The following is a 576,716-nucleotide window of genomic DNA, read 5'->3' as shown; positions in this document are numbered from 1 at the left end:
GTTGGTGTTCTTTCCGGAATGTTTTGTAGAATTCACCTGTGAAGCCGTTTGGCCCAGGGCCCTTTTTAGTCGGGAGGTTTTTAATGACTGAATCTATCTCTTTACTTGTGATTGGTTTGTTGAGATCATCAACTTCTTCTTTTGTCAATATAGGCTGCTTATGTGTTTCTAGAAATTTGTCCATTTTCTCTAAATTTTTATTTTTGTTGGAATATAGTTTTTCAAAGTATCCTCTTATGATAGTCTTAATTTCTGTGGGATCAGTGGTGATAGCTCCTTTCTCATTTCTTATTTTGTGTATTTGCATCTTCTCTCTTTTTTCCTTTGTTAATCTAGCTAAGGGTTTGTCAATTTTATTGATTTTCTCAAAGAACCAGCTCTTGGTTTTGTTTATTTTTTCAAGTGCTTTCTTATTTTCTATTTCATTTAATTCTGCTCTAATCTTTGTTATTTCTTTCTTTATTCTTCCTTTGGGATTAGTTTTTGTTTTTTTAACTAATTTCTCCAAGTGTGCATTTAGTTCTTCAACTTTAACTCTTTCTTCTTTTTTGATGTATGAATTTATGACTATAAATTTCCCTCAGTACTGCTTTTGCTGCCTCCCATAAGTTTGGATATGTTGTGTTATCATTTTCATTAGTTTCAAGGTAGTTATTAATTTTTTTTGAGATTTCCTCCTTGACCCACTGTTTTTCTAAGAGTGTATTGTTTAACTTCAAATCACTGTACCTGATTGGTGCCAAATCTGGGTCTCTGGCCCTTGCAGATTTCCAGCTTCATTCCACTGTGGTCAGAGAAATTATTTTGTATGATCGCTATCTTTCTGAATTCACTGAGGCTTTTTCTGTGGCCTATATTGTGTTCTATCTTGGAGAATGATCCATGTGCACTTCAGAAGAATGTATATACTGCTGTATTTGGGTGTAATGTTCTGTATATGTCTATTAGGTCCAGCTCCTTTAATAGAGTGTTCAAAGTCTTTGTTTCTTTATTAATTCTCTTTTGAGATGTTCTGTCCAAAGTCGATAGTGGTGTATTAAAGTCCCCCACTATAATTGTAGAGGCATCTATTCCTTCATTTAGTTTTTCCAGTGTTTGCCTCACGTATTTGGAGGCACTCTTGTTAGGAGCATAAATGTTTATGATTGTTCTTTCTTCTTGAAAGATTATCCCTTTCACTAATATGTAGTGTCCATTTTTGTCTCTCACAATTGTTTTACATTTAAAGTCTATTTTGTCTGATATTAGTATAGCTACTCCTGCCCTTTTTTTGTTATTGTTTGCTTGTAAGATTGTCTTCCAGCCATTCACTTTCAACCTCCATGAATCCCTGGGTCTAAGATGTGTTTCTCTCAGACAGCATGTAGATGGGTCATATTTCCTTATCCAATCTTCCAGTCGGAGTCTCTGGACAGATGAGTTTAATCCATTGACATTCAGTGTTATTACTTTCAAGGAATTACTTATATTAGCCATAATTTCTTTGGATTTGTGTTTGTCATATTATGTTGGATTTTCTTTTTCTGCTTTTGTCTTTTTAGTTACTCTTACACTCTCCTCCACCTCTGTCTCTCTTGTTTTTTTCTTTCTTCCTGCAGAACTCCCTTTAGTATTTCTTGACGGGCAGGATTCTTGTTGGCATACTATCTGTTTCTGTTTATCTGTGAATATTTGAACTCTCCATTTTTGAATGCTAACTTTGCTGACCTGCAATCCCCCAAGACAGCCCACTTTGGCAAGACTCCAACCCCACTTGGCCGCCTTTCCACAGGAGAGACCATAAGGTGCACTCACTCAGACACCATCTTCTCTTTACCGTATTTTATCAGCCTCTTTCTCCCACTCTTTCCTGTATGCTGTACAGTGCACTTCTGGCCTAGTTTCAAACTAGTTGTTTCAAACAGTTCCTTTGTGAAATAGTTGCTTTTGCTAGGACTGAGTCCTGGAGTGCCCTACTCCGTCATCTTCCCACAGCCCTCTCTGTTAATCTCGTGCCCTGCAGCATTACCAAATTTGTTCATTAGTTCTCATAGCTTTCTTATTGATTGCCTGTCTGTAGGATCATGTCATCTGCAAGTAGAGATCGTTTTACTTCTTTCCAATTAATTTATTTTTATTCTCTAACTGCTCTGGCTAGAACTTCAGGTACAGTGATTTGAATAGCAGTAGAAAATCAGGCATCCTTATCTCATTCCTGATATTAGGGAGAAAGCTTTCACTCCTTCACCATTGAGTATGATACTATTTGTGGGCCCTATATCATGTTAAGAAAGTTAACTTCTATGTTTAGTTTAAGTGTTTAAATTAAGGAAAGGTGCTGGATTTTGTGTCTTTTCTCTGTTAATTGAAGTGATCATGTGAGTCTTTTTCATTTTTCTGTTAATGTGGTGTGCCACATTGATTTTCTTACATTAAACAACTTTGTATTCTTCACATGTGTCCCACTTGGTCATGGTGTAAAGTTCCTTTAAAATGCTGTTGGATTCATTTTCTGCTGTTCAGCTGGGTAGTTTCATAGATGTATTCATAAGGGATATTAGTCTATAGTTTTCTTTTTTTATGATGTCTTTATATGGCTTTATTATAAGAGTAATGCTAGCCTCAAAGAATAAGTTTGGAAATATATGCTTATCTTCAATTTTGGGGGAGAGTTTGAAAAGGATTGATGTTGGTTCATTTATAAATGTTTGGTAGAATTCTCCAGTGAAGCCATCTGATCCTGACTTTTCTTTGGGGGGTGTTTTCTTTTTCTTTTCTTTTCCTTTTTTATTGATTCAATCTCTTCATCTATTACAAATCTTTTTTGAGATTTTCATTTTTTTCTTGAGTAATTTTGGGTAACTTGTATGATTCTATGAGTTTGTTCATTTCACCTAGGTTATCTAATTTATTGCTCAGATAATTGTTGATGCTATTTTCTTTTTTATTTTTTTAACTGTCTTTTCTTAAAGATACATAGATCACAAAAAAATGTTACATTAAAAAATATAAGAGGTTTCCATATACCCCACACTGCACAACACCCCCCACTCCTCCCACGTAAGCAACCTCTTTCATCATTGTGAATTTGGTGAATACATTTTGGAGCACTGCTGTACCATGTGGATTATAGTTTATGTTGTGGTTTACACTCTCCCCCAGTCCATTCAGTGGGTTATTGCAGGATATATAATGCCCAGCATCTGTCCCTGCAATATCATTTAGGACAACTCCAAGTCCTGAAAATGCCCCAGTATCACATCTCTTCTTCCCTCTCCCTACCCTCAGCAGCTATCATGGTGACTGTTTTCTTGTAATCCTTTTTATTGCTATAATATCAGTGGTAATACCACAACTTTTATGTCTGATTTAGTTACTTATATCTTCTCTCTTTTTTCTTTGACACATTAGCTAAAGTTTTGTCAATTTCATTGCTATTTCAAAGAACCCAACTTTGTTTCATTGATTCTCTCTAATGATCTTCATTTATATTCACTCTAATCCATATTATTTCATCCATCTGCTACATTTGGGTTTAATTTGCATTTATTGGTTAGTTTCCATATATTTGTGAATTTTCCAGTTTTCCGTGTGTTATTAATTTTTCATTTCATTTCTTTCTGGTCTGACAAGAGACTTTGTATGATTTTTGAAAATTTATTGAGACTTGTTTTGTGACCAGGAGCACTTGAAGGAAATGTGTATTCTGCTGTTGTTGTATATATATGTGTGTGTGTGTGTGCGTATTAGATCTACTTGGTTTATAGTGTTATTCGGATCCTTTATTTCCTATTGATCTTTTCTCTGGTTGTCCTATACATTATTGAATAGGGTGTACTAACGTCCACAACATTTATTGTAGAACTGTCTCCTCTCCTTTCAGTTTTATCAATCTCTGCTTTATATATATTGTGTTGTTAGGTGCATCTATGTTTATATCTTTATATAGCTTATTGATGAATTAACCCTTTTATCAATATACCCTGTCTTTTGTTGTTTTTTACAACAGCTTTTGACTTAGTCTATTTGTCTAATCTTAGTATGACCACCCAAGCTCTTGTTTACTATGTGAATTTTTTTTTTACAGCCTTTTCATTTTCAAGCTATTTGGTTCTTTCCATCTAAGGTGTCTTTCATACATATAGAAGAAATCATACTTTTTTGTCCATTCTCACAAACACTACCTTTTATTTGGATAGTTTAACCCATTTACATTTGAAGTTATTACTGATGAGGCAGTATTTAGTTCTTTCTTTTAGTTATTTGGTTTTTTATTTATCTTGGGCTTTTTTTTTTTTTTTTTTTTTGCCCCTAATTTCCTCATTTCTGACCATTTTTTTTTTGTTTAGTTGATCTTTTCTAGTGAACCATTTTGATTCCCATTTCTTCTTTGTTTATGTTTTAGATATATTCTTTGTGGTTACCATAGAGATTATATTTAACATCCTAAATCTATAACATTATTGTTTGTATTGCTCTCAACTTAACTTTACCATAGGAGACTTCTGCTCCTACACCAATCCTGCACCAATCTAACATCTTCATGTTATTTTTGTCACAATTACACATTTATATATTTTGTGCCCAATAACACAGATTTATAATTAACTTTAATTATTCCTGATTTGAACATATGAGAAAAAAATGTTGAGTTACAAATCAAAAGCATTAACTTTATATTTACCCATGTTGTTGTCTTTACTGAAAATCTTTCTTTCTCATACTGCTTCAAGATACTGCCTACTGCTCTTTCTTTTCAACCTGAAGGACTGTGTATAATATTACTTGAAGGGTAGGTCTAGGCATGATGAGCTCTCTCAACTTTGTGTATCTGGAAATGTCTTGTTTTCTATGTCATTTTTAAAATCCAATTTGACCATGTATAGATTCTTAACTAATTTTTTTTTCTATCAGCACTTTAAATATGCATCCCCCTGCCTTTTTACGTCTGTGGTTTCTAGTGAGAAATCAGCTGTTCTTCTTACTGATAATTCCTTTTACATGACAAATCGCTTCTCTCCTTGCTTCTCTGTCTTTGGGCTAGCAACAGTTTGATTATATGTATTTGGCATGGATCTCTTTGCATTTGGCCATTTTGGAATTCATTGAGATTCTTGGATGTATATATTCATGTCTTTTATCAAATTTGGGGAATTTTCAGCTTCCAATATTCTTTCTTCTCCCTTTTTATTCTTGTCTCCTTCTGAGACTCTCATATTCCTATTCTGGTCCTTTTGATGGTGTCCCATGGGTCTTTTCACTTCACTCTCTGCTCCTCTGACTGGACAATTTCAATTGTTGTTTCTTCACAGTCACTGATTCTTTCACCTGCTCAAAACTTCTCTTGAACTCCTTTGGTACATATTTTATTTCCATTATTGTACTTTTCAGCTCCAAATTTTGTTTTGCTCCTTATTTCCATTTGTTCTTTTCTGCATTTTCCTTCAGCTCTTTGAGATGTCCCGTATCTGTGATTCTGCACTTATAGTTTCTATGATTTTATTTTGTTTCTTTAAATAGCCCTTTCTTTCCTGTTTATTTGTATCCCTTGTGATATTTGTTGAAATCTGTACCCTTTCATATTATATTGTAGTAACTCTGGATATCAGATTCTTCCTCTCCCCCAGGGACTGCCATTTATTGATTTTTTTGAGGTACCAGGGGCCAGGGATAGAACTTGGGACCTCGTATGTGGGAAGCTGGCACTTAACCTATGAGCCACATGGACTCCCCTGAGTTGGTTTTTTCGTTTGTCTTGCTTAATTGTTTTTTTGTTTTTTTTAAAGAGGTACCAGGAACCAAACCCAGGACCTTCCATATGGGAAGCAGGCGTTCACCCACTTGAGCCACATCTGCTCCCTATTGATTTTTGAAGATTGCACTAGTCTTTTTTTCTAGTGCTTTTACCAAAGTTTTTTTCCACAGGCTGTAATCCTTATCATGTGTGATCTCTGCAGTCTTTGTTCTTTAGCTTGTATTCAAATAGTATTTTGACAGAGATTTCCTTGACTTCCAGGAATTGAAACAAACTATTGTGCTTTTGATTTATTGTGCTTTGCAAATATTGTGGGTTTTTTGTTTTTGTTTTTACAAATTGAAGGTTTGTGGCAACCCCGTGTTGAGTAAGTCTGTTAGTGCCATTTTTCCAAAACCATTGGCTCACTTCATGTCTATGTGTCATATTTTGGTAATTCTCCCTATATTTCAAACTCTTTCATTATTATTAAATCTGTGGTTATCTGTGATTAGTAATCTTTGATATTACTATTGAAATTTTTTGGCTTACCATGAACCATGCCCATGTAAAAGAAGGAACATAATCAATAAGTGTTGTGTGTGTTCTGATTGTTCCTCTTCGACTGGACATTCCCTCATTTCTCTCCTTCTCCTCAGGCATCCCTATTCCCTGAAACACAACAATATTGAAATTAGGCCAAGAAATAACCTTTAAGTGAAAGGAAGAGTTGCACACCTCTCACTTTAAATCAAGAGTTAGAAATGACTAAGCTTATTGAGGAAGACATGCTGAAAGCCAAGATAGGCTGGAAGCTAGGTCTCTTGCACTAGTTAGCCAAGTTGTGAATGCAGAGGAAAAGTTTGTGAAGGAAATTACAAGTGCTGCTTTATGAAAATATGATTGCTCTCTCTAATTCTATGAATGCTGAGAGGAAAGGAAACTGCAGAAGAAAAGTTTGAGGTTTAAAGAAAGGCACTATCTCCAGAACATAAAAGTACAAGATGAAGCAGCAAGTGCTGATGTATAAGTTGCAGCAAGTTATCCAGGAGATCTAGCTAAGGTAACTGATGAAGGTGGCTACACTAATCAGCAGATTTTCAGTGTAGATGGAACAGCCTTCTGCTGGGCAAAAATGCCATCTATGGCTTTCACAGCCAGAGAGAAGTCAGTGCCTACCTTCAGTACTTTAAAGGACAGGCTGACTCTTATGTTATGGACCAATACAGCTGGTGACTTTAAGTTGAAGCCAATGCTCATTTATCATTCCAAAATACTAGGGCCCTTAAGAATTATACTAAATGTATCCTACCTGTACTCTATAAATGGAACAACAAATTCTGAGTGACAGCACATCTTACAACATGGTTTACTGACCATTTTAAGCCCAATATTGAGATATATGGCTCAGAAAAAAAAGATTCCTTTCAAAATATTACTTATTGTTGACAATTCACCTATTCACATAAAACCTCTGATGGAGATGTACAATGAGATTAATGTTATTTTCATGCCTGCTAACACAACATCCATTCTGCAACCCATGGACCAAGGAGTAATTTTGACTTTCAAGTCTTATTTATTTTTGAAATATAGTCTGTAAGGCTATAGCTGCCATAGTGATTCCTCTGATGGATCTGGGCAAAATATTGAAAACCTGCTGGAAAGGACTGATCATTGTAGAAGCTATTAAGAACATTTATGATTCATGGGAGGAGGTCAAAATATCAACATTGACAGGTGTTTGGAACTTGATTCCAACCCTCATGGATGAGTTTGAGGGATTCAAGAATTCAGTGGAGGATGTAACTCCAGATGTGGTAGAAATAACAAAAGAACTAGAATTAGAACTAGAGCCTGAAGATATGACTGAATTGCTGCAATCTCATGATAAAACTTTAATGCATGTGGAGTTGCTTCTTACGGATGAATACAGAAAGTTTCATTAGATGGAACCTACTCCTGGTGAAGAGCCTGTGAACTCTGTTGAATTGACAGCAAAGGATTTAGAGTATTACATACACTAAAGCAGTGCAGGATTTGGGAGAATTGACTCCAGTTTTGAAAGAAGTTCTCTGGGTAAAATGTTATCAAACAACACTGCGTGCTACAGAGAAATCTTTCATGAAAGGACAAGCCAATTGATGGGACCAACTTTATTGCTGTCTTATTTTAAGAAATTGTCACAACCACTTCAACTTTAGCAACCACTACCCTGATCAGTCAGCAGCTATTAACATCAAGGCAAGACCCTCCATCAGGAAAAATATTATGATTCATTAAAAGCTCAGGTGATGGTTAGCATTTTTAGGAACAAATTATTTTTTAATTAAGGTATGTACATTGTTTTTTAGACATAATGCTATTGCACCTTACTAGACTACAATATAGTATAAACATAACTTTTATATGCACCAGGAAACCAAAACATTTATGACTCACTTTATTGTAGTAGTCACTTTATTGCAATGGTCTGGAACCAAACCCACAATATCTCTGCAGTATACTTAACTAACTAAAAAAAAAAAGCAAACATACCAATAAAGATAAACAAACAAAAAGGCATCTCTTCCAGTCTTTGCAGAATAGAGTCTCCTCAAGACTTTTCTGCGCATATATCTAGCCCAGGATTTCCACTGTGTCTAAATTCCTCCATATACACAGGTGCTCCTGAATGCTCTAATTTCCCAGTGAAAACACTTACCAGCTTTTTCTGGTCCCCAGGCTCTGTTTTGTATGTCTCAACTATAATCTTTCACCCCAGATAACTTCCATTTGATATTTCCCTTAGTGTTTTTGAGCAATGCCTGACACTTCTCCATCCCAAGTGAGTTCAAGAATAGAAGAGGGATTACTACCAAACACCAGCTGATGATGCAATTAGAAAAAGACCTTGAATAAAAGGGTCAACTCAGACAGGCAGAATATTTCAGCCTTCATTTAATATCAGATGTTAAAAACTGCTTTTTGACCTAGGATAAAAGGGGGAAATGGAAAGGACAAATGAATTCGTATGGCTTTGAGTCTCCAAAAAAGAGTCAGGAGGTCATCAGAGTGGTCACACTTACGCATGCCTCAGCAGGGTCCCAGAGACAGCCAAAGTAGATAGAACCCCAGGTACTGGTTCCCCTGAGAGCTACAGAAACCCACAGGTTCTGTGGTCATGGCAGATGGCTCTGGAGTTCAGTGTCATGTCAGTGGGCCCTCTTTGGAGTTTGTGTTCCTGAGTGTGATGGAGTTAGACTCAGATGTGATCTTTCTACATATGCCTCTTCTGTCACTTTTACTGGGCCAGTGGTTGGCACTGGGGTTGGTATATACTCAGGAGACCTGCATCTTTGGACTGTCCATGTGACAGCCAGGCCCTGAGCCTTAGCAGACTTGCAGCTCCTACCCTCTGGTTTATTGGACTTACCCTGGCCAAGAAACAGGGAGGTGAAGAAGGTCAACCACCACACCAGGGAACCAAGAATGCCTACAACTGCAAGTAGGAGAATTGCATCCACCATCCATGTGGAATCTAAGCCCCCTCTCTATATAGAGGTGGACATAATCATAATCAGGGTCCACAGGATGGAGGAATAGAGTATGGGTTAGAGTGGACTTACTGATATTCTACTATGGAACTATTGTAATTAGTAATGGAAGAAATTGTAGCATTGATGTGGAGAAAGAGACCACAGTAGCTGGCTGAGGGTAGGGAGAGGGAAGAAGAGATATGATGTGGGGGCATTTTCAAGAGTTGAAGTTGTCCTGGGTGGTACTGCAGGGACTGATGCTGGACATTGTATGTCCTGCCATGGCCCACTGGGTAGACTGGGGAAGAGTGTAAACTACAATGAAAACCATTATCCATGTGCAGCAGTGCTCCAAAATGTATTCACCAAAAGCAATGAATGTCCCATGACATTGGTTGTTGTCCCATGAAAGAGGTTGTTGATATGGGAGGAGAGGGGTGAAGGGGGTGGGGATTATGTTATATTTTTTGAATGCAATATTTTTTAAAAATAAAGAGATTTTTTTAAAAAGAATAGAAGAAAGAGAGGAGCACCTTGGGTCAGTCTTTTAGGTAGACACTAGATGAGTTAGAACAAACATACATACATACCAATTTATTAATGAAGTATACTTTTCTCCTTCTAGAACCAGGGATCCAGGTCACACACAGGGAAAGTAAGGTGATGCCATACCCTGAAGAGTGAGTGGAGCAGGGGCTAGTAAAAGTACCACAGAATTTTCCTCCCTTGCCTTTTTCTTCATTTAACATTTTATTGCTGTAAAAAAAAAATTTATTATTTTCCAGAGTTTTGAGAGAGTTACTTCTTGAGATGTTTCTGTGGGAGGATGGGGATTTAGGGATGCCTATTCTGCTATCTTGCTCTATACTTGGGAGCTTTTAAAAATACCAATTCTAAGACTCCTCCTACTTCCCCATCCACAGGGTTACTGATTATTTGGTTTGGGTTGGGGCCTAGGCATCCATAATGAAAATATAAACATTATATATACATACACACCAAGTGAGAGTTTGCATAGCCAGAAGTGAAACCACTGTTTCTAACCTTTTAGTCTGTGCTTTGCTGTTAATAATTTAGAACATATGATCTAGCAAGGGCTAGCTCTTAGTGCTATGCATTGGTCTTAAAGCCATTCCTGAGCCAGCCTGGGTAGAAGGGACATGCTACAGGTGAGTAGTTTTGTGTGTGGAAGGGCTCTTCAACAGGGCCTAAGCCCAAGGCTTACAGTAAGGGACACAGGTCTAATATCCAAGGATGGAGGATGTCTTGAAGCATGGGTTCAAGCTATGGATTTCATATCTGAGCTCTATTGGATTCCTTGACTCATTCTAGCCTGAGGAAGTCCTGCAGACATGCAAGTCCTATGTGGTCAGATCTGTGGTCTTTCCATGAAACCCAGGACTTGGGATATTCATGTGAAATCTGAAGTTTTAAAGTTTGGTAAGTGTGGGACTGACAAGGTTCCCAGGAGTCACCAGACTCTCTTGAGCTTTGCACCCTCTCTCTGCCAAGACAATTCACCTAAACCTTCTACCTTCCAAAGATTTTATGGAGCCCAACAGTCCAGAGTACAGGTTTCTAGGTGGCACAGGCTTCTCTTTGAGATTTTTTTCAGTCAGATAATTACTACCACATATTCATATTTGATTGACTATTACGCACAGTCTGTATTCTGTGTGCTGGGAAAGCAGCATGAGAACATGGAATTTCTATTCTGTTGGAGGAGACAGATAAAGAATAAAGAAGAATGCAGTACAGAATGCTAAGGATGTGCAAAGTAAAACAGGGGTGACTTTTACAGAGGCCATGATGGTTGTTCCTGAGCAGCAATGGCATGTGCAGGCAGCAGCCCAAGTTATCTCAGGGGTTCCCGACAAGGTGAGCTATGGGTTCATCCCCATTTCACAGCTGAGAACCCTGAGGGATAGAGAGTGCAGTCAACCTGTGCCAAATTTACACTGCTTAGAGCAGATATGGGCTCTAATGCAAGCCACTCCAATCCCTTTTCTTCAGCCTCTTTAGCCTCTCAGGCCCAAGAAAGGAAAGAGCCCCAGGGGAGGGGTGAAAGTCAGCCATCTATGGGAGATTAGGGATGAGTTGGCTATAGGTTATCCACTCCTGTGACATATGACTGACCCAGGCATTTCCGCTAGTGCTTCAATTCTAAAAAAATGTAAGAGACTAGGGTATTTCTAAATTTCTGTAGCCTTTAAACTCTGTTCTATACTGTTGTATAATTTTCTAGTTTCTTCTCCCTGCCTAGATTCAGAGCTTCACAAGGGTTGGAATTCTATTTTTTCCATGGAAATCCCATAAAAGCCTGCCTAGGCCCTGAGTGCAGGAGGTTCATAAATAGGGGGACTGAAAAAAAATAAATAAAATAAAATAAATAAGTAAATAGGGGGACTGTTTAGAGATGAGCATCTTGGGATACATGGCATCAGGACTGAGGACCTGCCATCTTTCTGCCTCTCCAAGCACAAGACTGGATTGTTTTCTTGTTGCAGGCTCTCGTGGGCTTTGGGGATGTGGCTGTGGATTTCACCCAGAAGAGTGGAGGCTATTGAGCCCTGGTCAGGGGACCCTATACAGAGAGGTGATGCTGGGGAACTACAGCACACTGGTCTCACTGGTATGGTATGTATTCCTTTTCCAAGGTGACATGTTCCTTCCTTCTAATATTTGCTTAGGGCTGATCACCCCTAGGGAAGGTCTGGACCTGGGAAAGTTCATACTGGTCAATACTCCTCATTTGCAGGCCTCTCCCCAGTTTTCTGCTCTAAACGTGACAGATATTTATCTGCCCAGCACAGATGAAGCCAACATGCTGCCTTTCTCACCCAAGAGCCCCTTCAACAGACAAAAACTCACCCTCTGAAGTCCAAGGTCCACCCTCTAGTCCCCACTCAATCTAGCTCCAGCTAATGGCCCTTGAGCCTATAACCAAAAGTCACCTCATTTGTTTTCCCCTGCAAGCAGGCATTCCCTTTTCCAAACCAGAACTCATAACCCAGCTGGAGCAAGGGGATGAGCCTCGGAGACAAGAGAGGAGACGTCAGCTGGACCCCTATTCAGGTAAGAGGAGGACAGGGCAAACAGGGCACAGGCCCTCCTCAGCCTTTCACAGAAGAGGAGGCTTCTGTAAGGTGCAGAGGAAGAAACTGTTCTCTTGCCTCCTTGGCTGCAGTTAAGACTGCCTGACATTGTCTCCTTACAGCTCTCTGACTTTGCCTGTAGAGGAATTGTATTGGGTTCCTGTCAGGTCTCAGTTCAGTGAGGCTCCGAGACAGACCAAAGATTCAAGCAGAAAGTTTTATTAGATCACCAGCATGGCAGGGTTCTGGAGTGAGACTTCAGCCCAGTTGACTAAGCTAGGTAGTTCCTTTTGAACTGGTGAAGTTGGGTGGGGTTGGAGAGGGGTGTGAAGCTGTGGCTCAAAGATATGGGGTGGAAAATTACTGAGCTTGCTGCTTCCAGGGTAGGGAGTGATGTTTTGAGAACTGTCTTATCATTTGGGGAAAGAGCGTTGGGCAGTTAGGTGGGGGTAGGTCCGGAATGGAGCATAGCTTGAGCTCAGGGTCCGTGGTTATAATCTAAGAGTTCCTTGATTCATTCTTCTCCCAGGAAGCCTCAGTTTCTCTCATTTAGCTGACTTCTCTCTTTCATTCATTCTATTCTATGCATCTGGGGCCCTCTCTATGATTGCCTGATTCTATGAGCCTCACTGTTTGGCGCTTCTAGATACTACCCAGTTTCTCCTATTCATAACTTCATAAGTATTCCTCTGTCCATTATCTTTTCTTCTTCTATTCCCTTAACTTTTTAAACTTAAACTATTATTTTGCAATAATTTCAAACTTACAAGACAGTTGCAAAAATAATATAAAACCCATACAGAAAACTTCAAATAACCCACTACACATCTGTCTATTTATCTAACAGTTTTCTAAGCATTTGAGAGTAGGTTGCAAATGTCATTCTCCTTAAACACATAATACTTCCATGTACATTTCCTAATAATAAGGATATTTCCTTACATAACCACCTGAAATACAGATACCAAGTTCACGAACTTTAACATTGCTATAAAGCTTTCAGTCTTTAGTTCCATTTTTAAAAATGTCCTTTTGGGCCTTTTCTCCTCCATTATTAGATCCAGTCCAGGGTCATGTATTGCTTTAATTGACATTGTCTGTTTTGTTCCTTTTTTTGTTTTTTGTTCCTTTTGTGTGTGTGTGTGGAATTATACATAAAACATGAACTTTCCATTTGATGCAAAAATTAATAAAATATTTCCAGTCCAATCCAGTAGCATATTAAAAGAATTATATCCTATGACTAAGTGGGATTAATCCAAGGAATGTAAGGGTGATTCAATATAAGAAAATCAATGTACAATACCACTTTTAGAGAATGAAGGGGGAGAAATGATATTAAGTGATGCAGAAATAAAATTTGGCAAAATGTCTGGGCCTATTAGATTGTATTAGGTTCAGAGATTTCACTTTCACCTGATTAAATTAAGATTGGGATTTTGATTCTGCCACCTCAGTAGGATGTTGAGTTCCCATCCCCTTGGTGGGCTGGGACTCTCAGAGAAAATGACATGGCCGAGGAGAGAGTTGGAGTTTTGATGCTGGAGCCCCAGCATCAGATACATGAGGAAAGAGAGAAGGCTCCATCAGACACAGCAGAGGCCCTGGAAAGAGAATGAGCCTGAAAGTCTACAGCTGACATTGTGAAGAGAGCAGTGCAGAAATGAGCCTCAGGGAGAGAGACAAGCTTTATACCAAGAAAGGAAGGTGCTGGGACCACAGAGCCTTAGGAGAAAGAGAAAGGCTGAATCCTCACAGAGACCGACAGCCATCTTGCTCCAGTATGTGGCAACAGACTGATGAAGGAAATAATTTACTCTTTATGACCTTGTGACTCTAAGCTCCTACCCCACATAAATACCCTTTATAAAAACCAGCTAATTTTTGGTATTTTGCATCAGGACCCCTTTGGCTAATATAGGGTTTGTCCATTTTATTGATCTTTTCAAAGATCCAGCTTTTGGTTTTGTTAATGCTCTCTGTTGTTTACTTATTCTCTTATTTCATTTATTTCTGTTCTGATCTTTGCTATTTCTTTCCTTCTGCTTCCTTTGGGTTTTGTTTGCTGTTCTTTTTCTACTTCCTCTTGTATACAGTGACATCTTGCTTTTAGCTTTTCTTTTTTTTATTGTTTTTTTTAAGATAAATAGATCACAAAAACTTACATTAAAAAATATAAGAGATTCCCATATACCCCACACCCCACCACCTCAACTTCTCCCTCCTTTTTTATTCTTTTGCCAATCTGTGTCTTTTGATTGGGAGGTTTAATCCATTAACATTCAGTATTATTATTGTAAAGGCAGTCCTTCTTTCAGCCATTTTCCTTTGTTTTTTAAATGCCATGGTTTTTTTTTCTCTTTTCCTTTATTGCACCCTCTTTTACAGTATAGTTGATCTTTTGTGACATATCTTAATAATTGCTCTCTCATTTTTGTTTCTGCATGATTTTAACTTTGTTGTTACCCTGTGGGTTTTTTTAATTAAAATTTTTATTGTAGTTTTTTGAAGATACATAGATCACAAAGAATGTTACATTAAAAAATATAAGAGGTTCCCATATACCCCACACCCCACAGCTCCATTCCTCCCACAACAACGTGTTTCATAATTGTGGCACATTCATTGCATTTGGTGAATACATTTTGGAGCATTACTGCACTGCATGGATTATAGTTTACATTGTAGTTTACACTCTCCCCCAGTACATTCAGTGGGTTATGGCAGGATGTGGTTTTTTATTATACAACCTACATCTATAAGCAACTAATCTGAAAAGAATCCAACTTAATTTCAATAGCATACATGTTCTTTTCTCCTGTGTCACTCTTTCTCCTCTTTATGTTGTTGTTTTTTCCCACATTACCTTTCTATGTTTTTCCATGTCTTTTATAAGGAAATATGCCTTTTTCTTGCTCAATTGTATTCTGACTCATAGATATTAAAGAGTATAATTGTATCTTGAGGATACAGTCCTACTGGATTTTACATTTACCCTTTTTTAACTTTACTGAAGATCTTCACATTTTCACACTACTGCAAACCATTCCCTCTTATTTTTTCCTGCAGACTTCCCCTTAGTAATTCTTATAGGATGGTTCTTTTGTTGAAAAACTCTGTTTCTGTTTATCTATGAATATTTTAATCTTTCTTTCTTTTTTGAAGTACAGTTTCTCCAGATAAAGAATTTTTGGCTGGAAGTTTTTCTTTTTCAGTACCTTAAATATAACATATGACTGCCTCTTTGCCTCCATGGTTTCTGATGAAAAATCTTCACTTAATCTTATTGAGGATCCTTTGTATGTGATAAACTGCTTTCCTCTTGCTGCTTTCAGAATTCTCTCATTATCTTTGGTATTTGACATTTTTTAAATTTTATTTTATTTCCTAATTATCTTTTTTAAAATTAATAGATCACACAAAATGTTACATTAAAAAACATAAGATGTTCCTGTATACCCCACTCCTACCCACACCCCCATCATTATTTTAATTGTATTTTTTTGAAGATACATAGATAACAAAAAATGTTACATTAAAAAATATAACAGGTTCCCACATACCCCACACACCTCCCACCCCACTCATCCCACATCAGCAACCTCTTTCTAGTATGGCACATTAATTGCATTTGGTGAATACATTTTGGAGCACTACTGCACCACATGGATAATAGTTTACATTGTAGTTTACACTCTCCCCCAGTATATTCAGTGGGTTATGGCAGAATATATAATGTCCAGCATCAGTCCCTGCAATATCATTTAAGACAACTCCAAGTCCCAAAAATGCCCCCATCACATCTCTTTTTCCCTCTTCCTGCCCTCAGCAACTACCGTGGCCACTTTCTCCACGTCAATGCTAGAGTTTCTTCAATTACTAGTCACAATAGTTCTATAGTAGAACACCAGTAAGTCTACTCTAATCCATATTTTATTCCTCCATCCTGTGAACCGTGGGATAGTGATGTCCACTCCAGCTCTATATCCAGAGGGGGCTTAGATCCCACATGGATAATGGATGTAGTTCTCCTACTTATTTGACATTCTGATTATTGTGTTTCTCAGAGTGGTTCTATTATTCTGTTTTTGTAGTACATTGTGCTTCTTGGACATGTATATTTACATCTTTCAAAAAAGTTGGAGGGGAGCAGGTATAGCTCAGTGGTTGAGCACCTGCTTCCCAACTATGAGGTCCCAGTTTCAATCACTAGTACCTCCTATAAAAAAAAAAGAAAGAAAAGAAAAAACTTGGGATGTTTTCAGCTGTTATTTCCTCAAATATAGTTTCTGGCCCTGTATTAGTCACCCAAAAGGGGTGCTTATGCAAAGTACCAGAAATCTGTTGGCTTTTATAAAGGGAATTTATTTGGGGTAGAAGCTTACAATTACAAGGCCCTAAAGAGTCCAACTCAAAGTTACTTCCTTACCAAACTCTGTTGCCATGTGTTGAAGCAAGATGGCAGGCAACATCTGCGAGGGTTCAGCCTTCTTCTTCCCTCTGTGGCTCTGTGGGTCTAGCTTCTTCTAGTCTCAGCATAGGGTTCATCTCTTTTCTGGGGACTCATTTCTTTCCAGGCTTAACTACTCTTTTCTCTTCACAAGGTCAGCTCTAAACTATCAGATAAATAGCTCATCTCTCTCTGAGCTCCAACATCAAAACTAAACTTGCTGTGTCTTTTCCTGTATTCTCCTGTATATCTCCTTCTGTGTGTCTCCTTGATTGACTGTCCATTTATATAGCCCACAAAGGGGACGGGGACTCAAACCAATTCACCCTAATTACATGGCTGAATCAAAGCGCTAATCTTAACATAATTTAATCAAAGCCATCTCAGCTGAATCTAATACAGTTAAGGGTATCATGCCCAGAGGAACAGACCAGATTACAAATATAATCAATATCTTTTTAAAAATTCATAAATAATATCAAACTGTCACAGCTCCTTTTCCTTTTCTTTTTCTGGGACATTCATGATGTGTATGTTTGTATAAATTTGTATGTTATCAAACAGATCTCCACAACACTGTTCAATTTTTTCTGTTCTTTTTCTATCTCTTCTTCTGACTGATTTCTATTGTCCTGTCTTCTAATTCACTGATCTTTCTTCCACCTGTTCAAATCTGTGGTTGTATGCCTCTAGTGTATTTTTAATATCCATTACTGTGGCTTTGTTATTATTGTCCCCATTATTTATGTTTCTTTTTAATCTATTTATTTATGCTCACACATTGTCTTTTTAATATCCTCTAGCTCTAATTCCTTATTTTCCTTCATCTTCTTGAATTTATTTAGGATATTTGTTTAAACGTATTTATTGTTCCAAATTCTGTGTCTCTCTCCAAACTCAATGAAACTGCTGCATGTATAAAACATATACATTCATTCACAGTAATTTATTTGACTGTTGTATGACAAGCACTGTTCTCAGACCTGGGAATACAGCACTAAAGGAGATAGTCAAATCTTTTTCTCCTGAAGCTTACACATCATTGAGGTAGACAAGCTCTTAACAAGTACAACAAATACACACACACACACTACATATATCAAAGAGTGGTAAGGAGGATTGTGGGAAGATGACAACATTCTAACAGAACTGAGTGCTCTCACAAAAAGAATGGAGAAAGAGGCAAAAGTAGTCTGAGGGGCCTGCTTGGGGGTCAACAGACCAGGACACTGCTATACAATTCCCAGGAAGGTGAGGGACAAAGAGACAAATAAGTTAAAATGACAAATATGAGTTACCACGCCCCTCCCCCACTCCCAAGATACTAAGTTGGGGTAAAACCCCTGGCTTGCTGCAGCCAGCTGAGGGGAACAGGCATCTTCCTTCCTGTCAGCTGTTTCAAGAGAAAAGGGAGCGGTAGTCAGGGTGCTTTTCTTCAGTGAATTTGGCCAGCAGAGCCCACTTTGAATCTCGCTTTGGAGATTCAATACAGGAACACAGGAAAGCCAAGACTGAAACACCTCAGTGGAAAGGTGTGCTAGCTAGCACCATCTGTTGGCCAGTCTGGAAAATGCATGGGCAAAACCACTTGATGCTCTCTGTATCCAATCCCTGGGAGAAAACCTGCACCTGAGTAGTAAGTTCCTGGCCCAATTTTGAAAACATAAGCTGGGCAATTGTAAAGACTGAAAATAAGTTGAACTAAATATCAAAGAAAAGCTGTGGGGGGAAAAAACAAAAGACAAGAGAGAGAAATTTGCCATGAGACTAAATTCACCAACATATTCAGATGCCTAGAAATCAGCAAATTACAAGCCGTAGGAAACAGGAAGAGATGGCCCACCCAAAAGAATAAACCAAATATCCTGAAGAGATACAGGATTTAATACAATTAATCAGTGATAATCACACATGCTCCTAAATCACTTCAAAGAATTTATAGAAAATATGTCTAAAGAAGTAAAGGATATTAAGAAGACACTAGGAGAATATAAAGAACAATTTGAAAGACTGCAGAGAAAAGTAACAAAACTTATGGAAATGAAAGATATGATAGATAAGATAAAAAATGCACTAGAGGCACATAGCAAATTTGAATTGCTTCAAGACAGAATTAGGAGGCGAGGCAAGATAGCATCTGAGTGAGTGCACCTCATAATCTCTCCTGCAAAGAAGTGGCTGACTAGGGTGGGAATCCTGCTGGACTAGACTGTTTTGGGTGTTTGCAGGGCAGGAGGTGTCTGGACGTCGATTTGATGGGACGGTGACAGAGGAGGTTCTTGCAAGAGGTAGAATTTTGGGTCTTTTGCATGGAGGTCGGAGGTTGTGGGTGGCCCCCTGAGGCTGGCAGCCCGGCTGTGGTGATTCCTGAAGGCTTTGGTTTTGGCTGGGGTTTCCCAAACCCTGAGTGGGCTGTTTCGGGGGCTTGCAGGGCAGGAGATGTCTGGATGTCGATTTGGTGAGATAGTGATGGAGGAGATTCTTGCGAGAGGTGAAATTTTGGGTTTCTGACATGGAGGTCAGAGGTTGTGGGTGGAGCCCCTCCCCCTAGGGCTGGCAGCATGGCTGCAGCGATGCCTGGGATCTTTGTTGTGCTGGGGTGTTCCCAAATCCTGAGCAGGTTGTTTCAGGGGCTTGCAGGGCAGGAGGTGTCTGGATGTCAATTTGGTGAGACAGTGACAGAAGAGATTCTTATGACAGGTGCAATTTGGGGTTTCTGACATGGAGGTCAGAAGTTGTGGGCAGGACCCCTCCTCCTAGGGCTGGTGGGCTGGCCATGGTGATTCCTGAAGGCTTTGTTGTGCTGTGATGTTCCCAGGTCCTGTGTTAACTGGATGTGTGGTTCCCAGGTCTGTGTCCCCTAAACCCTGGTGGCCCACACTCCAGAGACTCACACACCTTGAGTCTGCAATATCACAGACTGCCCATCCCCAAATCCACCATGCCCTGAGGTCCATCTGAGGTCCTTGATTACCCTACCCCTCCGCATTTAGTGTTTCTCTCTCTCTCTCTCTCTCTCTCTCTCTCTCTCTCTCTCTCTCTCTCTCTCTCTCTCTCTCTCTCTCTCTCTCTCTCTCTCTCTCTCTCCCCCCTTGAGCTTGGAGGAGTGTATCAGCTGACTTGGGGAGAGTCTGAGAAGAAAGGAGAGGCAGGTCTGCTGAGGACGCCCAATTTACCTAAATGTCCTGGGGTAGGAAACTTGGTCTGGGAGAAGATGGAGTCAGAACATCAATTAGACCTCCCCTAGCACACCTAAGGGGGAGGGACTGTAGGACATGCTATCCAAGCTTCCAAAAGCATATTTGGGGTTTCTAGTGAGGTGTAGGTGATCTGGCACTGGAAATAAAGAGTCATAGTCTTCTGTGTTAAGTTGGTTCAATAAGGACCTACTTGAATCTCCCACTGGACCTCTCAGCCAGCTTTCCTGCTGCCCTGGGAGAGAGAGAAGTGAGGAAGGGAACAAGGGGGAAGGTCAGATCCCTAAGCATATTATTTAACTGCAAAGAGGATTCCTACCTTGAAACATTGGTTCTTTTGTTTGTTTGCTTTTGTTGTGGTTGCTAATATTGCATTGTCTCCTGGACTTCTCTCACCTTTTATCCCTCAAGGTTCTTTTTCAATTATTTAGGGTTTTTTTTTTCTCTTTTTCTTTTTCTTCCTCATTTCCCCCCCCCCCCCACCACCACCACTTTTTTCTTTGCCCCCCCTTTTTCTCTTCTCTTTTTACTCTTTTTTATTTTCTTTTCTTTATATAATAGGTGCTGCAGGGAGCACTTCACATTTGCTGTGTTTCCTCATCCTCCATTTCCTCTCTTCTGTGTGTATTGATTTTGGCCACCTACACTATCCCCTTTACCCTACATCTTTCTATCCTCCATCATCTACTGTTTCTCTTACATTCCACCTCCCTTTCTTTGGCCCCCAAATTGTCTGACTTTTTATTTCTAATACCTTTGTTCTGTTTTTTATCTTTTATCCACTCTTGATATTATTATCTTACTTTGCTTTTCCCTCTCTCATGAAAACACTGGCCTTTTAATTCATACTATAATCCTCCCCATATTCAGTTGACTGTCTAATTATAGGTACTCTACTTACTGCTATAACTCTACATAACTTACATGAGTCTAATATACATTCTCCTAGATCTCACATTGTTGCTCTGTTAACATTTATTAACAATACTACTTTATACATTTTATTTTCTTACACATTTTGCTCTCCCTGGCCCTAATATTCTCCTTCAAACTGAAATTAGCCAGCAACAACAAAACAGAGTAAGAAGAAAAAAAGTAACAAAGAGTAGACATAACACTTATGCATGAACAACAACTAATTAATCCCCAAGACTACACAAACAGCTAAGGAACTGATTAAACCCATCAAGATAAAATGATGACCAGACAGCAACAAAAACTACAAACCAAACCAATAACCAGGAAAACATGGCCGAATCCAATGAACAAACTAAAAACCAGGAAGAGGAGCAGAACATCGGGCAAGTAATGAAAGATCTCAAAACATATATTAGAGAACAATTTAATGAAGTAAAGGAATAGATTAACAATAAGAAGAAAACACTTGGAGAGGAAATTGCATACATATGCAAAAAGATAATAGATATGATGATGATGAATACCACAGTCCAAGAAATCAAAAATACACTCTCAGCAAATAGCCACAGATTAGAACAGGCAGAGGAGAGAATTAGTGAAATGGAAGACAGTACATTTGAAATCAAACAGATAGTAGAACCAATCAATAAAAAGATAGAAAAAATCCAGCTGGGACTTAGGGATCTGAATGACAATGCAAAATCACAAACATATGTATTATAGGCATCCCAGAAGGAGAAGAGAAGGTAAAGGAGACAGAAGGGGTGTTGGAAGAAATAATGGCTGAAAACTTCCCAAATCTACTGAGAGAGACGGATGTACATGTCCAGGAAGCACAACGCACCCCAAACACCATAAATCCCAACAGGCCTAACCCAAGACATATACTTGTCAAATTATCCAATGCTCATGACAGAAAATTCTAAAAGCAGCAAGAGAAAAGAGAACCATCACATACAAGGGAGGCTCCATAAGATTAAGTGCTGATTTCTCATCTGAAACCATGAGGCAAGAAGGCAGTGGTATGATATAGTCAAGGTACTAAAAGAAAAAAATTTCCACCCAAGAATACTCCACCCAGCTAAGCTAGCTTCAAAAATGATGGAGAGTTCAAAATATTCACAGATAAACAGAAACCCTGCCCTTCAAGAAATACTAAAGGGAGTTCTGAAGGAAGGAAGAAAGAAAGAAAAAAAAAACAAAACAGGAGAGGCAGAGTTGGAGGAGATGGTAAGAGCAACTAAAAAGACAAAAAGAGAAGGAAAAAACAAAATATGACAAGCACAAGTCCAAACAAAATATGGCTAACATAAATAATTCCTTGAAAGTAATAACACTGAATATCAATGGATTAAACTCACCTGTCAAAATATTCAGACTGGAAGATTAGATAAGGAAATATGACGCATCTATATGCTGTCTACAAGAAACACATCTTAGACCCAGGGATTCATGGAAGTTGAAAGTGAATGGCTGGAAAACAATCCTACAAGCAAAAAATAACCAAAAAAAGGCAGGAGTACCTATATTAATATCAGACAAAGTAGGCTTTAAATGCAAAACAATTGTGAGAGACAAAGAAGGATACTACATATTAGTGAAAGGGACAATCTCTCAAGAAGAATAAACAATCATAAATAGTTATGCTACTAACAAGGGTGCCTCCAAATATATGAGGCAAACACTGAAAAAACTAAGTGAAAGAATAGATGCCTCTACAACTATTGTGGGAGAGTTTAATACACCACTATCAACTCTGGACAGAATATCTCAAAAGAGAATCAATAAAGAAACAAAAACTTTGAACAGTATATTAGAGGAGCTGGAGCCAATAGACATATACAGATCATTACACCTGAATACAGCAGGATATACATTTTTCTCAACTGCACATAGATCATTCTCCAAGATGGACCATATGCTAGGCCACAAAGAAAGACTCAATGAATTCAGAAAGATTGAAATCATACAAAATAATATCTCTGGCCACAGTGGAGTGAAGCTGGAAATCTGCAAGGGCCAGAGGCCCAGATTTCACACCAAGATATGGAAATTAAACAGCACACTCTTAGAAAAACTTTGGATGAAAGAGGAAATCTCAAAAGAAATCAAACTAATGAAAATGATAACATACCAAAACTTATGGGATGCAGCAAAAGCAGTACTGAGAGGGAAATTTATAGCCATAAATTCACACATCAAAAAAGAAGAATGGGCCAAAATTGAAGAACTAACTGCACATTTGGAGGAATTAGTAAAAAACAACAAAGTAACCCCACAGGAAGAAGAAAGAAAGAAACAACAAAGATAAGAGCAGAACTAAATGAAATAGAAAATAAGAAAGCACTTGAAAGGATAAACAAAGCCAAGAGCTGGTTCTTTGAGAAGATCAATAGAATTGACAAACCCTTAGCTAGACTAAAAAAGAAAAAAGGAAGATGCAAATACACAAAATAAGAAAGGAGAAAGGAGATATCACCACTGACCCCACAGAAATAAAGACTATCATAAGAGGATACTTTGAAAAACTATTTTACAACAAAAATGACAATTCGGAAGAAATGGACAAATTCCTAGAAACACATAAGCAGCCTATATTGATAAAAGAAGATTGATGATCTCAACAAACCAATCACAAGTAAAGAGACAGAATCAGTCATTAAAAACCTCCCAACTAAGAAGAGCCCAGGGCCAGCCACTTTCACTGGTGAATTCTACAAAACATTCTGGAAAGAACTAACATCAATCTTCCTTAAACTCTTCCAAAAAATTGAAACAGAAGGAACACTACCTAACTCATTCTATCATGCTAATATAACCCTAGTACCAAAGCCAAACAAAGACACCACAAGAAAGGAAAATTATAGACCAATTTCTCTAATGAACCTAGACACAAAAAGCCTCATCAAAATACTTGCTAATTGTATCCAACAACACATTAAACAAATTATACACCATGACCAAGTGGGATTCATTCCGGGTATGCAAGGATGTTTCAACATAAGAAAATCAATCAATGTAATACACCATATAAACAGATTGAAGGAAAAAAAGCACAAGATTCTATCTATAGAGGCAGAAAAAGCATTTGACAAAATACAGCACCCTTTCTTTATAAAAACACTCCAAAAGATCGGAATACAAGGAAACTTTCTGGACATGATAAAGAGTATATATGAAAAACCCACAGCCAACATCATTTACAATGGAGAAATCCTAAAATCCTTGCCTTTAAGATCAGGAACAAGACAAGGATGCCCACTATCACCTCTTCTATTTAACATTGTTTCAGAAGTACTTGCTCGAGCACTGAGGCAAGAACCAGATATAAAAGGCATTCAAATTGGAAAGGAAGAAGTCAAAATTTCATTATTTGCAGATGACATGATCCTATACATAGAAAACCCTGAGAGGTCTACAATATAGCTTCTAGAACTCATAAATGAGTTTAGTAAAGTCTCAGTTTATAAGATCAATGTGCAAAAATCAGTAGCATTTCTGTACACCAATAATGAGCAAGCTCAGGAGGAAATCAAGAAACAAATACCATTTACAATAGTCAATAAAATCAAATACCTAGGAATAAATTTTAAAAATTTGTAAAAAAAAAACTTATGCACAGAGAACTGCACAACACTGTTCAAGGAAATCAAAGAAGACCTAAATAAATGGAAGAGCATTCCCTGTTCATGGATAGGAAGATTAAATATCATTAAGATGTCTATCCTACCAAAACTGATTTACACATTCAATGCAATCCCAATAAAAATCAACACAGCATTCTTTAAGGAACTAGAAAAACTAGCTATGAAATTTATTTGGAAAGGAAAGAGGCCCTTAATAGCGAGACATATTGAAAAAGAAAAACGAAATTGGAGAAATCACACTACATGACTTCAAAACATACTACAAAGCTACAGTAGTGAAAACAGCATGGTACTGGCACAAGGAGAAACACACAGACCAATGGAACTGAATTGAGAGTTCTGATATAGATCCTCATATATATAGTCATATAATATTCGATAAAGCCACCAAACCCTCTCAACTGGGAGAGAATGGCCTATTCAATAAATGGTGCCTGGAGAACTGGATATCCATATGTAAAAGAATGAAAGAGGATTACCATCTTACACCTTATACAAAAATCAACTCAAGATGGATCAAAGGCCTAAATATAAGAGCCTAGACCATAACAACTTTGGAAAGCAGTGTAGGGAAGCATCTACAGGACCTTGTAATTGGAAATGGCTTCATGAACTTCATGAAAAGCACGAGGAGCAAAAGAACAAATAGATTAATGGGACTTCCTCAAAAGTAAAGCCTTCTGCACCTCAGAGGAGTTTGTCAAGAAAGTGAAAAGAGCCTATGCAATGGAAGAAAATATTTGGTAACCATATATCTGATAGGAGACTTATAACCTGCATACATAAAGAACTCCTATATCTTGAAAATAAAAAGACAAACAACCCATTTAAAAATTGGGAAAAAGATTTAAACAGACACTTCTCCAAAGAAGAAATACAAATGGCTAAAAAGCACACGAAAAAATGCTCCAAATCTCTAGCCATCAAGGAAATGTAAATCAAAACTACAATGAGATACCATCTTCCTCCCATAAGATTGGCAACTATGAAAAAACAGGACTACAAGTGCTGGAGAGGATGTGGAGGAATGGGAACACTCATCCACTGCTGGTATTAATGCAGAAGGATCCAGCCATTCTGGAGGACAGTCTGGCGGTTTCTCAAAAACCTAGCTATAGATTTGCCATATGACCCAGCAATTCCACTACTTGGTATATACCCAGTAGAACTGAAAACAAGGACACAACCTGACATACACACACCAATGTTCATAGCAGCATTGTTCACTATTGCCAAAAGTTGAAATCAACCCAAATGCCCATCAACAGATGAATGGGATAAATAAAATGTGGTGTATACATACAATGGAATACTACTCAGCTTTAAAAACAAATACAATACAAACACACGTGATAACATGGATGAATCTTGAGAAATTTGTGTTGAGTGAAGCAACCCAGTCATTGAAAGACAAATAGTACATGACCTCAATGATATGAAATAAGTAAACCAAGCTGCCTCACAGAACCAGAGACTGGATGATAGGCTTAAAGGAAATTGGGGGGTAGAGGAAGAATATAAGCTGACACCTACATGGGTGAAATCTATGATAAGCTGGAGGTAAGTATTTGTATAAGGAAGGGATAAAATGGGATAAGGTTACCTTTGGGTGGGGCTTTGCAGGATTGAGTGTGGCTAGGGATGGGAGGATGTGTAATATTGTCCAAGAAATTGGGGGGAGGGTGGGGCAACATATGAACTTAGGAGATTGTCAGGTATTTGGTTGAGAGTATAATGCTGAGAAATATTTTTCAAAAATATAATAAGGAAGGGTACCTGTTTAAGATTCTTAAAGGGGAGAATCTGGCACAGGATAGGCTCCTAGGGAGTATGTGAATGCTCATTTTGCCACAGTGTGTTATATCATCAGATAGAGACCTATATAATCAGAGTGAAGTTACACCCACATCCTGGGGAGGACTGATGTTCTCAAATAGAGGTAATTGTATCTCTCAAGAGAAATGGTGGCTCCCAGTGCATTAGGGTAGTTGAGCATGTCAAGCTCTCAACACTGTTGCAAGTATCTCTGAATATGGCCCTTCCATCAGTGAAGATTGACTGTCACTGTGGGCCCTAAGGGGAGGGGGGAAGAGGTATTGACTAGATGGAATCAATGTAACTGTGTGGGCAATAGAAGTGTTCCACAAGATTACACAGGGATGGATATAAGACATGTTAAATTACACCAAAAATATATAGGGGCTGATAGGGTAAAATGTAAATCATAACATGAAACATAATATAACTAAAAATTTAGAAAATTGTATAGTTTAAAATATAAGCCACAATGTACACCCAAATGTTACCTTGTTTGAAAGCTATTGTCTCAAATATCTGTACATCAGTTTCAGTAAATATAGTATGAATATGTAAAAAGATTATTGCTGTGGAAGAGAAAAGGGTTTTATGTTGAATATGTGGGAGTACTGTATATTGTATATATGAATTACTGTGATCTAAAACTTTTGTGAAGATAAGCTTAATAATTAGGAAAAAAGAAAAATAAATAGATAGGACATAGACACTGAGGAAAAGACAGAAGTAGTTGCCTTGCCAATTTGCAAACAGGGTAACACTTATTGCAGTGGTGGAAGCCAAAATATCAAAAACAAAACTTTTGCATTTTTAAATTTTTGATAGCCCAATTTATTTTTACCTTAATTTTTCTAATTTAATTTGTATTCTATATCTAACCTTTAAACTCATCATTATATTCCATTTCACAAATAAGGGAACCTGGCAATATATTGGGCTTCACTTTCCAAGAAGTTTTGGATCTCAGAGAGGTTCAACAATGGCAGTGGAGGAATACTGGGGTGGGATGTTATTGACAGGGGACACATGGTTGGCAGAGGTTCTCCAGGGCATATATCCAGGGTATATAAAATTGTTGGGATATTTTCATAGTGGTTACAATTAAAAACAACAACTGAGGGAGTGCTGAGTTCCTAGCCAGGGGAGCTCTATCACAGTCCCTAAAGGAACAGCAACAATCCCCCAAGTGCAATGGCAAAGACCAAAAAAGAAGGAAGGTCCAACAATGAACCCTTGATACTAATGACTATGCTTGTGAACCTGTGCACCTGAAATAATAACAAGGCCTAGAGCTGCAGGGTGCCTAAAAGTTACCTCCTGATTGACCTAAAGTAAGGGGGAAATGGAAAGGAGAAATGAGTTTATATGGCTACGAGTTTCTAAAAAAGAGTCTGGAGGCTGGCAGAAGGTTTGCCCTCATGCACAACTGAGCAGAGTCAGAGAGACAGATAAAGCAGATACAACCCCCAGATATTGGTTCCTTTGAGGGCTAAAGAGACCCATGGGAGTTATGGTCATGGCCGATGGGGTTAACTACCAGGGCAGATGGCCCCTCTTTGGAAATGGTGTTTATGTGTGATGAATCTGGACTCAGATGGGATCTCCCTTCATAAGACTTTCATGCCAATGTGCTGGAGGTGCAGTTAATGTTGGGGTTTAAGATATATTTAGGGGATTTGAATCTCTGGACTGACAATGTGATAGCCAGATCCTGAGCCTCAACAGACTCCAGCACCTACAATCTGATTTATTGGACTTACCACACTCAGCTAAGATGGAGTTGAAGAAGGACAACCACCACACCATGGAGCCTAGAGTGATTACAACTGAAAATGGGAGGATTGCATCCAGCATCCAGGTGGAATCTGAGCCTCCTCTTGACATAGAGGTGCAATGGACACAACCAATCCAGTGTCCACATAGAAGAGGTGGCATTGGATTGGGAAAAGTGGACATAATGGACAAAGGGTATGGGGAAAGGCAGGAAGAGATGAGAGGTGGAGGCGTCTTCGGGACATGGAGCTGCCCTGGATGGTGCTTCAGAGGTAATCACCGGACATTGTAAATCCTCACAGGGCCTACTTGATGGAATAGAGGAGAGTATGGGCCATGATGTGAACCAATGTATATGAGGTGCAGAGGTGCCCAAAGATGTACTTACCAAATCCAATGGATGTGTCATGATGATGGGAACGAGTGTTGTTGGGGGGGGGGAAAGGGGGGGTGGGGGGGTGGGGTTGAATGGGACCTCACATATATATTTTTAATGTAATATTATTACAAAGTCAATAAAAAATAAAAAAATTAAAAAAAAAAGAAAAAAAAATAAAAATAAGATTTCAGAAAAATAAAATAAAATAAAATAAAAAATAAAAATAATTTAAAAAAAAAAAAAAAGTTACCTCCTGAGAGCCTCCATATTGCTCAAATGTGGCCAGTCTCGGAGCCAAACTCAGCATATAAACGTGTTGCCTTCCCCCCAGTGTGGGACATGACTCCCAGGGATGAGCCTCCCTGGCACCGAGGGATTACTACCAAGTACCAGCTGATGATGTAACTAGGAAATGACCTTGAATAAAATGGTCAACTCGGACCAGCAGAATATCTCTGTCTATATGTAATACCAGGAGTTAAGAATGCTTTTTGACCTGAATAAAAGGGGAAAATGGAAAGGACAAATGAGTTTATATGGCTATGAGTCTCCAAAAAGAGCTGGGAGGTTATCAGAGGGGTTGCCCTTATGCACACCTCAGCAGAGTCCCAGAGACAGATAAAGTAGATACAACCCCAGGTATTGGTTCTTCTGAGGGCTACAGAGACCAACAGGTTCTATGGTCATTGCAGATGGAGTTCAGTGCAATGTCAGTTGGCCCTACTTTGGAGTTTGTGTTTCTGTGTGATGCAGCTGGACTCAGATGTGATCTTTGTCCACAAGTCTCTCCTGTTACTTTTACTGGAACTGTAGTTGGTGCTGGGGTTTAATGTATACCCAGGGGACCTGAATCTCTGGACTGACCATGTGTTAGCCAGGCCCTGAGCCTCAAGAGATTTGCAACTCCTACACTCTGGTTTATTGGACTTGACCCACTCAGCTAACATGGAGGTGAAGAAGTTCAACCACCACACCAGGTAGCCAAGAGTGCCTACAACTGTAAGCAGGAGAATTACATCCATCATCCATGTGGAATCTAAGGCCCCTCTTGATGTAGAGGGGGACTGGACATAACCATCCCAGGTCCACAGGTTGGCGGAATAGAGTATGGATTAGAGTGGACTTATTGGTGTTCTGCAGGGGAACTATGTGATTAGTAAGGGAAGAAATTGTAATAGTGATGTGAAGAGGGTGACCACAGTGGCTGCTGATGGTAGGGAGACAGAAGAAGAGATATGGTGTGGGGGCATTTTTCAGGATGTGGAGTTGTCCTGGGTGGTGCTTCAGGGACAGATGCTGGACATTGTGTGTCCTGCCATGGCCCACTGGGTGGACTGGGGGAGAGTGTAGACTGGACCACTATCTATGTGGTGCAGCAGTGCTCCAAAATGTATTCGCCAGGTGCAGTGGATGTGCCACAATGATGGAAGAGGTTGTTGATGTGGGAGGGCTGAGGTGGGTGTGGTGGGGGGTATATGGGGACCTCATATTTTTTTAAAGTAACATTTAAAAGAAAATAAAGAAAAAAATTAAATTATTTTTTAAAAACTGCCTCTTGAATCTAAAAATTCTATTTTATAACATCAGGAAGGAAATGAGTAATTGGGGTGGATTTTAATAGGTTCTTTCATTAATAAACACTAAGAGGCTGAACTAGGAGAGGGTTGGTTATCAACCAGGGGTGAGTTACAAAAGCAAAACCATTATCAGAGAGCAAAGGCATCAGGGAAAGGGGGATACTGAAAACAACGGTCAACTACAAAGCTTTTCCACATACCAAACAGAGGAAGGTGGAGAAGTCACCCTTTCAGTAAAAAGGTCCATATACCAAGGTTAGTTCTATTTGGAGTAATCATTACAATGGCAAGATTTTAGTTGAAAAAGGCCACATACAAAGAGTGAAGTCAGTCTAGCCAGTTTCAGTAATTTCAGATATTAACTTTTGCTATTTTAAAATATAAAGGCTTCTATATAATGATTTGGCAAACAGTCATTTATTAATTCTTAACCCTTGGTTACAACTCCTCTGTTTTGTAAAATTCTCAATCTTGGGAATAATCTGGATGTTGGATCTCTCTGATTTTTTCATATTTCCAAGGGACATCAACATTCTGGGGAAAGGAGTATAGCTGGTTGACCTTCAGAGGTTCCAGGGTTTTCCTGGCATAGGAATAATTCAGACACTTCCTGGAAAATAAACTTAAAATTAATTGAAATTTATATGTTTAAATAACTATTTTATATTGGAGAAATAATTTTATTTCTTATTTTCTTAGAGCCCAAAATATTCTTTGAGCTTTGCCTGCTGGCTGGGACCTGCATAAGAGTGACTTCCAAAATGATCTCTCAACTCTATTTGAAATCTCTTAGCCATTAAAACTTTATTTGTTCTATTGCTTTTCTCTCTTTTCATCTAATCCCATGTTGCTATGGAGGCCCATTCCTAGGAGTTAAGTCCTGCATTGCCAGGGAAGATTTTATCCCTGGATATCCTGCCTCAAGTAGGAGGGAAGGTAGTGAGAATTTAACTTAGAAAGGCAGGCCAATTTCCTAGTAAGGGACCCTGACATTATATTGGGCTTCAAATTCCAGGGAGTTCTCGATCACAGAGTTGTTCAACAATGGCAATGGAGGGATACTGGTATAGGATACCATTGACAGGTGATATATGGCTGACAGGGAGCTGTACAGAACATATGTCCAGGGTGCATGGTAATGTTTGGATATACTCATAGTGGCAACAATTAAAAACCACAGCAGGGGGGGCACTGGGTTCCTGGCCAGTGGTGCTCTGTCGTGGTCCCTAGGGGAGCAGTGACAGTCTCCCAGGTGCAGCAGCGGGGACCGGGAGGGAGTGAGGGTTCAACAGTGAGCCCCTGATGCTAATGACTATGCTTGTGAGCTGATAAGCCTAAAATAAGAACAAGGCCTAGAGCAGCATTGTGCCTGGGAATTTCCTCCTGTCAGCCTTCATGTTACTCAAATGTGGCCAGTCTCGAAGCCAAACTCAGCATGTAAATGCAATGCCTTCCCCCCAGCGTGGGACATGACCCCTGGGGATGAGCCTCCGTGGCACCGAGGGACCACTATCAACTACCAACTGATGATGCAACTGGAAAATGACCTTATACGGAAGGTTCAATGCGGATCAGCAGAATATCCCTGTCTACATAAAATAACATGACTTTAAAATGCTGTTTGACCTAATGTAAGGGGGAAATGGAAAGGAGAAATGAGTTTATATGGCTACGAGTCTCCAAAAAAGAGTCTGGAGGCTGTCAGAAGGATTGCCCTTATGCACAGCTGAGCAGAGTCTGAGAGACAGATAAAGCAGATACAACCCCCAGGTATTGGTTCCTTTGAGGGCTAAAGAGACCCATGGGAGTTATGGTCATGGCCGATGGGATTAACTACCAGGTCAGATGGCCCCTCTTTGGAAATGGTGTTTATGTGTGATGAATCTGGACTCAGATAGGATCTCTCTTCATAAGACTTTCATGCTAATGTGCTGGAGTTGCAGTTAGTGTTGGGGTTTAAGATATATTTAGGGGATTTGAATCTCTGGACTGACAATGTGATAGCCAGGTCCTGAGCCTCAACAGACTCCAGCATCTACAATCTGATTCATTGGACTCACCACACTCAGCTAAGATGGAGTTGAAGAAGGACAACCTCCACACCATGGAGCCTAGAGTGATTACAACTGAAAGTGGGAGGATTGCATCCAGCATCCATGTGGAATCTGAGCCTCCTCTTGACATAGAGGTGCAATGGACACAACCAATCCAATGTCCACATAGAAAAGGTGGCATTGGATTGGGAAAAGTGGACATGGTGGCTGATGGGTATGGGGAAAGGCAGGAAGAGATGACAGGTGGAGGCGTCTTTGGGACATGGAGCTGCCCTGGATGGTGCTTTAGGGGCAATCCCCGGACATTGTAAATCCTCACAGGGCCCACTGGATGGAATGGGGGAGAGTATGGGCCATAATGTGGACCATTGACCATGAGGTGCAGAAGTGCCCAAAGATGTACTTACCAAATGCAATGGATGTGTCATGATGATGGGAATGAGTGTTGCTGGGGGGGGGAGAGGTGAGGTGGGGGTGGTGGGGTTGAATGGGACCTCATATATATATATATATTTTTTTTTAATGTAATATTATTACAAAGTCAATAAAAAAATGTAAAAAAAAAAAAGAAAGGCAGGTCACATTTGAGTAACAAAGAGGTTCTCTAGAGAGGACTTTTAGGCATTAGACAGGTTTAGGTTCGTAATTACATAAATTTCTTGAATATAAACTGCAGCTTAGTAGCATGTTTGCTTTACACAGTTTTATCTTGCAGAGTTCTACTGTTTCAAAAAATTCGGAGCTCCTATTGTTTGACAGAGAAGAAGGAATTTCCCAGGTGAAGAAGTTTAATATATCTATGTTTTCCCAGTCCTTAAGGAACTTCGCAAATACCTTTCTGTTTTATGACCAAAAACACTTTGAAATGCATCAGGGTAATACAATAATTCTGTGCAGACTATTACAACCTAATTCACTATTTTAGCTTCCATGTTAGTTATGCTGTTTAAGTTTAGTCAAGCTAAATTAAAGTGTTCTACAGAAATTTAAAAAATTTTCTTGAAAAAAATATACTTCTTCTTGTCCCCATAGTAAAGTTTTAAAATACCTATAATACTACATTGTTTTTCTTGTATCCTGATTCTCCTTAGTCTTTAGATTGGTCCCATTTACTTTTTATTCTAGGTGTTATACAGTCCCTTAAAATTCTAGGTAGCTATTAGGTCATACATAAAGAGTAAAGCATCTTAGGACTTAGAAATAACAACTAGAGATCAGATCTCAGGAAGAAATGTGACTGCTGCAAGAGCTTACAATCTAGAACCAAATTTCTGAGGATTTTGAATAAAGTTTCTAATTAACAGCAAATTGTAACTTATAAACTCTTACCTTGCTTTTCCTTTAAAGTCACTTTTGTTGATGATGGGGTGACTGCATGCTCATTTACAGAAGTATCAGAGCAAACAGTATAAATGATAAGGGATTTTGGTTGTTTTCATAATACCATACTTTTCTAAGACTAAAATTATAACCTACAATATTGTCATGCATATCAGTTATTAGGATACAATAGTGAAAACTTTAAAAGTCTTTAAGAATTTTTATACAGTCCCTAAATATATAAGTAAATTTCATATTTAATTTCTCCTTCATGCTTTCTCTTTTAGAAAGATACTGTTTATCTCAAAGAAACTTCAGTAATACCAGAAGAAAACTAATTTTCTAGTAAATTTTATGATAACCTAAGATTCCCTATGGAATCAAGATTATCACCCTATTATGGCTTTATAAATAGTATTTCCCTTAATAGTAATGGAAATAATACTTTAAAGGGACTCAAACTGCCAAACTAACTTCTCAATTCACTTTTACCTTGGTGACCTGCTCACCCAGATGGGTGTCTGAACTCAAGACAGGAACTGTTTCTATCTTTGAAGGATAAATTGCTTTTAGGACCTGGAGTACCAGTGAGATAGGAAAAACAGACCAACCATTTAAGAAAACTGTTACTTTAACAGAGAGAGAAAGTCAAATTTTAGTTTTGCATCAGTATACACAATTTGGTAAACAAATCTTAGCATAGATCATGATAGGTTAGGTGTCTGACAGTATTTTTAAAAAACTGTAATTTTTTTAAAATTCACTTTTATTAATTAATACATATTAGTAAAGCACACAATACATCCAAAGTGTACAATCAATATTATTTGGTATAATCACATAGTTGTGCATTTATCAATTCCATCATTATTGGAGCATTTTAATAATAATAATAATAAACACTCATCACCTTATTTTTAAGGATACATAGGTCATACAAAATGTTACATTAAAAACTATGAGGTTCCCATATACTCCACTCCTCACATCCCCCACTCCTCCCACATTGACAATTTCTTTCATTAGTGTGGTACATTCATTGCATTTGATGAGTACATTTTGGAGCATTGCTACACAGCATGGATTATAGTTTATGTTGTAGTTCACACTCAGTCCATTCAGTGGGTTATGGCAGGATATATAATGTTCTGCATCTGTCCCTGCAATATCATTGAGGACAACTCCAAATTTGGAAAATGCCCCAGTATCACATGTCTTTTTCCCACTCCCTGCCTTCAGCAACTCCCATGGTCACTGTCTCCACATCAATGATATAATTTCTTCTATTGCTAGAGTCACAATTATTCTATAGTAGAATAATAGTAAGTCCACTCTAATCCATATTTTATTCTTCCTTCCTGAGAACCCTGGCATGGTGATGTCCACTCCACCTCTAAATTGAGAGGGGGCTTAGATCCCATATGGCTGATGGATGGAATTCTCCTGCTTGAAGCTGTAGACTCTCAGTTCCCTGGTGTGGTGGTTGACCATCCTCACCTCCCTGTTAGCTGGCTCTGGGTAAGCCCTATGAACCAGAGTAGGTGTTACAAATCTGCTAAGGCTCAGGACCCAGCTAGCACAAAGTCAGTCCAGAGATTCAAGTCTCCTAAGCATATACCAAACCCAGTGCCAACCACTGGTTCAGGAAAAGTGACAGAAGAGGCATGCATAGCGGTTATATCTGAGTCCAACTCCATCACACTCAAGAGCACAAGTTCCAAAGTAGGGCCCACTGGTAAGGGACTGAACTCCAGAGCCATCTGTCATGGTGGTACAACCTGGGTGTCTCTGCAGCCCTCGGGAGCACCACTACCTGGAGTTGTATCTGCTTTGACTGTCTCTGAGATCCTGCTGAGATGTGCATAATTGTGACCCCTCTGATAACCTCCCAATTCATTTTGAAGTCTCTTAATCATATAAACTCATTTGTCTTTACCATTTCCTCCTTTTATTCAAGGTCTTTTTTAGTTGCATCACTAGCTGGTGCTTGGTAGTAAGCTCTTGGTGCCAGGGAGGTTCATCCCCAGGAGTCATGTCCTAGTTTGGGGGAAGGTAATGCATTTACATGCTGATTTTGGCTTACAGAGTGGCCACATTTGAGCATCATGGAAGCTTTCAGGAGGTAACCCTTAGACACCCTTCAGCTCTAGGCCTTGTGGAAATTTCAAGCACACAGGCTCATAAGCATAGTCATCAGAATCAAGGACTCATCTCTGGGCCATCTTTCTTAACTGGTCTTTGCCCTTATACTTGGGAGATTGTTGCCTGTCTACTGGGAGTGTGACAGAGTTTCCTGGAATGGAACTCAGCACTTCTTCAGTTGTGTGTAACTTTACCTACTATGACAATACCAAACAAATACCTGAACATATCTATATACCCTATATGCATGCCCTGGAGAACTCCCTCCCATCCATGCATCTCCCATCAATGACACCCCACATCAGTACTCCTCCACTGCCATAGTTGAACCCCTCTGTGATCCAAAACTTCTTCAGAACTGAAGTCTAATATATTGGCGAATTTAATTAATAGGAAAATGATATAGTAATGATAGATTTAAAGATGAAATAGAATAATGTAGAAAAAGTGAAATAAAAAATAAATTGGGTATTAAAAATGAAAAATATAAAATTTTTTATTTTTCTCTTTCATCACTGGAATAGGTATTGGCCTGTATGTATGGTGGCAAGACAATCTTTTCCATTTCTTCCTCAGCATCTTCATCCTTTTTTTTTTTAGTGGGAAGGTGTTATGCCCCCATCCTGGGGAGATCTGATGTTCTCCAACAAAGAGGAGGGTGTCTCAAGAGCATGGGTGGCTCCCAAAGGGGAAGGACAGACTAGTGTGTCAAGCACTGAGCATTGTTGCAAGTATCTATGAATCTTTTCCTTCAAGCAGTGAAGCTTCATTGTCACTGTGAGCCCTGAAGGGAGAAGGAGAGAGGAATAGAATAGTTGGAAGAGGGGATAACTGGGGGGCAATGGAAGTGCTCTTCATGATCCTCCTTGATGGACACAGTACATGTTAAATATCACCAAAAATTTAAAATGGTGTACAGTCTAAAATGTAAACCATAATGTAAACCATAATGGGACCACAGTTAATAGCTATGTTTCAATATCTGTACATCAGTTGCAGCAAATGTAACATCCACATGTAAAAAGATCATTGTTGGGAAAAGGGGGAAAGGGTTTGATGTTGGGTATATGGGAGTTCCCTATATTCCATATATGACTTTACTGTATTTGTATTTTTTTATTGTATTTGTATTTATATTTTGTATAGATGGAGTCAAGCAATATGTAATACCTTCTGTCCAGTATCTAACCCTTAGCATGTTTCCTTATTTATTTTTTTTTTTACTTTACTGGAAGACTATTAATATATTACTATATACTACTGTTCATACTTTGCTTTGGTTATATATTTTTAAAGATTTATTTTACTTATTTATCTCTCCCCATCTCCTCATTCTTTATACTTGCTGTGTCTGTTCATCTTCATTTCTTTAGGAGGCACAAGGAACTGAATCTGAGACCTCCAATGTGGGAGGGAGGTGCCTAATCTCTTAAGTCACCTCCATTCCCTTCCTTTGTTGTGTCACTCATGTTTTTCTTCTCATGTCTCTTGTTGCATCATCTTGTTGTGTCAGCTTGCCACACCTGCTCATCATGTCAGCTTGCTGTCTTCTTTAGGAGGCACCAGGAACTGAACCACAGACCTCCCTTGTGGTAGGTAGGAACTCAATCACTTGAGCCACATCTGCTTCCCATTCTTTGATTATATTTTTGCTTGATGTTAACATCTTGTAACATTAAGACACTGTGATGGTTAGGCTACTGTGTCAACTCAGCCAGGTAATTGTGCCCAGTTGTTTGACCAAGGCAAGCACTGGGCTAATTGTAATACAAGGACAATTATGGACTCTAGTCATCAGTGAGTTTACTGCATAGATGGCTGATTACATCTACATTGAGAGGTGTTTGCCATCAGCAATGAGTGATATTTTATCCAATCAGTTGAATGCCTTAAAAGGGGAAGTGACTTCAGCATTCAGAGAGAATTTTCCAGTTCATCTTTGGACAGCCAGTGTCTCCTGGAAACTCATCAAGGATATTCATTGGCCTTTCATTGGAGCCCCTGGTTTGCAGTCTCTTTATGGATCCTGGACTTGTGTACCCCCAGAGTCATGTAAGAGAGTCTTATAATCTCGAACTATTTACAGATATCTGCTGTTGGTTCTGTTTCCCAAAAGAACCCTGACTAATACAGCTTAGTACTGGGAGTGCTTCTTGAGGAACAGAATCTTAAACATGGGAAGTCTGAGATGGTTCTGGTAGATTTGAAATTGGCTTTCTACTCTAATTAGACTCAAGGGTACTAATGGCTTCCTTTCCAATAATGAAGAGGCCACCTACAGTCCATGGTGTGGAGATACACAAAGTATAATCACTGGATTCCCCTACTTTCATGCTTATAAGAAGCAAGGATCTTGGTGAGAGTGTTTTCAACACCTTAACAGTTTTGTGGAGTCAAGAGGTATAATGATGTTGGTTGGTTCTTCCTAGATACTCTGGATACAGTTAAAAAAGAAAGATGAATTAAAAGCTTCATATTTAAAACTTAAATGCTGCATAAATGATGTGAAAGTTTCGATGTGTGCTCTGAAAGAAAATCTTGTCTCCTGCAGCCACAATCTTGAGATATCTGAGAACCAAACTCAGTCTCTCATTGCATGAGTAGCAGTTACAAAGGTAACTGAAATCTCAACCCCACATAGTATCTGTGGTTTAAGTGAAGGCATTGACTGGAAAGGAGTAAAACCCAGAGGATTGGGATGGAGACATATGGGATGATGCTAATATTGGAGGGGACACTGCAACCCTAAATTCTATTTGGACTTTACCATATAAACTTGCAATGGTCTGCCCTGCGGAGACCACTCTTTGTCAACCTGGTATCACTGAACCTCCAGCCTTCTCCAGGGAGTCTGGGCCTCCTTCCTGCCCTGAGGTGGGTACTAGCCAAAGTGAAGCCTGCTCTGTCCAGCCTCTGGCCTGCCCCAGGGAGTCTTGACCTCTTCCCAGTCTGCAGGGAGGCAGGTACTAGCCTGACTCCAGCATAGACTGCCCAACCTCCACCCTGGCTGAGGAATCTGCTTTCCAACCCATACCTGAAGAGATTAATTCTGTCTCACCAGGAGAAAATGCAAAGGAATGCCCTGATATCAGTAGCTTGCAAGAAATTTCTAATGCTTCTACTTACCCATGTCCACCACACCTCTTCTTTGAGATCTATTACTAGACTAAAATCACAAACCCCTAAAGGTTAAATACACAGTGTGACTCATGAGGAAGTACACTATACCCTGAAAGAACTGTGTGAGTTTTCTAACTTACATAGACAGAAATCAGGGGAATATGTGTGGGAATGGACACTAAGGGTATGGGATGAAGGTGGAAGGAATATAAAGTTGGATCATTCTGAATTTATTGGCATGGGCCCACTAAGCAGAAATTCTGAATTCAATGCTGTAGTGTAAGGAGCTAGACAAGGCTCTAGCATTTTGTTTGGGTGGATAACTGAAATATGGACCAAAAGATGGCTTAGCATTTCTGAGGTGGAGATGCCAATTTGCCCTGGTATACAGTAGAAAAGGGAATTCAAAGACTTTTAAAGAGACTGGAATGCTAGAATGCACTTACTATTTAAGACCTGCCCACCCACCTTAGGAATGTCCAGAGGACACACCTTTAACCAGGACTGTGAGGAATAAATTTGTAAGATTAACTCCATCTTTCCCAAAAAGCTCTGCAGTTGCTCTTCTCTGTAGTCCAGATATTACTGGAGGGAGAGCAGTAATGGAATCCGAATCCTTAAACATTATGGGGTTGATCAGATCTGGGACTGGTAAAGGTCAAGTATCAACAGTTAATCAGCAAACACAAGGTGAGTGCTGCTACTGCCATGAAAGGCAGCTTCAAAGCAGCACTTAAAATAGTCTGAGTTGCATAGACTTATGGTGTTGGCTAATAGATCATGGAAAACCTAGAAGTGAAATAGATGGCCATTCTACTCAATTTCCTCTGAATCTGTATAAGCAGAACAATTCTAGGTTGAGTGAACAAAACCCTAACTCAAATTACAGATGCAGAGAATCATGACCCCTTAATTCCCAGACTTGAGACAGTTTACAGACCCAGAGCCCCTTGAATGAGAAGGCCAGTTCCCTTTGGGAAAGGATCCCCTAAACTGCCAAAAATGTATACTGTTAATCTTCCTCCCACCTTTCCCCAAGGAGACCTATGGTCTTTTATCAGAATAACTGCGCATTGGGGAAATGGAAATGATCAAATATTTGGGGGATTATTAGACACTGGCTCAGGAGTGACATTAATTCCAGGAGGCCCAAAATGTCACTGTGATCCACTAGTCAGAGCAGGGGCTTAGGGAGGTCAGATGATTGATGGAGTTTTAGCTCAGGTCCATCTCACAGTGTGTCCACTGGGTCCCTGGACCCATTCTGTGGTTATTTCGCCAGTTCCAGAATGCACAATTGGAATAGACATACTCAGGAACTGGCAGAATCCCCATATTGGATCCCTGACTTGTGGGGTGAGGGCTATTATTGTTGGAAAGGCCAAGTGGAAGCCACTAAAACAGTCACTACCCAGCAAAGTAGTAAATCAAAAGCAAACTGGATTCCTGGAGGGATTGCAGAGATTAGTGCAATTAGGATTTTAAGGACACAGGGTGGTAACTTCTACCACATCCCCATTCAACTCTCCTATTTGGCCTGTACAGAAAACAGATCTTGGAGGATGAAAGTAGATTATTGTAAACTTAGCCAGGTGGTGACTCCAATTGCAGCTGCTGTCCCAGATGTGGTATCATTGCTTAAGCAAATCAACACATCCTCTGGTAACTGGTATGCAACTGTTGATTTGGCAAATGCTTTTTTCTCGATAGCTGATAGTAAGGATCACCAGAAACAGTCTGCTTTCAGCTGGCAAGGCCAGAAGTATACTTTCACTCTCCTGCCTCAGAGATAAATAAACTCCTCAGCCCTATATCATAAAATTGTCCACAGGGAACATGATCATTTCTCCCTCTCACAAGACATCACATTGGTCCATTATATTGATGATATCAAGTTGATAGGACCTAGTGAGCAAGAAGTAGCAAAGACTCTAGACTTATTGATAAGGCATTTGCATGAGGATGGGAGATAAATCCAACAAAAATACAGGGACCTTCCACCTCAGTGAAATTTGCAGGTGTCTAGTGGTGTGTGGCATGTCAATATATACCCTTTAAAGTGAAGGATAAGCTATTGCAACTGGCCAATCTTACAACAAAAAAGATACACACTAAGTTGTATCTTCAGATTTTGGAAACAACACATTCCTCATTTGGGTGAGCTACTCCAGCCCATTTACTTAGTGACCAGAAAATCTGCTAGTTATGATTGGGGACATGAACAAGAGGAGGCTCTATGACAAGTCCAGGCTGTTGTGCATTATCACCTGGACCATATGATCCAGCAGATCCAATGGTGCCAGAAGTGTCAGGAGCAAATAGAGATGCTGTCTGGAGCCTTTGGCAGGCCCCTACAGGAAAATCACAATGCAGACACTTAGGATTTTGGAGCAAAGCCCTGCCACCCTCTGCAGAAAACTAATCTCCTTTTGAGAAACAGCTTTTGGTCTGCTACTGGGCCATATTAGAGACTGAACACTTAACCGGGGCCATCAAGTTACCATGATACCTGAGTTGCCTATCATGAGCTGGGTATTGTCAGGCCCAATAAACCATAAAGTTGGGCATGCACAGCAGCACTCCATAATAAAGTGGAAGTGGTATATATGAGATAGGACTCAAGCAGGTCCTTAAGGCACCAGTAAGTTACATGGGAAGTAGCCCAAATACCTGTGGTCACCACCCCTTCCATGTTACCTTCTCTTTCTCAGCCCACAGTTTTGGACTCTTGGGGAGTTCCTTAAAATCAATTGACTGAAGAAAAGAAAATGTGGGTCTATTTTACAGATGTTCTGCATTATATACAGGTCCCACCTGAAAGTGGACAGCTTCAATGCTGCAGTCCTCTTCTGGCACATCCCTGAAGGATAGTAGTAAGGGAAAATTCTCTCAGCGGGCAGAACTTTGAGCAGTGCACCTGGTTATTCATTTTGCTTGGAAAAAGAAATGGCCAGAGGTGCATTTGTACATCAATTCATGCGCTGTTGCCAATGGTTTGGCTGGATGGTCAGGGACTTGGAAGGAAAAGATTGGAAAATTGGGGACAAAGAGGACTGGGGCAGAGGTATGTGGGTAGACCTTTTTGAATGGGCAAAAATATGAAAATATTTGTGTCCCATGTGAATTCTCATCATAGGGTGACCTCAGCACAGGAAGACTTTAATAATCAAGATGATAAGTTTACCCACTCTGGCTAATGCTCAGCCTCTTTCTCCAGTCACTTCTGTCATTGCCCAAAGGGCTCATGAACAAAGTGGCCTTGGAGGTTATGCATGGGCTCAGCAAATGGACTTCCCCTCACCAAGGATGACTTGAGTACAGCCACTGCTGAGTGCCCAATCTGCCAGCAGGAGAGACACTCACCCCCTATATGGCAACATTTCCCCAAGGTGTCAGCCTGCTACCTGGTGGCAGGTTGACTACATTGGACCAATTCTACCATGGAAGAAGAAATGATTTGTTTTAACTGGAATAGAAACATACTCCAGATATGGATTTGCATTTCCTGCATGCAATGTTTCTTCCAAAACTACCATCCGTGGACCTACTGAATGTCTTATCTACCACCGTGGCATTCCACACAGCATTGCTTCTTATCAAGGAACCCATTTCACAGCAAATGATGTGCAGGAAGGGCATATGCCCATGGAATTCACTGGTCTTACCTCCTTGAAGCAGCTGGATTTATAGAACAGTGAAATGGGCTTTAAGACTCAATTATGGCACCAACTAGGTGGCAATACCTTGTGGGCTGGGCAATGTTCTCCAGGAGGCTGTGTATGCTCTAAATCAGTGTCCACTCTATGGTGCTTTTTCTCCCAAAACCAGGATTCATGGGTCCAGGAATCAAGGGGTGGAATTGGGAGTGGCACCCCTTACTATTGCTCCCACTAGGAGCAATAGTGACCCACTAGGAGAATTTTTGCTTCCTGTCCCTGCAACCTTAAACTCTGCTGGTCTACAGGTCTTAGTTCCAAAAGAGAAGTGCTACCACCAGGGAACAAAACAATGATTCTATTGAACTGGAAGTTAAGACTGCTACCTGGCCACTTTGGGCTCCTCTTACCTCTGAATCAATAGGCAAAGAAGGGAATTCCTAGAGGAGGAGCAAGATGGCATCTGAGTGCACCCTCATCATCTCTCCTTCAAAAAGTCACCTGAAAGGGGGCAGAATTCTGCCTGAATGGGAAGTTTGGGGAACCTACAAAGCAGGAGGTGTCTGGACGTCCATCTGGAGAGACTGCGACAAAGGTAATGCTTTTTTTTTTTTTAATTTTTTTTATTATTGATTCTGTAAAAATATTACATTAAAAAATATATGAGGACCCATTCAACCCCACCACCCCCACCCCACCACTCCCCCCCCAGCAACACTCATTCCCATGATCATGACACATCCATTGCATTTGGTAAGTACATCTCTGGGCACTTCTGCACCTCATGGTAATGCTTGTTCAAGGTAAAACCAGGGGGATTGAACCTGTAGGAAGGCAAAAAAAAAAAAAACCCTTCCCCTGAGAGCCACAGGACTCCCTGAACACTACTGACTGCATGGCAGTGTTTCCAAGCCCTGTATTCCCCAAACACATGATCCCCAAACCTGTGTTCCCTGAACCTCACATTCCTCGTAACCCACATTCCCCAAACCCATGTACCCCAAGCCCGCATTTTCTCAGGCCCACATTCCCTGAACCCAGCACTCCTCGAACTCTGACATTCCCCTAGACCTCTGGTCTTGGACAAACTCTGGGAGTGGGAGGGTTTTGGTGAGGGGTGCAGAGGGACCTGAGGAGTGCAGGTTCAATTTTCTGGTCCCCTCCCCCCTTTTTTGAGCTTGGAAGAGCATACCAGCTGGCTTGGGGAGAGGCTCTGAAGAGAGGAGAGGTGAATCTGCTGAGAGAGCCTGATATTCCTAAACAACCTGGGATGGGGAAACTTAGTCTGGGAGAAGGTGTAGTCAGAAAGTTAACTAGCCCCCCATAGTAAACCTAAGGGAGAGGGACAGTAGGACATGCTTTGTAGGCTTTCAATAGCATATTTAGGGTTCCTGGCAAGGTGTGGGTACTTTCTCTCAAGAAACTAAGAGTCATTATTTTCTGTGGTGAATTGGTTCACCAGGGTCCCATTTGAATCTCTGAGGGGAGCCCTCACACCACCTTCCTGCTGCCCTGGGAGAGAGGGAAGTGAGAAAGTGAGAAAGAGGAAAGCAATTTAGAATAAACTCCCAAGCAATTTATTCAATTTTAAGAGGATTCCTTGCTTGAGGACTTGTCTGGTATCTGTGTGCACTGATTTTGGCTACCAATGGTATCCCCCTTCCTTTACAACTTTCTATCCTCTATCATCTATTGTTTTTCTTACATTCCACCTCTCTTTGTTTAGCCCCCAATTTTTCTGACTTTTTATTTCTAATACCTCTATTCTGCTTTCTAACTTTTATTCACTCTTTATGTTATTGTCCTTTCTTTTCTCTTTTCCACTCTCCTGACCACACTGACCTTTTAATTCATACTATATTCTTCCCCATAATCAGTTTACCATCTCATTGTAGGTATGCCACTTTTTTTTGGTGTTATAACTCTACACAGCTTACATGAGTTAAATATCCATTCTCCTAGATCTCACAAGGTTCTTCTGCTAACATTTACTATCAATACTAATATTATACTTTTTCTTTTCTTACCCTTTGTACTTTCCCTGGCCCTAATACTTTCCTTCAAGGGAACTTAGAGAAAAACAAGGAAATAGAATAAGAGAATAAAGTGTCAAAGAGAAGACTTAACATGCACACAAAAACAACACCTAAATAAATGCCAAGACTAGATGGAGAAGCTAAGCAACTGAATAAACCAACAAGATAAAATGATGACCAGACAGCAATAAAAAATTACAAACCATTCCAATAATCAGGAAAACAAGGACCAATCTAATGAAAAAAACTAAAAACCAGGAAGGGAAGCATTTGGCTCAATAGATAGAGTATCTGACTACCACATGGGAGGTTCAATGTTCAAACCCAGGGTCTCCTGCCCCATGTGATGAGTTGGCCCAAACTCAGTGTTGATGCATGCAAGGAGTGCTGTGCCACACAGGGATGTCCACCACATAGGAAAGCACCACACACAGGAGTGCACCCTATAAGGAGAGCCGCTCAGCACAAAAAAAGTGCTGCCTGCCCAGGAGTGGCACCACACACATAGAGAGCTGATGCAGCAAGATGAAAAAACAAAAAGAGACACAGATTCCTGGTGCAGCTGACAAGAATACAGGTGGACATTGAAGAACACACAGTGAAGGACACAGCAGCAGACAGCTGGGTGGGGGGCGGTGAGTGGGGAAGGAGAGAGAAATAAATAAAAAATAAATCTTTAAAAAATTTTAAAAAATAAAAACCAGGAAGAGGAGCAGTTTCCAAACCACTAATCAAAACTCTCAAAACATATATCATAGACCAATTTAAGGAAGTGAAGAAAGAGATTAAGGATATTAAAAAAACACTTGGAGAGCATACAGAAGAAATGGTAAACATACACAAAAAGATAATAGACATGATGCTGATGAACAGTGCAATAAAAGAAATCAAAAATACACTCTCAGCAAACAACAGCAGATTTGAAGAGGCAGAGGAAAGAATTAGTGATGTGGAAGACAGTATACCTGAAATCAAACAAATAGCAGAATTGATAGGAAAAAAAAAATCCAGCAGGGACTTAGGTACCTGAATGACAACACAAAATGCACAAACATATGCATTTTAGGAATCCCAGAAGGAGAAGAGAAGGGAAAGGTGACAGAAGGGGTGTTGGAGGAAATAATGGCTGAGAACTTCTCAAACCTATTGACAGAGATGGATGTACATGTCCAGGAAGCATAACACACCCCAAACAGCATAAATCCCAACATACCTACCCCAAAACATACACTTGTAAAATTATCCAATGCTCAAGACAAAAATAAAATATTGAAAGCAGCAAGAGAAAAGAAAACTATCGTATATACAAGGGAGGCTCCATAAGATTAAGTGCTGATTTCTTATCTGAAACCTTGGAGGCAAGAAGGTAGTGGTATGACATAGTCAAGGCATTAAAAGAAAAAAATTTCTAACAAAAAATACTCTATCCAGCAAAGCTAGCATTCAAAAATGACAGAAAGTTCAAAATATTCACAGATCAACAGAATTTAAGAGAGTATGCCAACAAGAAACTTGCATTTCAGGAAATATGAAAGGGAGTTCTGTGGGAGGAAAGAAAAAAACAGGAGAGACAGTGGGAGAAGAGTGATAAGAACAACTAAAAAGACAAAAAGAGAATATATATATAACAAACACAAATTCAGATAAAATATGGTTAATATAAGTAATTCCTTGAAAGTAGTAACACTGAATGTCAATGGATTAAAGTCACCTGTTAAGAGATACGGGTTGAAAGAATGGATAAGGAAGAGGGGGAGAGGGGCAAGATGGCGGCTGAGTGAACATCCCTGTTAGGGTCTTCTGCAGGGAATCGGCTGGGCGGCGTTGGAGACTCTTTGGGACCGGATTGTTTCGGGATTTTTGCTGGTCCGGAGGTGTCTGGACATCGATTTGGAGGGAAGGTAACAGAGAGGATTCGTCTGTGAAAGATACACGGAGATCCCAGCTACCTGTAGAGGATTCCCTCCTTGGGTAGGCGGAAACGAGGCATCTAGCCCCGCTCGGTGGGGCTGAGCCAGGTCGGGCCGCAGCGGTGGACGCCAGAGCCGGGCCGGGCTGCGCCGGCGGTGAGCGGGGCCGGGCGGGGCCGGGCGGGGCCGAGCCGGGCCGCGGTGGTGTGCGGGCCGGGCCGCGGCGGCATACGGAGCCGGGCGGGGCCGGTGCAGGCCGCGGTGGCGAGAGGCGGACGCCGGAGCTGGGCCGGGCCGCTGTAGCGAGCGGAGCCAGGTGGAGCCGGGTCAGGCCGCGGCGGGTACGGAGCCGGGCGGGGCCGGTCCAGGCCGCGGTGGCGAGAGGCGGACGCCGGAGCTGGGCCGGGCTGCTGTAGCGAGCGGAGCCAGGCGGAGCCGAGTCAGGCCGCGGCCGGTACGGAGCCGGGCGGGGCCGGTCCAGGCCGCGGTGGCGGGAGGTGGACGTGGGAGCCGGCTGGGCGGCTGTAGCGAGCGGAGCCGGGCGGAGCCAGGCCAGGCCGAGGCGGCGTAAGGAGCCAGGCAGAGCCGGTCCAAGCCTCCGCGGCGGGCAGAGCCGGGCCTGTGGAGGGGTTTCTGTTCTTTTTTTTTTTTTTTTTTAATTTATTTTACTTTATTTTATTGTTTTATTTATTTATTTATTTTTTGGAGCATCTGCAGTACTGGGGAGTTCGTGGGCCCTGGGCGGCCTATTGGGGGTTTGTGGGAAGGGAGGTGCTTGCAGACCCATTTGGGCAGACAGACGGGGGGATTTAGGGCAAAGCGGGGGGAAGTTGTTGTTTTAGATAGTGTTGCAATTGTGACACATGTATACCTGTATCTCTCTTCTCCCTATCCGTTCCCCACCGTTTGCCCATCCTCTTTTTCTTTCTTCCTTTCTTCTTGTCTTTCTTTTTTCTTTATTATAATTAGTGTTTTTTTTTTTTCGGTTTTCTCTTTCCCTCTTGTCCCTCATCTTCCACTTATTTTTATTTTAATTCAAGTATACAATAGGTGCTACAGGGAACACCTCACATTTGCTGGGTTTTCCGATCCTCCACTGCCTCATTTCTGTGTGAACTGATTTAGGCTACCTACACTATCCCCCTTCCCCTGCATCTTGATATCCACTATCATCTACTGTCTCTCCTATATTCCACCCCCAACCTCCCGTTCTTTGATCCACAAAGTGTCTAACTCTTAATTTCTAATACCTTTGTTCTGTTTTCTGTCTATTATCCACTCTTGAAACTATTACGTCTCCTTTCTTTCTCCCTCTCTCATGAAAACAATAGCTTTGTAGTTCATACCATATTCCTCCCAAATTCAGTCATCTACTTCATAAAAGGTACTCTACCTACAGCTATAACTCTATACAATCTACATGAATCTAACCTCCATCCTTCCAGATCTCATATTCTTGCTTTGTTAACATACATCACCAACACAACTTTACACTTTTCCCTTGCTTACACAATTGCCTTTCCCCAACACTAATACTTTCCTCTAAAGTGAACTTAACCAACAACAAGTAACTAGAATAAGAAGAAAAATCTGACAAAGAGAAGATATAACACCTATGCAAAAATAACAACTAATTAACCTCCAAGAGCAGACAAAGAAGCTAAGGAACTGATTAAATTCGTCAAAATAAAGAGATGACCAGAAAGCAACAAAAATCTACAAACCAAACCAATAATCAGGAAAACATGGCTGAATCCAATCAACAAACCAATAATCACGAAGGGGAGCAAAACTTGGCACAAGCAATGAAAGATCTTAGAACATTTATCACCGACAAATTTGATGCAGTAATGAAAGAGGTTAACAACATGAAGATATCACTTGGAGGGGAAATTGCAGACATACGCAAAAACATAACAGATATGATGGGAATGAACACCACAGTTCAAGAAATCAAAAATACATTTGCAGCAAATATCAGCAGACTAGAAGAGACAGAGCAGAGAATTAGTGATGTGGAAGACAGTACATCAGAAATCAAACAGATAGTAGAAGGGGTCAATAAGAAGATAGAAAAAATCCAATTAGGATTTAGGGACCTGAATGACAATGCAAAACGCTCAAACATACGTATTATAGGCATTCCAGAAGGTGAAGAGAAGGGAAAGGGGTCAGAAAGAGTGTTGCAGAAAATAATGGCTGAAAACTTCCAAAATATACTGAAAGAGACAGATGTACATATCCAAGAAGCACAGCGCACTCCACAAGTCATAAACCCCAACAGGCCCACCCCAAGACATATACTTGTCAAATTATCCAATGCTCAAGACAAAGAGAAAATCCTAAAAGCAGCAAGAGAAAAGAAAACCATCACATACAAGGGAAGCTCAATTAGATTAAGTGCTGATTTCTCTTCTGAAACCATGGAGGCAAGAAGACAGTGGTATGATATAGTCAAGGTACTAAAGGAAAGAAATTTCCAACCAAGAATACTTTATCGAGCTAAACTAGCATTCAAATATGATGGAGAGTTCAAAATATTCGCAGACAAACAGAAACTGAAAGAGTATACCAACAAGAAACCTCCCCTTCAAGAAATTCTAAAGGGAGTGCTGCAGGAAGAAAGGAAAAAACAGGAAAGGCAAAGTTGGAGGAGAGTATAAGACCAACAACAACAACAAAAAAGACAAAAAAATATATACAAACAAAATATGACAAACACAAATCCAATCAAAGTATGGCTAACACAAATAATTCCTTGATAGTAATAACACTGAATGTCAATGGATTAAACTCACCTATCAAAAGATTCAGACTGGGACATTGGATAAGGAAATATGACCCATCCATATGCTGTCTACAAGAGACACATCTTAGACCCAGAGACGCATGGAGATTGAAAGTGAAAGGCTGGAAAACAATCATACAAGCTAACAATAACCAAAAAAAGGCAGGAGTAGCTATATTAATATCAGACAAAATAGACTTTAAATGTGAAACAATTGTGAGAGACAAAGAAGGATACTACATTTTAGTCCAAGGGAAAATCTGTCAAGAAGATCGAACAATCATAAATATCTATGCCCCTAACAAGGGTGCCTCTAAATACGTCAGGCAAACGCTGGAAAAACTAAGTGAAAGAATAGATACATCTACAATTATAGTGGGGGATTTTAATACAACTCTGGACAGAACATCTCAAAAGAGAATCACCAAAGAAACAAAACATCTGAATAGTATATTAGAGGAGCTCGATCTAATAGACATATATAGATCGCTACACCCAAACACAGCAGGATATACATTTTTCTCAAGCGCACATGGATCATTCTCCAAGATAGATCATATGCTAGGCCACAAAGAAAGGCTGAACGAATTCAGAAAGATTGAAATCATACAAAACATTATCTCTGACCACAGTGGAGTCAAGCTGGAGATTTGCAAGGGACAGAAGCCCAGATTTCACACCACGATTTGGAAATTAAACAGCACACTCTTAGAAAAACAGTGGGTCAAAGAGGAAATCTCAAAAGAAATCAATGACTACCTTGAAACAAATGATAATGATAACACAACATACCAAAATTTATGGGATGCAGCAAAAGCAGTACTGAGAGGGAAGTTTATAGCCATAAATTCATATATCAAAAAAGAAGAAAGAGCAAAAACTGAAGAACTAACTGCACATTTGAAGGAATTAGAAAAACAACAACAAAGCAACCCAACAGGAAGAAGAAGGAAGGAAATAACAAAGATAAGAGCAGAACTAAATGAAATAGAAAATAAGAAAGCACTTGAACAGATAAACAAGACCAAGAGCTGGTTTTTTGAGAAGATTAACAAAATTGACAAACCTTTAGCAACACTAACAAAGAAAAAAAGAGAGAAGATGCAAATACACAAAATAAGAAATGAGAAAGGCGATATCACCACTGACCCCACAGAAATAAAGACTATCATAAGAGGATATTTTGAAAAACTATATTCCAACAAAAATGACAATCTAGAGGAAATGGACAAATTCCTAGAAACACATAAACAGCCCATATTGACAAAAGAAGAAATTGATGATCTTAACAAACCAATCACAAGCAGAGAGATAGAATCAGTTATTAAAAATCTCCCAACTAAGAAGAGCCCAGGGCCAGATGGCTTCACAGGTGAATTCTACAAAACATTCCGGAAAGAACTGACACCAATCCTGCTGAAACTATTCCAAAACATCGAAACAGAAAGAACGTTACCCAACTCCTTCTATGATGCCAACATTACCCTAGTACCAAAGCCAAACAAAGACATCACAAGAAAGGAAAATTACAGACCAATTTCTCTAATGAACCTAGATGCAAAAATACTTAACAAAATACTTGCTAATCGTATTCAACAACACATTAAATGTATTATACACCACGACCAAGTGGGATTCATCCCAGGTATGCAAGGATGGTTCAACATAAGAAAATGAATCAACGTAATACACCATATAAACAGATTGAAGGAAAAAAATCACATGATTATATCTATTGATGCAGAAAAAGCATTTGACAAAATACAGCACCCTTTCTTGATAAAAACACTCCAAAAGGTTGGAATACAAGGGAATTTTTTGAACATGATAAAGAGTATATATGAAAAACCTAAAGCCAATATTGTTTACAATGGAGAAATCCTAGACTCCTTCCCTCTAAACTCAGGAACAAGACAAGGATGCCCACTGTCTCTGCTCCTATTTAACATTGTCTTAGAAGTACTTGCTCGAGCACTGAGGCAAGAACCAGAAATAAAAGGCATTCAAATTGGAAAGGAAGAAGTCAAAATTTCATTATTTGCAGACGACATGATCCTATACATAGAAAACCTGAGAGATCTACAACGAAGATTCTAGAACTCATAAATGAGTTTAGTAAAGTCGCAGGTTATAAGATCAATGCGCAAAAATCAGTAGCATTTCTGTACACCAATAATGAGCAAGATCAGGAGGAAATCAAGAAACAAATACCATTCACAATAGTAAATAAAAAAATCAAATACTTAGGAATAAATTTAACTAAAGAGGTAAAGAACTTATACACCGAGAACTATACAAGATTGTTCAAGGAAATCAAAGAAGACCTAAATAAATGGAAGACTATTCCTTGTTCATGGATAGGAAGACTGAACATTATTAAGATGTCTATCCTACCAAAACTGATCTACACATTCAATGCAATCCCAATAAAAATCAATGCAGCCTTCTTTAAGGAACTAGAAAAACTAACTATGAAATTTATTTGGAAAGGAAAGAGACCCCGAATAGCCAAAGACATACTGAAAAAGAAAAACGAAATTGGAGGAATCACACTACCTGACTTCAAAACATACTATAAAGCCACGGTGGTGAAAACAGCATGGTATTGGCATAAGGAGAGACACATAGACCAATGGAATCGAATTGAAAGCTCTGATATAGTACCTCACATATACAACCACATAATATTCGATAAAGCCACCAAACCCTCTCAACTTGGAGAGAGAGTGGCCTATTCAACAAATGGTGTCTGGAGAACTGGATAGCCATATGTAGAAGAATGAAAGAGGATTACCATCTCACACCTTATACAAAGATCAACTCAAGATGGATCAAAGACCTAAATATAAGAGCCAAGACCATAAAAACCTTAGAAAGCAGTGTAGGGAAACGTCTACAGGACCTTGTAATAGGAAATGGATTTATGAATATCTCACCAAAAGCACGAGCAGCAAAAGAACTAATAGATAAATGGGACTTCCTCAAAATTAAAGCCTTCTGCACCTCAAAGGAGTTTGTCAAGAAAGTAAAAAGGGAGCCCACACAGTGGGAGAAAATATTTGGCAACCATATATCTGATAAGAAACTTATAACTTGCATATATAAAGAACTCCTATATCTTGAAAATAAAAAGATAAACAACCCATTTAAAAAATGGGAAAAAGACTTAAACAGACACTTCTCCGAAGAAGAAATACAAATGGCAAGAAAGCACATGAAAAAATGTTCCAAATCTCTAGCTATCAGGGAAATGCAAATCAAAACTACAATGACATACCATCTTACACCCATAAGATTGGCAGCTATGAAAAAAACAGAAGAATACAAGTGCTGGAGAGGATGTGAAGGAAGGGGAACACTCATCCACTGCTGGTGGGAATGCAGAAGGATCCAACCATTCTGGAGGACAGTATGGCGGTTTCTCAAAAAACTAGCCATAGATTTGCCATATGACCCAGCAATACCACTGCTGGGTATATACCCAGCAGAAATGAAAACAAGAACACAAACCGATATATGTACACCAATGTTCATAGCAGCATTGTTCACTATTGCCAAAAGTTGGAATCAACCCAAATGCCCATCAACAGATGAGTGGATCAATAAAATGTGGTATATACACACAATGGAATACTACTCGGCTGTAAGAACAAACACACTACAAACACATGTGATAACATGGATGAATCTTGAGAACCTTATGTTGAGTGAAGCAACCCAGACATTGAAGGACAAATACTACATGACCTCAATGATATGAAATAAACAAGCTGCCCTAGATAGCAAGAGACTGAACGATAGGCTTACAGGAAATCGGAGGGTGGAGGAAGGATATGAGCCGATGTCTGCAGGGGTCGAATTTAAGATGAGATGGTGGTAAGTATGAACACAAAGAAGAGATAAAAGGGGGGCAAGGGGTTGCCTTTGCTTGGGGCTTTGCGGGTTTGAGGGTGGCTGGGGAGGGACGGATGGGTAACGTTGCCCAAAAGTGGGGGGAGGGAGGGGTAGCATACGAACCAGGAGAGGGTCAGGTGTTGGTGGAGAGTAAAATGCCGAGAAAATCATATCAAAATATAATAAAGAGGGTTACCTGTTTAGAATGCTCGGAGGGGAGGGTCTGATGCAGGACGGACTCCTGGAGAATGTCTAAATGCTCATTCTGCCAGAGTGGGTGACACCATGGGGTAGAAACCCAAGTAGTGAGAGTGGGGGTGGACCCACATCCTGGGGAGGACTAATGCCATCCAATAGAGGGAACTGTATCCCTCGAGAGAAAGGGTGGCTCCCAGGGCATTGGGGCAGTTGAGCAAGTTAGGCCCTGAACACTATTCCATCTATCTCTGGAAGTGGCTCCTCAGGAAACGGAGGTTGGCTATCACTGAGGGCACCAAGGTGGAAGGGAAAATGGACGTTAAATGTGTGGAACCAAAGTAAATGGGGGGTAAGAGAGGAGCTTCTTGAGAGTACACAAGGATGGATATAAAACATGTAATATTACACTATAACATATAGGAGATGACAGACTGATAATGTAAACCATAATGTAAAACATAGGATAACTAAAAATGTAAAGAACTGTGTATCCTAAAGTATGCACCACAATGTAAGCACAGATGTCACCTTGTTAGAAAGCTAATGTCTCAGACTCTGTACATCACTTTAAGTAAATATGATATGAATAGGGCGTAAGAGTATCACTGTGGAAGGGAAAAGGTTTTCTGGTGGATGTGTGGGAGTGCTGTATATTATATATATACATTGCTGTGGTCTAGGACTCCTGTGAAGAAAAGCTGAATAATTAGGGGGGGGGGGGAAGAAAAAGATAGGATGTGGAATTTTTTCAAGTCAACATTCTTTATCTAAGTTCTTTATCTAACTTTATCCAAGTTCTTTATCTATCCTTTAAGCTCATCGCTATATGCCATTCCCTAGTAAGGGACCATGAAATTATATTGGGCTTCAAATTTCAGGGAGTTCTGGATCACAGAGTGTTTCAACAATGGCAATGGAGGGATACTGGTATGGGGTACCAATGACAGGTGATATATGGCTGACAGGGAGCTGTACAGAACATATGTCCAGGGTGCATGGTAATGTTTGGATATACTCATAGTGGCAACAATTAAAAACCACAGTAGGGGGGGTACTGGGTTCCTGGCCAGTGGTGCTCTGTCGTGGTCCCTAGGGAAGCAGCGACAGTCTCCCAGGTACAGTGGCGGGGACCGGGAGGGAGTGAGGGTTCAACAGTGAGCCCCTGATGCTAATGACTATGCTTGTGAGCTGATAAACCCAAAATAAGAACAAGGCCTAGAACAACTTTGTGCCTGGGAATTTCCTCCTGTCAGCCTTCATGTTACTCAAATGTGGCCAGTCTCGAAGCCAAACTCAGCATGTAAATGCAATGCCTTCCCCCAGCGTGGGACATGACACCCGGGGATGAGCCTCCCTGGCAACGAGGGACCACTATCAACTACCAACTGATGATGCAACTGGAAAATGACCTTATACGGAAGGTTCAATGCGGATCAGCAGAATATCCATGTCTACATAAAATACCATGACTTTAAAATGCTGTTTGACCTAAAGTAAGGGGGAAATGGAAAGGAGAAATGAGTTTATATGGCTACGAGTTTCTAAAAAAGAGTCTGGAGGCTGGCAGAAGGTTTGCCCTCATGCACAACTGAGCAGAGTCAGAGAGACAGATAAAGCAGATACAACCCCCAGATATTGGTTTCCTTTGAGGGCTAAAGAGACCCACGGGAGTTATGGTCATGGCCGATGGGGTTAACTACTAGGGCAGATGGCCCCTCTTTGGAAATGGTGTTTATGTGTGATGAATCTGGACTCAGATGGGATCTCCCTTCATAAGACTTTCATGCCAATGTGCTGGAGGTGCAGTTAATGTTGGGGTTTAAGATATATTTAGGGGATTTGAATCTCTGGACTGACAATGTGATAGCCAGATCCTGAGCCTCAACAGACTCCAGCACCTACAATCTGATTTATTGGACTTACCACACTCAGCTAAGATGGAGTTGAAGAAGGACAACCACCACACCATGGAGCCTAGAGTGATTACAACTGAAAATGGGAGGATTGCATCCAGCATCCAGGTGGAATCTGACCCTCCTCTTGACATAGAGGTGCAATGGACACAACCAATCCAATGTCCACATAGAAGAGGTGGCATTGGAATGGGAAAAGTGGACATAGTGGACGAAGGGTATGGGGAAAGGCAGGAAGAGATGAGAGGTGGAGGCGTCTTTGGGACATGGAGCGGCCCTGGATGGTACTTCAGAGGGAATCACGGACATTGTAAATCCTCACAGGGCCCACTGGATGGAATGGAGGAGAGTATGGGCTATGATGTGAACCAATGTATATGAGGTGCAGAGGTGCCCAAAGATGTACTTACAAAATCCAATGGATGTGTCATGATGATGGGAACGAGTGTTGTTGGGGGGGGGGAGAGGGGGGGTGGGGGGATGGGGTTGAATGGGACCTCACATATATATTTTTAAGGTAATATTATTACAAAGTCAATAAAAAATAAAAAAATTAAAAAAAAAAAAAGAAAGAATGGATAAGGAAATATGACCCATCTATATGCTGTCCACAAGAAACACAACTTAGACTGAGGGATTCAAGGAGATTGAAAGAGAATGGCTGGAAAACAATCTTACAAGCAAACAATACCCAAAAAAAAGGCAGGATTACCTATATTAATATTGGACAAAATAGACTTTAAATGCAAAACTATTGTGAGAAAAAAAGATGGACACTACATATTAGTGAAAAGGATAATCTTTCAAGAAGAAAGAACAGGGAAGTGGACTTGGCCCAATGGATAGGGCATCTACCTTCACATGGGAGATCCGTGGTTCAAACCTGGGCCTCCTTGACCCATGTGGAGCTGGCCCGTGTGCAGTGCTGTTGCATGCAAGGAGTGCCCTGCCATGCAGGGGTGTCCCCCACATAGGGGAGCCCCCCACACAAGGAGTGCACCCCATAAGGAGAGCCACCCACCATGAAAAAAAGTGCAGCCTGCCCAAGAATGGCGCCACACACAAGGAGACCTGACACAACAAGATGATGCAACAAAAAGAAACACAGATTCCTGGTGCTGCTAATAAGGATAGAAGCAGTTGCAGAAGAACACACAACAAATGGACACAGAGAGCAGACAATGGGGGGAGGGGAGAGAAATAAATTAAAAATAAATCTTTAAAATAAAAAAATTTAAAAAGGAAGAAAGAACAATCATAAACATTTAGGCCCCTAACAAGGGTGCCTCCAAATACATAAGGCAAACACTAGAAAAACTAAGTGAAGGAATAAATGCCTCTACAATTATAGTGGGGGACTTTAATACACCACTATCACCGTTGGACAGAAAATCTCAGAAGAGAATCAATAAAGAAACAAAGACATTGAACAATATATTAAAGGACCTGAGCCTAATAGACATATAGAGAACATTACACCAAAATACAGGAGGATATACATTCTTCCCAAGAGCACATGGATCATTCTCCAGCAAAAACCACATGCTAGGCCACAGAGAAAGTCCAAATGAATTCAGAAAGATTGAAATCATACAAAATAATTTCTCTGACCACAGTGGAATGAAGCTGGAAATCTGCAAGGGCCAGAGACCCAGATTTGGCACCAAGATAGGGAAATTAAGCAACACACTCTTAGACAAACAGTGGGTCAAAGAGGAAATCTGAAAAAAATCAATAACTACCTTGAAACTAAGGAAAATGATAAAACGATATATCAAAACTTATAGGATGCAGCAAAAACTGTACTGACAGGGAAATTCAGAGCGATAAATACATACATCAAAAAAGAAGAGCTAAAATTGAAGACCTAACTACACACTTGGAGGAATTAGTAAAACAACAACAAACTAACCCCAAAGGAAGAAGAAAGAAAGAAATAACAAAGATCAGAGAAGAACTGAATGAAATATAAAATATGAGAAAACTAGGAAAAACAAACAAAACCAAGAGCTGGTTCTTTGAGAAGATCAATAAAATTGACAAACCCTTAGACTAACAAAGAAAAAAAGAGAGAAGATGCAAATACACAAAATAAGAAATGAGAAGGGATATCACCACTGACCCCACAGAAATAAAGACTATCATAAGAGGATATTTTGAAAAATATAAGCCAACAAGAAGGACAATTTAGAGGAAATAGACAAATTCATAGAAACACATAAGCAGCCTACATTGATGAAAGAAAAAATTGATGATCTCAACAAACCAATCACAAGTAAAGAGATAGAATCAATCATTAAAAACCTCCCAACTAAGAAAAGCCCTGGGCCAGATGGCTTCAAGGGTGAATTCTACCAAACATTCCAGAAAGAACTAACACCAATCTTGCTTAAACTCTTCTGAAAAATCAAAATAAAAGGAACATTGCCTAACTCATTCTATGATGCCAAATTTACCCTAATACCAAAGACCACAAGAAAGAAAAATTACAGGCCAATCTCTCTAATGAAACTAGATGTGAAAATCCTAACAAAATACTTGCTAATCATATTCAACAGTACATTAAATGAATTATACACCATGACCAAGTGGGTTTCATTCTTAGTATGCAAGGATGGTTCAACATAAGAAAATCAATTAATGTAATACATTGCATAAACAATTGAAAGGAAAAAATCACATGACCATATATATAGATACAGAAAAAGCATTTGACAAAATACAATACCCTTTTTTTTATAAAAACACTAGCAAAAGATAGGAATAGAAGGAAACTTTCTGAAAACAATAGAGGGTATATATGAAAAATGCATGGCTAATATCATTTACAATAGTGAAATTCTAAAATCTTTCCCTCTAAGATCAGGAACAAACAAGGATGCCCAGTATCACCCCTTCTATTTAACATTGTGTTAGAAGTACTTGCTCAAGCACTGTGGCAAGAAACAGATATAGAAGGCATCCAAACTGGAAAGGAAGAAGTATATTTGTAGACAACATGATCCTATGCATAGAAAGTCTGGAGAAGACTACAACAAAGCTTCTACAATTTATAAATAAGTTCAGTAAAGGCATGGGCTATGAGATCCATGAGCAAAAAACGGTAGCATTTCTATACACCAATAATGAGCAATCTGAGGAGGAAATCAAGAAACAAATACCATTTACAATAGTAAATTTAAAAAATCAAATACCTAGGAATTAATTTAACCAAAGATGTAAAAGACACAGAAAGCTACACAAGGAACTGTTCAAGGAAATCCAAGAAGACTTAAATAAATGGAAGAATCTTTCCTGTTCATGGATAAGAAGACTAAATATCATTAAGATGTCTATCCTACCAAAACTGGTCTACAGATTCAATGCAATCCCAATAAAAATCAACACAGCATTTTTTAATGAGCTAGAAAAACTAATTATGAAATTTATTCAGAAAGGAAAGAAGCCGCAAATAGCCAAAGACATACTGAAAAAGAAAAATGAAATTGGAGGAATCACACTACCTGACTTCAAATCATACTTCAAAGTCACAGTAGTGAAAACAGCATGATATTGGCACAAGGTTAGACACACTGACAAATGGAAGCAAAATGAGAGTTTGGATATAGATCCTCATATATACAGTAATCTGATATTTGACAAGGCCACCAAACCCACTCAACTGGGAGAGAATGGCCCCTTCAACAAATGGTGCCTGGAGAATTGGATATCCATATGCAAAAGAATAAAAGAGGATTATCTCACACCTTATACAAAAATCAACTCAAGATGGATCAAAGACCTAAATATAAGAAGCAAGGCCATAAAGACCTTGGAAAATAATGAAGGGAAGCATCTACAGGAACTTGTAATAGTAAATGGCTTCATGAACGTCACACCCAAAATACGAGCAGCAAAAGAACAAATAGTTAAATGAGACCGCCTCAAAATTAAAGCCTTTTGCACCTCAAAGGAGTTTGTCAAGAAAGTGAAAAGAGAGCCTACTCAATGGGAGAAAATATTTGATAACCATACATCTATAGGAGACTATTATCCTGCATATATAAAGAACTCCTATATCTTGAAAATAAAAAGACAATGCATTTTAAAAATGGGCAAGAGATTTGAACAGATGCTTCTCCAAAGAAGAAATACAAATGACTAAAAAGTACATAAAAAGATGCTTGAAATCACTAGCTATCAGTGAAACTACAGTGAGATACCACCCTACTACTATAAAACTGATGGGTATAAAAAAAACAGAAGACTGCAAGTGTTGGAGAGGATGTGGAGGAATGGGAACACTCATCCACTGCTGGTGGGAATGCAGAAGGATCCAACCTTTCTGGAGAACAGTTGGGTGGTTTCTCAAAAAACTAGCTATAGATTTGCCATATGACTCAGCAATTCCACTGCTGGGTAATATACTCAGAAGAACTGTAAACAATTACACAAACTGATATATGCACACCAATGTTCATAGTGACATTATTCATGATTGCCAAAATTTGGAATCAGTCCAAATGCCCATCAACAGACAAATGGATAAACAAAATGTGGTGTATACATACAATGAAATACTACTCAGCTATAAGAAGGAATACAGTAAAAACCTATGGGATAACACAGATGAATCTTGAGGACCTTATGTTGAGTGAAGCAAGCCAGGCATTGAAGGACAAATAATACTGACCTCTCTGATATGAAATAAGCAAACCAACCTATCTCAGAAAACTAGAGACTGTATGATAGGCTTAGAGGAAATGGGCGGGGAGGGGCAGAGAGGAACGTTGTGCGCTCATACCTAGATTGGTGAAGTCTATGATAAAGTGGAGGTAAGTATTTGCACAGGGAAGGAATAAAATGGGGGCATAAGGATACCTATGGGTGGGGCTTTGCAGGATTGAGAGGGCTAGGGTTCAGAGGATGGGTCAGATGGCCCAAGGAATTGGGCAAAGGCTGGCGAGAACAGTTGAACATGGGAGATTGTCGGGTATGTGGTTGAAACTATAATGTTGAGAAAATTCTTTAGGAAATATTATAAGGAAGGATTACCAGTTGACGATGCTTAAGGGGGGGCATCTGGCACAGGGGCAGGCTTCTAAAGAGTGTGTGAGTGCTCATCTTGTCATAGTGTAATATGTCAATGGCTGGAGACCCATACAATGAGTGTGAAGGTGTACTCACATCCTGGGGAAGCCTGATGTTCTGAAATAGAGGGAATTGTGTCTTTCAAAAGAATTAGTGGTTCCCAATGGGGGAGGACAGCCTAGTATGTCAAGCTCTCAGCATTATTGCAAGTATCTGTGTTTCTGGCCCTTCAAGTAGTGAAGATTGATTGTCACTGCAGGCCTTGAGGGGAGGGGGAGAGAGGAGCAGGATAGAAGCAGGGTAACTGGGGGGCAATGGAAGTGTTCCATAAGATCATGCAATGATGGATATAGGACATGTTAAATTACACCAAAAATGTATGTAGCCTAAAATATAAACCATAATGTAAAACATAAGGTAACTAAAAATTTAGGAAATTGTACAGTCTAAAATATAAACCATAATGTAAACGAAAATGGAGCCATGTTTGATAGCTATGTTTCAATATCTGTACATCAGCTGCAGCAAATATAGCATGAACATGTAAAAAGATCATTGCTGGGGAAGGGAGAAAAGGGTTTGATGTTGGTTATATGGGAGTCCCCTGTATTGTATATGTGAATTTATTGTGGTCTAAAATTTTTTTGAAGATAAAATTTTAAAATAGAATAAAAAAGAAAGGATATAGACACTGAGGAAAAAATGAAATTGCCTTGCAACTGTACATACAGTTAGATGCAATAGGTGTACAACAACTATTACAATGATGAAAGGCAAAACATCAAAAACAAAGTTTTAAGATATTTTTCATTTTTAATACCCCAATTTATTTTTACTTTATTTTAGTTTTTCTAAATTAGTATGTGTTCTATTTCTAATCTTTCAATGTACCACTACTACTTCATTTTCCTATTAATTGAATTTGGCAATATATTAGGCTTCACTTTTGAAGAAGTTTTGGACCACAGAGGGGTTCAACTATGGCAGAGGAGAAACACTAGTGTGGGGTGTTATTGATGGGGGACACATGGTTGGGAGGGATTTCTCCAGGGTATGTATATAGGATACGTAAAAAAGTTCAGATATATGATGGTTATTTTCATAGTTGTTAGTTACAAATGACAACTGAGGGAGGGCTGAGTTCCTAGCCAGGGGAGCTCTGTCATATTCCTCAATGGAACAGCAACAATCCCCCAAGTGTAACAGCAAAGACCAGTAAAGAAGAATGGTCCAATGATGAGCCCTTGACACTGATAACTATGCTTATGAGCCTGTGTGCCTGAAGTTTGAACTAGGCTTAGAGCTGCAGGGTGCCTAAGAGTTATGTCCTAAAAGCCTCCAAGTTGCTCAAATGTGGCCACTCTCTAAGCCAAACTCAGCATGTAAATGCATTACCTTCCCTCCACCATGGGACATGACTCCTGGGGATGAGCTTTCCTGGCACTGAGGGATTTCTACGAATCACTAACTGGTGATGCAACTAGAAAAAGACCTAGAATAAAAGGGAGAAATGGTAAAGACAAATGAGTATATAGGGCTATGAGTCTTTAAAAAAGAGTCAGGAGGTCATCAGAGGGGTCATGCTTATGCATACCTTAGCAGGGTCCCAGAGACAGCCAAAGTAGATACAAGCCCACGTACTGGTTCTCCTGAGGGCTTCAGAGACCCACAAGTTCTATGGTCATGGCAGATGGCTCTGAAGTTCAGTGCCATGTCAGTTGGCCCTACTTTGGAGTTTTTGTTCCTGAGTGTGATGGAGTTGGACTTAGATGTGGCCTTTCTACACATCCCTCTTCTGTCACTTTTACTGGACCTGTGCTTGGTGCTGGGGTTGGTGTATACACAGGAGACCTGAATCTCTGAACTGTCCATGTGACAGTCAGGCCCTGAGCCTCAGCAGACTTGCAACTCCTACCCTCTGGATTATTGGACTTACCTCGGCCAGCTAACAGGAAGGTTAAGATCAACAACCTCACCAGGGAGATGAGTGCCTACAACTGCAAGCAGGAGAATTGCATCCATCATCCATGTGAAATCTAAGCCCCCTCTCTATATAGAGGTGGAGTGGACATCACCATCCCAGAGTCTACAAGATGGAGGAATAGAGTATGGATTACCATGGACTTACTGATATTCTACCACGGAACTTGTGATTAGTAATGGAAGAAATTGTAGCATTGATGTGGAGAAAGTGGCCACGGTTGCTGCTGAGGGTAGGGAGAGGGAAGAAGAGATATGGTGTGGGGGCATTTTCAGGACTTAGAGTTGTCCTGGGTTGTACTGCAGGGACAGATGCTGGACATTGTATGTTCTGCCATGGCCTACTGTCTGGACTGGGGGAGAGTGTAAACTACAATGTAAACTATTATCCATGCAGTGCAGCAGTGCTCCAAAATGTATTCACCAAATGCAATGATGTCCCACAATGATGGAAGAGGTTGGTGATGTGGGAGGAGTGGGGGTATGGGGTGTGGGATATGTGGGAACCTCTTAAATTTTTTAATGTAACAATTTTTTTTTATCTATGTACCTTATAAAAAAGACAATTTAATAAAAAAAATAAAAGTAAAGAAGGGAATTACTGTACTGCCTGGGATTAATTGATCCTATCAAGGGGAAATAGGACTGTATCGACATAATGAGGGTAAAGAAGAGTTTGCCTGGAATACAGGAGATTCTTGGGGAGTCTCCTACTACTCCCATGCCCTGTGGTTAAAGTCAATTGAAAATTGCAACAACCCAATCCAAGCAGGACCAACAATGGCCCAGAAACTTCAGGAATGAAAGTTTGGGTCACCCCACCAGGCAAAGTACTACAGCCACTGAAGTGCTTGCTGAGGGTAAAGGGAACATGGAATGGATAGTGGAAGAAGGTAGTGATAAATATGAATTTCAACCCCATGACCATTTACAGAAATGAGGAATAGTCATGAATCTTTCTTCCTTGTCTCATTATAAATATGACTGTATATGTACACAAAAAAAATTTGTTTTCTTCCCCTTTTTCCCTTATCATATGACAAGTTGTATTAGTTTCATGTCATAAGATTTAAGGATGTCAAGTTTAAGAGTGAATATTACCCAAGGACTTGCACCTTATTCTGTAAGAAATTAATGCATTTCTGGTTGTATGCAGGAGAGTTGAACATTGTTAGGTGGAAATATATATATGCATGTCTATTATTGGTATTATTTAGAGACTAAGTATGGTTTAAGGTAATGTGTATGGTTGCCAAGTTGAGAAGGGGTGAACTGTGATGGTTAGGCTAATGTGTAAATTCTGCCAGGTAATTTGCCCAGTAGTTTGGTCAAGCAATCACTGGGCTAATTGTAAAAAAGAACAATTATGGGCTTTAGTCATCAGTGAGTTTACCGCATAGATGGCTGATTACATCTACATTGACCACGGAAATTGCTGTCAGCAATGACTGACACTTCATCCAATCAAAAGAAGAAGTGATTTCAGCATTCAGAGAGAATTTCCCAGCTCATTTTTGGACAGCCAACATCTCCCAGAAACTCATCCAGGATATTCAGTGGCCTTTCATCAGAACCCCTGGTTTGCAGCTTTGCTGTGGAACCTGGACTTCTTCATCCCCACAGTCATGTAAGAGAATCTTATAAATCTCATACTATTTACAGATATCTACTGTTGATTCTGTCTCCCAAAAGAACCCTGACTAATACAGATATATTTGTCACTTCCAAAGAAAACCAGATTTACATATTCAATATTACTCATATTCCTATTTTACATAACATTTCACTACGCTATACAGCCCCACGTTACATTTTTTAGCTTTCTTTCTAGTAATATATGACATTAGACTTTCCCTTTCAACCACTGTCATATCCTTTTAATAGCACTGCTAGTTACAAACACTGTGATGTGCTTTCACCACTTCTATTCATTTCCAAAGATTAATGAACAAGCTTTTTAACCAATTCAACACAGATTAACACTCAGCTTTCCATTCTCTAACCTCATTCTATTTTCTGGTGACCTATATTCTAATTATTAATTCTATGAATTTACACAATATATTTTTCATAATAGCACAATTATACAGTATTTCTCCTTTGTGTCTTGCTTGTTTCACTCAGCATACTGTCCTTCACATTCATCCATGTTGTCATATGCTTCATGACTACATTCCTTCTTACAGCTGCATAATATTCCATCATGTGTATATACCAAGGTTTTGTTTATCCATTCATCAGTTGATGGACACCTGGGTTGTTTCCACCTTTTGGCAATTATGCATAACATCACTATGAACTTCAACATGCAGATGTCTGTTCGTGTCACTGCTCTTGGTACTTCTGGTTATATACCTAATAATGGTATTCCCAGGTCACATGGCAAGTTTATATTCAACTTCCTTAGGAACTGCCAAACAGTCCTCCACAGTGGCTATACCATTCTACATTCCCATCAACAGTGAATAATAATTCCTATGTCTCCACACCTTCTCCAACACTTGTTGCTTTGTGTCTTTTGTAATAATCGCCATTCTGATAGGTGTGAAATGATATCTCATTGCAATTTTGGCTTGCATTTCCCTAATCACTAGTGATGCTGAATGTTTTTTCATGATTTTTACCAGTTGCATTTCTTCTTTGGACAAATGTCTATTCAAAAATTTTTTTTTTTAAGATTTATTTTTTATTTATTTATTTCTCTCCCTTCCCCCCCCCCCCCAAGTTGTCTGCTCTGTGTCCATTTGCTGTGTGTTCTTCTGTGTCCACTTGTATTCCTGTCAGTGGCATCCAGAATCTGTGTCACGTTTTGTTGCGTCATCTTGCTGCATCAGCTCTCCATGTGTGTGGTGCCATTCCTGGGCAGGCTGCATTTTTTTTGTGCTAGGCAGCTCTCCTTATGGGCGCACTCCTTGCACATGGGGCTCCCCTATGCAGGGGACACCCCTGCGTAGCACGGCACTCCTTGTGCGCATCAGCACTGCACATGGGTCAGCTCATCATATGGGTCAGGAGACCCTGGGTTTGAACCCTGGACCCCCCATGTGGTAGGTGGACACTCTATCCAATTGAGCCAAATCCATTTCCCTATTCAAGTCTTTTGCCCATTTTTTTTTCATGCATGTAAAATAAGACTTATTAACTAAAGAACAAATTTTATTTTTCATTTTCCCAAAACATTAAAATAACACACAGCATAGTAATTAAGCACACAATATAAACTGATATATGAAATCAATAATCCCAAAAATGTTTTATTAAGTCTTACTTTGGGATTCCTTAAAAACTTACACACAAAGATGACTGTTAAATGACCTTTATCAAAATGATCATCAAGAGGAGTTACCACACACAAAAAATCTTAGTGTAAAAGATATCTCAATCCCCAAAAAGTGAGAACTTTCTGTAATGGAAATACTTGAGCTGTCCCTTTGTAAGTGAGCAATATCAAATATTTTCAAGCTCATTTTTATTTACAGTAACAATTCCAGGGTTCCTAATTGGAGAAAGGATCATTCTAAAGTTTAATATTGCAACTTTCACCATCAGGCCTACTTTTAAATTTCTCTTCAAGTGGAAGGAAAGAGATATGAGAAAATAAATCACAAATATTCCTACATACCAAAGTTATTTTATAAAATGCAGAAAAGTTAAGCTTGCCATGAACTCTAAGTAGCTGCAGAAGCTGTGTTTCTTAGTGATTCTCTCAAACACAGCAGCACTTTGCTGCCACGGAGAAGTCAATCTCAAATCATTTTTCATTTCCAATGATAACACCTCATTTCCTGAATTTCCTTTTCCATCTACCACAACTTCATCCAGGGAGGCATATATCTGAAGGCATTGGGCTCTCCTTCTATGTTCTTTGACTAGGCCCACAGAAGCCTTAAGTGGGCGTCATCTCCTTCCCCTGCGGTAGCTGTGGTCGCTGTGGCCAGGCGGCTAACGAGGGCCCCTCTTCCACGCCTCCTGTTTTGTATTCTTTGATGCAGGGACCCTGAGGACACATCTCTGTCACAACTGGAGGAGGGCATTCAATGGATCTCAATACGAACCTGCAGGCGGACGTTGAGCATCCTGGAAGACACGATGTAGAGGTAGGGAAAGTTGATGCGCAGGCGCCAGGACAGGTCGAAGAAGATGAGCAGTGAGAGGGTCAGCCCCCTGCAGAAGACCCCATAGGAACGGGCAGCGGCAGAGCATAAGGGCCGGACAGCCAGGTCCTACAGAGCAGCTGCCAAATAGAGACCGGCACCAGACGCCCACCCGCCGCGCCTTCAGATTGCCCGCCTGCTGGCCAGCACCCTCTGCATGCCCCGTCGCTTCAGGCCTCCGCCCAGGGTGTTGACCCAGCTCTGCGTGCTCAGGGAGCAAGGGAGCAGCAGTGAGGCCGGAGCGCAGGTGGCAGGTGGGGGACTGGGCAGCTCCACCAATCACGGTCAGGAAGCATCTTGGAGCCGCCCTTTTTACCCATTTTTTAATCAGGTCGCTTGTCTCTGTTGCTGAGGTGTAGCTTCTTTTTATATCATGGATATTAAACCTTTATCAGGGATGTGATTGCTAAATGTTTTCTCCCATCAAATCCACTGCCTTTTCACCCTTTTGACAAAGTCCTTTGAGGTGGAAAACTTTAATTTTAAGGAAATTCCATTTATCTATTTTCTCTTTTGTTGCTCATGCCTCGGGCCTAAGATTCAAGAAACACCACCTACAAAATCTTGAAGATGTTTCCCTACATTTTCTTCTAGTACTTTTTTGGTGTTGGCTTTTATATTTAAGTGTTTGATTCATTTTGAGTTGATTCTTGTATAGGAAGTAAGATAGGGACACTTTCGTTCTTTCGGTTGTGGACATCCAGTTCATCCAACACCATTTGTTGAAGAGACTGTTTTGTCCTGTTACATGAACTTGGTAGGTTTGTCAAAAACCAGTTGGTCATCGAGATGAGGATTTATTTCTGGACTCTTAGTTCTATTCCACTGACCAATGTATCTTTCTTTATGCCAATATTGTGCTGTTTTAACCACTGTAGCTTTTTTTTTTAATGGTCTAGAGTCACTGTACTTTATTGTATTTTTTTTAAGATTTATTTTATTTATTCCCGCTCCTATCCCCCATTGTCTGCTCTCTGTGTCCATTCCCTATGTGTCCTTCTGTGTCTGCTTGTGTTCTCATTAGGCAGCTCTGGGAACCAATCCTGGGACCTTCCAGAATGGGAGAGAGGCAATTACTCTCTTACAGCACCTCAGCTCCCCTGTTCTGCTATGTTTTCCTATTTTCTCTCCTCTGTGTCTGTTGTTGTGTCATCTTGCTGCACCAGCTCTCCATGGCAGCTGGCACTCCTGCACAGGGCAGCTTTCCTGCATGGGCGAGCACTCTGCGAGGGCCAGCTTGCCACATGGGCCAGCTTGCCCTCACCAGGAGGCCCTAGGTATCAAACCCTGGACTTCCTATATGGTAGATGGGAGCCCAATTGGTTGTAGCTTTGTAATATGTTTCTTTTTTTTTTAAGATTTTTTATTTATTTCTCTCCTCCCACCCCATTGTCACTCTGTGTCCATTCGCTGTGTGTTCTGTGTCTGCTTGGATTCTTGTCAGTAGCACAGAGAACCTGTGTCTCTTTTTGTTGCATCATCTTGCTGCATCAGCTCTCCATGTGTGTGGCGCCATTCCTGGGCAAGCTGTGCTTTCTTCATGGGCAGCTCTCCTTACAGGGCATACTCCTTCTGCATGGGGCTCCCCTATGTGAGGGACACCCCTGCGTGGCACGGCACTCCTTGCGCTCATCAGCACAGTGAGTGGGCCAGCTCACCACACAGGTCAGGAGGCCCTGAGTTTGAACCCTGGACCTCCCATGTGGTAGGCAGATGCTCTATCTGTTGAGCCAAATCCACTTCCCTGTAATATGTTTCAAGCTCAGGCAGTGAAAGTCTTCCCATGTTGCTCTTCTTTTTCAGTATGCTTTTGGCTATTTGGATGCAGTTTCCCTTCCAAATAAATTTGGTAAATTGCCTTTTCTTTTTCTGTAAAGTAGACTGTTAGAATTTTTGTTGTATTGCATTGAATCTATAAATCAGTTTGGATAAGATTGACATCTTCACGATATTTACTCTTCCATTCCATGAACATGGAATGTCTTTCTGTTTGCATAGGTCTTCATTGATTTCTTTTAGCATTGTTTTGTAGTTTTCTAAATATAGGTCCTGTACTTCTTTGGTTAAATTGATTCCTAGGTATTTGAATCTTTTCGTTGCTATTGTAAATAGATTTTCCCCCTGATTTTCTCCACAGATTTTTCAATATTAGTGTACAGGAACAGTACTGAGTTTTGTATGTTGATCTTATACCTGCCGCATGGCTGAACTCATTTATTAGCTCAAGTAGCTTGGGGTAGAATTTTCTAAATATAAGATCATGTTATCTGTAAATTGTGAGAATTTAACTTCCTCTTCTCCTATTTGGATCCCTTTCATTTATGCTTTGTTTTTTTAATTGCCTGTTGGTTTAGTTAGAATTTCTAGCACAATATTTAATAACATTGGTGACAGTGGCCATTCTTGTCTTTTCCCAATCTTAGAGGGAAAGCTTTCGACCTTTTCCTATTCGCTGTGATGATGGCTGTGGGTTTTTCTTATATGTCCTTTATCATATTGAGGAATTTTCCTTTTATTCCTATCTTGTAAAGTGTTTTGATCAAGAAAGGATGCTGGATTTTGTTGAAAGCCGTTTCTGCATTGATTGAGATACTTGTGTGATTTTTTTTCCCTTCGATTTCTAATGTGGCATATTATAGTAATTGATTTGTGTTGAAACAACCTTGAATACCAGGAATAAATCCCACTTGGTCATGGTGTATAACTCTTCTGATATGCTAGTGGATTCTATTCATAAGCCTTTGTTGAGAATTTTTCATCTGTATTCACTAGAGGGATTGGAATGTAACTTTCTTTTCTTGTATCTTTATCTCATTTTGGTATTAGGGTGATGTTGGCTTCATGAAGCGTGTTGAGCAATTTTCCCTCCTCTACTATTTTTTTGCAAGAGTTTAGACAGGATTGATGTTAATTCTTCTCAAAATGCTTAGTAGAATTCACCTGTGTAGCCATCAGATCCTCTGCATAACTTTGCTGGAAGATTTTTGATAACTGATTCAATATCTTTAAATGTGATTATTTTGTTTAGTTCTTGTATTTCTTGTAGAGTCAATGTAAGTTGTGTGTGTGTTTTTTACGAATTTGTCCATTTCATGTAGCTTGTCTTGTTTTATGGCATGCAGTTTCTCAGAATATCCTCTTATGATGATTTTTTTTTTCTGTTGGGTCAGTCAACTATCCCCCTTTCATTTCTGATTTTATTTATTTGCATCTTCTCTCTTTTTTTCTGTGTTAGTCTACCTAAGGGTTTGTCAATTTTATTGATCCTCTCAAAGAACTAGCTTCTGGTTTTGTTGATTTTCTCTATTGTTTTTTTGTTCTCAATTTCATTTATTTCTGCTCTAATCTTTATTATTTCTTTCCTTCTGCTTTGGGGATGGTTTGCTGATCTTTCTCTAGTTCCTCCATGTGTTCAGTTAGATATTTTTTTTAATTTTAAAAAATATTTTTATTTATCCCCCCCCCATTGTTGTTTGCACTCACTGTCTGCTCTTAGTGTCCACTCTCTGTGTGCTCTTTCCATGTCCACTTGTCTTTTCTTCTCATCTTTCTCTCTAGGAGGCACTGGGAACCAATCCCAGGACCTCTGGTGTAGGAGAGAGGCACTCAGTTGCTTAAGCCTCCTTTCTCCCTAGTCTGCTGCATCTCTCACTGTCTCTCCTCTGCATCTTCTTGTTGCATCATCTTGCTGCACCAGTTCTCCACGGCACAGGCTGTCAACTGTCCATGCGGCAGGCCAGCTTGCCTCCACCAGGAAGCCACAGGAATAGAACCCAGGGCCTCCCAAATAGTAGATAGGAACCCAATTGCTTGAGCTACATCCACTTCCTAGTTATATCTTTGAGTTTTGAGCATTTTCTTCTTTTTTTAGTATATGTGTTTAGGACTATAAATTTCCCTCGGAGCACTGCATTTGCTGTATCCCATAAGTTTTTTTGTTTTTTGTTTTTTTGAAATTGTCAATACTGCTTTATTAATGTACATTAAAATGAACACAAACATTTGCATTTCATTAGTCTTCTCAGTGTTAGCATTAGGATTTCAAACTATGGATCCAGGCATCCCTGCCAATATCAGCTACCAGGGAACTTACCACTAGTTCATGTGGGCTCTCTTTGAAGGTCTTCACTGCATCGATTATGCCAGGCTCCTGGACAGGTAATTCAATTGTTATGGATGATGTAGTCTCCTTGGTTCTTCTCTTGACAGGCTTCTTTCAGGTCCTTTTCTAATCTGTCTCTCTCCTGCTGCAAGTCACTTGGCTCCTGGGTGGTCTTCTTCATTTTTCTATACAGTCTGTGATTCTCTGTACTCTTTGTAAGGTTTTCTGAGCACAGCTCAGCCAAAAGGGCTTCCTTTTCTGATACAGCAGTCTCATAATCTTCAGACCTCTAATTTTTTTGCTTTATGGAGTACCTCTCTGGCTTTAGGAAAGGCAACACTGAACTCTTCTACTTCATTGTTAAGCTCTTCAATCTCTTTTTCCTTTGATTTTAATACCATGGTTAGACCCTGAATGGCTCTTTAAGCTATTTTTCATTTCTGTAGCAATTTCTCTTTAGTTCTCTCTCAGGTACTCCTGAAGTGCCTGGATCTTCTCTTCTAAATGATTTCTTTTCTTCTGACATTCCATTTCTGCAGCCTCCTGGAACATCAGTTTCTTTCTCCTTTTCTTCTCTCAGAGCAGCAGAAAGTCTTTAGAGCTCTCCAGATGATAAATTCTCATCAGAAGATGCCACCTGAGCTTTTTCCTCTTTAAGGTATTGAATTAAAACTTCTTTGCTCTTCTAAGACAGCTTCAACTCTTCAATCAGTCCTGTGACCTTGATTTAGCTTCCTAGGCATGCCTGCCTTCAGGAAAGGTACACAATGAACGCAGTTCCAATTGAGTTCCATAACAAAAAGGGTCACGCCTTCAGCAAATCTGAAGTTGGCAACCAGCTACTGCATCATTCTCTGGTAGTGTGGCTGACACATTCATAGTACTTACAAATTATGTTCCTGAGCCTATCCAGCTATGGTAGTCCTCATCTCCTCTCTTCCTTTCCAGAACACAACACTTGAAACATCTTCTACTTCTTTCAATTTCTTGATCATGGTGTGTTCCCTCTTTCCCCTGGACTTTTTCACATATGGTTCCCTATGCCTGGAACATCACTTTTTTCCTTTCTTTGTCCAAGTAATTCCTCCTCATTTTAGTGCTTCTTCCAGGAAGACTTCCCATTAGTTTTGATAAGCATCCCATTAGTTTTGATAAGTTGTTTTCTCATTTTCATACATCTCAATATATTTACTAATTTTGCTTACAAATTCTCCTTTGACCCAGTGATTGTTGTTTAGTCTCCACACCTTTGCAAATTTTACTCTTTCCATGTACTAATGGTTTCCAGTTTCATTCCATTTTGATCTGAGAAGGTGCTTTGTATAATTTTAATCTTTTTATGTTTACTGAGACCTGCCTTGTAACCCAACATGTGGTCTATCCTGGAGTAAGTCCATAAGCACTTGAGAAGAGTGTTTATCCTGCTGAGTTGAGATGCAATGTTCTCTATGTCTGTTAGGTCTAGTTCATTTATCATATTGCTAAGGTCTCTGTTTCCTTGTTGATCATCTGTTCTATCTAATGCTATGAGTGTTGTGTTGAAATCTCCAATGATTATAGTAAAAATGTCTATTTCTCCCTTCAGTTTTGTCAGAATTTGCCTCAGATATTTGGGGGGATCCTGGTTAACTGCATAGATATTAATCATTATTATTTCTTTCTGGTGGATTGTCTCATTTATTAATATATAATGGCCTTCTGTATCTCTTATAACTTTTTTGCACTTAAAGACTACTTGTCTGATATTAGTATAGCTTCCATTGCTTTTTGTTTACTGTTTGCTTGGAGTATCACTTTCCAGCTTTTCACTTTCAGCTTCTTTGTATTCCTGGGTCTCAGGTGAGTCTCTTGTAGGCATCATATGGATGGCTCATATTTTTTATCCATTCTGTCAACCTATACCTTTGATTGAGGAGTTTAAGCCATTCACATTCAATGATATTACTATAAATGCATTATTTACTTCCAACATTTTATTATTTAGCTTTCATATGTCATATCTTATTTTCATCTGTATTTTTAATCTTCTGGTTATACTTTATGTTAGTCATGTCTTCTACACTCACCTCAAAGTCTCTCTCTCTCTCCTGTCTTTTTCTTTCAGGCTGTAAAGTTCTCTTTAAAATTTCCTGCAAAGGCAGATCCTTTATATGAACTCTCTCAGGTTCTATTTGTGAATAGTTTAAACTCACCTTCATATTTGAAGGACAATTTTGTTGGATAAAGAATTCTTGTTTGGCAATTTTTCTCCTTTAGGATCCTAATTATATCAAACCACTGTCTTCTCACTTCCAGGGTTACTGATGAGAAATCTGCACTGTCTTACTGGGTATCCCTTTTATGTGATGGTTTGTTTCTCCTTTGCTGCTCTCAGAGTTTTCTCCTTATCTTTGATGTTTGACATTCTGAGTAGTATGTGGCTTGGAGTAGGTCTATTCAGATGTATTCTGATTGGGGTACACTGCACTTCTTAGACATGTAAGTTCATTTCTTTCATGACAGTTGAAAAATGTTCAGCCATTATTTCCTCAAATATGCTTTCTGCCCCTTTTCCCATCTCTTCTCTTTCTGGAACTCCCATGACACATATGTTATTGTGCTTTGAATTATCATTCAACTCCCCATGCTCCTGATCAACTTCTTCCATTTTCTCTTTTCTCCTCTTTCTTCAGTTTCAGCTGTTCTGTCTTCTGCATTACTTATTCTTTCTTCTATCCTTTCAAGGCTGATGTTGTATGCCTCTAATGCATGTGTGTGTATGTGTGTTTTCAGGATTTACCAGGGATTGAACCCAGGACATCATATTTATGAAGAATGTGCTCAACCACTAAGGTACACCTAGTCCACTCTAATGTGATTTTTTTGTCTCATCTATTGTGTCATCCATTCCCATAAGATCTGTTATTTTTCTATTCAGGTTTTCAAATTCTTCCTTGTGCTCACTGAGTGACTTCTTAATGTCCTTTATGTCTTTAACCATACTGTCTTTCAATTCATTGATTTGAATTAAGAGATCTATATGAACCTCTTTGATTAGTTGTCTCAAAATCTCTGTCTCATCTGGGGCTTTGATATATTCCATTACTTGAGCCATTTCTTCCATTTTCTTAGTATGGCTTGTAATTTTTTGGTGATGTCTATGCATCTGATTATGATGGAAAGTTTACTCTGATTCTCAATTTCTTTCTCTTGTGTAGGGATTTAGTGACAGAAGCCTGTGCATTACTGCCATTCTTTGATTCATGGTTCAACTTGTTCTAGGTCTTTAGGATTGTCCCTGGTATTTGTTCAAATCTGGGTTATGAACCCAGTGATGAGTTGCAGACCTGCTTACAAGAGCCTTGGGTAGGAAGGTGGTAAAAGCCAGAAAAGACCTCTTATTTTCTTTTAATTTCCTCACATGCACTTCCCTTATCCACCATCAGGTGGCACTCTTTGGCAGCCCTCAGCTCAAACCCTGGTCAAAGTGGTGTTTGATGCAACACCAACTGCAACCATGTGACAGAGGATCCTGCCTTGGGGCTAGTCAGAACCTTGCAAATCAAACTTTCTCAGAGGTTGTTCTCCCAACTTTGCCAGCAGCATCCTCCATTTTCTTGGGTAAGAAATAACTCCACTCCTCCCTGTATCCTCAACAACCAGTTCACATCAATAGGGAAAGTGATTGAGAGGGTCAGATCTCTTTAGTCCCATGCCAGCTGCCAAAGCAAAAAATGACACAGTTACACCCAGCCTGGAAGGGCTTGTGGGACACAACAGAGCAAGTTTGTTGGCCAAAAGCTGAAAGAGACTTAGGCTACATCTCTCTCTCCCCCATTTCCTGGGGAGGTGGATGCCTGTAGCCCCCTCAGTCTGTAGCCATCAGCCAAAGACTGGAGAATTCAAAGGTGTCTGCTCCAAGGGTGGGGGAAGAGCACTGATAGCTGCACCTGCAGCTTTTACTCATAATCTTCCCATCAAGATTCTTTTCCTGTGCCTGTCTCTCTTCTGGGTGGTGTCCAGCCTTCCCCTGATGTCCTAAACCCTATAATAGTTTTTTTTCCCACATCATTTCTGCCTGTCCTTCAGCTATTTTTCTGGGAGAGAAGTGAGTCCTGTGATTCTCTTATCCACCATCTTCTATAAAGTTCCTTTTTATCATTATCAACTTACAGATTTTTACTTAATAATGGCTCCTTGGAATAGGTCTTTACATTGAAATCTCCCAGTTTAGAAAATGCTTTTACAGACTTCCCCCAACTTTATAATGATTTATAACCATATAGACTAGTTACATTAACTTAAGACTAATTTCACCTTTAAATAAGCTAAATGAATTAAAGTAAGCAACAAGCAAAATTTACTTCCGCTAACCATTCTACAACTTTCCATATCCATTCAAGTCTTGTCCTATATATGTCCACCCATATTTTATGAAAACTAGCCAAAGATCTTAGGACAAAACATACTCCCTGTGGCAGTTTGATATTATTTATGAATTACAAAAAGAGAGATTATGTTTATAAAATGGTCTCTTCCTCTGGGTGTGGTCCCCTCTGATTGTATTAGAGTCAGCTGAGATGTCTTTGATTAAATTATGTTAAGATGAGGGCTTTGATTTGACCATGTCAGTAGGATGTAACTCTTGTAAAGACCCCATTCCCTTGATGGGCTGATATAAACAGGCACTCACTCAGGAAGACAGAAGATACACAGAGGAAGGGAGCGAGAGCTCCAAAGACATGGCAGAGGAGAGAACTTTGATCATGTTGCCCCAGGAAGAGAGATGAGCCATTCACCTGATATATAGTTTGTAGTACTGACAAAGCCCAGAAAGAAACAAGCGCTATGCCGTCTGTAGCTGAGAGAGACAGGAAGGTTGAACCCTTACAGAGATCAGCAGCCATCTTGCTTCAACACATGGCAACAGACTTTGGGGAAAAAGTATTTCTTATGGTACCTTGAGTTGGACTTTTTAGGGCCTTGTAACTGTGTGCTTTTACTGCAAATAAATACCCTTTATAAAAGCCAACAGATTTCTGGTACTTTGCATCAACACCACTTTAGCTAGCTAATACACTCCCCTAAACAAGCTTTCACAAACCTTCTACTTCTTTTCATATCCATTTATATCTTATCTTATATCCCTCATTCTGTTCTGTGAAAAACTAGTCATTTCACTTTAGGCAAAACAATTATTTTAAGACATCTGTAAAAAAAATAATTTCATCAATTAAAACTTACAATTTTGTGCCTGGTTAACAGCATATATACTAAAATTGAAACAATACAGAGATTAGCACGGCCCTGCACAAAGAAGACATGCAAATTTGTGAAGCATTCCATATTTTTTTTTAGAAACTTACAATTTTGTCATCTTAAAAATTTTACACATTGTTAGCTCACTAGTATCTAAATAAACTTAGGGAGATTACACCCAAGTAGAATAAAATTAAAATAATGATAGTTTACATAAGAAATGTTTTTCTTTTATTCCATAGGTTAAAACCTGTTTTCATAATACCTTTAAATTATAAATTACCTCAAAACATACTGTCAGACTCTAGAGAATATATTATAATTATTTTATTTGTTTTAATTATAATTTAGAAAAACCTTAATAGCTTTCAAGGACTTTCTTACTTGCTGAAATATGGCCATTGGATTTTTTTTTTTAAGATTTATTTATTTATTTCTCTTCCCTTCCCTGTCCCCCCACCCCAGTTGTCTGTTCTCTGTGTCTATTTGCTGCATCTTCTTTGTCTGCTTCTGTCATCAGCAGCACAGGAATCTGTGTTTCTTTTTGTTGCATCATCTTGTTGTGTCAGCTTTCCGTGTGGGCAGCACCATTCCTGGGCAGGCTGCACTTTCTTTCATGCTGGGCAGCTCTCCTTATGGGGCGCACTCCTTGCACGTGGGGTTCCCCTACGCAGTGGATACCCCTGCATGGCACAGAACTCCTTGTGTGCATCAGCACTGCGCATGGGCCAGCTCCACACGGGTCGAGGCCCAGGGTTTGAACCACGGACCTCCCATGTGGTAGACAGATGCCCTAGCCACTGGGCCAAATCCGCCACCTGGATTATTAATTACTATCATCTGAAGGCTATTAAAATATTTTAATCAGGGAATTACAGGACAAACTATGCAAACCAAGGTTTATACCATAATATCCCTTTTGTCCCTATCATTTTTTAATTCTGGTAGACAGAATTCTAAACTAAACTCACATCTCCCTTATCTTTCCATACCCAGATAATCTCCCATAGTTTCTTAGACCAGTTTTAGTGAGTCACTCAAATTCAGTCGAGGTTAGAAGAGCCTGGGAGTAGGATAGACTAAGAAAGATTGTAGAGGAATTCAGGACAATTTTTTAGTTTTTTTTTTTTCTTTTAAATAGTTTCTTTAATCAGATATTTTATGACTTTTTCATCCTTTTTGGCTTTTCTAATTAGGGCTCCAGGAGTATTCATTTACATATGTATAAGCACTTATATATATATAATTTTTAGTAATTTTAATGGAGCTCTTCTAAGAATATTTGTTAATTTGATAGTACCATCCAGAGGTATGAAAATATACATTAAACAAACAGACACAAATAGACACACACATAAACAGAAACATAACTCATTAATTTGGCTCATGAATCTCACTCTTCTGGTATGGTTGTCTTCGGGTTTTCCATCATTCTATGCCTTTGGTTTTTTATGGCTTTTAAGATCTCTGGAATCAGTGTTGCCTGTAATATGCAGACTTGTTCTTAGAAACACTTTTTTATATATATAAATTGGTGAAAAAGTTATCTGAGTATTATTTGGTTAATAGGTTTTTAGCAAGGGAGGTATATTTAGGAAGATATGCTTTAAATATCTGGTTTCTGTCTGTCACTATCCAGTTGTCCTTGAGGATTTCTCATTTCTTTTTCTTTTTCTTCTTTTTTTTTTTATTTTTTACTTTTAGGAAGTACTGGGGATTGAACCCAGGACCTCATACTTGAGAAACAATGTATTCAACCATTAATCTACACCCACTTCCTCTAATTTCTTAAGAATGCCTCCTATCCCTTGAGGGGTGAGTGAGTTTTATCTTTTGTTCTAACCCTGCTCTAATTGTCCTTGTTCAATAGAGTACCATCTGGCTTTTCTCAAGTTGGTCTTTAAAGAAAGCAAAGGAACTTTTCCTCAGTTTATTCACTACTTCACTAAAATTTCAATTATACCTTGGGACAATTAAACTTTTTATCCTGGAGGTATTTCCCAGAGAAGTAGAGTTTTTGACAGTTCAGTGGCTGATTTTAGAGCACTTTCTTGGCCAAACTGAGATACAGGATTCTTTTCTAATGAGCCATCTTCCTCCTGATTCTGATTTATATTGAGACTTACTTTTGCTACAGGGAAAACTATTTCCTGCCTTTTCATAGGCTTGTGGCTATGATTTTCCCATCTTTCAAAATATAGCCTAAAGGGTTACATTTAGGAATACTAGTAAAATTAGAATTTCCAATTTTAAAGGATTTCAGTGACCAATAATGAAATAGGAATACTTGAGTAGTATAAATGCTATTATTTAGCAGTTTAGACAGGCACTGAATATTTACTATACCTAAGTAACACACATCATTTAATGAATAGTCACTTAGTACTTCCTATATTCTGGACTACTTTTCATGAGTATACTTGACAGATTCAAGGTTCAGAAGTTGCTCTAACCCAACTCCTGAAGGGCATGAGTTCGGGTAGCTGTAAGACCAAAGAATACACCAGGCATTAAGTCAGACATAAGCTCTATTTGGACTTATGAACAGGAGAGAGTCTCCAGTGGTGGCAGTCTGGAGAATGGAATTAGTGCTCCACAAAGAGACAGAAAAATGAGGGGAAATATAAGGGTTTCAGAACAAAGACATTCCATAGGGTATGAAAACAGAATTTCTGCTAGGATCCCATGACATGCATATGTAGGGTCTGGTGATGGTAACAATAAGTATGTAGGAATGAAGTTTTACTGCTCTGAGGAGATTATGGTTCACGATGCCATCTATAACTCTTTCCCCTCTGGGGAGGGTTGTTAACCTTTAACTTATGCCTGGGTCACATTGGCAACTATGTGTTGTGGGCTTAGGGGGGGGCCTGAGCCCAGGGGCCCCACAATCTACCCTCATGCAACAACCTATATTGACCATAGGACAAACATTGCATCCACATTCCACAGCAACAGTATAAAAGACAACAAAATAATAGGAGTCCTCCACCAAAAATCAGTAGACCTACAAAAATATGTCACCAGAGCCAAGAAAGGGAATTAAACCAGTTAGGTAGGGAGTGAACAGCTAATTTATCAACATGCTCTATATGCTCTTGCATATGATTTAGATCTTGTGAAATATCAATGGGAGTGATCCAGAACAGATACACCACATTGAACATATTATAATGAGGGCACAGGTTCCACATTGTGCCACTGTAAGAATATCTAAAGCCATCCTATTTGTAAACTACTTTTTGTACTTGGGTAGTTTCTTCATTTAATAAAGAAATTGCTACTTTGGAGTCATTAAGGGCTTGAGTAGTATGATTGGTTAAAGCAGTTATGTGTTTTCAGTGACAACTGCAGCACCACCTGGCCTAAAAATGACCAAAGGTAGAACCACTGGGGGTGTACTTTACTCTATATCTAGCCTTGACCATTTCCTAATTACTAGGAGTATGGGGTAATGAGTCATATAGTGTAGTAGGAACATATGGCTATCCCCACGTGCATTGTCTGGTCCAGTTAAAGGGCAAATATAGGCACCTGTTCTGCCCACAAGTCCATAGTCATCCTTTAGGAAAATGGGTAGGCCCCAGCAAATGAATGGTAAGAGGCCTGCCACTGAAAAAGACTATTTTCTGGTTTAATAATGAAATTACATAACTCAGGGGCTAACCACCCCACATCATGGATTCCCTCTTATACAAGACAGGGGCAAGGTGATCTAGTGTGACAGCCTCAGCCATTAATGCTAAACTATTATATACAGCATATCCTAGTAAAAGCATGGGCTTATTCACCTGTTTTATTATCAGAGAAAAATATAATTATGAGTCTCATTAAAAGATAGCATCTGGGGAAGCAGACCTGGCCCAGTGGATAGGGCGTCCGTCTACCACATGGGAGGTCTGTGGTTCAAACCCTGGGCCTCCTTGACCCATGTGGAGCTGGCCCATGCACAGTGCTGATGTGCCAAGGAACGCCATGCCATGCAGGGGTGCCCCCCACATAGGCAAGCCCCACGCGCAAGGAGTGCGCCCCATAAGGAGAGCTGCCCAGCGTGAAAGAAATTTCAGCCTGCCCAGGAATGGTGCCGCACACATGGAGAACTGACACAGCAAGATGACACAACAAAAAGAGACACAGATTCCCATGCCGCTGACAACAGCAGAAGAGGACAAAAAGAAGAACACACAGCAAATGGACACAGAGAACAGACAACTGGGGTGGAAGGGAAGGGAAGAATAATTAATTAAAATTTAAAAATAAAAGATAGCATCTGTATTTCAGTTGTGAGGTCTTGTTCCAAACATGTCGATAGGTCATATTCTGCTATGCCAGCAGGGTGTTCCACACTGTCCAATTTGCAGATGTTATGGTCCAAGGAAAGCCAGTAGTAACCAAGGATGGTAAGTCTGTGCAAACTCAACATTGTGTTCAATGTGGGTATGGGTTAAGCCCACTGTGGAAAGGTATTGGCTAGGGCACTACAGGTGGGAAAAAAAAAAGATGTTTATAGGGAACAATAAGGAGCAGATAATGCTGTTCTAACAATATACAAGCAACTTCCCTTAGTAGATAACAAAGTACCAGGTAAAAGATCTTATGAGGACACTTCCAATATCATATATTTTCCCTTTCTAAATTCCCTGAATTTTCTACAATGGCATCAAAAACTGGTTTAGGCATAAGAAGAGTCCATATAGACACACAAAGGGCACAAGTGGGAATAGAAGACCCCAGATTATTCATAAAGATTTTTACTGGCTTTTTAAAAATAAACTGTGGTCTTATAACAATGTTTTGGTTGATTCCTATTCCCCATGGGCTTAAGATTCTCAACCAGCAAGGCTGCAAGGCCAGTGCCATGGCCAAAGGACCTCATTTTCCCCAGTCTGTACAGTTTGAGGCATAGGCAACAGCAGATTATTATTACTTCCCCTTTTGAGCTGCAGGATAGCTGGCCCTTTAACTTGTATTCTCAATGTCTGCATTGGCCCTGGTGTTAGCATTTCGACTGGAGCAGGAGCTGCAGCCCATGGTGCTGAATTTAAACAGGTCAGGACTGGATACAGCCTTTTAGTCCATTTTTGTAAAGATCCATTTAATTTGTTCCTTTAAAAGGCCATTTATCCTTTCTATAAAACCTGCACTGGTGGAGTTATAGGGTAAATGAAAAGTCCAAGCAATATCTTGGTCTATTGCCCAAGACTGTGTGATGTGACAGGTAAATGCAGTTCTTTGATCACTGTCAGTTTGGGCTGGCACCCTGTATAGGGCACATTACTTCTCTAAGCAGTGAATAGCAGCCTATTGGTTAGCCTTTCCTACTGGGAAGGCCAAGAGTCCTGTGGCAGTGCCCCATGGCAGTGAAAGCATATCTTGCCACTTCTGAGAGTGGTAGGGGACCAATGTAATCCACTTGCCATCATGTAACTGGGATCTGAGCTTGGCTGATATGTCCCATCCAGTGAGGTAGCCGCCATGGTTACTGGAGCATGAGGGACACTCATAAGTGATATTCATGAACTGCTGGCAAGTGACAGGGATCTGGAACTGCTGGGCTACCTGCCACAAGATCTGGTAACCATGATGTCCACTTTTCCTGTGGAACACTCTGCCACTTCTATGGCTCTGGACCTTCATGAGAGTATCTACCTCAGCATTTCTTATGGGAGAATTACAGGAGTGGGCAGGGATATAAGACAGTTACTTGTCATCACTGGCAGGCATTCCATATGTCTTCCCATAGGGCTATTGGGGGGCTAACAGGGCAGGAGGCCTTCAGACTGATCTTGGGAGACAAATGGGAGTTTTATTGCGAGGCAGGGAATTTTTTATTGCGGACACAAATAATAGCGCTTCCGGCTAGAGTCCCACCCCCCAAGGCTGGCTGCCAATCTGCAGCGGCCTTAAATTGCTCCCAAAAAAGAGACATCACCAGGAGGCTGTTTCAGGAACTGACAGGGTGGGAGCCATCTGGAAGCCAATTAGAGGAATATTTTGCGAAGCATGGGAATTTCGATTTTGGACTCTGATATTGGCGTTTCCGGCTGGAGCCCCTCCCCCTGGACCTGGCTACTGATCTGCAGCATCATTAAATTGGCTGCAGTGTAGAGGTGCCCCCAGGTGGCTGTTTCGGGGGCTTACAGGGCAGGAGGTGTCCTAAAGTCGAATTGGTGATACAGCCACAGAAGAGACCCGGAGGGTGAATTACAGGGTTCTGACACATAGGTCAGTTTGCGTATGTGACCTCCCTCATAGGGCTGGCACCTAGCTGCGGGGATCCCTGGAGGCTGGGCTGCACTGTGGTGCTCCCAGGCTCCCTGTTAACCAGATTTGAGGTTGCCAGGTCTGAGTCCCCTTAACCCTGGTGGCCCACACCCCAGAGACTCACACCTCTTGAGTCTGCAATATCACAGACTTTCCATCCCTGAATCCATCACACCCTGAGGTCCATTTGAGGTCCTTGAATATTCTAGCCCTCAACATTTGCATTTTTTCTTTTTTGTTTTGTTTTGTTTTTATTTTTATTTTATTTTTTATTGTCCTGATTGCTAACATGCATCATCTCCTAGTCTTCTCTCCCATCGTAACCCCAAAGTCTTTTTTTTTTCTCTCTCTCTCTCTGGTCCCTCATTTTCTTCTTATTTTATTTTATCTTAACTATACATTAGGTGCTACAGGGAACACCTCACATTTGCTGGGTTTCCTCATCCTCCGTTGCCTCATTTCTGTGTGAATTGATTTTGGCTACCTACACTATCCCATTTCCCCTTCATCTTGATATCCTCCATCAACTACTGTCTCTCATATACTCCACCTCCCTTTCTTTGATCCCCAAAATGTCTAACTCTTAATTTGTAATACCTTTGTTTTGTTTTCTTTTATCCACTCTTGAAACTATTGCCTTTCTTTTCTCTTTCCCTCTCTCATGAAAACACTAGCATTTTAATGCATACCATAATCCTCCCATATTCAGTCGACTACCTCATTATAGGTACTCTAACTACTGCTATAACTCTACACAACTTACATGAATCTAATATCCATCCTCCCAGATCTCATATTGTTGCACTGTTAACATTTATTACCAATACTACTTTACACATTTTCCTTGCTTACACAACTGCCTTTCCCTGGCCCTAATACTTTCCTTCAAAGTGAACTCAGCCAGCAATAAGAAATTAGAATAAGAAGAACAAAGTGACAAAGAGAAGATATAACACTTATGCAAAAACAACAGCTAATTAATCCCCAAGACTAGACAAAGAATCTAAGGAACTGATTAAACCCATCAAGATAAAATGATGACCAGACAGCAACAAAAATCTACAAACCAAACCAGTAATCAGGAAAACATGGCTGAATCCAATGAACAAACTAAAAACCAAGAAGGGGAGCAGAACTTCGCACAAGTAATTAAAGATCTCAGAACATATATCACAGACAAATTTAATGAAGTAAAGGAAGAGGTTAACAATATGAAGACAACACATGGAGGGAAAATTGAAGACATATGCAAAAAGATAACAGATATGATAGGAATGAACACCACAGTTTAAGAAATCAAAAATACACTTGCAGCAAGTAACAGCAGATTAGAAGAGGCAGAGCAGAGAATTAGTGATGTGGAAGACAGTACATCGGAAATCAAACAGATAGTAGAACTGATCGATAAAAAGATAGAAAAAATCCAGCTAGGACTTAGGGACCTGAATGATAATGCAAAATGAACAAATGTACATACTATAGGCATCCCAGAAGAAGAAGAGAAGGAAAAGAGATCAGAAGGAGTGTTGCGGGAAATAATGGCTGAAAACTAACCAAATCTACTGAAAGAGACAGATGTACATATCCAAGAAGCACAGCACACCCCAATCATCATAAACCCCAACAGGCCCACCCCAAGACATATACTTGTCAAATTATCCAACGCCCAAGACAAAGAGAAAATTCTAAAAGCAGCAAGAGAAAAGAAAACCATCACATACAAGGGAGGCTGCATAAGATTAATTGTGCTGATTTCTCATTGAAACCGTGGAGGCAAGAAGGCAGTGGTATGATATAGTCAAGGTACTAAAAGAAAAAAATTTCCAATGAAGAATACTCTATCCAGCTAAACTAGCATTCAAAAATGATGGAGAGTTCAAAATATTCACAAATAAACAGAAATTGAAAGAGTATGCCAACAAGAAACCTCCCCTTCAAGAAATTCTAAAGGGAGTTCTGCAGGAAGAAAGGAAAAAAACAGGACAGGCAGAGTTGGAGGAGAGTGTAAGAGCAACAAAAAAGACAGAGAAGAAAAACAAACAAACAAAATATGACAAACACAAGTCCAATCAAAATATGGCTAACATAAATAATTCCTTGAAAGTAACAACACTGAATGTCAACCAATTAAACTCACCTATCAAAAGATTCAGACCGGGACATTGGATAAGGAAATATGACCCATCTATATGTTGTCTACAAGAGACACATATTAGACATAGAGACTCATGGGGGCTTAAAGTGAATGGTTGGAAAACAATCTTACAAGCAAACAATAACCACAAAAAGGCAGGAGTAGCTATATTAATATCAGACAAAATAGGCTTTAAACATGAAACAATTGTGAGAGACAAAGAAGGATAGTACATATTAGTGAAAGGGACAATCTGTCAAGAAGAATGAATAATCATAAATATTTATGCTCCTAACAAGGGCACCTCTAAATACGTGAGGCAAACGCTGGAAAAACTAAGTGAAAGAATAGATGCATCTACAATTATAGTGGGGGATTTTAATACACCACTATCAACTCTGGACAGAACATCTCAAAAGAGAATCACGAAAGGAACGAAATATTTGAACAGTATATTAGAGGAGTTGGATCTAATAGACATATACAGATCATTACACCCAAACACAGCAGGATATACATTTTTCTCAAGTGCACATGGATCATTCTCCAAGATAGACCATATCCTAGGCCACAAAAAAAGGCTTAATGAATTCAGAAAGATTGAAATCATACAAAATAATATCTCTGACCACAGTGGAGTGAAGCTGGAACTCTGCAAGGGCCAGAGGCCCAGATTTCACACCAAGATATGGAAATTAAACAGCACACTCTAAGAAAAACAGTGGGTCCAAGAGGAAATCTCAAAAGAAATTAGTAACTACCTTGAAACAAATGATAATGATAACACAACATACCAAAATTTATGGGATGCAGCAAAAGCAGTACTGAGAGGGAAATTTAAAGCCATAAATTCATACATCAAAAAAGAAGAAAGAGCAAAAATTGAAGAACTAACTGCACATTTGAAGGAATTAGAAAAAAAAAACAACAAAGTAATCCCATAGGAAGAAGGAAGGAAATAACAAAGATAAGAGCAGAACTAAATGAAATAGAAAATAAGAAAGCACTTGAAAAGATAAACAAGACCAAGAGCTGCTTTTTGGGAAGATCAATAAAATTGACAGACCTTTAGTGAGACTAACAAAGAAAAAAAGAGAGAAGATGCAAATACACAAAATAAGAAATGAGAAAGGAGATAGCACCACTGATCCCAGGAAATAAAGACTATCATAAGAGGATACTTTGAAAAACTATATTACAACAAAAATGACAATTCAGAGGAAATGGACAAATCCTAGAAACACATAAGCAGCCTATATTGATGAAAGAAGAAATTGATGATCTCCACAAACCAATCACAAGTAAAGAGATAGAATCAGTCATTAAAAACCTCCCAACTAAGAAGTGCCCAGGGCCAGACGGCTTCACAGCTGAATTCTACAAAACATTCCGGAAAGAACTACAACCAATCCTGCTGAAACTCTTCCAAAAAATCGAAACAGAAGGAACATTGCCTAACTCCTTCTATGATGCCAACATTACCCTAGTACCAAAGCCAAACAAAGACACCACAAGAAAGGAAAATTACAGACCAATTTCTCTAATGAACCTAGATGCAAAAATACTTAACAAAATACTTGCTAATCGTATTCAACAACACATTAAACAAATTATACACCACAACCAAGTAGGAGTCATTCCAGGTATACAAGATGGTTCAACATAAGAAAATCAATCAATGTAATACAGCATATAAACAGATTGAAGGAAAAAAATCACATGATTATATCTATAGATGCAGAAAAAGCATTTGACAAAATACAGCACCCTTTCTTAATGAAAACATTCCAAAGGATCAGAATACAAGGAAATTTTTTGAACATGATAAAGAGTATATATGAAAAACCTACAGCCAACATCATTTACAATGGAGAAATCCTAAAATCCTTCCCTCTAAAGTCAGGAACAAGACAAGGATGCCCACTGTCTCCCCTTCCATATAACATTGTCTTAGAGTACTTGCTTGAGCACTGAGGCAAGAACCAGATATAAAAAGCATTCAAATTGGAAAGGAAGAAGTCAAAATTTCATCATTTGCAGATGACACAATGCTATACATAGAAAACCCTGAGAGGTCTACAACAAAACTTCTAGAACTCATAAATGAGTTTAGTAAAGTCGAAGGTTATAAGATCAAGGCACAAAAATCAGTAGCATTTCTGTACACCAATAATGAGCAAGCTCAGGAGGAAATCAAGAAACAAATACCATTCACAATAGTAAATTAAAAAATCAAATATTTAGGAATAAATTTAACTAAAGATGTAAAAAACTTATACACTGAGAACTATACAAGACTATTCAAGGAAATCAAAGAAGACCTAAATAAATGGAAGAATATTCCCTGTTCATGGATAGGAAGAATAAATATTATTAAGATGTCTATCCTGCCAAAACTGATCTACACATTCAATGCAATCCCAATAAAAATCAACACGGCCTTCTTTAAGAACTAGAAAAACTAACTATGAAATTTATTTGGAAAGGAAAGAGGCCCGAATAGCCAAAGACACATGGAAAAAGAAAAACGAAATTGGAGAAATCACACTACATGACTTCAAAACATACTACAAAGCTACAGTAGTGAAAACAGCATAGTATTGGCATAAGGAGAGACACACAGACCAATGGAATCGAATTGAAAGTTCAGATATAGAACCTCATATATATAGCCATATAATATTCAATAAAGCCACCAAACCCTCTCAACTGGGAGAGAATGGCCTATTCAACAAATGGTGCCTGGAGAACTGGATATCCATATGTAGAAGAATGAAAGAGGATTACCATCTCACACCTTATACAAAAATCAACTCAAGATGGATCAAAGACCTAAATATAAGAGCCAAGACCATAAAGACCTTGGAAATCAGTGTAGGGAAACATCTACGAGAACTTGTAATAGGAAATGGCTTCATGAACATCACACCAAAAGCACGAGCAGCAAAAGAACAAATAGATAAATGGGACTTCCTCAAAATTAAAGCCTTCTGCACCTCAAAGGAGTTTGTCAAGAAAGTAAAAAGGGAACCCACACAATGGGAGAAAATATTTGGCAACCATATATCTGATAAGAGACTTATAACTTGCATATATGAAGAACTCCTATATCTTGAAAATAAAAAGATAAACAACCCATTTAAAAAATGGGAAAAAGATTTAAACAGACACTTCTCCATAGAAGAAATACAAATGGCTAAAAAGCACATGAAAAAATGCTCCAAATCTCTGGCAATCAGGGAAATGCAAATCAAAACTACAATGAGATACCGTCTTACTCCCATAAGATTGGCAGCTATGAAAAAAACAGAATACAAATGCTGGAGAGGATGTGAAGAAAGGGGAGCACTCATCCACTGCTGGTGGGAATGCAGAAGGATCCAACCATTCTGGAGGACAGTTTGGCAGTTTCTAAAAAAACTAACCATAGATTTGCCATATGGCCCAGCAATACCACTGCTGGGTATGTACCCAGCAGAACTGAAAACAAGGACACAAACTGATATACGCACACCAATGTGCATAGCAGCATTGTTCACTATCGCCAAAAGTTGGAATCAGAAGAGGCACTGGGGGGAGGAGGCAAGATGGTGGCTGAGTGAACTTCCCGGTTACTAGCTCCTGGAGGGAATCGGCTGGGAGGCGTCGGAGACTCCTTGGGACCAGGCTGTTTCAGGATTTTCCCTGGTCCCAAGGTGTTTAGACATCGATTTGGAGGGAAGGTAACAGAGAGGATCCATCCGTGAAATATACACGGAGATCCCAGCTACGTGTGGAGGATTCCCTCCTTGGGTAGGCAGAGCCGAGGCAGCTAGCACCGCGCCGAGCCCCGGCGGGCAGCGGCCAGGGTAGCCTAGCTGGGCTGCAGTGGGCAGCGGGCGGGGGATCCGAGCCACACCGCGGTGGGTGGCGGGCGGGAGAGCCGAGTCGCGCTGCGCCGCGGCGGGCGGCAGGCAAGGGAGCCGAGCCCAGCCTAGCTGGGCCACGGTGGGCGGCAGGCGGGAGAGCCGAGCCACGCTGTGCCACGGCGGGCAAGGGAGCCGAGCCCAGCCTAGCTGGGCCACGGTGGGCGGCGGGCGGGAGAGCCGAGCCGCGCTGTGCCGCGGCGGGCGGCGGGCAAGGGAGCCGAGCCCAGCCGAGCCTAGCCACGCCGCGGCGGGCGGCGGGTGGCAGGCGGGGAAGCTGAGCCGGGCCGAGCCCAGCTGAGCCGCGGAGGGCGAGGGGGCCGAGCCCAGCCGAGCTCAGTCGAGCCCAGCCGCGCCGCGGTGGGCGGCGAGCAGGAGTGCCGAGTCGCGCTGCGCCGCGGAGGGTGGCGGGCAGGGAAGCCGAACCCAGCCGGGCCCAGCTGAACCCAGCCGAGCCGCGGCGGGCGAGGGAGCCGAGCCCAGACGAGCTCGGCCGAGCCCAGCCGCGCCACACCGGGTGGGAGAGCCGAGCCGCGCTGCGCCGCTGCGGGCGGCGGGCGGGAAAGCCGAGCCCAGCCGAGCCCAGCCGAGCCGCGACGGGCAGGGGACCTGAGCCCAGCCGAGCCTAGCCAAGCCCAGGCAAGCCCAGCCGAGCTGCGGAGGGCAGGGGACTGGAGCCCAGCCGAGCCTGGCGGCGGGGTTTCTGTTCTTTGTTTTTTGTTTTTTTTGTTTTCTTTTTGTTTTTTTTTTATTTTTTATTTTATTTTATTTTTGTTGTTGTTGTTTTTTTTAATCCTCTCTTTCCTGTCCCCAATATCCTTCTTATACTATTTTATCTTAACAATACAATAGGCCCTACAGTAAATACCTCACATTTGCTGGGTTTCCTCACCCTCCACTGCCTCATTTTTCTGGGAATAGATTTAGCCTATCTACACTATCCCCTTTCCCCTACAACTTGATATCCTCCACCATCTGCTATCTCTCCTATATTCCATCTCCCTTTCTTTGATTCACAAAGTGTCTAACTCTTAATTTCTAATACCTTTGTTTAGTTTTCCATCTGGTATTCGTCCCTGAAACTATTACCTTTCTTTTCTCTTTCCCTCTCTCACGGAAACAATAGCCTCTTAGTACGTACCACATTCCTCCCATATTCAGTCGTCTACCTCATTATAGGTACTTTCCTACTACTATAACTCTACACAATTTACATGATCTAACCTCCATCCTCCCAGAACTCATATTGTTGCTTTGTTAACATATATCACCAATACTACTTCACACTTTTTCCTCCCTTACACAATTGCCTTTCCCCAGCACTAATACTTTCCTTTAAAGTGAGCTTAACTAGCAATAAGAAATTGGAATAAGAAGAACAAAGTGACAAAGAGAAGATATAACACTTATGCAAAAACAACAGCTAATTAATCTCCAAGACTAGACAAAGAAGCTAAGGAACTGATTAAACCCGTCAAGAAAAAATGTTGACAAGACAGCAACAAAAATCTACAAACCAAACCAGTAATCAGGAAAACATGCCTAAATCCAATCAGGAAGGGGGGCAGGACTTCGCACAAGCAATGAAAGATCTCAGATCATTTATCACCGACAAATTTGATGAAGTAATGAAAGAGGTTAACAGCATAAAGACAACACTTGGAGGGGAAATTGCAGACATGCGCAAAAAAATAACAGATATGATGGAAATGAACACCACAATTCAAGAAATCAAAAATACACTTGCAGCAAATATCAGCAGACTAGAAGAGGCAGAGCAGAGAATTAGTGATGTGGAAGACAGTGCATTGGAAATCAAACAGATAGTAGAAGTGGTCAATAAAAAGGTAGAAAAAATCCAGATAGGACTTAGGGAACTGAATGATAACGCAAAATGCTCAAACATACATATTATAGGCATTCCAGAAGGAGAAGAGAAGGGAAAGGGGTCAGAAGGAGTGTTGCAGGAAATAATGAATGAAAACTTCCCAAATCTACTGAAAGAGACAGATGTACATATCCAAGAAGCACAGCGCACTCCACTGGTCATAAACCCCAACAGGCCCACCCCAAGACATATACTTGTCAAATTATCCAATGCTCAAGACAAAGAAAAAATTCTAAAAGCAGCAAGAGAAAAGAAAACCATCACATACAAGGGAAACTCCATAAGATTAAGTGCTGATTTCTCATCTGAAACGATGGAGGCAAGAAGGCAGTGGTATGATATAGTCAAGGTACTAAAGGAAAAAAATTTCCAACCAAGAATACTCTATCCAGCTAAACTAGCATTCAAAAATGATGGAGAGTTCAAAATATTCACAGATAAACAGAAACTGAAAGAGTATATCAACAAGAAACCTCCCCTTCAAGAAATTCTTAAGGGAGTTCTGCAGGAAGAAAGGAAAAAACAGGACAGTCAGAGATGGAGGAGAGTGTAAAAGCAACAAGAAAGACAAAAATAGAAGGGGAAAATAAAATAATACAAACAAAATATAACAAACACAAATCCAACCAAAATATGGCTACCATAAATAACTCTCTAAACGTAATAACACTGAATGTCAACGGACTAAACTCACCTATCAAAAGATTCAGACTGGGACACTGGATAAGGAAATACGACCCATCTATATGCTGTCTACAAGAGACACATCTTAGACCCAGAGACTCATGGAGGTTGAAAGTGAATGGCTGGAAAACAATCAAACAAGCAAACAACAACCAAAAAAAGGCAGGAGTAGCTATATTAATATCAGACAAAATAGACTTTAAATGTGAAACAATTGTGAAGACAAAGAAGGATACTATATTTTAGTGAAAGGGACAATCTGTCAAGAAGATTGAACAATCATAAATATTTATGCTCCTAACAAGGGCGCCTCTAAATATGTGAGGCAAACGCTGGAAAAACTAAGTGAAAGAATAGATGCATCTACAATTATAGTGGGGGATTTTAATACACCACTATCAACTCTGGACAGAACATCTCAAAAGAGAATCACTAAAGAAACAAAACATTTGAACGGTATATTAGAAGAGCTGGATCTAATAGACATATATAGATCATTACACCCAAACACAGCAGGATATACATTTTTCTCAAGCGCACATGGAACATTCTCCAAGATTGACCATATGTTAGGCCACAAAGAAAGGCTTAATGAATTCAGAAAGATCGAAATCATACAAAACAATATCTCTGACCACAGTGGAGTGAAGCTGGAAATTTGCAAGGGACAGAGACCCAGACTCCACATGACAATTTGGAAATTAAACAGCACACTCTTAGAAAAACAGTGGGTCAAAGAGGAAATCTCAAAAGAAATCAATGACTACCTTGAAACAAATGATAATGATAACACAACATACCAAAATTTATGGGATGCAGCAAAAGCGGTACTGAGAGGGAAATTTATAGCCATAAATTCATATATCAAAAAAGAAGAAAGAGCAAAAATTGGAGAACTAACTGCACTTTTGATGGAATTAGAAAAACAACAACAAAGTAACCCAACAGGAAGAAGAAGGAAGGAAATAACAAAGATAAGAGCAGAACTAAATGAAATAGAAAATAAGAAAGCACTTGAAAAAATAAACAAGACCAAGAGCTGGTTTTTTGAGAAGATCAACAAAATTGACAAACCTTTAGCGAGACTAACAAAGAAAAAAAGAGAAAAGATGCAAATACACAAAATAAGAAATGAGAAAGGTGATATCACCACTGACCCCACAGAAATAAAGACTATCATAAGAGGATACTTTGAAAAACTATATTCCAACAAAAATGACAATTTAGAGGAAATGGACAAATTCCTAGAAACACATAAGCAGCCCATACTGACGAAAGAAGAAATTGATGATCTTAACAAACCAATCACAAGCAAAGAGATAGAATCAGTCATTAAAAATCTCCCAACTAAGAAGAGCCCAGGGCCAGATGGCTTCACAGGTGAATTCTACAAAACATTCCGGAAAGAAGTAACACCAATCCTGTTGAAACTATTCCAAAAAATCGAAACAGAAGGAACACTGCCTAATTCCTTCTATGATGCCAACATTACCCTAGTACCAAAGCCAAACAAAGACACCACAAGAAAGGAAAATTACAGACCAATTTCTCTAATGAACCTAGACGCAAAAATACTTAACAAAATACTTGCTAATCGTATTCAACAACACATTAAACAAATTATACACCATGACCAAGTGGGATTTATTCCAGGTATGCAAGGATGGTTCAACATAAGAAAATCAATCAACGTAATACACCATATAAACAGATTGAGAGAAAAAAACCACATGATTATATCTATAGATGCAGAAAAGGCATTTGACAAAATACAGCACCCCTTCCTGATAAAAACACTCCAAAAGATCGGAATACAAGGAAACTTTTTGAACATGATAAAGAGTATATATGAAAAACCGAAAGCCAACATTGTTTATAATGGCGAAATCCTGAAATCCTTCCCTCTAAACTCAGGAACAAGACAAGGATGCCCATTGTCTCCGCTCCTATTTAACATTGTCTTGGAAGTACTTGCTCGAGCACTGAGACAAGAACCAGATATAAAAGGCATTCAAATTGGAAGGGAAGAAGTCAAAATTTCATTATTTGCAGATGACATGATCCTATATATAGAAAACCCTGAGAGATCTACAACAAAGCTCCTAGAACTCATAAATGAGTTTAGCAAAGTCGCAGGTTATAAGATCAATGCGCAAAAATCAGTAGCATTTCTATATACCAATAATGAGCAAGATCAGGAGGAAATCAAGAAACAAATACCATTCACAATAGTAAATAAAAAAATCAAATACTTAGGAATAAATTTAACTAAAGAGGTAAAAAACTTATACATCGAGAACTATACAAGATTGTTCAAGGAAATCAAAGAAGACCTAAATACATGGAAGAATATTCCCTGTTCATGGATAGGAAGACTGAATATTATTAAGATGTCTATCCTACCAAAACTGATCTACACATTCAATGCAATCCCAATAAAAATCAACACAGCCTTCTTTAAGGAACTAGAAAAACTAACTATGAAACTTATTTGGAATAGAAAGAGGCCCCGAATAGCCAAAGACATATTGAAAAAGAAAAACGAAATAGGAGGAATCACACTTCCTGACTTCAAAACATACTACAAAGCTACAGTAGTGAAAACAGCATGGTACTGGCATAAGGAGAGACACACAGACCAATGGAATCGAATTGAAAGTTCAGATATAGAACCTCATGTATATAGCCATATAATATTCGATAAAGCCACCAAACCCTCTCAACTGGGAGAGAATGGCCTATTCAACAAATGGTGCCTGGAGAACTGGATAGCCATGTGTAGAAGAATGAAAGAGGATTACCATCTCACACCTTATACAAAGATCAACTCAAGATGGATCAAAGACCTAAATATAAGAGCCAAGACCATAAAGACCTTAGAAAGCAGTGTAGGGAAACATCTACAGGACCTTGTAATAGGAAATGGCTTCATGAATATCACACCAAAAGCACGAGCAGCAAAAGAACAAATACATAAATGGGACTACCTCAAAATTAAAGCCTTCTGCACCTCAAAGAAGTTTGTCAAGAAAGTAAAAAGGGAACCCACACAATGGGAGAAAATATTTGGCAACCATATATCTGATAAGAGACTTATAACTTGCATATATAAAGAACTCATATATTTTGAAAACAAAAAGATAAACAACCCATTTAAAAAATGGGAAAAAGACTTAAACAGACACTTCTCCAAAGAAGAAATACAAATGGCTAGAAAGCACATGAAAAAATGCTCCAAATCTCTAGCAATCAGGGAAAAGCAAATCAAAACTACAATGAGATACCATCTTACTCCCATAAGATTGGCAGCCATGAAAAAAACAGTAGAATACAAATGCTGGAGAGGATGTGAAGAAAGGGGAACACTCATCCATTGCTGGTGGGAATGCAGAAGGATCCAACCATTCTGGAGGACAGTTTGGCGGTTTCTCAAAAAATTATCCATAGATTTGCCATATGACCCAGCAATACCACTGCTGGGTATATACCCATCAGATCTGAAAACAAGGACACAAACCGATATATGTACACCAATGTTCATAGCAGCATTGTTCACTATCGCCAAAAGTTGGAATCAATCCAAATGTCCATCAACAAATGAGTGGATCAATAAAATGTGGTATATACACACAATGGAATACTACTCAGCTGTAAGAACCAATACACTACAATCGCACGTGATAACATGGATGAACCTTGAGAATCTTATGTTGAGTGAAGCAACTCAGGCACTGAAGGACAAATACTATATGACCTCAATGATATGAAATAAGTTAACTGCCTCAGAGAGCTAGAGTCTGGAAAAGTGGCTTACAGGAAAGGCCACTTTCCTGTAAGGAAAGGATGTGAGTTAGGATGTGAGGAAGGATGTGAGTTAATGTCTGCAGGGGTGGAATCTGTGATGAGCTGGGGGTAAGTATGAGCACAAAGAAGGGACAAAATGGGGGCAAGGGGTTACCTTCGGGTGGGGTTTTCTGGGTTTGAGGGGGGCTGGGGATGGGAAGAGGGGTAATATGGTCCAAGAAATAGGTGGGAGGGAGGGGCAACATACAAACATGGGAGAGTGCCAGAAGTTCGTTGAGAACTAAATGTTGAGTAAAACGTATCAAAGTATAAGTAGGAGGGTTACCTGGTTAGGACGCTCAGGGGGTATGGTCTGATGCGGGATGGACTCCGGAGGGAATAGCTGAAGGCTCATTTTGCCAAGGTGGGTTCTACCATTGGGTGGGGTGGACCCATATCCTGGGGAAGACTAATGCCGTCGAATAGAGAGAACTGTATCTCTCGTGAGAAAGGACGGCTCCCAGGGCATTAGATTGGCAGGCGTTGTGGGCCCTAAGGGGAGGGGAAAATGGACGTGCAATGGATGGAACAAAGGTAAATAAGGGGGCAAAAGAGGAGTTATGTGAGAGTACACGAGGATGAATATAAAACAGCTAATATTACACCAAAAACATATAGGGGACGACAGACTAATAATGAAAACCATAAGACAAAACATAGGATAACTAAAAAATTTAGAAAACTGTACAGCCTAAAATATGGACCACATAGTAAGCACAAATGTCACCTTATTTGAAAACTATAGTGTTGGAATCTGTACATCAGTTTCAGGAAATATGATATGAATAAGTTAAAAGATTATTGCTGTGCAAGGGAAAAGGTTTTATGGTGGATCTGGGGAAACACTGTATATTGTATATATGAATTTCGGTGATCTAAGACTCTTCTGAAGCTGACATTATGTTGGGATTCACTTTACGGGAAGTTTTGGATCACAGAGTGGTTCAACAATGGCAGCGGAGGAATACTGATATGGGATGTTATTGACAGGATATATATGGTTGACAGGGAGTTATACAGGGCATATGCCCAGGGTATATGGTAATGTCTATATATACTCATAGTGGAAACAAAAACAACAGCTGGGGGGGTACTGGGCTCCTGGCCGGGGGGTCACTGTTGTGGGCCCTGGGAGAGCAGCGGCAATCCTCCAGGTGCAACGGCAAGAACCAGGAAGGAAGGAGGGCCCAAGAGTGGGCTCGTGATACTAATGGTTACACTTTTGAGCCTATACACCTGCAATAAGAACAAGGCCTAGAGTAGCATTGTGCCTGGTGGTTTCCTCCTGACAGCCTGCATGTTACTCAAATGTGGCCACTCTCACAGCCAAACTCAGCGTGTAGATGCGATGCATTCCCCCCAGCGTGGGACATGACACCCGGGGATGAGCCTCCCTGGCACCGAGGGATCACTACCACATACCAGCTGAAGAAGCAACTAGAAAATGACCTTGAATTAAAGATTCAATGCGGAACAGCAGAATATACCTGTCTACATATAATGACATGACTTCGGGAAGCTGTTTGACCTAATGTAAGGGGGAAATGGAAAGGAGAAATGAGATTATAAGGCTGTGAGTCTCTAAAAAAGAGTCTGGAGGTTGTCAGAAGGAATACCCCTATGTACAACTGAACAGAGTCTAAGAGACAGATAAGGTAGATACAACCCCAGCTATTGGTTCTTTTGAGGGATAAAGAGACCCATGGGTTCTATGGTCATGGCAGAAGGGGTTCACTGCCATGACAGATAGCCCTTCTTTGGAGCTGGTGTTTCTGCATGATGGAATTGGACTCAGAGGGGATCTCTTTTCACAAGACTTGCATGCTACTTTATTGGAATTGTAGTCAGTGCTGGGTTTAAGATATATGTAGGGGATTCGAATCTCTGGACTGATAATATGATACCCAGGCCCAGAGCCTCAACAGACTTCAGCTCCTACACTTTGATTTATTGGACTTACTCCACTCAGCTAACATGGAGTTGAAGAAGGTCAACCACCACAACATGGAGCCTAGAGTGTCTACAACTGGAAGCGGGAGGAGTGCATCCAGTACCCATATGGAATCTAAGCCCCCACTTGACATAGATGTGCAATGGACACAACCAATCCAATGTCCACAGAGAAAATGTGGAATGGGTGTGGGAACGGTAGCCATGGTGGCTGCTGGGTGTGGGGAACGGGAGGAAGAGATGAGATGTGGAGGCGTTTTCGGGACGTGGAGTTGTCCTGGATAGTGCTTCACGGACAATTACGGGACATTATAGATCCCCCCAGGGCCCACTGGATGGAACGTGAGAGAGTCTGGGCTATGATGTGGACCATTGACTATGGGGTGCAGTGATGCTCAGAGATGAACTTACCAGGTGCAATGGATGTGTCATGATGATGGGAGAGAGTGTTGCTGTGGGGGGAGTGGGGGGCGGGGGCGGTGGGGTTGAATGGGACCTCATATTTTTCATAATGTAATTTAAAAAAATAAATAAATAATTTTTTTAAAAAAAGTTGGAATCAATCCAAATGCCCATCAACAGATGAGTGGATCAATAAAATGTGGTATATACATGCAATGGAATACTACTCGGCTTTAAGAACAAATACACTACAAACACACGTGATAACATGGATGAATCTTAAGAACCTTATGTTTAGTGAAGCAACCCAGGCATTGAAGGACAAATACTACATGACCTCAATGATATGAAATAAGCAAGCTGCCTCAGAGAGCTAGAGACTGGAAGATAGGCTTACAGGAAATCGGGAAGTAGAGGAAGGATGTAAGCTGACACCTACATGAGTGAAATCTATGATAAGCTGGCGGTAAGTATGTGCACAAGGAAGAGATAAAATGGGGGCATAGGGTTACCTTTGGGTGGGGCTCTGCGGGTTTGAGGGGGGCTAAGGATGGGCGGATGGGTAATATTGCCCAAGAAATTGGGGGGAGGGAGGGGCAACATATGAACATAGGAGATTGTCAGGTGTTGGTTGAAAGTAAAATGCTGAGAAAACCTTTTCAAAATATAATTAGGAAAGTTACCTGTTTAAGATACTCAAAGGGGATAATCTGACGCAGGACGGACTCCTAGGGAATATCTGAATGTCCATTTTGCCAGAGTGGGTTATACCATTGGGTAGAGACCCATATAATGAGAGTGAAGGTAGACCCACATCCTGGGGAGGTCTAATGCCATCAAATAGAGGGAACCTTATCTCTCAAGAGAAAGGGTGGCTTCCAGGGCATTTAGGGCAGTTGACCAAGTCAAGCCCTCAACACTGTTGCAAGTATCGCTGAATATGGCTCCTCAAGAAATGAAGATTGACTGTCACTGTGGGGCCCAAGGGGAGGGGGAAATAGATATTGAATAGATGGAACCAAAGTAAATGTGAGGGCAAAAGAAGTGTTTCACAAGAGTACACAAGGATGGATATAAAACATGTAATATTACACCAAAAACATATCGGGGACGACAGACTAATAATGTAAACCATAATGTAAAACATAGGATAACTAAAAAACTTAGAAAACTGTATAGCCTAAAGTATGAACCACAATGTAAACACAAATGTTACCTTGTTTGAAAGCTATTGTCTCATTATCTGTACATCAGTTTCAGTAAATATGATATGAATAAGTTAAAAGATTATCGCTGTGGAAGGGAAAAGGTTTTATAATGGATATGTGGGAATACTGTATATTGTATAGATGAATTACTGTGATCTAGGGCTCTTGTGAAGAGAAGCTCAATAATTAGGAACAAAGAAAAGAAAAAGATCGGATGTAGAATTTTTCCAAATCAATATGTATTCTATATCTAACCTTTAAACTCATCGCTATATTCCATTTTACTAGTAAGGGAACCTGACATTATATTGGGCTTCACTTTTCAGGAAGTTTTGGATCACAGAGTGGTTCAACAATGGCAGCGGAGGAATACTGGTATGGGATGTTATTGACAGGGGACATATGGTTGACAGGGAGTTATACAGGGCATGTGTCCAGGGTGCATGGAAATGTTTGGATATACTCATAGTGGAAACAATTAAAAACAACAGCTGCAGGGGTACTGGGTTCCTGGCCGGGGGGGGGGGGGGGGGCTCTGTCGTGGTCCCTAGGGGAGCAGCGGCAGTCCCCCAGGTGCAACCGTAAGGACCAGGAAGGAATGAGGGTCCAAAAGTGAGCCCCTGATACTAATGACTATGCTTGTGAGCCTATACACCTGAAATAAGAACAAGGCCTAGAGCAGCACTGTGCCTAAGAGTTACCTCCTGACAGCCTCTGTGTTAACCAAATCTGCCAGTCTCAAAGCCAAACTCAGCATGTAAATGCAATGCCTTCCCCCCAGCGTGGGACATGATACCTGGAGATGAGCCTCCCTGGCACCGAAGGATCACTACCAAGTACCAGCTGATGACGTAACTAGAAAACGACCTTGAATTAAAGGTTCAACACGGACCAGCACAATATCCCTGTCTACGTATAATAACAGGAGTTAAAAATGCTGTTTGACCTAAAGTAAGGGGGAAATGGAAAGAACAAATGAGTTCATATGGCTATGAGTTTCTAAAAAAGAGTCTGGAGGTTGTCAGAAGGATTGCCCTTATGCACACCTGAACAGAGTCTCAGAGACAGATAAAGTAGATAGAACCCCAGGTATTGGTCCTTTTGAGGGCTAAAAGGACCCACAGGTTCTATGGTCATGGCAGATGGGGTTCACTACCATGTCAGTTGGCCCTTCTTTGGAGCTGGTGTTTCTGCGTGATGGAGCTGGACTCAGATGTGATCTCTTTTCACAAGCCTTTCATGCTACTTTACTGGAATTGTAGTTGGTGCTGGGGTTTAAGATATATCTAGGGGATTTGAATCTCTGGACTGACAATATGATAGCCAGGACCTGAGCCTCAACAGACTTCAGCTCCTACACTCTGATTTATTGGACTTACCCCACTCAGCTAACATGGAGTTGAAGAATGTCAACCACCACACCATGGAGCCTAGAGTGCCTACAACTGAAAGCAGGATTGCATCCAGTATCCATGTGGAATCTAAGCCCCCTCTTGACATAGATGTGGAATGGACACAACCAACCCAAGGTCCACAGGAAGGAGGAATACAGTAAGGATTAGAGTGGACTTAATGATATCCTATTCATGAACTATTGTGGTTAATAATCAAGAAAATGTGGCATTGGTGTGAAAAAAGTGGCCATGGTGACTGCTGGGTGCGGGGAATGGGAGGAAGAGATGAGATGTAGAGGCATTTTTGGGACTTGGAGTTGTCCTGGGTGGTGCTCCAGGGACAATTACCAGACATTGTATGTCCTCCCATGGCCCACTGGATGGAATGTGGGAGAGTGGGCTATGGTGTAGATCACAGGACATGGGGTGCAGCGATGCCCAGAGATGTACTCACCAGATGCAATGGATGTCATGATGATGGGGGAGAGTGTTACTGTGGGGGGAGTGGTGGGGTGGGGGCGGTGGGGGTGAATGGGAACCTCATATTATTTTAATGTAATATTTTTTAAAAAATGAATAAATTGAGTAGAATTTGGAAAAATAAATAAATAAAGAGAATTACTCTCAATTGAGAGGTGGAGTGGGCATCACCATCTCAGGGTCTTCAGGATGGGGAATAAAATATGGACTAGAGTGGACTTACATGGTATTCTACTATAGAATTATTGTGACTCTAGCAATGGAAGGAATTATATCATTGATGTGGAGGCAGTAGCCACTGGATTTGCTGAAGGCAGGGAAAGGGAAAAGGAGGCGTGATGGGGGGCATTTTGGGGACTTAGAGTTGTCCTGAATGATATTGCAGGGACAGATGCTGGGCATTATATATCCTGCCATAACCCACTGAATGGACTGGGAGAGAGTGTAAACTACAATGTAAAGTATAATCCATACTGTGTAGCAGTGTTCCAAAATGTGTTCTTCAAATGCAATGCATGTTTCACACTAATGAAAGAAGTTGTTGATGTGGGAAAAGTGGGGGATGTGGGAATTGGGGCATATGGGAATCTTCTATATTTTTTAATGTAACATTTTGTGTGATCTATTTATCTTTTAAAAATAAATTAAAAATAAATTTTAAGAAAGAAAGAGAATTACTGGTTAACATAATCATCAATATAATGAAATAGAGTTACAGCCACAGGTTTCTTCCACTCAGCCAGATCCTTTGCCTCGAGGCCATGATAGATGGTGGGCTATGTATATGGCCTTGGGGAAGCGCTGTAAAAGCTCATTGTTTGCCTTCCCAAGTGAAGGTGAACGAAGGCTGGCTTGACTCTTCTAAGGAGATACTACAAAAAGCATTAGCTGATAACCTGAATTTGGGAAGATGAGTACAGCTGGCCAGTTTGGTCTGGCCTGCTTTTGGGGATCCAGGTGGTGTTAGCCCACTTGTCCATCTCATGCTTTGGTGGATTCTAGCCCCACAAACACCTTCAGCAGAGCCTTAATTAAAAGGAAACCTGAGGAAGCGGCTGTGGTTCAGTTGGGCTCCCGTCTACCATATGGGAGGCTCTGGGTTCATGTCCCAGGGCCTCCCTGTGAAGGCAAAGCTGGTCCATGCACCATGGAAAGCTGACGGCCTGTGCGCCACGGAGAGCTGAAAAGGGAGACGAGCAGATATAGAAAAAACGCACAGTGAATGGACACAGAGAAGAGACAGCAAAAGAAAAGGAACAAACCGCAAGGGGGGGAATAAACAAACAAATCTTCAAAAATAAAATAAAAAAGGAAACCTGCAGGGGAAAAAGAAAAAGCATTAGCAAGATCTAAAACAAAGTGATAAGAAACAAAACTAGGTACCAATTTCTTGCAATAAGCCAGCAATGTTTGGGACCACTGTATACAGTGGTGGTGTTACTTTATTTAATTCACTATAATCTACTGTCATGCTCCATGTTCCATTAGGCTTTCTTACTGACCACACAGGACTACTGAAGGGACTATGGGTAGTTATCATTATCCCTACCCTTTCTAATTCCTTAATGGTAGTGGTAATCTCTTGGCGCCCTCCCTGGAGTTTGTGCTGTTTGGTCGTCACAATTATTTGGGGTGAGGTCACCTTCACTGGTGACCATTTAGCTTGTCCCTTTAGTCCCTTTATTACTCGGATTCAGAGGTGGAATTCTCCTATAATTTGGAGAATGTCAATTTCTAAAATAAATTCAGGTATAGGGGAAATACACACCCTATACTGTTGGGGAGGTAATTGTCCAATTTGTAAAACAAAATTTTGTTGCTTTGCCTAAATTGTTTTCCCTCCATAGCCATCTATAAACAGCACTGACCCATGAAATAGTGCTACAGTGCCATGAGTTAAAGTACATTCAGCTCCCATGTCTACTAAGGCTAATACTCTTTTTCGATTAGTAGGGGAACAACAAATAGTTAACTCTGCATGTGGCCTACATCCATAGGTCCCCAGTTATTGTTCTCACCTGGGGATCTTGACCCCTCCCCTATGGTAGGGAAAGGGTACCTGCCAGACTTCCTCCAGGGAGAAGATTCCTAGAGTTGGGGCAATAGCTTTTCTCCTATTTTCCCTTCTCCCTCACAATACTGAGGGGACAGTTTCAAAAATCTCTTATCCTGAGGGAACTTGCTCCAAAGTTGGGCTGCCTATTTATTATTTCTAGCTCAGTACCCTCAGCAATAAGATCTACTCACATTTGCTTGAGCAACACGATTAGGACCATCATGCTATCCCTGATGCCTACAGCCCAGCCCTCTTTCTCCACAGCCTTTCCTAGTCCCCTAAGTTTGCTAAAACCTGCATAGCTCATGGCATAGGTTACCCCACTAGGGGAATCAGGATTGACACTAGAAGGTCATAATAATGGTTAGGAGCAGTATGTAGCACAGGAGCTTTCATTCCTGAGTAAATGCTTCAGTGTCCAGCCCCATGAAATTGGTGGCATAAATAGCATGTCTTATCCTCATCCCCACAAAATATCCTGTAACTCTTCCACAGATTGCCAGTGAGAAGTGGCATAGGGTCTATCCCCTTCACTAGGCCATGAGGCCCTGCACCCATCAATCAGCTATGCCAAGAATGATGCTGTTTTTGTTTCACTAAAGGTGGTATATAAGTGCTGACATAAAGAAGGGTGAGTGGTAATGGATATCAATTTACTCATTTAACCTCAGAGAGTACAACTCCTTCCACTCCAGTGTCCCATAATCTTAGAAACCAGTTAGGCAGGGACTCTAGATTTCGGCCTGTACCTGTGACCCAAATCACCCAACTCATCAGTGCTACTGTCCCTCACGATTACATGTAACTTTTGCTTGGGGGGGTTGGTCATGTAATGCCTTCCACTTCTGTCTTATTATACAGTGCACATTTGAGGGCTCCTCATCTTCTTCCACTTCCCATTCCTCCTCATTCTTCTCATCTGAGTAGTCATCCGTAAGATCCCATGCCTTAGGGTCGCACCCAGGAGTGGTTAGATCCTCCAGAGCTGGACTCACGGCAGCCTGTGGTCCCTAGCTTGAGCATACCTACAAGCCATGGTTTCTAACTCATCATCAAGTCGGTACAGGTGAGCAGTTAAGGAATCTTTCATTTCTGCCTGTGATAGGCACATATTCCTTTCTAACTTCAACTCTTCTTCTAAGCAGCACACAGAGGCTTTTTGCCACTTGTTCTTCCTCAGTAATCACCCACAAGGTTCCTAACAGAGGCCATGCTATAGCCATCACTATCTGAAGGTCTCCCTTTTTCTTATTTAAGTGCAATTGCTCTGCTACCTGTTGTAGCACAGTTGGTGTACCTGCCAGAGTTTATAGGGTGTCCCCGTACTCTCTTGGTGGTCCCCACTCATCCAGAATGCAGCCACCCCTGCCGACATGGGCATTACAGGCCAACCCAGAATTTCCCCTGAGTTCATGCCTGCTACTGCGAGCAGCCCTTCAGTTTCCTGGTTGGCTTGCCAGTTGTTCCAACCCAATTCCTGAAGGGCCTGAGTTGGAGCAGCTACAAGACCAAAGAATGCACCAGATACTGAGTAAAATAATAAGCTTTATTTGGACTTAGGAACAGAAGAGAGTGTCTGATAGTGGCAGTCTGGAGAATGGAATTAGTGCTCCACAAAGAAGCAGAAAAATGAGAGGACAGAGACATTCCATAGCATATGAGAATAGCGTTTCTGCTAGGGTACCATGACGTGCATATGTGGGGTCTGGTGATGTTATCACTATGTATACAGGAATGACGTTTTATTGCTCTATGAAGAATATGGTTTACAATACCATCTATATATTCATTCCCCTCCATGGAGGGTTGTTAACCGTTAACTTATGTCTGGGTCACATAAGCGGCTATGTGCTATGGGCTTAGGGAGAACCCAGGCTCTAGATCCCCACAGGAGTATATTCAGCAGACAGACTCAAGGTTCTGGAATATACTGAACTGACAGACTTAAGGTGGCACCTTCAACCCCAGAAAATCTCTCATAGAGAAACTGAGAGGTGGAGAATTTTCTTGTTTGTCTGTTTTTCTTTATTATTATTGAAATAATGAAAATGCTTTAATAATGATTGAAGTGATGAATGCACAACTATGTGATTGTACACTTTGGATGAATTATGTGCTATATTAATGTGTATCAATAAAACGGATTTGTTTAAAAAAAATGTTTTTAAAGAATGGTTCCCCCACCCCCACCCAAAAAAAAATAAAACAGGAAAGGGGTGGTAGGATCAGAGCAAGGGGAATCATTCTGGAAGTTCAAGGGGACTCAAACTGCCCAACTTCCTAATTCAATTCTATCTTGGTGATCCATTCATCCACTCAAACGTATGGACTCTGGGCTGGACTTGTTTCTCTTTGAAGCTTTAAAGTGCCTTTAGGGCCTGGAGTGAGGTAGGAAAAACCTGACTGTCTAGCTGTCAGACAAAGAGAGTCTAGTGGCTGCAGAAAGTGCAATTGCCATGCTTACCTCATTCACTGGGGTCCCAGAACCTCTGGCAGTTGGACTCCTTCAGGAGTCCCTTTGTCCTTCGTCCCTGCTGGGTCGCCAAACTGATACCAAGCAAAAGCAGGTTCTTTTCTCCCAATACATCTAATTCCTGATAGACATAGTGGTATCAAAGAGAGAAAAAGTTTATTTGATTGCACAAGCAAAGAAGTACAGTAAGCCTCATGTCAATACTGCCTCCTAGATCTGCAGAAATTCTAGTATTTTACAACACCAGGGTGCAAATGAGTGATTAGGGTAGCGTTTGCACAGGTTCTTTCATTAATAAACATTAAGGTACTGAACTAGGATAGGAGTGGGTACTCTAGGGGTGAGTTACAATGGTACAACCATTATCAGAGAGCAAGGCATCAGGGAGAGGGGGCGCAGAAAACAAAGGTCAGCCACAAAGTTTTTCATATGAATATCAAACAGAAGAAGGTGGAGTGGTCACCCTTTCAATAGAAATGTTCATATATAAAGACAAGATCCATCTGAAGAAATCGTTACAATGGCAAGTTTTTAGATGGAAATGGCCACATACAAAGGATGAAGTCCGTCTAGTCAGTTTCAGTAATCTCAGGTATTAACCTTTGTTATTTTACAATATAAAAGTATCTATATAATGACTTAGCAATCAAAATTATTTGCTCATTCTTAACCCTCAGTGGTTTACAGATTCAATGCTATTCCGATCAAAATTCTAAGTCTTCTTTGCAGAAATGAAAAAACCAATCATAAAATTCATATGGAAGGTTAAGAGGCCCCAAATAACCAAAACCATCTTGAAAAAGAATAAAAGTGGTCTTTTTCACACATCCTGATTTTAAAACTTATTCTAAAGCTACAGTAAACAAAACAGCCATAGTACTTGCACAAGGACAGACACAGAGACCAATGGAATAAAACTTAAAGAGTTCAGAAATAAACCATGATAAACACTTACAATTAATCTCTGACAAGGGTGCCAAGTCCACTCAGTGAAGAATGAATGGTCTCTACAAAAAATGGTACTGAGAGAAATGATAGCCATATAAAAAAAGAATGAGGGAAGTGGATGTGGCTCAAGCAGTTGGGCACTGGCCTACCACATGGGAGAGTTCAGTTCAGTTCCTGGTACCTCCTAAAGAAGACAAGCAAGATGGCGAGCTGCAACAATAAGATGACACAACAAGGAGACACAATGAGAAACACAACAAGCAGGGAGCACATGTGCCCAAATAATTGGGCACCTCCCTCCCACATGGGAGGTCCCAGGTTCAGTTCTCATGTCTCCTAAAAAAAAAGAAGACAAGCAGACACAGAGAACATACAATGAACAGACACAGAGAGCAGACAGCAACTGCAAATAACAAGGTGGGGAGCAATAAATAAATGAATCTTTTAAAAAAGCAAGTCAGCACCTAACTCACCCTTTAAATAATTGTGACAGTTTGAAGCTGTTTTTTTTAGGAGGTACCAGGAATTGAACCCAGGACCTTGTGAAGCACATGCTCAACCACTGAGCTATACCTGCTCCTTGAAGTTATATGGAGCTCAGAAAAGGTTATGTTCTTGAAGCTAATCCATTCCTTTGATTGGATTAGATTCAGTTGGGGCCTTTGATTGGATTACTCTAATGAGGCCTGTCCTAGGGCAGGTCTTGGTCCTCTTACTGAGATCTCTTATAAATGGGAGGGAAAAAAAGCCACAGACTCAGAGACACACAGAAAACGTGGCAGAGATACAGAAATCCTGAGAGGCTGAGAGAGAGAGATACCAGAGGTCAGAGGCACAGACAGAGGTCTCAGACAGGCTGACAGAGAGGCCTGGAGGAGAGGGGAGAGATAAGCCATATGCATGATCACCTACAGCTAAGCTTAGGGACAAAGTAAGTCCCGAGGAGAAAGCAGAGACCCAGACAAGCAGATGCCTCCATGTGCCCTGCCACCTGGTAGGGTTCCAAGATCACCAGCAGCTGAACTTCAGTGAAACATCTCTGACGATGCCTTGATTTGGACATTTTCACAGCCTTAAAACTGTAAGCGTTAAACTAATAAATTCCCATTATAAAAGCCAGCCCATTTCTGGTATATTGCTCCCAGCAGCTTTTGGAAAACTAAACAAAAAATTAACACAAAATGGACCAAAGATCTAAATATAGGAACCAAAACTATAAAATTCCTAGGAGAAAACATAGGGTAATATCTTCAAGAACTTGTGTTAGGCAATGGTTTCTTAAATTTTACACCAAAAGCATGAACAACAAAAGAATAAACAGATAACTTGGACTTCATGAAAATAAAACACCTTTGTGCATTAAAGGACTTTATCAAGAAATAAATAGTATGATTATAATATTGTTTAAATTAATTTTAAGTACCACCTTATGGCAAAATGTTAATTATAAGGAAAACTGAGTAAGAAGGGGGTATATGGGATTAATATATTCAGCTGATTTTTCTGTAAACCCACAAATGCTCTAATTAAAAAAAAAAAAATCCACTGGTGATGCACTGCCCCAATCAAGGTGGCAGAGTGAGTAGCTTCAGATCTCCATCCCTTCATAGAAACTTTGAAAAACTAGCCTGAGCTAGCAGAAATTTCTTTTTCAAAGATCTGGAAAACATTTAAAGGGTTGCAGAAAAAGGCAGGTCCTGAATCGAAAAAAAACAACTTAAAATTGATAGGAGGGGAGAAGATGTGGCTCAGTGGGTGAGCACCAGCATCCCACATATGAGGTCCCGGGATCAATCTCTGGGACCGGTACCTTAAAAAAAAAAAAAAAACCTGATATGAAAATTTCCCCATGGCACCATATCTGGCCTCTACCCCATCTTCTGGCCTGCTCCATACAGAGCTAGCCCATGCTCCCAGTGTGGGTCCCTGGTGTCAGTTCCAGAGGGGGTGAGGAGTAGCCCTTATGCACATACTGGAGCATTTTTGTATGTCCCAATATATCTGGTCATGGCCTGAGAAACTGAAGCGGGACACTTTTAGGTTAGTATAGGCAAAAGGCAAGACAAGTCATAAAAGCTAAGACCCAGCAGAAAACAGGGCCATGAAACCCCACCTGGAAACCCCCAGAGGGAAAGGCTAAGCATAAAGGTGGAAAGACCCCACAGAGACCCTAGTCACAAGGTCCCACTTGGAACTCCTTCCAGGTGAAGCCCCAAATAACACCAAACAGGCCTCCCCATTGGTCCTGGGTAACCTCACAAAAAAAGGCCCCATAATAGAGCTAAAAAGTGGGGTAACCATTCAGAACAGCAAACAGCTGGGGCTCCTCCCCCAGCATTAGGAAAGAGGAGGAGTGAATAATGACTTTAATAGTTACCTCCTGACCCCGAATGCTCTCTCCTGCCTAGAGGAGCCCACATCCACATGTTGGGTGCTTATTTCCGTGCTTTTCTCCCATTTCTCAATAAACTATTTTTACTAGTCTAACTAAACCAGTATGCCCTTAAATTCTTTTAAGTAACATAGCCAAGAACCTAGAGGAATCCAGCATCCCCCAACTTCAAAAGTATACCACGGGAGCAGATGTGGCTCAAGCAGTTGAGCACCAGCTTCCTACATTGGAGGTCCTGGGTTTGAGCCGCAGTACCTCCTAAAAATTTTTTAAAATAAAATTAAAAATAAACAAGTAAACAAATGAAAAAAAACAACTCAGGGGAACTGATGTGACTCAGTGGTTGAGCACTGGCTTCCCACATACAAGGTCCCGGGTTCAGTCCCCAGCCCCAGTACCTAAAAAAAGAAAAGTGTATCACAACATGGTGAATGTGATTAATCCCAATGAATATCTGGAAGTGGTTGAAATGGGAGTTTATGCTGTATGTTCTACAATGAATGAAAGAAAAGAAGGAAAGGAAGAAAGACGGGAAGGAGGGAGGGAAGGAGGAAAACTAAAGAGACAATGACAATTAATTTAATTGGAATATGTGCTCCTGGACAGGATCTAAACAAGGAGGAAAAAAGGTTCAAAAGGACATTATTGGAACATATTTAAAAATTGGACTATGAATTATAAGTTTTATATGAATGTTAAATTTAACTTGATAACTGCAAGATGGTTACGTAAGTCAATATCCTTATTCTTAGGAAATACACAAAGCAGTATTTAGTGTTGAGGGAGCATGGTGTATACAACCTACACGCAAATGTTCAGAAAAGGGGGTAGATGAGATAGATGGATAGTGAAACAAGCTGGTAAGATAGGTAATCAATAGATCTGGAACCTGGCAAGAAGTCCACGTGTCATTCAGTAAACCCAAGATGGCTGCTATAAGACTCTCACAAGATTCCGCAATTCAAAATGAGATTTCTCTGGAAACCAGCAGCATTGGATATTCCTCAGGGCCTTATTACTGGGCACTCCAGGGGGATTGATGGGTGGGGTAATCAATCAAAACAGCAAACAGAACTCCTCCCATGCCATAAGCAAAGGGGCGGAATAATTAATGGTTTTAAAAGCAAGTACCAGGGTCTCTTGCACTCTCTTGCCTTTGCCCTGTCCTGTTGCCAATCCGTGTGCCTGTTCCTGCCTTCTGCATCCTGCTCTCACCATTTCCCCCCTGCCCTGGCCGCCTCGCAAGTAAAACCTGGGCATTTATCATCTATAATGGGAAACCATAGTCTGTAAATCAGCCCACTTTACCACTTTTCAGCCCCTTCCTTTCTACCTGGGACCCATGACCTGTTATTTTCTCCCATTTTTCTTCCCTCCCTACCTTAATAAATACTAGCCTAAGTCTTAAAATTCACTTCTGCAGCATAGTTAAGAACCAGACAAAATTCAGTTACAAATAGATTGATGGATAGAGTGATCTCACTAATGTAACAATGTTGAAATTGGTGGACCTGGATAGTCAGAGGGATGAGGATATGTTGGAATTCTCTAGGTGGGGTTTGTATTATTTTTGTAACCGTGTTTCAGGTTTGAAAGTATTTCAAATTTTAAAAGTTAAAAACAAAACAAGATTAAAAAAAAAAAACTGACCCGCATGCCTTTGTCCCTCCTCTAGTGCTCCTGCCACCAGTAGTGACCCACCCCTTCACCACACATTTGGGACATTGGGCACACAACCTCAACAGCAACTCAGGGCAAGCAAAAGATGTCTCCACCGACAGTTGCTCCCCAAGATATACCCATAGCCCGACCAGAAGGCGGCTTCTTCTCAGCTTCCCTCCCCAGGCAGTTATATTGTCCTTCCGGCACATGGAGTGCAAAAGGTAAAAGCGTTAGGGGGCACAGGATATACGAAAGAAAATAGCCTGCCTTCAGATACAGCCACCGATCCCCAGAAAGCCACGCACTGCTTGCAAATTGCACAGACCATTGATTCCAGAATCTCGCGGGAACTCGCCGTTCTCAGGCGCTGACGTATATCGCGGGAGTTCCGGGGAAGCTTGGGCTGGGGAAGCCTGAGCGCGCGCGCGGCCCGGGAGGCTCAGATGGCCCTGGGGCCCCGCCCTCAGGCCTGTCCGGCGCTTGCGTGGAGAGAGTCAGCGCCTGGCGGGTACAGCCGGCGGGATGGGGCTGAGCAGGTTGAGGGCGGTTTTTTTTGACCTGGACAACACGCTCATCGACACCGCCGGGGCGAGTCGGAAGGGCATGTTGGAGGTAACGTCGCGTCCTGGGCACCTTGCCCACCCGTCCCCACTGTACCGCCCCGGGTCACTCCGGAGGGCCAAAGGCACCAGTCTCTCTCGTGCTTTGAGACCGGGGAAGGCGGTGGAGGCCCACACCTGTCCCGGCGCTGGAAGGAGTGGGAGGGAGGAACCAGAGGCGGGTGCTTCCCCCAAGCCCACACCAGAGCACCACAAATTGGGTCGCTTTAAACAACAGAACCTTATACTGTCAGGAGGTCAGAAGTCCGAACGAAGTCCAGGGGTCTGCAGAACCATGCTCCCTCAGAAGGCTTAGGGAAGGCTTAGCCCTGCTCCCTCAGAAGGCTTGCCTCATTCCAGCTTCCGGGGGCTGTAGGCATTTCTTGACTTGTGGCAGCATCACTTAGTTTCTTCCCTTATCTTCTCCTGGGCATTTTCCCTCAGTAATTGTGTCTCTGTGTCCCATTCTCCCTCTTTTTATAAGTTCTTATATAAGTTCTTTTTTTATAAGTTCTTAAAGTTAGCTCCTGTGCTTAGGGACCCAGGAAGATTTCATTAAAACCGCCATGTTGGGAGTGGATGTAGCTCAAGTGTTTGAGCGCCTGCTTCCCATGTAGGAGGTCCTGAGTTCAATCCCCGGTACCTCAAAAAAAAAAACAACATCCAAAACAAAACTGCCATGCTGGCAGAGTTGCTGACTAGCATAGAAAGACGGTCACACCATGTCCCAAGATCTACCAGTCTGGCTCTTTATCAGGACCAGTTTGGATCACCCAGGAGGAGCACCCAGGTTCTGTGTGATTGAGCCAGCAAAGGGTCTCCCCCCACAACATTCTTTTTGGTGGATCTATGAGGACACTCAGATAAGGCAGCTCACTTTAAACTATCAGTGGCAAATCTGGACTTATTCCCTGCATCAGAATCAACTCCACAGAATTTTCTTAACAGAAATCCCCTACTGTCCTCCCTGCTGTAGATGAAGCCATCAGTTGATTTCTGAGATGACACTCAAAAGTCCATGCTGCTCAGGGCAGTCCTTCCATGAAGCATTGCCCGGCAACATCCTCTCCTGTCTATACCCACAGATGCCTTCAAACCTTTCCCATACTTCTCAAGCCCTCCTACTCTGCTCCTGCTTTCCTTCTGATGTCTCTTAAAAGAAGAAAACTGAGTATTATAAGATACAGGAAAAAAACAATTTTTAAGTGATAATCCTTCTAACCCCAGGTCTGTGTCCCAACCTCTTCATGCTTTACCAGTTAGTTTATGTCACCCTGGATATCTTCATCCTCTCCCTTGTTACACGCCCACGCCCCCCCCCCACGCCCCCCCGGGCTACATCTTCAGGTCTGTCCCACGCTTTTAAAATTAAAGAATAAAAAGAAAGCTTCCCTTCAACCCATCTTCCTCCATTAGATGTTGTTTTCTCTGGACAGCCTTCCTCCCCACCCCCAGGAGAAACTGCCTGTTATCTCCAAATCTCTACCTCCTTTTTACTACTAAGTCCATTGCAATTTATTCTTTGCCACTAAAATCAAATGGACTTGTCAAATCATTTGGTACCTCCTGAATTGACAAAATCAGTGGACATTTTCCAATTTAATTAATTTAATGGCATTTGACCCTTTTGACTGCCCTTTCTATCTTGACCTTGATCCCAGGTCCTAGTCTATATTGCCTCCGATATCTCTAGCTGCCAATAATACTTGTCCTGGGCAGGCCAAGACCAATGTCTTGCAATTAAATTCTTGTTTTCTTTATGTTGTAGGCCAAGAGCTCAGACTTTAAAAGATAAATCAGATAGATTTCCATTCAAAACCCAGCTTTCCCAATACTTAACTGAAAGTGCCAGCAAGTTCACTGCTCAAATCCTTATTATAAAGTTTGAATAATGATATTAGTCCTTATAAACCCTATCATTTAGGTTTGATATAATGCATGGGAAGCACCCAGTGTTCACTCCGTGAGTTGCACCACCAATTCATTCTGTTTTCCTATACAGCTGTCATATTGGTCCCTCCTTGCACATACCCACTGCCTTTGTCTTAGTTAAAGCTGGCCTCATCTCTCATCTGGATTATTACTATGGTCTTGTCTCCAGGCTTAGCACTTCCAGGTCATCCTCTGCATTCCTGCCACAATGATGTTTCTAAAACAAAAATCAGATTGTATTTCTTCCTGATATTTACTCTCACTTGTATCAGCACTGTTTTGTCAAATGACTTAATGCACCTGTCAAACTATTTTGTGCATCCAGATGCCTACAACTAGTGAGCTTCTTGAGAGGGAACAAACTGTCTTACCTTATTTGACATGTAGTAAAAGGTGTCAGAATGCTGGATAGAAATGCTGGCTTCCAGAGTTCCAGTATGATATTGATTCTGCTGTTACCCCTTTTTTAGATATCCTAGCATATGGGCAGGAAGTTTATCACAGAAGAATACAACACTCCTAGATAATGGACGGTTCTGAAGTGACTTGCCAGTTTTCCTAAATCATTCCGAAGGGAGTGTGAGAGAAGGAAGAAAGGAACAGCCATTGCCCTGTTCTTGGAGAAAAGGCATCATATACTGACCAGCTTTAATTTTTTTTTTTTTAACCATCTGGGAAAGTTATTTCTGTCCTTCCTTGTCAGGCCTGTCTTTAAGAGTCATTACTTAAGAGGAAGGCTCTGTAGAAATGTAAGGTTTCTCAGTGAGCAAAGTAGAAAAGATGTCTGCATTTGTGAGTTTACCTTCTAGTGATAATGACTGGAACATAAATGTATTTATAAATATGGTAGAAAAAGTGGAGGGAACAAATTACAGATTTAAATAGGTTGGTCAGGCTAGGTCTCCTTAAGAAGGTGATAACAGGAGGGCTGCTTGAATTGTTAGATTGAATGTAGGCAGTCCTCATTTTTTGAGCATGTATTTTTTTTTTTTCTTTTTTTAGAGATGAGATGGTTTTACAGAACAATCATGCATAAAATACAGGATTCTTATACACCACCCTACCAACAACATATTGCATTGGTGTGGAACATTTGTTACTATTGATAATAGCACGTTTTTAAAATTATACTATTAAAGTTCATGGTTTAACTAGGATTCACTGTTTGCGTAGTGAATTTGCATGGATTTTTTTTAACTTCTATTACCATATATACAGTCTAACATTTCCCCTTTTAGTCACATTCAGATATTTTAGTGCCATTAATTGAGTTCACAATGTTTTGCTATCATCACTGTCATCCATTACCAAAACATTTTTATCATTCCAAATAGGAACTCTGTGTTTTAAGCCTTAACTTCCCATTCCTTATCCCCACTCTGTTCCCTGATAATTTATATTCTAATTCTGACTCTGAGTTTGCCTATTCTAATTGTTTCAAATCTGTGAGATTAGACAGTATTTGTCCTTTACCATCAGGTTTATTTCACTCAACATAATATCTTCAGGGTTAATCCATGTTGTCACATGTATCAGGACTTTATTCCTTTTTATGGTTGAAAAATATTCCATTGTATGTATATACCTCATTTTACTTATCCATTCATCAGTGATAGACACTTGGGTTACTTCTATTAATATCTTGGCAGTTGTGAATCATGCTGCTCTGAACATAGGTTTGCAGATATCTGTTTGAGCCTCTGCTTTTAGTTCTCTACTCTAATGTTTCCTTCCTTCTGTTTTCTTTAGGTTTGGTTTGCTTTTCTTATTCTGGTTCTTCCAGTTTTGAGGTTAGGTTTCTGGTTTTGTTGTAGAAGTTGAGAGAGGTTTAATTATTTGCATATAGCCTATATTAGTTTGAGGTTTTCTTTTTTAATGTAAGCATTTAGAGTTATAAGTTTCCGTCTCAGAATTACTTTTGCTGCATCCCATTAGTTTTGGTATGTTTTATTTTCATTTTCACTCACCTCAGAATATCCTAATTTTGCTTCAGATTTCCTCTTTCACCCATTCGTTGTTTAAGAGTATGTTATTTAATTTCCACATATTAACTTGGCATTTCTCCCTCTTCTTACTGATTTCCGAATTCATTCTATTGTGGTCAGAATATACATTGTATGGTTCCAGTGTTTTTTTAATTTATTGAGATTTGTTTTGTGACCCAACATATGGTCTATCCTGGAGAATGATACATGTGCACTCAAGAATCCTAAATATATAACATATAGCATATAGTTGGGTCATGCTTTTTTATCCATTCTGTCAGTTTCTGCCTATTGACTGGAGAATTTAATCCATTTACATTTAAAGTCACTACTGATAATACAGTTCTTCTGCCATTTTGCTGGTTAGCCTTTTAAGTCTTAAGCCATTTTTGTCCCTCCCTCTTTCATTAAAGCCTACTTTTATATTTATTTGCCTCCTTGTATTGTATCATATTGAGTGCCTTCTCATTTCTGTCTGGATATAGTTTTCATCTGTTTTCCTTGCGATTACCTTGTGTTAAAATTTAACATCCTATGTATAGAACAATTATATTTGGTTTGATACCAACTTAACTTCAATATCATGCAAACATATTTTTCCTATACTTCTCTGTCCCCCCACCATTTTTTTTGGACTTGTTACCACTTATATTTTTGTACATTTTATGTCCCAGAACCAAGGTTTATCATTACTTTTATGTGTTTTTATTTTATCACCTGTAGGAAATAAGAAGTGCAGTTACATACCAACAATATAATACAATAATATTGGTATTTATATCTTTATGCTGCTTTAAAACTTTCTTACCCTATGGAATGACTCCTTCCATTTTATTTCTACAGTCCTTCTTTTTTTAAAGATTTATTTATTTATTTAATTCCTCCCCATCCCCCGGTTGTCTTGTTCTCTGTGTCTGTTTGCTGCGTCTTGTTGTCTTTGTTTCTTTGTCCGCTTCTGTTGTCGTCAGTGGCACGTCAAGTGTGGGCGGCGCCATTCCTGGGCAGGCTGCACTTTCTTTCACGCTGGGGGCTCTCCTTAGGGGTGCACTCCTTGCGCGTGGGGCTCCCCTACGCAGGAGACAACTCTGCGTGGCAGGGCACTCCTTGCATGCATCAGCACTGGGCATGGGCCAGCTCCACACGGGTCAAGGAGGCCCAGGGTTTGAACCGTGGACCTCCCATGTGGTAGACAGACGCCCTAACCACTGGGCCAAGTCCGTTTCCCTCTACAGTCCTTGTTAACACAATTGTCAGGGCAGTCAATCCAACATTTTCTGGTGATTGCATACCTACTTCTTTGCCCTAAGAACAAGGAATTGAAATCTCCAGCACCTAATACAGTAATGTAAAGTCACGCATGTGAGCTTTGGAAGTAGGCAGGCATGTGAGCTTTGGAAGTAGGCAGGTATGAAGTCAAATCCAACACTTAGGTAGTTTTTATCTGGCTTTGGGCAAGTTACTTAACAATTCTGAATTTCTCTTTCCTCATCTCTGAAAGGGAACTCCCTTGCAGAGTTGCAGAAAAGGTTAGAGAAAAAATGTTTGGGAGCTTTTGACACAATATTGGCCTAATTGGGATCCCTTGTTTGTTGATGGGTCAAATGGATAAAAGTAATGTTAGGGAAAAAAAAAAAAAAAGCCAAGATAAAGAGCTGTGGGAACTTGAGAGAGGAAGTGCCTTATTCTGATGAGGGATTCAGAATCCATATAACAAAGATTACTGGAAACTACTGGCAATTTTTTATCAGAAAAATCAGGTTTGGAAGAAGCACTAGATCATTGAACCTCTGAAACTCACAATACATGCTTGATTCTGTACATAATTGGGTCCCATTTTATATAGTGGTCAATTTAGACCTTCAATTTATAAAATGATGGTAGATGAAAAAGGGTTCGATCAACTAGTATAATTTTTTTTTTTCTGGAAAGAATCTAAATAATGGTTGTCAGAAATTGAAACTGTTTTACAAAATATAAGTTTTATTTTCACATCTTCATGGCCAGAATGAAAGATAGTGGACTTAAAACAGCCACAAGAAGGATTTTTATTAGGTATATACAAAGAATCTTCTGAACTAGGAATTGATAAAACAAGCTGTCTAGAGAGATGGGGGGAATCTTCACTCTGCTATTCTTTAAAAACAAGGCTAGTCCTTCCAGAAAAACTGGAATAATAGATCAGCCTTAAAGCAGAGGAATTAAGTCAGAATCTCTCAACAACCTTCTGCTCTAGGTTTATAGGATCACAGTTTCTCAAGGTGTGACTATTAAAGACTAAAGTGTGTTAATGGAATTATTGTCCTTTATTTAGGTGATAAAGCTCTTACAGTCAAAATACCATTACAAAGAAGAGGCTGAAGTTATCTGTGATAAAGTTCAAGTTAAACTCAGCAGTGAATGCTTTGATCCCTCCAAGACATGCATTACTGACCTAAGGATTTCACATTGGGAAGAAACGATCCAGGAAACAAAAGGTGGTTCAGCCAATAGGAAATTGGCTGAAGAATGTTATTTCTTATGGAAATCTACACGCTTACAGCATATGACACTAGCAGAAGATGTCAAAGCAATGCTCACTGACCTTCGAAAGGAGGTCCGCCTACTTTTGTTAACGAATGGAGACAGACAGACCCAGAGGGAGAAGATTGAGGCTTGTGCCTGTCAGTCCTATTTTGATGCTATTGTTGTAGGTGGGGAACAGAAAGAGGAGAAACCAGCACCTTCCATATTTTATTACTGCTGTGATCTCCTCAGAGTTCAGCCTGATGACTGTGTGATGGTTGGTGACACTCTGGAAACTGATATACAAGGAGGCCTCAACGCAGGGCTGAGAGCAACAGTCTGGATAAACAAAATTGGAATAGCACCACAGAACTCATCCCCTGTGCCCCATTATATAGTTTCTTCTGTGTTAGAGTTACCTGCTGTCTTACAAAGTATAGATTCCAAAGTCAATATGTCAGCCTAAAGTACCTAAAAGAATTTTGGAGTAGAATTACAAGATTCGAACTAAGAAAAATTAAGGTATTCCATATACTATGGCCCAATTCTGAGATACATATTATGATTTGATGGCCATTATTGTGAGGGTCCTCTAAACCCCCTTGCTTTTAACTTTTGACAACCAACCATTGAATGATATTTATATTTGCAAATCCAGATTGTATTAATGTAAATTGCTTTTATTAATGTAGTTCAGAAAACTTGAATATTCTGTTTCTCTGTGACTTGAGATTTTTTTAAATAATTTCATTAAAATGTTTAGTATTTTGGTTCCATTCCATAAAAATACCAAGCAGGATAGCTTGCAGATGGCTGCACAAATATAGGCTTTAATGCTTTAATATTCTGTCTTAAAAATAGTTTGTTTTTAAAATAGATATTCTAAAACACATTTAATAGTTGTTAAAGCAACTGATTCAGTTAATATGAAGTAAGTCCTAAGTTAAATGCAAGTAAAGATATTTCATAGTTAAATTTGTATATTTTTCTTTTTAACATGTAAACAATATTTTTGTCTACTTTGTATTCTACCCCATTATGACTGTATTTTTCTACGTATGTGTGTCCCCCTGTTTTTGTGGTGTGTACATGACAAATAGATTTCTCCAGTAAAATAAGCTGTTAATAATAGCTTATTCATTTTGGAAAACTTAACAGCTATTCCATGATATTTTGATATCTTTTCAGAGTGAGCCTCCTGATGGTCTTAAACTCTTATGGAAGTAATTTTACTTTCTTTTCCCAGGGACACAATATGGTTGAAAAAGACTAGACTGTCTTGCTGGCATAAGTATAAGCCATTTGACACCAGAAGTTATTTTCTTTCTGTCAGTCCCTAATTAGCAGACTTGCCCAGTCTGTTCTCTATTGACTGAATATATTCACCCATATGATGAAAACTAATAGAAAATTATGAAGCGTTTCCTGGCTGCCATTTTAATACTTGAGTGAGTCTTCTTAGATTTCCCATTTGAATTAAATCTCATGTTTCTCACATTTTTAGAAATACATCAGTGTTTCACAAATTGCTCTATCAAATTCAGGTTTCACATCGAGCTTAACAGTGGCTCCATAACAGGGCTTTTTTTTTTTAATTATTTATTTTTAAAAATTACATTCAAAAAATATGAGGTCCCCACTGCCCCCACCCCCCCCACCCCCCACAGCAACACTCTCTCCCATCATCGTGACACATCCATTGCACCTGGTAAGTACATCTCTGAGCATCACTGCACCCCATAGTCAATGGTCCACATCATAGCCCACACTTTCCCACGTTCCATCCAGTGGGCCCTGGGGGGATCTACAATGTCCCATAATTGTCCATGAAGCACCACCCAGGACAACTCCACGTCCCGAAAACGCCTCTACATCTCATCTCTTCCTCCCATTCCCCAAACCCAGCAGCCACCATGGCTACCCTTCCCATACCCATTCCACATTTTTTCTGTGGACATTGGATTGGTTGTGTCCATTGCACATCTATGTCAAGTGGGGGCTTAGATTCCACATGGATACTGGATGCACTCCTCCTGCTTTCAGTTGTAGACACTCTAGGCTCTATGGTGTGGTGGTTGACCTTCTTCAACTCCATGTTAGCTGAGTGGGATAAGTCCAATAAATCAAAGTGTAGGAGCTGAAGTCTTGTTGAGGCTCTGGGCCTGGGTGTCATATTATCAGTCCAGAGATTCAAATCCCCTAAATATATCTTAAACCCCAGCACCAACTACAATTCCAATAAAGTAGCATGCAAGTCTTGTGAAAAGAGATCCCCTCTGAGTCCAATTCCATCACGCAGAAACACCAGCTCCAAAGAAGGGCCATCTGCCAAGGCAATGAACCCTATCTGCCATGACCATAGAACCCGTGGGTCTCTTTATTCCTCAAAAGAACCAATACCTGGGGTTGTATCCACTTTATCTGTCTCTTAGACTGCTCAGTTGTGCATAAGGGCATTCCTTCTGACAACCTCCAGACTCTTTTTTTAGAGACTCATAGCCTTATAATCTCATTTCTCCTTTCCATTTCCCCCTTACATTAGGTCAAACAGCATTTTTAACTCCTGTTATTATATGTAGACAGGGATATTCTGCTGGTCCATGTTGAACCTTTAAGGTCATTTTCTAGTTGCATCTTCAGCTGGTATGTGGTAGTGATCCCTTGGTGCCAGGGAGGCTCATCCCCGGGTGTCATGTCCCACGCTGGGGGGAATGCACTGCATCTACATGCTGAGTTTGGCTGTGAGAGTGGCCACATTTGAGTAACATGAAGGCTATCAGGAGGAAACTCCCAGGCACAGTGCTACTCTAGGCCTTATTCTTATTGCAGGTGTATAGGCTCAAAAGCATAGCCATAACAGGGCATTTTGTAACCAGAAAGTGTTCCTTTCTCTCCAGATCATCAGGGTAGACAGTCTCCTGATTCTTTAGCCATAGTTGGAGTAAAACGGTTAATTAAGGAAAAAAACTATAATTTGGGTGGGTATTTTGATTTTTAAAATCTTTGTATAAGAAACTATTAATACTAGTGTAAAATATTTAACTGTATGTTGGAATATGTAATAGCTGTGATTCCTTTAAGATAGATACTCAGAGAATGAAATTAGATTATTCCAATCTGTGATCCTATCTGTTTAGCCAGTCATTTTCTGTCTGTCACCCAGAATTGGTTTCTCTGCCATTGTGTGAATGACCTGTTAGGTTTATTTCTCACTCTTGATTTTTCAAAATGTGATTGTGTGCTTGATTATTCCAGAATGCTGTTGCTGTGAAGCTGAACATTTGCACAGGATACAGGTGTGCCCACATGACCTTGATTATAATTTAGCTATTTAAAATGTCCAATTGGAGGGTTTTGGAAAAAAAAAATTATGGACATAGTTTCTCTAATAGATTGATGTTTAATGCTGAGCGGTTGTCGTTTTAGCAGACCCACAGGATGGGTGTAAGAGGCTTCATATTTATTACACTAAATGGTAAAGGTTCAGAACTTCTAGATCATGATGGAAATCTCAACAAGATAGCGCCAGCATATCATGTAAGTAGTTCTTTAGCAAAAGTGATCTAGGGAAAAAAATGAAATAATTAAATGGCCTTGTCTTTGCAGTTTGTATTCTGTATACTGCAGTAATGCAGTATTACATTCCATTTGCATCCTTTCTTAAGGAAAAATTTTATGGCTTTCTACCGTCTGAGTGGGATGTTACAGAAGATAATGGTTTTATTAATATAATTTATTTTAGAACCTTTACAAGTAAAAAAATGCTATAGCAATAATACCTTGTCATCTTTTCTCGTAGTTTCCCCACTGAAGCATAGTCATACAAAGCCCTAAATTCTGAATTGACCAGTGGCTATCCCAAACCTATAGTCACATTGGTAAGTCTAAAGGAGATTTGAGGGGAAGCCTCACTTAAAATACTGACAAAGGATTCACGTGGTCCAGTGCCATGTCCACATCCACTCACTGTCACACAAACAGTTCTCATGGTGCCTAGGACCCAGTGGATGCTCAGTAAGCAATATAAGAAAGTTTACACTTAAAGACGTACTTGGTTTAGCACTTCAAAATTTCTTTGCAGCCCACAATAAGAATTATTTCTCATCACAACCCAGTAAAAATTTTTTTTCTTTTTCTTGTTTCTTCTTTTTTTATTCTTTTTTTTTAAAGATACATAGATCACACAAAAAGTTACATTAAAAATTATAAGTGGTTCCCATATACCCCACTCCCGGCCCCTCCCCGCTCCTCCCACTTCAACGTCTTTCATCAGTGGGGCACATTCATTGCATTTGATGAATACATTATGGGGCACTGCTATACCGCATGGATTATAGTTTACACTGTCCCCCAGTACATTCAGTGGGTTATGGCAGGATATATAATGTCCTGCTTCTGTCCGTGCAGTATCATTCAGGACAAATCCAAGTCCCAAAAATGCCCCCATATCACACCTCTTCCCTCTCCCTGCCCTCAGCAACTCCCACGGCCACTGTCTCCTCATCAGTGATACAATTTCTTCCATTGCTAGAGTTGCAGTAGTGCTATAGTGAGCTGATGCCTACATGGGCAAAATCTATGATAAAGTGGAGGCAAGTAGTTGAGTACTGAAGGAACATCTTTTATAGTAAATATACTAATTAATACATGTGTATTAAATACATTTTAACATGTATATTTGAAACTAGTTTTATAAAACTATTTACCTTTGCTATATATGATGCTCTGATAATTTCCTTCCATTCTTTTTTGAAAATGAAACATAATTTCATTTTGATACACAAGTCAAAAAAAAAAAAAAGGTGAATAGTAAAAAGCCTTATTTTCCCCAGAGACCCACAACCTCCCCTAAAAGCCACTGCTGTTAAAAAGTTTCCTGGGTATCTGTGCATATAAATATGTATGCCTACATAGAACCCTCAAATTCAGGCAGATTTTGTATTTCTGCATTGCAGTATATAGAAAACCAAAACTCTAGCTCAGATGATTTAAGAATCTTGAAGCTTCTGTTTAATCCATCTGATACTAAGCAAAAGCAGGTTCTTTTTTCCCAGTGGGTCTTTAAAACCAACTCCTGAGACTCCGGGGTTTCAAAGACAGAAAAAGTTTGATTGTGCAGCCCAAAAACTGCCTCCCTGATCTGTAGAAATTCTAGTATTTTATAACAAGGTGCTAACGAATAATTGGTGTGGAGCTGGACATAGGTTCCTTCATTAATAAGTTGAACAAGCTGGGTGTGGACCCCAAACCAGGGGACGTTACAAAGTTACAATCATTTTCAGGGATCAAGGTTCTGGGATAGGAAAGTACAAAGTAGAGATAATCACAAGGTTTTCCATATGGATATTAAACAGGAGGGTGGGGTGATTACCATCCTAACTAAATATACACAAGGGTGAGGTTAAGTCTAGAGTAACCATAAACAGGTGGGACCACTCTTGCCAGCTTCAGTAATTTCAGATATTAACCTTTGCTATTTTACAGCATAAAGGCATTTATATAATGATTTATAATCATAATTATTTAATTCTTAACCTTTAGTCAAGGAACATACATGTTACATTCTTATTAGGAACATAGATCTTTATGGTCTCATTCAATCTCAACCAGACATCATCCTTGTAGGTCTCTCCTTAATAAAGGTGATTGTTCTGTTGACTTTATTCCTGTGTGGAAGGTTAGTCCAGTGACAGAGCCCTGGTCTGCTTGTGATTAAAAGGAAACTGGGGAAACAGACTTGGCCCAGGTGGTTAGGGCGTCCGTCTACCACATGGGAGTTCCGCGGTTCAAACCCCGGGCCTCCTTGACCCGTGTGGAGCTGGCCCATGTGCAGTGCTGATGCGCGCAAGGAGTGCCTTGCCTTGCCACGCAGGGGTGTCCCCTGCGTGGGCCCCTGTGTAGGGGAGCCCCACGCGCAAGGAGTGCGCCCCGTAAGGAGAGCCGCCCAGCGCGAAAGAAAGTGCAGCCTGCCCAGGAATGGCGCCGCCCATACTTCCGGTGCTGCTGAGGACAACAGAAGTGGACAAAGAAACAAGGCACAGCAAATAGACAGAAAACAGACAAGGGGGGGGGGGGGGGGAGTGTGGATTAAAATAAATAAATAAATCTTAAAAAAAAAAAAAAAGAGGAAACTGCACAAGTGGATGGGGCATGTCAACCCACAGATTACTTCTCTGTAGGGTGATCTGGGTGGGCTGTTAATTGGGGAACCCCTGAGTTCAGTGTCTGAAGTCTTTTGTCTAGGTTGGTCCAGTTTCCTAGAGAAGAATTAGTCTCCTGACTGGAGGGTAGAGGTGTTTTAGTTGACCAAGGGTGCTTTGACAAATACCACAAACTGGTTGTCTTAAACAACAGGAGTGTACTATCTCACAGTTTGGGGTGCTAGAAGTTCAATATCAAGGTAATGGTAGGGCTTGCTTTCTCTCAAAGTCTATAGCATCCCAGCAATCCTCCATCACATGGCAATCTCAGTCTTCTTGTGTCTGCTGCTCTGATTTCTGCTGTATTCTGGGTTCTACATCCATTTCTGATTTTCTTTGTTTATAAGAACTTGAGCTCTCCCTTTAGGGCTACATTGAGTACCATTGTCCGGTTAAAGTATCTTTTAAAGACTAAATATAGGGAAGCGGATATGGCTCAAGTGATTGGGCTCCCATCTGTGTCAGCCTAGGTATAGGCGGTCCAGGGTTCGATTCCTGGGGCCTCCTGGTGAAGGCGAGCTGGCTCATGTGGAGAGCTGGCACAGCAAGATGATGCAACAATAAGAGATGCAGTAGACCAGGGAGCTGAGGTGGCGCAGGAAATTGAGCCCCTCTCTCCTACTCTGGAAGTTACCAGGATCGGTTCCTGGTGCTGCCTGGAGAGAAGACAAGTAGACACGAGAACACACAGCAAATGAACATAGAAAGCAGACAGCGAGTGCGAAACAATGAGAGGGGTGGGTAGGAAGAAATAAATCTTAAAAATAATCAGATTTTCAAAAATTATTTTTATTGTGTTTTAATGTAAAATTGTCATCCTTAAAAGAATGAATGATGCTTGTAAGAACTTGGGCCTTAGATACTTCTCATGAGTCAAGCAAAAGCAGATTTGCAGCTTTTTGAAAAAATAAAAATGGGAATTACAATGGGTAGCACTGGCTTAAAGTTCAATGTTACTAAAAATTTCTACATTTAGATTATATATCTAATTCATGTTAAAATACCTCTAACAACAGATAAAGCAGATACAACCCCCAGATATTGGTTCCTTTGAGGGCTAAAGAGACCCATGGGAGTTATGGTCATGGCCGATGGGGTTAACTACCAGGTCAGATGGCCCCTCTTTGGAAATGGTGTTTATGTGTGATGAATCTGGACTCAGATGGGATCTCCCTTCATAAGACTTTCATGCTAATGTGCTGGAGGTGCAGTTAATGTTGGGGTTTAAGATATATTTAGGGGATTTGAATCTCTGGACTGACAATGTGATAGCCAGGTCCTGAGCCTCAACAGACTCCAGCACCTACAATCTGTTTTATTGGACTTACCACACTCAGCTAAGATGGAGTTGAAGAAGGACAACCACCACACCATGGAGCCTAGAGTGATTACAACTGAAAGTGGGAGGATTGCATCCAGCATCCATGTGGAATCTGAGCCTCCTCTTGACATAGAGGTGCAATGGACACAACCAATCCAATGTCCACATAGAAGAGGTGGCATTGGATTGGGAAAAGTGGACATGGTGGCTGATGGGTATGGGGAAAGGCAGGAAGAGATGAGAGGTGGAGGCATCTTTGGGACATGGAGCTGCCCTGGATGGTGCTTCAGAGGCAATCACCGGACATTGTATATCCTCACAGGGCCCACTGGATGGAATGGGGGAGAGTATGGGCCATGATGTGGACCATTCACTATGAGGTGCAGAGGTGCCCAAAGATGTACTTACCAAATCCAATGGATGTGTCATGATGATGGGAGGAGTGTTGCTGGGGGGGGGGGGGGGGGGAAGAGGTGGGGTGGGGGGGTGGAGTTGAATGGGACCTCACATATATATTTTTAATGTAATATTATTACAAAGTCAATAAAATAAAAAAAATACCTCTAACTGAAAAATTTTGTATTTTCCTTGGGCCAGGTTATATACAGCAATTTACATTATAATTTCTTATAACCATGTGTTCTTTGTACCTTTTGAGATTTTATTTGTTCTACTAGGTTTATATCTTGACAGTAACACTGATTTGTTTTTTTGTTTTGTTTTGTTTTATGTGCTAGCATTTGTATAAAGAAATTGGTCCATGTAAGTACTTTCCATGTGGTTTTTTTCCTCAAATGTTTAAACCCCTGGTTGCTGTATATTACACTTTAGATATTTGCCTGTCAACATATTGCTTTAAAAAAAAAACTTTAGAAAAGTCAACCCATTTCAGATACTTTTCATCGGCAAACTAAAACAACTCCTCTGAAAACAGCTAGATTGCATTTAATGTCTTGGAATGACCACATTTCGTGGGAATTCAATGGGTTGACTCCTCTTTCTAATAAGCAACATGGAACCAAAGGTAATAATAGAAGTTGTACTCAGTGCAAACTGAGGCTGGTATCAGTCTAGGGATTTTTTATTGACTACAAATGTCAATGTTCAAAGGATTTTTAGAGATTGGCCAACACCTTCATTGTAGAAATGAGACACAAAGCCCATCTTGGTAAAATAACTTGTTCAAGTTCACACTGTGGCAGAATTTGGGTTATACCCCATCCTATTTTTCCCAGATGTACCAAATTTCAAATTCTGTGCTTGCCCCAGTATGTGTTAACCCCCCTGACATGTTCGCTATTGCGCTAAATGAAAAAAATCTGAGGATCACGTTTGGAACACAAGGCAGTCAGATATAAAAATCTAGAGAATGAATGAACAGGAAGCACAAGTTTTGATCAATGTGTTGAGCAAGGGTGACACCTGGATATGATCAGAATGAAACATCTTTGTCACCTATTTTCCTTTCACATCTACTCAGTGGGGGGGGGGGGGGTACGTTTTCCTTGCCAAGGGATGAAAACCAGGCAGCCCTCTAGCCTTTACTGCTCCTTCCTCAGATATAATTGTGATGGTTTAGAGCTATGTACCTCCAAAAAATATGTTCATAAACTTAACCCATTCCTGTAAGTGGAAACCAATATAAGTAGAACATTTTGATGAAGTTAGTTCAGTTAGGATGTGGCCCAACCCAATCAGGATGGGTCTTGATTCTATTTCTGGAGTCATTTATAAGCAGAATAAAACTTATACAAAGGAGATCAGATGTAGTTCTGTGGTTGAGTGCCTGCTTCCCATGTATGAGGTCCCAGGTTTAATTCCCAGTACCTCCTAAAAAAAAATAAAATAATAAAAAAAATAAAAAAAACTCAGAGAAAGAAAGCCACAGGAAGCAAGAAGCTGAAGGTCAACAGAATCCAGGAGAGGAAAGAGAGGCGAGAAGAGGCTACCATGTGATTTTCTATGTGACAGAGGGACCAGGATCAAGGATCACCTCCAGTCAGCCCTAGGACACCAGTCTAGGAAGAAAGCAATGCCTTGATGACACCTTGATTTGGACTTTTTCCTAGCCTCAAAACTGTGAGCTAATAAATTCCCATTATAAAAGCCAACCCAGTTGCATGGTATTTGGCAGCCAATGAAACTAAAGCAAAAGCCCTATGATTATTTTAAGTAACAAATATAATCTTGACTCAGACATGTAAAGTGTCTGGCCAAGGTATTAGTCCACTTTTCAGTCTTTGTTCAAGAGTAGGCCTCCCCAGCACTCTGCCTGTGCCCCCATGTATTAGTCAGCCAAAGGGATACTGATGCAAAGTACCAGAAATCTGTTTGCTTTTATAAAGGGTATTTGGGTTTAAATGCTTACAGTTACAAGGCCCTAAAGAATCCAACTCAAAGTTACTTCCTTACCAACTCTGTTGCCACATGTTGAAGCAAGGTGGCAGATGATGTCTGCAAGGGTTCAGCATTCCTCTTTCCTCTTAGGGCTCTGTGGGTCCAGCTTCTTCCAATCTCAGTTCTAAGTTGGCATAGGGCTGGTCTCTCTTCCTGGGGCTTATTTCTTTCTGAGCTCAGCTACTCTGTTCTCTTCACAAGGTCAGCTGTAAACTATCAGGTGAATAGCTCATCTCTCTTCCTTGGGCCTCTGCCATGTCTATGGAGCTGTCTCTCTTCCTCTGTATATCTTCTCTGTGTATCTACTACTGTGTAAGAGTTCTGTTTTATTGGCCCACCGAGGGGCAGGGACTCAACCCTGCATGCCCTAATAACATGGTTAAATCAAACCCTAATCTTGATTTAATCAAGTAAACACAAAGCCTTTGAATTTAAATCAGTCAAAGGGTATCGTGCCCAGAGAAACAGACCAGTTTACAAACATAATCACTATCTCTTTTTGGAATTCATAAATAAAATCAAACTGCTACACCTGGTATGAAGTATAGTTGGCTTCTTATACATTCATCTCTTTGCAAGTTGGGAAGAGGGAATGGGAGTAGACAGGTAAGTTCATACTTGGCTGGAATCTGGTATTGTCATGTGCTAACTACACAGCCTCCAGGCTTGGTGGTTTGCACACCAGACTATCTTTTAGGCACTTTCAGAGGTCCTGCTGGATTCCCCCATTTGCTGCTGTACCTTTTCCCCAGTGGGCTGACCCCTGCCCCCAGTTCTCTGGCAGGCCTCTCCCCTATTGACTTTAATCAGTGGAATACCCTTTTTCTCAAAAAACAACACCCGCCTCCACCCCACCACCCTTCACCAGGAAGGACTCTAAATGGTTACAGGTCAGCCACGCTTCAGGATCTTTGCCCCATCATCAATGGGAATTGAGTTTCATGCCACCTACAGTCCCCCACTGCCCTTCACTCTCCTGCCATAGGCCCCTTTAACTTTCTCAAACTTTCTGCAGAAAGCATATTTCAATCTCTCAGAGGCTTCCCATTGTGGCAGTTTGAAATTATTTAATAAATCCCCAAAAGAGAAAGATAATGTTTTCAAACTAATCTGTTCCTCCAGGTTTGATACCCTTTGATTGTATCAAATTCAGCTGAGGGTCATTTGATTAGATTATTTGACAAGCTCGCTATAGGGCTTTTCATTGGACTACATCAGTGAAGTGGGATTCAGGTTAAGTCCCCACCCCCTTGCTGGGTCTGATATAAACAGACACTCACTGAGGAAGACACAGAAAGAGAGAACTCTGTCATTTTTTATCCTGCCATGTGACAGAAACAGCTGAGGCCCCAGGGAGAGATGAGCCATTTGCCTGATAGATGAAACTGGGAAGAAAGCAAACAGCTGAGACTGATACAGGAGGCCTGGAAAGAAGCCCTAAAGCCAGGGGTTATACACTTTGAATAGATTGTATGGTATGGGAATACACCTCACTAAAACTGTTTTTTAAAAAAAGAAAGAAACAAGCCCCATGCCAGGAGAGACAAGACTATAGCATCACTTAAACATGAACGCTTGAGAAGAAGTTGGGTCCACAAAGCTCAAGAGGAAAGGGTGAGCCTGAAGGGGAATGCTGAAACCTGGGCAGAGATTGGTGGCCATCTTTCTTCAACACTGGCAGATGATTTTGGCAAGAAATCACTTCTTATGGTTGGAGCTTACACAGCCTTGGAACTGTTAGGTTTTACCCCAAATAAACCCCTTTTATAGAGCCTACATATCTCTGGTACTTTGCATCAACATCTCTTTGGCAAACTAATATGCCATTGGATCCCACTCTCTAGATTTGAGGTCAAGGCAGTGGTTTTTACAAAGAATCCCATAAATTCCCTTCCATGTCCCTTTCTACTATCTCAACTCTTCTGTATTCTTTAAATGAGTAAGGGAATCCAAATGTCAGGAAACAAGTTCTTGACTAATTTTGAAAACTCCTCCAGAGAATATCACACTCACTTTGGTTTGGATTTTTACATTCTGGTACACATGTCAGAAGGAATATGATGCAATGTAGATGAACACTTCCTAAAAGAACATCTATAATAAGGGAGCTACTGTGCAAAGGCTTGATTGAAGTTGCAAATCTTAGAAAGGGTATAGAAAGAAGTGAAACATTTGATTGGGGCAAAGAAGAAAGAGAAGACATTGCCATAGAGAATCAATTCAGCTCAACACGAACTTATTGGACCCGACTGAGTGCCAGACATTGAAGGCTAAGCAAGCAGAAGGAGTTTACAATCTCCAAAGAAGGAAAGTGAATTAGTCAGGGTTCTCTAGGGAAACAGGACTGACAGGAGATATCAATAAATATGAGATTTTATAAAATTGTCTCACGTGACTGTGGAGGGTGCACAAGTCCAAATTCCATAGGGCAGGCTGTAAGCCAGGATCCCCAGTGAAGGTCCTGGTGAATTCCGCGGAGAAACTGGCTCTCTCAAGTAAAGATGGGAATTCTCTCTTCTGACTACTGAGATCATCACTTCTCCTTTTAAGGCCTTCAACCGAATGGGTTAGGTGTCTCTCCTTCCTGAAGGCAATCTTCTTAGTTGATTGTAGATATAATCAGCCTTAGATGCAACCAACTTACTGATGATTTAAGTCCATGAAATGTCCTCACAGTAAAAATTAGTCCAGTGCTTGCTTGACCAAAACACTGGGCACCATTACCTGGCCAAGCTGACGTATGAGCCTAACCACCACTATCCAACCCTTGTCAAATTGGCAGTCATTCATGTCACATTAAACGAAACTTAATATGACATCCCTTGGCAAACATAAAAACAATGACAGACGTATTTTTCCTAACAATACTCAGCTGTATTGCATACAACCAGAAACACAATAAATCCCTCGGGAACAGGATGCAAGTGTTTGGGTAATATTCACTCTTAAACTTGATATCCTGTAATTTAAATATTATGACATGGGACTTTTAGGAAGTTGGCAGATTAGAAAGTCATGGTATTCCCTCCTCTCAGAAAAACAGCTAGAGGACAGACTGAAATGGCCTGGGAAAAAAATATTCTAGGGTTTAGGACACCAGGGAAAGACTGATACCACCTAGAAGAGATGACACAGGACAAGGCAGCAGAAAGACTGTGAATGGAAGCTGCAGCTTCAGCTGCCAATGCTTACCACCCTGCAAGCAGACAATCTGAAATTCTGGCAGCTACAGACAAAGGGGACCTGCAGGGATCCACACGACCAAGGAAAGGGGAGATAGAGGGACACAGGCTAAGGCTGATTTAGCTTTCAGCCCACAAATTTGTCTGCTGTGTCCCATGAGCCCTTCAAGGCAGGGCAGAGCCACACCATTGTTTTCCCTGGGAGCCATCATTGGACTAAAGAGACCCAACCCTGATTGTTGAGGATACAGAAGCTAGTGAAATTATTTCCTACCCAGGAAAAGGAAGGGGAACTGTGAGCAAAGGCCAGAAAACAGACTGAGTAAGTTTGAATTGCAAGGCTCTTAGCCTCCAGGCCAGATCCCCTGTCACATTGACCTAGTCCGTGTTCCAGCTAACACACCCTGACCAGGCTTTGTACTTGTTGAAGGGCATCATCAGCTGGTGGACCAAGGAAGTACTGGTGAGAAAATTGAAAACAAATAAGAAGGCTTTTTCCAGTCTCACAGCCTCCCTCACCAAGGCCATTGGAAGTGAGCCTGCAAGCCATTACAGATTTCAGGGCCCAGATGTGAGCAACTAACAAAGACAATCCTAAAGACACAGAACAGGTTCAACCAAGAATCAAAAGATGGAAGCAACACAACCTCCTGCCACTAAATCCCTACAAAAGAGAGAGAAATTGAACACCAGAGTAAATTCAAAAATCAAAAAAATTACAAACCATACTAAGAAAATGGAAAAACTGGTACAAACAAAGGAATATAGCAATAGGATTTGAGACAACTGTTCAATGAGATCCACAAATTTCCAAAATCAAATTAATGAGTTGAAAGACAATATGGCTAAAGAGATAAAGGATATAAAGAAGACACTGGCAAGCACAAAGAATAATATGAAAATCTAAATAGAAAAATAACTGTGCTTATGGGAATGAAAGACACAATAGGTGAGATCAAAAAGACAGTAGATAGGGGAGTTGATGTGGCTCATTCACTTGAGCCTCCCACATGGGAAGTCCCAGTTCAGTTCCTAGTGCCTCCTAAGGAAAAAAACAGATGAGGAGGCAAAGAGAAAAAAAAAAAAAACAAGAAGCAGACAACAAGTGCAAACACAAGCAAAAATAATGAGTTAACAGATGAGGGAGATATCTCAGGGGGAAAATGTGGTATCAAAAAAAAAAAAAACCAGTAGGAGCATACAACAGCAGACTTGATATGATAGAAGAAAGAATAAGTAATACAAAGAACAGATTAGCTGAAATTGAAATTGCAGAGAGTGAAATGGGAAAAAAATTGATCCAGGGCTCAGGGAGTCGAATGATAACATGAAAAGCAACAATATACATGTCATGGGAGTTCCAGAGGAGAAGAAAAGGGGAAAAGGGCAGAAAGAGTATTTAAGGAAATAATAACTGAAAATTTCCCAACACTCATAAAAGAAAGGAACTTATATATCCAAGAGGTGCAGCATTCCCCAATCAGAATGAATCTGAATAACCTACTCCAAGACACATATTACTCAGAATGTCAATCAAAGATAAAGAGAAAATTCTGAGCAGCACAGAAGAAAATCATCACATTCAAGGGATGCACAGTAAGACTTTGTGCAGATTTTTCATCAGTAACCATGGAGGCGAGAAGACAGTGGTATGATATAATTAGGATACTGAAAGAGAAAAACTGCCAGATGAGAATCTTTATCCAGAAAAATTGTTCTTCAAATATGAAGTTTAAAATATTCAAAAGCAAACAGAAACTAAGAGAGTTTGTAAAAAAAGAATCCACCTTGCCAGGAAATATTGAAGGAAGCCTTGCAGCCTGAAAAAAAGACAGATGAGAATGGCTTAGAGGAGAATATAGAAGAAAAAATAGCAGAAAGGATAACCAAATGAGTAAAAAGAAAGATGAAAAATAAGATATGAGGGAAGCAGACATGGCTCAATGTATAGAGCTTCTGCCTACCATATAGGAGGTCCAGGATTTGATACCCAGGGCCTCCTGGCCCATGTGGTAAGCTGGCCCATATGGAGTGCTGCCATACACAAGGAATGTCACCCCACACAGGGGTGCCCCTCACTCAAGGAATGGCCCCCACACAAAGGAGTGCAGACCTGTGCAGGAGGACAGACCACCCAGGAGTGGTGCAGCCTACACAGAGAGCTGATTCAGCAAGATGATGCAATAAAAAAGAGACACAGAGAAGAGACAATATGAGATGCAGCAAACAGGGAGCTGAGGTGGAGCAAGAGAATGATCACCTCTCTCCCACTCCAGAAGGTCCCAGGATGGGTTCCCAGAGCCGTCTAATGATAATTCAACAGACACAGAAGAACACACAGTGAATGGACACAGAAAGCAGACAATGGAGGGTGGGAAGAGGGGGAAGAAATAAGAAAAAAGAATGTTAAAAAGAAAAATAAGACATGACATATGAAAACCACAGAATAAAATGGCAGAGGTAAATAATGCATTTACAGTAATATCATTGAATGTGAATGGATTAAACTCATCAATTAAAGGTATAGGCTGACAGAATGGATTAAAAAACTGAATCATCCATATTATGCCCACAAGAGACTCACCTTAGACCCAAGGATACAAACTGACTGAAAGTGAAAGGTTGGAAAAAGATACTCCACCAAACAGTAAACAAAAAAGAGCAGCAATAGCTATACTAATACCAGACAAAACAGATTTTAAATGCAAAAAAGTTATAAGAGATACAGAAGACCATTATACATTAATAAAAGGGAAAATGCACAAGGAGGAAATAACAGTCATAAATATGCACCTGACCAGGGTGCCCCAGAATACATGAGGTAAACTGGCAAAACTGAAGGGAGAAATAGACATATCTACAAGAATAGTTGGAGACTTCAACACACCATTCAGATCTTTAGATGTAACAACTAGGCAGAAGATCAATAAGGAAACAGAGAACTTGAACAATACAGTAAATGAGCTAGACCTAATACATATATACAGAACGTTTCACCCAAACTCAGCAGGTTTTACATTATTTTCAAATGCTCATGAACCTTTCTCCAGGATACATCACCTGTTAGGTCAAAAATATAAAATGATTGAATTATACAAAGCACCTTCTCAGATCATAATGGAATGGAACTGGAAATCAATAATAGACAGGGAAGAGGTAAATTTGTGAATGTGTGGAGGTTAAACAACATATTCCTAAATAATTGGTGTGTCAAAGAAGGAATTGCAAGTAAATCAGTAAATATATTGAGACAAGTGAAAATGAGAACACAACTTATCAAAACTTATGAGATACAGCAAAGGCAGTCCTATATTTTTAAAAGGCCTATATTGAAAAAAAAGAAGAACTAAAACCAAAGTCTAATTGAACAACTGGAGAAATTAAAAGAACAGCAAACTATCCCCTAAGCAAGCAGAAGGAAAGAAATAATAAAGATTATAACAGAAATAAACGAAATTGAGAACTATATTAGTCAGGGTTCTCTAGGGAAACAGAATCAGCAGGAGATATCTGTCAATAGTATCAGATTTTATAAGAGTCTCTCACATGACCATGGGGATGCACAAGTCCAGGTTCTCAGGCAGGCTGCAAACCAGGAGCTCTGAAGAAAGTCCAATGAAGGTCCTTGATGAGTTTCCAGGAGACATTGGTGGTCCAAAGACAAGATGGGAAATTCTCTCTGAATGCTGAAATCACTTCCCCTTTTAAGGCATTCGACTGATTGGATAAAGCATCACTCATTACTGACAGCAATCTTCCTGATTATAAGGATATAATCAGCTTTCTGTGACATAAACTCATGGGTGACTGAAGTCCATAAGTGTCATTGTGTTAAAATTAGACCAGTACTTGCTTGACCAAACACTGGGCACAGTTACCTGGCCAAGTTGACACATTAGCCTAACCATCACAAAAAAAGAACAAAAAAAAAAAAAAGAGAGAGAGAGAGAGAAAATCAACAAAACCAAAAGCTGGTTCTTTGAAATCAATAAAATTGACAAACCCCAAGCTAGACTAATAAAGAAAAAGAGAGAGAAGATGCAAATAAATAAAATCAGAAATGAAAGTGGTCATGTTAAGACTGAATCCACAAAATAAAAAGGATCATAAGAGTATATTATGAGATCCAGTGTCCACATAGAAGAGGTGGCATTGGATTGGGAAAAGTGGACATGGTGGACGATGGGTATGGGGAAAGGCAGGAAGAGATGAGAGGTGGAGGCGTCTTTGGGACATGGAGCTGCCCTGGATGGTGCTTCAGAGGTAATCACCAGACACTGTAAATCCTCACAGGGCCCACTGGATGGAATGGGGGAGAGTATGGGCCATGATGTGGACCATTGTCTATGAGGTGCAGAGGTGCCCAAAGATGTACTTACCAAATCCAATGGATGTGTCATGATGATGGGAACGAGTGTTGTTGGGGGGGGGGGGGTGGGGTTGAATGGGACCTCACATATATATTTTTAATGTAATATTATTACAAAGTCAATAAAAAAACAATATACATAAAGTAATAAAATGATTATGATACATAAAAAAAAAGAGTATATTATGAGAAACTGTGTGCCGACATATTAGAGAACCTAGATGAAATGGACAAATTCCTAGAAATGCACAAATAACATACACTGACGCTACAAGAAATACAAGAACTTAACAAACATTTAAAGACAATTGAATCAGTCATCAAAGATCTCTCAGCAAAGAAAAGTCCAGTACCAGATGGATTCACAGGGGAATTCTATCCACATTTCAAGAAGAATTAGCACCAATCCTGTTTAAACACTTACAAATATTTGAAGAGGAGGGGAAATTACTCAACACATTTTATGAATCCTACAGCATTACCCTAATACCAAAACCTGAAAGATACTACAGGAAAAGAAAATTGCAGGTCAAACTGTAATGAACACAGATGCAAAAACTCTCAACAAAATACTTGCAAATAGAAACCAATAACATATTAAAAGAATGATACATCATGACCTAGTGGGATTTATTCCTGGTATGCAAGAGTGGAGCAACATGGGAAAATCAGTTAACACAATCCATCACATTAACAAATTGAGAGGGAAAAAAACACATGATCATCTTGATCGATGCAGAAAAAGCATTTGACAAAATCCAGCATACTTTCTTGATCAAAACACTTCAAAAGATAAGAATAGAAGGAAAATTCCTCAATATGATAAAAGGTATATATGGAAAACCCACTGCGAACATCACACTCAATGGAGAAAGGTTGAAACCTTCCCCTCTAATACTGGGAAGAAGAACAAGGATGCCCACTGTCACCATTCTTATTCAACATTGTGCTAGAGGTTCTAGCTAGGGCAATTAGACAAGAAAAAAAAAATGCATCCAAATAGCAAAAAAGAGGGAGTAAAACTCACTATTTGTGGATGACATGATCTTTTATTTAGAACATTCTGAAATGTCTACAAAAAAGCTACTTGAGGTAATAAACAAGTTCAGGATTGTGACAGGATAAAAGATTAACACGCAAAATTCAGTAGTATTTCTCTACACTAGTATTGAACAATCTGAGGAGGAAATCAGGGGGAAAATTCCATTTATAGTAGCAATAAAAAAGACTCAAATACCTAGAAATAAATGTAATCAAAGAAGTACAGGACCTATATGCAGAAAACTATAAAACAATGCTAAAAGAAATCAAAGAAGACCTAAATAAATGATAAGACATTTTGTGTTCACTGACTGGAAGACTAAATATTGTGAAGATGTCAATCCTACCCAAAATGATTTATAGATTCAGTGCAATACCAATTAAAATTCCAACAGCCTACTTTACAGAAAGAAAAAAGGAAATTACCAAATTTGTTTGGAAGGAGAAGAGCATCCAAATAGCCAAAAGCATGCTAAAAAAGAAGGGCGATGTGGGCAGGCTCTTACTGCCTGATGTGACGTGTACAAACCTACAGTGGTAAAAGCAACATGGTATTGGCATAAAGGCAGACATACTGATTAGTGGGAAAAAATTAAGAGTGCAGAAATGGACTCCCCCTTCTAAGGCAAACTGGTTTTTGACAAACTTACCAGAGCCATGTTAACAGGATAAAACAACTCTCCAACAAATGGTGCTAGGACAACTGGATAGCCATAACTGAAAAAATTGAAAGAGGATCCCTATGTCACTCCCTATACAAGAATCAACTCAAAATGGATCAAAGGCCTAAATATAAAAGCCAAGACCAAAAAGTACTAGAATAAAATATAGGGAAATATCTTCAAGAGCTTGTCGGTGGCTGTTTCTTGGACCATACATCGAAAGCACAAGCAGCAAAGGGAAAAAGAGATAAATGGGACCTCCTCAAAATTAAGCAATTTTGCACTTCAAAGGATGTTGTCAAAAGGGTGAGAAAGGAGTCCAACCTCCTATCCGTTTAGTAAAAAGGCGCCTGTGTCTGGCAGAACCAGTGTGAGACTAAGATAGAATCCTTCCCTGCCGCCCTGATAATCAAGCGTTTTGGCTGTTTTGGCTGGACCTTTGAGTGCACACCAAGAGAGTGCGGAGCCAGATGAAAAGCACAGACTATGGCGTGGAAACGGATTAATAAAGAATTTAGTGATTTGGCCTGTGACCCCCCAGCACAATGTTCTGCAGGTCCAGTTGGGGATGATATGTTTCATTGGCAAGCCACAATTATGGGACTTAATGACAGCCCATACCAAGTCGGTGTATTCTTTTTGACAATTCATTTTCCTACAGACTACCCCTTCAAACCACCTAAGGTTGCATTTACAACAAGAATTTATCATCCAAATATTAACAGTAATGGCAGCAATTTGTCTCGATATTCTAAGATCACAGTGGTCTCCTGCTTAACTATTTCTAAACTTCTTTTATCCATTTGTTCACTGCTATGTGATCCGAACCCAGATGACCCCTTAGTGCCAGAGATTGCACGGATTTATACAACAGACAGAGATAAGTACAACAGAATATCTTGGGAATGGACTCAGAAGCATGCCATGTGATGCTACCTTAAAGTCAGAATAACCTGCATTATAGCTGGAATAAACTTTAAATTACTGTTCCTTTTTTGATTTTCTTATCCGGCTGCTCCCCTATCAGACCTCATCTTTTTTAATTAATTTTTTTGTTTACCTCCCTCCATTCATTCACATGCTCATCTGAGAAGACTTAAGTTCTTCCAGCTTTGGACAATAACTGCTTTTAGAAACTGTAAAGTAGTTACAAGAGAACAGTTGCCCAAGATTCAGAATTTTTTTAAAAAATGGGGCATGTGTATTATGTGGCTAATATCTTCACTCTAACTTGGTTATGAGACTAAAACCATTCCTCACTGCTCTAATATGCTGAAGAAGTCATCTGAGGGGGAGGGAGATGGATGTTCAGTTGTCACATCAAAGGAAGCAGCATTACTCTATAGCAGCATCCATTCTTTAAGTCTTCCACTTTTAGAGATTTGAGGTTACATGATATACTTTATGCTCATAACTGATGTGGCTGGAGAATTGGTATTGAATTTATAGCATCAACAGAACAGAAAATGTGATGTATTTTGTGCATGTCAATAAAGGAATGACCTGTTCTTTTTCTACAGAGAATGGAAATTGAAAGTCAAACACCCTTTGTTTTCCAAAATAGGGTCTCAAACATTTTGTAATTTCCATTTAAACTGTTAGGAAGCTTGGAGCTGTTAGTTAATCTAGCTTAAAATACACTGTTTACTATAGCACTGAATAAATGAAGCAGGTTGTCAATGGATGAGTGATCAACTAATAGCTCTGCTAGTAATTGATTTATTTTTCTTCAATAAAGTTGCATAAACCAAAAAAAAAAAAAAAGAGTGAGAAAGCAGTCGACTCAATGGAACAAAATATTTGGCAATCAAATATCTGATAAGGATTTAATATCCATGGTATATAATGAGATGCTACAACACAAGAATAAAATGACAAACTGCGGTCACCCCTTGGGCTGAAGTGTGGCCCGGCGGGGGAGCGGCCACGGCAGGCCAAGCCGCTGCCCCCATAATAGGGTGGCTGGTCGGACTCACCGCCACCCCTGAAGGAAGCTCGGCATGGGCGCAGAGTGCCCTCGGGTCTCCCCTTCTCTGCAGCCATGCTTCCGCGGCCGCCCCTCCTCCCGGGTGGTGCCACACGATGCCTGTGGGACAGTACCCTTCTTCTTCTTTCTCCCTGCGCAGGCGCAGGGCGCAAAAGTCCAGTCTGCCCTTTTCCCCTCCCCCGACAGCAGCAACAGCCAGGCGTGGGCGGGAAACTCAAGTCTGCCCTCCACCCCAGCAACAGCAGCCACCAATCCCTAAACCCTGCCCCTTCCCCCAGCAACAGCGACAGCCAATCCCTAACCACCACCCCTCCCCCGGCCAGTACCGCCCACTGACCTTTCACCGGCAACCAATCAGAACAGGGCGTGGCTTCGACCAATCAGCCTTCCCCAGCCCCTATAAAACTGTTGCCTCTCCCTCAGTAAAGTGGACTTGCGTGTTTACCTTGTCTCCGCGGTAGTTCTTCTGCCGTGCGCCCTCCAGTCCTGAGAGCCCCCGACAAGGGCCTGGCCTCCCTTGTCCCCAGTTCGTCGCCTGCTTCTCCGGGCGACCCCTTCGTCGCCTGCTTCTCCGGGCGACCCCTTCGTCGCCTGCTTCTCCGGGCAACCCCTTCGTCGCTGGCTTCGCCGGGCGACCCCGTCAGCCGAACCGCGCAACCCCTTGTGAGACCGATCCCTCGTCTGCTGCCGGACCGACCCCTCGTCCAGAGCTGGACCGACCCCTCATCCGCAGCCAGACTCCACCTCTACCGACCGAGCAAACCGTCGCAACAAACAACCCAATTTTAAAAATGGGTAAAAGACTTGAATAGACATTTGTCTAAAGAATAAATACAGAGTCAGAGGCGGGGCAAGATGGCATCTGAGTGAGTGCACCTCATAATCTCTCCTGCAAAAAAGAGGCTGAGTAGGGTCGGAGTCCTGCTGGAACGGGCTGTTTCAGTTGTTTGCAGGGCAGGAGGTGTCTGGACATCGATTTGGTGGGATGGTGACAGAGGAGATTCTTGCAAGAAGTAGAATTTTGGATCTTTTGCATGGAGGTTGGAGGTTGTGGGTGGTACCCTTCCCCCTAGGGCTGGCAGCCTGACTGCGGTGATTCCTGAAGGCTTTGTTGTGCTGGAGTGTTCCCAAGCCCTGAGCGGGCTGTTTCAGGGGCTTGCAGGGTGGAAGGTGTCCGGATGTAGATTTGGTGAGACAGTGACAGGAGAGATTCTTGTGAGAGGTGGAATTTTGGGTTTCTGACATGGAGGGCAGAAGTTGTGGGTGGGATGCTTCCCCCTAGGACTGGCAGCCCAGCCGTGGCAATCCCTGAAGGCTTTGTTGTGCTGTGGTGTTCCCAGGCCCCATGTTAACCAGAAGTGTGATTCCCAGGTCTGTGTCCTCTAAACCCTAGTGGCCCATGCTCCAGAGCTTCACATACCTTGAGTCTGCAATATCACGGACTTCCCATCCCCGAATCCACTGCGCCCTGAGGTCCATCTGAGGTCCTTGATTACCCTAGCCCTCTGTGTTTTTTGTCGTTTTTTATTTTTTCTCTCTCCTTGAGCTTGGAGGAGTGTACCAGCTGACTTGGGGAGAATATGGGAAGAAAGAAGAGGCAACTTTGCTGAGAAAGCCCAATTTACCTAAATGTCCTGGGATAGAAAACTTGGTCTGGGAGAAGGTGGAGTCAGAAAATCAATTAGACCTCCCCTAGCACACCTAAGGGGGAAGGACTGTAGGACATGCTACCTTAGCTTCCAATAGCATATTTGGGATTTCTCGTGAGGTATAGGTGCTCTCACGCTGGAAATAAAGAGTCATAATCTTCTGTGTTGAGTTGGTTCAACAAGGACCTACTTGAATCTCCTACCAGACCTCTCAGGCAGCTTTCCTGCTGCCCTGGGAGAGAGAAAAGTGAGGAAGGGAGAAAAAGGGAAGGTCATGTCCCTAAGCATATTATTTAACTGCAAAGAAGATTCCTAGCTTGAAATGTTGGTTCTTTATTTTATTTATTTATTTATTTATTTTGTTATGGTTGCTAATATTGCATTGTCTCCTGGTTTTCTCTCCCATTTTATCCCCCAAGGTCCTATTTCATTTATTTATTTATTTTTCTCTTTTTGTTTTGCTTGCTTATTCCTCCCCCCCTTTTCTTTGCCCCCTTTTTCTCTTCTCTCTTTTTTTCTTTTCTCTCTTTCTCTTCTTTTTTATTTCATTTTCTTTATATAATAGGTGCTTCAGGGAGTGCTTCACATTTGCTGTGTTTCCTCGTCCTCCATTTCCTTTTTTCTATATGTATTGATTTAGGCCACCTACACTATTCCCTTTACCCTACATCTTTCTATCCTCCATCATCTACTGTTTCTTTTACATTCCACCTCCCTTTCTTTGGCCCCCAAATTGTCTGACTTTTTATTTCTAATACCTTTTTCTGTTTTCTGTCTTTTATACACTCTTGATATTATTGTCTTTCTTTTCTCTTTCCCTCTCTCATTAAAACATTGGCCTTTTAATACATACTATATTCCTCCCCATATTCAGTTGAATGTCTCATTATAGGTACTCTACTTACTGCTATAACTCTACACAACTTACATGTGTCTAGTATTCATTCTCCTAGATCTCACATTTTTGCTCTGTTAACATTTATTACCAATACTACTTTATAGATTTTCTTTTCTTACTCATTTTGCTTTACCTGGCCCTAATATTTTCCTTCAAAGTGAACTTAGCCAGCAACAAGAAAATAGAATAAGAAGAACAAAGTGACAAGAGAAGACATAACACTTATGCACAAACAAAAACTAATTAATCTCCAAGACTAGACAAAGAAGCTAAGGAACTGATTAAACCCATCAAGATAAAATGATGACCAGACAGCAACAAAAAACTACAAACCAAACCAATAATCAGGAAAACATGGCCGAATCCAATGAACAAACTAAAAACCAGGAAGGGAATGAGAACATCGGACAAGTAATGAAAGATCTCAAAACATATATTAGAGACCAACTTAATGAAGTAAAGGAAAAAATTAACAACATGAAGAAAACACTTGGAGAGGAAATTGCAGACATATGCAAAAAGATAACAGATATGATGGTGATGAATACCACAGTTCAAGAAATCAAAAATACACACTCAGCAAATAGCAGCAGATTAGAAGAGGCAGAGAGGAGAGAATTAGCGAAATGAAAGACAGTACATCTGAAATCAAACAGACAGTAGAGCTGATCGATAAAAAGATAGAAAAAATCCAGCTGGGTGTTATGGACCTGAATGACAATGCAAAATGCACAAACATACGTATTATAGGCATCCCAGAAGGAGAAGAGAAGGGAAAGGGGACAGAAGGGGTGTTGGAGGAAATAATGGCTGAAAGCTACCCAAATCTACTGAGAGAGATGAATGTACATGTCCAGGAAGCACAACACACCCCAAACACTATAAATCCCAACAGGCCTACCCCAAGACATGTACTTGTCAAATTATCCAATGCTCAAAACAAAGAGAAAATGCTAAAAGCAGCAAGAGAAAAGAAAACCATCACATACAAGGGAGGCTCCATAAGATTAAGTGCTGATTTCTCATCTGAAACTATGGAGGCAAGAAGGCAGTGGTATGATATAGTCAAGGTACTAAAAAAAAAAAATTTCCAACCAAGAATACTCTACCCAGCTAAACTAGCATACAAAAATGATGGAGAGTTCAAAGTATTCACAGATAAACAGAAACTAAGAGAGTATGCCAAAAGAATCCTGCCCTTCAAGAAATACTAAAGGGAGTTCTGCAGGAAGAAAGAAAAAAACAGGAGAGACAGAGTTGGAGAAGAGTGTAAGAGCAACAAAAAAGACAAAAAGAGAAGGAAAACAAACAAAGAAAATACGACAAACACAAGTCCAAACAAAATATGGCTAACATAAATAATTCCTTAAAAGTAATAAAACTGAATGTCAATGGATTAAACTCATCTGTCAAAAGATTCAGACTGGAAGACTGGATAAGTAAATATGACCCATCTATATGCCGTCTACAAGAAACACATCTTAGACCCAGGGATTCAAGGAGGTTGAATGTGAATGGCTGGAAGACAATCTTACAAGCAAACAATAACCAAAAAAGGGCAGGCGTAGCTATATTAATATCAGACAAAATAGACTTTAAATGCAAAACAACTGTGAGAGACAAAGATGGGCACTACATATTAGTAAAAGGGATAATCTTTCAAGAAGAAAGAAGAATCATAAACATTTATGCTCCTAACAAGGGTGACTCTGAATATGTGAGGCAAACACTGGAAAAACTAAATGAAGGAATAGATGCCTCTACAATTATAGTGGGAGAGTTTGATATACCACTATCAACTTTGGACAGAACATCTTAGAAGAGAATCAATAAAGAAACAAAAACTTTGAACAGTATATTAGAGGAGCTTGACCTAATAGACATATACAGATCATTACACACAAATACAGCAGGATATACATTTTTCTCTAGTGCACATGGATCATTCTCCAAGATAGACCATATGCTAGGCCACAAGAATGGCTCAATGAATTCAGAAAGATCGAAATCATACAAAATAATATCGCTGACTACAGTGGAGTGAAGCTGGAACTCTGCAAGGGCCAGAGGCCCAGATTTCACACCAAGATATGGAAATTAAATAGCACACTCTTAGAAAAACAGTGGGTCAATGAGGAAATCTAAAAAGAAGGCAATAGCTACCTTGAACTAATGAAAATGATAACAGAACATACCTAAACTTATGGGACACAGCAAAAGGAGTACTGAGAGGGAAATTTATAGCCACAAATTCATACATCAAAAAAGAAGAAAGAGCCAAATTGAAGAACTGCACATTTGGAAGAATTAGTAAAAAAACAATAAAGTAACCCCACAGGAAGAAGAAAGAAAGAAATAACAAAGATCAGAGCAGAACTAAATGAAATAGAAAATAAGAAAGCACTTGAAAAGATAAACAAAGCCAAGAGCTGGTTCTTTGAGAAGATCAATAGAATTGACAAACCCTTAGCTAGACTAAAAAAGAATAAAAGAGAGAAGATGCAAATACATAAAATAAGAAATGAGAAAGGAGATATCACCACTGACTCCACAGGAAAAAAGACTATCATAAGAGGATACTTTGAAAAACTACATTCCAACAAAAATGACAATTCAGAGGAAACGGACAAATTCCTAGAAACACATAAGCAGCCTATATTGATGAAAGAAGAAATTGAAAATCTCAAAAAACCTATCACAAGTAAAGAGATAGAATCAGTCATTAAAAACCTCCCAACTAAGAAGAGCCCAGGGCCAGATGGCTTCACAGGTGAATTCTACAAAACATTCCAGAAAGAACCAATGCCAATCTTGCTGAAACTCTTCCAAAAATCAAAACAGAAGTAACATTACCTAACTTGTTTTATGATGCCAACATTACCCTAGTACCAAAGCCAAACAAAGACACCACAAGAAAAGAAAATTACAGATCAATTTTTCAAATGAACCTAGACGCAAAAATCCTCAACAAAATACTTGCTAACCATATTCAACGACACTTTAAATGAATTGTACACCATGACCAAGTGGGATTCATTCCAGGTATGCAAGGATGGTTCAACATAAGAAAATCAATGAATGTAATATGCCATATGAACAGACTGAAGGAAAAAAAAATCACATGATTATATCTATAGATGCAGAAAAAGCATTTGACAAAACACAGCACCTTTCTTGATAAAAACACTGCCAAAGATCAGAATACAAGGAAATTTTCTGAACATGATAAAGAGTATATATGAAAAACCCACAGCCAACATCATTTACAATGGTGAAATCCTAAAATCTTTCCCTCTAAGATAAGGAACAAGACAAGGATGCCCACCATCACCTCTTCTATTTAACATTGTCTTAGAAGTACTTACTTGAGCACTGAGGCAAGAACCAGATATAAAAGGTATTCAGATTTGAAAGGAAGAAATCAAAATTTCATTATTTGCAGATGACATGATCCTATACATAGAAAACCCTGAGGAGTGTACAACAAAGCTTCTAGAACTCATAAATGAATTTAGTAAAATCACAGGTTATAAGATTAATGCACAAAATTCAGTAGCATTTCTGTACACCAATAATGAGCGAGTTCAGGAGGAAATCAAGAAACAAATACCATTTATAATAGTCAATAAAAAAATCAAGTACCTAGGAATTTAACTAAAGATATAAAAAAGTTATACACAGAGAACTACACAACGCTGTTCAAGGAAATCAAAGACGACCTAAATAAATGGAGGAATATTCCCTGTCCATGGATAGGAAGAATAAATATTATTAAGATGTCTATCCTACCAAAACTGATCTACATATTCAATGCAATCCCAACAAAAATCAGCACAGCATTCTTTAATGAACAAGATAAACTAGCTATGAAATTTATTTGGAAAAGAAAGAGGTCCTGAATACCCAAAGACATATTGAAAAAGAAAAACGAAATTGGAGAAATCACACTACCTGACTTCAAAACATACTACAAAACTACAGTAGTGAAAACAGCATGGTATTGGCACAAGTAGAGACACACAGACCAATGGAACTGAATTGCGCATTCTGACATAGATCCTCATATACATAGTTATATAATATTCGATAAAACCACGAAACCCTCTCAACTGAGAGAGAATGGCCTATTCAACAAATGGTACCTGGAGAACTGGATATCCATATGTAAAAGAATGAAAGAGGATTACCAACTCACACCTTATACAAAAATCCACTCAAGATGGATAAAAGACCTAAATATAAGAGCCCAGACCATAAAGACTTTAGAAAGCAGTGTAGGGAAGCATCTACAGGACTTTGTAATAGGAAATGGCTTCATGAACTTCACACCAAAAGCATGAGCAGCAAAAGAACAAATAGATATGAAGTGGACTTGGCTCAGTGGTTAGGGCATCTGTCTACCACATGGGAGGGCCACAGTTCAAACCCCAGGCCTCCTTAACCTGTGTGGAGCTGGCCCATGTTCAGTGCTGATGCACGCAATGAGTGCCGTACAATGCAGGGGTGTCCCCCGCATAGGGGAGCCCCATGCGCAAGGAGTGCGCCCTGTAAGGAGAGCCACCCAGCGCGAAAGAAAGTGCAGCCTCCCTAAGAATGGCGCCGCCCACACTGAGAGCTGACAAAACAAGATGACACAACAAAAAAGAAATACAGATTCCCATGCCGCTGACAACAACAGGAGCAGACAAAGAAGAGAAAGCAGCAAATAGACACAGAGAACAGACAACCAGGGTGGGAGGGGAGTGGGGGTGGGAGGGGAGTGGGGGTGGAAGGGGAGAGAAATAAATAAAAAATAAAATAAAAAATAAAAATAAAAAAAGAACAAATAGATAAATGGGACTTCCTCAAAATTAAAGCCTTCTGTACCTCTAAGGAGTTTGTCAGGAAAGTGAAAAGAGAGCCTACACAATGGGAGAAAATATTTGGTAACCATATATCTGATAGGAGACTTATAACCTGCATATATAAAGAATTCCTATATCTCGAAAATAAAAAGACAAACAACACATTTTAAAAATGGGGAAAAGATTTAAACAGACACTTCTCCAAAGAAGAAAAGCAAATGACTAAAAAGCAGATGAAAAAATACTCCAAATCTCTAGCTATTAGGGAAATGCAAATCAAAACTACAATGAGTTACCATCTTTTTTTTTGAACAATAACTGTTTAATAGAACAAATTTAAGAATGTTCTTTCATGAACTAGAACAATTGTACATCACTATTACAAGGGGTTAATAATAGGGTGGTATATGGTAAAATACAACTAATGCAAACGATGAACTGTAAGCAATATCTTAATATTCTCTCATCAGTTTTACCAAAGGCACCATTCCAATGCTAAATGTCAATAATGGGGTATAGGGGTTAGCGGTTTTTCTATTTCGGGTAATGAATGTTTTCTGAAATAAATTGTGATGAATGCGCAACTTTGTGATTATAATGAGAGCCATTGATTGTACACTATTGATAGATTGTATGGTGTACGAATATATTGCAATAAAACTAAAAATATATTAAAATATAAAAAATTTTAAAAAAATTCTGTGTATACCTGCACTTTTCAAACTTTAAGGTGCATAAAAATCAGCTGGGGATCTTGTTAAGATACAGATTCAGAATCAGTGGCTATGGCATGGTGTCCCCTGCACCCACCCTGTTTTATTCTTCCTTATACATTTCTTAACTGTTCTTTGTAACCTCTTTGTATTATGACCCTTCTCAGCAACAGCTTAAGCTGCTGTCATCCTCCACCCCTCCCTCCAGCCGTTATCTTCCTCCTGCAGCCGTCGCTGTTCTTCCCGCCAGTCCCGCCCACGTTGCCAGCATATAATCTGCCTTCTTCCTTAGCCACTGCCTACCTCATAGCCATCCGCCCAATCCCACCTATCCACTATCACCCCGTAGCTAGCCCTCCCTGGCCCCAACCCCTCCCCTACCCAGCACTATATAACTAAGTGCACTTCCTCAATAAAGTAGACCTGTGCATAGACCTCATCTCCGTGGTTTCTTCCATCAAACCGCGCGTCCCCACCAAGCCTTGAGCTGCCCGCTGCCGCCCCGGTCCAGCCGTGGGCTCGGCCCGACCCCCGGCAGCGACCCGCCCGCAGTGGCAGCCACAGCATGGGGCCAGAGATTCTACATTTCTACCATGCTCCCAGGGGATGCCTGTTGTGCTTCTCTGTGGACCACACTTTGAGAAGTGAGGCTATATCTGTCACCAAGCCAAATTATTAGTTTAGCCAAACTATTCATTTCAATAGGAAACACCAGAATCCCTAAGGAATGGGTTGAAGTGATGGCCTATTTGAAGTTTGAATTCATTAGACAAGTCCATTTTAGTTGAAATTCTTAATACTTATATTTGTTTGCTTATTTAACATGCCTGCCTTATTAAAAAAAGATTTGCGGCAAATTCCAATCAGTTAAAATGACTCATGTATACATCATTAAAACATTTAAACTGTTTCTAAGAAAATGTACTATTTTGCCAGATGGCTGCCTATTGGATGTCACGAATAGTCTTTTTTTTTTTTTTTCCAAATACCATCTTACTCCCATAAGATTGGGAAATATGAAAAAAAACAGAAGACTACAAATGCTGGAGAAGATGTGGAGGAATGGGAACACTCATCCACTTCTGGTGGGAGTGCAGAAGGATCCAGCCATTCTGGAGGACAGTTTGGTGGTTTCTCAAAAAACTAGCTATAGATTTGCCATATGACCCAGCAATTCCGCTACTGGGTATATACCCAGTAGAACTGAAAACAAGGACACAAACCGATATATGCACACCAATGTTCTTAGCAGCATGGTTCACTATTGCCAAAAGTTGGAATCAACCCAAATGCCCATCCACAGATGAGTGGATCAATAAAATGTGGTATATACATACAATGGAATACTACTCAGCTTTAAGAACAAATACACTACAAACACACGTGATAACATGGATGAATCTTGAGAACCTTATGTTGAGTGAAGCAACCCAGGCATTGAAGGACAAATACTACATGACCTCAATGATATGAAATAAGTAAACCAAGCTGCCTCAGAGAGCTAGAGACTGGATAATAGGCTTACAGGAAATTGGGGGGTAGAGGAAGGATGTAAACTGACACCTACATGGGTGAAATCTATGATAAGTGGGAGGTAAGTATTTGTACAAGGAAGGAATAAAGTGGGGGAATAGGGTTACTTTTGGGTGGGGCTTTGTGGGTTTGAGGGGCACTAGGGATGGGAGGATGGGTCAGATTGCCCAAGAAATTAGGGGAAGGGTGGGGGAACATATGAACATAGGAGATTGTCAGGTGTTTGGTTGAGAGTATAATGCTGAGAAAACTTTTTCAAAAATATAATAAGGAAGGTTACCTGTTTAAGATACTTAAAGGGGAAAATATGATGCAGGGCAGGCTCCTAGGGAGTGTGTGAGTGCTCATTTTGCCATAGTGGGTTATATCATTGGATAGAGACCCATATAATGAGAGTGAAGGTATAACCACATACTGGGGAGACTGACATTCTCAAATAGAGAGAATTGTATCTCTCGAGAGAAATGGTAGCTCCCAAGTCATTAGGGCAGTTGAGCATGTCAAGCCCTCAGCACTGTTGCAAGTATCTCTGAACATGGCCCTTCAAGCAATGAAGATTGAGTGTCACTGTGGGCCCTAATGGGAGGGGGAAAGAGGTATTGAATAGATGGAACCAATGTAACTGTGTGGGCAATAGAAGTGTTCCACAAGATTACACAAGGATGGATATAAGACATGTTAAATTATACCAAAAATATATAGGGGCTGATGGCTAAAATGTAGATCATAATGTGAAACATAAGATAACTAAAAATTTAGTAAATTGTATAGTCTAAAATATAAACCACACTGTAAACCCAAATGTTACCTTATTTGAAAGCTATTGTCTCAATATCTGTACATCAGTTTCAGTAAATATAGTATGAATATGTAAAAAAATTATTGCTGTGGAAGGGAAAAGGTTTTTATGTTGGATATGTGGAAGTACTGTATATTGTATATATAAATTACTGTGATCTAAAACTTTTGTGAAGATAAGCTTAATAATTAAGGAAAAAAAGAAAAAGAAAGGATGTAGACACTGAGGAAAAGACAAAAGAAGTTGCCTTGCCAATTTGCATACAGGGCAACACTTACTGCAGTGATAGAAGGCAAAACATCAAAAACAAAGCTTTTGCATTTTTTAATTTTTTGATACCCCAATACATTTTTACCTAAAATTTTCTAAATTAATATGTATTCTATATCTAAACTTTAAACTCATCACTATATTCCATTTTACTATTAATGGAACCTGGCAATATATTGGGCTTCATTTTTCAAGAAGTTTTGGATCACAGAGAGGTTCAACAATGGCAGGGGAGGAATACTGGGGTGCAATGTTATTGACAGGGGACACATGGTTGACAGGGAGTTCTCCAGGGCATATATCCAGGGTATATAAAATTGTTGGGATATTTTCATAGTGGTTACAATTAAAAACAACAACTGAGGGAGTGCTGAGTTCTTAGCCAGGGGAGCTCTATCACAGTCCCTAAAGGAAAAGCAACAATCCCCCAAGTGCAATGGCAAAGATCAAAAAAGAAGGAAGGTCCAACAATGAGCCCTTGATACTAATAACTATGCTTGTAAGCCTGTGCACCTGAAATAAGAACAAGGCCTAGATCTGCAGGGTGCCTAAGAGTTACCTCCTGAGAGCCTCTGTGTTGCTCAAATATGGCCAGTCTCAAAGCCAAACTCAGCATGTAAATGTGTTGCCTTCCCCCCAGCATGGGACATGACTCCTGGGTATGAGCCTCTCTGGCACCGAGGGATTACTACCAAGTACCAGCTGATGATGTAACTAGAAAATGATCTTGAATAAAAGGGTCAACTTGGACCAGCAGAATATCTCAGTCTGCATATAATACCAGGAGTTAAAAATGCTTTTTGACTTGAATAAAAGGGGGAAATGGAAATTTGTTTATATGGCTATGAGTCTCCAAATATAGCCAGGAGGTTATCAGAGGGGTTGCCCTTATGCACATCTGAGCAGAGTCCCAGAGACAGATAAAGTAGATACTAGTATTGGTTCTTCTGAGGGCTACAGAGACCAACAGGTTCTATGGTCAGGGCAAATGGAGTTCAGTGCCATGTCAGTTGGCCCTACTTTGGAGTTTGTGTTTCTGTGTAATGGATCTGGACTCAGATATGATCTTTGTCCACAAGCCTCTCCTGTTACTTTTACCAGAACTGTAGTTGGTGCTGGGTTTTAATGTATACCCAGGGGACCTGAATCTCTGGACTGATCATGTGTTAGCCAGGCCCTGAGCCGCAACAAACTTGTAACTCCTACACTGTGGTTTATTGATCTTACCCCACTCAGCTAACATGGAGGTGAAGAAGGTCAACCACCATACCAGGGAGCCAAGAGTGCCTACAACTGAAAGCAGGAGAATTGCATCCAGCAACCATGTGGAATCTAAGCCCCCTCTAGATATAGATGTGGAGTGGACACAACCATTCCAAGGTCCACAGGATGGAGGAATAGAGTATGGATTAGAGTGGACATACTGATATTCTATTCATGAACTACTGTGATTAGTAATTGAAGAAAATGTGGCATTGGTGTGGAGAAAGTGGCCATGGTGGCTGCTGGGGGTAAGGAGTGGGTAGAAGAGATGTGATGTGGGGGCATTTTCGGGACTTGGAGTTGTCCTGGGTGGTGTTGCAGGGACAGTTACCGGTTATTGTATGTCCTCCCATGGCCCACTGGGTGGACTGTGGGAGAGTGTGGGCTATGGTGTGGACCATTGATCATGGGTGTAGCAGTGCTCAGGGATGTATTCACCAAATGCAATGAATGTCTCATGATGATGGAGGAGGTTATTATTATGGGGGGAGAAGTGGGGTGAGGGGGGTGGGGTGTATATGGGGACCTTATAGTTTTTGAATGTAACATTAAAAAAACAAACAAAGACCATAAAAGAATAAATACAAGTGGCAAAAAAAATGAAAAAAATATTCAACTTTACTAGTGATTAGGGAAATGCAATTCAGAACTACAATGAGATATCATTTCATACTTATTAGAATGACCACTATTAAAAAGACAGAGAATTACAAGTGTTTGAAAGGATGCAGACAGATAGTAATGCTTATTCATTGTTAGTAGGGTTGTAGAATGGTACGGCCACTGTGGAGAACTGTTTGGCAATTCCTAAAAAAATTGAATATGGATTTGCCACATGACCTGGCAATACCACTGCTGCGTATATAGCCAGAAGAACTGAGAGCAGTGACATAAACAGACATCTGCACACTGGTGTTCAAAATGGCGTTATTCACAATTGCCAAAAGTTGGAAATAATCCAGGTGTTTCTCAACCAATGAAAGGATAAATTATGGTGTATACAGACAGTGGAATATTATGCAGCTATAAGAAGAAATGAAGTAAAGCATATGACAACATGGATGAACCTCTAGGACACTATGTTCAGTGAAGCAAGCCAGATACAAAATGACAAATACTGTATGATTGTGCTACTATGAACAAAATACAGTGTGTAATCTCATGGAGTTAATAAGTTGAATATGAGTCACCAGAAAGTAGAATGAGGGTAGAGAATAGAAAGTTGAAGGTTAACTTGTGCAGAATTGATAAAAAGGATGTGTTAATCTTTGGAAATGAATAGAAAAGTGTAAAAGCCCAACATAATGTTAGTAACTAACAGTACTATTATATGGGTATGAAAGTGGTTTAAAAGGAAAAATTAAGGTCATGTACATTAATACTAAAAGGAAAGCTAAAAAATGTAACACGGGACTGTAAAGCATCGTAAAACTTCATGTGAAATATGAATATGAGTAAAATTGCACATATAAGACTGTCTTTCTGTGAAACAGAATCAATGTATGTTAATACTAGAAGGTGTTAATATCAGACCCCAAAAAAGCCATTATCTAAGTGAAAGAAACCAGACACAAAGTACTGCATATTGTATGGTTCCACTTATATAAATGTAAATATACATCAATTTGTACAGATGAAATTAGAGTAGTGGTTATGTAGGCCTGAGGAAAGACTGTGAAGTCATACGGAGTATTTCTTTTGGAGTAATGAAATTGTTCAAACATTTTTTGTGGTGATGAATGCACAACATTGTGATTATACTAATAGCCATTGATTATACACTTTGGGTAGAATGTATTGTATGTTAATATATCTCAATAAAACTGCTTAATAAATAAATAAATGTGCAAGAATAGCCAGAAATAGCAGCTCTATACAGTAGGGGAAACAGAGAGAGATTGAAAGGAAAAGAATTTTCATTTTGCTTGTCTGTTTTTTGTTTATTATTATATTATTGAAATAATGAAAATGCTCTAATAATGATTGAAGGGATGAATGCACAACTATGGAATTATACCAAATACCTTTGATTGTACACTTTGGATGAATTGCATGCTTTATTAATATTTATCAATAAATCTTATTGGTTTTAAAAAAGAACATTAAAAAAGAACTTATGGGATGCAGCAAAGAGTGGGCTGAGAGGGGAATTTATAGCCCTAAATGTTAATATTAAAAAAGAAAAAGGAGCTAAAATCAAATATTTAACTGGGACAACTGGAGAAACTAGAAAAAGAACAGGAAACCTTTTCCCAACACAATCAGAAGGAAAGAAATAATAAAGGTTAGAGGGAAGCAGTCGTGGCTCAACTTATAGAGCATCTGCCTACCACATGGAGGGCCCAGGGTTCGATATCCAGGGCCTCCTGACCCATGTGGTGAGCTGGCCCACATGCAGTATTGCTGCACACAAGGAGTACCATGCCATGCAGGGGTGGCCCTTGAGTAGGGATGTCCCATGCACAAGGAGTGCATCCTGCAAGGAGAGCTGCCCCACATGAAAAAAGTGCAGCCTGCTCAGGAGTGGCACCACACGCATGGAGAGCTGACACAGCAAGACGATGCAAAAACAACAAAAAAAATACAACACAGTTTCCCAGTGCTGCATGACAAGAATGCAAGCAGACACAGAAGAACACAGTGAATGGACACAGAGAACAGACAATGGGGGGGGGGGGGGAGAAATAAATAAATAAATAAAGAGTAATCCAGTAAACAAAAAATGTTCCTGCTTTAAAATAAAAAAGATTAGAGCAGGAAAAATTGCAATTGAGAACAAAAAGACAGCAGAGAAAATCAACACAATCAAAAGCTGGTTCTTCAAGAAGATCAATAAAATTGACAAACCATTAGCTAGACTTAACAAAGATAAAAAAAGCAGATGCAAATAAATAAAATCAGAAATTAGATGGGGGATTTTACCACTGACCATATACAAATGAGAGATCTTAGGAGGATACTATGGGTAACTAATAGTATGCGAAAAAAAAATTGACAACCTAGATAAAATGGACAAATTCCTAGAAATGTGCAAACAACCTACACTGGCTGTACAAGAAATACAAGAACTTAACAAACCAATCATATTTAAGGAGATTGAATCAGTCATCAAAAATCTCCCAACAAGGAAAATCTCATGATCAAATGGCTTTATACATGGATTCTAACAAGCATTTTCAGAATAACACCAATCCTGTTCAAATGCTTCCAAACAAGTAAAGAGGAGGGAAAATTACCCAACATTTTATGAAGCCAACATAATCACCCTCATACCAAACCTGAAAAAGATACTGCAAGAAAAGAAAATTACAGATCAAACTCTGTAATGAACACAGATGCAAGATTTCTCAACAAAATACTAGCAAATAGAATCCAACAGCATATCTAAAGAATTATACACCACAACCAAGTGGGATATATTCCTGGTATGGAAGGGTGTTTCAATGCAAGAAAATCAATCAATGCAATATATCACATTAACAAATTGAAGGAAAAATAACACATGATCATCTTAGCTGATACAGAAAAGACATTTGACAAAATTCAGCATCCTTTCTTGATCAAAACACTTCAAAATATAGGAAACGAAGGAAAATTCCTCAATATGATAAAGGGCATGTATGAAAAACCCACAGCCAACATCATACTCAATAGGGAAAGGTTGAAAGCTTTCCCTCTAAGATCAGGAACAAGACAAGGAGGCCCAGTTTCACCACTGTTATTCAATATTGTGCCATAAGTACTAGCTAGAAAATTAGACAAGTAAAAAAGACATTCAAATAGAAAAAGAAGTAAAACTCCCCCTATTCACAGATGACATCTTATATTTAGAAAAATCTGAAAAGTCTGTGACAAAACTACTTGAACTAATAAATGAGTTTAGCAAAGTGGCAGGATATAAGACCAACATGCAAAAATCATTAATGTCTCTGTACACTAGTATTGAACAATCTGAGAAGGATATCAGGTAAAACCTGACAGCACATTAAAAGAATTGTACATCATGATCATCTGGGATTAATTCCAGATATGTATGAGTGGTTCAACATAAGAAAATCAATTAATATGACACCCACATGACACAGAAAAGGCATTTGACAAAATTCAGCAGCCCTTCCTGATAAAAATACTCAGGACAATGGAAATGAAAGGAAGCATCCTTAATATGATATATGAAAACTCATAGCTAACATCAAATTCCAGGGTGAAAAACTGAAAGTTTTCCCCTAAGACCATGAACAAGACAAAGATGGCCACTATCAATTCTGTTATTCATCATACTGGAAATTCTAGCCAGAATGGGTAGGCAAGAAAAACAAATAAAAGGCATCCAAACAGGAAAGGAGGAAGTTAAACTCTCCCTATTTGCTGATGACATGATCCTACGCATAAAGAATCCTGAAGGAAAAAAAACCCACAAGAGCACTACTAAAGCTAATAAACAAATTCAGCAAAGTGGAAGGGTGCAGTATCAACATGAAAAAATCAGTAGAGTTTGTATATACCAGCAATAAAAAATTCAAAGAGGAAATCAAGAAAAAAAATCTCATTTATAATAACAACTAAAGAATCTAATATCTAGGCATAAATTTAGCCATGGATATAAAGGATTTGTATGTAAAAAAACTACAAAATAATACTGAAAGGAGTTAAAGATGAACTAAATAAATGAAAGGATATCCTGTGTTCATGGATTGGAAGAATAAATCTTTTTAAGACATCATGTCTACCCAAGGTGATATACAGATTCAATACAATTTAAAAAAATTCCAATAATCTCCTTCCCAGAACTGGAAAAACTAAGCACAAAATTAATATGGAAAGATAATTGGTACCGAATTGTCAAATCCCATCTTTAAAAGGATGTAAAAATTTGGAGGAATCACACGTCCTGATTTTAAAATGTAATATAGGGCAGGACACTTGCCCCTGGGACTGGTGGCTGTGGTGTTTCCTGAGAACTGTTGGTTGTATGGTGGCATTCCTGGGCCCCATGGTCCCCAGATGCGTGATCCTGAGTGAACTTAGCCAACAAGGAAATAGAATAAGAACAAAATGAAAAAAAGAAGACTTAACACACACGCAAAAACAACAACTAATTAAACTCCAAATTAGACAAAGAAGCTAAGCAACTGACTGAATTCGTCAAGATAAAATGATGACCAGACGGCAACAAAAAACTACAAACCAAACCAATAATCAGGAAAACATGGCCGAATCCAATGAACAAACTAAAAACCAGGAACATGGAACAAGTAATTAAAGATCTCAAAACATATATTAGGGACCACTTTGATGAGGTGAAGGAAGAGATTAAGAATATGAAGAAAACAATTGGAGAGAATACAGAAGAAATTGCAATCATATGCAAAAATATAACAGATATGATGGTGATGAACAGCACAATTCAAGAAATCAAAAATACACTCTCAGCAAATAACATCAGACTCGAAGAGGGAGAGGAGAGATTAAGTGATGTGGAAGACAGTACATCTGAAATCAAACAGATAGTAGAACTGGTCAATAAGAAGATAGAAAAAATCCAACAGGGGCTTAGGGACCTGAATGATGATGCAAAATGTGCAAACATACATATAATAGGCATCCCAGAAGGAGAAGAGAAGGGAAAGGGGACAGAAGGGGTGTTGGAGGAAATAATGGCTGAAAACTTCCCAAACCAATTGAGGGAGATGAATGTACATGTCCAGGAAGCACAATGCACCCCAAACAGCATAAATTCCAACAGGCCTACCCCAAGATATATACTTGTCAAAATATCCAATGCTCAAGACAAAGAGAAAATACTAAAAGCAGCAATAGAACTATCACATATAGAGGAGGCCCCATAGATAAAGTGCTGATTTCTCATCTCAAACCATGGAAACAAGAAGATAGTGGTATGACATAGTCAAGGTACTAAAAGATAAAAATGTCCAACCAAGAATACTCTGTCCAGCAAAGTTAGCATTCAGAAATGATGGAAAGTTCAAAATATTCACAGATAAACAGAAACTAAGAGAGTATGCCAACAAGAAACCTGCCCTTCAAGAAATACTAAAGGGAGTTCTGCAGGAAGAAAGGGAAAAAAAAAAACAAGAGAGACAGAGTTGGAGGAGAGTGTAAGAGCAACTAAAAAGACAAAAAGAAAAAAAAAATCAAACAGAATATGACAAACACAAATCCAAAGAAAATATGGCTAATATAAGTAATTCCTTAACAGTAACAACCCTGAATGTCAATGGATTAAACTAACCTGTCAAGAGACTCAGACTGGAATGTTGGAAAAGGAAACATGACCCATCTATATGCTGCCTGCAAGAAACACATCTTAGACCCAGGGATTCAAGGAGGTTGAAAGTGAATGGCTGGAAAACAATCTTACAAGCAAACAATAACCAAAAAAAAGGCAGGAGTAGCTATATTAATAACAGATGAAATAGATTTTAAATGCAAAACAATTGTGAGAGACAAAGATGGACACTACATATTAGTGAAAGGGATAATCTTTCAAGAAGAAAGAACAATCATAAACATTTATGTTCCTAACAAGGGTGCCTCCAAACACTGGAAAAACTAAATGAAGGAATAGATGCCTCTACAATTACAGTGGGGGACTTTAATACACCACTATCAACTTTGGACAGAACATCTCAAAAGAGAATCAATAAAGAAACAAAGACTTTGAACAATATATTAGAGGAGCTGGACCTAATAGACATATACAGAACACTACACCCAAATACACCAGGATATACATTCTTCTCAAGTGTACATGGATCATTCTCCAAGATAGACCACATGCTATGTCACAGAAAAAGTCTCAATGAATTCAGAAAGATAGAAATCATACAAAGTAATTTCTCTGACCACAGTGGAATGAAACTGGAAATCTGCAAGGGCCAGAGACCCAGATATGCCACCAAGATTTGGAAGTTAAACAACACACTCTTAGAAAAACAGTGGGTCAAGGAGGAAATCTCAAAAGAAATTAATTACTACCTTGAAACTAATGAAAATGATAACACAACATATCCAAACTTATGGGATGCAGCAAAAGCAGTACTGAGAGGGAAATTTATAGCCATAAATTGATACATCAACAATGAAGAAAGAGCTAAAGTTGAAGAACTAAAGGCACACTTGGAGGAATTAGTTAAAAAACAACAAACTAACCCCAAAGAAAGAAGAAAGAAATAACAAAGATCAGAGCTGAACTAAATGAAATAGAAAATAAGAAAGCACTTGAAAAAATAAACAAAATCAAGAGTGGTTCTTTGAGAAAATCAATAAAATAGACAAACCCTTAGCCAGATTAACAAAGAAAAAAAGAGAGAAGATGCAAATACACAATATAAGAAATAAGAAAGGCGGTATCTCCACTGATCCCACAGAAAAAAAGACTATCATAAGAGGATACTTTGAAAAACTATATTCCAACAAAAACAGCAATTTAGAGGAAATGGACAAATTCCTAGAAACACATAAGCAGCCTACAGTGACAAAAGAAGAAGTTGACGATCTCAACAAACCAATCACAAGTAAAGAGATAGAATCAGTCATTAAAATCCTCTAAACTAAAAAGAGCCCTGGGCCAGATGGCTTCACAGATGAATTCTACAAAACATTCCGGAAAGAATTAACACCAATCTTCCTTAAACTCTTCCAAAAAATCGAAACAGAAGGAACATTGCCTAACTCATTCTATGATGCCAACATTACGCTACTACCAAAGCCAATCAAAGACACCATGAGAAAGAAAAAGTACAGACTAATCTCTCTAATGAACCTTGACCTGAAAATCCTCAACAAAATACTTGCTAATCATATTCAACAATACATTAAACAAATTATACACCATGACCAAGTGGGGTTCATTCCTGGTATGCAAGGATGGTTCAACATAAGAAAATCAATTACTGTAATACACCACATAAAGAAATTGAAGGAAAAAAATCACATGATCATATCTATAGATGGAGAAAAAGCATTTGACAAAATACGGCACATTTTCTTGATAAAAACACACAAAAGATTGGAATAGAAGGAAACTTTCTGAACATGATAAAGAGTATATATGAAAAGCCCACAGCTAACATCATTTACAATGGTGAAATCCTAAAATCTTTCCCTCTAAGATCAGAAACAAGAAAAGGATGCCCTCTATCACCCCTCCTATTTAACATAGTCTTAGAAGTACTTGCTCAAGCACTGAGACAAGAACCAGACATAAAAGGCATTCAAATTGGAAAGGAAGAAGTCAAAATTGCACTATTTGCAGATGATATAATCCTGTACATAGAAAACCCTAAGAAGTCTACAACAAAGCTTCTAGAACTTATAAATGAGTTCAGTAAAGACAGAGGTTAAAAGATAAATGCACAAAAATCAGTAGCATTTCTGTACACCAATAATGAGCAATCTGAGGAGGAAATCAGGAATCAAATATCATTCACAATAGTAAATTAAAAAATCAAATACCTAGGAATAAATTTAACTAAAGAGGTAAAAGACTTATACACAGAAAACTACACAACACTGTTCAAGGAAATCAAAGAAGACCTAAATAAATGGAAGCATATTGCCTGTTCATGGATAGGAAGACTAAATATTCTTAAGATGTTTATCCTACCAAAACTGATCTACAGATTCAACGCAATCCCAATAAAAATCAACACATCATTCTTTAACGAACTAGAGAAACTAACTACGAAATTTATTTGGAAAGGAAAGAGGCCCTGAATAGTCAAAGACATATTGAAAAAGAAAAATGAAATTGGAGGAATCACAATCCCTGACTCAAAACATACTGCAAAGCTACAGGAGTGAAAACAGCATGGTATTGGCACAAGGATAGATACATTGACCAATGGAACCGAATTGAGAGTTCTGATATAGATCCTCATATATACAGGTATATGGTATTTGACAAGGCCACCAAACCCTCTCAACTGGGAGAGAATGACCTCTTCAACAAATGGTGCCTGGAGAACTGGATATCCATATGGAAAAAAATGAAAGAGGATTACCAACTGACACCTTATATTAAAAATCAACTCAAGATGGATCAAAGACCTAAATATAAGAAGCAAGACCATAAAGACCTGGAAAGCAAAATAGGTAAGCATCTACAGGACTTTGTAATAGGAAATGGCTTCATGAACTTCACACCAAAAGCACGAGCAGCCAAAGAACAAATAGATAAATGGGACTTCCTAAAAATCAAAGCCTTCTGCACCTCAAAGGAGTTTGTCAGGAAAGTGAAAAGAGAACCTACACAATGGGAGAAAATATTTGGTAACCAAACATCTGATAGGAGACTTATATCTTGCATATATAAAGAACTCTTATGTCTTGAAAATAAAAAGACAAGCTGCCCATTTAAAAAAGATTTGAACAGACTCTTCTCCAAAGATGGTATTACAAATGGCTAAAAAACACATGAAAAAATGCTCAAAATCTCTAGCTATTAGGGAAATGCAAATCAAAACAACAATGAGATACCATCTTACTCCCATGAGATTGGCAGCTATCAAAAAATCAGAAGACTACAATTGTTGGAGAGGATGTGGAGGAACGGGAACACTCATCCACTGCTGGTGGTAATACAGAAGGATCCAGCCATTCTGGAGCACATTTTGGCAGTTTCTCAAAAAACTAGCCATAGATTTGCCATATGACCCAGCAATTCCACTGCTGGGTATATACCCAGTAGAACTGAAAACAAGGACACAAACCGATATGTGCACACCAATGTTCATAGTAGCATTGTTCACTATTGCCAAAAGCTGGAATCAACCCAAATGCCCATCAACAGATGAATGGATAAATAAAATGTGGTATATACATACAATGGAATACTACTCAGCTTTAAGAACAGATACACTACAAACACATGTGATAACATGGTTGAATCTTGAGAACCTTAAGTTGAGTGAAGCAACCCAGACATTGAGGGACAAATACTACATGACCTCAATGATATGAAATAAGTAAACCAAGCTGCCTCAGAGAGCTAGAGACTGGATCATAGGCTTAAAGGAAATTGGGGGGTAGAGGAAGGATGTAAGCTGACACCTACATGGGTGAAATCTATGATAAGCTGGAGGTAAGTATTTGTACAGGGAAGGGATAAAATGGGGGCATAGGGATACCATTGGATGGGGCTGCATGGGCTTTAGGGGCACTAGGGATGGGAGGATGGGTCAGATTGCCCAAGAAATTGGGGAGAGGGTGAGGGGAGCATTTGATCATGGGAGATTGTTAGGTATGTGGTTGAAATTGTGGTGCAGAAAAACTGTTTAGAGAATGTAATATGGAAGGTTGCCTGTTTGGATGCTTAAAGGGGGGCATCTGACACAGCGCAAGCTCTGGGGAGTGTGCGAGTCATAGTGGATTATTTCATTGGGTGGAGACCCATACAATGAAAGTGAAGGTATACCCACATCCTGGGGAGGACTGATGTTCTCAAACAGAGGGAATTGTATCTCTTGAGAGAATCGGTGGTTCCCAATGGGTTAGGGGAGTCAAGTATGTCAAGCCCTCAACATTTTTGCAATTATCTCTGATTATGATCCCTCTAGTAATGAAGATTGATGGTCATGGTGGGCCCCGAGAGGAAGGGGAAAGAGGTGTTGAATATATGGAATCAGGGTAACTGTGGGGCAATGGAAGTGTTCCACAAGATCATGCCATGATGGGTATTGGTCATGTTAAATTATGCCAAAAATGTATAAAAGTCTATAGGCTAAAATGTAAATCATAATGTAAAACATAAGATAACTAAATATTTAGAAAATTGTATTATCTAAAATATAAACCATAATGTAAACCCAAATGGAACCATGTTTGAAAGCTATCTTTTCAATATCTGTACATTAGCTGCAACAAATATAATATGAACATGTAAAAAGATCACTGTTGGGGAAGGGACAAAGGATTTGATGCTGGATATGTGGGAGTACCATGTATTGTATATGTGAATTACTGTGACCTTAAACTTATGCCAAGAGAAACTTATCAGGAAAAAAAAAAGAAAGAAAGGAGGTAGACACTGAGGAAGAAATGGAAGAAATTGCCTTGCCACTGTACATACAGGGCAACACCTGTAGCAGTGATGAAAGGCAAAATGTCAAAAACAAAGATTTTTCATTTTTTCATTTCTTTGATACCCCAATTTATTTTTCCTTTATTTAATTTTTCTAAATTTCCATGTATTCTATATCTAACTTTTAAACCCATCACTATATTCCATTCTTCTATTAATGGAACCTGGCAATATATTGGGCTTCCTTTTTGAAGAAGTTTTGGACTACAGAGAGGTTCAACTATGGCGGGGGAGGAGCATTTGTGTAGGGTGTCATTAGTGGGGGGCACACGGTTGGGAGGGAGTTCTCTCGGGCATGTATTCAGGGTATATAGAAAGGTTTGGATATTTTCATAGTGGTTTCAGTTGGAAACTACAGATGAGATGAATTCCTGACCAGGGGAGCTCTATCACATTCCCCAATGGAACAACAATCCCCCAAGTGCAATGGCTATGACCAATAAAGATGGACGGTCCAGTGATGAGCCCTTGATACTGATGGCTCCGATTATGAGCCTGAGTGCCTGAAATATGAACTAGGCCTAGAGCTGTGGGGTGCCTAAGAGTTACCTCCTGACAGCCTCCATGTTGCTCAAATGTGGCCACTCTGTAAGCCAAATGTAGCATGTAGATACATTGCCTTCCCCCCAGTGTGGGGCATGACTCCTGGGGATGAACTTCCCTGGCACCGAGGGATTAGTACCAAGCACCAGCTGATGATATAACTACAAAAAGTCCATGAACAAAGAGGTCATCTCAGACCGGCAGAATATCTCAGCCTACATGTAATATCAGGTGTTAAAAACTGCTTTTTGACTTCAGATAAAAAGGGGGAAATGGAAAGGACAAGTGAGTTTATATGGCTAAGAGTCTCCAAAAAAGATTCGGGAGGTCATCAGGGGGTGATGCTTATGCATGCCTCAGCAGGGTACCAGCGACAGCCAAGGTAGATGGAAACCCAGGTGCTGGTTCTCCTGAGGGCTGCAGCGACCCACAGGTTCTATGGTCAAGGCAGATGGCTCTCGAGTTCAGGGCCATGTCAGTTGGCCCTATTTTGGAGTTTGTGTTCCTGAGTGTGATGGAGTTGAACTCAGATATAACCTTTGTACACATGCCTCTTCTGTTACTTTTACCGGACCTGTGGTTAGTGTTTGGGCTCTTGTATACTCAGGAGACCTGAATCTCTGAACTGTCCATGTGATGAAGCCCTGGGCCTCAGAAGATTTGCAGCTCTTACCCTCTGGTTTTTTGGACTTACCTGGCCAGCTGACAGTGAGGTGAAGAGAGTCAACCACCACACCAGGGAGCCAAGAGTGCCTACAGCTGCAAGCAAGAGAATTGCATCCATCATCCATGTGGAATCTAAACCCCCTCTTGATGTAGAGGGGGACTGTACCTAGACATCTCAGGTAACAGATGGAGGAATAGAGTATGGATTAGAGTGGACTTACTGGTGTTCCGTTGGGGAACTATTGTGATTAGTAAGGAAAGAAATTGTAGTAGTGATGTGGAGAGGGTGGCCACGGTGGCTGCTGATCATCAGGAGAGGGAAGAAGAGATATGGTATAGGAGCACTTTCAGGATTTGGAGTTGTCCTAGGTGGTGCTGCAGGGATGGGTGCTGGACATTGTGTGTCCTGTCGTGGCCCACTGGGTGGACTGGGGCAGAGTGTGGACTACAATGTGGACCACTGTCCATGTGCTGCAGCGGTTCTCCAGAATGTATTCGCTGGGTGCAGTGGATGTGCCACAATGATAGAAGAGTTTGTTGATGTGTTAGAGGTGGCCTGGGTGGGGTGGGAGCTTTATGGGGACCTCATATTTTTTTAATGTAACATATAAAAGAAAATAAAGAAGAAAAAAATAAAATGTATTACAAAGCTATAATAATCAAAACATGGTACTGGCACATAGATAGACATATAGACCAATAGATTTGAATTGAGAACAGAGATAAACCCTCACACCTCTTACCAACTGATCTTTGACAAAAGTGGCAAGTCCACTTAGTGGAGAAAGAATAGTCTTTTCAACAAATAGTTCAAGGGAAGCAGTTGTGGCTCAACTGATAGAGCATCCACCTACCACATGGAGGGTCTAGGGTTCTGACCCATGTGGTGAGCTGGCTTATGTACAGTGCTGCCGCACGCAAGGAGCGCCATGCCACTCAGGAGTATCCCCCATGTAGGAGTGTCCCACACAGAAGAAGTGCACCCTGCAAGGAGAGTTGCCCTGCACAAAAAAAGTGCAGGCCACCCAGCAGTGGCACCACACACACGGAGAGCTGACACAGCAAGATGATGCAACAAAAATAAAGCAACAGTTTCCCAGTGCTGCATGACAAGAATGCAAGCAGACACAGAAGAACACACAGTGAATAGATGCAGAGAGCAAACAAGAGGGGAGAAGGGGAGAGAAAAAAATAAAATAAATCTTAAAAAAAACAAATAGTGCTGGGAGAACTGGATAGCTATATGCAAAAGATTAAAGTGGACCCTTACCTCACCCATATACAAAAATTAAGTCAAAATATAACAAAGACCTGAACATAAGAACTAAAAACATAAATCTCCTAGAAGAAAACATAAGAAAAATCTTCACGATGTTGTGTTAAGCAATGGCTTCTTAGACTTTACATCAAGCAACAAAAGAAAAGTAGGTAAATGGGACTACATCTACATTTAAAACTTTTGTGAATAAAAGGACTTTATCAAAAAAGTAAAGGACAACCCACAGATTGGGATAAAATTTGTGGAGACCATATATCTGATAATGGCTTAATATCCAGAATTTATAGTGAACGCCTGCAACTGAAGAACAAAAAGAGACAGGACCCTATTTTAAAATGGGGAAAAGACTTGAATAGACATTTCTCCAAAGAAGATATACAAATGGTTAAGAAGCACATGAAAAGATGATAAAATTCATTAGCTATCACGGAAAAGTAAGTCAAAACCACAGATATACCATCTTGCATCCACAAGAGTTGCTACTATCCAAAAACAGAAAATAATGAGTACTGGAGAGGATGTGAAGAAATAGGAACACTTGTACCCCAAAGAATTGAAAGCAGGGACTCAAACAGACATTTGCACCCTGATGTTCACAGCAACATTATTCATATGTTTCAAAAGGTAGAAGCAACCTAAATGTCCATCAACAGATGAGTGGATAAACAAAATATGGTACACACATGAAATGGAATATTATTCTACTATAAAAAGGAATGAAGTACTAATACATGCTATAACATGGATGAATCATGACATCATGTTAAGTGAAATAAACTAGACACAAAGGGGCAAACACTGTATGATCTCACTTGTATGAATTAGGCAGCATCAGCATATTCATGACATCAGAAACTAGAATACAGGTCACCAGGGGCAAAGTGGGGAAGGGAAATGGGGAATAAATGGAGTTTTGGTGTGGGATGATGCAAAAGTTTTGGCAATGGACGGTAGTGATAGAGGCACAACTTATGTGCATGTAATTAAACACTACTGAATTGTATATTTGAAAAGGGATGAACAGTTGTATATAAGTTACTGCACACACACAAAATTTGTACAACTGCACAACATAATGTAAACAGTGTGCTAAATTTAATAGCATAATTATAATTATATAATAATATTGTTTCATGAATTGTAACAAAGATGCCACACTAATGTGAAATGTTAATAATAGAGAAAACTGTATGTATGAGAGGGGGTTATATGGGAATGCTGACTTTCTGCATGATGTTTCTGTAAATTTACAACTGCTCTAAAAAGAAAAAGAAAGTGGTCCATACACACAATGGAATATTATTCTGCCGTAAGAAGGTATGAATTTCTGAGACATGGTGCAACATGGATGAACCTTGAAAACATTATCCTGAGTGAAATAAGTAAGACAAATAAGGATAACTATTGTAATATTTCATGTATTTGAATTATCTAGAAATTGAAATTCATAGAGAGAGAAAGTTAAATTAGAAGTTACCAAGGAATAGGGGCATGGGGGACCAGGGAGTTGTTACTTTGTAGGTTTAAAGCATTGGTAAATTTTGGAAATTTTTAAAGAAAAAAAATTTTAAAAGTAGTCTACCCCAAAAAAATATTTCTTCAATCTTTCCAAAGTTGCTTTTGGGGACCAATATTCTTATATCACACGATTCTTCTCAAAGAAGACTATTAATGCAATGAGTACCCTCCAGCCTTCAGGGCCCTTATCCTTGCACCAACATTTCACCTACAAAATCTCTAGGCGGTAAAAAGCTGGATAAAGGAAAAAACTCACAATGTGATATCAGTTTACACCCAGTAGGTTGAGTATATTAACAAATAAAATTATTATTAATTTTATTAATTAAACAGAAAATAACAAGTGTCGGCAAGGATACAGAGCAATAGGAGCACTTGTACATTGGGGGTGGGCATGTATAGTGGTGCAGCCACTATGGAAAACAATTGGCATTTCCTCAAATAATTAACATAAAATTACCACATTACCTGGCAAATGCAATTCTAAGTATATACCCCAAAGAGTTAAAAATGGGTACACGAATGTTTATGGCAGCATTGTTCACATTAGCCAAAAGGTGGAAACCATCTATGCACCCATCAACAGAAGAATGGATAAACAAAATGTGGTCTGTATAAACACAATAGAATATTATTCAGCCATTAAAAGTAATGAAGTTCTGAAACACTCTACAACATAAATGAGCCTTGAAAAGTCAGATACAAAGAGACAAATATTATATATTATTCCACTTACATGAAATAAAATTCATAGAGATCAAAGTAGATTAGAGATTACCAGGGACTGTGGGGGAGAGGGAAATGGGTCGTTACTACCACATGGGTACAGAGTTCCTGTTTTGGGAGATGAAAAAGTTTTGGTAACAGATGGTAGTGAAGGGTAGCAAAACATGAATATAATCAATATCACTGAATTGTGCACTTTAAAATAATTGAAATGGGAAAATTTATGATATATACATCTGTTGCTACAATAACTTTTTTTAAAAAGTTAACTACAAGGGTACACAACTTTTTAAAAATTTTTATATTTTTTAAATAATGTTTTTGACATATAGTTCTCAAACCTTATAATTCAAACATTTTAAGTGTACAATTCAAAGTTTTTTAGTATTTTTTTTGCTTGTTGTCTGCTTATTGTTTTTGCTCTTTGTCTGTTTGTTTTTCTTTAGAAGGCACCAGGACTTCCTAAAGACCTCCCATGTGGGAGGCAGGCACTCAACTGCTTGAGCCATATCTGCTCCCTGCCACAAGAACATTTTTAAAAATAAAATTAAAGGTAAACAACCAGGATATCAAGGACCCAATACGGAAAGCAGACTGTGCCAAATGAATCTAACTGTACAATAAATGTGTGATATGACCTCATTGAAGGGGATGGGCAAAAGGAACTGAGCTCAGTAACTTTAACAACTAGTAATTTGACTGGAATCTGTAAGGCTAAAAAACCATACATAAATTATCTACTCTAGACTGTAAATTTGCTTCTCATAGGGGCATGGATTAATAATTTTGAAAATAGTTTACATTTATAATAGGGTTGAACAAATGTATAAATAAAGGGTGGATAACAGGGTAGGTTTTTCAAAGAAAAATGTCACAAAGAAGAAAGGGGAAGAATGCTAGAATGAACCGTGTGGTGCTGCATTTAAGTTGGCGACATTAGTATGAACTATATTTAGTTTAATAGGTTGATAGGTGTGACAATTTGAAGCTTTAGGTGGATCCCAGAAAAGATCATGTTCTTAAAGTTAATTCATTCCTGTTGGTGTGGGACCCTTTGATTGGAATGGATGCAACTGGGGGAACTTTGATTAGATTGCTTCAGTGAGGCATGACCCAGGGTGGATCTTGGTCCTCTTGCTGGAGTATTTTATAAACAGAGGACTGAAAGAAACAAACACATAGGAAAAAGCAGCAGAGACAGAGAAACTCTAAGAGGCTAAAAGAGATGTCCTGGAGGTCAGAGGCTGGAATCAATGGAGCATGGAAGCATGGAAAGTGGGCCCTGAGAAGCTAAGAGAGGGGCTTGAGAAGAGGGGAGAGATGAGCCATATGCCTTATCACCCACAGCTAAGGTAAGGGAGAGAGTACATCTGGAGGAGAATGCAGAAACCCAGACTGGCAGAACTGCCATGGTGTCTTGCCTTATGGCAGGTGTCCATGATCACCAGAGATAACATCTCTGATGATACCTTGATTTGGACCTTTTCACAGCCTCAGAACTATAAGTTTTAACCTAATAAATTCCCATTATAATAGCCAAATCACTTCTGATATATTTCTTCCAGAATCTTTTAGCAAATGAAAACAATCGGCAAGTAGGCAGGCATAAAGACAGATAGGTAGTTAGATAAATAGTTGATTGGTGGGCAGGTAGATAAATGGATGGATAGATAGATAATAATTATTAAGATCAATGTATGTATGCATAGGTTAATGTACATACATATACTTCCTGAGTCTGTCCACTGTGAGGGCCTAGAAGCAGTGACACCCCAATAGCAATGAGCACAACCTCACCCAGCGCTTTGTCTTTAAATACATTTTTCCAATGAAAGGAACCAGGAGGGTTCCTTGAAGACATGGCTGATTCTAGGACAGGAGCAGGAAAAATACAAGATGAGCCTGGAATATCTTGAAGTGGCAGAAAGTAAGGAAGTGTTCCAAAAACAAAGGAAGGGGCATGTCAAATGGTCACAGAAGCCAGTCTGAGAAAGCTTCCAATGGTCAAAGCTGGAACAATTTGAGCAATACAATAACATAGCATTGTATTATAACCCAAAGTATAAGATAAATAAACATGAATTCCATACTGATATAAGTGATTGAATAAATAAACAAATGTGAGAAAAGAGACAAATATTTCTTATAAAGATTTCTAAATAATAATTGTAGGCACACACACCCCAGGAAGTAGAAATTAATCCTCCCCATTGTGTATATGGGCTAGATATATTAAATTTCTTCCAAAGAACAGAGTTTTGAAAGGGAAGATTGTAACTTCATAGTGAGGAAATTTGGCAGACATAACCTCATCCAAGTAATTGAGGTTAATATCACCCATGATGTCATGTAGATATCAGGTACCTGCCCCCGCCAATATGTTGTGATGAGAATGGTACTTTACATCTGTTCATTCTTTCCAAAAACCCATAACCCTAGTCTAATCATGAAGAAAACATGATATACCCTAAATTAGAGACATTCTATGGAATATATGACCACTGTGCTGCAAAACTGTCGAGGTAGTAAAAAAACAAAAAACAAAAAAACCCCCGAGAAATTGCCACAGACCATAGAAAACAATGTGAAATTCTGGGTGGGATCTGGGAAGAGAAAAGGACTTTAATGGAAAAAGCTGGTAAAATCCAAATGAAGTGGTTAATTTTCTGTTCTGATCATTGTACTATGGTGTCTAGTTATTTGGTCAAGCAAGCACTGGCCTGATTGTTACCATGAGAGATTTTGTAGACTTAAATCATTTGTCAGTTGATTGCATCTATGGCTCATTATATCAACTAAGGAGGTTGCCTTCAACAATGAGAAGTCTCATCCAGTCTGTTGAAGGCTTTAAAAGATGTGATGGTATCAGCCAGCCAGAAGGAAAAATTTCCATCTCTCTATCAGCTAGCCAGCTTCTCCTGGAGAATTCATTGAAAACCTTCTAAAGAGTTCCCAGCTTGCAGTCTGCCTTATGGAATTTGGACTTGCCTATTCACACAGTCACATAGTCACATGAGCCAATTCCTATTTTTAAAATTTCATTATATATCTATCTATCTTATCAATTGTTTCCTTAAATAACCCTGACTAATATAGATCGTGGTGCTGTTCTTGAGAAACAGAATCTTAAGAATGAGATTTTTTAGTGGGTTCTGGGTTTTGGGAATTAGTTCTCTAATTTTAGATTCAAAGGCACTAATAACTGTATTTCCAACAATTAAAATGGCACTGATAGTCTATGGTGTGATTTGGCAATAGAGATATGAAAATATCACCACTGGATACTCAAATGCTTATAAGAGGCAAGGCCCTGGATGAGAGTTTTTTGACACCTTAAAAGAGTTTTTTTTGAGTTATAAAGTATAATTATGTTGTCTGATTATTCCTAAATAGGTTGGATACAGTTGTAAGAGAAAGGGATGAACTCAAAACTTCAAATTCCAACTTAAAGCACCACATGAAGGGCATGAAAGTTTCTATGTGTGCCCTGAAAGAAAATCTTATTTCATGTAGCTGCAGTCTTGCAATTTCTCAAAACCAGACCCAGAGTTTCATTGTGTAAGTGACTGAATTATGACATAAATTGAATTCCCTGTGCTGTTAAAGTGAGGACATTGATTGGAAAGTAATGCGTTCCTGGAAAATTGGAATGGGCACATTTGGGTTGATAATAATAATGGTGGGGACAAGGAAACTCTAGATTCTGATGAGTCTTTGCCAGATAAGCCTGTAACCGTCTGCCCTGAGGAATCAGCCATCCAACATCCACCTGAAGAGATTAACCCTGCTCTGTCTGATCAACCTGTAAATACCTGCCCTGAGGAAACAGCCTTCAGGTCTCCTTCTGAAGAGATTAATCCTGTTTCGCCAGATGAAAACTGCAATGAAATATCCTGAAGTAGTTGGCTTGTAAGACACTTCTAATTCTTCTCATGAACCACCCATTCCCCACCCCCCACCCCCCCCACACACACACTCACACCTCTCCTTTCTTCAAGACCTGTAATAAACTGAAGTCCTAACAGGCCCTAAAAGGTGATATTCAAGTAATGACCCATGAAGAGGTATGCTACACTCCAAAAGTACTGCATGATTTTTCCAAATTTATACAGAAATCAAGGGAATATGTGTGGGAATAGATACTAAGGGTATGGGATAATTGTGGAAGGCACATAAAGTTGGATCTGCTGATTTTATTGATATGAGCCCACTAAGCAGAGATTCCGGACACACTGTTGAAGCTTGATGGGTTAGAAAGGGCTATAACAAAATGTGGGAGGTGTGGGGAGCAGAGCATATGAGAATCTCCTACATTTTATATGTGGCATGTGCATAATCTAAGTAACTTTTAAAAAATACAATAAATAACATTTTAAAAAGGCTATAACCCTTATTCAGGTGGTTAGCTGAAGCATGGAACAAAAGGTGGCCTACATTGCCTGACTTGAAATGCCAGAACTGCCCTGGTATAATGTAGATGAGGGGATCCAAAGGTTTAGAGAGATTAGAATTGTTAGCACAACACCCTGCATCTGGGCTTCTAGGTTCTTGGCTGTGATGCATTAAAGAATTTAAGAACATGCCAAAGGGTAGGCGAAAGAGTAAAAACTTTATTAAGGAACAGAAAAACTAGAAATGAGGTAAGTACACAACCCGAGACATGGGTTGTGGGCACGATACGGGATGAGACACACACATGGGGCCCCAGGTTGGGCCTTTTCAAAGCCTTTCCTCCTCCCGATCCTAATGTTGGGGAAGGGCCCCAGCTGTTTGCTGTTCTGATTGGTTGCTCCACCTGCTAGCTCTCAGGGGGCCAATGGGGAGGCCTGTTGTTTGGAGTCATCTGGGGCTTCCCCTTGACCACAGAAAGAGTTCCAAATGGGATTGCATGGCCAGGGTCTAGGTGGGCTCTTTCTGGCTTTATTCTTTGTAGCAGAGGGTTTCTGGGTGGGGTCTCAAGGCCATGTTCTCTGCCTGGTTCCATTTGTGACTTGTTTTCCCTTTTCCCTAAACTAATCTTCCTCAGACTGTTAGAGTGGATTTATCACATAAGGCCTGCTCACCCACCCCAGGAATGTCAGAGAACGCATCTTTCACCAGGACTGTGAGGAAAACACTTGTGACACTAACTCCATCATCCCAGAAGAGCTCTGTGACTGCTCTCCTCTGTAGGTCAGCTATTACTGTGGAACCTGCTGTCACTGAACTGGTATCCTTAAATATGCTGAGGATGATCAGGTCCAAGTTGGCAGAAACCCATGGTGGTAGGAATTGGAGGGCATGGCTCAACAACATAGACTGCACTTACCAAGGTTGGCCTGGCTATAGCCATTCATGAGTGCCCAAGCTACCAGCAACAGCCCAATATGGCAGTATTTCCCCAAGAAAATCTGGTGGCAGGTTGGTTACATTGAACCACTTCCGTCATGGAAGGGGCAGCATTTTGTTCTAACTGGACTGGACACATACTCTGTATATGGGTTTGCTTTCCCTGCACACAATGCTTCTGCCAAAACTACCATCTGTGGCCTTACAAAATGCCTTATCCACCATCATGGTATTCCATACAGCAATCAAGGAACCCACTTCACAGCGTGGGCACACACTGGTTTTACCATGTTCCCATAATCCTGAAGCAGTTGGACTGATAGAAAGACGGAATGACCTTTTGAAGACCAATTATGGTGTCAATTGGGCTACAGTACCTTGTAGGGTTGGGACAATGTTCTCCAGGAGGATGTGTAAGCTCTAAACCAGCATCCATTCTATAGTGCTGTTTCTTCCATAGCCAGGATTTGCCACCCTGGTTCAGTTTGGTCACCTTAACTAATACCATCTTCCAACATCCTAGTTTCTAATGTGTTCACTTCCAGAGGATTTTGGGTTAGGACTTGAACATGTCTTCATGGGGGACACAATTGAATCCATAGCACCTAGTAGGGCAAAACTTTTTTTTTTTTTTAAGATTTTTATTATTTATTTATTCCCACCCCCTCCCCACCCATTGTTTGCACTTGCTGTGTCTATTCATTGTCTGCTCGTTTTCTTTTTTGGAGGCACCAGATCCAAACCTGGTACCTTCCATGTGAAAGGGAGGCACCTAATCGCTTGAGCCACCTCCACTCCCTGCTTTGTTGTGTCTTATTGTATTTTCCTCCTTGTGTCTCTCTGTTGCATCATCTTGTTGCATCAGCTCACTGCACCAGCCCACCACATCAGCTCATTGTCACGCTAAGTCTTCTTTAAGAGGCACCAAGAACCAAACTGGGACCTCCCTTGTGGTAGGTGGGAGCTCAATTGCTTGAGTTACATCCGCTTCTCTTACCCTCATTTTTGAAGGACAGTTTTGCCAGATACAGAATTCTTGGTTGGCAGTTTTTCTCTTTCAGTACCTCATCCAAATGTGTCTTTCATTCCCATAAGGTCTGTTACTTTTCTTTGCATTCTTTCAAATTGTTCTTTATGCTTTCCCAGTGTATTCCTTTGTTTATTTATTTATTTATAAAGATTTATTTATTTATCTCCTCCCCTCCTCCATTGTCTGCTCTCTGTCTGTTCACTGTGTGTTCTTCTGTGTCTGCTTGTATTCTTATTAGGTGGCTCCAGGAACCGATCCTGAGACCTTCCAGAGTGGGAAAGAGGCAATCATTCTCTTGCACTGCCTCAGCTCCCTGGTCTGCTGTATCTTATACTATCTCTCCTGTCTGTCTCTTTTTGTTGTGTCATCTTGTTGCACCAGCTCTCTGCATGGGCCAGCACTCCTGCACAGGGCAGCACTTCTGCGTGGGGCAGTACTCCATGCAGGCCAGCTCTCTGCATGGGCCAGCTCACCACACAGGTCAGCTTGCCTTCACCTGGAGGTCCTGGGTATTGAACCCTACCTCCTATATGGTAGATGGGAGCCCAATTGCTTGAGCCACATCTGCTTCCCTCCCAGTATATTCTTAATATTCTTTATTTCTTTAGTCATATTTTTCTTTAAATTCATTGAAGTAATTTAGGAGAGTTTTGTGATTATCAATCATTAATTGTCTTAAATCCTGTATCTCCTCAGGATATTTGATCTGTTCTTTTGGTTGAGCCATCTCTTCCTGTTTCCTAGTATGGCTTGTAAGTTTTTGCTGGTGTCTAGGCATCTGAATATGTTGGTGAATTTACTCTGATGACTAGTTTCTCTATCTTGCCTATTGTTTTTTGTTTTCACAGCTCTTCTTTGATATTTGGTCAACTTATTCTGTCTTTAAAATTACGCAACTTAAGTTTTCAAAATCAGGCTAGGAACTTACTAGTGGGGCACAGATGTTCTCCCACAGATTGGATACAGAGAGAGCAGTTTTTGTTCATGCAGTTTCTAGACCCACCAACAGACAGCACTAGTCAATGCACCTTTCCACGGAGGTGTTTCAGTCTTGGCTCTTCTGTGTTCTTGTGTTGAATTTCCAGATTGGAGATTTGAAGCAGGCTTTGCTGACCAAACTCACTGAAGAAAAGCACCCTGACTTCCCTTCCCTTTCCCCTTGAAACATAAGATGTCTAATCCCCCCTCACTTAGCTACAGTGAGCGAGGTGTTTTACCCAGCTTAATATTTTGAGGGTGGGGCAGGGGAGCCCTTCTCCACTGCATCAGAGCTTGGTAACTACGTTGGTCATTTGGGCTTGTCTCTCTGTCCCTCACCATCCTGAGAGCTGTATAGCTCTGTCCTGGTCTGCAGACCCCCAATTCAGATCCTTCAGTCAGCATTTGGCTCTTTCTCCGTTGTTTTTGTGAGAATATTCAGCTCTGCCTGCTGGTTCATCGCCATCTTCCCACAATCCTCCTCATTTCTCAATAAACTCTTTACTCCTTTGCATACCTTATGATGTATGCTTAAAATTCCTTTATGTGGGAAACGGACTTTGGCCCAGTGGTTAGGGCGTCCATCTACCATATGGGAGGTCCGCGGTTCAGACCCCGGGCTTCCTTGACCCGTGTGGAGCTGGCCCATGCGCAGTGCTGATGCGCGCAAGGAGGGCCGTGCCACGCAGGGGTGTCCCCCGCGTGGGGGGGCCCCACGCGCAGGGAGTGCGCCCGTGAGGAAAGCCGCCCAGCGTGAAGGGAAGGTGCAGCCTGCCCAGGAATGGCGCCGCCCACACTTCCCGAGCCGCTGACAACAACAGAAGCGGACAAAGAAACAAGACGCAGCAAAAAGACACAGAGGACAGACAACCAGGGGAGGGGGGGAATTAAATAAATAGATAAAATCTTTAAAAAAAAAAAAAAATTCCTTTATGTGACATAGCTAGGAACCTAGATACCAGCTCCAATAACAAGGTGATGTTTCAGTTTGAGACGTAACTGGCTGAGTATGAGCTATTTGTGGGACATAGAACTGGAATATCCAGTTGGCAGCTGAATGTTTGGACTTGAAGAGAGACAGAGTGAGACCTAGACTGGAAATACTGATGTCTTTGAAATCGGCACATGGTGGGTAGTTTTGACAGGGCACAGGAGGGATGGAATTGCCCAGAAGACAGGGAAAGCCAGTGGAGGGTCAGGTCTAGAACCATGGAAATGAAAATACTTGAAGAAGGGGAAAGAAAGGGAGCCTTGAGGACTAGTCAGAGAAGCCAGGAGTGGCAAGAGGATGGGGTCAAGGGCCACAAGTGGAGCCGTGAATGAGGCAGAGGTCAGCAGTGGTGACTGGAGCTGGGAGCCAAGAAGGTAATGAATGGACATAGGGCCCTGGGTCTGGTGCCTGGGAGGTCAGGGGAGTCAGTGAAGGGAGTGGCTTTCCTGAAGCATGAGGAGGCCGGAGATGAGCAGATGGGGCATGATGAAGAATGAGCCAGAGAGAAATGAGACTTGGGGAGCAGACGTGATGTTTTTGGAAGTAAGGACCAGGGTCCTTACTAGGGGAGGACTAGAGCTGCTCATGCCTGTCAATGTGTGGAGCAGAAGGGATGATGTGACAGGGTTTTGATGGATTTGAAGGAATTAGAGGCCCTGAGTGTGGAGGGGAGATGGAAGGGGGTGTTGCTCTGAGTCTAGGCTCAGTGGCCAGGCAGCTTGGGGTCCAGCATGGGGTGTAGGTTCTGGGGCAGAGCCCAGGTGGGGCTCTGTCTGGCATTTGGGAGCTGTGGGATGTCAGTATGTTCATTTTTCTCCTCCATAAAACGAGGATGGTCAAATAGGCCCAGGGTTGTGGTGTGGGTTAAAGTGAGGCAATGTGTAGAAAGAACACAGCCCAGTTAGTAATTATGGTTGGTCAGCCATAAAACTTGGAGCCATCCTTGACTTCATTCTCTCTCCCCCACAACCCGCATCCAATCTAGAAGCACATCCAGCTTGCTCGACCCCCCCTCCCCCAATATCACATCGCATGTCCCAAATCTGCCCACTCTTAGCACCGCCTTCATCCTGGTCCAAGCCACGGGCCTCTCAGCCTGGCTGTTTTGGTCGGTTGCTTCTAATGCTCTCCACACGCCTCCCTTTGCTCTCCCCGTTTTACTCTCAACCCAGGGCTGAGAGATTTTGTAAAACAAAGCAAAACACAACACAACACTGTTCCTTTTGCGAGAAGCCGAGACCTTACAAAGCTCAGTTAGACACTTCCTCCCCCCTTCCCTACCCTACGCTTATCTCTCACTTCTTTCCAATCTCACCACTCACCACCCTTCTCTCCCCTGTTCACCTTTCTGGCCACAGTGGAACTCACCAGGCATCCTCCAGTCTCGGAGTCTTTGTCCTGGCTGTTCCCTCCTCTGGAATACTCTTGCCTAAATTGTCACCTTCTCTGGTGACCCCGCCTCTGACCAAAGTCCCACATTCCCCATCCCCTCTCCTGCTTTGTTTCTTTCTGCTTAGCATTGATCACTATCTACCCTTTCTGTGTATTTATATAAGTTTTTAAACTGTCATCCGGCGTGTAACTCCACGACGGCAGGAACTTCTTGCACCCTATTGTCACAGCTGTACTTCCAGCTTCCGGGCCAAAGCCTCGCCCCAGTAGGTGCTCAATAAACATTTGATTGAATATATGATGGAAAAGTGGAGTAACCGGAAGGTGTAGGTGTCCCGATTTCCTCAACAGAAGTCTGGGGGATTCGCCCTGCCTGGCCCACCTCCCGACGTTTTCCGAAGAGGACGCTGGGCCGAGACTGTACGGCCCAATCCCAACGCGCTTCACGGAGTTTACCAGCACCAGCGAGGCCAGCGCCTGCGGCCGCCAGGGGGAGGCAGGTAAACATCAGAAGCCCCCAGTACCCGCCCCTCTCATCTTAGCCCAAACCTCAGAGCCTGCTTCCCTCCGCCCCCACCCTGAGCCTGCCAGCTCCCGGGGCTCGGCCCGCCCATCCCGGGCCCGCCCCCTCGGCCCCAGGCCCGCCCCCTCGGCCCCGGACACGCCCTCCCCCCTCGGGGTCTGCCCGCCCGCCGGGCGTCGGGAGGGCGGAGGGGGCGGTGCCTGGGTGCCGGGGAGAGCCCAGCGGCGCGGCCGCAGACACAAAGAGCGGCGGGCGAGAGGCAGGGTGGGAGCCCCGAGCCCACCTGGCGACCCCGGCCCCGGCCCCGGCCCCGAGTGCGCTACAAAGAACGGAGCCGCCCATTCCGCAGGTGAGTCGGGCGGGGCGGGGCGAGGCTGCGGGGTGGGGGGCCCGGGCCGTCCCTCCCGCGCACACGCGGAGGGCCGGGTACCCAGCCTTGGCTACGCGCCCCTGTGGAGGAGAGGGCGCACATCCCCCTGCATCTGTGTCCCAGGGAGTCGGCCTGTGGGGCAAAGTGTCCGGGACACAGGGCCTTGGAGCCGGGCTCGTTGGGGGTGGCACTCAGCGGCGCCCCTAGACTCCCTCTCCCTGGTCCCTTCTTCGTTCACCTCCACCCCTCCGTGCCCCAGCGACCCTGGAGGTGTCCGCACGTTCCATTCCCCACCGCGCGGCGAAGGGGACTTTGCGTCTGGGGGCCAGAGTTTTGACAAGTCTGACGTAGTGTCACCTTCCAGGGCTGGGAGATCTTTTTAAAAGTCCCCCCTCCCCCGTACGGGACTGCAGCTGGTGGGCCAAACATTGAAGCATCTTAAGGTAGCGGCCGCTTGAGTGTCCCCTTGGACTAGAGCTTGCGGTTTTACAGACCGTTTTGCTAAGGTGGACGTTAAATAACTGGCGTGCCTCCGGCAGTAGGGTCGGGGCCAGTCGTTTCTTTTAAATGGTGGCGAACCTTTGTGACTGCGGTGCCCACTTCCTCCCAGATGCGCTGGCTCTTTGGCTGTTTGTCCCACATCTGCCCAGCACATTCTACTTTGTCACCTATAAAAGGTGAGGATTCATTCCTCTGAGAAGGTGCTAATGTTGTTACTCCACAGAATTATCTCCTAAACACTTGAGGTATAGGATTTATCCACTTCCTTTCGTTGTGTTCGAATTTTGCATTTGGGAATGTTATTTGAAATGAGGACACTGAGCTGTGGGATGGAGAAGTTTGTTGCGAATTGTATCTGCTCTACTAACTGTTCTCCAGAGCTGCCCTTCCCTCCCATCAACCTGTTCAGTCGCAAATCACAGGAGGGAAACAAAACAAAACTATTTTTCATTGGGGTGCGTCTAACCTCCTTGGGTATTTCAACTCACAAATCCTGCCCTGGTATTAATGCCACATTGTTACAAACTCAGTGGAGGGCTGTGTGTTGGCACAGGTTGGAGATAAAGAAGGCTTTCTGCACTGCCAGACTTAGGTCAAGCTATAGAAGGAGGGAGGGGGTCCAGAGAAAAAACCCTGAAGCCAGAGGGGCGTTGGAGAAGAACTCATCCTCTCCTCTCTGTCCTCTAGGGGGAGGACAGTCAAATGACACATTCAAGGTCAGCGCTGTCCATAGGAGGAGGGGCGACCAGTGATTGCAGTTTTCTTCTTTGAGGGCTTTTGCTGTGGTTCATTGAACTTGCAATGCTTTTAAAGGCAGGGGTTAAAAATAATATTAAAACTACCTGTTAGTCAGAACAAAACATTTGTTGAACTTAGCTCCTGATTTTTATACTCCCAGACCCATTAATATTGAAGCTAGTTCCATCCAGGTGTTCACATCATAATTGCCTCCCCCATCCCCAAAGAAAAGCCTTGGTGACTTTTCTTTTTATTCACTAAGTCAGCAACCTAGCAGTTTTCTGCACTGTGTGCAAAAGAGAGGATGTCCATATAGAAAAATGCTAGAGCTTTTTGAGAAGCAGTTTCCTTTCCCAAACTGTCCCTGTTCTGTTTGACTTGCACCTCTTTAGTGGCTTAAACTATTACAGATTGAATTGGGCTATGTTGGCAGATAAAAGTGGGAAGTGTGTATGTGTTTTTCTTTTATTTTTTTAAAGATTTATTTATTTATTTCCGCTCCCCGCCCCAGTTGTCTGTTCTGTGTGTCTATTTGCTGTGTGTTCTTCTTTGTTCGCTTCTGTTGTTGTCAGCGGCACGGGAATCTGTGTTTCTTTTTGTTGTGCCATCTTGTTGTGTCAGCTCTCCGTGTGGGCGGGGCCATTCCTGGGTAGGCTGAACTTTCTTTCGTGCTGGGCAGCTCTCCTTATGGGGCGCACTCCTTGTGCGTGGGGCTCCCCTACATGGGGACACCCCTATGTGTCACGGCACTCCTTGCGCGCGTCAGCACTGCACGTGGGCCAGCTCCACACGGGTCAAGGAGGCCTGGGGTTTGAACCGTGGACCTCCCATGTCGTAGATGGACGCCCTAACCACTGGGCCAAGTCCACTTCCCATGTATGTGTTTTTATATAGTTCAGAATTTTAAGAAGTTAAAAGGGTAATAGCTTTTTTTTTTTTTTTTGAGAATGAGAAGATAGCAAGTCTTCTCCAAAGAACTTGAATGTCGGATAACATTTAGCACTGTCTTGAGAGAATGAGAAGATCCTCACCTTTTATGGCAAATAACTTTAGATGCTGGTAGGTAGATGCTGCTTCTTTTCTTTGAAAATGGCACTTGTAGCATTTGAGATTTGGGAGAATGAGTATATATTCTTTCTACCTTGGACATTTGCCTTTGGATCTTTCCACAAGCCCTTGCTGCTAGATATCTTTCCTTCCCTGACTAAAGAAAGATCTGGAAGCAGAAGGCTAAAATAGGAATAGTGTCCTGGTCTCACACCTTCTGGAAGTTTCAAAGAAGGAGTCAGGGGTGTGATCTGGGCTGCTGATTGGAAGGGCCTTTGCCCACTATCCTGGAAGGGTGTCTCCAGCTCCACGTTCACTTGACTTCCCAGCTTCTTGGTCATTCATTTGAGAGGCAGCAGCTGGGACTGACCAGACTTTAGGTTTGGGCTTAGGTTAGTTCGTGGCCTCAAGCACAAATTAGAAATTCAGGCTCATAGCCAGAGATTTAGTTAATCACAAGCAGGAGGCCCAAACTCTGGTTAGACTCTACCTGGAGTTCTTTGGAGGGTGGTGATAGCAGGCAGCTTTCCTTTCCTCATCCTTGAATAACCTTGAGCCTCCCGGTAAGCATTCTTCAACAAATAATTGACAGTCCTGTTATTTGTGACTGTGGGATGGAGAGTCTTTTGGAATCTGTCTCGTGTTGTTACCCTGTTTCTTATTTTTTATTTTTGTCCTGTTACTCTCTTTTGACTGAAGTCAGACCTGCATCCGGTGCCACTAGGCTGCACTTTTCTTTCAGACTTGATTTTTCTTCCTTGAGGACTTTTGGAGGGATAATGGTGAATCCTACCATGTGATCCTTCTCCTTTCTTAAAGATTGGTGATCATCTCCCTTGAGTTAAAAATCATTTGTTGGGTTCTCATATAAACCATATGAACTGTATCCAGTATATACCATGGACCAGGGCAGAATTTGTTAGAATGCACATTCTCAGGCCTCCACAGACCTGCTCAGTCAGAAAGCTTGGGGGTGGGACAGGCCCTCTGCATGTTAATAAGCCTCTAGAGGCTTCTGATGTGCCCAGATTTGAGAAGCACTGGTATATGCCAGTTTTTGTGCACTGACTTATTTCGTACCTCAGGAGAGGAAGCTGGCAACCCCTTTTGTGATATGACAAGTCCTTTATAAGTAGTACCTTATTTGGGGATCATCTTTGGTTAATAAGTTAAGATTGTGGTGTGTTGAGTTTCTCAAAATAGTCATTATCACCTCTATTGTTATTTTTATTTTAGTTTTGTTATTGTTATTTTACTGGTAAAGATCTGAGGGAACTCATTCTTCAAAATCTCTAGGGGTTTCAGGTTCCAGTGAAGAATTTTACCTTTGTAGATGTGCATCAGGTAGGATGTTTCTAGCTGCCAGTGATGGAAAACCCAGCTCCGTGTGGCCTAAACAGATAGGAAGGTCTGTCTGTCTTCAGAGGATCCATCTCATCCACTGTGCTGAAGTCTGTCAGCGTGTGAGTTTTCCACCATATTTTACTGCCTCAGAGTGACCAGGTCATTTCTTTTCTTTTTTTTTAAATACCATTTTATTGTAGTATATCATTCATACAATTATACAATTGTAAACAATAATTGTATAGTAAAAGTTGTAAACTTACAAAACTAACATGAATATCATCATATAGTACTCCCATACATCACCCCACCACCACCACCATACATTGTTGTAAAACATTTGCTACAAACTATGAAATAGCAACATCAGAATATTACCAGTAACTATAGCCCATATCTTACATTTGGTGTATTTTTCCCCTGACCAGGTCATTTCTTTACCTTAAAAAGAAATTTGAGTTTTTAGCATTGATAAAAAGCTGTGACTTGGGTAATCCTGCCTGGACATTCTAAGTGAGAGGGCAATATGGTCACTGTTAAGTCAAATTCCATTTTTAAGCAGGAGTATCCATGCCAGTGTATTGTGCTTTGCTTCTTTTGGGCTTTGTGTGTCTGATGCTGGGATTGAGAATGTGACAAACACAGGAACAGGTAGCTCGTCCCTGTGGGGGGTGGACTCCCTTTGAGCTCCATTCACCCTGGACACTTCTATAGTCTCCTGAAGAAGGCTTTAAACAATAAACGTAAGAACTGACCTTAAACAACACAGTAAAATGTTCACTGATTTAGAGTTTTAGTTAAAAGAGCACAGGCTTTTTAGTAAAAAGTTATAAGTAATTTTTAAAAAACAGCCAAGGTGGTGTGCTCAATCTAGACTTTCAGGTATAGGTTGTCACAACCCCAGGACCAGTTCAGTGGAGCTAGCTAGAGCATCTTTACCTGCCCTGAACTCAGGTGGCCTGAGGAGGAGGTGGTGGGACTGTCTACCCACATGGCCTCCCGAATTCCAGCTACATTGATGAAAGGGAACAAAAGTTTGCTGCCTCACCAGTCCACCAGTCTCTTAGAAGAGCACAAAGAACCTTGAGGCAAGGAGACAACTCCTACACAGTCCGGGAATGTGTATCTATGTGGACTGGACAATAAAATGGAAAACTCTCTGTCCCTTTGATAACAGCTTTGTCCATGAGAAGAACGCGGGGAGGGAGGTGGCTCTGCGTTTTCCCCTAGGGTGGTTCCTAAGGGCAGACTGCCACAGCCCTCTGAGGCACCCATTCCCTAAGGATGAAGCAAAGGTGAGTGCTGGGCATAAGGGCTCCCCTGAACCAGGCCTGGAGAGAGGCAGTGTACCCCATGTCTAAGCCATTGATAGCCTGTTCTTAGTTCTGGTAGCACTTATACAGAAACTTTCTCAAAAAAGATGTTTGGGGGGATGGGGGGAAAGGTGTCCTAACTAAAACCGCAAAGACCTTCCCCTGTGTAATTCAAGACTTGTCCTGGCCCCACCCTGTGGCAGAGGGATAAGAAATAGATTATAGTTTATGCTGCTTTGGCATCTTTGAAATTGAACAATTCTTTTTCAATTAAAAATTTACTTTTTTAATATCAATCTTATTTGTTACTCAGTTAACACAATCACTACAATAACAATAATGTGCTTTAGTCAGTTGTTATGCTCCCTCCTTATTTTGTTCGTTCCACAGTCTTGATGGATTTGGAACAATATCTCCTCTGCTTCACGCTGAAAAGGGATATAGATATGGGACAGAGGAATGGAATTGTTTTGGAAATTGAGCAATTCTTGATACATTTTCTATTCTTTTTGAATTTCTATTTTTTTCAAATTGTACACAAAATTATTTTTGGGTTTTACTATGTCACAGTCTCATAATTCACATTCACATACAATGTGACTGCTGTGCTATGGACTCCATCTTAACCCAGTGATCAAAGTCAGTGTCACTGGTAAGGAGATGTGGCGGTCCTTCTGATAAGATGCACCCAGAAGGATACAAACTCACTCTGGGGGTATTCCTGCCATAGCCTGAATCTAATCGTGCAGGAACATCTAGCTCCATTTGCGAGACAGTCTACAGAACAACAGTCTTGGCATCAGTGGCTTCTTGGATTGGGTGAAATGTGGTATTTCCCCTGGCTTTGTTCTCTGCAAATGTGGGAAAAGAAGCTGGACTTTGGTGGCTTAGAATGATGGTACCATCTTTCAGTTCCTCATGCTCTGCCTCCTGCTCATTTCCACCTCTGTGCCTCATAGACATATTCCTGGCTGGCTTCCTATCTTCACCCGTACCCCACCCCAAACTGCTCTTCCCCTGTGCCCCTGGCTCAGGGAGCAGAAACCTGTGTCTTAGCCACTACTGGCTGCTGATTGGCCACATGGAGAGCTTAAGGAGCTCTCAGGAAGGGGAGACCCAGAGTTCCCCTAACACTGGATTTGCCTAAAGGATCTGGTGCTGGGTATCCGGCCCTCACCCAGTCGTCACTCCTTGGTACAGATACTAGTTTTAGTTCTGCCTATTTCTTGCTGTATCTTTGGGATCCAAAGGCCTGTGCCTCATTTTTCCTGTCTGTCAAATGAGACTAGTTTTCCTAGTCAGTTAAGGTAACAGACGAGGCAATTTAATAAAAATCTGAGACTTAAAATAGCAGGAACTTCTGAAGTCTTTTATACTAGAATCCTTAAGATCAGGGATTTGCATTATGCAGACAATGTTCTGATCTCAGGTCCTGAATGCAGACACGTATGTTGCAGGACTTAGCTTTCTTATACTGGAACCGTTTCCAGAGTGGGTCAGGGTAGGGTTAATTTTACTGGATGCTGGCAGGGACTTTTTTCTTGACTACCAGGACTAGGCAGTGGAATTTCTAGAATTCCTAGTGGCCTGATGCAATGATTCCTCTCCACCCTGGTCTCTGCAGCTTTGGAAAGTTGTGGCAGTATGTCAAGGCTCGTTAGAATTTGAGCCCCATTTGTGTCAGATTTAGATAAAGTGAGATCTTAAGTCCTTTTAGTTTACAGTAATCCTATTTGAGGAGAAACTTTGCTTCAGTCCAGGATTTTAACAGTTTTAGTTTATTTTGCTTGGCATGGACTTTAAGTATAATCACAATAACAAAATACAGTGATTTCCCCACCACCTGGCTCCTTTCCTTGGCTCGCCACATTTTAACTGCCTTTAAGACATTAGCTCCTACACTCTGGTTTATTGGACTTACCCCACTCAGCTAACATGGAGGTGGAGAAGGTCAACCACCACACTAGGGAGCCAAGAGTGCCTACAATTGTAAGCAGGAGAATTGCATCCATCATCCATGTGGAATCTAAGCCCCCTCTAGATATAGATGTGGAGTGGACACAACTATTCCAGGGTCCACAGGATGGGGAAATAGAGTATGGATTAGAGTAGACTTACTGATATTCTATTCATGAGCTGTTGTGATTAGTAATCAAAGAAAATGTAGCATTGATGTGGAGAAAGTGGCCATGGTAGCTGCTGAGGGTAGGGAGTGGGAAGAAGAGATGTGATGTGGGGGCATTTTCAGGACTTGGAGTTGTCCTGGGTGGTACTGCAGGAACAGTTACTGGACATTGTATGTCCTCCCATGGACCACTGGGTGGACTGGGGGAGAGTGTAAACTATAATGTGGAGCATTGACCATGTGGTGCAGCAGTGCTCAGAGATGTATTCACCAAGTGCAATGAATGTCCCGTGATGATAGAGGAGGTTGTTGTTATGGGGGGAGAAGTGGGGTGAGGGGGGTGGGGGGTATATGGGGACCTCATATTTTTTTAATGTAACATTAAAAAAAAAAAAGACACACACAAAGACATTAGCTCTTGGCTATTTTGAATCTGCTTTTAGAACCATTGTTGTTGGTGTTGATGCTGACCTTCACAGCAGACTCATTCTTTTAAAAAAAATAGCAACCTGCAGTTTTAGTCCTCTCTTCAATTCTGTGAACTTCTACATATGCATAGAGAGCAAAGATCAACAGTGTTTGTGTGGTGTGCCTTCTTTAGGCTCCTAATGGTATAGCTGGATTTCAGAAATGAACATTGGAATAATTATGAGAAGGAAGTGGATTGGTCTTCAGATTTTCTAGCATAGCTTTTATAGTCTGCCTTATTTTATTCTCTCATTTTCTTTATAGTCAGACGAGAAAAAAAAAGATTACGCCTTGGTTCTGGTGAAGAAAAAGTGTCTCACTGTTTTATGACAGATGTGTAGAATGGATTAGGAAATAGAATGTTTGGTTGACATACTGCTTTTTAATTTGGGGTCTTTTACGTTAATGCTCTTTCCTTTATAATTTAGATTTACTAATATGGATTCTTGGATGACTTTAGGACTTTCCAGTTTGGTTTAGAGCTGGAAGAGATGTTTTGCCATATATTCTGCATATCAGACTCCAGCACTTAGTTCATGGAAAAAAAAGTTGTTTTTTTTTAATATTCAAAACTACTTTATGTTTGTGTGCTGTTAGGGCACAGTGTTTGTAGTCAGGAGGCCATATGAAAAGGTTGGTCATTCCAGTTCCAGAGCTAGACCTCAATATGAGCCTTAAGTTCACTTACCAGCTCTGTGACCTCTGACAAATTATTTAACCTCTCTGTGCCTCAGTTTCCTCACCTGTAAAATGGGGATACTAATGGCACCTGCCTCCCAGGGCTAAATGAGATAATTATATACAGCGCTTAGAAATGTCTCCAGGGTAGGTCATTAGCTCTGTATTATCAAGGTTTATTTAGGGAAAGCAGAGTCCCTATTGAGTGGTCAGATATAGATGCATATCTCCAGTAGCTCTGACTGTCCACACAAGTCCTTGCTGGTCCCAGGCCTGAGTGTTGTAAATGACTTACAGAGTCCTTTTTATTATTCTACCTTAACCTTTAAGATCACTTCACTGAAATAAAATAAATCACAATTATCACACAAAAAGAAACCACTCAAAACAGCAAAGTATGCAAACATGTTGAAAAATTGTAAACGTAGATGACTTCACAGCCGAGAACGTATTAACGGAGCTCATACTATCTCCCTCCAGGTTCTGTCATTTCCTCCAGGGTGCACGTGTGTGTTTTGTGGAGTTGAAACCTGTTTGTGTGCTAGGTCCTGTTTGAAAAAAATGGGAAGCCATTCCTAAGTTGTTTTCCTTAATGATTGCCACGACTATACCAATTAAACATTTGCTTAATTTTATGTTGAAAAACAAAATTATCCCCTTAGGTAATGCTTAAGTTATGTGGGGCATCTCTCAGCCTTTTTTTCTAGATATCCTGACAACATTTTTCTTCTTGTAGGGAGACCTCCCTTCCCTCCCCCTTCCCCCACCCAGGCAAGCAGCAGCATCCACATTAGACTGCCTTTCTTGTCTGTACTTGCTAATAATGCATGAATGAGGAACTTTCACAGAAACACATACTTGTTTTAAGAGCAGTTTTCATTTTTTTTCAGGATAGTAACATTCAGTCATCCAGAATCACCACACATTTTGGAAAAGAAGCACATTAGTGTTTATGTGGAATTCCTTCTAGAATTTTCTACCTTTGATAGAAAACCAAGTGCTTCAGCTAGCTGCCAAAGGTTAGGTGGTTCTGTGAGCAATCACAATATTTATATAAAGATGAGGGTACTGGAGGCTCATTTGTGCGGAGCCTAACTTGTTATCCAGCAGCGTTCAGGCCAGGGGTACTTTTCAAGTCTTTGCTTGTCCTGCCTCCCTGCTTGCTCTCAGCATGAACTCTTGCTGCCTTCTTCAAAGAGAAGAATCTAGGTTACTAGTCCTCGACTTCTTCGTCATCTCGCGAAACGTTATCTGCACCACGGCCTCCCAGGAGGAGGTGACCCAGCCGTCTTCCTTTACTAGAGGCTGGTCCTGTCCTCACGGTCCCGTCCTCGTGTTCTGAGTTTGTATTGTGGTGCTTGGAGAGGAGCCCTAACACCACTGCTTCTCAGATGGAGTATAATGGAGATGCCCCTTGAGAAAACAATGATCACAGATCCTCAGAGGTAAACTTAAATTGTTTTCTTTAATACAACTAGGTGAAAACTCATTTAGCTTTAATAAAACTGTACAGGATAATTTATTGAAATTTAAAATGCATTTATTCTGTTTATTCCCATTCCAAGAAGGCAGCCTGGCCTATGTGTTCCCTTGCCTTCAGGAGGATTTATGTTACAAGACTGAAGGCAGAAGCTTCTGGAAGATGACCTCCCTCTCCTAAAAAAAAAATTGCTTTCATTACAGTTAACTTGGATGTGCATATGTATGTGCAATTAACATAAGAGTTTCAGCACACATATAGATTTGTGTAATTACCACCACAATCAGAATACAGAACAGTTCCAATGTATAAATAACTCTCCCCTGCTGCTTTTTTGTCATCAAACTAACCCCTAACTCCTGACCACTACTGATCTGTTCTCTGTCCGGGTAATTTTACCTTTTCTAGTATGCTATATAAGTAGAATTTTTTTTTTTCCTCTTTAAAAAATATTTTTTTCAGAACATATATGTATATATATAATATAAAATTTCCCATTTTAACCACTTCCTTTTTTTTTCAAAGATTTTCATCTTTATTTTTTTCAATTTCTCTTCTCTTGCTTCCCCCCGTCCCCCCAGTTGTCTGCTCTCTGTGTCCATTCGCTGTATGTTCTTCTGTGTCTGCTTGTATTCTTGTCAACAGCACTAGGAATCTGTATCTCTTTTTTGTTGCTCCATCTTGCTGCATCAGCTTTCCATGTGTGTGGCACCACTCCTGGGCAGGCTGCACTTTTTTCACGTGGGGTGGCTCTCTTTACATGGCTTACTCCTTGTGCGTGGGACTCCCCTACGCAGGGTCACTCTTATGTGACACGGCACTCCTTGCACGTGGGACTCCCCATGCGGGGGACACCCCTGCATGGCACGGTACTCCTTGCACGCATCAGCATTGTGCATGGGCCAGCTCACCACATGGGTCCAGAGGCCCTGGGTTTGAACCCTGGACCTCCCATGTGGTAGGCGGACACTCTTATCAGTTGAGCCAAATCTGCTTCCCTTAACCACTTTCAAGTATGCAATTCATTGGTGTTAATTATATTCACGATATTGTGTTACCATCACCACCATCCATTATCAAAACTTTCATATCACCTGAATCCATATAAATGGAATCTTACAATATGTTACCTTTCCAAATGGGCCACTTTGACTCAGTATTCGTCCATATTGTTGTGTGTATTAATATTTAGTTCACTTTTTTTTTAAAGCATTTTATTGAGATGTATTCACACACCATGCAATCCATGCAAAGTGTATAATCATTGGCTTTTAGTATATTCACAGTGTTGTGCATTCATCACCAGAAAATTTAGGACAATTTCATTACCTCAAGAAGAAAAATTTCACAACCCATAGCAGTCACTTCTCAATCCTTCTATCTTCCCCAGTCTTACATAACTACTAATCTAATTCTATCAATATAAATTAATTTATATTAACATATTATATAAATGGAATCATATGTCATACTTTGTGTCTGGTTTCTTCCACTTTTTTGTTTTTGTTTTTCTTTGCCTGATATTAACATACGTTTGTTCAGTTTCAGAGAAAATCAGTCTTATATATGTAATGTTACCCATATTCATATTTTACAAGAAGTTTTACTATGCTATACATCTCATGTTACATATTTAGGATTTCCTTGTAGTAATATACATAACCTTAGACTTTATCTTTCAACCACTGTCATACCCATATGAAAGCACTGCTAGTTACAAACACTATTCATTTCCAAAGAGTACCAATCAACTTTTTACCAATTCTGTATGGGTTAACCCTCAGCTTTCCATTTTCCAACCTCATTCTATTTTCTGGTGACCTATATTCAAGTTATTAACTCCCTCATTTTATACAGTATATTTAGTTCCTAAGAATGCAATCATACAGTATTTGTTCTTTTGGGTCTGGCTTGCTTCACTCGACAAAATGTCCTCCATTTTGGAATGCATAATACTCCATCGTGTGTATATATCATAGTTTGTTTATCCCTTCATCAGTTGATGGACACCTACGTTGTTTCCATCTTTTAGCAATCATGAATCATGCCTCTATGAACTTCAGTGTGCAGATGTCTGTTCATGTCACTGTTCTCAGTTCTGCCGGGTATATACTGAGTAATGATATTGCCAGGTCACATGGCAAGTTTATATTCAACTTCTTTAGGAACTGCCAAACAGTCCTCCACAGTGGCTGTACAATTCTACATTTCCACCAACAGAGAATAAGTGTTCCTGTCTCTCCACATTCTCTCCAACACTTGTAGTTCTTTGTCTTTTTAATAGTGGCCATTCTGATAGGTATGAAATGATATCTCATTGTAGTTTTGATTTGCATTTCCCTAATAACTATTGATATTGAATGTTTTTTCATGTGTTTTTTTGCCATTGGTATTTCTTCTTTGGACAAATGTCTATTCTAGTTTTTGCTGATTTTTTAATTGGTTTGTTTGTCTTTTTATTGTTGAGTTGTTGCATATCTTTACAGATCATGGATATTAAATCCTTATTGGATATGTGATTTCCAAATATTTTCTCCCATTGAGTTGACTCCCTTTCACCCTTTTGACAAAGTCATGTGAGGTGCAAGTGTTTTTAATTTTGAGGAGGTCCCATTTATCTATTTTTTTCTTTTGCTTGTGCTTTGATGTAAGGTCCAAGAAAGCACCATCTACCACAAGGTCTTTAAGATGCTTCCCTACATTTTTTTTCTGGTGGCTTTTATGGTCCTGGCTTTTATATTTACATCTTTGATCCCTTTTGAGTTGATTCTTGTATAGAGAGATATGGGTCCTCTTTCATTCTTTCGGTTATGGCTATCCAGTTTTCCCAGCACCATTTGTTGAAGAGACTGTTTAGTTCTAGTATTGTGGACTTGGTAGATTTGTCAAAAACCAGTTGGCCATGGAGGTGGGGGTCTATTTCTGGATTCTCAACTCTATTCCACTGATTAACGTGGCTATCTGTATGCCAACAGCATGCTGCTTTGACCACTGTAGTTTTATAATATGTTTCAATGTCAGGAAGTAAGAGCCCTGCTATATTGCTCTTCTTTTTTTTAGTATTTTTTTGGCTATTTGGGTGCCCTTTCCCTTCCAAATAAATTTGGTGATTTCCTTTTCTCTTTCTGTAAAGTAGGCTGTTGAAATTTTGATTGTTGTTGCATTGAATCTATAAATCAGTTTGGGTAGGATTGACATCTTCGTCATATTTAGTCTTCCAATCCGTGAACATGAAATATCTTTCCATTTGTTTAGGTCTTTTTTGATTTCTTTTAGCTGAGTTTTGTAGTTTTCTGAATATAGGTCCTTACCTCTTTGGTTAAATTGATTCTTAGGTATTTGAGTCTTTTTGTTGCTATTGTAAATAGAATTTTCCCCCGATTTCTCCTCAGATTGTTCAGTACTAGTGTACAGAAACATTACTTATTTTTCAGTGTTTATCTTGTATCCTGCCAGCTTGCTAAACTCATTTATCAGCTCAAGTAGCTTTGTTGTAGACATTTTGGAATTTTCTAAATATAGGTTCATATCATCTGTGAAGAGTGAGTTTTACTTCCTCATTTCCTATGTGGATGACTTTTATTTTAATTTTTCTTGTCTAATTGTGCTAGCACAATGCTGAATAACAGTGGTTACAGTGGGCATTCTTATCTTGTTCCCAATCTTAGAGAGAAACCGTTCAACCTTTCCCCATCGAATATGATGTTGGCTGTCAGTTTTTCATATATGCCTTTTATCATGTTGAGGAATTTTCCTTCTATTTCTATCTTTCAAAGTGTTTTTTATCAAAAAGGATGCTGGATTTTGTCAAATGCCATTTCTACATCAATTGAGATGATCTTGTGGGTTTTTTTCCCTTTAATTTGTGAAAGTGGTGTATTGTGTTCATTGATTTTCTTGTTTTGAACCACCCTTGCATACCAGGAGTAAATCCCAATTGGTTGTGATATATAATTCTTTTATATGTTATTGGAATCTATTTGCAAATGTTTTGTTGAGAATTTTTGCATCTATGCTCATTAAAGAGCATAATTTTCTTATATTATCTTTATATGGCTTTGGTATTAGGGTGCTGTTGGCTTCATAAAATGTGTTTAAATTTTTTTGGTAGAGTTTAAACAGGATTGATGTTAATTCTTCTTTAAATGCTTGGTAAGATTCACCTGTGAAGCCATCTGATCCTGGACTTTTCTTTGTTGGGAGATTTTTGATGACTGGTCCAATTTCTTTAAATGTGATTAGTTTCTTGAGTTCCTGTGTTTTTTGAAGACCCAATGTAGATTGTGAATTTCTAGATATTTGCCTATTTCATCTATGTTGTCTACTCTTTTGACATACAGCTTCTCTTAATATCTTTTTAAAAAAATATTTATTTATTTATTTATTTATTTCCCCTTCCCCACCACCCTGATTGACTGTTCTCTGTATCTGTTTGCTGCATCTTCTTTGTCCGTTTCTGTTGTTGTCAGCGGCACGGGAATCTGTGTTTCTTTCTTTGTTGCATCATCTTGTTGTGTCAGCTCTCCGTGTGTGCGGCACTATTCCTGGGCAGGCTGCACTTTCTTTCACGCTGGGCAGCTCTCCTTATGGGGTGCAATCCTTGCGTGTGCCTGCATGGCACGGCACTCCTTGCGCGCATGAGCACTGTGCATAGGCCAGCTCCACACCAGTCAAGGAGGTCGGGGTTTGAACCACAGACCTCCCATGTGGTAGACAGATGCCCTAATCACTGGGCCAAGTCCACCGCCTTAATATCCTCTTATGATCCTTTTTATTTCTGTGGGGTCAGCCATAACATCCCTCCTTTCATTTTTTATTTATTTGCATCTTCTCTCCCTCTCTCTCTCTCTCTCTCTCTCTCTCTCATCTAGCTAGGGGTCTGCCAATTTTATTTATCTTCTCAAAGAACCAACTTTTCTCTATTGCTTTATTGTTCTCAGTTTAATTTATTTCTCTCTGATCTTTATTATTTCTTTCCTCCTCCTAGCTTTGGGATTATTGTTCTTCTTTTTTTTAGTTCCTCCAGATGTTCACTTAGGTCTCTGATTTTAGCTCTTTCTTCTTTTTATATGGGCATTTAGGGCCGTACATTTCCCTCTCAGAATTCTCTTTGCTGTATCCCATAAATTTTGATAAGTTGTGATTCTCATTTTCTTTCATCTTGATATACTAATTTCACTTAAAATTTCTTTGACCCACTGATTGTTTAGGACTGTGTTGTTTAGCCTCCACACATTCGCAAAAATTTCCCTTTCCCATCTATTATTATTTCTTATAATTAATTATTTTTTTTTAAAGACGCTTTAGATTACACAAATGGTACGTAAAAATATAAGGGAAGGTATTCCCATATGCCCCACTCCCTTGATTTCCAGTTTCATTCTATTATGATCTGAGAAAATACTTTGTATAACTTCAGTCTTGTTATATTTATTGAGACCTGCTTTTTGACCCCACATGTGGTCTGTTCTGGAGAAAGATCCATGAACACTTGAGAAGAATGTATAAATTGCTGATTTGGGATGCAGTGTTCTGTATGTATCAGTTAAGTCTAGCTTGTATACCATATTGTTAAAGTTCTCTGTTTCCTTGTTGATCTATCTAGTTGTTCTATCTAATGATGTGCGTGGTGTGTTGAAGCCTCCAATTATTATTTTACAGAAGTCTGTTTCTCCCTTCAGTTTTGCAAGAGTTTGCCTCATGTATTTTGGGGCACCTTGATTAGGTGCATAGACATTTATGACTGTTACTTCTTCCTGGTGGATTTTCCCTTTCATTAATATATAATGGACTTCTGTATCTCTTAATAACTTTTTTGCATTTAAAATGTTTTTTTCTGATATTTGTATAGCTACCCATGCTCTTTTTTGGTTACTGTTTGCGTGGAATATCTTTTTTCCAACCTTTTACTTTCAGCCTATTTGTATCCCTGGATCTAAGGTGAGTCTCTTATGGATAGCGTATGGATGGCTTATGTTTTTCATCCATTCTGTCAACCTATATCTTTTGATTGGGGAGTTTAATCCATTCACATTCAGTGATATTACTGTAAACACATTATTTTCTTCCACCATTTTCTTCTTTGGCCTTTATTTGTCATATCTCATTTTCACTCACATTTTTATCCTTTTGGTTATCCTTTCTGATAGTCTTCCCTTCTACATTCTCCTCCAGGTCTTTCTCTCCTGTCCTGTAAGGGTCCCTTTAATACTTTCTGCTAAGCCAGATTCTTTATCTTTGGCGTTTGACATTCTTAGTAGTATGTGTCTTGGAGTAGGTCTGTTCAGATGAACTGATTTGAGTATATTGTACTTCTTGGACATACAAATTCATGTCTTTCATGAGAGTTGGGAAATTTTCAGCCATTATTTCTTTCCTCAAACACTCTTTCTGCCCCTTGACTCTTCTCTTCTCCTTCTGGAACTCCCCTTTGACATGTATGTCATTGCGTTTCATGTAATCATTCAACTCCCTGAGCCCCTGCTCAATTTTTACATTATTTTCTCTTCCTGTTCTCTCTCTTCAATTTCATCTGTTCTGTCTTGTGCATCATTTATTCTTTCTTCTATCATTTCAAGTCTGCTGTTGTACACCTCTAATGTGGTTTTGTTTGTTTATTTGTTCATTTTTTGGTATTGGGACCTGGGGATTGAACCCAGGACCTCGTGTGTGGGAAGCTGGTGCTCAGCATCAGCTTCCCTGAGTTGGTTTTTTGTTTTCTTTGCTTATTGTTTTTTTTCTTTTTTTTTTTTTTTTTTTAGGAGGCTCCAGGAACCAAACCCGGGACCTCCTGTGTGGGAAGTGGGTGCTCAACCACTTGAGCCATGTACACTCCCAGTCTAATGTGTTTTGTTTTGTTTTTAACAAATTACTTTTATTGATACATACTACTAAAGCATAAAATTTATTCAAAGTGTACAATAAAAAGCATTTGATATAATCACATACTTTGTTAATCACTTTAATCATTATTAAAGAATTTTCATTATTTCAATAATAATAATAAACAAAAAACAGACAAAATAATTCCTCACCTCTCAGTCTCTCTGTTTCCCCTGCTGTACATAGCTGCTATTGCTGGCTATTTTTGCACAATTATTTATTTGTTTATTAAGCAGTTTTATTTGGATATATTCATGTACCATATGATCTATACAAAGTGTATAGTCAGTGGCATTTTATTTTAGCTGTAAAAAAGCCCTTTATTGTAAAATTTTGGAATAAATAGAAAAGTAGATTTAAAGAAATTACAGATTTTAATTGGTGGTGGAAGACCAGATTATATTTACATAATAAATTATTTTAAAATAGGTAGCTCAACAACAAACATTTATAACTATAAATAATAATTCAAATATAATAGAAATAATAGAATTATATAATTCTAATTTTTATATTACAGCTCTAACTATTGGATATAATTATCTCTAAGAATGAAATAAATAATTGCTTTAGTTATTTAATTTCCATTTAGGCCATAATTCTTTCTAGATAATCATTTTTCTATTTGGGAATACTTCACATCTTTTTGGAATGAATTACAGCAGATAATTTGCCAGCTCATAATTTTACAAGGCAGAAAAACTCAAAATCTTGTTCAACAGTAGTCATGCTAAATCATTATTGCTACAGATAGATTATTTTAATGAAAGAGTATGAATAAGAGTTAAAGAAAAATGAAGTATTCAAAAATGTAACTCTTCTTCAGCACTCCTCTATTAAAAGCAAGTGTTTATTTTGTATGAAAAATATTTACAGAATACTGAACAATTTGTTAGGTGCACTGAGTAATTATTGTTCATATACTATAATGTTATTTAGATTTATCTGTTCTACCCCAGCTCTTCTTTTGGTTACTATTTTCATGGAATACCTTTGTCCAACCTTTCACTTTTAACCTGGTTGTGTCCTTACATCTGAAGTGGGTCTCTTGTAGACAACATATAGGTGGCTCATTTTTTTTAATCCATTCTGTCAGTCTGTGTCTTTTGATTGGGGAGTTCAATCCATTAACATTCAGTATTATTGTAAAGGGATTACTTACTTCATCCATTTTGTCCTTCGGCTTTCTGTCGTCATATTGTTCTTTTGTCTGTCTTCTTATCCTTTAGTTTACCCTTCCTAATAATCTTTATTTCTAAATTCTTTTCTAAATCTCTTGCCCTTGTTTTTACCTTTTAGGCTGCAGCATCCACTCTCCCTTTAGTATCTCTTGCAAATCTAGTCTTTTGGTAACATATTCTATCAGTTTTTGTTTCTCCATGAAGACTTTGAACTCACTCTCATTTTTGAAGAACAGCTTTGCTGGATACAGAATTCTTGGCTGGCAGTTTTTCTCTTTCAGTATCTAAAATACATCATACCACTTTCTTCTCTTCTTCATGGTTTCTGATGAGAGGTCTGTGCTTAATCTTACCATGTTTCCCTTGTATGTGATGCTTTGCTTTTCTCTTGCTGCTTTCAGAATCCTCTCTTTATCTCTGATATTTGTCATTCTGAGTAGTAGCTGTCTCTGGGTAGGTCTATTCAGATTTATTCTGTTTGGGGTGTGTTGTCTTTCTTGGATATTGATATTTATGTCCTTCATAAGAGTTAGGAAGTTTTTTGGTCATTATTTCCTCAAACATTCTTTCTGCCCCTTTTCTATTCTCTTCTCCTTCTGGGATACCAATTATGCAAATATTTTTGCATTTCACATTGTCATTCAATTCCCCGAGACTCTGTTCCATTTTTTGCATTCTCTTCTCTCCCTGTTCTCCTGTCTTTTTCAGTTCAGATGTTCTGTCTTTGAAATCACTAATTCTGTCTTCAAGCAGTTCAGATCTCCAGTTATGTCCCTCTAATATATCTTTAATCTCATCGATCATGTCTATCATTCCCATAAGGTCTATTACTTTTCTTTGCAGTCTTTCAAATTGTAATTTATGCTCTCCCAGTGTCTTCCTAATATCCTTTATTTCTTTAGTTGTATTTTCTTTAAATTCTTTGAAGTAATTTAGGAGCGTTGCATTTTTATCACTGATTAATTGTATTAAATCCTCTATCTCTTCAGGATATATGGTTTATTCTTTTGTTGGACCATCTCTTCCTCTTTCCTAGTTCGGCTTGTAATTTTTTGCTGATGTCTAGGCATCTGAATATGTTGGTGAATTTGCTCTGATGGCAAATTCTCTCTCTTGCCTGTTGTTCTTTTTTTAACAACTTTCTTTGATATTTGGTTCAGCTTATTTTCAGTCTTTAAAATTGCCCATCTTAAGTTCAAAATGTGGCCAGGGACTCACTAGTAGGGCACAGATTTTCTCCCAGGGATTGGATACAGAGAACATGAACTGTTTTTGTCGATGCAACTTCCAGACCATCCAGTGTTTTAGTCTTGGCTTTCCTGTGTTCCTGTGTTGAATCTCCAGATGGGAGACACAAAGCAGCTCTGCTGCTGAATTCACTGAAGAAAAGCACCCTGAATTCTCCTACCTTTTCCCTTGAAACTGTTGGCAGGGAAGAAGATGTCTCTTTTCCTCTAACCTGCAGTGAGCCAGGTGTTTTACCCAGTTTAATATCTCAGAGGTACAGTGAGCCAGGTGTTTTACCCATTTTAATATCTCAGCTTCCATGAAGGCTTGGTAACTCACATTTGTTGTTTCAGCTTCTTTGTCTCTGCCTCTCGCCCTCCTGGGAGTTATGTGTCACTGTCTTGGTCTGCTGACCTCCAAAGCAGGTCCTGCAGGCAGCTTTTGGCTCTTTCTCTATTGTTTTTGTTAGAGCATTCAGCTCTGCCTGTTAATCCATTGCCATCTTCCCACCCTAATAAGTTTTTTATTTCACCTATTGTCTTTCATTCCCATAAGCACTATTGTTTTTCTGTTTAGGTTTTCAAATTCTTCTTTGTGCTCTCCCAGTGTTCTCTTGATGTCCTTTATCCCTTTATCCATATTGTCTCTCAACTTGTTGATTTGATTGAGGAGATCTATATGACCCTCATTGATTGTCTCAAATCCTGTGTCTCATCTGTCTTTGATATATTCCTTTTAATATATTCCTTTCTGTGGGCCCATTTTTAATATGGGTTGTAATTTTTGCTGATGTCTAGGCATCTGATCATGATGGTTACTTTACTCTGATGCTCTATTTCTTTCTCTTTTTTAGAGGTTTAATGGCAGGAGACTGTGTGTTACTGCCATTCTTTGATTCTTAGTTCATCCTGTTCTGGTTCTTTAAGATTCTCCCTGTTAGTTGCTCTAATCTGGGCCCTGTTCCCAGTAATAGGTTATATATCCACTTTCTTTTTTTTTTTTTAAGTTCTTTTTAAGATTTATTTATTTATTTAATTCCCCCCCGCCCCCTCTCCCCCCCCCCCATTGTCTGTTCTCTGTGTCTATTTGCTGTGTCTTGTTTCTTTGTCCGCTTCTGTTGTCGTCAGCGGCACAGGAAGTGTGGGTGGCGCCATTCCTGGGCAGGCTGCACTTTCTTTCGCACTGGGCGGCTCTCCTTACAGGGCGTACTCCTTTGCGTGTGGAGCTCCACTACACGTACACTTTCTTTCGCGCTGGGCGGCTCTCCTTACAGGGCGTACTCCTTTGCGTGTGGGGCTCCACTACACGGGGGACACACCTGTGTGGCACGGCACTCCTTGCGCACATCAGCACTGCGCGTGGGCCAGCTCCACATGGGTCAAGGAGGCCCGGGGTTTGAACCGCGGACCTCCCATGTGGTAGACGGACGCCCTAACCACTGCACCAAGTCCGTTTCCCTATATCCACTTTCAAGGGCCTTGGGAAGGGAGGCTGTTAAGGCCAGAAAAAGCTTCTCTTCACTTTCAGCTTCCTCTCATGCACTTCCTTGGTCCACCAGCAGATGGTGCGTTTTGGCAGCCTTCTCAGTTCAAAGCCTCTTTGAAGTGTGTTTGCTGAAACTCCAGTAGCAACAGTATTTTAGAGGATCCTGCCTCGCTGCTATGCCTTGCAATTCAAGCTTTCCAGAGGCAGTTCTTCAACTTTTGCTACCACCCCCTCCCTTTTCCCAGGTAGGAAATCATTCCACTCTCTTATGTATCAGCAACTTATCCTGGTCAGTACTGAGGGTGATTGAGAGGGTTGGATCTTTATATAGTATGCTGGTTCCCAGGGCCAATTGTGGCATGGCCTCACCTGTCTTTGAAGGGCTTTTGGAACACAGCATATCAAATTTGTTGACATTAACTGAATTAACCTTAGGCTGCATCCCTGTCTCTTCCATTTCCTCGGGGAGGTGGGGGCCACTGGCCCAACGAGGGAGAATTCAAAATTGTCTGCTCATAAGGTAGGGAAGGGCACCAGTGGCTGCAGCTGCATCTTCTACTCATGGTCTTTCTATCGAGATTGTTTTCCTGTGTCCCTATCTCTTCTGGGTAGTATCCAGTATCCTAAATGCTTGAACATTTTTTTTCCAGGCCATTTCTTCCTATCCTCTAGCTATTTTTCTGGGAGAGAATGACTCTCTAATCTGCCATTATCCTGGAAGTCTGCTTAGTTCACTTTTTTTTTTTTTTTAAGATTTATATGTTTATTTCTCCCCACCCCCTCATTGTTTGCATTTGCTGTGTTTGTTCATTGTTTGCTTGTCTTCCTTTTAGGAGGCACTGGGAACTGCAACTCGGACCTCCCATGAGAGAGGGAGCACCTAATCGCTTGAGCCAACCCCACTCCCTGCTTCGTTGTGTCTCTCATTATATTTTCTTCCCTGTATCCCTTGTGGCATCATCTTGTTGCATCAACTTACTATGCCAGCATACCGCATCAGCTCGCTGTCTTGCTTGTCTTCTTTAGGAGGCACCAGGAACTGAACCCTGTACTTCCCATGTGGTAGGCAGGCGCTCAATCACTTGAACCACATCTGCGTTCCAGTTCACTGTTTTTGGTGAGGAGTAGTCTAGGTAAGAGTGTACCACACTATGTTTATCTGTTCACCCATTCAAAGACACTAGGATTGTTTCCAGTTTTTTAAGGTTATACATAAAGCATAAACATTGTTATACAGGTTTTTGTGTGAACATAAGTTTTCATTTCTCTAGGGTAAATACTTAGAAGTGATATTACTGGGTCATATAGGTAAGTGTTATGTTTAATTTTATAAGAAACTCTTTCTTTTAAGCTGCATATCTTCTTTCATGAAGTGTGGCTGCTCAAGTCTTTCACCAGTTGTTAAAATTGGGTTATTTCTCTAACTTTACATTAAAGTGTTTCTGAGCAGTTTCTTTAAGAACGACTTTTTTTTAAGTCTAGAACTTTTAACTATTAGAAGTTCAATTTACATATTTTCTCTGAATTAAAATTTTTTTAATTGCCTTTTTTTTTTAAAGATACATAGGTCACAAAAAAATATTACATTAAAAAAATATAAGAGTTTCCCATATACCCCACACCCCACCCCACTCCTCCCACATCAACAAACTCTTTCATCATTGTGGCACATTCATTGGATTTGGTGAATACATTTTGAAGCACTGCTGCACCACATGGATTATAGTTTACCATTGTAGTTTACACTGTCCCCAAGTACATTCAGTGGGTTATGGCAGTATATATAATGTCCAGCATCTCTCCCTGCAATATCGTTTTGGACAACTCCAAGTCCCAAAAATGCCCCCACATCGCATCTCTTCTTCCCTCTCCCTGCCCTCAGCAACTACTGTGGCCACTGTCTCCACATCAGTGACACCGTTTCTTCAATTGCTAGAGTCACAATAGTTCTATAGTAGAATACCAGTAAGTCCACTCTAATCCATATTTTATTCTTCCATTCTGTGGACCCTGGGATAGTGATGTCCACTCCACCTCTAAATTGAGAGAGGGCTTAGGTCCCACATAGTTGGTGGATGCGATTCTCCTGCATGTAGTTGTAGGCACTCTTGTTTCCCTGGTGTGGTGGTTGATCATCTTCACCTCCTTGTTAGCTGACCTGGGTAAGTCCAACGAACCAGAGAGTAGGTGTTCCAATTCTGCTGAGGCTTAGGGCTCAGCTGGCACATGGCCAGTCCAGAGATTCAAATCTCCCAAGTACACACCAACCCTTGTGTCAACCACAGGTTCAGTAAAAGTGACAGAAGAGTCAGGTATAGAAAGGTCACACTCAAGAACACAAATTCAAAAGTAGGGCCCACTGGCAAGGCACTGAACTACAGAGTCAATTGCCATGCCTGCAGAACCTGTGTGTCTCCATAGCCCTCAGGAGCACCAGTACCTGGGGTTGTATCTACTTTGGCTGTCTCTTGGATCCTGCTGAGACGTGAGTAAGCGCGACTCCTCTGATGACCTCCTGACTCTTTTTTGAAGACTCTTAGCTATATAAACTCATTTGTCTTTACCATTATCCCCCTTTTATTCAAAGTCTTTTTCTTTTTCTTTTTTTTTTAAACCAGAGGGGGTGAGAGGGCAGCAACTATGCAGCCCTCTTTTTTGTTTTTTAATGAGATTTATTTCCCCCGCTGCCCTTGTCTGCTCTCTGTATCCATTTGCTGTGTGTTCTTCTGTGACTGCTTGTATTCTCATCAGGCGGCACTGGGGGTCTGTGTCTTTGTTGTGTCATTTTGCCGCGTCAGCTCTCCATGTGTGCTGCACCACTCCTGGGCTGGCTGTGGTTTCACACGGGGTGGCTCTCCTTGTGCAGGGTCCACTCCTTGAGTGGGGGGCACCCTTGTGCAGGAACACCCCTGCGTGGGCTGGCACTCCTTGTGTGCAGCAGTACTGCATGTGGGCCAGCTTACTACACAGGTCAGGAGGCCCTGGGGATCGAACCCTTGGACCTCCTATATGGTAGGCGGACGCTCTATCTGCTGAGCCATGTCCGCTTCCCTCAAGGTCTTTTTCTAGTTGCATCATAAACTAGTGATTGGTGGAAATCCCTTGGCACCAGGGAGGCTCATCCCCGGGAGTCATGCTTCATGCTGGGGGAAAAGTAATGCATTTACATGCTGGGTTTGGCTTAGAGAGTGGCCACATTTGAGCAACATGGAGACTCTCAGGAGGTAACTCTGAGATACCCTGCAGCTCAAGACCTAGTTGAAATTTCAGATACACAGGCTCATAAGCATAGTCATCAGTATCAAGGACTCATCATTGGAGCATCCTTCTTCACTGGTCTTTGCCCTTGCATTTGGGGGATTTTTGCTGTTCCATTGGGGAATGTGACAGAGCTCCCCTGCCTAGGAACTCACCACTCCCTCAGTTGTTGTTTGTAACTCTAACTACTATGAAAATAACCAAAGAATATACAAACATTTTTATATACCCTATATACATGACTTGGAGAACGCCCTCCCAACCATGTGTCTCCCATCAATAACACTCCACACCAGTGTTTTTCCCCTGCCATAGTTGAACCCCTCTGTGGTCCAAAACTTCTTCAAAAATGAAGCCTAATATATTGACAAATTCAATTAGTAGGAAAATGAAATAGTAATGATAGTTTTAAAGATTAGAAATAGAATACATACTGTATTAGTCAGCCAAAGGAGTGATGATGCAAAATACCAGAAATTGGTTGGTTTTTATAAAGGGTATTTATTCGAGATAGGAGCTTACAGATACCAGGCCATGAAGTCTAAGTTACTTCCCTCACCAAAGTCTATTTGGAGCAAGATGGCTGCTGACATCTGCAAGGGTTCAGGCTTCCTGGGTTCCTACGTTCCTGGGGCTTGCTTTCTCTGGGCTCAAGGTTCCTTTCTTCTTGGGGCTGGCTTCTCTTTCCTCTGCGTGCTGACTTCCTGGGCCTCCAGCTTAAGTCTTCAACATCAAACTCCAACATCAGAAATTCTCAAATCTGTTAGGTACAGATCAGATTACAAGCATAATCCAATATCTATTATTGGAATGCATAACCATATCAAACTGCTATACTCCACCCTCTGAATTCCGAAAGACATTACAATATTTGAAAAAACCTTAAATTAGGAACAGTGCAAGTACTAAATCATATCACAATCAATTTAAAGAAATACAGTTTGTCTTGGGGCAAAGTCCTGTCTGCTGTAGTCCTCTGAAACTTACAGAACAATTTATCTGTTTCTAGTACACAAATGGACAGACAGGACAAACGTTTTCATTACAATAAAGAGAAATTGGGAGGGAAACATGAGTCATGGGTACTTCACAGTTCAGTAAGCCTGCAGGGCATCCCCCATTCTATTTGAAAGTCTGAGAGTCATTCTTAAGAGGATGGTTTCCTCTCCTTGGGGCCATATGGGGACCCACTCTTTCCACAGTCTTGCCCAACACCGTTTTCTTGGTTCCACTCTCATCAAGCATCTGGGTGTTGATGCTCCAGACCTGCCCCCAAAAGTGGGTTAGTGTCTTAACCTCCCTAGTACAGTGATGTGAAGACAACATTCCCCCTAACCTTTGGCATACAGGCTCAACCCTCTCAGAGCAATGAGTTGACCAGCTAACCTTCCCTAACCTCTGGGGGACAGGTCCACCCCTCTCAGACCTGTGGGGTGTTGACCTGAACTGCCCTAATCCTTGGGGGATGTACTCCACCCTCTCTGTGCCCTGGGGCAGCAAAACTGTACCAAAACATTGGATAGGAACATCCACCTTCTTCAATTGCTTGGGCAAATTCACCCTCTCTGAACCCATGGATGGGGTTCCTCCCTTGGCCTAAGGTGATATCCTAATTCCAGATCTCAGCTTCCATGGAAAGCTTTTAAAGCTGTTTCTCCTTCAGTCTCTCTTTTCCATGCCTTTTGTATTCCAGGTTGACAATGGTTTTGTTCATACAGCTCTCTCAAAAACCTTGTTGGTTTAGCATGCAGGAAACAGGGGTCCAAGCCATCAGACAGTAGGACTTTCCACAAGTCTTTCTGACAAAACTGCATCTTCCATCCTCATTTACAGGTTCCAAGTTTAGTTAAGTCCTCCAGTGACGCACTTTCATCTAGGACCCTAATTTCCAGAGGTTTGGAATTTTCAGATTCAGTTTCTGTTTTCTTTGTGCCCAGCAATTCAGTTCTCAGTTTATCTCTCTTGTTTAGCATTTTGTTATATGCTGTAAGAAGAAGCCAAGCTGAATTCTGAGTTTACTTTGGAAATTTCTTCAGCTAAATGCCCAGGCTCATCATTTTCAAATTCTGCCTTCCATAAAACACCAGGAGTTAATCTTGCTAAGTTCTCTGCAACTTTAAAACATGAATCGCTTTTCCCCCAGTTTCCGATAATAGTTTCATCATTTATTTCTAAGGCATCATAAAAAGTCTCTTTAGCATCCATATTGCTATCAACAGTCTCGTCAAAGCGCTGTAGGTCTTTTCTTCCAGGCATCTCACAGTTCCTCCAAAAAATACCCCTTACCCATTTATAAAACCATTCCAGCATTTTGGTAATTGCAAAAGCACTTCCCCACCCCTTGGTACCAAATTCTGTATTAGTCAGCCAAAGGAGTGCTGATGCAAAATACCAGAAACTGGTTGGTTTTTATAAAGGGTATCTATTTGGGGTAAGAGCTTACAGACACCAGGCCGTAAAGCCTAAGTTACTTCCCTCACCAAAGTCTATTTGGAGCAAGATGGCTGCTGACATCTACAAGGGTTCAGGCTTCCTAGGTTCCTATGTTCCTGGGGCTTGCTTTTCTCTGGGTTCAAGGTTCCTTTCTTCCTGGGACTGGCTTCTCTTTCCTCTGCATGCTGACTTCCCAGGGCTCCAGCTTAAGTCTTCAGCATCTAACTCTGACATCAGAAACCCTGAAATCTATTCTTTGCCATGCCTTTTATCTGTGAGTCACCACCCACCAAGGTGTGGGGACTCAACACCCTAATCTTAACTCAATCATGCCCAGGTACAGATCAGATTACAAGCATAATCAAATATCTATTTTTGGAATTCATAAGCATATCAAACTGCTACACATACTAATTTAGAAAAACTAAAATAAAGTAAAAAGTAAATTGGAGTATTAAAAAATGAAAAATATCATAAAACTTTGTTGCGATGTATTGCCTTTGGTCACTGTAATAGGTGTTACCCTGTATGTACAGTGGCAAGACAGTTTTTTTCTTTCATTCCTCAGCGTCTACAACCTTTTTTTTAATTTTTACTTTTGTCTTCAAAAAAGTTTTAGATCACAGTAAAGTCTCCTATACAATATAGGGGACTCCCATATATCCAACATAAAACCCTTATCCCCCTTCCCCAGCAGTGATCTTTTTACATATTCATGTTATATTTGCTGCAGCTGATATACAGATATTGAAACATAGCTACCAAACATGGTTCCATTTTGGTTTACATTATGGTTTATATTTTTGACTACAGTTTTCTAAATTTTTAGTTACATTGTGGTTTACATTATGGTTCACATTTTAGCCTATAGACTTTGATACATTTTTGGTGAAATTTAACATGTCCTATATCCATCAGTCTTGTGGAACTCACTGAGTCTTGTGGAACTCTTCCATTGCCCCCCAGTTACCCTGCTTCATCTATTCTATTCCTTTCTCCCCCTCCCCTCATGGCCCATGGTGGCAACCAAGCATCACTGCTTGAAGGACCAGATTCACAGATACTTGCAACAATGCTGAGGGCTTGACATACTAGACTGTCCTCCCCCATTGGGAGCCACCAGTTCTTTCAAGAGACACAATTCACTATGTTTGAGAACATCAGACTTCCTCAGGATGGGGGGTACACCTTCACACTCATCGTGTGGGTCTCCATCCAATGATATAACACACTATTACAAGATAAGCACTCACACACTCCCTAGAAGCCTGCCCCTGTGCCAGATGCCCTCCATTTAGCACCTTTAACAAGTAACCCATCCTTTTTTTTTTTCACTTTTTCTTTATTTATTTTTTTAATGCTACATTCAAAAAACATGAGGTCCCCATATACCCCCCACCACTGCACCCCACTCCTCCCCCCACAACAACAACCCCCTCCATCATCATGAGACACCCACTGCACTTGGTGAATACATCTCTGAGCACCCCCGCACCTCATGGTCAATGGTCCACACCACAGCCCACATTCTCCCACAGTCCACCCAGTGGGCCATGGGAGGACACACAACGTCCAGCAACTGTCCCTGCAGCACCACCCAGGACAACTCCAAGTCCCAAAAATGCCCCCACATCACATCTCATCCTTATTATATTTTCTAAAGAGTTTTCTAATCATTATAGCTTCAACCACATACCCGACAATCTCCCATATTCATCTGTTCTCCCCAACCCTCCCCTAATTCCTTGGGCCATCTGACCCATCCTCCCAACTCTGGCACCCCTCAAGCCGGCAAAACTAGGTCTTTGATCCATCCTGAGTTGATTTTTGTATAAGGTGTGAGATGGTAATCCTTTTTCATTCTTTTGCCTATGGATATCCAGTTCTCCAAGCACCATTTGTTGAAGAGGCCACTCTCTCCCAGTTTAGTGGGGTTGGTGGCCTTGTCGAATATCAGATGACTGTATATGTGAGGATCGATAGCTGAACTCTCTATTTGGTTCCATTGGTCAGTATGACTATCCATGTGCCAATACCATGCCATTTTCACCACTGTTGCTTTTTAGTATATTTTGAAGTCAGGTACTATGATTCCTCCAATTTCATTTTTCTTTTTCAATATGTCTTTGGCTATTCAGCACCTCTTTCCTTTCCAAATGAATTTCATAGTTAGTTTTTCTAGTTCTTTAAAAAATGCTGTGTTGATTTTTATTGGGATTGCATTGAATCTATAGATCAGTTTTGGTAGGATAGACATCTTAATGATATTTAGTCTTCCTATCCATGAAAAGGGAATATTTTTCCTTTTACTGAATTCTTCTTTGGTTTCCTTGAACAGAGTTGTGTAATTTTCTGTGTATAAGTCTTTTACATCTTTAGTTAAATTTATTCATGGGTATTTGATTTTTTTATTTACTTTTATAAATGGTATTTATTTCTTGATTGCCTGCTTAGATTGCTCATTATTGGTGTACAGAAATGCTACCAATTTTTGCGCATTCATCTTATAACCTGAGATCTACTGAACTCACAAGTTCTAGAAGCTTTGTTGTAGATTTCACAGGGCTTTCTATGTATAAGATCATGTCATCTGCAAATAGTGCAATTTTGACTTCTTCCTTTCCAATTTGGATGCCTTTTATAACTGGTTCTTGCCTCAGTGTTTGAGCAAGTACTTCTAACACAATGTTAAATAGGAGGGGTGGTCGTGGGCATCCTTGTCTTGTTCCTGATCTTAGAGGGAAGGATTTTAGGATTTCACCATTGTAAATGAAGTTAGCTGTGGGTTTTCATATATACCCTTTATGATGTTCAGAAAGTTTCCTTCTATTCCTATCTTTTGCAGTGTTTTTATCAAGAAAGGGTGCTGCTATATTTTGTCAAATCCTTTTTCTGCATTTATACATATGATCATGTGATTTTTTCCCCTTCAATCTGTTTATGTGATATATTACATTAATTGATTTTCTTATGTTGAACCATCCTTGCATACCAGAAACAAAATCCACTTGGTCATGCTATATAATTTGTTGAAAATGATTAGCAAGTATTTTGTTGAGGATTTTTGCATCTAGGTTCATTAGAGAGATTAATCTGTAATTTTCCTTTCTTGTGGTGTCTTTGTTTGACTTTGGTATTAGGGTAATGTAGGCATCATAGAATGAGTAGGCAATGTTCCTTCTGTTTTGATTTTTTTAAAGAATTTAAACAAGATTGGTGTTAGTTCTTTCTGGAATGTTTTGTAGAATTCACCTGTGAAGCCATCTGGCCCAGGGCTCTTTTTAGTTGATAGGTTTTTAATGACTGATTCTATCTCTTTACTTGTGATTGGTTTGTTGAGATCGTCAACTTCTTCTTTTGTCAATGTAGGCTGCTTGTGTGTTTCTAGGAATTTGTCCATTTCCTCTAAATTGTCATTTTTGTTGGAATATAGTTTTTCAAAGTATCCTCTTATGATAGTCTTTATTTCTGTGGGGTCAGTGGTGATATCCCCTTTCTCATTTCTTATTTTGTGTATTTGCATCTTCTCTCTTTTTCTCTTTGTTATTCTAGCTAAGGGTTTGACAATTTTATTGATCTTCTCAAAAACCAGCTCTTTGTTTTATTTTTTCTAATACTTTCTTATTTTCTCTCTCATTTAATTCTACTCTGATCTTTGTTATTTCTTTCTTTCTTCTTCCTTTGGGGTTAGTTTGTTGTTTTTTTACTAATCCTCCAATTGTGCAGTTAGGTCTTCAATTTTAGGTCTTCTTTTTTGATGTATGAATTTATGGTTATGAATTTCCCTCTCAGTACAGCTTTTGCTGCATCCTATAAGTTTGGATATGTTGTGTTGTCATTTTCATTAGTTTCAAGATAGTTGCTGATTTCTCTTGAGATTTCATCCTTGACCCACTGTTTATCTAAGAGCATGTGGTTTAACTTCCATATCTTGGTGCCTAATCTGGGTCACTGGCCTTTCAGATTTCAAGCTTCATTCCAGTGTTGTCAGAGAAATTCTTTTGTATGATTTCAATCTTTCTGAATTAATTGGGACACTCTCTGTGGCCTAGCATGTGATCTATCTTGGAGAATGATCCATGTGCACTTGAGAAGAGTGTATATCCTGCAATATTTGAGTGTAATGTTCTGTATATATCTGTTAGGTCCAGCTTCTCTAATATATTGTTCAAAGTCTTTGTTTCTTTATCGATTCTTTTTTTGAGATGCTCTGTCCATTGGTGACAGTGGTGTATTAAAGTCCCCCACTATAATTGTAGAGGCATCTCTTCCTTTGCTTAGTTTTTCCAGTGTTTGCATCACATACTTGGAGGTGCCCCTGGTTAGGAGCATAAATGTTTATGATTGTTATTTCTTCTTGAAAGATTACCCCTTTTACTAATATGTAGTGTCCATCTTTTTCTCTCACAGTAGTTTTACATATAAAGTCTATTTTGTCTGATACTAATATAGCTACTCCTGCCCTTTTTTGGTTCTTGTTTGCTTGTTAGATTGTTTCCAACCATTGACTTTCAACCTCCTTGGATCCCTGGGTCTAAGATGGGTTTCTTTTAGACAGCATATACATGGGTCATATTTCCTTATCCATTCTTCCAATCTGTGTCTCTTGAGAAGTGAGTTTAATATATTGGCATTCAGTGTTATTAATCTCAATGAATTACTTACATTAGCTAATTTTCTTAGGATTTCTGTTTGTCATATGTTGTTGTTGTTGGGTTTTTTTTTTTTGCTGTTATTGTCTTTTTAATTGTTCTTACACTCTCCTCCAATTCTGTGTCTCCTTTTTTTTCTTTCCTCCTGCAGAACTCCCTTTAATATTTCCTGTAAGGGCAGGTTTCTTATTGGCATACTCTCTTACTTTCTGTTTGTCTGTGAATATTTTGAACTCTCCATCATTTTTGAATGTCAGCTTTGCTGGATAGAGTATTTCTCTATGGAAATTTTTTTTCTTTTAGTACCTTGTCTATGTCATACCACTGCCTTCTTGCCTCCCTGGTTTCTGATAAGAAATCAGCATTTAATCATATTGAGCTTCCCTTGTATGTGATGGTTTTCTTTTCTCTTGCTGCCTTCAGTATTTTCTCTTTGTCTTGCACATTGGATACTTTTACAAGTATATGTCTTGAGGTTCGCCTGTTGGGATTTATGCTTTTGGGGTGCAGTGTGCTTCCTGGACATGTACATCTATCTCCCTCAATGGGTTTGGGAACTTTTCAGCCATTATATCCTCCAACACCTCTTCTGTCCCCTTTCCCATCTCTTCTCCTTCCGGAATGCCTATAATACGTCTGTTTGTGTGTTTTATGTTTTCATTCTGGTCCCTAAATTTTTTCTATCTTTTTATCGATCAATTCTACTATCTGATTTCAAATGTTCTGTCTTCCACATCACTAATTCTTTCCTCTGCCTGTTCAAATCTGCTGTTATTTGCTGAGAGTGTATTTTTCATTTCTTGGATTGTACTGTTCATCACCATCATATCCATTATCTTTTTGAGTATGTTTACAATTTCTTTTATATGCTTTCCAAGTGTTTTCTTAATATCCTTAATCTCTTCCTTCACTTCATTAAATTGGTCCATTGTATATATTTTGAGAGGTTTGATTAATTTTTTGATGTTCCACTCCTCTTCCTGGTTTTTTGTTTGTTCATTGGATTGGACTATGTTTTTCTGATTATTGGTGTGGCTTGTAATTTTTTGTTGCTGTCTGGTCATCATTTTATCTTGATGGTTTGTTCAGTTGATTAGCTTCCCCATCTTGTCTCGCGGTTTATTTAGGTGCTGTTTTTGCATGTGTGTTAAGTCTTCTCTTTGACACTTTGTTCTTTTTCTTCTATTTCCTTGTTGTTGTCTAAGTTCCTTTAAGGAAAATATTAGGGCTAGGGAAAGCAAAAGAGGAAAGAAATGAAAAATATAATAGTAGTATGGATAATAAATGTTAGCAGAAGAACCATGTGAGACCTAGGAGAATGGTTATTAAACTCATGTCAGCTGTGTAGAGTTATAACAGGAAAAAAGTGGAGTACCTACAATGATATGATAAACTGAAAATGGAGAACAATATAGTATGAATTAAAAGGCCAGTGTTGTCAGGAGAGAGGGAAAGAGAAAAGAAAGGACAATAACATAATGAGTGAATAAAAGATAGGAAAAAGAATAGAGGTGTTAAAAACAAAAAGTCAGAAAAACTGGTGACTAAACAAAGAAAGGTGGAGTGTAAGAGAAACAAGAGACAATGGAAGATAGAATGATGTGAAGGAAAGGGGATAGCTTTGGTAACCAAAATCAGTACGCACAAGAAAGAGAAAATTGAGCATGAGGACGCACAGCAAACAAGAAATCCTGCCTGCAGCACTAATAGAAAAAAAGGAAATAAAAATGGAAAAAAAGACAATAAAAGGAAAAAGAGGGAAAATAAAAAAGGGCTGTGGGAGGATAAAGAGGAAGGAAAGACAAGAAAACAAACAAACAAAAAAGATGAGACAAGGCCTCAAGCAAGGAATCCTCTTTACAATTGAATAAACTGCTTAAGAATCTATTCTTCCTCCCTTGTCCCTTCCTCACTTCCCTCTCTCTCAGGGCAGCAGGATGGCTGTGTGAGAATTCCCCCCTGAGATTCAAATGGGACCCTGGTGAACCAATTACCACATAAAATAATGACTCCTAGTTTCTTTGAGAGAGAGTGCCCACACCTTGCCAGGAACCCTAAATATGCTATTGGAAGCTACCAAACACGTCCTGCTGTCCCCATCCCTTGGGTGTGCTGTGCAGGACTAGTTAATTGCCTAACTCTACCTTCTCGCAGACCAAGTTTCCCTATCCCACATCGTTTAGGTAAATTGGACTATCTCAGCAGTTTCACCTCTTCTCTCTTCCTAGCCTCTCCCTAAACCATCTGGCATACTCCTCCAAGCTCAAAAAAAATGGGCACTAGACAATTGAACCTGCGTTCCTCAGGCCCCTCTGTACCCCTCACCAAAACTCTCCCACTCTCGGAGTTTGTCCAAGACCGGAGGGCTAGGGGAATGCCAGGGTCTGGGGAGTGCTGAGTTTGGGGAACATGGGCTTGAGAGAATGCAGGCTTGGGGAACATGAGGTTCAGGGAACTTGGGTTCAGGGATCATGTGTTTGGGGAACACAGGGCTTGGGAACACCACTGTGCGGCCAGCAGTGTTCAGGGAATGCTGCAGCTATCAGCCCTAGGGGAAGCGTTTAGCCTTCCCACAGCTTCCAGGTCTCAGAAACCCATGGTTTTACTTGAGCAAGTACTCCTTTTGTCCCATTCTTTCCAGGTCAATGTCCAGAAACTTCCTGCTTTGTAGGTTCCCAAAACTGATCACTTTGGCAGGATTCTGTCCTCACTAAGCCAGTTTTTTGCAGGAGAGATGATGAGGGTGCACTCACTGAGACTCCATCTTGCCATGCCTCTCTCTTTATGTATTCTTGATACAAGTCATTTGTGGTTATCTGTTTTACATAGATTTTCTTCCAGGTTGTGGCTTGTCTTTTCATTCTCTTAAAAGTTCCTTCATACAGCAAAAATTTGAAATCCAATTTATTTGTTTTTTATGGATCATACTTTTTGTCTATTTTAGAACTGGTTGCCTAACCCCAGTGATGAAGAATTTCTCCCATGTTTTCCTTTTTAATTTTATTTTCTTTTTGTCTCCTATATTTTTTGATAAGAGTGTTTTATGTTTTATGTTTAGTCTGATAATCAACTTAGAGTTAATTTTTGTATAAGTTCATGAGGGTTCGGTAGAGGTTTTTTTTCCTTTCATGTGGCTATATGATTATTCCAATACCATTTATTAAAAAGATTATTCTTATTACATTGAATTGCTTTTCCAACTTTGTCAAAGTCTAAATGGCCATATTTATGAGTCTGTTTCTAGATTCTCTGTATTCTGTTCCATTGAGCTATATAAGTCTATTCCTTCATCAATACCACACTGTTTTTTTTTTGTTTTTTTTTTTTTTAAAGTTGGGTTTATTAAGCAATAATTTTCATACAGTAAAAGCCACACTTTTTGATTGTACAATTAACGATTTTGGGCAAATACCTATAGTCATGTAACCACCACCATAATCAAAATAAAGAACAATTCTATCACCCCAAAATGTGTCTTTGTATTCCTTTCCTTTCTATACCCTATCCCTTTTCCCACTCCCTGACAGCCATTGATCTGCATTTCTTTTTTTTTTTTTTTTTTTTTTTTTTTTTAATTTTTTAATTTTTTATTGACTTTGTAATAATATTACATTAAAAATATATATGTGAGGTCCCATTCAACCCCACCCCCCCACCCCCCCTCTTCCCCCCCCCCCAACAACACTCGTTCCCATCATCATGACACATCCATTGGATTTGGTAAGTACATCTTTGGGCACCTCTGCACCTCATATACATTGGTTCACATCATGGCCCATACTCTCCTCTATTCCATCATGTAGGCCCTGTGAGGATTTACAATGTCCGGTGATTACCTCTGAAGCACCATCCAGGGCAGCTCCATGTCCCGAAGACGCCTCCACCTCTCATCTCTTCCTGCCTTTCCCCATACCCTTTGTCCATTATGTCCACTTTTCCCAATCCAATGCCACCTCTTCTATGTGGACACTGGATTGGTTGTGTCCATTGCACCTTTATGTCAAGAGGAGGCTCAGATTCCACCTGGATGCTGGATGCAATCCTCCCATTTTCAGTTGTAATCACTCTAGGCTCCATGGTGTGGTGGTTGTCCTTCTTCACCTCCATCTTAGCTGAGTGTGGTAAGTCCAATAAATCAGATTGTAGGTGCTGGAGTCTGTTGAGGCTCAGGATCTGGCTATCACATTGTCAGTCCAGAGATTCAAATCCCCTAAATATATCTTAAACCCCAACATTAACTGCACCTCCAGCACATTAGCATGAAAGTCTTATGAAGGGAGATCCCATCTGAGTCCAGATTCATCACACATAAACACCATTTCCAAAGAGGGGCCATCTGCCCTGGTAGTTAACCCCATCGGCCATGACCATAACTCCCATGGGTCTCTTTAGCCCTCAAAGGAACCAATATCTGGGGGTTGTATCTGCTTTATCTGTCTCTCTGACTCTGCTCAGTTGTGCATGAGGGCAAACCTTCTGCCAGCCTCCAGACTCTTTTTTAGAAACTCGTAGCCATATAAACTCATTTCTCCTTTCCATTTCCCCCTTACTTTAGGTCAAACAGCATTTTAAAGTCATGGTATTTTATGTAGACATGGATATTCTGCTGATCCGCATTGAACCTTCCGTATAAGGTCATTTTCCAGTTGCATCATCAGTTGGTAGTTGATAGTGGTCCCTCGTTGCCAGGGAGGCTCATCCCCGGGTGTCATGTCCCACGCTGGGGGGAAGGCATTGCATTTACATGCTGAGTTTGGCTTCGAGACTGGCCACATTTGAGTAACATGAAGGCTGACAGAAGGAAATTCCCAGGCACAAAGTTGCTCTAGGCCTTGTTATTATTTTGGGTTTATCAGCTCACAAGCATAGTCATTAGTATCAGGGGCTCACTGTTGAACCCTCACTCCCTCCCGGTCCCCACCACTGTACCTGGGAGACTGTCGCTGCTCCCCTAGGGACCACGACAGAGCACCACTGGCCAGGAACCCAGTACCCCCCCTACTGTGGTTTTTAATTGTTGCCACTATGAGTATATCCAAACATTGCCATGCACCCTGGACATATGTTCTGTACCGCTCCCTGTCAGTCATATATCACCTGTCATTGGTATCCCATACCAGTATCCCTCCATTGCCATTGTTGAAACACTCTGTGATCCAGAACTCCCCGAAATTTGAAGCCCAATATAATGTCATGGTCCCTTACTAGGGAATACCACACTGTTTTGATTGCTGTAGTTTAAAGTAGTTCTTAAAATCATGTAATATGAATTGTCCAACTTCATTCCTTTTATCAAAATAGATTTGGCTGTTCTAATTCTTTTGCTTTTCTATATGCATATTAGAATAAGTTTGTCTATATCTCAAAAATATTTTACTGTGATTTTTTATTGGAATTAAGTTAAATCAGTAGCATGGTTTGTGGAGAATTGATCTCTTAACTATACTGAGTTTTCCAATCTATGAACATGGTGTGTCTCTCCATTTATTTAGATTTCCTTAGATTTTTTTTTATTAGTATTTTGTAGTTTTCAACATACAGATCTGTTCATGTTTTATTAGATTTATACCCAAGTATTCACTTTTGGGAGGAACTATTATAACTGATATTGTTTTATAAATTTTAGTTTCCAGTTGTGTATTGCTAGTACACATTAATATTATTGATTTCTGTGTTGACCTTGTGTTTTAGTTTCCCACAGGGCTGCTGATGCAAAGTACCAGAAACATATTTGATTTTATAATGGGGATTTTTTGGGGGTAAAAGCTTATAGTTCCAAGGCCACAAAATGTCCAAATCAAGGTACCATCAGAGATGCTTTCTCAGGGTCTTGCCACATGGTAAAACAAGATGGCCACCGATCTCTGCCTTTATATCTCCAGAATCTACCATTTCCCGGAGCTCAGCTGTGAGCAGCCAGGCATAAGACTTGTCTCTTTTTAGATCTCTTCTATCAGTCTTGGCAGCTCTACTTGCTTCATCTGTGAGCTATCAGGCATATGGCTCATCTCTCCCCGGGCCTTGGGTCCTTGAGCCTCTCAGGGCTTCTGTTTTCCTGCAGGGCTCTCTTTCACATAGCAGGATCAATATAATGTGGTGGCTCCCTTTTCCTGTGTGTCTCCATTTTTGCCTATTTTTAAATTGCATTATTTGTCTTTTTGGTACATCAAAGGACATTTTATTAAGAAAGTGAAAGAAACAAACTCCAGAATGAGAGAAAATATTTTGAAATCATTTCTCTGATCAGGGTTTAATATCCAGAATATATAAAGAAATCCTATGACCCAGCAATCATGATGAGATACCACATCATACCCATTAGAATGGCTTTTATAGCTTCTATTACTCTGATGAGACTCTGCATTTTCCTTTTTTTTTTCCAAGAGCATTTACCCTTACTTCTTGAAGAATGTGTGTGATAGCTGCTTTAAAAAGTCTTTGTCTGATAATTCCAACATCTGTGTCATCTCAGTGTTAGTGGCTGTTAGTTATCTTCTCCCTTATGATAGATAGTGTTGAGATTTTTCTGGTTGTTCATACACCAAGTACTTTTTTATTGTATCCTATGTGCATTTATGTGCAGTCTGGAGTGAGCCCAGGAGTTCCTTCAACTTGATGGTATTGCTTTCTTGAGCTCTCTTCTCTCCATGATCTCTCTAATACTTTCTGACTTTCAGGGGTCACCCTTCCAGGTCCTTTGGTGAAAAAGTTGGGTTTTAGTTTCCTGTCTCTGCTATACATCTCTGTTGTAATGGCTACCCCTCTGGAGCAAGTGGCGAGAAGATTGAGAGAGGAAAAAAGCAACTGGAATTTTCCCTATGCTCTTGGGTCCACACTTCTGGTCAGAGAGGAGTTCCACTTGGGATTGTCTGAGAGCTAGGCTAAGAGAATAGAAAAAAAAAATCAGATGATTTTCCTCACTTTCTCTGCTCCATAAGGTCTTCTTTTCCCAGCCCTTGGACCAGACACAGAGAGCCTTCCTTGGAGCTCGTTCTTTCTGTACCCAGTGTACAATTCTGTGCTTTAGTCTGCCTTTGAATCCAGGCTGGGAAATATCTGAGTTAAGAAAACAGAAAACTCACTGTTGGTTCAATGGAACTTCTAGTTCGGGTTTCCATCCTCAGTCTGCCTGCTACCATTTACTTTTCAAGTCCTTGGGTAGATGCTCCCTTCCTTGTCTTTTACTTTAGGACTCCAAGTCCCTCGAAAGGGTGATGCTAGAGGAGAAGAGGCAGTGAGTGCCTTAGAAAGGAGCATTCAACTTCATGAGACAGACCCCCAAGACTAGGAAAAATACAGGGGACTGTAGGTTCCTGGAGAAATAGAGATCTTTAGCCTACTTCCTTGAAGATCTTGGGAAGGGACAAGAACTCAGGGCAGGAAGGTGAATGGCTGCATGGAACACCCAATGATGGTAGGCTCTAGTTCTTGGCCTCAGTGAAAATTCCTATGTCCTGTCTAGGCACGTGTACTTTAGAGTCACCTGCCTTAAAGGGCCATGAGTGGCCTACTGATCATTTATAAATTTTAGGTTCCTGTTTTAGTTTCCTGGGTGCTAAAACAAATACCATGTGTTTTAGTTTGCTAAAGGCTACCAATGTAATACACCAGAAATTGATTGACTTTTTTTTTTTAAGATTAATTTAATTTACTTACTCTCCCCAGCCTCTTGTTGTTTGTGCTTGATGTCTGATCTCTGTTCGTCTTCTTTTTAGGAGGCACTGGGAGCCAAACCCATGAGTTCCCACGTGGAAGGGAGATACCCAATCTCTTAAGTCACCTCTGCTCCCTGTTTGTTGTGTCTCTCATTGTGTTTCCTTGCTGTGTCCCTTTGTTGCATCAGTTCACTGCACCAGCCCACTGCATCAGCTCACTGTCCTGCTCATCTTCTTTAAGAGGCACTGGGAACCAAATCCAGGACCTCCTGTGTGGTAGGCAGGTGCCCAGCTGCTTGAGCCACATCCGCTTCCCTGGATTGGCATTTACAATGGGAGTTTATTAGGTTAAAAGCTTAAAATTCTGAGACAATGAAAATGTCCAAATCAAGGCATCATCAGAGATGCAGGCTTACTAAATGTTAACAGCTGGCAATCCTGGACTCCTGCCACATGGCAAGGCAAAATGGTGGCTCTGCCAGTCTCTGCATTCTCCTCCAGGCTCACTTTCTCCCCAGGCTTAGCTGTGGGCAATCAGGCACATGGCTTCTGGGGTCTTTCCTCATAGCTTCTGGGTTCTTCTCTCTCTGCAGTTTTTGTGTGTGTCTGAGGCTTTTTAGTTTTCCAATTTAAAGGACTCCAGTATGAGGATTAAAATCCACTATGAGTCGTGCCCTACTGAAGTTATCTAATCAAAAAGAAGGTCCCTTAACTGAATCTAATCAAAAGGTCCCATCCACAGAAGGTTTACATACACAGGAGTGGATTAGCTTTAAGAACAGGATTTTCTGGGATCCACCCAACTTTAGACTGTCAGACCATGCAAAAGATTGGCTTAAACAAAGGGAAATAATTGGCTCAGGGTTTTGAAGTTAGGAGAACTCCAAAATTAGGTGTCAGCACGGCAGTGCTTTTTTCCCAAAGATTCTGGGGCTGGGCTGCTGGCAGTCCTTCGTCCATGGCTTTTCTGTTACATGGCAGTGCACCTGGCAGTGTTTTCTCCTTCCTCTTCTAGGTTCTGTTGATTTCCAGCTTCTGGCTGTTTCCCTATGACTTTCCCCTTTGTCTGACTTGCACTCCCTGTATCTGGATTAAAATTCAGCCTTTTTCAGTTGGGCCACCCCTTAAGTGAAGTAACATCTTGAAGAGATCTTATTTAGTGGGCCCACACCCCCCAGAGTGTAGACCAAGACTAAGAACGTGTCCAAACTGCAGTACACAATTCATTTCTCCACACTCTGCCACATTATAACCTTATAACACTCAGATTATAATGAAAAGGAATCTCAGACCAAATTCTGCCAATTATACAAAACTTAGTAGCAATCAGGCACAACACTGTATATGCACCCTGTTTCATGATCTCAGTGGAGTTCAAACTTTCATCTTTTTATGTGGTCTGGCCATCACTTTGCATGAAAGTTTCATTTGGGGAATTTGTTACACCATTCCTGCAGCTAGGTTATTTTATAATTGTCACCAAATAGCCAGATATTCTTCTAACCTGGGCGCAGAACCATTTCCACATATCTTGAAACTCTTAATTTCACCAATGAGAATTCTTTTATAACATCAGCCAATCAACAACCTGCTAATTTCACAAATAAAAACTCATTTCTGGCTTTCACTGTGTTATTGAGATATGGTAATATCAAGAGCTTGTAGCATCTGCCTTCAGAAAATGGGTTTCCTGATTAAAACCCGTATCAGTCACCCTGTAGTGTCCTTTTCTCATTAGAACTGTGCTTTTATCTGGTTTGTAGGTGAATTATGGGCTTCATAATATCATACAGACTGGACAGAGAATGGGCCAATGGCAATCAAATAGACTGAAGATGAGAGGAGCCTCCCCAAATATTCTAACCTTTGTACAACCTGCAGTAAGGGTTAGGGAATCCTAGTAACACAAAAGATCAACTCTCCTGCCATTCTAGGATCAGGATCATGCTTTACTTAAATTTTTAAAAACAACTGGCATGTTTCACATACTCAAATTTGTAGAGTACATTTCCTATCTGTTACACAAGTATGCAATCAAAAGCCAAGGACCGAAAAGCTAAAAAATATTAGAATTCAAAATCAAAGCACTAAGTTAATATAATAGTGTTTTCTGCCAGAACAGGAATTCCATTGTACAAGAGAACATATCCTGACAGCTGTGGTTTTGGGACTGTGGGTTTGAGACTACTTGACATCATGCGCCTGACCTCTGTGCACCTCAGCACTGTGCATCTGAACCTTCACATGCCTTGACCTACACAAGTCTCAACATTGTAGGCCTGAACCACTGCGCACCATGTGATGGCTCAATTCTTCTACTTTTCTCTTTGAACGATGGCAAAATTCGCCCAGTGGGTCATGGCGTCACTTGGTGTTCAGAGTGCGTCATTTTGAATTGTTGGCATTTGGTCTTTCCTTGTTAGTCCTGACAAATAAAATGGATCTGCTTGGCATTAACTCATTGATAAACTCAAATGCAAACATGAGCACTGTACTTCTGAGGTAAGGCTCTGTTGAAAGGTGATTATAGACATACTATCACATAAAACCGTCTGTTCCCTGAGAATGTGGGAAACCCCAGTTTGAGACACCCTGTTTCATAGCTGTGCCTCCCCTTCCTCTGTCTGAATAGTCCAGAGAGCAAGAATTCAGCATAGCGGGGAGCAGATGTAGCTCAACTGGCTGAGTACCTTCCCATATACGAGGTCTGGATTTAATCCCAGTACCTTCTAAAAAACAGAATAAACCAAAACACCAACTCTCATTGGGGAGCAGACGTAACTCAGTGGTTGAATGCTTGCTTCCTATGTACGAGGTCCTGGGTTCAATCCCTGGTGCCTTCTGAAAAATAAAAAAATTTAAAAAAGAATTCAGCACAGTGTTGCCACAGCTGATGAATCTCCAGGTAGTTATAGGTAACTGAGCCTGGACAAAGTGAAGTCTGAGAAATTTGCCTGCCATCCCTATTCCCCTTTGCCCCTCTGAGATATTTCTCCTAACGAGCAAACCCATATCCCATATGTTTATATATAATTTTATAATGATATATGTATATATATAATTAGTGATGTAGATTTACAGAAAAATCAGGCAGAAAATATGGAGAGCCCATACCCCACCCCCTCTTAATTAACACCTAGCATTAATGTGGTACCTTTGTTACAGTTGATGAAAGAATGTTGGAAACTGAGGCACAGTGGCCTCACAAGGAGAGACGTGCTGTCTCCATGGCTACGCTTGCAACCTAAGGAATGCAGTAATTAAGAGTTCCCAGCAAATGAGATGAAGCTGTTAAAGACTGAAAGAAAAGATGAGCACATACTTTTGTAGTAAATAGAACACTTAGACTTTGTACCTTGAGATAAGATTTTAAAAAATTCATTAGACTATGGGTAATGCTGATAGTTAATACATGTTGCTGCTTGATGTCACGTACGCTATGTGTTTATGCTTATTAGCACGTAGGCTATGTATGCCTGCTTCTTGTCACATAAATTGGGGTATTGTAAACAATAAAGTTGTCTGAAGAGTTATTACTTGCAGACCCCCTGATCCCAGCTCTCTCGCTCATTCTTGCTCTTTGTTTCTTTTCCCCTCTTCTCTTTCTTTCATTCCCGATACCCTTTGGGTCCAAATCTCCAACAAAATAATATTATTATAATTGTATTATTAGCTATAGTCCATAGATTGTATTAGGGTTCACTATTTGTGTAATACAGTCCTATAGTATAATTTTTAAAAAAGATTTATTTATTTTCCCCACCTTGTTTGTGCTTGCTGTCTGCACCATGTCTGTTCATTGTGTGCTGTCTGTGTCTGCTCTTCTTTTTAGGAGGCACCAGGTACTGAACCCAGAACCTCCCATGTGGGAGGGAGGCACCCAGTCACTTGAGCCACATCTGCTCCCTGCTTGTTGTATCTCTCATTGTGTTTCCTTGTTGTGTCTCCTCATTGCATCATCTTGTTGCATCAGCTTGCCATGCTGGTGATTTAGATTTCTCTAATGGAAAATGATATTGAACATCTTTTCATGTGCTTTTTGGCCATTTGTATATCTTCTTTGCAGAAATATCTTTTCGGGTTTTTTACCCATTTTTAAATTGGGTTATTTGTCTTTGCTTTTGACTTGTAGGATTTTATTATATAATCTGAATATTAAAACCTTGTCAGATAAGTGGTTTCCAAATATTTTCTCCCATTCTATATTTTGTCTTTTAACTTTCATGATGAAGTCTTTGATGCACAAAAGTTTTAACTTTTGTTGAGATCTCATTTCTCTGTTTTTTCTTTTGTTTCTTGTGGTTTTCATGTGGAGTCTAACACAGAGAGTGACCCTATGTCTTCCCAACTGGCTGTCCCTCCTTTCCTGTTATGAACCAGACCCCCTCAGCAGCCAACATACTTTAATGATTGGCTGATGACCTTGATGTACTTCATGCTTCTTTTCCCCATCAGACATTTCTCTTGGATAGTGTGGAATTATTGTTTTCACCTACTAAGGGAATTTCAGGCTTCAGGAAGCAGGTAGAGTGCTATTTGGGGGGATTCCAGGACCTCCTGAAATCAGTTGAGGTCAACTTGCTGGTTCCGAAGGTCACCTTGTTTAGGACAAGAGGGATACATTCTTCCAGAGTTTTTTTCTGCACACCCAAGTACAGGCATGCATACAAGAGTAGGCGGCACTCAGTATAAATATTTGGGGAGCAGATGTGGCTCGAGTGGTTGAGCTCCTGCCTCCCATATGGGAGGTCCCAGGTTTGGTTCCCGGAGCCTCCTAAAAAAACATAAATGAACAACCAGCAAAACAAACAAAAACCAACTCAGGGACGCCAATGTGACTCAGTGATTGATCACTGGCTTTCCACATACAAGGTCCCAGGTTCAATCTCTGGTCCCTAGTACCTTTAATTTTTTTTTAACACAAAAATAGCACCTTCTTAGTAATGTCCTTATGGTCCACTTATTTATTAAAACCCTTTCTGGCTTTATATCTCTGCATATTACTTAATACCATCTAAAATATAATTCACTTACTATATTTACTGTTTGTTGGATTTTGTCTGATTTTTTATTGTTGTTGCAGTATTCCAAGGACATAGAATGGTGCACAGCATAAAGTGGGTACTCAGTAAATGTTGGTTAAGTGAATGAAGACTCTTGCAAATTTTCTTTCTTCTTTTTAAAAAATAAAATGTTCCTGACATCTTCCTATGGCATACATATATGCATACAGTTACCTCCTTTTTTCACTTACTCCCTTTGGCCTTAACCTAATCATGATCTTCCTTCTCCAGCAGACAAGCAGTGTACTTCATGTTGCTTGTTGGCTGTTTGACAGGCATTTGTGTGGTCAGTAGCCCTGGATCATTGGGTTGGGAGACACAGCCACTGACTTAGATTTTAGTCACATGAATGAGGCTCATTGTATATACAGAGTTTACCTTACACTCCTTTGTCCTTTCACGTTTTATGCAACATCATTATAATCACTTACGTTGAACAAGGTTGTACAAGCCTCCTGGGGCAGACAGAACCTTGCAGGTAATTGCTGAAAAGTAAAAATATTACAAAACATGTAAAACCCTGGAGAATATCATAAGGCCTTTAGAAGCAAAATAACCTCACTGGGTAAAGCGAAAGATAGAAGCCTGTGTCCTCTCTATGCTGCTTGATGTTAGGAAACAAACAAGTGACTTTCCAGGTGTCTGTTTTGTGTGTGACATGGGAACACAGAGTCTTCATATTTTAATGCTTTGTGTTTGCAGTTGTCAAAAAAACACTGGTGGTTGGCCCTAAATACATGCATCTTTCTTTCTCCCTTCCTCCCTTCTTTCCTTCCTCTCTCTCTCTCTCTTTCTTTCTTTTTTAGATGAATTGTATGCTTTATTAATATGTATCAATAAAGTTGATTGTTTTTAAAGCCAACCCATTTCTGGTACTTTGCCTCAGTAGCCCTTTGGCAAACTAAGACACACATCATCAGGAACTATAGCATGTCCTCATTTTCCACACATTAACTGCATTTCAAGTTTAACTTGCCTCCTAGCCAGAAGGGAGGATGTGCAGATAGAACTTTTCTCCTATTATGAGGTCATTTATAGTTTGTGGATTGCCCCGATTGCTGAGGAAATGATGATTGCAGGGAGGAGGTCATATGTGTCATGAAATTGCTTTTATTTATCAAGCAATCAGCAACTGTGTCCACTGCCAGGTGTCCATAGTGCCTCCAGAGGTAGGGTGCAGCTTCAAAACAATCGTTTACTCAATGAAGTGAATAGAGAAGGTAAGCATTGCCTACAGCAGGGTATAAGTCTGCATTTGGGTTACAAGTGAATTATCCTTCTTTGTGTGTTAGTCTTGCTTCAGAACATGGTGTCTTCCATGTTCAACATTGTTTCAATTCCATGATTCTGCATCAAAGGAAAGGAGGCCTGGACTAGGATGGTGAGGCCAACATCTTCCTCCTCTTGAAGATGAGGTCCTGGTGAGCTTCACAGCATGTGGAACAGAAACTGAAAATCTTCCTTGCTCGGGGGGTGGTTTGGGTAGTGGAGAGCCCTGCTCCTGTGGATCTAGATTTAGAAAAGGTTGTGCCTTTTACTGTAAATCTGCGGTTGGCAGATGCTGATTTAAAGACTTGATGTTTCTAGATTTTGCTGGTGCTGTTGGTAAAGAGATGACTCTTCAGCTGACTGTGCCAGATGTTGACTGTGCCAGATGTTGCTGCAGGTCTTTCTCAGTGGGTCGTGAATGTCCAAGTGTCCCTTCAGGAGGTTCCTGTTCTACAATCAGAGCTTGATGCCACTCATCCCACCACTGCATTAAGAAAGTATGTCTTGTTGAGCTAGATCCTTCAATTATTTTTTTTTATTATCAGGTGTGTGCTGCAAATAGCTCTTTGTAGTACACCCAGGCCAGTGTATTCATTGTGATCCTGACATTTTCCTTGGTATTGGGACCAGAAAGAAGTCTGAATATCTAAGAGCCCCCTTCCAGGATGCTGTACTATTGGCACGTGATTCATTAGCATCACAGGTGAGTGAGAGTTTTCTCCTGCCTGTACAGTCTGGGTGCCTAACTCGCACTACCCCCAAAGGGATTCCAAGGAATAAAGGATGTGTGGAATAGAAGGTGAGAATTCTGCTTAATGCTGAAAGAATTAGAGGGAGGAAAATTATGGGATCTGCTTGAGACAGTAAAATGTTCATTTTGGTGCTGCTGAACAGGCACCTCTTCCTCAGATTTGCAGCATCTGCCAAGGAATTCAGAGGTCCCCTGCTGTTCTGCCTTTGGTGCCAAGATCTTCGGTTCTGAAACCATATCTGAATTTTTGATTCCAGAATGCCTGTTTCTTTAATCAATTCTTCCCTAATAGCAATATCAGGGAATTGGTTCTTCTCAAAGGCTTGAACTAGTATATGGATTTCAGATCTTCTCATGTGGACACAGTTTCTTCTGTGTCCTGCTCCTAAATATTCTGGATTCTAGATTTCAGAATACCAATTTCTTGACTAGCTGCTCCCTGGTAGACATACCAGGGTAAGGGTTCCCCTTAAACCATACTTCAAGGTATCCCTTTGACTTTAGTCAAAACAGTCCTCTTTTGCAGGAATTCTCTTTGGAGCTCATCTTTAAAGCTTGCAGTAGACCAACCGTTTATAGGACTTCTTAATTTTGAACTAAATTTGACCTAAATGCATTTCTAAGGTGATGTGTTTTAGTTTCCTAAGCTGCTCATGCAAATACCGTGAAATGGGTCAGATTAAACAATTGGGAATTTCTTAGCTCATGATTTTGAGGCTAAAAGAAAGTCTAAATCAGGATGTCATCAAGGCAATGCTTTCTTCCAAAGACTCACATTCTGGGGTTAGCTGCCAATGATCCTTGGCTCCTCTGTCACATGGCAAGGCACATGGCAGCATCTCCTGATCTCTCCGTTCTCTTCCAGGATGTGTTGATGTTCAGTGCCTTATTGCCTGTGGCTTTCTCTCTCTCTCTTTTTTGTCTGCTTGTAAAGGACTCCAGTAATCAGATTAAGACCCATTCTGATTGAGGTAGGACTCACCTTAACTGAAGTAACCTCATCAAAAGGTCCTACTTGTAGTGAGTTCACAGCCACAGGAATGGAATAACTTTTTTTTTCAACCAATCAATTTTATTGATACATATTAATAAAGCATACAATTCATCCAAAGTGTACACTTAATGGTATTTGATATAATCACATAGTTGTGCATTCATCACTTCAATCATTTTTAAAGTGTTTCCAGTATTTCAATTATAATAATACCCCCCAGCATGGGACATGACTCCCAGGGATAAGCTTCCCTGGCACTGAGAGATTACTACCAAGCACCAACTAACAGCACAGCTGGAAAAAGACCTTGACCAAAAGGGGGAAAGGATAAAGACAAATGAATTTTTATGGCTAAGAGACTTCAGACTGAGTTGGGAGGTCATTTCAGAGGTTACACTTATGCACATCTCAGCAGGATCTCATTGACTGCTACAGTAAACATTACCTCAAATAGCAGGACTCTGGAGACATTTAGACACTATAGGCAGGGCTGACACCTCAGAATTTTGGTGCCCTGTCAGTGGGCCCTACTTTGAAATTTATGCTCCCCAGTGTGATAGAGTTTGACTCAGTTGTGATTCCCCTACATATAACTCTTCTGCCCCTTCTATTTGAACCTATAGTTAGTACTGGAGTTGAAAGGTGCATGTCTTAAGAGACTTAAATCTTTGGGCTGTCCTTTTGCTAAGTCAGCTCTGAAACTCAACAGAGTTGCAACACCTAGTCTCTGGTTCTTTGGATTTATCTAGGACAACTAACAAGGAGATGATGATGGACAACACCCATCCCAAGAAACAGAGAGAATCTGCAACTGCAAGCAAGTTGGTCCCATCCATTAGCCCTATGGAATCTAAACTCCCTCTCAACTAGAGGCAGTGTGGTCATCACCATCTCAGCATCCTCAGGACTGAGGAATGAACGATGGACTAGAGTAGACGTACTGTTATTCTACTATAGACTTGTTATTCTAGCAATGGAAGAGCTTTTATCAATGATGTGGAGGCAGTGGCCACCAGAGCTTCTAAGGGAAGGGAGAGAGAAAAACAGGTGTCGCATGGGAGCATGTTCAGGACATTGGAATTGTCCTGAATGATGTTGCAATGATGGATACAGACCATTATATATTTTGTCATAAATTACAAAGTTATGCAGAACAGAGTGTGAACTGTAATATAAACTCTAAACCACACTTGGTGACAATGCTTCAATGTGTGTTCATCGATTGTAACAAATGTACCACACTAATGAAGGATGCTCTTAATATGGGAAAGTGTGGAAGGGGTAGGGAATGGGGCGTATAGGAATCCCCTATATTTTTTATGTTACATTTATGGAATCTAAAATATTTTTTAAAAAATAAAATGTATAAATATAATGATAAGAAATGAAAAACAAACAAACAAGAAAATTCTTCACCTCTCAATTTCTGTTTCCCCTGCTGTGCATAGCTGCTATTTCTGGCTGTTCTTTCGTAATTATGTATTTATTAAGCAGTTTTGAGATGTATTCACATACCATACAATCTATCCAAAGGGTATAATCAGTGACTTTTAGTATAGTCACAATGTTGTGCATTCATCACCACAAAAAAGTTTTGACCATATTCATTACTCCAAAGAAACTTCCACACCCTTTAACATTCCTTCCCCTAATTTAATTTCTTCCTTATTTATAAATTGATTTAAATTCACATTTTACATGTATAGAATCATACAATATGTAGTATATACTTTGTGTAGAATCATACAATATGTAGTATATACTTTGTGTCTGGTTTCTTTCACTTAGCAAAATGTGTTTTCTGTCTGTTGTTAACATCTTGCAGTATTAACATGCATTTGTTCAGCTTCAAACAAAAATGGTCTTATATATGCAGTTTTATCCATATTCATATTTCACATGCAGTTTTACTATGCTATACACTTCCATGTTACTTTTTTAAGTTTTCCTTTTAGTAATGTACATGACCTTAGACTTTCCCTTTAAACCACTTTCATACTCACATAATAGTATTGCTAGTTACCAGCATTATGTTGTGCTTTCATCTTTTCTGTTCATTTCCAGAGATTAACATGTCCTTTTTACCAATTCGCATAAGTTAACCCTCAGCTTTCCATTCTCTAAATTCAGTCTATTTTCTAGGGACCCATATTCAAGTTAGTAACTCCATGACATTACACAATATATTTAGTTCATAGTAGCACAGTCATAGAGTATTTGTTCTTTTGTGTTTGGCTTGCTTCACTCAAGTCCTCCAGATTCATCCATGTTGTCATATGCTTTTTGACTTAATTTCTTCTTGCAGCCTCATAATATTCCATTGCGTGTATATACCAATTTGTTTATCCATTCATTGGTTGTTGGACATCTGGGTTGTTTTCAACTTTTGGCAATCATGAATAATGCTGCTATGGACAGCAATGTGCAGATGTCTGCGTCTCTGCTCTCAGTTCTTCTGGGTATATACCCAGTAGTGGTATTGTTGGATCACATGGCAAATCTATACTCAACTTTAGGAACTGCCAAATAGTCCTCCACAGTGGCTGTACCATTCTACATTTCCAACAGTGAATAACTGTTCCTCTCTCTCTACATCCTCTCCAACTCTTATAGTTCTCTCTTGCTCTCTTTTTTTTTAGATGGTACCAGGATTGAACTCAGGACCTTGTACATGGGAAGCAGACACTCTAGCGCTGAGCTATATCTGCTCCCCAATGAGAGTTGTTTTTTTGTTTTGAGGAGGTACCAGGGATGGTCTCAAGACCTTGTACATGGGAAGCAGATGTTCAGTCACTTGTGCTACATTGCTCCCTCTGTCTTTTTAATAGTACCCATTCTGGTAAGTGTGAAATGATATCTCATTGTAGTTTTGATTTGCATTTCCCTAATAGCTGGTGGTGATGATAATTTTTTCATGTGGTTTTTTTTTTTTTTGCCATTTATATTTCTTCTGTGGACAAATGCCTATTGAAGTCTTTTGACCAATTTTTAACTGGGTCATTTGTCTTTTTATTGCTGATTTGTAACATGTCTTTATATATCATGGATATTAACCCCTTGTCGCACATGTTATCACCCCCAAAATAATCCTATACCTATTAGCAGTCAATCCCAATTGCCCCTAACGCTCCTCAGCCCTAGGCAACCACTAATGTACTTTTGGTCTTCAGATTTGCCTCCTCTGGACATTTCATATAAATGGAATCATACAGTATATGGTCTCTTGTGACTGACTTCTTTTACTTAGCATGTTTTCAAGATTCATCCATGTTGCAAAATGTATTTATACTTCATACAACATTTAATTTTAATCTGAATCTTTGTATTAAAGTGCCTCTCGTTGACATCTTATAGCTAGGTTTTGCTTCTGTAAAACCCATTCTGATTACCTCTGCCTTTTAACTGGAGTTTGAGTCCATTGACAGTGTGGTTATCAGTATGGTAAGACTTTGGTCCACCATTATACTATTTGCTTTCTATTTATACCCTCTCTTTTTTGTCCTGTATTCCTACTTTCTGTCCTTCTTTTGGATAATTTGGATATCTTTCAGAATTCTACTTTAACTTATCTGCTGGCTTTACGTTATACTTCCTTGCATTATTTTAAAATACTTGTTCTAGGGATAAAAATATGTATTCCTAACTCTTCATAAACTACATATAGCTGTAGATATAGTGAATGTAATACAGATATTTTACAACTGCATATGTCCGTCCATTCTTCCCTTTATCCAATAGGTGGCATATGTATTATACCTCCCTATCTTATAAAATTTACAATGTCATAATTTTTACTTTAAACGGTTTATGTATTTTTTCCAAAATTAAAACATTTTTTCTCTTAATTTATTTAGATGCTCTTTATTTCTTCCTGAAAATCTAAGTTTCCATCTGGTATAATTTCACTTCAGTCTGAAGATCTTCATTTACTTTTAGCACAGTTCTGCTGGTGATTCTTATTTTCCCTCAATCTGAAAATGTATTTTCCCTTCATTTTAAAATATTCTTGCTCTATGTAGAATTATAGTTCAGTGAGTTTCTTTTCCCTTCACATTTTAAAGATGGTGTTTGAGTATTCTTGATTCCATTATTTTTGGTAAGAAGTCAAAAATAATTTGGATTGTATCCAAATTATGCATGTGTTGTTTTTCTCTGGCTGCTTTGGAGAATTTGTCTTTATGTTTAGTTTTCAGCAGTTTGGGTCTGATGTGCCTACATTTGACTTTATTCTTATTTATCCTAGTTCGAGTTTAGTGAGCTTAAATGTGTAAAATTTTTTGTTTTCACCAAATTTGGGTAAGCTTCTGCCATTCTTTCTTCCATTTTTTTTCTGCCCAGTTCTCTTTCTGTTCTCCTCTAGTGTGTATGCTGGATCTTTGGATATTGTTCCATCAGTCCCTGGGCTCTGTTCATTTTTTAAAAATCCACTTCTTTCTCAGTTCATAAGATCAAATGAGATCTATTAATCTGTCTTTAAGTTCATTGACTCTTTCCTTTGTCATCTTTGTCTGCTGATAAGCCCTTTATGTGAAGTTTTTTTTTTTATCAGATATTGTATTATTTGTTTGATTTTTTTTTTCTCTTTTGACTCTTGGGGCTTTTTTTTCTTTTTGGAATTTTATTCACTCCACAAGGTGTGGGATAGGGCTTAATGTCAACTTAGAACCTGTGAAAATGGTTACCTTATCCAGTACAGAGAGATTTCTTCAAGTGTTGGTCCTCTTCCAGATTCTACTTGCTTTGGGTTGTTCTCCAGTATCATCATGTTGACATTTTGTTTTTTGTATTTTGTCCAGAGATTATAGTTACTATCTGCAGAAAAATCAGTTTCTTAGAAGCTTTTTGTCCCCTATGGATTTTTTTAAAAGATTTATTTTTCCCTCCCCCACCCTGCTGTTTTTGCTGGCTGTATCTATTTCTTTTGTTTGTTTGTTTTTGTTTTTGTTTTTATTTATTTTAATTGTATTTTTCTGAAGATGCATAGATCACAAAAAATGTTTAGTTGGTGCTGGTGTTTAAAGTATACCCAGGGGACCTGAATCTCTGGACTGACCATGTGATAGCCAGGCCCTGAGCCTCAACAGACTTGCAACCCCTACACTCTGGTTTATTGGACTTACCCCACTCGGCTAACATGGAGGTGAAAAAGTTCAACCACCGCACCAGGAAGCCAAGAGTGCCTACAACTGAAAGCAGGAGAATTGCATCCAGCATCCATGTGGAATCTAAGCCCCCTCTTGATATAGATGTGGAGTGGTCACAACCATTCTAAGGTCCACAGGATGGAGGAATAGAGTATGGATTAGAGTGGACATACTGATATTCTATTCATGAACTACTGTGATTAGTAATTGAAGAAAATGTGGCATTGGTGTGGAGAAAGTGGCCATGGTGGCTGCAGGGGGTAGGGAGTGGGAGGAAGAGATGAGATGTGGGGGCATTTTCGGGGGCTGGAGTTGTCCTGGGTGGTGCTGTGGGGACAGTTACCAGACAGTGTATGTCCTCCCATGGCCCACTGGGTGGACTGTGGGAGAGTGTGGGCTATGGTGTGGACATTGACCATGAGGTACAGTGGTGCTCAGAGATGTATTCACCAAATGCAATGAATGTCTCATGCTGATGGAGGAGATTGTTGTTATGGGGGGAGGAGTGGGGTGAGGGGGACGGGAGGTATATGGGGACCTCATATTTTTTTAATGTAACATTAAAAAAACAAATAAAGACAAAAATAAAAAAATATATATATAAGAGGTTCCCATATATCCCACACCCCACACACCCCCACTCCTCCCACATCAACAACCTCTTTCATCATTGTGGCACATTTATTGCATTTGGTGAATGCATTTTGGAGCACTGCTGCACTGCATGGACAATAATTTACATTGTAATTTACACTCTCCCCCAGTCCATTCAGTGGGTTATGGCAGGATATGTAATGTCCATCATCTCTCCCTGCAATATCATTTAGGACAACTCCATGTCCCAAAAATGCCCCTCATCACATTTCTTTTTTTTTTTTTTTTTAATATTTATTTATTATTATTTTTTTTAATTACATTAAAAAAAATATATGAGGTCCCATTGAACCCCACCGCCCCCGCCCCCCACTCCCCCCACAGCAACACTCTCTCCCATCATCGTGATACATCCATTGCACCTGGTAAGTTCATCTCTGAGCATCACTGCACCCCATAGTCAATGGTCCACATCATAGCCCAGACTCTCTCACGTTCCATCCAGTGGGCCCTGGGGGGGTCTACAGTGTCCCGTAATTGTCCGTGAAGCACTATCCAGGACAACTCCACATCCTGAAAACGCCTCCACATCTCATCTCTTCCTCCCGTTCCCCACACCCAGCAGCCCCCATGGCTACTGTTCCCACACCCATTCCACATTTTCTCTGTGGACATTGGATTGGTTGTGTCCATTGCACACCTATGTCAAGTGAGGGCTTAGATTCCACATGGGTACTGGATGCACTCTCCCCGCTTCTAGTTGTAGACACTCTAGGCTCCATGTTGTGGTGGTTGACCTTCTTCAACTCCATGTTAGCTGAGTGGAGTAAGTCCAATAAGTCAAAGTGTAGGAGCTGAAGTCTGTTGAGGCTCTGGGCCTGGGTGTCATATTATCAGTCCAGAGATTCAAATCCCCTACATATATCTTAAACCCAGCACCAACTACAATTCCAATAAAGTAGCATGCAAGTCTTGTGAAAAGAGATCCCCTCTGAGTCCATTTGCATCACGCAGAAACACCAGCTCCAAAGAAGGGCCATCTGTCATGGCAGTGAACCCCTTCTGCCATGACCATAGAACCCGTGGGTCTCTTTATCCCTTAAAAGAACCAATACCTGGGGTTGTATCTACCTTATCTGTCTCTTAGACTCTGTTCAGTTGTACCTAGGGCTATTCCTTCTGACAACCTCCAGACTCTTTTTTAGAGACTCACAGCCTTATAATCTCATTTCTCCTTTCCATTTCCCCCTTACATTAGGTCAAACCGCTTCCCGAAGTCATGTTATTATATGTAGACAGGTATATTCTGCTGTTCCGCATTGAATCTTTAATTCAAGGTCATTTTCTAGTTGCTTCTTCAGCTGGTATGTGGTAGTGATCCCTCGGTGCCAGGGAGGCTCATCCCCGGGTGTCGTGTGATGCTGGGGGGAATGCATCACATCTACACGCTGAGTTTGGCTGTGAGAGTGGCCACATTTGAGTAACATGAAGGCTGTCAGGAGGAAACCCCCAGGCACAATGCTACTCTAGGCCTTGTTCTTATTGCAGGTGCATAGGCTCAAAAGTGTAGCCATTAGTATCAAGAGCCCACTGTTGGGCCCTCCTTCCTTCCTGGTTCTTGCCGTTGCACCTGGAGGATTGCCGCTGCTCTCCCAGGGCCCACAACAGTGACCCCCCGGCCAGGAGCCCAGTACCCCCCCAGCTGTTGTTTTTAATTGTTTCCAGTATGAGTATATATAGACATTACCATATACCCTGGGCATATGCCCTGTATAACTCCCTGTCAACCATATATATCCTGTCAATAACATCCCATATCAGTATTCCTCCGCTGCCATTGTTGAACCACTCTGTGATCCAGTCATCACATTTCTTCTTCCCTCTCCCTGCCCTCAGCAACTACCATGGCCACTGTCTCCACATCAGTGCTACATTTTCTTCCATTACTAGTCACATTATTAACTATTTCTCTTTTTAGTCTTCTCTTCTCGGATTCAGAGGGATTCAATCCTGGGAACCTCTGATGTGAAGAGAGGTTCCCTGTCAATTGCACCCCCTCAGTTCCTGATCTCTGCTGTGCTTCACTTTGATTCTCCCCTTCATCTCTCCCTTGTTACGTCATCATCTTGCTACATAACTCATTTGTGTGTGGGCACTGGCTAACTGTGCAGGCACTCTTTCTCTTCTTCTTTTTCACCAGGAGGTTCTCAGGGATCAAACCTAGGTCATCCCATATGACAGGTTGAGGCCTTACCACTTGAGCTACATCTGCTTCCCTGTCCCCTATTGATGTTTTTTTCTTTTATTTCTCCCCCCTCCCCCATCCCTCCATTGTCTGCTCTCTGTGTCCATTCGCTGTGTGTTCTTTTTTTTTTAAATTAATTAATTTATTTATTTTTAATGTTACATTAAAAAATATGGGTCACCATATACCCCCCCACCCCCCGGCTGTGTGTTCTTCTGTGTCTGTTATCTCATTAGGCGGCTCCAGGAACCCATCCTGGGACCTTCCAGAGTAGGAGTGAGGAGATAATTCTCGTGCTCCACCTCAGCTCCCTAGTTCACTGCATCTCATATTATCTCTTCTCTTTGTCTGTTTTTTGTTGCGTGATTTTGCTGCTCCAGCTCTCCATGTGGGTGGCACCACTCCTGGGTGGTCTGTACTCCTGCACAGGGCTGTACTCCTTGCACAGGGGCCACTCCTGGTATGGGAGGCACCCCTGTGCGGAGCAACACTCCTTGTGTGTGACAGCACTCCACATGGGCCAGCTAACCACATGGGCCAGGAGGCCCTGGGTATAGAACTCTGGACCTCCTATATGGTAGGCGGAAACTTTATCCATTGAACCATATCTGCTTCCCCCTATTGATTTTAAGTACATAAATTTTTGTATGTGTTTTATGAAACTTCATAGTATATCAAAGGCTCTTCTAAGTCAGGCATTGCTTTATGTTTATAATATTTGTAGAATATAATTTTTTTTTTAGGAGGTACAGGGGATTGAGCCCAGGACCTCATATATGAGAAGCAGGCACTAAACCACTGAACTACATCCACTCCCCAAGTAGAGTTGGTTGTTTTATTTGTTTGTTTTGTTTTGTTTTGTTTTTAGGAGATACTGGGCATTGAAACCAGAACCTCATACTTGGGAAGCAGGCTTGCAACCACTTGAGCTACAATCTGCTCCCCTAATTTTAATATTGTAAATCTAGTCATTATTTCTTTTGATGATATTTTATGGATTTTTATGGAACCGAAGTTCTTTATGAAACTGAAGAACTTTTAGCCTGAAGAATACTTTTAATCTGAAAACATGGTTCACTTCATGGCAGTCCACTTTGTGATTTCCAGGAGAAATGTTACTTTCCAGAAAATTCCATCAGGATATTGGAAAAAAAATTAAAACATCTGCAAAAAAAAATCATTTTATGGTATGTAAATTTTGCCTCACTAAAGCTGTTATTAAAAAAAAAAACCTGTATAATGTCAGAATAATTGTTACTTTTGTTGGGCACAAGGGGGCCTTCTGGTGTGTTGACAATATATTTTCCTTGTCTTGATGATAGTTATATGAGTGAATTTCTTTGGAAGTGTTCTTTGATCTGTACTCTTATGATTTGTGTACTTTTATCTTTGAATATTTATACTTTAATGTAAATTTTAGTTAGAAAAAAATTGTTACATCTATATTTACTTACATGGAAAGTTATCTATGATATATTGTTAATTTTTTTTTAAAAGGTGCCAAGCAGTATATGTTATATAGGTCTGCTTTGTCATTTTAAAAATCCTAAAACAAAAATGAAAGTATAAATTAAAACAACTATACCATGTTGATGATGGTGTGGGGAAACAAATTGCTGGTGAACATGTAAATGGAAGTGTGGGGGAACATATGAACATAGGAGATTGTCAGGTATTTGGTTGAGAGTATAATGCTGAGAAAAATTTTTCAAAAATATAATAAGAAAGGGTACCTGTTTAAGATGCTTAAAGGGGATAATCCGACACAGGACAGGCTCCTAGGGAGTGTGTGAGTGCTCATTTTGCCATAGTGGGTTATATCATTGGATAGAAACCTATATAATGAGAGTGAAGATATACCCACATCCTGGGGAGGACTGATGTTCTCAAATAGAGGGAATTGTATCTCTCGAGAGAAATGGTGGCTCCCAATGCATTAGGGCAGTTGAGCATGTCAAGCCCTCAACACTGTTGCAAGTATCTCTGAACATGGCCCTTCAAGCAATAAAGATTGACTGTCACTGTGGGCCCTAAGGGGAGGGGGAAAGAGGTATTGAATAGATGGAATCAATGTAACTGTGTGGGCAATAGAATTGTTCCACAAGAGTACTCAAGGATGGATAGAAGACATGTAAAATTACACCAAAAATATATAGGGGCTGATAGGCTAAAATGTAAATCATAATGTAAAACATAAGATAACTAAAAATTTAGAAAATTGTATAGTCTAAAATATAAACCACAGTGTAAACACAAATGTTACCTTGTTTGAAAGCTATTGTCTCAATATCTGTACATCAGTTTCAGTAAATATACTATGAATATGTAAAAAGATTATTGCTGTGGAAGGGAAAAGGGTTTATGTTGGATATGTGGGAGTACTGTATATTGTACATATGAATTACTGTGATCTAAAACTTTTGTGAAGATAAGCTTAATAATTCGAAAAAAAAAGAAAAAGAAAGGACGTAGACACTGAGGAAAAGATGGAAGAAGTTGCCTTGCCAGTTTGCATACAGGGCAACACTTATTGCAGTGATGGAAGGCAAAACATCAAAAACAAAGCTTTTGCATTTTTTAATATTTTGATACCCCAATATATTTTTACCTAAATTTTTCTAAATTAATATGTATTCTATATCTAATCTTTAAAAACTTATCACTATATTCCATTTTACTATTAATGGAACCTGGCAATATATTGGGCTTCATTTTTCAAGAAGTTTTGGATCACAGAGAGGTTCAACAGTGGCAGGGGAGGAATACTGGTGTGGAATGTTATTGACAGGGGACACATGGTAGGTAGGGAGTTCTCCAGGGCATATATCCAGGGTACATAAAAATGTTTGGATATTTTCATAGTGGTTACAATTAAAAAACAACAACTGAGGGAGTGCTGAGTTCCTAGCCAGGGGAGCTCTCTCACAGTCCCTAAAGGAACAGCAACCATCCTCCAAGTGCAACGGCAAAGACCAAAAAAGAAGGAAGGTCCAACAATGAGCCGTTCATACTAATGACTATGCTTGTAAGCCTGTGCACCTGAAATAAGAACATGGCATAGAGCTGCAGGGTGCCTAAGAGTTATCTCATGAGAGCCTCCATGTTGCTCAAATGTGGCCAGTCTTGAAGCCAAACTCAGCATGTAAATGTGTTGCCTTCCCAGTGTGGGAAATAACTCCCGGGGATGAGCCTCCCTGGCGCCGAGGGATTACTACCAAGTACCAGCTGATGATGTAACTAGAAAATGACCTTGAATAAAAGGGTCAACTCGGACCAGCAGAATATCTCAGTCTACATATAATACCAAAGTTAAAAATGCTTTTTGACCTGAATAAAAGGGGGAAATGGAAAGGACAAATGAGTTTATATTGCTATGAGTCTCCAGAAAGAGCCAAGAGGTTATCAGAGGGGTTGCTCTTATGCACACCTCAGCAGAGTCCCAAAGACAGATAAAGTAGATACAACCCCAGGTATTGGTTCTTCTGAGGGCTACAGAGATCCACAGGTTCTATGGTTATGCCAGATGGAGTTCAGTGCTGTGTCAGTTGGCCCCACTTTGGAGTTTGTGTTTCTGTGTGATGGAGCTCGATCAGATCTGATCTTTGCCCACAAGCCTATCCTGTTACCTTTACCAGAACTGTAGTTGGTGCTGGGGTTTAATGTATACCCAGGGGACCTGAATCTCTGGACTGACCATGTGATAGCCAGGCCCTGAGCCTCAACAGACTTGCAACCCCTACACTCTGGTTTATTGGACTTACTCCACTCTGCGAACACGGAGGTGAAGAAGGTCAACCACCACACCAGGGAGCCAAGAGTGCCTACAATTGAAAGCAGGAGAATTGCATCCAGCATCCATGTGGAATCTAAGCCCCCTCTTGATTTAGATGTGGAGTGGTCACAACCATTCTAAGGTCCACAGGATAGAGGAATAGAGTATGGATTAGAGTGGACTTACTGATATTCTATTCATGAACTACTGTGATTAGTAGTTGAAGAAAATGTGGCATTGGTGTGGAGAAAGTGGCCATGGTGGCTGCTGGGGATAGGGAGTGGGAGGAAGAAATGTGATGTGGAGGTATTTTCAGGGGTTGGAGTTGTCCTGGGTGGTGCTGCAGGGACAGTTACTGGACATTGTATGTCCTCCCATGGCCCACTGGGTGGACTGTGGGAGAGTGTGGGGTATAGTGTGGACCATTGACCATGAGGTACAGTGGTGCTCAGAGATGTATTCACCAAATGCAATGAATGTCTCATGATGATGGAGGAGGTTGTTGTTATGGGGGAAGGAGTGGGGTGAGGGTGGTGGGGGGGTATATGGGGACCTCATATTTTTTGAATGTAACATTTAAAAAATAAAGACAAAGAAGGAAGGAGGGAAAGAGGGAAAGAGGGAAGGGAGGGAGGGAATGGAGGGAGGGAGGCAGGAAGGAAGGAAGGAAGGAAGGACATGTATATGGGTACAACCGCACTGGAGGACAATTTGACCATATCTATCAAAATTGTAAATATAGGGATCCTTTGTCCTAACATTTCTGTTACTTCTGGGAGTACAGCTTTTGGATATGCTAGTACATGTAGTATTGTTTATAATAGCAAAAGATTAGGAATAACCTACATTTCCATCAATAGGAATTGGTTAAGCAAATTATGGTATATACAAGTGTAGAAAAGGATGAGAAAGTTCTTTATACACTAGAATGACATTTATTTTGCAAATTTATATATTTGCGTATATGCATATTGAATAATATCCAAAATATATTATTCTTTGAAAGAAGTTTAGGTAAGACTTCTTTCTAGGTAATTTGGAACAAATTGTTTCCCATTTTGAACCAGGGAGTGGACTGGAACTTTTCCGTTACCCTGCAAGATCTTTTAGAATTACTTGCTGTTGTTTCTAAGAACTTGACATCTTGAATGTAGATTAAGATGGTTTTAGATTGCTGTGGCACCCAGACAGCTATTGGCAGAAGCAAATGGAAGAATCCTTTTCAGAGGAAGATTTCGTTATCCTAGGCATCAAAGTAATACTTAAAGAAATTTTTCATGTGCAATGTCTCAGATATTAAAAACTAACCAAATACACAAAGAAAGAAGACACTATGAATCAGAACCTGTAGAAACAAAAAACAGTAGCAGATGTACAAAGATATTAGATACTAGAATTATCAGACAGAGGCTTTTTAAAAAACTACCCTAATTATGATTACAGAAATAAAGCCAACCTTGAACATTTCAATAAAAGTGAAAAGATTTGTATTGAAAAATAATTCAGGGACATGGATGTGGCTCAAATGACTGGTTGCCTGCATACCACATGGGAGGTCGCTGGTGTGGATCCCAGTGCCTCCTAAAGAAGACACGGGCTGGTGTGACAGGCAGGCGCAGCAAGCTGACATGACAAGATGACACCACAAGAGACACAGGAAACACAATGAGAGACACAAAAAAGCAGGGAGCAGAGGTGGCTCAAGCAATTAGACACCTCCCTCCACATCAGAGGTCCCAGTTCAGCTCCCAGTGCCTCCTAAAAAGAAACGAGGAAGATGAATGATACAGCAAGTGCAAACAACAAGGGGGGTGGGGAATAAATAAAAATAAATCTTTAAAAAAAAATTCAATAAAAAGTTAACATAGCAAATTAGAAGAACTCAATTGAAATCTTAGAACTGAAATGTAAAGTGACCAAAATTAAGAAGTCAGTGGACATGCTTAACAGCTGATTAGACAAAGCTGAAAGAAGGTGGGTAAAAATAACACAGTATGGAGGAATCAAAAAGATGAAAGAGAAGTTACGAGATACAGAGGTTAGAGTTGAGATAGTCTAACAATTTAATTTGAATATCAGAAGAAAGACATGGGGAAGGCACAGTAAGTGTAATGATTAAATATTTTTCAGAACTAATGGTACTGGCTCTTAGAGTCAAGAAACTTCGTGAATCCCTGGTGGAATAAAATAATAATAATAATGGTATAATGATAGAAAACAAATGAAAAATATAGAAATTGTTAAAGGCAGTCAGAAAACAGACAAATTTTAGAAGGACAGCAGATAATCTAAGAGTTTAACTGTTACAATAGAAGCATGATCTTCAACATGATACAAGAAATCTATACCCATCTGAGGGTCTGACTCCTTCTGGTCCCTAGTTGGCCTCCCTATAGCAGGCGAAGTGACTAGGTTCAGTGGAGCCTGAGCTAGGAATGGGTCCATCCCAAAACAGGAGGGCACAAGGAACATGACATCGCAGAGATGGTTTCACCCAAATATCACTGGTGTAGAGGCAGAAAACCTCCTATTGACAAGAGTTAATAGCAGTTTTTTTGGCAAGGCCCGGTAAAAGTAACCCCAGAGACTTCACACATTCTGTAAGAAGAAATGGAGCTGTCACACACATCAAGATTCAGAACACTGGTGATTACTGTGACCCATATGGAGGGGAGAAGTTTGCCACTTTGGTTGAATTGGTCCGGTATTATACAGAACCTCATGGAAAAGAGAAGAATGGAGATGCTATTGAGCTCAAGTACCCTCTGAACTGAATCCTAACTCTGAAAGGTGGTTTCAGGGACACCTTTCTGGGAAAGAAGTAGAGAAATTATTAACTGAGGAAGGAAAACATGGTAGCACAGTACTATAGCTCAAGCATCCCCTCAACACACCTTGTATCAGTGCTACTGAAATAGAAAGTTGGGTTCAAGAACTAAGCAAATTAGCTGAGAGCACAGAAAAAGTCAAATAAGGCTTTTGGGAAGAATTTGAGATACTACCACAACAGGAGTACAAACTTCTCTACAGCTGAAAAGAGAGTCAGAGGCAAGAAAATAAAAATATATGTAAAAACATTCTGCCCTTTGTTCATACCTTCATGATGGTGATATCAATGAGCCTGTTTCAGATTATATCAATGCAAATATTATAATGCCTGAATTTGAAACCAAGTGCAACAATTCAGAGCCCAAAAAGAGTTACATTGCCACATAAGGCTGTCTGCAAAACATGGTAAATGACTTCTGCCTGATGGTATTCCCGGAGAACTCACGAGTGATTGTCATGACAACAAAAGAAGTAGAGAGAGGAAAGAGTAAATGTGCCAAATACTGGCCTGATGAATATGCTCTAAGAGAATATAGGGTGATGCATGTTAGGAACGTCAAAGAAAGTGCCACGAGTGACTACATGTTAAGTGGACTTAAACTTTCAAAGACTGGACAAGGGGATACAAAGAGAAAGGTCTGGCAATACCATTTTCAGACCTGGCCAGATCATGGAATACCCAGTGACCCTGGGGGCATGCTGGATTTCTTGGAGGAAGTGCACCATTCGCAGGAGACCCTTGTGGAAACTGGGCGTGCAGTGGTTCGCTACAGTGCTGGAATTGGCCACATAGGAACATTCATTGTGACTGATACCTTTATTGGTTTCATCAGAGAAAAGGTGATGACTGTGACACTGATGTGCCCAAAACCATTCAGATGCAGTCTCAGAGGGCAGGGATGGTCCAAACAGAAGCACAGTACTGATTTATCTATATGATCATCCAGCATCATATCAAACACTCCAGTGCATGATTGAGGAAGAGCAGAAAAACAAGAAGGGACACAGATATGCAAATATTAAATATTCCTTAGCAGATCAGACACGTGGAGATCAGATCCTGCTCCTGCCCTGTACTCCAACACCATCCTGTGCAGAAATGAGAGAAGATAATGCTAGAGTCTATGAAAATGGGGGCTGATGGAGCAACAGAAAAGTTTCAAATGAGAAGACCTGCCAAAATTTCAGCACAGAAATTGATATGGACTTTCACCTTGTCCCTGAAAAGATGCAAGAAAGTTTATGTGAAGAATGAATTTGAATATGGAACTTTTGAGTTGTGCTTGACTACCTTTTGAGAAGCGAAAGTTGAAACCAATTTAAGACCATTGTATACTAACTCAACAATACCTGATTTCTAGTTACCTACTTTCTCAGATAAGAAGACAACACTTTCAATGTTATATTTTAGAGAAGTTTGTTTTATATTGAGGGAGCAGTTAAATTGTCCTCTATGTTTTGCAAATGGTGACTCAAATTCTAGTTATCAGCATTTATTTTTGTTTTTTCTTTTTAAAACCTTAACAAATCAAAGGGTTTTTTTTTTCTCTTTGTAGAGGATGACAGGGCACTTTCAAGAAAAGAAATGATTTGGGAAAATTAAGTAACAGCATCTATAGAAGTGGTAACAATTTCATTTGCCATCACTTATCCAGCAGTGGATAATTCATCTAGAATTTTAGCTAAATGACTTTTTAAAGCTAAATGGTAATTTAGCTAAATGATAATTAAGCCAGTGCCCCAAGACTGCCAGAAGCGTTGTAAAAATCATGGAAACTTAGGCATTAAATAAGAGGTGCTTTTTTCATCTTGGCAGATGACTAATTACTATTTAGCATTTTGACTGAAAAGGTTGTGGGGAAACGTTTGTCATATTTTCTTTGCAATGGAGTAATTGTCTTATACTTAGAAAAAAGGCATCTATGGATGACCAGTACTTTGGTAATCAGTTGTTGCTGGCAAACCACCGCAAAACTTAGTGGGTTAAAACAACATCTTTTTTTTTTTTTCCTCACTATTCTTCAGGCTGGGCTGAAGAAAATCCTCAACCCTTATTTCTTTGTTCTTCTGCTAGTCCTGCTGCTGGTCACTCATGGAGTTGGCAGGTTGACTGTGACACTGGGATGGTAAGCCTTGTCTCTTTCTGCATGTGGTCCTTAGAGTCTCTCCTTCTCCTTGTGCCCTGTCCAGCGAGGCAACTGGACCTCTTAACATGGCAGCTCAGAGCTCCCAAGAGCACAAAAGCAGGCCTTCTTAGGACTTAGCCCCAGAACTGTCACAACATCACTTTTACTGCATTCTGCTGATGAAAGCAAGTCACAGGCCCTGCTCAGGTACTAGAAGGGCACCCCACACCACAAGCACATGAGTATTGGGAAGCATGGTTCATTGGGGGACACTAGTGGAACAGACGACCACAACTAGTGCCATGGAAAAACGACTGTTTTTAGCAAAAGTAGAAGTTTGCTACTTTTGGGTTGGAAAGCTGAAGCCACTTAAGCTGGTGTAAGCTGAAAGTAAGACTGAGAATTTGAGGGCTTTTAAGAAGCTTCCTGAACCAGTTCTGCCAGCTCTGACCATATGTTGTGTACCTTCCATTGGGAAAACTGGTCTCTTAAGGATGGATGTGTTAGGGGACAGAATATTTGACCGTAGAACTTCCCCACTGCGCTGGCATCTGTAGAGTGAGTGAATGTGATGGCTCCTTGATACCAGATTTGCAGTCAGCTGGAGTGAAAAGGAGCAGTCCTAGCAAGGCCCCTAACTTTTAACTAGCAGTAGCTCATTTCTGTTTTAACCAAGCAATAATATCTGCTGACATTCTACCTTAAGTGTCTTTCCCAAAGTCTCTCTGTGTCCTGTGTGTTGAGTCATCATTCAGTGAGTGTATTTCAATTAAAGTGTTATTGATTGTCTTTGTAAAGATAATAAAATGCTATGGCAAGTTTGCCCTTAAAAAAAAAAGAAAAAGTATGAAGGCAAAATAAATTTGAAAAGACAGAAACTGAGAGTTTGTCACTAGAAGTCCCAAAATAAAGGAAGGTCTAAATGTTATTCTCTAGGCAAAAGGAAAATAATCTAAAATGGAAAGTCAGAAATGCAAGGAAGAATGAAAACTAAAAAAAGTGGTAAATATGCAGGTAAAGGCAAATGGCAGTGAATGTAAAAACCAATAATAATATTGTCTTCTGGGTCAAAAAACACTTAGAATTGTAGTAATGTAGGTCTGGGTAGTTTAGACCACTTCTCTTGCTGAGGACAAGTAGAAAAACCTCGGCAAGTATTTTTCAATATGTTCTTGAAGAACTCAGACGGCAGTAAAGAATTAACACATCAAGCTTTGGAGGAGGTAGAAACCTAGAAAGATGAGTCTGGCATTTTGGGCTGCATTGTGGAAATCAACTGCATGTTCTGAAAGAGACTGAGAGGCTGAAGAGTACTTTTGATGGCCTTATAGGGTTAGGTGAGCAAAAACTAGTGTCCATGTCCACTCACCAAGGAAGAGTGCCTGATAAACTGCCTGCATTGTGGGTTAGGACATTAAAAAATTATTCCCCAGTAGTAGGAGTGTACTCTAAGAAGACCAGTCTTCTCGAGAACCAAGCCCAGTTTTATTCATCTTAGCCCATGATCTTGACTTAGGACATTATTAGATTGCTGATAATCCTAGGTATTTGCCATAAACAAATGTAGAATCTCTGTAGAGAAAAAAAAAATCACACTAGGACTCATATTTATTATACATGTTTTCAAATATCAATCAAAATAGGCCCTTGAGGAGTTATGAAAACATTAATGAAAAACATTAACAAAAACAATAGAAGACCTTCACGAGTGTTGGAGTTCTCAAACACCGATGTTTTATTCTTTCTATCTCTCTATCTATATATTTTTAAAGGAGGTACTGAGATTGAACACAGGACCTTGTACATGGGAAGCAGGTGCACAACCACTAAGCTACATCTACTCCTCAAGGAGAGTTGGTTTTTTATTTATTTGCCTTTGTTTTTAGGAGGTACCAGGCATTGAACCTAGGACTTTGGACATGGAAATCAGTGCTCAACTACTTGAACTACATCTGATCCCCATCTTTATCTATTTTTAATTGTAGAAACAATATATATCACATAAACTTACCCAACTCAACCACATACACAATTTTGTGCTACCCTCACCACTAACCATTATCAGAAAGACATATATTTTAGGGCAATTAAACTTATTATGTTGAAGGAGATAAACGACAACAATGAACGATTTGACAGAAAACTGTAGATTAGTAAAAAGAACCAATTCTAGTAAGGAAAAATAAAATACAATAATATTAAGAACTTAGTGGATAGGTTTAGCAGTGTATTAGGAACAGCTGAAGAGAATATTAAGTACTAGAGGAAAATATCCATAATGAAGCATGGAGAGACAAAATAATGGAAAATAGAGAAAATATAGAGTTAGCAACACAGAGAATACCACAAAAAAGGTCAACTATTTCTGTGATTGGAGTCCTGGAAGGAGAGTAGAGAGAATAGCTAAAAGCAATATTTGAAGAAATAAAGGCTGAGGATTTTCCAAAGCTGATATAAGACATCAAATCACATATTTGATAAGTCCTGTGAGCCTCAAAAGAAATGAAGAAATATGCACCTTCTAATATTATTGTAAAACCTGTTATTTCTCCCCGGCAAAGTGGAATAATTCTAGTACATACCTAACAGGGTTGCTTGAGTATTTGAAGAGTTTTGAACAGTTTAACACTATAGAGACCTTAAACATTGAAATAACATGACATTAAATCCACTTGCTATAAAACAAAGGAGGACTGTTTCTCCCCTGTGTTCATCTAATTGGTTATCAGTATATAAACACCCTTACTCTCTCCTCCTCTTGTCCCCCTACCCCCAGGCTGCTGCAAAGTTGAGCCAAGTGGTTTGTATTGTGCAGGCATTGCAAACAGTAATCTCAGGTGGGCAAGGAATATAATTTTGTTTCTCTACAGTGCACTTTCATTTCTCTTTTGAGCCCACATTCTGCTGAGTGGCAGAAATTTAATCTTAATAAAGAAATCACCCTTGGAATGTGTCTCAGCTTCCCAGGGCCTGAAGTGGTATTGAGTTGTGAATTTTGTTCTGCCCACTTTGGCAACAATGGGAATATTTTCCTTCTCATTTGTCTTTGGTGCATGGTTTCCTAAGGTCCCTGGCTTGGCCCTCCTTCATGAACATATGCACTCTTGAGTCAGCTTTCCATGACCCACAGGTCATGGTTGAGCTCCTCTCACTTTCTGTGCTAGATGAACCTCGCAGCCCTAACCTCGGCTCCTGCTGCCATCCTGGACTCTACCTAGAGTTCACACCCAGATCCCCCAGGCCCACCTGCAGAGAGACAATTAGTCATCTGTGCCCAGACCCACATCTTCCTACTGAATGGGAGATTATGAGTGGTTGCTCTCCAGGGACTAGGAATTGGAGTCTCAAATACCAAGAAGAATCTTGTGTTTGCCTTGTTCTGCTGTGCCATTTCTTCCTTGAGGCAGTGAACGCAGAATTTCCCCTTGCCTGGGGTGGGTGGTGGTGTTGTCACAACCTTGGGGACATTGACATTGGTTCCTATTCCAGAATCTCACTCCATCACGAGTGTGTATCACTCTGGAACATTATTTCCTTCTTCATTATCTTCTCCATAGGAAAGATGTATGAATGCCCGTTTTAGATCCAGGCTCATGTTATCAGTGGTCCTTGACTGGGTACTTTTTCTTGAAAAGAACAAGGTATTGTTTGGGTTATTCCCATGGTGTATGTGTTAATGCTATCCTGGTTATATTTATTTCAGGTCAGTTCACATCTCAGTTGAATCTTTGCTGTGGAAATGATGACTGTTTTTCTCAGAATTGCTTTTAACCGAAAGGAAAGTCACAAACTGCCTTTTTCAGACTGCCCACAAGCCATTGGTGAGAGGCACAGATGCATAGAGCCATTTCCTGTGCATACCACCAGCATTGGCAGGAACCACTTCCCAACCAATGAGTGGTTCCACTGAAATGCGATTTTTCCAATGTTTGTCTTTGATGACATGCTTCAGTTCCCGAAGTGCTTCTGAGACCAGTTAGAATGGGTTCCAATATAAAACAAGGATTAGGATGGATTCCAGTATAAAGCAAAGATGGGGAAAGCTTTTAGGCCTTGTGGGATAGCGGAAACAGTGCACAGTCTGGACTGGAAAGAACCACGAGCAAGGCCTAGCTCAGCCAGGGCTGGCCTGCAGGTTCCCCTTGGGCCCTGCAAAAAAGTGAGCTAATGAGTTGGTATGAGTTTACCTGAGATCAGGCTTGTATAAGGTGGCCAGTTCAGGGTAAGCTCTCCCTAGAGGCTAAATCACTACTTACCTCTAGAGGACCTGGATTATCTATCCTAATGGTGGGCCAGGATAGCATGGATTATCGGCTTTGACAGAGAAGCCCCAGACTTCCGAAATGTGTCACCAGTTCTTTAACAGCCAACCAGAGAGCGAGTGTGAGTCCGTTTTCTGAATCTCCTCTCTCCCTGTATCCAGCAGTGATGGTTAGGCTAATGTGTCAACTCAGCCAGGTAATTGTGCCCAGTTGTTTGGTCAAGCAAGCACTGGGGTAATTTTAATACAAGGACAATTATGGGCTTTAGTAATCAGTGAGTTTACTGCATAGATGGCTGATTATATCTACATTGACCAGGAAGATTGCCATCAGTGATGAGTGATGCTTTATCCAATTAGTTGAATGCCTTAAAAGGGTAAGTGACTTCAGCATTCAGAGAATTTCCCAGCTCGTCTTTGGACAGCCAGTGTCTCCTGGAAACTCATCAAGGACCTTCATTGGCCTTTCATCGGAACCCTGGTTTGCAGACCCTGGACTCATGTATCCCCACGGTCATGTGAAAGAATCATATAAATTTCACACTATTTACAGATATCTCCTTTTGATTCTGTTTCTTGAAAGAGCCCTGACTAATACACCAGCCTAACACCTCCCTGGTTTCATTTCTCCCAGAGTGTGGCTCTCTCTGGGGAGGTTGCGCCCACCTGCCTCGGGAAGGCCCTAATCAGGGCAGGGAACATTTCCAAGCTTGCCTGAACGTCCTGTCAGTCTGAAGGCCCTTGCCATACATGGCCTCCTCATGGCCCCATCGTGAGTTGGACAGAAGGGCATATGTCTGTCTTGTGCCAGTATGGTTGGGAGCAAAAGCTCTGGAATCTACTCTTGGTGCCTAGTTAATGGGTTAAAAGTGCAGCCGGGCTTACAACCCAGAGGATCATGTTTCTTTTAGTAGATTTTTAACTTGAGTGGTGGAAGGAGAACATGCATGTGTTAGGGGCACTAACCTGTTTTCTTGAGGTAAACATGATGTGGTCAAGGTGTTTGGAAAAGAAAGACTAATGTCTTCTCTTATGTACATCAGATATTTTATATGTTCGTTTTCACTGTCTTACCAGCACTGAATTCATTTCTGATCCACTTTTATTCTTTTAGCGCTATAATGTTTTAGAATCTTTTAGAAGCCTCTTTGCTGATGGGGCATGTATATAAAAAGCTTAGCAGAGCCTTGTAAATATTATCCTTCAACTTCTGAAATTGACCTGACTTTTCCCATGTGGAAATATTTTTAAGAAACATTTCAGTGTGTTTAGGATGTTGAGAAGTTAGTTGGAAAAAATGACACAAACCAAGTTGAATAAGAATGTTTAGTCTGGAAGGTGGTTTTTCCCACTGACATTTAAGATGGAGCTGTTTGGCCACTGTGTTATGCTCCAATACCTCTGGTTACATAATTAATTTGTTTCTAATGGTTCATAAGTTACTGCCAGCCTTTGTTTGGATGTAAAAGAAAATATCTCCATTTTCTCAAACACAGAGTAGGAGCTAGAGAGAGATTGAGACTCGACAGATATAGACTGATAACCCATTAGTAGCCAGGCATTTGCTGAGCTGAGGTCACAGCCTGGATGCTGGTCTCAGCCAGTCCCAGCATGGAGGATGTCTTGATGAGGGAACCAAGTGGCTCCACATTCCCCTCACCTCATCTTCTTGACTCTTAAACAGAGCTAAACATAGAGTGGAACCAAGCCCAAACCCAGAGAGTTTAGTGACTTGACAGAGGTCACACAGCTACTCACTGGCCAGCCCCGCCAGCCCAGCCTTCCCAGCTCGGAGGGAGTGCCTTGTCCACAGTAGTTGTAGCCAGAGTCCCATGACTAAGTCTCACTGGCCTGGCTCCTGTTGACACCATCCTGATGCCAGCCCTGTGCTGGGGAGGTGCAATGGGCTGCCAGGCAAGCTGGGTCAGCTTTGGGATGCAGAGGGCAGTGGGGGCAGCTCCCAAAAGGAAGGGGCCTGCTGGGATGGCCTCCACAAAAGAAGTCCACTCCCAGGCAGGGTTGGGGGGTAGTCAGCAAGGGAGGGTGAGAAAAAGAAAGAGAAAGTAGGAAAGCAGTGAGAAAGAGGCAGGGAAGGGCAAGAGAACAGACATTCATTAATAGCTGCCCCTGGGTCCCATGGTGGAAAAGTTGAAGGGCACCTGTATGCCCTGAGCTGCACTTTCAGAGGCCCACAGATGGGCCTTCACAGTTAGGATTCCTCACTCTGAAGCAGAGAGGCGTTATCAAGAGGCAACAAGAAACAACGTTCAGGCTTCCTGTCTCTCCGTTCAGAGGAAGGTCAGGCATTTGGGAGATGGGGGAGAGGAGAGAGTTTGGGTCAGCCATGGAATCTAAGATTTGTGGAAACTTTTCTTCAAAAGGGGGAGGAGTATTATTGGGAAGGAATTGAAATTTGAGGACAAAGAAAAAGAATGGTGATTCTTGGAAGCACTGTTTTCAAACCTTAAATCACTTTCTACTTTAGAATATGGAGGAGTGAGCATGCAAGTTTTCATGGGTATTTACCACATGAAGGGCTTAGCTGGAGGAACTGAAAATGGGAAGATGAATAAATGCATAGTTCCTGCTCTGAGGGAGACAAAAACCCATCGGGTGGAGCGGATTAGCTCAGTGGTTGAGTGCCTGCCTCCCATGTACAAGGTCCTGGATTCAATCTTTAGTACCTCCTTAACAAAATAAAACAAGAAACCCTTCAGGAAGAGAGACCTATAAATAAAGAATTTTCAGTCACACTGGTGTATGCAGGGTGCTGTGGGATCATTAGAAAGGAGCAGATTATCAGAGGGCCCATCATTGGTGATGTGTTGAGCTTATCTTCATGTGTGTTTTGGCCACTGGTATTCTTTTTAAAATGGTTTGTCATCCTTTGCCTTTTTTAAAAATGTCGGTTTTTTTTTTTTTTTAGTGGTTTATAAGAACTCCTTACATATTAATAAGTTGTTTTGTCTTTTGGCCCATATATTTTACAAATTATTTGCCTTTTATTTTTAAAACTGAACAGCTTTGTTGAGGTATAATTTTTATACCATGAAATTTACCTGTTAAAATATAGAATTCAATGTAAATTAAATTTATAGGGTTTTATAACTATCTCCTAATCTAATTGTAGGTCTTTTTTCATCATCCCAAAAGGATACCTGTCCCCATTTCCCTTGTCCCAACTCCCTCTCTCTCCCAGCCCTAGGCAATCACTAATCTATAGACTTGCCTATTCTGTACATTTCATGTGAATGGAACCGCACAATATGTGGTATTTGTGGCTGACTTCCTTCACTTGGCATAATGATTTTGAGGTTCACGTATTTTGTAGCATGTACTTCATTCATTTTTATTGCTGAATAATAATCCCTATCCACTTATCAGTTGATGGATATTTTGGCTGGTTCCATTCATGTACAAGTTTTTGTTAGATGTATATTTTAATTTCTTTTGGGTAAATACCTAGGAGTAGAATTGGAGGTCATATGGTAACTCTATGTTTAACTTTCTGAGGAATTGCCAAACTGTTTTCTGCAGTGGCTACACCATTTTACATTCCCACCAACAATGTATGAGGGTTTCTATTTCTTTTTATCCTTGCCAACACCTAGTATATTCTGTTTGTTTTAATGGCCATCCTAGTGGGTGTGAAGTGGTATCTCATTGTGCTTTTGATTTGCATTCCCCTAATGGCTAATGATGTTGAGCATCTATTCATGTGCCTTTTTGGTCATTTGTATATTTTCTTTGGAAAAATGTCTATTCAAGTCATTAATCGGTTGTCTTTTTGTTTTGTGTTTTAGGATTTCTTTATACATTCTGGATATTAAACTTTTGTCAGTTATGCGCTTTCAAATATTTTCTCCCATTCTGTAGGTTGTCTTTTCACTTTCCTTATAATATCCTTTGTTGCACAAAAGTTTTTAATTTTGATGAACTCCCACTTATCTATTTATTCTTTTGTTGCTCATACTTTTGGCATAAAGTCTAAGAATCTGTTGTCAAAGACAAGGTCTTGAAGATACTTCCCTATGTTTTCTTCTAAGAGTTTTATACTTTTAGCTCATATTTAGGTCACTGATCCATTTGAGTTAATTTCTCTATATGGTGTAAGGTAGGGATCCACTTTCATCCTTTCTCATCCAGCACCACTGTTTGAAGAGACTGTTCTTTTCACCATTGAGTGGACTTGGCACCTTTGTCAAAAATCAGTTAGCCATAGATATGTTGGCTTATTTCTTTGCTATCATGTATATTTGATTGAGCTAAGTATTAGTGAGTATTCTCTAGGGAAACAGAACACACAGGAGGTATCTCTAAATAGTTGTGAGATTTTATAAAATTCTCTCATGCAACAATGGGAATGCACAAGTCTGAATTCCGCAGGGCAGGCTGCAAACCAGGGGCTCCCATGAAGCAAACCAGGGACCTCCCATGTGGAAAGTGGGAGCCCAGTCACTTCAGCCACATCCGCTTCCCCAATATTGCTTTTGATTTACAGTTTTGCTAGGTAGGAGCAGTTCTAGTGGTTTCCACTTGGCCTTTCCTACCATAATAGCCCTTACTCCACAAGTCAAGGATTGAATGTGGGGATTCTGCCAGTTCCTGAGTGTGTTTATTCAAATTATATATCCTGAAACTGAGGAAATAACAACCAAGTAGCTCCAGGGACCCACTGGAACCACTGTGAGAGGGACCTTAGTTAAAACGCCATCAATCACCTGACCTCCATAAGCCCTTACTCTGACCAGAGGATCACAGAGAAGTCCCCTGGAATTAATGTCACTTCTAAGCCAGTGGCTCATAATCCCCAAAATGTCTGATCATTTCCTTTTCCCAATGCAGTTGCACTGGTAAAAGATCATAAGTCTCTTTGGGGAAAGCTGGGAGGCAGATAAAGAGTGTAAATTTTTTGGCAGTGTAACAGGATCTTTCCCCAAGGGAACTTGACCTCATTCAAGGGGTTCTGGGTCTGAAAACTGTCTCAAGTCTGGGAGTTGACTAAGGGACCATGATCCTTTGTTTCTGTAATTCAAGTTACGGTTTTGTTTACTCAATCTAGAACTCTTCTGCTTATACAGATATTGTAGGAATTTTTTTTTCATTGTAGTACATTCATTGCATTTGGTGAATACATTTTGGAGCACACCTGTACCACGTGGATAAGTTTACATTGTAGTTTACACTCTTTCCCAGTACATTAGGTGGGTTATGGCAGGATATATAATGTCCTGCATCTGTCCCTGCAATATCAGTTAGGGGAAACGGATTTGACTCAACTGATAGAGCATCCGCCTACCACATGGGAGGTCCAAGGTTCAAACCCAGGGCCTCCTGACCCGTGTGGTGAGCTGGCCCACATGCAGTGCTGATGCGTGCAAGGAATGCCGTGCCACGCAGGGGTGTCTCCTGTGTAGGGGAGCCCCACACGCAAGGAGTGCACCCTGCAAGGGTGAAAAAAGCACAGCCTGCCCAAGAGTGGCACCACACACACGGAGACCTGATGCAGCAATATGATGCAACAAAAAGAGACACAGATTCCCAGTGCTGCTGACAAGAATACAAGCAGTCACAGAAGAACACACAGCGAATGGACACAGAGAGCAGACAACTGGTGGGGGGGGGGGGCGGGGGGGGGGGTGGAAGGGGAGAGAAATAAGTAAAAAATAAATCTAAAAAAATATATAATTTAGGACAACTCCAAGTACCAAAAATGCCCCCACATCACATCATTTCTTCCTCCCTCTCCCTGCCCTCAGCAACTACCGAGGCCACTTTCTCTACATCAGTGCTATAATTTCTTCTATTACTGGTCACAATAGTTCCATATCAATAAGTCCACTCTAATCCTGGGGATCCTGGGATGGTGATGTCCACTCTACCTCCATATCGAAAGGGGACTTAGATTACACATGGATAATAGATGCAATTCTCCTACTTGTAGTTGTAGACACTCTCAGTTCCCTGCTGTGGTAGTGGACCATCTTCACCTCCCTGTTAGCTGACCTGGGTAAGTCCAGTGAAGCAGAGGGTAGGAGTTACAACTCTGCTGAGGCTCAGGACCCAGCTGGTACATGAACAGTCCAGATTCAAGTCTCCTGAGTATACACCAACCTGAGCGCCAACCACAGGTTCAATAAAAGTGACAGAAGAGAAATGTGTAGAAAGGTCACATATGAGTCCAACTCCATCACACTCAGGAACACAAATTCCAAAGTAGGTCCCACTGACATGGCACTGAACTTCAGAGCCATCTGCCATGACCATAGACCTTGTGGGTCTCCATAGCCCTCAGGAGCACCAGTACCTGGGGTTGTATCTACTTTGGCTGTCTCTGGGATCCTGCTGAGAAGGGTGTAAGTGTGACACCTCTGATGACCTCCTGACTCTTTTTTGAAGACTCTTAGCCATATAAACTCATTTGTCTTTTCCATTTCCCCCTTTTATTCAAAGTCAAAAAGCAGTTTTAACACATGATCCTACATGTAGGCAGAGATATTCTGCTGGTCTGAGTTGATCCTTTTTTCAAGGTCTCTTTCTATTTTCATCACCAGTTAGTGATTGATAGTAATCCCTCAGCACCAGGGAGCTCATCCCCAGGAGTCATGTCCCACACTGGGTGGAAGGTAAATTATTTACATGATGAATTTGGCTTAGAGAGTGACCGCATTTGAGCAACATGGAGGCTCTCAGGAGGTAACTCTTAGACACCCTGCAACTCTAGGCCCAGTTCATATTTCAGGCACACAGGCTCATAAGCATAGTCATCAGTATCAAGGGCTCATTATTGGACCATCCTTCATTGTTGGTCTTTGCCATTACACTTGGGAGATTATTGGTGTTCCATTGGGGAATGTGACAGAGCTACCCTGGGTAGGAACTTAGCACTCCATGTGAACTTGGGGAACAGTTGAACATGGTAGATTGTTAGGAATGTGGTTGAAACTATAATGATGAGAAAACTCTTTAGAAAATATAATAAGGAAGCATAACCTGTTTAAGGTGCTTAAGGGGGGGGCATCTGACACAGGGAAAGGCTAGGGAGTATGTGAGTACTCATTTTGTCAGAGTGTGTTATATCATTGGGTGGAGACCCATACAATGAGTGTGAAGGTGTAACCACATCCTGGGAAAGCCTCATGATCTCAAACAGAGGGAATTGTGTCTCTTGAGAGAATTGGTGGCTCTCCGTGGGTTAGGCCAGTCTAGTATGTCAAGCCCTCAGCATTGTTGCGAGTATCTGTGAATCTGGTTCTTCAAAGTAGTGGAGACTGATTGTCACTGTGGGCCCTGAGGGGAGGGGGAGAGAGGTATAGAATAGATGAAATCACGGTTACTAGGGGGCAATGGAAGTGTTCCACAAGATAATGCAATGATAGATATAGGATGTGATAAATTACACCTAAATGTATAAAAGTCTATAGGCTAAAATGTAAACCATAATGTAAAACATAGGATAACTAAAAATTTAGAAAATTGTACAGTCTAAAATATAAACCATAATGTAGACCAAAATGGAACCATGTTTGAAAGCTGTTTCAATATCTGTACATCAGCTGCAGCAAATATAACATGAACATGTAAAATCATTGCTGGGGAAGGGGGAAAAGGGTTTGGTATTGGATATATGGAAGTCCCCTATATTGTATATGTGAATTATTGTGATCTAGAACTTTTGTGAAGACAAAATTAAAAATTAAAAAAAGAAAAGAAAAGATGTAGACACAGGAAGAAATGAAAGAAATTGCCTTGCCACTGTACATACAGGGCAAAACCTACTGCAGTGGTGAAAGGCAAACCATCAAAAACAAAATTTTATGATATTTTTCATTTTTTAATACCCCAATTTACTTTTATTTTATTTTAGACTCTCTAAAGTAGTATGTATTCTATTTCTAATCTTTAAACCCACCTCTATATTTCATTTTCCTATTAATTGAACCTGGCCATGTATTAGGCTTCATTTTTGAAGAAGTTTTGGACCACAGAGAGGTTCAACTATGGCAGGGGAGGAACACTGATGTGGGGTGTTATTGATGGGGGGCACGCGGTTGGGAGGGAGTTCTTCAGGGCATGTATATAGGGTACATAAAAATGTTCGTATATATGTTGGGTATTTTCATAGTAGTTAGAGTTACAAATGCAACTAAAGGAGTGCTGAGGCCTACCCAGGGGAGCTCTGTCACATTCCCCAATGGAACAGCAACAATCCCCCAAGTGCAATGGCAAAGACCATTGAAGAAGGATGGTACAATAATGAGTCCTTTATACTGATGACCATGCTTATGAGCCTCTGTGCCTGAAATATGAACTAGGCCTGCAGCTGCAGGGTGTCAAAGAGTTATCTCCTGAGAGCCTCCATGTTGCTCAAATGTGGCCTCTCTTTAAGCCAAACTCATGTAAATGCATTACCTTCTCCCCAGCGTGGGACATGACTCCCAGGGATGAACCTCCCTGGTGCCGAGGGATTACTACCAATCACTTGTAGTCTTTTGTTTCTTTGATAGCTGCCAGTCTTATGGGAGTAAAATGGTATCTCATTGTAGTTTTGATTTGCATTTCCCTAATAGTATTTTTTCATGTGCTTTTTAGCCATTTTTATTTATTCTTTGGAGAAGCATCTGTTCAAATCATTTTCCCATTTTCTAAATGGGTTGTTTGTCTTTTTATTTTTGAGATATAGGAGTTCTTTATATATGTAGGATATTAGTCTCCTATCAGATATATGGTTACCAAATATTTCCTCCCATTGGGTAGGCTGTCTTTTCACTTTCCTGACAAACTCCTTTGAGGTGCAAAAGGCTTTTATTTTGAAATTATCTATTTGTTATTTTGCTGCTTATGCTTTGGGTGTGAGGTTCATGAAGCCATTTCCTATTAGAAGGTCCTGTAGATGCTTCCCTACATTGTTTTCCAAGGTCTTTATGGCCTTGGGTCTTATATTTAGGTCTTTGATCCATCTTGAGTTGATTTTTATATAAGGTGTGAGATGGTAATCCTCTTTCATTCTTTTACATATAGATATCCAGTTCTCCAGGCACCATTTTTGGAAGAGGCCATTCTCTCCAAGCTGAGTGGGTTTGGTGGCCTTGTTGAATATCTTATGACTGTATATATGAAGATCTATATCAGAACTCTCAATTTGGGTCCATTGGTCAGTGTGTCTTTCCATGTGTCAATACCATGCCATTTTCACTGCTGTAACTTTGTAGTATGTTTTCAAGTCAGGTAGTGTGATTCCTCCAATTTCATTTTTATTTTTCAATATGCCTTAAGCTATTTGGGGCCCTTTTGCTTTCCAAATAAGTTTCATAGTTAATTTTTCTATTCATTAAAAAATGCTGTGTTGATTTTTATTGGGATTCCATTGAATCTGTGTATCTATTTTGGTAGGATAGACATCTTAATAATATTTAGTCTCCCTAATCATGAACAGGGAATATTCTTCCATTTATTTAAGTCTTCTTTGATTTCCTTGAACAGTGTTGTGTAGTTCTCTGTGTATACGTCTTTTACCTCTTTGGTTAAATTTATTCCTAGCTATTTGATTTTTCATTTACTATTGTAAATGGTATTTTTTAAAAAGATTTATTTATTTGATTTATTTCTCTCCCCTTCCCACTCCCCACCCCAGTTGTCTGTTCTCTGTGTCTATTTGCTACATCTTCTTTGTCCGCTTCTGTTGTTGTCAGTGGCATGGGAATCTGTGTTTCTTTTAGTTGCATCATCTTGTTGTGTCAGCTCTCCGTGTGTGCGGCACCATTCTTAGGCAGACTGCACTTTCTTTCGCACTGGGCGACTCTCCTTATAGGGTGCACACCTTGCGCATGGGGTTCCCCTATGCGGGGACACCCCTGCATGGCAGGGCACTCCTTGCACTCATCAGCACTGCTCATGGGCCAGCTCCACATGGGTCAAGGAGGCCTGGGGTTTGAACCGCAGACCTCCCATGTGGTAGACAGATGCCCTAACCACTGGGCCAAGTCCACCCCCTGTAAATGGTATTTGTTTCTTGATTTCCTCCTCAGATTACTCAGTATTGGTGTACAGATATACTACTGATTTTTGCACATTGATCTTATAACCTGCAACTTTACTGAACTCATTTATAAGTTCTAGAAGCTTTGTTGTAGACTTCTAAGGACTTGTAGATTTCACAGGGCTTTCTATGTATAGGATCATGTCATCTGCAAATAGTGCAATTTTGACTTCTTCCTTTCCAAATTGGGTGCCTTTTATGTCTGAATCTTGCCTCAGTGCTTGAGCAAGTACTTCTAACACGATGTTAAATAGAAGAAGTGATAGTTGGCATCCTTGTCTTGTTCCTGGTCTTAGAGGGAAAGATTTTAGGATTTCACCATTGTAAATGATGTTAGCTGTGGGTTATATATACGTTTTAATATTTTCAGAAATTTTCCTTCTATTCCAATCTTTTTTGCCATGTTTTAATAAAGAAAGGGTGATGTCTTTTCTCAAATGCTTTTTCTACATCTATAGATACAATCGTGATTTTTTTCCTTCAATCTGTTTATGTGGTGTATTATACTGATTGATTTTATGTTGAACCATCCTTGCATACCAGTAATGAAACCTACTTGATCATGATGTATAATTCGTTTAATGTGTTGTTTAATGCAATTAGCAAGTATTTTGTTGAGGATTTTCACATCTAGGTTCATTAGAGAGATTGGTCTGTAATTATCCTTTCTTGTGGTGTCTTTGTTTGACTTTGGCATTAGGGTAATGTTGGCATCATGGAATGAGTTACACAACGTTCCTTCTATTTCGATTTTTTGTAAAAGTTTAAGCAAGATTGGTGTTAGTTCTTTTCAGTGTGTTTTGGTAGAATTCACCTGTGAAGTCATCTGGCCCAGGGAGTTTTTTAATGACTGATTCTATCTCTTTACTTGTGATCGGTTTGTTGAGATCATCGATTTCTTCTTTTGTCAATGTAGGCTGCTTATGTGTTTCTAGGAATTTGTCCATTTCCTGTAAATTGTCCTTTTTGGAATATAGTTTTTCAAAGTATCCTCATATGATAGTGTTTCTTTTTGTGGGTTCAGTGGTGATATCCACTTTCTTATTTCTTATTTTGTGTATTTTTTTAAATTAATTAATTTATTTATTTCTCTCCCCTTTCCCCCCCACCCCGGTTGTCTGTTCTCTGTGTCTATTTGCTGTGTCTTCTTTGTCCACTTCTATTGTTGTCAGCAGCATGGGAATCTGTGTTCTTTTTGTTGTGTCATCTTGTTGTGTCAGCTCTCCATGTGTGGCACAATTCCTGGGCAGGCTGCACTTTCTTTAGCGCTGGGCAGCTGTCCTTACAGGGTGCACTCCTTGCTCATGGGGCTCCCCCATGGAGGGACACCCCTGTGTGGCACGGCACTCCTTGTGCACATCAGCACTGCGCATGGGCCAGCTCCACATGGGTCAAGGAGGTCCAGGGTTTGAACCATGGACCTCCCATGTTGTAGATGGGTACCCTAACCACTGGGCCAAGTCTGCCACCTTATTTTGTATATTTACATCTTCTCTCTTTTTTTGTTAGTCTAGGTAAGGGTTTATCAATTTATTGATCTTCTCAAAGAGCCAGCTCTTTGTTTTATTTTTTTGAGCACTTTCTTGTTTTCTATTTCATTTAGTTCTGCTATGATCTTTGTTATTTCTTCCTTTCTTATTCCTTTGGGGTTAGTTTGTTGTTTTTTTACTAATTCCTCCAAGTGTGCGGTTCTTCAATTTTAGCTTTTTCTTCTTTTTTGATGTATGAATTTATGGCTATGAATTTCCCTGTCAGTACAACTTTTGCTGCATCCCATAAGTTTTGATATGTTGTGTTATCATTTTCATTAGTTTCAAGGTAGTTATTGATTTCAGTTGAGGTTTCCTCCTTGACACACTGTTTTTCTAAGAGTGTGTTGTTTAACTTCCCTATCTTGGTGCCAAATCTGGGTCTCTAACACTTGCAGATTTTCAGTTTCATTCCACTGTGGTCAGAGAAATTCTTTTGCAGGATTTCAATCTTTCCCAATTCATTTAGACTTTCTTTATGTCCTACCATCTGTTCTATCTTGGAGAATGATCCATATGAACTTGAGAAGAATGTGCATCCTGCTGTTTTTGGGTTTAATGTTCTGTATATGTCTGTTAGGTCCAACTCCTCTAATATATTGTTCAAAGTCTTTCTTTCTTTATTGATTTTCTTTTGAGATGTTCTGTCCAATGGTGATAGTAGTGTTTTAAAGTCCCCCACTATAATTGTAGAGGCATTTTTTCCTTCACTTCACAAGGGAGGTGCCCTTGTTAGGGGCATAAATGTTTATGATTGTTCTTTCTTCTTGAAAGATTATCCCTTCCACTAATATGTAGTGTCCATCTTTGTCTCTCACAATTGTTTTACATTTAAAGTCTATTTGTCTGATATTAATATAGCTACTCCTGACCTTTTTTGGTTATTGTTTGCCTGTAAGATTGTTTTCCAGCCATTCACTCTCAATGTCCTTAAATCACTGGGTCTATGATGTGTTTCTTGTAGACAGCATATAGATGGGTCATATTTCCTATCCATTCTTCCAATCTGTGTCTCTTAACAGGTGAGTTTAATCCATTCACATTCAGTGTTATTACTTTCAAGGAAATACTTATATTAGCCATATTTTCTTTGGATTTCTGTTTGTCATATATTGTTTTATTTTTTTTCTCTTTTTGTCTTTTTAGTTGTCCTTACACTCTCCTCCAACTCTGTCTCTCTTGTTTTTTTTTTCTTTCCTCCTGTGGAACTTCCTTTAGTATTTCTTGAAGGGCAGGTTTCTTGTTGGCATACTCTCTTAGTTTCTGTTTATCTGTCAATATTTTGAACTCTCCATCATTTTTGAATGCTAGTTTTGCTGGATAGAGTATTCTTGGTTGGAAACTTTTTCTTTTAGTACCTTGACTATGTCATTCCACTGCCTTCTTGCCTCCATGGTTTCAGATGAGAAATCAGCATTTAATCTTATGGAGCCTCCCTTCCATGTGATGTTTCTCTTTTCTCTTACTGCTTCTAATATTTTCTCAATGTCTTGAGCATTGGAGAATTTGACAAGTATATGTCTTAGGGTAGGCCTTTTGGGATTTGTGCTGTTTGTAGTGCTTGTGCTTCCTGGACATGTACATCCATCTCCCTTAATAGGTTTCAGAAGTTTTCAGCCATTATTTCCTCCAACACCCCTTTTATCCCCTTTCCCTTCTCTTCTTCTGGGATGCCTGTAATGCGTATGTTTGTGCATTTCACATTGTCATTCAGGTACCTAAGTCCCAGCTGGGTTTTTTCTTTTTATTGATCAAATCTACTATCTGTTCGATTTCAGATGTACTGTCTTCTGTCTTCCACATCACTAAATCTTTCCGCTGCCTCTTCAAATCTGCTGTTATTTGCTGAGAGTGTACTTTTGATTTCTTGAATTGTGCTGTTCATCCCCATCATATCTGTTATCTTTTTGTGTATGATTACAATTTCTTTCATATGCTCTCCATGTGTTTTCTTAATATCCTTAATCTCTTCTTTCACTTCATTAAATTGGTCCATGATATATGTTTTGAGAGCTTTGATTAGTTGTTCAATGTTCCACTCCTCTTCCTGGTCTTTAGAGTGTTCATTGGATTGGGCCATGTTTTCCTAGTTATTGGTATGGTTTGTAGTTTTTTGTTGCTGTCTTGTCGTCATTTTATCTTGATGGGTTGTTCAGTTGATTAGCTTCCCTGTCTAGGCTCGGGGTTTATTTATGTGCTGTTTTTGTATGCCTCTTAAGTCTTCTCTTTGTCACTTTGTTATTCTTTTTCTGTTTCCTTGTTGTTGGCTAAGTTCCCTTGAAGGAAATTATTAGGACCAGAGAAAGCAAAAGAGTTAGAAAAGAAAAAGTATAATAGTAGTATTGATAGTAAATGTTAGGAGAAGAACCATGTGAGATCTAGGAGAATGGATATTAAACTCATGTAAGCTGTATAGAGTTATAACAGTAAGAAAAGTGGAGTACCTATAATGAGATGGTAAACAGAATATGAGGAGAAATATATTATGATTTACAAGACCAGAATGATCAGGAGAGAGGGAAAGAGAAAAGAAAGGACAATTATATAAAGAGTGAATAAAAGAAAACAGAATAGAAGTATTAGAAATAAAAAGTCACAAAAATTGGGCTCTAAAAAAAGAGAGGCAGAATGTAAGAGAAGCAATAAATGATAGAGGATAGAAAGATGTAAAGGAAAGGGGATAGCATTGGTAGCCAAAATCAGTACATACAGAAAAAAGGAAATCTAGGATAAGGAAATACAGCAAGTAAGAAATGCTGCCTGCAGCACCTGATGTAAAAAAGAAAAAGAAAAAGAAAAAAAAAGGGGGGTGGGGAACAGCAAGTAAGAAAAAGGAAAAGAAAAGAAAAAAGGGCTGTGAGGGGGGAGGGATAAAGAGGAAGGAAAAACATGAAAACAAACCAACAAAAACTATCAAACAAGGCCTTAAGTAAGGAATCCTCTTTTCATTTGAATAAACTGCTTAGGAATCTGACCTTTCCCATTCTCCCTTCCTACTTCCTTCTCTCCCAGGGCAGCAGGAAGGCTGTGTGAGGGGTCTTGTAGGAGATTCAAATGGGTCTCTGGTGAACCAACTCACCACAGAAAATAACGACTCTTAATTTCATGAGAGAGAGCACCCACACCCTGCCAGGAACCCTAAATAAGTTATTGGAAGCCTGTAAAGCACATTCTACTGTCCCTCTCCCTTAGGTGTGCTACAGGAGGGCTAGTTAATTTTCTGACTCCACCTTCTCCCACACCAAGTTTCCTGTCCCAGTGTGTTTAGGTGAATCGGGCTCTCTCAGCAAATTCACCTTTCCTCTCTCCTAGGCTCTCCCCAAGCCAGCTGGTATACTCCTCCAAGCTCAAAAAAAAACTGGGAGGGGGGACCAGGAAATTGAACCTGTACTCCTCAGGCCCCTCTGTACCTCCCACCAAATCCCTCCCACTCCAAGAGTTAGTCCGAGACCTGAGGCCTAAGGAAATGCTGGATTTCAGGGAGTACTGGGTTCAGGTAACAGAGGCCTGTAGACTCGGGGTACGTGGGTCTGTGGAATTGGGTCATGCCATTCAGGGAACACAGTCTTGGGGTTTACATGTTTGGGGAACACGGGGCTTGGCAACGCTGCTGCAAGACTGGAAGTTTTCAGGGAATGCTGCAGCCCTCAGCCCTAGGGGGAAAGGTTTTGCTTTCCACAGCCTCCAACTTCATTGTTATACAGACCCACATTGTTACCTTGAGCAAGCTCTACTTTTGTCACAGTCTCTCCAGATCGATGTCCAGACACCTCCTTCTTGTAGGTTCTGAAACAGCCTGCTCTGGCAAGATTCCGTCCCCACTCAGCCAGTCCTTAGCAGGAGAGATGACAAGGGTGTACTCGCTCGAACGCCATCTTGCCCTGCCCCTCTTGTAGGAATTTAGTAGACTGTCCACCTGCTTAACTTCTAGGTACCCCATAATCTTTTTTTTTTAATTTATTGAAATATATCACTCATACATAAACATACATAATAAGCGTATAATAGTTGTGAACTTACAAAACAAACATGTATAACATCAAACAAACATATATAACATCTCACCCTACCTCCAATAACCTGCACTGTTTCTAAACCTTTTTAATTAATGATTAAAGAGCATTGTCAAAATATTACTACTAAACAAAGTATTTTCCCCTAACCAATCTGATTATTATCTTTATATCATGTATATATGAACATACATAAACAATTAAGTATATAGTAAAAGTTGTGAACTACAAAGCAAACATGCACAACATCACACAGGGTCCCACACATCCACCCTCCACCAACACCCTGCACCACCATGAGACATTTGCTACAAACCATGAAAGAACACTGTCAAAATCTTACTACTTATCATAGTTCTTATCTTACACCTTGTCTGTTTTTCCCCCAACCCACCCTATTATTATTTTTTAAATAAATATTTTTTATGACAAAAGTTGTAAACTTACAAAACAATCATGTACATGTACAGAATTTCCAAACAACACCCCTCCATCAACACACCACAATGTGGTATGTCATTTGCTACAGATAAAACAGTATCATCTGATGATTACCATGTCCATAGTGTACATTTGGCTGACATTTTCCATACTGCCTCCATATCAGCATAGTACATCTTTTGCATAGATGCAAGAATATTATATCATTACTACTATCCAAAGTCCATAGGTCACTCCAGCTGTATTTTTCTCATGCTTCTCCACATTCCCAACACCCTGCAGTAGTGATATACATTTGTTCTAGCTAACAAAGGACACTCTTGCATCTGTACCATCAACCACAATTCTCACCCACCTCTTAGTTCACCATGCCATCCAGTTCCTAGATTATTCTCAAGCATTCTGTCAATTGGCATTTACATAACTAAACTACCATTTTCAGTCACCTCCCCATTTATAAACTAGCTGTTACTCACTGTGTTACCATCTACTCTATACATCTCCACAATTTTACAGTAAAGCTAATTAAGACTTCACTGGGGAGACCTCTGCCTTCCCACCCCCACAAACGTACAAGTCCTCTTAGATTAGGTTTCTCTTCATCCAAACCGACTATTTGTTTTACCTGTTTTGATCTCTCGCTCATTTTCCACCGGCCAACTGTCTGTTTCCCATCTTAACCCTGCAAAAACACCTGAGAGAGTCCTTACTTACTAAGGACTTAGAAGGCCTCTCAGTCCACTATTCTTTCAATCATCCAATTCTATTCAACAAGTACAGACTGGAGACTTCCAGGTAAGCAAAATTTCTAGCTATACCAAATGTGAATATTTTGTTGCTCACCCTGTCTGAAACTAGGAAGGGAAGGGAAATTCCAGCTTAGCTAATTTGGTACAGTAGAAGCTGCTATATTCCACACCTTGTCAATTCGCCATCCATACACACTTCAATTAGCCATCCTTGTAAAGGAAATTTTGTGGTTGAAGGCAGAAACCCTATGGGGATGATATAGGAACTGAACTAAATATAAACTGACTGTTCATGATTAAATCATGGAGGCATATTTATGTATGGTGAGATTCCACTCCTGGAGATGGCCATCAGAGTCTTTCTTTCTGGCAGAACAGTTTATTGTAAAATTCAGAAAGATCTAAAGGAAACCCTTGTTTACCAAAAAAAAAAAAAAAAAAAAATTGAGTTTAGCTACGCTCTAAGAGACTTTGGACAGGAGAGGGATGAAATCCAGAGTGACCTCTTGACCCATATCTGTGGGTGGTCAGCCCAAAGTCCCTAAGATTTTGTCTAAAAGGACAGTGAAGAAGAGGAAGTGAAAGACATTCCTACATTAAACATCAGTAGTCCACTCAGTCATTTTCTTCCTTTAAGAATCCACCACCTATCACCAGGTCTTGAAGATATTTTCCAATAATTTCTTCTAGAAGTTTTATGGTTCTTGCCTTTATCTTTAGTTTTTTGATCCATTTTGAGTTAGTTTTTGGATAAGGTGTGAGATAGGGATCCTCTTTCCTTCTTTCAGCTATGGATGTCCAATTTTTTTAGCACCATTTGTTGAATGGATTGTTCTGCCTGAGCTGTGTGAGTTTGACAGGTTAGTCAAAAATCACTTGACCATAGCTGTGAGGGTCTGTTTCTGAACCATAAATTTGATTCCATTGGTCTACTGTGTCTGTCTTTAGGCTAGTATCATCCTGTTTTTACCACTATAGGTAGGTATTATGATTTAAAGTCTGGAAATGAGGGTTTACTTTTCCTTTTTATGATGTTTGTGGATATTCAGGACTCCTTACCCTTCCAAATACATTTAGTGATCATGTTTCAATTTTTTCTTTAATGCTGGTGTTATTTGTATCAGGATTGCATTAAATCTGTATATCAATTTGAGTAGAATTGACATCTTAATGATGTTTAGTCTTCCATTCCATGAGCATGGAATGTTCTTCCAGTTATTTAGGGTTTTTAAAAAATTTGTTTTAACATTGAGTTGCCGTTTTCTGAATACAAGTGCTTTCCATCATTGGTTAAGTTTATTCCTGACAATTTGAGTTTTATCTGTCATATTTTTTCCACCACTCTTTTGACACTTTTAGTTAATTTTATTGATATAATCTTCATTTCTAGACTCTCTTCCAGGCCTCTCTTTCCTGTCTTTTCTTTCCAGGCTCTAGCACACCCTTTAGTATTTCCTGAAATTCTGGTCTCTTACTTAGAAATTCTCTCAGTTTCTGTTTATTTGTGAATATTCTAATTTTGCCCTCATTTTTGAAAGACAGTCTTGCTGGATATAAGATTCTTGGCTGGAAGTTTCTCTCTTGTAGTATCTTAAATATATCAGACCACTGTCTTTTTGCCTCCATGGTTTCTGGTGAGAAATTAGCACTTAATCTTATTGGATATCCCTTATATATTATGCATTGCTTTTCTCTTGCTGCTCTCAGAATTCTCTCTTTGTCTTTGGCATTTGACATTCTGATGAGTATGTGTCTTGCAGTTGGTCTATTTGGATTTTTTCAGATGGGAGTACATTGTGCTTCTTGAACAGGGATATCTATGTCCTTCAATAGGGTTGGGAAATTTTCTACCATTATTTTTTCAGATGTTCCATCTGCCCCATTTTCCCTTCTCTTCTCCTTCTGGGACACCCATGACATGTATGTTTGCATGCCTTTTGCTGTCATTTAGTTCCCTGAGAGCTTGTTCAATTTTTTCCATTCTTTTCTTTATCTGTTCTTTTATATGTTCACTTTTCAGAGGCCATTTCTTCAAGCTCACCAGTCCTTTCTTCTTCCTCCTCAAATCTGCTATTATATGATTCCAGTGTTTTTTAAATTTCATTAATTTCACCTTTCATTCCCATAAGATCTGCTATTTTTCTATGCATGCTTTCAAATTCTTCTTTGTGCTCATCCAATGTTTTCTTAATATCCCTAATCTCTTTAGCCACCTCACTGAATTTATTAAGGAGATTTGTTTGAACATCTATAATTAGTTGTCTCAACTCCTTTATGTCATCTGGAGGCTTATCTTGTTCCTTTAACTGGGTCATATCTTCCTGTTTCTTGCTGTGGATTGTAATTTTTTGTTGGTGTCTTGGCATCTGGCTTACTAGGGTACTTATTCTGGGTGCAGTTTTTCTCTTTAGTTTAGGGCTTCCTGCCCTTTCTCCCTTGCTGGTTGTGCATTAGGAGCCAAGGATGTAGGTGATGCTATAAGTTGTGGAGGCTCAAGCTGCCTTCATTGCCCTGGGACTGATGAAGCTTCTCCCAACTTTCTCCTTTGCCAGGGTTAAAACCAAGTCATAGCTATGTGTAATAATCCAAGTCATGCAGGCCTAGACTGTAGTTACCCAGAGAGACTGATGAGGTTCACACTCCTTTCTCCCCTTCCTGGTGCAGGGATGGAGTGGCAGGCATGGACAGCAATCCTATGCAGTGTGAGTCCAAGATGCTCGCAGTAGCCCTGGTAGTTTTCTGATTATTCAGTCTGTGCCAGCCAAATGTACCTACAGTTACCTGGATAGGCTGGTACAGGTCCCACTAGCATCCTCCCTGCCAATGGTGGGGCTGAAGCTTAGGCTAGAGCTGCAGGCCTACCTGGATGAAAGAAACCAGTTCTTACATCACTGTGATTTTTGGTCCTGGCTTCCCCTAAGTCTGGGGGTGGAGTCATAACGGTGGCTGCAGTCCTCATTCTGTCTTGGACAGACTCACACCCTGGTCGTTCCCAGGGTTACATCCCAGCCAGCTGAGTCTACAATCAGCAGCCAGAATCAGTGACCAGCTCTCTCCTCCTCTCTCATTCTTGGAAAATAGAACTTCCATTTCTGGCCACAGAATAACTCCTGGGGCAGCTTGCACTGCCAGAGTAGGATAATCACTGGCCTCTGTGGCTTGGCCGGTAATTTTCAGGAGATGCTGGCACAGGTCCCTGCAGCTTCCTCCCTGCTTTAGGTGGCACTGGGCCTTAGGCTAGACCTATAGTCCGACCTGGATGGAAAGAAGCCGGTCCCCACCAGCACTGTGATTTTCAGTCAACCCCATTTTCCCTTGTGCCAGGCATGGAATTAAGATGGTGACTACCGGCCTCTTTCTGACTTGGACAGGCTCAAACTTTAGCTGTTCTCAGGATTATACTTTAGCCTGCTGAATTTGCTCACCAGCAGCTGAAGTTGGTGCCCAACCATTTCTTCCTCCCCTGTTTTTGGGAAGTGGAGCTTTCAATTCCAGCCATAGAGCAGCTCCCGAGGCAGCTTGTGCCTCCAGCGGAGGATGGACACTGGCCTTGTGACATGGAGCACTCTACTTAGGAATCTTCTCTCCAGATGGGCAATCTCCTCCTTCCATTCCTTCAAGGATGTAGCAGGATGCTCTTCTTGATGGTTTCCTGCAGCCCCCAAACAGAAGTTCAGCTAGCTTCAGATAGTTCTGGGTGTTAACTAATTACCCAGTAGCAGGCACTGACTCTAGGAGCTCCTTACTCTGCTGTCATCTTGCTGATTGTCCCCTTTTTCATTATTTTTTATTCTTCCTAGTTTTTAAATTTTTTATATATTTTAAAAATTGTTATATATTTTAATTCTTATTTTTAAAACTATGTTTATTTCATTTTCTTATTAATTTTATTTGGCTCTTTTGATGGCTTAATTTTTGAAGTTTTAGATCACCAAAGGGTTATTACAGCTATGACAGGGGAGGATCATTGGTCGGGGTGTCAGCGATGGGGGGTACACAGGAGGAGGTTCACCTGGGGCATACATATAAGGCATAAAAATGCATTGAAGTGTTTATGGGGCATTGTCACAGTGGATGGAGATTCACATAATAACCAAAAGAATATTGAATTCCCATCCTGGGGAGCTCTGCCACATTCTCTAATGGAACAGCAAGAATCCCCTGAGTACAGGGACAGTGACTAGTGAAGGAGGATGGTCCATTGACAGGCCCTTGATATTGATGGCTGTACTTATCAACTTTTTCTTTTCAAATTGAAACTTAGCCAAATATTATAGGGTGCCTAATAGTTGCCTCCTGAGAGCCTCCTTGTTGCTCAAATGTGGGCTCTCTCTAAGCCAAACTCAGCATATAAATGCATTACCTTTCCCCCAGCATGGGACAAGACTCCTGGAGATGAGGCTCTGTGGCACAGAAGGATTACTACCAAGCACCAACTAGCAATGCAACTGGAGAAAGACCTTGACTAAAGGGGGAAAAGGTAAAGACAAATGAATTTTTATGTCTAAGATACTTCAAAGTGAGTCGAGTGGTCATTCCAGATGTTACACTTATGCAAGATCTCATCTCAGCAGGAGCTCATCAACTGCCAAAGTAAATACGACCTCAAATAAGCAGGGCATCCTGAGGCCTATCAGGAGTTTGGTGCCTTGCCGGTGGGCCCAACTTTGGAATTTATGTTCCCCAGTGTGACAGAGTTGGATTGAGTTGTGGTTTCCCTACACAAGGCTCTTCTGACCTTTCTATTTCAACCTGTAATTAGTACTAGAGTTGATAGGTGTGTGTCCAAGAGGCTTAAATCTTTGGGCTGTTCATGTACCAGCTGGGCCCTCAATCTCAATGGAGTTGCAACACCTACTCTGCAGTTCATTGGACTCACCTAGGAAAACTAACAAGGAGATTATGAAGGACAATGACTATCCTAAAGAACCGAGAGAGTCTACAACTGCAAGCAAGAGAGTCCCAATCATCTACCCTATGGGATCAAAGCCCCATCTCAATTAGAGGTGGAGTGGGCATCACCATCTCAGAACCCTCAGGATTGGGGAATGAACTATGGACCAAAGTAGACTTATTGGTATTCTACTATAGACTTATTGTGATTCTACCAATGCATGAACTTACATCACTGATGTGGAGACAGTGGCCCCTGGATATTCTGAGGGCAGGGAGAAGGAAAAACAGGTGTAATATGGGGCATTTTCGGGACTTGGAAATTGTCCTGAATAACATTGCAAGGAAAGTTACAGGACATTATATATCTTGCCATAACCTACCAAATGGTGTGTGAGAGAGTGTAAACTACAATGTAAACTATAATCCGCACTTAGTGGCAATGCTTTATAATGTGTTTTTCAATTGTAATGAATGTACCACGTTAGTGAAGGATGTTAATGTGGGAAAAAGTGGGAGGTGTAGGGAGTGGAGCATATGGGAATCCCCTGTGTTTTTTATGTAACATTTATGTAAGGATATTTTTTTAAAATAATAAAATATATATATTTTTAAAATTTCATTTGGAAGAGAAAGTACACCCGAATAGCCAAAAACATTCCAAAAAAGAAGGGCAACATGGACAGAATTTCACTGCCTGGCCTTGAAACATATTACAAAGCTACAGTCATCAAAACAGCATGGTTATGGCATAAAGATAGACACACTGAAACAGAATTGAAAGTCCAGAAATAAACCCTCACCTCTACAGCCAACTCTACAGCCAACTGTTTTTTGTCAAACCTACCTAAGCCGTGTTAATGGGACTAAACAATCTCTTCAACAAATGATGTTGGGAGAACTGAATATCCATAACAAAAAGAATAAAAGAGGACCCCATTCTCACTCCCTATACAAGAATCAACTCAAATGGATCAAAGACCTAAATATTAAAAGCCAGGTCCATAAAACTACTAGAAGAAAATACAGGGAAGCATCTTAAAAATCTTGTGGTAGGTGGTAGTTTCTTGGACCTTACACCCAAAACCTGAGCAACAAAGAAAAAATAGATAAATGGGACCTCCTCAAAATTAAACACCTTTGCACCTCAAACGACTTTGTCAAAAGGGTGAAGAGGCTGTGGACTGAATGGGAGAAAATACTTGGAAACGTCATATCCGACAAGGATTTAATATCTGTAGCAGTTTGATATTTTTTGTGAATTCCATAAATAAATATTGGATTATGTTTGTAAATTGGTCTGTTCCTCTGGGCATATTAGATTGTATTGGATTCAGAGGTTTCACTTTTTTTTTAGATTTATTTTATTTATTTCTCCCCACCCCCTTGTTGTTTTTCACTTGCTGTGTCTGTTCTTCTTCCTTGTTTCTTAAGGAGGCCCTGGGAGCCAAACCCAGGACCTCTCATGTGGGTTTGCTCTCTGTGGTTGCTCTCGTGTGGGTTTGCACCTCTGCTCTGCTCTCTGCTTTGTTGTACCTCTCATTATGTTTTTCCTCCCTGCATCTCTTGTTGCATCATCTTATTGCCAGCTTGCCACACCTGCCCATCACATCAGCTCACTGTCTTCTTTAGGAGGCACTGGGAACCTCTGCTCCCTGCTCTGTTGTATCTCTCATTATGTTTTTTCTTCTCATGTCTCTTATTGTGTCAGCTCGTCATGCCTGCCCATCATGCCAACTTGCTATCTTCTCTAGGAAGCACCAGGATCCGAACCAGCAACCTCTCATGTGGTAGGCAGGAGCACATTTGCCTGAACCACATCCCCTTCCCCAAACGTTTCACTTTTACTTAATTAAATAATGATTAGGGTTTTTATGTGGGCCAAGGGGGCAGGGACTCACAGAGAAAATGACATGGCAGAGGAGATGTTTGGAGTTTTGCATGCTGGAACCCAGGAAGCAAACACACAGGAGAAGTGATAGAGATAGCTCCATAGACACAGCAGAGGCCCCAGAGAGAGAACCTGATAATCTACAGCTGTCCCTTTGATACAGAGAACAGAGCCAAGAGAGGAACAATCTCTGAGAGAGAGGCAAGATTTATCCCAGCCTGCAGCTGATATTGGAAGAAGCTGGGACCACAGAGCCTTAAGAGGAAGTGGGAGGCTGAACCTTTGCAGATGTTGGCAGCCATCTTGCTTCAACATGTGGCAACAGACTTTGGTGAGGGAAGTGACTTAGGCTTTATGACTTGGTAACTGTAAGCTTCTACCCCAAATAGATACCCTTTATAAAAGCCAACAGATTTCTGATGTTTTGCATCAGCATCCTTCTGGCTGACTAATGCAATATCCATGAAATATTGGGAGATGTTACAACTCAACAATAAAAAGACAAATGATCCGATTTTTAAAATGGGTAAAAGATGAATAGACATTTGTACAAAGTAATACAAATGGCAAAAAAAAAAAAAACATGAAAAAATGTTCAGTATCATTAGTGATTAGGGAATTGCAAATCAAAGCTATGATGAGATATCATTTCAACCCTATTAAAATGGCAACTGTTAAAAAGACAGAGAAATACAAGTGTTGGAGAGGATGTGGAGAGATAGGAACACTTATTCACTGTTGATGGGAATGTAGAATGATACAGCCACTGTGGAGGACTGTTAGGCAGTTCCTAAAGTTGAATACAGATTTGCCATGTGACCTGGCAGTACCACTACTGGGCATATACCCAGCAGAACTAAGAGCAGTGACATGAACAGATATCTGCACACCAGTGTTCATAGCAGTGTTGTTCACGATTGCCAAAAGATGGAAACAACCCAGGTATCCATCAACCGATGAATGGATAAACAAACTGAAATGTACACATGATGGAATATTATGCAGCTGTGAGAAGAAATGAAGTCATAAAACATATGACAACACAGATGACCCTGGAGGACATTTTGTTTAGTGAAGCAAGCCAGACAGAAAAGGACAAATACTGTATGACTGTGCTATTATAAACTAAAATATATTGTGTGATCTCAGGGAGGTAATAACTAGAATATAGGTCACTAAAAAATAGAATGAAGTTGAAGAATGGAAAGCTGAGGGTTAACTAGTGCAGAATTGGCAAAAATGATGTATGTTAATCTTTGGAAATGAATAGAAAAGATGAAAGTACATCATAGTATTGGTTACTAGCAGGGCTATTATTTGGGTATGACAGTGGTGGAAGGGGAAAATGTAAGGTCATGTAAATTACTAAAAGGAAAGCTAAAAAATGTAACAGGATTGTATAGCATAGTAAAACCTCATGTCAAATATGAATATTGCATATATAAGACTGTTTTTCTTTGACTCTGACCAAAGGGATGTTATTGTTATAAGGTGTTAGTATCAAGAAAAAAAAATGCTAAGTGAAAGAAACCAGACATAGAGTACTACATATTGTATAATTCCATTTATATAAAATGTTAATATAAATTAATTTGTGATGATGGAATTAGATTAGAGGTTATTTAAGACTAGGGATCGATAGAAGGATTGAGAGGTGACTGTTAAGGGTTTGGAGTTTTTCTTTTTGGAGTAATTTTTCACAAATTGTTTTTGTTTTGAGTGCACAGCATTGTAATTATACTAAAGCCAGTGATTATACATTTTGGACAGAGTGTATGGTATGCAAATATATCTCAACAAAACTGCTTCAAAATAGATAAATAAATATGCAAGACTAGCCAGAAATAAGAGCTTTGTACAGCAGAGGATGCATAGAGGGATTATGAGGTGATGAATTTTTTGTTTGTCTCTTTTTTGTTTTATTATTATTATTGAAATAATGAACATGCTCTAATAATGATTGAAATGATGAATGCACAAAATGTGATTATGCCAAATACCATTGATTTTATACTTCGGATGGGTTGTATGCTTTACTAATATGTATTAATAAAATTGATCTGTTTTAAAAAAAGAAATCAATAAAAATAAGATATCATTTAAAAAATCAAATTGCAGAATAGTCTGCCTTTTCATCTGCCTGCATCTGACTATTTCCTTGAAAGTTCATCCATTAGTTCTGCTACAAATTAGGCAGTAGTAGATGCAGAACAGAACTAACAAAAGATGCATTCCCTTATCTCCAAAGTTTGTGGTCTAAAAAGAGATGAAATGTTGGACCTCTTTGCCCTCAGGTACCTAATTTATGCTATGTGGATGCTTATCGGGCCAGAGCCAGAGATTTGGTTAGCTTCACTATTTTTCTTGCCCAAATTCCATATGTCCAATCCTGGCCAGCCTACTAGAGGTAAGAATATTTTGTGAGATAGAGGAGCAGTTTTGTTATCACTGGTGGAAAATTGCAAGGTGTACGTCAGGGAACGTGACGAGGTTTCTTCTTAAATCTCTGTGTGAGCCCTTGCCAGGAGTGACTGCTTGGGGCACTGTGTTAAAAATTATGAGGTCTGGGCTTAGCGCAGAAGAGTGTTTGAATTATGCCATCAGGCACAAGGCAAAGCAGGGGAGGTGGTGATGTCTGAGTGTACCTTACATTTCTGCACCAGGTGTCAAGACAATTGGAGCATGTTGCCATGGTGACATGGAGCTAGACTGACCAGGTTTATTTGAAAAGTGTCCTCTACCCACTTTTTAAATAAGTTTGAGTTAACCATTGACTCAAATATAGAATTTCCGAAGTGAAAGGAATCTTTGGAATTATCTGACTTAATGCCTCATTATACAACAGCAGGAAACCTGACCCAGTTTGCTGACACCCACCCAATCAGCCCGTGATGGAATCAGGCTGAAGTGTTTGGCGCCTCTTCGTGTGCTTTTTTGACCATTCCATGCTGCCTCTGACAGGTTGGTTGGTTCATGTTCTTAAATGATGTCTTGTGTTTATTCCATCTGTCTTACCTGATTTCAGATTTGGAAATATAGAACATTTTATGCCTTTTGTGTTCCACCAGATTCTCTAGATTTGTATAGAGTAGGTATTAATTGCTTATCCTTTTAGAAGCTGTTTGTCAATGAAACCTGTAGTAAGATATTGTTTTCCAATCTATCAGATTGGGAAAAATTCTTAAAAAGTGTGATAACCTGTGTTGGCAAGGGATGGAAAAACACTCTCATGCATTGCTGGTAAGACCGTATGTTGGCATAATTTCTGTGGAAAGCAAGGTAAGCCATGTCAGTCAAAACGAAAAAGTACACACATGACCCAGAGGTTCCACTTCTAGGAATTTATTTCTCAGATGTTATTCATTGAAGCATTGTTTATAGTACCAAGTGATTGGGAACAATCTAAGTGTCCATTGCAAGAGGACTGGTTAAATAAATTCTCACACGTTCATAAAATGGGATGATATGTGCATCCAGAGAGGATGAGGCAGAATTGGGGCTAATCAAGGCTGGGACTCACAGATGAGCAAAAGGATGGAAGGCCTTCAACCTGAGGGCAGGTGGCTGCTCACCAGACAACTCTATGCCATACCTGTCATGTCAGTGGACTTCTTAAATTCAAATACAGAGCCTGGCAGGGCAGTGTGAACCAGAATAAAGATGAAAAACTTCAGATCAGGCAAACTTAACACTTGACTTCAGGTCCACTATTGCCTGTGTGACCTTAGGTCCATGATCTAACTTTTCTGTGTCTCAGTTTCCTTATCTGTACATCATAACACATATGGCATTATTAAAGCACTGTATGTTTGTTCCAGGCACAAAGCTGGTGCTCTGTAAATAGTAGTTTTCCAGTAGTTCTAAATATCCCCTTTCATTCCTAATTTTAGTAATTTGAGTCTTCTTTCATTTTTTCTGTCATTCTAGCTAAATGCTTGTTCATTTTGTTAATCTTTTCATAGAAACAACTTTTAGTTTCATTGATTTTTCTCTATTGTTTTTCTACTCTCTATTCTTGTAATTCTGCCATAATTTTTATTATTTCCTTCTGCTTGCTTGGGTTTAGTTTGCTCTTCTTTTTCTCATTTTTTAAGGTGGATGGTTAGATATTACTGATTTGAGATTTTTCTTGTTTTTTAATGTAGGCATTTAAATTTCCCTCTGAGCAGCATAGCTTTCACTGCATTCCAAAAGTTTTGGTGTATTTTGTTTTCATTTTAATTTGTCTCAGAAGTATTTTTTAATTTCCCCTGCTATTTCTTCTTTAACCCATTGGTAATTTAGAAATGTGCTGTTTAATTTCCACATATTTGTAAATTCCCTGAATTTTCCTTCTGTTTTTGATTTCTAATTTCATTTCATTGTGGTCAGAAAACATACTTTGTCTAATTTGTCTTTTTGAACTTCTTGTGACTCTTGTTTTTCTGCCGAACATACATTCTATCCTGGAGAGTGTCCTATGAGCACTTGAGACAATGGGTCATTATGTTCTTGTTAGGTAGAGTGTTCCATAGATGTTTGCTAGGTCTACTTGGTTTTATACTGTTGTGCAAATTTGCTCTTTGTTCTAGTCTAGTTGGTCTTTACAGTATTGAAAGTTGGGTATTATTAACGTGTCCAACACTTACCGTAGAAATGTCTATTTCTTCTTCAAATTCTGTTTTGTTTCTTGTATTTCAAAACTCTTTTGTTAAATGCGTATATGTTTATACCTTATATCTTTGTAACAGAGTCTAACCCTTTTATCATTATAAAATGTCCTTTTCTGTTTTTGTACAGTTTTTCCTTGACATTTGTTTTGCTCATAGTATTATTACAGCTCCAGGTCTCTATGGTTTATCATTTGCATGGTATATCTTTTTTCATTCTTTTACCTTTAGCTTATTTGTATCTTTGAATCTAAAGCATGTCTCCTTAGAGGATATAAATGAATAGAGTTTTGTTTTGTTTTTTATCCATTCTGCCAATCTCTGGATTGGAGAGTTTAATCCATTTACATTTAATTTAATTACTGATAAGGTGGGCTTCACATCTGCCTTTTTGCTATTTGTTTTCCATATGTTTATGTATTTTGTGTTCCTCCATTCCTTCCTTATTGGTTTCTTTTGTGTTAAATATATATATTTTTAGTGTGCCATTTAAATTACCTTGTCATTTCTTTTCTTTTCTTTTTTCTTGTAGTTAAAAAACTTTTTTTTAATTTCCACTATATTTTTTTATTTAGCAAACTGTTTAATTGTCTTTTTTTTTTTTTTAAAGATACATAGATCACAAAAAATGCTACATTAAAAAATATAAGAGGGGAACAGATTTGGCTCAACTGATAGAGTGTCCGCCTACCATATAGGACGTCCAGGGTTTGAACCCAGGGTCTTCTGGCCCATGTGGTGAGCTGGCCCATGTGCAGTGCTGATACACACAAGGAGCGCCATGCCATGCAGGCATGTTCCCCGCACCAGGAGTGCACCCCGCAAGAAGAGCTGCCCCACATAAAAAAAACACATCCTGCCCAGGAGTGGCGCCGCATACATGGAGAGCTGACACAGCAAGATGACACAACAAAAAGAGACACAGATTCCTGGTGCTGCTGACAAGAATGCAAGAGAATACAGAAGAACACACAACAAATTGACACAAAGTGCAGCCAGGTGTGGGAGGAGAGGGGAGATAAATAAATAAAAATAAATAAATAAATCTTTTAAAAAGAAGAGCGAGACTCCCAATACCCCACACCTCACCCAACCCCACTCCTCCCACATCAACAACCTCCCCCATCATTGTGGCACATTCATTGCATTTGATGAACACATTTTGGAGCACTGCTACACTACATGGATTATAGTTTACTTTGTAATTTACACTCTCCCCAAGTCCATTCAGTGGGTTATGGCAGGATATATAATGTCCTGCATCTGTCCCTGCAGTATTATTCAGGACAACTCCAAGTCCTGAAAATGCCCCCATATCTCATCTCTTCTTCCCTCTCCCTGCCCTCAGCAACTCCTGTGGCCGCTGTCTCCACATCATTTCTTTTATTATATATATTTTTAGTTATATTCCTAGTGGCTGCCCTGGAGATTACTACTTTACAAAATAGTATACAAAAATTTCGCTCTTATATAGCTATGTTCCTCTCCCCCTTATGTTGTTATGTCACGAATTACATCTTTATATATAATATACTCATCAACTTTGATTTATAATTATTGCATTATGCAATTAAATCAGATCAGAAATAAAAAAAGTTGCAGAGAAGCGGACTTGGCCCAGTGGTTAGGGCATCCGTCTACCACATGGGAGGTCCGCCATTCAAACCTTGGGCCTCCTTGACCCGTGTGGAGCTGGCCCATGCACAGTGCCAATGCGTGCAAGGAGTGCTGTGCCACGCAGGGGTGTCCCCCGCATAGGGGAGCCCCACGCGCAGGGAGTGCACCCCGTAAGGAGAGCTGCCCAGCGTGAAAGAAAGTGCAGTGTGCCCAGGAACAGCGCCACACACATGGAGAGCTGACACAACAAGATGAAGCAACAATAAGAAACACAGATTCTCGTGCTGCTGACAACAGAAGCAAACAAAGAAGACGTAGCAAATAGACACAGAGAACAGACAACGGGGTGGGGGGTGTGGGGGGAAGGGGAGAAAAATAAATAAATAAATAAATAAATAAATCTTTAAAAAAAAAGAAGTTGCAAACAAAAATACATTTACTTTGGTTTTTTATATTTATGTAGATATCATTAACAGTATTCTTTTTTTCTTCATGTGGTAAAATAGTACCATCATGGAAGACAGTCTGGCAGTTCCTCAGAAATTTAAATATAGAATTACCAAATGACCTGGCAATCTCACTATTAGGTATATACCCAAAATAATTGAAAGCAGATACACAAATAGATATTTACATGCAAACATTCATAGTGGTGTTATTCACAATTGCCAAAAGATGGAAGCAAGCCAAGTATCTGTCAACTGATAAACAAAATGTGGTATGTATACACAGTGGAATGTTATTCAGCCATAAAAAGAAATGAAGTTCTGATACATGCAGCAACATGAATTACCTAGAAGACATCATGTTGAGTGAAATTACCAGGAATAAAGGACAAATATTCCATGATCTCACAGATTTGAAACAATTAGAATAAGCAAATTCAGAGTCAGAATCCAGAATATAGGTTACCAAGAGTGGGGTGGGAATAGGGAATAGGACATTAAAGCTTAAAATGTGCAGAGTTTCAATTTGAAATGAAGGAGATGTTTTGGTGTAATGGATGGTGTCGATGATAGCACAATGTAATTATCAGCTATAATTAACAGCTCTGAAATATATATCTGAAAGTGGTTAAAAGGGGAAATGTTATTTTATATGTGGTATTAGAATAAAAATTTTTTTAAATCCATGGAACCGTATAACACAAACAGTGAGCCCTAAGTTAAACCATGGACTATAGTTAATAGTACAATTATAAAAGTATGCTTTCATCTATTGTAACAAATGTTTCACACCAATGCAAGGTGTTAATAATGGGGTGATATGTGGAAAGCCTGTATGTTACACATGATTGTTCTGTAAACCCAAAATTTCTCTACTGAAAAAAACAAAACAACTGAGACTGCTGTGGGGTGTAAAAATTCCCCTGTACTAGTAATTGGAGAGATGAGGACTGTCAGGTGATACATACAGGTAAACACAGCCTTGTAGAACAGCTCAAAGAGAGTCCAGGGTCAGCAAGGGGTTTGTATCCAATGAAGCAGCCTACCCTGACCTCAGAGAGAAGTGTTTGAGGTCTTGGACATGTGAAGTGTCTTCCTGGAAACATTTCATTAGCTCTTTCACTTGTAGCTTCATACACATCTTCTCTACCCTGTAACTTTTTTTTCCCCAAAACTATTTATTTTGCTTTAATCATACACTCACCAGAAATTGCAAAAATTACACCTATATTCCCATTTGTCCTCACTCAGCTTTCTCCAGTGGTGAAGTCTTATATAGTTGCAGTAAAATCAAAATTAGGGGAGCAGATATAGCTCAAGTGGTTGAGCGCCTGCTTCCTATATATGAGGTCCCAGGTCAGTCCCTGGTACCTCCTAAACAAAACAAACAGAAAATCTAACTCTCATTGAGGAGTAGATGTGGCTCATTGGTTGAGTCCTGCTTCCCATGTACAAGGTGCTGGGTTCGTTCCCCAATATCCCTAAAAAAATAAAAAATAAAAATAAGGAAATTTTCATTAGTACAATTTGCTAGACAACAAACCTTATCAGTTTGCATCATGTTTTACATGCGTTCTGTGCACGTGCGTGTGTATGTGTGTTTCCTTCAATGCGACGTTATCCCTCTTGTATACATTTGGTAACCACTGCCATGATTGGGTTGCAGAACTACTCCATCACCACAAAGAGCTGTTGAAGTTTGCCACTTTATATTTGAGCCCTTTGCCCTTCTCACCCGATAACTCTTTTCCAATAATAGCTTTGTCAAGATGTTATTCATATGTTATGCAATTTACCATTTCAAGTTTATATTCTCAGAGTTGTTCAACCATCACCACAATCAATTTTAGAACATTCTCCTTACCACAGGAAGAAACCCCATACCCATTAGCAGTTATTCTTCCTTTCTTCCCTATCCGTCCAGCCCTGGGCAACCACCAATCTTTATGGATTCGCCTGTTCTGGGCTTTGTGATTGGTTTCTTTCACCTAACAGTGTTTTCAAGGTTCATCCATGTTGTAACATGTATCAGTGCTTCATTTCTTTTTATTGTTAAATTATACCTCATTGTGTATATATACACCACAGTTTATTTGTCCATTTGGTTAAAGGACATTTGGGTTTTTTCCCTTCAGGGATTAAAATGAATATGTTGTTATGAACATTTGTGTACAAATTTTTGTATGGACATGTGTTTTCATTTCTCTTACGTATATACTTTTGAGTGGAATTACTGGGTCATGTGGTAATTCTGGTTAACCTTTTGAGGAACTGCCAAACTGTTTTCCACAGAGACTGCACTATTTTACATTCTCATCAGTAATGTTCTGAGGGTTCCAACTTATCCACATCCTCTCCAACTCTTGTTATTATCTGATTTTTTTTATTATAGCCTTCCTAGTGGGTGTGAAGTGGTATTTCATTATTGTTTTAGTTTCCATTTTCCTGAGGGCCATTGGCATATCTTCTTTGGAGAAATTTCCATTCATTTCCTTTGCCCATTTTTAAATTGGTTTGTGTGTATTTTAATTATTGAGTTTTAAGTGTTCTTTAAAAAAAACAAACCAGTTTTATTGATACATATTAATAAAGCATACAGTTTGTCCAGGGTGTACAACTGATGACATTTGGCATAATCATATAGCTGTGCATTCATCTTATTCAATTGTTATTAGAGCATTTTCATTATTTCAATAATAGTATATGAGTTCTTTGTATATTCTAGAAACAAGTCTCTCATCAAATACATAATTTGCAAATGTTTTCTGCCATTCTTTTCACTTTCTTGATTGTGTCCTTCTAACAGAAGCCAGTTTGTTTTTTTGTTTTGTTACTTGGTTTTTGGTGTCATGTCTGAGAGATCATTGCCTAATCCAAGGTCACAAAGTTTTACTCCTGTGTTTTCTTCTAAGAGTTTTATAGTTTTGGCTCTGCCATTTTGAGTTAGTTTTTGTGTACAGTTTGAGATAGGAGTCAGCTTTGTTTTTTTGCATGTGGCTGTCCAGTTGTACCAGCACAATTTGTTGGAAAGACTTTTCTTTCCCCCTTGATTTGTTTTGTCACTTGTGGAAACAATTACCATTAATGTGAGGATTTTATTTCTGGACTCTCAATACTGTTCCATTGATCTACGTATTTATCTTTATGCCAGTCCACACTATCTTGGTTCCCTCCCATAGCTGTGTACTAAGTTAAAAAATGGGAAGTGTGAGGCCTCTAACTCTTTTCTTCTTTATTAAGCTTTGTTTTGTCTATTCTGTGATCTTTGAATTTCCATGTGAATTTTAGGATCAGCTTGTCAATTCTGTAAAGAAGTCAGCTGGGGTTTTGATAGGGATTGCGTCAATTCTGTAGGTCAATTTTGGGAGTATTGCCATCTCAACAATATTAAGACGTGGAATCTGTATTATTTAGCTTCCTCATGCCGCTGCAACCACTTTCCATAAACAGGGTCCCTTAAAGCAACAGGAATGTATTCTCTCACAGTTCAGAGGCCAGAAGTCTAAATTCAAGGTGTCAGTAGGATGATGCTTTCTCAAGGTTCTAGGAGAGAATCCATTCCTTTCCTCCTCTAACTTTTGGCAGCTGCAGATGCTCCTTGACTCGTGGCCACATCACTTCAGCCTCTGCCTCTGTGGTCACATGCCTCCTCTTCCCTCAAACTTCAGTTTGCCTCTCTCTTATAAAGATATATTTGATTATCTTTAGGGCCCATGTGGATAATCTAAGAGGACAATCTTCCTTTCAAGGTCATTAAACTACTCACATCTTTGCCATACGAGATTTTTCAGCCTACCACAGGTCTTTCCATTTATTTAGGCCTTTACTTTCTTTAAATAATGTTTGTTTTCAGAGTATACATTTTGTACTTCTTTTGTAAAATTTATACCTAAATATTTTATGCTTTTTTATGTTATTGTACATAGAATTGTTTTCTTAATTTCTTTTTCAGATTGCTCTGTTGGTATAGAAAAATACAATTGATATTTGTATGTTGATCTTTGATCTTGCAATCTTGCTGAATTCATTAGTTCTTGTAACTGTTTGAAGCTTTTTCTGGATCCCAGAAAAATCATGTTCTTGAAGATAATCCAATCCTGTGGGTGTGGGGTCCTTTGATTGGATTAGATTACATTGGGGCCTCTGATTAGATTGCTTCATTGAGGCATGACCCAGGGTGGGTCTTGCTCCTCTTACTGGAGTCCTTTATAAATGGAGGACTGAAAGCAGTAAACGCACAGAGATAAAGCCACATTGAGCCCTGCCATGTGCCTGATCACCTACTTCGGGAGACAGCATCTCTGATGATGGCTTGATTTGGACACTTTCACAGCCTCAGAACTGTAAGCCTTTTTTCTTTCTCTTTATAACTGTAAGCTTTTAACCTAGTAAATTCCTATTATAAAAGCCAGCCCATTTCTGGTATATTGCTCCCAGCAGCTTTAACAAACTGAAATGGTTCTAAATAGTTTTTCAGCAGGTTTCTTTGGATTTTTTTGCATGCATGATCGTGTCATATACAAAGAGAGATAATTTTACTACTTTCTTTCCAGTCTGGTTGCCACTTATTATCTTTTTCTTGCCTACTTGCCCTGTCTAGAACCTCTGGTATAATGTTGAATAGAAGTTGTGAGAGTAGACATTGTTGTCTTGTTCCTCATCTTAGGGGCATCTTTCACCATTTAGTATGATGTTAGCTTGGGTTGACCAAAGTCCCTTCTGTCCATAGTTTGTTCAGTGTTTTTTATTTATATTTTATCGTAAATGGGTGTTGAATTTTGTTAAATGATTTTTCTCTGCCTATTTAGATAACTATGCAGTTTTTGCCCTTGTTTTACTTATATGGTATATTAAATTTACTTATTTTCCAATATTAAACTAACTTTGCATTTCTGGGATAAATCCCACTTGATCGTGGTGTGTAATTTTTTATATATATTGCTGGATTCAATGTGCTAGTATTTTGTTGAGGGTTTTTACATCTCTATTTAGAAGAGATGTTGGTTTGTAGTTTTCTTGTGAGGTCTTTGTCTGGATTTGGTATCAAGCCTCACAGAATAAGTTGGAAAGTATTTTAGATGGGGGTCATTTGTAATGCAGTGAATTTTTAGCATATATTTATATCCTGGAAATATGGAGAGAGAGAATGGCATTAGTTGGAATGACCAGCAAAGGAAATCCATGTTGACCCTTTAAAATACTTAATAACATCCTTCTCCCTAAGAATAAGGGCAATCTCTTATTTAATTACAGTAACATCTCCCTCGAGAAAATTAACATGATTTGGTAACATCATTCAATCTAAAGTCTATATATAAGTGTCTCCTGCTACCCCCAATTGTTCTGTATAGCTGTTTTCCCCCTTTTAATTCAGGATCTAAATACAGTTCACACATTGCATTTGGTCATTGTGTTTCTTTAACTTTGAATTTAGACTCTATCCCTACCTTCACTTTTTTCATGACATTGACCTTTTTGCAGAGTCCAGGCCAGTTGTCTTTTGAGGAATTGTGAGATGTTTCTTCATGATTAGATTCAAGTTAAAGATTTTTGTCAAGTACACTACATGAGTAACGTTGTGAGCTGCTTCTTTTTATTTTATTTTTTTTGAGGTACCACGGGGTTGGGTACGGGATGTTCTGTGTGGGAAGCCAGTGCTCCTCCACTGAGTCATATCAGCTCCCCTGAATTGATTTTTACACTTGTTTTTCCTTGTTTGTTTCTGGTTTCCTTAGGAGCCACCGGGAACCAAACCCGGGATCTCCCATGTGCGAAGCAGATGCTCAACCACTTGAGCCACATCTGCTCCCCCATGTGCTTCTTAATATATGACATCAAAATGTCAGGTGGTCCCAATAGTGATGCTAGGTGTGATCATTTGGACAAGGTACTGGCGCTGGTTCTTTCCTTTTTAAGGATATGTTTTTCTTTGTAGTTAGAAGGGAATCTGTGGGGTGATACTCTGAAGCTATATGCATATCCTGTTCTCCATTTTCCCTAATGTTTTAATCATAAATTGATGATCCTTGCCCTATCAATGCTTATATTGAGGGTTGCAAATAACATGACTGTTCTGTCATTTCTTCTACATTGTTAGTGGGCATTCTCTAGTAAAGAAGAGAAACTATTGCTTTCTTTACAATACAGTTTTCTAACTGAATTTAAGTTAGGTATTGATATTGATGCTGAGAGTAAATTTTCTATATTTCTGTATGTATAAAGACATATAAATTGATAAACAGTGGGCCTTATTACAAATGATGGGCTATAGTTAATAGTACAATTATAGTACAATTATAAAAATGTTATTTTATGACTTTAAAGCAAGGTGCTAATAATAGGGAGGTATATATGGACTCTGTATTTTATGCATGATTTTTCTGTAAACATACAACTTCTCTAATAAAAAAATGAAAAAAGAAATAAAGAGGGAGCTCACTTGAAATATATAGAATTGTAGGTGGATAACCTTGTGCATCTGTATGTAAATATTTTTATAGATATTTCATAACCACATGTATAGACAAAGTTTGGGTCTATGGCTATAGTTCTAGTATAAATATAAGTATACGTGAATGTGAAAGTCTTTATTTACATATATTGATGTATATTGTCAATGGACAAGATTATCTGTATATGCTTGTTTATCTAGAAAGATATACGTGTCTACCTTGCATGTTACATTGCTGTATGTTTGTAATACCAGACCTTAGTGATCAGAGATACATATTCAGACCCAGAAACAGCTGACCATGTGATGCTGCCATTTATTCAGCATTACTGTGCCGAATTCAGGACTTAGCATTATGTTCAGATGCTTAACATTGACTTCTAATCCTTACATCCTTATGAGGTTGTACAGACAAAAAAACCAAGGCACAGAGAGGTTATGTAACTTGTCCAGGGTCTTAGAGCCCATTTTAAATCTGGCATCAGACTGAAAGTCCAAATGTCTGTGTCACTGGGGCTATCCTTCCTTTGAAGACTGTAGTGTCCTGGCTGCCAGCCCTCCATACCTCAGTCTGCCTCACTCGGCTGTCTGTCTCTTTTGGTCTCCTACTTCAATGTCACAAAAACAGTTAATGCAGAAATTAATCCTAGTAGCCTAGAAATGCTGACATTTAAGGTCAACTGCTATGTTCCAAAGCCATTTAAAATGGGGCTAAGGCTGCTCTGGTGGAACCCAAAGGCTGGCCTAAATATATTATTTTAACATCCTTCTAGATAGGGAGCAAACTAATCTAGAATGGCCTCCCTTGGCCCCATACTTGTCTGGAATTGTTTCCAGTTCCAGAGGTTACTCTGGGTGCCCAGAAGACGAACACTCCCGAATGTCTCAAGAGCAGTCCCAATTCTTATCCCCTGTGCTCAATACCAAATGGTTTTCTAAGGTGCACAGATTAAATTCCCTCATTACTGCATAAGTTAAGTGCAAACACACACCTCACCCTGTTGGCCTCCAGAGGGCCACATTTTCCTGCTCAGCAACGTCTAGCCAGCCGGTCTGTTTGCCATAGGTTTTTCTCCCCAGGAAGAAAAAAGTGTTTTGCTTCAGCTGGGAGAAAATTTTTAATGTTACTTTATAGCATTAGAATGATTGAGAGTCTGCTCATTTGAATTTCAGGAGATAAAGCTAAGTGAAACCAAGGGCTGCTCTTTATCTAGAATGTCGTCCTTGACTCTGAAGTCAGTCAGTGAATGCTGGTAGGTTGCCAGGTGGTTTTTATGAGTGGATATTTGTGCATCTGTGGAATTCTGAGGAGGATTAAATAATTCAGTTTGGAGGAAGAGGAAACTGAAGAGGCCCTTCAACTGCACAGGTATCCAGTTGCGTTTATTATTGATGTTGTGACGCTTCCACCTCAGCATGTGAGTAGGCCTGGGACCCTGACAAGGTGGGGGAGGGACATCCCAATGACGGGAACCCAAATGAGGGGAAGGGGGACCCCAAGATGATGGAGGGAGGACCCTAAAGGGAGGGTGCTGCCCAGGAGTTCAGGGAACGTGCTCCCTGGGTTTCTTCTCTTCTTCCCATGAGTCTGTGGGAGGGGTATGGGGAAAGGGTCCAGAACCCTCATGCATGGGCCTTGGGGGAGTCAGAGGACATGCTGACACATGCTTTAAAACTAGTGAGAATAGGAGATTCCTGGGATTAATGAGCTGTGGGCTCCCTGGCAGGAAAGGGGCGTGGTTTCAGTAGCCTGTTTTGCTCACCTTAGTGTTATGTAATTTGAGTAGATTGCTTTTCCACTGAGGACAGGCCAGTGGGAGGGAGGAGGGAAAGGCAGTTTTGTGGTGAGATACTTTTTTTTTTCTTTTTCTGGTTTACCAAAATTTTACTTAAAAGCAAAAATCACATGTAATTCTTTTTTAAAAAATTTTTAGAGAGCTTTATTGTGGTAGAATTTATATATCACAGAATTTCCCACTTAAACTACTTTCATGTATGCAATTCAGTGTTATTCAGTACATTTGCAATATTGTGCTACCATCATCACCACCCACCCATTACTAAAACTTCTTCATCACTCCAAACAGAAACTCTGAACCCATTAAACAATAATGCCCCATCTTCCCTAACCCCAGCCCCGCCCCAGTAACCTCTAATCTACTTTCTGCCTTTATGAATTTGCTTTTTCCAGTTATTTCATATAAGAGGAATCATAGTATTTGTCTTTTTGTACTGGTTTATTTCAGTCAGCATGATGTCTTCAGGCTTCATTGGTTTACAAATATCTGTTTGAGTCCCTGTTTTCAGTTCTTTTGGACATATACCTAGAAGTGGGATTGCCAGGTCATGTGAAAAATGCCATGCTTAACATTGAGAAACACCATACTATTTCCCACAGTGTCTGCACCAGTTTACATTTCCACCAACAATGCATGAGGGTTCTTCTTTCTGTTTTTGTTGTTGTTGTTGTCCTAGTGAATGTGAAGTAGCACATGAGGCATTTTTGAAAATAGGATTTCAGTGGCATGAAGACTCTGCATCTGGGAACCTATAAGTGGAACAGCAATCCTGGTTTTATTAGTGGTAGTACTGCAATGAGTGATAAGGATAAATGGCAGTTCCTGTGCTTTGAGTACTTGGCATTCCGTAACCCTCCCCTCAGCAGGCCAGGAAAGGAGGCATTTTAGACCCAAGTCGACAGCCAGGAAGCTAAGTTGCAGAAGCTGAGGCTTGCCTGGATCCTGGCAGCAGGACGTGGCAGGGCTGGGGATTCTGTGGCCTCATCACCACCTTCTCTGTTCTTGGGGTTGTCTTTGGTTGGGTCAGAAAGATTCTGGTACTTTAAAAAAAACTCTGTCCTGATTCCTTGGCTGCTCTCCATTTACCTTGGGGGCACAAACATGACCTTCCCAGGACCAGCCAGAGAATCAATCCTTGGCCAAATCCAAACGGCAAAGCCCACAGCCTTGATCAAATTCTGAAAATCAGCGTGGAGGGATTGGTTGGTGACAGGCTGACACGCTTCACCACCCTACCAGCAAGCACCTCAGTTCCCCACTCTTGTCTCTGAGCCTGCAGCCCCCCCTGCTGCGCTCACCACCCTCACAGAGCTGCCTGCTCCGTGTCCACTAGGAGGCAGGCCTGTCCACTAGGGGGCAGGCCGCACCCATGCGGGGAGCAGTCCACTGCGTCCAGACGAGGATGGAGGCATCAGGAAACCCTGACTTTTCCAGATACCTAGAGTCACTGGCGGTCCCTCTCCAGAGGAAGCTGACGCAAGCTGAGAGAACCCTGGAAAAGCAAATTTGGTTGAAGTGCTTTTGTGAGGAAATGGATCTATACTACATTGCATTTTTATTTATAAGAGATGGATCTATGTCACTGGAAAATCAGGCAGACAGCAGAAGTAGACACAATCAGGATAAATAAGACTACTCCCATTTGGAGGGTTGTCTTCTCTGCTGGGGTGATGCTTTGCAGAATGTCTGATGGCAAGAGTGGACATGGGGGAGAACCCCCCAGCTTTTTGCTGTGTTTATCAGGAAGAACACACACGAAAACACCACACCAAGTCCCCCTAGTTGAGTGACCTTAAGAATCTTCCCCGCCCAGAGGACAGTGTCCCCAAGTGGTGAGGCCACACTTACCCTGCCCCACCCTTGCCCCCTCCATTTGAGGTGTGAGGGTTGATCTCTCAGTAGATGTCACAGTATTCCGTGTACCAGAGCCTGCCCACACACAGGCAAGTCACAGGGTCATAGGCAGGACGTCAGTGCCTCAGCTCCCCTGATACCTGACCCAGATACACATTCTGCCCAGTGCAGTGAGCTGGTCTCTACACTCGCTCTCACAGGGGAGAGGCAGAGGCCCTGAGAGAGCGGCCCGTCAAGGTACAGCTGGTGAGCCAGCTCCTTCCCATCCCTACCTAGAACTCCCTTTTACGGAGGTCCTTGAAATGCCGTCCGAGGTCACAAAAGGGACAGAGTGTCCTGAGTCACCTGTATCTGAAGGAGTAAAGCATGTTGCTTTACTGTCCCTGGGTTGGGGTTCACCACCCCTCAGCCAGAACTGCCCTCCCACTTGCAAAAGCCCATTGTTGCTCCCATCCAAAGTCTTCTTGGCTCTGGTGGTACCTCTGCCATGTTGCATCCCTTGCTTCCACAGAGGTGAGCCACCCCAGTGCCATACCCATGTGTGTTTAGAGCACTACATCCTTGGAATTTAACATTTTACTACATCGTATCCTATGCTATTTTCTGATTTTTGTGTGTGTGTCTAAGACTGGCTCTATAATAAACTTCTTCTACAACGTTCAAGAGCACTGACTGTGGTGCATTAGACATAAAACTAAGATGCTTGCTTCTCTGATCCATCAGATGTCAATGAATTTTTATTTTGTTAAAGTAACACACAAATAATTTAGAAAGGAGTGCCTTGAAAACAGTAAGCGTCTGCCTCCATTCCCTTAACCTCTACTCCCTCACTCTCCCTAGAGATGTTTCTCCTAATGTTTATGGCCATATTTCTAAGTAATAATGCTTACACTGTTTTTTCTTGTAATCCATGGTCTTATGAGGCAGAAGTTTAACTCTCTTATAACCCTTCTTTGTTTTCTCATATCACATTTTAATAAAAGTTAATAGTCATCAGTGGCATTTGGTATAATCACAAAGTTTGCAATTTTACTTTTTAGATAAATTATATAGTTCATGAACAAAAAATAATAGGATGAGTTGGGGAAAATATACTAAATTTAAGGTGTGGACTTTAGTTAGTAGTAATATTTTGACTATGCTCTTTCATAATAAATGTGAAATGTTTGTTAATGTTTCACAACAATGTGAGGTGTAGGTAGTGGGGTGTTGTATGGGAGTCCTGTATGATGTTATGCACATTTGTTTTGTAAGTTCCCAACTTTTACTATACCCTTAGTATTTATATATGTTCATGAATGAATGATATACTTCAATAAATTGTTTCTAAAATGAAAACAAAATCAACACTGTCATTCACTTCTTTTACACCTGGCTTCTGTTCTAACCACTCAACCAAATTTTTAAAAAAGTTAATTGTCAGTGTGTAGTTTCACTGTTATGACTACTAAATATTTACTACAGACCAAGAAGTATTCCATGATTACACTTTCATTTTTGTGCTGAATTTGGCTTTTTAGGGATTAATGTTTTCTTGCTTTTTTCCCACTTATTTACGTCTTAACCTCACTGTCATTATTTTTTCCTGTGCTTTATCAACTCTGTCAAAAATCTATCAGTATTATTTCCCAAGTGGTCAAATGTGAAATCAATCTGTTGGTTCCACAGTTTTCTAGTTTGGATGGGTTGTTCTTCAGAGCTGCCCTTCTAGAATAAATTCTCCACTCTTTGTACGGAACCCATGGACCTAGGTACTGTGTCTTTCTCTTTATTGGTTAATCTCTCATTTTGGTGAAGTGCATGTTGCAGTAGCTTTCAGGTTAGGTTGAAAATCATCTTCCCTCAGAATTTTGAAGGCCTTGTTTCAAACTGTTAAATATTAATCTTGCTGCTCAAAGGATGATGCCGTTTTGATGCCCAAACCTTTGAGTTGATAACTTCTCTTTTTCTCTTTGAAAGTTTTTAGGATTTGTTTTTTTCTCTGGTTTTCTGAAATTTCATGAGGATGTACTTGGAACTGGTGTTTTTCTTCCTTTATTGTCCCACTTTGTGGGACTTGACCATCTGTCTGCTTGAAAAAGTCTTATATTATTCCATCAGTCATTTCCAACCATCCCTCTTCTTGGTTCCCTTTTCCAGGGTTTCTAGAAGATGCCTGGACCTTTTGGATTGATTTTTAAAACTTCCTTATCTTTTCTCTCCTTATTGTTTAAAAATACTTTATGGACGATTTCCTTGTCACTGTCTTCTAATGCTTCCATTGAGCTTTTTTTTTTTTAACAAAAAATTATCGCAGTATATGTATCATTCATACATGAATATACATAAACATTAAATGTATAGTAAAAGTTGGGAACTTACAAAACAAACATGCATATCATCACACAGGACTCCCATGCATCACCCACCACCAATATACCTTGCATTGTTGTGAAACATTTGTTACAAAACTATGAAAGAACATTGTCAAAATATTACTACTAACTGTAGCCCATAACATTTGGTGTATTTGCCCCCCACCCAATTATTAGCACCTTGTATTAGTATTGTATTTGTTATTGTTTATGAGAGAACTTTCCAATATTTGTCCTGTTAACCACAATCCATCTTCTACCGCTGGATTCCCTGTGTTATACTGTCCCATGCTTTGTACAATCCATTCAAAGCATACATTTCATGCTCTCATTTTCATCACAAGAGTTGTACTGCATAATCTCAGTCAATATTAGAATGTTTTTATTATTCCAAAAGGAAAAGTTCCATACCCTCATATACCTCCCTATTGTCTCTTAAAATTGATATATCTTCTTTGCCATTTCTGCAAAAATATTACAATATTACTGTTAACTATTGTCCATAAGTTATATTAGTTGTCATTTTCCTGTGTATCACCATATTCTTTTTTTTTTAAAGATTTATTTTTATTTTATGTATTTCTCTCCCCTTCCCCCCCCCCCATTGTCTCCTCTCTGTATCCATTCACTGTGCATTCTTCTGTGTCTGCTTGCATTCTTGTCAGGTGGTACCAGGAATCTGTGTCTGTTTTTGTTGCCTCATCTTGCTGCATCAGCTCTCTGTGTGTGCAGTGCCACTCCTGGGCAGGCTGCGTTTTTTGCACAAGGCAACTCTATTTGCAAGGCGCACTCCTTGCACATGGGGTACCCCTATGTGGAGGGAATCCCTGCATGGCACAGCACTCCTTGCACACATCAGCACTGCAGGTTTCTAACCCTGGACCTCCTATATGGTAGGCGGATGCTCTATCAGTTGAGCCATGTCCACTTCCCTCACTGTATTCTTAAGACTGTAAACATTCTTATAATTTATACCATTAACCACAATCTTCATCTGCCACCAAAATCACTGTTATACAATCCCTAGATTATTCTCTAGCTTCTTTTCAATTGGCATTGACGTTCACAGACTACCCCTTTCAGCAGTGATCACATTTATAAATCAGTGTTAGTTATACACGCTATAATGTAATACCATCAACTCTATTCATTTCCACACTTTTACAATAAACCTTATTAAAAATTCTACATACATTAAATATCAGCTCCCATTTTCAACCTATGTTCTATTTCCTAGTAACATATATTCTAGAATTTACCTCCATGAGCTTATTCATCATATTTAGTTCATATTACTGAGAAAATACAAGATTTGTCCTTTTGTGTCTGGCTTATTTCACTCAACATAATGTCCTCAAGGTTCATCCATGTTATCACACACATCCAATTTTATTTCATCTTAAAGCTGGATAGTATTCTATTTAAGTACATATCACATTTTATTTATCCATTCATCGGTGGATGGACACTTGGGCTGTTTCCATATTTTAGCAATTGCAAATAATGTTGCTATGAACATTGGTGTGCAAATGTCAGCTCACATCCTTGCTTCTTGAAGTACTTTCTAACATCCACAGTGGCTGCACCATCCTACATTTCCACCAACAGTGAAGAAGGGTTCGTATTTCTCCATATCCTCTCCAGCATTTGAAGATTCCAGGTGTTTTTTTGTTTTGTTTTGTTTTGTTTTTTTGTTTGTTTTTGATGTTAGCCATTCTATAAGGTGAGAAATGTTCTCATGATAGTTGGGTTTTTTTTTTTTTTTTTTTTTTGAGGTATTGGGGCCAGGGACTGAACCCCAGACTTCATATGTGGGAAGCCAGCACTCAACCACTGAACCACATCAGCTCCCCTAAGTAGGTTTTTTCTTTGCTTGTTGTTTGTTTGTTTTGTTTCTAGGAGGCACCAGGGGTTGAACCCAGGACCTCCCATGTGAGAAGCAGGCACTCAACCCCTTGAGCCTCATCCACTCCCCTCTTACTAATAGTTATGTTAAGCGTTTTTTCATGTGCTTTTGGGCCATTTCTATTTCCTCTTTGGAAAAATGTCTATTCAGGTCTTTTGCCTATTTTTTAATTGGGTTGCTTGTCTTTTTATAACCAAGTTGTATGATCTCTTTATATAACATGGATATCAAATTCTTATCAGATATGTGGTTTCCAAAAATTTTCTTCTTCCATTGAGTAGTCTGCTTTGTTTTTTTTGAGGAGGTACTTGCTTTGAGTAGTCTGCTTTGTTTTTTTTGAGGAGGTACTTGCTATTGAACTCAGGACCTTGTACATGGGAAGCAGGCACCCAACCACTAAGCTATACCTGCTCCCCTGCATTTTTACTTTCTTGACAAAACCTTTGAAGAACACATGTTTAATTTTGAGAAGATCCCATTTATCTATTTTTTCTTTTGTTGCTCATGCTTTGGTTGTAAGGTTTAAGAAACTACTGCCTACCACAAGATCTTGAAGATGTTTCCCTACATTTTGTTCTAGGAGTTTTATAGTTATAGGTTTTATGTTTTATATTTAAGTCCTTGGTCCATTTTTGTGTAAGATGTGAGACAGGGGTCCTCTTTCTTTCTTTTGGATATGGATATTCAGTTATCCCAGCACCATTTGTTGAAGAGACTGTTCTGGCCCAGCTGGGTGGGCTTGACAAACTTGTGAAAAATCACTTGACTGCAGATGTGAGGGCCTACTTCTCAGTTCTCTGTCTGGTTCCGTTTGTCAATATGTCTCTCTTTATGGCAGTATTGTACTGTTTTTACCACTGTAGTAGCTAAGTGTTATACTTCAAAATCAGGAAGTTAGAGTCCTGCAAGTTCGTTCTTCTTTTTAAAGACTTTTTTGGCTAATCATGATGTCTTACCATTCCAAATAAATTTGATAATTGGCTTTTCCATTTCTGCAAAAATGGCTTTTGGGATTCTTATTGAGATTCTGTTGACTCTGTAAATCAGTTTAGGTAGAATTGACATCTTAACACCATTTGGTCTTCTAATCGATGATCACTGAATGCCCCTCCATTTATTTAGGTCTTCTTTGGCTTATTTTAGCAATGTTTTACAGTTTTATGAATATAGTTCCTTTATGTCCTTAGATAAGTTTATTCCTAAATATTCGATTCTTTTAGTTGCTTTTATAAGTGGAATTTTTTTTCTTCCTCCTCAGACTGCTTATCAGTAGTGTATAGAAACACTACTGATTTTTGTGTCTTAATCTTGTATCCTGCCACTTTGCTGAATTTGGAGTAGCTTTGTTGTGGATTTTTCAGAATTTTCTAGGTATATGATCATATGAACAGTGAACAGCGAAAGTTTTACTTTTTCCTTTCCTATTTGGTTGACTTTTATTTCTTTGTCTTGCCTAACTACTCTAGCTAGAACTTCCAGCACTATACTAACAGAGATGACAATAGGCATCCTTATCTTATTCCCTATCTCAGAGGGAAAACTTTCAGTCTTTCACCATTAAGCACAATGTTAGCTGTGGGTTTTTCATATACGTACTTTACCGTGTTGAGAAAGCTTCCTTCTATTCCTACATTTTGGAATGCTTTTATCAAGAAAGGATGCTGTGTTTTGTTAGTTGCCTTTTCTGCATCAATCACGGTAATGTGATTTTTCTTCTTCAATTTAATAATATGATTTATTACATTAACTGATTTTCTTGTATTGAACCACCCTTGCATACATGGTAAAACTCTCTTGATCATGGTGTATTATTCTTTTAATGTGCCTGTGGATTTGCTTTGCAAGTATTTTGTTGAGGATTTTTGCATCCATATTCATTAGGGAAAATGTTTTGTGATTTTCTTTTTTCATGGTATTTTTATCTGGTTTTGGTATTAGAGTGATGTTGGCTACATAGAATGAGTTTGGTAGTGTTCCTTTTCAATATTTTGGAAGATCTTGAGCAAGGTTGGTATTAGATCATCTTTGAATGATTGGTAGAATTCACATGTAAAATCATCTGTAAGTCATTTGGTCCTTGGCTTTTCCTCTTTAAGAGGTTTTTAAAATATTTTATTTTATTTTATTTATTTTATATTTTGTTTTTTAGAAAAGTTTGAGATTCCATAAATGATACATTGAAAATATAAGGGGATTCCCCCTTCCCACCCCCACTTTTTCCCATTAACAACATCTTTCATTAGTGTGGTACATTTGTTACAATTTATGACCACATGGAGAAGTATTGCTACAAACAATGGTCAATAGTTTACATTATAGTTTACAATTTTGACAAAATGTATAATGACCTGTATCTGTCATTGCAGTGCCATTCAGAACAATTCCAATGTCTCAAAAATGCCCCATGTTTCTCCTATTCTTCCCTCTCTTCCCTCAGAAACTCTGGTGACCACTGCCTTTATATCAATGTTACAAGTTCTTCCATTATTAGAATAATAATAAGTCTACCTTAGTCCATAGTTGCAGTCTCCCCTTATGCTTGTTCATTCCTCAATTTTCAGGATTTTGGGATGGTGATGCCCACTCTGTTTCTGTTTGAGAGGGGCCTTAGAACCCATGGGACAGATGGATGGAACTGTCTTGCTTGCAGTTGTAGATACTCTCTGTTTTAGGGGGTGGGTGCTATCCATCATCCTCATTTTGTTAGTTGTTCTGGGTGAATGTGATAAACTGGAGAGTAGGTGCTGTAATACTAGTGAGATTCAGGGTTCAACTTTCATATGAACAGACTGAAGATTTAAATCTCTGGAATATATATTTAAGGAGTATAGTGCTAATTATAGGTTCAAATAAAAGGGGCTGAAGAGCCATATAGGGAAATTATAAGTTAGTTTAACTCTGTTACATTGGGGAACATATATTCTAAGGTAAGGCCCACTGACAGGGTGCCAAATTCCTGAGATTGTCTGCCCTGCCTATGGTGTCTAGATGTCTCTAGAGCTCTCAGGAGCACTTCCTCTTGAGGCACTGTTTACTGTGGCAGTCAATGAGATCCTCCTAAGATGTGCGTAAGTGTAACCTCTGGAATGACCTCCAACTTGCTTTGAAATATCTTAGCCATAAAAACTCAACCTGTATTTAATATTTCCTCCTTTTGGTCAAGGTCTTTTTCAAAATGCATTGCTAGTTGGTGCTTGGTAATAATCCCTCAGTGAGGTTTTTGATGACTGTTTCAATCTCTTTACTTATGATTGCTTTATTGAGGTCTTCTATTTCTTCTGGGGGTCAGTGTAGGTTGTTCTTGTGTTTCTAAGAATTTGTTCTTTTTGTCTACAGTGTCCAATTTGTTGGTGTACAGTTATTCACATGTCCTTTTATCTCTTGTTTCATCATGGTCAATGGTAATGTCCTTCTCTTATTTCTGATTTTATTTATTTGCATCTTCTATCTCTTTTTCTTTGTCAGCTAAAGATTGCCAATTTTTTTAAATCATCTTGAAGAACAAACTTTTGCTTTTATTATTCTCTCAATTGTTTTTTTGTTTTTCTTTTTCTCAATTTCATTTATTTCTGCTCTGAATTTTATTGTTTCTTTCCTTAGGCTTGGTTTGGGATTAGTTTGCTGTTATTTTTCTAGTTCCTCCAGGCATGCAGTTGAGTCCTTTATTTTAGCTCTTTCTTCTTTTTTACTGTAAGCTTTGAGTGCTATGAATTTTCCTCTCAGCACTGCCTTTGCTGTCTCCATAGGTTTTGATATGTTTTTGTTTTCATTAATCTCAAGATATTTACTGACTTCTTGCAATTTCTTCTTTGACTCACTGTTTATTTAAGAGTATGTGGTTTCATCTTCATGTATCTGTGAATTTTCCATTTCTCCATCCATTATTGATTTCCAGTTTCATTGCATTATGATCAGAAATAGTGCCTTGTATAATTTCAGTCTTCTAAAATGTATTGAGGAAAACGAACTTGGCCCAGTGGTTAGGGCGTCTGTCTACCACATGGGAGGTATGCGGTTCAAACCCCGGGCCTCCTTGATGTGTGGAGCTGGCCCATGCACAGTGCTGATGCATGGAAGGAGTGCCCTGCCACGCAGGGGTGTCCCCCGCGTAGGGGAACCCCACGCACAAGGAGTGCACCCCGTAAGGAGAGCCGCCCAGCGTGAAAGAAAGTGCAGCCTGCCCAGGAATGGCGCCGCACACACGGAGAGCTGACACAACAAGATGACTCAACAAAAAAAGAGACACAGATTCCCGCACAGCTGACAACAGGAGTGGACAAAGAAACAAGATGCAGCAAATAGACACAGAGAACAGACAACCGGGGTGGGGAGGGGGAGAGAAGAGAAATAAATAAATAAATAAAATCTTTAAAAAAATAAAATGTATTGAGCGGCGGACCTGGCCCAGTGGTTAGGGTGTCCGTCTACCACATGGGAGGTCCGTGGTTCAAAGCCCGGGCCTCCTTGACCCATGTGGAGCTGGCGCATGCACAGTGCTGATGTGCGCAAGAAGTGCCTTGCCACGCAGGGGTGTCCCCCGCGTAGGGGAGCCCCACGCACAAGGAGTGTGCCCCGTAAGGAGAGCCGCCCAGCGTGAAATAAAGTGCAGCCTGCCCAGGAATGGTGCCGCACACACAGAGAGCTGACACAAGATGACACAACCAAAAGAAACACAGATTCCTGTGCCGCTGACAACAACAGAAGCGGACAAAGAAGATGCAGCAAATAGACACAGAGAACAGACAACCAGGGTGGGGGGGGGGAGGAGAGAAATAAATAAATAAATAAATCTTTTTGAAAAATAAAAATAAATAAAATAAAATGTACTGAGACCTGTCTTGTGACCCAACATATGATCTACCCTGGAGAAGGATCCATGAGTACTTAAAAAGCATATATATTGAGTGTTGCTGGGGGGGGGGGGGGAATGGTGGGGTGGGGGTGGTAGTGTTGAATGGGACCTCATATTGTTTTTTTAATGTAATATTTTTACAAAATCAATTTAAAAAAAAAAGACAATTTTACCTTTAGTAATATTTTAGTAGTAACAATGGAGTCCAGAATATATTGGAATAAAATTAATGTGCTAAAATAAAATTATTTATAATCACTAAAAAATAAAAAATAAAAAAATAAAATAAAAAGCATATATATCTGCTGTTTTGGGGAATGCTCTATAAATACCTGTTAGGTCTAGTTCTTTTATCATATTAATCAAACTTTTTGTTTACTTATTTATCCTCTGTCCAGATATCCTATCCATTGCCGAGAGTGGTGTATTAAAGTCTTCAACTATTATTTTAGAGATGTCTATTTTTCCCTTCAGATTTGCCAGTGGATGCCTCATGTATCTTGGGGCACACAGTTAGGTGCATAAATATTTATTATAGTTATTTCTTCTTAAAGAATTGCCCCCTTTTTAATATATATTAATGACCATCTTCATCCCTTGTAACAGTTTTGCATTTAAAATCTATTTTGTCTGGTATTAGTTTCACTATTCCAGATCTTTTTTGGTTACTATTTGCATGGACTATCTTTTTCCTATCTTTCACTTTCAGTCTGATTGTGTCCTTATGTCTGAGGTGAGTCTCTTGTAAATAACATATAGATGGCTCATATTTTTTTATCCATTCTTAATCCATGTCTTTTGATTGGGGATTTCAATCCATTAGCATTTAATGTTTTTACTGTAAAGGCATTACTTCATCTATTTTATCTTTTGGTTTTCCTTTGTCATATCTTACTATTGTATATCATTTTACCCTTTAATTTACCCTTCTTTTTTTTTTTTAATTTACTCTTCTTAATAGTCTTCATTTCTACACTTTTCTTCAAGTCTGTTACACTTGTTTTTTCCTTTCAGGCTGCAGCACTCCCTTTAGTATCTCTTGTACACTTGGTATTTTTGTAACAAACTCTCTCAGTTTTTTTTTTTTTTGTCTGTGAAGACTTTAAACTCACCCTCATCTTTGAAGAACAGCTTCGCTGAATAAAAAATTCTTGCCTGGCAATTTTTCAGTACCTTGAATACATCATACCACTTTCTTCTCACCTCCATGATTTTTCATAAGAGATAGACGATTGGTCTTATTGAGCTTCCCTTATATGTGATGCATTGCTTAGCAGAGGATTGCTGCTTTCAGAGTCCTCTCTTTTTCTCTGATATTTGTCATTCTGAATAGTGTGTCTTGGAGTAAGTCTATTTGGATTTATTCTGTTTGGGGTGTGTTTTCCTTCTTGGAAGTTAATATTTATGTCTTTCAAAAGGGTTAAGAAGTTTTGGGTCATTATTTCCTCAAATAGTCTTTCTGTCCCTTTTCCATTCTCTTCTCCTTTTGGGACACCAATACTGTATATGTTTGTGTGGTTTGCAATGTCATTCAATTACCTGAGACTCTATTCCATTTTTTTCCATTGTTTTCTCTTTCTGGTCTCCTGACATTTCAAGTTCAGATGCTCGGTCCTCCAGTTCACTAATTCTGTCCTTCATCAACTCAGATTTCCTGTTATATGTCTCTAATATATTTTTAACCTCAGCCATTGGGTCTTTCATTCCCATAAACTCTGATACTTTTCAGGCTTTCAAATTGTCCTTTGTGCTTATCCAGTGTCTTCTTAATATTTTTTATCTCTTTATACATATTTTCCTTGTATTGATCTAGATTTGTGTGATTCCCATTGATTAGTTCTGTTAAATCATGCTTTGTTTTGTTTTTTTTTCAGAATTTTTGGTCTGTTCCTTTGGCTGAGCCATCTCTTCCTTCTGAGTATCACTTGTAATTTTTTGCTGATGTCTAGGCATCTGCATTTGTTGGTGAATGATCAATTTCTGATGATTAGTTTCTCTATTGCCTATTGATTTTGTTTCATGGCTCTTGTTAAAGACTTATTAAGTCTTTAAAATTTCCCAACTTACGTTTTAAAATAGGATCAGGGACTCACTAATGGGGCAAAGATACCATCTAGGCGGTCTGGGATGAGAGTCTCCAAAAAGCAGTTTTTCTCATTGTAGTTTCCCGGCTAGCCAACAGGTGACACTCATTGGCATATCTTTCCATGGAAGTGTCTCTTTCATCCTCCACTTGCCCATGATTCTGATCTGGTCACAGCTGAGTTCAAAGCTGGCTCTGTTGCCCAAACTCCCTGGAGAGAAACCACTCTGCACCTTCCCCACATCCTCCTTCTTCCTAGGGAGGAAGATGTCTGTTCCCTTCCCAGCTGGCTGTCATGAGCCATGGGTTTTATCCAGGCTGTTTACCTTGAGGATGGGGGAATGGGTGCTCTTCCCCACCATGGGGGCTAGTAACTCATGGTTTTTGTTTCAGCTTCTTCATTTCTCTGTCCCTCCATTTCCTCGAGGATGTACAGCACTCTTCTGATCCACATATTACCAAAGCAGCTCCCTTGGACAGCTTTTTGCCCATTCTCCTTTGTTTTTGTGAGATAGTGAAGCCCTGCCTACCTACTCCAATGCCATCTTCCCAGAGGTCCCATTCCATTGAATTTTTAATTGCAGCCTTAGATGTTAGTGTCCAAGAATCCTCTCCTAGTCCACAATCATTCCTTTTGTCCAGCAATCTATTTTGTTTCATGAATATGATTTTCTTTTATCCCTCTGTGATTATGAACTATAAATTTTATATGTGTGTGAAGGAGAGATCCTCAATATGTAGTGAATCCTACAACGTTATGTCTTGGGAGCACAGTTTCAGGGCACAACAGAAACTTTCAGCAATGACTTCTTTATTATTTGCACAGCATTAAGAGTCCAGAAGGGGAAATAACTTCTTTCTTACTTACAAAGCAAAAAGAGCCTAAAAGAACAGGGGAAGAAATCCCATCATGGTGGTTTCCTAGGGTGGACAAAACTGTTCAGGTTGGAGTTGGTAGATGGCAGCTCTGCATGGCCCACTTCACATCAGAGAAGAAAGACAAATCTATACTATTTGAGTGTGGCTTTTATCAGGAATTCCACAGAGAATTCCTGACTTGATTAGCTACTGGGGCCGGTTGTTTCTGGTTTCTAGTTTTAAGATCTGGCCAGGCCTTTTCATTAGAGTTAACATCTCCACTAGCTGTGGAACGGGAGACCAGAGAATGTCTCCTTAGCGTTAATCCATGACTTCCCCAGAAAAGGAGGTAAGGGGTAGTTGAGGTCTGGGTGATAACCGCATAATAGGTGTCTGTGACTTTCCTAACACTTAATCTTGGTTGAAGCTTTATTTTGCTCCGTTCTCTTCTCCATATACTCCCCACCTCCCTCCGTTCTCCAAACACAAGCCTTTGGCTCCAGAGTCCAGTGCCTGGTGTATGTGTGTATGAACATTTGAACTCTGAACCCATCAGTCAAGGTCCTTTGCCCTTTCCCTGATCTTCCACACTTCTGTGGTGCTTAGAGTTTTTTTCAGGGGTCTTGTCACTGAGCCATGCCCCAGGACCCCTGGTTCTCCCAGGGAAACCATTTGAAGTGTGTGTGACCCTCCATGGCACCCCTGCATGTCTTCTAGGTAAAAGACCACCTTTGCTGTGGCTTCCCCAGTCTAGTGGATTTTCCCATTCTCTACCACCAAGGTTGGTCATGTAGTATTTGAGAGGCTACAGAAAGACACCCACCCCCAACATACACATGTACACACACACTTGGAGTGGAGATTTATTCTTTTGTGTTTGCATGAATGGATGCAGTGCCTTCTCTTTTCCATTATTTTGAAAACATGGCTGGATCTTGTCTGGGGTGGTGGTTAGGAAAGTCTTTGACTCATAGACTTGCTGCCCCAGCATCACCCTGCTGGCTTGTGTAGAGTTAGATGGCCAGCCATGAGGCACCTATTCTCTTGGACAGTGTGTCAGATCCACAGGGAGAGGAAAGGAGGGTTTCCAAATGGCCCTTAACTCAATGTGTGAGGTTGATGACAAGGCTGGATATAACTGAGGCAATCGATTTGGTGGTATGCAGGCCCTCCCCAGGCTTTGCTTCCTGTACTACTGTCCAGGTGGTTTCCTGCATGATCCCGGAGATGGTGTATGAGGCCCTCTGCGGGGGAAGGCAAATAGCAAGGTGTCTGAAGAGATGGCTGCAGCATCAGCTGGGAGGGCTTGCATTGATGACTGGGTGCTTGCTGTGTTGCCCTTCCCAGGGCCCTTTAACCTCCAGCCTCCACACCCAGAGCCCAGCCCAGTTATGGAATCCTAGAGCAAGAGTTCAGGGGGGTTTGTCCTCATACCAGCCAGTCCTGAGGGGACCCTGAGCACTGAGGAAATTTGCTGAGCCTCAACATTCCCCATCTCTTCCCATCTGTCCCCTGTGACACTTGAGGCATTTGGAAAGTTCATGAGCTTACCTGACCTCAGGGACCACTCCACCTCCTGGGTGAATATGCCATAGAATGCCACTCTCACCCCCTATGCAGACCTATATCCAGGAGCATTTTTGGAACTGCAGTCCTGCTCCTAACAGCCCTGAGGTTCTCCAAGTACTAGTGCGCTGTCCTTTCCCCTAGCGAGTTTGCAGCATTGGGTATGGTTCACTTTGCCAAGGGTCCATCATAGAATGTGAGTCCTGGCAGTGAAAACCCAAAGCACCCTGCAGTGGTGCCCGGCAAGCCTGCCACACTGCAGTTGGCTGAGGACATAGGGTGGTGCTGGCAGACCTGCACTCTCGCCCCATCCCATGTTTCGCAAAGAGCATGTAAAGACTGGCAGATTGCACCATGGTAGTTGTTAAAGGCAGTGAGGGGAAGAAGAGATGAGATATGGGGGCATTTTTGGGACTTGGAGTTGTCCTAAATGATATTGCAGGGTCAGATGTTGGACATTATATATCCTGTCATAACCCACTGAATGTACTGAGGGAAAGTGTGAACTACAGGGTAAACTACTATCCACATGGTGCAGCAGTGCTCTAAAATGTGTTTGCCAAGTGCGATGAGTATGCCACAATGATGGGGGAGGTTGTTGGTGTGGGAGGAGTGGGGTGGAGGGATGGGGGGGTATATGGGAACCTCTTGTGTTTTTTATAATGTAACCTTTTTTGTGATGTATGTATCTTCAAAAAAATACAATTTACAAAAGTGATGGGGGTGGGTTATGTGGGAACCTCATGTTTTTTTTAATGTAATGTTCTATGTGATCTATTAACTTGAATAAAAAAAAGTATTATTAAAAAAAAAATCAAGGCACAAAAAAAAGTCTCTAGTAAGAGAGTAGAAACCCACCTATGTAGTCCAATCAAAATAGAGCTGATTAAGTGATCTAATCAAGGTTCCTTAACAGAATATAATGCAATCAAAGGGTCTCATACCCACAGGAATGAATTTTTAAAAATCTTTTTTTTTCTTTTGATTCTCCAAATTCAAACTGTCACAGCTTTCCTTACAGCCGTGCCTCCAGGCTGCGCATTATCCTGTGAGCTGACTCAGGCCTGAACTGACCGTGGGCTTGGCCCTGTGGGCACAGTGCCGTTCCTCTACATCATGCTTCATGCTTCTCTTCCCAAGACCAGGCCCCCCTGGCAAAGTCTGCCTTTGGTCTTTTTACTTATAGAATGAGAATGGAAACTCCTTCTGGTCTCTGGAATTCCCAGCCTAGCCTCTAATATGTGAATCTGGGGTCCCAGGAGGAAATGATGTAGGAATGATTGTGCCCTCAGGATATAGGCCCAAATCCTGTAGGGATCAGCAGGAACTGGAAGATAAGCTTCGAAAATGAGGAAGGTGGCGTCCCTTAGGTACAGCTTTTCATTTTAAGAAATTGCCTTGGCAAGTTATTGATTTCTTTATGCCTCTTCTTGTTCCAAAAAGGAGTTGAGGTGCTGCCATCTCAGGACTTGCTTTCTCACTTGTGAAGAGCTCATTATCAGCAGGCCCTGGCACAAACAGACCCTGCCTTTCTCATGAAGAACCTTAAGATTTTTTCCCCTTCTTCTACTTGGAAAGAAGTATCTGAATGAGAACCTTGGATCTCCATTTTCTGCCATTCATTGTGTAGATGAAAGAACTTATAGCGTAGGGAGATCTGAGGGTAAAAGCTGGGGCCCCCTAAACTGTCTCTGACTTGGGACTCATTCACATCTGGGAGATTAATACATTTCTTGCCTTCAAGCCTGGCCTTGGGAAAATGGGCCTGCCACTTAATTCTTCCCCAAACCCATCTTCTCTAGGGAATAATCCAGAAACATCCCAAAGGCACGCTGCTTCTGGTTTAGCAGTGTTACTGGATTTTCTCTAGGCTCTTGGCTAAGCTATAAAAAATGAATTTTAAGTGCAAGCCTGTTTACTTAGGCCAGTAATTTATTAAGGAAGTGGGGGAAGAGAAATGGGAGAAAATACCAGGTCATGGGTCCCAGGTAGAGAGGAAAGGGGCTGAAGGGGGATAGAGAGGGCTGATTTACAGACTGCAATTCCCTTTACACATTACAAAGTGCCCAGGTTTACTTGCGTGCTGTTCCAGGCAGGGGTAAAAGACAAGAATGGGGCATTTGACTTTGGCGCTTGCCTTTTAAACCATTAATTATTCCACCTCTTTGCTAATGATAGGGGTGGAGTCCCAGTTATTTGCTGTTTTGATTGATTGCCCCACCCATCAATCCCCCAGAGGCCCCAATGGTAAGGCCCCCTAGAGAATATCCAGGGCTTCTCCTTGATTCTGGAGGAAATCTCATTCCAAATGGGAGTTCTCAAAAGGATCTTCCTATAGCCATCTTGTGGGGTATCCATGGCCATGTGGATTTCCTGCCAGGTTCCAGATCCTCCTATTGATTCCTAATCTACTAGCCTGCCTCAACAGGAGACCTTAATCAGGTCACCGTTTTCAGGACTCATGAGGAAGTATGAATATGTGTGTTTGCTGCAGAATGTGTTGGAAGAGAAAATACTGGAAACCACATAATGCCCTTCTCAAACAGAACATTTAGATATAATTGTTTCTTCATGTAATGGAATATTATGTAACCGTTTTTCAGCTATAGTGCAGTTTAAAAAATGTGGCAAAATAATATATGCATTGTTACATGTATGTGAAAATACCTGTGTATATATATGCATTAGGTATGCATGTGTGTATTGGCTAGATTGGGAAATAGCCTGAAAGCCTTCACCTGGAGCAATGATTACCTCTGGGTTGGGGCAGAGGAATGAGATTTTTTTTTTCATTTTATATACTTCTAATCACTTGATTTGATTACAACTAAAGATTAAACTGGAAGGAAAGAAAGAGAATGTTTCAGACAGGATTTGTTCATGGTTCTTGGAGGGGACACAGAGGCCCAGTTAGCCCTGCTAGGGCAGGAAGAATTGCAGTCAGGGAAACCCCTTTGTTAACTCAGTCATGTTAGTGGTTAATCAGTCTGTCTGCATCAGTTTCTCCTGGTCACTTTACCTTCCATTTCCTAATTCCCTGCCTTTTGTATATAGAAACATACCTCTTGTCTGTCCTACTGTTACCTTCTCTTGTGTACTTACTTTTGGCTTATCAAAAATTAGCATTGCAAGATGACTCTTGTCTACAAAAGACATGGAGTTAACAGATGTTAACAGATGTTAACTGAGAAAGGCTATTGTTTGCTTTCTGATTTGTCTTTTCTATTTTTCTGCCCATTTTCATTCTGGATGTTTCTTGTAGGTGCCTTGTCCAAACAATCTGAAAGAGGGGCCAATGTTCATGGCTTCCTCCCTCTTTGCTCTTTCTTAATTTCTTAAGTGCTCATGTCTGGGAAAGGAATTAATACTTTGATTAGCAAATAGGGCTTGTTAAGCAGGTTCCTTGTCATTTGACACCCGCAGAAGACGAGATTATGAACCAGTTTGTGCAGCCTCAGCTGTAAATACTCATTGCTGTTATGTTTTCTTGACAGGTGTTTAATCAAGAGATCAGATGAGGTGCTTCACCTTCTTAAATCACAATGAAATGTCACTATTAAAATTCTACTGCGTGTTAACAATTTTTTATCTCATTGACTAATTTATTTTCCTAAGAACAGTTTAGGGTGGGGATGGGGACTTGATCCAGAAAGATTACAGAGACTCATTCAGTTCAGCAGCCATTTAAAACTTCTCTGTTTAATTGGCATTCATCATGCGTCACGTTATTAGTAAAGGATGCAGCTTCATTGTCTCATGTTTATGAATTTGACTGTTAAATGAGCTTGATGACCTTTCCATGTTGCTTATTTATCATAGTTTCTCTTTTCTCAATTGTCCCTTAGATCCTGTACCTACGTAATAGGCTGAATCACAAAATTGCCTTTTTTGTAGATCAACATGGTCAAATATTGGCAATTTCATATGGTCCATTCTAATACTTTAAGAGCTTAATATTTCTCATATTTTGATAACATTTTTCTGACTATAAAACTGTTCTATATGTTAAAAAATTTTTGAGAAATAAAAAAATATATCAAGTAGGAAATGTAAGTAAATATGTAATACCCAGGAAACATTTCTTGTTGTTTTGGTGTATTCATTTTTTCCTTTAAAAATAAATTATCCCCCAGAAAGTTGCAGATTGTCACAGTAGGTGGAGATTCACACAATAACCAAAAGAATATTGAATTCCCATCCTAGGGAGCTCTACCACATTCTTTAATGGGACAGCAAGATTCCCTGAGTACAGAGGCAGTGACTAGTGAAGGAGGATGGCCCACTGACAGGCCCTTGATAATGATGACTGTACTTATGAACCTTTACTTTTGAAATTGAAACTTAGCCTAGTATTATAAGGTGCCTGAGAATTTCCTCCTGAGAGCTTCCTTGTTGCTCCAGTGTAGCCTCTCTCTAAGCCAAACTCAGCTTATAAATGCATTACCTTCCCCGCATTGTGGGACATGACTCCTGGAATTGCACCTCCCTGGCACAGAAGGATTACTACCAAGCATCAACTAGCAATGCAACTGGAAAAAGATGTTGACCAAAAGGGGAAAGGGGAAAGACAAATGAGTTTATATGGCTAAGAGACTTCAAAGTGAGTCAGGAGGTTATCCCAGAGGTTGCGTTTATGCACATCTCTGCAGGATCCCATTGACTGCCAAAGTAAATATTGCCTCAACATCAAGATACTATAGGCAGGGCTGACAGCTCAGGAGTTAAGAGCCCTGCCAGTGGGCCCTACTTTGGAATTTATACTCCCCAGTGTGACAGAGCCAGACTCAGTCATGGTTTCCCTACACATGGCTCTTCTGCCCCTTCTATTGGAACCTATAGTTTGCACTAGAGTTGATAGGTTTATATCCAAGAGACTTAAATCTTTGGACTTTCCATTTGCCAGTTGGGCCCTAAATCTCAACAGAGTTGCAACACCTACTCTCTAGTTCATTGGACTCACCCAAGACAACTAACAAGGAGATTATGATGGACAGTGACCATCCCAGGAAACAGAGAGAGTCTGCAGCTGCAAGCAAGATAGTCCCATCCATCTGCCCCATGGGATCTAAGCCCCCTATCAGTTAGAGGCAGGTGGGCATCACCATCCCAGAACCCTCAGGATTGGAGAATGAATGATGGACTAGAGTAGACACACTGTTATTCTACTAGACTTATTGTGATTTTAATATTGGAAGAACTTTTATCATTGATATGGAGATAGTGGCCACCAGAGGTTCTAGGGGGAGGAAGAGGGAAAAATACGTGTGATATGGGGTCATTTTTGGAACTTTAAAATTGTCCTGAATGGCATTACAATGACAGATATAAGCTATTATGTATCTTGTCATAAATTACATAATTGTGCAGGAGGAAGGATAAACTATAATGTAAACTATAATCCACTCTTACTGGCAATGCTCCAAAATGTGTTCATCAATTATAACAAATGTGTGGTATATACATACAATGGAATACTACTCGGCTTTAAGAATGAATACACTACAAACACACGTGATAACATGGATGAATCTTGAGAACCTTATGTTGAGTGAAGCAACCCAGGCATTGAAGGACAAATACTACATGACCTCAATGATATGAAATAGGTAAACCAAGCTGTCTCAGAGAGCTAGAGACTGATGATAGTCTTACAGGAAATTGGGAGGTAGAGGAAGGATGTAAGTTGACACCTACATGGGTGAAATCTATGATAAGCTGGAGGTAAGTATCTGTACAAGGAAGGGATAAAATGGGGGCATAGGGTTACCTTTGGGTGGGGCTTTACGGGCTTGAGGGCAGCTAGGGATGGGAGGATGGGTAATATTGCCCAAGAAATTGGGGGGAGGGTGGGGCAACATACGAACACAGGAGATTGTCAAGTATTTGGTTGAGAACATAATGCTGAGAAAACTTTTTCAAAAATATAATAAGGAAGGTTACCTGTTTACTATGCTTAAAGGGGATAATCTGACGCAGGACAGGCTCCTAGGGAATATGTGAATGCTCATTTTGCCAAAGTGAGTTATATCATTGGATAGAGACCCATATAATGAAAGTGAAGGTATACCCACATCCTGGGGAGGACTGATGCCCCCAAATAGAGGGAATTCTATCTCTCAAGAGAAATGGTGGCTTCCAGTGCATTAGGGCAGGTTATCAGAGGGGTTGCCCTAATGCACACCTCAGCAGAGTCCCAGAGACAGATAAAGTAGACACAACCCCAGGTATTGGTTCTTCTGAGGGCTACAGAGACCCACAGGTTCTATGGTCATGGCAGATGGAGTTCAGTGCCATGTCAGTTGGCCCTACTTTGGAGTTTGTGTTTCTGTGTGATGGAGCTGGACTCAGATGTGATCTTTGTTCACAAGCCTCTCCTGTTACTTTTATCGGAACTGTAGTTGGTGCTGGGGTTAATCTATATCCAGGGGACCTGAATCTCTGGGCTAACCATGTGATAGCCAGGCCCTGAGTCAATAGACTTCAGTTCCTACACTCTGGATTATTGGACTTACCCCACTCAGCTAACATGGAGTTGAAGAAGGTCAACCACCACACCGTGGAGCCAAGAGTGCCTACAACTGAAAGCAGGAGGATTGCATCCAGCATCTATGTGGAATCTAAGCCCCTTCTTGAAATAGATGTGGAGTGTACATAACCATTCCAAGGTCCACAGGATGGAGGAATAGAGTATGGATTAGAGTGGACTTACTGATATTCTATTCATGAACTATTGTGATTAGTAATCAAAGAAAATGTAGCATTGGTGTGGACAAAGTGGCCATGGTGGCTGCTGGGGGTAGGGAATGGGAGGAAGAGATGAGATGTGGAGTCGTTTTCAGGACTTGGAGTTGTTCTGGGTGATGCTGCAGGGATAGTTACCGGACATTGTATGTCCTTCCATGGCCCACTGGGTGGAATGTGGGAGAGTGTGGACTATGATGTGGACCATTGACCATTGACCATGAGGGGCAGCGGTGCTCAGATGTATTCACCAAATGCAATGAATGTCTCATGATGATGGAGGAGATTGATGTTATGGGAGGAGGAGGGGGGTGGAGGGTATATGGGGACTTCATATTTTTTTAATGTAATATTTTTAAAAAATAAAGACAAAAAAAAAAGAAGACACAGCAAATAGACACAGAGAACAGACAACTGGGGCGGGGGCAGGGGGGGTGGGGAAGGGGAGAGAAAAAAAAATGGTACCTGAGTGCACAGTGAGTGGGTGCACTACAGGAGAGGAGCCCTGGCCTAGAACCTGAATCTTTACAGAGGACACGAAGCCTGCCTGACTTTTGTCCCAAAGGGCCATCATATTTTATTACTCTCTAGACAGTAAACAACCTGCCCTTTGCTCTGGAAAGGAATACTGTCTCATCTTCCAAGGCTGACCTCTATATATACATACTTGAAAAGATAGTCCAAAACAAAGGGCAGACAGTGTCTCTGCTTATGAGATGTACAGAAATCCAAGAGGCCTGTGAAGAATTGTCTCCCAACAGTAGGTAATTCTCAAATATTCCCAATTATTAACATTTTGGCAACAAATAAGAATCACCAGTTGTCTCCTTGGCACTCTTACCAATAAATCATCATTGGGATATAAAGTGACTGGTTTTTAAAGTATGGCCTACGAATATTTTCATTTCTCCTGGACTGATCCTTGAGGGGGGAAAAGCACTGTTCATGATGGCTTTAAAGCATCTATTTTCCCACGTTAATTTTCGCTTTTGCCCAACTATTGTTTCTGAGATTTGTGTATTTGAGGGCTTTTGATTTTCTTTGGGTCAGCCACTCCATGGCTATTGATAGAATACCAATTCCACTGCACTGAATACAAAGTCCTTCAGGATCTGACCTCAGCCTAGTCCAATTTCATCCACCCATCTATGCTCTGCACCCGTGTGGCACACTGAGCTATGTACCCCAGAAAAAAATATGGTCTTAATTTTATTCCCCTTCCTGTGAGTGTGAGCCCACTGTCAGTAGGACCTTTGGAAGATATTATTTTTAGTTAAGGTGTGGCCAACTGAATCAGAGTGTCTCTTCATCTTGTTTCTGCAGGCCTTATAAAGAGAAGTGGGATGTCAGTAGGAACCTAGAAGAGAAAGGAGAAAGTGTTGCCAAGAGAGAGAAAAGTCAAGGAACATCAATGATTGCCAGCAAACCTTAACAGAATGCCATAGTCTTTGGAGAGAAAGCAAGCGCTATTGCCTATGAAACCATGAGAAAATAAATTTCCATTGTTTAAGCCAAAAAAAAAAAATTTATAACAAATGTGCCACACTAATGAAGGATGTTAATGTGGGAAAATGTGGGAGAAGTAGGGAGCAGGGCATATGGAAATCCTCTATATTTTTGTGTAACATTTATATAATCTAACTATCTTTAAAGAAATAAAAGTTTATTTAAAAAAATAAAAAATAAATACAATATGAGATCTTAGACTGGATCCTAGAACAGAAAAGGACACTAATGAAAAAACATGAAATCTAAATAAAATCTGCGGCTGGCTTAATAACAGTGTACCAATGTAAATTTCCTGGTTTTGATTATTGTGCCATGTTTATGTAATATATTAACATTAAGAGAAGGTGGGTCAGGGGTATGCAGGGATTTTTTTTGTATTATTTTTGCAAAATTTTCTGTGAATCACATTATTTCAAAATTTTTAAAAAGTACATGCTTGCAATTGAAAAAGGGGAAAAAAAGAAAGTTGCAGAACCTTTTTGATGGAATTGTCATAGGCATAAATGAATTACTACACATTAAGTGACCAATAAGTGTTAGCTATTATTATTACGAGGTATTTTTATCCTGCCTCAATATTTTAGCAATCATATTTCCCATACTATTAAATAGTCTCCCAAAATGTGACTTGAAGACTCTTTAATAGTCTGTCATATAAATATACCATAATTTAGTGAACTGTTTTTCTTTTGTTGGATATTTTAGGTTGTTTTCTTTTCTAATATAAATAATGCTCTGGTGAACTCATATCTTTGTCTGCAGCTCTGTTCCTTTTAATTTCCATAAGTGAAATTAATAGGTCAGGCAATAAAAGTACTTTTTAAAAAGTGTTTTGATATATAGATACCATACTCTCCAGAAATGTTTACCAATTGACACTGCTCTAGCAGTGTATGTGATTTCCCTTCTTGTGATAGCCTCAGTTAATATTGAAAGTTTTTAAGAAATTCTGAGAATTTGGCAGTCATAAGTAGTATCTCTTTGTTCCTTGTTGGACATTTTAGATGGTTATTATATAGTATATTTTGCTTCTTTTGTGGTTTATTTATTAACATCCTCTGTAGTATATTCTTATTAAAGTTTCCATTTTTTCTTAGTATAAGAGCTTTTTATTTAGTAGAATTTAGTAAAATTTTTACTACTTATTTTAGAATACAAGATGAAGGTTAGGGTATCTGTAAGGGAAAAGCCATACTTGTATATGCATAGAGAAAAATTGGAATATATTTTCATCAAAATATTAATATTTATTTTCTTTAGATGGTGGAATTTGGGGTAATAATTTTTATTTGTTCTCTGAAGAGAACAAACAAAATTTTGGTTCCTATGAACCAAACTTTGTATTCTGAATCCTGGGGACAAATTTCTGGTCTCTCCTGCAAAGGTGGGGCTGACTCCTCGTACCCTCGGTAAACCCTGGAGAGCCTTTGCTGCCCTTTTCCCACACGGCCAGCCCCTGCCCTACACCACTGCGCTGACTCATTGGGACAAGAAGGAATGAGGTGTGGCAATAAAAAGTATACTGTTTTTCTTTTTGCCCCTGATGTGCCCAGCTTGCTATGGGATGGACAAAGAAGAAGAGAATCACTATGTGTCTCAGCTCAAAGAAGTCTACCAAAGTTGTGATACCACAGGGACAGGCTTCCTGGATCGAGAGGAGCTGACCCAGCTTGGCCGTAAACTCCACCTGGAAAAGCAGCTACCCGTCCTTCTGCAAACACTTCTTGGGAATGACCACTTTGCCAGGGTGGGTATTTGATTTCATTATCATAAAGAAAAACAGTGAGGACAATAGTTGACTTATAGTGGACATTGGATAAATGTCAGTTGAACAAAGATATTTGCCAAGGAAAGGTGATTGGAAAGTGGAATGGTATTTTTTCCATCTATGGAAATCCTATATTATACGGTAAGTTTCCATAAAGAACACTTTTCTTTTTAGTGTTGTAACTTCCAGAGAACTTCCTTTTGTTTTTCCAGAAAATTTTTTTTAATAATTTATCTGAGAGACGAGGGAATGGGTGGTATGTGGGAAACAAAAACACCAGGTTAGATCTGCAAACAAGTAACATACCCATAAATCATTCTAAGAAAGACAGCTTCAGAGCACCACAAGGGCAGGTTGACTTATAAAATTTCAGAACTTGAAATTCATCAACTACCAGACTGAATAATTGCAATAATAAAGCGATATTCATGTGGAGAAGCATCCTAGGCCAGGTAGAAAATGTTTGAACTCAGTTCTTTTCTTAGGAATTCAAGGTCCTCTCCAATGGGGATCTGGAACCTAGATCACAACCTACTTTCATGATGGAAACACTAAAAAGCCCTCTCCTCCTTGTTCTTACTTCTTAAATGTGCCCAGATGTTAACATGTTTGCCCAAAACGGCCTCTTATCTCAATTACCATCTCCAAATCCAGGAAGTTAACTTAAAAGGAAGCTTATTTGGGGGAGCAAGTGTTGTCCAGTGGTTGAGCACCTGCTTCCCATGTACCAGGTCCCAGGTTTAATCCCTGGTACATCCTTTAAAAAAAGGGAAGCTCATTCTCATTTTTCCACCTGATTCAATAAAACCATTTTCATTTTGAATGGAAAAAAGCCCAGGCTTTAGAATTTCCTAAATTGGTAGTTGGGAAAAAAATAAATGATGAGATAACAAAACAAAAACCTCCTTACTGGCCTGGGGAGTCAGTCCAGGTGAATCCTACCTCTTGTTATTTTTCAAAATAACTGACTCACCAGTGCTTCACCAGTACCACCTTTGCAGCACAACCGCAACTGGAATAGGTAGGTACTGTTACTTGTTTTTAATGAATTCTGCCTCAACTTGACCACCTCCTTTTCCCATCTCTATTCCATTCCTGCACACACACACCCTTTTTATGGACTTTGGAATCAGATGTGGGTTTGTTTTTTGTTTTGTTTTGTTTTCTTTTCTTTTTGAAGTACTAGGGGCCAGGGAATGAACTCAGACCTTGTATGGGGAAAGCCGGCTCTCAGCCACTGAGCCACACCGGCTTCTCTGAGTTGGTTTATTCCAGTTGTTTTGCTCGTTGTTTGTTTTTGTTTTTTCAGGAGGCTCTGGGAACCAAACCCTGGGAGATGGGTGTTCAACTGCTTAAGCTACATCCACTCCCCAGATTTTTTTTTTTTTTTAAGATTTATTTATTTCTCCCCCACCCTATCTGTGTCCATTTGCAATGTGTTCTTCTGTGTCTGCTTGTCCTCTCTTTAGGCGGCACCTGGAATTAATCCTGGGACCTTCCGGAGTCAGAGAGAGGCACTCAATCTATTGCGCCACCTCAACTCCCTGGGCTGCTGCATCTCTTATTGTCTCTCCTCTGTGTCTCTTTTTGTTGCATCATCTTGCTGCACCAGCTCTCCATACAGGACAGCACTCCCTCCGTGTGTGCCAGCACGCTTGCGTGGGCCAGCACTCCATGCAGACCAGCACTCTACATGGGCCATTTCCCCACATGGGCCAGCTTGCTTTGACCAGGAAGTCCCAGGAATCAAACTCTGGATCTCCTCTATGGGAGACAGGAGCCCAGTCGCTTGAGCCACATCCACTTCCCCCAGATGTGGTTTTTTTGTTTGTTTGTTTGTTTGTTTTTATTTCTCTCCCCTCCCACCCCGGTTGTCTGTTCTCTGTGTCTATTTACTGCGTCTTGTTTCTTTGTCCGCTTGTGTTATTGTCAGCGGCACGAGAATCTGTGTCTCTTTTTGTTGTGTCATCTTGTTGTGTCAGCTCTCCGTGTGGGTGGCGCCATTCTTAGGCAGGCTGCACTTTCTTTCATGCTGGGGGAGTCTCCTTACGGGGTGCACTCCTTGCACGTGGGGCTCCCCTATGCGGGAGACACCCCTGCATGGCACGGCACTCCTTGTGCGCATCAGCACTGCGCATGGGCCAGCTCCACACGGGTCAAGGAGGCCCAGGGTTTGAACCATGGACCTCCCATGTGGTAGACGGATGCCCTAACCACTGGGCCAAGTCCATTTCCCCAGATGTGTTTTTGATAGATAATGATATAGCCTCTCTTGGGATCACCAGGAATTCCATTTAGGGCTTGGATGAGCAAAAGACTCACTTGTGGAAAACTGACAGTATGTATTTAGGCTTTATAAACAAATGTTCTATTTTACAGTTTTGAAATTCAAAACCAAAAGAATAATTTTTGTGCCCAGATTCAGATTGTGGATTTTGTTACTCATACATGCCATGTCATCCCTTAGACTGTCTTCCCTTTTTTATATTCCTAAGTGCAGAAATAGTATAATATTTAAAAACACTAAATCTGATAGGAAAAAAATGATCAGTATTCAAAATTAGCAAGGAAAAAAAATAACTTTGATAACTTGAAATTTCTGACTTTTCCACTATGTCACATGCAACCTGAAAAGCAGTTATGATTAGTGATACAAATGTGGCAGCCTGGAATTTTCTTCTAACGTATTTGGGAAGAGGAATGTTAGAATGAGAAAGAGACGCCTACAAGCAGAGATGCGAGTATAACTGTTCTAATTAACACTCCCTCTTGGCAGAGCTGTGTGTTTGTGTGTGTGTGTGCCAATCCTTTTTTGTCGTATAGTGATAAATTTGTCCCCAGAAGGCAAGTCAGGTTCTAGAATAAACTAAGATTCTTGAGAAATGGAGCTGGGAAAACCAGGGAAGGGCATGCAGATGTGCTGGGGAATTACATAGTCTACATCCGAACAGACAAAGGAGTGATGGCACCTGGGAGACTTTTTCTGTGGGTAGAACCACCTCTCAGAAAGGGCTTGGGAGAAGGAGTAGGTGAGGAGTCCCAGTGTTGTATAGAATCAGGGCTGTGTTTGATCCATTTACAGCTTTGCTTTCCATTAGTGCTCTTGAATCTTAACTGAAGTTATCCTGTCTTTCCTCTCCATATTTCAGAACAGCATCCACACCAGTCTACGTCTCTAGAGGCTCTGCATTTGATTCTATCACGTTATACTGTCTCCTCTGTCATGATGGGGTTGGCTTACTATTTCTGTTTTCAGAGTTCTTGCTGTTCCTCTGCTTCATCCCATAGACAGGACAGGGCTCCCATAGCCCTAAATAAATTTAAGTGGTACATTCTATAGACGTTTTAGGGGAGGCACCTATCAAGCTAGAAATATCCAGATAGTTGTCTCCATTTTCTACAACAGAAAGCAAATGGTGGAGATTTCCAGAAGTTTCAGAGAAAATAAGGATAAATCCTTTATCACAGAGAATGGATTGGCTTTTTGGTTCAAATAGCAAATATCAAGGTTCCTTGTAATAACTAATTTATATGACAGTATATAAATATTAGTCATTAGTAATTCAATTTTAAAAATGAAGAAATAATATTATAAATTTTTATTTTTTATTTATTTATTTATTTTTTAAAGATTTATTTTTTATTTATTTAATTCCCCTCCCCTCCCCCGGTTGTCTGTTTTCTGTGTCTTTTTGCTGCGTCTTGTTTCTTTGTCCGCTTCTGTTGTCGTCAGCAGCACGGGAAGTGTGGGCGGCGCCATTCCTCCGCAGGCTGCACTTTCTTTCGCGCTGAGCGGCTCTCCTTACGGGTGCATTCCTTGCGCGTGGGGCTTCCCTACGCGGGGGACACCCCTGCCGTGTTGCGGCACTCCTTTCGCGCATCAGCACTGTGCGTGGGCCAGCTCCACACGGGTCAAGGAGGCCCGGGATTTGAACCGCGGACCTCCCATGTGGTAGACTGACGCCCTAACCACTGGGCCAAAGTCCGTTTCCCTAATATTATAAATTTTTAATTAATTTTGTGGAGCGGCTGTAGCTCAGTGGTTGAGCACCTGCTTCACATGCATGAGGTCCCAGGTTCAATCCCAATGCCTCCTAAAAATACAAAATAAATAAATAAATGAAAAGATAAGGGAAGTGGATGTGGCTCAAGCAGTTGGGCACCCACCTACCACATGGGTGGGATCCTGGATTTGGTTCCTGGTGCCTCCAAAAGAAGACAAGCAAGACAGCAAGCTGATGCGACAGGCTGTTACAGTGAGCTGATGCAACAAGATGACAAAACTAGATGATGTATTGAGGAGATACAACAAGGAAGCACAATGAGAGCTACAACAAGCAGGAAGCAGAGGTTGCTCAAGCAATTGGGCACCTCCTTCCCACATGGGAGTTCCTGGGTTCAGGTCCCGATAACCTCCTAAAAAAGAACAGACACAGAGAGCAGACAGTCAGTGCTAAACAACAGGGGGGAGGGGGGCAGTGTAAATAAATAAAATAAATCTTTAAAAAAAATAGAAAGGTAATGCCATGAAAGCATGCTTGTGTTTTTTTGCTTGTTTGTGTGTTTTAAGGAGGTACTTGAGATTGAACCCAGGACATCATGCATGGGAAGCAGGCACTAAATCACTGAACTACACCCACTCCCCAGAATGCTTGTTTTTAATTCCTATTTCCTGTTAAAGAAACATTATTAAGTTTGGTTCAAGCCAGGAAGTTAATGTCTGAAATTCTTGTGACTCACATGAGGAATTTCCATTCCCACTTTATGTTACGTCCTCTTGTTTCTTAACCATTGGCAAGAAACATGGAATGTTGCAAATTTGGTCAGAGAGAGAATTTTCCTCTTGAGAAATGATTCTTAACATAGTGTTATTGAAAATAGGTTTAAAGGCGAAAATGACTCTAGAAATCATAGGGACCTGAGAGATCATATGATCCATCACCTTCATTTTGTGATGTACAAGTCTACAATCATTCAGAGATGCAAGAGTATGTTTTATTAGCTCAAACACCTAAATGTCAGATGTTGCTTTTCTCTTTCTTTTATGAGAGTTGAAGGGCATAAGGACAAAAGGAAATATACATACATAGTCAAAATAAGCCAAGTTGGTACCAAACTTGTTCATCAAGTTTCACTGTTGTTTGATGGAAGAAGGCCAACTAATAATTATTATCAAAGACACAAAAGAAACCTGTGATTAGCTCAAGAAAATTGTCCTTTATTTATGCATCCATTTATTCAACAAGTACTTTTTGAGCACTTATTACATGCTAGGTAACATCCAGATGCTAGGGATGCATAGATGAAAGAAACATTTTCTCTTCATTTGAAATGAAATGTTTGTAAGGTTATTCACTGCAGCATTGTGTGAAGCAACAGATTGAAACACTTTTCAATGTGGGATTAATTAAATAAATATTGGTAGATTCATATGCTGATATCTTATACGGCCCTCAAAAACCTGAAGAGGCTTCACATAATCTCATATGTCAAATGAGCAAAACTCAGGGCAACTGTCCACCAAGGACTACTAAAAAAGTGAAAGTAGTAAAGACAAAAATTTTTTAAACATTAAAGAACAAATAAAAGTGAGAAATTACCAGTCTGAAAATCTGTGCTAAGAATGCAGGAAGATAAGCCTAGCACACAAAGCTGCATTTGGCCTGAGAATATTTTCTGATCTTTAAATAAGCAGCTATGAAATTGATCTGTGGTTGTTGGGAGCCTCACAGGACATGGGAGATATTTTTCAAAACCCAGGCTCCTCAAGGGATAAACCAATCCCAAATTAAAGGGATTATAAACCAATCCCAAATTTAAGGGAGAAACCTAAAGGGTAATACTTTTTATGAGAAGGATGAATCAGCCATTCATTGTGCCTTTTTGCTTCTAGGCTGTGTGTCCTTGGTAGTCTAGAGTACTTCAAGACTTACAGTTAAGTCTGGTACAGTTAAGGTGGTATTTTAGAGATAGTGCCTTCTGATGCCTGACAAAAGAAGAAAAAAAATCCTCTCTTGAGGAGAATGTCATCACTTGAGTGTGAAATTATTTCCAGGTTATAGTCAAACAATGACCACTGCACAATCAATAATAACAAGGTACACAAACAAGATAGGATGAGCAAGAAGAATTACTGGGCACAAGATTTTTTTTTTTTAACTGTGATTACTATGTTAGACGAAATAAAAGACAAACTTGAAAGTACAGGGAAGTGGGAACTCTTAACAAGTAATATAATAAATCTGAACAAAGAACCAAATAGAGCTTCTAGAACTAAAAAGTATGATGACCAATATTACAACTAAGTGGAAGAGTTTAACAGCAGATGAGACACAGATGAAAAGAGGATTCACAAACTGGAATCATCCAGAATGTAGCATGAATATATTTTTAAAAGAGAAAGTAAAGATAGAGTAAGAAGTTTCCAACATCCCTTTAATCAGAGTCCTAGGGGGAAAGCAGAATATGGGGCATAATTCAAAGAAATAATAGCTGAAAAAAAATTTAGAACTGATGAAGCATAATTCTTGAATTCCAAAAGCCTATAGTATACTAAGCAGAACAAAGAGAAAGAAATCCATACCTGGCCATATTATTGTGAAAATAAGAGAAAACAAAAACATCGTAAAAACAGGTAGAGATGGGTACACAGGATCTCTCTGTATTTTATCTTACAACTGTATGTGAATCTATATCTCAAAATGAAAAGTTTAATAATAAAAATAATAAAGCAACCAGGTTAAAAAGACATATCACAGTGAAATTGACAACTGACTTCTCAAATACAACAATGGAAGCCAGTAGAGTGATAACTTCAGTGTGCCAGAAAACAGTAGCTACCAACCTGAATTTCATACAAAGGAAAAATATCCCTCAAGAGTAAAAGTGAAATAAAAATATTTCAGACAGACTTTAAGAGAGGTTAGCATCAGCATATCCAACATAAAGAAAATTCTAAAGGATGGAAAATTACCCCAGGTTGAAGATCAGAGATGCAAGAAGAAATGAAAACTATGAATAATTCTAAATGAACATTGACTATATTAAAAAAAAATTGTGGGAGGGCTAGAATATATAGAATTAAAATATATGATAACAAAGGCATAAAAGTTAAGAGTGTGGTAAATGGAGGTAAAGTGTACACAGACTTTGTACTGTCATGGAAGAGGGTAAAACTACTGATTAATAGTAAACTTGGATAAACTTAATTTATCTATTTCTAGGGTAAACAGTAAAAGAATAGAAATAGATTTATAGCTTATAACTCCTAAATTAATAAAGAGAAAAATGAAATCATAAAAAGTATTCAGTGAATTCAAAGGGAGGAAAGAAAACAGAAACTAAAATAGAAAGCAGAAACTAAAATAGAAGATACAGATATAAATCTAAAATATCAGGATTTACATGAAATACAAAGAAACTAAATGTTCTAGTCAAAAGATAAAGATTATTAGATTAGGGGAGAAAATTCAACTGTATAAGATAAATCTAAACCATAAGGATATAAAAAATTGAAAAATTTAGGGAAAAAGATATTTCACATAAATACTAACCAAAAGAAAGCTGGTGTCATTTTTTGATATTAGAGAAAGTAGACATTAAGGTATAAAGCATGGCTGGAGTAAAGAAGGTTATTTTATAATGATAAAAGGTTCAAGTCACCAAGAGGATGTAAATGAATATCCTATGGCCTAGCAATTCCATTCTTAGGTATAAACTCTAGAGAAACCTCTTCCAGCCACATTTGCAATAATGCTCAAGGCAATCTTGTTTTTAATAGCTAAAAAACAGAAACAGTTTGAATGTCTAGAGCATGTATTAATAAATTACTGCAGAGTAATGGAATACTATACAGCAGAGAAAATGAAAGGATTAGAGATTGCAATTCAGATGAAACTTACAGAAGTAATATTGAGCCAAAGAAGACAAACGAATGTATACATATGATTGCATTTAAATCAATTCAAAAAGAAGCACAACTAAAGCATATAATACATACAAATGTGGTATAGTAAAGCAAGGACATTATAATCATAAAATCAGAATGAGACAGGGCAGAAGATATAATCAAGACAATAACGTGGGCGGAGGGGACCTTCTGATGTGTTGGCAGTGTTCTATTTCTCAATGGGCTGGGATGGCATGAATGTTTTCTTTATGTACATTAATGTTTTATGGTCATCAAGCTTCTCTTTTTTTTAAAAGACTATTTATTTAGCCTCCGCACCCCCCCTCCCCACCACTTGTGCTCACTGTCTGCTCTCTGTGTCCATTTGCTGCACGTTCTTCTGTGTCTGCTTGTCTTCTCATCTTCTCTTTAGGAGGCACCGGTAACTGATCCTCAGACCTTCCAGCATGGGAGAGAGGCACTCAATCACTTGGTTTGTTGTGTCTTTCACTGTCTCTCCTCTGCATCTCTTTTTGTTGAGTCATCTTGTTGCACCAGCTCTCCGCGTCACGCAGGCCAGCTTGCTTTTCACCAGGAGGCCCCAGAAATAGAACCTAGCACCTTCCATATGGTAGATGGGAGCCCAATCACTTGAGCCACATCTGCTTCCTGCTTCTCTTTTCTGTAGTTTTTTTTTCTAGTTATGTTCTATTTATTTATTTTTTTTTTAAATATTTATTATTTTTTTTAATTACATTAAAAAAAATATATGAGGTCCCATTGAACCCCACCGCCCCTGCCCCCCACTCCCCCCACAGCAACACTCTCTCCCATCATCATGATACATCCATTGCACCTGGTAAGTTCATCTCTGAGCATCACTGCACCCCATAGTCAATGGTCCACATCATAGCCCAGACTCTCTCACGTTCCATCCAGTGGGCCCTGGGGGGATCTACAGTGTCCCGTAATTGTCCATGAAGCACTATCCAGGACAACTCCACGTCCCGAAAACGCCTCCACATCTCATCTCTTCCTCCCGTTCCCCACACCCAGCAGCCCCCATGGCTACCGTTCCCACACCCATTCCACATTTTCTCTGTGGACATTGGATTGGTTGTGTCCATTGCACACCTATGTCAAGTGAGGGCTAGATTCCACATGGGTACTGGATGCACTCTTCCCGCTTCTAGTTGTAGACACTCTAGGCTCCATGTTGTGGTGGTTGACCTTCTTCAACTCCATGTTAGCTGAGTGGAGTAAGTCCAATAAGTCAAAGTGTAGGAGCTGAAGTCTGTTGAGGCTCTGGGCCTGGGTGTCATATTATCAGTCCAGAGATTCAAATCCCCTACATATATCTTAAACCCAGCACCAACTACAATTCCAATAAAGTAGCATGCAAGTCTTGTGAAAAGAGATCCCCTCTGAGTCCATTTGCATCACGCAGAAACACCAGCTCCAAAGAAGGGCCATCTGTCATGGCAGTGAACCCCTTCTGCCATGACCATAGAACCCGTGGGTCTCTTTATCCCTTAAAAGAACCAATACCTGGGGTTGTATCTACCTTATCTGTCTCTTAGACTCTGTTCAGTTGTACATAGGGCTATTCCTTCTGACAACCTCCAGACTCTTTTTTAGAAACTCACAGCCTTATAATCTCATTTCTCCTTTCCATTTCCCCCTTACATTAGGTCAAACCGCTTCCCGAAGTCATGTTATTATATGTAGACAGGTATATTCTGCTGTTCCGCATTGAATCTTTAATTCAAGGTCATTTTCTAGTTGCTTCTTCAGCTGGTATGTGGTAGTGATCCCTCGGTGCCAGGGAGGCTCATCCCCGGGTGTCGTGTCCCACGCTGGGGGGAATGCATCACATCTACACGCTGAGTTTGGCTGTGAGAGTGGCCACATTTGAGTAACATGAAGGCTGTCAGGAGGAAACCCCCAGGCACAATGCTACTCTAGGCCTTGTTCTTATTGCAGGTGCATAGGCTCAAAAGTGTAGCCATTAGTATCAAGAGCCCACTGTTGGGCCCTCCTTCCTTCCTGGTTCTTGCAGTTGCACCTGGAGGATTGCCGCTGCTCTCCCAGGGCCCACAACAGTGACCCCCCCGGCCAGGAGCCCAGTACCCCCCCCAGCTGTTGTTTTTAATTGTTTCCACTATGAGTATATATAGACATTACCATATACCCTGGGCATATGCCCTGTATAACTCCATGTCAACCATATATATCCTGTCAATAACATCCCATATCAGTATTCCTCCTCTGCCATTGTTGAACCACTCTGTGATCCAAAACTTCCCGTAAAGTGAATCCCAACATAATGTCAGCTTCAGAAGAGTCTTAGATCACCAAAATTCATATATACAATATACAGTATTTCCCCAGATCCACCATAAAACCTTTTCCCTTCCACAGCAATAATCTTTTAACTTATTCATATCATATTTCCTGAAACTGATGTACAGATTCCGAAACCATAGTTTTCAAACAAGGTAACATTTGTGCTTACTATGTGGTCCATACTTTAGGTTGTACAGTTTTCTAAATTTTTTAGTTATCCTATGTTTTGTCTTATGGTTTTCATTATTAGTCTGTCGTCCCCTATATGTTTTTGGTGTAATATTAGCTGTTTTATATTCATCCTCGTGTACTCTCACATAACTCCTCTTTTGCCCCCTTATTTACCTTTGTTCCATCCATTGCACGTCCATTTTCCCCTCCCCTTAGGGCCCACAACGCCTGCCAATCTAATGCCCTGGGAGCCGTCCTTTCTCACGAGAGATACAGTTCTCTCTATTCGACGGCATTAGTCTTCCCAAGGATATGGGTCCACCCCACCCAATGGTAGAACCCACCTTGGCAAAATGAGCCTTCAGCTATTCCCTCCGGAGTCCATCCCGCATCAGACCATACCCCCTGAGCGTCCTAACCAGGTAACCCTCCTACTTATACTTTGATACGTTTTACTCAACATTTAGTTCTCAACGAACTTCTGGCACTCTCCCATGTTTGTATGTTGCCCCTCCCTCCCACCTATTTCTTGGACCATATTACCCCTCTTCCCATCCCCAGCCCCCCTCAAACCCAGAAAACCCCACCCGAAGGTAACCCCTTGCCCCCATTTTGTCCCTTCTTTGTGCTCATACTTACCCCCAGCTCATCACAGATTCCACCCCTACAGACATTAACTCACATCCTTCCTCCACCCCCCGATTTCCAGTAAGCCACTTTTCCAGACTCTAGCTCTCTGAGGCAGTTAACTTATTTCATATCATTGAGGTCATATAGTATTTGTCCTTCAATGCCTGGGTTGCTTCACTCAACATAAGATTCTCAAGGTTCATCCATGTTATCACGTGCGATTGTAGTGTATTGGTTCTTACAGCTGAGTAGTATTCCATTGTGTGTATATACCACATTTTATTGATCCACTCATCTGTTGATGGACTTTTGGGTTGATTCCAACTTTTGGCGATGGTGAACAATGCTGCTATGAACATTGGTGTACATATATCGGTTTGTGTCCTTGTTTTCAGATCTGATGGGTATATACCCAGCAGTGGTATTGCTGGGTCATATGGCAAATCTATGGATAATTTTTTGAGAAACCGCCAAACTGTCCTCCAGAATGGTTGGATCCTTCTGCATTCCCACCAGCAATGGATGAGTGTTCCCCTTTCTTCACATCCTCTCCAGCATTTGTATTCTACTGTTTTTTTCATGGCTGCCAATCTTATGGGAGTAAGATGGTATCTCATTGTAGTTTTGATTTGCATTTCCCTGATAGCTAGGGATTTGGAGCATTTTTTCATGTGCTTTTTAGCCATTTGTATTTCTTCTTTGGAGAAGTGTCTGTTTAAATCTTTTTCCCATTTTTTAAATGGGTTGTTTATCTTTTTGTTTTCGAGATATATGAGTTCTTTATATATGCAAGTTATAAGTCTCTTATCAGATATATGGTTGCCAAATATTTTCTCCCATTGTGTGGGTTCCCTTTTTACTTTCTTGACAAACTCCTTTGAGGTGCAGAAGGCTTTAATTTTGAGGTAGTCCCATTTATCTATTTGTTCTTTTGCTGCTCGTGCTTTTGGTGTGATATTCATGAAGCCATTTCCTATTACAAGGTCCTGTAGATGTTTCCCTACACTGCTTTCTAAGGTCTTTATGGTCTTGGCTCTTATATTTAGGTCTTTGATCCATCTTGAGTTGATCTTTGTATAAGGTGTGAGATGGTAATCCTCTTTCATTCTTCTACATATGGCTATCCAGTTCTCCAGGCACCATTTGTTGAATAGGCCATTCTCTCCCAGTTGAGAGGGTTTGGTGGCTTTATCGAATATTATATGGCTATATACATGAGGTTCTATATCTGAACTTTCAATTCGATTCCATTGGTCTGTGTGTCTCTCCTTATGCCAGTACCATGCTGTTTTCACTACTGTAGCTTTGTAGTATGTTTTGAAGTCAGGAAGTGTGATTCCTCCTATTTCGTTTTTCTTTTTCAATATGTCTTTGGCTATTCGGGGCCTCTTTTTATTCCAAATAAATTTCATAGTTAGTTTTTCTAGTTCCTTAAAGAAGGCTGTGTTGATTTTTATTGGGATTGCATTGAATGTGTAGATCAGTTTTGGTAGGATAGACATCTTAATAATATTCAGTCTTCCTATCCATGAACAGGGAATATTCTTCCATTTATTTAGGTCTTCTTTGATTTCCTTGAACAATCTTGTATAGTTCTCGATGTATAAGTTTTTTACCTCTTTAGTTAAATTTATTCCTAAGTATTTGATTTTTTTATTTACTATTGTGAATGGTGTTTGTTTCTTGATTTCCTCCTGATCTTGCTCATTATTGGTGTATAGAAATGCTACTGATTTTTGCGCATTGATCTTATAACCTGCGACTTTGCTAAACTCATTTATGAGTTCTAGGAGCTTTGTTGTAGATCTCTCAGGGTTTTCTATATATAGGATCATGTCATCTGCAAATAATGAAATTTTGACTTCTTCCCTTCCAATTTGAATGCCTTTTATATCTGGTTCTTGTCTCAGTGCTCGAGCCAGTACTTCCAAGACAATGTTAAATAGGAGCGGAGACAATGGGCATCCTTGTCTTGTTCCTGAGTTTAGAGGGAAGGCTTTCAGGACTTCGCCATTGTAAACAATGTTGGCTTTCGGTTTTTCATATATACTCTTTATCATGTTCAAAAAGTTTCCTTTTATTCCGATCTTTTGGAGTGTTTTTATCAGGAAGGGGTGCTGTATTTTGTCAAATGCCTTTTCTGCATCTATAGATATAATCATGTGGTTTTTTTCTCTCAATCTGTTTATATGGTGTATTACATTGATTGATTTTCTTATGTTGAACCATCCTTGCATACCTGGAATAAATCCCACTTGGTCATGGTGTATAATTCGTTTAATGTGTTGTTGAATACGATTAGCAAGTATTTTTTTAAGTATTTTTGCATCTAGGTTCATTAGAGAAATTGGTCTGTAATTTTCCTATCTTGTGGTGTCTTTGTTTGGCTTTGGTACTAGGGTAATGTTGGCATCATAGAAGGAATTAGGCAGTGTTCTTTCTGTTTCGATTTTTTGGAATAGTTTCAACAGGATTGGTGTTAGTTCTTTCCGGAATGTTTTGTAGAATTCACCTGTGAAGCCGTCTGGCCCTGGGCTCTTCTTAGTTGGGAGATTTTTAATAACTGATTCTATCTCTCTGCTTGTGATTGGTTTGTTAAGATCATCAATTTCTTCTTTCGTCAGTATGGGCTGCTTATGTATTTCTAGGAATTTGTCCATTTCCTCTAAATTGTCGTTTTTGTTGAAATATAGTTTTTCAAAGTATCCTCTTATGATAGTCTTTATTTCTGTGGGGTCAGTGGTGATATCACCTTTCTCATTTCTTATTTTGTGTATTTGCATCTTTTCTCTTTTTTTCTTTGTTAGTCTCGCTAAAGGTTTGTCAATTTTGTTGATCTTCTCAAAAAACCAGCTCTTGGTCTTGTTTATTTTTTCAAGTGCTTTCTTATTTTCTATTTCATTTAGTTCTGCTCTTATCTTTGTTATTTCCTTCCTTCTTCTTCCTGTTGGGTTACTTTGTTGTTGTTTTTCTAATTCCTTCAAATGTGCAGTTAATTCTTCAATTTCTGCTCTTTCTTCTTTTTTGATATATGAATTTATGGCTATAAACTTCCCTCTCAGTACCGCTTTTGCTGCATCCCATAAATTTTGTATGTTGTGTTATCATTATCATTTGTTTCAAGGTAGTCATTGATTTCTTTTGAGATTTCCTCTTTGACCCACTGTTTTTCTAAGAGTGTGCTGTTTAATTTCCAAATTGTCGTGTGAAGTCTGGGTCTCTGTCCCTTGCAAATTTCCAGCTTGACTCCACTGTGGTCAGAGATATTGTTTTGTATGATTTCGATCTTTCTGAATTCATTAAGCCTTTCTTTGTGGCCTAGCTTATGGTCAATCTTGGAGAATGTTCCATGTGCGCTTGAGAAAAATGTATATCCTGCTGTGTTTGGGTGTAATGATCTATATATGTCTATTAGATCCAGCTCTTCTAATATACTGTTCAAATGTTTTGTTTCTTTAGTGATTCTCTTTTGAGATGTTCTGTCCAGAGTTGATAGTGGTGTATTAAAATCCCCCACTATAATTGTAGATGCATCTATTCTTTCACTTAGTTTTTCCAGCGTTTGCCTCACATATTTAGAGGCGCCCTTGTTAGGAGCATAAATATTTATGATTGTTCGATCTTCTTGACAAATTGTCCCTTTCACTAAAATATAGTATCCTTCTTTGTCTCTCACAATTGTTTTGCATTTAAAGTCTATTTTGTCTGATATTAATATAGCTACTCCTGCCTTTTTTTGGTTGTTGTTTGCTTGTATGATTGTTTTCCAGCCATTCACTTTCAACCTCCATGAGTCTCTGGGTCTAAGATGTGTCTCTTGTAGGCAGCATATAGATGGGTCGTATTTCCTTATCCAGTGTCCCAGTCTGAATCTTTTGATAGGTGAGTTTAATCCGTTGACATTCAGTGTTATTACGTTTAGAGAGTTATTTGTGGTAGCCATATTTTGGTTGGATTTGTGTTTGTTATATTTTGTTTGTATTATTTTATTTTCCCCTTCTATTTTTGTCTTTCTTGTTGCTTTTACACTCTCCTCCATCTCTGACTGTCCTGTTTTTTCCTTTCTTCCTGCAGAATTCCCTTAAGAATTTCTTGAAGGGGAGGTTTCTTGTTGATATACTCTTTCAGTTTCTGTTTATCTGTGAATATTTTGAACTCTCCATCATTTTTGAATGCTAGTTTAGCTGGATAGAGTATTCTTGGTTGGAAATTTTTTTCCTTTAGTACCTTGACTATATCATACCACTGCCTTCTTGCCTCCATTGTTTCAGATGAGAAATCAGCACTTAATCTTATGGAGTTTCCCTTGTATGTGATGGTTTTCTTTTCTCTTGCTGCTTTTAGAATTTTTTCTTTGTCTTGAGCATTGGATAATTTGACAAGTATATGTCTTGGGGTGGGCCTGTTGGGGTTTATGACCAGTGGAGTGCGCTGTGCTTCTTGGATATGTACATCTGTCTCTTTCAGTAGATTTGGGAAGTTTTCATTCATTATTTCCTGCAACACTCCTTCTGACCCCTTTCCCTTCTCTTCTCCTTCTGGAATGCCTATAATACGTATGTTTGAGCGTTTTGCGTTATCATTCAGGTCCCTAAGTCCTATCTGGATTTTTTCTACCTTTTTATTGACCACTTCTACTATCTGTTTGATTTCCAATGCACTGTCTTCCACATCACTAATTCTCTGCTCTGCCTCTTCTAGTCTGCTGATATTTGCTGCAAGTGTATTTTTGATTTCTTGAATTGTGGTGTTCATTTCCATCATATCTGTTATTTTTTTGCGCATGTCTGCAATTTCTCCTCCAAGTGTTGTCTTCACGCTGTTAACCTCTTTCATTACTTCATCAAATTTGTCGGTGATAAGTGTTCTGAGATCTTTCATTGCTTGTGCGAAGTCCTGCCCCCCTTCCTGATTTTCAGTTCGTTGATTGGATTCAGCCATGTTTTCCTGATTACTGGTTTGGTTTGTAGATTTTTGTTGCTGTCTTGTCAACATTTTTTCTTGACAGGTTTAATCAGTTCCTTAGCTTCTTTGTCTAGTCTTGGAGATTAATTAGCTGTTGTTTTTGCATAAGTGTTATATCTTCTCTTTGTCACTTTGTTCTTCTTATTCCAATTTCTTATTGCTAGTTAAGCTCACTTTAAAGGAAAGTATTAGTGCTGGGGAAAGTCAATTGTGTAAGGAAGGAAAAAATGTGAAGTAGTATTGGTGATATATGTTTACAAAGCAACAATATGAGTTCTGGGAGGATGGAGGTTAGATCATGTAAATTGTGTAGAGTTATAGTAGTAGGAAAGTACCTATAATGAGGTGGACGACTGAATATGGGAGGAATGTGGTACGTACTAAGAGGCTATTGTTTTCGTGAGAGAGGGAAAGAGAAAAGAAAGGTAATAGTTTCAGGGACGAATACCAGATGGAAAACTAAACAAAGGTATTAGAAATTAAGAGTTAGACACTTTGTGGATCAAAGAAAGGGAGATGGAATATAGGAGAGATAGCAGATGGTGGAGGGTATCAAGTTGTAGGGGAAAGGAGATAGTGTAGATAAGCTAAATCTATTCACAGAGAAATGAGGCAGTGGAGGGTGAGGAAACCCAGCAAATGTGAGGTATTTCCTGTAGGACCTATTGTATTGTTAAGGTAAAATAGTATAAGAAGAATATTGGGGACAAAAAAGAGAGGATTGAAAAAAAAAAAAAGAACAACAACAACAACAACAACAAAAAAAAATAAAAAACAAAAAAAATATATAAAAAAATAAAAAACAAAGAACAGAAACCCCGCCACCAGGCTCGGCTGGGCTCAGCTGGGCTCCGGTCCCCCGCCCGCCGCCCGCCGTGGCTCGGCTGGGCTCGGCTGGGCTCGGCTGGGCTCGGGTCCCCCGCCTGCCGCCCACCGCGGCTCGGCTGGGCTCGGCTGGGCTCGGCTTCCCCTCCCGCCGCGGCTCGGCTGGGCTCGGCTGGGCTCGGCTTTCCCGCCCGCCGCCCGGCGCGGCACAGCACGGCTCGGCTCTCCCGCTCGCCGCCCGGCGTGGCGCGGCTGGGCTCGGCCGAGCTCAGCTGGGCCCGGCCCCCCTGCCCGCCGCGGCTCAGCCGGGCTTGGCCGGACTCGGCTTCCCCGCCCACCGCCCGCCGCCGCGGCGCAGCGCGGCTCGGCTCTCCCGCCCGCCGCCCGCCGCAGCGCGGCTAGGCTCGGCTGGGCTCGGCTCCTTCGCCCGCCGCCCGCCGCGGTGCAGCTAGGCTCGGCTGGGCTCGGCTCCCTCGCCCGCTGCCCGGGCGGCTCAGCGCGGCTCGGCTCTCCCACCCACCGCCCACCACGGCACAGCGCGGCTTGGCTCTCCCACCCGCCGCCCACCGCAGCGCGGCTGGGCTCAGCTGGGCTCGGCTGGGCTCGGCTTCCTGTCCTGCCGCGGCTCGGCTGGGTTCGACTGGGCTCGGCTGGGCTCGGTTCCCCCGCCCGCCGCCCGCTGCGGCGCAACGCTGCTCGGCTTGGCTCTCACGCTCGCTGCCCGCTGCGGCGTGGCTCGTATCCCCCGCCCGCTGCCCACCTCGGCCCAGCTAGGCTACCCTGGCCGCCGCCCGCCGGGGCTCCGCGCGGTGCTAGCTGCCTCGGCTCCGCCTACCCAAGGAGGGAGTCCTCCACACATAGCTGGGATCTCCGTGTATATTTCACAGATGGATCCTCTCTGTTACCTTCCCTCCAAATCGATGTCCAGACACCTCCGGACCAGGAAAAATCCCGAAACAGCCGGTCCCAAAGAGTCTCCGACGCCTCCCAGCCGATTCCCCCCAGGAGCTAGTAACCGGGAAGTTCACTCAGCCGCCATCTTGCCTCCCCCTCCTGAAAAGTCCCAAATTATATCTTATAGACCAGTCCTTTCCATTACCTTCTCACCAAATCGATGTCCAGACACTTCCTGCCCTGAAAAAATCCTGAAAAAGCCTGGTCCCGGAGAACCTCCAGCGGTGCCCAGCTGCCTCTTCCCAGGAGAGATGGCAAGGCAAGCTCACTCAGCCACCATCTTGCCGGAAGTCCTATTTATTTTTTAAAAATTGTTAATTTTATTTGGTGGTTGAATCGTGGTCCGCTTTTACTTTCATTATTCTATTTTCCCATTTTAAAAATCTTGATAAGCAAATATTTGAAAAAATGGAATGAATATTCTTAATGCAAAAGGCAACAATAAGATGTTTACAACAGAGGAAAAAAGTCAAAAGGCTAATGGATTAAATATGTGATCCATTGAAAGTAAAATACGTTCTCTTTTCTTAAATTCACCCAGGTTAACTTTGAGGAATTTAAGGAAGGCTTTGTGGCAGTGTTGTCATCAGATGCTGGGGTTGAGCCCTCTGATGAAGAGAGCAGTTCTGTGGAACCAGGTAAGAGGATTTCTACTTCTTGACTTTAGTTTCATTTCTTTATTTTTTCCTTTTTGGAGTATAATTGAATATTCTAATTGAAGAACCTGGCAGTTCTGAAAACTAAATTCTTCACCCCACTGTCTATCACTACTTAGCCATGTGATCTTGGACAAAACATTTAGGTTTTTTCTTCTTTAAGTTCCTTATTCATAAAATAGTGTCAAGTGATAATATATGCTGTACCTACCTGTTAGGGTCATGGACAGGATAAAATTACCTAAAGGATGTGGAGGAGTTAAAGATTTTAAGAATTAAGAGGGTTGTCAAAGCAGGTAGGATTGCCACCAGCCCAGGGACAGACTTAAATGTACATTTTGTCTTAGACTATAGTATTGTACTGTGCTAATATGACTTATTAGAATACTGTTACAGGAATGAGGTTGGTGGGACCAAGATGGCACTTAAAAGTAGAAGCAGTGTCCCCAGGGGCGAAGACATCTTCAGGGAGAAAGCCACCTAGCTTTGGTTCCATTCAGGAGGTTGAGGGAGATGAACAGAGGACTCAGTGGAAGAGTTCTGGAGGAGGCTCCCATATGGGAAGGGTAAAGTGGGGAGTATGTGTGTAGGTTTGTGGGGTGGGAGTTGGGAAATGAGGACTGATGCACTCATTGGTTGTGACTGCTCGGTTGGGCAGCCACCCAACATGCTTCATAACCCTATGCTGGGCTACTTCTGATGAGTGTCAGGAGGATGAATGAAATGGGACTGGGTGCTTTACCTCCTACATGAGGGGCAGGCGTGTTGAAGATGGAGGAGGTGTGTCTTAGTTTGCCAGAGGCTGCCAATGCAAAGTACAAGAAATGAGTTGGCTTTTATAATAGGAATTTTATTAGAGGAAAATCTTACAGTTCCAAGGCTGTGAAAATGTCCAAATCAAGGCACCAGCAGAGATTTCTCACCAAAGTCAGCTACTGGTGATCCTGGCCTCCTGCTACATGGTGAGGAAGATGGTAACCAATCTCTACTGAGGTCCCTGCCTTCCCCTCTGGGCCCACCATCTCCTGGAACCCAGCTATGGGTGATCAGACATAGGGCTTGTCTCCTTCTGGGCCTCCTTTCTCAGCCTCAGCTACTCCATTTTCTTTCTGAGCCCAGCTGTGGGCTATCAGGCATATGGCTCATCATGTCTTCAGCCTTGAGCTGCTCCGTGGGCCCAGCCCTTCAAGCTGTCTTTTTCCATGCTTCTGTACTGTGCTGATTCCAGACTCTGGAACATCTCTTAGTCTCTCGGAATATAGGGCTTCCCTGTATTCCTGCAGTCCTCTTTCTCACATGGCAGGATCAAGATGGCACCTTCCTTTCTCTGTGTCTCCTTTCTCTGTGTTCTCAGTTTATATAAGACCCAGCAAGAGGGCAGAGACCTAACCTGCATCACTCCTCACTCCAGTCAAATGCCCTAAGGCAATCTAATTGAAAGTGATCTAATCAAAGTGAATCTAAAGCAATCAAAGGGTACCACACCCATAGAATGGATTAGTGTAAGAATATAGGGAAGCAGACTTGGCCCAGTGGATAGGGCGTCCGTTTACCACATGGGAGGTCCGCGGTTCAAACCCCGGGCCTCCTTGACCCGTGTGGAGCTGGCCCATGCTCAGTGCTGATGCACGCAAGGAGTGCCATGCCACACAGGGGTGTCCCTGCTTAGGGGAGGCCCACATGCAAGGAGTGTGCCCCTTAAGGCGAACTGCCCAGCGCGATAGAAAGTGCAGCCTGCCCAAGAATGGCGCCACACACACGGAGAGCTGACACAACAAGATGACAACAAAAAGAAACACAGATTCCCGTGCCGCTGACAACAACAGAAGCAGACAAAAACAAGAACACGCAGCAAACGGACACAGAGAACAGATGACTGGGGGTGGGGGAGGGGAGAGAAAGAAAAAGAATATAATCTTTTGGATTCAAAAACAAACTTCAAACTGTAACAAGGTGCTGTTGATTAGCATGGGGCAGAGGCAAGAGCTCTTTCCCTTCATGCTAGTGCCTGGGAGATCTTTAGGTAAAAGGAGGTGAGCATGGGCTGCCAGCACTGGAGGAGCTTGGGGCAGAGGAGTGGAAAGTGAAAGGGAAGAGAACTTAAATTGTCTTCTGTGTGTCAGGCATTGGGCTTTACATACATTGTATATCTTTTCCACTTAAGGCTCACAAATTACCTGTGACATTATTGTGCACACTAGTCAGATGAGGAAACTGAGGCCCAGATTTATTCTATTTATTTCTCTCCCCTTCCCCCACCTCCCCCATTGTCTGCTCTCTTTGTCCGTTCATTGTTTGTTCTTCTATGTGCTCTTCTGTGTCCGCTTGCATTCCTCACACGGCACCAGGAATCTGTGTCTCTTTTTGTTGTGTCATCTTGCTGCATCAGCTCTCCATGTGTGTGGCGCCACTCCTGGGTGGGCTGCATTTTTCACGCAGGGCGGCTCTCCTTGCGGGGCACACTCCTTGTGCACAGCAGGCTCACCAAATGAGCCAGGAGGCCCTGGGTCCCGAACCCTGGACCTCCTATATGGTGGGTAGACACTATCAATTGAGCCCTGTCCGCTTCCCAGCATGTGCTTTAACTCTTACAATCAAGATAGCAGCCTCTTTTTGTTTGTTCAAAGCTGCCAATGCAAAATACCAGAAATGGGTTGATTTTTATAATGGAAATTAATTAGGGTAGAAACTTACAGTTCCAAGGCTGTGAAAATGTCCAAATCAAGGCATCATCAAGAGATGCTGTCTCACCAAGTTGCAGCTGTGGGAGATCTGGTGTGCCTGTAGCTTGTTCTGCTTTAGGCTGCTCTGTCTGTCAGTGGCTTCTCTCTGTCACTGCAGGTTTTCCTTTGCCTTTCTATGGCCACAGGCAATCCTGGAAGCCTCTCTTACATGGCAGCTTTTCCTCTCCTCTCCCTCTTCCTCCATTTATATAGGATTCCATAAAAGATTAAGACCCACCCTGTGTTTCGCTTAACTGAAGCAATCTAATCAAAAATGATTTAATCAAAAGTCCCTTAACTGAATCTGTTGAAAAGGCCCCATCCACAATGGGTTTACAGACACAGGGGTGGGTTCACTTTAAGAATAGGATTTTGGGAGTCTACAAAAGACTCAAATCAGGACACAACTCTTTGTCTTCCAGATGTCCTGGTTGTGGGTTTGGATGGCGTGCAGTGTGCTCTGTGCCCTCTCTGGGCATGTGGTACTGGGTGAAAAGACACTGTAAAGGAACTTGAGCCTACTCTGATACTTGGCCTGGTGCTGTAGGTGGTCCCAACCCCCAGAGCATACAATACCTGTGATTTTGTGAATACCTAACACCACCTCATACACTCTTACCCACTACTTGTTCTTCCATCTTTCTTGTTTCTGTCCCAGCTTTCTGCATGGACACTCATTCCTGTAGTAGCATTTCTCCCAGTCTGAGGGAGGTGATATGCTTTGGGACTGTTTTTTTGTACGACTGTGAATTTTTTAAATCCACAGAAATCCTTAAAGAGTTACAGAAAACATTGATAAAATCCTTACAGAGTTACAGAAAACATTGATAAAAATTGATAAAAAAGTCGGCCCTCTTTCCATTTCTCTGGAGAGAAAGAGATACTATTGAATTTCCTGGCTCTTAATTGGAACATGCTTTTCAGCGTTCTTTCTCATTTCTATTTTGTGTCTGAATTTTCTATTAATAAATCTTTGGGCAATTTTAATTTTCAAAAATGGTAATACTCTTTTTTTCCCCCAGACAAACATCCTCCCTTCCCCACTCCTCCCTGGTAACGTCTAATCTACATTTCATCTCTGTGAATTAGCTATTTCTAGACTTCTCTTACAAGTGATTTCACACAATATTTGTCCTTATGTGCCTTGCTTATTTCACTGAGCATAATGTTTTCATGGTTCTTCCATGATGCAGCATGCCTCATACCTTTAATCTTTCTTAAGTCCAAATAATATTCCATTGTGCATAGGTACTCCATTTTGTTTATCCATTCATTTGTTCCTAGACACTTGGGTGTTTCCCAGCCTTTGGCTGTGAATAATGCTCCTGTACAAGTATCTGTTTGGACTGTTCTTATGAGGACATTGGGGGATATTGTGAAAGAAGCATGTGTTTTTCTGGGCAGTTCATTATTCTAAGGGAAGTGCTGACTTGCTAGAATTGTGGAGCAATAGCTTAACAGAGCCAAGCATTCATTCAGGAGAATGATGGAGGTTTTAAACAGACCTGGGGATAAGCTACAAGGAGAAATGAAAGGAAGAAGAATTAGGCTTAGGAAGCAGAAAAACTCACATTTTACCTGAGCTACATGCATGGCGCTGAGCAAATCAAGCTCCAGGAAGTGGCCATGGTAGGATGGAGAGGGCTGGCACGGGAATCCATCCATAGCATGTCTGAGGACTTAGGGGCCGTGTGGAGAATTCACTTCTGAGTGCTCCACCAAGTGATTTCCCAAATGAACTGTAGCGTCTCACTTCCCACCTGACAAGAATGTCCCTTTTCTTACTTCACGTCAAGGGGCTTTCTCAAGTAAATAGGAAAGAGGAGGAGCCTTCCTCCACCCACAGATAACCTACAAGCAGCCTGTGTTAACTTGCTGCTCACTCACTTTCTTGACAGCTCTTCATTGAAAGTCTTTCTCTATGCCAGGCATTCTTCTCTCTCCAATTTTCCTCTTCAGAGCTACTGGTAGATTTTCTCACCCATTCTCTTATCTCATCTCTGCCAACTTGGAGTTGTTCTTCTCCTCTCTGACAATTTCCACAAGCACTAGGTCCATATTAGAATCTGTGGGCTAGTCCTCATTTATACCTGTGGTCCCAGGGTGGTTACTAGTAGTAACCTGATGACTCTCAAAAGTGCCAACACGGAAGCGGATGTGGCTCAAGTGATAGGGCTTCTGCCTACCGTATGGGAGGACCTGGGTTCGATCCCTAGGGCCTTTTGGTGAAAAAGAAGAGAAAGCTTGTGTACGCAGCAAGCCAGTGCCCACATGGTGAGCTGAGTGCCCGTGTGGTGAGCCAAGTGCCCGCAGTGAGCCAGTGCCCACTCAGGTGAGTCACGCAGCAAGATGATGACACAACAAAAGATAGACAAGGGGGGAGACAAGGTGAAGTGCAGCAGAAACCAGGAACTGAGGTGGCACAGCTAACAGGGAACATCTCTCCACATCAGAGGTCTCCAGGATCAAATCCCAGTGAATCCTAGAGGAGAAAAAATTAGAAGAGAAGATAAAAAGAGAAATAGGTACAGAAGATCACTCAGCGAATGGACACAGACAGCAAAAACATCAGAGCAGGGGGAGGGGAAATAAATCTTTTTTTTTAAGTGTGGCAACAGGAGCGGATGTAGGTCAGGTGGTTGAGCACCTGCTTCCCATGTACAAGGTTCCAGGTTCAATCCACAGTACCTCCTAAAAACAATCAAGGGAAGCGGACTTGGCCCAGTGGTTAAGGCGTCCGTCTACCACATGGGAGGTCCATGGTTCAAACCCCGGGCCCCCGTGACCTGTGTGGAGCTGGCCCATGTGCAGTGCTGATGCACACAAGGAGTGCCGTGCCACGCAGGGGTGTCCCCCACGTAGGGGAGCCCCATGCGCAAGGAATGCGCCCGGTAAGGAGAGCCGCCCAGCACGAAAGAAAGTGCAGCCTGCCCAGGAATGGTGCTGCCCACACTGAGAGCTGACACAAGATGACGCAGTAAAAAGAAACACAGGTTCCCGTGCCACTGACAACAACAGAAGCAGACAAAGAAGAAAGACGCAGCAAATAGACACAGAGAACAGACAACCAGGGTGAGGGGCAGTGTGGGGAGAGAAATAAATAAGTAAATAAATCTTTTTAAAAAATAAAAATAAAAACAATAAAAAAACCAACTCTCATTGGGAAACAGATGTAGCTCAATGGCTGAGCACCTGCTTCCCATGTATGAGGTCCCGGGTTCGTGCCCCAGTACATCCTTTAAAAAAGTAGTGTGCCAGTAGGGTAATGAATTATCTAGTCACCCTACATGTTGTCACTTCACATTCAGCATGGCCCATGCAGAACTGGGCATCTTCCCCCCTAAAACTTGCCTCTCACCCCAGATTCCCTGTTCTGTCCCTGGCATCACCACCCTCCTGGTTGGCTTAGTTCAACCCAGCTTTTTCATTTGAGTGATCCCAAGGTCAGCAGCCATAGACCAGCCTTTTGGGCTCAGAAGAACTAAACGAGGTGACACTTGGCCTTATGGAGCTTGACTTCTGTTTGGGGGAGACAAAACACATCTGTAGGGAAATGCTTCTCCATTCTTTCTGGCCTGGTCTTATCTTGTTGGTGTGCCCTTTCTCTCATATCATCCCATTCTAGTTGTTTCCTCCCTGAAATCTGGGTCCCACCATGACTGCCATGCCGCTCATTCAACCCTAACCTCTCTTTCTTGCCTTGTCCACCATGCACACTTATGCTAGAATTTGGCTTAGAGTCAGCATCAGTTTCTTCTCAGATTGAGAGGTCCTGGCTGCTCTGTCCAAGCATGGGGAAGAAAGAAGCACCAGGAGTCATTTAGAGTTTCAGAGATTACCATGCACCCAAAACTTTAGGTTTGCCTGTTTCTGCTCAAGACATGCAAGATTTGCTGCTGAGTTTCAGAGGCATTTTCCCAGCTGGCTCTTTGGTCCCGTGTCCCTCCTACAGGTCACATTCTGCTTCTCCCTCCTTTGAGCTGGAGCCTGAAGCAAGTCCCCGTGGGAAATGAGCTGCAGTTCTCTAATAAATACTGTTTGAACATGGGAAAGTTTTCCCTTTGCCAAGAGAGCTAGATTTTTATTCATCTCTTATTACATAGACAATAGCAAAATATGCTTGAAAACATTTAAGCAGTACACAGAGTTTATAGTGTAAAGTCTCTCTCTCACCAGCCTCAACTTTCTTGACCTCCCACAGAGGTAACATAGTCACCACAGTTTGATTTTCTCGTGTTCTTCCCAACATTGTCCATGTGCATTCAAAGGCACTCATCCATGAGAGCCTGTATCTCACCAAGTCTCTGTTCTCATTTCCAGCTGCTCCACATGGCGTCCCACCAAAGTACGTGAACGGCTCTAAGAGGTACGGTCGGCGGACCTGGCCTGAGCGCCGTGATTCTGAGACCGAACCCAAATACTCAGACCAGCTTGCAAAGACCAGCCTGAAAGGCCAGCTCAGGCGATCTGCGTCTCTGGAGAGTGTGGAGGTGGGTCCCAGGTTGCCGAGCACTGGGCTCATAACATTCCACCAAGTCCCGGTTCATATCTGCACCTACAGAGGCTGGGCAAGGGAGACAGTCTTCTCAGGAATTCAAGGCTCAAAAGAGGGATTCACAGGTTTCATTCTGAATTGTCTTTGGTTCTGATTGTCTTCCTTAGGCTTCTGGCCACACAGCCTTCTCCCTCAGATACTGGGACGGTGGAGAATTTTCATATAAATTATTTCTTTCTAAACCGTTACTCCTTCCCTTTCCCTAGCTCACACTCCACTTTTCTTCTAGCAATACAAAAAAGATCCTCACATGGCTTTCCAGGAATGAAATATTTATCTGCCAAGGATTTTTGATGGCAGCCTTAAGGTTAAGAATTTGGAAGTACCACACTCATAATCTCACCTGCTCGAACACTAGAATATGCCAAGGCCCATACTCTTATTCACCTTTGCAGATAAGTACCAGGCCCTCCCCCCTCCCTCCTCCCCTGCCCAATCCATGGATTGGTTCAGTCAAGTGGCTGGCTACCAGGTTCTCCCTGTACTTCATATCAGGAATTACATCCACCTAGATTTTTTTAGAACCATTTTCAAGGATTCCAGAAGGTTCCTGGTTTCTCTTCTTTGTGATGTTAACCTCTGAAAGATAGGCCTGTATCAGGAGCTTATTTTTAATAAGACAGCTTTGGGACCCCAAATTAATTTGTTTATATTTTCAACATTTGTTGAGGCAAAGAGGAAAAACTAACATATATTTAAATCCTAAAGTCTCTTCTCCCAAGCAAGTGCTATACCTGGGCAAGGCCAACAAATCCAGGATATTTGCTTTTTCATTCTCCTTTTTAAATTTGGATCTCGATACAAAGGGTCATGTTAATCTACTCCTTGGATTATAGTGCTCTATCTTCATTGTGGCTGTTCTGCTTTTTAAATCATCTTTGATCCTCGAAAAGTAAAGATGGGAAAAGTTGCTTTTAGGACTTACATAATGAATGCATTGTGTAAGTGGGTTGAATATATTAACTTTTCCCTTAACTTCAAGAGTGTGAGAGCTGTGAAGATTGATTCCACAGATCTCTACTGGACTTAATCCACTGGAGCACTTTGGGCCTCAGTTTCCCCAAGAAACTGAGGCCCAAAGGTCATCTCAGATCTCTTCTTATGCCTACATGCTGGATTCCACCACTTTCTTGCTTTCTTTGACCTATTCTCATATTCTGCTCCTCAGTGCTTTGAAGAATCCTGAGTCTTGATCAGCCAAACATTTATCCTATACTCAATCACAGAAGGTCACAGCAAATGGTCTAAAACGCACTCTGAATTTGTGGTTGACTGACTCAGTCACCAGACCATGAGATTTTTTTTCAAGTCATACATTTCTTGATATCCCCACCTCCTGTCTGTGGGGCAAGTTTGCAAAGGTCCTGGTGAGCCTGGTGTTTGCTAAGCATTGCATTGCTCAGAGGGCACTTTACAGGTACACAAGGACCCTCTCTACCCTCCTGACTGTTTGCTGAACTGACATGGGTGATAAAAGGCAGGACATGAAAGGCAACACTGTCGCAAGTCTTGTCTTTGAGACTGTGGCTGAAATAAATGTTCAAGGCCCCTCTCGTTGCTGCTCTCTGAAGCTTATACCACAAGGAGGTGCTACCTTAGGGAGTATTTTCCTTTGTATTAGAATAAAGGTGTTTGATTTTAATTTTGAACTACAGGTGGTTTTGTTTTATATTGAGGAGCCCGAACTATGCAAAATGTTCCAGTCTGCAGTTTCTAGCCCTCCCACTTGTGAGAGGTGGTTTAGTACTTGCTCGCATGGTAAACACACGTCTGTGCCTTGGCTATCAGTACTCGCTCCCTCCATGGCCACATGGGGAGCCAGCTCAGGCATGGTGGTATTTGCTTGGTGTCCTATAGCCACCTATCAAAGGGCAAAGAGAAGGCTTTTCAGGGTTTGACTCCAGACTGTCCTGTCTTTCATACCCAGCTCTTGGTCCTCTTCCTCAGTCGTCCCAACCCCACCCCCCAAAAAACACTGTTCTATCTTTGTTTTTTCATACCCCATCAACCTCCACATTTCCTGGGAGCTCTACATCCTTCTCTTTACATTTCTCTGCAGAGTCTCAAGTCAGAGGAAGAAGCTGAAAGCGCTAAAGAACCTCAGAATGAATTATTTGAAGCTCAAGGTAAACGACAGCCTCCTCTTTGGTGCTTTCTACCTTCGCTCAGTGCCAAGTCTGAGGCAGCCTCAACTCCTCCTCAGGCTGGGCGCCAGCCAGCCCCAGCCACCCCCAACATGCTGGGCAGGACGTTGGGCTGGGCACATTCCTTCAGCCTGTCTGCAGCTTCTCCGATGAGCAACAGATGCGTTAAAGATGATTATTCACAGAGGGCAGGAAGGGATGGAAATTCAGCTTGGAGAGAGGGGACCAGAGTCACCCTTGGGTTTCTGCTGGAACAGGAAATTACAGTTGGAATTAAGCACCCTGTTGGCTGAGGCTGAGTGCTAGGGCCATTTTTTGTTCAACTTTTACCTCAGTAAACATCAGAGAATGGCCTGAGTTTGCATCTGTGCTGCTGGACAAAGCAAATAGACCCTTTTGTGTGGGAAAGAGCAGATCAAGCTACCATGTTTTAATCTAATTAACTTGAAATTTTAAATCTAGGCTAGCAGAAGAAAGGTTTAATGGGAGAAGGTCCTTCATTACTCGTCCATCTGGAGAACAGGATTTGGTTGGTTTTCATAATTAGGGTTCTTCCCAGCCTCAAATAAAAACCTTTCAATTTCTGGGGTAGAACTCACAGAGCGTTCAAACACTCTCATGCTAAACTACCACTTATTTATTTGACTTCTACTGACAACTGTGAGGAATATAAATCCCAGTATCAGGATTACTTTCACATTTATTTTGAAATTTCAAATATTTTAAGCTAGAAAGGATCCCAGAGGTGGCCTTTTCCTGCCTGGCCCTTTCCGTGCATTTTCCCAACCCAATCCAAGCACCGTTCAAGAGCCTGCAAACCTGGTCCTCATTGTGTGAAGGTGACTTTTTCACTACTAGTTGAATGCCAAGGTGATTCTTCTACCTGAAAGTTCCAGACTACTGAACAAGAACTTGGGTGTGCCCCAAGTCTGAGTTACATGGAAAGCAGCCTCCCGTCAGTATTTTTCTTGATGGTATGGCTCGGGTGTGGGGGGAATTGTCTGTTTAGAAACACACCTCAGTCATATGTAATTCCTCACAGATAACACCCACTACTGTTCCTCTTGTACAAGTTTTTCCTCTAAGTTTCAACACCACCAGTCAGCCGACCAGCTGAAGAACTCACAGATGAGTCTTAGCATCTCAAGGAGATCTGTACTCCTGTGTGATGTGACACGGCAAACCACCTGTGAAGTGTTCTTGCCAAAAAAGTAAACAAAAAGGTCCAGCCTGAGTCCTAACCTGCCTGTAATCCTAACTTCAAATTTGCAGGAAATGTTAGGGATAGGGGAACAAGTTAAATGACTTCATGAGGAGGCAAACAGAAATCCATGTTGTGGGACATTCTACTGAACAGCTGGTACAATTTCTTAAACAAGTCAAGTGGGGAATTTTTCAGGAGAGGTGTTTGCAATTAAAGGATCTAAGAGAAATAAAACCAGATGTACTCTGGGAATTTTGTTTGGATACCAATTCAAACAAAGACATTTTTGAATAGTTTGGGAAATTATTATTGATTTTGTTAAGTGAGGTAATGGCATTGTTGTTCAATAAGAAGCAGCCCGTTTTTTTAGAAACACATATTAAATATGTAGGGGTGATAACATGAGATCTGGGATTCGCTTTGACATACTTCAGCAACAGAAGAAGGGGGATTAGAGGGCAGGGAGGAAGCTGGCACAATGACCTTGGCCTTCACTGAGCCCAAGTGGCCAGTGCCTCGGGGTTCACTACACTGTTCTCTTTACTTCAGGGAGGTTTGGAGAGTTTCTAAAATTTTTTTTTAGTTGGCCTTTTTATTGTGGACTCTTTTTTGTCTCCCACAGTGGCCTGACTTGAGCAGATTTGGTTGTGCTGCCCTCTAGAGAAAGTTTGCCTTGTATGTGGAAGTATTTCCCCCAACAATTTATTATCAAAATTTGCATAAAAGAAATTTACAGAGACCATCCATCTATACCCATCACCAAGATTCCACCTTGGACACTTTCCTTTTCATGTCTGATTGTGCATCTGTCCATCCATCAGTCCATCTTATTTCAAAGTGAATTACCAGCACTGGAATGCTCCCACCAATGCTTCCCCCTAAATTCACACTGTGTATGCGTTGTTCCCCCTTTCAGGTCAGCTGCAAGCCTGGCGCCCTGAGGTCTTCGGGAGTCCCCACAAGTCCTGCAGCCCTGCCTTTGACACCCCCGAGAGCCAGGTCCGGGGCATCTGGGATGAGCTAGGCGTAGGGAGCAGCAGCCACCTCAGCAAGCAGCAGCTGGCTTTAGTCTGCCAGAACATTGGGCTGCAAGGACTTAAGAAAGAGGTAAGAGCAGAGCTGTGACAGACAGCCTGATTTGGTGGTTCAGAAATCCCTTCACCCTTCAACCTCCTCACCTTCCCATCTAAAACCCCGGTGCTTTGCTGAAAGCCAAACTCCCAGCACCTTCCCTGGCCTGCCTCTCACCATGCATCGACCTCCGTTTCCCCAAACTCCAGGCACCTTCCCCAGGCTGCCTCACCATGGCCCTGCCTCACCAGTTCCCTGTAGCTCCCGAGAATGCTGGGTACTCTTGAGCTTCTCTCCCTATAGCACCCCACCCCATCCCTGCTCTTCTGTCTGGTTAATCTGTCCTCTCAGTGGGCTTGCCTGTGCTCCCCAACAGATGCTCCCCTCCTGCTTTATTCCCAGGACTGCAAAGGAGCAGAGAGGACAGAGATAAAACAGCATTTCTCTCTTGCATTAATGTCGTTCTCAGTCATGCTGCCCTTGCCTGACTGTGAATGTGGCAAGTGTCTCTTCCTTGGCATCAGCAGGTCCTGGCCCCTGTAGATGCTGCACAAGTATTTGTGGAATTTAGGAAGCTCTCAAGGCTGTGTCAAAGCTAATGAGGCCACGTAGCACTCACATGGCAGAGAGGGGAGGCCAGTGGGAAATACAGCCAGTTCTGACCTAGATGGTTTTGAGTTTGGATAAGGACAAACTGCCCTTGTTGGGTACCTGGAGATGGAGGGAGGAGCTGGGCCACTGCTGTCAGTGGGCAGAGTCCTTGAGTTAAATGAAGTGCCTCATCCTGATCCAGAGGTGTGGTGGCTTTTGTTTAGGAACTTGAAGACCTGTTCAACAAACTGGACCAAGATGGAGATGGCAGAGTCAGTCTTCAGGAATTCCAGCTCAGCCTGTTCAGTCATGGACCAACTTCCCTTCTGGAATCTTCCATTCTGGCCAAACCTTGCCAGCCATGGTCTCATTACCAGGTGAAATGTGACACACCCCCAAACACAGCAGCCAGTGCTGTCACACTTTCATGACTGAAGTTGGTGACCTTTGGCATCTTTCACCAACTCAGCCCCTCTACCCCTGTCTCCAAAGTAGTTTGTCCACTTGTGTGCCACAGAAAGGCCATGGAACAAGATTCTAGAATCACACAGACCTCTGCCAACCTGGCACTGCTGCCCCTTGCTGGGTGTCAATTGGCGAGTGACTCACCTTCTCAGAGCCTCAGGTGCTTCACCTGTAAGGTGTGGTCAGCCAGGGTCCCTGCCTCATGGGGTACTGTGAGATTGTGGAAGGCAATGCCCAGCATCTGGAACATGGCAGTTCCCCCAGCATGTTCCCAGGTGTGGGATACACCACGTCCAGTGAGAAGTCTCCCTCCGTCCCGTCCCAGTGTGATGTGGTGAGCAAGCCATGTCACTGAAGGAGTCTGCTGTTTATCTCTAGAGTTAGTCCTCAAAGTCCCTTCTAGCCTGTCTTCTCCCATCCTGTCCTGAATTTTACTGCTTGCAGCCTTCATGTAGTTGGAGGAGAGCAGATTTTCGGCAGCTCTCTACGTTGTGGTTTTGTTCGGGGCTGTTGGCACAGCCCTTGTCCTCAACACAACTTCCCTCCCCATGGCAGAGAGGGCTGCTCTGAGGAGGTCCTGCTGGCGGGTCTTTGCCGATGTGGTCAACTGCACATTCTGTGGGAAGTAGTAGGAATGATTGGTGGCATTGTTCTCTACCAGGTGGAGGTGTGTGTGCCTCAAAATCAGTGTTTCTAGATCTCAGTCAATGAGAATGGAGGAGGAGGAAACTCAGGCACTGAGGAAAGGCGTCGACCATGTGAGGTCCAAGAAACCATAGCAAAGTCCCACCTGAGTCCTGTGCTTAGTGTTCCTTGAGGGGAGTTGCCTCCGACGTTGAAGCAACTGGTGAGGTCAAGGGGCCTGAGCTCAGAGACACCTCCCAGTGCAGCTTGGGCACACGGGAAACAAGCTGGGCCTGGTGTCTCCAGGCGCTCCCAGACCCCCTGGGAACGACACCCTGGGGTGCCTCACCTCCCAGGAGCAGTGCGGCAAGCCTGAAAGCCTGTTCTCCAACCCAGCTTTCCTCTGCAGGGGAGGCGGCTGGCACAGAGTCCTACGGCCCGAGGGTGCCCTCAGCACCATCCTGCCTGGCCCCCTCGGCCCTTTGTCCTTTCCAGCCACAGCAGCCCCTCTCCCCTCATACCTGGCACTGCTGGCAGGGCACACCGCCCTCCCTGACCATCTGTACTCACTGTGCACATGTGCTCGCACACTGAACACATACACTGTTCACACTGTCACTGGACAATTCTACATACCCAGAATACACACTGTATGCATACACCCACTGTGTACACATGCTGTACAACTATTCATACATGCTAAACACAACACACTGTATACACACACCTGTCAGGACTCTCCGGAGAAACAAAACCAACAGGATATATGTGTGTGTACATGTGCATGTGAAAAAAGATTTATTTTAAGTAATTGGCTCATGTGATTGTGGGGGCAGGCAAGTCCATATTCTGTAGGGCAGGCTGCAGGCTGGATATCCTGGTGAGAGCTGATGTGGATGTCTTTAGGAAGAATTCCTTCTCATCTCAGGAAACCTCAGTTCTTGCTGTCCCCAAAGCCCTGAGATAAGGACTGCAACTGACTAGATGAGGCCCACCCACATCATGGAGGGTCATCTCCTTTACTTAAGGTCAATTGATTGTAGGTGCCGATCCAAACTGCAGAATACCTCCACAGCAACAATCAGGCGGTGTGTGACCTCACAGCTGGGCGCCATAACCCAGTCAGGTTGACTTGTACCCACACACTGTATGCACACACACACCTCCACTGCACCCACAGCCATGTACACCACTGCACCCACTCTAGATACACACCTACTGTATAAAACACACTACACACAAAACCACCATATGCGCTCATAGACACACTGTATACAACCGTCTACATACTATGCACAAAATGCCTACCAGTACATATCCACACCTACTGTATACACACATTCACTATATATACACACAACCATACTCATTATACATATATAGACTCCTTATGCACATCCACTGTATACACATCCCTACTATAGACACTACACACATTCATACCTACTATACACCCACATACCCAGTGAATGAGCAAGCCATAAAAAGGTAACCCTGGGAAGTGAGGAGGGATGTAGAGGAAACTTCACCAGAGAAAGGAGAGGAGGGATGATAGGTGATGCCTGGAGAAGGTGGTCAGGGCAGGCCTCTTAGGGGTGTCTTTTGAACAGAGACCTGAGTAAGTGTAGGACACGCCAAGGAAGGGTCAGGGGGCAAGTGTTTCAGGCAGCAGGGATGGACTTGGAATGTTTAAGGTATCACCAGAAGACCCCAGATCTGCAGCCTGCTGGGTGAGGGGAGGGAGGGCCATGTCAGGCCAGGGAGGATTTTCCCCTGAGCATGGTGGGAGCCACTGCCTGTCTTGAGCTCTTTTTCTTGGATGAGGGAGGACACTCATCTTTGATCCCTGAATGTCCAGACACCTCAGATTTATTGTGAAGCACCATGGGTGGGACAGCAAAAGTGTGAAGGAAAACCCTTCTCGCCCTTGTGGCTTAGCACCTGAGCCTCACAAATCTGCTTCCTGGCTGAGAGGTTTTTTGCCTCCATCTTAAAACCCTCTAATGTTCAGCTGTGAGCTGCATGTTTCTGAGGTAGAAAGAACATGCATTTGCTCAATCCTTCAGTCTTCAGGAGCCAGGCAGGTTTTGGATGTTCTTTTTAAGCCCTTCTTTTCCTCAGAACAAACTTTCCTAAGGCTGTCCACTTCGGGCCCTGAAATGTTACAACGTCTCGTCATCATCCACCAGGGAGCCCATGCTGACCAGCCCAGGATTGGGAGGGACAGACAGAATCATGTGGTCAGATTGGGAGCTTGGCCAACAGGCTGTGCAGGGGATGGGCTTCCCTGTGGAGGCCATGTGGGTGGGTCTGACATCTGCAATAAGAGCAGGCACAAGAGGGGCCCTCGGTAAGTCCTGGGCTCACATCCCCAATACGCCCTGGTGTGATCTTTGGCTAATCATTTAACTGTGCTGAGCCTTTGTTTCCTCACTTAGGAAGATGGAGATATATGATAATTTTGTGAGGTTGTTATTGCTAGGCCTTAATGAGCTAACAGAGTGCCTGGCACAAGTCTGTGGGGCTAAAAATGTGTTACAAATAGGAAGTTAAGGATTAAGATGTGCAGAGTTTCTGTTTGGGATAATGGAAATGTTCTGGTAGTGGATGTTGTTAAAATACATATCTGGATATGGGTGAAAGGGGAAATGTTAGGTTGTATATATGTCACTAGAATTTTTTTAAAAATCAATGGCACTTCAATACACAAACAATGAGCCCCAAGTTAAATCATGGACTATAGTTAATTGTACAATTATAAAAATGTGCTTGCATGAATTGTACAAATGTAACACACCAATGCAGGATGTTAATAATAGGGTGTTATGTGGGGATCCTGTAATTTATCATGATTGTTCTGTAAACCCACAACTTCTCTCATAAAAAGTAAATAAATAAGTAAATAAACCCACAGACTGAGAAGACATCCTGCTGTATGAAATACGCCAGACACAAAAGAACAAATACTGTATGATTCCACTTATGTGAAATATCTAGAGTAGGCAAATCCAGAGAAACAAAGTAGAATGAAGGGTCCCAGTGGTTGGGGGGTAGGTATATGGGAAGTTATTGCTTTATGGGTGCAGAGTTTCTGTGTGGGGTAATGGGAAAGTTTTGGTAATGGATGGTGGTACTGGTTTCACAATATCGTGACTATAATTAACACTCCTGAATTGTATGCTTAAAAATGGTTAACATGGGACGTTTTATGTTAGGTATGTGCTACCACAATAAATTGTAACAATGAGCAGACCAACATGATAGCCTCGTCTTATTCCCACTCTGCAGGTCATGGAGGAGAGTGGTGGCCGGACCACCACGACCTCGTCCCTCGTGTCCATTTGCTCAGATCTGCACGTCTTCTCCAGCATCGATGATGGCACTGGCTTTGCATTTCCCGAGCAGGTCATCGCGGTGTGGGCACAGGAAGGGATTCAGAATGGCAAGGAGATCTTGCAGGTTTGGATTTGGTTGGTCATCCCTGCCCCAGTGGGAAATATATAGGCAGGGTTGGGTCAGGCCAGGGATCCATGAGGTTCTGGGGTGTCATCTGCCCATGGTAAAGGGAGGGGAAACGTGCTCCCTGACACACACAGGAAGGGTGCTCTCTGTGCTTGATCTCAGCTATCTTGCTTCTCCTATTATATTAGAGCAGAGTCTGTGCATAAGACACGTTTCTTTTTTATATATATATTAAAATACAGGGAAACGGACTTTGGCCCAGTGGTTAGGGCGTCCGTCTACCACATGGGAGGCCCGTGGTTCAAGCCCCGGGCCTCCTTGACCCGTGTGGAGCTGGCCCATGCGCAGTGCTGATGCGCGCAAGGAGTGCCGCGCCATGCAGGGTGTCCCCCGCGTAGGGGAGCCCCACGCGCAAGGAGTGCACCCATAAGGAGAGCCACCCAGCGCGAAGGAGGGAGCAGCCTGCCGAGGAATGGTGCCGCCCACACTTCCAGTGCCACTGACGACAACAGAAGCGGACAAAGAAACAAGAAACAAGACGCAGCAAAAAGACACAGAAAACAGACAACCGGGGGAGGGGAGGGGAATTAAATAAATAAATAATATTTAAAAAATAAAAATAAAAATAAAATACAGGAATGTTTATTTTAAAAAGATAAAAAACAACTATCTGGAAAAAATGTATCTGACAGTAAATTTTAGTATCTAAAGCCATTGCCCACCCCACCCTCTGCCAACATCATTATTAACCTGATTCCTGAGATGAGGATGATAAATCCTAAAGAGATATGTAGAGAGTAATCTTGATCTTTGAGGTGAAGGTGTCTTTGTGGTTGGGCATCACAGTCAGGGAAGTGTATGCATCTACATTTTGTTCATCTGAGTTCCAGAGTGAACCAAAATTCCAGAAGGAGACCCCAGCCCACCAAGACTCATGTGCTACTGAACTGTTTCCCGACAGGCTCCACTCCCCTCAGTCCCTTCCTCCCCTGAGTTGGGATTGGAGGGCTCACTACCATTTTGGCCTCTTCTCCTCATTCCTCCATTTCCTTCTGGATGCTGGCCTATGAGGTCGTCCTCAGATGAGACCAGTTCTCCTCATGAAGTTGTATTTCTCCCAGGGACAGAGGGATTCAAAAGGAACTCTTCTCTGGGTGGCAAAGTCAGATGGTACTAGGGCAGGCATGAGTGAGGGAAAGACTGGGTGGGAAATGCAGCCCTCTAGTGCCCGGCTGGTAGCCAGTTTTTCCCTTTTAGAAATGTTTATTATTGCCCACCCCAATTAAGATGGCAGAGTGAGATACTCAAGAGTTCTTCCTCTATACACACACACACCCCACCCCTCAAAACTTTGAAAAACTAGCAAGAACTGGCAGAAACATCTTTATCAATGCCCCAGAAAACAGTTAAAGGACTGCTGTAACAGGATATTTTTGTTTCCTTGGTTCCTCAAGCAGATATCAGACAGTGGTTTGTCTTCAGCAGGGGAATTTATTTGATCACATTATCAAAGTTAGGGAAAAAGTCCAAATTGAGGTATCATCAAGGATAGGCCTCAATCTTAGGATCTAAAAACTGTGCATTCTGGGGCTGGCTTGTCACATGGCAAGGCACATGGTGGCCTCTTCTGACCTCTCTCTTCTCTCCCAGTTTCTGTTGATTTCAGCTTCTGGCTGCTCCCTCTGTGGCTTTTTCTCTCAATTTCATTCTGCTTATAAAGGACTCCAGTAATGGGATTAAGACCCATCCTGATTGGGCTGGGCCATACCTCAACTGAAGTAGCTGTATCCAGAAGTCCTACTTACTGTGGATTCACGCCCACAGGGATGGATTAAGTTTAAGAACATGTTTTACTGGGATACATATCTCCAAACTACCATCCAGGACAAATGCCAAATCAAGAAAAAGGCTACTTAAAAGTAGTATATGGGAAAGAATACAATTAATGCAAATTATCAACTATAGTTAAGAATAATATTGTAGTAGTTTTTCATCAGTTATAACAAAGGTACTATACAAAGGGTCAATGCTAAGGAAGGTATAAGGGGTATGGGCAATGAAAATGTCCTAAAATTCATTGTGGTGATGAATGCACAACTCTGATTATACTGAGAGGCATTGATTATATACTTTGGATGGATTGTATGGTGTGTGAATAAAAGTGTTAAAAAAAAAAAAAAATGAGCTTGACACAGCCTGTCATACCAGACAGCAGTGATGCAGCATTCAACTTAGTGGGGCCCCACCAGCCAAAGATGAAACAATTTGAACTTTAAAAAGAATAATAACTATAATGACTTGAAATAAATCAATTAAGCTTTAAAAAAAAAAGTGATAGAATCTGCTGGCGCCCTGGGTAGCTCTTCGCCACTGGCCAGCACTTCCAGGGTGGGTACTTCATCCCAGTTCTGGAGGGATCAGAACTACGCATACTGGGAGTATGTATGTCCGGGCCAGCCTTTCTGGTGGTGGCCTGAGGTACTGAACCAAGACACTTATTGCAGGTTCTCCATCCCAGAACTTGCCCAACATGTAGAAGGTGGTTCACAGAGCTCTCCAACAGAATACAGTAGGAGAGCAGGCAAGTCATGGCTGCCTGGTGCAAGGGATTGCTGGCTATAGGACATACAATGCAGTGTCCAGGACTGAGAGAGGAAACTGGGGAAAAGAGGACATTCCTATCTGTGTACACAGGGGAATTCCTAGGGCCTTCCTCCCTCCCTCCCTCCCTCCCTCCCTGGGCATTCAAAAGAAAGCTCTGTCATAACTCTAGCTGGATAGAAGCTTAAGCAGACAGGCACCTCTGAGTCTAAATTCCAGCAATAACACATTGAAATATCAAAATGTCCAGGTTTCAACAAAAGATTACAAAACAGACAAAGAAACAGGAAGCGATGGCCAAGGTAAAAGGGAAGATGAAAGCATTAGAAACCATCAGTGAGGTGGATCAGACCTGGGACATTCCAGACCAAGACTTAGAAAAAAGTGATCCTAAATATGCTCAAAGAGCTAAAGAAACAGAATCAAAGGAAATCAGGGAAATGATAGATAAACACAAAAAGTATATCAATAGAGAGATGGACATTAGGAAAAGAACCAAACAGAACTGAAGATTACAGTGACAGAAATGAAAAATTCTCTAGGCGTGTTCAACAGTAGATTAGAGCTGATAGAAGAATCAGTGAACTTTGAAGATAAGACAATTGAAACTACTCTGTGTGAGGAACGGAAAGAAGAAAGAATGGAGAAAAGTGCACAGAGTCTGAGGAATTTGTGGGACACCATCAAGTGTCCCAATATATACATTGTGGGAGTCCCAGAAGGGAAGAAAGAGAATATTTAAAGAAATAATGGCTGAAAACTTCCCAAGTTTAATGGATGACATGAATATAAACATCCAAGATGCTCGAAGAACTCCAAACAGGATAAATCCAAATAGATCCACACCATGCCATGTTATAATCAAACCATTGGATAACAGAGATACAGAGGAAATTCTGAAAGCAACATGTCACATACAAGGGAGCTTCAAATTGGCAACTATGGAGGCGAGAAGGCAGTAGAAAGACATTTCAATTTGGAAAGCCAAAAATTTCTAACCAAGAATTGTGTATCCAGCAAGACTATCTTCGAAAACGAGGGAAGGATTTGGGACATTCTTAGGTAAATAAAAACTGAGGAACTTTGTCGCTGTTAGACCTGCACTAGAAGAAATGATAAAGGGAGTTCTGCAGGTTGAAAGGAAAAGGACACTAGACAATTGACTGAGAACACATGAAGAAATTAACATCTCTGGTAAGATAACGGGTAAATATAAATACAAGTACTAATGTATTTTTGATTTGTAACTCCACTTTTTACTTCCTAAAGGATCTAAAAGACAAATGAATAAAATTTAACAGTAAATCAATGGTTTTGGACTCATAATATATAAATATGTATTTTTGGATCAAGAACTACATAGAGATGGAGAAACAGGTATAGGAACATAGTTTTATGTTTGCTATTGAAGTTAAGTTAGTATCAAAGCAAACAAGATTGTTACAGATTTAAGATATTAATATTTTAGCCTCATGGTAACCACAAAGAAAATATCAGAGAATATGCAAAGTCATAGAGACAGAAAGTAGAGTGCAGGTTACCAGGGGTGGGGTCAGGTGCAATGCAGGGTTTAATGCAAGTTGAATGTGAGGATTCTGGGGTGAGCGGGAAGTTCTAGTAATGCATGGTAATGAGAGTACCACAACAATGTGAATGTGATTAATCTCACTGAATGGTATGCTTAGGAAGAATTATGTTGTTTGAATTTCTACAATTTAATAAAAAGATAGAAAACTGAAGAGATGATAATTAAATGCAATACATGATACTGGGTGATAGGGAAGCGCACTTGGCCCAGTAGTTAGGGCGTCCGTCTACTACATGGGAGGTCCATGGTTCAAACCCCGGGCCTCCTTGACCTGTGTGGAGCTCACCCATGCGCAGTGCTGATGTGCTCAAGGAGTGCCCTGCCATGCAGGGGTGTCCCCCAGCGCAAGGAGTACGCCCCGTAAGGAGAGCCGCCCAGCGCCAGAGAAAGTGCAGCCTGCCTAAGAATGGCACCACCCACACGGAGAACTGACACAGCAAGATGACGCAACAAAAAGAAACGCAGATTCCCATGCCGCTGACAACAACAGAAGCAGACAAAGAAGACAACGCAGCAAATAGACACAGAGAACAGACAACTGGGGTGGGTGGGGTGGGGGAGAAGGGGAGAGAAGTAAATAAATAAATCTTAAAAAAAAAAAGATACTGGGTGGGATCTAGGAATGGAGGGGGAAAGCTCAAAAGAACACTAGTAGTACATACCAAAAAATTGGAATATAGACTAAGTTTTATATCAATGTTAAGTTTCTTGAACTTGATAACAGCACTTAAGATGATTGCATCAGTAGGTATCCTTGTTCATAGAAAATATGTGTGGAGGGAAGAGGATGTCGCACAAGTGATAGAGCTTCCACCTACTATATGGGAGGACCTGGGTTCAACCCCTGGGGCCTCCTGATGAAAAAGAAAAGAAAGCATGCCTGTGTGGCAAGCCAGTGCCTGCACAAGTGCCCATGTGGTGAGCCAGTGCCCCGTGCAAGTGAGTCACACAGCAAGATGATGACGCATCAAAAGAGAGACAAGGGGAGAATCAAGGTGGAGTGCGACAGAAACCAGGAACTGTGGTGGCACAATTGACAGGGAAACTCTCTCCCCATCAGAGGTCCTCAGGATCAAATCCTAGTGAATACTAGAGGAGAGAAAATGAGAAAAGAAGACAACACAGACAGCAAAAACAGCAGTGTGGGAGGAGGGGAAGGGGGGAAATAAATAAATCTTTTTAAAAAAATATGCATGAAGGTATTATGTATTCAAGGAGTGTGTGTGTGACCTACTTTCAGGTATTCATAAGGTAGAAGGATGGATGGTGAATGGATGGATAGATAGGTATGAGGATAGATGGAATGGTGAAACAAGGGTATCTGGTAGGTGGGTGGTTTGGAGTTCTTTGTGGGCTTTGTATTACTCCTGTAAGTTTGAAATTATTTCAAAATAAAAGTTTGAAAATGTTTACTATTTTCTTTTTGAATCCCCCTTACTTTTGTAAAACATTTATTTTAAAATATAACTGACAGAAATATATAAATATATAAGCAAAATATAGTCTACCAATCTTGAGTCCCCCAACTGCGAAGTTAACAGTTTCATTGGCATCCTGCAGAACTTTCTCCTTGCACATAAAATACATGTATATTTATACATACAATGTTAAAAAGCATTTTGCTTTGTTTTGTTTTTGGCAAAATTGCTAACATACTATATATCTTGTTAATTTATGTGACCTTTTCCCTTTCATTGGGCATGTAGGTTTTCTCCAGGTTTTTTTCCTATCAAAAATCCCCATACTTGTAAGGCACGTATATCCTCATGAAGTTGTGCTGATATTTCTGGAGGACAGGTTTCTAGAAATGATAGACATTTTAACTCTTGAAAGTGTCTGCCAAATTGCCTCCAAAAATGTCTCTGTTTGCCCAAAACAACAGTACATGAAGGAACCCAGCGAAAGACTTTAAAAACACAATACCAAGCCCCATTGGCAGAGATCCTCCTGGGCCAAAACTCAACCACTGCAGAGTCCCAGACATCCAGCAGCCTGGGCAGAGCTGGACAGCACAGCCAGACCAAGGGGCAAAGGCTGCTCCCCTCCCCGAGATGCTTTTGGCTGTGGCTCACTCCCTCTTGATCTATCATTTTTTTACCAATAGACCATCATTGGGTACATGTTTTTCATAAAGATGTATTAGTCAGGATTCTTTGTGTGTGAAATGTCAAAAATCCAACTCAGAGTGACTTCACAAGGAGAATGTTAGAGGCTCACAAAGTGGACGGTGAGGGGGTGGTTGGAGGCCAGGGCACCGCTTGATGTAAGCACTCCGGGGGTGTTGTCAGGACTCTTCCTTCAGGACTTCCTCCTCTCCCGCCTCTGCTTTCCCCTCTGGGGGCCTCTGGTCCAATCTCCTCGTGTGCTGCCTGTGTTAGGTTCACATGGTCCATAACAACAGTTGACTCCAGAGGGGGAGAAAGACTCTTCCCAGCCCACATGTCACCTCCCGTGAAGGATCTGCTTGGGATATGCTCCTTCTGTGTCTGTCACTGTGACCAGGGAAGGGGGTCTGTGCCCTTGCTGGGCCACACTCCCCTGAGGGGGGCTGGTGGGATCTCATCGTCATCATCAACAGCCCAGCTGAGGTCCTGGGAGTGGGGGAGGGGGCATGTGCCAGAGGAAGAGACGTGGACAGACAGAGCAGTGACAGGTGTACTCTACACCTGAGAGCATGGATCTGGGCCCCTGGACTGCTCTCATTTAAAAAAGTAAACTCATCTTGTCCTGCCCCTTGGGCTTGTTATTTCCAGAGCCTCGACTTCAGTGTGGATGAGAAGGTAAACCTTTTGGAGCTGACTTGGGCTTTTGACAATGAGCTCATGGTGCTCAACGGTGTGATTCAGCAAGCAGCAGTGGCGTCCTACCGCCAGGAGCTGAGCTACCTCCAGTAAGACCCTAAAGGGATGTGGGGTGGGCGCTGGGGTGTGCAGTGGCCAGGTCGGCCTTGAGGGGAGTCAGGACAGATGGGGTACTGGGAGCCCACGCTCAGCACACCAAATGGTCAGTCCTGGAACAGATGCTCTTGCACCCTCTGTTTGCTTTCCAGCCCCTTAGAGGGCACTCTTGGTGGGACAAAGAGAGAGAACAGAGCTGAGATTTGGTGACACAGGTCATGATGCATGAGAGAGGCCATTTGTCTGGTCTGAGCAAGGCCCAAGGAGCCAGTGAACAAACAGTTCATTGGCACCTCCTCTTGTTTCATTTCTGCAAAACTTAAGTGTTGACCTGCCTTCCCTCATACTTTGTGAGCTTGGGAATCTGTATTTCAAGATCCTCACTGAAAACCCATTTTAGCAAGATTCCAAAGAGAAGGATTTAAACTTGAATCCCTTCCTGCTGATGCTGGAGCTCACCAGGCAGAGATGGAAAACCCTCTGGTCAGTCAGGGAAATGTTTTCAGGGCCCACCAGGGGCCTCCTATGCTAGAGCCAACTGGCAAAAGAGAAAGAACCAACATTCTTCAAACATCGTCACAAAGCGTGCAGTGAACATTGGCCAAGTGCTGTGCCCATCGAAGCCATTCTGTGTTAACTCAGTTCTGCTTTGATTTAGGTGACCATTCAGGCCACTGTCTGCTAAGCAGAGTACCATAAAGATTGCTTTTGTGTTTTTGTTGATTGTTCCAAAGCTGTGGAAAAGACTGGCCATGAGTCAATAATTGTTGAATCTGAGTGATGGGTACATGGCGGTTCATTGTACTCTCATGTCTGCCTTTGTGCATGCTTGAGATTCTTCATAAAAATACCAACAGCAAAGCTTTAGGGTTCATTGCCCAAGATGCCTCTTGTTTCCTAGGCAGTAAACAGGTAAGAAAAGTTTATCATGTTTACTGAAAAAGAACTCTACTTTTGAAAAATACATTTGGTCTTAACAAGAAGTGTCAGCAGGTGAATATACTATTACTTATAACAACTGTCATTTATTGATCACCTCCTGTGCTCCAGGCATTGAGCCACACATGTCTTGGCTAAACATAACAATGACCCTTAAGTGGGAAACTGAGGCACAGAGAGATTGAGTAACTTGACCAAGACACACCTTCAATCACTGTTTTGTATTACATCAAGGCCAAAGTCAATTAGAATAATATTATATGCAGTAAAGAAGTAAGGAAGGAAGTGACTCTTCAGAATCTCATCTGATGTAGCAGGTGTCACCGATCCTTCAGAAGCGCTGTCATTGCCCTAAGTTTGTTGAAGCTAAGTTATTCAGACAAACAGAAATAGCATTCTCATTAAGTAAAGGCAGCTGGACAGATAGAACAGGAGAAAGATGGAGCCCAAGTCTCTCCCTTGACCTTGGGAGGGGAGAGGGGGAAAAAGCAAAGTGCTCTTTCAGTGGGAGAAACATTTCCCAGAACAATGGGTGCCAGTAAGCAGGTCACCCAGATCCTCTGCTGGGTGCTAAGGGAACAGACAGAGCCAAGGCCACATGCAGGAGTTGGCTTTTGACCTGGGTGACTCGTCCTGCACTTGCTCGGACACCAGATTACCTCATAGCAGCACTATGACCAGGCAGGGGTCAAGGGGGCCAGCCTTCTCCTCCCTTCATGCATCCAATCCCTGATTAGTTGCTGTGGTCCAGGGTCCTGCAGCAGAGCAGGAAACAAGGTGCACAGGTCAGTTCATCTGTGATCTGGGGCTATCTGGAGATGTGGCTCATTCCAGGGTCAAACTTCCTAGGTTCAGGAACTTTCAAGCAGTGTCCTTGGCAAATCATTGAACTTCTCTCCCATTCTACACATCTGTAAAATGGGCATGATAATTGTAGACAGTGCCTTGCAGGTCGCCACATGGTTTGAGTGCAGCGCTGGCCCATCCCTGCACCTACTTGGCATCGACTGTTTTTGTAATTTATGCAAACTCAGGGCACAGAGCAGGGCGGGTCAGGCCCAGAAGGGCAGGCTGGCGGTAGCTTCTCCATTTGACAGTGTCTCCTTCCCATGGGCAGAGGACAGGTGGAACAGGCAACAAAGGAGCGCAACAGAGCAAGGCAGGATCTGGACAGAGCTGAGAAGAGGAACCTGGATTTCGTGAAGGAGATGGACGAGTGCCAGTCTGCCATGGAGCAGCTCACTGAGAAGAAGATCAAGTAGGTTCTGCTGTGGGGGCAGCCTCCCCCATAATTAGGCCTAGAGGCGTAGCATCCTCTGTACCTTGGCCTGGTTGGCGGATTCTCCATCCTGGTACCTCCAGCCTGTTGCTTCCCCTCCTCAAAACCCTGAGCCCTTACTCCAGGGTGAGTGGTGGACATGGGGCTCCTTCTGGTCAAGGCTAAGGTCATAAAGGAGCTGGCGTGGAGCCCAGACAGAGCTGAGACCCACTTATTTCACCTGCACCAGTAAAAATCTAGAAAATGCAACCTGGGGTTGGTCTTTTCTTAAAAGGAGAAGGATGCATATACAACAGGGTCTTTTTTTTTTTTTTTCCCCTGTATAAACAAACATTTATTTCAGGTTTAATATGAAATCATACAAGTAAAATTTGTATAAACACAAGTCCTCACCGAGGCCTCACACAGATAACAAAAGACAAAGTAAAAACAAAGAAAACTAATTGGCATCTAGATACAGTTGGACACAATTGTGTCTTGAACACTAGAAAGTCTTTTACAAAATAATCACCTTAGATCAACCAAGGACCAGTCTTCAACATTGTCCTGCAAGGTGGGTTACTTTATCATTTGATCCTCTTTTTTCTTCAATGTCCTCCTTGGGTATGGCTGGTAGTTGTTTTGGTAATTGCCATCCCCTTGAGATATCTTGCCATATGGGCTCTGTTGGCCTCATCCATGCCCCCTAGAACCACCTCATCCACTAGCCGCAGCCCCTCTTCCTCTCACAACAGGGTCTTGATCTTTGAGGTGACGTTGGTGTACACACTGGCTCCCAGCCATGTGTACTTGTTGACTGCAGGGACGCCCTTCTCTCTGCTGCCATCACTGTCCTCTGCCCTGTTGTCACCCAAATATGTGGTTGTGATGAGGGAGACAGATGGACATTTTGAGAGAGGGCTAGGGAATGGATTCAGAACTCTGTGTCTCTGCAGGAAGGAGGCTAGAGACCCAAATCTGACTCCTCTCCCATCTCTCTGATTGTGCACTGAGCAGTCCCTAGAGGGCAATGGGGTGGGGGTGGGGTTCTTCAGGATGGGTGCCCAGATAGACCAGAGAAAAGGATTTTTTTTTTTTTTTTTTTTTATGAATACAGAGCCATCTCTCTGGTCAAATAAAACCATTATGGAGACCCAGCCCTTGTGGATTTCCCAGGGTGCAGCAGGAAGAAGGGCTTTTTCAGCCCCACTGTGGGAAACAGCCTTTGCTAGACGCTCTACTGGCCTATCCTTTGCTAGAGGCACAGCTGGCCATTTACTTTCTAGAAGTTTTTGCTCACCCAGGGCACTTCCTGTAGAAAGATGAGTTTCTGGCCCCCACCACTGTCCTTGCTGGTGCCCTGCCCCCTTGCCCGATTGTGGAGTATACAGGTCTGCCTTAGCCTGGCTCTGAGCTCCCTCACTGCCATTTGGGTGAGCCAAACCTTTCCAGTTCCCCATCTGTAAAATGGGAGCAATGACACTCCCCTCCAGAGTGGAGGAGCAAGGCTATGGGCATTAAAGTGGTTAGGCTAGAGCCTTGTGAGTCCACCATGGCATATCAAAGATGGTGAGTCCAGCTGTGAGCTCAGCCAAATGAGTAGACAGGGGAAGAGAAATAACCACTAACGTGATGCGGGCAGTTCCCTCATGTGTCTTCTCAGTGAGCAAATGTCTGCAAGAGCTTGGGATGTGGGCTAGGACCCCACAGTCCCTCAGCACCCTTGTCCCTACACCTCAGGCCCATCTGCCCTCCCATGTTGTATGTGATTGTCTTTGTTTGCCACAGGGCTGCTGATGCAAAATACAAGAAATGGGTTGGCTTTATAACGGGAATTTTATTAGGGGAAGACCTTACAGTTCCGAGGCCATGAAATGTCCAAATCAAGGCACCGTCAGAGATGCTTTCTCACCAAAGTCAGCTACTGGTGACCCTGGTGATGAAGCAAGATGGCAGCTGATCCCTGCCAAGGTCCCTGCCTTCCCCTCTGAGCTCACTGTCTCCTGAAGCCCAGCTATAGGTGGCTTACTCTTCAGCCTTGAGCTGCTCCGTAGGCCCAGCCTTTTGAGGGCTTTGTGCTTCAGCTTTGGCTGCTAGCAATCCTCAAGTCCTCCCCCACATGGGAGTATCAAAATGACAGGTCATTTTCTGTGTGTCTTGTCCTCTGTGTCTCCATTTATATAAGGCCCAGCAAGAGGACAGAGACCCAACCTGAGTACACCTCATTGACATAGCCCAAGCGGACTTGGCCCAGTGATTAGGGCGTCCGTCTACCACATGGGAGGTCCGCGGTTCAAACCCCGGGCCTCCTTGACCCGTGTGCAGCTGGCCCATGCGCAGCAGTGCTGATGCGAGCAAGGAGTGCCGTGCCACACAGGGGTGCCCCCCATGTAGGGGAGCCCCACGCGCAAGGAGTGCACCCGTAAGGAGAGCTGCCCAGCGCGAAAGAAAGTGCAGCCTGCCCAGGAATGGCACTGCCCACACTTCCCATGCTGCTGACAACAGAAGCGGACAAAGAAACAAGACGCATCAAATAGACACAGAGAACAGACAACTGGGGGAGGATTAAATAAATAAATAAATCTTTAAAAAAAAAAAAAAGAAAGAAAGAAAGCGAACCAAGTGATCTAATCAAGGTCCTTCAACAGAGTCTAATGCAAAGGGTCTCCACCTGCAGGGATGGATTTGTTCAAAAACATAATTTCTTTTTAGGATCCCAACTGTCACAGTGATTGTGGCACTTAAGGACAACACCTGTTTACAACCATCTCGTAGCAACACTTCCCAGCACCATGAATATCATCTAAATCCCCAAGCCAGTCCTAGATGGGCATCGACAGGGATTTTCACTCTCCCCCATTCCAAGCTCCATCCTGAGAAAGGCGCGCTCCACCCAGCATGGCGACTAGTCTAACTGACACATCTGCCCAACCCCTTGCCCCCAGTCTCTTAGCTCAAAGAGAAGAGCTGACAGATTGGACAGAGGTCCTGCCCGCTTTGTGAGGACTTTGAGGCAAACTGGGAATTTGATGTGAGGGACACAGGGAGAAGAAGGGTGGGTGTCTCCCATGGGGATGGGCATGGAGGCCACAGTAGGCAGGGGGTTAACAGCCAGCCCCCTGCTGCACAGCTCCATTTGGGTTTTTACAGCTAAACTGAGCCCCCATTCCTTTCTTCACCAAAGAGGCACTGAGAGCCTGAGGCCTGAGTTGGAGGAGCCATGGTCTTAGCCCTCAAGGAAGGGGCTTCCAGTGTGTGACAGGTGTGTACAGAGCTGCTGCTGTGCACCAGGTGTTTCCATACACCTGTGGCCCTGCTTAGCTATCGCCACACCCCTGTGCAATAGATGGCTGTGTTCCCATGTATCAGCCAAGAACCTGAGATGTAGAGCAGCTGAGTGACTGTCCCACGACCACACAACCATGTGGCCCCGAGTATCAGCTCAAGACCTCCTTCTTACTGTCTCAAGGAGAGCAGCAGTCCACTGGGAGTGTAAGAAAATGAAACCATCAAGCAGAAGAAACAATGAGGAGGTAGAGAGCTCAGTCACTGTCTCAGTGTGGGGGCAAGCAAGGCCGTGCCAATGGGCCCAGAAACCAAACATGGTCCGGGCAGCTCAGAAAGGGTTTGCATGGTACCCTCTCATCTGTGTCCCTTATCCTTGGGGTCACCTCAGATCCACATGTGGCACAGTCAGGGGCCTCCACTGCCTCTCCTCATGCTACCTTCTTCGTTTACAGAGGGAGCTCTGGGAAGGGCAGGACCTTCACCTGCTTGCCCTGTGCACCCCCCATTCCCTTTCCTCCCTCGGGGTGGAGGGGCAGGCCAAATGCAGCGGCCTGAGGTCTGATCTGGCCACCAGTCAGAGTCCACACACTCCTCTGCATGGTGCGTACTGGAGGAGGACTGCTGTGAATGGCAAGGGGTGGAGGAGGACTGCTGTGAATGGCAAGGGGTGGTGGTGTGTGCATGCAACTGTGTGTTCACACCCATGTGTGAGTGCAAGTGCACACACCCATGTCAGGATGTACACATGTGTATGAGTACACATGTGTGTGTAAATGGATGCCAGCTCCCTATGAGTAATTTTCAGGAAAGCCAAAAAAGTATGCTTTCACCAAACTATAAAAATGTTTTCAGTCAAACCTGAGATTATGAATAAACATGGTATTACTATAAAGAGGTGGCTTGGTAAGGCTGGAAAAGCAAGGCTTTGCGCCCTGTCCCCAGTCCTCAACTTCCTGTCTGAAAGAGCAGGCAGGGCCAGAGAGTCTGAGGCTTCCTGAACCCCCGAATGCACAGTGTGTCATGAGTACACTGATAGCAAAGCTTCATTTAGGTAAGAAATAACTTGCATTTGTTTCAGTTCTTGTCAGTAATTGATAGTCCTTATTCAGCTGATTCCTTTAGAATTCCCAGCCTCCAAGCTTTCCCATTTACCACTTAGTACTACGGGTTGAATTAGAAAATTTAAACTGAAGGCTGACTGCAGCTACTGTGCTTGACTCCCCTCATTTGAGAATCCTCCTTGGCCCCCTCCTCAGTCACAGGGCTTGTGCTTCTATAGAACAAAACCATTTTACAAATTCAGAACTGTTAGGCTCTTGGAAGAAAGGAAGAGCTAGAATATCATTTCCTCATTCTGGAATCCGTGTCCCATTCCCATCCCCCCCCCCCCCCCCGGCAGTTTTAACAATGCATTATTGTTGGCCTCATCACTGCTATTTCTGAGGTGTTAGGCTCCCACCTGAGGGAGTGCTAGACTCATTCTTTGTTGGCATCACTGGGATTTTAAATTGCTGCTTTTTCAAACCCCTGGGAAGGGCAGAGAGCAGTTGGGGGAACCATCTCCAGATTTTCTTTCATGGGCTACTCACAGCAAAGTGTAACTTCCATAGGACCTCCTCTCACCATCCACCACTGGCCAGCTTCTCAGCCCTCAGTTACTGGCTGTTCAAGGAAAAAAACTCTTGTATGTTTGTTTATTAAACAGTTGTATTCAAAAACTAATAGCAACCATTCCAAGGTCCACAGGATGGAGGAATAGAGTATGGATTAGAGTGGACTTACTGATATTCTATTCATGAACTATTGTGATTAGTAATCGAAGAAAATGTGGCATTAGTGTGGAGAAAGTGGCCATGGTGGCTGCTGGGGGTAAGGAGTGGGAGGAAGAGATGCAATGTGGGGGTGGTTTCAGGACTTGGAGTTGTCCTGGGTGGTGCTGCAGGGACAGTTTCCAGACATTGTATGTCCTCCCGTGGCCCATTGGGTGAACTGTCGGGGAGTGTGGGCTATGGTGTGGACCATTGACCATGAGGTGCAGTGGTGCTCAGAGATGTATTCACCAAATGCAATGAATGTCTCATGATGATGGAGGAGATTGTTGTTATGGGGGAGGAGTGGGGTGAAGGCGGTGGGGGGTATATGGGGACCTCATATTTTTTTAATGCAATATTAAAAAATAAATAGACAAAAAAACTAATAGCTAAATATGAGTTGATTTTGGTGAATCCGTTTGAGTAGCTGTTTTAGTTTCTTTCTTGCTAAAGCAAATGCTATGCAATGGGTTGGCTTAAAAAATGGGAATTTTTTGGTTCATGGTTTTGAGGGTAAAAGAAAGTCCAAATCAAAGAAGATGCTTTCTTCCCAAAGACTGGCATTCTGGGTCTGGCTGTCCCTGGTCCTTGTTCCTTGGCTCCTGCTAGGCTCATGGCGGCCTCGACTGTCTCTTCCTTATCTTCTATATTCCTTTGACTTTCAGCTTCTGGCTGCACCCTCTGTGGCTTTTTTCTCTTTCTCCCTGAAAGACCTTCAATAATAGGATTAAGAGCCATCCTGGGCCACACCTCATCTGAAGTAACCTCCTCAAAAGTTCTTATTTACAAGGGTTCACACGCCACAGTAATGGATTAAGTTTAATTATATGTGTTTCTGAGGTGCCTAGCTCCAAAACACCACAGTAACTGAGAATTGATTTGCTTCAGTAAAGGCATGTTATGCTTATTCTCTCCCAGCCATCTAGGAAGAATTTTGTGATGTGTCTTTCCTGGGGCTTAGAAAATCGTAAAATCTAAGGTGATATCTCAGTCTGGGACATCTCAGGCACTAAGGGTGAGGCTGAGCCAAAGCTTAAAAGGCTTCTTGGGCCATGTTGGTGTCTCGGGGCTTTAACCCATTAAGCAAAGGGGAACTTATCAGTAGGTTTCTAAAAATAACTTTTATGATTGCACTAGTAAAAGGTAATATGTGTTCATTATAGAAAATCTGGGAAATACAAATAAAAGGAAAAGTAAAACAAGAAATGTCACTGCCCAGTGGGTATTACTCCTAACATTTTAATGCCCTTCATGTCTTTTTTCTATGCATATAATTTTTTCAAAATAATTATAGCATACTGTATCTACTCTTTATAACCCAGGTTTTTTTGTTTTGTTTTGTTTTTGTTTTTGTTTTTGTTTTTGTTTTTGTTTTTGTTTTTGTTTTGAGGTACCTACTGGTGCCAGGGATTGAACCCTGGACCTCCTAAGTGGGAAGCCAGCACTCAACCACAGAGACACATCAGCTCTCCTGAGATGTTTTTTTCATTTGTTTGCTTGTTTGTTTGGGTTTTTGTTGTTGTTTTAGGAGGAACAAGGGTCTGAACCTGGGACCTGCCATGTGGGAATCAGACACTCAACTGCTTGAGCCATATCGGCTCCCCTAACCCAGTTTTGTTTTGTTTTTTTATTAGCACAACACATTGTGATTAGTTCTGCTCCACAAATACTTTTCCAACCAGCAGTTCTGGTGGCCACTGAGCATCCTATTAGATGGATCTGCCTTATTTTTTTTTAACAACATCCATTTTGTGGGGTATTTCAAAGGTTCTTAAAGGAGGGATACGATCAAATATGAATTTTTCAAACTACCCCAAAGATTTGTGGAGTGTTGAATTAGTCAAATGTATCAAGCTATTTTTCTCTAAGTGACAATTGCCCTTTCTGCATCTTCTTCCCTTTGGGCATTCTTTCTTTAAAGTTCTGAGATTAAAAGTCCAGACCCTGTCAGCTGGGTAATGATCCTCATGTATTCTCATATACTGAATTATTAAAAGCGCCTAGCCTTCTGCTGAAGAAAGTCTCGCGCGTGTTTAGTCTAGGTTAGAGCAATCCTGCTAAGCGGCTGCTTCAGTGACAGGATCACGATTCGGCCCCGATTTTCCTTCTACACAGAAATGGTTGTTACAGAAGATAAATGCAGAATCTGAGAAGGAAAAGGCCTCCTGTTTCCTGGTAGTCTCTGGGTGAGGGAGGTTGCTTTCAGGTGATTTGGCTGTCAAAAGAGTTCACGTGCGTGTGCGTGGAGGCTGTAGGGGCGCCCATAGGACGTACCCCTGGAGCTCTGTGCTCTCTGCGGAATGCCGCAGGGGTGCAGCCCACTGGCATTTGCGTGGTGAGCCCACTTAGCTCCTGTTGCCCTGTGGGGGTCACCTTCGCGTCTGATAGATAACCATCGCTCAGCCTATGGAGCATTTCCTTTGCTAAGGAAAGGTGGCTCCCATCTGGCAAGTAGAGATCTATCCAGTCCAGGATGGTGTGTCCCAAATGCTCAGGGCACTGGGGCTACAGAGCAGGCAGGGGCAGTGGCACCAGGAAGGTGCACCAGGGGGTAGGGGAGTGGGGTCAGGGATTGGGGGCTATCCTGTGAGAGCTCAATGTGTGTATGTGTGTGCACACGTGCACTTTGCAGACACCTGGAGCAGGGGTACCGAGGACGACTGGCCCTTCTTCGGTCTGAGGCTGAGACAGAGAGAGACCTGATCCAGCAGCAGAACGCCAGGCAGAGGGCTGAGCTGGAGCGAGACGTTGAGCGGCTGCAAGCAGAGGAGACGCAGCTCCGGGACAGGCTGACGCTGGCCTGGAAGGTAGGTGGGGGCTACCCCCGGGCATCCTGCCCAAAAGGCACCATAGTGGGCACTTAGAGATGAGTGATGACTTAGGGTCCACCCTCTCCCACCCCACATCTTCCTAATTGAGGCCACAATCGGACTCATTGTCTCCCTGTTGCCTTAAAAAGCCCACATTTCAGTGGTCAGGAAGCACCTGTGATTTTCAAACTAAGGACCATCTGCCATGGATAGGGAGTATCCCCTTTCCCAGTGCACCTCTAGCCAAGACGAGTTATATAACTGGCAGTACCCACAGATTCAGTCACACACCTGGCGTGGCCACGGAAGGGCAGATGGGGTGAGACTCAGCCCAGCTCTGAGGAGGTGCTTGGCCAGGACAGTGTGGGACCCTTTGTGGCTACAGGGTGGGGGGACAGTGGTCAGGGAAGCTTTGTCGCAGCAGCTACACCCCTCCAGAGGCCATGAGCATAGTATGGAATTAGCCCCACCCTGCAGGAGCCCTGAGCTTGTGCCTTTGGTGGGGTCCCAGGACTGTGCCCTGTGCCCGCATCTGGCTCAGGTGGCTCAGGCATGAGCGTGGGCCAGTTGTTCCAGGAAGAGGGGATGGAGCAAGGCATGAGGAGCAGGCCAAGCCCATCTGGGTGGTGGGATGCAGAGCCACCATTGTCCCAGACCCCCGGACCCCACCAGCCTTCTTTCTAGGCTCTGCTCTATGCATTCCTTTCCCTTCTAAGCCCTGTGGTGTCTTTTTTTTTCTTTTTTAACTTTTAATTTGAAATAATTTTAACCTTACAGGTCAGCTACAAAAATAATATAAAACCCATATAAAGAACTCCAGCATACTCCACCTAGACCCACCAACTTTTCATGTTTTGCCACATTTGCCGAGTCGTCATATTTTTTCCCAATCTATCATCCTTCTATCATCTATCATCTCTCCATCATCTGTCATCATTATCATGTATCTCTATGTATCTAATCATATATTTATCATCACCTGTCTACATCTGTGTATCTACATGTGTCTATCTGTCTAATCATCTGTCTGTCTGTCTACCTTGGTACCTGTCTATCTGGTACCTATCTGACCATTGGTCTGTTTTCTTAACATTTGAGTGGATGATATATTAGTACATCATGCTCCTTGTGCCCTGTAGGTTCTTGTACGCCCACTCTTCCCTCTCTCTTAGTGTCATCTCCTGCAGTGCCTGGCAGAGCCTCCGACGAGCGGCCAGGCTGGCCCTGCCTGCTCCCACCCCCTCCTGCTGCAGCTCCCCAGGTGCACCTCCGAGCTGTGCTGGTGCAGTTTCTAGTCCCTTGTGTAGAAAATGCCCAGACACAACGTGTCATCAGCCCCTCTTAGGTTACTCATGACCGTGACCTTCTCAAGCATTTGGGGCAGGAGGACTACAGACAGCCGGAAATGCGGGGAGCATCGGGGGCACCCAGGGGGTCAGTGGTTGTGGGGCATCCCTGCACCGCCCCTCACCTGGCATAGAGGGCAGTGAGCCCCGACTCCCCGCCTTGCAGGGCTCTTCCTGGCCATGACTGCCACGGTGAATAAGCCTCTCGCTGAGAGGAGGTGATGGGAGCACTGCCGCGGCCCCGCTTCTTCTCACGCTGGCCCAGGCGAACCCCTGGCCTGTCACTTGTAGGAAAACAGCCGCTTACAGAAGGAGATTCTTGAAGTCGTGGAGAAGCTTTCAGAATCAGAGAAGCTGGTCTTGAAACTGCAGAGCGACCTCGAGTTTGTGTTGAAGGACAAGGCAAGTCCTCTCCCTAGTTATTAGCGTTGCAGGGTGGGGGGCCCATGGGTGGTGGGTGACAGTGGCCAATGTCTGTGAAAAGACACGGGTAGCTGAATCAGAGTTTGTCTCTGGAAATTCTGGAATGGAGAGAAAATTGACTTTCCTCTGCTTTCCTCCCTTCCATGGCCGTGCAGGGGTGCCCCTGTTACCTAGAAATGCCAGCACACTTAGGCCTTGTTAGTGATAAGATCGTGCCCAGCTGGTGCCATCCAGACCCTTAAAGCAGTGCCTCTCTGGGTGTCTTAGGGCACTGGAAGAGGTTAGAACTTGGGGCCCACACATGTGAGCCCCCCAGCCTGTCCCTGCCCCTGCCCCTGCCCCTGGTGGGAGAACAAGGCAAAGGGAAGAGGCTACACGGGAGGCAGGGGCCTGGCAGAGGGCGTCTAGGATGAGAGCCTCAGGGCTGGACCGCAGGCAGCAGGGGGGTAAGTGGCGGCCACTCTGCTAAATCCAGAAAACCTTTCTGCCACGGAGACCTTTTGAACAAGGTGAGGGGACTGAAGATGCTGGAGATGCTGGTCCTGGAGAGGGGTGGAAGCCCAGTAGGTTCCCAGACCCGAAGTGCTGGAGGCGAGGGAGGGAGGCGCGGAGGTCTCCCCTGGCCAGAGGCCTGAGGTCCGGGACCCCGAGGGCCCCTGTCACCATCGTTTTCCTCCCTGCTCTGACTTCCAGCTGGAGCCTCAGAACACAGAGTTGCTCACGCAGGAAGAGCGGTTCGCAGGCATTCTGAAGGAATATGAGCTCAAGTGCAGGGTACGTGCCAGGGAGCCGTGCTGGTGAGCTGGGGGGCTCGCCCCACCTAGTCCCCACCCCCCGAGCCCTGCCCTCTCCCCTGTGAGCCGTCAGCGTCGTCATCAGGCCCGGGGCACCAAGGGCCCTGGGAATCCCCGGGAGCAGGGGTGGCGGGTTTTCTTCTCGGCTGGTCCTTGGACCTCGAGGCTTTCCCGGGTCTCAGGCAGGGAGGTCAAGCCCCGGCGCCTGGTGGCGGGTGGTTCCGTGCTCTGCTCAGGTCACACTTTATTTTTTTTTTTTTTTTTTTTTTTTAAAGATTTATTTATTTATTTAATTTCCCCCCCTCCCCGGTTGTCTGTTCTTGGTGTCTATTTGCTGCGTCTTGTTTCTTTGTCCGCTTCTGTTGTCGTCAGCGGCACCGGAAGTGTGGGCGGCGCCATTCCTGGGCAGGCTGCACTTTCTTTTCACGCTGGGCGGCTTTCCTCACGGGCGCACTCCTTGCGCGTGGGGCTCCCCCACGCGGGGGACACCCTTGCGTGGCAAGGCACTCCTTGCGCGCATCAGCACTGCGCACGGCCAGCTCCACACGGGTCGAGGAGGCCCGGGGTTTGAACCGCGGACCTCCCATATGGTAGACGGACGCCCTAACCACTGGGCCAAAGTCCGTTTCCCTAGGTCACACTTTAAATGCACCCTCTGTGCTCCAGACATGATCTAGGGCCTTTTCTTGTTCTCCGTTCTATTTAGTTTTCAGATTTCTTAGGCCAAACCCAGCAATGCTTATCCGTCTCATTAGGTTGGACAGTGGGTTGATTGCTGTAATGTCTCCTGGGTCGTGATCAAATGTCTAAACTAAGGAGAACAATCCTAGCAGTGAAGATCTTAGCAGACAAAATGCCAAAACCTACCTGAGGGCAGAGAAGGGTGGCAGCGAATGGCATTGACCTTTCAGAAACTTTTATCTCACAATCCCATATACCCCTAAAATGATCAAGGACCCCAAAGATGTTTTTTTTTTCAATATAGGTTATATGGGTTATGTTAATATTTGCTGTACTAAAAATTAAAGGGGAAACTTTTTGAAAAAATTATTGATCAGTTCATTTTTAAAATGAACATAATGACACAACATTTTTTTAATGGAAAATAACTGTTTTCCTAATGAAAAACAACTTAATGAGAAGTATGCCATTGCTGTACATTTTTGCTCATCTTTTTAGTGGCCGGCTTCATAGAAGACAGATGAATTTTCACATCTAGTTCTGCATGCAGACATGCTGCTGCAGGAAAGTGAGAGAATAAGAGTGCAAAGGGCAGATAGCCTCTTCGTGTGTCCGGAGTTCTTCTGAGTGAGTCCGCTCCCCATGCTGTTGGATGCGGGCACTGAATAACTGATCACTCAGGTCTCTTCTAGGGCTGAAATGTTCAGGTTCAGTTGACTGACAAGGCCCCCCGCCCTCCCTGGCCCATGTTTAATGTGTATGCACAGTTGGGGGTCTTTTTCTCCCTCCCTCCTCACCAAAGTACTCAAAGACTGGGGAATGTTTTTTAAAAGTCAGGTGTTCTCTAGAGCTGCAAGAATAACACTTGTGTAAAATGCCGATGGAGCATGGCAGGCAAGCCACCGGGCAGATCAACAGACGGCGGCCAGCGTGGCATCCTCTCCCTTGTTTCTTGCCACCCTGCTGCAGCCCATAGGTTCAGACTCATTGAGAAATTTCAGTATACAAAAAAAAAAATTGAGAAAAACTAACAAATCACATGTGAGTTGGGTTGATTATTAATAATAGAGAACAATTCTTTCATATACAAAATAACGTACCATATGGTTCCTTAATGATAAACTCCCTGTTAGGATTTAATTTACCAAAATTTAATTTTTGCCGAACTTAAACAGAAACAGTTTGTTTTTTTAAATAACATTATTTCAACTTCAAAAAATAAAATAACAGACAAAAGGCAGCCTAACAAATTATGGTAGCATTACTTTAAAAAATCCTGTCCAGGCACATTTATCTTATTTAGTCCTAAAAACAAACTCAGTTGTTTCTCCAGTGTTCCAAAAGATGAATAAATGAGCACAGATTAAGTGACATGACCAAGGTCTCCTTGTTAATGAAGAAAATTTAAGAAAAAAAATACTTGATCATATTCACGTCTCATAAAACTAAATCCCATATTTTTTAATTACTTTTAGCATTGATATTGCACCTTCTTTGCCTTTACTACAAAAATAGTACAATGTTATTGTAAGCTATAGTCTTTAAGTTGCATTAGTTTGTATTTTTCCCATGATTTTATAAAGAGAGGGGGGTATTCGTTTGGTTAAAAGCAGCCACCATCCTCGTCCTCAGCCCTTGACCTACTGTACCAAATGGTTACGGCCAGCTGGGCCCTAACAGTCCAGACAGAAGCAACCAGATGCTGTGCCAGAATAATGAGGGATATGATGACTTTTCTTTTAAATGATTCCTGGATAGCTTTGAAAATAACATGGAAATGGATGATTCTAAACATGGCACCATATTTGGAAAGCATTGCCAAATGAGCAGAGATAAATAGCATGAATCCTCAGATTACAACCATTTAAAACCATACATAAACCTGCTGGCAGAGATGAGAAGCAAAATCTAAGAATAATAGAGTTTACTGTTTGCTCATTTATTGGTCCTGTTGATTTGCTTTAATAATAAATCATTATAATACACTTTTCAAAGTTGAGCATAATCAGTTACAACCATCTGAAGATGTCCTTATCTGAAATTGGCTTAATCTTACCAGGTCAGAAATATTTTGTTACCTTGTGGGGTGATGCAGTAGATGCAGTTGACTCTATCTCCCACAGATCATTGGTCTTAGGTACATCTCATTCTTTCCACTTGTAAGTCTGCTTGTAAGTTTTTGCTCTAAGTCCCCTCATGCTAAAAATCCATGATTATTTCTGGGGATATTACAGTGGATCAATAGTCACAAAATAGTTTGACATGATTTAAAAGTTGAGCAGACATAGGGGTGGGGGTGGAAGGGAGAACATCTATCCTGGAATCTGGTAATTAATTCATGGGGTGCCTTAAGGTCAGAGAAACAAGATGAATGGTTTAGAGGCTTGGTTTTAAAGGTCTATTGTCAATTCACTTCTTCTTGATTTCCCTCCAATTTAAAGTAAGAGTTGATCTTTGTTCCCGGTGCATGTTGCTTTGGCAACCCTAGAGGATAAAGGTGAGCCTATGGTGGTAGTCTCTGGTGTGCAGTGAGCCCACAGCTCCCCATCCTGTGGGTCTCCCCCAGACTCCAGCCCCTGGGTCTTGAGGGCGCTCCATCATATTTCCCTGCACTCTTTGATCCTGCCTTTTGAACATGCTGTGTGTAGTGAGCTACATCTCCTTCTGAAGGTGTGTTTTGAGTTGGGGCAAGAGGAGTACTGTCATGCCAGCAGAACATGCTAGACAGCTTTCTGCTAGGGATTGCAGTTATGTGCTACATTTTATCTTTCTATTTAAGCTTGTCCCAGAGACCCAGACCTATTTTTTTTTAATCTTAACATGTTACCTTAATGCACTGGATTTGTCAAACAAATGTAAATTCCGCCTTTCTTTAACATGACTCTATTAGTGAAAGAGCTGGTATTCATTTCACTTCTGGTTCTTGAAATTTTAGATTTTGAAACATCTGTGGAAGTATTTTATGCGTTTTTAGTGCCAACCTATTTTTAGGAAAATTTTCCCCTGTTGGTTCTTTTGGATATTTTTTTACTGTTTCTAACGAACGTTCAGAGCATTTTGGAAGCTTTTTGTTTCAAAACCATTTCAAACTTACAGAAAGTTACAAAACTAAAAATAGTGCAAGGAACACCTGTGTACTCTTTATCTGGATTCACCTGTTGTTAGCATTTCATCCCATTTGCTTTGTCATTGGCACACTGGCTCTCTGTGTGTTACAGTTGTGAATATATATATACATAATTTTTTACTGAGCCATCTGAGGGTAAGTTGTCCACATCCTGGCCCTGTACCTCTAAATACTCTGTTGTATATTTCCTCACAGTCGTGTGTCATGCCAACTCCTTCAGGTGCACAAAAAAGTGACGCAGGGCATCAGGAAGTCAAGGAAATGGCTTTGCTTAACTCACCACATAGTTAAGAACTTAAAGTCCAGTTGCAGTTGAAGCTCAGTTGCCTCGTGCAACCTTAGCATGTGGTGGATGCTCGCTGACCACCTGTTGAGAAGTCCTGGGCATAGACACAGGCACCACGGGCCCTGTGGCCACAGCCAGCCAGGACAAAGTCTCTGGCTCTGCCCCGATAGGACCTGCAGGACCGCAATGATGAGCTACAGGTTGAGCTGGAAGGCCTGCGGGTCCGGCAGCACCAGCAGCAGCATGGCTCCCCCTGGGGCCTGGGCCAGGGAGGCCGGCCGAACACACTGCCCAAGGGACGATGGCTCCCAGGAGATGGACCTGAAGGTAGGACCTTTCCGCAGAGGTGATCAGGTCTTGTTTGGGGATGGGGTGGGTATGGTGGGTAAGAGGAGCCCACCTGCTGCCCCTCAGTGAGCTTCCTCCTGGGTCCAGGAGCTCAGCTACAGGGGTCACAAGACTAACCTGAACCCCGCACAGAGGTCAGGTCCGTAACCACAGCTGGAGGTTCACCCAACACCCTAGAGCAGTGATAGTGGAGAGTTGATAACGTAACATTTAGATAAAATTGCTCAAAGTTATTAGGACCTTATAATGCCCTCAAGGGAGGCATGTCTACACTGCAAGGAATGTTTCCAAATAACTCTCAAGGGATTGTGGTGAGGATTAAATGAGATACTATTAATACATGATGAGTTCACTGTACAAGCTGGACACGAAGGATTCAGTAGTCATCTCAGTAAAGTGGGGAGAGAGTGATGGATGAGAACAAGACCATCTTTTCCACGGAGAGAGGAGGGGAGCTTGGGGACCACCTTCTCCCAGCCCACATCATAACTCATGGTCTGGCACAGATTGTTCTTGGATCTGTGAATTGGCTTAGGTGACAACTCTTACAGCAGAAGGGGAATAAATCCCATTAAAATACACTGAAGAGTTTATGCTGGTGTTCTGAAAGGATTGAAGGAGGGAGGTCCTAAGGGTCACTGGATGGGGCGGTGTTGGGAGATGACCCCTTGGGGGTCTGAGCCCCATGTGGGGAGGCTGAGGATGAGTCTGTGATGTGGGGAAGGGCTGTGCCTTGGGCACCGAGGAGAGATGAGCCTTTCCTAGCAGCCCAGGCAGCCAAGTGCTGGCCCCCCGGGTCATGCACAGAGCAGTGTGTCTAGGGTTGGAAGAGGGTCTTGTACTCCTTCACTCTCTTGGCCATTGAAGTTCTGGATGAGCTCCAGTCCTGCCTTTACCACACCAAGAGGCACTGAGGACCCTTGTCAGTGGGTTCTTAGTTGCTCTAGGGACCAGAATAAGGGGGTTGAAATGGCCCAGATGCCCTTGAAGGTTGCTGTGGTCTCTTTGGAAGACAGAAGTAGGTGTTTGCTGGTGGCTGCATTCCTGGCCGTGGATCCAAGGCGGGCACTGTTGCAGTCTCACAGCCCTGCTTCCTGGCTTGGCAGCTCACAGTACAGTCAGCTCCAAGCCCACTGCTGCCTCTACCTCTGTCCTCCAAAGGGACCACAGCAACCTCAATGGCAGCTGTGCCATCTCAACCCCTTGGAGACCATCTGAAAAGACCCTGTGGCCTCTAGGCATCATAAGTCATGATAGCCTCAAAGAACACCGTCCTTCCTTCTGTAGCCCAAGAGCTCTTGGAGCTCCTGTGTTGCCCTAAAGCTATTTATTTAATAAAATGAGAAAATTTGTACCCAAAAGAGCCAACATGGGTCTGCTCAGAGTTAGGCCAAACGGCAGAGTCTGAGGGCACAGTTGCCACAAAACTTCCCTCCCTTCTGACACCAGCAGCAAGGTTGGGGGGTGTCCCTCAAACTACCCTTAGGTTCAGTAAAGACTAGAAGGACTCTCAGAACTCAATGGAAGCTGCTACACTCATAGTTGCGGTTCATTAGAGGGAAAGGAAACAGATTAAATTCAGGCAAGGAAAGGGACATGTGAGACAGATTGAGGGGACCTCCATGCACCCAGTTTCCAGGCATCCTCTCCCCATGGAGTCAGGGCACATTACTCTCCCAGCATCCATCTGATGACAACACACAGAGAGTATTGCCAACCAGCAAAGCTCAGCCAAGCCTCAGTGTCCAGAGTTTTTACTGGGGCTCCATCATGTAAGCATGATTGATTGGTGGGCCATATGGTCAGTTTCAGTCTCCAGGTGGACCAACCCTGCATGACTCAAAGCCCATTGTTGGCCTTTCTGACCTGGCCAGGCCCTGCCCTAAGACTATATATGTGTGACCAGTTCAAGATCCACAGGCAAGCAAAGATCACCTCTCAGGAGCCCAGGGCAAAGGCCAGACCCTCTCTTTGAGCAAGGCCATATTCTTTAGCTCATGGGAACCTCCAAGGGGAGCCTGGTGGGGTTCTCTGCATACATGGGTCCAGCTTTCTTGGACCCCTAAAATAACCCCCATGCACTGCGGGTTTCATCATTAGAGTCCAAAGGCTCCTCAGACCCTCAATCCTAACTGCCATCAGATTCACTGGGAGGCCTCAGAAAGGAGCAAGGCACTGATCCAGCCACATCCCAGATCTATGGAGGAAGAAGGTGTTGAGGTGCAGCTGGGCATCAGGTTTTTTCCACATTCCCTAGAGGAGTCTAACACACAGCGGGGTGCACAGCCCACGGGATAGAGGCCGGTTGCTGTCTCCCTTAGTTTAGGGGCCTGGGTTGTACAGACCTCATCCTCCTTCTCAGGAACCACTCACCCTGTCCCCGGGAGAGAACAAGCTGAGTTCTAAAATCTCAGTGTTTACCCTGACTTCAGGGGTGAGGGTTGTATCATTACCAATAAAACCAAACGATTTCACAGTTGTGACATTGTCTCTTCCCTCTTTTCCTCCCTCTACCCAATGGGGTGACCATTTCTAGAAGCACCGCAGAAGTTCATTTGGCCTCTGGAGGTGAGGAGGGGGCTGTCTGCTGCCAGAAGGAACGGTAAGAGCAGTGTCGGGAGTGAGCAGTACTGGCTGCGGCCCTCTGGGCTGTGATGTGCACCCGGTCAGGGCCGCCTGCCTGAAGGGCACCCAGCTAGGCCAAACTGGGATGGCTGGCTCTGGTTTCTAGGGCATCAAGATGCTTTATTTCCTGAGCTTCCTTGACCCCAAAATCTACTGCCTTTACTCATGGAAAATAATTTGGGAAATGGAAGATGATGAGAGTCAGAAGGGGTGTCTTTTCCCTTCCCTTTCCCTGCACACATGAAACCCTAGCAGTAACAGAAATGCAAATTCTGAGTCCTCAGTCCAATCCTGTCGCTTGCCCCCTCACCATGTATATGACACAAGGAATTGCCCAGCACATGGGGACATAAGAAAGCTCACGCTCTCAGGTGAGCTGGTGCTGCAGTGCTGCATTGGAATGGCATGCCTGGACATCTGCTGTAACTCTCATTCCACGGGTATTTCATAGGCCTTAGTTAATGAAACCCGACATTGTCATTATGATGTTATAACAAATAATGCAGAGTCGCCCTGAAAGGGCAGGAGCTGAAATGAAAAGAATCAATCAGTAAGCAACACATATGTATCCTTGATCACCCAACATGCCTGAAAACCTTGTATAAAACCCTGCACCGGGAAGCAGCTGTGGCTCAGTCAGTTGGGCTCCTGTCTACTATACGGGAGGCCCTGGGTTTACATCCCGGGGCCTCCTTGTGAAGGCAGGCTTACCCGCACAGTGTGGAGAGCCACTGGCCCGGGCACCGTGGAGAGTCAATTCAGCAAGGTGACACAACAAAAAAAGGGAGACTAGCAGAAAAACGCAGAAGAACGCACAGCAAATGGACACAGAGCAGAAAGCAAGCAAGCCGCAAGGCAGGGGAGGCAATTAAATAGATAGATAGATAGATAGATAGATAGATAGATAGATAGATAGATAGATAGATAGATAGATAGATAGCAGGGGAGGCAATTAAATAGATAGATAGATAGATAGATAGATAGATAGATAGATAGATAGATAGATAGATAGATAGATAGATAGATAGATAGATAGATAGATAGATAGATAGATAAATAAAAGACCCTGCACTGCACTCGTATCTCCTCTGCCTTCTCATTTCCTGTGCATCACCAGGGAGCAGAATCCCAGGTGCATCCTTCCAGAAATTAAAGGGCACTGAGGGATCTTGCAGGGAGCCTTCTAGTTCCATGTGTGAGTGGTCTGTGTTCTGGCAAAGACAAGAAACCCTGATTTCTAAGGGCTTCAATATTTTGAACACAGCCTAGTGGCACAGTCTGTGGGGCTCCCACCCCTGGGTCACAGCAACAGGGTGTTGATCCTGTGAGGGCCGCCCCTCCTCATGGTGCTGGTTCCTCTTGCAGAAGGTACCTGTGCAGTTTGGAGCTTTGTTGCTGGGCATTGAGAGAAAAGTTGGGGACGAATACCAATGACATCCAAGTGTCCCTCAGATTGGAGGGTTGGGAACAGACCCCCTGGTGCCCTTGGCCTGAGGCAAACGTAACATCCCCTCTTCGCAGGCATCATTTCGTGTGTGGGTGAACCCCCTCCGGTAAGCATAGAAACAGAGATCATGTTGGAGCAGGTGAAGGAGCATTACCAAGCTATCCAGGTCCAGCTGGAGACTAAGGTGAGGGCCACAGGTTGCTGTGAGGGGAACGGGGCCACCTCCTCTGCCATGTTGGCATTTCCAAGTGTACCTGTCTGGTTCATAACAGGGCAGCCCTGGGGAGGACAGTTTGTGAGGAATGCAAATAGAAATGGCTCCAGGCCCTCATTGGAAGGACACAAGACAGAAGGAATAATTGGTAACAGGGAGGAGATAGGAGCACATGTTCCCAGTGTCACCAAGAGCCATGCTGAGTGAAGGCAGCTAACCCATCACCCAGTCTGTCTGTCCTTCCTGGGGCTCAGTGGCTTCAGGGCCAGGATTACCCTGCTATGCCTTTGGGAATGAACTTATCTCCTTGTTCTATCATTAGATGGTAGCAGATGTTTTTTAACTTCTGTAGCTGCAATGAGGTGTGCCTAGCTCTGCCTTGGGATCCCCAAATGAAGTCATTCGAAGCTCCCAGATGTGACCCTACCAGCCTGGGGCAGATGAATAGTCCTACCTGTTGGGCCTCAGAGGTGTCACCCAAATCTCTTGGTAATTGCCACAGGCTCTGCTCTGGTTGCCTACTTGGGCAGGCACCTGGTCCAGCCTGGTCCCTGGCCCCTTTCCCCACCTGCAGGGCCTGCCTCTGGGGACTCTTCAAGGAAGGCTAGGGGCATAACTGAGACCTTGGGGGGCATCGGCCATGTCAGCATCACCACTGCCTATACAGGCCCTGGAACTCCATGGGGTCTATGCCTTTGACTCTTTGCCTGTCACACCTGATACCCTCACATTCCCATGTCGTACAGCCAAGTAAGTGATTTTTAGGGCCCCCGATTCATGTTACTGTATTTTGCTTTCTAGGTAAATTATTATGAGAGGGAACTCGAGCTGCTGAAGAGGAGCTTTGAGAAGGAGAGAAAGGAGCTGGAACAGGCTTTCCAGCTGGAGGTCAGTGTGCTTGAAGGACAGAAAGCAGATCTGGAGGTGCGTCATGTGAAATCACAAGAGGTCATCCAAGGCCTGCAGGAGCAGCTCCAGAACACATCCCATGGCCGAGAACTGGAGAGGGCAGAAATGGAGCAGTACTATGCCCGGGAGCTCTCCAGCCTGGCCCAGCGGCTGGCACAGGAGAAGGAGCAGCTGAAAGAGGAGCTACAGCTGAGAAGGTCCAGTGTCTGTTTGCATTGGGACATGAAGTCTAGGGTTTCTTGCCAAGAATCAAAATTTGAAATTGAGTTTAGAGAAACAACTCAGAATTGCAGTGCCTTCCAAAGGGTGGTTTTCCTCTGGGCAGAGGGATGAGAGCTAAAAGAACAGGTCATTAAGGGTTTTTACTTTAAATTAAAATATGTATTAGATGATGCTTAGGCTGTGAAGTGATTTGCTTTGTAATATCACATTCAATTTTCCAGGATATGTAGCGAGACAGAAAGAAGGTCTAAAAGCACCAAAACAATTGGGGAGAAAGTTAATTGGGGTCAGTGAGGTTCTCGAAAAGGCTAAAATGTGTTAAAGGGTTTATTAGGAAAAACTGTACGTGATATTTTGTGTAGTACTGTATCAAATTCATGAGAAATAACCACACACCCGTTCTTTGCTGAGTGAGTCTCGCTGAGCAGAGGAAGTAACTGGCTGCAAACAGAGCTGGGTGACCAGGGCCACAAGCTCTCCTGGAGAGTCCCGGGCCCTCCTGGCTGCCAACAATGAGGAGTGCCTACCTCTGCCTTGGGATCCCCAAATGGAGTCACTTGAAGCTCCCACCTACCCACGGTTGGACCTGGGGTCTCTTGAAGAGTCCTTTTGGATCCTCTTGGGTCAAGGATGTGGGGTTGGGGTTGGGACTCCACTGATTACAGGGTGTCCTCAGCGTGGAGGGTCACCTGGGTGAGGTGGGCTGTCCCCAGTCTCCGTTTCTGCCCATCTTCAGCACAAGAAAATGGGGGGTGGGGGAGCTTGATGCATGGTGTATGATATAAGTAATGTGACCACCCATCTGAGCCTGTGCTCCCTGCCCCCCTCCCCTCCAGCTGACCCCAGCATGGTGGCCACAATCGCCAGTGGCCCACCCCTCACCCAGAGGGAAGTCTTTAAATTATGTGCCCCTGAGCTTTAATTAGGCGCTTTCCAAAAACTGTTTCCTCTTACACCTATTGCCACCAACCCAAAGCCCCTTTCAGACCCCCCAAGCGGCCTCTGGCAGAGAACTGATGAAAGGGAAGCCCTCCTCCCACTCAGAATCCAGACTTGTGGGTGTTCCCAGACCTCCTGGAGGCAGCCTGGCCTCAGTGCCTCAGAAACTGCTCTTGCTGCTTAGAAGGAATCACCTCATCCCCAAATCTAATTTACTTGAAATCCCCAGCCAGGAGCAGAAAGCAGACCCTCCCCAGGCCTTGTGAACAAAAGACCCTGACTTTTTTTTCCTGGGGCTTCCTAAGTCCCCAGTTCTAGCAACTTAGGGGATTGTCGAGGGTCATCTTGACTATGGACGAGTTTCACCCACCTCACCAAAACTACAGACCTGCGCTCACTGGTAGAACTTCCTGCAGCAGTGGATGTGGCCCATGTCCTCACCATCCACTGTGCCGCCACCAGCCCTATAGTTCTTGAGCTTTTGAAACGTGGCTCAGGTGACTGAGGGACTGAATTTTAATTGTATTTAGTTTTAATCAATTCAAACTTAAAATAATCCCATGTGGCGAATGGCTTTCACATTGGCCTCTGTATTTGAAACCTAGTCCCTTACCAGGGCATACCTTCTATTCACATCCTCTAAAGACTTTCCCAAGGAAAGGATGAGGCAAGAAAGCAGAGAGAGGAGTGTAGGACAAAAGCACAGGTAGCCTGTTATCCCTCAGAGGAAGGGGTGAGGCTCAGAATGGGCTGAGCCCATGGCACATGAGACAGGTTCTGAGTCAGGATCTGTGTGAAATTGTCTCTGTAGGAAAGAGGCTGAAGCTGAACTGAGCCAGAGGCTCTCGTGGCTCGAAACCCAGCAGGCCGCCCACTGTGAGAACTTATCGCTGCAGCATCAGCGTGAGAGAGAAGCGATGCTACGGAAGCACTGGCTACAAGTGAGGGCGATGACCGAGCAGCTGGACCTGGAGAAGGCACAGAGGGAAGAGAGCGAGAGGGAAATCCTGATGCGCTGTAAAAAGCAGCAACTGAAGCAAGAGGAGTTGATGAGCGAGGAGCAAGCTCGGATTTGCAAAGCGTTCGCCCTTGAAAAGGAAAGGCTCGAATGCATGTATAGAGAGCAAGTAGAAATGCTTGCCCAGGAAGCAGGAAGGCTAAGGACTCTCTTAGAGGAAGGTGCAGTGTCAGGCAGCAAACCAAACAGTGCAGGTGGCTCCAGGCCCCTGTGTCCAGGTGAGAAGGAAGGGCAGTGGTCACCAGCCCAGCTGGAACCCGGGGAAGCCAGAGAGGAGGAAGTGGCAGGAGACAGACCTGGCCAAGAACCCACAAAGGGCAGGAGTGTTCCAGGCCACCAACGCCGCTGTGCAGACCCTTTGTGGGTCCCAGCCTCTGTGTCCACGGGGCTGCCTGAGAGCCATCTGGGTTTGCTAAACACCAAGGAGTCAGCTTCCATTCCTTCAGTGCCGCAGACATCTGGGGAGGCCAGGAAGGGGGTCCTGGAGAAACCAGTGCCTCCTGCCAGTGACCCGGCGAGCCCGAGCCAGACTTCATCTGAGCAGCTCCAGCCCAAAGCCCAGGAGCTGCTGAGTTTGGGAACAAAGGGAAATGGTTCCCCAGGCACATCAGGGCAGGAAGGGACAGAGAGAACCATTGTCCAGGGACAAGCAGAGAGCCTGGCCAAAGAGTCGGCCCTTGGGGGATGCACTCTGGAGAGCCAGCCCCACTGTAGGGCGGAGGCTGGGAGGAAGGGGGCTAAGCCTCTAGACAGGGTTGGCCAGTCCAACCATGAGGATCTCACAGCCCTGCGGGGGCAGGAGGAGGCAATTCTTGGTCAAAGGATGTGGAAGGGGAAGGAAGTGGCTGAGCAGACGCAGGAGGCCGACACGGTGCTGGAGAAAGAGCAGAATGAAATGAAAACCAAACTTCTGCACCTGGAAGACATCGTTCGGGCTCTTGAGAAAGAAACAGATTCCAGAGAGAACAGCAGGTTTGGCTTCTCCCTGTTCTTAAAAATACAAAAACACCACCCACTAACCCCTCTCACTAAAGACTCTTTGCATGCATCCTTTTCCTACTGACCAGCTCGTGGACTGTGACTTGAGGGATGGCTCTGTAGCCTTTTTCCCAGCCCCGACCCCCACACTCGTGCCATGTGGGAGACTTTCCATGCAGAGGCAGGTCTGCCCTGGGCCTCCCAGCTGCTCTGGATTCTTGCTGACCCCCAGACCTGGACGTGGTAAACTCATGTCTGAGAAATAGGTGTGTCCACGCCCTTGTCCTTAGGGAGCTCCTGCTGGTCTCAAGGACAAAGGCAGACTGTTTTCAGAGGACCCACTTTGTACCTGGGATGTCTCTGAAGCCCTCTTCCTCCTGACCTTGGGAAAGGCAGGCGGGTAAAGGGGCTGCTCCCACGCAACTTTATGGAGTCCTTGGCCTCAGGGGCTTGCATTGAAAGAGTGGCAGCCACAGAGGTGGCCCATCCATGGAGAGGGCCACTCTGCTGCCTGTGGCTTGGAGCAGGGACCACTATGTGTCCATATGGTCTCAAGATACCATCATGGCAGACAGGGTCCCAAGGCTTTCCATGGCTCAGGCGAGGAGCCAGCTTTCCTTCTCCCCTGGGCTCACCTGGAGGACTCATCTAGCAAGCGCTCTGTCTCTGAAGCCAGGGATTCAGGAAGGTTTTCCCAATGCTGCAGAGCTTGGACACAAGACCCCTGTCCTGGCCCCTCTTTGGGTAAATGGAGGACCACCCCAAAAGGACGGGCACCAGATGTAATGGCGATTGTTTTGCATAGTGTTGCTTCACTCCCATTAGTTTCTCCATACAACACATCCATGAGCTATCAGCTTCCTGTGAAAAGGAAGGCTCCATGAGGTAATCAATACCACTTTGCCAAGTTCACACCCTTGTACAAGGATGAAGTTGGGCTCACACCAGTCAGCGTGACGTCACAGAAGTATGAAGGGACCTCGCTCCAACTCAGGCACCGGCACTAGCTTGCGTGACTGCAGGCAGGTTAAAAGGGATGGGGAGCAGATATGACTCAAGCTGTTGAGCTCCCCTCCTCCTACATGGGGGGGGGTCCCAGGTTTGGTTCCCAGTGCCTCCTGAAAAAACAAAAAACAAACAATAAGCAAAACAAACAAACAAACAAAACAACTCGGGAGCCAATATGGCTCAGTGGTTGAGCTCCAGCTTCCCACATATATGGCCCTGGGTTCAATCCCTGGGCCCTGGTACCTCATGAAAAAAAAAGTAATGATGGATGGTGTGGGATATAATTTAAACCCAAAGAATTGACATTGGTAAACCACCTAGCTTAAGAAAGAAAAGTCATCTAGAGCTCCAAAGGGGCCTAGTTCTATTGGTGTTTGTTTCTGCCAACTGTCCTGGGTGGCTTGTTTCTGTGTATGTTTTGACGATCTTTGATCGTGAGCTCATGTTTGCTTGATGTTCATTGTCTTAATTTGCCAAAGGCTGCCAATGCAAAGTCCTAGAAATGGGTTAGCTTTTAGAAAGGTAATTTTATGTCTGGTAAAAGCTTACAGGTCCAAGGTCGTGAAATGTCCAAACCAAGGCACCATCAGAGATGCTTCCTCAACAGAGTCAGCTACTGGTGATCCTGGTGTCCTGCCACCTGACAATCAGGCATATGGCTGGGCTTGTCTCCTCAGCCTTGAGCTGCTCCTTGGGCCCAGCCCTTAAGGGGCCTGTTTTAGTTTGCCAAAGCAGTGCCGATGCAAAGTACCAGAAATCTGTTGGCTTATATAATGGGGATTTATTTGGGGGTAAAAGCGTATAGTTTCAAGGTCGTGAAGTGCCCAGATCAAGGCATCAGCAGAGATTCCTTCTCACCAAAGTCAGCTACTGTTGATTCCTTTGTGTTGCCATGCAGGGAAGCAAGATGGCCGCTGATGTCTGTGAGGTTTCAGCCTTCCCCTCCGAGCTCACTATCTCCTCTTGAGTTGCTCCATGGGCCCAGCCTCTTGGGGGGCTTTTTGCTTAAGTGATCCTGTAGTCCTCTCTCTTCTAGCATAGGGTTTGTCCCTTAGAGCTTCTGTTCTTGCAGCTCAGCTGTGAGCAAAACTGGAGTGTTTTCTGTCACATGGCAGTTCCTGAGGACTCACACCCACCGTTTGGTACTTAATCAGGGAGAGCTTCTAGATGTAGGAGCAGGCAAGCCATCAACACAAAGTAAACACCAAGGTTGGACAGTGTGTGAACTGTTAATGGTATGACAGCATTAGAAGCTAAGAAAGCTTTGTTTTCTGTGAACTGTACTCTTGGGAGTCACATCAGAGCATGTTACCCTCAAGGAAAGGAAACACAAATGGAGAAAAAGGACAAGTATACCCTGGACCATCATGGGGCAAAAGGGAGACACAGAAGCAGAATTGTTAAGATGTCAACCATAGGACCTGACTCAAATGTGGGCCACAAGTGGCAGCCAGTTCCTAGGATTCCCACCCTTCTTTCTTTTTTGCTTGCAGAATTGAGCTGTGTAGGCTTTCTGAAGAAAACAGTTTATTGAGAAGTGAGCTGGGAAGGAATCAGCAAGAACTTGAAGAGGTAGAAAAGACAAACAGTGCCCAGAGGTGAGGGCCCCACCCAGACCATCAAGCCAGTGACTCTTTTCCTCTTAGTAGAATACACTTTGAAGGTGTTGCTATAGAAAGTGGGATGGATTCAGTCTTCACAAATCAGTGTGCATTCTTGAAAACCATGGGTAAGCCTTGTAGCCCTTTGAACAAGGCATGACGGGCAGGGGGTAGGCTCTGGCATCCTCCCAGATGTTGGCACCGCCTTAATTTCTGAGCTCCTTTGTCTCAGAATTAAGAGGCAGAGAGCATGTGCATGTGGCAGTGTCTCTGAAATCAATATATAAGCACTTCTTACCACTGCAAAAATACTGCTTTTCACCTTTGTGGGTGGGGGAGGCAGGGAGTATTTTCACTGGGATGAATAAAACAAGTTCGTTCACATCCTGGAAGCGTTTCCGCTGTGTTTTTCTCCAGGGTTTCTTGCCAATGGGTAGATTCCACTGAGGGGCCTGGGAAGGACAAGGGCCTGGAGCACTGGGGGAAAATGGGAATGGGAGGTGGGAGGGGGCGGGTCTGGGGAGGATGGGGGTGGAAAATCTGCCTACAAACTTATGCTTTCACTACCAATTATGGATAGCCATAACCAAGGACACTATTTTTGGATGTGTTTTTGTTGTTGTTTTTAAAAGATATTTAGATTACATAAATGTTACGTAAAAAATATAGGGGATTCCCATATGCCCCACTTCCCACACTGCCCACATTTATGCACATTAACAACATCCTTCATTAGTGTGGTACATTCATTGCAATTGATGAACACACTTTGGAACATTGCCACGTAAGCATGGATTATAGTTTACACTGTAGTTTACACTCTCTCCCACACAATTCTATAGGTTATGGCAAGATATATAATGACCTGTATCTGTCACTGCAGTGTCATTCAGGACAATTCCCAAGTCCTGAAAATACCCCCATATTATGCCTGTTTTCCCTCTCCCTGACCTCAGAACTTCCAGTGGCCCCTGCCTCCACATCAATGATACGAGTTCTTCCATTGCTAGAATCACAGTAAGTCTATAGTAGAATAACAGTAAGTCTACTCTACTCATGGACTGTTTTTTTTTTTTTGGCCTTTTTTCTTTTCTTTTCAAATTTGAAGTACCGGATGACCTCAGCTCTAAAATGCAGAGAATCTGGTTCTGGCTTGTTAGAATTGCCATGATGATTAAAGTATAGACTCTAAAGCAAGCAGTCTAGAAGCGTTTGTCTTCATCATAGGCCCATATCCACAATTCAGAAATCCCCTCAAAGTGTTTTTTTTCCCTCTGGAAACTATTTTTCCCCCTAAGTTTGCTGCCAAAACCCTTTTGCCAGATTGTGTTGGTTGTTATTTATGCTGTTGGGTATGAACATTCCCGTTTTGCTTAAAGAAATTAATGTGTGTATGTGCTAGAGGAACATGGCATCATGGCAACTGGCAACATATTACCTCTCTGAAAATCTGAAAGGTTTCACATTCCTGAAAGTGCCTTGCTTCCGAGGGTTTGGAATCAGGTCATGTTTTGAGCAGTGGGTGTTAGCCGCACAATGGCCAGAGAAAGCCAGGATCCTGTTATATGGTTCATGTCCAAGCCATTCTTCTGGGCTGTGACCAGAAGAAAGAAACGTTGATAGGCAGTGATATTGTTAATTTTGCTTCTTCAACAGGAAGGAAATTGAGGTTTTAAAGAGAGACAAGGAACAGGCCTGCTCTGAAATGGAAGAGCTCAACAAACAGGTATTGGCACCTGGGGGGACACTGACACCACGCTGCCTTTTTCTACTATTTTGAAATAACTTCAAATTTACAGAAAGGAAGTATAGAATGTTTTTCTCACAGATTTGAGAGTGAGTGTCCATCCTGTCAGTCGCCTCCCCTCCCCAGCCGGAAACTGACATGGCCATGGCACTGCCACCACCACTTCAGACACCATCCTGGTTTTGCTAGTTACCCCACAGGTGTTCAGAACCATAGGTGGCATTTACTGGCATACCTTTTTTTTTTTAAGATTTATTTTATTTATTTCTCTCCCTTCACCCCCATTGTCTGCTCTCTGTGTCTATTCACTGTATTTTCTTCTGCATCTGCTTGCATTATCCAGCAGCACTGAGAAACTGCATCTCGTTTTTGTTACATCATCTTGCTGCGTCAGCTCTCTGTGTGTGAGGCGCCACTCCTGGGCGGGCTGTGCTTTTTTCACATCAGGCAGCTCTCCTTAAGGGGCGCTCTCCTTGCACATGGGGCACCCCTACGCAGGGGCACCCCTGCGTGGCACGGCACTCCTTGCGCGCACAGCCCTGCGTGTGGGACTGGCATATCTTTTTAGTCTCCTTCAATCAGCTCTGTCCTTGATGTTTAGGATCTTGATACTTTTGAAGATTATAGGCAGTTATTTTGAAGAAAGTCCCTCAATTTGGTTGTGTCTGGTATTTCCTTGTGATTAGCTTCAGATTCTCCAGCTTTGGCCAACATACCACAGAAGCAGTGCTGGGCTTCTCATTTTGCTGTATCATGGGATACAGTAATTGGTCCCATTACTGGTTGCTTGGGTAAGGTGGTGGTAGCTAGATTTCTCCACAGTAAAGTTACTTTATTCCTTTGTAATTAGTGAGTATTTTATGGGAAGATACTTTGAGATTTATTCACTAATGTGGTATTCTTTGGGTTCTTGGCTGAATCAGTTATTACTGTAATAGTGGCCAAATAGCAACCAGCTAACACCATCATTGCTTTGACATTTATTAGTTGGCATTCTATTGTAAGGAAGAATTTACTCTTCTCCCCATTTATTTATTCATATCATTATGGCTATCATGAATTCCTGTTTTATTCAGTGAGTTAGATGTTGCCATAATTATTAATTCTGATGCTCAGTTTGTCCCAGATTTGGCCAATGAGAGTCCCTTCAAGATGACTTTCATGTCCTTTGAACTTGTCCCAATCATTCTTTGAGCATGTCCTCACTTTCTGGGATCTTGAGATGATCCAAATTCATCTAAAACTTACCCTACCACAGCCCTGGATTCAGCCATGTCACCAAGGAGCCCTTGATTACTTTTGATGAAGAATGGTATTTAGAAGCCACAATTTGGGTTTCAAGGTGTGCTTATCACTCCTAAGTGTGTCACTGCTTCCAGACCCTTTTGGTGCATAGAGCTAGGGATTATATATAGGGGCCCATACACACTCATGTACATAGTTTCAAGTGTATTCATTTATACATCTCTCTTTCTATAGTCATTCCATACCTGCAATTCCCACCCAACATCACAGAGATAGTTCTTGTTTTCTCTCTTCCACGTTTGTAGCTCTTTTCTCCAACAGTGAGAAGCCTGGCTCCCTCATCCTTAACATATTTGGTTGCTATTGGATCAATATCCCTTGACCCCCACCTCCATACATCAATGCCTTTCTCACTCTGTTCCACATTACTGGCCCCACTGCACTGGTCCACTGTCTCCTTTACCTCCCACCCACTCATCCAGAGGCCTTCCTTACTTAGTCTTGCTGAATGGCTTTTGGACTGAATTAATAAGAAGTTAGGATGTGTCATCCTTGATTTATTTTATTATTCTTTTTTTAAATCAAAATTGTTGTGATAATATAGACTCATATAAGAGTAAGAAACAATACCCAAAATAGTAACATTTTGCAAATCTGTAATATAATATCAAAACCAGGATATTGGCATCGATGCATCCATGGGTCTTTTTCATATTTCCCACATTTTGCATATACTCAAGTGTGTGTGTGTATGTGTGTTTGTAGTTCTATACACGTTGATCATGTACATAAGATTGTGTGTCCACCACCACAGTCAAGGTAGTGAACAGTTCCGACACCACCAGGATCCCTTGCATTGCCCCTTTATAACCACACCCACCTTCCTCCTGCCCACCCCACCCCCAATCCCTAACCCATGACAAGTACTAATTTGTCCTCCTTTCTGATATTTGTCATTTCAAAAACATTATGTAGCCCTCCCGCCATCTTGTTGATGTGGAGAGCCCAAGGGGGCCACAGCTCACTTCCAAGCCCCATGGGAGTGGTCCCTGGTGAGTGCACACCTGGTGTGTGGCAGGGGTTTGTTTTTTAATTAAATAAAAATCACGAATAATCCAACCACCTCAGAGAAAAGCGCTCTATTAACATTATGCATCTTTTAGATAGTTTAATCCGTGGATAAACCGAGGCTAATATAGATGTAAAGGGATGGATGGGCTGACACAATCGTCCACCAATAGCACTGTCCTCAACTGGTTCTAAGAAATGAGTGCAAGTGTTTTTAGGCCATTGTCTTTGGCCAGGTCCAGAATTGCAGATAATGTATACTTATTGAAGGTGACGCTCTATACTTAAAAGGCTAGAGGAGTAGGTTGGCAACTTGGCTGGCCTCTTGAAAATTGAGGTTCTTATGAAAAACAAAACCATGACCAGGTGGAAGTTCATCCACTTTGCATGGGGACCCCCCGAGAGCTGTGAGACAAACTGGGGAGTTCCTGCTTTGTTTTATGAGTGTTGAGTGCTAGACACACAAAGAGGATCCTTCTAAAACTCTACCACAGAAATAGGTCATTCAAAGTAGAAATGCAGAAGCCAGGTAGCCTGATGAGGGAAAGGTCAGGAGCAGGGCTATGGATCCATCCTTGATCTCCTTCCTGAAAGTCTAGCCTGTAGTTCAATACTGTCTAAGTTTTTACTAGAGACAGGTCAGGAGCATTTAATTGTGAATCCTTTGTTCCTTGTTAGGCAAACAACAGTATTTATTGGCTGCCTATTAAATGAACCAGGCTTTATGCCACACTGATTTTGCTGAGTGTTTCTGACCTTCTCACTTTGTTATCGGGCTTGCTCAATAATATAGAGATAATGTTTTCAGAGTTCATGTACATATAACTCCCAATAAAGTGACTAGATGATGTGACTTAAGAAAATAACACAAGAAGGATTAAGAAGTGACTGCTAAGGAGTATGGAGTTTTCCTTTTTTCTCTCTTTTTTTTTTTCATTCTTTTTGGAGTAATGAAATTGTTCTAAACAATTTTTTTTGGTCATGAATGCACAGCATTTTGATTATACTAAAAGCCGTTGATTATACACTAGATAGATGATATGGTATGTGCATATATCTCAATAAATCTGCTTTGAAATAAAATTTTTTAAAAAGGAAAAGAAAATAACACAAGAGGATGCATGCTCTGAGAAGCATTTTTAGCCAAGTTCCCAAGGTCCAGATAATTAGAAGCTCTAATGTCAGAGAGGATAGGGGTTCTGCCCTGGTAATCTGGCTGAACAGCTGGGGGTAAAGCCTCTAGCCTCCCCCAGTTTTGGAAAATTCTCATGCCTCAGCTATTCCTACAGGGCCAGGCTTCCTATCTGTGGTCCTAAAGTCAAAAACTGAGATGTCCAGAGAGATCAGAAAGGTTCCAATTGAAGTTAATGCCAGAAAAGAGAAAGGTGAAATTTATGAACTTCTGAAGTAACTTACTCCTCAAAGATTAGAAATGTATAAACGGAAACACTAAAAAAAACAAGATTCAAATGAAAAATAAGCCTTTGTCGAGATTCATATCTAAAAGGATAAAAGTAATAATAAAGTTGTTTCTCACACCGCCTGGTGCTTTCTGTGCTATTGACACATAATAACAACTCACAAAATCCACACAGCTCCATGGTAGGTGCTGCTCTCTCTCCACAGGTGAGGAGACCGAGGCAGAGAGAGGTCAAGTTAAGTGACCAAGGATGTGACAGAGCCAGAATTTGAACCCAGGTAGCCTAGATCCAGAATCTCCACTACTACTGATCAAGGAAAGGTGATGAAAGAATAAAAGGGAATGTGAAAGTTGATCAAATTAATAAATCTACATTTATGAAGAGATGCTTACCCTTACAGGACATTCTGTGTAAAATCTCTTGAGTTTTACTCTTTCATACCCATTAGGTTGACACACATTAAAATATCAAACGTTTGAGAGGGCATGGAACAAAGGAAACTTCCATCCTCGGCTGGAGAGTGTCAATTGGTACGGCCACTCTGGAGAACAGTTTGGCAAGGCTTATTTCTGAGCTCATAGCCTCTGGATGTTCAAATGTGCCCCTAAGAAGAGATGAACCAGTCTTGATACTTAAAGAGTAAAGAAATGGAAACAGTCCACATGTCCCTCAGCAGGGAACAGGATAAATAAATGATGAGCTATTCTTGCAATGGAATTCTGTACAACAGTTAAAAGTAATCCAAAGTTGATTGAAAAGAAGCAAGTTGCAGAGAAATAGGTACAGCTTAATGTTTAAAACCATGAAAATGATATGCATATCCATACTTAATACATAGAATGTACCAAAATTATTTTTTAAATGCATGAACATGTTAAACACCAAGGGAGTGACTGAAGAGGGAAAAGGGATTGGAGATAGTGGGGCAGGCAGAGGACCAGAGAATGTCACCTGTAACAAACTTCTTTTGAATTAAGATCTGAGGTAAATATGGCAAATGTTAAGCTGTTGCTAAGTTGGTATGCATTTGGTACAGGGGTGCAAGTTCTGTAACCTTTTAGGATTGACCTATTTTCACTCCATGCAATTCCTGGGAGATGCATCCAAATTGTTGCATGTATCAATAGTTCATTCCTTTTTTTTCATACTGACTGGTATTCCATGGTATGGACATACCATGATTTGCTCGTTTAACCATTCACATGTTGAAGGACATCTGGGCTGATTCCAATTTTTGGCTATTACAATAAAGCTTCTATGAATATTTTAGTACAGGCTTTTGTGTGAACATAGGTTTTCATTTCTGTGGGATAAATGCCTAAGAGTACCAGTGGCTGAGTTGTGTGGTAGTTACATGACTAGGTTTGTAAGAAACAGCCAAATTATTTCCCAGAGCAGCTGCACCATTTTCCATTTCCACTCTGAGTGATCCAATTTCTCTGAATTGTTGCCATCATTTAATGTTGTCACTATTATTTTATCTTGGCCCTTCTGGCGGGTGTGTACTAATATCTTGTGGTTTCAATTTGCAATTCCTTGATGACTGATAACACTGAGCATTTTTTCCATAAGTGTATTTGTTGTTTGTGTATTTTGCCCATGTTCTAATTAGTTGTTTGCTTTTTTTTTTACTGTTGAGTTTTGAGAGTTCTTTATATAGCCTAGTTATAAGTCTTTTGTCAGATAGGTGGTTTGCAAATATTTCTTCCCAGTCTATATAGCTTGTCTTTTCATCCTCTTCATATGGGCAATAGTTTTTCATTTTGGTGAAGTTCAGTCTATCTATATTTTGTTTTGTGCATCATGCTTTTGGTATTGAATTCTAAGAAATCCCTTGATCCTAAACATTTTCTTCTATTTTTTTCTACAAGTTTTAATGTGTTATATTTAAGCCTGTTACCCACTTTTTGTTAGTTTTTGTAAAAGGTGTGCTATGTTGGACACAATTCCCAATGGTCCCACCCCTCCTCTTTCCAGCTGATTTCTATGACGTACTTGTTAATCGATTATAGGTATCCATGAGTTTCCTTTCCTGCATTTTGAAAACCTTTAAACACAAAAAAGTTGAAAGAGTGTGCAGTAAACACTCACATGCCACAACTTTAATTCAACAATTTTAACTTGCCATATGTGCTTAATTTCTCTGCTTATAACTATTTCTCTGTGTGTATATTTTTCTGAACCATTTCCAAGTAAGTTATGGATAGAATGATACTCTACTCCTAAATATTTCAGCAGGCATCCACCTCTATAACACCCTATCACACAAAGAAAAATGAACAGTAATTACCTATTATCATCCAATATTTATACCATCTTCACTTATCTCCACTTATTCCAAATATCTTATATAGTAGGCTCTTTTCCTGGAATTAGGATCCAATTGAGGTTGATGCCTTATATTCAACTATTAATTCTGTCCTAGATTTAATAGAATAAAACAGTCACTTTATCGTGCTTGCAAAGCATGCCCTTCAGCAATTCAGACAGGGAACAGTGGGATAGCTTGTCTCTGCTCCATCATATCTGGGACCTCAACTGGAAGCCTTGATGCCTCAGGGTAACAGGGGGGCTTGGACTGCTCACATGTGGGGGTGTGGCCCCTGGAGGGAACAGCTTACAAAGAGCATCAGAAAGGCAGTATCCCCCAAGGCCTGGGAAGATGCGAGGCTTCTCCTGATGCAGCCTCAGGGGTCACCACATCACTTCTATCACATTCTGTTGGGTACAGGCACATCACTGAGACCCCATGGAGTCCGACCTCCTTTCCTTCTGGGCGAGCATCAAGTTCATAGTGCAAAAGAGAATTGGGGCTGGGAGATATTGTAGATGTTGGATGTCTTTGGCAAATAGACTACTTTTGCTAAGTATTTATAGTCTTCTTTAATCCAGAGTGCCTTTTTCTTCCCCAAGACACTGTCTTTTTGAAGAGACCAGGATAGTCTGTGGTCTGAGTCTGTCCAGTGATTTCCTGATAGTGTAGCCTAATTTGGACCTCTGCTCTATTGTTTTTCCTGTGAACTGGAAATTAGGCCTAAAGGCTTGATGAGATTCAGAGTAAGCACATTTGTTGGGAGTATCTATTTGTGTTTTAAAATGTGCCCAGGAGACAGTGGCTGACATAGCATATTGCATTCTGCAGTAAAGCCCAGATGAATGCAAGTTAAAAATTAAAGAGTTGACCAGAATGAACATCTCCAGTAGGCAGAGGACATCTCGTGCTCTTGCAGTGGCGGCCTGAGAAGGACGTCACCACCACCTCTGCAGCCTGGTGTATAGTGCCTGCATCTCATTACAGGGAAGCGCCTAACGAACCCAAAATGAGAAGCAAGCTATTAAAAATGTCAGTGTCACAAAAGACAGCAGGTCTGAGAACGTTCCCCATTCAGGGAGGCTAAAGAGACATGACAGCTGAAGGCAGTACCTGAGCCTGAGGGGACCATGTTACAGGGACCATGGTTGCTACAAAGGCCATTACTGGGTCACTGGACAAAACTGGGTTGTATGGGGCACATCGAGGTTACATTTCCCAAAGCCACGGTGCTACAGCTGTCTAAGAGCTATCTTAGGCTCATGCACTGAAGGGTCAGAAAGTTCCAGAAAGTTACCATAGACAGTGCAGATAGCAAAGCAAAAGGGAAAGGGGTGTGGGGTGCTCTTTGTAAAGGTCCTGTTCTTACAACTCTTCTGTGACTTCAAAATTATTTCCAAATAAAGAGTTTAAATATTATAGATGAATAGATGAAAATCAATGATAGGCTTACCACAGGAGTTGAAAGGAGATGGCATTTCTGTCTACTGATGAAACCAAGGCTGCCATCAGATGACAAGATGAATTTGTTACTCATCCTGAGGGAAGAAATTTAATTTTCACAATAAAATGTAATAAACACGAAAGAGATCTATCCCAGATGTAATTGATATGAGCTAGTGATATGTTTTATTTTTTATTTTTTTTTTAGATCTTTAAAATTTATTTCTCTCCCTCCCCCATTGTCTGCTGTCTGTGTCCATTCCTTGTGTATTCTTCTGTGTCCACTTGTATTCTTGTCAGCAGCACCGGGAATCTGTGTTTCTTTTTGTTGCATCATCTTGCTGCATCAGCTCTCCGTGTGTGCGGTGCCATTTCTGGGCGGGCTGCACTTTTTTCGTGCAGGGCGGCTCTCCTTACAGGGTGCACTCCTTGCTCATAGGGCTCCCCTACACGGGGACACCCCTGCGTGGCACGGCACTCCTTGCGCGCATCAACACTGAACGTGGGCCAGCTTATCACATGTGTCAGGAGGCCCTGGGTTTGAACATTGGACCTCCCATGTGGTAGGCAGGTGCTCTATCCATTGAGCCAAATCCACTTCCCGTGTTATGTTGGAAACACCTCTTTTCCCTCGGTTCTGAGGTTCTGGGTGAAGGGCAAGGTGAAAATCTATTTTAGAGAAGAAAACTTGACAAATGATCACAGGATAAATGTGTACACTCACTAGCTTTGAAATCCAAATAGAAAGAGCTCTAATACCATTATATGCTTATTTAAAAATAAAAATAAAATTGTTGTTTGCAAGGTTGTAGGGAAATAGTGGTATTTCCATTGCTAGTGACATGGAAAGTCAGTTCAGAGGTGTTGGACAGTGATATGAAAATACTCTAGAACTGCCAACACTCTCTATGCCCAAAAACTAACTGTTGTAGGAAAAAAACAAATAATAATGTAGTTTGCATGAAGCTGTTTCTGACAAATAAGTGAAACTAACTGACAGGTCCTTGGTGAAATAATGTAGGCCCACTTTCTAGCTGCTGTTTTTTTTGTCTTTTTGTCTTTCTTTCTTTCTTTCTAAAGTTTTTTACTTTATTTTTTTAAATTGCTCTTATTCATTTTCTTTTTTTTAAGATTTATTTATTTTTATTTAAATCTCCACACACACCCCCTCGTTGTTTTTGCACTCACTCTCTGCTCTCTGTGTAATCTTCTGTGTCTGCTTGTCTTCTCTATAGGCTGTACCAGGAACCGATCCTGAGACCTTCCAGAGTGGGAGAGAGGCACTCAGTCTCTTGTGCCACCTCAGCTCCCTGGTCTGCTGCATCTCTTATTGTCTCTCCTCTGTGTCTCTTTTTGTTGGATCATCTTGTTGCATGAACTCTCCGTGTGGGCCAGCACTCCATGTGGGCCAGCTTTCCTTTCACCAGGAGGACCCAGATTGAACCCTGGACCTCCCATATGGTAGACAGGAGCCCAATCACTTGAGTCTCATCCATTTCCCAAAGATTTATTTATTTTTTTCTCCCCACCACCCACCCTTGTTGTTTGCACTTGCTGTGTCTGTCTTCCTTGTTTTTTTTTTTAGAAGGCACCAGGAGCCAAACCTGGGACCTCTGAGGCAGGAGGGAGGTGTCTATTCGCTTGAGCCACCCCTGCTCCCTTAAGCTTTTTATTTTAAAATAATTTCAAGGAAACAGAGGTGGCTCAAGTGATTGGGTTTCCACCTACCATACAAGAGGATCTGTTTTCAATCCCTGGGACCTCCCAGTAAAATAATAAAAATAAAAAAAGCATGCCCACGCAGCAAGCTGAGTACCTGCACAGCAAGTCGAGTCCATGCATGAGTGCCTGCGCAGCGAGCAGTGCCCGCACAAGTGAGTCATACAGCAAGATGATAATACAACAAAAGAGAGATGAATGAGAAAGTCAAGGAGAGGTGCAACAGAAACCAGGAACTAAGGTGACACAAATGACAGGGTACTTCTCTCCACATCAGAGGTCCCCAGGATTGAATCCTAAAGGCGAAAAATGAGAAGACGAAAAGAGAAATAGATACAGAAGATCACACAGCGAATGGACACAGAGAGCAAAAAACAGCAGGGCAAGGGGGGAGAAGGAGGAAAAAATAATAATAATTTCAAACTTAGTAGATAGTTGCAAAAATAATACAAAATCCCTACAGAGAGCTCTAACATACCCCTGCCCGGATTCCCAGATCCACTGATTTTGTGGATTTTTGCTTGCTTTCTTCCCTTCCCTTTCCATCTATCTCTCTATCTGTCTATCCTTCTATCTATTTCATCCATCCATCTATCCATCTGTCTGTCCATCCATCTATATATCCATCCATCTATCTTGTCTGTTTATCTAGCTTCTGTTTTGACACTTGGCATATTCATCCATTTATCAAGTGAACACTTAGTGAGCATTCATTGTCTGCTAGGCAATAGGGATTGATTTTAAAAGCAAAAAATATATAATTAATGAACACCCACACCCTGCAGAAAGCTAGGTTTTGTATATCATCAACAAAGGTCAGAGGAACTTTTGAAGAGATTCATATACTTCAAGTGTAATTAGATTGTTTCCTTAAAGTTGCTTAAAATAATATTAGAAAGCACCATGGATGAGCTGAGAGGAGCTGTGGTTTGGATGTCCTCTCTGTCCCCAGTGGGATAGGTGTGTCTTGTTTCTTCCAGATAGTAGAGCCGGGTGCTCAGCAGAAGCACTGTCGACATTTAGGCCAGACGATTCTCAGTGATGGGGGGGTCATCCTGTGCTTTGTAGGGTGTTTGCACCATCCTTGGTCTCTACCCACTAAATGTCATTAGCACTCCTGTCCATGCGGTGAGGACTAAAATTGCCTCTGGTTGAGAACCAATGGAATAATCTGAATTGAGCTGCTCATTAAAAAAAAAAATTTTTTTTCCATCTGTATTTTGATGTTTTTTGCTCTAGAGTCAAAAATATAAGGATGAACTGTCCCAGCTCAACCACAGAGTCCTTCAGCTGGGAGGAGAGGCTTCTGCCTACCAGGCCCAAAACGAGAAGAATCAAGTTACCATTCAGTTGTTGACTCAGAGCCTGGAGCATGCCAGTCACAAGGAGGAGGAGCAGGTGAGTGGGCAGCCTCTCAGTACACCAATCAGAGGAGAGTTGGCCATGAGAGAAGCAGCTGAAAACAGACCAGGATAAGTAGATAGCTATATGGCAGATAGATGATGGATTGATAGGTGGGTAGTTAGAATGATCTGGCTAATGTGGCAAAATGTTAAAATCAGTGGATCTGGGCATTTTAGGTGGCAGAGGGCATTATGGGAGAGTTTTCTGTATGATTTTGTGTTTTGGGGGTGGGGGGTACTGGGGATTGAACCCTGAACTTCATACATGGGAAGCAGGTGCTCAACCACTGAACTACATCTGCTCCCCTTGTATTATTTTTGCAACTATCTTGTAAGTTGCAAAACAAAAATGATTTCAAAACAAAAAATTCAGAGAAAAGAAAAATCACATCAGGAAAATCCGTAACATACCTGGAGCTATGTACCACCCAGCAAGTAAACTTAAGGACTTAACAAGTAAGCCTTGGTAAATTACATTTGCAAATCCCACACATCTAGATAAAGTGGCAGAAATGAATTAAATCCTGATGATAGAGTAAATTGGTGCAACTGTTTGGGCAGTTAGATAAAATGTATATCAAGAGCATCAAGGATGTTAGTAAGTTTGACTAGATAAGCCTACTTGGGGAAATGTATCTCAGAGCATTTCTGTGATATTTATAATAGCAAAACAGAATTGGGATCATTTTGAATCATCAACAATAGGTGAATGAATCTGAAAAGTATGGAGCAGCTATTACAAAACATGTTAAATAATATTTAACATTGTGGGGGAAAGCTCAGGCTCTAACATGGAAAGCACAGCATCAGCCCTCCCTGTGGTTCTGGTACCAGTTTTATCAGTGTAGATGTGTATATGTGTGTGTGTGTGTGTTGTAGAAGGGCTAAGGAATGACAACACAATGTTAATGGTTGACCTCTGGATGGTAGGATCATGGGTGATTTAAATTTTGTAATTTGTGCTTTTCTATAATTTTCTGAAGTTTCTGCATGAAACATGAACCACTATGCTAAGATATTGCTTGTATTTGTGAAATTGATTTCTTATAAACAGGGCAAGCAAATCAAAAAACTTGAAGTTGAACTTGAACGCATGAATCAGGAATGTCAGAGCTTAAGACTGTTGGAGGCACAGCTGCAGGAGACACTTGCAGAAAAGCAAGACCAGGTAGGTGTGCAGTGCCCAGGGCAGCTAGATCCAGCCCAGCCTCAAGATGAGAGTCAGAGAAGTTCAGAGGCACCGGCGCTTCTGGTACTAATCTGGGCCAGAGTTGCGATGGAGCAGCTGAGGTCCCACTGCTAGGCAGGCCTCTCATCCAGGGATTTACTTTGACCTTGAGCACATCTCTTCAAGGGTTGTGATTGGTTTACCCATGAGAGAAGGGCAGAGAGCAGGGCTTTGGGGCCCCTACTGAATGGAGGAGCTGAGGGTTGCCTCTGAGACAGATGAGGGGGCCTCAGAACAAGGTCATGGGGTTGGGGGGGGATACAATTTCCATGTTCTCAAAAGCACCGAAGTGCTCCCGTCTTTCTGCTCCTGACTTAGGAGCCCCCCAGAATTGGGTGGTGTTTTTTTTCCTGGCATGCCAGGAGGCCAAGCAGCCCTCACACACTGGGTTCATGAGCCCCTGGCTGGCTCCACCTTCTCTCCTGCTCCCGTTTCTCAAGCATTTGTGGGGCTCTGGAGGTGGGAAGATGGGGCTCACTTTGGCGAGGTGCTCACGCTGAGAGAAAGCAGCCCCAGGGCAAGGATAGATGGGGTGCTGAGAGAGATGGGTTGCAGAACCGAGAGGGAAGCTCAGACCTTCCTGGAGGAGACAGCGGGGGGTGGGGCGGGGGGGTGGCATGTGTTTGCAGGTGGAAGGTGGTGCTGTAGGCCTCGGGCCGTGTGAATGCAGACAGACACTGGGCCACATTCGGAGGATCCGGGAGCTGCCTTGGTCGCTGTGGGTGGCCAGTGCAGGTGGAAGGAGAGAGGGACCTGAAGCAGAGGAAGGCCAGGCCGAGCCGTTTCCTTGGAGTGTTCAGACCCAGTTCCTCCTCTGAGCCTCTTTGTCCTGACCCCTGACCCCAGGCTGAGGGCTGGATATGGCCCTGGTCACCCATGGGTCGCTCTCCCCAAGGGTCACTCCCCTGAGAACCAGGGCTCTCCAGGCCTCAGCCGCGGCTCGGGACACCTCAGGGCCCAGTGTGCTGATGGGAGGCTCCCTATCCTCGACTTTCCCACCACAAGCCCTCCAGAGGGACCTCTGCCTGTTCCTGTACTCTGCTCTCACAGTTTTCTTTCTCTGTTTGTATGTCTGAAGGGAGCCTTGACCCCTGGGCTGGTCAGTGCAAGTCCTTGGAGGCTGAGGAGTAAGACTGGCTGAGGAAGCATACCCTGGCCGGGCACCTCCTGCATGGATGGTGCAGGTCCATCTGCATGGGTCCCACTCCCCAGGCTGGCATCCAGCACCCACCATCAGAAAAGCATCTTCTTGAGGGCCTCTGCCACGACAGGAGCTATGTTCCCCTTTTTCTTCTGTGATTTAGCAAAGCACCCCCCAACACTGCAGTGAGGAAATTTGGTGATGGCCCTCAAGTTAAACGCAAGAAGTCTAGAAGCTGCCTGGAGAGCCAGGAGATGCTTTGAGAAAAGCAGACTCTCCTCTCTGGGGCATGGTGTGGTGCAGGTTGGTGCACCACCAAGCATGGTGGCCACACAGGAGGGAACCAGCACAGCTGTAGACATCTGTGCAAGGTTCAGAGAACGGGAATGCCCAAGACACCCCAGAGCAGAGCAGGTTAGACAGGTGCTCACAAGGGAGCAGAGCCAGGAGGGGTGGGGCTTGGGCATCCCCAGGAAAGAAGGTAATCCCAGCAGGAGGCCTGTGAAAGCTGGGTGCAAGCCTGGTGTGGGGAAACCCCCTGTTCTGGTTCTGTGGTATCCATCCCAAGGTTTCATGGCATACGCCATTGTTTATCATTCTAGCTCTTGGTTCTGGGGTGGGCCAGACTCAGCTGCCAACATCTTTTCACTTGGGGTCCCCTGCATTCACAGTCAGATGGGAAACACCAATGGGCCAGCATTCCAGGCAGCTGGCTCATGGGGCAAGCAGGGGGTGCTGGCGGATGGCAGAGAACCAGCACTGCTGTCCGTGGGGACATGTGGCCTCTGTCTATGGTCTGGGAGGAGCAGGGAGCAGCTGCAGGCCTCCTTAGGACCCAGCTCACAGTCCCAGAATGGCACTCCACCCCGTACTGTGGGTCACACAGATCTCTACAGCTAGCCTAATTCAAAGAATAAGCAGGAGTTGATGGCTGCCAGCTTAGAGGCTTACTGCCAGGTCCCCAGGGCCAGAAAGCAAAAGCCCCTCCCTTTCCTGGCACCCCTGTTCTGAGGATTTCTTTTCCTTCTCATTTGACAGTTAAGCCAGCTTCTCTGGAGCTGGCTTAGCCTTCATCCAGTTCCTACTTCTGGCTAGGAAAGAAATGAGAAGGACTCAGATGAAATTGATACAGTGGAAGTTGCTGGAATATCTACCTGTGAAAAGAACCACAGTAGGACCTGCAGAGACCATTGGACCAGATGTGGCCTTGCCCCAAGAAGCTGGATGGGGGTGACCAACCCAGGGGGGCTGTCTAGAGGTAGCAGCAGGGACTGTGGGCAGGGTGCCATACCACAGAGGAGCAGCCACACCTGGCTGGGTGCTTGGGTGAGAGTATCAAAGATATCAGCAAATAAGTTAGAGGACAGGCGCACTTCTTGGCCAGGTGCTCTTTTTTTTTTTTTTTTTTAAGATTTATTTATTTATTTATTTATTTCCCCTTCCTCCCCCACCCCGGTTGTCTGTTTTCTGTGTCTATTTGCTGTGTCTTCTTTGTCCACTTCTGTTGTTGTCAGTGGCATGGGAATCTGTATTTCTTTTTGTTGCATCATCTTGTTGTGTCAGCTCTCTGTGTGTGCAGCACCATTCCTGGGCAGGCTGCACTTTCTTTCGCTCTGGGTGGCTCTCCTTACAGGGTGCACTCCTTGCGCGTGGGGCTCCCCTATGCAGGGGACTCCCCTGTGTGGCACGGCACTCCTTGCACGCATCAGCACTGTACATGGGCCAGTTCCACGAGGGTCAAGGAGGACCAGAGTTTGAACCACGGATCTCCCATGTGGTAGACAGATGCCCTAACCACTGGGCCAAGTCTGCCACTCCAGGTGCTCTTTGAAATGTGGGAGTCAGGTGGCTGTGGGGCAGCAGGAGGCCACTGGATTGCAAACTGGAGTGCCCAACACTCGGAATCTGAGATGAGAATCCAAGTGGAGGCCAAGGTCAGTGGAGACAGGCTCTTGAAGTGGTTCTCCCTGTCTGTCTACTGCCAAAGGGCCCTGTGAGCTGCCTGCCAGGGGCTGGAGACTGAGTGTGTGTGCTAGTGTCTGATGTGCATATGTGCATGCACACGTATTTGCATGTGTACACTTACGTATGCACCTCTGGCATAACGATTGCCCTAAGGAACAGTGACACTTGACAGTGATGATCTGATACTCCTAAAATGCTCTGCCCTCCTAGGATATTTACATCTTCAGGGTCCTTGAAGGGGAGCTGGGACCAGAAGGCCTGGGGTCTCAGAGCTGCTGTCACAGCTGGGGCTGGCTGCTGAGACCCCCTCTTGTGTTCCTTGTGTGACAGTAGCCAGTGCCCCACTTTCTCCCCACCACAAGGTCATGTCTGACCCACCTTTAGAGGTGATGCTTGAGGGAGCCTTGTTCCCGCACAGGCGCCATGAGGAGGACCTGTTAGTGGAGTCTCCCAGGGCGTGGTGGTGAGTGAGGGGTCCACAGACCAGCTCTCTTAGGGTTGCCAAGGAAATTCTGGGCATTGTAAGTGAAGCCTCCAGAATCAAAATAATTTAAACAGTGTTTAGATTTAACCTTGTTTCATTGAAGTTCCTCCGAATTGCTTAATAAAAGGAGTTGGCTGATATAGGTGTAGTTCAATAATAATTATTATTTATAACATCAGTAAAGTCTTGTCATCCGTATGGTTGCAGAACTAGGTCACCACATCACTGGCCCCAATTCCACTTCAACATTCACTCTATGTTTAATTACCTTCAATGAAGGGGAAGCCGGTTCTTACCTATGTTTCAAGAGTGTAAAGCCTCCACTCTAAGGAGTGAAAAGCCTCCTCTGCAAGGAAAATTACCATACCCATCTATATAGGTACATATTTTACTACAATAATATATATATATTTATTTATTTATTTATTTAAAAATTTTGTCATTTTAACCATTTTTAAGAATATGATTCAGTGGCATTTAATACATTACAATGTTGTACTATCATCACCTCAATCCATTATCAAAATGTTTTTGTATCACCGATGTGGAGACGGTGGCCACAGGAGTTGTTGAGAGCAGGGAGAGGGAGGAAGAGGTGTGATATGGGGCATTTTCGGATTCTCATCTGCAGGGACAGATGCAGGACATTGTTTATCCTGCCATAACCCACTGGTTGGACGGTATTCACCAAAAGCAATTAATGTGCCTTACTGATGAAAGGGGATGTTGATGTGGGAGGAGCGAGGGACGGGGGTAGTGGGGTATATGGGAAGCTCTTATGCTTTTTAACATAGCATTTTGTGTCATCTATTTCTCTATTTTAAAAAAAAGACAAAATAAATAAAACCATTTATACACACACATACACACACACACACACAAATAATTAGGGATGGTGATGCCCAGTGTAAACTATAATATAAACTATAGTCCATTGTTAGTAGCAGTGCTTCAATTCAGTTCAACTGTAACAAATGTACCACACTAATGAAAGATGTTAGTGGGAAAGGGGGGGGGAGGAGGGGGCGCATATGGGAATCCCCTATATCTGTTATGTAACATTTTGTAATCTAAATCTTCTTTAAAAGTTTTTTTTTTTTCATTAAAAGGAACAGTGAGGGGAAAAAAAAGATTTGGGGAGCATTCATTCAGGTAACAACCAAAAAAAAAAAAGTTTCATCACCCCAAACAGGATCTCTATACCCATGAAATCCATGAAGTAATAACTCCCCATTTCCCCTCCCTGCAGCTCCTGTTAACCTGTACTCTACTTTCTGTCTCTAGGAATTTGCCAGTTCTAGATATTTAATGCGAGGAATCTTACAGTATTGGTTCTTTCTGAGTTATTTCACTCAGCATAACGTTTTCAAGGTTCATCCATGTTGTATCAGGTGTCAGAAATTTTTTTTTTAATAAGGTACCAGGGCTGGGGATTGAACCCCGGACCTCATATGTGCTTAGCTGGCACTCAACCACTGAGCTACACCAGCTCCCCCGAGTTGGGTTTTTTTTTTTTTCATTTGTTTGCTTGCTTGTTTTGTGGGTTTTATTGGTGTTTTTTAATGTGGTTGTGTCATTGTGCTTCCACGCTGTGCAGGTCTTAGATGCCTTTTTTCTTTTTTTACCAGGATGTTCCAGGGATCAAACCCTGGTCCTCCATATGGTAAACGGAAGCTCAATTGCTTGAGCCACAGCCGCTTCTCCAAAATATATTTCTTTTTACAGTTGAATAATATTCCATTAGTTGATGGAAAGACTATCTTTCTGTCTTTTGGCAATTGATAATGCCATTCTGAACATCAGTGTGTTAAGTATTTGTTGAAGTCCCTGTCTTCATTTCTTTGGGGTATATACATTAGAGTGGAATTGCTGAGTCATGTAATAATTCTATCTCTAACTTTTTGAGGAACCACCAAACTTTTCCACAGTGGCTGTACCATTTTACATTCCTGTCAGTAATTCATGAGGGTTACGATTTTTCCACATCCTCACCAAAAACTTATTTTCTCTTTTGTTTTTTTTCATGGCCATTCTAGTGGATGTGAAGTGGTATTTCGTTGTGGTTTTGATTTGCATTTCCTTAATGACTAATAATGTTGAGCATCTTTTCATGTGCTTTTGGGCCACTTGTATATCTTTGGAGAAAAGTGTATTCAATCCTTTGCCCATTTTTTAATTGGTGGTTTGTCTTTTTGTTGTTGAATTGTAGGGTGTATATATAAATATATGCTGGATATAGAGGGATTAAGAGGTGACTGCTAAGGGTTATGGAGCTTTTCTTTTTGGAGTAATGAAATTGTTCTAAAATATTTTGTGGTGATGAATGCACAACACTGTAATTATACTAAAAGCCATTGATTGTACACTTTGGGTAGATTGTTTGGTATGTGAGTATATCTCAGTAAAACAGATTTTTAAGAAAAATTTTTAACAAACCTTTATCAGTATATGGTTTCCAAATATTTTCTTCTATTATGTAAGTTGTTTCTTCACTTTCTTGAAAATATCCTTAATGCACAAAAGTTTTCATTTTGATCAAGTCCATTTATTTACATTTTTGTTGTTGCCAGTGCTCTTGGTGTCATAGCTAGGAATCCATTGCCCAATCTGAGGTCATGAAGATTTACCCCTATGTTTTCTTCTAAGAGTTCTATGATTTTAGCTCTTAAATTCAGGTCTTTGATCCATTTTAAGTTAATTTTTGTAAATGGGGTGAGATTGGTGTACATGTTCATGCTTTTGCATGTGGATATATAGTTTTCCTAGCAGCACCATTTGTTGAAAAGATGATTTTTTCCCCAGACAGTGGATTTGACACCCTTTTGAAAATCATTTGGCCATAGATGTACAGGTTTATTTCTGGGCTCTCAAGTCTATTCCATTGGTCTATATGTCTATCCTTATGAAAGTACCACATTGTTCTGATTACTGTAACTTCATGGTAAGGTTTGGAAGTCGGGAGGTGTGAACCCTCCAAATGTATTTTTCTTTTTCAAGATGTTTTGGCCATTGGGGCCCCTTGAAATCCATATGAATTTGTGGACTGGCTTTTCCATATCCGTGAAAAAGGCTGCTGGAATTTTTTATAGCAATTTTTAGGTCACTTTGGGTAGTACAAAATCTTAACAATATTAAGTCTTCCAATCCATAAGCATGGATGCCCTTCCTTGCTTCTTTCAAGAATGCTTTTTATTTTTAATGTGTATGTCTTTTATTTCCATGTTAAATGTATTCCTGGGTATTTTGTTGTTTTACATGCTATTGTAAATGGAGTTGTTTTCTTACTTTCCTTTTCAGATTGCTTGTTACTGGTGTATGGAAACACAACTAATTTCTATGTGTTGATTTTGTAACCTGAAACTTGCTAAAATCATTTGTTAGTTCCATTAGCTTTTTATTTTTTTAAGATTTATTTTTATTTCTCGCCCCTCCCCCACCATTGTCTGCTCTCTTGTGTCCATTAGCTGTGTGTTCTGTGTCTGCTTGCATTCTCAGCAGCACCAGGAAACTGTGTCTTTTTTGTTGCGTCATCTTGCTGCATCAGCTCTGTGTGTGTGTGGTGCCACTCCTGGGCGGGCTGTGCTTTTCGCACGGGGTAGCTCTCCTTGCGGGGTGCACTCCTTGCACATGGGGCTCCCCTATGTGGGGGACAGCCTGAGTGGCACGGCACTCCTTGCATGTGGCAGCACTGTGCTGGGTCAGTTTACCACACGGGTCAGGAGGCCCTTGATTTGAACCCTGGGCCTCCTGTATAATAGGCGGACACTCTGTCAGTTGAGCCACATCTGCTTCCCTCCTTTAGCTTTTTAGTAGATTCTTCAAGCTTTTTTATATAAAGAAAGTGTCATCTGCAAATAGGGATAGCTTTATTTCTTTATTTCTACTTAGATGCCTATTTTCTTCCTTGCCTAATTGCTCTTGCTAGAACTTACAGGATAATATTGAAAGCACTGGTGAAAGTCGACATCCTTGTCTTGTTCCTGATCTCAGGGGGAAAGTTTCCAGTCTTTCACCACTGAGTATGATTTTAGCTTTGTATTTCCTTTCTAATTCTAGTTTTCTGCATGTTTTTATCATAAAACTGTGTTGGATTTTGTTGGATGTCTTTTTGCATCAGTTGAGATTATCATGTGGATTTTTCATTTGCTCTATTCATATAGTGTATTATGTTGATTGATTTTCTTCAGTTAAGCCACCCTTGAATTACTGGGTTAAATCCCACTTGGATCATGGTATATAATCCTTTTAATATATTTTTTATTTGATTTGTAGAAATTAACAAACCTTTATCTACACAGACTAAGAGAAAGAAAACTCAAATTACTAAAATTGGTAATGAGTGATTGTATTACTGGCTTTACAAAAATTATAAGGGTTATAAGAGAATATATGAACAACTGTATACCAACAAATTGAATAACTTAGATGAAATGGACAAATTTCTAGAAACACATAAACTCTCAAAGCTGTCTCAAGAAGAAATAAAAAATCTGAATAGTCTATAAAAAGCAAGGGGGCTGAATCGGTAATCAAAACCTTGCAACAAAGAAAAGTCCAGGACCAGATGGCTTTACTACTGAATTCTACCAAACATTTAAAGATGATTCTCAAATTCTTCCAAAATTTGAAGAGAAAACCATCTGGTCCTGGATTTTTTCTTAGTCTGTATAGATACAAGTTTGTTAGTTTGATCTTTTCAAAGAACCAAATTTTGGATTCATTGATTTTTCTCTGTTGTTTTTCTATTCTCTATTTTCCTTATCTCCACACTAATCATTATTTTTTCATTCCTTCTGCTAGCTCTGGATTTAGTTTGTTCTTTTTCTATTTCCTCAAGTTGTGAAGTTTTTTTTAATGTAGGTATTTACAGCTATAAATTTCCCTCTGAGGACAGCTTTCACTGCATCCCATAAGGTTTGGTATGTTGTATTTTCATTTATCTCAAGATATTTTCTAATTTCACTTTTTATTTCTTCTTTGACCAATTGACTCTTTAAAGATATGTTGTTTAATTTCCACTTAAATGTGAATTTTCCTACTTTCTTTCTGTTAATGATTTCTAGTTTCATTCCATTGTGCTTGAAATCAAAAGATAATTTGTATAATTTCAATCTTTTTAAAGATTGAAAACATTTATTTTGTGTTCTATCATATGGTCTAGCCTGGAGAGTGTCCCATGTGTACTTGAAAATAATGTGTATTCTTCTCTTGTTGGGTGGGATGTTCTGTATGTCTGTTAGGCCTAATTGTTTCATAGTGTTATTCAAGTCTTCTGTTTCCTTATTGATCTTCTCTCTGGTTATTTTATCCATTTCAAATGTGCTGTTTTGAAGTCTCCAGCTGTTATTGTAGAACTGTCTATTTTTCCCTTCAATTCTCTCAGTGTTTGCTTCATATATTTTGGTGTCTTGTTGTTAGGTGCATATATCTTTAAATATTTATTTATTTATTTCTCTACCCTCCTCCCTCCCCGTCTTGATTGTCAGTTCTCTGTGTCTAATCACTGCTTGTTCTTCTTTGTCTGCTTCTGTTGTTGTCAGAAGCACAGGAATCTGTGTTTCTTTTTGTTGTGTCATCTTGTTGTGTCAGCTCTCCGTGTGGGTGGCGCCATTCCTAGGCAGGCTGTACTTTCTTTCGCGCTGGGTAGCTCTCCTTATGGGGTGCACTCCTCGCGCATGGGGCTCCCCTACGCGGGGGCACCCCTGTGTGGCACGGCACTCCTTGCGCGCATCAGCACTGTACATGGGCCAGCTCCACTTGGATCAAGGAGTCCCGGGGTTTGAACCGCAGACCTCCCATGTGGTAGAAGGGTGTCCTAACCACTGGGCCAAGTCCGCTTCCCCATATATCTTTATAATTGTATCTTTTCCATGGACTGAAACTTTTATCAATATATGATATCACAGCTTTATAGCTTTAAAAGAATTAGGACTCTAGTGAAATATTCTGGTAGATTAGACTGGATAGAATATAACTTAAACCTTCCACAGATCTACTTTCATTTTGAGAATAGTGAAACTCAGTTTTCCTGAATCTGTCACTATGTACAAGCTCTGCCTAAATGGGAGTTTGGCTGTCAGGACTTCAAATAAATGAGCTGTTTGTGAAATAATGTGTTTTACTGCACACTCAAGGTCCACAAAAAAGTAAACATGACTTACCTGTTTTTTCCTTTGTAGGGTGCCCTTAAATTTAGAAAAATAGTCACTGGGCCCTCTATGTCTGTGTCTAGTAATACTCTTTAGCACTCAATAATCACGCCAAAACCTGTTCTCGTTTTCTTGTGGGGTGCAGTTACACGGAGCCAGCATGAAGCTGAGCCTGGCTGAATCACAGCATTCAGAGGAGGTGCATCAGCTGCAGGAGCAGATTGAGCAGCTGGTTCCTCAGGACCACGTGAATGAGCTACAGCTCTTGCTAGCGGAAGAGAGGCAGCAGGTTCAGCAACTCCGCAGAAAGCACAGCTTCCTGGCCAAGGAGGCTCAGGAGCGACTGGAAACACAGAAGGTGAGTCCTGGCTGTTTGGGAGAGGGGCCCCCAGAGGCCAGTTTGATAGCATTGGAGTCTAAGGTTCTATTACTGGTCACTCAGCCAAAAACTGCCAAGTGTACAGCCAAAAGCAGAGGGAGGCAGGTCCCATAGCTGCTTCCAGATGCAGCTATAACTCCACAGGACTAGTTGTACAGAAATGAAGGGAATGAGGGGGACTTCCTAACAGCTGTGGAGGATGGATCAGGGAAGAGGACGTGAGCCCTTTGTGGAAGGTATTTTCCACCTACTTGGAGGAGGGTGGGGCCAGCTGGCCTTGAAGGTCCCCCAGCCTGTAGCCCACAGGTCCAAAGTATCTGCCCAGAAGTAGTTTGTCTCTGGGGGCTACAGGTCTCCACACAGGGCCTTTCATGTTTGTCTGCCACACGGAGGCTTCATGACTGAGTTTTAGGGGCTTCCAGCTCAAATTGCAAACAAGACCCTAGAGATATAGAATGAGCAGGCAAGGCCATGTGCCCTGTCCAGAGGGCCAGTGCCTTCTCAGCTCCACCACTGCAGCAGCATGGAGTCCAGGCCCCAGAGGGCCAGTTCCTCTGATTTGAAAGAAAAGCCAGTAGTGAATGTAATTAATACCACTGAATTGTATACCTGATAAGAGGTTCAACTGGGAAATTTTATGTTGTATATATGTTACCATAAAAAATATATATATTTAAAACAAAAGAGAGAGAGAGAAAGAGGAGGAGAAGAGAAGGGGAAAAGAAAGAAGGGAGAGAGGGAGAGGGAGAGGAAGAGAAAGGAAGGAAAGGGAAGGGAAAGAGGAAGTAGGGGAAGGAAAGGGAAGAAGTCCAGAATCTAGATTTCTACATCAACTCCCCCAGGTTTCAAATGATGCATCTGAATAAATTATGAAGAGTGAATAAAATACACCCATAGGTGCCTTTCACGCATGCAGTCAGTAGGTTATTCACCGAGGACGCAAGGCTCTAGGTTTTGGAGGTGAACAAACAAGGCAAAAACTTGTGCCCTAGTGGAGCTTACAGTCTAGCTTTGGAGGGAGACAAAGGAATGAAAACAAACAAGTGAGTAATGCATTTAGTGTATCAGGTGGTGGTGAGTACTGTGCAGAGGGAGAGAGGGAGCAAGTGGTGGTAGGGGGGAGCAGGTGGATGGCATGTTTAAGTAAAGTGGCTGGAGGTGGCCTGAAGGAGGTGAGGGAGCAAGTCCTCCAGTAACCTGGGGGAGAGCGGGAGGGGGATGAACAGCACATACAAAGACCCTGAGCTCGGGGCTTAGTTGGCAAGGAACAGGGGCAAGTTGGACGGCAGCAGGGCACAGTGCTGGCGAGGTGACAGAACAGGCAAGGGTTTCACATGTGGCACAGACTTGTGGGCTTCTGACAGTGTGCCAGGTGTGCTGGGCTTGGCATCTGAATTGATAAAAACTAGTCTATACTCTAATAGGACAGCGGGACGTAGAGGCTCAGAGCATGGAGACACTGCAGAGGTTCAGATCCCAGCTCTACCACTTGGCAGCTGTGTGAACTTGGGCCTGTTATATAACCTTTCTGTGCCTCAGTTTCCTCATCTGTAATACTCCCTTCAAAGTATTATTGTGAGGCATCTATGAGTTAGCACTTTTTAAAAATATATTTATTTATTTTTAAAAGATACATAGATCACACAAAATGTTACATTAAAAAAATATAGAGGATTCCCTTATGCCCCACTCCCAACACCCTCCACTTTTCCCACATCAACAACTTCTTTCATTAGTGTGGTACATTCATTGCAATTATGAATACATTTTGGAGCACTTCTACACAGCATGGATTATATTTATATTGTAGTTTACAGTCTCTCCCAGCCCATTCAGTAGGTTATGGCAGGATATATTATGTCCTGCATCTGTCCCTGCAATATCACTCAGGACAACTCCAGGTCCCCAAAATGCCCCCATAGTACACCTCTTTTTCCCTCTCCCTGCCTTCAGCAACAAATGTGGCCACTATCTCCACATCAATGATATAATTTCTTCCATTGCTAGAATCACATAATTCTATTGTAGAATACCAGTAAGTCCACTCTAGTCTATATTTTATTCCCTAATTCTGAGGACTCTGGGATAGTGATGCCCACTCCCCCTCTAATTGAGAGGGGGCTTTGATCCCATATGGCTGAGGATGGTACTTCTTGCTTCAGTTGTAGACTCTCTTGGTTCCTTGGTGTGGTGGTTGACCATCCTCACCTCCTTGTTAGCTGTCCTGGGTGAGTCCAACGAACTGGAGAGTAGGAGTTGCAACTCTGCTGATGCTCAGGGCCCAGCTGGCACATGGGCAGCCTAGAGATTCAAGTCTCTTAGACATACACCCACTAGCCCCAGTGCCAACCACAGGTTCAATAAAAAGGACAAAAGAGGCTCATGTAAAGAAGTCACATCTGAGTCTAACTCTGTCACAAACTCCAAAGTAGTGTGAGTTAGCACTTTTAAAGTGCTTAAATAATCCCTGGCATGTTACACCCTGTATAAGTATTTGTTTAATAAAAATGACTGAGAGAACAGTTTGCTTCTATAGTATCACAATAGAGATGGACTTTAGAGGCAGATCAGGGACCAGGGAACAGGGGGCGCCTTCATGAGGGAGAATTTGGAGCTGGACTTGAAAGGTGGATGAATGTTTACATTTGGAAGATATATAAATGGCCAAAGAACATATGAAAAAACACTCAACAGCACTAGCCATGAAGTAAATGCAGATCAAAACCACAATGAGATACCATTTCACTCCCACTACAATAGCTGCTATTTAAAAAATGGAAAATTACAAGTGTTGGAGAGGATGTGGAAAAATAGGAACACACTTTCATTGTTGGTGGAAATGTAAAATGTTGCAACTTCTGTGGAAGACAGTTTGGGGGTTAAAGTTAAGTATAGCATTACCATATGACCCAGCTGCCCCACTTCTAGGTACATACCCAAAAGAATTGAAAGCAGGGACTAGAAAGAATATTTGTACATCAATGTTAATAGCAGCATTATTTATCACAGTTGTCAAAACTTGGAAGCAACCCAAGTCTCCATCAATTGATAACTGGATAAACAAAATGTGATATATACATACAATGGAATAGATGGGGGCCACATGGTTGGGAGGGAGTTCTCCAGAGCATGTATATAGGGTACATAAAAATGTTTGGATATATGTTGGGTATTTTCATAACAGTTTCAGTTACAAAAGACAAATGAGGGAGTGCTGAGTTCCTAGCCAGGGGAACTCTATCACATTCCCCAGTGGAACAGCAACAAACCCCCAAGTACAATGGCAAAGACCAACAAAGAAGAGTGGTCCAACAATGAGCCCTTGATGCTGGAGACTATGCTTATGAGCCTGTGTGCCTGAAATATGAACTAGGCCTAGAGCTGCAGGATGCCTAAGAGTTACCTCCTGAGAGCCTCCATGTTACTCAAATGTGGCCACTCTCTAAGCCAAACTCAGCAAGTAAATGCATTACCTTCCCCTCAGTGTGGGACATGACTCCCAGGGATGAGCCTCCCTGGCACCAAGGAATTGCTATCAAGCACTGGCTGGTAATGTAACTAGAAAGAGATCTTGAATAAAAGGGTCAACTCAGACCAGCAGAATATCCCAGCCTACATGTATGATCATGGGTTAAAAATGGCTTTTTGACCTTGAATAAAAGGGGGAAATGGCAAAGACAAATGAGTTTATATGGCTAAGAGTCTTCAAAAAAGAGTCAGGAGGTCATCAAAGGGGTTGTGCTTGTGCACACTTCAGCAGGACCCCAGAGACAGCAAAAGTAGATACAACCCCAGGTATTGGTTTTCCTGAGGGCTATGGAGACCCACAGGTTCTATGGTCATGGCAAATGGCTCTGGAATTCAGTGCCGTGTCAGTTGGCCCTACTTTGGAATTTGTGTTCCTGAGTATGATGGAGTTGGACTCAGAGGTGACCTTTTTACACATGCCTCTTCTGTCACTTTTACTGAACCCGTACTTAGTGCTAGGGTTGGTATTTACTCAGGAGACTTGAATCTCTGAACTGTCTGTGTGCCAGCTGGGCCCTGAGCCTCAGCGGTCTTGCAACTCCTGCCATCTGGTTCATTGGACTTGCCCAGGCCAGGTATCAGGGAGATGAGGATGGTCAGCCACCACACCAGGGAACTGAGAGTGCCTACAACTGCACTCCTGCAAGCAGGAGAATTGCATCTGTCATCCATGTGGAATCTAAGCCCTCTCTTGATATAAAGGTGGAGTGGACATCACCATCCCACGGTCCACAGGATGGAAGAATGGAATATGAATTAGAGTGGACTTGGTAATGTTCTACTGTGGAACTGTTGTGACTGGTAATGGAAGAAATTTTAGCACTGATGTGGAGAAAGTGACCATGGTGGTTGCTGGGGGCAGGGAGAGGAAAAAAGAGATGTGATGTGAGGGCATTTTCAGGACCTGGAGTTGTCCTGAATGATGTTGCAGGGACAGATGCTGGACATTGTATATCCTTCCATGGCCTACTGGATGGACTGGGGGAGAGTGTGGACTGTTATCCATGTGGTGCAGGGTTGCTCCAGGGTGTGTTCGCCAAATACGATGAGTGTGCTGTGGTGATATTGGGGGGGGGGTTGCTGATGTGGGAGGACTGGGGTGAGGGGGGTTGGGGAGGTATATGGGAACCTCTTGTATTTTTTTAATGTAACATTTAAAAAAAAGGAATGAAGTTCTGGTATATGCAACAACATGAATGAATCTTAAATACACCATGTTGAGGGAAATAAGCCAGATACAAAAGGACCAATATTGTATGATCTCACTGATATGAAATAATTAGAATAAGCAAATTCATAGAGTTAGAAACCAGAATACAGGTTACAAGGGGCTGGATTGTAGGTAGGTAATGGTGGGGGGCGGGGTTCATTCTTGAATTATGCCCAGTTTCTGTTTGGAGTGATGAAAAAGTTTTGGTAATGGATGGTAGTGATGGTAGAACAACTTTGTGAATATACATCGTTTAATTGTATATTTGAATATGGTTAAAGGGGGAAATTTCAGATTCTATATATATTGCTAGAATAAAAATAAAGAAAAAAACAACATGACTATACAACACAGTGACCGCTAATGTAAACCATGGACTATAGATAATAGTACAGCTATAAAAATATTCTTTCATCAATTGTAATGAATATACCACACTATGGCAAGGTGTTAATAATAGTGGAGGTAGAGGGGTAGATGGTAACCCTGTATTTTCTGCATGATTTTTCTATAAACCTGTAGCTTCTTTTCCTATGAAAACATTTTATGTAAAGCATATATTCTTAGGAAGAATCTCTTGGCATCATTTAAAAATCTTAAGCTAGAGATGAAGTTAAAGGCTGATATATGATTGACAAAACAAAGAAATTAAACGAGAAATCCTTTAGAAATATATATAACACATCTGGAGAAACTCACTTTGCAGTCATTTGTGATTAAAATCCTAGAACCAGACAAGGCAGTCTGCTGATTCTCCTTGAACTACAAAAAAGAAATATCAGCTTCTTGGCTTGAGAGAATCTTTTTGACTATTACTGAATACAAATGGAGGGTTCATATCTACAGCCACTCTCAGATTGGTACCTTTCCCCTAAATTCTATTTTATAGAAAATAAGTCTTGAAAAGATTCCTTTTGAAATGTAAACTATTGACTTTTAACCTTCTTTTCTGGCAGGAAGAACATGAAAAACACCTTAAAGCCACAGAAGAGCGGGTAGAGGAAGTAGAAATGTTTTTGAAGAATACAGAAATGCTCCTACAAGAAAAAGTAAATGAGCTGAAAGAACAAGTGAGTAGTAGTTTCGTTATTTCATTATTCACATGCTCTTTCCAAACATGTTTTCCTTTGGTCATTGTTACCAGAGCTAGCTGATGCAGCAAGAGGCCATGTTGTCACCATTCTGAAGAAAACCCCAGGCTTGTTTAGGAACCACTGAATCTGGGACTTTGTCTACACTTCATTCTGAGAATGTAAAGCTTTTTTTCAGAGGGTCAACAATTAGAAACAGTCAATAGACAAAGAACTGATGTACTAGATGTGTACCCTTCACCCTATGTGTACATTGTATTTTATTTTGAGAATTGTTTTAAGGTATATTTTTTGATATGTTAACATAATCTCAGGAAGGACATTCATTAATTCATTCATTTATTCATTTGTTCAGTCACTCAGCAAGTATTTACTGAGCATCTACTGCATATCAAGTTATCATTCTAGGCAGACCCTGAGATGTAAACTAAGTCTCTGCTCTCATGGAACTTACCTTCTAAAGGTGGAGACAGATGACAGAAAGGTGGATAACCTCAGGTCATGATAAATGTTCTGGTAAAACTAAAACAGGAATGGACTAGAGAGTTGGGGGCAGAATGGTGGTCAGGGTGGCCACTTTGAAGAGAGGGTGTTGGAGTAGAGAGAGATGAGGGACATGACCCAGCCATGTGAATGTTTAACCATCTTCTCACAAAGTCAGATTGGTGATTTGGGCAGGACCTTTGTCCCCCAGCGAGACAGTCCTGGGCATGGTAGGACAGTTGTCATACCTGACCACCAGATGCTACATGCCAGTAAGGGTGCCCTAAAAGGGGAGCCACATACCTCTGCCTGTACTAGAGGACAGGTAGGGATGCCAGGGAGGCAGAGAGGGCAGAGTAGGCCGACGGGCAAGTGTCCTTCAGACAGGAATAAATGAGGCACGTGGGAAAGACATCAGGAGGTTGCTGCCGGTGATGTGAACTCTGGCCAGGAGACACGGGTATGGGAGGCAGGGCCCAGGCAGGCAGTGTCTTACAGGCCAAGGTCAGGAGTTTGGATTTCATTTTAATTGCAGTTAGAAACCATTGGGAGATTTTTTAAGTAAAATTTTAGGGTGATTGCACTCCCCGGAGAGAAAAAAATAACTTGGGCTGCTATAGAAAGCAAAGATAAAGTGGGGAGAGTGGGGGGAGAGGTTGCATAGCTCTGTTCATCTATAGACCTCTACAGTCTAATTCAGCCAACAAGTTAGCCTAAGAAGAACTGATGCAGGGAGCCAGTGTGGCCCAATGGTTGAGCTCCAGCTTCCCACATACGAGGTCCCGGGTTCAATCCCCAGCCCTGGCACTGCCAAAAAAAAGAGAAAGAAAGAAAGAAAGAACTGATATAGCAACAGCACAGCCAGGTGACCAAGTTGCTGGCCACCTGGGGTTGGGAGCAGGGCCCAGGCAGGAATGGAAAGAACACACAAGAAGCATCTAGCCAAGGCCAGCCACTCGAGAGAGCTGCGTTCAGTGTAGAAGGAATGAAGAGAAAGGTGACCACCTGGAGAAAGGTCCTTATCGTATGCTGCTTCCCATCTTAAAGAACTCTTGGCTTTGCCTGTCCCTGGCTGCCCCTCCCCAACCACCACCTCTCCCACTTCCCTGCTTCTCTTTACAGGAAAGGCCCTCGAGAAATGGGTATATGCCTACTCTTTCTCAACCCCTCGCCTCACATTCTCTCTGGCCAGTGACGCAGCCCCAGTTTGGTGGAGTTGTGTCCGTGGAGTTGTGTAGTGGCTACCCACTCCCAACCACCAATCCATGCTGAGCCCATCAGCTCTGCCTGCCTAATGGATGCAGAATTCAAATACTCTTCCCTTCCCGCTCTCACCCTAGTCTAAGCCACCCTCAACTGTGCCTCCTAACAGGTAGTTTCCACCCTTGCCTTCTCCCTTAATCTCTTTTCAATGCAGGAATAGCAACATCCCTTCTAAAACATGATTGAGATCACATCCCTCCTCTGCTTAGACCCTCCAATGGCTTCCCAATGCCCTTAGAATGGCCTCCAGGGTTCTCAGGCTCTAGTTTTCCTCCCCATCTCACAGAGCTGACTTCCTGTCTACCTCCCTGAACCACACCCCTCCAGCCACGCTGCCTAGCAGTTCCTATTGCCCCAAGCACACACCAGCCTCAGGGCCTTTGCACTAATCCCTCCCTCCAACATTCTCTTGACTGGCCCCCTTGCTTTGTTCAAGGCTCTGTTCAAATGTCTGCTCTCCCACCTATAATAGCAGCCGCCTCCTCTGCTGTCTGTCTCCCCGACCCTGCTCAGACTTCTCACCACTCAACATACTCCTTGCTTCTGGTTTATCTCTTCTATAGAAAATGTGCTCTATGACAGCAGACATTTTCTGTTTCCACTGCTGGTGTGGCACTTGGCACCTGGTGGGCACTCGGTAACTGTTGAATGAATGAACAAAGTTGGTGCTGACTTACAAAGCCTGGCAGGCTTTGGTGGTGATGTGCGGCTGTCAACATGTGGACACACTGCCACCTGCCCAAGCCTCGCCACTTACCTTGTTCGAGGTATGAAAGCAAGGGTCCCAGCATTGGTGACAAAAACTGTCATTACAGCCAACATTTGCCCCAGATCTGTCAGAGCCCAAGCTGGTCGCATGGCGAGCGTCTCCGCACTAGATTCACAGTGACTATGACCTTCTCTCTCTCTAGTTTGAAAAGAACACAAAATCCCACCTGCTGCTGAAGGACCTCTACGTGGAGAACGCTCACCTCATGAAAGAACTGCAGGTCACTGAAGAGAAGCAAAAAAGTGTAGAGAAGAAAAACCTCATCTTGGAAGAAAAAATTCGAGCTCTCAACAAGTTAATTAATAAGATAGCTTCAGCATCCCTCTCTGTGTAAGGGCTGCATGGTTTCTTGGAATGTGTTTTCAAAGAACAGTTCTTAAAATTTAGCCACAAGGGTGGGGAATAGATGTGGCTCAAGCAGCTGAGCACCCACCTCTTACATAGGAGGCCCCGAATCTGGTTTCCGGTGCCTTCTGAAAAAGCAAAAACAAACAAGCAAAACTAACGAGAAATAAAAAACAACTCAGGTAAGCCAATGTGGCTCAGTGTTTGAGCACTGGCTTCCTACATACAAGGTCCTGGGTTCAATCCTCAGTACCTCAAAAAAAAATTTAAGCCACAGGGATGCCATCCTTTCTATGGCTCTTTGGCCATATCTGAGGACTGTGACTCTTTGTTCAACCCCAGAGACTTAATGAATGTCTACTATGTGCCAGATGCTGGGAGAAAATGTCAGTGTTTGTATTAGAGGTCCTGGGTAATTTTCCTGTATAATATTCCCAATGTTGCCCCTCCGCAGTGAACAGATTATGGGGGGCTCTCGGCAAAGAATGACGGAAAGACAATAGGTTAAAATAAACTTGAAATCTTGTCCTTTTAACTTTGCCTGCAAAGATTCAGTGCAAATACAAAATCAGGGGTCTGTACAGTTTTACCATTTCACTGTTACTGATTTGGGCTTAGGTCATTGTTGATGGTGTGTCTTGATAGTAGTCTATTCCAGACTGTCAATTCAGCCATAAGGGGAGGATCCCCTTCCTTGGGGACTGCTGTGCCACATGTGGTTGTAGGATGGTGCTGAGGTCTCTGGACTCTGGTACAGTGATATTTATTGCAAATGCATTCTTCTCCTCAATGGAAAGTCATCACACTGGAAATTGTATTATATATCTATATGTATAAAGAAAGTATACTTTTATATCCAAAATATACATAAATTATGACCATTGGATTTATCCAAACATCTGAATGTACTACTGTAATACAAAAGTCACTGTATTTGCAATAAATTTTTTCCTATTAAACTTGATTTAAGTTTAACATTTTAATCTTTTAATAAAATATTTCAAATCTATAGAAAAATGCAGAGTTTTGTAAGAAACACCTCTGTGGTCATCAGGTAAATGTATTAAAAATAACTTTTTTAATTACAGTTTTATTGATGCATATTAATAAAGCATACAATCCATCCAAAGTGTACAATCATTGGTATTTGGTATAATCACATAGTTTTGCATTTATCATTTCAATCATTATTAGAGCATTTTCATTTTCAAAGAAAAATAATGGTAATAAAAAATAGAAAATGAAAACCTCTACTCCTTAATAATCACCTCTCAATCTCTCTATGCATTCCCTGTCATTCATTGCTGCTATTCTGTTTCCATCTCTCTAATTTATTTCTATTTATATTTTTTATAGATAGACTCAATATGTAATATCTTTTCTCTAGTTTCTTTCACTTAGTAGATTTCTTTTTTTTTCACCCTTAATAGAAGATTATTAATATATATCACTATATACTACTGTCCATATTTTGCTTTGGTTGTAGTTTTGTCTGATATTAACATCTTATAACATTAACATACATTTGTTCACTTTCAAAGAAATACATTCTTATATATGCAATATTGCCCATTTTCATATTTCACGAGGTTTTGCTATGCTATACAGTCCCATGTCATATTTTTCAGCTTTCCTTTTAGTAATAGACATGTCCTTAGACTTTGCCTTTAAACCACTTTCATACCTACATAATAGTATGGCTAGTCACAAACATTATGTTGTGCTTTCACCATTTCTATTCATTTCCAAAGATTTATGAACAACTTTTACCAGTTTGTCACAGATTAACCTTCAACTTTCCCTTCTATTTTCTGATGACCTATCATCTAGTTATTAACTCCATGAGTTTATATAATTTATTAGGTTCATAATAACACAGTCATAAAGTATTTCTCCTATTGCATCCGGCTTGCTTCATTCAACATAATGTCCTCCAGGTTCATCCATGTTGTCATATGCTTCACAACTTAATATCTTCTTACAACTGCATAATATTCCATCATATGTATATACCACAATTTGTTTATTCATTTATCGGTCAATAGGCACCTGGGTTGTTTCCAGCTTTTGGCAATTGTGAATAACACTGCTATGAACATCAGTGTGCAGATACCTCTTTGTCTCTGCTCTCAGTTCTTCTGGGTATATACTTAGCAGTGGGTATTGCTGGATCACATGGCAAGTCTATATTCAACCTCTTTAGAAACTGCCAAATTGTCCTCCACAGTGGCTATACCATTCTACATTCCTACCAACAGTGAATAAGTGTTCTTATCTCTCCACATCCTCTCCAACATTTGTAGTTTTCTGTCTCTTTAATATAGTGGCTATTCTACTAGGTGTGAAATGATATCTCATTATGGCTTTGATTTGCATTTTTCCCTAATCATTAGTGATGGTGAACATTTTTTCTTGTGTTTTTTTAGCCATTTGTATTTCTTTGGACAAATGTCTATTCAAGTCTTGCCCATTTATTAATCAGGTTATTTGTCTTTATATTGTTGCGTTGTAACATCTCTTTATATATCATGGAAATTAAACCCTTATCAGATATGTGATTTCCAAATAATCTCTCCCATTGAGTCAGTTGCTTTTTCACCATTTTGAAAAAGTCCTTTGAGGTGCAAAAGTGTTTAATTTTGAGGAGGTGCCATTTATTTTTTTAAACAAGTCAATTTTATTGATAAATTATTAATAAAGCATACACTTCATCCAAAGTGTACAATCAGTGGTATTTGATATAATCACATAGTTGTGCATTCATCACTTCATTATTAGAACATTTTCATTATTTCAATAATAATAATAATAATAAACAGACAAGAAAATTCTTCACCTTTCAATCTATGTTTCCCCTGCTGTATGTAGCTGCTATTTCTGGCTATTCTTGATCAATTATTTATTTAATCAGCAGTTTTATTGAGATATATTCACATACCATACAATCTATCCAAAATGTATAATCAATGGCTTTTAGTATAATCACAATGTTGTGCATTCATTATCACAAAAATTTTTAGAACCATTTCATTACTCCAAAATGAAAAACTCCACACACTTAACAGGCCTTTCCTAGCCCTACATAACCACTAATCTCATCTTTATAAATTGATTTATATTTACATTTTATATACATTGAATGGAATCACACAATATGTTACACAATATATTTAATTCATAGTGGTGAAATCATACAGTATTTGTCCTTTTGTGTCTGGCTTGCTTTATTCAACATAATGTCTTCCAAGTTCATCTAAGTTGTCATACTATCCAGTGAATACACCACAGTTTGCTTATCCGTTCTTAGTTGATAGACACCTGGGTTGTTTTCCAGCGTTTGGCAATCGTGAATAACACCACTATGAACATCGGTGTGCAGATGTCTGTTCATGTTACTGCTCAGTTCTTCTGGGTAGTATTGGTATTGCCCAGGAATGGTATTGCCGGGTCACATGGCAAATCTATATTAAACCTCCTTAGGAACTGCCAAACAGTCCACCACAGTGTCTGTACCATTCTACATTTCCACCAACAGTGAATTAGTGTTCCTATCTCTCCACATCCTCTCCAATATTTGTAGTTCTCTTTATAATAGTGGCCATCTGATAGGTGTGAAATGATATTTCATTGTAGTTTTGATTTGGATTTCCCTTATAATTAGTGATGTTGAACATTGTTTCATGTTTTGTTTGGGGGTGTGTTTTTTTTGCCCTTTATATTTCTTCTTTTGACAAATGTTCAAATCTTTTGCCCATTTTAAAATTGGATTGTTGGTCTTTAAATTGTTCAGTTGTTACATTTTCTTTGCATATCATAGATATTAAACCCTTATCAGACATGTAATTTCCAAATATTTTCTCCCATTGAGTTGGCTGCCTTTTCACCCTTTTGATAAAGTCCTTTGAGGTGCAGAAGTGTTTAATTTCGAGGAGGTCCCATTTATCTATTTTTTCTTTTGTTGCATGTGCACTGGGTATAAGGTCCAAGAACCACAAAGTCTTTTTTTTTTTAAGATTTATTTTATTTATTTCTCTCCCCTTTCCCCCAATTGTCTGCTCTGTATTCACTCGCTGTGTGTTCTGTGTCTGCTTACACACTTGGTGGCACCAGGAAACTGCATCTTTTTTTGTTATGTCATCTTGCTGCATCAGCTCTCTATGTGTGCGGCGCCACTCCTGGGCAGGGTGCACTTTTTTTCACGCAGGGCGACTCTCCTTGCAGGGCACACTCCTTACGCATGGTGGGGGTGCCCCTGCGTGGCATACCACTTCTTGCGCACAGCTGCTCTGCACATGGGCCAGCTCACTACACAGGTCAGGAGGCCCTGGGTATCAAATCCTGGACCCTCCCATATGGTAGGCAGACACTTATCCATTGAGCCATGTCTGCTTCCCCACAAAGTCATTGAGATATTTCCCTTCATTTTCTTCTAGTAGTTATGTGGACCTGGCTTTTATATGTAGGTCTTTGATCCATTTTGAGTTCATTCTTGTATAGGGAGTGAGATAGGTCTTTTTCTTTTTCTTTTTCTTTTTGTTTGTTTGTTTGTTTATGGCTATCCAGTTCTCCCTGCACTGTTAGTTGAGGAGACTCTTTTGTTCTGTTAACATGGACTTACCAGGTATCAAAAACCAGTTGGCCATAGAGGTGAGGGTCTGTTTCTGGACTCTCAATTCTAATCCACTGATCAATGTGTCTATCTTTATACCAATACCATGCTGTTTTGACCACTGTACCTTTGTAATATATTTCAAGATCAGGTGGTAAGAGTACTCCCACATTGTTCTTTTTAGGATGCTTTTGACTATTTGGGTGCCCCTTCCCTTCCAAATACATTCGGTAATTGCCTTTTTTATGTCTGTAAAGTAAGCTGATGGAATCTATAAATCAGTTTGGGAACACTGACATCTTCATGATAGTTAGTCTACTAATCTATGAACATGGAATGTCTTTCCATTTGTTTAGGTCTCCTTTAATTTCTTTTAGCAGTGTTTTATAGTTTTCTGAATAAAGGACCTGTAGATCTTTGGGTAAATTGAGTCATAGGTATTTGAGTCTTTTTGTTGCTATTGTAAATGGAACTTTTTTTCCTGATTTCCTCCTCAGATTTTTCAATATTAGTGTACAGACATTACTGATTTTTGCACATTGATCTTGTATCCTGACAGTTTGCTGAACTCATTTATTAGTTCAAGTAACTTTGTCATGAACATTTCAGAATTTTCTAAGTATAGGATTCTATCATCTGCCAATAGCAAGAGTTTTACTTTCTCTTTTCCTATTGAATGACTTTTTAAATTTCTTGTCTAACTGTTATAGCTGGAACTTCTAGCACATTGGTGACAGGTCATCCTTATCTTGTTCCTGATCTTAGGGGGAAAGCTTTCAACTTTTCCCCATTGAGCATGATGTTGTGGGCTGTGGGTTTTTCATATTTGCCCTTTATCATATTAAAGAATTTTCCTTCTATTCCTAACTTTTGAAATGTTTTTATCAAGAAAGGATGCTAGATTTTGTCAAATACCTTTCCTGCATCGAGTTATTAGTGTGTTTATGTTAATTGATTTTCTTATGTTGAACCACCCTTGCATACCAGGAATAAATCCCACTTGGTTGTGGTATATAATTCTTTTATTCTATTTTTCAGAGAATATTTTTATTGTCTTTTTAAAAAAAAAAAAGATAAATAAATCACACAAAATGTTACATTAAAATACATAAGAGGTTCCTATATACCCCACTCCCCAACACCTCTAATTCTTTTAATATGCTGTTGGATTCTATTTGTAAATATTTTGTTGACAATTTTTGCATCTATGTTCCTTAGAGAGATTGGCTTGGGTTTTTGTTTTTTTTTCTTTTCATATCTTTATCTAGCTTTAGTATTAGGATGATGTTGGTTTCATAATATGTATTGGGTAATGTTTCCGCCTCTTCCATTTTTTGGAAGAGTTTTAACAGGGTTGGTGTTAATTCTTCCCAAAATGCTTGGTAGAATTCACTTGGGTAGCCATGTGGTCCTGGACTTTTCTTTGCTGGGAGATTTTTTATGACAGATTCAATTTCCTTAAATGTAATTAGTTAGTTTGTTGAGTTCTTGTATTTCTTGTAGGGTCAGTGTAGGTTGTTTGTATGTTTCTAGGAATTTGTCAATTTCATCTAGGCTGCCTAGTTTTTTAGCATACAGTTTCTCATAAATCCTTTTATGATACTTCTTATTTCTGTGGTGTCAGTCATAACATTCCCTTTTTCATTTCTGATTTTATTTGCATCTCCTTTCTTTTTTAATTTGTTAGTCCTGCTAAGGTTTTGTCAGCCGATTTGTATCCCTGGATCTCAATTGAGTTTCTTATAAATAGTATATGGATGGGTCTTGTTTTTGATCCATTCTTTCAGTCTATAACTTTTGATTAGGGAGGCTAATCCATTCACATTCACTGATTATTACTGAAAATGCATTATTTACTTTCACCATTTTATTCTTTGATTTTCATATGTCATATCTTATTTTCATCTGTCTTTTTACTCTTTGGGTTATCCTTTCTGCTAATCTTGGTTCTACATTCTCCTCCAAGCCTTTCTCTCCTTTCTTTTTCTTTTGGGGTTTAAGGCTCCCTTTATTTTATTTTATTTATTTATTTATTTATTTATTTATTTATTTATTAATGTTACATTCAAAAAATATGAGGCCCCAATATACCCCCCAACCCTCTCACTCCACTCCTCCCCCCATAACAACAACCTCCTCTATCATCATGAGACATTCATTGCACTTGGTGAATACATCTCTGAGCACCACCGCACCTCATGTTCAATGGTCCGCACCATAGCCCACACTCTCCCTCAGTCCACCCAGTGGGCCATGGGAGGACATACAATGTCCAGTAACTGACCCTGCAGCACCACCCAGGACAACTCCAACACCTGAAAATGCCCCCACATCACATCTCTTCCTCCCACTCCCTACCCCCAGCAGCCACCATGGCCACTTTCTCCACACCAATGCCACATTTTCTTCGATTACTAATCACAATAGTTCATGAATAGAATCTCAGTAAGGCAAAGACCAAAAATAGAATGAAGGTCCAACAATGAGCCCTTGATACTAATGACTATGCTTGTGAGCCTGTGTACCTGAAATAAGAACAAGGCCTAGAGCTGCAGTGTGCCTAAGAGTCACCTCCTGAGAGCCTCCATGTTGCTCAAATGTGGCCAGTCTCAAAGCCAAACTTAGCATGTAAATGCATTGCCTTCCCCACAGCATGGGACATGACTCCCGGGGATGAGCCTCCCTGGTGCCGAGGGATTACTACCAAGTACCAGCTGATGATGTGACTAGAAAACGGCCTTGAATAAAAGGTTCAACTTGGACCAGCAGAATATCTCAGTCTACATATAATAACAGGAGTTAAAAATGCTTTTTGACCTGAATCAAGGGAGAAATGGAAAGGAAAAATGAGTTTATATGGCTATGAATCTCCAAAAAAGAGCTGGGAAATTATCAGAGGGGTCACCTTTATGCACACCTCAGCAGAGTCCCAGAGACAGATAAAGTAGATAAAACCCCAGGTATTTGTTCTTCTGAGGGCTACAGAGACCCACAGGTTCTATGGTCATGGCAGATGGAGTTCAGTGCCATGTCAGTTGGCCCTTCCTTGGAGTTTGTGTTTCTGTGTGATGGAGCTGGACTCAGATGTGATCTAATAACCTTCCAGCTCTTTTTGGAGACTCATAGCTATATAAACTCATTTGTCCTTTCCATTTCCCCCTTTTATTCAGGTAAAAAGCATTTTTAACTCCTGGTATTATATGTAGACTGAGATATTCTGCTGGTCCAAGTTGACCCTTTTATTCAAGGTCATTTTCTAGTTACATCATCAGCTGGTTTTGGTAGTAATCCCTTGGGGCCAGGTAGGCTCATCTCCAAGAGTCATGTCCCACGCTGGGGGGAAGGCAACATATTTACATGCTGAGTTTGGCTTTGAGACTGGCCACATTTGAGCAACACGGAGGCTCTCAGGAGGTGACTCTTAGGCACACTGCAGCTCTAGGCCTTGTTCTTATTTCAGGTGCACAGGCTTACAAGCATAGTCATTAGTATCAAGAGCTCATTGTTGGACCTTCCTTCTTTTTTGGTCTTTGCTGTTATTTATTTGTGAATATTTTATTCTCACCTTCATATTTGAAGGATAATTTTGCAGGATAGAGAATTTTTGGTTGGCAATTTTTCTCTTTCACTTTATATTTGTATCATACCAGTCTTCTCACCTCCATGGTTTCTGCTGAAATATCCACACTTAAGTCCCTTGTTTGGGACAGTTTCCTTTTCCCTTCCCTGCTCTCAGAATTTTCTCTTGATATTTGTGATATTTGGCATTTGACATTGAGTATTATGTGTCTTGGAGTTGGTTTATTTGGATTATTTGGATTTTCCAAATACATGGAAACCAATATATGACAAACATGAATAGAGGAACTTAGATGAATGAAAATGAAAACATACCAGAATTTGTGGGATGAAGTTAATCAGTACTTAGAGGAAAATTAATATCACTAAACACCTGTATTAGAAAAGGAGAAAGTTTCTAATCAATGAACTCAGCTTCCACCTTGAATAACTAGGAAAACAAGAGCAAATTAAACCCAAAGTTTGCAGAAGAGAAATAATGAAGAGCAAAGCTGAATCAAGAAAGTAGAACAGGGGTTGGCAAACTACATGCTTCGAGCTAAACCCAGTCCATGGCCTGTTTTGGTGAACGAAGTTTGGCACAGGTCCACACCCATTCTGTTACATATTGCCTGTGATTGCTTTTATGCTACAATAGAGACTGCATACACTACAATTCTTAAACTACAGAAAAAGTTTGCTATTCCCTGAAACAGGAAACAAAAATTGAGAAAAACCCAAAGGCTGGTTCTTTGAGGAGACTAATAAAAATTGATAAATGTTTAGCCAGATATTTTTAAATAAAAGAGAGGGAGAACAAAAGTTACCAATATCAAGAATAAGAGCAGTGACATCACTACACAATCTACAGATATAAATGCATAAGGGAATATTATGAATAACTTTATACAAATAAATCCAAGAGCTTGGAAGAAATAGGTAAGACAGAAATTATCTAAGCTCATTCAAGCAGAAATAGGTAAACTGAATGGCCCTGTTAAAAAATTGACATTGTGGTTAACTCTCCCATAAAGAAAATCCAGGTCCAGGTGTCCTAAATGGTGTATTCTACTAAACATTTAAGGAAGAAATAATACTGGTTCTACAAAAACTCTTCCAAAAAATTGAAGGGAAAGAGATATTTCCCAACTCATTTTTTTTAAAAGGAGGTACCTAGGATTGAACCACTGAGCTACATCCGTTCTCCTTCCTAACTCATTTTATGAGGCCAGAAATATCCTAATACCAAGACCAAATATATGACAAGAAAAGAACTCTACAAATCAATATCCTTCATAAGCATCAATGCAAAAATTCTAAACAAAATTTTAACAAATCAAATTCAACAAAAATTATAATACATCGTGATCAAGGACATATGGGGTTTATGCCAGGAATGCAGGGATAGTTTCACATTGGAAAACCAATTAATCACTGTACTTCACCATCTTAACAATCTAAAAAATTTTAACAGAAGATTTGTCTCAATAAATGCAGGAAAAAAATATGCAAAAAATTCAACATCCTTGCTGATGAAAATTCTCAGTAAACTAGGAATAGGGGGAACATCTCAATCTAATAAAGGGCATCTACTAAAAATCCATACTTAATGGTGAAAATCTGGATGCTTTTATTCTAAAATCAGAAACAAGACAAGGTTTTCTGTTCTGACTACTTTTATTCAACACTTGTTCTAACCAGTGCAGACAAGAAAAAGAAATAGACATCCAGATCAGAAAGGAAGGAGTAAAATTTTTTTTCACAGAAAACATGATCAATGAAGAAAACCTGATGGAATCTACAAAAAAAATCTAGCTACAAGTGAGTTTAGCAAAGTTGCAGTATACAAGATCAATCCACAAAAATCAATATATTTCTATTTACTAGCAACATATAATCAGAATTCTTAATTTGAGAATACCATTTATAATAGCATCAAAAATATATGTGCAGGGATAAATCTGACCAAAAATTGTGACAGATCTGTGCACTGAAAGCTACAAAATGTTTCTGAGATAAATGAAAGAAGATAAAAATAAATGGGGAAATATAGATTGTTTATGGGTTGGAAGACTCAATATTATTAATATGGTCAATTCTTCCCAAATTGATATATAGATTTAATACAATCCCTGCAGGTATTTTTTGTAGGTTTAATTCTAAAAGCTGATCCAAAACTTCCTATGAAAATTAAGGACCTAAGATAGCCAAAACAACACAACTCTGATACAAAACAAATTTGGTATATTAACATTAGCTTTTCCAAGAATTATTATAAAGTTAAACTAATCAAAATGGCATGGTATTGACATCAAGGCAGAAAAAATAAATTAATGGAATAAACAAGAGAATTCAGAAATAAACCCATAGATATAGACACCTAATTTTTGACAAAGGTAAAAAGTGATGAAGTGGAGAAAGTTGTTGGACTATTTCAACAATGGTGCTGGAACAATATTATATTCATATGCAAAAAAAGTGAATGTGAATCCATGGCTTGTACTATGTACAAAAATTAACTCAAATTGGATCAGAGACCTAAGTATGAAATCTAAAATTATAGAACTTCTAGAAGAAAACAGGAAAATAAATCTTTGTGACCTTGAATTGAGAAAAGGTTTCTTAGAACACCAAAAAAATAACAAAACAAATGAATAAACTGAATTTCATCTAAATGAAAAATGTGTGCTCTTCCAAAAACAGTTGAGATGATCAATAAACAAGCTAAAGACTGGGAGAAAAACTTGATACAAGTCTCATAAAGGACTTGTATCCAGAATATATGATCTCTCAAATAAGAAAATGAGCAATTGAGTTTTTTTATGGGCAAATTATTTGAACAGATATTTCATCAAAGAAGATATGCAGATGCTAAATGAGCGCACATGAAAATATTTAAACATTGTTAGTAATTAGGGAAATGCAAACTAAAACTATAAGATGCCACTACATACCTTTTTTTTTAATTTTGAAAAAAATGTTAATTTTCTTGTGACACATAACAATGGGGCACATCTGTAGAATAATTAACTTATCTTTCATTCTTTACAAATATATATATCCAATATCTTTCCATTTAATTTCCCTTGGTTTTGCTTTGTTGACTCAAACTTTATGACAAGAAAGTCTTTTAATTTAACGGACTTTGCAATACAATTCATTTTTAACTAGTCAGTTTTAAAGTCTTCTTAGGATTATGGAATGTTGTTGTGTAACACCAGAATTTTCCTGGCAAGATTTACAGACTGCGTAAGTCACACGTCCATCAGGACAACTGCTGAAAATTATGTGGATAAATTTACACAGCGGGCAGGAACTTCCGATATAATGCAGAAAAGTGAATTGCATAAAATCAACACTAGGGAGAGGATGTGGCTGAAGCAATTGGGTGCCCACCTCCCACATGAAAGGTCCTGGGTTTGGTTCCCAGTGCCTCCTAAAGAAGATGAGCAGATTCTTCAATGAGCAGATGCTGTAGACACTGCAACCAGCATATGCCGCAACCCAGCAGACGCCACAACAGGCAACATAACCAAGCACACACCACAACCAACAGACGCTACAAACAAGGAGAGGCAGGGACAAGTAGACACCATAATCAAGCAGATGCCACATGAGCAAACAGTACATAAGCAGTCGCCACAACCATCGCAACCAGCAGGGAGAAGTAGCTCAAGTGGTTGGGCCCTTGCCTCTCATATGGGAAGTCCTGGGTTCAGTTCCTGGTGCCTCCTAAAAAGATGAGCAGACAGTGAGCAGACAGATGAGGGAGTCATCTGGGGGCGGGATTTAAAAAATAAAATAGCAATGCTGATTTTAAATAATACACATGATTCTGTCAACAGATATTGCATTGGTGCAATTAATTAAAGTCAATTTTGACAATACAGCTGAAAGCACTGTTTTTACCCCACTAGGACTTCAGCTTTGTTTCTTTTGAGATTTCTGTATCAATTCCCACTGCTGCCCGGTGGACTTGGCCTAGTGGTTAGGGCATCCGTCTACCACATGGGAGGTCTACAGTTCAAACCCCGGGCCTCCTTGACTCGTGTGCAGCTGGTCCATGCGCAGTGCTGATGCCCGCAAGGAGTGCCCTGCCACGCAGGGGTGTCCCCCACGTCAAGCAAGGAGTGCACCCCGTAAGGAGAGCCACCCAGCGTGAAAGAAAGTGCAGTCTGCTCAGGAATGGTGCCGCGCACACACACGGAGAGCTGACACAACAAGATGACACAATGAAAAGAAACAGATTCCCATGCCGCTGATGTCAACAGAAGCGGACAAAAGAAGACGCAGCAAATAGAACAGACAACCGGGGTGGGAGGAGGGGAGAGAAATAAATAAATAAATAAATCTTTAAAAAATAATTTCCACTGCCGTCAAAGCAGACACAGTTAACGGTGGAAGGACTTTCTAGTCCCACTAGAACAGCAACCTGTGGAGGTTCTGCAGCACCAGAATAGGAATATGGACAAACTCAAAATGTACTGCTGAGAGAGTAGAGAATGGCATTCTAGGGCTTCAGTTCTCCCTCTTAAATGAGATTTTTATATATGGCCAATTTATGTGCAAAAGTCACGTTTTTAGTCACCATGAAGGCAAACTCAAGATCTGACTTATTTCAATTACATTCTGTTCCTATCATCAGCAAGAAGAGAAGTCTCAGAATTTAACAGCAAATGTTGGCTGCTCAACTTCTCATTAAAATAAGTCTACACAGCTCTGCTAATGGGAGAAACAGTTATTTGTTAGAAAGGAAAGGAGATGGCCTTCACTTTACATTTTGGGAATCAGAACCAGTTTAATACAAACCTGTGCAGTCTGTTCAAGGAATTATCAATGATCACCCTTGGATACCAAGTTGGAATTGAGATCAATAGGCAGACACTGACTGTAGGGTACCAGGAAAGAATGTAATTCCTAAACAGTGTTGAGAAACATTCCATTAATTTATTCAGATGTTCATGAAGAGATAGTCTAATATCTTTTATTTATTTTTACTTTCAGGCTACCCCTTTTTATCTTTTTTAAAAGGAGAGCAGATCTAATGTGAATATAATTTAGGATAGAACCCAACTCCCCAATTTATGCAAAAGTATAAAACTCACAAATCTGCCAGGTCTACTTTTATATTTAAATAAGGGGCTGTTTGTGGCAGAAAATAAAAAATAGCAGAAGTGAAAAGTGAATGGATCATAAAGGACAACTATGTTGTTTTCATCAGATCATCTTCTAGTCCTTTCTCACTCAGCTCATCTAAACTGTAGTATCGACCAATGATTTTCTCAGTGGTGACCACAACGGCTCAGAGCCCATGGGTGACTTTACCCAGCTGGCATCTGGTGGCAGATGACACCACCACGTGGAGGTTCTGGAAGGGGCCACCAGCATTCCTGAGGTAGTGACCTGAGAACACAGCTTTGATAACTACTTTGGTAAACTTGTCTGCCAGCTCCTGCCAAATGGACTTGCTGACGTTGAAGTAGTCATCTTCCTTGACGTTCTGGAGGAACATTGGGATGTGCTGGAAGACGATGGCATACTGGCACTTCCACTCCCCCATTTGCTCTGCTGCTTGTCCAGCCACTGGTCTTAGACCTGTTTCAAGGCAGGGCACATGGAGGTATTGCAGAAGAACTGGGAATTGAGGATGAGGAACAAGAGAACCCCCAACCCAGAAGCTGAAATAGTCGTCTCCCCAAATCTGGCAGAACTCAATGGACTGAGCTGTGGGGACATTGCTGTGATGGTTGCCACTGACAAAGACCAGTGGGATTTCCCCATCGACGCCTCTGAGCACTCGCTGCAGGTCCTCTGTCAGCTCCTTCCACCAGGGTGTTCCTGGTACGGCATGGATAAGGTCACCGCACAGAATGAAGAATTTTGGCTTATAGGGTTTAGCTTGTTGATGGCTAGAATGGCTTGTTCAATTAGATGGATCTCCTAGCCCCATCGTTGCTACCTCTGTCCCAGGCCCCAGTGGACCAGGCCTTCATCAGATCAGACTGAGTCTGCACCTTGGATGAAGTAGCATGCACCCTTCCATTCCCTTTCCTTTTCTTCTGGAAATGCATCCAGGGTCCTGCAGACTCTGTGGAAAACACTCCCGCCTCGGGAGTTGAATGGCGAGCAGGCCTCTGGCAACATCTCGGTACCCCTCGACCACTACACACCTTTTAGAATGATTAAAAGTAAGAAAGACTGATCATAGCAAGTTTGTCAAGGATGTAGAAAAATGGGAACTTTTATATAACACGGGTGGGAATACAAAATGCACAACCAACCACTTTGCCAATTTGGCAGTTACCTAAAAAGTTAAATAAACACCTACCATATGATCCAAACATTCCACTCCTAGGTATTTATGCAAAAGAAAAAGACTTGTACACAAATGTTCCTGACATCTTTATTTGTAACAGCCCAAACTGCAAACAACACTCTATCACCAAGGATTGGGTAGTGTAAATTATATTTCCTACATATTTTGACAAGAACCATCAAAATTATAAATGCATATACCCTTTGAACCAGCAATCCTTTTGGGGGGAGTTTATCTACAGATAAAACTGTATATGTATGAAACTACCTATGTACAAGGTTACTCACATTAGCTTTATTTGTGATAGGAAAAGTTTGGAAGTGTCCACCAATAGGAAAATAGATTTCTTTTAAAAATCATGGAACACTCATAAAAAGAATATTGCATGTTTAGAAAATGATGAGGAAGTTCTCTAAGTATATAGTATGGTATCTTTGTGGAAAGGGGATGTGATCCTTAATTTCATCTCAGGTTGGTGTGGTGTCCAGTTATTTGTCACACAAAACCCTGGCCTGATTGTTACTACGGAAGTATTTTAAAAATTAGTTGATTGCATCCATTGTAATTAAATCTGCATTCAACAAAGGAGATTGCCTTTAGCAATGAGAGGAGTCTCCTCATCCAATCAGTTGGAGACTTCAAAGTGAGAAATAAGGGTGTCAGTAGATTGAAAGATTTCTCTACTTCAGCCAGCCAGCTTCTCTTGGGAGCTTCCAACTTGGAGCTCCTGATGAATTCAACTTCCCCTTCATCAGAGTTTCCAATGTGAAGCCTGCTCTATGGAATTTGGATTTTCCAATCCCCATGGTTGTGAGAAACAATTCCTATAATAAATCTCCTGATATGTTTATATACATATACATATACACATGTGTGTGTATATATATCCTGTTGGTTCTATTTCTCTGGAGAACACAGACTAATAGAGATTTTGGTATCATAAGTGGCTCTTGAGAAACAATAAGATTTCTGAGTTGGTTCTGATGTTTTTAGAATTGGTTCTGTAATCTGATCAGATTAAAAAGGGTCTAATGGGGGAAGCAGATGTGGCTCAAATGATTGAGCTCCTGCCTTCCACGTGGGAGGTCCTGGGTTCTGTTCCTGGGGCCTCTTAAAGAAGATGAGCAAGACAGCAAGTTGACATGATGGGCTGGTGCAGCAAGATGACACAACAAGATGACATAAAAAGATGATGCAACAAGAGGTATAAGGAGGAAAACATAATGAGAGGCACAGCAAAGCAGGGAATGGAGGTGGCTCAAGCGATTAAGCACCTCCTTTCCACATGGGAGGTCCAGGTTTGGTTCCCAGTGCCTCCTAAAAGGAAGGCAAGCACACAACACACAGACACAGCAAGTGCAAGCAACAAGGGGGTGGAGAGAAAAAAATCTTTCAAAAAAACCACTAATGACCATTTCCAATGATCAAGAAGACTCTGACAGTTGATGGCATGAATTGACAATAGAAATATGCAAAATATTACCTTTGGATTCTCCTACTCAAATGTGTATAAGAGACAAGGCTCTAGGTGACAGTTTATTTCATATCTTAGCAGTTTTGTGATGATGTGAATTTTGGGTGGTTGTTTACTCAATATGTGGGATAAAGTTGTTAAAGGAATGAGCTCAAGCCTTCAAACTCCCAGCTCAAGCATCGCATGAAGGACATGAAAGTTTCTATGTGTGCCCTAAAAGAAACTCTTATTTCTTATACCCACAGAATTAAGCAAGTGGCTGAATTATAGTGTAAATTGAATTCCCAGCCTTGCAGGGTGACTTCTGTTAAAATGAAGGCATTGATTGGAAAGGAATGGGATCCTAAAAATTGGAATGGGGACATATGGGTGATAATGATGATAGTGGGGACATTGAAATCCTAAATGCTGCTGAGTCTTCTTTGCCAGATAAATTATAATGCTCTGCCCTGAGGAATCAACCACCCTGCCTTTACCTGAAAAGATTAACCCTGCTGTGCCTGATAAACCTGTAACCCCTTCCCTGAGGAAACAGCCCTCAGACCTCCATCTGAAGAGAGCTATACTGTTACACCAAGTGAAACTGTAATGGAAAGCCCTGAGGTAGTTGGCTTGCAAGACACTAATTCATTTCATGACCTGCCCCATTGTTCCTCTTTTCTCCCAGGTCTATAACTAGACTGAAGTCCCAACAGGCCTCAAAAGGTGAGGTATAAAGTGTGACCCATGAGAAGATGTACTATACTCCAAAAGGCCAGTATGAATTTCCAATTTATGCAGATAGAAATCAGGGGAATATGTGTGGAAATGGCTATTATAGGTGTGGAATAATGGTGGCAGGAAAATAAAGTTGGAATGAGCTAAATTTATTGATAAGGGTCCACTAAGCAGAGATTCTGGATTCATTTTTGTGTCATAAGGGATTAGAAAGGGCTATGACAGTTTGTTAGGTTGATTGGCTGAAACATGGACCAAAAGATGGCCTATATTAAATGAAACTGAAATGCCAGTACTGTCCCAATATAAGGTAGATTAAGGAATCCACAAGCTTGGAGATTGGAATGCTAGAGTTGATGTAAGACCTGCTCACCCACCCCAGGAATGTCCAGAGAAAATATCTTTTCACCATGACTGTGATGAATAAATTTGTGAGACTAACTCCATCATCCCTGAAGAGCTCTGTGGTTATTCTCTGTAAATCAGATATTACCATGGGAACAGCTGCCAATGAACTTTGATTTTTAAATACAATAAAGATGATTAGGGAATCAGATGTGGCTCAAGGGATTGGGCTCCCACCTACCATATAGGAAGTCCAGGGTTCAATTCCCGGGACCTCCTGGTAAAGGCAAGCTGGCCTGCACATCAAGTTGGCCTGAGCAGAAAGCTGACCCACATGGAATGCTGACCCTCACAGCATGCTGGCCAATGTGGAGAGGTGGCACAGCAAGATGATGCAAGAAAAACAGACACAGAGGAGAGACAGTGAGACACAGCAGACCAGGGAGCTGAGGAGGCACAAGAGATTGAGTGCCTCGCTCCTACTCTGGAAGGTCCCAAGATCGGTTCCTGGTGCCACCTAAAGAGAAGACAAACAGACATAGAAGAACACACAGTGAACGGTCACAGAAAAGTAGACAGTGAGCACAAAAACAGCAAGGGAGGGGAATAATCTTTTTTTTTTTTTTAAAGATGATTGGATCCTGGGTTGTCAGAAGCCAAGTGGCAGCACTTAAAACGCCAAGGACAAGATGGATGTGGCTACCATAATGGACAAAGGACTCAAATCAGTAATCAGAATAGTTTGACCCACAAGGACCTATGGCCTTGGCTAGTTAATCTTGGTGTACCTAGAAGTGAAATAGGTGGGCAGTCTACTAACTTCTTACTTGATCTGTATAAGCAAAAGAGTAAGTCAAGTGAATGAAAGTCTAACTTGGATCACAAAAATAGAGTCATGGACCAATGTATATGAGGTGCAGAGGTGCCCAAAGATGTACTTACCAAATCCAATGGATGTGTCATGATGATGGGAACGAGTGTTGTTGGGGGGGGGAGAGGGGGGGTGGGGGGATGGGGTTGAATGGGACCTCACATATATATTTTTAATGTAATATTATTACAAAGTCAATAAAAAATAAAAAAATTAAAAAAAAAAAAAAATAGAGTCATGGCCCTTCAAACAAATCCTAGATGAGACAGTTTACAGACCCAGAACCCACTGAATGAAGGGAAGGTCAGGTCCCCTTGAGGAGGGACCCTGCTACATTGTCAAAATTTATAGTTAACCTTCCTCTCAGCCTTCCCCAAAGGGATGCATAACCTTTTACCAGGGAGACTGTGTAAAAGAGAAAAGAAATAGTCAAACATTTCAGGGATTACTGGACATTGCTCTGACTTGACATTAATTCCAGGAAACCCAGAACATCACTATGGCCTGCAAATAAGAGTAGGGAAAACGGACTTGGCCCAGTGGTTAGGGTGTCCGTCTACCACATGGGAGGTCCACGGTTCAAACCCCGGGCCTCCTTGACCCGTGTGGAGCTGGCCCATGCGCAGTGCTGATGCGCACAAGGAGTGCCCTGCCACGCAGGGGTGTCCCCCGCGTAGGGGAGCCCCACGCGCAAGGAGTGCACCCCGTAAGGAGAGCCGCCCAGCGCGAAAGGAAGTGCAGCTTGCCCAGGAATGGCCCCACCCACACTTCGCGTGCTGCTGACGACAACAGAAGCGGACAAAGAAACAAGATGCAGCAAATAGACACAGAGAACAGACAACAGGGGGAGGGGGGGAATTAAATAAATAAATAAATCTAAAAAAAACAAATAAGAGTAGGGCCTTAGAGAGATCAGGTGATAAATGGAGATTTAGCTCAGGTCCATCTCCCAGTGGGTCTAGTGGGAACCTGAGTCCACTCTGTGGTTATTTCCCCAGTTCTGGGATAAATAATTGGAATAGGCATACTCAGCAACTGGCAGAATCTATAACGGTTCCTTATACCTGTGGAATGAGGGCTATTATGGTAGGAAAGGCCAAGCAGAAGTCACTAGAACGGTCTCTACTTAGCAAAATAGTAAATCAAAAGCAATACCAAATCCCTGAAGGGACTGCAGAGATTAGTGCCACTGTCAAGGACTTGGAGGATGCCAGGGGGTAATTCCCACCATATCTCCATTCAAGTCTCCTATTGGAATGTGCAGAAAACAGATGGGTATTAGAAGATGATTGTGGATTATTGTAAACTTAATCAGGTGGTGACTTCAATTGCAGCTGCTGTTCCAGATGTGATACCATTGGTTGAGCTAATTAAGAATTCTCTGGTTGCTTGTATGCAGCTATTGATCTGGCAAATGAGTTTTTCTAGGAACCTGTTAATAAAGACCACCAGAAACAGTGTTTTCAGCAGGTAATACACCTTTACTATCCTACCTCAGGGGTTTGCCAATCCTCCAGTCCTATATCATAATCTAGTCCTTCCTTGATCATCTCTCTCCCACAAGAAGTCCATTATATCGATGATTGGACCCAGTAAGGAAGAGTAGCAACTACTCTAGCCTTATTGATATGGTATTTGTATGTCAGCAATTGGAGATAAATCCAACAAAAATACAGGGACCTTCCACCTCAGTGAAATTTCTAGGTGTCCAGTGGTGTGGGGCATGTGTGGGGTAAAAGTCAAGCTGTTGCATCTGGCCCCTCCTACAACCAGAAAAGAGGCACAACATCTAGTTGGTCATTTTGGATTTGTAAGCAACATATTTCTCATTTGGATGTGCTACTCTGACCCATTTACCTAGTGACCAAAAAAGCTGCTGTTGAGTGGGGAACAGAACAAGAGAAGGTTCTATGACAGGTCCAGGCTGCTGTGCAAGCTGCTGTACCACTTAGGCCATATGATCCAGCAGATCCAATGGTGCTGAAGTGTCAATGACAAAAAGAGATGCTAATTGAGAGCCTTTGGCAGGCCCCTTTTGGAGAATCACAGCACAAACCTTTAGGATTTTGGAGCAAAGCCCTGCCTTTGTCTGCAGATAATTACTTTTGAGGAACAGCTTTTGGTCTGCTACTGGTTCTTGAAACCAAACACTTAATCATGGGCCACAAAGTTACTCATGAGACCTGAGTTACCCATCATGAGTTGCATGTTGTCTGACCTGCCCAGCCATAAAGTAGGGTGTGCACAGCAGCCCTCCATCAAGTGGTATCTGCAAGATTGGGCTCAACACAGAACCTGAAGGCATAAGTAAGTTACACAAGGAAATGACCCAAATGCTTAAGGGCTCTCCTCCTGCTACATTACCTACTCTCCCAGTCCACAGCTCCTGTTAACTGAGGAAGAGAAAACAGGATAGTTTTGCACAATACCACCAGAAGTGGACAGCAGTCCCTTTCTGGGTCATCCCTTTAGGACAGTGATGAAGGGAGACCCTTCCAGTGGGCAGAACTTTGAGCACTGCACTTGGCTGTTCATTTTGTTTGGAAAGAGTAATGACTATAAGTGTGTTTGTATATCAATTCATGGTTTTTTATCCAATGGTTTGGTTGGATAGTCAGGGAATTGGAAGGATCACGATTGGAAAATAGGTGGCAAAGAAGTCTGGAGGAGAGTTATATAGCTAGATCATTCTGAATGGGCAAAAACATGATGATATGTGTGTCCCATGTGTATGCTCATCAGAGGGAGACTTCAGGAGAGACAGATTTTAATAATCAGGTGGATAGGATGACCTGTTCTGTGGGAAGCTAAATAGTTAGCTTTGCATAGACATACCTGCCATTGCCCAATAGACTCATGAACAAAGTGGCCACGGTAGTAAGTATGGAGATTACACATGAGCTCAGGAAAATGGACTTCCACTAACCAGGGCTGATATGGCTAAAGCCACTGCTGAGTGCTTAGTCTGCCAGTAGCAGAGACAAGTACTCAGTCCCTGATGTGGTACCATCTCCTGAGGTGATCAGTCTGCTACCTAGTGGCAGGTTGATGATACTGGACCACTTCCATTATGGAAAAGGCAATATTTTGTTCTTAGTAGACACCTACTTTGGATTCAAACCTGCTTCCCTGCATGCAATGCCTCTGCCACCTTACTATCTGTGGATTTACAGACTACCTTATCCACCATTAGCTATTCCACACAGCATGGATTCTGATCAAGGACCACTTAACAGTAAATTAAGTGTGGGAATGTGCACATGCTCATGGAATTCACTGGTCTCATCATGTTCCACATCACCCTGAAGCAGCGGGATTGATAGAAGAGTGGAATGGCCTTTTGAAGATAATTATGGTACCAAATGCGTGGCAATACCTTACGGGGTTGGAGGAGTGTTCTCTAGGAGGCTGTATATGCTCTAAATCAGCAACAAATCTATGGTTCTATTTCTCCCATAGCTAGAATGCATTGGTCTACTACCCCTAGCGATCCACTAGAAAAAACTTTTCTCCTTCTCCCCTCAACTTTATGTCAAAAAGGAGGAGTACTTCTACCAGGAGACACAAAAATTCCATTGAACTAGAAGTTAAGTCTGCTGCCTGGCCATTTTGGACTTCTCATGCCTGTAAATCAACAGGCAAAGAAGGGAGTTACTGTACTGGCTGCTGTGATTGATCCTGAATATCAAGGGGACACAAAACTGCAACTACACAATGGAAGTAAAGAATAATATGCTTGGAATATAAGAGAACCTTTGGGGTGTCTCTTAATACTACCATGTCCTGTGATTAAAGACAATTGAAAATTAAAACAATTCAATCCAGGCAGGACTACTAATAGCCCAGATCTTTCAGGAATGAACGTTTGGCCCACCAGGCAAAGAACCATGACCAGCTGAGGTGTTTGCTGAGAGTAAAGGGACTATGGAATGGGTAGTGGAAGGAGGTAGTTATGAGTTACAACCACACAGACAGTTGCAAAAATGAGTCTAATGGTTATGAGTATGTATTAGCCAAAAGGGGTGCTGATAAAAAATATCAGAAATCTGTTGTCTGTTATAAAGGGTATTTATTTGGGGTAGAAGCTTACAGTTACCAGGCCATGAAATACAAGTTACTTCCCTCACTAAAGTCTGTTGCCACATGTTGGAGCTAGATGGCTGCTGATGTCTGCCAAGAGTTCAGGCTTACTGAGTTCCTCTCTTCCTGGGGTTCTCTTTGGGCTCAGCTGCCCTGCTCTCTCCACAAGGCCAGCTGTCAACTCTCAGGTGACCAGTTCTGTCTCTCTCCCCAGGGCTTCTCTCTGGGCTCAGCTACTCTGCTCCTCTGTGTGCTTATTTCCCAGGCTCCAGCTCAAAACTCCAAACACCTACACTGCAGTGTGGTTTCCCTGAGTCCCCGCCCACCAAGGGGGCAGGGAGTCAATATCCTACTGACGTGGCCCAATCAAACCCACAGTCATTATTTAATCAAATAAAAGTGAAACCTTTGAATCCAATATAATCTAATATGTCCAGAAGAACAAACCACTTTACAAACAATCCAACATCTATTTTTGGAATTCATAACTAATATCAAACTGCTACAGGTATTGCTTCCTCATTTTGTTAAATGTTTATATGTATACATAATGCAAATATCTATGCTTTCTTTCCTCTCTTATCCCGTTATCATATAAGTTCTGTTAACTTTATACCATAGTATTTAAGCTACAGTATACCCAGTATAAGAGTGAACATTCATTCACCCAAGAACATTCATCTTCTTCTGGGGAAATGTTAGTGCAGTTTGGGCTATACTCAGGGCAGCTGAATTATGCTGGATGAAAGTACAATTATTTAGAGATTAGGTATGGAGTAAGGAGATGTGTATGGGTGCCAGGTTGACAAGAGGTGGTCTATGATAGTTAATTTCTAGTGTCAAATCGGTAGGTTATGGTGTCATTGTTTGGTCAAGCAAGCACTGGACTGATTGTTACTATGAAGGTATTTAAATCATTAGTCATGGGAAGCGGATGTGGCTCAAGTCAATGAACTCCCACCTACTACATGGGAGGTCCCCGGTTCGGTTGCCAGTGACTCCTGGAGCTGGTTGGTGCAACAGGCAGGCGTGGCAAGCTGAAGCAACAAGAGACACAAGAAAAACATAATGAGAGACACAACAAAGCAGGGAGCAGAGGTTCCCAGTACCTCCTGAAGAAGACGAGCAAGGCAGTGAGCTGATGCGATGGGCAGGTGCAGCACGCTGACACAAAATGACACAACAAGAGACCCAAGAATAAGAACACAATGAGAGATACAACAAAGCAGGGAATGGAGGTGGCTCCAGCAATTAGGTGCCTCCCTCCCACATTGGAGGTCCCAGTTTCAGATCCTGGTGCCTCATAAAGAAACAAGAAAGATGAACAGACACAACAAGCACAAACAATGAGGGGTGGGGAGAAATAAATAAATAAATGTTTTTAAAAAATCATTAGTCAATTGATTGCATCCACGGTGACTATATCTACAGTTAACAAAGAAGATCGATTTCAGCAATGAGAAGAGTCTCCTCATCCAGGCAGTTGGAGGCCTTAAAAAAAGAATTGAGGATTTTTTAAAAAATTTAATCTTTTTTTTTTTAAAGATACATAGATCACAAAAAAAATGGTACATTAAAAAATATAAAAGGTTCCCATATACCCTACACACCTACCCCCAGTCAAAGAATTTCCATCTCTACTTTGGCCCGTCAGCTTCTGGTGAATCTGTCACCTTCATCAGCATTTTCAATTTGCAGTGTCTCCTGGTGAATTCAACTTCATCTTCAGAGTTTCCAACTTGCAGCCTGCCCTTCAGGGGGATTTGGACTTGCCAATTCCCACGGTCACACAAGCTAATTCCTATAATAAACTTCATATTTATAAACACATACACATCCTGTTGGCCTTGTTTCTCTGGAGAACCTTAATACGGGAAAAGAGAATTCATATTCATATTTTATTTGTATAAAGACATTCAGAGTATACCCATTCAAAGTAAACTAATAAAAGTGTTTAGCTGCAGGTAAAGAACAGGATAGATGAAGAAAGAGGTGGAAGCAAGATTTTTTTTTTTTAAGATTTATTTTTTATTTATTTCTCTCCCCTTCCCCACCCCCACCCCAGTTGTCTGTTCTCTGTGTCTATTTGCTGCGTGTTCTTCTTTTGTCTGCTTCTGTTGTTGTCAGGGGCATGAGAATCTGTGTCTCTTTTTGTTGCATCATCTTGCCGTACCAGCTCTCTGTGTTTGCAGCGCCATTCCTGGGCAGGCTGAACTTTCTTTTGCACTGGGCGGCTCTCTTTATGGGGAGCACTCCTCGCACATGGGGCTCCCCTATGAGGGGGACACCCCTGTATGGCACGGCACTCCTTGCGCGCATCAGCACTGCGCGTGGGCTAGCTCCACATGGGTCAGGGAGGCCCGGGGTTTGAACCGTGGACCTCCCATGTGGTAGGCAGACGCCCTATGCATTGGGCCAAGTCCGCTTCCCAAGATTTTTTGTTGAATAACTTATATTACAATATTAATTTTGTACCATGTGACTATATTGACTGTTTTTAAAAAGTTATAAAATAAATTCAATTCATCCTAATTTATCACTTATAAAAAGAAATAAATGTGAAATCTTCATCTCCTGCCTCCATGTTCTAAAAGATAGATGCATTATCATTTATTCAAAGTTATATATGCAAGGAAAAAGAGGAAAAACCAATACCTAACAATAAGAATGACCATATGACAGAAAAAGAAAAAAAAATTGTCTCTGCATTTCAAAATACAGATTAAAATAGATTTTTAAAGAAAAACATAAATAACAAAATTAACTTAAAGGTAAGTAGAAAGCTTGATTAGATCAAAACTAAAAGAAACTAAAAAGTTCCACATTTGTCCCCAAAAGGCTCCAAACCAGATGGTTCTATAGGTATTGAAGCTATTTTGAAAGGTTACATTTTTTATTAGAAATAGGCAAAGAAATGAGTACTAACTCATTTTAGACTACCAACATGTCAATACCTCCATTTGACTGTGGTACTCACACTGTCCCCGTGATGTGGTTGTTCAGCCCCCTCGTTGAATCTGGGACAGCCTGTGATTGCATTTACTGACACAATAGGGTGGAAGTGGTGCTAGTCCATTACCAGGCCAAATCTTTCGAAAACTAGCAGCTCCCTCTTCCACCGTCTGACACTTTGGGAGCCCTGAGCTGCAATATAAGAAGTCTAGCCTCCCTGCAGGAGAGAACCATAGGGAGACCACATGATGAGAAAGGCTGAGCCACGCCAACCAAGCCTCCAGATGATTATAGCCCCAACCACTATCCGAATGCAACTAAGAGCATTCCACAACCCACAGAATCCTGGGAGATAATAAAATGATGTGATTTAAAGCCACCATGTTTTTGGTGTTTGAGTGGCTGATAATTGAAAACACAAAGCACTTATGCACAATCACGACACAGCTGTTCTAAAACACTAAATCAGCATCACTTATTATGTGCAAACTTCCCTGATAAAATAACAAATCTTGCAGTTCATTGAAATGGTTCGCACAATGAACAAGGAAAACTTAGTCAAGCAATGAAAGATATTTTAACAGTATAATTCCATTGCTATAATTCATAACATTAGGGTGTTAAACGAAAAACCATATGATTATCCTCAAATTCCAGAAACACACACTGGTTTAATTTTTTTAAATTAGGTTATTTATTCTGTGGTTTGTTTTTGGGTTTTTTTTTGGATATACCAGGGCCAGGGATTGTGGGACTTTGTATGTGGGAAGTTGGCCCTCAAACCCTGAGCTACACCAGCTCACATTTATTTGGCTTTGAGATTTCAAGTTACACAGGGGAAAGATGCAAATTTTGTTATTTTCCTGGAGATCTGTGTGACAGAAAGACCAAGAAAGAAGACAGTGGTATGCCAATCATGTCAGGAAAAGAAAAAGATAGCCAGCTACTAAGACCCAGTAGTCAATATTATTCTGAAAGTTCTAGGCAATAAAATCAATGTGAAAAATGAATAAGAACTAATAAATATCAGAATGTGGCCAGGGAAGTGGATGTGGCTTAAGCGATTGGGCTCCCATCTACCACATGGGAGGTCCATGGTTCAGTTCCTGGTGCCTCCTAAAGAAGGCAGTGAGCTGGTGCGATGGGCAGGGACAACAAGCCTATGCAACAAGATGACATGACAAGAGACATAAGAAGAACTTAATGAGAGACACAACAAAGCAGGGAGCACAGGCTCCCAGTGCTCCTAAAGAGGATGAGCAGGATGGTGAGCTGGCATGATGGGGGGGGGGGTGTAGCAAGCTGATGCGACAAGACAGAACAAGAGACACAAGAGGGAAAAAATATAAGAAGAGACACAACAAAGCAGGGAATGGAGGTGGCTTAAGCAATTAGGTGCCTCCCTCCCACAACAGAGGTTCCAGGTTCAGTTCCTGGTGCCCCCTGAAAAAAAAACAAAGACAAACAGACACAGCAAGTACAAACAATGAGGAGGTGAGGAGAGATAAATAAAATAAATCTTAAAAAAAAAAAGGATGTGGCCAAATCATAATAAAAACAAAATTTTCAACTTTTGTATATGTACCCACAAATACCAGTTAGTAAATGTAATAGAAAATCTAAGTTTCATTCACATTAGGAACAAAAATTGAAAATAATTAGGAAAATTTTTAAGAAATGGGATTGTACTATATATATGTAACCAGTTAATGGGGGAAATACTGGGATGGTGGCATTTGGTAGGTGAAGGGAAAACTTATCTTCATTTTCTCTTTTTAACAAATCAATTTTATTGATACATATTAATAAAGCATACAAATTTGTCCAAAGTGTACAATCAGTGGTATCTGGTATAATTACATAGTTGTACATTCATCACTTCAAGTATTACTAGAGCATTTTCATTATTCCAATAATAAAAAAAAAGCAGAGGAAAAAACTCATCATCTCTAAACCTCTCTATGCTTCCCCTGCCATAAGTAGTTGCTACTGTTTCCATCTTTGTAGTTTATTTGTATTTATATTTTGTAAAAGCAGTTGTATATATGCAAAATACCCATATCCATATTTCATAATGAGGCTTCATTGTTATGCAGTCCCACATTACATTTTAGCTTCTAGTAATATACATGTCCTAAGACTTTCCCTTTCAACTACTGTCATTCCCTTTCAACCACTATATAGCTCTGCTAGTTACAAACACTATGATGTGCTTTCACCATTTCTATTCATTCCCAACCATTTACTAACCTTCTTAACAATTTTGTACAGATTAAACCTCAGCTTTCCATTCTCTACCTTCATTCTATTTTCTGGTGACCTCTATTCTAGTTATTAACTCCATGAGTTTACACAATATATTTAGTTCATAACAGCACAATCATACAGTCTTTTTGTCTACTTTGCTTCACTCAACATAATGTCCTCTAGGTTCAGCCATGTTGTCATATGCTTCATGACTTCATTTCTTCTGAGAGCTGCATAATATTCTATCATGTGTATGCATCATAATTTGTTTATCCATTCATCAACTGATGGACACCTCATTGTAGCTTTGATTTGCATTTCCCTAATCACTAGCGATGTTGAACAATTTTTCATTGTTTTCTGCCATTTTTATTTTTTCTTTGGACAAATGTCTATTCAAGACTTTTGCCCAATTTTTAATTGGGTTGTCTTTTTATTGTTGAGTTGTAATATCACTTTATATATCATGGAAATTAAACTCTTACCAGATATGTGATTTCCAAATATTTTCCCCCTTTGAGTTGGCTGCCTTTTTACTCTTTTGACAAAGTCCTTTGAGGTGCAAAAATTTTTAATTTTTAGGAAAAGCCACTTATATTTTCTATTGTTGCTTGTGCTTTGGGTATAAGATTTAAGAAACTACCACCTACCACAAGATCTTGAAGATGTTTTTGTACATTTCCTTCTAGTTTTACAGTTGTCACTTTTATATTTAGGTCTTTGATCAATTTTAAGTTTTGTATAAGGTGTGAGATAGGGGTCTTTTTTTTTTTTCTTTTGGATATGAATATCTAATTCTCCCAGCACCATTTGTTGAATAGACTGTTCTGGTCCAGCTGGGTGGGCTTGTCAAAAATTACTTGCCCATAGATGTGACAGTCTATTTCTGAGTTCTCGAGTTGGTTTCATTGGTCAATTTGCCTGTTTTTACCACTATAGCTAAGTAATATGCTTTAAAGTCAGGAAGTGAGAGTCCTCCAACTTCGTTTTTCTTTTTAAAGACATTTTTGGCTATTCGGGACCCCTTATTCTTCTAAAAAGTTTGATAATTGGCTTTTCCATTTCTGCAAAAAATGCTGTTGGGAGGAGCAGTTGTGGCTCAAGCAATTGGGTGCCTGCCTCTTACATAGGATGTCCTGGGTTCAGTTCCCAGTGCCTCCTAAAGAAGACAAGCAGGCACCACAATGAGCGGACACCACAACCAGCAAGATCCCGCAACAAGCAGATACCATAGGCACTGCAATGAGTAGACATGCAACAAGCAGATGCCACAATACACAGTCACCACAAGCAGACACCACAGATGCTGAAACTAGCAGATGACAGAATCAGCAGAGGATGCAACCAGCAGAGAGGAGAAATGGCTCAAGTGGTTGGGCACTTGCACCCCACATGGGAGGCCCCAGGATCGGTTCCTGGTGCCTCCTAAAGAGTAGACAATGAGCATACAGACAAGGGAGCCATCTTGGGGATGGGAGTGGGAATAAAAATAATAAACAAAAAAAATTACTTAAAAAAATGCTGTTAGGAATTTTATTGGGATTGCACTGAATCTGAAAATCAGTTTAGGGAGAACTGACATCTTAATGATATTTAGTCTTCCCATCCATGATCACATTCATTTAAAGCTCTCTACGTTTCTTTTAGCAATGTGCCGTAGTTCTCTGAATACAGGTCCTTTAGGTCCTTGGTTAAGTTTATTCCTAAACATTTGATTCTTTTAGTTGCTATTATAAATGGAATTGTTTTTATTTTTTGCTTCTTCCTCAGATTGTGATCAGTAATGTTTAAAAATACTATTGATTTTGTTTACCAATCTTATATCCTGCCACCTTGCGGAACTAGTCTATTAGGTCTAGTAGCTTTGTTGTGGATTTTTCAGGATTTTCTAGATATAGTATTGTATCCTCAGTGAATAGTAAAAATTTTATTTCTGCCTGTCCTATTTGCACGCTTTTTATTTCTTTATCTAGCCTAATTGCTCTAGCTAGATACTTCTGGCACGATATTGGTTGACATACTGGTGACAGTGGCATCCTTGTCTTGTTCCTGATCTTTTAGGGAAAGCTTTCAGTCTTTCACAGTTGAGTACAATGCGAGCTGTAGCTTTTTCATATATGCACTTTACCATATTAAGATTCATTCTATTCCTATCTTTTGAAGAATTGTTATCAAGAAAGGTTGCTATATTTTGTCAACTGTCTTTTCTGCATGGAGAGGATCATGCAATTTTTCTTATAAAATTTGTCAATGTGTTTTGTTATACTGATTTTTTGTTTAGCCACACTTGCACACCTGGGATAAAACCCACTTGATCATGGTATATAGTTTATTTTTTAAACAAATTAATTCTATTGATAAATATTAATAAAGTATTCAAATTTGTCCAAAGTGCACAATCTGTGGTATTTGGTATAATCACATAGTTGTGCATTCATCACTTCTATTATTTCTTTATGAGCATTAATTTTTTTATTGTATTTTTTTGAAGATACATAGATCACAAAAATGTTACATTAAAAAACATAAGAGGGAAGCAGTTTTGGCCCAACAGATAGGGCATCCATCTACCATATGGGAGGTCCAAGGTTCAAACCCAGGGCCTCCTGACCCATGTAGTGAGTTGGCCCACACGCAGTGCTGATGGGTGTAAGGAGTCCGTGCCACGCAGGGGTGTCCCTCACGTAGGGGAGCACCACGCACAAGGAGTGCGCCCCTTAAGGAGAGCCGCCCAGTGTGAATAAAGTGCAGCCTGCCCAGGAATGGCGCCGCACACACAGAGAACTAACGCAGCAGGATGACGCAACAAAAAGAGACACAGATTCCAAGTGCCGCTAACAAGAATACAAGTGGACACAGAAGAACACACAGCAAATAGACACAGAGAGCAGACAATTGGGTGGGGGGAGGGGAAGGGGAGAGAAATAAAGAAAAATCTTTAGAGAAAAGGAAAAAAAAAAATATATATATATATGAGGTTCCCACATATCCCCCACTCCCACCCCTCCCACATCAACAACCTCCTTCATCACTGCGGCACATCCATTTCACTTGGTGACTACATCTTGGAGCACTGTTGTATCACATGGATTATAGTTCACATTGTAGTTTACACATAACACAGTTAGTGTGTTATGGCAGGATATATAATGTCCAGCATCTGTCCCTGCAATATCATTTAGGACAATTCCAAGTCCCCAAAATGCCCCCATATCACATCTCTTCTTCCCTCTCTCTGCCCTCAGCAACTACCGTGGCCACTTTCTTCACATCAGTGCTACAGTTTCTTCCATTACTAGTCACAATAGTTCTACAGTAGAATATCAGTAAGTCCACTCTAATCCATATTCTATTCCTCCATTTCAATTATTAGAGCATTTTCATTATTTCAGTAATAAAGAAAAACAGGCAAACAAAATTCTTTATCTTTCAATCCCTCTATGCCTCCCTGCTGTACATTGCTGCTATTTTTGGCTATTCTTGCACAATTATTTATTTATTAAGCAGTTTTGTTGAGATATGATCTATCTATCATTCTTTAAATGTGCTTTTGGATTTGGTTTCAAGTATTTTGCTGAGGAGTTTTGCATCTATATTCATTAATTATATTGGTCTGTACTTTTCTTTTTTTGTAGTACCTTTATCTGGTTTGAATGAGTTTGGTAGCATTCTTTCCTGTTCAATTTTTTATAAGAGCTTCAGTAAGACTGGCATTAAATAGTCTTTGAATGAATGGAAGAATTCATCTGTGACTGGCCCTGGGCTTTTCATCTTTGGGATGTTTTTGATTACTGTTTCAATCTCTTCACTTGTGATTGGTTTGTTGAGGTCTTCTGTTTCTTCTAGAGTCAGTGTAGGTGGTTTCTGTGATTCTGGGAATTTGTCCATTTCATCTACATTGCCTATTTTTTAGGCATACGGTTGTTTATAATATCTTCTTATGATCTCTCATTTCTTCAGGGTCAGTGGTAATGCCTCCCTTTTATTTCTGATTTTGTCAGTCTAGAAGGGTTTGTTGATTTTGTTAATTTTTTCAAATAACCAAATTTTGCTTTTGATTCTAATTTTTGTTCTCAATTTCATTTAATTCTTCTTTGATCTTTACTATTTCATTCCTTCAGCTTGTTTTGGGATTGGTTTGCTCTTCTTTTTCTTATCAGCTGTGCAGTTAGATCTTCAATTTTAGCAGTTTCTTCTTTTTTACTGTAAGCATTGAAGACTATAAATTTCCCTTTCAGTACTGCCCTTGTGTTGTCTCATAGGTTTTGATATGTTGTGTTCTCATTTTCATTCGTCTCAAGATACTCAATTACCTTGCAAATTCATCTTTGACCCACTGATTATTTGAGTGTGTTATTTCATCTCCATGTATTTATGAATTTTCCCTTTCCATGCTTTCCAGTTTCATTCTATTATCAGGGAAAGTGTTTTGTATAATTTTGAGTTTTAAAAAATTTATTGAGCCCTGTCTTGTGACCCAGCAGGTCCCTTGGACAGCTTTTACCCTTTTCTCCATTGTTTTTATGAGAGTTGAGCCCTGCCTATCTACTCTGACACCATCTTCCTGCAACTCTACCTTCAATTTCTACATTGCATCTTTTTAACCATTTTTTTTGCCTGTACTACTATTACCTTTATAATAAAAAACTGATACATGTTTCAAAGAGGGAATTTATTTATATTTTACTAGGGGAATTAGAAACAAAAGTACATTGTAATTCAAGATCAGGCATGATGCTGGGTTGATTTCATGACTGTTTCTAATATGCTTCACAGATGCTTATTTTCACATTGAGTGCACTAGTGAATATTCCTTGGTGCATAGTTCTCTGTGATCTAGGACACACACTCACAGCTGCTCTGGAGTGAGCTTCTGATAACTGTGCTTGTGGTCCTTAGGTCATCCTGCTCCTGCCTTTCCACTGCCCCCAGACTCACTGTCAGCTGACAGTAATGGACTCTACATACCTGTCTCTGGTAGACATCACAGTTCCACATGTATGTACTGCTCAAAGTTCTCTGAGGTATCTATGCTGGTCTCAGGCACACATCTGTGCACAGTTCAAGTACTCTGGACACTCACTCCCAGTTGTCACCAGAGAGGAACGGAGAGCATAGTTGTGGGTATGGCTCTAGGCATTCCGTTGTGCACACTCTGAAAGCACTCTCCAGAGGACCCCACACACCTAGGCACAAGGTTCTAAGTGATTTAGGATGCTCAATCTCACATGAGTTTCTAGGGGACAAACGGACAACCTCTGCATGTGGTTCCAAGTATCTCCGGTGCTTTCCACAAAACTGCACCGTTGTACATAATTTGAATGCTCACTCTCATCATGATCTCTAAGTGCACCTGAGGACTCATCAACTACCTGCGAGGACCACCCTGTGCTTCTCCAACTCCTACCATTGGGCCATCAGACAGAATAAAAATTACCTTCCACTTAGTCAACCCACTCCTCATATGATTTCTTGGTCATACTGAATCCAGGGGGGGACTTGTCTATTCCCAATTGCTATTCCCCTTTCCCAAGTAGCGTGATACTGGTGTTAACTGCATCCCCCCACCTTGAAAACAGCACAAGTCAGGCCAGCCACCATTGTGGTAATAGACCAAACATCACTGAACCCTTTCTTGGGTACAGTGATAAGTTAGGGTGTCAGTAAGCATTAAATGCAGATGATTTTATAGGCCACGCTTGCCACCTGCCCCATGCTGTGGAAGCCTGTATCCCAGTTTTTTCACTCTCTGGCTTGTACCTGATCATGATGCAGCAGCCTTTCTGACCAGGCAGACTACCAGAAAGCAATACAGGATATACAGGGTTTCCCATTCCCTAGACAGTCAAACAAAATTCTTTGTCATCATTTAAAAAACAGATTCAGGTGGCAGACTTGGCCCAGTGGACTGGGCGTCCGTCTACCACATGGGAGGTCCGCGGTTCAAACACCGGGCCTCCTTGACCAGTGTGCAACTGGCCCATGCGCTGTGCTGATGCGCGCAAGGAGTGCCCTGCCACGCAGGTGTGTCCCCCGCGTAGGGGAGCCCCACGTGCAAGAAGTGCGTCCCGTAAGGAGAGCCACCCAGCACGAAAGTGCAGCCTGCCCAGGAATGGCGCTGCCCACATGGAGAGTTGATGCAGCAAGATGACGCAACAAAAAGAAACACAGATTCCCGTGCCTCTGACAACAACAGAAGTGGGCAAAAAGAAAAACACACAGCAGAGAACAGACAACTGGGGTAGGGGGAAGGGGAAATAAATAAATAAAATCTTTAAAAAAAAAAACAGATTCAAATGTATTAAATGTTTACTTTCATTAAAAAAAATAACACAACGTAAAAACTGTAGGAAAAACAAACAAAAAACAAAAACCGTAGGAATATTATAGGTATGGATACAGTTTATTACAAAAAGGAGGAGAAATTGTGTACTTCATAGGCAAACTAAAGTCCTTAATGGTTAGCAAATCAATCTCCTTAGCCATTTACTCCTGGTTATACCTAATAAAGGTCTGTAACTTTTAAAATAAAAGAGGTGAGGTAAGGAGGAAGGAAGAGAGAGCAAAGTATGCGAACTTCCGAGAATTGTGTTCAGCCTTGCAGCACAGGCCATGCTTGGGAAGGCCTTCAGCATGTGGTCATGATAGTACGTGCTCCAGAACACCTTGTCTGATCAACTGCTCACACTTCCACCGTGGCAAAAAGTGCTGAAGGGGGTGGGGAGAGAAGTGAAAGTATTGGAAAACATATATTTTAGAAATTATATTGCATTAATAAAAAGCAGAGACTGATGATATATTTTTCAAACTCCAACAGTGAAATAGTTAAAAGCTAAAATTACTATATTTGCTGTTGTAATCAACTGAAACTGATGCCTTAAGCTGTACTGAATTCTGCTTTTTATAAATAAATTCATAGTTTGCTTTATAGTTCAAATCAATGAAAAACTTCTGAATCCTGGTAGGTGTTTTCCTTAGAGTTGCTATTTCTAAATTTATGCACAGAAAAATTCAGGTGGGTAAGATTTTTGGACAATTGGATTACAAGTGGTACAATGCAAGGAGTATCTTTTCCCCTCAAACTTTTCTAGGATTTCAGAACATGAATATTATTCTTTAACTAGTAACAGTGGCAACTTTTCTCCTGTGTTTCTTCATTATTAAAAGCAGTTTTTAACTTATAGTGTGAAATGCTGTTCGCATGCTATATGTGAGGATATTGGTATCTGGGTGTTAGTGACTTGTTAATGACCACTGTTTCTTCTTTAGAGGACACTGCTCTTGTTGAGCCCAGAGAACCAAAGTCACGTGGAGAAAAGTATACAAACATAGGGGCTGCTTAGAGCAGTGAACACTGACTGCAACCTGGAGTGGAGGTGTGGGAAGCAAGGCAGGAAGACTGTCTAAGCTTGTAGGTGATCAGAGAAATCTCAAAGAAAAGATGGACACACTTGGGTAATGTGGCAGTTTGGTATCACTTATCAATGCCAAAAACAGATTGTGTTTGTATACTGGTCTGTTCCTCTGGGCATATTAGATTGTATTAAATTCAGAGGTTTCACTTTTACTGGATTAAATTATGATTAAGGCTTTAATTCGGCTATGTCAGTAGGATGTTTAGTCCCCATCCCCTTGGTAGGCAGGGACTCAGAGAAAATGACAAGGCAGAAAACAGAGTTAGTTTTGGATGCTGGAGTCCTGGGGAGAGAGCCAAGCCATTTGCCTGAAGAGACCAGAGCCCGGACAGCTGAGAAAGCCCAGAAAAAAACAAGCTCTGGGGAGAGGGACAAGCCTAATGCTAACCTACACCTGAGAAAAGAAGGAGCTGGGACTATGGAGCCTTAGGAGGAATATGAAGGCTGAACCCTCAGAAACTAGCAGCTATTTTGCTCTAACATGTGGCAACAGACTTTGGTGAGGAAGTAACCTTGAGATGGGCTCTTTAGGGCCTGATAACTGTAAGCTTCTACTCCAAATAAATACCTTTTATAAAAGCCAACAGAGTTCTGGTACTTGGCTAACATAGGGAAAAACTGAAAATAGTCCATGAGAAAGTAGATAGCAAATAACTTTAGAAAATAACCACAGCAAGAGAGATAAAATTATTCAAGGAAGCAAAATATACATTCAGTGGCATAGGACAGGTACCTAAACTCCCCTCTTCACAAACTTCAAAGGCCTATATGGCAGTCAAGTCTGGTGAGCAAGCTTCTATGCCCATGGATGTATTGTCTAACTTGTTAACTGATCTTTTCAAAAAGCCTTTAAAATGTAAAAAGTAAACAAATGCCTTTATTAAAAGGGGGGATTGGCTTTGTTTTGTTTTGTTTTTTTTTTACAAAACTTAAACAGTGCTTGCCATGTTGGAAAGTAGAAAAGGGTCTAATGTAAGAAAATATTTTCCTATTTTTTCTATTATATGAATACCATTAACTCTATAGAAAAAACATTTAAAAAAAAAAAATCTGGTCAGACATCTTAGTGGCCCCTTTTATATTAATTATGTGATTACATGTATACTTAAAATTTTTTCCACTCTTATAATTGAGGGCAGGGTTGTAGCTGAGAGGCAAAGTTAAGAGCATCACAAGAAGGCTATTGCCTGCTTCGGTCTACCCAGGAAAGAAGGGGCTGAGAAGGGGTTCTGCCTGCCTCAGTCCTCTGGACATTCCCAAGGCTGAGGACTCACTACTTAGCATACTGGGTGGAAAGATCAGCCACAGAGCCTGAAAAAGGATACGGGATACTCTTTGGGATGAAATGGTGTTTTCTTATTTTTGCTTCATGAGGTTAGCTCGGTTCTAATGAGAGCTAACACTGGGTCCTCTAGAAATACAGCTTTTTATGAGAGCATTAACTCATCTTCTGCTTTCAATCCATTAGTATTCTACTTCTAAGAGAATGCTGGGAGTGAAATTTTTATCTTAATAATCAAAAGACCTAAAGGTACTCTCAAAATCTGTTTTGAAATATTCGACCTTTGTTTTAGGAAACTATGTAGAGCTCCAAGGTTACTAGTAAAATAAGAAATCTATCTCCTCTCTCTTAAAAAAAATAAGCCCAAGAACTACACTATCCTGAAACATTCTTTTGCTCCACGGCATAAAGAAAGCCGACACCAATACTCAGGCTCATTAACCCTAACTGAATGATAACAAAATGAGAGGCAAAGAAGGAGAGTGGCTTTGTTTATTATGTCTTTTTTCGCTTATATATTAATATGACTACAGACAATTGGGATGAGATAAAGAGAAATTTAGCTTTTGGTTATATAACATCTAATGTGAATTTAAAGATTTCTCTGGAAATAATAAATATATTGAAATCCTTTAGAAGCAAAAATTTCACTTAAGTTACCACCTCACCATTTTTATCTTTTCCAAATGAATTGTTATGTTTATATACCAAATACTTAGAACATTTTAATCAATATCACAATTTGCCCACAAACTAGCATTATAAGGTGAAATACATGCTGAAAATGGCTGCTGAGCACCTTTGTTAAGAAACTATAATTTGAAGAAAAGAGCTTGAAGCCAACATTTTAGTAGTCCCAAGGATGTTGCTCTGTTACTTACAAGGAATAACTGATAATTTCCCCAGAAAATGCTTAATGTAAATACAATCACGATACTACAGAATTAATCTTTTCTAACTATATGTAACACTTCCTTCCATACTTAATATTTAGAAAGAGTATAAAGCAGGGTGAACGTAATACCTAAGCTGTAAGTGATCATCACAAGGTGGTATTTATTTTGCTGATGATTCCATTTCCTTCATTCAACATCTTTAAGTAATTTAAAGTCAAGTATCTTAAGATAAGAAATACCTGGCTATTTTTTTTTAATAGGACTGAAGTGCCATCATCAACTTCAAAGTCTCCATAGTCTTTCAGACACCGCACCTGAAAGGGAAAACTTCTGATGTTTTATCTAAAATATTTTTTCAATATGTACTGTACATGAAGTAAGTAGAGATGACATCAATACCTACACAGTTAAAGTACTCTTCTGTTTGTCTGTTTTTTCTCTGTTTACTTTGCCTAGTATGATCACCAGGTGTTTACAGTGGCATTCAAATGATTCCAACTGTTCTGCTTTGATGAGGGGGGAAGAAGAAACGCAAAATCTCCAAACATGTATGTGTATGTTGGGGCTGACAGTAAGGAAACTCTAGGAGCTGGATGAGGGGAGACAATACTGTTGAATACATTCCCCTCTGCAAATCCTGAAAAATTAAGCAGCTAAAATAAAATGAGGAACACAAGGTAACAACCAGTTTATACATCTCCAAAAAGGAAAGAATGTTTTATGTCTACCCAACCTGTTTCTTACGGTTCCTTCCCATAAAATATCAATATGTAAGAATAGAACACAAAGTCTACAAATTTTTGTTTTACAAAGATATTCTTCCAGTCTTCTTGAAAATTCAGACTCTTTCCCAGGCATACTTACAAGGGCACCCTGAAAAAGCTGAAATGCCCTCATGTTACAAGAATCAGGAGAGATTCTTAGTCTGGGGTGGGGAGGGGAGGGTGGATAAGGCAGCCTTTTGATAACCACTTCTGTAACTGCAGAGAATGAATATTCAAAGCGGCCTAGAGTGAAGGTTACAGACCTGGTCACAGCTTTAGTTCTGCCACAGGTAACAAATGGGATGCTTTTCATCTTCTGTGAGAATTCAGAAATGGAGTTTATTCTCCTGAGTACTCCAAGTGCTGCTGATTCAGTAAAACCAACTCCAGCAGCAAGTCTTATAGTTTTTTATTTTTCCTAGATAATTTCTGAATATCTTATGATTTCTTTGGATCTGACTTTCCAAAGTATTTTAACTTCATCTGAGAAATACTATTGAATAACTTTCCCCATCTTTTTGCCTCTTTAAGTAGTTTTATTATGGAAAATCCTGAACATATTCAAAAGCAAAAAGACTAACCCAATGAAACACCATATTCTCATCATTTGGCTTCAATTATCAACACGTGCCAATCTTGCTCCCCTTCACCCACTTTTGGATTATTTTTAAGCAAACTGTAGAGAGCGTTTCACTTCACCTATAAATATTTTAGTGTACATCTATAAAATAACTTTAAAAAAATACCATCATCACATCTAATAAATAACTTTTAAAAATCATGTAATTTCCAATTGGTATTCAAATTTCCCAAATTGTCTATGAATTTTGTTGTTATTTGCTTGCTTGTTTTTAGGAGGGGCTGTGGATTGAACCTGGGACAGCGAATGTATGTGAGAGGCAGGAGCTCAACCATTGAACTACGTCTGCTCCATGGATTTTTTTTTAATTGGCTTGTTCAAATTAGAATCCAACAAAATTTACGTATTAAACATTTTTTATATGTCTCCTCTTTTAATCTATAGGGGCCCCCTCTACCCCCCCCCCCGCTTTCTCCTGTCCCTGTGGCAATTAAATAAAGCGTAGTTTGCTGATAGTTTTCCATAATCAGGAGTTCGTTGTGGATTCCTATGGAGTCATTTAACATATTCCTCAATCCCTGGACTTCCTATAATCTGGAAATTAGGCCTACAGTTTTGATTTTCTAACAAATAGTTTATGTAATTCCTGCTGCAAGACCACAGGAAGCACAAATGTCTGGCTGTCTCTTTTTAGATGTTAAGACTGACCAGTGGGCTCAAGTATAATCCACAGGCCTCCATTATACAGGCTCCATTAACTTTTCACCTAATGGTTTTAGTAGCTCCATGCACTTAGGGTTATAAAATGGAGTTAATTTAGTTTTTCATTCCTCCTGCATTTATTATCTGGAATTCTTCTATAAAGAAGAAATTTCCCTTAAAAACCATTTGTTTACTCTAAGGCAGAGATTGTACAATAAAGACAGATAGATGCTTGATTCCATTCTTTTATTTACTACTTTCCCAAAGGAGTTGGTTCCCTCATATTCTCCAAGGGTACCTAAACAAGTTTTATTTTTTCTATTGTTGTTATTATTGTTAAGTTTGGTGTCATTATGCATTCATTGTTTTAATATAATTGATATGTTTTGACTAACTGTGGTTATAATTCATTTTAATGTTCAAATTGTCCCTTCTTTGGCCAGTGAGAACTTCTTCAAATTTCCCAAGTCCTTCTAACACTACCACTGTGGTCTTTGATACTTTTGTTGCTATGTTGGGTTGAATAATGTCCCCTGAAAATTCATGCTCACCTGCAACCTTATTTGGGAAAAAGGCTTTTGCAGATGTAATTGGTTAAGGATCTTCAGGTGAAATCATCCTGAATTTAGGGTAGACCCTAAATCCAACGACTAGTGTCTTTATAAAGAAAGAAAGGAAGAGAGAGATTTGGGCATGCAGAAACACAGGGAATACAGAAGAAATACGCTGTGAAAACAGAAGTAGAGAATGGAGTGATTTAGGAATGAGCCAAGGAATACCAGGAGCCACCAGAAGCTGGAACAGGCAAGGAAGGATTCTCCCCTAGAACCCTGCTGACACCTGAATTTTGGACATCTAGCCTCCTGAACCATGAGAATAAATTTCTGTTGTTTTAAGCCACCCAGTTTGTGGTAAATTGTTACAGCAACCCTAGGACACTAATACGCTTGCTTTCTGGGAGGACATGATGTTCCAAGCTCAGCTTGTACATTTTTTTATTCAAAACTTGGAATTAGCCATTTTTTCAAGGAGCCCTAGTTTCCTTTAGTAGGAAATATCATTCAGACTTCAGAATTTGGATGCTTGTATCTACTGGGTTGGCATTGTTTTTAGGCCTTTCTGGTGGGCAGAACCAAGAAATCTGATATTTCAAACTCATGTTTAGAAATGCAGGATTTTAGAACTTCAATTTAATATTTGGATCTTTTTTCTCTTCTCTTGAAAATCCTGGTTCCTAGTGACTATCCTTCAAAATATAATTATTTCAGAATAACAGCAACAATATTATTATTAATATGATTACTAGACACAGGTTAAGATCTGTTTGCAATTTCTTTTTGTCCTTAGAAAATACTCATCAGGAATATACTATCCAAGTATGTCTCTTGATTATTACCAAGTACCAACTAGCAATGCATGTGGAAAAAGACCTTGACCAAAAGGGGGAAATATACCACACAAAAGAGTTCATATGGCTAAGAGATCCCAAAGTGAGTCAGAAGATTATTCCAGAGTAATGCTTATATGCTTATGCATGTCTCAAGAGGATCTCACCAACTGCCACAGTAAACAAAGCCTCAAGCAGGGGTGCTCCCAAGGGTTCTAGAAACATCTAAACTATATAGGCAAGGCATACAATCCCAAGAAATCGGCACCCCATCAGTGGGCCTTACCTTGGAATATGTAACCTATTTCCCCAATGTAACAGAGTGGGAGTCCTTTATAATATTCCCACATATGGGTTCTTCTCTCTTTTAATTGAACCTATAATTAGCACTATACCTGCTAAATATATATCCCATAGACTTAAGTCTTTCAACTGTTATAAGCCAGTTGAGCTCTGAATCTCAGCAGAGCTGCAGCCAGCACCTACTCTCCAGTTCATTGGATTCACCCAGGACAAAACAAAAGGATGATGATGGACAATGCCCACCCCAAAAAACAGAATATCTACAACTGTAAGCATGGCAGTTCTATCCATCTGCCCCATGTTATCTAAGCCCCCTCTCAATCTGAAGCAGAGTGGGCATCACCACCCTAAAATTTTCAAGATTGAGGAATAAACAAATATAAAGGGGGGGAAAGTAACTATGGACCAAAGTAGACTTATTATTATTCTGGTAATGGAAGAACTTGTAATAAAGATAGTGGTCACCAGAGGGTCTGAGAGGAGGGAGAGGGAAGAATAGGTGGAACATGGGGCATTTTTTGGAAACTGCAATTGTTTTGCATGATACTACAATGATGGATACAGCCATTCATTATACATTTTGTAAAAACCTATAAAATGCTGCAGTGCAAAGTATAAACCATAATGTAAACTACAGACTTAGTTAATAGCAATGCTTCAACATTTGTTCATCAATTGTAACAAACGTACCACACTAACAAAAGATGTTATAAATAGGAGAAAATGTGAGGGGGCAGTGGGGAGGGTATATGGTTTATTTTATGCAGTACCAGGGATTGAACCTGGGATCTCGTAAGTGGGAAGCAGGTGCTCAAATCACTGACCTACACCTGCTCCCCATCCACTGTATTTTTAATGTAACTTTTCTGTAATCTAAAACTTCTTTAAAGTTTAAAAAAAAGAGCGCATGTGGAAAAAAAACTTCTTTAAAAATAAAGTTTAAAAAAAAGAGCGCATGTGGGAAAAAAATATCTCTCCTAAAGTAACTTAAAATAATCACTGTTTGATTAATCCCCTAACTTGAAAAATAGGTTCATTTGTTTCAGTTTGCTTTCAAAATTGAGGGTTTGGTTTTCCACTTTGATTTAATTTCATTTTAAAGCTATGTAAAATATTTACATGATTCCAAAGTCAAAACTACTAATAAAAAAGGTACACTAAGAAAATGTTAGCTGTTCCACCCTGCTCCCACCATCCGCCTATAGGTAACTTTTTGTTTCTGGTTTACGCTTCCTTTTTTTTTTTAAGATAAGCTAATATATATTCACATGCTTTCACTCTTCTTAAATAAAAGGTAGCATAATCTACACATGCAAGAAAAGCCCATTTTAAAAACACATACTTACTTCAATATATAAGCTTTTTGGAGGTTTCATATCCTGTGTAATGTCCAAACCTTCATCTCCTCCCAGTGACCTCATATAAGTAGCAAGAGACTTTTTATAATGGCTAAACCACTCCGTCTGCAAACATAATACCATTTGACAAAGTTATAAAGAAAACAAACCTGTAGAAATTGTATAATTATACTTTCAAAAATAGAACATATGCCCACATAGATTACTATTCATTCCTTTATAAAACAAATATTACTGATTGCCTTCTATGGGCCAGGCACTGTTCTGAGCAGTTAAGATAAATCACTCAACAAAATAGACAAAGATCCCTGATCTCACAGCTTATATCCCAGTACACTTATATCACAGGCCTACAGAGCAGTCAACCTGAAACAGAGCCATGGCAAACACACTGCTTTAGAGTTCTTCTCTTGAAATTCTACACTGACTCTATTTCTATAAAATATAAATCATTATTGAGAAAACCCAAATGCCCATCAACTAATGAATGATAAATGAAATGTGGTATATTCATACAATGGAATAATATAAAGAGGATGTTCTGATATATGCTACCATATGGACCTTGAACACATTAGACAAAGTGAAAGACACAAAAAACTATATATATGATTCCATTTATATGAAAAATCCATAAAAGACAAACCTATAGAAACAAAATAGTCATTTTCAGGGGCTAAGTGGAGTGGGTGAGAATGGAGAGCAATTGTTAATTGGTACAGGGATTCTATTCGGGTGATGAAAATGTTCTGGAATTAGATGGTGGTAGTGGATGCACAACTCTGTGACTGTGTGTTAAAATTAACCAATTGTACCCTTTAAAAGAGTGAACTTCATGGTATATGAATTATACCTCAACAAAGCTGTTATAAAAAAATTTTAAAAAAACATTGTTCAGAGAAATGAAAAGACCAAAATACATGCAGGGATACACCATGTTCATGGACTGGAGGCCAATATTGTAATGATGTTAATGCTCATCAAATTGATCTAGAGAGTCAAACCAAATCTCAATCAAAATCACAGTATTTTTCTAAATGGAACTTGATAAATTAAGTCTAAAATTTAAATGTAAAGGGCCAAAAATAGTTGAGATGCTCTTCAAAAGAAGAACATGTAAAGAAGTTCTCAAGATTATCAAGTTAGAATTAAAATGGTGTTTAACTGGTGCAAGGACAGACACATGGACAAAAAGAACAGAGGACCTTGGAAAATATCTCCATTTCTCCCCCCCAAAAAAATCCACAGATATTTGGATAGTAAATTTATGAAGAAGGGCATAAAGAGCAGTGGGGAAAGGAGGATCTTTTCATTAAATGGTGATGGGTCATCTCAACATCCATAATCAACATGAAACTTAACTCCTACATTATACACAAAAATCACTCCCAGGACTATCATTGTAAAACGTAGGACAATGTAGTACCTAAAAGATTACATAGGAAAATAACTTCATAACCTTGGGGCAGTTCTTAAATTGGGCACACAAAAAAACTAATCATAGAAGAAAAACCTGGTAAGTTAGACCACATTAATAATACTCCAGAACTTGCTTATCAAAAGATGCCATTAAGAAAATGAAAAAGCAAGCCAAAAAGTGGCAGAAAATACTTGCGATATGCATAACTGACAAAGGAAAAATAACCACAGTATATAAAGAAATAATACAAATATGTAAGAAAAGAGACATCCCAAGTAAAAAAAATGCGTAAGTCACTAGAACACCCACTTCACAAAAGATATTTGAATGGCCAATAAACATACAAAGAGATGCTCAGCCTCATTAACCAGTGAAATGCTGATTAAATCAAAATGAAATTACCACTGCATGTCCAAGATAATGCGTAAAATCGAAGACTGACAATATATGTGGAACAACAAATGTGGAACAAAAGAAGCCCACGATTCACTGCTGATGGGGATGTAAAGGGTACAGTTACTGTGGGAAACCATTTGGCAGTACGAGTGAAGATACACAGACCCTATAGACTAAACCAGTGATTCTCAACCAAAGCCCATTAAAAAAAAAAGAAAACCTTTTATGGTCAATTGCTTTTATTTGTTTTACTTCTGTGTAACATATATACAAATCAAAATTTCCCATTTTAAGCACTTTAAAGTGTAAAATTCAGTGGTATTAATTACATTCACAATAATCTACTACCATCACTAACATCTATTACTGCAATTTTTCATCAACTTAAACAGAAACTCTATACCCACTTAGCAATAACCTTACCCTCCTTTTACTCACCAGTCCCTGATAACCTGTAATCTACTACTTTGTACATTCCAGGTTATTTCATATAAGTGAGATCACATGGTGTCTGTATATTTGTGCCTGGCTTATTTCACTCAACATGTCTTTAAGGTTCATCCATTTTGTAGCATGTATCAGAACTTCATTTCTTTACATGGTCAAATAATATTTCATTGTGTGTATAAGCCACATTTTGTTTATCCATTCATCCATCAGTTGATGGTCATTTGGGTTGCTTCTGTTGGCTACTGTAAATGCTGCTGCTATGAACATTGGTGTACAATTTAAGTCCCTGCTTTCAACTCTTTTGAGTATATACCAAGAAGTAGGATTGCCAGATCATATACCTCTATGTTCCACTTTCTAAGGAAATGCCAAACTGATTTCCACAGTGGTGGCACCACATTACAATTCCACCAGAAATGCAAGTGCCCCAGTTTCTCAGCATCCTAGCCAACACTTATCTTTTGTTTTTTCAATAATGACCATTGTGGGTATGAAGTGGTATCTCATTGTGGTTTTGAGTTGCATTTCCCTGATGACCAATGATGTTCAGCATCTTTTCATGTGCTTTTGGCAGTATATTATCTTCTTTGGAGAAATGTCTATTCACATCCTTTGTCCATTTTATTTTTATTTGTTTGTTTCTCTCCCCTTCCCCCACTCCCCCTGCCCCAGTTGTCTATTCTCTGTGTCCATTTGCTGCATGTTCTTTTGTCCGCTTCTGTTGTCAGCGGCATGGGAATCTGTCTTTCTTTTTGTTGCGACATCTTGTTGTGTCAGCTCTCCGTGTGGGTGGCGCCATTCTTGGGCAGGCTGCACTTTCTTTCGTGCCGGGCGGCTCTCCTTATGGGGCGCATTCCTGGCGCGTGGGGCTCCCCTACACAGGGACACCCCTGCGTGGCATGGCACTCCTTGCACACATCAACACTGTGCGTGGGCCAGCTGCACACGGGTCAAGGAGGCCCAGGGTTTGAACCACGGACCTCCCATGTGGTAGACGGATGCCCTATCCACTGGGCCAAGTCCGCTTCCCCCTTTGTCCATTTTTAAATTGGGCTGTTTGTTTTTTGTTGTTGAGTGTAGAACCAGAGCCCATTTTGTCTCTCAAGCAGACATACAGCAATATATGGAGACACTTTTTATTGTCACAACTCAGGTGGTGGTGTTACTGGCATCCAGTGCGTAAGTGCTAGGGCTGCTGCGAAAAAATCTACAATGCATACACAGGCTAGCCCTACAACAAAATGTTAAAAAATGTTGAGCTTCAGATATCCTGGATTAGAGTGATTATAAAATTTATATTAACCATGTAACTTTATATTATAGAGTCCAGGACAGTTTTGAGAATGAAGAGATAATATTAATAATTACATTGAGACAACAGGCATCAACTGGGAAATCCATTGACCAGGAATTCCCCTCCCAGGTATATACCAGAAATGTATACTTATTGCACCATATGTTTGTAAAGCATTGTTTCTCATAATCAAAAATTGGAATTAAGATCAACACTAAACTGCAGTCTCTTCCTAGAATGGAAAACGACATACTAATGAAAAGAAAATGAACTACAGCTCCCATATAAGCATGGTAGAATCTCAAAAGAAAGAACAACCCTAAATTACAGTATTTAGAGATGCATGCTTAAGTGGAAAAATAAGAAAACGTTTAAAAGCTAGGAAATGATTTGTCTCCACAAAAATCAGAAGAGTGGTGACCACTGGGAGAGAGGGAGCAATCTGTGGGCCTGGCTGTGTCCTGCCTTTGATCAGGGTGATAGGTACCTGGGTCTCCCTAGTGACATATCATTAAACTGCTTGTCTTTATTTCTTGTAGCTTTCTGTATGTACATATATCAATACCTATTTGTATGTGTACATTGTATCTCTATGATTATAGATAGATGGATAATAGATTTAATAATATAAATGGCTAAAGGGATTTTAAAGGGGTTAAAAAGGGATGTATGCTTAGGTGGTAAAACTATGTTACATTTTGTAATACAAAACATAAAAATTAACCTTTTATATATGAAAATAACTTACCAGGGCAGCAGGGTAGGAGAGTAAGGAGTTACTGCATAATGGGTACAAAGTTTCTATTTGGGGTAATGGAAAAGTTTTGGTGATTATAGCACAATACTAATGTGCTATATAATGTAATCAATACCACCGAATTATACACCTGAAAGTGGTTAAAATAGGAAAATTATGTTGTATATATGTTAAAAAAACATTTTGTATTGAGAAGTATGATGAAAATCTTCTCTGAGAGAGTTGTTTGAAACAAGTCAAAACATGGATATTCCCATCTTGATCTTTTCTGCCTTTTAACTTTTCACTGGTAACAGTGGGAATTAACAAACCCAAAAGGGAACACAAAGTGAAAGAAAAAATGAAAGGTTATTTTGGCATTGGAGGATATTACCCCCATTCAATTTCAGTTATGGACAAAAGGGCAATGTAGAATATAAATATTTTTTCAACAAAAGAACAAATTGATAGTTACAAAATATTTACTTAGGGAAAAACATTAAAAGGAAAGAAAAAACCTTTTTTCATTATTTCTCCTGTTAAGTGCTTGAAGATTCTATATTTAAACAAAAAGTAACACAATCAAAAACTAGAGTTAGGGAGCAGAGGTGGCTCAAGCGATTGGGCACCTCCCTCCTACATGTGAGGAGAGCACACAACAGACAGAGAAAACAGACAGTGAGCACAAACAATGGTGGGAGAAATAAATTAATAAATCTTAAAAAAACAGAGCTAAAGGAAAAATATTTTACTATTTTGAAATCAGTTAAGATTTTTATGTATCATCCCTATGTCCACCTTTATGTTCTTCCACTGGTGGTTTATCTAAACATATAAATGGGAAGTGGATGTGCCTCAGGTGATTGGGCTCCTGTCTACGAACTGGAGGGTCCAGTTCAGTTCCTGGGACCTCCTGATGAACGCGAACTGGCCTGTGTAGAGTGCTGGTGCAAGAAAATGATGCAACAAAAAAAAAACACAGAGGACAGCCAGTTAGGGACAAAACAAACCAGGGAGCTAAGGTGGCTCAAGCGATTGAGTGCCTCTCTCCCACATTGGATGGTCCCGGGATCGGTTCCTGTTGCCTCCTAAGGAGGAGAAGAGAAGAGAAGACAAGTAGACACGGAAAAACATGCAGCGAATGGACACAGAAAGCAGACAGCAAGCTCAAGCAGCAGACGGGGAGCTGAGGGGATAAATGAATAAATAAATCTTTAAAAAAAAAAAAATTAAAGTACAATTCCACTGCCCCTCACTTTAGTTCTGCTTTTTACTTTATGGTTGCCTTAAATCAGCAATACAGACATCGGCATCACGACTAATATTTAATACTATATACCAGGAATTTGCGAATACTTTATAATGCATTATCTTTTTTGTTCCTTGTAATCACTCCAAGATTAAGTACTACTGTTATATCCTTCTTACAAAATGAAGGACTGAAGTTTTGAGATTAAATAATTTACCAAAGAGCTCAGAGGTAAATAACAAAATGGAGACCTGAACCGAGGTTAGCTAACCTTGGGTAGCTCAGAACACACATTGTGACCCTCAGACCTGATAGTCTTCCAGACACCTTGAAATAGTCTTTGTTCTTGGTCTAGGCTGCTGTGGTACAGTTGCCACTGCTCAAGTGATGATATCTGTGGTCTAGTATAGAGTGCATCTGTAATGCTTTCTTGTTTTCATCTTTGAGTTTTTCCAAAAGACCATTCTAGGAAAAGTAAGTAATCAAGCATGTTTTTTTATACTTGAGGACACTAGGGTACAAGGAAGTCATTTGTCATGGTAACTCATAAACTCTTCAAAGGAACTATCTCAGGTTTCCCTATTTTCAAATAACTGACTGAATCTTTATATCCATTAATATTCCCTTATATGCTGTTGTTATGGCTATATTTTATTGAACTAGGAACTGACTTGCCTAACTCAGTAATCACAGAAGAGTCCTATCCTTAGAGAAACAATGCCCCAAATGAAATCTAACAAAGATTGAGTGGATGTAGCTCAAGTGGTTGAGCACCTGCTTCCCATGTACAAGGTACCAGGCACAATCCTGGTACCTACTAAAAACAAAACAAACAAATGAAAAAGAAAAACCCAACTCTCATTGGGAAGTGGATACAGCTTAGTGGTTGAGCACCTGCTTCCCATGTACGAGACCCTGGATTCAATCCCTAGTAGCACCTTAAAAAAAAAAGAGAGAGAGAGAAAGAAATCCAACAGATGTGTATTGAATAAATATAATTTGCAGACATTTATAAACTTATTAAAAATACACAATTATAAAATAGTCTATGAGAAAAATCACCATAGCTGTTATTAAAGCAGCAGCATAGTGTTTTATTTCACTATAATAAACAAGAAAAAATTACCCCAAATTTTAATTTATATAAGTGGATACTGGACACAAAGACCATAGAAGCAAGAAACTGAGAGTAAACTACTAACATGTAACCATTCCATATTTACCTCTTAAGTCTGAAGTAGATATTAGTCATTTGTTTATCCAGAAAATGGATAGAATGAAAACAAAGCAATGAGAGTTAGTTTGCTAGCAAACAGACTGCCATTTTAAAAAATGTGCAGAAGCTAATGGCAAACAATTTGAATGAACATTTGCTCTCTTAAGTTATATATTATACTATATTAACACAATAACCACTGGCATTTATTATTTTTTTATAATAGGGGTTGAAAATTTATTTTCTATGAACAGCAGCTAATGATATACCCAAAGCAAAACTAATAAATTACATTGATAACTTTTTTATTAAAGGAAAAAATATAAAAGTCAATCAACTTAACTTTTAAAATTAAGAGGAAATAATATGTTCATGGATTACTAAATACAGTATCTTATTTTTTTATTTAAATGCTTTTGATCCTATGTCCTCATCCACACTTAATGGTGTATACAATTAGCATTTATTGAATGCCCTCTTTTGCTGTGTTCCATATGGATCACCCGAATTAATTTTGTCATAATCACATAATAGGTAAGTACTACTATCCCCACTTTGTAAATGAGGGAATTAAGGTATATAGAGAGGTGAAGTTACTTGCTCATGAGTAGACAGTTAGTAACATAGCCAGGATTTGAACTCAAATGACTCCAGACCTGTATCCTTAAATACTGGCTGAGTCCTCTGCCTCGGTGATTAGACAAATCAACAGTTTCATTACACACATTCATGTGGGATGAAGAAACTATATAACATTTTGTGGGAAATCCCTAAATAATAACACCGGTTTTTTAAGCCTATGATTCTAAGTAATAAAACGGGATCCTTTTTTGTTAAGTAATAATGGTTTTCCATATAGCACTTGGAATACTCCCAGCCATTCCTAGTCGCATAATATAAATAAATACTCCTCCCAAATTGCTGAAAAACAGACGTTATAAACAAAAAAGAGAAATGCCAAAAATGCTATTACAGAACAATGGCAGAACTATGAGTGATTTTCCAAATTCATAAGCTTGAACAACAGTACTAACTTACTTCTTCAGCAGACATGTGGAATTGTAAAGCATTTGGCAAGATGCTGCCATATTCCCACCTGAGTGCTCTAATTCGAAGCAACCGGTCATACCTAGGACATGAAGAAGGCATGAGATGGCAGAATAAGAAGTTGAGAGACTTGAGGCTCATAATAACCAAAATGTAATATGTGGATTTTATTTGGATCTTAAAGCAAACAAACCAACTGCAAGAAGACATCTTTGGGATAACAGGGAAAACATAAATATGTACTGGATAGAAGCCATTAAGACATGATTTATTGGGAAGCAGATGTGGCTCAAGTGATAGAGCTTCTACCTACCATATGGGAGGACCTGGGTTCGATCCCTGGGGCCTACTGGTGAAAAAGAAGAAGAGAAATCATGCCTGCATGGTGAGCCAGTGCCCGTGCAAGTGCCCGTGCAAGCTAGTGCCCCACGCAAGTGAGTCATGCAGCAAGATGATGACACATCAAAAGAGAGAAAAGAGGAGAGTCAAGGTGAAACACAGCAGAAACCAGGAACCGAGGTGGCGCAATTGACAGGGAACCTCTCTCCCCATCAGAGGTCTCCAGGATTGAATCTCAGTGAATCCTAAAGGCGAGAAAATGAGAAGACAACACAGACAGCAAAAACAGCAGGGTGGGAGGACAGGAAGTGGGGAAAATAGATAAATAAATAATATATTTTTTAAAATGACATGATTTATTTTGTTAGGTGTGATAACAGTACTGCAATTATGTGAGGAAAGGATCAAAAGGTCCTTATTTCTTAGTGATGCATATAAAGTATTTAGTGGTAAAATGTCATGTTTGGCATTTAAAAGAACCTAGCTTAAACAAATAGAACAAGTGGCAATATGATGGCTACATATTGCAATCTTACATAAAAAGTTTTAAAAGTGGGGACAAAAGGATTTAGAATGCTTATAAACAGATAAATCTCTGAAATCATATTTTTTATTTGAAATGCTTAACTGAAACAACATACAGAAAACTCTCTGTCACTGCAACCAAACGAGATGCTTACAGGTATGCAACAACACAGCGCCGATTTCTTAACAAAGAACAGTGTCGAAATTTGATGGTTGGTATCAAATCACTTCGTCCATCTGACTTTGCTTCATTCCTGGTAAGAGCAGTTAAAAAAAGAACAAATGTGTACATTTCAGTGTTGGAAAATTTAAGTCGTTTTTTTCCCAATGATGCTTTTCAAAGCCAACAAATAAGTGCCATACATAGTCATTTTGATCTGTTTGTAATTAACAGTTAACCTAACCAAACTGTGCCTATATACACATCAGAGCTCTTTATTAATAAAAAGACAATAAAACCCAAAAGCCAAAAGTTAAATGCCTTGCCTAAGAGGCATTTCATTTAATCATTTGGTATTGTGCATTTTTGCACAGATTACCCTCTATTAATTTCCAAAAGATATACATTGTATTTACTCACTTTTTGGAATTCCTTTATCATGCTGGGATAAAAGACAACTCGAAAATCATGGTTCAAAATTTTTGTCAAAACCCCCCTGCGCCTGGTGGGAAGAAACGTGAAGTGTGCATACTTGGGGATTAACAAATACCTGCTGAATCAGTAAAGGACCATGGTGACTCCATTAGGTACCAATGATGCCACCACCCACTGCACACTTAAAATCTCTCTTCCAGGGTCACTCTTTGCATGCTTGCATGCCAGCTGTTCTGACCTCAGTCTTCCGAGCAGCCTCACCTCTTTGATGACTCAAGGATTGGCTTACACCTTTCCCTCTGCCTTGCAAGCGCTTGCTTTTCCTGTGGTCCCAGCCAAAATGTTTCTTTCTTGGAGAGAACTAACCTGACTCCTCAATCTCAATAATAACTTTCAATTCCTTATTCTCTGGGAGCATTTCGCTGTTTTCCTTACAGCATTCATCCTAGTTATATCTAGGTTTTTCAGTGTATCTGTAATTTACTATTTGTCTTTGCCACTATAGTGATGAGGGCAGGAATCTTGACTAGACCATTCACAACTGTAATACCAGAGCCACTTATTGGCACACAGTTCAATAAACATTTGTCAAATGACTGAATGAACACCAAGGGTCCTGAATTCAGGATTATACATTTACCCTGAGTTTACTGAAGACTTGTTAAACTCCTCATTCCATGTGTGGACATTTTTCTGTATCTATCTTCAAACACCATTGGAAAATCTACCAGTTTACATGCTGCACAAATGTTATCAGCATGTCACTGATTTCCTTATCCAAGTAACTGATGGAAACACTGTACTTAACAAGGCCAAAGAGCATGTGCCACAGAGATAGACTTCACTCTGGGTTGAGATCTTGAAAGCTTCAACTTTGACCCACTACTCAGTGTTCTTTTGTATCTTATTTTTTACCAAGTCATAGAAACCTAGTAAGCTTGTCTTATAGCCCAAAGTTCTCCATTGGCCAAATGCCATGCTCATCTCTAAATAGTTTATAAATTCAGAGCCTTTGCTTGACTTATTGAGCTGCAGTCTTTCACAAACTATCAGAAATCACTGCTGCTGCTGCCAAATTCACAAACTGTTGTTTCTTCCTTCAACAAATGCACTAAAGCATCAATTAATGAAAACAAACAGTGGGAATTAAGCATTTCTTTTTGTTAGGTTTTTATTTGCTTGTGTCTCATTTCTTTCAGGTCTACCCTAATTCCTTTCAAGACATATCAGTCAAACAACAAACACTTACTAAGCACCCACCAAGTGTTGAACACTACTCTGAGTCCACAGAGATAGCAGTGAGTAACACAAACCTTCAAGTCCTCTGCTAAATTCCATAGCTAGAGTATGATCATGTTCAGAGATTAAAAAAACAAACCACCACCACACAACTCAAAATGGAAAATCTGTACATTTCTTAAACTGTTTTAAAATAGTAATCATCTCAAAACTTACACATCAGACTGGTTTTGTTCATATAAAGCTTTCATCTCCTCCAAAACTTGTCTGAGTCCATCCTCCTAGAATATATAAATGGATATTGACAGGGAAGTGGACATAGCTCAAGTGATAGAGCATCCGCCTACCATAGAGGAGGTCCAGGGTTCAAACCCAGGGCCTCCTGACCTGTGTGGTGGGCTGGCCCACACACAATGCTGCCGCGCAAAGAGAGCCATGCCACGCAAAGAGAACCCGTGCCACGCAGGGGCGCCCCTGCACAGGGGTGTCCCCCACACAAGGAATGCACCCCACAAGGAGAGCCACCCTGCATGAAAAAAGCATAGCCTGCCCAGGAGTGGCACCGAACACACAGAGAGCTGACACAGCAAGATGACGCAACAAAAAAGAGACACAGTTTCCCGGTCCTGCAGGATAATGCAAGCGGATACAGAAGAACGCACAGAGAATGGACACAGAGAGCAGACAGTGGGGGGGTTGGGGAGGGGGGAGAAATAAATAATCTAAAAACAAACAAAAAACAAAAACAAAACATTGGAATCATATAAAAAAATAATGGATATTGACACATTCATTAATACTACCAGCAATTCTGGGCAATATTCTGTCTGTGCTACATTTATCTTTGTTTTATATAGATCAAAAATCAATAGTCCTGCAGAAGCAAATATGAAAAAGATATGTAAATAATTTATTATTTACTAAAAAATGTTCTAAAAAGGCTACTACCAAAAAAAAAAAGGGACACAGTATTATGGTTGAACTGTAAGAAAAGAAAGTTTTCCCTACTAACCACCTTGGGGCAATTTCTTTGTTTAATTTTACCTTGGAAGGATAAAACATCAGAATTCTGAAATTCATAAATGTTACATGATAGATTTGTCAATGATCCAAAGAGAAGTGACCCATCTACTTTTCACAGTCTACTTTTAGTGCCAAAATATTTGCAATAGCAAAAATGCTTTGGCATTACAGATATAATTATAAAACCAACCACAAACCTTGCTCAAATACAAGAAAAGATATAATTCCTGGTAGAAAATGTAAGCATGCTTCACTTTTACTTTCACCAGATGGTTTAAAAAAATGAAAAAGACTGATTTATAGTATTCAGTTAAATATTCCCCTTTTTATAGCAAGTACTATTTTAAGTTGAAAACTCTCATACAAGTAATAGATCTGCAGGCAAATAAAAATTGAGAAATAATTTCATAAAATATAAACATTCTCAAGTTTAGATTTTTATCTTTAGTGGGAATTACATCTATTCTGTGCCCCCACCTTAGGCTGTAAGTCCCTGAGTCCAAGATCATTTTTCTAGAAACTCAAACAAAAACCACAGTTTTGACTATAAAAAGAGAATAATCATTTCAACTTGTTGAACACAGCATGTCCCCAGGAAGGATTCTGGAATGAACAAGGCAGAGCTATCCCTCCCACTTATCTGCCATCAGCTAACTGTCACATCCCTGGGACCATGATTCCTGGAAGGTTGCAAGGCCTTGGCCTTGGTGATCCTCAGGTTCATCCTAGATCTGCCAAGTCACTTGACTACCAGGTTGGTTTGTTAGGGAAGGCACTATTGAGACAAAAGTTACAAAAGGCACTCCAGCCTCCCAACTGTAATCTAGAAGAGGGACAGATCGCTTTTACAACTTCTAAGACCCACCCCTGGACCCCAAGATTTAAGTGGTAAATCAACACAGATAGCCTAAAATGTTTTTTGTTATTTTTTTCTGGGGGGGTGGGGGTGAAAATGTGCTAGACTCAGGGTCTCCAGAGCTGGGTTCAAGACCAGTTCAGTCATGGCCTGTTTGGACAAGTCACTCTGACCCCTTGGTTTGTTTCCTGATATGTGTGATGGCATCTAAGTTTCTTCGATCACCTACCCCATGGTGTAGCCATGTCTTAACACCTTCACACTCTCACTCCAGGATCTCTACTGAGCTTTCCACTGTTGTCCCCTGACTTTTTTAATAATGTAGCTGTTCTGAAGTTGAAAGAACAGAATCCCATGTTCAAGCTAAGACTGCCTCCAACATGCTATAAGTTCAGACAAGTCCCCTCATAACCCATTTCTCTTGGCTCAGTTTCCTCATCTGTAAAATGACTCATCAGAGTAGGTGTTATTTAATGTACAAACCTAAATTCATAACTTTCCCAAACACTATTTAGCCTGCACTCCCATGTTGACTGATGGTCTTGTTGGCTGAGAGCGAAACCTCCCCAATTCTCCCACTCATTCTATCACCCACCCAATCTCCACCTCCATTCTAAGCATTCCAAGTCCTGTTGGTCCCAAGTCTCCACAACCCAAACCCTGATGCCAGTGTCCACTGGCCTGGCACAGTTCAAACTATGCACATCTCTCTCCTGGTGTGTAACAGTCCACTAATTCATCTTTCTGCCTCCAATCCATTCTCCACACTGCAGCCATAATTATTACAAAACAAAAAATGACTCTATCATTCCCCTTTCTAAAAAACCTTTACCAGCTTCCAGTGCCTCAGGAGTAAATGCCAGACTCCTTCCTCTGAATACAAAAGTTGGACTCCTCCAGTCCTAGAGCCCATTTGTGTAGTCCCCCACATATCCTGTCTCTTGGACGCCTTTTCTGGTTATGATCATGTCTTTGTATTGTGTTATCCTTTGGCTGGGATACCTCACTCCCTTTCCAGAGTGGTGAACTCATTCTTCCAGGTATGGCTCAGACATCCCTCCTGGACCCCAGCTCACACTTGTTTCTCCTTTGTGCTCCTTATCTACACCTCTACTGTCATACTTATCATGCTGCATTCAGTTTACCTGCTTTCCTGTCCCTCTCTCAACACAAGGCACCCGATGATAGTGGAAGTAGTCTAGTGCAGAATTCAGAATGAGGCTCTGGAACTGGCCTGCCAGGATTCAAATCCTAAAATCTATTCCTCACTGGCTACCTCACCACCTGCAAGTTACTTAATCTCCCCAAACTTCCGTTTATATATTTAGGAAGGATGGGGAGGAGAAAACAAATTTAGACCTCAAAGGGTGATCATGAGGACAGAAATAATTCAAGTCCAGCTTAGTATCCGAAGGGGCACTTAGTAGTAGTTAACAGAAGGAAAATAACAGCAAGCAGTAACAGCAGCAGTAGAAATAGAAATAAAACTAGTAGCAAGCATCAACCCTGTCTTTTCCGTGTGCGAAGCATTGTTCAAAGCCTTACAGACATCTTAGTTAACCTTCACTTCACCAGTGGGTGCTATGATTATTGTCATCATTCCCATTTTTGCAGATGAGAAAACTGCTTAAGTAATAGGCCCAAAGTTACACAGAATCCCAGCCTGCTCCAGAGGCCCAGTCCGCAAAAAACGCTAGATTATTACCAGGCAACAAAGCTATGCATGGAAAAACACGGAAAGAAATACACTCCTATTAGGAAATTCATCAAATCGCTGGGAAGCATCAGCACGCAATGCTTTCTTTTCCCTCCCACGTTTTGTTCTGCCCTATTCCAAAATGTGTTGCCAACTAAGAGCTGGCAAGGTGGGAAACCAAACCTCTTTCAACTGAGTTGGAGGGAAGGATTTCACGGCAGCCGCCCGGCCCCGCCCCTCGAGGTCGGTCTCGCCCACAGGCCACTCATTCGCCTACGCAAGACCGCCCTGGTCCCGGCCCCCTAGCTCGGCCCCTCCTACAGGCCCGCCCCAACCACCCCTACCCCCGCCCGCCCCTGCTCACGTTGAAAGCCGGCAGCTGCCCTTCGGGTGCCCGATGCAGCTCGCGGACAAGCTCCATTGCCTTTTCGCAGAACATGGTGGACAAACCCGGACCCCAAGGCCTCGTCAACTGCTCGCTCTCAAGCCAAAGAGTCGGCGGACTCTCCGCCGCTGCGCTCTTACCGGCTCCCTCAGCTCCAGCTCCTCCCCTCCGAATCGGGTCCTTATTTAGGCGCCAAAAACGCCCAACCAATGGGGAAGCGCTGCCGGCCCGCAGCTTACGGCGGCAGAAGAGGGACATTTACATCTGCGGCGCAACCGCCCTTCAAGAGGGCGGAGCCGAGGCCATAGCCTGCTGTAAAGGGTCCTTGGGGTGGGCCAGAGGCTTGGGCAGAATTCGCGTGCACTTTCCGGTTCGAAAAAGCAAAACCGCGTAGAGCAGCGCAGATCCGGATAAATGCACATCTCGCAACTTCCTTTTTGCCCTTTTCCGTTTGATTCATTCATTTTCGTTTAGGATCGTGAGGCCGAGATGGAGGGTTCACACACTTGGTGGCAACTAATAAGACGTAGCGTTTCGTTTAGTTTTGCAGTATGGGGTTTTTTGTTTGACAGTGTTGTAGAATTTGAGAGAGGTTCAATTATTATCCTATAGAGAGGCCAGGAGTCAGGAATGATTTTGAGAAGGAAAAATGGCTTATTGACGGCCCGCCGGACTCGGGAGCTTTGTGTTTGAATCCCGAGCCCCAACAAGATTTTTGAATCCCTTTTATACAGAGAGGAAAGGCCAAATGGTCCCTTTGTTTCAGTTCTCAATAGGCTTCAATTAGCATATATGTCTTCCACATCTTAGGTAAGCTTTTAGCATGGACTTCAGACATTCTAGGTAAGCTTTTAGCATATTTAGTTTGCATTTCCCCTAAATACTTAAAGTTTATAGACCTTGCATTGTTAAACTGTTTCCTGGGACTGGAGTCCTTGCCATTGTTACCAAGGGCAGGACTGCAGCCTCTTACCATCACACCCACAAGTCAGAGAGCTTAGGTTATCTCTGAAGAGACAAAGAGCCTCCCACCCATAACCCACATCAATAGTAAAGGGAAACCAACTTTTGAGTACCTCCTGTGTGCGAGGATCTGCCACATACATTTCATTTTTTTCCTCACGATTACCCTTAAAGGTACAGTCTTGTGGTACTATTAGGAAACAGTAGTTAGATAACTTGCTCAAGGTCACACACAGTGAAAGACTGGATTTAAGCTTTATACTTTCAACTCCACAATACCGCTTTTTTATTTTTAAGCATTCATTTAAAAATGTAGTCCTTGTCACAGATCTTCAGAGGGACCAAAAATGCCCTTAATCTAACAGGGATTCACAATTGAGAATCACTTCTATAGAAACACAATGCGTTTTCTGCTATTTTTAAGAAAGGGAGTATTACTTGGATTCATTCTAGCTAACCCTAGAAATTATGTTGCTTTTTTTTTGCAAATGCAGATACAGTTGATACGTGATATGAGAAATGGGCGTAGGAATGACCTATTTAGAAGACAAATTCTTTGGCATTTCCTTCTCAGCTCTAAAGTAAAGTAAAGTAAGCCAAATGGGTTGGGTTTTTTTGTTGTTTTGCTTTTAATCAAACAATTCTACAGTGGAAAATGCTGCAGGATTGTGGTCCAGAGACCAGCATCCACATCTCTCCTCTGCCATAAACCTTAATTTGGGCCTTTAGGCAAGGTCCCTTAACTTCCCTAAGACTTCCTTACTTGTAAAATGGGGATATAGTACCCTTTTTGAAGGGTTATGATGATTCAGCCCCTCCTTCAGCCAAATATTCAGCAAATACTTGTTCTAGACAGTAAAGATAAAGCAGTGAACAGTGAACAAAGTCCTTGCTCTCAAAAGTGTATGCTCCAGTTTGGGGGAAATGTGTTTATTGATGATTTAAAGATGATAAGTGCTAAGAAGAAAAAGTCAAGTGAATTAAACTGAGTAATGGTGGGAGGGTCTGAGGGTTTTGAGGTGATGTGTTGGGAGAAGGCACAGACCCACGGATGGAAGAGAGTAAAGTAAACCACATGGATATGGGGCAGTGGAGAGTGAAGAGAATTCCAGGCAACAGTAAGGCAACTGCAAATGCCCTGAGGAAGGATGTGCCAGGAACCCGAGGCAGCAGTTTGCTGAAGAAGACTGAGAGAGGGACAGGCTAGTGGCTTGTATAGGAGAGGGGCTGGAGGCCTTAACAGATGGGGCACTATAGACCATTCTTCATTTTTATTTTGAGTGAGATTTATTTTGAAGTGTTTTGAACAAAGGAGTGACCTAGATTTCAAAAAAGACTTTTTGTGGCTGCTGAGTTGGCCAAACAGGGCAAAAGTGAATGCAAGAGACCCATTAAGTTATTAAAATAATCCAGATGGAAGATGATGGCAGCTGGGCCAGGGTGGTGGTGGTGTAGGTAGTGAGAAGTGGTTGGGTCCTCCGTACACTCTGAAGGGAGAGCTAACAAGTTTTGCTGATGGAAAGGCTGTGGCCTAGGAAGAAAGGAATCAAGAACTACCCTGAGGTTTTGACCTGAGGAACTGCCAGGGTGAAGCTGCCCATCCAAGGTGAGGAATGTTGTCCGATTGGGGATCTCAGTTTTCAAATGAGTAGTAAGTTTACGTTCCTGAAGAACATCAGAATAGAAATGAGTAGACCATTATATATAGGAGCTTGGGGTTTAGGAAAGAGGTGTAGGCTAGAGATAGGGGTAGATGTCACGTGTGTGGGGGTGTGGTATTTAAAGCCTACAGCAAGTGTGGACCAAGAAAGACTCAATTCCCCTGACATTTCTATTTCCAGTTCTCCCTTCCTTGCTTTTTTGTCTTTTTATTAAAGAAAATTTTATGAGTGATTAGTCAGATTTTTTTTACACTTTAATTCCCAATCTCCAGTATGTGCTTCTCCATTACTTTAAGGAAATCACCATTTAGATTCCATGATTTTTAAAAAAGAGTATTTGGAGATTTCCACATAAATAAGAATGCTGGTTGTGATACTTAAGTAAAATGGCCAATGAAATTCTTTTGCAGTTTCTAAGTATCACTACAAAGCTAATATAAGGAGCTATTGCATTTCTAATTGAATTTAAATTATCAGATGCCAGATACCAATAGTTTTCAAATTTACACAAAGGCTGAAATTAGAAAAATTACTTTGGGATAAGTAAGCAAATACATCTCTTGGTTATAGGTCATATGCACAATGAACCAATATCATATTAAAGAAAACCAAAGCTACAATACTAAATTTGTGAAACAGCCCTTTTTTTTTTCTTTTCTAGGATGGGTTGAATTAGTAGTTAATTTGGGAATTTATCTTTGAAATGGATCCCCGCCATCAACTACTTCTAATTGCTTTATAAAAATCCAAAGTCTAATATAGATTTCTAAAGAGTAATTTGTTTAAACTCTTCATTTTTTGCATGTTTGGCTCCGAAGTAAAAATTAAATATCTGTGCATTTGCATTTCAAATTTTTAAAAATAAGTGAGATTATATTTTTAAAATCAAGTTACATTATAATGAATGTAATAAATTAAAAAAAATTTTTTTTAAATTTATTTCTCTCCTATTCCCTGCACCCCCTCACCCTCCCCCCCCCATTTTCTGCTCTCTTTGTCCATTCGCTGTGTGTTCTTGTTCTTCTGTGTCCACTTGTACTCTTGTCAGCAGCACCCGAAATTTGTCTTGTTGTGTTGAGTCATCTTGCTGCGTCAGCTCTCCATGTGTGTGGAACCACTCCTGGGCAGGTTGCACTTTTCTAGTGCTGGGCAGCTTTCCTTATGGGGCGCACTCCTTGCGCATGTGGCTCCCTATGCTGGGGACACCCCTGTGGGGCACGGCACTCCTTGCGTGCATCAGCACTGCACATGGGCCAGCTCACCGCATGGCTCAGGAGGCCCTGGGTTTGAACCTTGGACTTCCCATGTGGTAGGTGGATGCCCTATCCGTTGGGCCAAATCTGCTTCCCTGTAATAAACTATTAATTGATGGATGTAATTGTGGCTGAAATGAGTAGTCTACAGAGATTAATGTTAGTTGAAGAACAACTGGAAAATGATAAAGGGAATGTATAACAATGATTTTGGCAGCAGATTAGGATTCTGGTTAATAATGTAAATACAGGAATGTTCTACTACAAGGTGTTAAGAATGTGATACATGGAAAAATGTAATTATTGTAATTTACAGTCTATAGTTAACAACATTGCAATGTTTTTGTAGCACAAAGCAGTTAGTACTATACTAATGCTGAAGGTAAAAAAATGTATATGGGGATTGATTTTGTGAGACATGAATATGATTAGGCATTTTTTCCTCTTCATTTTTTTCATATATAAGAACTTGACTATGTCATTTAATCTGTGTTCATCTGTGTATCTTTCTTAACACTAGAGGAACAACTTAGTAGTTGGAATTAGATGAGATAAAAATGCCAGAACTCAACTTCTTAGGAACATAACTTCTTAGGAGTAATGCTTCCACAACTTGTTGAGCTGCCTTTTCTATTATTTTTGTTTTTGAATTTGAAAGTTATTTTAACAAAGTCAAGTCCTGTGGGAAACAGTTGTAAATCATCAGAACAGTGTGGTTTGTTACCTTTTTCTTTTTATTCTTACATTTTAAAAAAAGTTTTCTTTTAAATACTTTCAGACTTACAGAGCAGTAGCAAAAATAATACAAACCTCATACAGAGACCTCCAACATACCGCCCCCCAGACACCCAGATCCACCAATTTTAACATTTTGTCACCTTGTCACAATCACTCTATATCGGTAGCGACCTACCTATTTTACTGCTCTCATAAACATTTATTAGAACCTTTCGCAGGTTGGGAACAGGGAGTTGTTCAGATTTGGTTCCCAGTGTTAGGGGAAAAGGGTACAAGACTTGCGTGGGAGTGAGGGAGTCGGGCTCTCCTCCGCGACTCGGTCTCGCCAGGAAACCTGAGTCCCGAAACGCAGGTAGCCCGGGAACAGCACCGATGGCCAGATTCAGCGCCGCCAGATTCAGCGCAGCCAGTCCGCAGCGCAGACGGGCCCTACTATGACGCGCAGCCAAGGCTTCACCCGCCCTTCCCCAAGATGGCTGCGGGCGAGCGCAGGGTATACTAGGGGCGCTCCTCTCTGGTCGAGGGCGGAGGGAGGGGCGGGGCCAGCGGAAGCCCGGGGCTGATTGGTCGGCGCGCTGGCCGGCCCCGGCGCAGACCGTAGCCGGGCGCCGCGGCCTGGGGCTGGGCTGTGCGGCCGGCGGCTCCGGGCGGCGGCTACTGCGGCGCGAGCGGGCGGCGAGACAGCGGGCGCCCTGGGTGGCCGGGCCTGTCGGCCGCGGGATGAGGAAGCGGACCGAGCCCATCACCTTGGAACATGAGCGCTGCGCCGCCTCGGGCTCGGCGTCCTTGGGCTCGGCCGCCGGGGCGCTGGACGCCGACTGCCGCCTGAAACAGAACCTGCGCCTGGCGGGCAAGGGGCCGGCGGAGCCCCGCTGCGCCGCGGACGCGGGCATGAAGCGGGCGCTGGGCAGGTGAGGCGCCGCACTGGGGGCGAGCCGGGCCTCTACTTGGCCGGCAGGTGCGGCCCGCTGGCGGCCCTGGAGCCCCCACCTTTCCCCAGTTACCTGCGCGCGGGAGCGCGCCCCACCTACCTTCCCACCCCCCAGACCCCACCGCCCGGTGACCTCTTCCCACCTTTCTCCGGACCTCCTCCCTTCACCTGACTCACAGGTGCGGCCCGGGGCGCATCCCCGAAACCCCATCCTCCTTAGTTACCTGTCTGTAGGCTAGGAGCTCTTCTTATCTACTCCCGTCCGAGTCACATCCCCGCGTGGGACAGGAGCGGGGTGGGGGCGGTCGTGGCGGGGGGCGGTGTCCCTGGACGCAGAATGGCCGGCTCCAGACTCAGCGCTGGGGTCCACTCGGCTCTTCTCCTTTGCATCGGACGTCCGACTGAGCGCCCCTTCGCTGGCTTGGCTAGTGCGGAGCCTTCCCGGGGCCCTCGTTTCTCACTCGGGAAGTCTCCTCCTGGGTAACTAGTTGTCACAGATTCCTAGCTCAGAACTGCTGGGCTTTTGAGGACGAGTTAAAGGGTCCGCAGTTTGCAAGTGAAAGGCAGAATAATATGCACCTCCTCGTCTGCTGTGAGGAGCGAAACCTGTTCTTCCCGGTGCAGCGGGCTTGGGGCGCTTGCACTCTGGCTATCTACATGAGTTAAGGCTCCTTGGAAATCACCATCGAGTCCTGAAGTCTTTCTTTTGCATTCTTTCTGTGAGTAGGAGATAAACGCATTTATTTAAAAATGACTTCAGAATTGAGATGGGACCATATTTCACAGGGACAAATTTCTCTCCCCACATAATGGTCTAGTAATTATCTGTTAGTAGAACATCCCCTTCAAAGCAATTTCTAGGCCTGGATGTCTCATAGTGTCTTTTGAAGAAGTTAGTATGTCGTATACTCAGGTGTCGACTCTGGAGGAAAGGGTCATCTGGGATGTCCTTCATCGATATTGGACACTTAAGAATAAAGTACATATCTAAATAGCCCCTAAAAAAAAAGTTAACTCCATTTCTTAAAAGGTCAGGACATCAAACTGTACACCCCTGCAAGTCCATGGCTTTCATCACTGCCAGAAGGGCAGGGACTGCCAGCTTTTTGTTTTTATGTACAATTATCTAGCAACCGGTCAATATCTTTTTTGAAATGAATCTGTCCTCTTTGCTGTAGAAAGGTTTATCTGCAAAAAACTCATGTATAGCTTTAATGCACTCTTATCAACAAACTTGCCATAGCATTTGGATTAGATGGGAAATTCTTCCTTTGAAGAAATCGAATTGTTTGGGGAAACAATGCTGAACTGGCACCTTCCTTGAAAGATGGGCTGCATTAAAAGGATCTGATTCTTTTTTATTTTTGTGTGAGGGGACAGAGACATTCAAGTGGTGCTCATATCCTTTGGATAAGCAAAAAGCTGTTAGGGAATAAAAAGAGAAACCGAGGGAGCAAAGGCAAAATTTGTTGACAGCTTGGTTTTTTCCCCTCCCACAGCATCGTCAGGCTTTGTTCTCTCCCTCCTCCTTCTCACCCATCACCTCCTCAGAGAGGCCTTCCAGGATCCACCCGTCCAAAATGGCCACCCCTCCATCCCTAGCCCCTCATCCTGTTTACTTTTTCCTTCATGGTTCTTAGCACTTACTTGGCATTGTCATTGTATGTGCACCTGTTGACTTGTTTTTATTGATCATCTCCTCCCCCACTAGAATGGAAGCCCCAAGAGAGCAGGGGCATCATTTTCTTTACCTCTGCCTCTCCAGTGCCTGCCACATAGTGGATGACAGAAAATACTTGCTGAAAGAATGAATATCTATAGAATAAATTCCTAGATGTGGAATTGCTGGGCCCAGGGGTGTGAGTGGTTATAAGTCTGAAAGAGGAAGATAAATTACCCTCTGAAGAAGTTATACTGATTTGAATTCCCAGGAAAAGTGTGAGTGCCATTTTCTCCTATATCACTTACCAGTACAATGTATTATCAGATAGTTTGATCTATGTCTTTGTGATAGAGGAAATATGGCATCTGATTTGTACCTTTGGTTTGCATTTCTTTTTAGGTGGCATTTTATCTGTGTTTTTATAAGCTTATTTATATACCTTTGCAGTTATTTATATTTTTATGTCCTTTTTTTGTTTCTGTCCTGCATGTTTCTTTTATCTTTTTATTGTGGCCTTTTCAAATACACAAAAGTAGAAAAGATAATGTCATGAACCCTTATGAATCTATCACCCGTCTTTTACCAATGTTGAATCATCTATCCCTCCATTTTTTTTGTTTTTGTTAGGAAGGTGAACTGGAATTTTTTTTTTTTAATTATGCCATCCATAAATACTTCACTATGTATCTCTAACAAATAGGGACTTTTCAAAATTTATATTTAACCCCAATGCTATGATTATATCTATTAAAATAAAAAATAAGTCATTAAATGTTATCTAATCAAGTCTACATATAAAAATCCCCAATTGTTTTAGAAATGTCCTTTTACAGTGGGTTTGTTTGGAAATCCTTCACATTTCTTAAGTTTATTCTTATTCATTTTATCTTTTTTGTTTTTGAAAATAGTATCCTTTCTTACATTACATGTTCTTATTAGTTGTATTTATTTTGTAACTAGCAACTTATCTTACTAGTTCTTACAGTTTTTCCAGTCGATTCTCTTGGATTTTCTAGTTGTAAATAATAATTTTGTCCCTTGCTTTCTAATTTTTATGTCTCTTGTTTTTTTTTCTCTTTTCTGACTACATTTTATTTCCAGAATAGAGTTAAGTTATAGTGATGATATTGAATACCCTTGCCTTGTTCCCAACTTTACTGAGAATGCTTTTAGTGTTTTTGCCATGAAGTGTCATGCTGGTTATTCTATTAAAGATTGTGTTGCTGAGGTTGTTTTTTTGTTGTTTTTTTATTTTTATTTTTTTAAAAGATTTATTTATTTGTTTGTTACCCCCCGCCCCCGTTGTCTGTTCTCTGTGTCTGTTTGCTTCGTTTTCTTTGTCCGCTTCTGTTGTTGTCAGCGGCACGGGAATCTGTGTCTCTTTTAGTTGCATCATCTTGCTGCGTCAGTTCTCCGTGTGTGCAGTGCCATTCCTGGGCAGGCTGTACTTTCTTTTGCGCTGGGTAGCTCTCCTTACGGGGCGCACTCCTTGAGCGTGGGGCTCCCCTATGCGGGGGACACCCCTGCATGGCAGGGCACTCCTTGCGCGCATCAGCACTGCGCATGGGCCAGCTCCACACGGGTCAAGGAGGCCCAGGGTTTGAACCGTGGACCTCCCATGTGGTAGATGGACGCCCTAACCACTGGGCCAAGTCTGCCTCCGTAGTTTTCTTTCTTAATGCTGTTTTTGTTGTATTAGTGCTTTTTATAGCTCTGTGAGAAGCTTTTTTTTTTCTTTCCCTGCTTTGGACACTTTAAATACTTTTGAAATTCTTGGTTTCCTTAAAGTTTGGTAGAATTCACCTATAAAACTGTCTAAGTCTGGTGTTTTTTTTTAGAAGGTAGTACTTTGATAATTTTTACAGTTTCTCCAAAGTCATTGGTCTGTTTAGATTTGCTGTCTCTTTCAAGATTCAATTTTGGTAATTGATGCATTCATAGAAAACCATTTACTTTAATCCAGTTTTTTCCCTCTATATGGCATTTTTTCCCTAGTGTTGTTCCCTCCTTTGAGTACTTATATTGATGGTGTTTTTGCTTCTTTTCTCTTGATTTGGACTAGCTAACGATGTATCTAATAAACACATGTACAAATACACACATACCTAGACACACACATATACACATCAATATATGTATGTATGTGTGTATGTTGTGAACGTTTAAGTATGCTATATATCTATATGTATATCTATAAGCATATCTTCTTGAAAGAAAATATTTGTCTCTTAATTCTGGGAAACCAAGGGAGACCTTAGTCCTGGGGTTGGTGAAGACTGTGGAGAAGTAGAGAGAGCATGCTCTCTCTGAAGAGGATAGCAGCACCTGCACCCTGATTTATTGCTCCCTGGTAGGAATGTGGGCCCCGCATAGCTAGATCTTTCAGTCTTTCCAGAAAAGAGTAGCTGGATTTTTGTGTGTGTTCTTGATATCTTCATGTTTTTTAATATTGGCAACTAATGCAGAACAAAACAATAATTTTGGATGTCAAAAAAAAAAAACCCAAAATACTGTTTTGCTTTGTTGTTTTTTTTTAATTTCTGGACTGAAGGACCATTTTTTAAAAAGTTAAATGTTTATCTAACTCATATGTCCCCTTTGAGCTTCTTGAGAGGGAAATTAGATATTAGGTCTCCTTTATCAAGTACCTGGTTCCAGGAGGTGATTGGCAAATGAGAGATTTTCTGGGCCTTTCATTTTCTTTTCAGTAACTCTGGAGTTCTTGGGAATATATATTGAAGGCATGAATGATCTAGTTTGGGCTGTGAGAAGGAAGTAACGAGATGTGCAAGGCCTGTGTGTTTCAGTCAGCTCATCTTTGTTTTTCCCTTCCCAGCTTATAGGTCAGACAGACTTGCCGAATCAACTGACATTAGTGGGATGGATGGGAGGTTTTATGGTCCAGGTGCCCTTGTATCCAAACACAGAACAGGCGTGTCCCCACTTTATTCTTCCTTGGTCCAAAAGGAGGGACTCATCCAGGGCTGCTAGTGGCTTCACCTAACCCAGGGAGACAAGCAGCTGAGGTTAACTTCTGCGCCTTTCAACATCAGCCTTCCGAAGGTTTAATAATAGGTTCATTCTTCGAGCATTTCTGGCTGGCATCTCTTCATCCTTCCTTTATAGAATAAGAAGATGAAATCAAGTTCTGAGCTAAATTTTTGTAGTCTGTTTTGTCTGTCCCTTTTTTCCTTCTGCTCTAAACAGAGTTCAGTCTGTGCCTGGACTGTAGCAAGGGGTGGGGGTGGGCAGGTTTTGTTGAGGGCTGCCTCCACTAGGGCACTGCCTGGGCCACTGGTTGGAGCTATCTTCCTGACTATGGTTTATCTCATTAAGACCATGTTCCATCCAGGGGGCCTGGAACCTGGGACTTGGTGCCTTACTGGCTGGTGTTTCCCTCTTTGTTGGGGTTTTGTGTCCCATATCTCCACTTGGTTCCCAGTTCTTTTTAGTCAGCATGCATCCTGCTTCCCTCTGTCCTGGCATCTATGGAAGCTTTGGTTAGACAGTGCCTAAGACGTGGGAGATACAAAATCTCCTGAAGATACTGTTTTGGAAGTAGCTTTGGAAATAAAAATAAGAATCTCATCAGGTTTATGTTGACAGTGATGGAGAAAAAACTTCTTTCCAGATTTGTGATCCTTCTCACATTAGAGTGCTCTTATTACCAAGATGAAGTTCCCAGAGAAAATATTTATGATAATATAATTTTTAAAAGATTTTTAAAATTTATGGCTCCCCCCACTCCATTGTTTGAACGTGCTGTTTTCTGTGCTTGTCTTCTTTTTTTAAGGAGAACCAGGAACTGAACTCGGAGCCTCCTATGTGGGAGGGAGGCACTCAATTGCTTGAGCCACTTCTGCTCTCTGCTTCTTGTGTCTCAATTGTGTTTTCTCCTCATTGTGTCTTTTCATTGCATCATCTTGTTGTGTCATCTTGTTGGTCAGCTTACCACACCTGCCCATCACGTCAGCTTGCTGCCTTGCTCATCATCTTTAGGAGGCACTGGGAATCAAGCCTGGGACCTCCCATGTGGTAGGCAGGCGACCAATTGCTTGAGTCACATCCACTTCTCTGTAATATAATCTTGAGGACTTACAGGTTAAGTGCACACTATTCCCCCAGTGATAATGCCGTAGAACCTAAGTTTCCACAGGTTTGTGTTTTGCCAGGGTGCTCTTCCTTTATGGAGAGTAGTTTGTCTTTCTTGTCCTGGACTGAGGGCCAGTGTGGAGAGTCAGGACACAAGATACCAGCACAGATAAGGATGATAGCCAGGATGACTAAAATGTCCAGATATCAGAAGGGCCCATTATTTAGGCTTGGTCCCTGTTGTAGCATCATTTGATATTTTAGAGGAAAGTTTGTGTATAGGTCTCTACTTTGTATTTTCAGAGTCTGTGGCTTGGGGTAAGTTGCTTAACTTTCTGAGTTTGTTTCTTCATCTATGATATGGGGATAAAAACATCCTCCTGTTAGGATTGCTGTGAGGCCCAGTTATATGGCGTGCTTGTCGCAGAGTGAGTACTCAATAAATAAAGGGCTTCTTTTAGCATGATCATCCTTATTGTTAGTACTAACATTATTAGTTTCGTATACTGAGGAAGCTCTGTTAATTTAGGTCAAGAAAGTTTTACTTCCCTTCCACCTCTTTTCTGCCCCCAATTATTAGACAGTGTGGCTCCTCAGCCAGTATGTATGAATGAAGCTGTCATCATGGCAAATTTGCTTATCTGTTGATATCAGAACATTTTAACAATGCTGTTTGGTCATTCAACACTTTTTTCACCCTTTCACTGGACAAATTTTGAGTGTACTATACAATAATTGTTCTAAGTGCTGAGGTTCCAGCAGTGAACAAAGTCCGTGCTCTCAAGGAGTTTCATTCTGGTGAGGGAGACAGGAAACAAATGAGTAAGTGTGTGGTAAGTCAAGTTGTTGGGGTGGCAGGAAGAAAAGTAGAGCTAGGTAAGGGAATAGCTATGGAGTAGGCTGTGTTTGAGATGGGAGGGGCAGTGGAGGCCTTTCTATAAGGGAACATTTGAATGACAAGCCACTGGATGGTTTAGAGCAGATGAATGACATGAGGTTGGGGGTGAAATTAGGGAGACCAGTTAGGAGTTGTTGCAGTTATCCAGGCAAGAGGTGATGGTGGCTTGGTGGCAGTACAGGTGATAAGAACTATTAGATTCTGGATTAAAAAAAAAATTATAAACACTTAATTTCATACTCACCATAGTTAATCTATAGTTCAATTTCGGGCAGTTCAGACTATTAATCTCTACCTTCAGGCACAGGGTTGAAAACAGTCCAGGGAGCAGCCACATATCATTTGAGAATTCCATTTGGTCAGAAATAAAATGTGTTTCCATCTATTTGTCTGATTACTTTCAATGCCCTGAAATTTCTAGTTCATTGGCAACTAAAAATATCAGAGTATAGTTTGGTCCAGGGGGACAGACTCCCCAACTTTGACAAATCTGAAGATGTCTTTAATGTGAGAATTGTTAGACTTCACAGAATTCCATTACACTTCTGATGATCTTTATGCTCATAAAGTTTGATTGTACTACAAATACTATACTAGTCAGGTGTGTCTTAATATTATTAAGTGAACTATCACATTGCTTGCATAGTTGTTTACATTTGTTACATTTGGATTCACTTGAAAACTTGTTATTTTGAAATAATTTCAAATTTACAGGACAGTTGCAAAAGCAATACAAAGTCCATATAGAGAACTCCAACATACCCCCACTCAGATACTTGGATCCACTAACTTTTAGCAGTTTGCCACATTGGCTGTATCATTCCATCCATCCATCCATCTATGTATTACTCTGTTTGGATATGTTTTGAAGGATGTGTCAGCAGGATTTGCAGATGGGTTGGATGGACAGATGTAAAAAAGTGAGAAAAGAATCGGGGTGATTCCAAAGTTTTTGTCTGAAAACTGGAAGAATGGAGTTGCCATGCACTGATATGGGAAAGATTATGGAAAGAGCAAGTGGGTTTTTTTGTTTGTTTGTTTTTTGGATGAGAAGGTGGGAGGGTGAGAACGAGTTTGGTTTTGAATCTATTGAGATGCCTACTAGACAACCAAGTGAAGTAGGTTATAGGAGTTGGAGTTGGACTTCTGAGGAGAGATTAGGGCTGGAGCTATATCTCTGACAGTTGTTAGCCTGTGGTTGGTATTTAGAGTTATGCAAAAGGACAAAACTAGTGCTTAACCACTGAAGAGACCTTCAGTGGTTATGAATTGGGAAGATGCACAAGCAGGTGAGTACCTGGAAGGCGTGTGGACAGTGAGTTAGGAGGAGAACTAGGAGGAAGGTGTCTAGAAGCCAAGTAGAGAGCCTGCAAGGAGGAAGGTATGATTTATGATTGAACGTGGTGATGTGGAGATCAGTATTGACCTGGACAAGAATAGTTTGGAGCAGTGGAGGCAAAAGCCAGATTGAAGTGAGTTCAAGTAGAAATTCAAGTGGGAGAAGAAGCAGAGCAAGGAAGTACAGATAACTCTTTCAAGGCCTTTGCTGTAAAGGGAGCAAAAAAATGAATGGTATCTGGAGCGGGGCATGTAAATTGAGAGAGTTTTCCGATTAATGACATTACAGTAGGGGTTCTTAACAAGGGTCCATGAGCTTGAATTGAAATTCAAAAAAACATTATTCTTGTGGGGACGTGTTGGTGCAGGTATGATATATTTATTAAATAATACACAGTATAGTATGGGCTTAGTAAGGGGTCTGTGTTCTTCACCTGACTGGCAGAGGAGTCCGTGGAACAAAAAAGTTAAGAACCCCTGTATAAGAGCTGGTTGCTGTGTTAACAGGAATAATCCTGTGGAGGGAAAGATGGATGGTGTGGACAGAGTTGGGGGAGTGATATCTGTGGGCCTGTGTGAGGGAATGGGACCCTGTGCCCCCAGGGCTAAGTGGAAGAGTTATACTTCAGACAGAAAGGAAGGCCGAGTATATGGTGAAAAGTTTAGGTAGGTTTTAGATTTGGCGGAGGAAACATGCAGAGATTATCTTCTGGGTGCTTCTCTTTTCTCTGTGAAATAAGCAGCAAGGTCATCAGCTGAGAGGGCAGAGGAAAGGGGAAGTGCTAGAGATTTCTCCCATTTGTTCTCCAAGTGGACCCAATCTTAGTTCTCTATCCTGACCAACCAAAGCTTTCCAGACAGCCATCAGATTTACTAAATTCTCATGAACATGAACAGCTAAGCTGTTTTCACAGGGATGCTTCTGGCAAGTAATGTTTTAAAAAATTGATGACAAAAATGGTTACCATAGGAAGTCCTTTCATCTGTTACTTGTAGTGTGTCTGAGAACTCGTGCATGTCTGCTCAGCAAGTGCTATGTTCTGGGAAGCCTGAACAGTACTGCAGCCACGCAGGGTCTGCTTACAAGGGTCTCACAGCATAGAGCCTGTCACAGCTGGATTTGGGTGGAGATTGGATGCTAGAACAGAGTGTGCAAAAAGATAAGCATAATCTGAGATCAAGATAGAGTGATTGTGTGGGTGCTCAGCAGGAAGCTTGTCTCTCAAGTTTTGCTGATAAGCAAATTGCTAAATTCCTTAATTAGTAGAGAATTTTTCCTGAGGTAGGACTTGTGAGCTTTTTTGTCTTTCTGCCTGGCAATCTGTTTATCACATGTGGGAAAAGCCCCAAGAAGGGACAAAGAGGACAGTGTGAACGGATGTCAGCCTGAGGAGAATTTTAGATTAGGACTTTTTAGTTTGCAAAGATATATGCGGAGAAGAGGCAACACTCAAAGGAATACAAACAAATCTCAGGAATGCCAGAGAGCATAGGATTCCTTCTTGAAGCTTAAAAGAAGTTACGCTGAACTTTAGGGTTAAGAAATTCAGAATTTTTTTCAGTTCTTAATAGACCTGTGTGATCTTCTCTTGAGGTTTAGATATTTTGAGGGAACTATTCATAATGGGAAAGTCTGGGTATTCAGGGTTGGAGCAGGCATTTTGATGCAGTAGCCCCTTCAGGTCTTGGCTTTAACTTTCAAATGCTGTCTTTTCCTAATAATGTGTACAGCAGATACTCTCTCGGCCCTTTTATCTTTAACCTGTGCAGTTCTTGGCCCTGGGCCTGGCCCTGGCCCTGGAATATCACATGGTTTTCTGCCCCAAAGTAGCCATGTCAGAGTATCAGGTACCTGTTAGGTTATTTTATTTGGCAGTTATCCTATTGTTTTCAGGTACTCTGTGAGGCATTGGGATGTAAAGATGAATGAAGATAGTTCCTGTTTCCAGATAGTTTGCTGTCTACCAAGTTTTACACTAGGGCTACCATAAACTCTTAAATCCAAATGTTTTGCTGATGCTTAGAGCAGAGACAAGATATAGGGATGGCTGGAGATGGTTAGTCTCATCTTAAATTACTCCTTTCTTTTAACTTCTTTGTTGCTGTGACATTTTTCTGTACTGATTTATCTTAAGAGTATTTCATCTTTTAGGCTCTCACTTCAGTAACAGGATGTAATGCAAAATCCATCCCTGGCCAACCCAGCTGTCTATAGATATAACAAAGGAAATTCTCATAGTTTGGGGCATAGGACACTTTGGTAAGGCATTTCATGGCTGAAACTATGAGAAGGAAAGTAAGAAAACTGTCATTCTAAGACATTTCATAGTTGGCTTAGGGTTCCAGAAAGATGGGACTTTTATAACAGCATAGGCTAGCCTGGAGCCTGCCAGCACAACCCCAGGGCCTCAAGAGAAAATGTGAAGGAGATTCTGCAGGGACCAGGAAAGGGATCTCCAGGTGTGAGGTCACCATGGGAGATGGCAGTCACTATGGTAAAAGACAGCCTCTGAGGGACCATCTCTCTCTCCTTTCAAACATCTTAATTTTTTTCTCTGATTATAAGAGTAACAAAGATTTCTTAATAAAAATTTCAAAACAGAAAAAGGTAATTGAGAAAATGAAACTCCCCCTGGATAATCACAGTGTGACATATATTGAAAGTATTGCTTGAATATGTTTATTTCATTCACTTAATGACTTATTTATTAAAGGCTTACCTTGTGCTAGATGATGGCGATAAGGTGTTGCACAAGAGTTGGACAGGTCCCTGCCCTAATGGCGCTTACATTCTCATGAAGTAGAAAGAGGCCAAAAAAGGTAGGACATAAATATATAGTAAAATTTCAAGGATGGTAAAGCGGTATAAAAAAAAATAAAGCAGGTAGGTAATGTAGTCATGAGTAAAGCCTTTGAAAAATTACTATACTATAGTGACAAAACATTTTTCTGTCTGCCAGGAAAATAAGACCTCCTCTCGGTAGGCTACCCAGCTGTTCAACTATGTTATAACATCCTCACGAGATTCGTTTTCTTCCCTGGGAACAAAGAAAAATGTATGGAATGATTACTCTTGTGTATTTTATTAAGACTTTAAAGTTCTCAATTCTGTAAAGTGAAATTATTCCCAGTACTAACTTGTTCAAATAAGATTTTGAAGATTGCTTTTAAGGTTTGCAAGTAAAAATTAAGAAGAATTTAATCCAATTCTTAGTCTTGGGGAATGAATCTTGGCTTTACTCTTTTGTTCCATCTGAAAGTATATAATGGAATAAAATGATAAAACAAAACACTCTTCCTCAACATTCTTGATGGTTACAGTAGTTGAGGAATTGGTGAATTTATAGATACCTTTAAAAAGGAATACAGAACTTTTGCTGCTGGCCACATGGAGTAATAGAGACTGAATTTTTCCTGAAAGAATACACATCCCACAAAGAACAAGCCAGGAAAAATACACAAAAGTTTTCTGAACACTGGACACAAGGCAACAAAAGACAGTGATCCCTGAGAGACAGGGAAGAACAAATAATGTGAACCCTATAGTTTCCTGGCTTACCACCTTGAGAGAGTTTCCATATTCAAGTGGGGAAATGAGGTGGGTCCTAATAGATTCTGTGAGTTGTAGATACAGAACTGAGAGTCTGGGGAGACCAATGTGGCTAGAGTTTATAGGACACAGTACCAGAGAGAAGAAAGTGACAAAGTGAGAGAGAGAGAGAGAAAGAGAGAGAAAGAGAGATGTGTGCGTACCCTGGAGATAGGCAGAGGTCTCCTTTGAGTAATCAGTAGATATGTGTGAGGAAACTACCTGAGGCTGGGGAAAGAACAGCCCATAAGGATTAGAGGGAACACTGCCTGTTCTTTAAGATTTGTCTCTTCCTCTAGCAAGACCATAATTCATGGGGCATTGCATAGCTCAGGAATGGATTGTTTCAATAGTGGGTAATAATTAGTCCAAGACTGAACATGGCTCCACTCTCACCTAACAAATCATAAAATCAAGACCAAAAAGAATTAAACTGTTTCCAAGTAACCTAACTGCATCCTGGAACAAGGCTCAGTAATGTTTATAGAAATATAAAATTCACAATGCCTGGCATCCAATTAAAGATTACTGGGCATAAAAAGAGGCAAGAAAATATGACCCATAATGAGAAACCAACCTAGAACTGATGCAGATGTAAGAATTAGTGGAAGACATTAAAGCAGTTATATATGTTCATAAGTTAAGTAGAGTCATGGAAGATATGAAAATGACCCAAATCTAATTTCTCAAGATAAAAACTGCAATGCATGAGATGAAGGATTTACTCAAGGTGATTAGCAGCAGATTATAGACATATAGAAGAAACGATTAGTAAAACTAATTATTGTGGTGATTATATTATATAGAAAAGTAAAATTCATGACAGTAGTGCAAATAGGCCTGGAAGGAAGAAATGGAAGTACTCTATTGTAAAGTTCCTACACTATACATGAAGTGGTATAATGCCACTTGAACATGCGATGTGATAAAGATGTATACTGTGAATCTTAAAGCAACCGCTAAAACAACAAAACAAAGCATTATATAGCAAATAACCCAACAAAGGAAATAGAATGGAATCATTAAAAATTCTTAATTAATCCAAAAGAGGGCAGAAAAAGAAAGTGGTAACAAAGAATGGATAGGACAAAGAGAAAACTAATAGTAAGGTGATAACTGAAATCTAACTATATTGATAATACATTAAATATAACGTATTGGGTATATTCCCTAGCAGATAGTGGTCTGTCTCTCTTTCTCTTTTTGACCTGTGCACGTGTAAACATTCCCAAACTAAATTTTAAGTTTTATGGCACCAGGCCCACCCCTGCTTCGATATCTGTTCCTGAGGGAAGGGAGTGATATCGCTCCACCATGGCACAAGCAGTGTACAAAATAGTTCCCAGCATTGGCCATGGTTTGAGACTCTCTGGCCAGGAGGGACCACCATCCACTAGTGAAGCTGGCCTTGCCCTTGCTCTTTCTCTTCTCTATGTGAGTAAACATTTTCCATCAGAGCCTGCGTGAGCCATGATTTTGCTGGTGACACCTGTATTGGAATGGGTTTACATCTCTTTGGGTTCTTTCTTTCTTTTTTAAGATTAATTTAATTAATTTATTTCCCCTCTCCCCCATTGTTTGAACTCACTGCCTACTCCCTGTGTCCATTAGCTGTGTGCTCATCTTCTCTTTAGGAGGCACCAGGAACCAAACCTGAAACCTCCTATGAGTGAGAGAGGTACTCAATCGCTTGAGCCACCTCAGCTTCCTGCTTTGTTGTGTCTCTCATTGTCTTTCCTCTTTATCTCCTTGTGTCATCTTGTTGTGTCATCTGGTGGGCCAGCTTGCTATGTTGCTTGTCTTCTCAGGAGGCACCTAGAACCGAACCTGGGAATTGCCTGAGCCACACCTGCTTTCCTCGGCTTCTTTCTTTTTGACAAAGAAATCTGAAAGCAAGACCCAAACTTATGCTCCCTTAAAAAAAAAAAAAAAACACACTTTAAATATAGAGACACAAAACGGTTAAAAAAATAGGATAGAAAATATATATCATGCTAACATTGGTCAGAAGGTAGGTAGTTGAGTGGCTATATTAGTATCAAAGTAGATTTCAGGTCAAAGAATCTTGCAAGAGATAAAAGAAGGTCATTTTATAATGATAGAGGGGTCAATCAAGAGGACATAACACAGGAAGCGGATATGGCTCAAATGATAGGGCTTCTGCCTACTGTATGGTCTGATGACCTTGAGGCTTCAATGCTCTCAGGGAGTATGGGAGGACCCAGATTTGATCCCTCGGTCCTCCTGGTGAAAAAGAAGAAGAGAAAGCATGCTCGTGCAGCAAGCCATTGCCCACATGGTGAGTCAGTGCCCACGTGGTGAAATAGTACCTGTGTGGTGAGCCAGTGCCTGCACAAGTGAGTCACACAGCAAGATGATGATGCAACAGAAGAGAGACAGAGGGGAGAGACAAAGTGCAGTGCAGCAGAAACCAGGAACTGAGGTGGCGCAGCTAACCGGGAACCTATCTCCACGTAGAGGTCCTGGTGAATACTAGAGGCGAAAAAATGAGAAGACCAAAAGAGAGATAGATACAGAAGATCACACAGCAATGGATACAGACAGCAAAAACAGCAGGGTGGTGGGAGGAGGAGGGGAAGGGGGAAATAAACAAATTTTTCTTTTGTTTAAAAAGAGGACATAACAGTACTACAAGTTTATACATGTAATAGCAGAGCTTCAGGGAAGTGGATTTGGCTCAGGGAAGCGGATTTGGCTCAACTGATAGAGTGTCCGCCTCCATATGGGAGGTCCAGGGTTCAAACCCAGAGCCTCCTGACCCGTGTTGTGAGCTGGCCCATGCACAGTGCTGATGCACACAAGGAATGCCATGCCACACAGGGGTGTCTCCTGTGTAGGGGAGCCCCATGCGCAAGGAGTGCGCCCCCACAAGAAGAGCCTGCCCAGGAGTGGTGCCGCATACATGGGGAGCTGACACAGCAAGGTGATGCAACAAAGGGAAACAAGCAAACGCAGAAGAACTTGCAGCAAATGGACACAGAGGACATAGCAAGCAAGCTGCAAGGGGGGGTGGGAATAAAGAAAAAATAACAGAGCTTCAAAAAAACATAAAGCAAAAGTTGATAGAATTGCAAGGAAAAACAGACAAATCCACAATTATAATCAGAGATTTCAGTACCTTTCTCTCAATAATTGGCAGACCAAATAGGCAAAATATCAGCAAGGGTATAGTAGACTTAAATAACACTATCAAGCAGTTTGACTTGATTGACACTTCACTGAACAACAGTAAAATATACATATTCCTCAAGTGTATATGGAACATGTACCAAGCAGTCCATATTCTGGGCTATAAAATAAGTCTCAATACATTTCAAAGAATTTAAATTGTACAAAGTATGTTCTATGACCAAAATGAAATTAAGTTAGAACACAGTAACAAAAAAACTCTGGAAAATCCCAAAATATTTGGGAAATATAACACACTTCTGAATAACCCATGTGACAAAGAAGAAATCAAAAGGAAAATTAGAAAATAGTTTGAACTGAGTGAAAATGAAAACATGTATATCAGAATATGTGAAATGTCCCTAAAGAAGCAATATGGGGGGGTAGGACGTATATTTAGCACTAAATGCCTGTTATAGAAATGAAGAAAAGTCTTGAGTCAGTGACCTCAGCTTCCACCTTAAGAAATTAGGAAATTTTAAAAAACCCAGCAAATTAAATCCAAAGTTAGCAGAATACAGCATATAATAAAGATCCAGCAGAAATCAGTGACATAGAGAACAGAAAAATAAGAGATGTAAATCAGTGAAACCAAAAACTGGCTCAAGACTGAACAGAAAAGAGAGAAGACATAAATTACCAATATCAAGAATGAGAGAAGTATTGTTGTAGATTCTGTAGTTAAAAAAAAACAATAGGGGAATATTATCAACAATTTTACACCTCTGAGTTCAACTTAGATGAAATGGGCAAATGTCTTGAAAGTCACAAACCTACCAAAGCTCACTCAACAAGAAATAGATACCTGAATAAATTCCTTTATCTATTAAACAAATGGCAATTGTAGTTAACCTTCCCACAAAGAAATCTCCAGGCCCACATGATGTCACTGGGGAATTCTGCCAACCATTTAGGAAAGAAAGAATACAAAATCTTTCAAAAACTTTGAAAAGTAAAGAATATTTCCCAACTCATTCTGAGTCCAGGATTACCCTGATACCAAAACTAGGCAAAGACATTACAGAAAAGTAAAATTACAGACTAGTATCCCTTGTGAATATAGATATAAGAATTCTCAACAAAATCTTAGCAAATTGAATCCAAAATACATTAAAAACATAATATGCTATGGCCAGGTAGTGTTTATCCCAAGAATGCAGAGCTGGCTTGACATTCAGAAGTTAACCAATGTAATTCACATATTAACAAAATTAGAAAGAATGCTCCTGTGATCCTTTCAGTCAGTGCAAAAAAAAAAAAAAAAAAAAAATCCAACATCCATTCCTCATTAAAGAAACTCTCAGCATATGAGGAATAGAAGGAAACTGTGTCAGTTCTTATATAGGGCTTTTACTAAAATCTTACAGTTAATATCATACTTAATCATAAAAGACTTTTAATGCTTTCTCCCTAAGATCAATAACAAAATCTCTGCTCTTGCTACTGCTTTTCAGCATTTACTGAAAGTTCTAGTCTGTGTAATTGGGGAAGAAAAAGAAACAAAAGACATCCTGGTTTGAAAGAAATAAGTAAACTTTCTGTTTACAGATGACATGATCATCTATGTAGAAAACCCTTTGGAATCTACAATAAAATGGTAGAACTAATTTTTGAGTTAAGAAAAGTTGCAGGATACAAGATTAATATTTCAAAAATCAATTGTATTCCTATGTACTAGCAACAATTAGAAATTAAAACTTAATACCATTTATAGTAACATTAAAACTATGAAATGCTTAAAGGGAAATCTGACAAAAAATGTGAAAAGACTCCTACACTGAAAACTACTTGATTGTGGAAATTGTTTTATAGGTGTTTACATATATTAAAATTTACCAAGTAGTACACTTTAGGGAATGGGGAGTTACTGCTTAAAGGGGACAGGGTTTCTGTTGGGGTGATGAAAGCTTTGGTAATGGGTGATGGTGATGGTAGCACAACATTGTGAATGAAATTAATAGTACTGAATTGTATTCTTAAAAGTGCTTAAAATGGATAATTTTATGTTCTGGATGTTACCATAATAAATTTTTGAAAAGTGAACTTTTTAATACATGCATTTTATGTCAGTTATACCTCAGTAAAACTTTAAAGAGCAAAATAAATGTCATAGAGTCTTTACATGAGCGTTTTGAAAAATTGTGAGTCTCCCCCCCCCCCCCAGCTTTCATTCTCACATGTGTTCTTGCCACCATCCATCCACTCACTGGTAAACCTTCCTCTATTGGTTTTATTACTGCCAGACCTTCAGGATTTTATGGTGGGTAGGTAATCTGAAACATAGAGGAGAAAACCCAGGGAAGCTGAGGGTCAAGTTTTGTTCTGTATTGTTTTCAGGATTTCTGGCAATGTTTCATTCATTCCAGATGGATACAGTGGAATGGAAAGAGTGAGCTAATCTTGATAGCCAAGGATGTGAACTCATTCCCCAACTAAGGCCTTACCCTGAGCAATTTATTTAAAAGCTATGAACTTAACTTTCATGTTATGAAATGGAAATGTTATCAGCTCTACCTACTTCATGGGGTATACTAAGATTTCTAACAAGATGTTATCAGTATATACATTTATAAAGTGGCATTACTTTTTTCCCTGTGTACTCATTCCATCTACTTTTTTTAAGATTTATTATTTAAAAATTTTTATTTATCCACCCCTTCCCACTTGCTTGCTGTCTGCTCTCTGTGTCCATTCACTACGTGTTCTTCTGTGTCTGCTTGTCTTCCTTCATTGCGTCATCTTGCTGCAGCTCTCCGCAGGCGCAGGACGTCAGCTCTCTGCCAGCATGGGCGCCAGCCATCAGGTCTCCACGGGCGCAGACCAGCTTGCCTTCACAAGGAGGCCCTGAGAAGCAAACCCAGGGCCTCCCATATGGTAGATGGGAGCCCAGTCGGTTAAGCCACATTGCTTCCCCATCCCATCTACTTTTAATTCAAAAGACGTTTGCTGAAGATACTGATTTTATATATTAGCAGTTTATTTTCCCAGTTTTTATACTTTCTAGATATTAAATTAGCTATACTGCTAATATATTTAAGTCCTTGTATTTTTTGCTTTATATTGTGATAGGTCTCAGAACTTTCTCAGATAGTGTTTTTGTTTTTTTTTTTATTATGGTAACACATATATAATAAAATTCCTATTTTAACCATTTTAAAGGGTAAAATTCAGTAGTGCTAATTACATTCATACCATCACCACCTCCATTACCAAAACTTTTTCATTACTCCAAAAAGAACCTCTGTATCTTTTAAGCTGTAATTCCCCAGCCCCTATTTATCTCTAATCATTTTGTCTCTATGAATTTGCTTATACTAGATATTTCATTCAAGTGGAATCATGCAATATATGTCCTTAAGATTTATTTATTTCCCCCCACCCCATCATTGTTTGCACTTGCTGTGTACTGTGTCTTTGGGAGGCACCAGGAACTGCACTCTGGACCTCTGATGTGGGAGGGAGGCGCCTAATCACTTGAGACACCTTTGTTTTCTGCTTTGTTGTGCCTCTATTACATTTTTTCTTCTTGTGTCTCTTGTCGCTTCATCGTGTTGCATCAGCTTGCCACACCTGCCCATCGCGCCAACTCACTGTCTTGCTTGTTTGTTTTAGGAGGCACTGGGAACCTCTGCTCCTTGCTTTGTTGTATCTCTCATTATGTTTTTCTTCTTGTGTCTCTTGTTGCATCATCTTATTGTATCAGCTTGCTGCACTTGCCCATTGTACCAGCTGGCTGTCTTCTTTAGGAGGTACCAGGAACCAAACCATGGACCTCCTATGTGGTATGCAGGAGCTCAGTCACCTGAGCCACATCTGCTTCCCCACTCAGCATAACATTTTCAAGGTTGTTGCACGTATTTCATGCATTCCTTTTTATGTCTGAATGATAATCCATTGTATGTATATATCACATTTTGTTTATCAGATAATGTTTTTGCTATGAAACTGGCACTGAAAAGGAGGTATTTTCTTATTCTTACTGGTAAGTTGTGCCTAGTTCTCTTTCTAGAGATTCATTATGTCTCAACAGTTCTAGAGTTAGGCAAACAATGCTTGCTTCTTGAGTGAATAAACTAAGTGAAAAGGTAACTATGATAGTTTACCAAGTAAAATGACCTTACTATCAGGTATGGGAGAATAAAAAATTACCACTTTCTATACTTTCATTGCTGATACAGTAGAAAAGCAGTGTATTGGTTTTCCTCAGTGTGTTGGTTTACCTTCTGTGACACTTTGAGATTACTTTATGAATCCCAAAAAGAAAAAGATTGTGTGTAAACTGATCTGTCCCTCTGGGTGTGATACCATTTGCTTGCATTAAATTCAGCTGAGGTTTCTTTGATGCAATTACCTGTTAAGATTGAGTTAGGGCTTTTAAAGTTTGACCATGTCAGTGGGTGTGACTCAGGTTGAGTCTCTGCCTCTTCCTGGGTCTGATATAAACGGACTATCACATGAACAGACAGACACAAGAATACATCCAGAGGAGAGAATGCTTTCATTTTTGAACCTGCCCCGTAACTGAAAGGAGAAGGCTCAAAAGGGAAAGCCCTGGGAAGAGGTGGACCATTTGCCTAATTGCTTACAGCTGACCTTGGAAAGAGAGCCAAGACTGCTTTAGGAGCCCTGAGAGACAAGCCCTATGCCAGCCTGCGGCTGAGATTGGGAAGAAGCTGGGCCCACCCACAAAGCTTCAGAGGAAGAGGAAGCCAGAGGAGAAGCTGAAACTTGGCAGAGATCACCTGCCATCTTTCTTTAATACTGGCAGCATACTTTGGTGAGAAAGTACGTTTTATGGTACCTTGAGTTGGACTTCCTACGGCCTTGGGACTATAAGCTTTTACCCCAAATAAACACCCTTTATAAAAGCCAGCAGATTTCTGGTAATTTGCTTCAGCACTCCTTTGGCAGATAGATACACTTTCCTACCATTTGTGTATCTCCCCTTAGTCTTTTAAAAATCTGAAACCTTACATCCAGTTGCTTTGTATATGCTTCCTTCTCTTGGACCAGCATGAACTTGTCTTATCACAGACTAACTGGGTTCTAATGTGAATAGTATATAAAGCTTATCCAGAGATGTTGCTTCCAAAAAATAGTTAATGTATATTTGTCATTTTCATGATTTTTTTGAGACAGAGAAATCTCTATGAAAAGGGAGTTTTTGGAATGCTTTTGGAAGGTATTAACCCTTTCTTAGGTTCCCAGGCAAGTCCAATTTTACATACTGGGTAGGATGGGGTTTTTTTGTTTTTGTTTTTTTAACTATTTGTTTGCCTTTGTTAAAAAATAAAGGAGAGCAAAAAGAAAGAAGAATACCATCCTAAGGTCTAGGGTCAAGTGAAATGAGCAGCATAGAAGAGAAGACTGGAAGACCAATTGTTTCATCATTGAAACTCAGGGCCTGCACTGTCTCAGCCTGGCCCAGGAAGAACAACCCCAGACTAGACACTAAGAAGAGACTGTCATCATGTTGTCCTTGCTTTTTGGGATGAGGCTAGGAGTTTATCTTCTTGCCTGTAACCAACACTTCTTCCGTAAATGGAAGAGAAAATACAAGGTCTGAGGGATCTTAAGTGTTAAGGTAACTTGCCACCTCCAGTTGGATCTTAGGCTTTCTGGTACTGGGTCTTTCCTTCTGCCAGGTGCTAAAAAGGAAGTTAGGGATAGAGGAAGGAAGCCTGTTGTGTCATTCCTATGAAGTGAGGCTCTCAAATGCTCGTCTGAAGTTCGTAGTATTTTGGGATAAATTTTTTTTACCATCTGGAATGGAAGGGGAAATGATAAAATATGGGGTACTCTCATAAAGATTCATTTGTATAATTTTTGAATCTTGAAACAATGGCCATTTATTTCTTACGACCCCTCCCTCTTTGTTTGTGCTTGCTGTCTGTGCTTTCTATTTTGTTGTGTGTTCTCTGTGTCTGCTCGTCTTCTTTTTGGGAGACACCAGGAACTGACCTGGGACTTCCCGTGTGGGAGAGAGGTCCCCAATTGCTTGAGCCAAATCTGCTCCTGCTTGTCATGTCTTGCATTATGTTTCCTCATTACGTCAGCTTGCTGCGCCAGCCTGTCGCATCAGCTCACTATCTTGCTTGTCTTCTTTAGGAGGCAGTGGTAACCGAACCCGGGACTCTTGTGGTAGGTGGGTGTCCGTATAGCTTGAGCTATATCCGCTTCCCTAGACAATGGCCTTTTCATCTTTTTTTTGGCATTTAAATGTTCTCTCATGAAATTAGGTAGTTTTTGATGTCCTGACTTGGTAAAATATGTTATCAATTCAACAGAAGTAAAACTCAATGATACTATGTCAGTTTATTTTGTGGGAAAATTTACTAGTCTTTGAAATACAACAATGTAGGAACCACTTCCTAGGTTTGGAGGAACCACTTCTGAAGAGAGATAATATAGTCAAGATGATCACTAGGCATTTTATAACCAGGGGTTTATAGTTAGACATTTCTTGTGTGTTTGAGCCTGCTGCTGGCTTTTGGACGTACTTGGAGTTTTAAGGCTGGTCATAGTGAGGTCTAATACAGGGTAGCTACTTAGGGACAGTGGGTTTGTGTAGGTAAACTGTGATGCATTGCCCAAGTGGAGGAGAAGGCACAGACTTGCCTTGGGCACCTTTGTGTAGGAACCATGGCTACCTCTCAAATGTCTATGAGTCACAGTCTCTCAGGAGTAAAGAGGATATGTTTGCTGAACTTAAAAAGTAGCAATCTTCCTAATTAGCCAAAATCTTCTCTACCTTCAGGGCTCCCCAGTGTCTTTTACAAATAGCATCTATAAGTTAGTGTTTGTTGATGATGGGAGGGAAGGAAAGGGATAGAGGGGGATAAAGGCAGAATAATAAAAAAGATAAAGAGAAGGAAAGAGGAAAAATCAGTAAACGAATCTGTAGGGAGAATTCATAAAAATAACATTGCATTCTTTCTACGAGATACCATTCTCTTAAACACTTTGCAGGTATTAACTCATTTAATGCTTACACCCTCATGAGTTAGGTACTCTTATCCCCATTTCACAGATGAGGAAACCGAGTCCAGATAGTTAAGTAGCTTGCCCAGGATCACACAGCTGTTAGAGGGCAGAGCTGGGCAGCCTCTGGAGCCTGTGCTCTAACCGCTATGCTCTTTGTCTCTGGGAGGACTTTTTTATATATCTTGACTGTTAGAAGAGAGACCTGTGGGTTGAAAATACTGGGCACATGTCACTTGAGGGAAGTTTGTACATTGACCGGGATGTTACTTTTCTTCTTTGACAGCATTAGTGGCAACACCGACTGCTCGAGGGAGTGAACATCCAAGGACACAGGCCTCCTCTGTGACCTCCTTGTTGACTTAGCATACATCTGCTCAGCACTTCCAACCTTGTCAGAGCTTTCATATGCACACACAGCAACAACTGATTATAGAATGTAATGGAACAGGAGACAAAACCAAAAAAACTGAAACCCATTTTAAAGAAAAGCAACAGTGGACAGGTCAGTAAGAGTGAACATGGAACATAACTGGAATATTTAACAGGGGCCCTTTTTCCCTACATAAAATAGTTTACTTTTTTTTATGGCTTTATTTCCTCCACTGTTAACATATGAATGTAGTCTTGTTGAATATTTAGAAGTTGCAAAAAGGCATGAAAAGGAAAATAAAAATCATTTCAAATCATAGGAGCCTAAACAAGCCACAGTTAATATACTAGTGTAGGGCATCTTTATAAGCTCAATTCTATATTTTATATAAAGTGAGAATCTGCAGCAGAGACAGCAGGACACCAAAAAATTTATACCCACCCTTCCATAGTGTCGAGCTGGCGATGAGCAGAGGCTGCCCAGGCATGGGGAGCTGGGAGAGGCATGTGAGCTCGCAGCAGTGCAGTGGGAGGAAATTGGTGTGTGTCCATGCTCGGTGTTTGTTATAGCAGCTAGTGCTGGATTTTGTTTTTAGCTTATTGGTACTTTTTTGGAAAGGTTATATGTTTACATAGCTCATAAAAAAAAAGCACAGCCCCACCCTATCAAGATGGCAGAGTGACGGGCTTCATGGCTCCATCGCCCAACAGACTCTTGAACAGCCAACAAGAATGGCAGAAACCTATTTCTCAGATCTCCAGAAAACAGTTGAAGGATTGTGCTGTAGCAGGGTGAGCACCAAATAAAAAAAAAGGCTACTTAAAAGTAGTAGGATTTACCGGGGAACAGGTGTAGCTCAGTGGCTGAGTGCCTGCTTCCCTTGTAGGAGTTCATGGGTTCAATCCCCAGTACCTCCTTAAAGGAAAAAAAAAAGCATTTCCTGGCACCTCATGTGCCTCCTCCCCTGTTTCCCACTCTCCGGAAGCAAACACTGTCGGTTGCTTTTTACTGATTTCTTTGAGCCTTCATACATAAATCTAAAAACCTTTTTATTGCTATTACTTAAATTATTCATTTCATTTAATTTTTTAATGTGTTTTTTTTTAAGATTTATTTTTTATTTATTTCTCTCCCCTCCCCCCAGTTGTATACTCTGTGTCCATTCACTGTGCGTTCCTCTGTGACCACTTCCATCCTTATCAGTGGCACTGGGAATCTGTGTTTCTTTTTGTTGCGTCATCTTGTGTCAGCTCTCCATGTGTGCAGCGCCATTCTTGAGCAGGCTGCACTTTCTTTGCACTGGGCAGCTCTCCTTACAGGGTGTACTCCTTGCGCGTGGGGCTCCCGTATGTGGGGGACACCCCTGCTTGGCATGGCACTCCTTGCGTGCATCAGCACTGCGCATGGGCCAGCTCCACAAGGATCAAGGAGGCCCGGAGTTTGAATCGTGGACCTCCCATATGGTAGGCAAATGCCCTATCCATTGGGCCAAGTCTACTTCCCAGTTTTAAATTTTACGCATTTCTGTTATTGACTGCCTGTCAAGGAAGATGGATTTAGCTCCTCCCCATGCCCCTCCCCCACATAATATTGGTGAGGTCAGTACTCAGTATTTAATTTTTATGGATACAGGGATGCTGCACATACAGCAGGCCATGGCCATATTTCCCTTCTTTTTAGTTTCCTTTATGTCAATAATGGAAACTTTTTAGTTTCCTTTATGTCAATAATGGCCTTCTCGTTTGTTGGTTTGTTTGTAGTTTACTTTGTCCTAGTCACTAAATCTGCCCCCAGACTCTGCCTGGTTGTCCAAGTTACTCACAAGTCTCTTGAAATAGTTGAGATATTATGGTGCTTCCTTCATCTAGACAATGTGCCTGACCCAGTCATCTTGGGCTCTCCGTGAACAAGCCACCTGTGGATTCTATTTTCTGTTTCCCCATTGTCTCTACAGTCTCTGGTATTACATGTCTTCCTTTTCCTTGACTTATTCCCTTGTTTTGGTGAGGCGTATTCTCCAGGAGCTCCTAGAATCCTAGGAGGTGCACTTGAGACTCTGCAAACCTAAAGACATTTTTTATCTACCCTCATAAGTGATCAATAATTTGATTCGGTATAGAATTGTAGGGTAGAAATCACTTTCTTTCAAAATTTAAGACTTTCCTTCCAGTGCTGTTCTTGAAGTCAAAGTTTTTCTAACACCCCCACCTAAACTAGGGAGATTTCAGAGTCTTCTTGCCCTCAATGTTCTGCCCTTACAGTGTTGTCTCATGGGAAATTATCTTGAATTAATTCATTTATTATTTCTTCCCCTCCATTTTTGGGGGTTGGTGATTATTTGAAGGTTGTGGTAGGCAGAACAATGGCTGCCTGATGATATCCATATCCTAATCCCCGGGATTTGTATTCACAGGTTACAGGGCAAAGGGAAGTTAAGGTTGCTAATTAGCTGACCTTGTGTTGGTATTATTCAGGCAGACCCAGTGTAATTACAAGGTCCTTATCCGTGAAAGAGGGAGGCAGAAAAGAGAGAACCAGAGAGATGGAGGCCTGAGAAAAACTTGGCTCTACTATTGCTGTTTATGGAAGAAGGGACCATGAGCCAAGGAATGTAGGTGGCCTCTAGAAACTGGAAAAGGCAACAAAATGGATTATTCCCTAGAGCCTCAAGAAGGAGTTTTAGCACAATGAGACCCATTTTGGAGTTCGGACCTGTTGAAATGTAAGATAAATTTTTGTTATATTCCTGCAATGTTATTGCCAGTAAGTTGTAGCAATTTGTTATAGTAGCAATATGAAACACAGAAATCATTATTTGGATGTTTGACTTTTCAGACAGCTCCTCTGGTTTTCTTGTTTCTTCTTCTGCCCGCCCCCCCCCCCCCCCATGTTGTCTGCTGTGTCCATTCATTGTGTGTTCTTCTGTGTCTACTTGTCTTCTCTTTAGGCGGTACTAGGAAACGATCCTGGGCCATCCAGAGTGGGAGAGAGGTACTTAATTCTTTGCACCACCTCAGCTCCCTGGTCTGCTGCATCTCTTATTGTCTCTCCTCTGTGTCTCTTTTTTGTTACATCATCTTCCTGCACCAGCTTTCTGCTTGGGTCGGGTTGCCACGTGGGCCAGGACTCCTGTGTGTGCCAGCATTCCGCATGGACCAGCTTGCCATTTGGCCCAGCTTGCCACGTGGCCAGCACTCCACCGGGCCAGCTCACCATGCAGGCCAGCTTGCCTTCACCAGGAGGCACCAAGGATCGAACCCTGGACCTCTTATATGGTAGATGGGAATCCAATTGCTTGAGCCACATCTGTTTCCCTCTTTCCTTTGACTTTTAAAAAATAAGTATTTTAATTTGTAAAATTATGAAATATATCTTACATTTAGTGTATTTTCCCCCAATCACCCTATTAAAATTTTTTTTCATAAACCATACAGTTAATCTAAAGTATACAATCAGTGGCATTTGGTGTAATCAGCTAGTTGTACATTCATCAATCAATATTAAAGCATTACTTCAAACCACCCTCCGAAAAAAAAAATAAAACCACTCTCATACCCATGTGTTAGCACTGCTAGTTACAAATCCTATGATGTGCTTTCACCATTTCAATTCATTTCCAAACAGCTTTTTTCCAATTCTGCACAGATAAAGCCTCAGCTCATCATACTCTAACCCATTTTTTTTTTCTGGTGACTTATATTCTAGCTATTAATTCCATGAGTTTGCTCATTATATTTAGTTTATAATAGCAAAGTCATGTAATTGCCCTTTTGTACCTGGCCTACTTCACTCAACATATTGTCCTCCAGATTCATCTATGTTGTCATAAGCTTCATGACTTCATTTCTTCTTACAGCTGAATAACAATCTATGGTGTGTATATACCACAGTTTGTGTATCCATTAGTTTATGGACACCTGGGTTGTTTCCATCTTTTGGTAATTGTGAATAATATTGTTATGAACATTGGTGTGTAGATGTCTGTTTGTGTCACTGCTGTCAGTTCTCCTGGGTATATACGTGGTATTGCTGGATCACATGATAGATCTACATCTAACTTCCTTAGGAACTGCCAGACAGACTTCCACAATGCCTTACCATTCTACATTCTCACCAGCAGTGAATAAGTGTTCCTATCTCTCCACATCTTCTCCAACACTTCTGGTTTTCTGTTTTGGTAATAGTGACCATTCTAGTAGGTGTGTAGTGATACCTCATTGTAGCTTTGATTTGCATTTCCTTGAAAGCCAGTGATGCTGAGAATTTTCTCATGTGCTTTTTGCTATGTGTATTTCTTCTTTAGAAAAATGTATGTTCAAGTCTTTTGTCCATTTTTTAATCTGGTCATTTGTCTTTTTATTGTTGAGTTATAGGACCTCTTTATATATCATGGGTATTAGACCCTTGTCAGATGTGTGATTTCCAAATATTTTCTCCCATTTTGTAGGCTGCCTTTTCACAACCTCTTCTCTAAGTCCTCTGAGGTGCAGAAGTGTTTGAGGATGTCCCATTTATTTTTTCTATTTTTGTTGCTTTGGGTGTAAGGTTTAAGAGAACCCCACCTTGTGTAGATGTTTTTCTACATTATCTTCTAGGAGTTTTATGGTCCTGGCTTTTATGTTTAGGTCTTTGATCCATTTCAAGTTGATTCTATATAGGGAGTGAGATAGGGGTCCTCTTTCATTCTTTTGTTTATGAATAACTAATTCTCCCAGCACCATTTATTGAAGAGACTCTTCTGTCCAAAAAAGTGGACTTGGTAGACTTATTGAAAATCAGTTGACCATAGAGTTGAGGATCTATTTCTGTACTCTCAATTTGATTCCTTTGATCAATGTGTCTATCTTTATGCCAGTACCATGCTGTTTTCACCTCTGTAGCTTTATAATACACTCACAGGTAGGGAGCATGAATCCTCTGACTGCTCTTCTTTTTTAGGATGTTTTTGGGTATTTGGGATCCCTTTCCCTTCCAAATAAATTTGGTAATTGACTTTTCTATTTCTGCAAAGTAGGTTGTTGGAATTTTGATTGGTATTGCATTGGCTTTATAAATTAATTTGGGTAGAATTGATGTTTTCATGATGTTGAGTCTTCTAATCCATGGACACAGAATGTCCTTCCATTTGTTTAGGTCCTCTTTGATTTCTTTTAGCAATTTATTTTTTAAATAAATTTTTATTTTTTTCAAAAGATACAGAGATCACACAAAATGTTACATTAAAAAAAATAAGGGATTCCCATATGCCCCACTCCCCATACCCCCCACTTTTCCCATATCAACAACTTCTTTCATTAGTATGGTACATTCATTGCATTTGATACACATTTTGGAGCACTGCTACACAGCATGGATTATAGTTTACACTGTAGTTTACACTCTCTCCCAGTGCATTTGGTAGGTTATGGCAGGATATATAATGCCCTGCATCTGTCCCTGCAGTGTCATCCAGGACAACTCCCAGTCCCAAAAATGCCCCCATATTTCGCCTCTTTTTCCCTCTCCCTGCCTTCAGCAACTCCAGTGGCCACTGTCTCCACATCATTGATATAAATTCTTCCATTTAGCAATGTTTTATATGTAGTTTCCTGAATATATTCCTGGTTAAATTAATTCCTAGATATTTGAGTCTTTTTGTTGCTATTGTAAAAGGAATTTTTCTTGATTTTCTCCTCGGCTTGCTCACTGCTAGTGTGTGGAAATGCTACTGATTTTTGCATGTTTATATTGTATCCTGCCACTTTGCTGAACTCGTTTATTATGTCATATAGCTTTCTTCTATGTATCTCTGGATTTTCTAAATATAGGTTCATGTCATCTGTGAATAGTGAGAGTTTTACTTTCTCTTTTCCAATGTGGATGCCTTATTATTTATTTTCTTGCCAATTGCTCTACCTAGAACTCCTAACACAATGTTGAATAACAATGGTGACAGTGGACATCCTTGTCTTGTTCCTGATCTTAGAGGGAAAGCTTTCAATCTCTTCCTGTTGAGTATAGCGTTGCTGTATGTTTTATTTTTAATCTTATATTTGTTGTATTTTCCCCCGAACCCACCCTATTATTATTATCACTTATACATGAACATACGTAAACAATAAGTGTATAGTAAAAGTTGTGAACTTCCAAAGCAAACATGTATAACACCATACAGGGGTCCCATACATCAACCCACCTCTAACATCTTACATTGTTGTGAGACATTTCTTACAAATTATGAAAGAATATCATCAAAATCTTACTGCTAACTATAGTCCTTTTCTTATATTTTGTGTATTTTCTCCCCAACCTACCCTATTATTATTTTAAAAATGTATTTATATGACAGAAGTTGTAAACTTACAAAATAATCATGCACTTGTGCAGAATTCCTATATAACACCTCTTTATCAACACACCACACTGTGGTGGAACATTTGTTACAGAATATGAGATAATATCAGATTATTACAAGGTCCATAGTGTACATTTGGCACACTTTTTCCATTCTCCCCCATTATCAACACAGTACATCTTTGGCACAGATGCATGAATATTACATTATTACTGTTAACCACAGTTTCATAGGTCGCTTCAGTTGTACTTTTCCCATGCTTCTCCACATTCCCACCACCCTGCAATAGTGACATCTGCTCTAGCTCACAAAGGACATTCTTGCATCTGTACTGACAACCACAATTTTCATCCACCTCTGGGTTTACTGTGTTATTCAGTCCCTAGATTATTCTCTAGCTTTCTGTCAGTTGGCATTGACATTTGTAGACTACCCTTTTCAGCTACATTCCTATTTATAAACTAGCTGTTAACTCACTATAATATGTTACCAACAACTCTATACATTTCTACTCTTTTACAGTAAAGCTAATTAAAACTTTTACATACATTAAACATCAGTAGTCCATCTTAGTCCTCCTGTCTCCTTTAAGAATCCACTGCCTACTACCAGGTCTTGAAGATATTTTCCTGTATTTTCTTCTAGAAACTTTATGGTTCTTGATTTATATTTTAGGTTTTTGTTACACTTTGGGTTAATTTTTGTATAAGATGTGAGATGGGGGTCTTTTTTCCTTCTCTTGGCTATGGATATCCAGTTCTTTCAGTAGCACTCGTTGAATGGACTGTTCTGCCCGAGCTGTGTGTGTGTTTGACAGGCTTGTCAAAAATCATTTGACCCTACAAGTGTTTCTGAACCATAAATTTGGTTCCATTGGTCTCTGTGTCTGCCTTTATGCCAGTATTATGCTGTTTTTTTTACCACTATAGCTGGGAAATATGATTTAAAGTCCGGATGTGAAAGTCCTCCAACTTTACTTTTCCTTTTTAAGATGTTTCTGGCTATTTAGGACTCCTTACCCTTCCAAATAAATTTGATAATCATGCTTCCCATTTATTTAAAAAATGCTGGTGGAATTTTTATCGGGATTGCATTGAATCTGTATATCAGTTTGAGTAGAATTGACATATTAATGATATTTAGTCTGTCAATCCATGAGCATGGAATGTTCTTCTAATTATTTAGGTCTTTTAAAATTTCTTTTAACAATGAGTTGTAGTTTTTTCAATACCAGTGCTTTGTATCATTGGTTAAGTTTATATCCTAAATATTTGGGTTTTATCTGTCATATTTTATTTTCACCACTCTTTTGATACTTTTGGTAACTTTTACTGATGTAATCTTCATTCCTAGACTCTCTTCCAGGCCTCTCTCTCCTGTCTTTTCTTTTCAGGCAGTAGCACACCCTTTAGTATTTCCTGGAAAGCTGATCTCTTGGTTATAAGCGCTCTCAGTTTCTGTTTAAGAAAATATTCTAAATTCATCCTCATTTTTGAAAGACAATCTTGCTGGATATAAGATTCTTGGCTGGAAGTTTTTCTCTTGCAGTATCTTAAATATACCACTGTCTTCTTGCTTCCATGGTTTGTGATGAGAAATCAGCACTTAATATTATTGGATATCCCTTATATGTTATGCATTGCTTTTTTCTTGCTACTCTCAGAATTCTTTCTTTATCTTTGGCATTTGACATTCTGATTTTATGTGTGTTGGAGTTGTTCTATTCTGATTTATTCGGATGGGAGTATGTTATGCTGCTTGGACATGTATATCTATGTCTTTCAATAGGGTTGGGAAATTTTCTACCATTATTTCTTCAAATATTTCTTCTGTCCCTTTTTCCTTCTCTTCTTCTGGGATACCCGTGACAAGTATGATTGCACATCTCTTGCTGTCATTTAGTTCTCTGAGACCTTATTCACCTTTTTCCACTTTTTATCTGTTCTTTTATATGTTCCCTTTCAGAGGCCATTTCTTCAGAGGCCGTTTCTTACAGTGAATTTTAAATTCATTTATTGTGCCTTTCATTCCCATAAGATCTGCTATTTTTCTGTATATGCTTTCAAATTCTTTGTGCTCATTCAGTGTCTCTTTAATATCCTTAATCTCTTTAGCCATCTCATTGAATTTTATTAAGGAGATTTGTTTGAACTTCTATGATTAGTTGTCTCAACTCCTTTATGTCATCTGGAGGCTTATCTTGTTCCTTTAACTGGGCCATAGCTTCCTGTTTCTTGGCGTGGATTGTAATTTTTTGTTGGTGTCTTGGCATCTGGCTTACTGTATGTATTTATTTTGGGTGCAGTTTCTCTCTTTAGGACAGTCTTGCCCTTTCTTCTTGCTGCTTGAGTAGTAGGAGCCAAGGATGTAGTTGGTGTTGTAAGCTGTGGAGCCTGCACTTACTGCCCCAGGGACTGCTGAAGCTTCTCCCATTTTCTCCTTTGCCAGGGGTATGGACAGAACCACAGCTGTGTGTAATAATCCAAGCCATGCAGGTCTGGCTTCAAGCCCCTTTCTCCCCAGCCCAGGGCAGGGATGGAGCAGCAGGTGTGGGCAGCAATCTATGTCACGTAGGTCCAAAATGACAACAATTGCTCTGGTAGACTTCTGACTATGAGTCTGTTCCTGCTGAATGTACTTGCAGTTACCTGGAGAGGCTGGTCCATGGCCCGCCAGCTTCTTCCCTGCTAGAGGTGGGGCTGAAGCCTAGGCTAGGGCTGCAGACTGATCTGGGTGAAAGAAGCCAGTCCCTACTAGCACTGATTTTCACTCCACCCTGCTTCCCCTTATGCCAGGGGCACAGTTACAATGGCAGCTGCCAATTTATTTCTGACTTCGTCAAGTTCAAACTTCAGCTGTTCTTAGGATTTTACTTTAGCCTGCTGAATTTACTAATCAGTAGCTGAAGTTGGTACTCCATCGTCTCCTCCTTCCCCATTTTTGGCAAGTGTTGTTTCCAATTCCAGCCATGGAATAGCTCTTGAAGTGGCTTGCGCTGCCAGTGGAGGATGATCCCTGGCCTCTGGGGCATGGAGTGCTCTACTTACGAATCTACTCTGCAGATGGGCAGTCTCCTACTTCTATTCTTTCAAGGATGTTGCAGGATACCCTTCTGGTCTCCTGGAGCCCCCAAATAGGTACTTTAGATGGCTCTGGGTGATTACTAACTGCCCTGTAGCATGAACTGACTAGGAGCTCCTTACTCTGCTGCCATCTTGCTGGTTGTCGCCACCTGTGGGGTTTTCATATATGTCCTTTATTATCTTGAGGAACTATCCATCTATACCTCTCTTTTGAAGTGGTTTTTTTTTTTAATCAAGAAAGGATGCTGAATTTTGTCATATGCCTTTTCTGTGTCAATCAAGATGATCATGGGTTTTTTTCCCCTTCAATTTGTTAAATGCAGTGTATTATATTAATTGATTTTTCCTATGTTGAACCACCCTTGAATATTAGGAAGAAAACCTTCTTGATCGTGATGTGTAATTGTGTTTATAGGCTGTTGGATTTGATTTGACTTGCAAGTCAGTTCCCTGAGACCTTGTTCAACTTTTTCCATTCTTTATCTGTTCTTTTGTATGTTCACTTTCAGAGACCATTTCTTCAAGCTCATCAATCCTCTTCCTCCTCAAATCTGCTGTTATATGATTACAGTGTATTTTTAATTTCATTTAAATACATGAAAGGTTGAGAATTTTCACATTGATGTTCATTAGAGAGGTTGGTCTTTAATTATCTTGTAGTATCTTTATCTGGCTTTGGAATTAGGGTGATGTTGGTTTCATAAAATGTGTGGGTTAATTTTCCCTCCTTTTAAAAATTTTGGAAGAGTTTAAACAGGATTGGTGTTCATTCTTCTTGAAATGCTTGGTAGAATTCACCTGTGAAGCCATCTGGTCCTGGACTTTTCTTTGTGGGAAGATTTTTGATGTCTGATTCAATCTTTTTGCTATCATTTGCTGTGAGTGGCATGTTGAAGTCTCCAGTATTATTGTAGAGATATCTATATCTCCTTTCAGTTTTGTCAGAATTTGCTTCATGTATTTTGGAGCACCCTAGTTAGGTGCATAGATATTTATGACTATTTCTCCTTCCTGGTGGATTGACCCTTTTATTAATATATAATGGCCTTCCATATCTCTTATCTTTTTGCATTTAAAGTCTGTTTTCTCTGACACCTCTGCTCTCCTTTGGTTACTGTTTGTGTGAAATTCTTTTTCCATCCTTTCACTTTTAATCTCTTTGCACCCTTGGGTGTAAGATGAATCTCCTGCAGACAGCTTGTAGATGGCTTATGTGTTCTTATCCATTCTGTCAGCCTGTATCTTTTGATTGGGGATATTTATTCCATTAATATTCAATGTTATTACTGTAAATTCATTACTTCAACCATTTTATCCTTTGGCTTTCATGTCATATCTTATTTATTTTCCATGATTTTACCCTTTTTTTCTTAGAATCTTCACTCTCACCCAAGCTTCTCTATTCTTTTCTGGCTACAGAACTCCTTTAGGGTTTTTTGCAGAGCTGGATTCTTGTGTACAAACTCTCTTAGTTTCTGTTTCTCTGTGACTGTTTTAAACTCATTGCCATATTTGAAGGTCAGTTTTGCCAGATAATGAATTCTTATCTGACAGTTTTTCTCTTTCAGTACCATAATTTTATCATACTACTGTCTTCTCACTTCCATGGTTTCTGAAAAGAAATCTTCATTAAGTCTTATTGGATGCCTCTTGCTTTTCCTTTAATGCTCTCAGAATTTTCTCTTAATCTTTGGCATTTGGCATTCTGCATATTATGTGTTTTGGGGTAGGTATATCTGGATTAATTCTAATTGGATTGCCCTGTGCTTCCTGGACATACATATTCATGTCTTTCTTGAGAACTGGGAAACTTTGATCTGTGTTTTCTTCAAATACTCTTTCTGCATCTTTTCTCTTCTCATCTCCTTCTGAAACTCCCATAACAGGTATGGTGGTGTACTTTGTGTTATCATTCAACTCCCTGAGGCCCTGCTCAATCTTTTCCATTCTTTTCTCTCTGTTCTTCTTTCCTTTCAGTTTCACTTGTTCTTTCCTCTACGTCACTGCTTCTTTCTTCCATTATTTCATAGCTGCTGTTGTGTGCCTGTATTGTATATTTTTAAAAAGATTTATTTATTTATTTCTCTCCCCTCCCCCCCCCACCCCGCCCCGGTTGTCTGTTCTCTGTGTCTATTTTGCTGCATGTTCTTCTTTGTCCGCTTCTGTTGTTGTCAGCAGCACGGGAATCTGTGTTTCTTTTTTGTTGCGTCATCTTGTTATGACAGCTCTCCATGTGTGCGGCACCATTCTTGGGCAGGCTGCTGGGCGGCTCTCTTTACGGGGCACACTCCTTGCGCGTGGGGCTCCCCTACACGGGGAACACCCCTGCGTGGCACGGCACTTCTTGCGTGCATCAGCACTGCTCATGGGCCAGCTCCACATGGGTCAAGAGGGCCCAGGGTTTGAACTGTGGACCTCCCATGTGGTAGACGGACGCCCTAACCACTGGGCCAAGTCCTCTTCCCTGTATTGTATTTTTAATCTCACTTATCATGTCTTTCATTTCCATAAGCTCTATTATTTGTCTATCCAAGATTTCAAACCTCTCTTTGTGCTCACCCAGTGTCCTCTTAATGTCTTTTATTTCTTTAGGCATCTTTATTTTAACTCCATGTTTTGATATAGGAGATTTGTGTGAACCTCATTGATTAGTTGTTTCAAGTCCTGTGTCTCATCTGGAACTTTGACTTTTTTTTTCTCCTTTGCCTGAGTCATATCTTCCTTTTTCTTAGTACAGCTTGTATTTTATTTTATTTTATTTTTTTTGCTGGTGTCTAGGCATCTGATTCTGATGCAGAGTTTACTCTGGTACTCAGTTTCTCTCACCAGGTATTTTACTCTTAAGTAGCTGTGTTGTACCATTATTCATTGACTCTTGGTTCAGCTGGTTCTAGATATTTAGGATTACCCCATTTAAGTGCTCAAACTAGGGCTAAGGATCCCAGTAATGGGGTATAGGCAAATTTTCAAGGGCCTTGGAGAGGGTGGCAGTAGAAGGACCTGCTTGCCTCATTTATTTTTTTTCTTTTTCATGCACTTTTATGGTCTGTCCACCAGATGGCACTTTTGGACCGACTGCTCAGCTCAGACCCCAGGTCCTTGGAGTGAATGCATTCAGTGTAACTCCTCTGGCAGGTCACCTGTGCAGAAGCAATGTCTTCAGGGCTGGCCAAGCCTTACAGACAAACTTTCTTAGAGGCTGTTTTCCACCCTTGGCTGGCCACACTCTCTCTCCCTCTGCCTCTTCAGCAACCAGCCAGGGACAGTAGAGAGCGTGTTTGAGAAGACAAATTATCTTTAACTCCCTGCTGTCTCTTAGGGCAAACAGTGTCACAGCACCACCTGGCCTGGATGTATGCAACCCCTCCAATGCAGCAGAACAAGTTTGCTGGCAAAAATTTGAATTTGCTGTAGGCCTTGTCCCTCTCTCTTTCCTGTCCTTGGGAAGGAGGATCCCTGCAACCCCCTCAGTCTGCAGCTCCTGCAGACTGAAATCACTGGATTTTTCAGCCAGCTGAGACTCCTTTCCTTCACCCCTCTTTCTTCTGGGTGGTATCTTGCTTTCACCTCATGTCCTGAGCCCCAGAGCAGCCCTCCAGACAGTTTCCACCTGTCCTCTAGCTATTTTTTCTGGGAGAGAAGAGATCCCTCCACCTCTCTAATCCTCCATCTTCCTGGAAGTCCCAGAAGTGAGTAACAGGCACACTGTTGGCTGTGTAAGGAAAAGGTACCATGGACCCTGTTTGACCAAGATTCCCAAGAGAAAAGCCAAAACTTCCCTTTTGAGAAAGACAGGGGGCAAGGTCTTAAGTGAGTCCTAGCACCACAGGGCTCGGCCTGGTGGTACAAATGGCAAGCAGGAGTGTAGACCAGCACTGGAGGTAGGATCAACCTATGTATAACCAGGAGCGAAACTTAGGATTTACTACTAGCTTCCAGTTCTCTGGGAACCAAAGAAGAAGCCTGGGGATTCTCAGTGTTCTTTTTTAAACTTTTGTGTATTTTTTCCATGTTTAGTATCTGGCCACCCATAGTCCAGAAACCCTCTGTTTATCCTCTGCAGAGATTAAATTAAACCTTCAGTCTATGGGTGAGATGGAGCAAAGGCCCTGGCTCTCAGTGAGGGGTCAGAGGGCTTTTCAAATTGTCGTCCTTTCACGGGTATCTGGTGCCTCCCTCTCGTGCACTTTATCTCCCTGCATTGCTGGCTTGGGGCTTTCCTCCGCGTGCTCAGCTCCCAGATGTCTTTCTACTCTCCAGCTTCCAAAATGTTATTGGCATCTCCTCTCTCATTCTTTGCCTGTAGAGATTATGCCTTTTAGAAAATTACCTTTACCCTCATTTTAGTGGGGTTTTCTGAGGAAACAGAGTTAAACCCACCTTTGGCTCTGTACGTAAAAATTAGAGAGAAAGGAAGAAGTGTTTGGGTAACTATTTAATAATATATATAAAGTTAAAACTCTGCTTCCCATCATATACCAAAATAAATTCCATATGGATTAAATGTAAAGTTTAAAGCCCTAAAACAACAAAAAAAGAGAATATTAATCCCATCTTAATGGTGGAGAACATTTTCTACTCTCAAATTAGAAGAGGAAGCCACAAAGAAAAAGATTGATAAAATAAGAATACATAAAAATTTAAATTCTCCTGTAATTTAAAAAAAATGCTCAACAATATGAAGAGGTGACAGATAGGGGGAATATAGTTATAAAATATATTTGTAAAATGTCAGACAAAGGAGTAGTGCCCCTTAATATAGATAGTGTTCTTATAAATCAACAAGAAACAAATTGAGGTATTTTGACATTAACCACAATGAATGTGAAGCAGATTTGGCTCAACAGGTAGAGCATCTGCCTACTGCATGGGAGGTCCAGGGTTTAAACCTAGGGCCTCCTGACCCATGTGATGAGCTGGCCCACGCCCAGTGCTAATGCACGCAAGGAGTGCCGTGCCACGCAGGGGTATCCCCCATGTAGGGGAGCTCCACTTGCAAGGAGTGTGCCCTGTAAGGAGAGACGCACAGTGTGGAAAAAAAGCACAGCCTGCCCAGGAGGGGCGCCGCATACACGGAGAGCTGACGCAGCAAGATGACTCAACAAAAAAAGACACAGATTCCCCATGCTGCTGACAAGAATACAAGTGGACACAGAAGAACACACAGTGAATGGACACAGAAAGCAGACAACTGGGGGGCGGGGAGGGAAAGGGGAGAGCAATAAATGAAAAATCTTTAAAAAAGAAACCCACAATGATTAAGACAGTATATTCTGATTTTCAAAAAATGCGTAGAAGAATCAATGAGACAGAAACAAGTTATATATAATTCTTTTTAACAAAGGAGGCATCATTAATGCATGCTAGAGTAATTGGATAGTTATTTAAGGGGAAAAGAGATTAGCCATCTAATCTTACATGTTAAAATAATATCAGGGAGTAAATGTGGTTCTAGCAGTTGAACTCCCACATGGGAGGTCCTTGGTTCTGTTCCCAGAGCCTCCTGAAAAAAACAAACAAAACAAATGAAAACAACTCAGGGAAGCTGATGTAGCTCAGTGGTTGAGTGCTGGCTTCCCACACATACAAGGTCCTGGATTCAATCCTTGGCACCCGGTACCTCAAAAGAAAAAAAAAAATTCCAGATGAGATATATAGTCAAATGTAAGATCATTAAAAATAATGTGGGGAAACGGACTTTGGCCCAGTGGTTAGGGCGTCCGTCTACCATATGGGTTCAAACCCCGGGCCTCCTTGACCCGTGTGGAGCTGGCCATGCGCAGTGCTGATGCGCGCAAGGAGTGCCGCGCCACGCAAGGGTGTCCCCCGCGTGGGGGAGCCCCACGCGCAAGGAGTGCGCCTGTGAGGAAAGCCGCCCAGCGTGAAAAGAAAGAGCAGCCTGCCCAGGAATGGCACCGCCCACACTTCCCGTACCGCTGACGACAACAGAAGCGGACGAAGAAACAAGACGCAGCAAATAGACACCAAGAACAGACAACCAGGGGAGGGGGGGAAATTAAATAAATAAATAAATCTTTAAAAAAAAAAAAAAAAAAGTGAAGAGTAGAGAGATGAGTGTCTGAACAAGGTCAGTGGCAGGGTAGGGAAGAGGAAGGAAGGAGCAGATTGGAGTTCTATTTTAAAAAAAAATAAATAAATAAAATAAAAAAATAAAAATAATGTGGATGTTCATCTGCAAATTTGGGAAGCACAGAAAAAGTGCAAAGGAAAAAACCACCTGTTTCACTCTCTAATCTGTAGTTAATCTTCCTGCATTAACTTCCTAGTCTTTTTTCTTTGCATTTGCTTGTTTTTATGTATAGATGCGAAGTTATACTTAAAAGAATATCCCTTTGAATGAGCTCTCTTGTGCTATTTTTTCACATAGCAATATATTAGTTGATTACTTTGCAGCAAAAAATTTTTATATCAAAGAATTTTCTTTATTGACATAGCATATGGAAATCAGTATTTTTCCAAAATTAGATTTTTTCTGACTATAAAGGCAATTTATGTTCAATGTAAAAAACAAATTTTCAGACCATACAGAAAGGCATAAAGTAGAAAGTTCAAATAAGCACAAGCTCATTATTCCCATTTGGGTTATAATTTTTGCACTTATCTGAGCAGACATCTGTACATTTGGCATTTTTGTGTAAGATTTTATAAGCTGTAACTAAACACTGTATTCAGGGTTTTTTTTTTCCCCCAGTTATTACATGGCAGTGTCATTTGTTTAACAATTGCATGGCACCTGCTCAACCTGTTTATTCTGCCCTCCTGTGGCACGGACTTGTCACAGTGCTGCTTGACTTGGAAGTATGTTCTGGGAATGGCGGAGTGTTTGTGGAGGATGAAGTGCAAGTGCACCCTGTGTGCCGCCCTTGTGCTCTGCCCAGGGGTGAGCTGCACAGGCCTGCCTGCTTGCTCCTGGCCCCAGGACTTTGGGGATCTGTACTTCACTCCTGTGAGGCCTTCCCCAACATCACTGAGGTCAGTAAGCAGATATGTGTGGAAACATGTATGGAGATATACTTTATACTTTTTTATTTTGAAATAATTTCAAACTTGCAAGAAAGTTACAAATATAATACAAAAATAATTCAAAGAACACTAATACACCCCCTGCTTAGATACCCAAATTTACCAACTTTTAACATTTTGCTGCATTTGTTACATCATACTGAGTTTGGGCTCATAAAGGGCCCAGTGGCTAGAAAGGGTGTGCAAGTAATGGTGATAGACAAGTAATGCTTGTAAGGAACCAAAGAAAGAGTGTTCAGATGTACACTGGTTGGGGGAACAGGTCAACTCCACAGTCAGGGAGTAATTGGTCTGATTCGCTTGACTTAGAAGGGCTTCATAAACATCACTGTTGCCTAGGAGTATAAACTGACAATTGGCAGAAAGGTATCTGGAAGAAACTCCTACCAGCAATATCATGATTTCAGAAGAACAATTGCCAATAAAAGAACTCAAAAGATTTTGCCAGTAACGGCCCTGTATCACGTGTACCCAGCATCCTAGTGCTAAATGGGTTCATCACTTATTTAATCAGTCCCCTATTGGGCAGTTAGGTTGTTTCCTTGTTTTTTTCTATTACATTATCAGCAATTTTCTAATGTCTATCTTTATTGTCCCCTCTTTTTTTTTTTAACTGAAAAGTTATTTAGGGTAATTTGGGATTTGGCAGGTCAGAGAGTATACACACTTAAAATTGTGATACTTTTGCCAAGGTGACCCCCTGTTTTAGTTTCCTTGGCTGTTCAAGCAAATACCATGCAATGGGTTGGCTTAAACAATGAGAATTTATTAGCTCATGGTTTTGAGGTCAAAAGAAAGTCCAAATCAAGGCCACATAAAGCGTTGCATTCTTCCCAAAGACGCATTCTTCCCAAAGACTGGCATTCTCGTGCTGACTGTTAGTGATCCTTGGTCCTGGGCTCCTCTCTCACATGGTAGCCTCTCTTGGCCTCTTCTTTCTCTTCTAGGAGTTCATTGAATTTCAGCTTCTGGTTACTCCCTGCAGTTTTCCTCTCCCTCTCTCTGACTTTCATTCCACTTTTAAAGGACTCCAGTAACAGAATTGTGAGCTAGGCCACACTTTAAATGAAGTAATTTCATTAAAATAGCCGACTTACAGTAGGTTCACACCCACAGGAATGGATTAAGTTTAAGAACATGTTTTTTGGGGGTACATATAACTCCAAACCACCACACCTACCAATAAGGTTATGTGGTTTTATACTACTGCCATTCCCCTTCACGAATGCCATCTATCTCTTGGTGAGTGAAAATGATACTTAATGTGATGGTTTTTCACTTAAATATTGCATAATAATTTTTATCATTTGTATCTTGGAAAATCATAAATCCTTACTTTCACCTTGAAAATATTTGGATGGTCCAAGGTGTGCTTAAGAAATTTGCTGTCTTATCCTATAGAACTTTTTTTTTTTTAAATAAAATTTAAGATACTCCATGCAATCAGTAACAATAAAGAGTAGGGGAGTATAAAATATGGATTAGAGTGGACTTACTGATATTCTACTATAAAACTGATTTGACTAGTAATAGAAGAAATTGTAGCATTGAGGTGGAGAAAGTGGCCACAGTAGTTCCTGAGGGCAGGGAGAGGGAAGAAGAGATGTGATGTGGGGGCATTTTTGGGACTTGGAGTTATCCTAAATGATATTGCAGGGTCAGATGCTGGACTTGATATATCCTGCCATAACCCACTGAATGTACTGGGGGAGAGTGTGAACTACAGGGTAAACTATTATCTGTGTGGTGCAGCAGTGCTCCAAAATGTGTTCACCGAGTGCGATGAGTGTGCCACAATCATGGGGGAGGTTGTTGGAGTGGGAGGAGTGGGGTGGGGGTTATATGGGAACCTTTTATGTTTTTTAATGTAACATTTTTTGTGATGTATATATCTTCAAAAAATACAATTTACAAAAATGATGGGGGTGGGGGTGTGGGGAATGGGTTATATGGGAACCTCTTATGTTTTTTAATGTAACGTTCTTTGTGATCTATTAACTTCAATAAAAAATGGTGTAAAATATATATATAAATAAGAGCAGGGGTAGCTATACTAATATCAGACAAAACAGACTTTAAATGCAAAAAAGTTAGAAGAGATGCAGAAGGCCATTATACATTAATAAAAGGAACAATCCACCAGGACTAAATAACAGCCATAACTATCTATGACTTAACCAGAGTGCCCCAAAATATATGAGGCAAACAACAGCAAAACTGAAGAGATGAATAGACATCTCTACAATAATAGTTGGAGATTTCAACATATCATTCAAATCATTAGATAAAACAACTAGACTGAAGATCAACAAGGAAACAGAATTTGAACAATATGATAAATGAGCTAGACCTAAGAGATATATACAGAATGTTGCATCTAAATCAGCAGGTTATACATTCTTGTTAAGTGTTCATGGGTCTTTCTCCAGGATAGACTACATGCTGGGTTACAAGGCAGGTCTCAATTTAAAAAAGATTGAAATTATACAAAGCAGCTTCTCTGATCATAATGGAATGAAACTGGAAATAAATAATAGACGAGAAAGGGGAAATTTTGCAAATGGGTGGAGGCTAAACACACTCCTAAACAATCAGTGCATCAAAGAATAGTAAGTGAAATTAGTAAATATATTGAGACAAATGAAAACAAGAACACAACTTATCAAAATTTATGGGATTCAGTGAAGGCAGCCTTGAGAGGGAAATTTATAGTCCTACATGCTTATAGTAAAAAGAAAGAAAGAAAATCAAAGATCTAACTGAATAATTGGAGAAACTGCGGGAAAAAACCAAACCAGTCCCAAAGCAAGCAGTAGAAAAGAAATAAGAATTAAAGCAGAAAAAAAAAAGAAAATTGAGAGAAAAAAAAACAATAAAGAAAACTAATAAAACTAAAATCTGGTTCTTTGAGAAGATCAATTAAATTGATAAACCTTTAGGTAGACTAACAAAAAAAGATGCAAATAAAATCAGAAATGAAAGGGGAGAAGTTATGACCTCACAGAAATAAAAAGTATCATAAGAGGATATTATGAGAAACTGTATGACAACAAACTAGACAACCTAGATGAAATGGACACATTCCTAGAAATGGACAAAATTATACACTGACACTACAAGAAATACAAAAACTTAACATACCACATTTAAAGAGATTGGATCAGTCATCAAAAATCTAACAAGGAAGTCTAGGTGGTTTCACAGGTGAACTCTACCAAGCATTTTGAAAAGTTAACACCAATCCTGTTTAAACTCTTCCAAAAAATTTAAAAGGAAGGAAAATTGCCAAACGTATTTTATGAAACCAACATTGTCCTAACACCAAAGCCAGATAAAGGTACTACAAGAAAAGAAAATTATAGATCAATCCCCTAATAAACATAGAAGAAAAAATCCTCAAGAAAGTGCTTGCAAACAGAATCCAACAGCATATCAAAAGACTTATACACCATGACAAAGTGGGATTCATTCCTGGTATGGAAGAGTGGTTCAATATAAGAAAATCAATTAACGTAATACACCACATTAACAAATTGAAGAAAGAAAAACACATGATCATTTTGATTGATGCATTAAAGACAGTTGACAAAATCCACCGTTCTTTCTTGATAAAAACACTTCAAAAGATAGGAATAGAATTCCTCAATATGATAAAGGGAATATGTGAAAAACTCACAGTCAACTTTGTACGGAATGGGCAATGGTTGAATCCTTTCCCTTTAAGATCAAGAACAAGACAAGGATATCCACTGTCACCACGGTTATTCAACATTCAAGAAACTTCTTAGACAAGGAAAAAAAGGCATCTAAATAGGAAAAGAGGAGGTAAAACTCTCAGTATTCATGGATAACATGATCCCATATTTAGAAAATTCTGAAATATCTATGACAAAGCTACTTGAGCTAATAAATGAGTTCAGCAGGGTGGCAGGATGCAGATCAACATGGAAAAATCAATACTGTTTCTGTACATTAGCATTGAACAATATCAGGAGGAAATAAGGGAAAAAATTCCATTTATGTTAATAACAAAAAACAGTATAGGTCTTATATGCAGAAAACCACAAAACAATGCTAAAAGAAATCAATGAAGACCTAAAAAAATGGAAAGACATTCTGTGTCCATGGATTGGAAGACTAAATATCGTGCAGATGTCAATCCTACCCAAACTGATTCATAGAGTCAGTGCAATACCAGTCAAAATTCCAACAGCCTACTTCACAGAAATAGAAAAGGCAATTAACAAATTTATTTGGAAGAGAAAATGTACCCGAATAGCCATATGATTCTAAAAAAGAGGAGCCTTGTGGGAAGAATTTCACTGCCTGCCTTTGAAACGTATTACAAAGCTACAGTGTTCAAAATAGCCTGGTGGGAGCATATGTGGCTCAAGCATTTGAGCTACTGCCTCCTGCTTGGGAGGTCCCAGATTGAGTTTTCAGTGCCTCCTGAAAAAACAAAAATAGCAAGCAAAACAAACGATAAAACCAACTCATGGAAGTCCATGTGGCTCAGTGGTTGAGTGCTGGCTTCCCACATACAAGGTCCTGGGTTCAATCCCTGGTACCTTGAAAAAAACAAAACAAAAAACCAGCATGGTACTGGCGTAAAGATAGACACATTGATCAGTGGAATAGGATTGAGAGTCCAGATATAAACTGTCACCTCTATGGCCAACTGGTTTTCAACTAGCCTACCAAGTCCATGTTAACAGGACAAAACAGTCTCTTCAACAAATGGTGTGAGGAGAACTGGATGTCTAGAACCAAAAAATGAAGGAGGACCCATATTTCACACCCTGTGCAAGAATCAACTCAAAGTGGATCAAAGACCTAAATACAAAAGCCAGGACCCTAAAACTACTAGAAGAATATGTGGAGAAACATCTTTGAGAAATTGTGGTAGATAGTGGTGTCTTGGATCTTACATCCATAGCATGAGCTACAAAAAAAAGATAGATAAATGGGACCTCCTCAAAATTAAACACTTTTGCACCTCAAAGGACTTTGTCAAAAGGATGAAAAGGCAGCCAACTAAATGGGAGAAAATATTTGAAAATCACATATCCAATAAGAGTTTAATACTCATCTTATAAAAAGAGATGCTACAGGGGATGTGGCCCAAGTAGGTAAGCACCTGTGTCCCACATAGGAGGTCCTAGATTCAGAACCCCATGCCTCATAAGAAAGTAGCAAATAACAAACGAAGGAACCTACTCAGAGGAACTGACGTGACTCAGTGGTTGAGCACTGGCTTCCCACATGTGAAGTCCTGGGTTCAATCCCCAGCCCTGGTACCTCAAAAAAAAAAAAAATGCTACTACTCAAAGATAAAAAGGCAAACAAGCTGATTATAAAAATGGGCAAAAAACTTGAATAGACATTTGTCCAAAAAAGAAATACAAATGGTGATAAAAGGTGAAAAAAACATTGAACATTATGAGCAATTAGGGAAATTCAAATCAAAGCTACAGTGAAATATCATTTCATACCTTTTAGATTGGCCGCTGTTAAAAAGACAGAAAAACTACAAGTGTTGCAGAGGATGTGGAGAGACAGGAAACTTTCTCACTGTTGGTGAGAATGTAGAATGGTATGGCCACTGTGGAGGACTGTTTGTCAGTACCTAAAGAATTTGAATATAGATTTGCCACATGACCCAGAAATGCCACTACCACGTTTATACCCAAAAGAACTGAGAGCAGTGACATTAACAGACATCTGCACACCATTTTCATAGCAGCAGTATTCACAATTGCCAAAAGATGGAAACAACCCAGGTGTCTGTCAACCAATGAATGGATAATCAAACTGTGGCATATACACACAGTGAATTATTATGCAGCTATAAGAAGAAATGAAGTCATGAAGTATATGACAACGTGGATAAATCTGGAGGACTTTATGTTAAGTTAAGCAAGCCAGACACAAAAGGAAAATATGGTATGATTGTGCATTTACAAACTAAATATATTGGGTAATGTCATGGAGTCTGACTTGAATGTGGGTCACCAGATAATGGAATGAGGTTAGAGAATGTAAAGTTGAAGGTTAACTTGTGCAGATTTGGTAAAAGGGATGTATGTTACTCCTTGGAAATAAATAGAAAAGGTGAAAGCACAACATCATGTTTGTAACTAGCAGTGCTATTATATGGGTATAGCAGTGGTTGAAAGGAAAAGAAAACTAAAAAATGTACTGTAAAACCTTATGTGAAATATGAATATGGGTAATACTGCATAGATAAGACTGTTTTTCTTTGAAACTGAACAAATGTATGTTAATATTACAAGATGGATATCAGAGAAAAAAACACATTATGCTAAGTGAAAGAAACCAGACACAAATTACTACGTATTGTATGATTCCATTTATATAAAATGTAAATATAATTCAAGTTATGAAGGTGAAATTAGATTAGTGGTTATGTAGGGCTGGGAAAGAAGAGAGGGATTGAGATGTGTCTGTTTAGGAGTATGGAGTTTTTCCTGTTGTAGTAATGAAATTGTAATTTTTTTGTGGTATGAATGCACAACCAATGCAATCATGGTTTGTACCATTTGGATAGACTGCATGTTATGTGAACATATATCAATAAAACTGCTTTTAAAAAATTCTACACACATTAACTATCATCTCCCATTCTCAACCTACATTTTTATCTCCTTGTAACCTATACTCTAGAATTTACCTCTTTGAGTTTACTCATATTCAGCTCATATTAGTGAGACCACACAATATTTTTCCTTCTGCGTCTGGCTTATTTCACTCACCATCACATCCTCCAGGTTCATCTATGTTGTCACATACATCCCGATTTCATTTCTTCTTGCAGCTGAGTAATATTCCATTGTATATATGTATATACCAAATTTTGTTTATCCATTTATCAGTCAGTGGACACTTGGGCTGATTCCATATTTTAGCAGTCATGAATAATATTCCTATGAACATTGTTGCGCAAATCTTAGTTTGTATTATTACTTTCGGTTCTTCTGAATATAGTCCTAGCAACAGGATTGCTGGATCATACAGCAGTTCTATACTCAGCTTCTTGAGGTATTGCCAAAGTATCTTTCACAGAAGCTATACCATTCTACATTCCCACCAACAGTGAAGAAGAGTTCCTATTTCTCCACATCCTCTCTATCACTTGCAGATTTCTGTTTTTTTAAATAAATGGCCATTCTGTAAGGTGTGAAATAGTATCTCATGGTAGTTTTGATTTGCATTTCCCTAATAGCTAGTGATGTTGAACCTTTTTTCATATACTTTTTGGCCATTTGTATTTCCTCTTTAGAAAAATGTCTATTCAAATCCTTTGCCCATTTATTTGGTCTCTTTATATAACATGGATATCAAACCCTTATTTTATATGCGATTTCTAGATATTTTCACCCATTGAGTAGGCTGCCATTTTACATTCTTTACCAAGTCTTTTGAAGAACAAAAGTGTTTAATTTTGAGGAGATCCCATTTATCTATTTTTTCTTTAGTTGCTCATGCTTTGGATGTAAGATTTAAGAAAATACCACTTACCACAAGATCTTGAAGATGTTTCCCTTCATTTTTTTCCTAGGTATTATAGAGTCGTAGCTTTTAGAATTATTTATTTATTTGTATTTTTATTTATGCCCCTCCACCCATTGTTTGCATTCACTGTCTCTTCTCTGTGTCTGTTCGTTGTGTGCTCATCTTCTTTATTTTTTATTTTTATTTTTAGGAGGCACTGGGAACTGAATCCAGGACTTCGCATGTGGGAGGGAGGCACCCAATGACTTGAGTCACCTCCACCCCCACTTGTTGTGTCTCTCATTGTGTTTCCTTGTTGTGTCTCTTCATTGCATCACCTTGTTGCATCAGTTCACTGTTGCCAGTCCGTCGTGTAAGCTTGCTATCTTGGTCATCTTTTTAGGAGCTACTGAGAACTGAACCTGGGACCTCTCATGTGGTAGGCGGGCACCCAAGTGCTTGAGCCACATCACCTTCCCTATATTTAGGTCCTGGATTCATTTGGAGTTAATTTTTTTTATAAGTTGTGAGACAGGGGTCCTCTTCCTTTGTTTTAGATATGGATATCCGTTCTCCCAGCACCATTTCTTAAATAAATTATTCTGGTCCAGCTGGGTGGGCTTGACAGCCTTGTGAAAAATCACTTGACCTTTAATATGAGGGTCTATTTCTGAATTCTTGGTCTGTTTCTTTGGTCAATATATCTTTATGCCAGTACCATGCTGTTTTTACCTCTGTTGCTAACTAATATGCTTTAAAGTCAAGAAGTCAGAGTCCTCCAACTTTGTTGTTCTTTTTAAAGAGATTTTTGGCAATTTAGGACTCTTTACCCTTCAAAATATATTTGATAATTGTCCTTTCCCTTTCTGCAAAAAAAGGCTCTTGGGATTTTTATTGGGATTGATTTGAATCTCAAATCATTTGGGTAGTCTAGTAGTTTGAGCTTATTTTGTGAATCTCAAAGAGAGAAAGATTGTGTTTATAAACTAATCTAGTCTTCCGGATGTGATAGCCTTTGATTGTAGTAAATTCAGCTGAGGTTTCTTTGACTGGATTACTTGTTAAGATTAGGACTTTTAGATTTGACTGTGTCAGAGGTCGTGACTCAGGTTGAGTCCCCTTTGCTGGGCCTGATGTAAAGGGACACTCACTCAAGAAGACAGAGTGATCCTGACAAAAAGGAGAAAGCTCAAACAGCTAAAGTCCTGCGGAGAGGTGGACCATTTGCCTGAAAGCTTATAGCTGACCTTGGGAAGTTTATTTCTCAATATTTTGTTATTTTAGTTGCTGTTATAAATGGAATTTTTTCTGAGTTCCTCCTCAAATTCATCATCAGTAGTGTATAGAAATCCTGCTGATATTTATTTGCATGTTAATCTTCTAGCCGCCATTTTTCTGAATTCATCTGTTAGTCCTAGTAGCTATTTTTGTGGATTTTTTGGGATTTTCTTGATATAGGATCATATCATCAGCAAATAGCTAAAGTTTAATTCTCCCTTTCCTGTTTGGATTCCTTTTATTTCTTTTTCTTGCCTAACTAACTAGAACTTCTAGCACAACATTGAATAACAGCGGTGACAGTGTGCATCCTTGTCTTGTTTCTCATCTCAGCAGGAAAGCTTTCAGTCTTTCACCACTGAGTACAATGCTAGCTCTGGGTTTTTATATATGCACTTTACCATGTTGAGAAAGACTACTTCTGTGCTTATCTTTTGGGATGTTTTTTATCAAAGGATGCTATATTTTGTCAAATGCCTTTTCTACATCAATTCAGAGTATTGTGATCTTTCTTTTTCAATTTATTGATGTGGTTTTATTACAGTAATTGATTTCCTTTTGTTGAACCACCCTCGCATACCTTGGACAACACCTACTTGATCATGGTGTATAATTCTTTTAATTGCTTTTGGATTCAGTTTGCAAGTATTTGTTAAGGATTTTTGCATCTATGATCATTACAGAAAATGGTCTGTAATTTTCTTTTTTCATAGTATCTCATCTGGTTTTGGTATTAGGGTGATGTTGGCTCTAGAGAATGAATTTGATAGCATTCTTTCCTGTTCAATTTTTTGGAAGAGCTTGAGTGAGGGCATTAGATTCTCTTTGAATAATTGGTAGAATTTAATTGTGAAGCCATCCGGGCTTTCAATTTTGGGGAAGTTTTTGATGACTGTTTCACTCTCTTTTCTTGTGATTGGTTTGTTGAGGTCTCTTAGGGTCAGTTTTAGTTGGTTGTGTGTTTCTAGGAATTTGTCCATTTTGTCTATGTTATCTAGTTTGTTGGCATACCGTTGTATAGCTAGACAGGTGCTACCTGCTTGGGAATCCACCTGCCTGCAAGTCTGCTGGCAGGCTGCAGGTTCACTTACCTTCCTGATCTAATACCGCACATGATGTAGTATAGGGATCTCTGAAGCACTGAACTACTGCTTTTAAGCACTAATGTAGCTAAAGAGTAAATTATGGGAAGTGGATGTGGCTCAACTCATAGAGCATCCACCTACCATATAGGAGGTCCAGGGTTCAAACCCAGGGCTTCCTAGCCTATGTGGTAAGCTGGCCCATGCGCAGTGCTGCCGTGTGCAAGGAGTGCCATGCCACGCAGGGGTGTCTCCTGCATAGGGGAGCCCCATGTGCAAGGAGTGCACCCTGCAAGGAGAGCCACCCTGTGCAAAAAAAAGCACAGCCCGCCCAGGAGTGGCGCCCCACATGGAGAGCTGGCACAGCAAGATGACGGCAACAAAAAGAGACACAAATTCCCGGTGACACCGAGAATGCACGCAAACACAGAAGATGACACAGTGAATGGACACAAGACAGCAGAAAATTGGGGGGAGGCGGGAAGAGGAGAGAAATAAAAATCTTAAAAAAAAAAAAAGTAAATTATAATTTAAGGTAACAGAAAAAGAAATTAGAACTCAGCTTGATGATTTAGCCAAGAAAGAGCCAGTGCCTGTGAGGGCACAAGGCCAGGATGCAGTCACCTTCTCCCTACCTCTACTAATAGCCCTTTAATTCAGTGGAATGTGTGCTGCCTGCTTGCTGGGGTGAGGCAGTGTGCCAAGACTTGCCATAGAGTGAGATGTGAAAGCCCAGCTCAGGATCTCATCTTCTGGCCCAGAAGCCCTTGTGTGTGCTCACTGTGTGTTCTAAAAGAAAAGCACACATTTGTTCCCCAGGTCCCTGAGGAGGATGCTTTGACAAACAGTCCCTGCTCTGAGTCTTTTCCTTCTCCAGTCAAAGAAATTAGGACACGTTGTTTAAACATTTATCTCTGGAACAGTCAGATTAAAAAAACTCATCATCAAACTGGAAATCAGAGGGAAAGCAGTAACCTCCTTAATCAGCTGTCTTTATCTTGGCAAATCCCCTCTGGGCTGTGTCCTGATTCTCCTGCTTTTTCCATAGCTGTGGCCATTCTGTTGGAGGATGTATGTGTCGTTGGCTGCCTCCTCGGTGGGCGAGGCACCTGAGGGGTGCTCACAGAAGGGAACCTTGCCATTGGAGTTGGCTCCCAGGCCAGGTTGTTGAGGGCTCTGCCCAGACACTCCACCTCTCAGGTCCTGGCCTGCTGCTGGAGGGTGAGTGTGCGTGTACATTTGAGGGTGTGGTGGGGCAGGCACGGAACAGTGTGTACTGACCAAGCTCTCATCCGGTACTTAGACCCTGGGTTTGGTGAGGCTGCTGGTTCCCATCTGTGTAAGAGAGGTGTGTGGGCAGACCGACATCCCACTGTCTGGAAATGGACAGTTGGCTGTACACCTGGCTGAGCTGAATAGAAAGGCTTACTAGCATTCAGTTTTATTGATATACAGCCAGTAAAGGGTAGTCTATGGCCTTGTGCCATCTACCCCTCTGAGGGAACCCTGTGCATGCCAGGGACAGAAACAGACCTGTAGACTTTACCATGGAGGCCTGAGCCTACATTTTGGTTTTTCCCTTTTGATTTTGCAAATGGTATTTGATTAGAAAGTTCTAGATAACATACTTAAGGTATACTTTTCTTTTTCAACTCCAATTGTAGTAACTACTTAAGGTTTCATCAATAAAGACTATCTTTTGGGCTTCCTTGGTTCCTGGATTTGATTTTGATTTTTGTTCTCTTTAAGAAAGGACTCTCTCTATCTGCTAATCAGTGTTTCATATTTTCCCCTAGCTCAAAGTTTTGGTAAAAGGAAAACAGCTTCTTAAAGTATAAATTAAAACTTTTATTTGGTAGCATGCAATAAAAAGATCTTTTAAACGTATATACCTTTTAAATTTGTCATAGAAAATGTGTTCCTGTTTTAGCAGGTGTAGTAGTTTGATATTATTGATGAATTCCAAAAAGAAATATTGGATTATGTTTGTAAACTGATTTTTTCCTCTGGGCATATTAGATTATATTGGATTCAGAGGTTTGTTTGATTAAATAACCATGTGAACCTCTTGTGCCAGTAGGGCGATGAGTCCCCACCCTTTGGTGGGCATGGCAAAGGACAGAGTTGGGGGTGCTTTTAATGTTGGAGTTTTATGCTGAAGCTGGAGCTCCAGGGGAGAGGCAGAGCCATTCGCCTGATAGTCTACAGCTGATCTTCTGGAAAGAGGCAAAGCCTAGAGCACCGCATAGTCTACAGCTAACCTTGTGGAGAAAACAGAGGAGCTGAGCCAAGAGGAAGTCTGAACCCTTGCAGACATCGGCAGCCATCTTGCCCCAACACGTGAAAATAGACTTTGGTGACAGAAGTAACTTATGCTTTATGGCTTGGTATCAGTAAACTCTTACCCAAATAAATACCCTTATAAAAACCAACCAATTTCTGGTATTTTGCATCAGTACCCCTTTAGCCGACTAATGCAACAGGAAATGGTGAAAATAAAAATGAAAACCACAACTTCATCCAACAGGAAGTTTTCTTAGATTAAGTCCAAAGACACAGCATTTCTTCTTATGTAGGAGAAGCTCAACCTCATTCTTTCCTTTTTTTTCCTTTCTTTATCTTCCTTAAAATTTGGAACAGGGGTCTGCTTTTTTTAAAAAAATCTTCATTTGTTTTTGCCCTGTTTCCTTTTGACAGGTGACAGCAGAAAGGGAAAGTGACTCTCTACCAATCTTCTTAGAATAAAATAATCTCCCTGTTTTTTAAAGCAGTTTAATTATGTTTGAGTATCTCTTTAGAAGGTTCAGAAGGAAAAGAAAGAAGGAAGGAAAAGCAAAGTCAGATATGCCCTAAATCAGAGAGCAGGCATATGATTGGACAGGTTTCTAATTCTGACCTTCTGAAAGTCAGGTGTTACACCTTCATTCAGAGAAAAGAAGACAATGGACAAAAAGCCAAGGAGACCAGAACAAGTTAATCTGCTTCTAATATAACCTTACTAATTTATTTTCTGACAATTACAAAAACTGTGCCTTGCTTGATTGGATTTTGATTAGTTTTGCTAGCTGAATTTCTGTTGGTGTCACCATATTCCCCAGTCCTCTTGCCAGGCCATTTGGGATCCTGTGTCTGCATAAATGGTCTCTTCCAAGCATGCTTGACCTGAGTGTCAGAAAAGCTGGGCTGTGTTCACCTCCATTCATCCAGTGTGTCTTGTAAACAGGCCTCTTTTCTTCATTTGTAACATGTGGCTTATCCGTATCATTTTAGCCTAGGGGACACCAGGTCTGGCCAAAAAGCCAGAATGTTTAAAAACTCTGAGCAATAAATGTACACGAAGGATATATTCTGTCTTTGGGCAAAATCCACCCAGAACTGAAACCACTAGGGGGACGCTCCTCCCGGGCCCTAGGAGCTGAATGGTGAAGGATGGCCTTCCCTCTCTGTCCTTCCCACTCCCAGCTCCCCTCCCACCTGTCTCTCTTCTGCTTCCAGGACAGCATGCATCCCTGCACCTGGCTTCTGCCCATCTTGCCAGTGCACTGGCACCGCAGGTAGGAACAGCCTTCTGCGCAAATTCTCGGGTTTTGCTTACCGACAAATGTGATTTTCTGCATAATTAGAAATCTGATTTGTCAATGCCAGAAACTCCTATCCTTCTTAATTATTTGCTTATGAGAATGATTTAGGCCTTGTAATACAAATTTTCTGGTCCTTAAAGATTAAAGGATTCATTTGGCCACTTCAGGATGGCTTCATTTGTTTCCCCAATTCCCCATCCTTCCTAGGTTTATCCAGAGACCAGTGGTAAAGCGAGTCAGACCTCCTGAGAGCCATTATCTGCTTGTGCACACACCGAGGGGGGGGGGGGGGGCGGGGGGTGGGGGCGGGTGGAGACAACTGCGAAATAGCAAAGCAAAACCTTTAAGTGCAGGTGGTCATGTCTCTGATCATTGTTACGCAGTATTGATGATGGGGAGGTAATTCCTTGATCGAGGATGGACTGAGCACAGACTGCGGGCTGGCATTGAGCTTGGCACTGCAGGGACCAAGAGAAAGAGGGCAACTGGCTGGTGTGTCCTTGCCTGCGGGAGCTGCCGAATGGCCTAGGGTCTCTCAGACAAACTTCATTTCTCTCTGTCTGGGCACTTAGAGGTTTCCTCCGCTTTTGGGAGATCATGGCTGACTCTTCAGTTAACTTTCTACCCCTGGGATAAAAACTGATCACCTCAGTCTGCTCTGGAGTGGAATCGTTGGCGACACAGACCTGAGGGGGATGCGGGGGGTGCAGGCCGGCATAGGGCTGCATTTCCCAATCGGGCCCTTCTCAACACCCTCTGAACACATAAAGAAACTACAGTGACCTCAAGTACATGGTATAGAGGGTTATCTTTTGGAACAGTTTGAGATTGAGAGTCATGTTGCATATTCTGCTTATGAATTCACTTAGTCTTTTAAATTTCTACGTTTGAGTACTTTACTGTCATTTGCAGGTATTTATTCATAGTCGGGAGTTAATTTTAAAGATTCTTTAACCATGATATCTGAAAAAAACGAGGCTCTCTTTCTTAGCTCTAGAATTTGGAAAAAGCATTTAAAGCATTCAATATTTCTATGTTATTTTGGTTATTTTGTTTTACTTAGGAATACATTCACTTTTTAAACAAGTTCATTTTCATTTACAAATTCTTCATATTTGTCTTCTATAATTGGATATCATAGAAGTTATAGGCTAATATAGCTGCTCCTTTAAAATCACCAATGAAAAAATTTATGTTTAATTAAAATTAAAACATTTTAATTTTGGGAAATCCTTTTAAAGTATATGTACATTAGAAAACTGTATCCTAAGTTTGAGAGACACAGGCAGCCTCTTAATTAGCAGATCAATCTAATAAACAAATGCTATTGTTTACTGTATGTCTGGCTATGTATTAGATACTGTGGTTAGTTTTGAAGAAGATAATAAAAATCATGGTCTAAAGCATAATGGCCAGGTCGTACTCAAGATCACTGATACCAAAATTTCAGGGGGTAGGGCCCAGAAATATTCCAACATACAGCCAAGTGCCCATCAACCAGAGTGACTTTCAATAGTTTTTTGGCTGGAGAGGCAAATTGTGAAATAGAAAAAAGCACTAAACTCCCAAGTGCAATGGGAGCCCAGAGAAGGTGGTGGCAGTTCTGATTGTTCTTCTGTGTTGATGATCAAAGGACAGTAATTCTTTGATCGTAGATTAATTGAGTACAAACTCTGGATTGGCACACAGAGACAAAGATGAAAAGACAAGACCCTTAGAGAAGGCAGCCAGCCCCAAGGGTGCTGCACACCACGACCAGCCCCTTGCTGGCCCAGGGCGGAGGAGATGTGCGTGCCCCTGGGCATTTTTCCACTGCCGAGGTGAGTGGCTGGCATGCAAGAACTGGAGGACCTGACTTTTTTTTTCCCTTTAATCATATTTTAGGCAATGTACTCTTCAATTTTTTTGGCCCTCCCACTGCCAGAAGAACAACTTTCTACAATTTTAACATCTAAAATTTATCACAAGTTTAAATAGCTACAAAGGATATAATTTTTGGCATATTAAAAATATTGCTAATTTTAAATAAAATTTTCATACAACTCTCTTAAATGGATGTAATGGATTCAAAATACCACAGTGGTTTGATACTTAAAATCATTCATTTAAAAATCCATGAATAAGCTGTTTATTGGGTCAGAATCTTTTTTCCCTTCCCCTCCCCGCACCCTGCTGTTTTTGCTGTCTGTATCCATTCGCTACGTGATCTTCTGTATCTATTTCTCTTTTTGTCTTCTCTTCACATTTTCTCTCCTAGGATTCACTGGGACTCAATCCTGGGGACCTCAGATGTGGAAAGAGGTTCCACATCAGCTGTGTCACCTCTGTTCCTGGTTTCTGCCATGCTTCACCTTGACTCTCCCCTTCATCTCTCTTTTGCCATGTCATCATCTTGCTGCGGGGCTCACCGCGCAGGCAGTGTCTTGCCATGTGGGTACTCGTGTGGGCACTAAGCTTGCCACACGGGCCCTCGACTCACCATGTAGGCACTTGCGTGGACATTTGACTTGCCACATGGGCACTCGGCTTGCCACATGGGCACTCAGCTCACCACGCAGGCACTCGGCTCACCACATGGACACTGGCTTTCTGCACAGGCACACTTCTTTTTTACCAAGAGGCCCCAGGGATTGAACCCAGTTCCTCCAATATGGTAGGGGGAAGGAAGCTCTATCGCTTGAGTTACGTCCACTTCCCTGAGTCAGAATCCTAAACTCCTTTTCCTCCTGGAACTTTTCTTCCTATTTTACTTTTCCAACAGAATATTATCCTAATATTTATTTTTTTTTAATTTTTTATTCATTTTTTTAAAATATTACATTAAAAAAATATGAGGTCCCATTCAACCCCACCACCCCCTCCCCACCGCTCCCCCCACAGCAACACTCTCTCCCATCATCATGACACATGCATTGCATTTGGTAAGTATATCTCTGAGCATCACTGCACCTCATGGTCAGTGGTCCACATCATAGCCTATACTCTCCCACGTTCCATCCAGTGGGCCCTGGGAGGATCTACAATGTCTGGTAATTGTCCCTGAAGCACCACCCAGGACAACTCCAAGTCCCGAAAACACCTCCACATCTCATCTCTTCCTCCCATTCCCCGCACCCAGCAGCCACCATGGCCACTTTTCCCACACCAATGCCACATTTTCTCTGAGGACCTTGGATTGGTTGTGTCCATTGCACATCTTTGTCAAGAGGAGACTTAGATTCCACATGGATACTGGATGCAATCCTCCTGCTTTCAGTTGTAGGCACTCTAGGCTCCATGGTGTGGTGGTTGCCATTCTTCAACTCCATGTTAGCTGAGTGGGGTAAGTCCAATAAATCAGAGTGTAGGAGTTGAAGCCTGTTGAGGCTCAGGGCCTGGCTATCATATTGTCAGTCCAGAGATTCAAATCCCCTAGATATATCTTAAACCCCAGCACCAACTACAATTCCAGTAAAGTAGCATGAAAGGCTTGTGAAAAGAGATCCCATCTGTGTCCAGCTCCATCACGCAGAAACACCAGCTCCAAAGAAGGGCCAACTGACATGGCAGTGAACCCCATCTGCCATGACCATAGAACTTGTGGGTCTCTTTAGCCCTCAAAAGAACCAGTACCTGGGGTTGTATCTACTTTATCTGTCTCTGAGACTCTGCTCAGGTGTGCATAAGGGCAATCCTTCTGACAACCTCCAGACTCTTTTTTAGAAACTCATAGCCATATAAACTCATTTCTTCTTTCCATTTCCCCCTTACATTAGGTCAAACAGCATTTTAAACTCCTGTTATTATATGTAGACAGGGATATTCTGCTGGTCCGCGTTGAACCTTTAATTCAAGGTTGTTTTCTAGTTGCATCATCAGCTGGTACTTGGTAGTGATCCCTTGGTGCCAGGGAGGCTCATCCCCGGGTGTCATGTCCCACGCTGGGGGGAATGCATTGCATTTACATGCTGAGTTTGGCTTTGAGACTGGCCACATTTGAGTAACATGAAGGCTGTCAGGAGGAAACTCCCAGGCACAGTGCTGCTGTAGGCCTTGTTCTTATTTCATATCCTAATATATTTTATGCTTTAAAGTATTTTATTGATATCATAGCCTCTAACAAAAATATGCATATAAATAGAAATGAGATTAGTACATATTTATCAAAATAACAAACATTGTACATGTTGGTAAATAAACCTAAAGGAAACTTTTTTTGAAAATGCTTTTTCCAGTTGCATTATATGTCTGGATATATATTACTAATTGATAAAATAAGGCAGGGCTTAACATTAATTCTGTTTCTGTTTTTGGTTTTCACAGTAAGTGCTGAGGAACTTTTTCATATAAGTAAACAGGAATGTAAGTTTAATAATGTCACCTCATTCATTTAGTTCCTTCAGGGTTATGTATCAAAATCACATGGTGAAAAAGATTATTTTTAATTACCTATCAGTTAGATGCTCAATTAGGTCCTCTTTAATTTTGTTAAAAGCCAAGAATTTGACATTGCTTAATTTGCAAGATTTTTGCATAGTTATTAGACATTCACTTATATAGTCTCTCGGCATCATTTTTTTCTCAACCACTGAGCTATACCCATGCTGCAGTTTTTCAAAATCTTTTAACAAATTTTTATTTATGACTTCTTTTTTACAGAAAAATTGGGAAGATAGTACAGAGCATTTCCATTTGTCCTCTTCCCCTCTTCCTAGTTTTACCTCTTATTAACATCTTGCATTAGTGTTGCACAGTTTTTTCTTTTCTTTTAATGGAAATGTTTCACTTTTAAAGAAGCTTTGGATTACATAAATTTTGCATCAGAAATAAAGGTGAATTCCCATATACCCCTCACCCTCCCACACTTTTCCCTTTTAACAACATCTTTCATCAGTTTGATACATTCATTACAATTGACAAAGACTTTGAAACATTACTACTAACCATGGTCCATAGTTTACATTATAGTTTACACTTTACACTGCACAATTTTCTAGGTTTTGACAAAATCTATTATAATGGCCTGTATCCTTCATTGCAGTGTCATGCAGAACGATTCCAATATCTCAAAAATGTACCATGTTCCACCTATTCTTCCCTCTCCCTCCTCTCAGAACCTCTGGTGACCACTACCTTTATATCAATGTTGCAAGTTCTTCTATTGCTTCAATAATTATAATTCTACTTTAGTTCATAGTTACATTCCCCCTTTATGTTTGTTCATTCCTCAATCTTGAGGATTTTAGGATGGTAATGCCCACTCTGTTTCTTATTGAGAGGGGGGCTTAGATCCCATGGGGCAGATGGATGGAACTGTCTTATACATACTCTGGTTTTTGAGATGGGCATTATCCATCTTCATCCTTTGTTAGTTGTCCTGGGTGACTCCAATGAACTGGAGAATAGGTGTTGCAATTCTGCTGAGATTTAGGGCTCAACTGGCATATGAAAAGACCAAAGAGTTAAGTCTCTGGGCCATATATTTAACAAGTACAGTGCTCGTTCAAATAAAAGTTACAGAAGAACCATGTGTAGGGAAACTAAAAATAAGTCTAACTCTGTTACATTGTGAAACATATATTCCAAGGTAAGACCCACTGACAGGGTGCTGAATTCTTGAGATTGTCTGCCCTACCAATAATGTCTAGATGTCTCTAGAACCCATAGGAGACTCCCTGCTTGATGTCTTGAGATGTGCGTAAGTGTAACCTCTCAAATGACCTCCCAACTCACTTTGAAATCCCTTAGCCATAAAAACTCATTTGTATTTAATATTTTCCCCTTTTGATCAAGGTCTTTTCCCAAATGCATAGCTAGTTGGCACTTGGTAATAATCCCCTGGTGCCAGGGAGGCTCATCCCCAGGAGTCATATCCCCCACTGGGGGGAAGGTATTGAGTTCATATGCTTAGTGTGGCTTAGAGAGGCCACATTTGAGCAACAAGGCTTTCAGGAGATAACTCTTAGGCAATATATAATGCTAGGCTAAGTTTCAATTTCACAAGAACAAGATTGATAAGTACAACCATCAGTATAAAGGCCGGGGCATATTGGTCTGTGCTCCTTCATAGGCATTGCCCATGTACTCTAGGGATACTTGCCAATCTATTAGAGATGGTAGCAGGACTTCCCAGGATGGGAATTCAGTATTCTTTCAGTTATTGTGTGGGTCTCCATCCCCTGAGAAAACACCCCCTGACTACCTGAACATACTCATATTCCATAGAGGCATGCCCCAGATGCACCCCTTCTTACACATCATCACCAACACCTTGCAGCAGTTGTCCTTCCCTGCCACAGTTACGACTCTTATGCAGTCCAAAACCTTCCAAAAAACAAAACCAAAATATAAAATAAGTAAAAATAATAAAATAATGAAAAAAAAACAAAATGCAAAAATAAGAAAAACTATTTTTTCATTGGGTCTCTCATCACTGTAAGATATATTATCAGGAAGCAGATGTAGCTCAAGCAGTTGGGCTCCCGCCTACCACATAGGAGGTCCAGGATTTGATGCCAGGGCGTCCTGGTGAAAGGCAAGCTGGCCCGTGTGGTGAACTGGCCCATGCAGAGTGCTGGCCTGTGTGGAGTACTGCCCACGCAGGAATGCTGGCCCATGTGGAGAGCTGGCACAGCAAGGTGACACAACAGAGACACAGAGAAGAGATAATAAGAGACGCAGCAGATCAGGGAGCTGAGGTGGCACAAGAGAATGATTGCCTCTCTCCCACTCTGGAAGGTCCCAGGATTGGTTCCCAGTGCCACCTAGTGAGAATACAAGCAGACACAGAAGAACACACAGCAAATGGACATAGAGAGCAGACAATGGGGGGGAGTGATAAATAAATATATCATTTTAAAAAAACAAACTTACTTTTTTTAAAAGATATCTTTTATGTACAGTGACAATTTCTTCTGTATATTCCCCCAGTGTTTTATATATTCTGCTTTATTTTGAAGGAAGTTTTAGATTGCATAAAAGTCACTTAGAAAATATAGAGTAGTTCTCTATGCCCCCCCCCACACACATACACATTTTCACCTATTAATAACATCTTACACGAGTACGGTACATTTGTTACAAGTGATGTACAAATATTCAAGCATTGCTACCATGGTCAGTGGTTTACATTTTGCACCATACACTTTTATGGGTTTTGACACAATTTAAAATGGTCTGTATCTGTCATTGCAAGATGATACAGAACAATTCCAGTGCCCTGTATTCCATCTGTTCTGTTTGTCCCTCTCCCTCCCCTCACAACCTGTGGTAACCACTAAATTTCAATTTTTAGAGAAAAAGGTTCATAGCTGTGTGCATTAGTTTTGAGGATTTGACAAGTTGGCCTTTTTTTTTCATTAGGCACTGCCTATGTTCTCAAGAGATTCTTGCCCCTATAATTGAGAACATAGCAGAACTCCCCAGGATGGAAGTGTAATATTTTCTTGTTTATTGTGTGGGTCTCCACATACTGAAATATCACACTATGACAAGATGAATGCATTCATATTCCGCAGAAGCATGCCACAGGTGTGCCTTATCCCATATATCCCTCTACCCACGATGTCCTGCGTTAGTAATACCCCCTGCCATCCCCTTCCCCCTCCCCTGCCCTGCTGTTTTTGCTGTCCATTTGCGGTGTGATCTACTGTATCTATTTCTCTTTTTGTCTTCTCTTCTTGTCTTTCTCCTCTGGGATTCATCAGGATTTGATCCTGGGGGCCTCCAATGTGGAGAGAGGTTCCCTGTCAATTGCACCACCTCAGTTTCTGGTCTCTGTGCTTCACCTTGACTCTCCCCCTTCATCTCTCTTTTGTTGTGTCATCATCTTGCTGCATGACTCATTGCGCAGGCACTCTGCTCGCTGTGTGGGCACCTACATGGGCACTAGGCTCGCCGTGTTGGCACTTGGCTCACCTTGTGGGCACTGTCTCACTGTGCAGGCACACTTTCTCCTCTTTTTCACCAGGAGGCCCCAGGGATTGAACCTGAGGCCTCCGATATGGTAGGTGGAGGCCCTATTACTTGAGCCACATCAGCTTCCCCCACCATTGTAGCTTTAATCACAGACCTACAAATCCCCAGAGTTCACCAGTTCGTTCTTCCAACCCTCCCCCCATTTCCATGAGAGTCCAACCCAACCTCCCTTCCTTACTCCCCCTCCAGCATCATCAACCCCAGTCACATTGCTGCACCGCTATCACCCATCCACTGCTCAACCACCCCCTTCCACCTTATCAAAGCTTTTGCCCATATTGACCATCAGCCTACCACCCTCTACGCCCTTTCCCCTGATAACCTATCTTCCAGATTCTAGCTCTATGTGTCTGCTCACTTGTCTTAAGTCATATCCATGAGGTTATGTAATGGTTGTCCAGTGACTAGCTTACTTCACTCAGCATAAGGTCTTCAAGATCACATTTCTTTTTAAATAAAGTATTCCTTCTTGGGTGTTTAAAATGCATATATATTTTTTAATCAATTTTGGAACTGCAGATTTAGCTCATTCAATTTATGGGGAATGTCCAGCATTTAACCTAATTGACAAAGCTGGCCCACTTTGTCAAACCAGTTCCCCAAATGAAATTTAATTTTTTTCAGAACTTTTTTTTCTGACTTCATTTTGCAATTCAGGTATAATGTGTTAATGCATGTCGCTGTGTTGGAGATTGAATCATGTCCCCCACAAAAAAATGTGTTCAGATATTAATCTGTGTTCTTGTGGATGTGAACCCACTTGTGAATAGGATCTTCAAAGATCCTGGTTAGATGAGGCCAGATTGAATCTGGGTGAGTCTTAACTTATGTGAGGTCCTTATAAGGAGAGGAAATTCAGACAACTGAGCTGGAGAAAGAGAAACCAGAAGGAGAAGTCATGTGATGGAGGCAGACGTGCAAACCATGGAACCCCCAGGAACACTGCAGACCCCAGGACAGAGCAGGGCATGTGGAGACTTTTATGTAGATGATAGCCTCCCAAACCGTGAGATACGTTGTTTAAGCCGACCCACTGTGTGGAATTTGTTGTAGCAGCCCTAACAGACTAAGACTCCTGTGACATCTAGCTCACTTCTGAACTCTACTTGTAACACAGGGCATAAGCCTCATGATCTAGCTGTGAATTTGTCTCTTGTATGTCTATTCTTTCCCTCTCAGTCTCTGTTTCTCTGTCTCCCTGTCTGCCCCTGCCCTATCTTTACTAACCACGGAATCTCCCTTAGAAGTGATGTGCTTTGACAATAGCTAAGTGGTGGAAGATGTATTGTTGTTTGGAAATTTTCTGTCAGTCTGCATGAGCCTGATGTGGCAGGTTGAGATTATTTATGAATTCCAAAAAAAAGATACTGATTATGTTTGTAAACTGGTCCGTTCCTCTGGGTGTGATAACACTTTTATTTATTCGATTCAGGTGAGATGCCTTTGATTAAATTATGTTAAGATTACTTTGGTTCAACCAAGTCAGTAGGGTGTGCAGGGTTGAGCTCCCTCCCACCTTGGTAGGCTCAGTCAAGAACATGGAGAAGTAGATAACACAGAGAAGAACAAAGAGGAAGAAAGACAGTTTATTAGACATGGCAGAGGCCCCAGGAAGAGAGATGAGCCTGATAGTCTACAGCTGACCTTGTGAAGAGAACAGAGCAGCTGAGCCCAGAAAGAAATGAGCCCCAGGAAGAGAGACAAGCTCTATGCGCCTACATTTGAAATCAGAAGAAGCTGGGGCCATGGAGCCTTAAGAGGGAGAAGGAAGACTGAACCCTCGCAGACATTGCCCACCATCTTGCTTCAACATGTGGCCAATGACTGTGGGTGAAACGGTACCTCTTACGGTACCTTGAGTTGGACTCTTCAGGCTCTTGTGACTGTAAGCTTCTACCACAAATAAATACCCTATATAAAAGCCAGCAGGTACTTTGCATCAGCACCCCTTTGACTGACTAATACACCTAAATATAAACTACTCTAGTCTATTTTGAATTTTTTAGAATGTCAGAGATGGATTTAATATCCCCCCCACCCCCTGCAATTAACCAGCTGTCTCAGCATCACTTTTTGAATACTTCCTTCTTTCTAGACTGATGTTACTGCTGCATTCAGTCACATCTTCTACATTTTGCACTTATTCCATTGTTCCACCTTTCCGTCATTATGGCTTTGGTGCTCACAGAATCATTCATTTCCAAATAATTTGTCACTTTCTCTTTAATCCAAGAGTTATATTAAATGGTGTTTTTAATATTGTCAAGATTATTCTTGGGGGAAGCAGACTTGGCCCAGTGGTTAGGGCGTCCGTCTACCACATGGGAGGTCCGCGGTTCAAACCCCGGGCCTACTTGACCCGTGTGGAGCTGGCCCATGCGCAGTGCTGATGTGCGCAAGGAGTGCCGTGCCACGCAGGGGTGTCCCTCATATAGTGGAGCCCCACGCACAAGAAGCGCACCCTGTAAGGACAGCCGCCCAGTGCGAAAGAAAGTGCAGCCTGCCCAGGAATGGCACCGCCCACACAGAGAGCTGACACAACAAGATGACACAACAACAACAACAAAAAAACACAGATTCCCATGCTGCTGACAACAACATAAGTGGACAAAGAACACGTAGCAAATAGAGAGAGCGGACAACTGGGGCGGGGGGAGAAGGGAAGGTAAAAAAAAAATTATTCTTGGCTGTCATTTTATAGTTCATTTCTAATTTTGTTGCATTGTAGTCAGCAGCTTTGTGCAATCTATTTGATTTTTGTTTTTCAAATTCAAAATTGACACTGTGGCATAATACATGGGCTGTTTTAGGGATTATTCCATATGAATTGATTAAGAAGTTATGGTCTCTTCGATACCAGGCTCATGTATATAATATTATATGCATATTTATTAAAGCTTGTCACTTGTGTTATTCTAATTCCTAGTGGTGTTATTTAATTTTTGGTCTACTTTTGATTTGGGGGCTAAGCATATTAGTTGCTCACTATAGATGTGGATTTGCTAATTTTTCATTATTTCTCTTGGCCTAGAAACATAAAGCAAAAGCAATGTGATGTTGGTTCTGGTTGATGGGTCATGACTGTCAACTCTTCTTGGGAAGTTAAAGCATTTCTTTTCAGAAAAAGTTTACAAACCCGTAGTATAAAATATTCCCATCATCCCAGAGAGTTCCCTTCTGCCCTTTCCTAGTCATTCCCCCAAAGGGAGGGTTATTTTAAATATGATTTTATTGTATTTCATATAACATAAAATTTGGCATTTTAACTATTTTTAGGTGTACAATTCAGCAGCATTAATTATTTTTACAATGGCATGCTACCATCACCACCTTCCATTGCTAACACTTTTTCATCACCCAAAAGAAACCTTTTTATCCATTAAGCCAGAACTCCCATTCCCCCTCACCTCAGGCTACAGTAACCTCTAATCTACTTTCTTTTTTTTTATGGAAGTTACCTTTTTTTAAAAAATTAACTTTTATTTACTTATTTATTCCTCACCCCCTTGTTGTTTGCTCTCATTGTCTGCTCTCTGTGTCCATTCACTGTGTGCTCTCTGCCTGCTCATCTTTTTAGGAGGCACTGGAAACCAAACCTGGGACCTCCTATGTGGGAGAGAAGGGCTCAGTCATGAGCCACCTCCACTCCCTGCTTTGTTGTGTCTCTCATTGTGTTTCCTTTTTTTGTGTCTCCTTGCTATGTCATCTTGTTGCATCAGCTTGCCGTGCCAGCTCACTGTCTTGCTCGTCTTCTCCAGGAGGTACTGGGAACCAGACCTGGGACCTCCTGTGTGGTAGGCAGGAGCTCAATCACTGGAGCCACATCCACCTTCCCTCTAAGCTACTTTCAGTCTCTAAGAATTTACCTATTCTCAATATTTCATATAAGTGAAATCATACTATATTTATCCTTTTGTGCCTGGCTTATTTCACTTAATGTTTTCAGGATTCATCATATTGGATCATCACATTGGAGAATGTGTCAGAATTTCATTCCTTCCACCACCACCCCCCACCTCCACCCCATCCCCAGATGGCTCCCTCCTCTGTTTGATTGTTGTTTCTGCTCATTGTCTGTTTCTTCTTAGGAGGCACTGGAACTGAACCTGGGACCTTCCATGTGGAAGGTGGGAGCCCACCTGCTCGAGTCACATCCGTTCCCTGCTTGTTTTTTGGTTTTGCTCCCTGTCTGCTCATTGTTTGCTCACTGGCTTGCTCATTGTTGGTTTGTTTTGTTTTTTTCTTATTGTCTGCTCATTGTTTTTGGATGTCTGCTTGTTTGTTTGCCTGTCTCTGTCTTTTTTAGGAGGCACTGGGAACCAAACCTGGTACCTTCCATTTGGGAAGCAGATGCCCAACTACCTGAGCCACATTAGCTTCCCAGAATTTTGTTCCTTTTATGGCAGAATAGTATTCTGTTGGAGTTCTACTGTTTTTCAATATGAAATATTCCTCTTCATACCAGTTGATGCTTTCACTCTGATTTCTATTTTGTCTGCCTTTAAAACTTTTGTGTTGGTTGATATTAGATATCTTTATTTTGGGCCTTTTATTTTCAATACTTGTATCATTTTGTGTCTCTTACAAATACCAACTAGCTCTTCTTAAAAAGTATTGTTATTTTTTTTTAACCAATCCAAGACTCAGTCTTTTAATGAATAATTTTAATCCAGTCACATTTATTGAGATCACTGATGCATTGGGTTCCTTTCTGCTAACTTAGGTATTTTGTTTGCCCTGCTTTGTTGTCTTTTTATGCTTTCCTGCATTTCATTGGGTTGAGTTTTCTCCCTTTCTTCCTATAGTGATTTGCAATTTTATATCCTATTTCTTCTTAAAGCTACCTTTAATTTTTTGTGTGTGAAGCAACTAGAATTATTTTAGGTTTTTCTAATCACATAGGGAAATGCAAATGTTGTAATTTGAGAAATCAGATAATGAAATTAAAATTTTAATAATTGTTTAAACATCTGGTTTTCCATCAACATCTACAATTAATTAATACATTAGTTCCACATTGGCTAAATGAACTAAATCCTAGCCAATAGAGTATTTTTTCTTGTCTGGCCAATTTTTCTAGTGTTTTAATATGTTGTTTAAAAAAAATGTATGTGATTACCTTTAGGGGATCATGTTTTCTCTGTTTTCTAAGAGGAGACCTCTACCTGTATTTCTACTTGTCTGCATGGTCCCTGGCAGCATCCGAGTTTGCAGTTCAGTATATAAGATGTTCCCCTTCCATTCTCCAGTAGCAGCTTTCACCTTCTTGGTTTCCCTCTGATCCTTTCCTTTTGCTGCCCTAACCCATGCATGTTGAGATGATCTAGGGCAGTACTTTACAAACTTCAAGTTTCTGCACATTAGTGATATCCAAAATCAATTTAATGAATTTCAGTTCAAGAAGGTTTTTGACATTGTTTAACAGATAAGGTTTTCAGCTTCTCAAGGTCAGTGCTAATAATCAGCATTTTATATATTCAAACTGCATCCCTTATATTAAAGTTCTCAATATGTGAGAATAGACACCTTAAATGCAATAGATTAAAATCCTGAGAAAATATTTGGAGAGTTCACTAAGTCTTATTTTAAGGTATATGATATCTGCCTATTATTTTTCCAGAAGGGCAGCCTGACCTACAAATCAATTTTAAGATATTTCCTAAATGCTTAAGAGAATATTAAATTTGGTCAGAACATCTTCTTGCCTTTCAAAGTGATCAAAGATTAGATCAAGTTGAGATCAACTTATTTTCTTTTTCTAAATATATTTTTTATTTCTTTTTAAAAGATACATAGATTACATAAAATGTAATATTAAAAAAATATAGCAGATTCCCATATGCCCCACACACCCCCCACTTTTCCCACATCAATAAAGTTCTTTGATTAGTGTGATATATTCATTGCTATTGATGAATACATTGTGGAGCACTGCTACACAGCATGGATTATATTTACATTGTAGTTTACACTTTTTCCCAGTCGATTCAGTAGGTTATGACAGGATATATAATGCCCTGCATCTGTCCCTGCAGTATCATGCAGGACAACTCCAAATCCCAAAAATGCTGCAGTATTACACCTTTTTCCCTTTCCCTGCCTTCAGCAACTCCGGTGCACTGTGTCCACATCAATGATGGAATTTCTTTAATTGCTAGAATCATAATAATTCTATAGTAGAATACCAGTAAGTCCACTCTAGTCCATATTTTAATCCCCAATCCTGAGGATGCTGGGATGGTGATGTCCATTCCATCTCTGAATTGAGAGGGGACTTTGATTCCACATGGCTGACAAATGGGACTCACCTTACTTTCTTTCAGTCACATAAAATAAATACTCAGTATGTTATTCAGCACTCCTCAGCATACTCATTCTTTCTTGTGGGGCTGCTTCTGTTCTCAGTCTAATTATTTTGTGATTCATCCATGTAGTTGGAAATATCAGTAAATTTACATTGCTTAATAGTATTTCATTCTAAGGACATACCATAATTTGTTTGTACTTTCACCATTTGATGGGCATTTGGGTTGCTTCCAGGTTTGGACTGGTGCCATCAGAGCTGCCATAGGCAGTTTTGCACAAGTCTTGTGTGGATATATGCTTTCATTTCTCTTGAGTTGTAAAATTGCAAGCTACCTGAACTCCTTATGGCAGGTGTTGGAGGGGTGAATGAGCAAGCCATGAGCAGGTCCAGGACTGCCTCGGGCAGCCAGAGCAGAGGGCCCAGGCCCATGCTTTGCACAGCATTTGGTGGTGGCCTTTAGATGGCAAGCTATTTCCTTACAGACTCACCATTTTCTGTTAGAATCAAGGTGTGAATCCCCCTTGGCCTCTTCTGACCTTCCCCTGGTCAGGGATCTTTTCTCTAACTAGAATAAAAACATGGTGATGACGAAGATGACATGGCAGCTAAGGTGTATTGTAGGGTTTTGTGCCAGGTACTCATGTTTGCACTACATGAATTATTGTAAGTAGTCATTCCAGTGGCTCCACAAAGGAGGAACTGTGACTTCCCCATGGTTCAGTAAAGAAACCAAAGTGCAGAGAGGTTAAGCACCTTGCCCAAGGTTGTGCAGCTGGTAAGTGGCATGGTTAGAAGTTGAACCTAGATCGTCTCCAGATCCTGCACATTTGACCTTAGAACCACATGCCTTTTCCCATTGCAAGGGCAGATGGTAATGGAACTTAATTGTCATTTTAAACTCTTCTTACATCATCTAATTATTAACTCTTGTGTTCCTGACTAGTGCTTCTGGCCAGCGGCCTCTTCCCCAGCAGCCTAGACTAGATCCGATCACCCTGGGTGATGTCCCCACCATACCATGTCCTTCTCTCATGGCCAGTCATGGCCCTTATGATTTGGTCAATGACTGATACCAGCAAGGGCAGTGTGGCAGGTAACCCAGTGGGATGAGTGAGTGGGTGTCATTATCAGATGTGTATATTTAAAATCATCTTTGATATAGCTGTTTATTTACATGTAAAATTCACCAATTTTAAATGTATAATTCGATGAGTTTTGGCAAATGTGTACAGTTGTAGAACCACGATCAAGGTGAAGAATATTTCCATCACCCTAAAAGTTCCCTCATGCCTTCTATGGTCAGTCCCCTCCCTCTCTACCTTCAGGGTCTAACAACCCTTACTCTTTTTTTTTTTTTTCTTGTTTTTTGGATTTTGTTTTTTGTTTTAGTCCCTGTAGTTTGCCTTTTTTAGGATTTCAGATCATTGGAATCATATGTATGTAGTCTTTTGTTTCTGGATTAATTAGTATAATACTTTTGAGATTCATTTGTATTGTGTTAAATCTCAGTAGTTCATTTTTTTAAATTTATTGATGTATATCACTCAAACATGTATATATACAATAAGTGTATAATAGTAGTGAACTTACAAAACATATATATACCAATAACTTGCATCGTTAAACATTTTTAACTAATGATTAAAGAGCATTGTCAAAATAATACTACTAAACAAAGTATTTTTCCCCCAACCAACCCTATTATTATTATCTTTATATCATTTATATATGAACATACATAAACAAGTGTATATTAAAAGTTGTGAACTTACAAAGCAAACATGCATAACATCTTACAGGGGTCCCTTACATCAACCCTCTACCAACACCTTGCATTATCATGAAACGTTTGTTACAAATTATGAAAGAATATTGTCAGAATTTTACTACTAATCATAGTCCTTATCTTGTATTTGGTGTGTTTTTCACCCAACCCACCCTATTATTATTTTTAAAATATATTTTTTATGACAGAAGTTGTAAACTTATAAAACGATCATGCACATGTGCAGAATTACCAAACAACACCCCTCCATCAACACACCACAATGTGGTGTGTCATTTGCTAGAGATAAGATAATATCACCTGATTGTTACTATGTCCATAGTGTACATTTGGCTGACATTTTCCATACTACCTCAGTATCAGCATAGTACATCTTTTGCATAGATGCAAGAATATTATATCATTACTGCTATCCACAGTCCATAGTTCACTCCAGCTGTATTTTTTCCATGCTTCACATTCTCAACACCCTCCAGTAGTGATATACATTTGCTCTAGCTAACAAAGGACACTCTTGCAACTAGACTACCATTGTCAGTCACATCCCCATATATAAACTAGCTGTTACAGTGTGTTACCATCTACTCTATAAATTTCCACACTTTACAGTAAAGCTAGTTAAAACTTCTACATACATTAAACATCAGTAGTCCACTCAGTCCTCCTCTTACCTCCTTTAAGAATCAACAACCTATCATCAGGTCTTGGAGATATTCTCTAATAACTTCTTCTAGAAGTTTTATGGTTCTTTTATTTTTAGGTTTTTGATTCATTTTGAGTTAATTTTTGGATAAGGTGTGAGATAGGGGTCCTCTTTCCTTCTTTCATCTGTGGATGTCCAGTTCTTTCAACACCATTTGTTAAATGGATTATTCTGCCTGAGCTGTGTGAGTTTGACAGGCTAGTCGAAAATCACATGACCATACTCGTGAGGGTCTGTTTCTGATCCATGAATTTGGTTCCGTTGGTCTATTGTGTCTGTCTTTAGGCCAGTACCATGCTGTTTTTACCACTGTAGGTAGGTATTATGATTTAAAGTCTGGCAATGAGGGTTTACTTTTCCTTTTTATGATGTTTCTGGCTATTCAAGACTCCTTACCATTCCAAATAAATTTAATGATCATGTTCAATTTTCTTTAATGCTGGTGGAATTTTTATCGGGATTGCATTAAATCTGTGTATCAATTTGAGTAGAATTGGCATATTAATGATATTTAGTCTTCCCATCCATGAACATGGAATGCTCTTCCAGTTGTTTAGGGGTTTAGATTTTTTAATTTGTTTTCATATTGAGTTGCAATTTTCTGAATACAAGTGCTTTACGTAATGGGTTAAGTTTATTTCTGACTATTTGAGTTTTATCTGTCATATTTTATTTTCACCACTCTTTTGACACTTTTAGTTACTTTTATTGATATAATCTTCATTTCTAGACTCTCTTCCAGGCCCCTCTCTCCTGTCTTCTTTTCAGGCTCTAGCACACCCTTTAGTATTTCCTGAAAATCTCGTCTCTTGCTTAGAAATTCTCTCAGTTTCTGTTTATCTGTGAATATTCTAATTTCTCCCTCATTTTTGAAAGACAGTCTCTCTGGATATAAGATTCTTGGCTGGAAATGTTTCTCGTAGTATCTTAAATATCAGACCACTGTCTTTTGCCTCCATGGTTTCTGGTGAGAAATCAGCACTTAATCTTATTGTATATCCCTTATATGTTATGAATTGCTTTTCTCTTGCTGCTCTCAGAATTCATTGTCTTTGGTTCTTTGACATTCTGATGAGTATGTGTCTCAGACTTGGTCTATTCAGATTTTTTTAGATGGGAGTACATTGTGCTTCTTGGACAGGAATATCTATGTCCTTCAATAGGGTTGGGACATTTTCTACCATTGTTTTTTCAGATGTTCCATCTGCCCCATTTTCCCTTCTTCTGGGACACCCATAACCCATATGTTTGCATGCCTTTTGCTGTCTTTTAGTTCCCTGAGACCTTGTTCAATTTTTTCCATTCTGTTCTTTTAAATGTTCACTTTCAGAGACCATTTCTTCAAGCTCAACAATCCTTTCTTCTGCCTCCTAAAATCTGCTATTATATGGTTACAATGTTTTTTTAATTTCATTTATTGCACTTTTCATTCCCATAAGATCTGCTCTTTTTCTATGTATGCCTTCAAATTCTTCTTTGCACTCATCCATTGTCTTCTTAATATCTTTAATCTCTTTAACCCTCTCATTGAATTTATTAAGGATATTTGTTTGAACATCTGTGATTAGTTGTCTCAACGCCTTTATGTCATCAGAGGCTTATCTTGTTCCTTTAACTGGGCCATAGCTTCCTGTTTCTTGGTGTGGATTGTAACTTTTTGCTGGTGTCTTTGCATCTGGCTTACTAGAGTATTTATTCTGGGTGCAGTTTTTCTCTTTACTTTATGGCTTCCTGTCCTTTCTCCCTTGTTGGTTGTGCAGTAGGAGCCAAGCATGTTAGTTGGTATTATAAGCTGTGGAGGCTCAAGCTGCCCTCATTGTGCCAGGGACCAATGAAGTTTCTTCCAACTTTCTCCTTTGCTGGGGGGGGGGGTGGCGGTAGAGACAGAGTCACAGGTGTGTGGAATAATCCACGTGCAGGTCTAGACTGTAGTTCCCCAGAGAGACTGATGAAGCTTCAGGCCTCTTTCTCCCCTGCGTGGGGCAGGGATGGAGCTGCAGGTGTGGGCAGCAATCTATGCAGTATGGGTCCAAGATGACTGCAGTTGCCCTGGTAGACTTCTAATTTTCAGTCTATGTCAGCCAAAGTTACCTGCAGTTACCTGTATAGGCTGGTGCAGGGCTCCTCAGCCTTCTCCCTGCCTGAGATGGTACTGACGCCTAGGCAGGCTGCAGGCTGATCTGCGTGTAAGAAACTGATTCCTGTGGACACTGAGAGTTGCGGTCAGCCCAGCTTCCCCTCAGGCTAGGGGCAGAGTCAGATGGTGGCTACTGGCCTCTTTCTGACTTGGGCTGGTTCACATGTCAGCTGTTCCCAGAGTTATATCTTAGCCAGCCAAGTCTACCAATCAGTAGCTGAAATCAGCAGCCAACTGTCTCCTCCTCTCCTGTTTCTGGGAAATGGAGCTTCCAATTCCAGTCACAGAATACCTCTTGGGGTGGCTCGTGCCACCAGAGTAGGATAATCACTGGCCTCTGCGGCTTGGCTGGTAATTTTCCGGAAAGGCTGGCACAGGTCCTGCAGCTCCCTCCCTGCTGGAGGTGGCCCTGGGGCCTAGGCTAGAGCTGCAGTATGATCTGGATGGAAAGAATCTGGTCCCCACCAGCACTGGGATTTTCAGTCTACCCTGCTTCCCCTCATGCCAGACATGGAGTTAAGATGGCAGCTCCTGGCCTCTTTCTAACTTGGACAGGCTCAAAATTGAGCTGTTCTCAGAATTATACTTTACCCCACTGAATTTACTCATCAGTAGCTGAAGTTGGTGCTGAACTTCCTGCCTCATTGTGGGGAAGTGAAGATTTCAATTCCAGCTATGGAACAGCTCCCAAGGCAGCTTGTGCCCACAGTGGAGGATGGGCACCAGCCTCCAGGGTTTGGAGCGCTCTACTTACAAGTCTTCTCTGCAGATGGACTGTCTCCTTCCATTCCTTCAAGTATGTTGCAGGATACTCTTCTGGTCTCCCAGAGCCCCCAAACAGGTGCTTCAGCTAGCTCCAGAGAGCTCTGGGTGTTTGCTAACTGCCCTGTAGCAGGAACTGACTCTAGGAGCTCCTTATTCCACCGCCATCTTGCTGGTTTCCCTCATTGTATATTTTTTAATTGACCTTAAATATTTTTTTGGGAAGCATTCCAGAAATAAATAGTCCTACTAAGTTTAGACTTTTTATAGTGTTAGAGTAGCAGTTCTCCAAGTGTATCCTGGAGATTTATGGTGGTCCCCAAGATCCTTTCCAGATGGTCAGATGGTCAAAGCAGTTTTCATAATAACATTAAGATGTGATTTGCCTTTTTCACTCTCATTCTGTCATTATATACAGGGGAGTTTTCCAGTTGCTACATGATGTGCGATACCACAAGAGATTGATGGCAGAAGCAGATGAGAGACTCCAGCTCAAAGAACTTTATAAAAATATTAATGCTACTCTTCTCCCTAAAATTTTTTTGTATTGGAAATATTACTATTTTTCATGACAAATATTTTTCATGTTTATCAGTAGAGTATCATTATTAGATGGATTAATAAAAATTTTAATTTCTCATAGTGATAAATATAAACAATATAAACAAAAACTCTTTGGGGGCCTCAGTTTTTGAGTGTAGAGGGATCCTAAAACAAAGTTTGAGTTAGAGATATTTTTGTTAGGGAAACAGAAGCAGGCTGAAGTACGCTCTTGCAGCTGGTTAGGCAGTAGAAGACAGTTTGAGACCCTGCAATGGAGAAAACACCTCCCTCCAAGTCTGGGCTGGGTGGCGCTGAAGCTGGGGGACTTGGGAACTCAAGGACATACAGGGACAGCAGTGGTCTTATTTGCAGGACTCAGGAGAAAACACAAGGACATGCAGGGGCAGCAGTGGAATGTGAGGACAAGAGGGACCCAGTGGTCTTACTCTCTGCTCCCTGCTCTCCCTGGCGCCTGGTCAGGCAGGTTCCGTTGACATCCTGAGAGTTTGTCTTCCCACAGGTAGCTAATGAGTAACCCACTCCAGCAGGTACAGATTGGGTAACCACAAGGTAGAGGAGGCAACTCTTCTAAGATGAAGCTGCAACTAGGTTCTGATTTAAGGTTGGAGCACTTTCTTAAGGTCATTTGTTTGCTGTGCTCAAGTGCAAGGGTGGAGATAGGAAGCTGTTAGGATTTTTTGTGCTGCTTTCTGAAAACTAATTTTTTTTTCCTAGTAGAGTTCTAAGCTCAAATTAGAGGACTACCAAAAATAACTTTTAATACAAGCAGAATAGGCGGCTACTCTTGATACTGGCAATATTCTTAAGGAAAAGATAAGAGAAATTTTGTGATTTTAATAATGTATTATTAAACTATAACAAAATTGCACCTACTGCCTTTTGACCTATCAATTGCTTTTCTCTTGCAGGCGAAAGGGACTGTGGTTCCGGCTGAGGAAGATACTTCTCTGTGTTTTGGGCTTGTATGTTGCCATTCCATTTCTCATCAAACTCTGTCCTGGGATACAGGCCAAACTGATTTTCTTGAATTTTGGTAAGCATTATGTGTCAGTTTTTCCTTTTAAATGTTCATTTTCATAATGATGTCTGATTTTAGGGGGTGCATTTCTATTTCAACTGAGATGTAACTTATATATAGTAAAATGCAAAAATTTTAAGTGTGCAGCTTAAATGTACAGGTCAATTTTATGTGTTTATATAACTCTCACCCAAATCAAGGAATAGCACATGCCTATTACCCCAGAAAGTTCTCTCCTGTCCCTTATCAATTAAGTCATTGTCTCTAAAAACTTCCATATGACTGCTTTCCAGTGCTGGCATTTATGAACACAAGTGACTGTACTGTGGGGGGTGGGGATGTTTTCTTTCTTCATCTGAGGTAGGTGAAAAATGTTAACATTGGAGAATCTTTTGAAGCTATTGTTCTGGGAATGCTTTGTAAAAATTGTGCAATCTAGGAACATAATTGTCCTTGAAAAAGATGACCGCTGATAAACATAGTTACCCTATGTTTTTATAATTAGCCTTTTTTTTCTTAAAAAGGAAAAAAAGCAATTTTTTCCCCTTGAAAAAACTCAATATAGTTTGATTTCTTGGAAATTTTATGCTGGCTTTTTAAGTGTCCTAGTCTTTTTGAGTTAACTTGGATCTCATGTGTTCCAAAGTTGTTTCTTTTCATGCTATTTATTTACTTTGGGGACAGTGGTAGGAAGAGGTACAGAATTGTTAAGTTAATGAAAAGTTAAGGGATCCCGGGTACATGATTGCTGGCTTAATCAGTTGGGTTCCCGTCTACCATATGAGAGGCCCTCGGTTTGAGTCCCGGGGCCTCCTTGTGAAGGCAGGCTTGCCCACACACCATGGAGAGCTGCCGGTCCACAAGTGCCATGGAGTGCCACCCAGCCCGCAAGCGCTGTGAAGTACCACTGGCCCGCAAGCACTGCACAGTGCCACTGGCTTGCAAGCGCTACGGAGAGCTGACTCAGCGAGGTGACGCAACAAAACAAGGGAGACAGGTAAAAACACAGAAGAGTATGCAGCAAATGGACACAGAGAGCAGACAGCAAGCAAGCCGCAAGTGGGGAGGGGGATAAGAAAAAATCAACCGGGACTTTCTCTAAGACTGAAAGTAAGGACTCAAATGGACCAGTGTTCACAGTAGCAAAGAGTTGAAAGCAGCCCGACTGTCCATTGACTGATGAGTAATAAACAAAATGTGATAAATCCATGCAATGAATAGTATTCAGACATAATACGGAATGAAGATTGCCCCAATCAAGGTGGCAGAGAGAGACTTCGGGGCTCCTTCCCCCACAGAAGCTTTGGGTTGTTTTTGTTGTTGTTTTTTTTAGGATTTATTTATTTTTCTCCCCGCCCCCCCTCCCCCATTGTCTGCTGTCTGTGTCCATTTGCTGTGTGTTCTTCTGTGTCCGCTTGCACTCTTGTCAGCAGCACCAGGAATCTGTGTCTCTTTTTATTGCTTCATTTTACTGCTTCAGCTCTCCATGTTTGCAGTGCCACTCCTGGGAAGGCTGTGCTTCTTTTGCATGGGGCAGCTCTCCTTGCAGGGTGCACTCCTTGCATATGGGGCTCCCCTATGTGGGGGACACACCTACAAGGCAAGGCACTCGTTGCATGCATCAGCACTGCATGTGGGCCAGCTCATCACATGGGTCAGGAGGTCCTGGGTTTGAACCCTGAACCTCCCATATGATAGGCAGACACACTATGAGTTGAGCCAAATCCACTTCCTGCCACAGAAGCTTTGACCAACCCACAAGAACTGGCAGAAACATCTTTCCCAAAGCTCCTGTTAAAGGATTGCAATAATAGGGCCCACTCAGAATCAAGCAAAAGGAGTCTTAAAAGTGGTGGGATCTTATAGTGGCCTGGCCAGCCCCTCTCCCAACCCTCACCAGCTCAGCTTGGAGTCAACCATGCTCCCAGTGTGGATCCCTGGTCCTGGCTCCAGAGGGAGCAGAGTAATCCTCAAGCACATGCTGGGAGCATGTAAGTCTGGTCCCGTCTATCTAGAGGTGACCTGAGGAACTGACATCCCAGAACTTGCCCCACATGTAGAAGGCACTTCACAGAACTCTCCTACAGAACGTTGTGGGAGAGCATTCAAGTAGCTGCCTGGGTGTAGGACATACATTGCAGTGCCTGGGACTGTGAGGAAACTGTTCACTAGGGGGAAGGGTGCATCCGTATCTGTGTAAAGGTGCAAACAGGGTCTAGGGCCACATGCACATGCCCAAGAAAATATATAAGCACAGAAAGCTTTGGGGAAGCCCCTATGCCTTGTCTGAAGCTATTTTCTAAACACTGCCTTGATAAGCTCTGAAGGAGAACCCTCATACAGGTCACTTTGCTTTGTAGCATTTCTGTTCATTTAGACCATTAGTGCAAGTGGTTCCTGGGAAAGGTGCTTTCTTCTTTTCCCTTTTTTTTTTTTCTGGGTCAGCTCCTGGCATTCAAGGAAAGCTTTGTCTTAACACTAGTTGGATATATACTTAACGAACAGACACCCCTCAATACATATTAAAATATCAAAATGTCCAGTTTTCAGTAAAGATTACAAAACATTCAAAGAAACAGGAAGTGATGGCTGAGGCAAAGGAGAAGATTATATTGTATTATATTTGTAACTGTTGAACATGGTTGAAATGGCAAATGTATTTGTTTGTTTGTTTGTTTGCTTGAGGTACCAGGGGCCAGGAATTAAACCCAAGAACCTTGTATGTGAGAAGCCAGTACTCAACCACTGAGCCACATTGGCTCCCCTGAGCTGGTTTTCTCCTTTGTTTTGACTGCTGTTTGTTTGTTTTAGGAGGCACCGAGTGAACCAAACATGGAGTTCAACCACTTGAGCCACATTCACTCCCTGTGTTTTTATATACATGTTACAATAATTTAAAAAATAAAGACTGGGAGACAGGATTCTTGGAATGAGGCTGCCATAGACTAAAAATTGGCTTCTGGGTTCTTAGACTTCTTAGGCTTGGAAACTTTCTGGATTAGATGCTAATCTTTATAAAACACTCTTCTTTGGGTAGGGAATCCTTTAAAAACTCTGGGATGGTTGGTTTTTGCAAAGCTTGTACTACTTATCCCCAGACACAGATTGCTGAGCCAGCAGAAGCAGGTGCCGTCAACCTGGAGGCAGGGGTTAATTCCAGCTTCAGGAGGCAGAATTGACTAAATGAGTCTGGGTGTGGAGATGGAAGGCACCCGGTTTAGCTATTCAGAGGGTTTAATTCACAAGGTCAGCTTGCCTCACAATTGTCAGATGAGGAACTTGCCCAGTAAACTATAGCTTTGAAGTTCCACAAGTGTGGAGATTTTTGGAGGAGGCTCTTATAGCCTGAAATATCACATTAAACAGAGACTTCCCAGGCCTTCTTCCTAGGCAGGAGCCTCTGCTGGGTGCCCAGTCCCCAGATAAAACCTCAGTTCCTTACATGGCAGTCAAAGGTGTTGTTATTGACCCAGCTGACCTTTCTCTCTTCCTGTTTACTAACTCAAGAGCCAGGGCTGTGCTATATGAAATCCCTAGAATAAGCCAATTCATTGGGACAGATAGTAAGTAGATAAGAGGCTACCAGAGGCTGGGGTGGGAAGTGGGTATTATTGTCTAATGGGTACAGAGTTTCTGGTTGAGGTGATGAATGAAAAAGTTGGGGTAATGGATGTTGGTGATAGTAGCTCAATATTGCAAATGTACTTAATACCACTGAAAAATATGCTTGAAAGTGATTAACATGGGAAATTTTGAGTTGTATATATGTTATTACAATAAAAAGTTTTAAAAAGTGAGTGAGGGTGTGGAGTTGGCAGCTCTATCATATCTCCACCCTTGAGAGTTATAAAATGGGAGCAGTGACACCCTGTTTGGGGGTGCGAGGCGCTAGGTGCACGGAAAACCTGACCACGACATGGTGGCGGCACAGGAACGTGGTACTGCTTCCTCGGATTGCCACTTTTCTTTTGAGAGGAAAGTTATAAATTTTTAAAATTTAGCCTGCTTCTTGGGGAGGAGATGGCTTAAGCAGGAGATATGAACAGCAGCTGTTGTGGGAGGGTTCGGTTCACTGCATGTTGGGTCTGAGTGGCTCAGGGGAGCTCATGGGGGAGGAGCCCAAACTCCTATGATCAGATGTTTAATTTATTCAGCAAATATTTGTTGATCCCTGATTGTGAGCAACTCCATGACTTAGGTACTGGGGTGCAGCAGTGAACAAAACAATAAAGAGCTCTGCCCTCTTGGAACTCTGTCTATAAATAAACTAAAGGAGTAAATACAGAGAATATTAGGTAGCCTTAAGTCCCCAGGAGAAAAATAAAGCTGAAGGGATTATAGTCTTAAGATTAGGTATCCAGGGAAGATCTTGCTGAGAAGGTAATATCTGAGGAAGTGAGAGAGCTAGACATGCAGATATGTGGGAGGGGACAAGCAGTGCAAAGGTCCTAGGGCGGGAGAAGGATGAGTGTGGTTCAGTGAAGGGACCAGAAGTGAGAGACAAGCATGTTTGGTGTTTGTGCCATGTGGACATGTGAGGTTACTCAGTGAAACTACTCTCTTCACCAAGGAAAGCTGTAGACACATGTTGGCTTCCTCATAGAGGTGGGGTCAACAGGACCGTGGTGCTCTGTGTCACTGCCCTTTTTGGAAGTTACTATCTTATAAAGTGAGTAAATATCACCTGAAGACTTTTTTAAAAGTTCCAGTTTTCAGTTAAACTTCTCTCAAAACATTGTGTTCATTCTGTAAACCTGCAACTTCTCTAATTAAAAAAAAATTTATTCACCATAAACAATAAAAAGTACAGTAGTATCTGAGAAAAAAATGAAGCATCATGCTCCCCACACATAGTCTGAAAGCAGTATTGGCCTCTTGGCATCGTTCTGTATTTCCCACCGGCCTCTGAAGGTGGTAGCGGTGTTGTCCTTGATGTCAAGGTTATTGTTGATGTTTGCCTTGTTTTTATAAAAATACAATGGGGTTGGGAAGCGAATGTGGCTCTATCGATTAGGCTACCATCTACCATATGAGACGCCCTGGGTTCACCTCCCTGGTCCTCCCTGTGAAGGCAAGCTGACCCAGGCCTGTGGAGAGCTGACAGCTCATGCCCGCAGAGAGCTGACCGCCCGCGCCTGCAGATAGCTGGTGCAGCAAGATGATGCAACAAAGGGAGACAAGCAGACACAGAAGAATGCATAGCAAATGGACGTAGAGAGCAGACAGCAAACAAGCTGCAAGGGCGGGGAGTGATAAATAAAATAAATCTTAAAAAGAAAAAATACAATGGGTTATTGCACACGGGTCCCTGCTTACCCATTACCTGATCTTCCTGTCTAACTGTATGTCCTGGGTGTTCTGCCAGGTCAGTAGACTGACTTTAATGGCCCCATGATTTTCCATACTTTTAGTACACCACTGTTTATTCAACCATGGCCCTCTTGGCATATTACCTCTTAAATTTAGGACTTTACTCAGCTCTGGATGCTATTCTGTGGATCTATCTGTTTCCCTGCACCTATACTCCATCTTCTGCCAACAACTCTAGAGAGTTCAGAATCCCCTTTAGCTTCTTTATCACCCCACATCCAATGGGTCGTCAGGTTCTATGGGTGCAGCTCCAGAACATCCTGTACATCCATCGCCTTTTTTCACTCTCTTCTGCCACCACCCTAGCCCAGCCTCCATTGTACCTCTCCATAGCCATGTCTGCAGACGTCCTGCGGGTCCGTCAGCATCCCCAGGCACTGTCCACTGTGTTTCCTGCCCACATTTGCATCTGCTTGCAGCATGGACACCTTCCTGGAATCTCTGTTGATGAGTGCACGCTGTCCTGGCACACCTAGTCCCACACCACCAGTTGAGGCCGGAAGCCGGACTGTGATATGTGATATGTTGGAAAAGCATTTGTCCGTTTCTGAAAGCTTCACCTCTACTCACACTCCCATTTATTTAACCTGATTTCCATCTTTTTGTCTCCTACAGTGAGGGTTCCTTATTTCATTGACTTGAAAAAACCACAGGAACAAGGTTTGAATCACACCTGTAATTACTACCTGCAGCCAGAAGAAGATGTCACTATTGGAGTGTGGTAAGTGTGGGCCACTCAATGGGTATCCCAGGGGTGGGAGGGGCCCTGGAAAGTGTAGCCATGCTGTCCTAGATGTCAGGCTCTAAAGCTCTTGCTTGTCCCTTTTCATCTTCCCCAATTCCTTTTCCAAGGGAAGATGGCAGCTAAAGTTGATCCAAATGGTGCAAGATGAAATGGTACCAAACTGCATCCTGAGGTTTTCAAAACAGCAGAGGCTTTGCAAACCAGATTGCTTTTTACAGAGAGTTCTGTTTCTGGGGGTGAGGGGAGAAGTAGAGGGAACAAGATAGAAACAGGGAAAATAAAGCCCAGAATTGTAAATACAGATTTGCTATATACTTTTTCTTTTCAGACAAGCAAATGCCTAGATACTAAAAACAGATATTCATACCTGTTGGCAGTTGATTATGATGTTGCTTGTTATCCTCTTAGTTTTTACTTTTTTAGCTATAGATTTAGATTGGACTTGAGCTTTGTGACTTCTTTTTATCTCCTTGGAGTATGTTTTAATGTTTTGGTTTTTTTTTTAACAGTTAAGTAGGTGTTTCCAAATAACTGCATTGACCAACCTTGCAGTAGCATTTTCTCTTTTCTCTCAGAAGCAGCTCCAAATCACTGCCCTTTATCCAGCTGGGTTTATTATCCAATAGCTGTAAAGTCTCTTTCCGCTGTCTCTGAAGACCACTGTGTATGTAAGAAGCTTCTAAATGAAATGTTGTGAGTAGCTTCCCAGTGTGGTTTGTAAGGAAGTTCAGACATTTCTGATAATGCCAGGAAGATCTGATCCTAGGTAAAGAATATAAAATGAGAAGGGAGATTCCTGTGCTTAGTAGTTGATGCTGTGATTAATTTTTTTCCATGTTCTATTTTGATTAATCTACATTTATAGACTAATGACTGTGGGACATTTCAGCTTTCTATTTTTTGTTGGAAGCTTGATTAGTTTTCCTCAGAGCTCTTTACTGGAGATTGGTTGGCCTTCCTGTGGGTTACTGTGAACGTCTGTTTTGAAGAATTGCAGGTTTAATCAGAATTTTTTACTCAAATAGAACAGTTGTGTTGCTGGCAGTGTTTGCTTTAGTGTGCTAATTAGGCAAAAAGCACTCACAGAGTATCTACGTGAATTATCAAGTACCCACACAGTGTTCTTTAGTGAGAACAATGGAGAGTCTGAAAGGAGTGACAGAAACATTGTGTCATTGGGTGCCTGCTCCATGCCCGCCATTCGTGTCCCTGTGGGGTCACGATGACAGTTGGGGCCCTTGGGTGAGCAGCGGGCCCCTGCTCAGCAGCCACCTTCACCCACATCCCCAGCCTCCTGGAGGTCTTAGAACCCCTAAGTGACACCTGAGGGACACTCTAAATTTTCCACTTGACAGCACAAGAGGAAAGGCCCAGAAATGTGGGCCAGCAGCTGGAAGCAACACAGGCCTTTATCAGGAATCCCAAGTTTGGAATAGAATGGCTCCTGGAAGACATCAGCTCCCAACACCTTAGAAATGTACCTTTCCATTCCACAGGTTTGTAATTGTCTGGGGATCATAATTGTAACGGTCAGACCCATCCCAGAATGTGGTCCTCTTGAAGTGGCGAGCCATGTTAGAATGAGATACTAAAACTTAAGAGCTGGAAAATAAGAAATTGTTTGGGTTTTTGTTTTGTTTGTTTGTTTTTTGAGGTACCAGGGACCAGCAAATGAACCTGGAATCTCGTATGTGGGAAGCCAGTGCTCAACCTCTGAGCCACATCAGTTCCCCTTTGTTGGTTTCTCTTTTGTTTGTTTGGTGTTTTTTTGTTTCTTGTTTTTTTTTTTTGTTTGTTGTTGTTTTTGTTTTTTAGGAGGTCCCAGGTTCAGTTCCTGGGGCCTCCTATGTGGGAATCGGTGCTCAACTACTTGAGCCACATCTTCCCCCTGGAATTGGTTAATTAAAAAACAAAAAAAAAGATTCCTGCCACTAGTATCCAGAATGAATTTGAATAGTTTTACAGAAAACTTGATTAATTCATACCCTCCCTGGTGATGAACAGTGTATGATTTAGTGTCTCCCTGAAGGAAGGTTTGACCAGGCTGAGACCTGGCAGGAGGTGAGGGCTGGGTGAGGCAGTCTGCTCTCAAGAGAGCTTCTGCTCTGGGCGGTCCCAGGCTGGCTGCATCGGCTGTGCCCATTATACAGGATTCCTCCTGCAGAGCTGAGGCTGCTCTAAGATGACTTGTTAGCCAGGTCTGGAAGTTGGAGTGTTTTACCTTAGGAACGGCATTTAAGGATGGCTGGCTTTCTAGTGAGTGTTCCTGAATTGGTTCATAGGGTAGCATGAGTTAGATTGTGGACAGCTTATAAACATGGATAAGTCTGAGAAGAACTGCTGTTAATTCCACCAGTCTTTGCAAACTGCTCACTCCCGGCTAGGCCTGGTGGAACAGCAACTGATAAGGGGATTCAGCTGGGTTCACCCTCATAGAGCTTACAGTTTACAGGGCTTGGCCGGGACCCCATCCCCTGGTAACTGCTGCCAGTGCCAGCTTTTGAGGCCTGTTTGCAAGTCAGGAAATGTTCCTCCTTAAGCTGTGGTGAGTCATTCTCAGAGCTTGTTATTAAGGAGTCCTTTGTTCTAGTAATGGTTCCAATCCAATCCCTGCCCCATCCTGTCCATCCTCTTGTTGGGTGGGTCTTTGTTAGGTGAGAGCCCTGAGCGCCCTCCCTTTCCCTGCTTGCAGGCACACTGTCCCTACTGTCTGGTGGAAGAATGCCCAGGGAAAGGACCACAGCTGGTATGAGGATGCCCTGTCCTCCAGCTACCCCATCATCCTGTATCTTCATGGAAATGCAGGCACGAGGTGAGGGGGCCCCCAGGTACATCCCCCCACATTGCATGCTCCCCTTGGGTTGGGAGGGTCCTGGCCCCATCAGCCCATGACCACCAGGGACAAATCTGTGGTCTGACAAAACCAGGTCATTGACCCCTGGCCATGAGGGAGAGGGCACACCAGGGCGCAGAGGCACCTGAAGTCCTTGCCCAGCTTTATCCCACATGCTTGTTATGGCTGGGTTTAACGGCCTTTCCTTCAAACTTGCTGGGACTTGAGCTCTTGTCCTTGCTTCCAAGATAAGCAGATGGGTTCCTTTCACGCTATGTGGTGGAGGCACTAAGAAGGGGAAGGGGCAGTGCCCATGTGGGTGGAAGAGGGAGTCTGGGGGCAAGGATGTGTTTCGGGGTCACTGTGGCTGTAGCTTTCTCAGGCTGTGTGGGCAGCCAACCACGAGCTGCCTCTAGGGTCTGGCAGAGTTGTGGGTGCCAGTCAGCAAGGCACTGGGGCAGTGCTGGTGGGTGGCAGGCGGAGAGGCAGGAGTCATTTTGAAGGCGGAACCAGCAAGGAGAGCAATGCATGGGCCTTTCTGGATAGGAGACAGGGCATAGTGGGTATCTTGGCAGAGAAGCCATGCCATGGGCATTGCAGAATGAGCTCAGAAGGCATTACACAGGAGGCTGGTAGACACCAGGGAGTGCAAAGCTTCTAGCTTCCGCTTCGCACTGAATCACATGTGCTGCTCCGCTCTGTATTTCCTTCTTTGTCTGACAAAGTTTCTCTTCTCCTTTCCAAAGAGCAAATGTCTGTAAATAGCTTTCATAGCATCTAGAGATGAGAAACTTTGTAGTTTGCTGTGAATATGGTTCAGTTCAGCAAAGCCAATCACATGGGCAAAAGACAAAACTTGCTTATAACTTCAGGTTTAAAAGAAATATTGTGGCCTTCAAAGGCTTCCTGTTCCCATCCTACTCCCCTCCCCAGAGACTGCCTGTGCTGTGGGTTTTGCCTGCCCTGACCCTCCTTGCCCTCCTTCCAGTCTTCACCTGGCTGCATCACAACCTCACCTTTGTTTCTTAGTACCTTCTCAGACCCCAGACATGTGGCTGCTGCTTGCTCACTGTGGTTCCCTCTGGCAGGTGGGCTCTCACCTGAAGGAGGCGGCCCTTGGAGCACAGCTACAGCAGGAGCTTCCCAGGGCCAGCCCCCTGGGCTGCTGTGGCATGCCATGTTATGCTCTAGATCCCCTCTTCCTTTGGCTCCTTGAGGGAAATTTGGAAATTTAAGAAAAGAGCTTCCATGAACTCTTCCAAAAATAACAAAAAACTCAGAGTATTTCCTTCTCCTCTTGAAACTTATTCCTTTGTATTATGTTGGTTTTCCTCCTTTGTCTCGTCTTCTCCCAAACCCCTCTCTACACATACACTTGAAATGGTCAAAATGCTCATTAAAAACAATAAAAATAAAACACACAATGCACACACAAAGCAATTCTGGAATGTGGAGCGCATGGAAGAGCCCTTCACTCTGCTGCCCCCACCCAGTGCTGCCCACCTCCCCAGGGCTGCCCTGTTCCTGCGTTGGTGTGTTCTTAATAAGGAAAGATGAGCAGCTCAATCAAAGGTGAGAAAAGGCAATTCTTTGTTCTCAGACAAAGGAAAACAAACCTGGGAAACCATGTGGACATGCGAGAGGATGTCAGGCCTCTGTAATAAGGGCTCACAAACACTGGTCTCTGGGCGAGGGCCTCGGGATGTTCTCACTCTCCGGGAGAGATCAGAGCCTCTTTGAAGAGAGATGGACACTCACTGTCTGGACCACCATTGCACCTGCCTTCAACCCAGGGACCCCAGGTCTAGGGAAGCCCCGTGTGCCAGGGGCACAAGGGAGGGTGAAGGCAGGAGAATACCTCTGTGACTGCTGAGTAAGGACCAGCTAAGGAGAGTGCACAGCCACAAAGGAACGTGCTCCGTCTTGGCCAAGGCCGACAGAAAGGCGTAGGAGGGTACACATGGCACGCACTCAGCCCTGTGCATAAGTCAGTAAGTGCACTGTGCCCACATGTCCAGGTAGTCTCTGCACCCTTGGAGCTGAGGCAGGGCGCTGGGTGGTGGGACGCCCACTGTAAACCCTTTAGTATTGTCTGAATTTTGTACTGTGTGTGTGCAGCACCTATTCAAAAATAAACACTGAAAGCAATACTTTAGCCATCTCCCTGCAGTGCTGACTCTCCCTTGCTTTGCTTGGTGCTGCCTGAGGCATATGTGGAGCCACTGAGGGTAAGGGGGATGGTTGTCTTTTCTACCATGGACCTCCCCAGAGGAGACCCTTCTGTATGGACTGTGGGTCCCGCCTATTTGCAAGGCTGCACTAACGCACACTTCTTTTCCTTCTCCATGATGCTCCAGGGGAGGGGACCACCGTGTGGAGCTATACAAGGTAAGGTGCTCAGCTGGCACGAGCAGACAGTCCCCGCCAGGGCCTGAGCAGAGCGGGCCTCAACCGTGATGGTGAGAGGCAGCCCCTGTTGGTCTTCTTCGATAGTCTGCCTTGTATGGACCTACTGGGGGGTGGCAGCACCCTGGCTGATTCAGCTATATAGCGCTTCCCACATCCCTGTTCTAGCTACATTATTCAAATTCAGAATAATTACTTTGTGGGTCCTGTGCCAGTTTCTGACAGATTAGATTGAAAGGAGTTTGGAATGGTTTTTAAATGTATGGAATGAGTAAAGAGAAGTATGTGGTCAGAGGGCTATCCACACTGCCGAGCTGCAGGGTCCCAGAATTCTCAGGGCACACAGGTTTCCCACATCCATGGGGTGCATGGCAGCTCTTCATGAGGTCCCTGGGTCCACCGTGGAAGCACTATTAGGTCTTTCCAGAGATCAGGGAGGCACACCCATGAGTCAGGTGCCTTGAACTTGGTGTAAATTGGGCTGTCAGGGAAGGGGAATGCCTGAGAAGTGTCTTCCCTCCTCCAAAAAGCCCCACAGCCCCTCTGCACTCACCTTGCCAGGATGGGCAGCAGTGGGTGGGCTCTGTGGGGGCCTGGGCCTGGGCCTGGGGGTAGCTTGCATGCTGCGGGGAGGCATAGGCCTTCCTCAAGGTCACTTCCTTTCAGATAACAAAACCAGCTGGGCAGTAAATTGAAGTCTCTCCACCCTTTTTCCCCTCCCAGGCTACTAGGAAATTCACAGACAAAAGTTCCTGGAACAGCCTCCTATCTAGACTTCTTATTCACACCCTTTCACCCTAAACATCCCACAGCCACCACCAGGGGGAAAAAAACTAGAAATTGTCCTTGTTTATGACTGCAAGAGTATGAGGAATACAGGGACACACAAGGAAAGGAGGGGATACACCATAGACAGAAGTTGCAGGCCCAGGGACTGAGGAAGCTGTAGGCTCTCCTGCCGAGGGCGCACCCTGGTGGGGCATGTGCAGTGGGCTCTTCGGGCATACTCTGCTGCCCACAGTCTGGTCTTGTTCCTCGCAGGAGCTGGGAGTGGTGGTCTTTGGGGAGACAAGTCCAGCTAGTCTATAGAGGTTTTTATTATAAAATAACTGAGGAAAAAGAGCTGGGCTTCAGTGCAGGGTCCCACACTAAGGTCTTCTCGCTCTGGAGTTCCTCCTCCTGAGTCTCCCATCGTGCCAGGCTCTTCAAAGCCTGCTGGCAGCACAGGGAGCTCTGTGGGTCCCCAAGAGCCAGAAAGTTACCACTGGGCGTCCTCGGCCTCGAATGGGGTTGACTCAGAGGCTAGCTTCAGACAGGAATATGGACGTGCTGGTTTGGGGGCTAGAGGAGCCTGTGAGATGGGACGTCCTGAAGCTGTGGCCTGGCCAGCTGTGCCAGCCTCCTTATTATGTCTCCTCCCTGTGCAGGACACAGAGATCAAGGCCAGAGGGCTTTAGGAAGAGGCAAGTTACCCTCGATAGCAAGGCTTGGATTTGTTGCCAAAATGTTTATTTTTCCTTTTGCAGGTGCTGAGTTCCCTTGGTTACCACATTGTCACCTTTGATTACAGAGGTGAGATTTCTTTTGGCAGAGACATCTGAGCATGCTCGGGCTTCCTGATTAGTCGTGTGATTTGCAGGGGATAGCTAGGCAGGCTCAAGGCGAGGCCAGCTTGTCCTAGCTGTGCCAGGACCTAGGGCAAGTGTTCCAGGCACAGGGAAGACCTGTGTGCCCTCCAGCGTGGGGTTCTGAGTACTGCCTTCCCCACACACCTCTGAATGTGGGAACAGGGGAGCCCCCAATGGGGGACCTGGTGCCTGGAACCCCAGCACATGCCATCTGCAGGCAGCCCGTCACGTGTAGAGGATGCTGTTTATTTTCTTCACTGGGCTTAGACTTTCCCTGCAGCTGGACATCAGAAACATTTTATACTCAGCAGAACTTGTCTTGTTTAGGTTAAAAAATGGGGAAAAGAACTGTTAAGTGCGAAAAGGGGTTCTTCTTTGCCCGCAGTATTTTCTCTTCCTGTTTTGTATGAATCAGATAGCATGCCACTGAGGTCCAGGACCCACAGCGTGATATAACCAAGAACATTTTACCTTAATGAGCAAGAAAAATACTGTGTATTAATCTAGTCCTAAATTGGACAGGTTGGGGTGAAGGCTGCTGGATTGGCTGGCCATCCTGGCCTTCTGGAGGAGGGTGATGATGTCGGAATCTTCAGACCGAATCGGACAGGGGAGGGAGTGCTGAGAAGGGCTTGGCTGGAGTGGGGCTGTGTTAGTTTCCTATTGCCACTTTAACAAATTACTACAAATTGGTGGCTTAAAACAAATTTCTTATCTTACAGTTCTGGAGGTCAGAGTGTAAAGTGGTCTCACTGGTTAAAGTTGGGGTGTTGGCAAGGCCGCCTTCCTGAACTCTTGTCTGCTCCTTCTAGGTTTTTTTTTTTAACTTTTTACTTTGAAATACTTTCAAACTACAGAACAGTTACAAAAATAATAAAAATAATACAAGGCCCATTCAAAGAACTCCAGCCTACCCACACACAGTTACTCAAATCTACCAACTTTTAATGTTTTGCCACATTTGCCATATCCATCCGTTTTCTAAACACACTTAATACTTCCATGTTCATTTCCTAAGACCAAGGCTCTTCATTCCCCTTCCATCTCTGAAGGCAGCAGTGATGAGCTGAGTCTTTCTTTCTTTGCATCATCTGGTTCGAACTCCCCTTCCTCTTTCTTTCACTCATAAGAACCCTTTGGTCCTACCTGGATAATCCAAAATCCTGTCCTTGTCGCGAGGCCAGCTGATTGGCAGCCTCAGTTCTACCTGCACCCTTCATTCCCCCTCACCATGTAACTGGACATATTCCCAGGTTCCAGAGCATAAGCGTGGATGTCTTTGGGCCATTATTGCCACCCACAGGGGTGGTTCCTTCCCTTCAATTCTGAGCTGGGCTAACTTAAAAATGAGTAGGTGCTGGAAAGCAATCCAATCTCTCATTCTTTTCTCCACACTGAAAAGGTTTTTTTCTGTTCCTGCTGCGTGCTAGAGACCTTAGGACAATGAGAAGGGACAGCCTAGTTAGCTTCAAGCATTTTATTCTGAGCTCTGTGTTCTTTGCATTTCTCAACTGTGTAAGAGATGAAAGCTCTTCAGAGATGTGCAGCCCCCAGAGGCCTGGCCCCGGCAGGGCTCCCTGCCCACTCACAGGGGCAATCTGCTTTACGAGCACCCTGAAATGGAACAAAGTGGGAGGACCTGCCAGGTGGATAAAATTGAGCACCAGTGACCTGGCCACCAGTGCCATTGCCTTGTGTATAAAAACTCGAGCCTGCATACTAGCATTTGTAAGATATTATCACAAGGGTGTGTGCCTTCCCTTCCTGTTCGTGGGGTGAGGTACTTGAGATGAGGGGGAGTTTTGGGGGGGTCTTAGAATATGGAGGCTCAACGAGCTTGGTCCCTTCCTGCCAGAAGGGCTTCCGGAAGGCCAGGCCCCTGGTGTGGGGTGGACGTCATGATCTCTGTCCTCCTTGAAGGCCTGTCTGCCCTCATATCCCCAAAGACCCAGGGCCTGACCCCTGAGGGAGGGCCAAGGGAAGCCTTCCTGGGTCTGAGTCAGAGATTGGGGTTCTCGGTCACCCCCTCCCTCCCTTCAGACTGTAGCTGTCCACTCCCAGTCGCCATCAGCAGCACATGCATGAGCTCTGCCTGGGGTGAGTGGCCACATAGGACAGGAGGGGGCATAGCATCCCTGAAGTGACAGGCAGCGCACGAGGGGCTGACGTGGCAGTTCTGGCAAACGGGTATGGTGGTGGAGAGTGTGGGTGGGGCAGCTGCAGCCCCAGGGCCAGGGGGCCAGGATGCAGGGGCTGGAGCAGGGCCAGCATGCCTCGGATCCACCAAGGGCCTCGATGTGAGGCACCCCTCTTAGTCGGAAGTGCCCAGGCAGCTCCAAGGCAGAGCCCAGTGGGACAGCAAGTCAGGTGTCCAGGATGCCTGGGCCCCTTCCCCAGCTCTGCCACATCTGGCACCCCTGGCTGCAGGCGAGAGCTGTACCACTCTGAGCCTTGGCTTCACTTGATCGTATAGAATCACCTCGTGGGGTCAGTGAGGATTCAACGAGATGAGGTGCTGTCATGTAACGTCCTAGTCATGCCCCTGTTCGTGCCTGGCTCTGAGCTCAGCGGACGGCAGCCTCCACCCGGCCACTGTGACCTCTGCCCCTGTGGATGCTGTCTCTGTCTCTGCCTGTACCTATGTGTCTATTCCCATGTTTCTACCCATCTCTGTGTCTGTCCCCCCAGCCATGTGTCTGTCCCCATGTATCTGCCCCCATCTGTGTGTCTGTTCCCGTGTGTTTGCCCCCGTTCTTGTGTCTGCCTCCGGCCACGTGTCTGTCCCTTTGTCTCTCAGGGCCCCTTCCCTTATGTGGCTTGCTGTAGCCCTGGGGAGGCATGCAGCCTGCCACACTCAGTCTTGCGGGGTTTTGTGATGTAGCAGAACCTGCTCTTCCTAACCCTTGTGCTGCATCCTCTCAGATCATTTGACAATGACTCACTGCTGAGCAGCTAAAAATGATAATTGCACTTGACCTTTCCTGGAGACTCAGTGAGGAGGCGGGAGGCCCTTGGGGAGGATTCTTTTCCAAGATTCATGCTGGAAAATTTGGTAATTTGGGGACAGGGATGGTTATGCAGACAAGATTCCTGATTAGATATTAAGATAAAACCAAGCCCCTTCCTTTTGGGGGCAGTGGTCAGAGTTGCCTTGACCCCAGAAGTCTCCTCTCTGTGTTCTGGGAACCTTCTGATTCCATTAATGCCATCAAGAACTGGGCAGTACTGGATGGAGAAGCCAGGACCCAAAAGGCAGGAGTTCCTGTCCCAGTGCAGTCCAAGGGAGTTTCACTGGCCCTTTGGGGAGGCAGACTGGCCTGGGCCCTGTCAGCTCCCCCACAGACTACAGTGGTGCACGCTTGCTGGCTGGCAGGGTGTCTGACTGCCCATCTGCACAGCAATTCATCAGACACGTGCCTGGCCAGCCTGTTTGAGTTTAGGGATTGTAATGGGTTAATGAGGGGAGGGCGTGTTGGGACATCCCTTTACATGGAGCTGTGGATAGTGATGACAGCAGCTTTCCTTGTCCAATACCAGACAAGGCCCCGGCTTAGTAGAGAGTGAGAGGCTGCACCTGTGCCCACAGCAGGGCAGATGTCCGCCAGAGTACACTGGGTCATGCTGAGACTTTGGGGACATGTTCTCCTGAGTTCTTTTACTTGCCAATCAAATCTGCAGCCCTCCCCCCCCCCCCCCCCCCACCACCCCAGCCTAGAGTGATTGCCCAGTAAACCAGGGTCAGGGGCCAGGAGAGCCAGTGGGGGAGGTCAGCTTGAGGGAAGGGTCCCATGGGTGGAAAAGTGTGGTAGGGGCACACGGTTTGCCTCCCAGAGCTCAGTGGGAGGGTCTCCTGCACGTGTTTGAAGAGGAGCCCCCTCCCTCGGCAGCCGTCAGGGGCCACCACCAGTCATGGGCTTCCTCATGTGTGTGCCCACACATATAGTGTGCCATGTGTATACATGTGTGAGTGTGCAAGTGTGTCATGGGCATGAAGGTGCATGGGTGTGCCCGGCTGTGGCATGTGTGTCCCTGGCCTGTGTGACCTGGTCTGACATATTCCTATTGCTTCTCCCCTCAGGGTGGGGTGACTCTGTAGGAACGCCATCTGAGCGGGGCATGACGTATGATGCCCTTTATGTTTTTGACTGGATCAAAGCCAGAAGTGGTGACAACCCTGTGTACATTTGGGGTCATTCCCTGGGCACTGGGTAAGTATGGAGAGGATGCAAGAAAAATTCAGGGGAGGTACAGTAGGAAGTGCCTGGGGGCACATGAGGTGGGAGAGAGATCTGGGGAGATGGTGGGTGGGGACACTGAGAAAGGAGACCAGGGCTGGGTGGGCGGGTGTGTTCATCAGCCTGGGCCTGTGACTGGCTGTGTCTTCAGAGCTCGAGTGGAGCAGCGCTGGCATTCCCAGGAGGCACTTGGCTCCGTGTCTCTTGACTCAGTTGGATGAAGCATGACATTTTTTATTTTAAAAAATTCATCAGAGAAGTTGAGGGTTTACAGAAAAATCATGCATAAAATCCAGAGTTCTCATATGACACTATTATTAAGACTTTGATTAGTGTGGTACTTTTGTTGCAAGTGAAAGACCATTTTTAAAATTGTACTATTAACTTTAGTCCCTGGTTTACATTAGGGTTTACAGTGTTGTACAGTCCTATGAATTTTTTAAAAATTTGTACAACATAAAATTTCCCCTTTTAGCCACAAATAGAATTCATAGGTGTTAATTGTATTTATAATGTTGTGCTACCATCACCACCATCCATCACCAAGGCAAGGCCTGACTTTGAAGTCCAGGTGCCCCTGGAGCTGCGCTTGGCTGCCAGCCAGGGCCCTTGTGGACAGGGCTGCTCAGCTCACCCGAGTGCTCCAAGGGGGTGCCCTGGGCAGTCCACTCCCTACGTCTGCCCAGCCAGAAGCACTGTCACATGCCGCTGGTGGTAGCCAGAGTCGCTTTTACTGATGTGAGGTCCAGAGTGTTTCTAAGAGGACCTGCCAGTGTAAATGCTCAGGACCCCCTCAATATCTGCCCCCCTTCTGCTGCCTTTCCTTCTCAGTGGTGGTGGCACTGTGGAGGGGCAGAGGTGTCCACTCTAGCTTCTCACCCAGAACCTGCAGTCCAGCCCATGTCTCAGCCAAAAGTTTATCAGGGCAAGGCCCCTGTGCTGTCCTTCGTGGGGAGGAGGACCAGGGCGAGGTTCTGCACACTCTGAGCAAGGCCCCCCGGTGCAGGGGAGCAGCCTGGGTGCACTGAGTCCTCCCCATTGTAGAGAGACCTGTGCTGTCCTCACAGGAGCCCCAGGGATGGTCCCAGGATGGCAAGGAGCCCCTGGGCTTGGCAGGACCCCCCACCCATGCCGCCTCATCTGGGCAGCGTGGAAACAACCATAGCCTTTATGCCACAGCGGCCCAGCAACCTCTGCCCTCCTGGGTGTCTCAGAGGTGCCCACACCATCCTCAGGCACAGGCTCTGGACACAGGACGATGTTGACTGAAGGAGGCTGGACCCGTAGGGCAGTACGCAGCCTTTGCTGTCACCTGCCTTGTCCACAGTAGCCCTGTGTGTGACCACAGTCCTGGCAGGCGTCGTCCTGCCACACAGCCCCCAGAACACCTTCGTGCGCCGACAGCTTGATCTCTGCTGGACTCAGGTCTCTCTAGGTTTGCTTATGACATTCTTGTGTGTGTGTTTCAACTTTGTTTTGTGTTGTTTGCCATTGGAAAACATCTCTTTTTTCTACAGCCCTCAAATCCCACCAATATCTTGGAGAGTCACTTTTCAGTTCTCTGGTCATTTTCCAATATTACACAGTCTCATCCAGAAAATTTTTGTAGCAGTTTAACTGAATTATTTGTTTCCTTCTCCTCAGAGTTGCAACAAATTTGGTGCGGCGCCTTTGCGAGCGAGGTAAGAACTTGTCTGCAGCTGTTTGCATGGTCCAGGAGGGCTGAGGTTGCCCAAGGGGGCTCCAGGAGCTGCTTTCCTTCTGGCCCACAGGCCAGGTTTCCCTTCTCCGCGTTGCTGGATGTTTCCAGGCCATCTCTGTGACTCTCCCTTGGCTGGTTGTTAACATGTTGGGGCTGCTCACACATTCCAGGCGCTTTTCCAAGATGCAGAGGGGACACCGTCCCTCCTACAGATGGGATGCTCAGTGACAACATTGGGCAGGGCCGATGCCTGCTCAGGTCAGCACTAGCCTCCTCGGCCAGCATGAGCTCAGCATCAGGGCGGAGACCTGGCAAACCAAGCCCAAACTCAAAGGGCTCTTGGTTTCCAAGAAGCCCGACACAGCCTACTAAGGCCCTGGCCGCAGACAAGCGGTACTACCAGGTTACAGTTTTTGGCAAGTGGCCAAACTTATTCGAAACCCTGAGGCCTGTGAGGCCACACTCGGCACCATTTCTTTTCTTTTTTTTTTTTTTTTTAATTAAAATTATTTATTTTTATGAATTACATTCAAAAAATATGAGGTCCCAATCAACCCCACCGCCCCCACCCCCACTCCTCCCACAGCAACACTCTCTCCCATCATCGTGAGACATCCATTGCACCCAGTAAGTACATCTCTGAACATCACTGCACCCCGTAGTCAATGGTCCTCATCATAGCCCACACTCTCCCCCGTTCCATCCAGTGGGCCCTGGGGGGGTCTACAATGTCCTGTAATTGTCCGTGAAGCACCACCCAGGACAACTCCACGTCCCGAAAACGCCTCCACATCTCATCTCTTCCTCCCATTCCCCAAACCCAGCAGCCACCATGGCTACCCTTCCCACACCCATTCCACATTTTCTCTGTGGACATTGGATTGGTTGTGTCCATTGCACATCTATGTCAAATGGGGGCTTAGATTCCACATGGATACTGGATGCACTCCTCCTGCTTTCAGTTGTAGACACTCTAGGCTCCATGGTGTGGTTGGCACCATTTCTTGAAGAAACTCTTCTGTCCCAGTTGTGGAGTTGACAGCCTTGTCAAATATCAATTGGCCATAGATGTGAGGGTCAATTTCTGAACTCTCAATTTTATTCCACTGGTCTATAAGTCTGTCCTTGTACTAGTACCATGTTCTTCATTACTGTGGCTTTGTAGTAAGTTTTAAGATCGGAAGTGTGAGTCCTCCAACTTTGTTCTTTTTCAAGATGTGCCTGGCTATTTGGTGACCCTTACCCTTCCAAAAAATTTGATAATTGGCTTTTCCATTTTTGCAAAATAGGCTGTTGGAACTTTGATTGGGATTGTAATGAATCTGTAAATTAATTTGGAATAGAATTGACAGCTTAATGATATTTAGTCTTCTAATCCATGACCATAGAATAGAATGTCCTTCCATTTATTTAGGCTTCTTTGGTTTCTTTTAGCAGTGTTTTCTGTTTATAGGTCCTTTACATCCTTGCTTAAATATATTCCTAGTTTTTTATTCTTTTGGTTGCTATTGTAAATAAAATTTTTTTTCTTGATTTCCTTCTCAGATTGCTCTTTACTAGTGTATAGAAACACTATTGATTTTTGCATGTTGATAATGAATCATGATCGTGAATTCATGCTAAGTTCATTTATCATCTCTAGTAGCTTTGTTGTAGATTTTTCGGGACTTTCTATATATAGGATCATGTCATTTGCAAATAGTGAAAGTTTTACTTCTTCCTTTCAAATCTGGATGCCTTATTATTATTATCACACACACACCCCTTTTTGTGTGCTGTCTGCTGTCTCTGTCCATTCGCTGTGCGTTCTTCTGTCTTTGTATTTTATTTTTATTTATTCCCCTCCCCTTGTGGCTTGCTTGCTGTCTGCTCTCTGTGTCCATTTGCTGCACGCTTTTCTGAGTTTTTGTCTGTCTCCCTTTTTTTGTTCTTGTGTCACCTTGCTGAGTTGGCTCTCTGAGGCGCTTGCAGGCAGACAGCACTCCACGGTGCTTGCAGGCCAGGCGGCACTCTGTGGCGCCTGGGCCGGCAGCTCTCCGCAGCATGTAGGCGAGCCTGCCTTCACAAGGAGGCCCCAGAACACGAACCCAGGGCCTCCCATATGGTAAACAGGAGCCCAACTGACTGAGCCACAGCTGCTTCCCTGGATACCTTTATTTTTTTTTTTTAAGATTTTTTATTTTTTTCTCTCCCCCCCACCCTCCCAGTTGTCTTCTCTCTGTGTCCATTCACTATGTGTTCTTCTGTGACCACTTCTATCCTTATCAGCAGCACCAGGAATCTGTGTTTCTTTTTGTTGTTGTTGCTGTTGCATCATCTTGCCGTGTCAGCTCTCCGTGTGAGCGGCGCCATTCTTGGGCAGGCTGCACTTTCTTTCACGCTGGGCAGCTCTCCATACAGGGCACACTCCTTGCTGTGGAGCTTCCCTATGCAGGGGACACCCCTACGTGGCATGGCACTCCTTGTGTGCCTCAGCACTGTGCATGGGCCAGCCCGGGGTTTGAACTGTGGACCTACCATGTGGTAGGCAGATACCCTATCCATTGGGCCAAGTCCGCTTCCCCGCTGGATGCCTTTTATTTATTTTTCTTGACTAACTGCTCTAGTTACAATTTCTAGGACTATGTTGAATAAAAGTGGTTAACTTCAATATATATTTGTGAATTACCCAATTCTCTGCCTATTATTGATTTCCAGTTTCATTCCATTCTCTGTATAATTTCAGTTATTTTAAATCTATCGAGACTTGTTTTGTGACCCAATATGTGGTCAGTCCTGGAGCACTTGAGAAGAACATATATCCTGCTGTTTTGGGGTACAATATTCTGTATATGTCTGTTAGATCTAGTTCATTTGTCAACTCTTCATGTTTTCTGTTTTCTCATTGGTCTTTTGTCTAGATGTTCTCTCAGTTGGTGAGAGTGAATATTCAAGTCTCCGGCTATTATTAATGTAGAGACGTCTGTTTCTCCCTTCAGTTTTGCCAGTGTTTGTTCGTGTACTTTGGGGCCCGATATTTAGGTGCATAAATATTTATGATTGTTATTTATTCTTGATGATTGCCCCTTTAATTAATATATAGTATCTTTCTTTGTCTAACACTTTTGCATTTAAAGTCTGTTTTATCCAATTTTAGTGTCGCTACCCCAGCTCTTTTTTGTTTACTATTTGTGTGGAATATCTTTTGTTACCCTTTCACTTTCAACCTATTTGTGTCTGTGGATCGAAGGTGAGTCTTGTAGATAGCATATAGTTGGATCATACTTCTTTATCCATTCTGCCAATCTGCATCTTTAGATTGGGAAGTTTAATCCTTTAACACTGAAAGTTATTACTATAAAGGCAGTGCTTTATCTGTCTGAATTTTATTCTGCTTACAAAGGATTCCAGGAGTAGGATTAAGACCAATCCTTATTCATTTGGGACACACCTTAACTGAAGTAACTTCATCAAAAGGTCATATTTACAACAGGCTCACACGTACAGAAATGGATTAAGTTTAAGAACATATTTTTCTGGGATACATAGCTCTAAGCAGTCACAGGTAGTATTGATATTTGAACAATATTTGGTCTTCCAGTCCAACAACATAGAATGTCCTTCCATTTATATAGGTTCTCTTTAATTTATTTCAGCAACGTTTTGTAGTTTTCCATGTATATGTCCTTTACATCCTTGGGTAAGTTTATTCGTAGATATTTCTTTTAGTTGGTATTTAGTTGAATTGTTTTCTTAATTTCCTCTTCATATTGTTCACTGCTAGTATATAAAAACATCACTAATTTTTGCCCTACCACTTTGCTGAAGTTTTTTATTTTCTCTAGTAGCTTTCTTGTAGAAAGCTTGTAGATCTTATAGGATCATGTCATCTACAAATAGGGTAAGATTTACTTCTTGCTTTTTTATTTGGTTGATTTTTATTTCTTTTTCTTGCCTTATTTCTCTGGCTAGAACTACCAGTACAGTGTCAAATAACAGTGGTGACAGTGAGCCTCCTTGTCTTACACCTGCCCTTAGGGGAAAGTTTTTAGTCACTGTTGAGTATGATGATAGCTGTGGGGTTTTTGTATATACCCTTTGTTGTGTTGAGGAACTTTTCTAATCTTAGGTTTCTGAGTGTTTTTTTCATGAAGAGGTGCTGGATTTTGTCAAATGACTCTTCTGTGTCAAATAAGATTATTTTCCCCTTTCATTCTCTTAATGTAGATGTTACATCAGTTGATTTTCTTATGTTGACCCAGCCTTGCATTACCAGGGATAAATTCCACTTGGTCATAGTGTATAATCCTTTTGTTAAGCAGTTGGATTTGGTTTTCTAGTATTTTGTTGAGGATTTTTGCATCTATATTCATAAGGAATAATGCTCAGTAATTTTCTTTTTTTATGACATGCTTTATCTGGCTCAGGTATGAGGGTGCTTTTGGCCTCATAGAATGAATTAGGAAGTGATCCTTTTCAATTTTTTTTGAAGCATTTAAGCAGAATTAGTGTTAATTCTTTTTTGATTGTTTGGTGTTTGCTTTTTATTTATCTAGAGACTCCTCCAGATGCCCTTATATTGGAATCTCCATTCACTAATATCCGTGAAGAAGCTAAAAGCCATCCATTTTCAGTGGTAAGTACAGATTTTATTAAAGATTGATATATAATTATTAAAACAGTAATTATAAAACTAAGTAATTTAAAACAGGATAATTATAAAATGTTTTAATACAATGCAGGTTGCATTAAAAATACACTTGTGTGGTCTGGGCCCAGGCCTGAGTACAGAGCTGCCTTGAGCCCACAGAGGCCTTGCCCAGGTGGTGGTGCTGTTACTGTGAGTGGTGGCCCTGGGGGGCTGCAGTCTTCCTCAGGAGTGGCACCGGCGGGGCCCCTTGCCTTCTGTTTAGCATATTGTGCATGAGGGAGTCAGCATCTGGAGGACTGGGAGTATGGCCACAGATTTTGAATCAGGGTGAAGCCCCAAGGATACCCCAAGTTGGAAACCCAGGGGGAGTCAGGCCTGTACCCCTGTCCTCACCTCACTGGCTGGAACTCAGACCCACGGTTTCTAAGGCCTGGCCTGACGAAACCCTTGCTTATGTTCATTTCTCCCTCCTTTCCACTCTTGTTCCTCAATGCCCAGTGTCTCCGTAACTGGCCATGTTTTCTGGGGGAAAGTTCTGTGTCTGCCCATCCGTCCTGAGCTCATGCCATTCTGTTGCAGACCAGAAGAGTCCTTTTTAAATTTTTTTTTAGGTGGAGGTACTGGGGATTGAACCCAGGGCCTCATATATGGGAAGCAGGTGCTCAACCACTGAGCTACTTCTGCTCCCCTACTTTATTTTGTTTGCTTTTTTTCATTTTGCTTTCCCTCAAATTCTGAGAATTGACTGACTCCCCATTTTCTTATGAGTGGCACAACTGTGTCTGTTGTATGTGGTTTGTATGTGGATTATGGCTGCAGTGAGTTGGTCTGGGCCTGCGGGGATGAACCCTCTGACCTTGTGCAAAGCCCCTCTGGAGAGCCTCTCAAGGATAGAGCTTCTGTGGTCTTTGGTTCATGGTCAGGAAGCTGGGGGTAATTCCTCGGATACACTTCACCACTCACTTTCTACTCAACTATTTAATCCCTTATAGCTTGGTAGTTTCTAAATTTCTGTACTTAAACTATCTGAACACTTGACCTTTGCCATCTGTGTAGATGTTTTAATGAATACCTCTGAAAATTATTTCCTTGTTGTCTTCAGATCTATCGATACTTCCCTGGATTTGACTGGTTTTTCCTTGATCCCATCACAAGCAATGGAATTAAATTTGCAAATGATGAAAAGTGAGTACCCACGACCCCCCCAGAGTTCCCTGTGGCTCTAGCCCTTCCTCTGGGCCTGGGTGAGAGAGAACTTCCAAAATCGGGGGCAGCTGTCTGTTGTAAGCACTTGCTGCTTCTCAGAAGCCTCATGTTACAGGCACTGCTCTGCCCCTGAAGCCAGGACAGGGGAGAGCGTGTGCTTAGGTGCTGCCGCTGCGATAATGCCTGCTCTCGGGGGGTACAGTCCAGGCTGGGGTTGGGTATGGGGGCTGTCCTCAGGGGTCACAGTCCTGTGGGGATGAGGCACTGTCAGGTCAACACATTACTTCAGACCATGGTTGTCAGGAGGCCTGGACCTGTACTCTGCTCCTGCCCGCTCCCTGAGTGGGGAGGGGACCAGGAGATGCCTGGGGCCCTGCAGTCCTGGCCCCAGTGGTTTTCTTTTTTTCTTTTTTTAATTTATTTCTCTCCCCTCCCCCACCTCTCCAGTTGTCTGCTCTCTGTGTCCATTCGCTGTGTGTTCTTCTGTGACCGCTTCTATCCTTATCAGCGGCACCCGGAATCTGTGTTTCTTTTTGTTGCGTCATCTTGTTGTGTCAGCTCTCCATGTGTGCAGCGCCATTTTTGGCAGGCTGCACTTTCTTTCACGCTGGGTGGCTCTCCTTACGGGGTGCACTCCTTGTGCATGGGGCTCTCCTATGCAGGGGACACCCCTGCGTGGCAGGGCACTCCTTGCGCCGCATCAGCACTGCTCATGGGCCAGCTCCACATGGGTCAAGGAGGCCCGAGATTTGAATCTTGGACCTCCCATGTGGTAGGCAGCAGGGGTTTGGAGTTACTGCATCTATTAAAAATTTTAACTTACCTATGAATGTTTAGAGCTGGAGTGACCTTAAGTGTCATTTACAGAAGAGATCAATTAGAAGGTATTGACTTACCAACTGATTCATAACAATATTGATTTTCAGTAAGTTCTTGACACACCTAAATGATTCTCTTTACAAATACAGTTTTTTAACTTTTGAAGACTATATATCTATTGGCACCGATTTGGTGAGTGAATTGATCTCTCGATGTAATGACAATTGACATCACCTAGCTAGAGTCAGTGTTATAGAAACATCTAGAAATAAACTCTCAGTTCTCTAGTAAAAAGAAATCATATCCAGTAGAACATGGGACTGCTATTCACCACTGTGAGAAAACTCCCTAAACCCAGGTCCCTGCCCAGGGCCAGGGGATCAAAGAGCCCCCCACACCCTTGGGTCTGTCTCGGCTGACGGTTTGACCCTTCTCCCACCCCACAGTGTGAAGCACATCTCCTGCTCCCTGCTCATCCTGCACGCAGAGGATGACCCCGTCGTGCCCTTCCAGCTCGGCAGGAAGGTGGGTGGCCTGGTCTGCGGTCCAGGCCTAGGCTGGGCATGGGCAGCATGGAGGGGCCTGTAGCCAGCAGGTGGAGGGAAAGCCTGTGCCGGGAGGACGCTGTGTGTGCCACCAGCACCCCCGGGACACACAGGCAGGTCTCCACCCAGGTCTTGCGGCTGTGCTCAGGAAGAGCACAGGGACGATTGGAACTGGTCAGCGCTGGGCCCACTGAGGCTGCACAGAAGAAGGAAGCTCTCCACACAGCCATGGTCAAGGGTGTCCACCACTCATGTTAACATTGCTGAGAGAAAGCGCTTCTTGGTGACGAGGTTCCCCCAACCCAAACTCAGTGGCCCCAGTCAATAGAAATGACATGGACACTTCTAGTCTGTTAGCTGCCTCTGAGATTAGACCCATGCCAGAAGAATACTGTATTGTCAGTGTTGGCTTTTCAGAGTTTGCTTCAACTTTCCTGCAGGAATGTCTCCACTGGAGACAGGCTGAGATTGTAGATGAGAATGAGGTTAAGAGCAAGAGCCTGGGCTCAGCCATGCTGTCAGGCCGTGCCTGGGCTCCATAAGGCATGGCCTTGTCCTTGCTTGTGGGCTGTCATGCGTAGCATCTGGTGCACTGATAAATAACCTGCAATGACCAAGAGCTGGGCCGGAAGGGACCAGGCCCACACAGCACTCGCCATCCAGGAATGGGGAGCCAAGTTGGGGGCAGAGCATGTGCAGGCACTTTGATTGGCCTTGGATGGGAGCCCAGGCCTTCCCCCAGCCATCCTGTAGCTAGGCCACCTGCCATCGGCTCCTCCAGGGCACTCAGGGACAGTCACTGCTGCCCTGCAGGGGGCTTCTGACTGTGTTGCTGGCTTTTCTGCCTGGCTGTGCCCTAGGAAGGGTAGGCGGGCAGACTGGGAGACAGGCAAGGGCACAGAGAGGGTTTTTAGGGGCTTGCTGAAGAGATGCTCAGCTCCAGCTCCTGATAGCATGTCCGCATCCCCTAGGCCCCAGTACCTTGGCCCCAGCAGGCAGAAGCTTTGTGCTGGTGAGTGTGGGCAGGTCTGGGACCCGCCCAGCTCCGGTGCCCAAGCCTCCACAGAAGGCTGCTGTCCTGGGCTCTGACCCCCACCTGCCTCCCTCTCTTCCAGCTCTACAACATTGCTGCGCCCTCTAGAAGCTTCCGAGACTTCAAGGTGCAGTTTGTCCCCTTTCATGCAGACCTTGGCTACAGGCACAAGTTCATCTACAAGAGCCCTGAGCTCCCACGAATCCTGAGGTGAGATGTTCTCTTCCCACCCTCCAGAGAGGTGGGCCAGGAGGCTTGCTGCATCATTTGCTGCTGAGGGCCCATGGCTGGGGTGGGGCAGGGGCAGGCGGGAGCTGTCGGGCTGCTTGGAGGGACCTGGGGGTCGTGGGGAAGCAGCTCCCCTTTCCCAGACCAGAGGGGTGGTGGGAATCATCCCCCTCCCACCTGCACTGGCCCAGGGGCAGCAGGCAGGCACTCTCCCTGGCGTACAGGGTGCAGGTCACACCGCACGGGGAGTGCATGGGCACATGGGGCTCCTGCGCACCGACATGGGGCACGATCGCGGGAACAGGCACATGTGGACATAGGAACACTCACACTGATATAGGCGCACACACAGATATGGGGCATACGTGGGCACAGGGCACACACAGACACGGCAGCACAAAGACAACGGGATGTGCATACACACACATGGGTGCACTCGTGCAGCCATGGGAGTGCACGTGCACATGTGCCCAGGCCAACTTGCACAAGCCTCTGTGCGCCAGCACCAACCTCCACACTTGAGCACGTGCACACACGTACACACACGCCTAGCACCCGAGCTGTCCTCTGGGCAGACCTCAGGTCCTTCCCACACACTTGTCTGGCTGCTGCCCCTATGCAGATGGGGACCCTATGCCTATCTGTCCCCAGCTACTCTGTGAAGGGAGCCAGGCTCCTGACTGCTCCACACCAGCCAGCACCTAAGGCCAGGACATAGGCCACAGCTGAGAGAGCCAGGGCCACAGGGTGAGGGGTGAGGCCTCGGAGGTGGGGACAAAGTGCAGAGTTTGGAATGGGCCACATACCTGCCCTCACCCCTGCAGCTGTGGCCCTGCCCAGTCTAACCTGCACCCCGCTGCACAGCTGAGAACCTCCTGGGGCTGCTTTTCTCAAGTGTGAAGGGAGTGATGAAAGTGTGAGCAGAGAACACAGAGCCTGGAGCACAGGGCAAGACATGGAGCCTTAGCACCAAGGGCCACTGCCACTGAACAGGGATAGTCATTTTACAGTTTTGTGCTGGGGCTTGGAAAGTAAGTGAGGATGCCGGTGTCTCCTGGCAGGTGACTGAAATTGGTTGCTCACCTCCACTTCTAGCCGAGGCCTTTTAACCTACTTCCACTGATGCTGTTCTCTAGTTGTCTTTGAAAGTTCCAGAGAAGGAGGTGAATTTCTTTCAGCAATCTGGCCATCCCTTGCTACACAGACAGGGATTGCTGAAAAGGACAGTGAGCTGGAAGAGTCTGCATTTGCTTGGTGGGGGTTGTCCCTTTTCCCCATGATAAAAGGAGGGTACTACTGTAAAGTTAGACCAGAGCCTAAACGTACAGCCTAGAGTGAGGCGCAGTGGCCCGTGAACCCTCCCTGTCTTCTTGTCAAGGCCAGACCTCCGGCCCTGGTTCTGCTGCTCTCACTTCCTGCTAGGAGCTGTGGCTCCAGCCCATTCTGGAACGCTCTGGGCCCCAGCTTTCCTCAGATGGCAGTTCAAGGATGGAGTGAAAAGGCAGTGCCTTTGCTGGAGCTCCCACATTTCAGCTCATGGAGTTGTCTTCCTTCGGCCTAGGGAATTCCTGGGGAAGTAGGAGCAGGAGCTTCACCACGGAGGCAGGCGGCGAGAAGGAAGCACGGAGACCCTCCTCCCCTTCTCCTTGTCAGCTTGGCGGCGCCAGCATCAGCACTGCTCAGGACCCCGATGTCTGCCGCATGCCAGCCCGCCAGGCGGTGGAGGCCCCAGCAGGCCTGAGGCGCCCAGGAACACGCGTGTGGGCAGGGACGGGGCGCTTTACCCTCTTGCTCCTGGTGAACTTGAGCTACTGTGACAAGAGCAGGCCAGCCGACTCCTGCTCAACCCTGTACTCCCTGAGCTGGCTATGGGGAGCCCGGGGCCTGCACTTGGGCTTTGCAGCACCATTGCAGAGAATGTGTCTGTGTCGGGGGTGGCTTAGGTTCCTGCTGACCCTGCCTGGCACACGCAGCATAGACTCTAGCAGTCTGGCTGTCCTTGCCCGCCCGGCACCTCCTGCTTCTCCCTTGGCTGTCCTGCCTCCCCAGTGGCCCTGCTCGCTCTCCAAACCGAGGAGCATGACAGCGACCCAGGGTACTTCTTCGCATTCCTCCCATCTGCCCATCTAGCCTGGGCTTAGACTGAGCATTTATTTAAGAATAAAATCGTGGTGGTGGTCTTCGTTGTTTTCTCTGCACACCAAGAAAGGCTAGTGCCTATTCCCTGGACCAGAGCCCAGAAGCTCATCCAGGGGTTTCCAACACATCTGTGGGACACCTGGCCTCGGGGTCCTGCTGCCTCCCCCCTTCCCTCCAGAGAGGATCATTGTCTTTGAAGGAAGGCTTTTATTTCTTCATGGTGGTTAATGGCTTTTGCAGATCAGAGATGGCATTTTTGTAAAATACATGCCTAAATTGGGGGACTCTTTCAACCTCAAGCTTAGAAAAACCACTCACTGCATGTGTTTGTTGACTATAGAGGTGCATGTGCAGTGTGATCAGCATGAGACAAGTCCCCCTGCAGTGGGGCACTTGGTCTCTACCCACAAACCTTACTTTTCCCACTCCCTGGCGGTGTCTCCTGTGCTAATAGATGTTTCATTGTGTTTTTTTGTAAAACCATCATTCCATACAATGCTGCTGCTTTCATTCACCATCAGCGTGCAAACAAGTACCCCAACCCTGACTCACCCTCCCCACCAAGGGAAGAAAGACCAGGTTCTTAGGTTCCAGGCCTTAGGGAGCATGTGGCTCTCCTGGGTACGTTGTTTTGTCCTGTCCCCAGCTGGCCGTGTGGCCTGTGCTGTATACTACCGGGCACATCCTTGTTGCATCTGTGGTCTCTCCAGTCAGAGGGCAGAAGCCCACCTGGCTGGCCTCTGCCAGTGGCTGCATTTCTCCCTAATCCAGGCTACAGAGTGTCTCCCCCAGGGGTCCCATCGTAGTCACTTGCCCTGGTGGAACAGGCGGTGGGCAGCGTGGCTTTGTTTCCTTAAGGCCTATGTGCAGTAGATAGTGGACAGCTGCTGGGCGCAGGGTGGAAGCAGGACACCTGCTCTCTGAGGCACCTTAGCTGCTGGCGGTGGTTGTCAGGTCCTCACCTTCTGAAGATGCACCTTTCCTAAATGGGTTGACTTCCTAGAAAGTGCTCCCGAGTTCACAATTCACCAGGGAGCACTTATGGTCCTTCTTCTGGAAGGGTGCCTGTTCCTGCTGGTGCCTCCTGCCGATACCTTCATGTAACTGGATTGGAGGCTGAGGGTCACCTGCGGCCACAAAGCTCAGAGCCTGGCAAGGCCGTGTCCTGGGTATGCATTACATGGTGCCTCTCATGCCCGTCTTTGCTCCGCTGGCCAGGAGGCTCCGGGCAGTTTTCAGCCCATCTCCACCAACTGTTTGAGTCCTGGCTCTCCTGACCATGGCACCTTTTTTTTTTCCCTCCCAACTTATTGTCTGTGTAAGGTACTTCAGATCATTTGGGGATGGGGGCGGATAAGGCCATACATAAAGAAAATAAACAAGTTGTTTTAATGGTGTTTCCCATAGCTGATTGCCTAAGGCAGGCTTAAGATGGGGAGCACAAGGAAAGGTGCTGGAGGTGAGAGCACCAGCGAGGCGGACCTAGTGGCACCTGCCATCCACCCACCCCCACTGTTGCACCTTAGTTCTCACTTGCTGCAAGGGACTGGGCTGACTCTGATTAGGACCCTGCAGGAGGCTGTGACATCAATTCACAAGCCAGAACCAATGCTTTAAGGGGAAAAAAGAGATGAGGATCATGGTTTGAAGCTTGGCAGTGACTCCTGGGTGGCCTGGGAGCCAGGATGTGGCTCTCAACCCCACGGGCCCAGGAGCGCTCAAGCAGAGGCTCGGAAGGGGCCTTCTGGGAGCTCCACCCCTGCCGGCCTCCGGGCTTG

At 41.4% G+C, this 576,716-nt stretch overlaps 4 protein-coding genes, 1 non-coding gene and 2 pseudogenes across 20 annotated transcripts; 5 read left to right on the top strand and 2 right to left on the bottom strand.

Moving 5' to 3' along the window:
* Window positions 1–75,648: 75,648 nt before the first annotated feature.
* LOC111762087 (U6 spliceosomal RNA) lies at window positions 75,649–75,750 on the top strand. The gene has a single exon (XR_002795296.1). It is a non-coding gene; the product is annotated as a U6 spliceosomal RNA (small nuclear RNA).
* Window positions 75,751–109,714: 33,964 nt separating this feature from the next.
* Window positions 109,715–120,134, top strand: NANP (N-acetylneuraminic acid phosphatase). The gene is made up of 2 exons (XM_004484103.3): window positions 109,715–109,952; window positions 116,168–120,134. Exons 1-2 carry the CDS (start codon window positions 109,863–109,865, stop codon window positions 116,822–116,824), a joined length of 747 nt encoding a protein of 248 aa, XP_004484160.1. The 5' UTR covers window positions 109,715–109,862; the 3' UTR covers window positions 116,825–120,134.
* A 55,616-nt stretch (window positions 120,135–175,750) lies between these two features.
* Window positions 175,751–411,410, top strand: NINL (ninein like). Of its 15 annotated transcripts, none has more exons than XM_058286791.1 (26): window positions 175,751–175,913; window positions 269,850–269,965; window positions 307,243–307,436; window positions 325,778–325,874; window positions 332,936–333,105; window positions 335,230–335,296; window positions 337,435–337,625; window positions 338,405–338,557; window positions 342,558–342,728; window positions 349,674–349,810; window positions 351,874–352,014; window positions 359,746–359,920; window positions 361,561–361,671; window positions 362,386–362,466; window positions 366,751–366,907; window positions 369,465–369,530; window positions 371,075–371,184; window positions 372,016–372,320; window positions 374,096–375,274; window positions 377,782–377,886; window positions 379,546–379,615; window positions 390,083–390,241; window positions 391,301–391,414; window positions 401,359–401,571; window positions 407,287–407,400; window positions 410,079–411,410. In XM_058286791.1, the coding sequence occupies exons 2-26, from the start codon at window positions 269,950–269,952 to the stop codon at window positions 410,268–410,270; spliced, it is 4,488 nt and encodes a 1,495-aa protein (XP_058142774.1). In that variant the 5' UTR covers window positions 175,751–175,913; window positions 269,850–269,949; the 3' UTR covers window positions 410,271–411,410. The 15 variants fall into 15 exon arrangements, with proteins under 15 accessions (XP_058142774.1, XP_058142784.1, XP_058142785.1 ...); XM_058286796.2 differs by lacking the exon at window positions 269,850–269,965 and adding an exon at window positions 239,088–239,188 and having other exon boundaries at window positions 175,802–175,913; XM_058286801.2 differs by lacking the exon at window positions 374,096–375,274 and having other exon boundaries at window positions 175,767–175,913; window positions 410,079–411,245.
* LOC101417067 (tyrosine-protein phosphatase non-receptor type 11-like) lies at window positions 236,704–238,229 on the top strand (annotated as a pseudogene).
* Window positions 411,411–423,651: 12,241 nt separating the features above from the next.
* Window positions 423,652–424,592, bottom strand: LOC101443960 (serine/threonine-protein phosphatase CPPED1 pseudogene; annotated as a pseudogene).
* A 19,242-nt stretch (window positions 424,593–443,834) lies between these two features.
* GINS1 (GINS complex subunit 1) lies at window positions 443,835–466,784 on the bottom strand. 2 transcript variants are annotated; one of them, XM_004461001.4, is made up of 7 exons: window positions 466,583–466,784; window positions 462,860–462,924; window positions 460,965–461,063; window positions 459,937–460,027; window positions 452,126–452,242; window positions 447,283–447,357; window positions 443,835–444,158 (listed from the first exon to the last, which is right to left on the bottom strand). In XM_004461001.4, the coding sequence occupies exons 1-7, from the start codon at window positions 466,655–466,657 to the stop codon at window positions 444,090–444,092; spliced, it is 591 nt and encodes a 196-aa protein (XP_004461058.1). In that variant the 5' UTR covers window positions 466,658–466,784; the 3' UTR covers window positions 443,835–444,089. The 2 variants fall into 2 exon arrangements, with proteins under 2 accessions (XP_004461058.1, XP_058142773.1); XM_058286790.2 differs by lacking the exon at window positions 466,583–466,784 and adding an exon at window positions 466,402–466,494.
* Window positions 466,785–471,779: 4,995 nt separating this feature from the next.
* ABHD12 (abhydrolase domain containing 12, lysophospholipase) lies at window positions 471,780–574,978 on the top strand. The gene is made up of 13 exons (XM_058286789.2): window positions 471,780–472,129; window positions 545,310–545,434; window positions 551,405–551,510; window positions 554,227–554,346; window positions 556,725–556,755; window positions 558,300–558,345; window positions 562,480–562,609; window positions 564,281–564,318; window positions 568,874–568,953; window positions 570,071–570,153; window positions 571,440–571,518; window positions 572,654–572,781; window positions 574,361–574,978. The coding sequence occupies exons 1-13, from the start codon at window positions 471,939–471,941 to the stop codon at window positions 574,377–574,379; spliced, it is 1,176 nt and encodes a 391-aa protein (XP_058142772.1). The 5' UTR covers window positions 471,780–471,938; the 3' UTR covers window positions 574,380–574,978.
* Window positions 574,979–576,716: the final 1,738 nt, after the last annotated feature.

Source organism: Dasypus novemcinctus, chromosome 24, assembly GCF_030445035.2.
Source record: "Dasypus novemcinctus isolate mDasNov1 chromosome 24, mDasNov1.1.hap2, whole genome shotgun sequence".
Classification (NCBI taxonomy): Eukaryota; Metazoa; Chordata; class Mammalia; order Cingulata; family Dasypodidae; genus Dasypus; species Dasypus novemcinctus.
This window is presented reverse-complemented; position numbering and strand designations above follow the sequence as displayed.

Excerpts from the sequence above, each read along its gene's own strand:
- NANP (XM_004484103.3), top strand. The coding sequence starts at position 109,863 with ATGGGGCTGAGCAGGTTGAGGGCGGTTTTTTTTGACCTGGACAACACG. Across the intron at positions 109,953-116,167 it reads GTCGGAAGGGCATGTTGGAG|GTGATAAAGCTCTTACAGTC; the intron begins GTAACGTCGCGT and ends TCCTTTATTTAG.
- NINL (XM_058286791.1), top strand. Across the intron at positions 371,185-372,015 it reads AGGTCCAGCTGGAGACTAAG|GTAAATTATTATGAGAGGGA; the intron begins GTGAGGGCCACA and ends TTTGCTTTCTAG. Across the intron at positions 401,572-407,286 it reads AGCGACTGGAAACACAGAAG|GAAGAACATGAAAAACACCT; the intron begins GTGAGTCCTGGC and ends CTTTTCTGGCAG.
- GINS1 (XM_004461001.4), bottom strand. The coding sequence starts at position 466,657 with ATGTTCTGCGAAAAGGCAATGGAGCTTGTCCGCGAGCTGCATCGGGCA. Across the intron at positions 452,243-459,936 it reads TCCACATGTCTGCTGAAGAA|ACGGAGTGGTTTAGCCATTA; the intron begins GTAAGTTAGTAC and ends TTATGTTTGCAG. Across the intron at positions 444,159-447,282 it reads TATTAAAAAAAAATAGCCAG|CACTTTTTGCCACGGTGGAA; the intron begins GTATTTCTTATC and ends CACCCCCTTCAG.
- ABHD12 (XM_058286789.2), top strand. The coding sequence starts at position 471,939 with ATGAGGAAGCGGACCGAGCCCATCACCTTGGAACATGAGCGCTGCGCC. Across the intron at positions 568,954-570,070 it reads AAAGCCATCCATTTTCAGTG|ATCTATCGATACTTCCCTGG; the intron begins GTAAGTACAGAT and ends TGTTGTCTTCAG. Across the intron at positions 570,154-571,439 it reads AAATTTGCAAATGATGAAAA|TGTGAAGCACATCTCCTGCT; the intron begins GTGAGTACCCAC and ends CCCACCCCACAG.